The 453,786-nt window shown below is 41.1% G+C and overlaps 1 protein-coding gene across 1 annotated transcript; it reads left to right on the forward strand.

Annotated features, from left to right (window-relative positions):
* The first annotated feature begins 95,765 nt into the window (after window positions 1-95,765).
* On the forward strand, window positions 95,766-397,804 carry LOC150083782 (glucose dehydrogenase [FAD, quinone]-like). The gene is made up of 12 exons (XM_090374876.1): window positions 95,766-95,836; window positions 212,063-212,265; window positions 255,690-255,700; window positions 257,572-257,756; window positions 314,642-314,773; window positions 336,084-336,205; window positions 343,284-343,454; window positions 357,792-357,945; window positions 370,701-370,864; window positions 373,446-373,623; window positions 375,007-375,229; window positions 397,560-397,804. Exons 1-12 carry the CDS (start codon window positions 95,776-95,778, stop codon window positions 397,720-397,722), a joined length of 1,767 nt encoding a protein of 588 aa, XP_090231002.1. The 5' UTR covers window positions 95,766-95,775; the 3' UTR covers window positions 397,723-397,804.
* The last annotated feature ends 55,982 nt before the right edge of the window (window positions 397,805-453,786 follow it).

The raw sequence follows: 453,786 nt of genomic DNA on the forward strand, positions 1-453,786 counted from the left end.
TGTCAGGATCCAGGATCCATGGCACTGGACATGGAAGTACTGATAATTGATAATTTATTTATCCGTATTTTGTGTTACAATTGTTGGGAGATAACAGCAAGAAGGGAGGGAGAACACATTTTAGGAACCTTTTGAAAAAGATAACAATAAAACCAGATACACCATGAATCGGACATGTTTCTGCATTCTATTACAGAGACTTCGTAACCCAACTACACATGTCACGTGGTTAACGGCAGTACTTATAATTACATTGCGAGTACAAACAACAAGTATGAAAGAAAAAAATGATGAAATAATTGCGTAGAGGGTTACAAGCTTTTTGCCAGCTATTCCTTCAACCAGGAAAGCTCCTCTCTCACACTAATTTTTTTTTTTTTTTTTTTTATTATTATTATTATTATTTATTTATTTGTTTGCGTTGTTGTTCTAGCTATCCATCCTGGACTGGGACTTTCCTGGGCCGGAACAGTCCTTCTCCTCTTTACTCCTTCCCTCTCTTCATCTTATACAAGTTTTTCTTTCTTCCCTGGGAACTCTTCCCCAGGGAGGAGGGCGTGCAGATAGTAGGGGAGGCCTTGCCCTTCTTCTGTTAGGGACGAGTACCTGGAGGAATCGTCCAGGTGCTCACTCCTTCCAGGTAGCCAATAGGCCAAAACACAACATCACGCTACAGAACACACACACATAAGCTCACAAACACAGTTTTTCTTTCCTATCACTTTCTCCCGTGCGGGATGAAAAGCTTTTTTTTTTTTTTTCCCTCTCTCCCCTTCCTTTTCATCTATCTTCATCCAATCTGGGATATTCCTGTGTGGATTCGGTTTGGAAAAAAAAAATAAATAAATAAAAATATTATTTATTTTTATAAGACGCACACCGGCCTTACCTTTACAGAGTCTATAAAAACTGAACAGAGCAACGAGGCAGAGATGAACTTCTGTTCTAGGAGCCGCCCATACAAAAACACAAAAATAAAAAAAAAAAAAAACTTGTTTACATAATTTCCAAACTGGTATGCATTGTGGAAGGTTCAGGAGTTGAGTGGAAGGTGATTTAGAGCAGACATCCCTGGTGATTGTGTTCAGTCAGGAGCTTCTTGAACTTGTTTAGTGAAATGGCATTTCTGATATTTTCAGGAAGATTATTCCAGGTTTTTGCGCCTCTGTATTTTATATTTTTCTGACCTATGGCTTTTCTAAAAAGCGGAACCTTCACGTTAAATTATTCCTTCTTCTTTTATTGTTATAAAAAAGGATCTGAAGAGAGGAGGAAAAGTTTGGTGTTTTCAAAGCATTGTAGATAAAGACCGGCTCAGCTTTTTGTATCAGTTGGTATATCCTTAAAGGTCTCGCTTCTTTATATGTCAAAGTCACCGATGCATTCCAGGGAAGGCCCAAAACTTAACGAACACATTGATTGACAATTGAATTGATTCTCGCAAGGTTATCTTGACTGGTCGCACCCCATGAGATGATTCCATATGTGAAGTGAGGCTGTATTAAGGAAAGGAATACTAGTCTGATAAGGGAAGGAGGTACCCAGGCAGAGGCTCGGGCGAGTATTTCTGCTAGTGACGAAGTCTTCTTTCGTGAGGTGATCATTTGTTTATCCCAACTCAGCTTGTCATCTTGCCAGATTCCTAGAAACTTGGTATCATTCACTCTTTCCAGTTGTTTTCCTTTGTACGTTATTTCGAAATCAATATTTAATGGTTCATTTTCGTCCTAAACACCATATATTTGGATTTTTCTGGGTTTAGTATAAGCTGATACTTTTGTAGCCAACTATGCATTTCAGAGAGCAGGACAAAGATCTTGCATTGAAATTGGTTAGGGTCTTTATCAGTGATTAGAATGGAAATGTCATCGGCATACGCTACTAGGTGGGAAGATGGAAGATGATAGAGAAATTCATTAATGTAAAGAACAAATAGCATAGGTCCGAGAAGTGAGCCTTGAGGTACTCCCCTGGAGAAATAAGAAATGTCTGAAAAAAGACTGGTTTGTTTTAACGACAAATGGCCTATCAGTAAGGTAGTCTTCAAGGAGAAGGTTTAATTTTTTCCCCTCAAGCCAAGATTGTTGAGATTGTTGAGTAGGATATTATGATTTATGCAGTCAAAAGCTTTTGATAGGTCTAGAAACAGTGCTATTGAATAGTGACCCATTTCAAGACAGTCCGTGATCCTAGAGCATAAGTCAACCATTGCCAGGTCAGTGGATCTTTTTGAACGATAAGCGCACTGTTGTTGATGGATAAGCTGATTGACTTCCAGGAAGCCCATGAGTCTGCCTTGAAGAACTTTTTCGAATAATATTGCAAAAACTGAGAGTAGAGCTGTTGGACGAACATTGTTGTTAGAGTTACAATTTTTCCCGTTAGGAACAGGAACAATGACTGCTTTTTTGAATTGAGACGGGAATTTACCAGATTGAAAGGAAAGATTGTAAATATACTTCAGTGGTGTTAAAATTGAGTTAAGGACCTTTTTCTGCTGAGCAGGAGTTATTTCATCAAAGCCAGGGACTCCCTTTTCTTTTAATTGATGTCCTGCTTCTAAAATCACTTGATGTGAGAGCGGAGCGAGGAAAAAAGAGCTCCTCATTGAGTGCTTGAGAGATTCTCTCGTTGCATTATCTCTAGAATTAAATTCGTCTTTAAAAATGTTATTCACACTTGAGATAAAGTGATTCTGGAAGGCTGCGGCTTTTTCCTGGTCATCCGAAATGAGTACCTCGTTCTCAACTAAATCTCCAACGTAGCTCTGTGATTTCGTTATTCTTCCAGGTAGTAGCTTGTCCAAGACTGTCCACTTTTCCTTGCTTGTAATGACGCCTTTAAGTTGTTAACTATAATATTTCCTTTTCTCCGGCCTAATACTGTCGGTGACTTTGTTTCTGTACGTTGTGTGTTTGTTTTTATCCGCCTCGTTTCCTGTTTCTCTAGAAATTCTTGCAAGTTTGCACCTTTTCTTTAGCATGTTACAAATTTTGTTTGACATAAATGGGCATAATTTCCGTCTTGGCCTAGTGGTCTTTTTATTACCTGGGATCCTGATGTATGTCGCGCAATTTTCGGAAATATTTAGGATATGCTCAAAGAAGTTCGTCGCAATTTCAGGATCATCTGTGGCAATTACCCCATCCCACGAAGACTGCTGAAGATCATCATAACAGAGCCGATTGAGAGAGCCTGGAGTCACGTATCTGTAAATGTGCATGAACTCTTCCACAATTTATTCATTTTCAATTACCATTAAGATGGGTCGATGATCAGAAATGGTTGCATCCAGTACTGCATAGATTAGTGAGCATTCCCCAATTGCGAAGTCAAGAAGGGAATTGTGGGACTCTCCCATTCTAGTCGGGATAATTCCGTCAGTCAGAAGAGAAAAACCATTGTAAGAAATGACATCTAGGAGGTCTTGCACTTGGGAGGAAGAGCTTTGAAGTATGTTAATATTAAAGTTTCCCATCAGCAGAAGACTAAGGAACCGAAATTTGTGAACTTTAGTTTAAATACTAAACTTCACAAATTAGGACTTTCACCAACAACAACTTGTTTCTGTGCCCAGGAAGAAACTTAACCATATTCTTCATCAATGTTATTATTGTAACGATCTTTGCCGTGACCTACTTAGTTTGGTTCCAAACTCAGACTCCAGCAACAATAAAATTCTGGTTGAATCTCAGACAGCTTTTAATGCTATGAATGTGTTTGCTTCTCGTGCATTTAAAAGAAGAACCGAAATTAGGTCCTAGTTTTACTGTTCCTGTGTTTCTTGGATCCTTTATTGGATTAGGAAAGAAACATCTCTCATTTCTGATTGGATTCTATATTTGCAACTGATTACTATCATTAAGTGCTACACTTTCCTGGATTTTATAATAGACTTGTTCTTGATGTGGAACTGTTTTCAGCAGAACAGGTATTTACTGTATAAGGAATTTTGCTCTACTCATCGAGATACTATTTGGCCTTTAGCGTTTTAGAGATTTTTGAATTAATATTTCTTTGTGAGTGAATACCACTGTGACATTTCATACTAGAGACAATTCATAGTAACTCTGTTATTAACTGTGTTGGATGATTATTTTAGACTTTTTGGACTCTCTTAGAGCTCGTATTTAGGGAAGAACTTTTTAAAACATCGTAATTTAGAACCCTGCCTAATGTGATCTCATTTGGATTTGAACATGTATATTACTTTTGCGTTAATCCTGAAATATTTTATTTATTGGGGCAGGCTATGGCATTACCCTGGCATTACATTGGACGTATCTGTACATAGTGTATATTCCGCTCTATTCCTGAAGAGGATATTGTACATGTTGCACATAGTGTCTTTCTGTGGAGCTTTTAAGAATTCGTGGAATTTGCTTTCACTGTGTTTTTTGTTAGAAGTTCAATTATTTATTCAACAACTGAAGACGTTCTGCCTACAGGGGATTAGGCAAACTGTAAATTAAGAAGTTTTTCAGATCCTAGGATGGGATAAGTCCCCATAGTTATAGACGTTAGTCCATTTCTTCCTACTTTATTCTTTCTTTACTTCTTCTCACTTCTATTGCCATTGTGCACAATGGTAATAGAAGTGATAGAATAGAGGAGAGACAATGGCAATTGATTCTCCTCTATTCTATCCATTTACCTCCCCAGATCCCAAACTTCTCCCTCTGTATTCTTCCTTTTCCACTTCATTCTTTTTCGGGCACTCTCGGATGTTATGCCCTGGGCTTGCCCATCAAGAGGCAGTTGGTCCTGGCTGCGTCCACGTGGCGGGGATGGGGGTCGGACGTAGTGACTAGGTGTTAGTGCTTCTCACCTGCTAAGAGCCAGGCACCGGCCAAAAACATAAGAGAATGCTTACACGCCCAACGCACTACATACAATTAAAATATTTTTGGGAGTGCGGGAAGCGCATCTAGAAAGTTCCGAAAAATGAAAGTATAGTGGGTAGAATAATAGCAAAAAAAAGGCGGAAGGATCAGAGTAAGGAAGGTCGTTCGAGTGATCCACTGAGGAAAAAAAGCAACAGTCCTGGAGGAAGACCCTGTGCGCAATAGGAACGTCTGAGGTCGAGCCGGGAGCACATTTAGCGAGTTTGCGGTGGCCAAGTCCAGCGAGGAAATAGCGGAAGAAGCAAAGAAGGAAAACTCATCCAGGTGGTAGAAAAGAAAAGCAAGTAAGTTTATGTAGAATATTTATTAACAGAAACGGTGTTATAAAGAAATAAACGAAAGAAAAAGTAATGGACAGGACAGTCAGTAAAGAATTGAAACCAGATGAACACTATCGTAAGTGATAGAAATTAGAGTCACTACCTAGGGAAAAAGAGAGAAAGAAAGTGTGTGAGTGTTACTCATCTGTGATTAGAAGTATCTGAAAAATAAGGAAAGTTGTTAAACCTGAAAAGGGTCAAGTTTATGGAATGTATAACTAGTAATAACAGTGTATAATATTTATTCTGTAGAACATTCCTTTCTAGAGTATATAGGATGAAGGTGAAACAATAGAATCACCCCTTGTATATTAATAATTAGTTGTAAGAAATTGGATATTATGAATTATATAGTGTGTGTAAATATCTTGTATAAACAAGTAAATAAATCTAGTTTGTTTTATCATGAGCTTTATGTGTGATATTGACACCAAGCATTAACTGTAAGTCACGGGAACTATTCTAGCATGGGGAGATAATAACTCAAATAAGAGAAAATTAGTATTTCCTCCAACTTGGATCTTCTGATACAAAAAAACCTTAATGACAAAGGATTGAGTAAGAAAGGTGCCGATTAACTGCGCAGCAGATAGCTTGTGGGTCTTGGAAGGGAAGTGAGGACCCCCCTGTTTAAAGGAATTAAGAAAATGACAACAACAGCCTTTATGGTTCCAAGGAAAAGGAGGAAAGAAATAGCTAAGGGATAGATTAAAATAAGGTCAAAAATAATAATAAGAAAATAAATAAAGAAAATAAATATAAATAGAAGAAGGAATAATTAAATTATCCCCCCCCACAATTCTCCATTTTTGTTAGGTTCTTTCCTATTGTATATAAGATTACATCATCTGCATGCATTTTTATAAAGGAGTTCTTAATTATTTCGAATATGTCATTTATATAGATGTTGAACATGATTGGCCCAGCATATAATGTAAAGAGAGGAGTGCCCTGAGGTACTCCTCTCTTTACATTATAAGATTTTCCCTTTGTATTTTCTACTTCTACTGTTATTTTTCTCTTGGTTAAATAATTTGATTGAGTCTTCCCCTTATACCATATTTCAGTAATTTCTGTTTCAAGATTGCGATATCAATTAGGTCAATTAGGTCTACAAATAAAATCGATATGAAGTTATTGTTGCTTAAATCTAAGTTTAGAGAGGCTACTAAGTTCTCTAATTAATGTCTGTGTGCTCTTGCCCTTCTGATATGAGAATAGAGAGTTGTTTAACAGTCCATATTGATGTAAATATTTGCTTATATGGGAAAAAATACAATTTTCTATTATCTTATTTATAACTGACTGTATTGTTATTGGTCTATAATTGCAAAAGTCATCTGGTGATCCCTTTTTATATATAGGAATTATCTTAAATGAAAGTAGATTTGTAGGATGGCTGTTCCCGACTCTATCATCCGTGCTATTAGCTCTATCAAGAGAACAGAGAACTGTTCTTTGTTTCTCTTTACCTTGGTTACCGTAATACAGTCCAGTCCGTAAGATTTCTTGTTCTTTAATTGTTCTATAATTTTAAGAATCTCAGAATAATGTGGCGCTAAGACTACACCAGAGTTTATTATTTGAGGAAGCCTATCTTGTGGAGTAAACGAATTTTGGCAATAATGAATATAATATCTGTTAAGATCTAATACAGCTTTGGCAAACCTATTTACAGCCTCATATTGTTTGTTTGTACCAGAAATCTGTTCTAATAGTGTTTTAATTTGGTTTCCCCTTGACTTTTTCTTCCTTGTACTTAACATGTTATTTATAATGCTTCATTTATCCTTTTGTGTTATCTACTTATCCATGAAAAGATGATTGTAATAAGTGTTTTTTTGCATTTTTATCACATTTGTCACTTTATTTCTGAGTGTTTTATAATTGCGATAATGTTCTTTCTTTAATGGACAGTTTCTATACTGCCTGAAATATTTATCCCTTTGTACCATTAGTTCTTCTATTTCTTTAGTCATTCAAGGTTTCCTAAGCTTAATTCTGCTACTCCCAGTGTTTGTGTTGTTGGCTGTGTGATTAACTTTTCTCTCGGTATTAAACCTCGAATTGTTTATAATTTGTATTATCTTATTTGAAAAAAAAAACATTTACATTTGTTGTGTAAGACGCTTGATCTTGTATTAACATGTTTTCTATGTTCTGTTTCAGTTTTCCTGTTGAAAAAAAAATTTTTTTCGTAGCATTTGTTGTTTTGAATACACATCTACTGTTAGTATACATGTTCTGTGATCTGAAAGTTGATTTAATAGTATGTAGGAATTAGTGTACTTCAACTTGATATTTGTAATTAGGTGATCCAAACAAGAGCTGACTGTTCTCTTATCCTCTATCCTTTGTTTCTTAGTTATTCCAAATAAGGTATGTTCAAATCAATAATTGTTAAAGATAGAAGAGTATCTGGGTATCACATTATCAGTTCCATCGGTTAGTAAATTAATATTAAAATCTCCTACTAATATGGTCTTATCTGTTTGTATGTCGTCCCATTGCAAAATAATGTTTTCTAATTCTATTAGGAAACTGTTTATAGAATGTGGTGGTGGCCTATAAAAAGTACAAATCATGAATGCGTTTTCTGGATCTTTTCCTAATAATTTGACACAGCAGTTTTCACAAGACTGAGTTAAGTGGTAAACCTGTATTGCCCTAAAGCCTGTATTGCCCTAAAACCTGTATTGCCCTTAAGATCTAATACAGCTTTGGCAAACCTATTTACAGCCTCATATTGTTTGTTTGTACCAGAAATCTGTTCTAATAGTGTTTTAATTTGGTTTCCCCTTGACTTTTTCTTCCTTGTACTTAACATGTTATTTATAATGCTTCATTTATCCTTTTGTGTTATCTACTTATCCATGAAAAGATGATTGTAATAAGTGTTTTTTTGCATTTTTATCACATTTGTCACTTTATTTCTGAGTGTTTTATAATTGCGATAATGTTCTTTCTTTAATGGACAGTTTCTATACTGTATTGCCCTAAAGCATGTTCTATAGTATATTATTATTCCTCCACCCCTTCTCAACTCTCTCAACATATTGACCTTGTCATAACCTTGTATGTTATAATTAGGAATTTCATCACTTTTTTATGTTAACTTCTGTTAAGACTATACAAGAAATTCTTTCGTTGCATTTATATATTGCAAGTAGTTAAACCAATTTTTTTTAATGACCTGATATTTAAAGCTACCAGAAAGAACTGATTTTTATCAATATTGATAATAGAACATATACAGATATAACGATTGATCCAGATTCCGAAATTAGAGTACCGCCCAATGCTACAGAGCATGCAACATATGGTAAGCATAATAATCACGTAAAATTTAATATTTGCAATAATCAGCTTTGTCTAATTGCCCAGCTATGAGCTCTAAACATTACACAGATAAAATTCTCCAGTATTTTGCCATGCTGGTGGGGTTGTATACCTTATTAATTGTAATGAATGTGAAGCAAAATATATTGGTCAAACTAGTGGGGAATTACATATTAGAATAAATGTACATAGATCCCATATAAAAAAAAAATGTTAACAAAAAGACATTGAACTGCAGCATTTTCAGGTTCACAGCTTCAATAATATCTCTATTACCATATTAGCAATATAATGTAATAATTTCATTAGTTTGGAAATAGAAAATATGAACATATTAAGATATAAATCACTTTATCCTTATGGACTCAATAACAAATTCAACGGACATTGTTATACTAATAATATACAGGATCTATGCATCTATAACATTTTCCAAATGGTTAAAAGACCATCACCAAAAACTAAAAAAGTAAAAAAATTCTAATAAAACACACCGCACAGATAATATTTAAGCAGCTTTGGTGATATGTTATAATATATTTAACCTATTATACAGTTTAAATATATTCATGATATTATTTTTGCTCTAAAGCATAGTAAACTAAGAGCATTATCTAAAATAAACAAAGCGTATACCCATAATAACATACACTTAAACCAGCTGCTAAATGATATTTTTAAGTTCAAATTAGATAATAAACATAAAGTTATGACTGAATACATTATTTTTAAATTCAGTAGTTTAGTATTGGTTAATATATTAATGGACAAAATTATCAACAAATTTAAATATGCATTGCCTATTACAAACTCTTATATTTGTATTTGCTTCAGTTACAACAAACCTATAGGTCTTATGGCATGCAATTACAAACAAGTGGCTTGTAACCTAGAGAAGAGTGATATTGAGGCTGAATGTTTTTGCCATCTGCCTCGATATCAATCATATGCGGATAAATACCATAAACATAGTATTACCGGGGATTTGAGTATTATTTCTTACTCAGAATTACGCCAAATGTTATCTTATGGATTTAAATTTAGGCCTAATACAATCAGTAGTTTAAATATGATAAATAAACAAATAGACATAGATTTAGTGCATTTTTGCTTGCATATAAGCATAACATACCGTTGGAAGCCTTCCACATGTGGTTATCTCTTACGTACCAAGCTACAGAAAAACAGATTTGCTTTATACCTAAAAAAAAACACAACCCACTAAGATTTTTGATATGGTCAAAATTAAACAACAGTTATTACAAACTAAGTTCATAATAACAACAGACAAAGCAGCCGACAACTACAGCTTTATATGCAAAAAATTCTATACTTCAACATTATTAAAATAACTAAATAATAGCACTACTTACAGAATAGTAACTAATAACCGTAACACCATCATAAAGAAACTACTGACCATGCACAAAAAGTTAAAATTAATAAACCCAAACACACAATTTCCTTACATACATTGTATACCTAATTTCCATAAATCTCCCATAGGATTTAGATTTATTACTTCTTGTAGGAACAGCTATGCCAAACTAGAAGCCCTACTAAATATTATATTAAGAAAAATAGGTAAGTCTAGAATAATTCTCAATAACAGTCCAATATTAGAATATTTAAATACTAACAACAATACAATAGAACATATAAATATCTATTCTTTATTTTATTTTATTATTTGTTCAGTAGAGAACATATACCATTTTGTGTAATGGGATAATTTATGATAAATCAGTTAGTAATTGGGTTTTAGGAATTAGCTATTCCTCTAATTTTCTATATTATTCCATATTTCATCATTATCTTTATCTATTTAACACCATAAGGTGTCCTCTTATAGACATACCACGATCCCTTACTAAAGGGTCTGGCAGTTACGCACCTGGTTAAATCCCATGCACAATTATATAAATGCTTTTTTTCTTTACTTTTCACTTTTTACTATCTAACCCTAATTTTTCATACCTCAATGTCTATTAGAGTAATTCGAGTGAAACTGAAGTTCTGTTACTATACTTATCCCTACTACTTCCTTTCTCCTTATGTTAGCTATAGCTTGCTTTTGTATAAATAAAAAATGATACCACAACAGAAATTGAAAATTATAGTTGGCCTTCTTTTTTCTTATTTCCTTTTTTCTATATATTTGTTTCAAAGATATCTGTCGGGCTAAATGTTATCTTGCCTGTTTGCTACTAAATTATAACAAAATTAAATTTAAGATTTGGACAATGATAAACAGGCAGATGCAATCAGATACAGATAGCTCTGTTAATTACTTGAAAAAGTCCCTTTCAATGTACCTTTACACCAATAGTTAACTACATAATCATCATTATATTTATATTTTATTACTAATTATGTTTATTTCCAGGGTTGGCCTTGTAGGCCTAAATGGGCTATTTTAGTCTTTATAAGTTTTTTGGCCTTATGGCCTACTGTAAGCTGCATACTGTTGTGTTCATATGCATGTTCAGCCTCTATATAGTACTTATTGTGCTTTTACTATAATAACTAGATTACAGACTGATGTAATGTACAATCTGCTATTGATGTCATTAATCTGATCTGGCTAATAACTTTTATATTCATCCCTATTTTTTATACACATAGGGGAATGCCTGTGTTGTGACTTGTCTACCAGGATTCTACCTACGACCTCCTATCTCATCTAATTTTATTCTTAAAGTATATGGTTATCACGAGACTTTTATTAAGTAGCTTATACATATATTTAGCCTTTGTTGGACTACATGGTTGATACTTCTTGTTGGATAATGATAATTAACTAGCATAATGAGCTATTATGCAATCAGAAACAGATAGCTCTGTTAATTATTGGTAGGATATATTGTGAGGGTGAGCCCTTGAAAAAGTCCCTTTGAATGTATCTCTACACCAATAGTTACTACATAATCATCATTGTATTATATATTTATATTTTATTACTAATTACATGTTTATTTCCAGGGTTGGCCTTGTAGACCTACATGGGCTATTTTAGTCTTTATAAGTTATTTTGGCATTATGGCCTACTGTAAGTTGTATCCTGTTTTGTTCATATACAAGTTCAGCATTTATATAGTACTTATTGTGCTTTTTATATGGCGCCTCCGTAGCCAGGTGAGAAGGAGCAGCTTCACGTAGCACGCATTTCCTGATTAGACCGGGGTTCGAGCCCGTCACCACCAAATACGGAGGATGCGGAAAGGTCAAGGGAATGACCACCGCATTTTCCCGGATCAATAGGGCCTTTATTGCTAATGTTCCTAAAATCCAAATAACAAACAAACATCCTGGAGCAATATGGCCGTAGTTGCTAATGCTCCTAAAAAACAAATAACTAACTAACTAGCTTTATATATAAAATATGCATATATACTAGTATTAGTATTAGTAACGGCCGTATGGCTTATGCTGCACCAGCCAAAAAAAAAAAAAAAAAAAAAATCCGAACAAAACAATGATAAAAACAAAAATTAAATAAATAAATAATAATAATTAATAAATAAATAAAAATAATAAAATGAAATTAAAAATTAAATAAAAAGGAAATTAATCCTATCATCCTATGCGCTTCCCTTACCCGAAAGTACTATCCAGATGACCTTTGAATTTCCCCAAACTGTCGGCCTCTACCACCCATGAAGGCAACTTATTCCAGTAATTTATAACTCGCTGGCTAAAATAAAACTTCCTGCAGTCCAATCTAAACATTTCCCCACGTAACTTGAATTTATGTCCCCTAGTTCTAGCATCATTTATAATCTTGAAAATTTTGTCCTCATTCATTTTACTGATGCCTCTCAGAGCCTTAAACACCTCAATCAAATCTCCTCTAAGGTGTCTAGTTTCCAAACTCTGCAACCCACATATTCGAAGTCTTTCTTCATAAGGACGCCCTTTTGCCGATCTCACCAGGCGAGTTACCCTTCTTTGCACCCTTTCAAGAAGCTCGATGTCTTTCTTTAGGTGCGGTCTCCATACTTGAACACAGTATTCCAAGTGTGGTCTAACATAGGCCTTATATAATGGGATTATCACGTCCCTATCTCTACTTGCAAAAGTTCGATAGATCATCGATAGGACACCATGGGCCTTCCTTGCAACCTGTTCACAATGCTCAGAGAATTTCATGTCTGACCGTATCGTAACACCCAAGTCCCTTTCCTCCAGTACTGGGTTTAGTTGAACTCCACCAAGTGAATAAGTTATTTTGGGATTACTGTTTCCCAGGTGTAATACCTTACACTTTGTTGGATTAAAGCACAGCTGCCATTTTTCTGACCATTCTTGAAGTCTATCTAGGTCTCTCTGAAGAAGCTCAGCTTGACAGTGATCATTAACTACTCTACCAATTTTAACATCATCTGCAAATTTAGACATCACGCCCTCTATCCCTTCATCAATGTCGTTTATGAAAATTAAAAACAACAGTGGTCCTAATACTGATCCTTGGGGAACCCCACTTCTTACATCAACCCAATCTGAGGAATAGCCATTTATCACAACCCTCTGCCTCCTGCCCTGAAGCCATCCTTCTATCCATCTAAGGATGTTCCCAGTGATTCCAACCTGTTCCAGCTTATAAAGCAACCGCTCATGTGGGACTGAGTCAAAAGCTTTGCTGAAATCTAAATAAACAATGTCGAAATTATTCCCTAAATCCAGCTCGTGAGTGACCCTTTCGAAATAGCGAACCAGATTTGTTAAACATGATTTTCCCTTTACAAAACCATGCTGAGTATCCTTGAGAATTTCAATTCTATCCAAATGATCCTGAATTCCACCCTTGATCAATGCCTCCATGATTTTCCCTACTACTGAAGTCAGACTGACAGGTCGATAATTTCCCACTTCACTTTTAGAGCCACCCTTATGTATGGGAGATACATTTGCACTTTTCCAATCCAAGGGAATCTCCCCAGAGTCTAGTGATGCTCGCATAACCAGCCTCAGTGGTTCAATGCACTCGCTTGCCGCCTCTCTCAAGATTATAGGGTATATTCCATCAAATTGCTGTATATTCCATCAAATTACTGTATATATACAGGTGATGTGAACAGTATATATATATATATATATATATATATACTGTATATATTTATTCAGTATATTAATTATATATATATATATACTGAATAATATTATTTACATATTAGTTACAGTTATTGTCGTTTTAACTTTCTTTCTTTACGTTTTTATCAATAATTATAAATATATATACAGGGTGTCTCAAAAATACAAGGCATAACTTCAGTAATTAGTTCCTGATATGTAGACAAAAAAATATTTTATATCAACCTAGTTCTGGAAATGCTTGCTTCTCGAGTTTTGAAGGTCTTTCTTTGACACTTAACTGTTCACATCACCTTATAATAATTGTTCAAAATGTCCACTTTCTGCCTGAATACAGGCCTGAATACCACTGGCAGAACATTACTCGTGCAGGGTAATCTGCTGGTGACAAAGCCTTACCCGTTGCAGATGGTAAGGATAGAGTTGGTGGTCTCGCAACACTCCAAATAGTCGAACGTTGAACAGCCAGTTCCATTGCTATTCTACGTGTGCTGATTCCACACGTCTTCCAAAATATAGGAGTCGTAGATCTTGGTCGTCCTCTGTCGGTAACACGAGGTGTAAAGGTCCATGTTCACAAACGCGGGGATGGATACTTTCAAACGTTTTCCTGTCTGAACATCTTTGTTTTGGGAACCTTTCATGGTAAAAACGACTAGCCTCCAGAGCATTTCCGTCCGCCAAACAGTACATAAAATGCATTTCCGCTTGCTCCTGATTTGAATACATGGCCGGAATGGAAAACCACAAGATTCTGTCAGTACTTTGTGATGAAGGATGTTTGTTTGTTATTTGATTTTTAGGAGCATTAGCAACTAAGGCCATATTGCTCTGGGATATTTGGTGATCATTCCCTGATCTTTCCGCATCCTCCGTATTTGGTGGTGACGGGCTCGAACACTGGTCTAATCCTGAAGCGTGTGCTACGATCTGCTGCTTCTTCCCACCTGGCTACGGAGGCGCCGTGATGATGAAGGAAATCACCTGCGGGAGATAAGACATTCCGGTTAATAACTCGGGAGCCAAGCATTTCCGGATCTATATTGATATAAAATATTTTTATTGTCTAAATATGAGGAACTCATTCCTGAAGTTATGCCATGTATTTTTGAAACACTCTGTATATACAGGGTGTTTCAGTTAAACGTTTCAGAACTTCTAAGAGGGGTAGGGTACATCCCGACAACTCGAAATCATATAGCAATGTGGGGTAGGAAATGCTTTCCTGAAGCGGTGTTGTACACAGAAGCACCATAAAGAAAAGAGACCGTAAGTGAGAAATCGTTTTAATAATACATGAAAAGAAGCAAAAGGTACATGGATTAAAGTAAGTGTTCGAAGTTTCTTCCACGGGCTACAGTGCACGCCTCACATCTCCGACGCATGGACATCTGAACATTCTGGAATACTCCAGGCGAATTTCGAATTTCTTCGGCAGCTACTGCGATTCTTGCAACCAGCTCCTCAGCATTGTCAACAGGGGTGTCATAAACTAGCGATTTCATATGACCCCAGAAATAAAAATCAAGACATCATAGGTCGGGTGACCGAGCAGGCCAACGCACGGGACCACCACGTCCGATCCACTGTTGACCAAATGTGACATCCAGGTAGTTACGAACATCTCCGCTATAATGGGCAGGGGCTCCATCGTGTTGTAACCATGTTGTCTGTTGCGTCGATGCAGAAATCTGTTCATCTCTCAAAAGTTGTGGCAATACTTGCTGCAGAAAGATCAAGTAGATAGGTCCGGTTAGACGCCACGGTAACAGGTAACGTCCAATGAGGTGATCTCCCATAATACCGGCCCATACATTGACCGAAAATCGAATCTGTGCTGCACAACGTCGTATTGCATGCGGGTTCTCGACCGCCCAGATAAGGTCGTTATGCGTGTTGAAAATTCCTTCCCTTGTGAAGGATGCCTCATCGGAAAACAACACTTCAGCAGGAAAAAGGGGATTTTTAGCACATTTTCCAAGGTACCACTGTGTGAAAGCAATACGAGGTGTATAATCCTCCGGTTGCTGTGTCTGCACACGCTGCACGTGAAACGGATGCATATCTTGTTCTCGGAGAATCCTCCAGATGCTGCAATGCGAAACCCCGACTGCGTTTGCTAGATTTCGTGTACTCGTTCTTGGATTCCCCTGTACATGCTGCAGCACATTCTGTTCGACGGCTGGAGTCCGTGCTGTTCTTACCCTGTCCCTGTCAGCTCTTTCAAATGAACCTCTCTCAGCTAACCTCTGGTGCAGTCTTGCAAAGAAATTATGACTGGGAATACGCCTCGTCGGATATCGTTCCGCGTACAAACGCTGTGCGGCTGGCCCACTACAATTTGCAGCCCCGTACGCCAAATGCATATCGGCTAACTCTGCGTTCGTGTAATCATCCATCCTACTAACTTGGCGTTCTTGTGCGAAATTAAGATTTCCTGCACTATAGCTCGGAATTTTCGATTCTGCCCATTGGTATATGATTTCGAGTTGTCAGGATGTACCCTACCCCTAAATTTATACAACTTAATGCTCAGCGAGCACGTGCAGTAGCAGCGGAAATAAGAAAAAAGGCAGATGAAGAAAATATTGATATATTACTACTGCAAGAACCATACACCCACTCCAAAAAAGTTAGAGGCTATCCTCTCACATATAAAATAATTCAAGCAGATGAAGATACTCCCTGGGCTGCCATAGTCGTCCGGAACCCGAACATAATGGTCACCAAAATCTCTTCTCTCTGCACAGGTTGGGCGGTGTGTGCCCATGTAATTGGTCCCTTAGGTGAATTTTATTTAATATCACTCTATTGTGGACCCAGTCAAAACATCGACCCAGCTATTGACTACCTATGAACTGTTACCACTACTCTACCTAACGCTAAAATCATCCTGGGGGCAGATGTTAACTGCCGTTCTCCTGCTTGGCACAGCCTCACAGCTGACCGACCTGGTTGCCATAATGGGCGGCTTTTGGAAGACTTTCTAGCCACCTCACCATTTAATATAATAAACAGGCCCAATAACCTCCCAACATTCTCCAGTACTATGTGGGATTCTACAATAGACATAACAATTGCTACAAGATCAATCTCAAGTAAGGTGTCAGGGTGGCATGTAAATGAAGCCTGGACCACCTCCGACCATAGAGCAATTACATACAGCCTCACAAGAAATATAGAATCAACTCCTACTCCGCACTACGATATCAACCGCTATGCCATTAGCAAAGCCAATTGGGAGCTGTTCACCACTTCTCTCCAGTCAACAATCATGGATCATCCTTCTGATATCCTCTCCTTGAATCCCGAGCAGCATCAAAAGCTTGTAACTAACATCATCACCCTCTCCTGCAATCAATCTATGCCCAAGAAAAAACCTCTTCCAAGTGCTGTACCATGGTGGTCTCAGGAACTCGAACGTCTACGCTGGACTGTTCATAACAAGAGGAAAGCTTTTCAGAGAGCTCGCACTTCTTGGCCAGCTACTGATGTGGAAGCCCTTCGTGAAGACTACAAGAGGACCAGGAACCAATACACTTCCATGATCAGGCAGCGAAAAAGAACTACATGGGAGCGGCTGGTTACCACCACTGGTAACTCGGACCCTTGGGGAGTGGTGTACCGAGTTACTACCAACAAATTGCCAAGAGGAGAAGTAGTCCATTCCACAATAACACCACAAGGAATCATGACAACGTCATGGGAGCAATCCATGATGAATATCTTGGATACTCTCTTTATCAGCGACGCCGATCATCTCACAACACAACAGCAGCAAATTTGTCTAGATAATGGCAATTACCACATTGACTCTGTGGAGGAAGAATTTAACACTGAAGAACTGCAGCAAGCCCTTGGCAAAATGAAGGATAAAAAATCCCCAGGACTAGATCGCATTGAACCAGAAATACTAAAAAAGGTCGCCCAGGTAAATCCCCAATTTCTGCTTGACCTGTTCAATAAATGCCTGACGCAGGGATCCTTCCCAGAAAGCTGGAAAATAGCTGAATTAAAGTTAATACTGAAAAATCCATCGAAGCCTCCAGAACAGCCTAACTCATACCAACCCATTGCCCTCTTGTCCACATTGAGCAAACTACTTGAACGCCTTCTCCATACCAGACTCCTAACACACTACACAGAAGCTGGTCTACAGTCCAATTCACAGTATGGATTTCGCCCAGGGCGCTGCACAGAGGATGCTCTCTACCAAATAACCCAAGCTGCAGCCAACACTAATTACAAGTACTTTCTCCTCATAACCATTGACTTTGCCGGGGCCTTTGACATGCTCTGGTGGCCAAGCATTCTTCGCAGGCTAAGATTGGCGCGCATACCAGCCAACTTATACAGGTGTATAGAAAGTTACCTTAACAACAGGAAGATCACCATCTCCTCGCCATACCAGAAGCTCACCAAATCTATCTACAGAGGCTGCCCACAGGGTTCGGTCCTCGGCCCGTTCCTTTGGAACATCGTCCTTGATGAGTTACTTGGTCTGGATCTGGGCCCTGTTACTATCCAAGCATTCGCAGATGATATTACCATCTCCATCGCAGCGGACACCAGAGCAGCTCTCGAGGCCGCTGGAAATCAGGCACTACAGATCTTACAGGACTGGGCAACTCTACACAAGCTCCAGATTTCTCCACAGAAGACACAATCCATACTTCTCAAAGGCACCCTACAAATATCAAGGCCACCTCAGATCAAGGTACAAGGAAAAACCATCAAGCTGGTAACTTCCCTAAAACACCTGGGTATCATCCTGGATTCAAAGCTCTCCTTCTTCCCGCACCTCTCATACCTTCAAGTAAAAATCAGAAATTATGCAGCCTTAATCGTCCGAATAAGCAGGTGTGACTGGGGTCTGAACCGGAGAACACTCAAACTCCTGTATAACGCTATATTCCTCCCTGTTATTACATACGGATCCGGGATTTGGTACCACAGAGCAATAATTGTTCGCAATAAATGCAAACTGGAAACAATTCAGCGAAGTATACTGCTTGCCATTACCAGCGCCTGTTGCACAGTAAGTACTCCGGCTCTACAGGTTCTTGCAGGTGTCCTCCCACTTGACTTGGAGGTTATCCGTCGAGGATTGCACTACTGCCTGTCGCGGGGAATCCCAGCTACCATCTTTGGACATACCATCGACACCCGCACTGACTGCAAGCAAGAAAAGAAAAAACTAGCTGCGATGCTACTACAAATCTGGCAGACAAGATGGGAGGAGACAGACAAGGGCCTGATAACTAAGAAATTCATCCTGGATGTCAAACTAGTTTATCCAAAGTCGCCGCCTTGGTTCTCTCCTGGACTCTACTGTACATATATTATAACTGGACACGGTTCTATAAATCATAAGTTAACTACCTTGGGAATCATCAATAACCCTTACTGTACATGTGGAGAAATTGAAGATTGGGACCATCTTCTTTATAACTGCCCAATTTATAACGATCTTCGAGGAACACTGTACACCAGGCTACAACACATACCTCAAGGACAGGAGTACCTGCTAATTTCTGAAGAACAATATTATAAATCATTAACTGAGTACGCACAGAACCTCTTTTCTAGGCGCAGGACTCTACAACCAACTAAAGCCAGGGATAGAAACCTGTAAAGGACTTACTCAAACTTGAAATAAAAATTCTGTACTTGACTGTTTTACCAGCATTGACTTGCTAACCCTGGAACATCCAAAGTAGGATTACCTGCTAACTTTCCATATGGTTTGGTAGGCTCCAGTGGCCTTGACCACTCCACCACAAAATATAAGTCACACTCAGCACTCTCGCTGAGTGGTTTTTCTACCCTTCTGGAGCTATCCCCTCCCCCTTTTCTCCTGGTGGGGCATATGCTCCACCATCAATTTACGGGATGCCCTTACCTACATCCCCTTACTCTTGCTTTCATCCCCCATCTTCTTCCATACACTCTGTATTGCCGCACTCTACCTTATTTTTTATTTATTTTTATTATTTATTTACTTTTTTTTTTATTTATTTTATTTTTTTTATTTTATTTTATTTATTTTTTTATTTTTTTTTATTTTTATTTATTTATTTTTATTTTATTTTAATTTAATTTAATTTAATTTTTTTTTATTTCTTATTTTATTTTATTTATTTTTTTATTATTATTATTTTTTATTATTTTATTTATTTATTTATTTATTATTTATTTTTTATTTTTTTATTTATTTATTTTTTTATTATTATTTTTTAATATTATTATTATCATCGGTTTTTTTTTTTTTTTTTATTATTATTATTTTTTTTAATTTAATTTAATTTTATTATTATTTTTATTATTTTTTTTATTTTATTATTTTATTTATTTATTTTTTTATTTAATTTAATTTTTTAAAATTTTATTTATTTTTATTATTATTATTTTTTAATTGGTCTCCGTTCAGAAAGCTCAGGCGACCCTGACGGAGACCTGCCAGAGAATAATGGGCAGCCTGGCTACCTCCTAGTGGTGTGTGCGGGCAACGTGGGGTTCCACCAGGGGCCCTGCGGCCAAATGCCAGGACACACAACAGAACCCAACACAAAACTACACATTCAACACACTACACTTTTTCTGGCATTTACAGTGTTCTGTATTTCTTCACAGTGTTCATATGGCACAGATGTGGGAAACCACAGGTGGCGCCCGACCCTAACACTATGCACACTATGCACACTATGTACCCTACCCCTCTTAGAAGTTCTGAAATATTTAACTGAAACACCCTGTATAGCAAACCCCAGGGATTATTTCTCCCCGATTCTTTTACGAACAATCGCCAGGTTTCTCTCTTCCCAGTTCCCATGGTTCTCTTTGTAATTATTTTTAAGAGATACGTAATTGTCATGCAATCTAACTACCTCAGAATGACCCCAATTCCAATGCCGCGGGTACTGTCTCCTAGCTCGATATACAGCACGTCGTAAGACAGTCAGTTCGTTTGTCCACCATGGGTAGGATTTTAGTGTAATAACCTTCTTCCTACCTGACTTATGTGTCGCCCTTACTATTGAATCCTCTATAGTATTAGCTAAATATAATGCAGATTCACGAACTATCTGTTGTTGTTTATCCGAGGAAAAGTTCCGAAGAACAGAAGCTTCATACATGGACCAATCAAACGATTTCAATGAAAACCGAACAATGGGATAAACTGACGATGTTACCAACAGTAAATTCTAAGTTGGAAAGATTCAAGGAATTAATCGTGGAAGCTATTAAAAGTTTCATGCCTATTAAGAAATATAGTTCGAGGTTTAGGCCTAAATGGTTATCAAATGAACTAATGAGACTCGTGACACAGAAGAAAAATGCATGGGATCCATATAAATTATCAAGCGACTCAGAAGCCTATGGCAGATATAAGCTAGTCTGTAATCAGGTGACAGAGGAGGTTAGGCAGCGAAGGCAGATTACGAGAAATCCTTGGCAAAAGATGCTAAGAAAAACAGCAAGGATTTCTTTACTTATATAAACTCTAAAAGGAAGGAGATGAATCTGATTGGTCAACTTGACATCGATGGTTCTACTGTTGATGATCTTGCTCAGATAGCAAACACACTGAATGAGAATTTTGCATCTACATTCACACATGAGGAATTATTAAAGTTTGAAAACGGCAGAAGGTTATCAAATTGTAGCAGGATACATAATGATTTTATAATAACTGAAAGCAAAGTAGAGGAGAAATTGTTGAAGTTAAACATAAGAAAAGCACCTGAGGTGGATGGGATCTATCCAGTTATATTAAATGAGGCGGCAAAGCAACTAAGCAAACCCTTAGCCATAATTATGAGAGCGTCCTTGGACTCAGGGGAGGTTCCCACGGACTGGAGATGTGCAAATGTATCCCCAATTCACAAAGGGGGATCGAAGTAATTACAGACCAGTTAGTTTAACTTCTGTTCTGGGTAAAATAATTTAATCACTGGTGAAAGATGCATTCCACAGAATCATCTAGACAAGACTGCAGCAATAATTCAGACACAGCATGGGTTTGTTAAGGGAAAGTCTTGTCTGACAAATTTGATAGGATATTATGATGTGGTTACAAAGGAACTGGATCCAAAAATAATTTTGATATCATATATTTGGATTTCAGGAAAGCTTTTGACACTGTTGCGCATGGAAGACTATTGTACAAATTGGAGCAGAATGGTATTAAGGGTAAGTTACTACAATGGATAAAAGGATGGTTAAGTGGGAGAAGACAGAGGGTGGTAATCAATGGGTGCTGCTCTTCGTGGACTGATGTTATTAGTGGAGTCCCACAGGGTTCGGTGTTAGGTCCACTGTTGTTTTGTATATTTATCCATGATATTGATGAAGGTATATCAGGCTTAATGTCGAAGTTTGCAGATGATACAAAGTTTGGCAGGGTTGTTAATGACAGTAATGCAGTATGCTACTGCAACAGGATCTAGATAATTTGGGCAGATGGGCTAAGAAGTGGCAACTGAAGTTTAACCTTGACAAATGCAAAGTACTGCATATGGGTAGAAGTAACCCCAGAGAAACGTACACTTAAGGTGGTAGAAAATGAAAAAGACCTGGGAGTAATTGTGCAGTCAGATATGAAGTGTTCTGAGCAATGCAGACAGGCTGCCAGGGCAGGTCATGTGGTTTTGTCAATGCTATATAGGAATTTTGCTAGCAGGGAAAACGAGGTAATTATGCCTCTGTATAAGGCAATGGTCAGGCCACACCTTGAATACTGCGTACACGTCTGGAGGCCTCATTTTAGGAAGGATGTAGATTTACTTGAGCGTGTACAGAGAAGGGCAACAAGACTGGTGAGGGGAATGAAGGGATCCTCTTACGAAGAGAGGCTTAAGTTCTGCAAATTGCAGTGGCTGGAGACTAGGCACCTGCGCGGTGATCTGATTGAGGTATATAAGGCCTTGAATGGGTTGAGCACGCTGAATTCTGGTGGGATCCTTCCACTTGTTCAGATTACGAATCTAAGGGGACGTAAATTCAAATTAAAAAAAGACAGATGTAGATTAGATGTGCGGAAATTTGCCTTTAGCCAGCTGGTGGTTAATTGTTGGAACAAACTTCTACCTGTGTCGTGGTGGAAGTTGATAGGTTGAATAAATTTAAGGAGGAACTGGACAAGCATTTGGAGGGAATGGTGTGATTCTTTTTTTTTTTTTTTTGGATGATGCTGCATAAGCTCATACACTTGCTTTCTTTCATCAAATGCCACTGCTATTACTACTGCTACTAATGTGCGGTATCCGATCTTGAATAACAGTTAAATACGACACATTCTTCACATAAAACAATATGGCTCGATGATCACTTGATGTCCAACCAGGCATTACCTTCCAGTTACAAATACAATGTCTAATACCAGAAGTTGTTATAGTTAAATCAATATTAGATTCACCCATTGGTCCACAGAAAGTAGACAGTTGATTTAACTTGTTCATTACAAATAAATTATGGCTCGATAAAAACTCTTCCAGCAATAAACCTCTCATGTCAGATGTTGCACTGTACCACAATGGAGACTTAAGCATTAGCGTCTGTCGAAATAATCACTTGTTTAGGTCTTAAAATAAACAACACATACTCTAAATAATCCATGCAATTATTAAAGTCCATTGAAGGAGCACAATACAGAGATATAAAATAGAATTGAATATTTGCCGACGCCACCATAACACATGTAGCGAACTGGTTGCATAACCTATGAACAACCACTACGTCTAGATCTCTATTATTGACCACAGTTCCAGTTTTAGGCTCTTCCTGCACCGGTTATATTATTCGTGACGTTAAGGGATAACCAAATATTCTAGATGTTTGCTCACTGGTACTGTAGCCCAATAAGGTTCCTATTTTGCCACCAAATCAATTTCAAAATCCTCACTAATCTTCCTAATCTCGTCCGCTACCAATCTCGATTGTTGTCCATTAATCTGCATTATTTTAATTCCTGTAGAATTCAAAAAATTCAAAAACAGGATCCGCTTCCAACCCCCTCTTTCTTCGTTCATTTCAATTATTCATTAGCAGTCCGAATTTGTACCATTTCCAGTGCTCTTTGATATTCTGGACATCTAACGTCCCTTACTGAATGGCAAAAATCCTGCTTACGGCACTTACAGTTAGCACAGCTTGGCTCCTGATCTTTGTTTGGGCATTCAGCGTATACATGCCCCCCCTGCACAATGACCACAAGTAGGGGAGCTGTGAGTACAAATTTGTAACGTGTCCATATCCAAGACATAGAAAGCATCTGGAAACTATAGTAAAGGGGCGGTGCCTATGCGCACTTACTGCCAAGAGTAAACGATCCAATGTGCATATAAGCTTATATAACCTTGGGGAGAGAGTAATAACCCAGTGTACAAAAGCTGTATTTCTAGACTTGGTCGTAAACCTAAAACTTATGTCTTTCTTGACTTCCTCGAACGTGATCCCGCGTTAGTAGGAGTGGGGGCACTTTAAACCAAACTGACCAGGTGGGGCGGCCTACCTCCTTCCCCCGGCCGCTAGAGGGCGCACCCAACTGATCGGGGGCCTACCCCCCGCCCGCTAGAGGATATAGGTATAGGTATGTTGAGGGTCTGACGGCTCCGGGGATTTCTCCCATCTCCGCGTATGTTCTGTGTATCGAGTGACAGTACCCTGTCTATGCCAGAGGTTTATAAATAATGTATGGGTCATGTAGTATGTAGCTTGTTGTGCCCACTGTTCATCCAGCGCTGCCACCGAAACCCTTTGAACAAAACTGACCGTGGGTTGTATTCCACCCCTTCCTCTTCTCACCCCCACCGCTAGACGGCGGCACCGTCGCACAATGTTAAAACATGCATGGTGTAACATGTCTTATGACGTCATAATCCTCTGTAGTAATTCTTGGAATTCAAAGAGAGGGTTTTTAATTTTACTGCTGGTTGGTATATTTTTAAAAGAATTTTAAATGATAAGACTATTTTAAACATGTTATTTTTAGGCAATAAATTAATTAGTGCTATTCATCAACAAAATCAATGGTATTATTTGAACATAATTAAAGCAGTTTAACTAATAGCATTTTTTAAAGTATTCATGAACAAATCAATGGTATTTTGTCAGTTGAAAGTGATTTTAAATATAACTTTTAAGAAGACACAGAATTACAATGAACGAAGTCTTTTATTGAACACTGTTAACAAAATTATTCACAAAGGAATCATTATTCTGATAAAATCTTGACACAGCTCTCTTTTCAAAGACAGTCCACAATTCTCCCATTACAAAAAGTATGAAAAGTACTATAAATGTAAGTATCTTCTGTTCCAGGGTTAGTGTTGTTTTACCTGCAATAAAGAGAACATGTTAGAAGATTATTATAATCCTACTGTGGTGGGGAGCTTTGCTAGTGTTAATGCTTTACCTGGTCTTCACCATACATTTCAATGTGATTTAGCCAATATGTCAAATCTTGCTAAAGCAAATAATGGTGTCCATTTTCTTCTCGTGTCTATTGATTGCTTTTCACGATATGTTTGGGTAAGACCATTAAAATCAAACATTCACAAGAAGTAGTTAAAGCTTTCAAATCTATTTTTAAAGAAGAAGTAACATTTAATATTAATAGTAACCAAGAAAAGGAATTTACTAATAAACAAGTGCGTGCATTATTCAAATCTAAAAATATCCACTTTTACCCCACTAGAAGTGAAAAGAAAGCTTCTATGGCAGAAAGATTTATTCGAACATTAAAAAAGAAAAATTTATAAATGGGTTACATATTCAAAAAATGATAAATATATTCATGTGCTGCAAAAATTAGTGAAAACTTATAATGAAACTGTACACAGATCTATTGGTATGGCCCCTGCAGATGTCACCATGCATAATGAAGAAACAGTTTATGCTAAATTATATAGACCCCATCGAAAAGTTTCGGAAACCCAAGTTTAAAATCGGTGACCATGTTGTTCTTAGTGATGATAGCCATAATTTTCGAAAAGCATTCAGAGGGAATTGGTCTGAGGAGGTGTGTTTCATAGCTCAGGTAATCAAAAGGCACCCTTGTAGTATATAAGGTTAAAGAGAGAGATGGTGAGCTGATAAAAGGTACATTTTATGAACATCAGCTACAGAGAGTCAGTTTTGATAACGAGGTACCTGAAAACGTGTATCTGATTGAAAAAGTACTTGGGAAGCGTACAGTGCATGGCCAGAGACAGTTACTTGTGAAGTGGCTTGGATACCCTGCATCCTACAATTCTTGGGTACGAAGCAAAGATGTTTTACCTAACCCTACCAAGTAAAGCAAGTATGGACATGTATCCTGATAACACCCAATCACGTTTCAAAGTTCAATTACCCCGGGAAATTAATCTGAGTGGGAAGTAGGTGGTGGCACTTTCTGAAATCCATCTACCAGGAGTGTGGAACAATATCACAAAAGGATACGATGAATTTCATGTACTCCGCGACGATTATGAATCTGAACAAATTTTACATGTGCTTTCTTTAAAGTATAAAGATTATCAACATCTTTTAGATGAGTTGAACAGTGTTCATCCCCTTATTTCATTTACAGTACACACAAAGACTGTTGCAAAATATCAATTTTCAGTGAATGTGCATGGAAAAGGTAAACTACAACTGCCCGAGAAAATAGTAAAATTATTTGGACTTCAAAAAACATGTGTACGGGGGTAAGGCTGCCGTGTATTTTCAGATACATCTGTATGTGAGAGTGTATTACCTATCAAATGTCAAATTTCTTTTGCCCCAAGTGGAAGAGATGTTGTTTTTACTCTTGTTACTGGTGGCAGTTACCAGATGTGTGTGCTTCCACATGGAAACTATAAATCCCTCTCTAGTATTCTTGATGCAATGCTGAGTGTCTGCCCGAGTTTAAGTGGAAATGTTAATTCAGAAAATACCCTGACTTTACATATACCGGAAAACCTTTCATTAGTGTTTCCACAAGATTCCCCAGGTTTAGGTCTTATGCTTGGCTTTCACCACATTGGTACTAAATTGAGTGGAGCTGTCAGTGGGAAGTACCCTGCAGATATAAAACGGGGTGTCTCAGCGTATTTTGTATATTCCATCCTGATTCAGGACCAGATAGTAGGCGATACATGTGCTCCACTGTTACGTGTTGTTCCCTGTATTGAACAGAACACATTTACATACTAAAACCCAGATTATTACCCCCTTTTGAGACACAGATTTCACACCGTGTCCATCAGTATTTGTACAGACAGTGGACAGTTTCTAGAGTTCAGAAGTGGGAAGAATTTAGTGAAGCTGCATTTTCGCAAAGATGAGTGAATACATTGATTACTACATGGTACAAGCAGGAGGTGGTAATGCATTTGCCGGACAACCTTTGCAGCGTGGGTATGGACTTGGTAGCATTTTTCATTCAGCATTCTCTTTTCTAACACCATTTTTGAAACCCGCTGCCCGTTTTGTGGGTAAGCATGTTTTAAGAGCAGGTCAAAACGTGATTGGTGATGTTTTGGAGGGGGTGCCCCTCAAACGATCCTTTATAAACAGAGCATCGGAAGTCGGTCAGTCCATTTCAAACAAAGTTCTGAACCAGAAAGGAAGAGGGAAGAAGAGGAAGCGCAGAGATATTTTTTAAACATGGAGCATATGATGTCAGAACTAGGCGTATTTCAAAAACCGGCTATTAAACTATCTATCGAACGTTCATCTTAGGTGACTTTTCAACCACGAGGCAGTGTGGATAGTGGAGGCCCCATCGAATTTTTTATTCCCCGTACTTCCGAAGAATATTTAGATTTTGGAAAAACATTTTTATGTCTGAAAGTTTGTTACACATAGTGACAGGAAAGAGATAGATGCCACATCTGTGAGTGTGGTGAACAATTTTTTTCATTCCCTTTTCAGTCAGGTCGATCTGTTTTTACAAGATAAATTAATCAATGCATCAGCAAATACTTCTCCCTACAGGGCATATTTAGAAAAACTTCTGAATTACGATCGCGGTGCCAAATGTACCCAATTAACAACAGAACTGTACGTGAAAGATGACGTTGCGGATGTCAGTGAAATGTTCACCAAGACAGAATGTGGGATGTGTAAACAGCAGGATTCAATTGCAAAATCAAGGAGTGTGGAACTTCTAGGGCGCCTACATCTGGATTTGTGTCACCAGGCAAGATATATCATTAATAATGTGTCACTACGTATTCATCTAGTGCGAAGTAACCCTGAATTATGTTTATTGGCCATCACCACAGACATGAAATGCAGAGTTCATATTCAGGAAGCAACCCTCTTCATGCACAAAGTGAGATTAAATCCTAAAGTTCTGTTAGCCCACTTGACTGTGCTTGAAAAAAATCCTATTCACTACCCTATAAACAGGGTGCAAGTCAGCTATTACTCAATTCCTAAAGGTATGAGTGATTCTACAAGAGACAACATCTATCTGGGCGACATTCCTTCTCGATTAGTTATAGGTCTAGTTGCAAGTGAAGCATTCAGTGGTTTGTACAGTCGCAATCCATTTCAATTTTGCCCACTTCAATTTATGTTATCTGGTAGTGTCAGCTGATGGTATTCAGTATCCAAGTCAACCTCTGACACCTAATTATAAAGAGGGTCATTACACCAGAACATACCTCTCTCTTTTCACATCACTGAACAAGTGGACACGTGATGTGGGTAAGGATATTTCCGCTAAAGAATACCTAGAAGGTAATGTGTTGTATGGATTTGACCTCTCTCCTGACCATAATGCCGTAGGCAAACACATCAATACTCATAGACGAGGAAGTGTACGTATCGAACTGAAATTTTCTGCTCACCTACCCGAGAACATTACAGTGGTGTTGTTCGCAGAGTTTGAAAACATCCTTTCGATCACCAGGGATCGCTCAATACTTCTGGATTATGAACACTGAACAGATTGTACACACGGAAATTTCCATTGGGAGAATGTGCACGGGATGAACTACCTACACAGATGCTACCAAAACCATGTCTCCTTGTACTCAATACAGATCCCTCACGTCTACCTGGGCAGCATTGGGTTCCCTTATTTCTACAGGTACAATGTGGTGAATACTTTGACAGCTATGGTCGCAAACCAAAAAAGGACTTTGTGAAATTTTTAACTAAACAATGTAAAAATTGGACGTATAATGCTACTGTTATCCAACAGAAGTTGTCTATAGCCTGTGGTTTACACTGTATTTATTTCCTTACACACAGGTGTCATGGCTTAACCATGCAACAGATTGTTAATGTGTGTTATTCTCCCGATTTGTGGATGAATGATGTTATCGTAACTGTTGACATAACAGAACATTTGTTTCTAAATAAAAATAATTTTAAATAAAAAAAAAGATGGTTTTTACTTACATTCGAACCCAATTCAGCTTTCTTGCTCTCAACTGCCTTGGGGAGGGTAAGAAAAAAAGATGATTTTTTTCTTTTCTTCACAGGAACATCTTCAACAGGTGGGGGTGGTGGCATTTCTTCCATGTGTACTGATGGTGCAAGCTGTCTTTTTAGACCTAAATAAGTCTGTAAAGTGGTTAAATATTCTCTAACTTTACTTTCAACATCCAAATCTTTCCTTTGAAGAACAGATGATATTTTGGCATCCAAACTTTCAATTTCTTTCTGCTCTGAGGTGTTTAGCAGCATGATTTTTATATACAGCTGATTCATTTCCTTATGAGGGATGTGAGCAATGGAACTATTATGCTACCAAGTAGGGGAAACAAAGCACCACCGTGCTCGTAAATAAGTTTTTGCCTTTGTATCAATGGCAGCTGTTTATTTCCTAATACCTCAAGATTTTCTTTTTCTTGGAGAGCTGTGAATGCTGTTTGCTATTTAGCGGGATATTGCAAAAGGAGGTTTTTACAAATTTCACAAAGAGACGTGATTTGTGCTAGTGTAGTGTGTTTTCAGACAGCTGTGGCTTGTTTTGGAGTGGCTTCAGAAATAAACTTGATGAGGTTTTTGTGCTTTCAGAGTCTAGAAGCCATATGGGTACATAAACAACGTTGGGGGGGGCCTCTTCTGGCAAAATATTACTTTGCAGATGGAGCACTGCAGGTTGTCCTGTTTAAAATCTAGGAGTAAATGAGAATGTTCTGGACTTGTTGCTTCTTTATAAATGTCAATCAGTACACCCGACCATCCAGGAAAAACTTGTGGCAAGATGAGAAAATTGACGAGAGTCACGTGGGTTTTTGAAAACTATCATATAGTGTGCGTTAAGACTAATAGTTCTAAACTGAGTACCTTGACAAAATAAATTTTGTGTTAGCAGAATCACACTTAGACTCCTGTGATGTGACCCTTTTATAAAAATTTCAGCTATTTCGGTATTGTCTTTAGTCTGATGAATTAAATCATCGATAATTAGCAAATTTTCAATGCTTGGGTCAAACTGTGGTGGTTTTAACCCGTTTACAAACTCTACTTCTAGGAAACTGCTTAATTTTTGCTGGTACTCTGAATAGCAGTACATGATTCTTTTGGGTGTTGGGTTTCTATTATGAATGAGGGATAATACAAATGTTGTTTTCCCTGACTGGGTGCCCCCAGAGACAATAGATGTAAACGGATGTACAAACATTTTAAAATTGGTTGTTGTGAGTGGGAGGATATATATATATATATATATATATATATATATATATATATATTATGTGAGGTAAAAGTTAGGCAAAACTAATAAAAATAAATAAATATGGCTATGTAGCTATCATTAGAGGCAGCAAATGCACATCCTCCACATGATGCCTAATTATATCTGATAATTAAAATAAATATGATATTTAAAATAAAAACATCAGCCAGTAGTACGGCAATAATAAGCCGTACTACTGGCTGAGTCTATCATTTTGATCTATTATTTTGATTTTTTAGTTTTTGGTAGTTTCTTTAACCTTTTTTGGTGATATTTCAGGTCTTTTGGAACTGGTACCTTCGAGGGGGTTACTGCTAAATTATTTATAATTGGCATTATTTTAAATTTACATCATTTTTTATTAATTGGGTTTAATGACTTAATACTAAATTATACAGGGGATTATTGACTACCTTTTGGTCCTATTATCTCTACTTTCCCTTCCCTGTTTGTTTATTTTATATTATTTTGCGTTTCGTTTCGCTCTGTATTATTGCCGCACTACTGGCTGATGTTTTTATTTTAAATATCATATTTATTTTAATTATCAGATATATATATATATATATATATATATATATGCGTGTGTGTGTATACCATTGCAGGTGTGAAACCTTTACACACGGAAATAACCATAAGGGTAGGTTCGAGTGTCTTCCCCGACCACACGCTTTGTACATGTGTACCTAAACGTCTTGTTTATGGAAGTTTCCAAGAGGCGATAATTCCACTTGTCGCAATGACTAGCAAAGGCAACAGGCAGAGAAATATCTGTTAGTTCTCCCATAGCCGCTGCATACATGGATTCTATGTTAATCAACTTGTTAGCCTAGGAGTTCAGCGTGATTCCCTTGCATTTTGTCACCATCTTATTCTTGTGGGTTCTGTAGGAAAGCGATTTTGGGCCTGTAGTGACAAACTCGACAATGTAATCACCACTGTCCAGTTCATTAGTGGGCTCTACTAAAGAATGCCCAATAGACGGAGAGTATTCACCCGGTTTTTGAGTGAATATGACAGTGTCAGTGTCTGAGTATGAGACACGTTCACGGAGAGAGAGTCTAGACCCTCATAAAGCTTTATACTACGATAGGCAGCAAAAAACCAAGCAATAACAGCATTACCTTTCCTGTATGCTGGTTCTTTTCTGGCAACAGGAGCAGATGCAACTAACATTTTTTCTTCTGTAACAAGTCCTGCACCTTTGTGTTTTCCAGAAAGAGTTCAACAAGATTCTCCTAAGTGGAGACAACCTGTGTATTCACATGCAGTGTCCTCATACCAAGTCTCCCCCAAAGAGAATTCAGGCAATGTTTGGCTAATGAACGCTTTGCTGGATTTTTCTTAATTTGGTCTACATCTAAAGTGACACCTTCTCTGTTTTTAAATTCTTGAATATATTCATCCCAATTCTTACCCTCGGGCCAACCTGAAGTGTCTTGTTTCACCTTGAGGAAAGTGTCCATATACAGCCCGAAAAAATTTTCGAATTTTTCAGAAAAATGCCATACTTCATAAAATTGTAGCAATTTGTAACCGTGGGATACTGCAAGGTCAAGTTCAACTGTACACCATGTTCCTGTGCACGATCGATCTGAATGAGAGCACTGGGGTAAACATTCATTAGCACACTGACCACATAGTGGGGAAACAAGCTTGCCATCTCAAAGGCTTTTCGGTTCTTGAGGTTGTCACAGACATTCTCTCAGATATGCCAGACAAGCTGTACTTGCCACCTGGGAGTCTAAAACGCTGATGGAACTGATATTCAGGTAACACTCAAGTCAAGTGGACCCAATTTTGGCGAAGTCCGGATGATCTGTGACAGCCAAATCCTCTGCGTGCACCTTCATCATGGTGGGACAGTTAGTAATCCTGGGTATAACCTCCATGCACAAGTACATGGTGGATGACCACCCAGGTGTGAACCAACGTAAGCAGGGGTCAAGGTGTGGCGCCCACACCACATGGAGGAACGCCGCCCCTCTATGTTACCAGGCAGTACTATGTGGTAGATGACTCTCAGCAACCGCTGAAACACCACCACTTTGCTTATTGGAGGCTTGAAGTGGTGGAACCCATGTTTAGTCTCTAGAGCTAAGTTCCAGTCAACCATTCCCTATCTCTTCCATCATGCAGTATGATTGATGACTTTTGAGGTTATGATGAATATTGTGGCGAGATCCAATATTCCTTACATTTCAAGGGTACAGCTCTAAAACAGTGTTCGCAGGCCGGCCGCTAGTTAGTACACCGGACTGAACCTATTGATAACTCTCTAGGAAGCTTCAGGATCAGCTAGTGTATAATCTTGCTAACTCTACTCTGCCAGATAGTGACTGGAGGGAGTCCGAGTAGTGTGTATGCGGGGAGCATTGTCGAGGCCACATTATGTCAAGGATCTGGGTATATTCTTATCACATGTACGCCATATCCAAAAATTTCATTACTTCATACAGCATGTCCCATCTACTTTTTCTTACTATTGAATACACCATGAATTGTCAAACTAATAGAGCAAGCTTATCTGCGAAAAGATCTAAACCTCCAAAGGACGTCTTAATTCATTTCACACATATACGTGGTCTCAATTCTAATCTCAACGATGTCCATTTCCACTTGCAGTCCGCCAAACCCCATGTACTTTTTCTGACAGAATCTACTGCTCATCTCAGGTGCCCAAATTATTTGCTGTATGATTCCTTTCGCCTCAAAGGTGGTACTTGTGCAGATGTCCGTTCTGATATTCCCTATCAGAGACTTGGCAATTTGGAATCTCCTCTTTTTGATCTCTGGCTTAAAATCTTTCTACCTAATTGTGTCAAATTCATCTGTTGCCTCGACTGTTCTCCCAACTCGACTAATCACTTGGAGCTCTTTGACTTCCTCTCTTTGCACCTTGAATTTCTCCAGTCCAACTTTCCTAACAGTGAGGTAATTTTCCTTGGTGATTTTAATGTTCACAACTCCAGCTGGCTTCCATTTTCTAGTCACACCGAACCAGCAGGTCGAGATGCTGAGGCTTTTGCAATTACTAATGACCTAGCACATATTGTTCATTTACCTACAAGAATACCAGACATTCCTAATCATACAGCCAATACGCTTGATCTTTTTCTCACAAACAACCCTTCTAAGTACACGGTGGAAGTGAGAGGTACTTTAGGCACTTCAGATCACAACTTGGTGATTGTCTCTTCTCCAATGGAACCTTTATCTCATGGCCATTCCCAACCATGTGTTGGTTGGCATTACAAGAGTGCCAAATGGGATGACCTGCTAGACTTCTTTTCTTCTTTTCCGTGGTCAGATTACTGTTTCAAAACTTCTGATGTCAACGTTTGCTCAGATCGTGTCAGTGAAATTATTCTTGCAGGAATGGAATCCCTTATCCCACATTCCACTTTAAAATCTCGTCCATCATCTAGACCTTGGTTTTCCAGTAAATGTGCTAAGGCTTTCCAAGAGAAGAATGTTGCATATCGTAATTGGCTTGTCTCTAATTCTTCAGTTTCATTTTCTACCTACACCAAAGCTCGCAACAGTTGTAAAGCAGTTATTAATCTGTCCAAACTAGAGTTTGAACAGGCTAAGAGTAGAAAACTTGCTTCTTGCCCTAATGGTAGCCGAGCATTCTAGTCTCTTGCCAAAGCTGTAGGCCACAACTTTTGCCCATCTCTGCTCTCACCTCTGTCCAAACCAGATGGTTCTGTTGTCACTTCCGCCAAAGATAAAGCTAACCTGCTAGCATCCCATTTTTCTTCAAGCTTATGTATTAATGATCTTGGTAAAACACCTCCCACCATTCCCAACACGCTCCATTCAATGCCTCCTGTGGTCTTCCATCAAAACGATATCAGAAGGATTTTGATGAATCTTTGATGCTAAGAAAGCTCCAGGTCCTGATGGTATTTCTCCACTTGTTCTCAAAACCTGTGCTCCTGAACTTACTCCTATTCTTTGCCGCCTTTTTTCACTTTCTTATTCCAAAGGTATTTTTCCTTCTGCTTGGAAATTTGCTCATATCCAGCCAGTTGTTAAAATGGGTGACAAATCCCTCCCATACAATTATCATCCCATTCAAATTACTTCTACTCTTTCTAAAGTAATGGAGAAATCAATTAACCGCCAACTCTTAAACTACCTAGAAACCTTCCGTCTGATCAACGATCACCAGTATGGAATCCGTCAGTGTCGATCCACTGGAGATATTCTGGCTTATGTTACCCATTTATGGACTAATTCAATGGAAATGTTTGGTGAAACACAAGTAATTGCTCTTGACATCTCAAAGGCTTTTGATCGTGTTTGGCATAAAGGTCTTCTAAACAAGCTTCCATCCTATGGTTTGCCAACTCTTTTTAGTAATTGGTTATCCAGTTTTCTCTCGGATCGCTCACTGAGGGTGATGGTAGATGGCTCTCTGTCTTCTAACTTCTCCACTAATGCCGGTGTCCCCCAAGGTTCAGTTCTTTCCCCCCACTCTTTTCCTCTTGTATATCAATGACCTTCTTCCATTGAGTGGAAATCCTATCCATAGTTTTGCCGATGATAGCACATTGCATTTAACTTTCCATTTTGAGAAACCTTGTCCTGCTCAATCAGCTTCCACTTCTCGAAAATCTGCTACCAATTCCTTAAATACCGATCTTGACGTAATTCTCCAGTGGGGCAAAGACAACTCAGTTGATTTCAACCCTTCTAAAACCCAGTCTTGTCTTATATCTCGCAAAAAGGATTCTTCTGCTCCTATGCTTATCTTTAGAGACACTCCGATTTCTAGGCAAAATGATATATCTCTTTTGGGGATTACCCTGACTTCTAATCTCTCTTGGCACAAGCACATTACAAATATTGCTTCCTCTGCATCTAAAAAACTTGGTTTTCTCTTTCACTCTTTGCGTTACTTTTCTTCCAAACAGCTGCTCACTCTATACAGGGTGTTTCAGTTAAACGTTTCAGAACTTCTAAAAGGGGTAGGGTACATCCTGACAACTCGAAATCATATACCAATGGGCAGAATCGAAAATTCCGAGCTTTAGTGCAGGGAATCTTAATTTCTCACAAGAACGCCAAGTTAGTAGGATGGATGATTACACGAACGCAGAGTTAGCCGATATGCATTTGGCGTACGGGGCTGCAAATTGTAGTGGGCCAGCAGCACTGCGTTTGTATGCGGAACGATATCCGACGAGGCTTATTCCCAGTCATAATTTCTTTGCAAGACTGCACCAGAGGTTAGCTGAGAGAGGTTCATTTGAAAGAGCTGACAGGGACAGAGTAAGAACAGCACGGACTCCAGCCGTCGAACAGAATGTGCTGCAGCATGTACAGGGGAATCCAAGAACGAATACATGAAATCTAGCAAACGCAGTCGGGGTTTCGCATTGCAGCATCTGGAGGATTCTCCGATTCACGTGCAGCATGTCCAGACACAGCAACCGGAGGATTATACACCTCGTATTGCTTTCACACAGTGGTACCTTGGAAAATGTGCTACAAATCCCCTTTTTCCTGCTGAAGTGTTGTTTTCCGATGAGGCATCCTTCACAAGGGAAGGAATTTTCAACACGCATAATGACCATATCTGGGCGGTCGAGAACCCACATGCAATACGACGTTGTGCAGTACAGATTCGATTTTCGGTCAATGTATGGGCCGGTATTATGGGAGATCACCTCATTGGACGTTACCTGTTACCGTGGCGTCTAACCGGACCTATCTACTTGATCTTTCTACAGCAAGTATTGCCACAACTTTTGAGAGATGAACAGATTTCTGCATCGACGCAACAGACAACATGGTTACAACACGATGGAGCCCCTGCCCATTATAGCGGAGATGTTCGTAACTACCTGGATGTAACATTTGGTCAACAGTGGATCGGACGTGGTGGTCCCGTGCATTGGCCTACTCGGTCACCCGACCTAACATGTCTTGATTTTTATTTCTGGGGTCATATGAAATCGCTAGTTTATGACACCCCTGTTGACAATGCTGGGGAGCTGGTTGCAAGAATCGCAGTAGCTGCCGAAGAAATTCGAAATTCGCCTGGAGTATTCCAGATTGTTCGGATGTCCATGCGTCGGAGATGTGAGGCGTGCATTGTAGCCCGTGGAAGAAACTTCGAACACTTACTTTAATCCATGTACCTTTTGCTTCTTTTCATGTATTATTAAAACGATTTCTCACTTACGGTCTCTTTTCTTTATGGTGCTTCTGTGTACAACACCGCTTCAGGAAAGCATTTCCGACCCCACATTGCTATATGATTTCGAGTTGTCAGGATGTACCCTGCCCCTCTTAGAAGTTCTGAAACGTTTAACTGAAACACCCTGTATAAATCGCAAATCCACCCTGGCATGGAATATTGTTCCCACAACTGGGGTGCTGCCCCCAAAACCTCTCTCAGGCTTCTTAATTCCATTCAGAAGAGGGCAGTTAGGTTAATTAATGATTCAACTCTAACAGAATCTCTCCACTCACTTTCTCATAGACGCACTGTTTCTGCTGCATGCCTCTTCTATATATACTTCCATGGGCACTGTTCTTCTGAATTGGCTTCTATAATTCCCGCTCTCTCTTTCAAAACAGTCCGAACATGTGCTGTCACCAACCAACATCCATTTACCGTCCAACTTCAAACCCACAGAACCAACTTTTCAACTTCCTCATTTATTCATTCAACTGCCGTTTTCTGGAACAACCTTCCATCATCCTATATCCTGAAAATTACAATCTACAGAAGTTCAAGTCCAAAGTCAATAAATATCTTCTTTCGTCTTCTTAACCTCAAACCCAAGCACGGTACTAAGTACTATAGGTTCTAATACCTCTCGTGTTTGTGGTTCAAATAAAAAAAAAACCTTGCTATTGATGGGCAAAACAGGTAACAGAAGCTGATCAGGAGAAACAATACGGGCGTGGCAAATGCCAAAGTATGCCCGTGGTGTGTAATCAAAGTTTTCAAGTATTACTTTAGGGTGCCCGCGAGTAAAAACACCATATTTGCCCACCCATGGATAAAGGGAGCAGAAATCAAGATAGTGGATTTCTTCACCCTCTTCGACCTTGTGATAAAGTTTATAACAATCTGTTCTTCCTCCTTTTATGGCAATCCTAGTTATTAGACCTCCGAAATGAATGGCCTCATCTGCATGTTGTTTTAGCATTATATCTGTGTTAACCAATTTGTCAAACTGACACTCCCATATGAAGACCACCTGAAAACCTTGTGACTCTAAATATGCCTCTCTGTCTAATGTTGCTTCTTAGAGAGCACCCATTGTAATATTTTGGTGTGACTGTTGTGTGTAGGACTTATAATATTTTGGACTCCCGTGATAATAGCATCCGTTAAATTCATACACCGTTTGTTTATACAAACCATCCACAAAGTATCTGCCAATTTTAACCTCTCCACCTACTCTGCGTGCGTGCTGAAATGTAACATTGTGGTTTTTTTTCTAAATAAATGAGCCATATTAAAACTTTACGACTCTCTATGTTTTTCCCTTGTAACCTGTAGGTGGTAAGATGGCCATCGTGTTACAAGGAAGAAATATTTGAAGTGATACAGGAGACATTTGTTTCTTGGCATCTGAACCCCTGTAAATAGTGTTAAAGCTGTCTTCGGCAGAAAACACTATAATCTGATATTCAGGGGCCAGATGTTTCTGAAATAAATCCAACTCCTGCAATCCACATTTGATCAGAGGCGTTCCTGCAATCATGTGGAGCGTGACAGCCCAAATTTTCTGAGCCCTTTTCTTGTCTTCCCCTACCTGTCTGTACATTTGCTTGTCATCCTCAAAACAGAAATACCCACCACGATCGCTCGGGCCATACAAAGATTATCTGAATTTTTTATATGGATTACTGATTTTTTCGACGACAAAAATGCTTCCAAATTGAGTATTGCCCTTGTTTTAACGTTGTTAAGACGTCCTCTACGATTAGCAATATTAATTAAAATGATATCAATTTGCAAATCCTCAGCCAGGAGAAACTCATGTTTTGACTGCTCCACAGCAAAAAAGCATCAAAAATGTGGTCAAATGTGAGGTCTCCAATTAACATGAAAGGCAAATTAAAATTGGTGTCAAGTGTACTGGCCCTCACACACAGTCTAACATGGGAAAAGGTTCCTTCCTGGTTGAGAAGTGTAATAACCTCCTCAAGAATCTCTCTGAAAACTGAAAAAAATGTCCCTGCAGGCAACTGGTCAAGATCTTTATATTTTGTTGTATATGTTATGAATTTTGTTTTATATTTGTGAGAAATTTTTTCTACGCCAGCACAAATATCATAAAATCTATAAAAAGGGGGAGAAATAATAACACTCTCACCATTGTGGGTCCCTTCACTAGCATTATCATCTTCCTGCAAACCCCAGCCTGTTTGATTCTCATTATCCTAAAAAATTAAAAACAGTATTAAATAACAAAAGAATTATTGTAAAAAATTAAGCAAAAAAAGAGTATTAAATAACAAACTAAATCACAAAAGAATTATTTTAAAAAAATTTTAAGCAAAAAATATTTGGAAAAAAATTACAAAAGAAATGTAAATACACGCCTGATCCAGAGAAATGGTCACCTCAGGGTTTATATCATCTCATGTTTGGTTGAGAGTCTCCATATCATTATCCTAAAAAACAGAGCTGTATTAAATAACAGTCTAAATCACAAAAGAATTGTAAAAATTTAAGCAAAAAAAAAAAAAAAACACACCTGGTCCAGAGAAACACCAAGGTTAAAATGGGGGGGGGGGGTCATATACTCTAACAGCCGATATCAGCTCCTTTTCATCATCTGTGGTGATGTCTTCTAAACCCTATGAAAAAGATATTCACCAAAAGGTTATATTTTTAAAAAATTAAATTCAAATTATTCTTAACTTACACAAAATCGTGAAGTTTACCAATAATTCATGTTTCTGAAAAACAATAACGATTATTTAATGGGGGGATTAAGAGAAAATAGTAGGAATAGACTAAAATTAGTCAAATAAATTTTACACTAAGCTTAATACTAATTGTTCAGAGATGTTTGTAAAAAAGCAAATTGCATGCTTAAAGTTTATAAACAGGAATTTCAAACAATAAGATTGATCCAGAAATATAAGCACAGCATCCCCCAAGTGTTCTAAAATATAATTTACATTATAAAAATCACCCTTCAGCAATGCTTAGGTATGTAAAATAATAAATCTATGTAGTTAATTGTTCACAGGTGTTTGGAAATATAAATAAATAGGAACTGATAACCCACTGAATTTCAATAAATAAGGTTAATTACATACTTACAGGGCCACGTGTTAATACAATTTAGAGATTAGTTATAATTCTTGGAACGAATAGCCAAAAAACAATGCGTTCACTTGGTTTCAACTAAGCAAGAAAACATACATTAACTTCTAAAAATTATATCTTTCAGCAGCGATAAAAGCAAAATAAAATAAACACAGCCCGAAATGTTCGAAAATACAATTTCCATTATAAAACGCATCCTATAGCAATGCTTAAGGATTGTAAAATAAATCTGTGTAGCTAATTGTTCACAGGTTTTTGGAAATATAAATAAATTGGAATTGATAACCCACAGAATTTCAATAAATAAGGTTTATTGTATACAATAAACTAGAGATTTCTGTTAGTTTATTGCATACAATAAACTAACAGAAATGTAAATGCGTTCAGAGTTTTGTTACCAAACGTTTCTATATTATGAAGACTTGCGATTTTTTTTTCTTTGCGCGGCCACGTGCTAATACAATGTAGAGATTAGTTATAATTCTTGGAATGAATAACCAAAAAACAATGGGTTCACTTGGTTTCAACTAAACAAGAAAACATACATTAACTTCTAAAAATTATATCTTTCATCGGCGATAAATGCAAAATAAACTTACCTCGTGGTTGGGATCCTCCTTCGTTGTAACACTTTCATTGTTATAATCAACAGGATCAAATTCCTTAATGGCAGCAATTAGCTGTTGTTCTACTTCTAGACTTACTTCTTCAAAATCTATAAAATGAATTTCTGATTAAAGTAGAAACCAAATGTTGAAATAACACACAAATTCAGACTTTAGAAATAATACTTACAGTATTGGATTCCATATTCCAAGTACAGATAATATCCACCAAATAAGCACAAGCATCAAAGAAATCTAAACCGAAATTTACACATTCAGCCCCCCCAAGGGTGTTTATATAGGTTATACACCTACCAATCATCAACGAAAACCACCGTCACGTGTTATAACAGCGCTGGTCAATCAACAAGGAAAACTGCCGTCACGTGTTATAACAGGGCTGGTCAATCAACAACGAGTATCACCATCACGTGGTATAAAAGCGCCTGTCAACGTCAACTGACTACAGACAGTTCCAGGAAATGGGTCAAAAATCAGCAGTCATCGATTTCCAGATGTTTCTAAATTCGGATGGAAATTATTTTATAAAGGAAGTTGCATTTTTTGACGGTGAAAATTTATTTAGCAATGTAATGTACCCACCATGTGGGTGGAATGAATTACCAAGCGCAATTAAGAGACAAAATATTTGGATTTTTAAAAACTGTCATCAATTACCATGGAATTCGGGTTTCATTCAGCATAAAGATTAAGGATGTGGTTGGATATGGTCACTAGAAAGTGTAGTATAATTTAGGTGAAGGGAGAAGAAAAGAAAAGCATTTTGTCAAAATATACCATTGCATCTGTAATTAATTTAGAAAAAAGTGGTTGTCCACAAAGAAAGGAAATTCAACTTGAAACAACCCCTTGTTTATTTGATCACAATATTTATTATTGCGCTCATATAAACATGCAATTAGTTTTTTATTGGCTACAAAAAAATGAAAAAAATGTAAAAAATAAAGTATTTGATTAGGAATTATATTCCAAGAATTACCCAAAAGGACCATGAGTCATAAGACTTGTTATACCGTGCATGATGGTGAACAAAACCTTTCTCTTTGAATTCCAGGAATTACCCCAAAAGGTTATGACGTAAGACTTGTTAGGCCATGCAAAGGATTTTAATCACGATTGAACATGTTTGTACGCATCTGTTTTTGATTGGCTGAAAACTAGGGTGATATTTGGTTTAAAAAGGGTTTATGATCTGTGCTCATTTCAGTTCTCTCTCTAGCCATGGCGTCTAAGTTTTGCTATTACAGTTTCTATGTGTCTTCAAAATGGCTTGTCCGGGTTGGATTTGTAAATTTTAAACCCTGTGTCCAGTTGGAGTCCGATTCTAATGTAATTGTTATTAAGTGTGAGAAATGGATGCTGCTTCAAAAGAAACTTCCGGAATTTACAAAATATTTGAACCAAAAAGAAGACACAGAATGCAGAATAAGTGAAAATCTGGCAACAGTGTGTGGGAATGGTTTTTTGACTATTCGTTGTATAGAGAACAACGATATTCACGATGTTAGCTCGATGATTTCGGGGTGGAAACTTTATCAATTAAAACCATATCCATTCAAAAACGACTGCAGCTTTTACAGGAGGAAGTGGCTATCTGCAAACTTATGGGTGATATTATTGTTTCGTGTTTATATCAAGCTCGTGACGTGTTCCTAAAAAGAAAACTCTTCCAAACCAATACTTTCTTAAATGGCGCTGAGGGCGAAAATTTCATCGATATTTAAAAATTATATTTAAAGACTGTATATCCTTATGATGTTGTTCGTAAATTTGATGGGGAAAAGAAAGGTAAAGGACTCTTCTCACAATTCGATTCTTATCAAATATTCAATGCTATAAATTCAATGTTATCTGAACTGAGATCCATGTTGTTAGACCAAGCACGTGCTCATTTTTATTATTAGTTTCCCTTGTGCATATTGAAGAGAGAACTGTGTCAAGATTTTATCAGAATAATTATTCCTTTGTAAATAATTTTGTTAACAGTATTCAATAAAAGACTTCGTTCATTATAATTCTGTGTCTTCCTTAAAAGTGATATTTAAAATCACTTTCAACTGACAAAATACCATTGGTTAAAAATATTGGTAATGAATACTTTAATTATGTTCAAATAATACCATTGATTTGTTCATGAATACTTTAAAAATACCATTGGTTAAAAATATTGATCATGAATACTTTAATTACGTTCAAATAATACCATTGATTTGTTCCAGAATACTTTAAAAAATACAATTAGTTAAACTGCTTTAATTATGTTCAAATAATACCATTGATTTTGTTCATGAATAGCACTAATTACTTTATTGCCTAAAAATAACATGTTTAAAATAGTATCATTTAAAATTCTTTTAAAAATATACCAACCAGCAGTAAAATTAAAAAAAACCGCTCTTTGAATTCCAAGAATTACTACAAGGATTATGACGTCATAAGACATGTTACACCATGCATGTTTTAACATTGTGCGACGGTGCCGACGTCTAGCGGCGGGGGTGAGAAGAGGGAGGGGTGGAATACAACCCATGGTCAGTTTTGTTCAAAGTGTTTCGGTGGCAGCGCGACCTGGCGGCAAAGATGTGGAGGGAGGGAGGAGGACCACCCGCTGACAAAATCGGTTCAAAGTTTTTCGATGGCTGCGCCACCTGGCGGGGGTTGAAGACCGCCCCCGGTCAGTTGGTTCCCACTATAAGGGGGAGGGGGGTAGACCGCGCCCTCCAGCGGGCGGGGGATAGGCCGCCACCTGGTCAGTTTGGGGGTTGACCGCCCCTGTCAGTTTGATGCGCCCTCTAGCAGCCGGGAGGGGCAGGGAGTAGACCGCCCCCTGGTCAGTTTGGTTCAAAGTGCCCCACTGCTACTCGTGTTCTTCCGAATTCTTACATCTGTAAGAATTTGGAAGAACGCGGTTTTGACTTAACTCCTTAGGAATATCATATATAATCACAGATGCGTTGCCCTTTTTGGGAACACCCGTTGTTATTCCAACAGACGCCAAAGAAGCCAATGCAGGTATATTCACCAAATCCATCTTTATTGCTCTTTCTAATAACATACCTTTATTTCGCACCAACCTTAGAGCTCGGACTTTCACTGACTTAAATTCATTTTTTAAAGCATTTGCCACAGCAGTTTTCACTTCAGAACTCGATTTAAGCTCAGTACTATCAGAAGCTCGAAGAATCATAAGATTTTTCCCAGACCTGGGTATTCCTTCCTTAGGACGAGTACCACTCGCTATCTCCGCATTAGTTCGCTTTACTTCCACCCCCTGCACTTGCGCATGATCTTGACTACTTATTACACCCTTCTCTTCACTCACTACTTTGTGGGCCTCAGTCTTACTATAAGGCTCAGACGAAAATGTTTGAATTAAATGTTCTAGTAAATTCGCCCGTTTACTGATCTCGGCATTTAAAGCTCTAAGTTTTTCATTTTCTATTAATACAGCCGTAGTCGCTGTTTCTAACTTTGCCCACTTGTCCATAATTATGTCTCCTGCCTTCTTTGTAACCTTATTAACGTCTGCCAAGAGGAAGCTCCTAATATCTTTCCTCATTTTAGAGATCCCCTCACACATTGACGATACATCTTTCACATTGTATAGCTCATCAGTCATAGTTTCAACATCCTGACTTGGTATAAGTTGCACCTCAGTATTATTCACAGCTACTTGTTCACTAACTTCCTCTTCATGCGCTAACTGAATATTCGTATTCCCATAAGCTCTAAACTGATTCTGACTACGTCCTCGAGAGTATACAAACTCCCCATATTTTATAAACTCTTCCCGCGACTGTGGCATTTTAGGTGGAAGTAGGGGGGGAACCGTCCTCCCCTGTATCAGATCCCACTGTACGTTTCCTAACTGTTCCACTTGATCCTTCCATAATTCTTATTAAATTCAATTATCCAACTACACAGCTAACAATATGTTAGTTATTATTTTCGAACAGTAAACTCAAACTAATTACTTTGCACTGAAAACTAATCAACTGCCAGATTATCAAAAAAAAAAAAAAAAAAACACATGCAGAACAATAAACCAGACGCTATTCTTTTCTACTGATCCCTATTGATATTAATAAATATTAGTTCCAAAAATAAATAGTTTTCAAACAAAACAGTAATTGTGACTATGTATAATCAGACTACTCCTCCCACCTCATAAAAGCCGGAACAACTGCTAGTATCTCTATCTGCTATGAGGCGAAAATAACAAGGAGCACAGTATAAATGCGACAGAAACACAAGAGTAGGAATTAGAGTTACAATCTTATCTGTAACCTCTTCATACGATTCATCTTTTTCAAACCCTTCGAAGCGTTTAACTGCCGTATGCATATTTTCTTCCACGCGCCATTTAAACAACTTTTAGTAATTTCCGCCCAGGCCATATTAATATTAAAGATGGCATGGTAAATATTGTAAGATTTCCAAAAGTCTCTTAACATAAGTTTTTTTCTCATCATCTACTGCAGACTCTAATGTTGTGCGTAAATAGTATGGGTTTAAATTCGAAATAACACCCAGATCCATAGGTTGGATGAGTGAAGTCCTGTTGTTGTTATTTGGTTTTTTAGGAGCATTGGCAACTAAGGCCATATTTCTCCGGGGATATGCGGTGGTCATTCCATGACCTTTCCGCATCCTCCGTATTTGGTGGTCATGGGCTCGAATCCCAGATGAAGTCGTGTTTGGCGGTAGAAATATGACTCTCACGTTCGAAGTGGATTCATCTAGATGCGTAGGATGTCCTGGAGCATTATCTGTTAGAAGCAAAATCTTGAAAGGAAAGTTGTTGTCTTTACAATATTTTTCAACATGAAGCAGCAGTTAAAGCAATCCTCAAAGACATATTGTTTTCCATGCTCTCTGGTTCGATCGGAAATGCACGAGTAGGGTGGCTTTATTGATGCCCTTAAATGCACGAGGGTTAATGAATGGTCCACGAGCAGTGGTTTTAATCTGTAATCTCCCACTGCATTAGCCCCACACAAGAGCGTGGCCCTATCTTTTGACACCTTTTAACCTGGAATTCTTTTCCTCTTTGGCAATGTATTTTCGATCCGGCATATTTTTTCCAATGCAGGGCAGTCTCGTACGTTAAAAATTTGCTGCGCTGAATCAGCTGCCTTCAACAATAACTTTTTCCAACACATCACAAAATTTCTCTGCTGCTGCAGAATCGGCACTGGCAACTTCACCGGATACTTTAATGTTTTGGAAACCAGCGCGATGCTTGAACCTATTAAACCACCCGTTGCTTGCCACGAACTTGGGTTGGGGTTCGCCGTACTTATCCTTAATATCAGTGCCGGCCTTAGAAAATGCGGAACCCGATTGGAGCATGCCAGCGGGGGCCCCCTTAAATTCAATAATAATCCCTCAATATCGAAAATATCGAAATAATGAAAAACTAAAACTATTAATAATTGTTCATTATTTTTATATTGCAGCGTTTAGCCCTACATTTCAAAATCAAAAGAGAACATCAAAATTCTTGCCCGAACTTATTTGGTTTTTAAAACTCACTTTCACCACGTCGCATACTATTAATACTAACTTGTTAAGTATCACTAATATCAACCTCGATTTTTTTTTTTTTTTTTTTTTTGGTCCTAGCCACTGAGATCCCAGGAAAGTAAGTGGCAAGACCAGCGAGAGTACAAATATTGGTAACACCCGGCCGGCCTCCCTCTGGCGGGTGTTGATAACCTTGGGGCTCACTAAGGGCCCGGCGGCTAACAGGCCGGACGAACAATGCGCACAACAAACTACGTAGTACATATCCCACACACACACACACACACACACACACACACACACACACACACACACACACACACACACACACACACACACACACACACACACACACACACACACACACAGTCTGCGCTGGTAGCACAGTGGTATCGTCACCGTCCTCCCCACACCGGGTGGAAAAGGCCTGGGTTCGAATCCCGTCGATGACGCGAGGAACTTTAACGGGCTTTTTTCACTCGGTGGCTGAGTTTGTCGGTCTCAGGCGTAGATAGCAAGGTTTTTCTCCCCAGTAACTGGGGTTTTTCGTCCAGCAAAACAGGCAAATCAACCATAGAACATACGCAATTTACAGACACAAATACGGGTTAATGTATTTAATTACGGGCAACCCTAAAATAATAATAATAATAATATCCCACACACATTTAAATCTCTGGCTTGTACGATACAGAGAACATACGTGGAGATGGGAGAAATCCCAGGTGCCGCCAAACCCCGAACATACCTAATACCTAATATTTTTATATTGATTTGTTGTGCCGTTTATTGGTTTGAAGTGTCACGTTTTGATTTATTTTGTGTCCATCAAGTTCCCCTTCTCAAGATGTGTCCATGGACATCAACTTCGTGAAGATCGGCCAAGGTAATTGAAAGTTATGGTCATTTTTATTAGCGTCGATCTCGCTGGGTCACAACGTGATTTTGCATTGTATATTGTTATATTGCCAATTTTGTTAAAGTGAATAGTACCACAAATATTTCCTAAATATTGATGATAGTAATTATCGGGAACAGTAATTGAACAATTCTACAGCCACATATAACTTTCATGATGAATTTTGGATATTTTGCTAGCCTTCCTCATTTGACTTTAGTTGACTGCTTAATAAACAAAGGCCTTTGTTCTGAGTGTACACCACGCGGTCGAGCCCTGTTTGAGTGACCGTTAGCCTGAGTTGCTAGCTACGTACCTCAAAACATCTATATCCAGAATATTTATTGGTACTAAATTTATTTGATTTAAAATGTGATAAATAGAAGTTATTAATTTCGTTACATTTAAGATATTGAGAACATATATATAAATAAATAAATTTTCTGTTTATACTCCTGGACGACCAAACGGTCAGAGGAGTTCACAAGATAGACAAAATACAAGAAACAGCACCGTATTCAGTAGTCACGGGCTTGAACCCCGGTCACTCAAGGCACGTGTACTTATGCACCCGCGCGCCTGACCAGTAGGCTCCGGCGGCGATGTATATATATATATATATATATCCATCCAGTATTCTTGATATCTAGGGGTAAAGACTTCTCCCCTCCATCAATTTATCCTAGTATTGAATGAGCCTTACAACAGTGATCATTTTCCGATAGTATGTTCCATACATACATAATCGACTCTTACAGAAGGAACCAGAACAGTGGAATTTTAAAAAAGCTAATTGGAGTAAACATATGCAATTAATCAAACTAGATAAACAATTAATGGAATCCCTGCCAATAGATGATGCTGTCTTATATATCAACGATCAACTATTAGAAGCTACCAAAACTACAATACCTCAAATAAGTAAGGCAAGGCAGGCACGGTACAACTCTTGGTGGAAATGCAGAAGGTGCAACAGCAAAAACGAAACAAAATCGTGCATGGAATAGATTCCGAAAATATCCAACTACCCTCAATTTGATTGCATATAAAGAGCCAAAACTGAAGCGAGGAGAATTCAGAAAAAAAGCAAAGAAAAATTCTTGGATCGTGTTTGCTTCCACACTTACTAGGAACTCTAGTCCTGGTTTGGTGTGGAAAAAAATTCGGATTTTAAAGGGAAGATATCCAAGCACACATTCTCCAATCTTCCATTGGAAAGGGCAGGACGTTTTTGCAACAGAGCAGATATCAGAAATTCTGGCTGACTCTTTCGCTTCCATATCAGCAGTTACAAGCTACAACACTGACTTTCAAAAATATAAAGAGAAAATTGAACGTAGTAAGTTGAATTTCTCTACCAAGACATCTCATCCCTATAATCTACCATTTCTAAAAGAGGAATTACTTACAACCATTAAAATATTTCGTAATAGCGCAGCAGGTTTCGATGCCATTTATTATACTATGATCCCACACTTAAACTCTGATTGTCTGGAAATCCTACTAGCTCCATATAATTGAATTTTTCTGAACAACCTGTATCCATCCACATGGCGGCATGCTTGTCCTCGCATTTCCCAAACCCGGAAAAGATCCATCCTATACATATAATTATCGCCCGATTTCAATGACCAGCTGCTTAGGGAAAATCCTTGAACGAATGGTGCATAATAGACTGACGTGGTTACTGGAAAAAGATAATGTTTTATCACCCCACCAATTTGGATTTAGAAAAAATAGATCGACACTTGATCTACATGTCAAAGTGGAAACAAATATTAGAAACTCATTTATAAGAAAGCAGCATATGGTGATGATAAATCTAGATCTTGAAAAAGCTTTTGACACAACAGTTCAGGTACGATATAAAGGCTATTTATCTACAATATATATACAAAAGGAAGGGGTTCCCCAGGGCTCAGTATTAAGTGCAACCCTGTTTGCACTGCGCGTGAACAATATCACAAAGGGTATACCGCCTTCATTGGAAATCTATATGTATACGGATGATCTTTCCGTTTCATTTCAATCACAAAGCATGAACACAATGGAACGACAGCTCCAATTATCCATAAATAAAATAGAAGTATGGACTAAAAATAATGGAGATAGAATATTTTAGAAAAAATCAGCTGTTATACAATTCTGTAAAATGCCTGGTCTTCATCCTGAACCGGTCTTATACTTAAATAAGGGCACAAAAGGTGATATATTTGTACACGTTGGCAATATTGATATTAAGAGTAGGAGACCGGCGGAATTACTTAACAAGTACAGGTCACTGTTGAAAAAAATCCGTGAATTAGGGTTGAATTTGAAAGTGTCTGCAAGTCTGCCCAGACACAATAGGAGGGATTATATGATGAGAGCCCTGCCGATCAATTCGGTTGTGGAAGGATTGTGCAAGGCTCAAGGGGTAGAATTTTTTTCAGCCTGGTCTGTACTGCTTCTACAGGGATAGGATACACTTAAATAGACAGGGTGCAAGAATGTTTGCTGATGCTATCGAGGCAGTGTTAGATGGGTCGGAAAACTGCTAGATTGGAGGGATACAAGCACTAATAAATTAACAGTAGCCACTGGAAGAGGTGAAAGTGATTCTTGCACTGCTTCTATTGGAATGAGCCGCAGCCTGAAAAATAAGACGAAGGATATTTCAGAGACTGCTGGGAATCATTTGGGTACAAGAAACCACATGGGTTGTGTTAGGTAGCTAAGAAAAAGAACAGGTGCATGTATACTCGCGTGTACACCAATGCTAGGAGTTTAATAAATAAATTTGATGAATTTGAGGTATTGCTCAAAACATCAAAGGCAGATATTGTGGGGATATCAGAGACGTGGTGTCACACAGACATAAGGAATGCAGAACTGGAATTTGGGAAGTACAATGTCTACAGAAAGGATAGACAGGGTAGGAGGGTTTATGCTATTAGTTAAGAAATACATAAAATCCAAGGAACTGAAGTCAGTCGACATCGCTGGACAGTGCAGTGTCGAGTCAGTTTGGTGTGACATAAGCATTGGGAGATCAAATTTGAGAGTAAAAGTGTGCTATAGGCCTAATGACTCTGATGAGTATAATAAGGAACTCTACAGGGAAATAGAGTGGGCCAGTAAATCAGAGAGTCTTATAATGGGGGATTTTAATTTCCCAGATATTGACTGGAGTTTGGGGGCTGGTCACTCACACACTAGCAGGGCTTTTGTGGATTTATTGGATGATTGTTTTCTACATCAGCATGTTCGGGAGGCAACTAGAGGGAGGAATACTCTTGAGGAGGCAACTAGAGGGAGGAATACTCTTGATTTGATTATCAGTAGTGATTCTTCATGCATTAAGAATCTGCAGATAAATGAACCACTAGGTGGCAGTGATCACAGTGTGCTGAAGTGGGAATTACTCAAAGAGGTAACTACCATTAGGGGTAAAGGGAAGGGTTATTGTTTTCGTAAAGGCGACTACGATGGACTGAGACAGTATTTAAATTCTATACAGTGGTACCAACTGATGATGTTACCAACAGCAAATTCAAAATGGGAAGCATTCAAAGAACTTATCTTGGAAGCTACTAGGCTTCCAAAATAAGTAAATGAACCACTAGGTGGCAGGGAAGAAAAATGCATGGGATACATACAAATTAACACGTGACGCAGAAGCCTATGATAGATACAAGTTGATCTGTAACCAAGTTACAAAGGAAGTTAGGCAGGCGAAGGCAGATTACGAGAAATCTTTTAAGGGGAGAACCAGTTGGGTGAGGTTTGGTAGTTTTGTTCAGTTTTGGGTAGAAATTTCTTTGTGATCTCTCCCTTTTGAGAGTTGCACCACCTTTCCTGCCATGCCTGCTGCAGGTGAGTTTGTATCCTCTTCTTTTCCACATTTCTGTTGCTGGTTAGGTCAATAGTAAACCCTAGAAAAGTCTGTGGGGTGCCTTTGTCTAGGTAGTACAGCAGGCCGCGTTGTATGATTTCTAAGTCCAGCGGGAGAGTGCCTGCGAGCACTTGCAGGGCGTGGGTGCTCACCGTCCGGCAAGCGCGAGTGATGGTTAGGATAATGGATCTGTGAATTTGATCCGTGTTACGTCTGTTTACTGCTGTGGTAGTTTTTTGAAACCATGAGCCGGATGAGTAGGTGACGATCGGAGCGAAGATAGCTTTGTAGAACAGTTTGAGAACTCGCTTTTTCAAGCCCCATTCTTTACGCGTGACCCTGGCAACCATGGCTGCGTAGCGTCTTATTTTTTCATGGAGATATTTCAGATGGTATTGAAATGACAGGTTTTGGTCCAATCTCACGCCTAGGTATTTCGGTTGGTTAGAGAATTTGATTGTTTCCTGCCTTCACTAATATCAGCTTCAATATTGGTGTTAATGAGCATTTGCTATCAGAGTTTAAGCAGTAGCAAGTAGCGAACACGCTAAGCCTAATCTCTGTGTTTACGATGTAACAACCCGTGACATAACGTTTTAGCATACGGTCAGCAGAGTCTAAGCCTAATGAGACAAACTTTATAATATGTAAAGGAAATATCTGATAAAATAGAGAAGATTGCACAGGAAGTTAGATAGCGTCCACTTAGCTATAGGAAAAGCCTTCTTTCAGTTTATAATGCAAACGTTACCTTAAAATAACAACTAGAGCATAATCGTCAAAATTTCTAAAGCATCAATCAGCAGCGCCATCACTCGTGAACCCCCATTCTCTGTTGGGAGGAACTCTTGATTTTTTGGTATGTCGGACACCCAGTATCGCGGATGGAGTGTGAGTTCTCCAGTTTCAGACTCTTACAGTTTGCGCAGATTGGTGCGTCGGTTTTGTTGGGGCGAGTATTGTACTCATGCCCTTCACCAGAACTGTTTTTTTTTTTTTTTATGTTAATATGCATAAGGTTACTTTCATTGTTTACTTTGAAATTATCTGTGTTTACCTCAATCTGTTGAGGTTTTCTTTTGTACACTATTTAATCTTTGTATAGTTGTATAAGTTAACGAGGCGGAGATGAACTAACGTTCCAGGTGCCGCCCAAGACAAATAAATACATACATGTCCTTTACCAGAGCAGTGGCCGCAGGTCGGCTCTCTTTGTGTGCAAGTATGGGTGGTGTGGAGATATCTACAGCAGCGAAAGCACTTGGGAATGGATATATGTTCCCGGTATCTCAGGCTACTCCATTCTATATAAATTCTGTTTTGGGTGCTTAAGATTTGCCAAGCAGATGGTGCCAGTTCCACCGTCCAATATACTCCCATCCCGTTCATTGCTTTTATTTTGAACTTTGGAAAAATCAGCTCAGAGTGTTCCAACACTGGAAGTGGCTCTGTAAGTTCTTTCCATAAATCTCGTTGGTTAATTGCTGCGGATCCATGTCATATTCTACATCGAATATTAGTATAGTTGGGCCTTCCTTTTTCGGTAATTCTGCCTTTAGCTCTAATGTGGTAATTTTCATTTGCTTTTATTTCTTCTATCTCGTTCTCGCTCTCAGTCTCAATCACGATCCCTGGGTTCCTGGTTTTGCGGATAGACTTTATCCTGGTATGCTGAAATTCTTCCTTCATATTATCTATGACGTTTTGTTTGATTTGCTCACTTGATTGATTGCTCTCAGCAATAGGTCTCAGTAACCTCATACCTTCAGAAGTATCTCAGTTTAGAGTACTGGTTGCTTAGATGGATGAACAGGGTGGTAGGCCATCCCCTAACTATCTCCACATCTATCCTACAAGCAAATTTAGGCACCACTCCCTGGAGACATATCATCATGACAAAAAATGTTCTCACGCTTGCACGGCTTATAACGAGGCGAATTGATGCTCCATCAGTATCCGCATTAATCTCTGGCCCGAAGAGGGCAAGAGGGAAGCACCCCGACTCCTGTCTCCCTCTACGTCTTACGCTGTCAAGCATTGATTCCCTGAGGAACATGTTTCCAGCCAATTGTCTTCGGATCTTCAATAAATTTAGGATCCACCTTGATAAGTTCTGTGAAGACAAGCCCTACAGGAAGAAAATCCTCAAGAACTGTTACCAGATTATGAACCTATAATACTCACCTGCTCCTGGACAGACCTTTTTTTTTTTTTTTTTTTTTTTAAACTTGCCTCCTTGTATATGACAAAGACTTTCTGTCTTCATGTAATCATGTATATTACTGTATATTTTGTATATTATTGTTTATTTAATCCTGTAAAAGTCTCGGGTCGAGCACGAATGTACCCTTGTTCATTGTACATTGTGTTCCTCACACCTTAGTCTGTATTCACACCCTTCTGACACAGAGCCGTCCCGGGGTGACCCAAGGATTCCTGGGAAATAAACTGATTTTAATAATAATAATAATAATAATAGAGACTTGTTTCAACCATCATTTTGCTACTATTTAGGAGAATACTAACGGCGACCCGATTATCTGGAAAAAAACGGTTTTCCGTTTTTCGAAAATCATCTCCACTGCAGTCTGTAATATCATTGATGAATGCCAGAAAATTACTCCTGAAACTATCAAAATTGTAGGCCTATGGGGTGATACTCAGTCCTCCAGGCCTACTCCAGCCTCTAAGAAGCATAATAAGAAATCATTTCCGAAATCAGAAATGTAAACCAGATCCCAAAGTGAACAAAAGGAACTACAAGACCGACCTTCCCAGCAAGGAGAAAACGATGATGAATAGACACCATTGGATCCCACTCTGCCTGATGGTCCAGTTTTAGAGCAGGTTCTCTACCTGAGAACTGCACTAGAAACTTTAATGAAGACAACCAACAGCAGAGTCAGTACAGATCTGCGCGCAGACAGTTTCCCTATGGACGAAGTTGGAAACCATTTTACTTACAACGCACCTCGAACGCGAGAAAGCAGTGGCTAAACTCGAGGCATATCTTGACGGTAGGGATAGTCAAATGCAACAGCGCGCCCCTACCTATGCAGACGCGCTGAGGATTCCCAGAAATGCTGAACAGACAACTGAATCAGGAAACTGAACCAAAAGGAAAAGTCTTCTACAAAAACTACATCTGCTAATTGTTAGACCTACTTCCACAGAAGATGCTCACACAAGTGAGGAAGTAAAAAATATAGTGGTTGCAAATTTAGCAGAAGACCTGAAAATGGCAAAAATTAAATCTGTGCGTAAGACACGTAATATTGGTGTCATCATCGAAACTGAGACGAAAGAAGAAGCTAACAAAATCATTAGTAATCCAAAAATACACACACTTGGCCTAAAGGCTGCACCCCCGAAAAGAAAGGGGCCCAGCATAATAATTTATGACACATTTTAAAGGACCTAACCCCAGCAACACTCCAGGATGAACTATACAGTAGAAACCTACAGCAGGGCCACCCCGACGTTGAACCAAATGACCTCGTTTTCCCGAAATTCCAAAAAATGCCAGAGTGGGAAATTCTGCCAACTGGGTAGTGAAACTTTCCTCCGCAGCCTGGAGAACATTAAGTCAACAAAATAGAGTGTTCATAAATTGGAGCAGTCACCGCTTCAAGGAGCATGTGGCTGTCCCCAAATGCTACAAGTGTTGTCGTTTTGGACACACGACACACACGTGTACCCAAGCTCAACACACACAGTGCTGACAGAGGCCACGACTTTAACTCGTGCTCTAAAAAAGAAGACCCACCCATTTTCGCAAACTGCAAATCAATGAAAATGCAGGCAGATCATTCCATTCGAGACAATAAATGCCCTGTCTACACAAAAGCTAAGAGCACATGCCAACTAAAGCTCAATTATGGGAACTTACCTTAAACCATTTAATACTACCACTGTAAAATTTGCACAAATTAATGCCCAACGAGCTGAAGAAGTTGCAGCTCAGTTGAGGAGAACCTCGATATCCTCTTTCCTCAAGAGCCGTTCTCGCATAGAAAGGCAGTCAGAGGGTATCCGTTGACTTATAAGATCACTCAAGTGGACGGGGAAACCCCATGGGCGGCTATTCTGGTCAGAAACTCTGATCTCACTGTCACCAAAATACCACATTACTGCCTTCCCTGGGCAGCCTATGCCATATCATCACCCCTTTGGGGGAATTTTAAAAATGTTTATCTCTACTCTCGACAGGGGGAGGATATTCTCCTGATTATTAGATACTTACAAAGCATCTCTCTGGAATTCCCAAATGCGAAAATCATCGTTGCCGCCGACGTAAATTGCAAATCGCCAGCGTGGTTCAGTGAAACTCAAGATAAACGAGGCACAGACAACGGACAAAGACTGGAAGAATATCTCTCGAACAGTTCTTTCTCAATTCTCAACCAACCAAATAACCTACCGACCTTCTCTAGTACAATGTGGGAAGCCACAATTGATATCACCCTGGCCACAAGATCCGTTGCACGACACCTTTCATCCTGGACAGTTAGAGAAAATTGGACCACTTCGGACCACCGATTAATAAGTTTCCAACTGCACCGATCAGTAGGCCGACAACCAATTATAAGGCAAACTGTACATAGATTTGCAATTGACAAGGCAAATTGGCAGCAATTTAAGGATTCAGTGATCATGCCCACTCACTCTCTCAGCACATTTGGACTGGACGCGGACCAGCACCAAAAGGCAATTGTAAGCATAGTCACTGAAAGCTCAATTAACTCTATTAAAAGGAAGAAACCTTCTCTTGGGGCCATACCTTGGTGGTGCCCAGAGCTCCAACAACTGCGACAGGAGGTTTACACCCGACGGAAAAATTTTCAACGCGCAAGACGGACATGGCCGGAAGCGGAAGTAGAGTATCTCAAGCAGCAGTACCGAATTGGCAAGAAACGAATACACAGCCCTGATCAAACAAAGGAAGAAGCGCTCCTGGGCAACCTAGTCTCCACAGTTGGAAATTCTGCTCCATGGGGAGTGGTCTACAGAGTAATCACAAACAAACTCCCAAGGGGAGAAGTCATCCCAGCCACCAAGACGCCACAAGGCACTTATGCGAAGACATGGTCCGAATCTATAAATAACATCCTTGATGCCATTTTCCATTAACACACGCCACCAAGCACCCCAGAGAAAATACTACTATGTGAGGAAAACAGCACATACACTCCAAGTGGAAGACAGATTCGCCAAGGAAGAACTGGACACCACTGCAGCAAAAATAAAAGACAAGAAATCTTCAGGAGAAGATATGCTGGAGCCCGAGATCGTAAAGAAGGCTGATGAAACCATCCCATAATGAGATCTTAAACCTGTTCAACCATTGCCTTGAAGCAGGCCATTTCGCAGCAGTATGGAGATCTGCAAAATTTAAGCCTTATTCTCAAGAATCCGACAAAACCACAAGACCTTCCGGAGTCATACCGGCCCATCGCTCTGCTATCCATACTAAGCAAACTCCTAGAACATCTTCTAAGCAATAGAATAGAAATTCATTACTCCAAGGCTGGCCTACGCTTTGAAAACCAATACGGATTTAGAAGGGGATGCTCCACGGTGGACGTCAAAGCAGCCATAAATACTTCCTTGTCATTTCAGTGGATTTTGCCGGGGCGTTTGACTCCCTCTTGTGGCCAAGCGTTCTCGGAAGACTCCGAAGAGCAAAACTACCAGCTAATTTGTACAATTGTATAAAAACCTATCTTTCAAACAGCACAGTAACCGTCAGTGCTGTTCAGTCACACGACAAGTCTATAGAGGATGGCCACAAGGCTCAGTGCTTGGCCTACTTCTCTGGAATGTGGTGCTCGACAGCTTTCTAAACCTCGACCTTGGTGATGTGAGGTCACTGGCCTACGCAGATGACCTGATCCTGATGCTGGCGGCAGACTCAAGAACTCAACTAAAGATCTCTGCAAACCGTGCTATAAATATCCTACAAGACTGGGCCACCCAATACCACATAAAGATATCCCTAACAAAAACCTGCTCCATCCTACTTAAAGGTTCTCTCAATATCAGAAGGCCTCCCCAGATAAAGATTCAGGAAACAACAATTAAGCTTTCCACCGAACTAAAATATCTTGGTATTCTGCTGGATAAAAATCTGTCATTCACACCCCATCTTACTTACCTCAGAAGCAAAATCAAAAAATTCTCCGCACTAATAACTAAAGTCACTCGTCGCGACTGGGGGCTTAAGAAGAGGACCCAAGCCCTCTTCTATAAGGCAATCTTCTTACCAGCAATAACATACGCATCAGTAGTCTGGTTCCACAAGGCGGTAACAGCAGTAAACAAAAGGAAGCTAGAGACCATTCAACGTTCAGTCCTACTGACAATCTCGAGAGACTGCTGTACTGTAAGCACCCACGCCCTCCAGGTCCTTTTGGGCGATCTCCCTCTGGACCTGGAGATCATCTGCTGTGGGTTGCTTTATCAACTATCCAAAGGCAGAGCAATCACCTGGCTAGGCTACACAACTGATCCGGCGAACGATCGTAAACTCGAGAAAAAACGCCTTCTCACCGACCTACAGCTGGCCTGGCAAACCCGCTGGACGACTTCGACAAAAGGGGAAGTCACCCGAAGATTCATACCAGATAATCAACTAGTGTTTCCCAAAAGCCCAAACGGGTTTTCACCGGGATTGCTGATATCTTACCTACTCACGGGACATGGCGCAATAAGAGCAAAACTCTTCAATTTCGGTTTGAGTGACACCACTCTCTGCCATTCTGGACAGCCAGAGACGTGGGAGCCCCTCATGCACCCTGCCAACTATACGAAGACCTCCGCTGCCTCTTAATAACCAGAATACGTTTCTCACCAATAAAACAAGAACAATATCTCCTGGAGAGCGAGGACAATTAGAAAGCCTTAACGCAGATTGCGCAGGATCTTTTTACTAGAAGAACATACCTTAGCAGGAATTTTCCTACAAACCAACCACCTCATCCAGAATAAAGATCCTTAGATGTGTCAACCAAACAAAAACCTAACAGCTACAATCTGAATAACAACTAATTATTAACTTAACCTGGATCTGATCACTGGCTTAAACTGAAGTCATTATCAGAACTTGACCACTCACACGGATGGGACAACTTGTCCCAGGAATGGCATACGAAGACCTGACAAAGTCATTGTGCAGTTGGCTGCCGAAACATCACTGGGCGATATGAACCGGGTACCCTCACTTGGTTCACTTTCTTTCCCTTCCCTTGGCAGGGGATGGTTACTCTGTAAAGTAAAACCCAGTTTGTTAAAATTGTATTATAAATGTATATTCTTGCCTATTGTTTGCTATGCTGCTGCTGGAGTTTGGGGCTCAAATATTCTTAAGAAAACAGTGGAAAAGCTTGTGATACAGCTCAGCGTTTGTTTCTGTTGGCCACATCGCGTGCATGTAGGACTGTAGCAACTTCCTCCTTGCAGGTACTGCAAAGAACGATACCTGTAACTTATGAAATTATGCTAAATTATCTGTTTTATCAGAGGAAACTAAATTGTAATGGTATTATAGGGCCGTTTGGTGTGGATTTAAATATTCCACTTAAACAGGATGTTCTCAGATTGCGGAGTTTGTTTATACAGGATTGGCAGAGGAATTGGGAGGAGTGTCAGACAGGTAGAAAAACTTATCTGTTCTTTCCATATGTTATGGAAATGGACAAAGCTGCTTTGCCTTAGTTTTCACAAGGTTTGAATCAGACATTTTTGTTATCTGGGCATGGGAGTGTCAACTCGAAATTGTATGCTTTGGGTTTGGTTGATTCGCCGAACTGTTTCTGCGGCTCTCTGGAGATGCCACAACATTTGATACTGGACTGTCCCCTGTATGTGGACTTTCGTTTGAGTTTGCAATTACTAACTAATGTCTTCAGTGAGGCGGATTTTCCTGTTCTTCTGGGTTCTGAGGCTATTTTTAGGCAGTTTTCAAACTTTGCTGATGAACTTTTTAAAAGAAGACACAGATTGAGGACTTATGGTATGGACCCTTGAATGTTTTTGTGTGGACTTGGTGGAGCGGCGAGGGGTTGACGTACCGCCATTGTACATACCGAGATGAATGAGATGAATAGCTTTGTGGGATTTGCCATGTAGGGCATTGTTGAGTTTTGGAATTGGAGTGTTGGGGAGCTGGACTTGGTGTATCGCCATTGTATTGGCTCGGATTGAGCAATTGTATAGTGTATATTGTAGAGCTGTATGTAAATAGTTTATTGAGATGTGAATATTGTGAGTAGTATAAGGTTGGGGTTCTAACCGAGTACGGCTCTATGAATTTTGGCGTCAATTTTCGTGCGTGCTGCCGCGTCGGTCGCTTGTTTTGCCGTTTAGGTTTTGAGCGTCTGCCGGTGAAGCGAGCCGAGGTTTAGGTTTAGCGGTTGCGCCGAGGCTTAGTTGCGGAAAAATATATTTTAGTTCTTATTTCGTCCGCTAGATGGCGCCACTTATTTTCGCCATTAAATTAAAAAATTTTTTTTTTTTACCCAGGCTCGAACCCATGTCTTTGCTACTGGTGGTCCGGTGCTTATCCCCACGGCTACCCTTTCAGTTGTAAGAATATGTGTAAATGTAGCTCTTATAGTTAAGAGTGGTGTGAGTGTGACGTAGGAAGTTGTATTTCGCCTTGTTCTGATTGGAGGGGGATATGAACCGATGTTCTGATTGGTTTGGGGGTATAAACCGACTTCGACTCTGAGTCTACCGGTGATTTTCTGGTCTGTTGATGCCGTAGAAATCGTCTGTTTTTGCCGCGTTGGTTTTCAAGGTGGCTTTGGAGGGTGCGCAATGAATTGTGGGTTCGCGCACGCACACACACACAAGCCCGAGTTCTCGCGCGCGTGCGCGCACGCACACACACACACACACACAAGCCTGAGCTCTTGAGCTCGCGCACGCACACACACACACACACACACACACAAGAAAATAGAGCAGTAGACATTCTTTCCCAAGACAAAGGTTTTGGCGGGAAAAACGTGGACGCTGTAGACATACGGGCACTTGGGGGGGTCAAAAAAGTTCGAGCCCGACGATGGCCACGACAACAGAAGCCCACGAAACAGTGCCGCCATCTAGCGAGTCATTCTGAAAGCTGAAATCAAAGATTTTATTTTATTTAAGGTGTTTAAATTTTTTTTTTTTCCTAGGTAGCTATGACTTTGCCGTTTAAATATATTTCAGTGGCTTTGCAATATGTGGTGCCATCTGTGGAACCAATCTGAAAGCTGAAAATTAAAAGATTTTATTTAAATATATATATATTTTTTTTTTTTTCCCTACATACTTCTTGAACGGAGATTGCCACGACATCGTAACAACCAAGAAAATGTGTCGCCATCTAGCGTGTCATTCTGAAAGTTGAAATTAAGGATTTTATTTAAATATATATTTTTTCTCTCACATACGGATACTTGGTGTCACAATACTTCTTGAACGGAGATTGCCAAGACATCGTAACTACCAAGAAACTGTGTCGCCATCTACCGATCTATTCTGCAAGTTGAAAAGCTGAAAAATTAAGTATTTTTATATGTTTAATGTTATGTTATGTGTTTTTTTTGATGGTTAAATTTTTATATGTATATATTTTTACCCATAACTATTTATGATGGTTCCTCTTCAAGTTGAATTTTGTATCCTGATGCTTAGTCTATCTTGAAAAAAAAAAAAAAAAAAAAACCTGAAAAGTAAAATGTATTGATGTGTATATATATTTATTTACCTTCTTCGTGATATGGTGGTGCCATCTTCAGATTCTTTCCACAACTTTGAATTTTTTTTTTTTTTTAATTTCTACTTTCTAAGAAAAAAAGACAGACAATATTTTTCAAATAGATATGTTTATTGATAAATAAAAAAAAAAAATAAAAAAAAAAATTTCAAGATAGTGGGGTCATCGCTATTTTTACCCCATCTTTAACCATTAGCATCCAAACCCGCCATATAAGATGCAAAGAAACAGGGGTCGCGCCATAAGTACTCCTGGTTTTCGTAGAAGTCCATCTGGAAAAGAAAAAAAGAAATGTTACAAGATTACAACGATCCGCGCGTCGTTGGAAGTTTTAGTGGTGTTAATGCATTACAAAAACATACAAAATTACCCAGACGTATCGTGAAAGAGTATTTGTCATCTCAACCTGCTTATGTCAGACACAAACCTCAAAGAGTTAATTTTCCTAGAAACCAAATAATAGTTCCTGGTCTACACCATACGTTTCAGTGTGACTTAGCAGAAGTTTCCAATCTGTCTGATGCTAATGGCGGAGTGTGTTATTTACTCGTCTGTATAGACGCTTTTTCTAGATACGCCTGGGTGAGAACACTTAGAAATAAAACATCGAAGCAGATGGTAAAAGCATTCAAATCAATTTTCAAGGAAGAAACGCCATTCAGTCTTAACAGTGACAGAGGTAGAGAGTTTATAAACAAAGATGTGAGGGCCCTATTTAAATCTCTCAACATTAATTTTTATACTACTAGATCGGAGAAAAAGGCTGCAATCGCTGAACGTTTTATTCGAACTCTGAAAGAAAAAATATTTAAATGGATAACTTATTCTGAAAGTAAGAAATATGTGCATGTTCTTCCCGACATTGTAGCTACTTATAATCGAACGCCACATCGAGCTATAGGAATGCCGCCTGCCGATGTCACTTTGCATAATGAAGAAGACGTCTACAGGAAATTGTACTTGAAAAAAACCAAAGAACAGACTCCTAAATTTAAAGTGGGGGATCGTGTCGTTCTAAGTACAGGTTCGAATCTTTTCCGCAAAGGATTCTGGGGCAGTTGGACGCGTGAAATTTTTACTATATCTCAAGTATTGAAACGAAGAAAGCCAGTTGTGTACAGAGTACAAGACAAAGCAGGCGACACTATCGAAGGTACCTTTTATGAGCAACAGTTACAACTTGTTAATATTCACGACAAGTTGCCACTGGATACATATCTTATTGAAAAAGTACTTAAGGAGCGACGTGTGGGAGGAGAACGTCAATTCCGTGTTAAGTGGCTAGGATACCCTGCTTCCTACAACAGTTGGGTTTCGGCTAAAGATGTTCTTCTTAACACTACCGAGTAATGCATGCATGGATTTCCATCCCCAGAATACGCAAGCTAATTTTACTATTATATTGCCCGACACTATACCTCTCAAAGGCAATTGGGAGGTGGCACTTGCAGAAATACACGTACCTAAGTCATGGGACAATATTTCCGAAGGTTGGGCCGAGTTTGCAATTCTGCAGAAAGAACCGACAGTTAGGAACCCTGAGGTTTACATGCTGAACGATGAGTACGAAAATTCGTCTAAATTGATTGAACATATGTGTGGTCTTAATTCCAATTTAGAGCTTAAAGTAGAAGAGACAGAATCCAAAGTGAGATTTACAATTCGCGTTAAAAATGGCTGTGAGTTGCGTATGACTTTACGAACTGCCAGAATTCTAGGACTAGTACACAAAGTAGTAGTGAGTGAAGCTGTTGACAAATCTAGAACTTTTAAAGGGGAGTACATAGGAAAGTGGATACCTAAAGGTAAAATAGTGTTACCACCATTAAAGCCTAACAGTGAGTGTGCTGATAGGAAGCTTGTACTCGTACAACAGCCGACTTGTGATGTTCGCGAGCATAAAATTCCTTATGGTAATTACGGTAACATCTCCGAAATTCTAAAGGTTATGACTTTTATAGCCCCCGAAATTAAAGGTTCTGTTAATGCCCGTGGTTTTGTTTCTTTCGAAATAGAAAGCGGTGTGCGTCTTCGCTTCCCTGAGACAGGACTCGGTGAGTTACTCGGTTTTGAGCGTATGCCCGATGGTTTCGAAGGAACAGCGAGATCGAAATTTCCCGGAGATATAAATAGAGGTGTAGGCTCTTATTTTGTTTATAGTAGTGTGATAGAAGACCAGGTCGTGGGTGATATCAGAGCGCCTCTTTTGCGAGTAGTACCGTTCGGAAGCAGTGGTGAATTCTTACATTTGGATTATTACCCTGTACTGCTCTCGAATATTCAATCCATTTCTATTCAAATTCGCACAGACAGTGGTCAGTTATTTCCATTCAGAGGTGGTAAAACTCTAATTAAGTTACATTTTCGACCCCAATGAACGCGTACGTTGATTACTACTCAGTGCAAGTGGGGGGAAATCCCTACTTTGCAGGAGCAGCGATCCAGAGAGGTCAAGGTTTAGGCAGTATATTCAGATCAGCATTTACATTTCTCTCTCCTCTTCTGAAGCCCACAGCCAAGTTCATCGGTCGCCAAGTGCTATCGGCAGGTCGTAATATCATAGATGATGTCATTTCGGGAGCACCCGTGAAACGCTCGTTTATAAATCGAGCTTCTGAAGTAGGACAGGCCATTAAGCAAAAAGTTCGTAGTCAGAGTGGAGGTAAGCGTCGAAAGAAAAAAAAAATATCAGGACATCTTTCAGTGATGGGTGAAGTTATGATGTCAGAACTAGACCTGTTTGCACAGCCTGCCACTAATCTATGCATCGAGCGATCTTCATACATTACTTTTTTGCCTTTAGCTTCAGTGGACACGCCGGGGCCAATAGAATTTTCCGTACCGGGGACATCAGAAGAATATCTGGACCTGGGAAAAACTTATTTGCGACTCAAAGTACAGTTAACTCAAAGCGACGGAAAAGAATTACAGTCGAGTGTACGAGTTGTCAACAACTTTTTTCACTCCATGTTTAAACATGTGGATCTTTTCGTTCAAGACAAATTAATTAATCCAAGCAGCGACACATACCCCTATAGAGCTTATTTAGAAACGCTTTTGAATTTTGACAGAGGAGCAAAAAAAATCACAGCTCACTACAGAACTGTTCGTAAAAGACAATTTTTCGGATGTTTCGCAAATGTTTTCTCAGCCTGACAGTGGTATGAATCAACGTATGAAGTTTTTTTCGAAAACCAAAACTGTGGAACTTCTGGGTCGTCTCAGACTAGATTTGTGCCATCAGGACAAATATATTATTAACAATTTATCGCTCCGCCTGAGAATGGTTCGCAGTTCGCCCGAGTTCTGTCTGTTGTCTCTCGACAATACTGCTAAAATTCATATACGCGAAGCCTGTCTTTTTGTGCGTAAAGTTTAACTTAACCCCAGCATACAGTTAGCCCACATGAGTGTTCTTGAAAAACATCCTCTTGTATATCCCATTAACAGAGCTGATGTAAGTTACTATTCAATTCCAAAAGGCATGTCAGACTCTACCCGAGACAATATATATCTAGGACAGATCCCCACTCGTTTAATAGTCGGTATTGTGTCCAGTGATAGTTTCAACGGCTCCCTCAAAACCAACCCATTCAATTTTGGTCACTACAACCTGTGCTATTTACTTCTGACGGCTGATGGTGTGCAGCATCCTTCCATTCCGCTAACACCCGATTATAAGAATGGACATTACACGCGGTCCTACCTGTCTATTTTCACATCGCTAAACAAATGGAATTCAGACTGTGGAAACGACATATCAATCCTGGATTATACAGAAGGGAATGTGCTTTATGCTTTCGACCTAACTCCCGACAGTAACGCTGTCGGCACGCACATCACTTCTTTACGGCGAGGCGGTGTTCGACTTGAACTGAAATTCGCAGAACCTCTTCCCGAAAACGTAACAGTCATCTTGTATGCCGAATTCGAAAACATTCTTTCTGTGACTAAAGACCGTTCAATCCTCGTGAATTATGAACACTAGAGATATATTAAAGGTTTTAGAAGCAGACAGTGAATCGAGAAAACATCTGATCGGTGTCTGTGCCAGGGACGAGTTACCGTCAAAAATACAGAGGAAACCAGCATTGCTAGTCATCAATACAGACAAGGCACACATGCCAGGTACTCACTGGGTGAGTATCTTCCTAGGAAAAAGAGAAAGTCAATATTTCGACAGCTTTGCACGACCACCGACACCGGACATTGCAGAGTTCCTTAACCAAAACAGTAAGAAATGGACTTATAACAAAGTGGTGATTCAACATCCAGAATCTATAGCGTGTGGACTACATTGTATTTTTTTCCTGACTCATCGGTGTAGAAATATTTCTATGTCAAAGATTGTAAACAAATATTATTGTAAAGATTTGTGGGCAAATGATTTGTTAGCCACATTACATGTAATTGAACCTTTACTTACAAAATAAAATTTTATTTATTTTTAAAAAGTGTCTGTTTTATTGAAAAAAAACTTACCACAACGAAATCCACGTATGCTTACGTCTCAAACGACGAGGCGATATTAAAGCCGTATATCTGCGCTTGACCTGCTTACGAGGCTTTACAACTTCGCTCTTGGAGTACCGTTGCTCCGACGCTTCAGAGGAGGGGATTGTGGGTAGCGACGCCGTTACGTTCGATGCGCTGGTCTCGATATCGCTTGATGCCGACGAGGACGCTTGTTTTGCGGCATTAGTTTTCAGGCCTAAATATGACTGTAGTATCTGAAGATACATTTTAACTTTAGACTCGGGCTGCAAATCCTGTCTTTTTAAGATTTCAGACATTTTCTCGTCTAAAGAGAGCATCTGTTTTTGTTCTGGCGGTGCAGCTACAAGCAAGAATTTACGGAAAGATTCACTCATCTTCTGATTAAACTTGTGATGAGTGGAACAACTATGCTTGCTATCAGGGGGAACAGTGAACCTCCTTGTTGAAGAATTAATTTCCGCCTAGTTTTAAATGCTACTTTTTTATCTGCTAGTGTTCTGAGCAGACGATTTTTGCGTTGTAACTTGCTTTTCACTCTGTCTGTCAACGGAATGCTACCTTTGACTATGTTTTTACATATTTCACAGAGTGAATTTATTTCTGTTTGATTTGAACTCCTTAATAAAGCGGTTGCCTGTTTCGGTCGAACTTCCGACAGATACCTTATAAAGTTAGCATTGTTTTTTAGACGCAGAGCCATATGGGGATGTAAACAATCGTATGTCCTTCGTTTGGTAACACGTGTGAGCGCAGTCTCAATCTATCATCTGTGTTCTGACAAAAATCAAACAGTAAATATGAATGAGGATCGCGTGTTGCATGCTTATATATGTCGACTAAAACACGTGATCTCCCGGGGAAAACTTGAATTGCTAGGTGTGAAATTTGTCTTGAGTCGCGAGGGTTTTTAAAAACAATCAGATAGTGCGAATTCAAACTGATAGTGCGGAACTGCGATCCTTGCGAAAACAGGTTTTGTGTTAACAAAATAACACTCAGATTTCTGTGATGTGATCCTTTTATAAATATCTCAGAAACGACAATACTATCCTTTGCTTGGTTGATGAGATCGTCTAAAACAAGTAAATTTTTTACTGATGGATCGAATTCGGGGATGTTTAAACCCTCCACGAACTCGATTTGCGAGTATTTTTTTTTTTTTTTTTTTTTTTTGATTTGGTAGTTGTTGGCGCATCGGCTTCTGTGGCCATATTGCACCTCCCAAGGTTTTTGCAGTACTTTGATCCAAGCCCGAGGCGGGAATCGAACCCGCGACCTTTGGGTTGCCGGGCAGGTACTTTACCCACTCGGCTAGCCCGGTCGGCCGATTTGCGAGTAACACCGAAACTTATCTTGAAACTCTGAATAGCAATAGACGATTCTTTGAGGTGGTGGCGAAATTAAACTTTCACTATTTTCTAATAGCGACAATACAAACGTCGTCTTTCCACTCTGTGTTGCTCCCGAGACTATAGCTGTGAATGGATGGTGAAACATTATGTAAATGAGCGCGCGCTAGTCTGGACCAAGTATTTATGTGTGTGTTCGCGCGCCGATGCGAGAGGTAGGACTAGCAACTGTAAAGACAGAAGGTGACGTCTCCAGAAAAACGAAACATTGTCCCCTTTTTTAAAAAACTGTGAGTTATGAAAAAGGTTTTTTTTGGAAGTTGTCTTTTCCATGAAACCATTCTTGACACGGAAAAAAGTGTATTCCTCCATCTAAGCGCGCCCGACACTTCGTGGCGGGTGGGAGGGGTGCCGCGATTCCCCCGTGCGCGCGCCCATCACAACGTGATGGGTGGGAGGGAGCGCGATTCCCCCCACGCCCCGGCGCCCTGCGATTCCCATCCGAGTGCCGTCACGAATTTGACGTCGGTGGGAATAGGATGGGGAAGACGTGCCCGATCGACTTCGCCGACATCCTGAAAAAAAAGGAGACATCACCAGAGGTAGCCATTGAAAACTGCTTAGTGTCAAAAACATTGGGGATTTCACTGGGTTTTTTTTCTAATGTTGATAGTATGATGACTAGGTGGTTAGCTTTCGCTATGTGTCTTGGTGTGTGTGTGTGTGTGTGTGTGTGTGTGTGTGTGTGTGTGTGTGTGTGTGTGTGTGTGTGTGTGTGTGTGTGTGTGTGTGTGTGTGTGTGTGTGTGTGTGTGTGTGTGTGTGTCGTCTCCTACCACACGTTTAGCGAAAGTAAAGCCAAACCCTTTTGTTACTGAGGACTCAAGGAGACGAGAAGTACGCTTGTCTCTCCGGACAGAAAACGGTACTTCGACAGAAAAAAAAGAGACACAGATAAAAGTTACAAAAGAATATTCTATTTTATTCTTAAAAACTAAAGAAAGATACAAAATACTTACTACTAAAGATTCCCTAATCTAGATAACCACGCTGCAGTAGCCATCATCTGTTGTCAACCCGTCGTTACTTTGATCGGTCCAGATGATGGGCACTGTGGAAGCACCGGACGTCGAAAAACCGCTCTCGTCAATGGCATAGGGATTCCAAGGACCAACATCATTGTCTTCTTCTTCTTCTTCTTCTTCATACTCCCCCACGACGATTATATCAGGTGACCGAGCCTCACGATCAACGTTTTCCGATCCTGTTGACAGTTCTGATGTCGATCGTGAGGAGTTGGATGCTGATATGTCGCCGTCGTATGAAGGATGCCAACTTGCAGAATAAAGGCTAGCATCCAGTGATAGAGATGAATTGCAAAAGGACTGCCCCGTACTAATGGGAGTTGAACTCCGTATTTTCGTAAAACATTTTGGGTCGTTGCAGTCAAAGGACTCACAACCATCAGCAACTTCCCAAAGGTCTATATCACTGTCGGAAACCCAAGGGATACAACACTCTGAACTTTTATCAGAAGTGACAACTGACCCCGAACATAAGCATAAACTGTACGTACACAACATTGTATGGAAAAAAACGTGAGAGTAACATGAAGAAATAAACACAAAAACTAGCCCTTTTAAACTCAAACAGGTTCAAATGTTAATCTAATACAACCAATCAGATTGGTATGGAAAGGTGAAAATTTAACCAATGAGATGGGTTCATGAAGGTGAGTACGGGGTGTATCGGAATTATCGTATATAATACTGTTGCTAAAACAACTTATTAGTTAACATGCTCCTTTTTACTTGACAGCAACCAATCTGTGTTTTAGATTCAAGAGTATGTGAACGTCACAGCCAATAGGAAATTACTACGGTATGAGAGTGAAAGTCACAGTCTATAGGAAATCACTATGGTATGAGAGCGAAATACTTAATCGTCAGTAAGGGCGTGACATCTTTGAAGGTAATCTTTGAAGCTGAATTATCTTTTTGTTTTTGTTACTACAAAGGCTTCGGAACGATACCAGCTAAAGCTATGTGCTGTTATATAACCTTTGTACTACATGTTTCTATTTGTTCCCAACCATCGCCTTTGAAGTTGAGCTAGCTTTTACTATTCTAAATTTAAACAAAGACTCGGGATTCACATCACCCCTAGTTATATGACATGTGCGTACCCAGTTCCCGACCGACCGATCGACATCTTTTTGTCACTCTACATTTTGAACAAAGCCTAGGGTGCGGTATCACAGGCACATGTCGTACAAAGGCTCTGGGAGCGGTAGAGCATACTTGGAGGGGTGGTATCTCCTTTAGTCTTTGTACGTCTTGTGTCTAGCTGTGACCAAATGAAGCCTTTTGAAGTTGAGTTATCTTATGCTTTAGCGTTCTAAATCTGAACAAAGACCTGGGAGCAACACCTGCGCTAACTATATGAGGCTATATAACCTTTGTACGACATGCCTCTACCTGTTACTGATACGTCACGAGTTTATGAGCCAGTAACAATACGGCTAGAATCTAAACACTTGCTGTTATAGCCCTTGGACCACATTTACAGTTTGGAGCTTTCTCAGTGTGGTCGTGAATTTTTCCACTGTTGCAGTTTTTTCCAAAATGCCAAAGCACGAAATGTTTGATGATATAAGACGACCAAACGTAACTTTCTACAGACGTCTGAGCCATAGTAGCACAGTTCGTGTTTATTGTCACGAATTCGAGCCACATGTTACGATTGAGACAACTAATACGCACATGATGCTATCCAGAAACCAGTGGGAAGAATTCAAAAACAAAATGACTGATATCTTGCTTTCCGTAAGAGCCAGATCTAAAGATGAAATCCATCTACCGGGGATCCGAATCAATACAGATGTTGGTGCTTGTGATTTCTATTGGAAACAATTCTCGCTATCTGCAGAACGACGAATGACTCTCCACCTTTCTGAACTTGAAGCTATATCTAATAGAATCATAGACATAGATTCTTTTCTTCAACGTCTAGAAGACGAAAAACCCGCATTTCTGTTAATGCAATCAGTTATACTTGAGCATCTTGATTGTGTTAGAGAACGTATAAAGAACGATGTGTTTACTGGCTCTATCGATGTTTCGTTTAACGACGTGTATGCATACTTTGTTAGAAATGCTGAACCATCTACAAGTGTTAAAATTTTTTCTGCTAAGTGCTCGAAAGAAGGTGTAGTTACTGAGTTCAACGATTATGCTTTGTACAATGCTGTGGTTTCGATGATCGAAGAACTTCAAACTGCTTACACTACGAAATATACGAAGTATCCGTTCTGATCAAAGCAATGTGCATATGTAAGTTTTTGTGTTGATTTTTTGTGATTAGTAACAACATCTGTAAAACTTACCAATAAAAACATGTCTATTTGAAAAATATTGTCTGTCTTTTTTCTTAGAAAGTAGAAATTAAGTTTTAATTTTCCATTAATCAATAACCTTTTTTAAAAAAATTGAGAATTTACTTTTAGGAAAGAAATGATTTCGAATATAGATTTTTAAAAAAAAATTCAAAGTTGTGGAAAGAATCTGAAGAAGGTAAATAAATATATATACACATCAATACATTTTACTTTTCAGGTTTTTTTTTTTTTTTTTTTTCAAGATTGACTAAGCATCAGGATACAAAATTCAACTTGAAGAGGAACCATCATAAATAGTTATGGGTAAAAATATATACATATAAAAATTTAACCATCAAAAAAAACACATAACATAACATTAAACATATAAAAATACTTAATTTTTCAGCTTTTCAACTTGCAGAATAGATCGGTAGATGGCGACACAGTTTCTTGGTAGTTACGATGTCTTGGCAATCTCCGTTCAAGAAGTATTGTGACACCAAGTATCCGTATGTGAGAGAAAAAATATATATTTAAATAAAATCCTTAATTTCAACTTTCAGAATGACACGCTAGATGGCGACACATTTTCTTGGTTGTTACGATGTCGTGGCAATCTCCGTTCAAGAAGTATGTAGGGAAAAAAAAAAAAAAAAATATATATATTTAAATAAAATCTTTTAATTTTCAGCTTTCAGATTGGTTCCACAGATGGCGCCACATATTGCAAAGCCACTGAAATATATTTAAACGGCAAAGTCATAGCTACCTAGGAAAAAAAAAAATTTAAACACCTTAAATAAAATAAAATCTTTGATTTCAGCTTTCAGAATGACTCGCTAGATGGCGGCACTGTTTCGTGGGCTTCTGTTGTCGTGGCCATCGTCGGGCTCGAACTTTTGTGACCCCCCCAAGTGCCCGTATGTCTACAGCGTCCACGTTTTTCCCGCCAAAACCTTTGTCTTGGGAAAGAATGTCTACTGCTCTATTTTCTTGTGTGTGTGTGTGTGTGTGTGCGTGCGCGAGCTCAAGAGCTCAGGCTTGTGTGTGTGTGTGTGTGTGTGCGTGCGCGCGTGCGCGCGAGAACTCGGGCTTGTGTGTGTGTGCGTGCGCGAACCCACAATTCATTGCGCACCCTCCAAAGCCACCTTGAAAACCAACGCGGCAAAAACAGACGATTTCTACGGCATCAACAGACCAGAAAATCACCGGTAGACTCAGAGTCGAAGTCGGTTTATACCCCCAAACCAATCAGAACATCGGTTCATATCCCCCTCCAATCAGAACAAGGCGAAATACAACTTCCTACGTCACACTCACACCACTCTTAACTATAAGAGCTACATTTACACATATTCTTACAACTGAAAGGGTAGCCGTGGGGATAAGCACCGGACCACCAGTAGCAAAGACATGGGTTCGAGCCTGGGTAAAAAAAAAAAAATTTTTTAATTTAATGGCGAAAATAAGTGGCGCCATCTAGCGGGCGAAATAAGAACTAAAATATATTTTTCCTCAACTAAGCCTCGGCGCAACCGCTAAACCTAAACCTCGGCTCGCTTCACCGGCAGACGCTCAAAACCTAAACGGCAAAACAAGTGACCGACGCGGCAGCACGCACGAAAATTGACGCCAAAATTCATAGAGCCGTACTCGGTTAGAACCCCAACCTTATACTACTATTGTGTATAATTTAGTAAGATAAAGGTTTGTGTAAATCGCTGTGTGATTAGCATATAACTTGCAAATCACAGCTGAGTGCAAATAGTTTGTTAACAATTTAATTTCAGTGTATGTATATAGTTTGCTGGGACATAAAGATAATGTATAAATTGTAGATTAATATTGAAGACTCATCTTCATGAAACCTGTATATTTAGTTCGGGTGTAAATAGCTTGTTTATAATTGTTTATAGTGTATATAGTATGTACATATTTGTATTGAGGGGATTATGGTTATGGCTACTATAGCATACACACTGGTATATTTTCTCTCCTATCTATCTTCTATTTTCATTCTTCTGGGTACAATCCTTTACTACTTTCTTTTGCTCACCATTTCTTATTCTCTTTCCCTATTTCTTATTTATTGGAGTTTTCTCCATTTAGATGTTATCTTCTAGTAGTTCCTGGTTGCTTCCACGTGGCTAGGGACGGGAGTCCAGGGGTAGAAGCCGAATTGTTTCTGCCCCTGGACTGCGAAATGCCAGGAGCCGGCATACAACACACAACGATACCTACACTAAACGCACTTAATTGACACCCATTTGATTAGACTTTTTTTTTTTTTTTTTTTAAGCCGGCCTTGGCGAATATTTGCCATTAGATGATACGGCGGCGTATAGGGGAAACCCTTGTTACTGCCTTTTTATACATGAATACTTTGAATACTTTGTACCATTCCCACCCTGCCGTCCACTACCTTCACCTGGTGAGGCATGGGCCTGCCCAGCCGACTTTTGGGGTTATCTTCACTATTGACCCCATATTTCTGTCTTTCAACCCCCAGTCTTCAGTCTCCCTTCCCTCTCTAGCTATCATGCGACTAGCGTTTGACCCCTGTCAAAACTAAACAAGCTCCACACTAAAAAAAAAAAGAAAAAAAGGAACAGGGAAAATTATCTCTACCCCGCATAATTTATATCTCTTTCGGTCTGACCCAATTTCTAGCGTTTCTCCCCTCTCTTTTTTTCTTTAGGTCCTAGCCACTGAAATCTCAAGGAATTAGGTGACAGGACCTGCCAGAGTAAATAGTAAATTTCTAAAATACTGGTGTACCTGGTCTGCCTCCACGAGGTATACTGTGGGCAACGGTGGGTCTCATTTGAGACCCAACGACTTAAAGACTAGATGAACAACGGTACAAAACATTACACACCACAATATCCATACACTTTTAAACCTCTGGCCTCTACAGTGTTCTGTATTCGACCACAATGTATACTATGCGGAGATGGGGGGAACCCCTGGTGCCGTTAAGCCCTAAGCACACTATACACTATATATACCAACAGAGATTAGATTATGGCCACACACCATAAACAATTCAACTCCAGCGTTCTCACATTCCACCAGCTCAATGCACAGCCCACGACGGTGGCGCAGCAAGTCCGACTAAAAGCTGACGATGAAAACGCTGACATCCTCATAATATTGGAACCGTACACGCATCAAAAGCAAGTACGGGGATATCCTATTAAATACAAAATTGTGCAGTACACAGATGAAATGCCGTGGGCAACTGTGATAATCAGGAACCCCCATTTCACGGTCACAAAAATCCCACAATTCTGCACTTCCTGTGCAGCATGTGCCCACCTTGTCACCTCCCTGGGAAGTCTTTATGTGGTTGCTCTATACTGCAGGCCAGGTGCAGATTTAGACTATGCGATAACATACCTGGAGAATCTTCAAACTGCATGAAGCAGACAGAAGATACTAGTGGGAACAGACGTGAACTGCAGGTCCCCCCCCTCTGGCACAGTACCACGCCTGAAAGAAGAGGCTCAACGAATGGGCAGTCTCAAGGAGCACCTGGCCAACTCCATATTTGTTGTTAAAAAACAACCCTTCTGCCTCCCGACCTTCTGCAACACCTTATGGGAAGCAGAGATTGACATAACATTAGCCACAAGAAACATAAATATCCACATCACAAATTGGACGGTTAGAAACGCCTGGACCACCTCGGACCATCGTACAATAACCTTCACATTAGAAAGGAACCTGACAAGAACAATTTCCGATAGCCAAATGCTAAATAAATTCGCCCTCAGCAAGGCAAACTGGGACACCTTCCGAGAGACTCTATGCACAGCAGGCCAGCAATACCTGCACACACTGAGGGAGCAGGAATGCGGGAGCGGAAACTCGGAACGACTCCAGTAGGATTTAACAAAAATAATAACAGAAGGAGCAGAGAAAGCCATGAAGAGAAGGATCCCCATTGCAGGGGCCATACCTTGGTGTGGCCTCTGCAATGGGGATTACAGATAAAGGAAAAGAAAAGAGAATCATGGGAGAGGTTGGTACAAGGGTCAGGGAACAGCAACCCTTGGGGGGTATACAAAAGTACCATTCGCAAACTCCCTAGGGGGAAAGTCGTGACAGCCACCAAAACAGCACAAGGAAATTTAACCATAACCTGGGAGGAGTCGATTGGGAACATCCTGGACAACATCCTTCAGAAGCTGCCAAAAACACTAACCGATGAGCAGCAGGCTATCTGCCAAGCAAACAATTGCTATAATAATGACCAAAAAGAAGCCCCCTTCACGTTAGAAGAAATTCAGGATGCAGCAAGTCGTGCGAAAAATAAGAAATGGCTGGACTGGAACTAATTGAACCGGAGATGGCAAAAGAAGCAACGGAACATATACTGAATTACTGTTAAAACTATTCAATTGCTGCCTGGAAGCAGGCAAATTTCCACTAGAGTGGAAAAAGGCAAATTTAAAACTGGTTATAAAAAACCCAACAAAGCCACCAGAGACACCTATTTCCTACAGACCCATAGCCCTGCTACCAACCCTCAGTAAAATATTCGAAAGGCTACTACATACCAGAATCACAAGGCATTATAATGAAGTAAAACCTAACATGACAAAGCAATACGGATTTACTCATGGCAAATCCACTATCGAAGCAATACAGAACTCCCTCTCTAGAGCCACCCATTGTCAAAGGAAATACTTCCTGGTCATCGCAGTGGATTTCACTGGGGCATTCGACACCCTCTGCTGGCTGAGTGTCTTGGCGACGCTCAGAGCTGCCAACCTTCTATTGAATCTTTATAATTGCATGAAGGATTACCTGTCTGATAGAGCAGTGCAAGTTACCACACATATAAATGCCCTGGTGGGGCATGGGCATGCCCCACTGTAAACTGGAGTTGTCTTCCCTATCGGCTCCATACTTCTATCTATCTCCCCCCCAGTCTTCAGTCTCCCTCCCCACTCTACCTGCACGCTAGTGAACGCCCAACACACAATCTAAATTCCACAAGTGAAAATCAATTTCACCCATCATTTCTTTTGACCTCCTAGCACTTCCTCCTCAACGTGATCACATTTTTATTTATTTATTTTATTTTATTTTATTTTTTTATTATTTTTTTTTTATTATTATTATTATTATTATTTTTTTTTTTTATTTTTTTTTTTTAGGTCCTAGCCACTGAAATCTCAGGAAATTAGGTGGCAGGACCTGCCAGAGTGAACTATATTCAAGTGGATACCTGGTCTGCCTCCACGGGGCGAAAGTGGGGCAACGTCGGGCCTCAGTAGAGGTCTGGCGGCTAAATGACCAGATGAACAACGGTACAAGGCATCACACATATACAAAGTCCATACACTTTTAAATCTCTGGCTTTTCCAGTAAACTGGTTCACATACAATGTAACCTACGCGGAGATGGGGGAAACCCCTGGTGCCGCTTGACCCTAAACACACTTTACACTTTACACTTTACATATAAATGCCACATATAAACACCATTTGGTGGCCGAGCGTCCTGGCGACTACGGCGTCCGAGCGTCTACGGCGGGCCCACGTGCCAGAAAACCTCTACAAGACTATCAAATCATATCTTTCACAGAGGATAATAAGCGTCATCGAACCTTATGGAAAACTAGATCGACCTGTTCACATGGGCTGCCCCCAGGGCTCTGTTCTTGGCCCGCTCCTATGGAACATGATTCTTGATGAGTTCCTGGCCATGGACCTGGGCGAAGTCCACTCCCAGGCCTTCGCGGATGACTTAATCTTGACGGTCCCTGCAGACAGCAGGGCCCAACTGGAATACAAGGCGAACCAGGCCCTGAGGATACTTCAGGAGTAGACACAGACTCATCTACTGAAGATATCACCGACCAAAACTTCCTCGATTTTGCTCAAAGGAACATTAGACCTACGCAGGCCACCACAAATCAAAGTGGAAAATAAGACTATCAAATTAGGGGACCAACTAAAACACCTCGGCCTTATACTTGACTCTAAACTGTCATTCCAGCACCATCTGACATACATCAGAGCAAAGATTAAGAAATACTCTGCACTTGTGGTCAGAATCACAAGACGAGATTGGGGGCTCAACAAACGCACCCTGTCACTGTATTGTAAGACAACCTTCCTACCAGCAATAACCTACGCCTCTCCAGCCTGGTTTCAAAAAGCCGTAACCGCCGTAAATCGACGGACACTGGACGCCACTCAACGGACAGTACTGCTAACAATCACCCGTGCCTGCTGTACCACCAGCACTTCCGCACTACAGGTATTAACGGGGGCCCTTCCTCTGGACTTAGAGGCTATTCGCTGCGGCATCACTCACAGCATTGCAAAAGGACAACCCTGCACCTACCTTGGCTTTACAGTAAACACAGCTGCAAATCAGAAAGACGAAAAAATCAGACTACAAAGGCACTTACAGCAGGTACGGCAGGATCGATGGACTGGCACAACCAAAGGCGAAATTACAAAGAAATTTCTGCCCACCATACACAGGGTGTACCCCAAGCCCCCACCCTGGTTTCAACCCGGTCTTTTCACAACCTATTTGCTGACAGGCCACGGGGCGTTCAACGCGAAATTAGCATCTTTCAGAATCCTAGAAGACCCACGTTGCTCTTGTGGGGAGCCAGAAACCTGGACACACATAATGTATGAATGTACCAACTATGAAGACCTACGCTGCAGACTTATGACAGCAACCACATACTTCCCAAGATATCTCGAGTCGCACCTACTAGATTCATGCGAAGAGTACAAGGCACTATCCAAATTCGCGCTGGAGTTGTTCACCCGGCGAAAAACACGAATTGCTGTTCACAGGGAACCACAATAATAAGGAGAAACTTGTGCAAGAGCTGCTTACCCCTCCAACGCAAAACACAACTTCTGAATATAAGAAACTTCAATAAGGAGGGACCTCGCGGGCTCTTAGCACAACAACCTATCTGATAGAGACGCCGAAATATGAATGACGAGTGTGAGGATACCCGCTCATGCATCGCCTGCACAAAACTGGATATACAGTACAACTACTAGACAGGTCGGGACTGTCCCAGGAGTGACGAACTTTTCACGGCTTGGACACTTCAACTACTGGGACTACACGCAGCTTTGCTGCCGACGCCACAAGGCGATCCTACACCTGTGCTCACTTGCACAGGGCTTTTACTCCAATTCCTGAGCGGGGGAGAGAAGGGACGGCTCTGCTGTTTTTCTCTCCCCCTCGCCCAACCCTCTTTTCCTCCTGGTGGAGCATGGGCATGCCCCACTGACCTCCTCTGGGGCCGTCTTCCCTATTGACCCCATATTTCTGACTTTTCCCCCCAGCCTGCAGTCTCCTCCCCACTCTGACTAAATATCATAGCGTATGCCCCACACAACCAAAATTTTAATTTTTCAAATCAAGTCACGCATGCCCTTTTGGCCTCTAATAATCTCTTAGCGTCTTACCCTGAAAATCTCGTGTTGCATTACCTTTTTTTTTTTTTTTTTTTTTTTTTACATAGGCCCTAGCCACTGAAATCTCAGGAAACTAGGTGGCAGTGCCTGCCAGAGTAAAGTTCCATACTACTCTGTACCTGGTCTACCTCCACGGGGCCAAGTGTGGGCAACGTTGGGCCTCAGTAGGGGTCCAGCGGCTAAATGGCCAGATGAACAACGATACATAACATTACACTTATACAAAATCCATACACTTTTAAATCTCTGGTCTTCCCAGTGAACTGGTACACCCACAATGAAAGAAACGCGGAGATGGGGAAACCCCTGGTGCCGTTAGACATCAATACACTTTACACTTTACACATATAAAGGCCTCAGTCACCCAGTCCGAGGGGCTGCTCCTAGGGTTCTGTCCTGGGGCCGCTAATGTGGAAATTTGTCTTAGACGAATTCCTCGCCATGGATCTGAGTGGTGTGGAGGCCCAGGCCTATGCAGATGACTTGGTCTTGACCATCGAGGCTGACAGCAGATCCTCCTTAGAAATGCAGGCAAATGATGCCCTGCAAAAACTGCTAGAGTGGACGAAGCTACACTTGCTCAAACTAGCACCCGACAAGACAAAATCGGTGCTGCTAAAAGGTACGCTAGACTTAAGGAGACCACCACAAATTAAGATTGAGAACAAAACATTTAAGCTGTGCGATCAGATTAAATACCTAGCAATAATACTGGACAGAAAATTAAATTTCAAGCCACATCTAGAATATATTAAACAAAAGATAAGAAGATACGCGGCCCTCGTCGCTAGAGTCACTCGCAGGGACTGTGGACTCAGACGTACTACCCTGTCTCTGTACTACAAAACTCTCTTCATCCCTGTCATGACATATGGCTCCCCTGTCTGGTACACGAGGGCGGGACTAGAAGTGAATAAACGGATCTTCGAAACCATTCAGAGGACCATCCTCCTTATCTTGTCGAGAGCAACTAGCACGACTGCCCTCCAAGACCTGGTAGGAATTCTGCCCGTGGATCTCGAAGCTACCCGCTGTGGTCTGCTCTACCATCTTGCCAGGAACACATCGGCTACAATGTATGACCCCACCACTGACATCACTAATGACCGCAACTATGAGAAGAGAAGAATCACCGACCACCTCATCCAGATTTGGCAGAGGAGATGGAGCAACACAGAAAAAGATGCAGTGACCAAAAGATTCCTCCCCACTGTCACCAAGCTGTACCCTAAGGCGCCAGCGTGGTTTCACCCTGTTCGAAATGCCACCTTCCTCCTAACTGGACACGGCTCGTTTAAAACTTGGCATCATAAATAACGCGGACTGTCCCTGTGGCAACCCAGAGTACTGGAGACACTTAATGTTTGAGTGTGATTTGTATGATGACCTACAACTACGCCTAATAACGGCAATCCAATACATCCCAGACAACCAAGAACCGAGACTGTTAGACACTCAAGAGGACTACAAGGCACTCAGCTCAGTCAATATGCCCAGGATCTATTTTCTAGAAGGAAAACAATGATAGAAATACACCAACGGCAACCCGACTAGAAAGAATGCAGGAAGTCAAAGAAGTAAAAAAAAAGAAAAAGGAAAAAAAAAAAAAAAAAATGATCTCACCATACCATAGAAAGACAAGACTTTAGGATGATTTGGTTGGCCCACTGGCGACCCAAAACTGCACTCCCTTGTGCTGTTTTTTTTTTTTTTTTTTTTTCCTTTTCGGGGAAGGGGGAAGGGGGTATTTGCTCTTCTGCTTTCCTTGCCTCCCCAAAATATGGGAAGGCAAAAACATGGGCATGCCCCACTGAAAATGGGGGGGTCACCTTCCTATCCGACCCCTTCTTCTTCCTATTTCATCCCCCGTCTTCACCCTCCCTCCCATCACTTTCTCTTGCACAGCGACTCCCCACATGTACAAATTTAAATCTCATCAAATTTTGCCCGACCTTTTAGGCTCTCTAGAAATAGTTCTTTCAGCGTAAAACCCCACGCAGCGCTTTCTAAATGCAATTTTACTTAAACCGATAACTGCAACCTTTATTTTAGGTCCTAGTCACCGAAATCCCAGGAAAGTAAGTGGCAGGACCTGCCAGAATATAATTAGTCTCTTAGTACACCCGGCCGGCGTCCCCGTCGCTAGGTATGGTAACGGCGGGTCCCACTGGGGACCCGGCGGCCAACAGGCCTGATGAACAATGGGCACAACAAACTACATACCACGTGACCCATACATTATTTTTAATCCTCTGGCATAGACGGGGTACTGTAACTCCATACATAGAACATACGCGGAGATGGGAGAAATCCCCGGAGCCATCAGACCCTCAACATACCTATACCTATACCTATGTTTATATTATTACAATGTGTTAACAATTGACAGGAAATGTTGACAATATAAACAAAACTAATCACGAGGATATTTTTCGTGCTCATTTATCGATAAAATCTTTGAAGACTTTCTCAAAATTTTAAATTCCTTGTTTTTCTTTCAATGGATACAATAGCAAGGCTAGTGAGTCTCTCTTGAAGCGTTGTCGACCTTAGATATGTTTCGATTGAATAATTTATTAATTAAATAATTTGTATAATTTATAATTCAAATATTTATAATTTAATTCATTAAGTTTTAATACTTTATTCTGGAAAAGCTTCTTTCCCCAGACGCTACAGTCACTGCAATCGTTAAAAATATTCTTAGTGATATCAATAGATATCGCTAAGAATATTTTGGCCACCCCTGCCTTAACTAATGACAGAATAAAATTCTGTCATTAGTTAAGGCAGGGGTGGCCAACCTATGGCGCATAAGCCAAACGTGGCGCTTTGGAAGATTACAAGCGGCGCATTTCATCATAAAATGTCTCAAGTACCAGAAGCCGATATTGCCGATTCTTTGGTTCTATTTCCTTTCATTTCAGGTCCTTCCGCAGACGGCTTAAGACATTCACCACCTTCTTTCCACTTACACGTTCATAAACGTGTCAATTCGCTCAATTTAGCGAAAGAAATAAATTAAAGTCTCCAAAAAAATGCGTTTTTGAATTTTGACCGTAAGTGATCTATGGCTATGAAAACATATCGAGGACCTAGTCGTCCATTCTTTTGTACGGCCGTTGCCCGACTCTATGCACAAGTGGGAAAATAAATGCAATGCGGGACTTTTTCAAGGGACTGAGAATATACAAATAGATCCTCTGTCGGAAGTCTTTCGAGTTAAAAGGAAACGATGAAATGATAAATTTGAGATATTTTCATCTACAAGAAATTTCCATCAATCGCATTTCCAAATCGCATTTTGCCAACTCAAGAAATAGTAGGGGGGGGGGGACGAGCTCCCCTCGCCCGTCGCGCCTACTCATCAGTTCGTCGAAATTTTTCGACAGTTTTCAATTGATATTCTGCGTGATACGACGTACATATTTGTGATCTGTTTGTTCTTTTTCAACATTTAGACTTCTACAGTTTTGTAATTTTCTGGTTTTTTTTTTTTTTTTTTTTATTCCTTCAATCCACCAGTGCAAAAGAAAATGAGCAAAAGAAAAGCAGAAATCATATTAAACGTGAATTTAATGAGCAGTAGGAAAATGAGTCGTTATTTATAGCAAGTTCATCAGGAAAACCGTTTTGCATTGTTTTTTAAAGTACTCTTTCACATAATAAAAAACACGATCGTAATAAACACTATAAATCACAGCATCAGACTAATATAGAAGGAAAAATGAAGCTCGTTCTTGGGTCTGAGCTACGAAAAGATTATGTTGTGGGAGGTGGAAATGAATTAGATTATTCGTTTATAACTGTATTTATTTATATATTTTGTTGTTGTTTTATTGTTCTTAGTTTTATTTCGTTTTGTTCCCTATTATGTGTTTGTCCATTTTATTCTTATTTCCCCCACTTACGCATCTGACTTTACTTCCTAGGAGAATTCCAGATTCGTGGGAACGTCTTAATTGTGTACAATTCGCTTCGGAAAGGCTGAGTGTTCAGGAATAACAACTCACAAATTAATAAACAACCAAGTTTATTTACCCTTATATATACAACAAAATACACAATTGAATAAAAACATGTAATATGCATATAAGTTAAATCAAGATACCTTGCAATTATTATTCTTATATTAACCATCAATATGCTATTTTCAGCATTATAATCTGTGTTCTTACCATTCTGTTACAATACACTGAAGACTAATCTTAACTTTCCTAAAGTTTCTATTTGTTATTAGCCTTTCAGTTAGATCAACAATTCTTCATCAATACAAACACTATATTCAATTATCTATCCTTACAACATTCAAATATTCTATTATAAAATTTACTATATTCAATTATCTATCTTTAGAACATTCCAAGATTCTCACTATAAACTTTATTATCCTTTTAACATATTATAATCATTTGAACAACAATTTAATCTATTACTTATCTTTCGTTTCTCTTGCATTTTACAATAACCTTTTTGAATTAATAAAACTCTGTTAGTATATATATAATTTACTTCAGAGATAATTTATCAATCAATTTACATCTAGTGCTATCCTTTTTTTCATTAATTAATCACTATACCGTTTCACATACAGTACTTACTATTATCCTTTTTCTTTCCTTTGCTTTCCGGGGCGGTTCCAAGCTTTCCTGGCTCTCAGGGTACCTTCTGGGGATCTCTTTCAGGAGCTACACCTGAATTTGCTACAGGTAGTTTTTAGGAACTCTTTACTGCACTGGGACTGGCGTTCCTTCTCCACCTTATTAAACCTATCACAAGGAAAACTCATAGGGCATCTCACATAACTCCTTCTCCACTCCACTTTATTAAAACTCATCACAAGGAAAACTCATAGGGCATCTCACATATCTCCTTCTCCTCTCCACTTCATTAAAACTTATCAAAAGAAAAAACTCATAGGATGCTACCCTCGTTTTTTCCGCTCCACCTATTAAGAACTTTTTTAAGAAGAAACTTTCCATGGCGCTACCCTTCTCTTTTCCCACTACGACCAAACACTCAACTGTTAACTGACACATTTTTCCTACCACAACAGAACCCTCAACTGTCCACGTTACTAACTCATTTTACTTATCTCGACGAAAATCTCGACTGCTGTGTCCGCTGACTATTTCATTTTTCCTAGCACCAACAAAAAACTCAACTTAGAATCCCACTAACCCATTTTCCTAAACACCCACATAACTCAACTCGGGGATCTGTCACTAACTCCTCTTCGCAAAACACTCCCAAATTCTCAACTCTGTGTCCCCCTAACTCATTTCCATACACACATAAAACTCAACTCTCTGTATGTTAACTCATTTCCATAAACACCGACAAAATCTCAGCTGTGTGTCTCTTATCTCCCCGTTCACTCACTTTTTTCTTCAACTCAATTTCTGTACCGCCTACATATGTCAAAACCGCCTAGTTTTCAGTTTATCCAATCTTACTCATTTTACTAACTTCCACTCTCTTCTTATTCGCTAATTTTTATCTTTCTCACGCTGATTCCTTGTTGCTCGATCTAACTTCTTATTTTAAGAAATTTGTAAAATATCTCAGGCTGTCAGTACCTTTGAAGTCAGCCGCTAATAGTTATACTGTAGCAGACTAATTTCCCACGATCTAAAAACTTGCCATCACTGGCAGTCAGAGCCAGACTTCCATCTAATTCCCAGCATTGTTCCGTATTTTACTGTCCAGGGGTAACCGATTAAAGAAATATCCCGACAGCACATGGTCCACCGCCTTATTGTTTACCAGAGTTGACCATTGTTTACCATTGTTTACCTTTTACTCATAACAGTTGCAACCAGTTTCCATTGTTTTGGATGCTCCTGTGCGCTGGGAAACGAAGTACACCCCTTCCTTGCCATTAGCCTTTGTCAATCTTAACGCTGACCTTCATAAACGTTGTCTAATTTAATCCTTGCCAGTGATCTTAGTAATATTCTTAACTTGTAATGTTCCGCTCCCCATATTGTTTTATTATAAGTTTTACTTTAAATAAATCTCCCTCTTCCACAAAATATTATATTTGTAAGATTTTTTATCTTACAATGTGATTAAGAAAAACGAAGAAATCAGAAGTAGACAAAATATATTCCCTAAAGTAAGTTGTGAAGACTTGGAAATGATAGAAGAGTCCTATTTGTATTTGTATTTTTGTATTTATTTGTCTTGGGCGGCACCTGGAACGTTAGTTCATCTCCGCCTCGTTAACTTATACAACTATACAAAGATTAAATAGTGTACAAAAGAAAACCTCAACAGATTGAGGTACACACAGATAATTTCAAAGTAAACAATGGAAGTAATCTTATGCATATTAACATAAAAAAAAAAAAAACAAGTTCAAAGAAAATAATTAAGGATAACAGTACCATTCAACCGACAAAACTTTGCACAAGCCCAGTAGCAGGCACAAACCTTATAAACAGTTGAGGTTAAATCCAGTAAGTCCTGCAGTCATTAGTAGCAAAGTCACAGTCAATCACCAATTACAAAGTCATAGTCAATCACCAATAACAAAGTCACAGTCAGTTAACAGCCATCCCAGCAAAGGAGCACAGGAATTTTCATCGCCTAATTGAGTTGCAGTTGTAGGACACTTGTAGAGTTTCAAAAAAAAAAAAAAAAACACAACACTCAGAGCACAAGTCCAGAATTGTAGATCTTGTTGAGAAAATGGACGTCATTGCAGTGAAGGTGAAGAGTCTTGAGCTGAATTTGAAACAATCGCATGTGTATTCATTGCAGAAAGGATTGCGAGCCTTTTATTGAAGGTTGCCTTAGCAAAATCCTGAAGAGCGCGGTAACTCGTGGCATTTGATACAAAATTAGGTTCCAATCCTGATGAAAAGTTGGGAATTGCATTCTGCAGAATTACTCGAAATTCATTGTATGAGGGACAAGAGTACAACACGTGCTGCCAATCTTCCACACCGCCACAATGACAGAGTTCCGTAGGAGACAAGCGAAATTTAAACAACTTCTTATTTAATGACCCGTGTCCTCATATCAAATAGGAGATAAACAAGTCAAATCTAAACCAGACTAGATTTTTTATCCGTAAGAGAGTCAACTTCAGGAAAAAACTTAAGCGTTACACTGCCCAGTGTTGTGTCATCCCACCTACCCTGCCATAAGTTGATCAACTCTTGCCAAATTCTTTGTCGTTCGGCTTTAACATCGACTTGAGTGTTAATAGAAATACTAAGGATCTTAGTGGGAATCTGACGTTTCAGGCGATAAAATAAGCCTCTGAAAATTACGTAGAGATCGAGTGGTAACGTCCCGGCTAAAACCTATAAAGGAGGTGTTGAAACTGTTCGACAAATTTTCAAAATACAAAGTAACATTGTACGCTGGATTATCATTGATTTTGATTGAAATTGTACAGTCCGCACCCTATGGAACCAAGCGCCAGCAGCATAGGTAACCATAGGGAGAAACACAGAGTTATAGTAGATTCTTAAACATCTTCTAGAAAGACCCCACTCAGTTCTAGAAACTCTGACAAGAGCGCCGGTGAAATTTCTGATCTTAATTCTCAGATTGGATAAATGAGGGAGAAAGTTTAACTTGCTGTCAATAGTTATTACCAAAAGTTTAATTTCCATTATTAGATGTATTTGTCTGTTGTTTATTTTAACTCTTGGTGGTCGACGAACATCCAATTTAGAGCCAAGGATCATAATTTTTGTCTTGGTAGAACTAATTTTTTACTTATTTTCAACTGTCCATTGTTGAAGATCAGATAGAACTTTCTCAGCGGATATTTCAATAGAAGACCATGAATTTCCACCAACAAGGACTGTCAAATCATCCGCATATGCCATGATCTTCACGTTGGCAAAAGTTCGGGTAATCCAACCTTGCAGGACAAAGTTCCAGAAAAGTGGTCCCAAAATGGAGCCTTGAGGACACCCTCGGAAGATCTGACGCAAAATTTGTCTGTACTTAGATCTGGCGGTGATAAATCTGTTAGAGAAATAGCTCTTAATTAGAAGATAAAGTTGCTGGGAACATTCGGTATGACGTAAACGTTCGAGGGTACTTTTCCACAAGAGGGAATCAAAAGCACCCTCGAAGTCAATAAAGATAGCAAGAGTATACTTGAAACTGGAGCGTTCAACAGAAGAAATGAAGTCTACAAGGGCGTCCTCGCAGGACCTTCCAGGAGTGAATCCGTATTGATTAGGCGCAATTAATCCCCGTTCCAATAACAAGTTGTTTAATCGCAGGGCAATTAAACGTTCTAATAGCTTACCAAGGTTGGCCAATAAAGCTGTAGGCCGATAAGACCTCGGTTCCTGGGGGGGGGGATTGTCAGTTTCCTAATCAGCTTGATAAGGGCTGTCTTCCACAGATCTGGGAAAGTCCCAGCATCTAAACATTTATTGAAGAGTTGTAAAAGTATACTGGGCTTAATCTTGGCGACCCGTACTATAAAGGAACTCTCCAGAATGTCCATCCCTGGGCATTTCTTAACTTTCACTTGTTTGACCGCTGTGTCCAGCTCAATGGCACTAAAAGGCTCAGTCTTAATTGAAGAAACGTACAGAGAATTGGCAGAACGAATATTAGTGTGAAAATCAGAGTCGGAGATCACATTGCACTGTAGAAAAAGATTATCTAGAATAATGTTTACAGAATCCGTCCAGTTAGTGGTCTCCAGACCATTGTATATGATCGATCCATACACTTCTTGTGTAAATAATTTATTTCTTACAATTTTATAAAGTAGCCCCCATGGGTCTGCATTACCAGAGTTGTGCACAAATTCTGTCCAAGTTTCCTTCTTCCTGGTAGCAATTGCCTTCACATAACGTTTCTTGAGATCAACGTAATTATTATAAAAGATGAGAACATCAGCTTGAGACAAATGACGATTTCGCTGATAGGTGCGTCGAGCGTGGTGGACCTGTTTCCGAAGCGAAGATAATTCTGACGACCACCAGGAACAAGTTCTGGAATTGACACGTTTTTTCTTTGATGATTTTATGATGCATTAATCAAAAATTGTTGAATCTGTGTCGCAGCTTCAGACACAGTCATGGCGTAAAACTGAGAGTTAGCCAGTTTGGAGAAATCAGCATTTACAGAGTGTTCAAATATGCCCCAATTAATATAATAATTGAGAAGAGAACACAGATACTCGAATCTGAGGGACGAGAAGGTATGGAGACCGAGAAAGAAATTGCCCGATGGTCACTTGTTGTCCAGTTAGGCTGTACAGTCCAATCGTTGATAGCTACAGAAGGAATTTGAAAAGGTGATATCGATATTTGATTCTCCGGAGAAGCTGGAGAACGTAGTGAACTGTTGAGGTCTGTTAAAAATCTTCCTATTATTATTAATAACAAATTCTTCCAGTAATTGCCCTCTAGCATCAGAGCGTGCACTAAACCAAAACTTAGACTTGGCATTTACATCCGCTGTAATAAGAACATTATGAGGACCCAGAAAATTCAATATGGATTCTAAATAATTTAATGAGTTATTTAAGTGTTCAGAGGGAGGGCAGGATAAAAGGTCATGGTAGAATATGTGACAAGGATACAAATTGCAGTTTGGTGACAGAGACCGTTAATGACAGTTACATCAATTGTGTCGTTTAATACAACAATACAAGTCTTCGATTGCTGGTGAGCAGGTTGGATTACTCGGGTGGAAAGAGAATAACCTGCGATCTTTGAAAAATCTCCCATTCGCCCTTTAGCAAAATATGGCTCTTGAATAGTGATGATGTCGATTGAGTTTTGTTCTGCTCTTAATCTAATCGCGTCCGAAACAACTCGAGAATGATGCCCGTTGATCTGCATAAATTTCAGATTAATAGATTGAACACTAGGCAAGTTCGAACTATTAACATCACCAGCAGGGGAATTATTTACACTATATACCCTGGAATTGGGTGTGTTACTCATCGGCAATCCTCAGTCGTGCTGTTTCCAAGGCCTTTTTGTAGACAGGACAGTTGCTATCTCTCACCGAATGGTGAAAGTCACGTTTTCCTCTCTTACAATTGATACACGATGGCTCTTCGTTTTTATAGGACACTCGTTAAACACATGACCACCACGCGCACAGTGACTGCAAGACGGGGACTCGCGCGTGCAGTACTGAGCAGTGTGACCATATCCCAAGCAGTGAAAGCATTTCGTCACAACAGTATAAGGTCTGTGTCTATGGGAACTCCAGGCAAGAAATATGCGCTGCAGAGTAATTATATGTTTGTAAATCTTGGGAGAAAAACTAACAGCCCAGTTTACAGATAAATTTGACCTTGCTTTAAGGGCACAAAACGTGATATAGTTGTACACGTGGGCACTAACGATATCAAGAATAGGAGACTGGCAGAATTGCTTAACAAGTACAGGTCACTGTTGTAAAAAATCCGTGAAATAGGGTTGAAATTGAAAGTGTCTGCAATTCTGCCCAGACACGATAGGAAGGAGTATATGATGAGAGCCTTGTCGATCAATTCGGCCCTGGAAAGATTGTGCAAGGCTCAAGGGGTAGAATTTTTTTCAGCCTGGACTGTAACAGGAGGGATTGCTTCTACAGGGATGGGATGTACTTGTTAACAGGAGGGATTGCTTCTACAGGGATGGGATACACTTAAATAGAAAGGGTGCAAGAATATTTGCTGATGCTATCGAGGCAGTGTTAGGTGGGTCGGAAAACTGCTAGCTTGGGGGGATACAAGGACTAATAGATTGACAGTAGCCACTGGCAGAGGTGAAAGAGATTCTTGCACTGCTTCTATTGGAATGAGCAGAAGCATGAAAAACAAGATGCATGGTATTTCAGAGACTGCTGGGAGCCATTGCGGTACAAGTAAACACATGGGTTGTGTTAGGGTAGCTAAGAATAGAAACAGGTGCAAGGTATACTTGCGTGTACACCAATGCTAGGAGTTTAGTAAATAAATTTGATGAATTTGAGGTATTGCTCAAAACATCAAAGGCAGATATTGTTGGGATATCAGAGACTTGGTGTCACACAGATATAAGGAATGCAGAACTGGAATTTGGGGAGTACAACGTCTACAGAAAAGATAGACTGGATAGGAAGGGAGGAGGGGTTATGCTATTAGTTAAGAAATACATAAAATCCAAGGAAGTGAAGCCAGTGGACATCGCTGGACAGTGCAGTGTCGAGTCACATAAGCATTGGGACATCAAAATTGAGAGTTGGAGTGTGCTATAGGCCTAATGACTCTGATGAGTATAATAAGAAACTGTACGGGGTAATAGAGTGGGCCAGTAAATCAGAGAGTCTTATAATGGGAGATTTTAATTTCACAGATATTGAATGGAATTTGTGGGCTGGTCACTCACACATTAGCAAGGCTTTTCTGGATTTATTGGATGATTGTTTTCTACATCAGCATGTTCGGGAGGCAACTAGAGGGAGTAATACTCTTGATTTGATTATCAGCAATGATTCTTCATGCATTAAGAATCTGCAGATAAATGAACCACTAGGGGGCAGTGATCACAGGGTGCTGAAGTGGGATTTACTTAAAGAGGTAACTACCATTAGGGGTAAAGGGAAGGGTTATTCCTTTCGTAAAAGCTACTACGATGGACTGAGACAATATTTCAATTCTATACAATGGGACAAACTGATGATGTTACCAACAGTAAATGCAAAATGGGAAGCATTCAAAGAACTTATCTTGGAAGCTACTAGACTTTACATACCAACTAAGAAATATTGTTCAAGGATTAGGCCTAAATGGATGTCAGATGAACTAATGAGACATATGGCAGAAGAAAATTGCATGGGATACATACAAATTAACGCGTGACACAGAAGCCTATGATAGATACAAGTTGATATGCAACCAAGTTACAAAGGAGGTTAGGCAGGCGAAGGCAGATTACGAGAAATCTTTGGCAAGGGATGCAAAGAAAAACAGCGAAGTGTTCTTTACTTATGTAAACTCTAGAAGGAAGGGGATGAATCAGATTGGTCCACTTGATATCGATGGGTCAACTGTTGATGATCCTGCTCAAACTAAATGAATATTTTGCATCGACATTCACACATGAGGAGTTATTTAGCGAGCGGAAAGCCAGAGGTGTATTCAACTCTAGCAGTAAGCTAGAGAATCTTGTAATAACTGAGAGTAAAGTGGAGGAGAAATTGTTGAAGATAAACACAAGAAAGGCGCCTGGGATGGATGGGATCTATCCAGTTATATTAAAGGAGGCAGCAAAGGAAGTAAGCAAACCCTTAGCCATAATTATGAGAACTTCCTTGGACTCAGGGGAGGTACCCATAGACTGGAGATGTGAAAATGTGACCCCAATTCACAAAGGAGGATCAAAAGCTGACACAAGTAATTATAGAACTGTGAGTTTAACTTCTGTTCCAGGAAAATTAATGGAGGCACTAGTTAAAGAAGCACTGCAGGATCATTTAGACAAGACTTCAGTTATAGCACGGACACAGCATGGTTTTGTTAAGGGGAAATCTTGCCTGACCAATTTGATTGGATACTATGATGCAGTCACAAAGGAACTGGATTTAGGGAATAACTTTGATATTATATACTTGGATCTTAGAAAGGCTTTTGATACTGTTGCACATGGAAGACTGCTGCACAAATTGGAGCAGTGTAACATTGGAAGCAAATTGCTGCTTTGGGTAAAGGGGTGGCTGAGGGGGAGAAGACAGAGAGTGGTAATCAATGGACACTGCTCTTCGTTGACTAAGGTTATTAGTGGAGTCCCTCAGGGCTCAGTGTTGGGTCCATTATTGTTTTTTGTATTCATAAGTGATATTGATGATGGTATATCAAGCTTAATGTCGAAGTTTGTAGACGATACAAAGGTAGGCAGGGTTGTCAAGGCCACTACTGACACTATGCTGCTGCAACAGGATCTGGAAAGGTTGAGCAGATGGGCTGAGAGGTGGCAAATGAAGTTTAACATTGACAAATGTAAAGTACTACACATGGGAAACAGCAGCCCCAGAGCAACGTATCAACTCTGTGGTATTGCACTGACAGTGGTAGAGAATGAAAGGGACCTAGGGGTGGTTGTGCAGGCAGATATGTAGTTCTCTGAGCAGTGCAGACGGGCTGCAAGAGGAGCTCATGGTGTATTGTCAATGATATATAGGAATTTTTCTAGCAGGGATAAGGAGGTGATTATTCCCTTGTATAAGGCAATGGTCAGGCCACACCTAGAGTAATGTATACAGGCCTGGAGGCCTCATTTCAAGAAGGATGTAGAGCTGCTGGAACGAGTACAGAGAAGGGCAACAAGATTAGTGAATGGAACAAAGGGGTGCTCTTACGAAGAAAGGCTTAAATTTGCAAATTACAGTGTCTGGAGACTAGGCACCAGCGAGGTGATCTGATAGAGGTGTATAAAGCCTTGAATGGTTTGAGCATGCTCAATGCCGATGGGATTCTTCCTCTAGCTCAGAATAATCACCTGAGAGAGGCATAAATTCAAATTGAGGAAAGGCAGATGTAGGATAGACGTGCGGAAATTTGCCTTTAGCCAGCGGGTGGTTGGTTGGTGGAACAGACTTCCATCCCTTTTAGTAGAGGTTGATAGCCCAAATAAGTTTAAGGCTCAGAGCTGGACAGGTATTTTGAACGAACAGAGGGGTTAAATGGAAGTGGGTTTTTTTTTTTTTTTTTTTTTTTTTTGGTTGATGCTGCATAAGCTTGCTTGCTTGCATCAAATGCCTCTACTAATGCTAATGCTATAGGACACTCGTTAAACACATGACCACCACGCGCACAGTGACTGCAAGACGGGGACTCGTGCGCGCAGTACTGAGCGGTGTGACCATATCCCAAGCAGTGAAAGCATTTCGTCACAACAGTATAGGGTCTGTGTCTATCAGAACTCCAGGCAATAAATATGCGCTCCAGAGTAATTATATGTTTGTAAATCTTGGGAGAAAAACTAACAGCCCAGTTTACAGATAAATTTGACCTTGCTTTAGTTGAGAAACGAAAGAAAGTTCCGTTCTTAACCTCCTCAAATGTAAAATCCGAATCGCCAAGATTTTTGTTATATAAATTTTCAAGTATCTCGTCACGTGTCTATTCCTTTGGGACATCATAAATCAGTACAGTGGGGTTTCCCTTTCGAGGAACACCTGAGCTAATACCTGCAGATGTAAAAGACTCCGAGGAGGACAAACACTCCAGATCTGCTTTAGATGCCGTTTCCAGCAAGACTCCTTTGTTCCTCAGTAGCCTAAGAGACTTGATGTTAACATTTTTTAAATCCGATTTAAGAGTTTTAGCTACCAATGTCTTAACGTCAGCACTTGACTTACAATCACTGTTTTCAGACGCTCTGAGAATTAAGACATTGTCAGGTTTCACTTTAGGAACATTTGCAACGAAACGGACAGCATCAGCAAAGGTCCTGACAATAGAAGTGTCAGTAGCAGTGTCTTCCTGCAAAGTTGAATGATCCGTGACAATCGGGGAAGGGGACGCATGATGTCTTAATGTAGGTTTGTCTGTAGAGGAACTGTCACTAACAGATTGTTTGGCCAAACAAGCCTTATTTGTTGTTGTTATACAGGAAAATGTATAGCTGTTTCCAAAAGATTGGTACGTGTATTTATTTCTATGTTTAGGGCCTTTAGCTTTTCGTTCTCTACAAGGAGTTAAGTCGCAACAGTCGCCAAATTGAGCCATTTATCCATTATGGTGTTACTTGATTGCTTGGTAATCTTGTTGCCTTCATAAGAAAGGAAGCTATAGGGATCCCGTCTAGAAGCGTCCTATGAAATTGCTTTAGTATTGGCGAAAAAAAAGAAACCTTTTCTGACGGAGAAGAAATTGTTAAGCCTTGTCTCAAAATATTTGCACGCCATCTTGGTAATAAAAGTATTGAAAGGAAAGCTGACGAAATTGCACTATCAAGGCAGACAGTTACGATACATATCGAGGAACTCTCTCTCTCTCAGGGTGTATCTTGCCAACTGGAAGATCTTGTCCATCCTTGTACTTGCTTTTTTCTAGCTTTGGATGAATCAACGGACATATGTGGTGTAGCTCAGTCAAGCATTTTTATAAGAGGAATTGATGATAATTTTAATGTCTTTGAGGAACTTGCCAGTCTGGAGTCGTTGCATGGTAAAACAAGAGAATAAGCCATATTTGAAAAAGTAAAATCGTGCCTAGAAAATCTAAAATTAGATTACAGTAAACTCATCAGTGTGTGTACTGACGGAGCGCCGTCAATGATAGCAAAAGCCAATGGCGCTACAACTTTGCTTGAAAATTTTTTAAATCGTCCTGTACTAAAATATTCCTGCATTATAAACCAAGAGGCACTGCGTGGAAAAACTTCAAATATGCAGCGTGTTGTGTTACCGGTTGTGAAATTTGTGAATCCATTTAGAGCGAGAGCATTAAACAGACGAGAATTCAGAGAATATTGTCAGTTGTGAGATTTGGAATATGGTGAATTTGTCCTTCGTTGTGAGGTGCGCTGGTTTTCTGGAGGACAGGTTCTGAGTAGATTTTGGAAATTGAAAAATGGTGTTTATAATTTTTTAGAACAGGAAAATGAACTACCCGATGAAAGAACCTTATTATTAGATAACAACTCGCTATTTGATTTGGCATTTTTAGTTGATGTTACTAGTCATCTCAATGATCTAAATTCGAAACTACAAGGCACGAATAAATTATTTCCTAGCTTAGTAAATGGCATCGATTCATTTAAAATGAAATTAAAACTGTTCATCTCTCAGTTAGAAAATTAGGATTTAAGTTAATTTCCACACTTGAAAGAGCAGAATGAATGTGCTGTGGATGATGCAAATATCTTGAAAAAAAATCAAGTTATTGCGAGTGTCATTTGAAAGTCGTTTTCATGATTTGGCTAAAGAAGAAAACTACACGCTCGCACTTATAAACCCATTTTTACTTATTGAACAAAACATAATTGAGATGCCTAGTAATATACAAATGGAAATTATTGATTTAAAAACAAATTCATTATTAAAAATGAAATTTGATGAGCTTTTTCAGATCAAAATGCTTCTGACACGATTAATTTCTGGCGTTCATTACCTTGTGAACATTTCCCAGAACTAAGAAAATTTGCAAAAAATTATATATTTTTTGCAAAAAATGCTTGTTCACATCTGTATGTCGTTCCGAAACGACATACAGATGTGAACAAGCATTTTCATCCACGAAATTGATCAAATCCAAAACGAGGTCGCGAATGACTGATTCAAATTTGAAGAATTTTCCTCAAATTGCTCTCAGTAACAAATTTAACACCAAACATTGAAAGACTGGCGAAATCCAACCAGACTCAAAAGTCTCATTAATGGTAAGTAATGTTTATGTGCTGTAATAGAAATTGCTTTACATACAATAATTAAATCATTTAAAAATGTTAATTATGTTCATAAACGTACTTTTATTAAAAAGGTTATTAAGGATATGCCTGGACTCCTTCTAGCGAGCAGCGAGAACAGACGACTCCAAGTTCCAACCTGATCTCGCTCTCGGTGCTCATTCTCGCTCAGAGCTCTCTCTGTCATCACATCCAACAACTGTGGTACAGAGCTATCTTCACCAAACGAGACTCTCCGGCAGCTGTAGCACCATCGGTGGGTTCCACGACAGCGGTCGCCCTCTCGTCCAAGAGATCATCTCTCACTATTGTTGATTGGTGCTTCGATAAACATGTCTTTTGAACTGGGGTACATTATTTAATTTAGTTGCGTGTTTGAGTTATTCTTTTTCCTCCCCTAAGCGAAGCAGATCCTACCCCTATCCCTATTTTCCAACCCCAACCATGAACGTAAGAAGGTAGAAAAGGTGCTTGAGTTGTATGGCGCATCTGAACTCGTATGTGAAAAAATTGGAACGTGGTATGTAAAAGGTTGACCACCAATGATGTATACGGTCGATGTATTTATAGCAGCTGTTATTAGTAACCCTGTACTTACCATATAATATAAGCATAATACAACTGTGCGCTGCCTCGTCTTCCTGATGACGTCACATACAAAATTGTTGCGGCTTTCAAGAACACGCAAAGATTTTAACAGATGCTGCACTTCTCTGACTCATCCTTTCTCAAGACTCTCTGCAACTAAATCCTTCCTCTGCTCAGTGATACCGTCATCGACCAGGGACTTCTGACACCACTCCAGTTTAACAGAATTCAGAATTATATGTAGAACTTGTTCCTGCTAATCATGATAGAATGACATTACTGATTCTGTTTGACAGTACACATTTTTTCTTTATGGAACACTTTGGGCAGCACTGCATAAAGACGTGGGCAAGAAATGGATAAAGATTTTATTTTATTTTTATTTTATTTTATATATATTTTTTAATATATATATTTTTTTCTTTTATTTTTTTTCTTCTTATTTTTTTTTTATTATTATTTTTTTTATACTTTATGCTATTCTGATCCTTATTTCTTCTGCTGTCCTGTCTCCTGGGAATGACTGTGTGTGTGTGTGTGTGTGTGTGTGTGTGTGTGTGTGTGTGTGTGTGTGTGTGTGTGTGTGTGTGTGTGTGTGTGTGTGTGTGTGTGTGTGCGCGCTATTGCCTGCTTGCTGGAACGGGGTTCTTTTGAATGGCTCCAAACCCGCTTTGGACATTCAGTGCGTGACTGTTGAGGTTGGCCATGGTTCCTGCGCAGTTGTGGCCTAACTCCTCGAGGTGCAGATGGACACTGGGCAGGTTTTCCAGGTGATCGTCTGCCTGGTGACAAAACGGCCAGAAACAACTAAACAACACACACACACTGCACGAACATAACGTCACACACATTTCTGGCCTGTTACAGTGCTTTCTGTAATCATCACAGTGTACAAAGACGGAGTTGAACTTTCGTTCAGGTGCCGTCCTACATAAGATACTGTACGTGTCTACACATATAATATAAGCAATTTTGTTGTTTTATTGTATTCATTTTCACCTATTATAGTGTCTCTGTGTGCAACGAATACTTTATAAATAAATGCACTTCGCTTCAAAACCTGCGACTGCATTCTCGTTGATGACGTTTAGGCTGAGATGCGTATCTAAACTGGCAATGGGGATTCTTCGGGCCGTTCATATTGACCCATATAAAACTGCTTCCTGAGGAGCGTTCTCGAAAGCACGCGGCATGATACTTCACGCAACACCTCCCACTCGTGTAGAGGACGTTCTAGCGCGCTGGTTCGATCGACTTCAGTTCTGCACTACACCGACAAAAGTGCCGCGAAGTTTTAAGCCGGCTTTTGTCGTACTGCGGAAGAGTTCGTTCTTTTTATGCCATCTTCGCGAGTGCAGTTGCAGACGAGTGTTCGCGACAACGAACGGTAGATTTTAGTAATTCGCGCAACGCGCACGAGTCCTCCAAAGCGGAAACGCTGTCCTGCCTTCGGCGAATGGATTTTCGCTCCGCGCATTCGTAGCCCGCGGGGCTGGCAGAAGTTGGCGGAGACCTGCGTAGTCAGTGTACGCTCGGTCAAGTTCAAGGTAGGTGTCGCAGCTGTACTAGACGAGGAGAAGAAGGCCACGAGCAGCGCAGCAGAGGGCTCACAACGGCATTAGGCTGCGCGGCTTTCTTCGGGCGGCCACTGCTCGGTCGTATCATGAGTGCATCGAGAGTTCGTGAATCGTGATTCAGCCTCGAGGATTCAGATAGGACGTAGGGTTGTACTATGCCAGATTTTGTGCCTCTGTGGCCAGCTTTGGTGCCTTTGGGGACCCTTCTGTACCTCACTGCCATGGAATATACGATCCCCATTTCCACCGACAGGATAGGAAGCGAGTACGACTACATTATCGGTAAGTACCCTTCGCTGTGCTCAAATAAAGTAAGTCAAAACGATGCGAATAAATATTAAGAATAAAAATAATCAAGTTGCTTGTGTTGAGGCTGCAGTATATCTAGCGAGCCACGAATCCTCCTTTCCTTCGAACGCACTCCCTTAACAAAAAATTTGAAATTAAAGAAAAAGAACGCGGGAGGCCCGCTAAAAAAAAAACAAAAAATCTCGATCCTGGTCGCCATGGCCCCGGTTACGATGGTACCTGGACCTGGTCGTCATGCCTTCCCTCCTTACGATGATACCTGAAAACGCTACTGTGCCCGGTTACTAATTGGTCCAGGTACACTTTGACCATCCTAAAGGTGTTTAATAATAATTATTGCGGCGCAACCTCGATATAACGCGGGTTCAGAGGCGACTTTAATGATACTCGCGTTATAGCCGAAAAACGTTACCATCTTTGCCACATTTTTTTTTTTAAACACGAGTACACTACTTGGTAAATATTTACTAATGTTTTGCGAGTACACGGACATAAAGTATTAAAATATATACGTGTGTGCGATCTTTATTGTAAAGTGTATTAATGTGTGGAGGCACCAGAGGTTCCCCCCATCTCCGGGGTGCTTTCATTGTGGGTGGACCAGTTTTGTAGCAGTTCTCTGAGAAGGCCACAGATTCAAAAGCGTTAATTTTGCAAATATGTAGCGTTCTCGTTCATCCGGCCATTGAATAAACTTCTTTTATTGCCGCTAAGTAGGGTACTTGGAGCGATAATTCTCATCACGGCGACATGGCCAGGAGTTAGCCGCTGGGCCCCTGCCGAGGCAACGATGCCCACACTCGGCCCCGTGGTGGCAGACCAGGTGCGCCAGTTATTTTATTTTACTCTGGCAAGTCCCGAGATTTCGGTGGCTAGGACCTAAAAAATAAAAATAAAACCGCGATGCTCGGTGGGGTTAAGACAATTGAAGTAGAGAAGCCGATTGGAGTTATGAAGCGCAATTAATTAAATTTAGTGGATGTTAAATTTTCATTTATTGTAATGTGCAAAATTACACGCTGACTTTACAATACCCTTCACGGCACTCAGCCAGGTTTGGACAGTTGATGTCTCAGATGATATCTCAGTTAACTGCAATTTAGTCAGCTGAGATATCATCTCGCCAGAAATACAACGCGGGATAAATAACGTACGGTAGATTATATTTTCTTAAAATTTATTAATATAAAATAATTAATTAAATAATAATAATATATCAAATTAAAATAATAAAATCACACGGAATAGTCTCCTCGAATTCTTGCCAAGCCCGAGCGATCTCGCATGGTTGTGGAACACACGTGCAGATGGAGCTAGATAAGGGTTTCGTAAAGGTTATATCGCTCCGTTTCCATTCTACTAATACAAAGCTGTTGTGATCTTACATGTTTCGCAACCGTTCTGAACGTAATAAAAATAATAAAATTACTTTAGTTAGTTATTATTAATTTAATTAGCGGAAACTTGATGACAGCGTTTCTTCGGTACCATAATAGAAAAATAAATAAATTTTCTGTTTATACTCCGGGACGACCAAAGGTCATAGGAGTTCACAAGATAGACAGAATACAAGAAACAGCACCACATTCAGCTGTTACGGGCTTGAACCCCGGTCACTCGAGGCTTATGCACCGCGCGCCTGACCACTAGGTTACGGCGACCTTTAGTAATCAGATGCAATAAACGAAGATGTTCACTATCACCCTGACGTTCTAACCATGCCATTATCTCCCTACCATACCATACCATACCATACCATATCCTACCATGCCATACCTTCGTAGCACTAAATACCTAAATTATCATAAATAACAGACTCAAGTTTCCATGTCACCACTCTGGTATGTAAACTCAAGAGCTTTTGGTCAACAATATTAATGTTTTCGGTCTAAATGGCGGTTAAAGAAAAGGAAGGTCATTTTATATTACAAGGCGCTGTTTCCCTAACGTGACACATGCATGTAGTGTGTGTGTGTGTGTGGTACTATACGTGCAAATGATATACAATAGGGAAACAGCGCCTTGGAATATAAAATGACGTTCGTTTCACAGTTACCGTTGTCAGATTACAAACCAAGTTGCTTTCACTGCAAGGTAGTGTGCTTCTCACAGTTTTCATAAAGTGTTTCAACAAATGGAGCAGTTTCCCTTGATCTCTAAATTGCCTTTCTTGGAGTAGAAAAACAGACTTTTTACTACCATTATAGGTATTACAAGCAACCAAGCTAGTAATACCTACTCAATACCGGGGTACGTCGGTATTGACGTTGCACTGTTATGACAGATTTAAATTCGGCGTACAACAAAACACACTGCCCTTTCTGTTGCACGGTGGCCATCTTACTGACACTGACTGAGGCGGTGCGTGTAGGAGTCATTCTGCGCGCACTTACGGCGCAGCCAAGGTCATTGTTGAGGTGTCAAATAAAACAGTGAGTTACCACACTGTTTGCTGCTACGATCATAGCAATTGATCAATATTTCCGAAGATAATTAAAAGGGAAATCACCGACACCTTTTTCGATGACCATGTATAAGAAGAAATCTGTATTTGAAATTAATTGTTCTGCATCCGAAACAACTCATCTGCAGACTCTCAGGACACCTTGTTGCTTTCGATGATAGCTATAAATATGTAAATAACATTAAAACACAACAGATCTGAATCTGAACGAATATCTTCTGGAGTGTGAGATTGTTGTGTAAATATGTGAATATTGTGATACATCTCCATCCATGTTTTACTTTATGTTTTAAGTCTTCATGCCGACCTGGCTAGCCGGATGGGTAAAGTGCCTGCCTGGCAACCCAAAGGTCGCGGGTTCGAATCCCGCCTTAGGCTTGGATCAAAGTACTGCAAAAACCTTGGGAGGTGCATTATGGCCACAGAAGCCGGTGCGCCAACAACTACCAAAAAAAAAAAAATAATAATAAATAAATAAATAAATAAATAAAAATAAAGTCTTCATATGTTCTGTACTTCAAGATTGCTCATTGGCTCGTGAAAATGTAACGTGATTATATAGATATAAGGAAATAATTGAACCAAGTCTCTGTCCATAAGATCTGAACTTGATGGATAGGATACCTTACAAGCTAGTTAAGTTGGTTGTTTGGTTAAACACCAGGATAAGTCTCCATCCATAAATTCTGGTCTTTAAAGTATGTATGTTATATTTTATCCTCTATATTGCCCCGGCTTCGGCCGTATGTAATTGCCTTGCACCCACTGGTTTTGCACTACCTCTTGTGAGTAGGACTCTCTGTAGACCGAAAGTAGTATATCTAGCAGTCCTGGCCCACCTTCCGTGGTCACTTCCCCTGGTCAAATACTCAGAAGTAGCCTTCCAGATGATTGCTACTTTTGGGTAGCCAATAGGCCAGAACAAAAAAAAAAATAAATACATAAATAAAATAAAATAATAATAATAATAATAATAATAATAATAATAATAATAATAAACACAAACAACGCACTTTATATGTATCTAGTCTTTTTCACAAAAAACTGTTTCTTCACAGTGACATATCTTCTTTTTCTCTGAGAAGCCGTTGTAGCCACCAACAAATTCCTCCAACTGCATCGATCGTGTGCTATACGATCAGCATCGCAAAGTGTCGTGCCCAGACGTTCACTGATCCCATCCTTCCACCTAGTTGCAGGTCTTCCTCTGCACCTCTTTCCCTAGATTTATCCTTCCATTATATTCTTCAACAGAAAGTTTTCCCTTCTTACTATATGACCAAAAAACTTGAATTTTCTTTTGTTGATGCTACGAAGAAGAATTTTAGGTCTGCCAATTTTATTCAATACCCACTCATTTCTTCTTCAATCCGAGTAAGAGATACGCAGTATTCACCTGTAGTGTTACAGATGAATACGCAGTATTCACCTGTAACACTACATTTCAAATGCCGCAATTTTCTTCCTGTCAACTCTTTTCAGATTCCATCCTTCACATCCATAAGTGGCAACTGGAAAAATTAAGGAATCAATGATTCTCAGTTTAATCTTCAGGGGAAGATTTTGATCTCTCTCCATAATTTTATCAGATGAGCGACCAACGTTTTATCAATTGCCTGTCGTCTCTTTACATTGTTTCAGCAGTCACTATTTTTATTTATTCTTGACCCTAAGTAATCAAATTCACCAACTTCTTCGATATTATTATTATTATTATTATTATTATTATATCTGGCCCATTAACCTTCACTTTACTGGAATCGAGATTGTCACCAATCACCACACTTTTAGTTTTACACACATTCAGAAACAATCCTTTTTTGTTACTTGCTTCACATACTCACCTCAGAGTTTCTTTAAGATGGCCTTAGAATTATAAATTAGCGCAGTATCATCTACATAACGAAGGTTGTTTATCTTCAGTCCTCCAAGTTTGATGCCACTCTCTAAATCTTCCAAAGCTTCACGCATGATATCTTCGGCATAAAGATTAAAAAGGTGAGGTGACAAAATACAGCCCTGCCTGACACCGTTACCTATTGTGAAAAAGTCCGTGTTTCCCACGTTCGTTCTCACAGTTCCTTCCGGCTCCTGGCACAGCAGCTTAATCAGCTGAATTATGTGCATTGGGAAACCCATAATAGTCATCGTTTCCCATAGTTTTTTATGTTGAACACAATCAAATGCTTTTGCATAATCTATAAAACACAAAACGACTGGAACCTTGAATTCTTTGCATTTTTCAATAACAGTCGTAGCCTTAAGATCTGATCTCTGGTACCTCTGCCCCTTCTGAAACCTGCTTGCTCTTCTTCACGTTTTCTTGAGATTCTGTTCAATATAATTTTTAACAAGAATCTTGCTATTTTGAGAAATTAGGCTAATAGTCCTGTAATTTGAGCACATTTTCAGATCCCCTTTTTTTTTGTTAACGGGTTGAAAACTTATTTTCTCCAATCTGAGGGCCACTGTGACATGTAGTGGAGTTAAAACAAATTCTTGCTGCCCAACAAATATACAAATGACCATATGACTCGTGAGCCATGCGTTGGAAGCCATCTTATCTATGTACTTTGATGAAATGTCCATTGTAGTATCTGCCATGAAGACATGGCAGACACTACAATGGACACTTCTTCGCCCATATTCCTGTTAAGGTTGAATGTTTTGCGTCTTTTCTTATCGGTTAGTCGATTGGTTCTGTGTTTTCCTGGAAGTAATCATGCAGATTCTTAATCGACTTCTTCTGTTTAGTTAGGACAATCAATTCCCACTTTCGTTTCAAGGGTATAATTAATATCTTGATGGCTGGTTTTGGCGGCTTTTGGTCGTATTTTCCTGGTTGAGCTCATAATCTCCTCAGGCTCGGTGTTAGTCCAATCTATGATCCTAAACAATACGTTAGTACTGGTATTGTTCCTGACAATAAGCATTGATTTTAGCATGTATATTTTTAACTTTCATCTAATTTTAGCCAATGCTGTAAATGATGTTCTCTGACAGGAGAACCTTGATCACCTTGAGTTCTGATTTGTGGGCCTGCATTATCCACAGATTTATGTAGGTATCTCTCTCTCTCTCTCTCTCTCTCTCTCTCTCTCTCTCTCTCTCTCTCTCTCTCTCTCTCTCTCATGGGTTCCATCTCTTCCCGATAGTCCAGCTGATAGTAGGTAGACTAGTTGTCCTTGATGTAATCCATCTGTTCTGCAATTGTCTAAGCCTAATTGCATACTGATGTCAGTGTTGAACTGGAGTAGCTGTTAGGATTGTTACGATTAAGTTATCGTTACGATTGCGGCATAGAATTTGATGTGATCGGTGTACATCAGACGAGAGAGGGTGTACAGGTTTCTCTTCCTCCTTTCTTTCAGAGTATGTCCGGACTTTCTGTTATTGAGCAGGGTGGAGAGTGCTGTGTGTTGAGTGCTTGACAGAACAGAATTGAGCCCAGAGCATCTCCCTGGAAGGTTCCTCTTATGATTGGGATAGGTCTGGTCATGATGTTCTCTACTTTGGTGATAATCCTCTACTTTGTAAATGTTTCTTCTACACTGGTGTTCAAAGAAAGTGCATCACCTAGGAATTTCACATTTCTAACCCTTTTTCGTGATGGTATGTTACATTAATGACCAGCATCACAAATAGAAATATAAACAAAAGATATTTATTAATAGTTAAGCAAAGCTAAGTAATATTTGAAAGGTGCTCTTAAAATATTTCAAAATGAGCATTTGCAACCTCTATACAACGCTTTTGGTAAACACGACAATTATGGCTGAGATGTTATTAGAATTTGCTTCAGTTTATCATTTTAAATGGATAACAAAATGAAAAGTTCACCAGGTGCAAACTAATATTTAGTTGAACCGCCTCTGGCCGTGATGACAGCAGCACACCGTCGAGGCATTGACAAGATCAATTACTGAAGATAATCAAATGATAATTCGTGGTTCCAAACACGAAAGGTCTTTGGTTTCTTTCTGGCAGCTGCATATTCCACACGATGCCAACAATTCTCTCTAGGATTCCGGTCTAGCCGGGATGTTTCCTCGCCAGCTAACAGTTGTAATGGACCGTTTTCACAACTATTTTTTCGCTTGTAACAAATGGAAACACATTACTGTCGAACCTGTAATGCAGAAATGAAGCGAAAGTAACTGCAGAAGTGCCTACTTACACTTTTCGCCCCCCGATGACAAGGAGCATAGTCGTCCTGAAAGATGCAGTTACTTGCCAGGTTTAAATGGTGTCTAATACTTGGCAGGTTGAAATGGTGTCTAATACTTGGCAGGTTGAAATGGTGTCTAATACTTGGCAGCAATTTGCCTTCCATATAGCCAGGTATCCAGTGGCAGCCAGACGGAACCTTTTATAAACTGCAGGTGATACGAAATGCACCCCCATATCATTTGGGGTTCTGTTAGTGAATTTCACTGTAGACACCATACAGTCTGGATGGTATTCTTCACCACGTCTACTGCGAATCGCTTGTCTCCCATCAGAGCCATGAAGGTTGAATTTCTTCTCGTCCGAGAAAATAACTGAGTTCCACTGCTCGGGGATCCATTTGAATATGCTCCTTACACCAAATTAATTTTGAAGTTTTTGTGTGAGGATGGGATTCTCTTAGGACGACAAGTCCATTTCTGAAGAGGCGTCTTCTGTTCTGAATGTTACTGCACTTGTTACCACTCCTATATGTTCTTCTCATTCTCTTTTCAGCTGAGACGAAGGAGCTTTACGGTTTTTAAGGTATAAGCTCTTCAAAACGCGGTCCTGTTTTGGCGTAGACACTCGGTTCGTTTTTTCCTATCAGCAGAACCAGTATTCTTGAGTTTGGAAAGAAATCTACTCACTGTCGCCTGTTTGCAAAACACTTTAAGCAATATGACGAGAAGAACATCCTTTCTCACGTAAAGCAACAAAATAGCACTCTTTGTTCGTGTCGTCAACTGCACGTAACTCGCCATCCTGACACAAGCAAGGAATGACTGTAACTCTTGCTGAGCGCGCTTATATAAAAGTAACAGCTGATTCAATCTTATGTCATCACTTTCGCTTGTCAGTCTTATCTGATGCAATTTTTAAGAAATATTGCCATATACTTACGTTATTCAGACCACAATTACAATTTATTGGGTGATGCACTTTATTTGAACACCAGTGTAGAAGTGTCAGTATCGGGTTGATTTTGTAGATCTTTAGTGTTTCTATCAGCCAGTTATGGGTCATGGAGCCGTTCTTGTGGTAGTCGATATAGGCCGTGTTCAGGATGTGGTGTTTCTTGTGTGCTTGCTTCATAACTGACACATCAGTGTCAGTTATGGAGTAAGCTTCTGGCAACCCTTCTGCTTGCCATGATGTTCTGGCTTTCCAAGTTGTGTGGTATCTTATTGGTTATGCAGCTGGTCAGGATGTGGTACATTGTTGGGAGACAGATGATTGTTCTGCACTTCTCTGGCTTTGTGTTATCTTTGTCCTTAGCCATCACGTAGACCATTCCTTGAGTCAGGGACTGGAATTATGTCACAGTGCTTTCATCTGCTTGAACGGCTCTGCTATAAGCCTGTGTACAACACTTCACAGTACTTTTACAACACTTCAAAGATGTAAGATTTTCTCCGGGAAATCTTATACAAACATCCCAGGGATTACGGTTGCCAGAGTCACGTAAAAATCAGACCAAGTCAACCTTTTTTCTTTCTGCAATAGCCTTAGTATATTGATTTATCAGTTCCGAATAATGCCGATGAAGCCGTTCGACCTCACTGGAAGTCCAATTTCTTGACCTCTGGTACCTCTTTCTGGTGTTAAAAACCAGTTTGCGTAAATCATTAAGTTCAGCAGACCACCATGAACAAACATTGGTTCTTCCTGGTGGATGCTACAGCGGCACGATAAATGACTGTGTGGATGGTGTTTAGTGTTATTTCGTTGTTGTTGAGGCAATCCGTTTTTTTTTTTTTTTTTTTCAACAATAGGGGTGGTCTGTGTCTTCCCACAGTAATTTCCTGGATCTCTGCTTCAGTATCATGTGGGGTCGTGGGGTCTATACTCGCGAATTCTAATGGGGCCTTCCTCCTCTTTTCTTCTTTTTTGGACATGGCTATCTTGTCTGTTTCCACTTTGGCTGCTTCTGATTGTAGTTCTTTTCCTTGGTATTCCTCTTCCTCCAGTTATTATTATTACACTGGAGTGCAAAATTTAAGGACCAGTCAGATTATCACTTGTTGCTTCTCATAGGAGTGGCCTGAATATGGGAAAAGCATACCAAAGGAACCTCGTGAGGTACAGAAATGATGAAGGAAACAACACCGACACAACAACGGAAACAAAACGGTACAGAAGGACTTTATTGAAAAATGGCAACATAGCACTGGCTGACATGATACAGATCCATCACTGTCAAAGATGGACCAAAGGGAAGAGGTGGTCCTCAGTAAGAGTTTTGGCCACCCCTAATGTCGATGTTGCACCGCCTGTCCGTACTTAGAACAATATTGTTGATAAGTTCTTGCGGTAACATCGTCCTTTCCTCTCTCAGCGCCATCTTCAGCTGGTGAACATTTTCTGGTGGGTGTGGACGTGCTTCTAGGCGTCTCCCCAGGTGTGTTCGATGGGATTTGGATCGGTGGAACAGGCAGGACAGTCCATACGAACAATGTCCTCACTTTCCAAAAGCATATCAGTAGCAGCAGTGCGATGGGGTGTGCCGTTATGATCCATAAATACGAACTCGGGGCCAATGGCACCTCGGAACAGACACACGTGGGGAAGGATTACCCCAGTACAGTAGCGTGCACCGGTTACAGTACCGCCTTCCACTATCTAGAGTTGTGTACGTCCATCCAAGGTAACGCCTCCCCAGACGAGAACACCTCGACCGCCATATCGATCCCTTTCAGTGATATTTCCCGGGTGATACCATGTGCTAACCTCTCGCCAGATTAGCTGACGTCGAGAATCGCTGCTGAGACTGAATCTACTCTCATCAGTAAAGAGTACCTTAAGTAAAGATTTTGTGGTTGTAACCTTTGGAAATAGTGCTGGTCCTTAAGTTTTGCACACTAGTGTATTATCTTCTTATTGATATTCTGAAGAGCTATCCCATGGACAGCAGTAATCTAAGGGTGTTAAATTTAATTCAATGGTTAAAGCTAGGACATTTGTCCAGGTTTACATGGAGTAAGATAAATTTAATTCAATGGTTAAGGCTAGGACATTTGTCCAGGGTTACATGGAGTAACATGCATGCATAACCCGAAAGGTACAATATTTACAGAGTTTTTATTTACATACTTGAAATCCCATTTTGTGGGATATAGAAATGACCCAAATTAATAAAGATATTATTTTAGCAAAAGTGTGCTGATAATACGAAATACAATAACATAAAGGATTCCTTTTTGTTGCAGAAGTTCATCACTGCTTGTTTTCCGTAGTATCTCTTCTTTCAGGACTATCTAAGCATTCACTGCTTGGCGTCTTTGGTGTAAGGTACAAGGGTAGAGATCAGTAACGGCTTCACTTTATTGTATTTTATATTTATTCTGTGATGGGATTCTTTGTCGTGGCATGTAGTTTTTCTTTTGGTTGGGTTCTTGAGAGTCATAATAATATATTTCTGTGTGTCCATTAGCTTCTGGTGCTTTTCTGGCAGGATTTATCAAGATCGATGGCAAGATTTTTAATCAAACTACCGTGTTTCCTTTAAACATGCGTAGCAGGCCTCTGAGGTTGTTCAAACTGATTCTTTTTATTATTATTATTATTATTATCTGTTTATTTCCATAAGGAAACCACCCCGGGACGGCAAAGTGCCAGGAGGGTGCTAAGTACATATCAGGGTACGAGATACTACGTGCAGTGGGTTACATATACTGAACACGTAGTCTCGTCCCGAAATATTATATACACATTTTATGTTTAATATATACAGTATTTACACATTAATGATTCTGTACATACATTATACAGCACATATAACTTACATATTAACATAACTGTTACAGAAGGTATATTTTTACAGTCAACAGATTATTGTTCTTAAAGCAGAAAGCTTCACTTTTATTCACAATTCTTTAGTACTTTGCAGCCGATTCATATTTCAGTAAGCCTGTACGAATCCTGGAAGATCTCTTTCCGGTATGTTGCATCCTCACACAGTTTTTCGGCATCTATCTGTAGTGAGTTAAATATTCTCGCTGCATTTGATGGGAAGAATCTTTGCAGGCTACTAAGATTGTTCAGGACTGAACGCAGTGGATTATTTAGTTCTCCGCAACGTCTAGCAGTGGCACGCGGTTTAACTAGAATATTATCCAGGACTGGAGCATCCACTCTGCCTGTGAGCATTTGTGCGAGAGTGTGTATGTTCCTGTTAATTGTCCGCTGCATCCAGGGTGTGATGTTAAGGTTTGAGTAGAGAATGGCCCTTGAGATAGTAAAAGGGTGGCCAGCAACTCTGTTAAGCCATCGCAAGAACCAGTACTCGATCCCAAGGACGGACTTATAATGTGAATCTGGAGCTGAAGACCAGATTTGCGAGGCATACATTGCAATTGGCAGGACACACATTAAAATGTACTTGGTCGCTAGCTGAGGATCCCTAATTCCTACCAGTTCCTGCCTAGTAGCCCATAAAGCGGCGAATATTTTTGTCTTCATATGGGCGAAGTGTTGAGCAAAGGTGAGTCTGTCATCCCACTTAAGACCCAGGTCCAGGTGAGAGTGCACTTTTTCCACACTAGACCCGTTCACAGAGATTGAGATGTCATTTTTATTCTGCTTGTAACTTATGGTCATTTGGGCAGACTTCTGTGCATTAATACGGAGCCCGATGCAATCCAGGTAGCTCTCAAATTCTCGGATTGTGCTATTTGCCATCTGGCAAATACTTTCTGCTGATTCATGGTCTTTGGAAGTGATGAAGAATTTTACATCGTCAGCATATGTTATAAAATTGTAGTACCGTGCAAGAAACGGCTCCAGGACGGCCGCGAAGAGAGTAGCCGAAAGAACTCCCCCTTGAGGCACTCCTTGCGAGATGGTAAAGCAAGATTGTAGCTTTTGGTGCTTAACAATAAGTTTCCTATGTTCTAGCAGGCTGCTTATTATAGTTAACAGATTTCCTCTTACATTAAAATAATTCTTTAAAATCGCAATGAGCGCTGGAATTGAGACGTTGTCGTAGGCTGCGGAGATATCCAAAAAAATAATATCAATTTGCTTTTTCTCATTTAGTGCTTTCTGCACGCGAAAAAGGGTTTCCAGTAAGTTTGTTATTGTTGATCTACCCGAAATAACTGAGTGCAAATGTGGTGGTCTATGGCTGAAGCAGTGTTGATTGATGGTGGGAAGAAGCGCTTTTTCGAATACCTTCTGTAGGGTGCAACTAACAGAAATTGGTCTGTAATCCTTAGCCAATTTTGGGTGTTTAATCTTTGGTATTGGGGTTACAATGTAATTTTTCCAAGCTTGCGGGAAAGCTCCTGTCCTGATGATTTTCTGATAGATGTGCAGTAATAGATCTATTATAAATGGGCTACTTATCTTAAGGATGAACATTGGAAATTTGTCTGGTCCAACAGTGGCCTTATTGGGCAGATCGTTGATTGCTTTCATTACGCTCTCTTTGGTGATTAGTATTTCACTCAATGGAGGTCTTGTTGGTTCCTCTCTTGCCGAATAGTTTCGCTTGTTTAAATCTTTCAGGAATTCCAAAATTTTGTTACCATTATCAGTGTTCTCAATTTGATTCAGTCCATGCAGGTTACTAAAAGTGTTATTAGCCCATTCCTTGAAAATGCATTCTGTCATATTCTCTGTGTTATTTCTATTGCTAGTAATTCTTTTTGCTCGTTTTAGTTTGTTATGAATAACACTGCAGTGTGCCTGTCGTTTTGCTTTGATGAAATGTGCTCTTTCTTTCTTATAACGAATGTGATCGGCAGGATGACCCGTTCTTTGCCATTTTCTATACAGTTTTTGCTTCCTGAGGAAACTTGCTTTCAGTTGTGGGTTAAACCATTCTTTTGTTCTCTCAGATATTTTGATTTCTTTTGCTGCTCCTTCCAATGCTGTTTGGTATAGCTTTTTAGTTCTGAGTGGGAGCCTTGGATCCACTTGACTTCTTCCGGCAATTCAGGGTGTTTTAATCATGTTTGTGATATTAGAGGTGTCGAGGCATCGTTGTGATAAGTCTGTTTTCCCATGAGAAGACTTCGAGATCGATGTAGATTTGGGCTCTAGAAATAGTGTATTGGATGCCAGTCCACCAACTGAGCTATTTCAAGAGCCAGTACTCCAGGTTGAGGAACTTATTGAAGTGTACTGTAGGGGCAGAGAACAAAATAGTAAAGAGGTATGGGGATAGAGAAATCGGAGGATGTATATCTTGACCAATTCAGCATTGTGATTACCCCTTAGTTTCTGGCGGATCGCTCACATACCAGAATACATTTTTGTGTTTGTGTTCAGGAGGCGAGCCTAGAATATCAGCCCTTATCCCATACTAACCCGAGAAACTTGAACATTTTAACCTTTTGAATGGACGATCCCTTGATGGTAACGTTGATATCATTGCTTGACTTCTTCCAGTTGGAAGATATTTGAACTGCCTTTGCTTGGTTCATCGGTAATCCAATTGAAGCCAGATATTATTCAATTTGATGGATCCTTTTATTTGCCTGCAGGGTAGGGATAATAACCTGATTTTGGTGGTCACATATGATGCAAAGTTACGTGATATCAACCTATGACTTGAAGTCAGTTTGAGCTGCAACAATAAGGTTGAGGAAGACTCCCAAATGTGGGACACGCCTATTAGTAATGCATGTTGTCCGAAAGCTGCGATGTGAGATGATGGCATGTCTAGGCTCCAGGATTGATTTAATTATACTGAGATTATTTCCGTTAATGTTGAAGTAATGCTGCAGAATGTTGATTAGAGCTGTTATTTCTATTTGGCCGTAGGCTGCTTTTATGCCAAAGAAAATATCATCAAGCTGTGTCCATGAGGTTGCTATTAGTAGATCTCACTTTAACGAAATCACGCTATGGACGTACCGTGGCCTGTGATTTAAGCAGTGGTCTGCAGCGGAGATCTGAATTGCTTTTTCATATATCTCAAGGAACCCATAGCTGATGGCAAAAGGTCTGAAATCTTGTGGCCGATTTGGGTCTCTGCATTTAGTGACATTGATATAGTAGGTATTCCTGATATTTGGGAATATTTCCGCTTTCTAGGATTTTGTAGGAACAAAGGATTTCACCTCTACAAGAATTATTATTATTATTATCATAGGTTTATTTAACAAATACCCCTGTACAAAAATTATCCAGAAGGGTGGCTCATACATATATCCAACTAAATTTATTAGTGTAACAGAATAAATATCAGAAATACATAAAATAAATAAATATAGAGGAAAAATTACATAGATAGAGAAATCATACAGTCATAGAAAAATTATATAACGTTATACATATATAGAAAAATTAGAATTAAAAAACATTATAGAAAAATTAATATTACAAAATATTGTACGTACATAGAAAAACGACGGTCATTTACAACATAAATTGATTCTGATTGTCATTCTGTTGAATAAAAAGGAATATTTTCAGTCCTATAAGAGTCTTTTGAACCCACTGTAAATCGTTCATTTCAGATTTTTATCAGTTCAAGGGCGCTTCAAGTGTTTCTTGAATTGCATTCTTCATTGTATTTGTAGTTTCGTATACAAATCCGCTGCAATGAGCTTCCTGTAGGTTTTGTCATCGTAGTACCTGTCCCGGTCTATTTTGAAGTCTCTCAAGAGTTCCAGGGTATTAGCAAGAAACATCTGCCTTAATCCATCCGTGTTATGGACAGCGCTAGGGAGGTTATGAGGGTTGTTGTGCCAGACTCCAGGGCGGAGCCTGACCACGAGATTTTCAATTTGAGGGGCATCTGAACTACCAGTCAGAAGTTGTTCCAGAGTGCAGATGTTACGTTGGGTGAACATCTGAATCCGATTGCGCGGGTAGCACAGTGCTATCATCACCGTCCTCCACACACCAGGTGGAAATGGGCAGGGTACGAATCGATGACGGGAGGAACTTCAGTACGCTTTTTTCACCCTGTGGCTGAGTTAGTCGGTCTCAGGCGTATATATCTAGGTTTTTTTTCCAGAAACGGGGTTTTTAGTCCAGCAAAACAGGAAAATCGCCAAGAGAACACACAATTTACAGTCATAATACATATATGGGTATATGTAAGAGAATACGGGTGTCTCTAAAATAATAATAATTTGAATTTGAATTGACCATCTGAATCCACGGAGCTACGTTTAAGTTTGCATAAAGTAAGGATTTTGAAATTGTGATGGCTTCCCGGCAATCCTATTCAACCACCAGACCAACGTGGATTCCAGGCGGAGAAATTTCCTAATATACACTGGTGATCAAAGAAAGTGCGTCACCTAAGAATTTCACATTTCTAACCCTTTTTGGCGATGGTATGTAACGTAAATGACTAGCATCACAAATAGAAATATAAACAAAAGAGATTTATTAATAGTTAAGGCAAAGCTAAGTAATATTTGACAGGTGCTCTCAAAATATTCCAAAATGAGCATTTGCAACCTTTATACAACAGTTTTGGTAAACAAGACAATTATGGCTGAAATGCTATCTGAATTTGCTTCAGTTTATCATTTTAAATGGAAAACAAAATGTAAAGTTCACCAGGTGCAAACTAATATTTAGTTGAACCGCCTTTGGCCCTGATGACACCGTCGAGGCATTGACAAGATCAATTTCTGAAGATAATCAACTGATAGTTCGTGGTTCCACGTACCAATTATCGCTTCCACGAAGGATCTTTGCTTTCTTTCTGGCAACTGCAGATTCCACACGATGCCACAGTTCTCTATAGGATTCAGGTCCGGCCGGCCTGTTTCCAGGCCAGCTAACAGTTGGAATTGACAGTCCTTCCAACCAACCTTTCACCTGTAACAAATATAAGCATGACAAGGAGCAGAGTCGTTCTGAAAGATGCAGTTACTTGGCAGGTTGAAATGGAATCTAATGGTTGGCAGCAATTTGCCTTCCAATATAGCCAGGTATCCATACACTCTGGATGGTATTCTACACTACGTAGTGTAGTATAACTGACTTATACTACGTAGTATCACTGACTTCCACTATCCGGGAGGGTCTATTTGACATGCTCCTTACACCAAATTAATCGGGCCTTTTTCATTTTTTGTGTGAAGAGACGCTTCTTTTTAGGACGATGGACTACAGTCCATTTTTGAAGAGGCGTCTTCTGACTATTACTGCACTTGCTACCACTCCTGTATGTTCTTCCCATTCTCTTTTCAGCTCAGACTAAGAAGAAGCTTTACGGTTTTTAAGGGCTAGGCGCTTCAAAACGCGGTCCTGTTTTGGCATAGACACTCTGTTCCTTTTTTCGTATCAGTAGAACCAGTATTCTTGAGTTTGGAAAGAAATCTACTCCCTGTAGACTGATTACAATATACTCTATAAACAATATGACGGGAAGAACATCCGTCCTCACGTAAAGCTCCTTCTAAAACTCAGTGTTTTCTTATATCTCGCAAAAAGGATTCCTCTGTTCCTATGCTTATATTTAATGACACTGCGATTTCTAGGCAAAATGATAAATCTCTTTTGGGGATTACCCTGACTTCTAATCTCTCTTGGCACAAGCACATTACAAATATTGCTTCTTCTGCATCTAAAAAACTTGCTTTTCTCTTTCGCTCTCGGCGTTACTTTTCTTCCAAACAGCTGCTCACTCTGTACAAATCGCAAACGCGCCCTATCATGGAATATTGTTTCCATATCTGGGGTGGTGCCCCCAAAATTTATGGGTGGCCCTAATATAATAATTTGATTTGGTTTTTCCCCCAAAACCTCCCTCGGGTTTCTAGATTCAGTTCAGAAGAGGGCAGTTAGGTTAATTAATGATTCATCTCTAACAGAGTCTCTCCACTCGCTTTCTCATAGACGTACTGTTTCTGCTGCATGCCTCTTCTACAGATACTTCCATCAGCACTGTTCTTCTCAGTTGGCTTCTATAATTCCCGCTCTCTCTTTCAAAATAGTCCGAACACGTGCTGTCGCCAACCAACATCCATTTGCTGTCCAACTTCAAACCCACAGAACCAACTTTTCATCTTCCTCGTTTATTCATTCAACTGCCGTTTTCTGGAACAACTTTCCTTCATACGTATTTCCTGAAAATTACAATCTACAGAAGTTCAAGTTCAATGTCAACAAATATCTTATTTCGTCTTCTCAACCTTAAACCCAAGCACGGTTCTAAGTACTACAGGTTCCAATACCTCTCGTGTTTAGGGTTTTCATAAAAAAAAGAAAAACTTTCTTCGTGGCGTCAATTGAACGTAACTCACCATCAGGACGCAAGCAAAGAATGACTGCAACTCTTGCATAGCATTCTTATATAGCTGAAAGTAACAGCTGATGCAATATCATGTCATCACCTACGCGTGTCAATCTTATCTGATGCAATCTATAAGAAATATTGCCATATACTTTTGTTATTCGAACGAGAATTATAATTTTAAGGGGTAATGCACTTTCTTTGAACACCAGTGTAAGTATTTTGGGGCAGAGGACCAAATTGTCGAAGCATATATAAGGATAGAGGAACGATACATCTTTGGATGTGTTGGGTCATTAGTTGCTTGGTTTGAATTCCGGTTATTTCCTGTCTTACAGCCCATATGGCAGCGAGAGTATTTGATCTCATGTTTTGAAAGTGCCTTTGGAAGGTAAGGCCCTCGTCTTACGCCACTCCTAGGTTGGTGTATGAGTTAACTTCTTAACCTGTGCTCTATTAATAGATAATTTGATTTGATTTTTTATCTTCTTATTAGTTATTGTCAGTTGTGCTGACTTGTCTGAGTTAGCCACAAACCGATTGTCTCCAGTTCAAACAGCTTAGCGTTGGCATGGAAATTGACGTCGGACACCAGAGATCCTTCGTCAGAGACAAGAAAATATTTCATTTCATTGGCGTAGGAAATAAAATTCTGATTCTTCGCCAGAAAAGGCTCCAGGGCGGCAGCGATCAGCAAAGCTGATAAAAACACCTCTCAGAGGGATGCCCCCAAGTGAGGGTGTATTCTGCACGGAATTTTTGGTGACTTGGTTTCAAAATGGTCTTGTTGATCTGCATTAGTTTGCCCTCAATGCGGAAATAAACTTTCAATATGTTTTCAAGTGCAAGTAACGACACATTATCGAAAGCTGCCTTAATGTCAAGGAATATGAGGTCAATTTGGGCGTTTTCATTTAATGCTTACTGCATTCTGAAGAGAGTCTCCAACAAATAAAAATATTGGATCGTCTCGATACTACGGTATTGAGTGCGGTGGCCTGTGCGAAAAACACCACTGGGTTAAAGCAGGAAGGATAGCTTTTTCGATGAGGTGGTGAACATGTGTTCGAAGGTGCTCCAGAAATTTATCAGTTTTAAATGGTTCTGTAAAGCTATTCAGTGGTGATTTTTCGTCTACCAGGGACTAAACTCATAGAGGATCTCTAGATCTGGACACGCTGCATCAGGTCGTCAAATTCAAGGTAATTTTAATAATTTTTATCGTTGTTTCCACCTCTGACAAAGAAAGTGACTCTCGCCAGTTCAGTCGCGGACAAGGTCAGCACAACCCCCCTTTGATCGTCTCCTGCCAAAGCTAGACGCCCCAGGGCACACTTTCGAAGTGACCTTCCTATAGTTCACTCAGTTTAACGTAAAAACGCGGAAGGTATTTTAATCCTTCACTGACCCTCTTAAGCCCGCTTTGACATTACATTTCAGTTTATTCAGCATGGGCGAAAATCTGTTGTGTACCGGATGTCTCAAGCAAGCAGATTTTCTACTTGTATGTTCTTCCTGTAAGCAGGTATGTCTCTGTGGGCCCTGTAGCCCATATTCGGATGTAAAAAAGCTCGCAAAGAAAATTAAACTTGCATGGAAATGTGATATCTGCAAAACGAACAATAATGACAGCGATAAAGTAGACACAGCGCATCCCACCTTTTACAGAAAACATTCGGAACAGACTGATCCTATTGGCTGTGATGAGCTGAGAGTCCTTGTAAATCCAATTCAAGTCGCCATTACGGAATTGGTATCCGGACTAGATCAGTTAAAAGATTCTTACATGCGTCTGACAGAGAACGTAGTCGCAAAACTCGAACATCAGCATAAAATGACTACGGAAAGTAATTCTACCGTCATGGAAGCGATCGTCAGCAGTTCCGAAATTGTGATGTCAAGAGTCAACTGCATGGAAAACGAGCTAAGGAACCTCCAGGAGACCTCATCCGACGTCATTTCGAAAATGGAATTCGGCTTCAGCATGATGAAAGGGAACCTTGCAGAACTGCATGATAACGTCACATTTCTGCACCGATGTAACAAGGACATCAAGCTCATTCTTTTAGACATCTACAATAAAATCGAACTGAATAAGTCCGAGGATTCTAGAGAGCTTGTAAACCTTCTCAACGCGCAGGACCTTATTAAGATTTATAAAAATTATGAAAAGACCAATATCGTGTTAATTTGTCCTGAGTGTAAAACGAAATCTAGTCACGTTCCTTCCGCTACAAATCCCAGAAGAAGCGACTCCGCTGAGGCCTCGATCGACATCCTTGATCAGGCCGAATCCACTGGTCTCCAACAGACCCCATCAGAAGGCGAGAACGAACAGTGTTCTTCCCAAGGAAAAAATCATTCTCGATCACAGGAAAAGACAACGGATGAAGATCATCCCCCACACAGGATCAATACCAAGCGATTCAAGGAAAAAACATTAGGAGCGAATAAGAGTTTTCAACGCAATGAACGATTTCCCCCTCCTGGAGAACCATCGTCTGAACTCTACATTTGCTCTTACCCCTCCTCACATAAATCACAGAAGGACAGTACCACCCATTTTCTCCCGTCTCGGATACAAAACCATTCCGTCCAAGACTCAGAAGTAAGCCGATGTGCTACATTTGCAAACGTCCTTAAATCTAATAATTCAACTGTCCGCACACCTTGGAAGAATTCCCCCAGCATACGGGTCAGACCGCACGAACCGGAGGAAGAGGAGCAACGAATTCCCAGCGTGCAAAGTCTACAATCCGAGGCACCGGAGCTCTCCTATCAACCAAATCGCACCCAGAAATTTCTGAACCACAGCAAAACATCCCGAAATTATTCATCTCGCCCCCACATCGAAGAAACAACCAAACCAAGACACCCAAAATCTCCTAAGAAGATGACACCGTGCAAAGAGAAGCAGAAATACACAAAAAATCAAGTAACTGCACCACAGAAGCCAAACTACAACATGAAGCCCACAGTCGGGACTGCTAACTCAACGAAAATACATGCAATTCCACTAAAAATCTCTACACATGAAAAATCAATTTTTGTCTCCAGGCTTTCTCCACAGACAACTGTTGAACAGATGTGGTCTTATTTAAATGAAGACTTAGGCATAGACACAGAAGTTACCAGGCTCACGACCAAACAACCATACTATGCATCATTCAAAATCACTACAGCAGAATCAAACTACAAACTACTCAGCCTTGCATCTTCTTGGCCTGCAGGGGCACTAGTCAAACACTTCTACGCTACAAAGCGTACCTCTACCTCGATGCGGTATCCCCAACGTATTGAAACCACAAATAATGAAAGGAAAACCTGACTCAGACTCGCCACTAAGTCTAAGGTTGGGGAAGAACATTCCGGTTATACCGAACAAGACCTTAAAGGTTCAAACTCTCTCACAGAAGCTTTCCAGCGACATGATCTCCCGCCACTAACGCCTGAGGGAAGACATATGAAGATTGAAGTGAGAACTACCTCCAGAACGAACGATAGACGATTGATGAAGGCCATCAGAGCTCCAACAAGGACATACATCCAAACTTCCTTAATGTGCACAATTTTCTATCAAAATACTAGAAGTCTGAGAAATAAACTTCAGACAATGGAAATTCTTCTCTTGTCAGGGTTGTATGACATCATCTGTATCACAGAGACATGGCTGTCCCCCAATGAAGAAGACCTCGCATTCTCTCAACCCACTTGCTTCTCGGGCATTTTTGCCTCCAGGGAACGGACGACTGGTGGTGGCGTAGGCATTCTCTACAACACCCAAAAATTCTCACTGACTAGCTCAGCCACTCTAAAAACAGCACTGTTTGAAGCTGCAAGAGTCTCACTCAGTATTCAAGGCCACAGACTTGACGTGTGCACAGTCTACATCCCCCCTCCCACAGTAAAGAACACTGTACAAGAGATTTCTAACTGGATCATTAATCAATGCCACCCTAAAGCAACATTACTAGTGTGTGGAGACTTTAATATCAGCTCAGGCCAACACACTCTTCGCAAATTGTTATCTTCTAATCTGGCTTCAGTAGGTCTGACCCTCCAGAATTTTTCCCCTACCAGAGGCGCTAACCTGTTAGACCTAATATTTGCAACAGACACCCTCACCGTAGACAGCCAACCGGAAACAGCCTTCATGTCAGACCATCTACCAGTAGCCCTCATTCTTCCAATCACTTCCAGGACATCCTGGCAACACCCAGCACCAGTTAAGAAGACAGTGATTAGCCCTTCTCTCCTCAATCCAGAGAAATGCTGCTTTGCAGCATCCATTTTTCCTTGGGAAGCCCTAACCCAATGTCATCCACAGCTCGGGCTGTACTTTCTTACCTGCTGGCTGCAGTCTATTGCTCGAACTGCAGCGTCAAAAACAGTTTCAATCTCCTATCGAAGCAAAGCATGGTGGACCCAAGATCTCAGCCTTAAATTTCAGAATAAACAACGCCTACATGCAAAATGGAAAGAAAAAGTAGACCCACTAGACAGAATTGCATACTCAAGAGCCCGCGCCCAGTTCAATAGAAGCAAATCTGAAGCCATTAAAGCCTATATCGACAAAACAATCAAGATCGGGAAAGCACCGTTTAAGCCAAGGCATGACGAATTCCCTCAACAACTTAATCCAATTGAATGGCTAGACTACATCACAAGATTTAAGCCAAAGTCAGCGTCAGACTTTAAGAGCATTCACAACAGTTGTCAGCGAGATGTCCTCGCTTCCATCATCATCACAAAAAGAGAGCTTATCCAGGCCATCAATGATATCCCACCAACATCTTGCACTGGATATGATGGGGTCCCACAATTCATTCTTAAGAGCGTTAGTGTATTCATCATTGATGCACTCCTAGGTATCTTCAATGGAATCCTCACAACGCAAAGTTTCCCAACAGCCTGGAATCAATATATTGTCCGACCAATCCCCAAAACACAAGGAGCGACATCAATTTCACAATTCAGGCCAATAATGAAAGCCTCATGTCTCCTCAAAGTCATGGAGAAGTGCCTTCTTCCCATCCTAACCAACCAGGTTCTGTCATGTGAATCACCATACATTCACTATGCCTTGAAACGCAGGTCCACTATTACCAACCTACTGCAAACCACCAACACCATTCTGGGGGCATTACAAGATAGGGCTGAGATGGCAATTGTGTATCTGGATATCCAGTCTGCATTCGACAGCATAGACATCCAGCCCCTCCTGCAACTTTGCGAGGATGGATACCAAATAAAAGGCAATATACTGGAATTCTTGAAGTCGCTACTTACGACCAGGGTCCTTCACCTGACTGTGAATAAAAAATCTTTCACAAGGAAAGTTAGTGTAGGTGTACCCCAGGGCGGAGTTCTCTCAGGGCTCCTCTTTACGGCTGCCATCCACCCATTCCTGTGTCAGCAAACAGAATTTATCAGTTATGCAGACGACTTGAAGCTCCTCTATCGGATCAACGGGACCGCCCGCCCCGATTCTGTTTCTGAAACCATTATCAACAGCCTTAAGAATCTGATTACATACTTGGCACAGTTCTCTCTTAAAATAAATCCAAAAAAATCTGCACAAATGGTATTTTCCCTCAAATCAAACCCAACGCAACTAAACCTGGAAATCCACGGAACCCCCATCACCCCAGTCATCAAGCACAAAGATCTCGGCGTTATATTCGACCCTAAACTCAGTTTCAAACACCATGTTGCAGACATTCATAACAAGGTATGCAGGGCAAGATGGCTTGCCAAACAACACCTCCTTCATGTCACAGAGCCTGAGTACACGCTCCAATACATATACCGGTTTCTGCAGCCAGTCATCACCTACGGGTCAGAAATCTGGGCGTCGGCAACGAAAACCACGCTAAAAATCATTGCATCTGATGAGTACTGGCTTCTTCGGTGGGTCCTCTTCAAACATAAACTGCCCCCACTCACACATACTTCAGATATCATCCAACTACTAAACTACAGAAAAGTCTCCAAACGGATATTTGACCTCCGCTTGCTTGTGTCAATTAAAATGATGGGGGGGGGGGAAGTCAATACGCCAAATTTTTGGCAGATGTGCAATTGGAGGATCCCCCCAAAACCCTTAAGAGCCCTCCCCTCTCTGCAGTCTGTGGCGTGGAGGCTGAGAATAGGGGATAGATTCCTGCCCATGGAGATGCTCCACAACGTCCAGGAGATAGATGTGGACTACAAAAAGTTCATAAAGGACAAATCGTACAGAAGACGCATCATCAGGGACCAGCTTTCGTCTTCAACCGAGTGACTGCCATCGTCTTTTCATATGTTTTCATTTCCCATGTTAATATCAATTTTAAATGTAAAATATGTAATTATACGTTTATTGTCTTATGTAATTTTACCTGTATTAGTTATTTAATGTGAAACCCCTAGCATTGTCGCTGTTGTGGGTAACATTGCATCAGGCAATCATGTATCCAATCACTGCCTGCAATAAAAGATATTTATTAGTTTTGAAAGAGAACAAGTGATGGATAGAGGTCGAAAGTCTGAAGTGTCCTTAGTCCTCCCGACACTGTGTGGAAAAGGCCCGGGTTCAAATCCCGTCGATGACACTAGGAACTTCAATTTTTTCACTCCGTGGCTGAGTTAGTCGGTCTCAGGCGTAGATAGCAAGGTCCCCCCCCCCCCCAGAAACTGGGGTTTTTCGTCCAGCAAACAGACAAATCGACCGTAGAACACACGTAATTAACAGACATAAGACACAGCACGGCAGATGAATTTAATTATTCGGGTGGCCTAAATATAATTTTTTTTTTTTTTTTTTTTTTTTAATGTCCTTAGGGTTCTTCTTTTTTGGCTCCGGCCGCACAAAGTAGTGATTCAATCTCTGGAGGGGGGAGAACCTCATCTTTCAGGATGTTTTGGAATATGTGCAACAACATATCAACATTATAGGCGCTACACATTTTTAAAATAAAAATTGGGAAGCTGTCATGGTCGAGTGTAGATTTGTTAGGCAAGGAATTAATAGCACTGTGAGATCTTTTATAGAAATAGTGACTGTGGATAAAGCATTCCCACAAACGCCTTCTTTCGCTAAAATATGATGTGACATATCCTCCAGCTGATACCCCCTTGGACATTTTTTGCCTTACCTTCAACTGTCAGCCTTTCAAAGCACTCCTTAGCCCAGTGTCGGAATGTGGTTTCTTCCATTTCAAATTTAGTAGTCTTTTTGCTCACGGTTCTTTTTGAATGTCAAAGCTTTCTGACACCATCTATGCAAACATTGGAAGCAGAAGATTTACAGCAGTAATCCAACAAATGGAAAGAGGAACGGAAATCGCGGAGATTTCTGTATTCCCTCGCAATGAGAAATGCGTGGTCATTGAGCCACTAACATCACCTAAATTATGGCCTCAGTATTTCAGCTGGCAGTCGAGCCTGAGCTGCGCAATGGCACTTACAATGAGATAGGCCATTTCCACACCCTTCGCCCTCACGTGTACCGAAATTCGTGTTACCTCGCAGCAGTACGATGACGCGCAGTTCACACGCTTACTTGGAACTGCTTATTTCGCTTCCGGAACTTGGAGGATCACGGTGGCCTTACTCAAACAGGTAACGGAACAGGGCTTGCTGCGGGTAAATGTCACTAAAGTGTGACGTCGTAGAGAAACAGGAAGTCTCGTGTTCGGTTTTGTGCAACACCTACTTCTTCAAACAGTTCGACTGCTCGTCACAGTTGAACACCCCTACTTACCGGAATATTCGTAGTTTGTAACGAGTGAAAGCCAAAATGTGTAAAACTGGGAAAGTGTGCGAAGAAAACAAAGAGACGAAGAGTTTCGTGCAAGAAGTTTCTTGTACGAAACTCGTGCATTCTGTTATAACGCGTTTGCGACGAGACGTAACAAGACTTCTTAATATCGGTGTAAAACATTCACGGTTTCCTTGGCCGTTCAGGTATTGGCGGCATACCTTTTAGTAATGTTACGAGCACATGGAGTCCAAGTGGCGTGTTGCCTGTTCACTCCAGAGCTCTTCAAGATGTCTATTGGCATCTTGAAGAGCATCGAGTGTCTGAATGATTTGATTGGAACAAGCCAGAAATATTACCCGCTTAAAGGGGCGGATCCAGGTTTTGTGATGCCTGAAGTTTTATACAATTTTTGGGCCCTCTTTAAGAAAAAGAATACTTGCCCTTAGGGACATGTTTCCGGCCAACTGCCTCCGAATCTACAATAAACTGAGAATCAACCCCGATAAGTTCTGTGAGGACAAGCTCTACAGAAAGGAATGCCTCAAGAACTCTTATCAACTATTGAACCTGTGACGATCACCTACACCTGGACTTTTTGCCTGCTGCACTTTTTTTAAATTTTTTTAAATTCTGATGTCTATTGCTATGAACTTTGTTTTTATTTCAGGCGTATGTAAGTTCAATTATGTAAATATCTCGGGTCGAGCACGCATGTACCCTTGTACATCGTACATCTGGTTCCTCTCACCTCAGTATGTAAACCCCCCTCCTCCTGACACGCTGCCCGTCCCGGGGTGACCCGCAGTTTCTTGCGGTTAATAAACGGATAATACAAAATGTTGCTGCACACTAGGGCATGTTTGTTCGCTGTTTTGTAGCTGTTTAAATAAATAAATAAATACAAAATAATACAAAGTAAATACTAAATACGAAAGAGAATATTTATTCGGAATGTGAAAAGAAATACAACAAATTACAAATTTAATAAAGCTGACAAATACCACAAAGTCCTTCTCCCCCGCTCACATACTCCGTTGCCGAGCGTCTTCCCAGGTATGTCGGGGTTAATGCCATTCATATCGATACGATTCTGCACCTTCGTGTCGCGACACCGGGTGAATCGGCACAATGGGGGGCAGAAATATTCCTGGAGCCATTCCTACAGGATATTCAGGGTAGGGGCACCGGGCCACGTAACTCCCCCAGTGTTTTTTTCGGACAATATACACCAATCGTGTAAATTCTCTTTAACGACAATTTTTTTTTCTATTGTTAACGTAGCATTTTATCTAATTTTGCCTCGCGGTTCAGCTCTTTTCAACTGACTGCAGTTGACAACACTGATGCTGATGTGATCGCCGTTCTAGTTCGAGGCGTCACGCAGTTTGGTCGTCGCAATGTTCTCGTCAATGTAATTGAATTCAGAGTAGAGCTGTGTCCTTGTGTGCGCCACTCACATCACCTTTGAGTGTCGCATTTGATTTGATTTGTTCTGTGCATATATTTTTCAGAGTGTTGGCGTTAGAGGGAATGCATTTTCCAACGTCGCTATTTCTAGAGAACATCTCACGAATGCGATTAACACCTTGCCTAACAAATGTAGATCGGCGGGTTCCCAATTTTTATTTTAAAAATGCGCAGCGGCTATATTGTTGATGCGCTGTTGCACATTTTCCAAAACATCCTCAAAGACGGGGTTCTTCCCCAGAGATGGAATCATTACTTTGTGAGGCCGGTGCCAAAAACGAAGAACCCAAAGGACTCTTCAGACTTTCGACCTATATCCATCAGTTGGTCTCTTTTAAAACCCTTCGAAAAAGCGATTCTTTCTTCTTTAACAGAACAGTGTTTTTCGCACAGACCACCCCACCTCCGTAGTACCGAGACGATCCACTACTGCTAATCTGTTGGAGACTCTCTTCAGAATGCAATGCCCTTTAAATGATAAAAAAGCCCAAATCAGCATCGTATTCCTTGACATAAAGACAGCTTTCGAAAATGTATCGTTGCCTTCGCTCGAAAATATATTGAAAATTTATTTCCGCATTGAACGCTAGCTATTACACATTATCAGGACCATTTTTAAGCCAAGTCACCTAATTGTACGCCGACCGGACTAGCCAGGTGGGTAAAGTGCCTGCCTGGCAACCAAAAGTTAAGTGTGTGTTGTTGTCATACGGCACCAGGGGTTTCCGCCATCTCCGCGTTGCTTTAATTGTGGTGAACCAATTCATTGGGAAATGCCAGAGATTTAAAAGCGTGTGCGAATTTTTCATGTGTAGTGCTCTGTACCGTTGTTCATCTGGTCATTTAGCCATTGGACCCCTATTGACGCCAACTGTTTTTTTCTGTTTATACTCCGGCACGACAACCAAGTCAGTACAGTTCACAATAAATCCTCAATACAAATATTTATCGTATTTATTCGTCACGGGTTTGAACCCCGGTCCACTAAAGGAACGAGTGCTATGCACCCTCGCCCCTGACCACTCGGTTACGTCAGGCCTTTTGTCCCACTTACGTCCCGTCGAGGCAAACTAGGAACCCAGTAGCTTTAGATCCACTCTGGCGAGTCCTGCCGCTTAATTAGCATTAGCATTAGTATTAGTAGAGGCATTTGATGCAAGAAAGCAAGCTTATGCAGCATCAGCCAAAAAAAAAAAAAAAAAAACCCTTCCACTTCACCCCTCTATTCATTCGATTTATCTGTCCAGCTCAGCCTTAAATTTATTTAGGTTATCAACTTCCAGAACAAGGGATGGAAGTCTGTTCCACCAACCAACTAGCCACTGGCTAAAGGCAAATTTCCTCACGTCTATCCTACATCTGTCTTTCCTCAATCTGAATTTATGCCCTCTCAGGTGATTATTCTGAGCAAGAGGATGAATCACATCGGCATTGAGCATGCTCAAACCATTCAAGACTTTATACACCTCTATCAGATCACCTCGCCGGTGCCTAGTCTCCAGACACTGTAATTTGCAAAACTTAAGCCTGTCTTCGTAAGAGCACCCCTTTGTTCCATTCACTAATCTTGTTGCCCTTCTCTGTACCCGTTCCAGCAGCTCTACATCCTTCTTGAAATGAGGCCCCCAGACCTGTATACAGTACTCAAGGTGTGGCCTGACCATTGCCTTATACAAGGGAATAATCAGTTCCTTAACCCTGCTTGAAACATTCCTGTATATCATTGATAAGACACCATGAGCTACTCTTGCAGCCCGTCTGCACTGTTCAGAAAACTTTATATCTGCCTGCATAATTACCCCGAGGTCCTTTTCATTCTCTACCACTGTCAGTGGAGTACCACAGAGTTCATACGTTGCTCTGGGGTTGCTGTTGCCTACATGTAGTACTTTACATTTGTCAATGTTAAACTTCATTTGCCACCTCTCAGCCCATCTGCTCAACCTTTTCAGATCCTGTTGCAGCAGCATAGCTTCAGTGGTGTCTTTAACAACCGTTCCAAACTTTGTATCGTCTGCAAACTTGGACATTAAGCTTGATATACCCTCATCGATATTATTTATAAATACAGAAAACAATAATGGGCCCAAAACTGAACCCTCAGGAACTACACTAATAACATTAGTCCACGATAGTAAAAAAAAGTAAAGTAAAGTGCAGCCATTATCAACCCACTGCAGGATGGAAGCCTCCTCAACAATTCATGCTGAGGGAAATGGACCATAATCTGCCACGCTGGTCCAGTGCGGGTTGGCAGATCGACCGTATTCAGCAGTTAGGGGCTTGAACCCCGGTCTAACTCAAAGAGCGTGTGCTACTGCACTCCCGCTCCTGCCCACTCGGCTACGGAGTCCACGATGAGCAGTGTCAATTGATTACCACTCTCTGTCTTCTTCCCCTCATCCACCCTTTTATCCAAGGCAGCAATTTGCCTCCAATGCCACACTGCTCTAATATGTGCAGCAGTCTTCCATGTGCAGCAGTATCAAAAGCCTTTCTGAGATCCAAGTATATAATATCAAAGTTATTCCCTGCATCCAGTTCTTTTGTGACTGAATCATAGTATCCAATCAAATTGGATAGGCAAGACTTCCCCTTAACAAAACCATGCTGTGTCTGAGCTATAACTGAAGTCTTGTCTAAATGATCCTGCAGTGCTTCTATAACCAGTGCCTCCATTAATTTTCCTGGAACAGAAGTTAAACTAACAGGTCTATAATTACTTGTGACAGCCTTTGATCCTCCTTTGTGAATTGGGGTCACATTTGCACATCTCCAGTCTATAGTACCTCCCCTGAGTCCAAAGAAGCTCTCATAATTATGGCTAAGGGTTTGCTTACTTCCTTTGCTGCTTCCTTTAATATAACTGGATAGATCCCATCCACCACAGGTGCCTTTTTTGTCTTTATCTTCAACAATTTCTCCTCCACTTTACTCTTAGTTATTTCAAGATTATTTAGCTTACTGCCGTATTTGAATACACCTCTGGCATTCCCCTTGCTGAATAACTCCTCATGTGTGAATGTCGATGCAAAATATTCATTTAGTTTGTTAGCTACCTGAGCTACGTTGCTCTTTCTTAGGCGCCTGCGCGGTAATCTGATTGAGGTGTATAAGGCCTTGAATGGGTTGAGCACGCTGAATTCTGTTGGGATCCTTCCACTTGTGCAGATTACGAACCTAAAGGGGCATAAATTCAGATTAAGAAAACACAGATGTAGAATAGATGTGTGGAAATTTGCCTTTAGCCAGCGGGTGGTGAATTGTTAGAACAAACTTCCATCTGTCGTTGTGGAAGTTGATAGGTTGAATAAATTTAAGGAGGAACTGGACAGGCATTTGGAGGGAATGGTGTGATTTTTTTGATTTTTTTTATTTTTTGGCTGATGCTGCATAAGCTCATACACTTGCTTTCTTGCATCAAATGCCACTGCTACTACTACTACTATTACCTCCTTTGTAACTTGGTTACAGATCAACTTATACCTATCATAGGCTTCTGTGTCACGTGTTAATTTGTATGTATCCCATGCATTTTCTTCTCTGCCATATGTCTTATTAGTTCATCTGACAACCATTTAGGCCTAAACTTTGAACAATATTTCTTAGTTGGTATGTAAAGTCTAGTAGCTTCCAAGATAAGTTCTTTGAATGCTTCCCATTTTGAATTTTCTGTTGGTAACATCATCAGTTGGTCCCACTGTATAGAATTTAAATACTGTCTCTGTCCATCTTAGTCGCCTTTACGTAAGCAATAACCCTTCCCTTTACCCCTACCATTAGGGGTAACCCTTCTCTTTACCCCTAATGGTAGTTACTTCTTTGAGTAAATCTCACTTCAGCACACTGTGATCACTGCCACCTAGTGGTTCATTTACCTGCAGATTCTTAATGCATGAAGAATCACTGCTGATAATGAGACTAAGAGTATTACTCCCTCTAGTTGCCTCCCGAACATGCTGATGTAGAAAACAATCATCCAATAAATCCACAAAAGCCCTGCTAGTGCGTGAGTAACCAGCCCCCAAATTCCAGTCAATATCTGGGAAATTAAAATCTCCCATTATAAGACTCTCTGATTTACTGGCCCACTCTATTTCCCTGTACAGTTTCTTATTATACTCATCAGAGTCATTAGGCCTATAGCACACTCCTACTCTCAATTTTGATCTCACAATGCTTATGTCACACCAAATTGACTCGACACTGCACTGTCCAGCAATGTCGACTGGCTTCACTTCCTTGGATTTTATGTGTTTCTTAACTAATAGCATAACCCCTCCTCCCTTCGTATCCAGTCTTTCCTTTCTGTAGACGTTGTACTCCCCAAATTCCAGTTCTGCATTATTTATATCTGTGTGACACCACGTCTCTGATATCCCAACAATATCCGCCTTTGATACTTTGAGCAATACCTCAAATTCATCAAATTTATTTACTAAACTCCTAGCATTGGTGTACACGCAAGTATACCTGCACCTGTTTCTATTCTTAGCTACCCTAACACAACCCATGTGTTTACTTGTACCACAATGGCTCCCAGCAGTCTCTGAAATACCATGCATCTTGTTTTTCAGGCTTCTGCTCATTCTAATAGAAGCAGTGCAAGAATCTCTTTCACCTCTGCCAGTGGCTACTGTCAATCTATTGGTCTTTGTCTCCCCCCAAGCTAGCAGTTTTCCGACCCACCTAACACTGCCTCGATAGCATCAGCAAATATTCTTGCACCCTTTCTATTTAAGTGTATCCCATCCCTGTAGAAGCAATCTCTCCTGTTAACAAGTACAGTCCAGGCTGAAAAAAAAAAACCGAATTGATCGACAAGGCTCTCATCAAATACTCCTTCCTATCGTGTCTGGGCAGAATTGCAGACACTTTCAATTTCAACCCTAATTACCGGCTTTTGTTCAACAGTGACCTGTACTTGTTAAGCAATTCTCCCGGTCTCCTACTCTTAATATCATTAGTGCCAAGGTGTACAACTATATCACCTTTTGTGCCCTTAAAAGATGATATCCGCTCTACAACGTCATCAACCTTTGCCCCTGGCAGACATACCCTGGTACTGTTCCACCTGTCCTTTTTACGAAGCATGTTCCCCGTTTCCCCCGACAATAGAGTCACCAATAGATTTCCTAGGATTTCGGTGGCTAGGACCTAAAAATAAATAAAAATAAAAAAAATAATAAATAAATAAATAATAAAAAATAATAAATAAATAAATAATAAAAAAATAAATAAAAAATATATATAAAAATAAAGAAAAAAAACCCAAAGATCGCGGGTTCGAATCCCGCCTCGGGCTTCGATTACAGTAAAGTACAAAACCTTAGGAGGTGCATTATGGCCACGGAATCGGATGCGCCAACAACTAACCAAAAAAAAAAAAAAAAGACCTGATTGTACATCATAAAGAATTCCGTAAAGAATACACCCACACGTAAATGAGGTTGAATTTGAAATTGTCTGCAATTCTGCCCAGACACGATAGGAGGGAGTACATGATGAGAGCCTTTTCGATCAATTCGGCCCTGGAAAGATTGTGCAAGGCTCAAGGGGTAGAATTTTTTTCAGCCTGGTCTGTGCTTGTTAACAGCAGAGACTGCTTTTACAGGGATGGGATACATTTAAATAGAAAGGGTGCAAGAATATTTTGCTGATGCTATCGAGGCAGTGTTAGGTGGGTCGGAAAACTGATAGCTTGGGGGAATTCACAGCCTAAAAGGTTAAAAGTAGGTGCAGACAGAGGTGAAGGTGATTCTTGCACTACTTCTATTAGAATAAGTAGCGACCTGTAGTGAGGGGTGCTGGGGGTTTCACGGACTGATGGCAGTCATCGTGAAACAGGTGGGTATGGGATGTGTTAGGGTAACTAAGAAGAAGAAGAATAACACTTTATTATATTCAGAAAGCACGGTACAACTCCCTTTACGGCTACAAGCGAGGAGTTTACATAAAAGGAATCACATAACATAATAAACACACGAAAAAAAAAAAAAAAAAGCATTATGACTCCTGAAACGCTTGAACACTGGGGTGATGGATCCATATCAGTGAGGAATAGGTCTCCGGGAGCAGGTTCTAATGTTCTCTGACGTGGTCCTGGGAAGGAAGTCGACCGAGTACTTTCTGCCTATATTCCTTGTCGACTGCGAATTTTAGAGGTCGTTCTCCAAGACTGTATGTCTTGCAGCATCTGCACGGGTGGCAACCGATCAGATAGCTTTAACCGGTTGGGAATGGCCTGTAGGATTATATTAGGCCTAAGGCATGGGACCGAGATCCTCCATCAGCTGTTAGCCCAGAAATCTGGTACTGAAATAATGCCGACTATCATTTTGATGACAAAGACGAGTCTTCTCTCGTGAATGATGGCAGGAAGACGTCTGATGTTGAGAGCTGCCGCTATCTAGGTGGTCCTTGGAGCAGGTGGCGAAATTTCCATATGGCCCACTTCAGTAGCTAGAATTCTTCGGCGAAAATCCGTCTAGGATGGGTCGTCGCAGTTGAAGTCCAGACATCAACTGCGATCACATTCCTCAAGGACATCCCATGGGATTGCTTGAGCCACATAAACACACTTTTCAGGATTAAGGTATTTGGGCGCTGTAATTGTTTTGGTGGGGCTTAGAGGGGAACAGGTATCCTGTGTGTTATGTCAGACACTCAGCCTAAAACACTGATGGATCCAATATCTGTCTATTACAGAAGATTTAGGAGAAGTCCGGTTGGCCTGCCTCCCTAAAATCCACTCATGCACACCTTCTCGATGGTAAGCCCTGTTACGTCACTTAAGTGGCAACGAACGTGTAGAGTAGTTCTCTTCAGGACGCCTGGTCAGCGTGAAGAGGAAAAGACCAAACCCTCCAGCATATGACAGCACGAGAAAACAAACGGCCCTCAGTCCCCAGCAGTTTTCACTCTTCCTCTTATGGCAGCGAGAGGATCACAGTGGAAGCAGAGGGTGCTAAGAATCTCTGGGTACGACCAGGCTGCCATGCACGGAAACTGAACTTGGCCTATTATAACGTATGATCACTCATCGGTGAAGACAGGATATTAGAGCTGGAAAAGAAAATGTGAATTGGAATATCATCGGTTTGGCTGAAACAAGAAGAAGAAATGAATCACGTATAAGTTTATCAAGTGGAAATCTGCTGTACACCAATGGAAACAGTGAAAGGAGTGAGGGTGGAGTTTGGTTTCTGGTCCATATAAATTTTAAAAACAACATTTTGGAATTCAAAAGTACATCACCAAGGGTGTCAAGACTAATACTCAAGATTTCTAAGAGGTACAAGCTAAAGATTATAATGATTTATGCACCAACATCGAGCCATGATGATGAAGAGGTTGAAGAAATGCACACCGAAATTGAGAGTCTTCTAGATGAGCAGAAAACCCACTACACTATTATTATGGGGGACTTGAATGCTGAGGTTGGAAAAAGACAAAACAGCGCAGAAAGGGGAACTATAGGACATTTTGGAATTGGCGAAAGAAATGAAAGAGGTGAAAGACTTGTGGAATTTGCAGAATCTCAAGAACTGTCAGTAATGAACACTTTTTTCAAGAAAAGGGTGAACAGAAAGTGGACATGGAAGAGTCCAAATCGATTAACTACTGTTGAAATCGACTTCATCCTCACTAACAGAAGATATATTGTGAATGAGGTTACCGTCATGAATAAGGTAAATGTTGGAAGTGATCACAGAATGGTGAGATGTACACTTGATATAGATGTAGGAAAGGAAAAAAACTGATTCGAGTAAATAATACAAAGGTCTTTGAGATAACAGAAGAGGAGAAAAAGCAGTATGTACTGGAACATAAGAACAAGTTTGAGCTTCTGCAGACTGCTCAGGATCAAGATATCGACGAGGAATATTACAACTTTCTGAAAGTGATAAAGCCCAAGAAACCTATACAAAAAAAGAAATCCAAAGAAGAAAAAATTACTCAAGAAACACTTGTCATGATGAACCAAAGACAGATGGTGGTAGACAGATCCCACCATTACCTAAAGCGTACCTGGTTGGAATCATTAAATATAAAATCTTCGGATAAATCCTTAAACAGGAACAGTGGTTACCAAGTCAACCCGATCACAGAGTCAGTAGTTCTGTCATTGGACAAGCGCTGGCCACGTCATCATGCGTCACAGCCACAGACGTCAACAAACAATTAAACCTCGCGTCTCACGCACCTGGCAGTGCACATCTTCATTCCAACTGCCATTCATGTATTTTAATTCTGACGAAGGCTACCATATAGCCGAAAGCTCATATATTTCTGCTTTATCTGTACGCTCTGTGTTTAAGCTACAATAAATTCCTCAATGAATCCAGAGCGCGTAGGCCTGTTTCGTTATGAACCAAAGACGACAAATGAAGAGCAAGAAAAACACTGACAGGGAGAAAATTGAGTATACTGAGTTATGCAAAGCCATTAGAAAGAGACTCAGAGAGGACATAAGAAGATTTAACACAAGAAAAGTAGAACAAGCATTAAGGGAAAACAAAGGATTTAAGTCAGCAGCCATGAGCAGTAATACAGAAAGACAAATGATACTGAAACTGAAGAATAGCGATGGTGTGCTTATAAACAGCTTGTTTGTTTGTTTGGTTTTTTATTGGCGCATTAGCAACTAAGGCTATAATGCGCCAAACTCAGATTTATAAACAGCAGAGAAGGCATAATTCAAATAGCAGAAGACTACTATAGAGAATTATACAAGGAGCAGGGGAATGATGCCAGCAGTGGGGAACATGGATTGCAAAGTAGCAACACATACGACATACCCGATATTCTTCCTGATGAGGTAGAACATGCATTGAAGAAAATGAAGAATCAGAAAGCCCAGGGGGAGATGAAGTTACTGTAGAGTTGTTAAAATTGGGAGGAAGAGACATAACACAAAAACTGGCAAGGCTCTTCACAAAGTGCATTAGAAAAGGTGTGACGCCTAAGCAGTGGAATAATGCAATCATAGTTTTGCTGCATAAGAAAGCAGATAAATCAGAAATTGGAAATTATAGACCAATTAACTTGTTATCCCACATCTACAAGTTGTTCACAAGGGTCATTACTAACAGATTAGAAAGAATACTGGATGGGAATCAACCGAAACAGCAAGCTGGCTTTAGGACAGGATTCTCAACTATGGATCACCTTCATGTAATATGACAGCTAATGGAGAAAGCAAATGAATATAAAACACCATTATGCCTGTCATTTGTGGATTATGAAAAGGCATTTGACTCCATAAAGCATAAGGCAATGTTTCGGCACTGGAAAGACAAGGCAAAGATTCCCCATATATTATGATTTTGAAGGAAATATTTGAGAGTGCTACCTCCTTTATTAGACTAGACAAAGACAGTAGCAAATTTAAAATTGAGAAAGGAGTTCAACAAGGAGACACGATATCTCCGAAGCAGTTTACTGCTGCCCATGAGGAAGCTTTCCGAAGATTAGACTGGTCGCAGAAAGGAGTCAATGTGGAGTACCTAAACCATTTACGATTTGCAGTTGACATTGTGGTCATTAGCCACGATCCCAAAGAATTAGAGAAAAATCTTAATCAGTTATGCACAGCTAGTAAGGATTTTGGACTAAAGATGAATATGGCTAAAACAAAAGTAATGATGAACAAGAATGCCACAGAAAGGGAAATAATGATTGAAGGAGCAGTAATTGAAAAGGTGGAGTCATATACTTATCTGGGACAAGTTATTGGCTGTAATAATGATAAATGGCTGGAAGTCAAGAGAAGAATAAATTTTGGATGGATAGCATTCAGGAAATATAGTCACATACTGAAGAGCAATATCTCAGTTTGTCTGAAACGTAAAATAATGAACCAATGTATACTCCCCACCATGACTTATGGAAGTGAAACTTGGGCACTCACCAAAAGAATGGAAAAGAAGCTGAGAACTACACAGCGAAGAATGGAACAAATTATATTGGGAATCAGACTGTTAGATAAGAAGAGAAACACATGGATTAGGCAGCAAACTCAAGTAAAGGACATCCTTATCAAAACTAAAGAAAGAAAATGGTCCTGGGCAGGACACATAGCTCGAAGACATGATGACAGATGAACTAAGAAAATAACAGAATGGTATCCAAGAGAAGCTAGAAGAAAACCTGGAAGACAAAGGCGGAGATGGATAGAGGAAATTCATGAGTCTGTGGGTAGTAAATGGATGGCCAGTGCTCAAAACAGAAGGAACTGGAAAGTTGCTGGAGAGGCCTTCATCCTGCAGTGGATTGAAAATGGCTGATGATGATGATGATGAATTGTTTTGGTTCTGACTTTCCTTCTTCCAGAAGTGATGGGCATTTCTATTTGCACAGAGAGAATGATGGGGTTTTGATCAGACTGTATGTTGCTTGTAGGGTTTGATTAACCACACAATTTGCTGAAACGTATACTTATGGAAGTGAAACTTGGGCACTCACCAAAAGAATGGAAGAGAAGCTGAGAACTACACAGCGAAGAATGGAACAAATTATATTGGGAATCAGACTGTTATATAAGAAGAGAAACACATGGATTAGGCAGCAAACTCAAGTAAAGGACATCCTTATCAAAACTAAAGAAAGAAAATGGTTAGCCACACAATTTGCTGAAACGAACGCAAAGTCTAATGTGCTTTTGCCTGTCGTTGGTAGTGTGCTAACCAGTTTGAGACCTAATATACCTAGACGCTGACTCATTCTCCTCTTGATGTTTCCCTCAGTATTCGAGAGATTGAAATCCCCACACACGACGTGTTTCAGTGATGAATGGAGATGGTTAAGCAGCCAATTCAGGAATGCATCAACTACTTTTTTTTTTTTTTAGATTCATAACTAAAACTCCTAGCCATTGTTAATATCTATATAAAATTTGCTATGAACATATACTCGATTATTTTATGTCATTTCCTTTGTATTTTTACCTGCCCCTAGCCATGTGCTGTGATGGGCTTGCTGTATTTGCAAAAAATTAATATTTATTATTATTATTATTATTATTATTATTATTATTATTATTATTATTATTACTTGTGCGTCTGGAACCGGTGGGATATACACTTCGACAATATCGAGAGAATTTTTCTGGCTGTTATTGTTTTTAGGTTTTAGCGTAACTAGAACTGCCTCGAAAGGGTCAGACTGGCTGATAGTGAGTGGAGGATAGAAAATACCTGCTCATTGAAAAAAAAATAGCACCTCCTGCCCCCTCGGGTTTTCTCTAGACGTGCACACCATGTGATACCTTGCAGGCCAAGTAGAGAAAAGCGTTTCTTCATTGGGGTCAAGCCAGGTTTCAGCGAAGCAAACCGCGTCCATTGAACTGAACAGCACGAGCTCTTCAAGTTCATTCAATTTATTCCTCATCGATCGCACATTTTGGAATAGGAGTTGGAATGAAGCCGTTCTCTTTACCGTGGCGCGGGTTGTACGCGGTCTGTTCCGTCTGTGAGGAGTCGCTGGGCTTCGAGATGTTGAGACCATGACAGGGATCGCAAAATTCGGGGAGAGAGAGATGACAGAGATTTTGGGTAATTTTCAATGTGGTCATTTTCAATGACCTTTGGCAGCCCCTTTTCCGTGGGTATGTTAAGGGCGAAGCATGGATTTACCTCGGTTTTCCTACGGCTATTCCCATGAGGAGCAATTGTGTTGTTAGTGGAGAATAGAGATACATCGTATTGACAGAGTCTGGACTGTAGTGGACACATGTCAGGAGCGTTTATAGATATCACTTCTTTTCTACTTCGTGTTTCATAAAATGGCCTGATGGTGGTGGCGAGGGGGCCATTTGGTGCAAGTTCCAATCATTTCAAACTGACTTCTATCACAATAGATGCGAAAAGAAGCATATGCTGTGCTTCGAGTGTTCAATGTCTCAATCTTTAATTCTAATTGTATTTCCTCAATCAGTACATCATCTGTGACGAGTTGTGCTGACGTGTCTGGGGCCAAACGTGAGACAAACAAACTGCTGGGGAGGGGGAGTCTGGGTGATGAACCATCCCGTTTGTAAGGCCGGAGCTTCGAGACTAGTGCTGTGCCCGTCCAAGTGATTTTCTTCCTTTTCAAACTGTTTCTACTGGCCGTCTTGCACTTGATAGTCTTGTTATTTCCCGGTTCCGCACCCATCACCAAGTTGGTCGCAGGCCTGGCAGTGGTTCGGTCTTGTATAGGACTAGCTGACGAGTGGCTTCCTGGGTGCAGTTCAAGGGCGTTTAATGTGGGATTTTTATTTATGTACTGATCGTAGCTATCTTCGTCGGGTGGCACATGACCACCTATTGTTTCCTTGGGCAGGTTTAGCTTGAGTAGTTTAGATATGATTTATTTCTCTCAAAAGAGTGTTCAATGAAATCTTCTCTTTCTCTCTTACGTTCATAGAGAGTAATGCGCAGCATGTTCACGACTGCGTGTTCTGGTCGGTTATCAGCTTTAACGCGACAGCTGGTTGTGGAGAACGATGCACGGTCAACACAACTTTTTTAAAATTGAGAAGATACGGTATCCAGATTTCTGCAAGCTGGTTTTGAAGTCTGAGGACCCCGCAGAGACGATCGATATGCTGATCTCTCCGATAGCATAATATTGCTCTTCAGGTCTATCATCTGGTTTTACAAAAAGCTCATTTCCTTTCTAATTTCCTCACTTTGTGCACGAAGTTCTTGGTTTATACTGAGTAGCGCAAATAAACATTCAAAAATATTTGGAAATTTCTCTTCTAAATTGTGCATATACTCTTCAGCCTGCATAGCAACAGGGTAAACAAATTGTGTAAATGCTTCCGCTATTACGCTGCTAAGGCTTTGGTGAGGTTGCTGAGATGTGGGGCGTACAACTGTTCACTCACGGAGCTGCGACGACTGGCAGTTTGGCAGCTGTGAGGAGAGATACAGCAACAAGATTTGTTTTCATTGATTGTGTCGGGCTGGGTTTTTGAACTCCCAGCGTTTCCCTCAACATCGTTTGGTGGGTCCTTTGTCCAGTCTCGCTCATGGTTACAAAGGAACTGGATGCAAAAAATAATTTTGATATCATATATTTGGATTTCAGGAAAGCTTTTGACACTGTTGCGCATGGAAGACTCTTGTGCAAATTGGAGCAGAATGGTATTAAGGGTAAGTTGCTGAAATGGATGAAAGGATGATTGAGTGGGAGAAGACACAGGGTGGTAATCAATGGGTGCTGCTCTTCTTGGACTAATGTTATTAGTGGAGTCCCACAGGGTTCGGTGTTGGGTCCACTGTTGTTTTGTATATTTAGCAATGATATTGATGAAGGTATATCAGGCTTAGTGTCGAAGTTTGCAGATGATACAAAGGTTGGCAGGGTTGGTAATGACAGTAATGGCAGTGTGCTACTGCAACAGGATCTAGATAATTTGGGCATATGGAATAAGAAGTGGAAAAAGTACTTGACAAAGGCAAAGTACTGCATATGAGTAGAAGTAACCCCAGAGAAACGTACTAACTCTGTGGTACTATATTTAAGGTGGTAGAAAGTGACAAAGACTTGGGTAATTGTGCAGTCAGATATGAAGTTTTCTGAGCAATGCAGACAGGCTGCCAGGGCAGGTCATGGGGTATTGTCAATGATATACATGAATTTTGCTAGCAGGGAAAAGAAGGTGATTATCCCTTTGTGGCAATGGTCAGGCCACGCCTTGAGTACTGCGTACAGGTCTGGAGGCCTCATTTTAGGAAGGATTTCGAATAGCCTGAGCGTGAACAGAGAAGAGCAACAAGATTGATGAGGGGAATGAAGGGATCCTCTTACCAAGAGAGGCTTAAGTTCTGCAAATTGCAGTGGCTGGAGACTAGGCACCTGCGCGGTGATCTGATTGAGGTGTATAAGGCCTTGAATGGATTGAGCACGCTGAATTCTGATGGGATCCTTACACTTGTTCAGATTACGAACCTAAGGGGACATAAATTCAAATTAAGAAAGGACAGATGTAGAATAGATGTGCGGAAATTTGTCTTTAGCCAGCGGGTGGTTAATTCCTGGAACAAACTTCCATCTGTTATTGTGGCCCCTCGACGTGGGCACCTGTACGTGGTGACGGGACCTCCCTGTGTCGCTGCTGGACTTCCAGATTAGCATAACTGGGATCCAACGTCCACGCCCAGGTTCCAGGCTAACATCAATGGAATCCGGGGTGTTTGCCGTGCGCTGCGACCCGTGAAATTCGAAAAGGGAGATCCTGGTGGTTGAGGGGCCCAGCTTCAATACACCACTTTGGCCCCTGCTTCGACAAGACGGGTGGTCCTCAAAGGCCCGGCTAGTAGGCTCGGCTGCGAGGGTGAACCGTGTCAATGCCATGCCATTACCGTCATGGTCCGAGGGACAGGATTCAGGCTGGCGGCGGTGCGGGTATCGTGTCTGGGTAGCCCTGGCGTTCCACTCCCAAGCGCCTTTATTGCATGCCGGGTAGTGGGCGTCCCTTTGGGCTCCGTGGTGGGTGGACAGCCCGGGCACTGAACCTTTTCAAATCTTCATGAATCCTGATAAACTTATTTCTTCAGGGGCACCAACCCGGTCCCTATCTGAAAATATAGACGACGACACAGACAGTGCTATTACTACAAAGAGACAGCGAACTGAACTACCATCAGGGCCTGTCCCAAGATTCTTAATTATGCACTCCACCAGCGAAAAACCGATTGGTAAAATGTCACCCTTCTTTATACAGAAAGGGTCAGATGGGTTAGCAGGTTCACCCAAATCAGTTAAGATGCTCCGTTCTGGGGATCTCTTGATTTAAACTAAAAATGACAGGCAGTCTGAACATCTACTCCGAGTAACATCAATCGGAGGAATACCGATAACAGTGACTGTTATCGACAGAACACTGAATTCATCGAGAGGTGTAATTTCAGAATGGGACCTTCTAGACGTTACCCAGGAGGAAATCTGCTCTGACTTGAAACCACAGGGAGTTATTGCCGTTAAGAGAATTAATGCACGTAGGGATGGGAAACTGGTTAAAACCAGAAACATTATCCTGGCATTTAACTCACCTAACTGTCCTGATGAAATTAAAGCTGGCTACATCAACTGTCCAGTGTGTCCATATGTTCCAAACCCTTTACGGTATTTCAAATGCCAGAAATATGGACATTCTCAAATGGCCTGCAGTGGAGTCCTTTCATGCGCTAGAGGTGGCGCAAAGGACCATGAAACAGCAGCATGTTCAGCCGCAAAACCCACCTGCATTAACTGTGAGGAAGAACACCCAGCCTACTCACGAGCATGCCAAATGTGAAAAGAAGAAAAAGAAATTCAACGGCTGAAGGCAGAGCTAAATATATCATACCAGGAGGCAAGGAAATCGGTGAAACCTCTGAATATCAACAAACCTACCTACGCCAGAAGGTAGCAGGGAGATGTTCCATCGGAACTCAGACGGACATGACCATTCCTCCAAAAGAATCATTCACTCCGATCGCACGTTATCTCTTAAGTCCTCAAAAACCTGCACAAAAAGACCAATCAGCTGCCACTCCTATATCGGTGCCTCCTAATGCTCCACAAGTAACAAAAGCAATTGCGAAAGAAAAGAATAAGTAAGGTGAAGTACCCTCTAGTACCCAAGAAAACATGGATGTCGAGCAGAAGGAGGTACCTGAAGATTCAGTTTTGGAGCTCTTTGCTGAGGAGGACATGGGCACTGGTCACCGTCCATACTTCCCCAGGAACAATAAAGCCAAAACTGAAAATGGTAAGCCCTCAGCACTTCAGAAGCCGCCTGATGGACACACCAAGCCAAAATAATGGCTAAATTCCTACAGTGGAACTGTCGTGGATTCCAGTGAAACAATGACGACATCGAGGCCCTTCTGCAAAAGCATGAGCCAGTCTGCTTTTGCTTACAAGAGTAGGAGACCGGCAGAATTACTTAACAAGTGCAGGTCACTGTTGAACAAAAGCCGAGAATTAGGGTTGAATTTGAAAGTGTCTGCAATTCTGCCCAGACACGATAGGAGGGAGTATATGATGAGAGCCTTGTCGATCAATTCGGCCCTGGAAAGATTGTGCAAGGCTCAAGGGGTAGAATTTTTTTCAGCCTGGAGTGTACTTGTTAACAGGAGAGATTGCTTCTACAGGGATGGGATACACTTAAATAGAAAGAGTGCAAGAATATTTGCTGATGCTATCGAGGCAGTGATAGGTGGGTCGGAAAACTGCTAGCTTGGGGGGAGACAAAGACGAATAGATTAACAGTAGCCACTGGCAGAGGTGAAAGAGATTCTTGCGCTGCTTCTATTGGAATGAGCAGAAGCCTGAAAAACAAGATGCATGATATTTCAGAGACTGCTGGGAGCCATTGCGGTACAAGTAAACACATGGGTTGTGTTAGGGTAGCTAAGAATAGAAACAGGTGCAGGTATACTTGCGTGTACACCAATGCTAGGAGTTTAGTAAATAAATTTGATGAATTTGAGGTATTGCTCAAAACATCGAAGGCAGATATTGTTGGGATATCAGAGACGTGGTGTCACACAGATATAAGGAATGCAGAACTGCAATTTGGGGAGTACAACGTCTACAGAAAGGATAGACAGGATAGGAAGGGAGGAGGGGTTATGCTATTAGTTAAGAAACACATAAAAACCAAGGAAGTGAAGCCAGTCGACATCGCTGGACAGTGCAGTGTGGAGTCAGTTTGGTGTGACATAAACATTGGGAGAGCAAAATTGAGAGTAGGAGTGTGCTATAGGCCTAATGACTCTGATGAGTATAATAAGGAACTGTACAGGGAAATAGAGTGGACCAGTAAATCAGAGTGTCTTATAATGGGAGATTTTAATTTCCCAGATATTGACTGGAATTTGGGGGCTGGTTACTCACACACTAGCAGGACTTTTGTGGATTTATTGGATGATTGTTTTCTACATCAGCATGTTCGGGAGGCAACTAGAGGGAGTAATACTCTTGATTTGATTATCAGCAGTGATTCTTCATGCATTAAGAATCTGCAGATAAATGAACCACTAGGTGGCAGTGATCATAGTGTGCTGAAGTGGGATTTACTCAAAGAAGTAACTACCATGAGGGGTAAAGAGAAGGGATATTGCTTTCGTAAAAGCGACTACGATGGACTGAGACAGTATTTAAATTCTATACAGTCGGACGAACTGATGATCTTACCAACAGCAAATTCAAAATGGGAAGCATTCAAAGAACTTATCTTGGAAGCTACTAGGCTTTACATACCAACTAAGAAATATTGTTCAAGGTTTAGGCCAAAATGGATGTCAGATGAACTAATGAGGCATATGGCAGAGAAGAAAAATGCATGGGATACTTACAAATTAACACATGACAGAGACGCCTATGATAGATACAAGTTGATATGCAACCAAGTTACAAAGGAGGTTAGGCAGGCGAAGGCAGATTACGAGAAATCCTTGGCAAGGGATGCAAAGAAAAACAGCAAAGAGTTCTTTACTTATGTAAACTCTAGAAGGAAGGGGATGAATCAGATTGGTCCACTTGATATTGATGGGTCAAGTGTTGATGATCCTGCTCAGGTAGCTAACAAACTAAATGAATATTTTGCATCGACATTCACACATGAGGAGTTATTCAGCGAGGGGAATGCCAGAGGTATATTCAACTCTAGCAGTAAGCTACAGAATCTTGAAATAACTGGGAGTAAAGTGGAGGAGAAACTTGTGAAGATAAACACAAGAAAGGCACCCGGGGTGGATGGGATCTATCCAGTTATATTAAAGGAGGCAGCAAAGGAAGTAAGCAAACCCTTAGCCATAATTATGAGAGCTTCCTTGGACTCAGGGGAGGTACCCATGGACTGGAGATGTGCAAATGCGACCCCAATTCACAAAGGAGAATCAAAGGCTGACACAAGTAATTATAGACCTGTGAGTTTAACTTCTGTTCCAGGAAAATTAATGGAGGCACTGGTTATAGAAGCACTGCAGGATCATCTAGACAAGACTTCAGTTATAGCTCAGACACAGCATGGTTTTGTTAAGGGGAGGTCTTGCCTGACCAACTTGATTGGATACTATGATGCAGTCACAAAAGAACTGGATGCAGGGAATAACTTTGATATTATATACTTGGATCTTAGAAAGGCTTTTGATACTGTTGCACATGGAAGACTGCTATACAAATTGGAGCAGTGTGACATTGGAGGCAAATTGCTGCTATGGATAAAGGGGTGGTTGAGGGGGAGAAGACAGAGAGTGGTAATCAATGGACACTGCTCATCGTGGACTGATGTTATTAGTGGAGTTCCTCAGGGCTCAGTGTTGGGTCCATTATTGTTTTCTGTATTTATAAATGATATTGATGATGGTATATCGGGCTTAATGTCGAAGTTTGCAGACGATACAAAGGTTGGCAGGATTGTCAAGGACACTACTGACACTATGCTGCTGCAACAGGATCTGGAAAGGTTGAGCAGATGGGCTGAGAGGTGGCAAATGAAGTTTAACATTGACAAATGTAAAGTACTACACATGGGAAACAGCAACCCCAGAGCAACGTATCAACTCTGTGGTACTACACTGACAGTGGTAGAGAATGAAAGGGACTTAGGGGTGGTTGTGCAGGCAGATATGAAGTTCTCTGAGCAGTGCAGACCGGCTGCAAGATTAGCTCATGGAGTATTGTCAATGATATACAGGAATTTTTCCAGCAGGGATCAGGAGGTGATTATTCCATTGTGCAGGCAGATATGAAGTTCTCTGAGCAGTGCAGACCGGCTGCAAGATTAGCTCATGGAGTATTGTCAATGATATACAGGAATTTTTCCAGCAGGGATCAGGAGGTGATTATTCCATTGTATAAGGCGATGGTCAGGCCACACCTAGAGTACTGTATACAGGTCTGGAGGCCTCATTTCAAGAAGGATGTAGAGCTGCTGGAACGAGTACAGAGAAGGGCAACAAGATTAGTGAATGGATCAAAGGGGTGCTCTTACGAAGAAAGGCTTAGGTTTTGCAAATTACAGTGTCTGGAGACTAGGCACCAGCGAGGTGATCTGATAGAGGTGTATAAAGCCTTGAATGGTTTAAGCATGCTCAATGCTGATGGGATTCTTCCTCTAGCTCAGAAAAATCACCTGAGAGGGCATAAATTCAAATTGAGGAAAGACAGATGTAGGATAGACGTGCGGAAATTTGCCTTTAGCCAGCGGGTGGTTGGTTGGTGGAACAGACTTCCATCCCTTGTGGTGGAGGTTGATAGCCTAAATAAGTTTAAGGCTCAGCTGGACAGGTATTTTGAACGAACAGAGGGGTGAAGTGGAAGTGGGTTTTTTTTTTTTTTTTTTTTTTTTTTGGCTGATGCTGCATAAGCTTGCTTTCTTGCATCAAATGCCTCTACTAATGCTAATGCTAATGCTAACAAGAGACATACCTGAAGGCAAATGAAAACCCTTCGCTTCGTAACATTACTATCGTTCGAAAAAAGAGAACTGGGGATGGACCTGCTCACGGGGGTATTGCTATAATTCTGGGAAACCATACCCCATATCAAACTATTGCGCTGACCACCAACATAGAAGCGGTAGCGGTTCGCCTTACGGTAGGGTGCTTAATAACAGTCTGTTCAGTTTATTTGACACCTGGGGCTAATATCTCCCAGAGAGATCTTGATGATCTCATTGTGCAGCTGCCTACTCCTGTCTTACTCCTGAACGATTTCAATGGACATAACATCCTGTGGGGTAGTGCAAACTTTAATGGAAGGGGATGTGTCATAGAGCATATGCTCAATGACAATGACCTATCCCTTCGAAATGTGGAAACTAACACCGTTCTCCACATGCCTACCCGTACGTTCTCTGCTATTGACCTCTCTATATGCTCCCCTCTCTCCTTCCTTCAATCACTTGGGAGGTAGATGAGAATCTTTATGGAAGTGAACGCTTCCCCGTGATAACCAGCCTACTTAAAGGGACGCCATGCTCACCTTTTAGGTTATCGCGATGGAAGATTGATCAGGCTGACTGGAACACCTTTCAACACCTGGCAGACTTTAACATCAGTACAGTCAGTCAGGAGCCTATCAATGATGTAGTGGCGTACATCACAGAAAGCATTGTCCATGCAACTACTGCTACAGTTCCGAAAACACCTACCCGGTTTCCGCCATTTCCAAAACCTTGGTGGAATACTGAACGAACAGCAGCAAAATCGGCACAAAATAAAGCTTGGGGATATTCTGACGATATCCTACCACAGCTGATCTCTTAGCCTTCAAACGTGCACGCGCGAAAGCGCGATATATTCCTCGTCAGAGCCAAAAGGAATCGTGGGTCCGCTTTACATTCACTATTACCCAGCCAACCAACAGTAAAGCTATCTGGACAAAATCTGGCAAATGAACGGTAAATATACATCGCACCCTTCATCGGTCCTGCAGTATAATGGATGCGTTATTGCAGACCCAAATGCAATAGCTAATGTACTTGGGGAGACCTTTTCTGACATCTCGTCAACATCTGCTTACTCCCAGAATTTCTGGTCTGGAAAAATAAATTGGAAAAGCAGCCAATTAACTTTAAATCTAAAAGGTCTCATCCCTATAACGGGCCCTTTACCACGGATGAGTTAGAAACAGCTCTAACTCTTACCAAGGCAAGTGCTGCTGGACCAGATCTTATCCATTATGATATGATCAAAAATTTGTATGCAAAATCCATGGACCAACTGCTTTTTCTACATAACAGAATATTTCAAGAGCCGTTTCCGAATTCCTTGCATAAGGCAATCGTGCTTGCCTTTCCTAAGCCAGGAAAGGATCCTAAACTCCCAAAGAACTACCGTCCGATTGCTCTGACTAGCTGCCTGTGCAAAATTCTGGAGAGAATGGTCAATGCCCGCCTTATCTGGTATTTGGAGGCTAATGGGTTCCTCTCCAGATTTCAATGCTGCTTCCTTAGGAACAGGTCAACTTTGGACCATTTAATCAGGCTCGAAACTTCCATTCGAGATGCCTTTTTAAAACGAGAACACCTTGTGTCAGTGTTCTTCGATATGCAAAAAGCGTATGACACAACTTGGAGATTTGGAATTTTAAAAGACCTCTACAGCATCGGCCTTAGAGGTAATCTCCCCAATTTTATTAAAAACATTTTATATCACCGTTCTTTCCAAGTCCGGGTAGGATCTACTCTCTCTCTCTCGCTCTTTTTGCCAAGAGGAGGGAGTACCTCAAGGATCCGTTTTAAGTGTTACGTTTTTGCCAGTAAAGTGAATTCCATCACAGAACAACTTCCTCCAACTATAAACTGTGCCCTCTGTGTTGACGATTTTAGCATATTCTGTCATTCCTGCAACATGAGAGATAACTGCAACGTGCCATTGACCATTTGAACTCACGGGCAACGAATAACCGGTTCAGGTTCTCTTCACACGACTGTTTGCATGCATTTTTGCAGAAAGCGCAATCTGCACCCTGAACCTGAACTGAGGCTTGGACAAAATGTTATCCCAGTAGTACCTGGACTAGATTTTTGGGGGCTTATATTCGATAAAAAGCTGTCCTTTCTGGAACACATCCGTCAACTACGTGCGAAGTGCACGAGAGGCTTGAATATCCTACGTGCAATCTCCTCAGATTCTTGGGTCGCTGACCGATGTACCCTTTTGCGCCTCTATCGTGCACTCGTACGATCTAAGTTAGATTACGGGTGCCAGGTATATGCATCCTCTAGACTCAGCGTACTCCGATGCTTGGATCCCATCCACCATCAGGCGATCCGTATTGCCACTGGAACATTTCCAACTTCTCCTATCCATAGCCTCTATGTCGAAGCGAATGAGCCCTCGTTATCGCTTCTCAGGAAAGAGTCGTCTCTACAATGTGCTTTGAAACTGAAATCCCTGCCAGACCATCCGACGTGGACACTCGTTTTTGAGCCACGTTGGAAAATCTGTACAACATTCGCCAGACTGCCAATCAACCATTCAGTATTCGTATCCAAAGGCTACTCAGTGATTTGAACATCACATTAGACAATGTTGCCCCATCACCAGGGCAACCTTTTCCACCCTGGCATGGCAGTGTCCCAAATTGAAACTTCTCCCTTAATAATTGGAGAAAGGACAATACTTCATGCACCGTCTACCTGCAGCTCTTTTTAGCTGAGCGCTCGGAACATGCTGACTTCATACCCATCTACACAGATGGCTCGAGGTCAGAAATGTCTGTCGGATCTGCAGCTGTTTTCCCAGACACTACGGTATCTGAGCAGACCTCCAACGAATGCAGTGTTTTCACTGGAGAGCTACATGCGGTTGAGCTAACCTTAGATGTGATACAAGCCACCCACCACAAAAAATATATTATATATACTGATTTTCTGAGTCCATTGCAGGCTTTATCATCGATGAAGTTCAAATTTGATGTTCATTTCTGCTGGATCCCAGGCCACATTGGGATCTCAGGAAATGATTTGGCAAACACTGCAACCAAATCAGCGAACCTATCTAACTCTTGCCAGTTAGTCCCCTATACAGACTATAGGCCAGTAATTCGAAAGAAAATGGTATCCCAATGGCAACACTCATTGCATGGACAGGCTGCAGACAAGTTATATGAGATTAAGCCTGTAATTGGACATTGGCAATCTAGTCTGCGCAGGAACCGAAAAGAGGAAGCTGTTCTCTCTCGGCTCCGCATAGGGCATTGTCACTTGACAAATTGCTATCTGCTGAGGGCATTTCATTCATTTTTTCATTCATTTATTAATTACACACAATATAGTCTCAACATTATGTACATAAAAGTATATACATGATTTATATACAAGATATATTTACATATAATTATATGCTCTTTAATGTTTGAGCATATGCTCAAACATTAAACTCTCGTGTGTGTGTGTGTGCAAGTGTGTCCTTATTCAGGGTAGCTCCCAGGCATAAGCCCAAATCTACCTTGAGAACTTGGGAATATATAGTCTTTACAAAGCAGTCCTTAAAAAGCATGTTAAATTACTTGAGTCTGATTTTACTGTAGCGCTATTCGCACTTGAAATCCCGCACCCACTGGAGGTAGTGCAATACCAGTGAGTGCCAGCAATCCCGCGCCCCGTGTTGCCCATACCACGGAGCCAGCAGGGAAAAAAAAAAAAAATAATAATAATAATAATATATATATATATATAATAAAACAACAATAATATTCAATAGTCGGGATGGCACAACTATAAACTTCAAAAATCACAGTTCAACTGAATATTTCCTCAGCTGCTGTTTCACATGCACTGGAACCTCCAAAACCAATAATGGTACTATCCATCAATCTCCAACTGTACGCCATGGATAATAGAACCTTTAGACCACCAGACCCGACGCAATGAATTTGATCCAGCATGGCAGAATCCAGAATGGAGTATTCATGATCGCAGCACAAAAGACAACCAACCAGAGCACCAGACCCAACGCCATGAATCAGGTCCAGCACCCCAGCCGCCAGCCAGATGTAGAAACAAATAGTGAAACTCCATGAAGCCAATTAACACACTAGGTTTGCCTCTGAAGAAAGGCTGTGAGAACAGTTCTTCTTGCAAAAACAGCAGCTGAAAACTCCTGAAATAAATTAAAACAGTCACGATTTGTAATAAGAAAATGCACTGTATCAAATGATAAGTCAGGAATATGCGCCATCAAAATCCGCCTTTGGTCTTCATACTCCCGACATAAAAAAATTACATGCATCCAAGTCTCCTGCTCGCCACATCTACAGAAAGGATCTGTCTCCAACCCTCTCTCATATAATTTGGCCCCAAGTGAGCCTTGTCCTGTTAACAAGTAAGAAGTGTACATAGAAGGCGTAAACCAAGATTCCACGGTTTTTGCCAATGCATAGTTCACCTCGTCACAGCTCCAACATCACCACTTTCCCATCTGGTCTGCCATAAATCCATTAATTTGTTCCATATTCGTTGTTTTTCTTCTTTAATATTATTCTCTAAATCAATTGTAATATCCAAAAACGTTACTGATGTACCCTTTTTCAATTTGTACAAAAACCCTCTGTAGACAATAAATAAATCCAATGGCATGGTACCAGCAATTACCTGTAGGGCGTTTGTAGACGCTGTTCTAGGTACTTTCAATAAAGTTAATAACATAGAGCGCTGAAGCGATAAAAGTTTCGATCGAATCCTAGTTTTAGTTACCACAGAAAACCAAACAACAGCCGCATATGCCACTATCTGGAGAAAAATAGTCATATAATACAATGACAACACCCTCTTATTCAATCCCCACTCCTTACCAGAAATCCTAGCAGTGGAGCCTGTAAAGTGTCTTACTTTTACATTTAGGTGTGAAACATGTGGGAAAAAGGAAAGTTTGTCATCTATGATTAATCCCAAATACTCAGTTTTAGCAACATAAGGAATTTGAACTCCACCTAAAAGAACTCTTGGAGGTCTGCCGTAATCAAATTGTTTCTTAAAAACCATAAAACAGGTCTTACTTGCAGAGATCTTCAATTTGTTCAAATTGGCCCACTCCATTAAGTCATCTGAAACTGACTGTATTTTTCTTTCCAATATAAGTCTGGAACGCCCAGAAACTCCAATCACAAGGTCATCAGCATAAGCTAACTTAGCAAATTCTGTACTCTCCTTAACAAGCCACTGATCTAAAACTGCATTCCAAAAGAGAGGTCCCAAAACCGAACCTTGAGGACAGCCTCTCGAGACACTGGCACTTTATGACAGATGTCGTGCACGCACAGTAATAAATCTGTCCTGAAAGTATGACCTTATAGTGTTAAATATTTAACTATTGCACTCTGCAAGCACTAGAGATCGAAGGGCACTTTCCCACCATACCGAATCAAATACTCCTTCGAAGTCTATAAAGACCATAAGAACATATTTCTCAGAAGAATCCTTAATGTACTTTAAAAGAGATGTTATGGCGTCCTCTGTAGAGTGCCCCTTCTTAAATCCATGCTGATCAGCAGAACACAGATGCTTATCCTCTGACATCGCAGAAATTCTGGGAGCAAGTAACCTTTCATAAACGTTGCCCTTGTTCGCCAAGAGAGAAATTGGTCTGTATGCTCTCGGATCAGTCCTGGGCTTACCAGGCTTATGCAATATCTTTAGCAGTGCCATCTTCCACGGTCTTGGAAAAGTACCTTCAGTGAAACATTTATTAAACAAATTTAACATAATTTGAGGAAAGTAATCATAAAACTTAATGATTACTTGATTTTCAATTAAGTCCAAACCCGGACATTTCTGAACGTTCAATTTAGCTACTGCTGAACCCAACTTCACCAAACTGAAGAGTTCAGCTTCAGCGTCACCTGCTCCTGTAAACTTAGAGTTCATCCGGCGTATCTCCGTTTGTTCAGGTGAATCATCTTGAGGAAATAGTCTTCTAACGATCGTTTCCACAGTAGAAAACCAATCCGATGTCTCACCATTATTGTTCAATACAGTGTTGTATATTTCTCCACAAAGCAATTTATTACGAGAAATTTTATACACGAGACCCCAGGGATCTCTGTTACCAACTTCATTAACCAAATTTTGCCAACAAGTTCTCTTGCTCTCAGCAATAGCCTTATGAAAGGCCTTTTTTCTCTCTTTATAGAGGCGCCTCCGTAGCCAGGTGGGAAGGAGCAGCAGTGCGTAGCACACGCTTCTTGATTAAACCGGGGTTCGAGGCCGTCACCACCAAATACGGAAAAGGTCTGGGAATGACCCCCGCATATCCCGGAGCAATATGGCCTTAGTTGCTAATGCTCCTAAAAAACCAAATCACAACAATCACACACAATCTCTTTATAGGCATTTTTAAATGATTCCACATCAACACTAGAGAGATGTCTATTTCTTTGGTATACTTTCCTAGCCTGGCATACCTGAGACCTCAGAGAAGACAAAGCAGGAGTCCACCACGGCACAGACAACATTTTAGTCCTTTTTCTCCTCGTGGAGTGCACACAAGCCTCGAAAATATGATACTGTACATAGTTTACATATTCATAAGCTGTCATACCATTTAAACTCTCTCCAGGTATCGCACAATTATCACTATCGAAAACTGAAGTCAAATAATTTTTAAAATTGTTCCAGTTAACACGGTCCATAGAAAATCTAGACAGATCACTCGTAGCGAAGCTCTTTTCCCTTACTTCGAAACAGAGATCAAATGAAATTGCACGGTGATCACTATTTACTAAACCAGAATTGACTTCCCAATTCAAAATAGAATCGCACATACGAAGAGATGTCACAGTTACGTCAATATTAGACTCTCCATTTACAGTTGAAAAGGTGAACAGCTTATTTGGAAGGTTTTGAACAACAAGATTATGAGATAATAAGAGGTCTTCAAATTGGTTTCCTCTCACATCAGTATATCCACTGTGCCAAAAATGTGATTTTGCATTAAAATCAGCAGTCACAATGAGATTATGGGATGCATATCTTAAACAAATATTTTACAAATTATGAAGTGCTATCTGAATATTTTCCGATGGAGGACAATACAGTGACACTAGGCAGAAAGAAGAAACTTGTGAAGACACAATAATGCTTGTCATACACGCCGAGCACAAACCCGTGATTGACGTTACAACAAGGTCTTGATTAAAAATCACAATAGCGGATTTTGGAGGAACATCCACAGCTGCTACTATTGTAGTAGAAGAAGGAAAACCCATAATCTTATGAGCTGCCCCTCCCACTTGTGAGGAATAAAATGGCTCCTGTATACAAACAATATCTATACAATGCTCCAAGGCAATCACCCTTATTTCATCAGCAACTGCCCGACAGCGCTGACCATTTATTTGCAAAATTTTTAAATCCCTATGTCCCTGCAAAGCTCCAGAGGTAAAATCAGAGGAGTTATTATCCATGATTGATGCGCATGTTTGCTAATTCCATTGCTCTCATGTACTCAGGACACTTAATGTCCCTTACGGAGTGATTACAATCTCTGTTTCTTCTCTTACAATTAATACATTGTGGAGGATCCTCCTTGTGAGGGCACTCAGCGAAAACATGACCCCCATTAGCACAGTGACCACAAGAAACAGTCTTGTGTGAACATGACTGTGCACCATGTCCAAAACCCAGACATCTAAAACACTTGTTCACCACCGTGAGTTTCCGAAACCTATGTGAACCGAATCCAAGGAAAATTCTTTCATTATGAAACAAGCATTTATATAATCGAGGGCTGAAACCAATGACCCAATTAGCTGCATTAGTTCCAGATCCAGAATTAAATCTGAATGTTACTTCATCTTTTACCTCATCCTGAGTAAATTCATAATCTTTAAAATTTTTATAATATAAATCCTCCAGAATTTCGTCCTTTGTAAACTCCTTGGGCACCCCGTATACAAGCACTGTTGGATCTGACATTTTAGGCCTCTCGATCGATATACCAACCTCCTTTAAAGCTGAAACATTCCCTATCCTAGTTGCATCTTCTGAGTTTGTGGTTTCTAATAAAACCCCTTTATTCCTCAGGAGACGAATATTTTTAATTTTCATATTCTTATAATCCTTCTTAATTGCATCTGCCACCGCATTCCTGACGTCTTGGCTTGAAGCCAAAGCAGAATTCTCTGTTGGTCTAAGTATAACAATGTTTTTAGGGTCCGAAATACCACGAGGACTAACCGAGGACACATGCACAACCTTATCTGCAGCTGCAACACCCATTGCGCGCCTCTCAGTAGCCTCACTAACAATAGTATCACCATTTAAATTCTCACAAACCAAATTCTGCCTAACAGCATCAGCAAATAATCTATGAGGAGCTGCCCGTTTCTCCATTAGCTGATTAAAATGATTTGCTCGAATTTCTAGTTCAACTGATTTAGCTTTTAATCGCTCATTGTCAATCAATAAAGCTGTTGTGACTGCCTCCAAATCTGCCCACAAACTATGGATGCGATTTGAGGCCAACTTTGTTACTTTGCTTGAATCAGCTGACATTACCTCACCCAAAGCCTTTCGGATTTTGCCTACCGCTGAATACACAGCAGAAGCCTCTATGGACCCACCAAGGTCCAAACCCTCGGTAAATGACGAATCCCGAACCACATCATTTTCACTAGAACTATTTTGATTATCCGTATTAATCGTAGTAGTAATTAGATTAACATCCGTTTCTATTGATGGGGTAGACTCTTCCACCCACACCTGAGGATTTTTATCCTTATCCTTGTCTTTATCTTTGTCCAACCGAGGAGTAAGCACTCTGGGCGTTTTAGGTGTTTTCGGGGTTTTTGTAGCTCTAGACATTTTTACATTGCCTGAAGATTTCTTTCTCCTCCCCGAATCCACTAACTCTGATCCGGAAGACGAATTCTCTGCTTCAGAATGTCTAGTTAAGTTTTTTCTAAATCCGTATCCATGTTTAAGAGTGTATGTTTTAGTGAAGAAACAAAAGCCATAAATAAATAATCTTATAGCTGGATAGATTTCTCTTCTTCAAAATATCCCGAAAATAATCACACAACTTCAAAATATGTATATTTTGAATTATATTATATTTAATATTATTCAGAACTATGTATTACTGAGATGGCACTAGTTAGTGTTTTCCATCTCCATGGATATTTTTAAACAAAATTTTCTCCCATGAAAAGTCTATGGGCTAATGCTAAGTCTATGGGAAATTTCAGAACGGTATATATTCCAGTGTTAAACCTATATATTCCTAGGCATAGTATTCAAATAATGAAAGAGAATACTTCACTCGATGATATCAGCACAACCCCACGATTCCGACACCCAAAATTTAACAGAACAACTCACCAACTCTTCGTCTTTAAGAAGCACGTAATTTTATAGCAGGGGGAGGCTTAAAAATCTTTAAATAATCTTAAGAACAGGAGCACATTTTAACGATTAATCCAACCAACAATCCCTCTAGCGGTAACATCTGCTGAGGGCAGACGATCGTCCCATGTGTAGAAATTGTGACACCATTTTAACAGTCCGTCATATTTCAATTGAATGTCCGTCCTTTTATGTTTTAGCCATCTGTGTGAACCTTATACACTCAGACAGGTTTTATCGGACAATGACAACGTGTCAGCTATTTTTATGTTTTTACAACTTATTAATCTGGATAATTCTATCTAGAATATTTTGATTGTTTTATGCGTTTTATATCATATATTATTTTACAGTAATATACAAATAATTTTAATTTTATATTCTACATCTTTTGACTTGGCGCATTATAGCCTTAGATGCTCATGCGCCATAAAACAAACAAATCTGTCGTGGAAGTTGATAGGTTAAATAAATTTAAGGAGGAACTGGACAGGCATTTGGAGGGAATGGTGTGAGATCTTTGGCTGATGCTGCATAAGCTCATACACTTGCTTTCGTGCATCACATGCCACTACTACTACTACTACTATATTCCAAATGTAGTGTAATTTCTTTATCAAAATTGCTTTCTTTATTCTCCAAGCCATTGTTTTGCGTATCCGTGCAGCGGTGAGTGGTTACGGAATTGCCCTCTTCCAAAGTATGAAGTACTTCTTTTCGTGGAGGGGAGGTATCACCTTTCCTAATCGCCGTTGCCGGAATGCCTATTTGTTTACTCTTTAGACAACCTTTTCCCAAGAACGCTTTCGTTTTGTTCATGGACAAACGAGAGAGGCTCGAATACCCCGAGCATAACAATCGTATTCTGTGCTTTAACTTGCTACAGATTAAGGTTTTTTTTGCCGAGGTGTGGCAAAGGTCGCATGTCCCAGCAGTTACTGCGAGTGCTGAGTTCTTAGTCTGAGTCAGAGCCGTTTTCGACTCCCGAGACTATTTAGTCAAATAGCTCTCTTCACGAAGATAAACAATCACCTTGAAACGAGGTCAGGCGGTATTATGGCCCACGTCCATAGTTCAATTACTATTAATAAAAATATTATTAAATAATTACCCGATTAACACACAGGTCAAAGATGAATTTTGTTTTTTGCATGATCTATTTCTGGTGCATGATCAACGCTGGCAAATGTGAATATCCATATATTCACATTTGCCAGCGTTGCTAGTCTCCCAGGCCTGAATTCAAACTTCACTTCTGTAGGCCTACCCTGCTGGCTAACTACTGTCCCCTTCGGGCTATATCACAAGGTCAAGCAGTTCCTCTGCGGTAGGAGTTCTCCGTCAGTTGATCGCTCGTAAGGTGTGACTTTTATAACTCTGACCTACTTATGCATCTGTTTAGCTTAAGAGATTGCACGTTGACAGCGAGTTAGAAGGAACTCAGCAAACTAACTCTGACTATTTTGTCTACTTCTGTCTGACAATCAAGTATTCGATAAGATGACCGCTTTTGCTGGACTCCCTCACCAACAGGTCTCAGATGGCCCAGCTGCTCTTTAAAAACTTACTTAATTTGTGCATCTCCGGAATTTAGCCTACACTTCAAGCTAGTAAGCTGCCCAATTGCAGCAAGACTTTGTTGCTCCCTGCTTTTCACCCACCCGATTACTGCCTTTCTCGACGTGCCATCCGCCCCCTTTTTCAGCTCAGACTTTTCGCTTATAATCCAACTGTATACAATGAAGGATAGAACGGGCGTTCAGCAAAAGTCCTGTGCCGAATGTGGGTTCAAACCCGAGGCTCCGGCATTACTTTGTGTCACGTGTCGTAGAATCTTCTGTCGTGATTGCCAGCCACCTAAAGTTAAAAGGTTGAACAAACAACGGAGAAGAAAATGGACCTGCCACCTTTGCGCGAGTAACCCACAAAGCGCGGACATCTCGAAGGAAGAGATATCCACTATCACTCTTGCAGAAGAAACCCCATCTGGTGTTCTTGATGTGCGCAGTTCGATTGAAGGTAGTATTGTGTCGCCTGCGTTGAGAACACCTGGAGATTTAAGCTTATGCTTTGGGAAAGACGTTGCTTCTTCGAATAGGGAGTTTGATACCGCTCCTGCTGCCTCCGCAAACTTACAGGTTAATAGCCCCTTTGATTGTTTGTCAATTAAAAGCGCTCTAAGGGACGACACCTCCATACTCAATGCCCTCCCTGAAAGATTTAAGATCACTTTCGGGGAGATTTTGTCCCCAATAATCGACTCTCTTGCCTGCCTCAATGACGAAAATAGAAAACTCAGAGCCCAAAATACGGCAATTCTCGACCAAGTGCTCGCAATGAATGAACAACTCAGGGATCTCAAAATCTTTATAAGTGAATACTGTCTTCCCTCTAGTCAGACGTCAGTGATGGACCATTTGGAACCTCAGGAGCATTCACAGGAAGCAGATGATGCACTACCAAGACCTCCAACTCAAACTGAGCGCGTCCAGCGAGGAAAACGAGATCTCAAAAATCTGCACAGTTCACCTTATTTTGCAGACAAAACAACTGAACAGATCGTAGCCCCGGCCGTGATGTTGAACCCTTTGGGTACTCATACCCCTCACACCGCTCTCTATCAGCGCGATCCGACCTTCGAGGCTGACAGCCCTTTTATACAGGACAAGTGTATTATTCCTGGTGAATCTAATCTGCACCAACCTTGCAAAAGACGTCAGGAGAAGCCTGGTGGCCAGGTTCTGAGCCAGGCTCAGCGCGGTTACAAGAGGATGGAGATGAGAGAAACCCCACGCCAAAACAGGGAGGAGCGGATCTATGCTCAAGCGGATGCCTTCTGCCTCTCTGACCAAATTAACTATCTTGCGCAATTTCCCAGGCATAACCCACAAATGGCTTGCGCTCAAAGTGTTTTGACTGTGAAAACACAAGGTAACAAAATTCCATGCGAGGAGCCTAATATGTCGGTTCCTACTGAATCTGCCTCGGTCTCTCTGTCGCGGAGACTCGAGGAGATATATAATATTTCAGCTGTCCAGACCCGAGAGAGAATTTTTGTTTCCAGACTGGGACCAGCAACAAAAGTGGAAAATATCAGGGCACTCTTTGCCCAAGAACATGGGATCAACTTAGACGCAAAAGCGATCAAAACTAGACACCCGACCTATTCTTCCTTTATCATCTCCTGCCCTGCGAATGCAAAGCATATCGTCTTGGATTCTAGCTGCTGGCCAGTAGGCACCCTTATAAAGCCGTTCCAAGAGAGGAGCAGATCGATCACTTACAGCGGATCCAGGCGAGATAAACAACCATAGCTACAAAAGGATGACTTGCTACCAGGTTCACACGAAGGAGAGATTCTTTGGTTTATGCAGAATGTACGCAGCCTAAAAAACAAGCTTCATTGTCTCCAGGCACTCCTATTGCTTAATGAGTTTGATGTCATCTGCCTTACAGAAACATGGTTAGCGGTAGATAGACAGCTTGATCTTACCCATTTCAACACCCCTTACAAACACATTGGGAATCACAGAATTAACGGGCGAGGCGGAGGTGTTGAAATCCTGTTCAACGATCGCTTCCAGCCAATAAGGACACGAGTGAGCCAGTCTAACAACTTTGAGGCAGTCTCCCTGATGCTGAGGAGTCCTCTTCTTCAAATCCAATGCTGTCTGGTTTACCTTCCTCCGGACCACAATGATGACTCTAGAGCGGAGCTGCTCACGTGGTTAGCAACCAACTTAATGCCTAAAATTCCAACTGTTGTAGCAGGTGATTTTAACTTGCCACTGCCCAGGCATGGGAATGCTCTTGAGGGCCTTGAGGCCACTCTTCGGGCCTTTAACCTTACACGGTTAGTGACGCAACCAACTAGAGCGTGTCAAGCGCTGGACCTAATCTTCCACAACTTACAAGATATTAAACTCCTACCTAGCAACTTTCGATTCCAATCTGATCACTCGCCAATTGCATGTAAACTATCCTTACAGAGCAATTCTCTTGGGTTACCTGACGAGTACTCTGCTGAATTGCCTAGGATAGCCTTCTCTACCAAATATCTGAAGCCAGAGATCATTCTCCAATGCTTGATTGGGTTTGACTGGGGGCGCCTCTATTCTGAGTCGTTGGAGGATGCCATTATGCTCTTGTCGGAACAACTGAAGTTAATTGCACTACATGGTGCAGCCAGAATCACTAGGAGTGGTAACAGGTCTAATCGGGGTTTCAATAAGGAAACTAAGATGGCTTTCATCAAGAAGCAGAAGGCCTACCGGAAATGGCAGAAAACTCAACTTCCCTCAGACCATTCCATTTTTAAGAAAGAAAGAGCTTGCTTCTTGAAAAAGAAAAGGCTGGTCCTTAACCAAGCTGTTCTCAATAGGTTGAAGAGTGGTAGAAGGATCCTTTCGCATCATCATCATCATCTAGCCATTGACAAAAAGCTGGTCCAGGAATGGGCACAGTTCAGCTTACAGCAGGCAGATTTTCCTGACTCTGATTCCTTTCTCTCGCACGACTGGTTACCTAGGGCACACTTGTCTGAAATAGAAATAACTAGAGAGACCCTAATAGATGTCATCAATAAACTACCCAACAAAGCCACTGTAGGTCCGGATGGTTTCCCACTCTTTATTATCAAAATTTGCAGCCCATATATAGTCGACCTTCTCCTTCACCTTTTCAGACAAATCCTGCAATCTGGAATAGTTCCTTCAATTTGGAAAACTTACCATGTTAAGCCCATTCCAAAGATCAAGAAACCCAAATCTCCTAAAGACCTAAGACCAATATCCATCAGTTGTTCTTTACTCAAAATTTTCGAAAAAGTAATTCAGCCAACAATTGCCCAGCATTGCTTTGCACACAGGCCCGAGTACCTCCATACCGTTCTACAAAGGAGATCGACAACTACCAATCTTCTTGATACCCTCTTCAGAATTCAGCACACCCTTAACAACAAATCACAGATTGATATCATTTTCCTCGACATAAAATCGGCTTATGACAGAATACACCTCCCAGCTATTTTTACCATTCTGAAACATTACTTCGGCCTGGCGGATACCTTACTTCAAATTTTGAAGTCTATTTTACTCCCTAGACATCTGTCTGTGACCCATAATGACTTTCAAGTAACTATTGACGTCTCAAGAGGCATCCCACAAGGAAGCGTACTGTCAGCTATCCTGTTTGCAGCAGTTTTGGAGCCTTTCCTTGCTCAGAATCCGAACTTTGTTTCTTATGCCGACGATCTGAAGTTCTACGTGAGCTCAGATCATAACCATCAGATTCATGATATCAACCAACAAGCTTCTAGGCAGATATTGAGCTTGGAAAGTTATCTTGCCACAATAGGGCTGCATCTGAGCCCTTCTAAATCAGCACAACTGACGATAACCAAGAAGAAAGCCAAAAATGATATCCAAATCTTTGTGAGTGGGGAACCGGTGCAAAAGGTGACCTCTCATACTGATCTTGGCCTCACTTGGGACGTTGGACTCACATTTCAGCCTCACTTTGCCAGGATGAGGCAGAAGACGTACGCTGCTCTTTGGGCAGTGCGTCAAGAGCTCGTTGGTGTGCATCAGCCAGCGCTGCTTGTTCGGCACATCCTGAGGTGTATTACGCCGATTCCTCTCTATGCTTCAGAAATTTGGTCATCTGCCCCTGCCTCATACCTTCAGAAGTATCTTAGTTTTGAATACTGGTTGCTTAGATGGATGAACAGGGTGGTAGGCCACCCCCTAACTATCTCCAGATCTATCCTACAAGCAAATCTAGGCACCACTCCCTGGAGACATATCATCATGACAAAAAATGTCCTCACACTTGCACGGCTTATAACGAGGCGAATTGATGCTCCATCAGTGTCCACATTAATCTCTGGCCCGAGGAGGGCAAGAGGGAAGCACCCCGACTCCTGTCTCCCTCTACGTCTTTCGCTGTCAAGCATTGATTCCCTGAGGAACATGTTTCCAGCCAATTGTCTTCGGATCTTCAATAAATTTAGGATCCACCCTGATAGGTTCTGTGAAGACAAGCCCTACAGGAAGGAAATCCTCAAGAACTGTTACCAGATTATGAACTTATAATACTCACCTGCTCCTGGACAGACCTTTTTTTAACTTGCCTATTTGTATGCAATCATATATTTTGTATATTACTGTATATTTTGTTCATTATTGTATATTTAATCCTGTAAAAGTCTCGGGTCGAGCACGCATGTACTCTTGTTTATTGTACATTGTGTTCCTCGCACCTTAGTCTGTATTCACACCCTTCTGGCACAGAGCCGTCCCGGGGTGACCCAAGGTTTCTTGGGAAATAAACTGATTTAATAATAATAATAATAATAATTTGTCACCATGTACCTGAGGATCAGGTATCCTGAGAATCATGTATAGATACTACAGATTGTACGTTACAGGTGCAGTTTTATACGTAGTCCGATCAGTCGGGTGCCCAGTTCTTTTCCACTTTCGGTAGAGTTTTTGCTTCTTTTTAAACATAACTTTAACTTGCGGGGTGAACCAAGAGTTCGCCCTGTTGATCTTTAATACTTTTGCTGCTCCTAGATGGGCTATCTGCAAGAGTAACCTCGAAATCTCGTCTATGGCTTCTTCAGTGGACATCTTATGTAGACTTTGAAAGTTGTATCGCGCTAAGCATTGCAAGATGACCTCGGATTTAATATATTTTGTGGAAAATATCAACTTCGATTCATTACCCTGATGTGTGCCGCAGTTCTGATCGGCAGTCTGTCTTCGAAGAGCAACCTCCATTGAAAGAGCAGAGTGGTCGGAGGAAAACTGTAAGGAGTTGTGTATTAAGTTAACATCTTGCGCGTTAAAATAAATTAAATCCAGGCGCTGTAATCCTCTTGTCGCAGGTGTTGTTTATTGTTTCATTCCGAATGCTTCTACTGTGGCGTCTAGCTCTGCTTTTGCATCTTTATTCCTCGGTAACGGCATATTCAGATCTCCTAAGATGATTGTGTCAATATTTACGTCTAAGTTTGATACCAACCAGGTAAAGAACTCATTTCTGATCTCTCTCGTATGTTCTGGTGGCATGTAGATGAGGCAAAGCTGTACCTCGCTGTTCTCACCAGAGAATGTGGCGATAACAGCTTCAAAGTTATCACAATTAGATTGTTCTTTCATAATCTGGAAGTCGGTTTTATATATCATCATTACCCCTCCACCACTTTTGATCTCTCTCTCTCTCTCTCTCTCTCTCTCTCTCTCTCTACCAATGCACTTGTAGACTAAATTGTCTACCAGAGCGTTCAGCTGCTTATTATTTTGGAGCCACGTTTCTGTCTATTGGATTGCACCATTGTTGGGTTCCGTTTGAGTGAAAAAGTCAACTGTTTCGACTTCTCAGGATTGATGTGAAGGCCAAAATCGGAGAGGAAGGCCTCGAGGTTTTGGATTTTCTGTGCGATTAAGAGAACAGTGTAGTCAGCAGTGTCTCCGGTGTTGATAGCAGTGAACAGCTTTATATCATCAGTGAAGGTATTAATATCAGTTTGGCCCGTCACGAAAGGCAGAAGAACAGCTGAGAACAAAATACCAGAGAGGACCCCACCTTGTGGGACCCTAGCTGTAATAGTTCTGGTGTAGCGCCGATTGGCATCGCGAACAATAATAGTCCTGTTCTCAAGCATTGACTGAATGAACCAGAGCACGTCTCCGCCAATGAGGTAATACTCACCTAATAGCCTTACCAACGCCTGAACAGATACGGAATCAAATGCTGCCTGGACGTCGATATAAGTAACGGTGATTTCCGAACCGTGCTCAAATGCCTCGAGGATCTTGGTAGTGGCGGTTACTAGATTTGTAGCGGTGGATCTTGACCGGGTGGCATAGTGGATCTGCGGTGGCTCATGTGGCATTATTTGGGTGGTTAATGTTTTCAGAAGAGATTTCTCAAATAGCTTTAATAGGCTTGATGCAGAAGAAATAGGACGGAAGTGATTGGGCTCAGAAGCAGAGCGTATTTTTGGCAGCGGTCTTACTAGATAGACGTACCGCATAGGAGGGAAGAATTTTTGATGAAGGATTCTATTGAATAACGACAGAATGGAATTAACAATAAATGTACTGAGGCATTTTAGCATAAACTGAGGAATCCGGTCGGCGCCGGATGCGGCCGTAGGTGCTAAACTATTCATTGCGTCGATCAGCTGATATTTGGTGAGTTGAATTGAATTTAAGGGGTCTGTTGAAATCGGATTGATTGGGAATTATATTGGTGTAGTGGATTCTGGATGGAGCCACGAACCTAGCTATATGGTCGAGTTAACTGTTTAGATTGAGTGAGCCGATGGCGTCCTCTGATTTGCTTCTATGGAAGGGCTTCCCTTTTTTTATGGTAGCCTCTAGGTGAAGTTTTATTTCCTCCCTCTTTTTCCTAATAAAAAGCGCCCTAACTAGCGGTGGAAAACCTCCGGCTCACCCTCGGACAGAACTGCCTTCTCCTAACTAGGGAGAAGGCAGTTCTGTCCGAGGGTGAGCCGGAGTTTTTCCACCGCTTGTGCATGTTCTGTTTGGCGTGGAAGTTTTCAGAGACTTTTAGACTCCATCAGGCCTTCGAATGCTCTGATAGTTAGCTTTTTGTTGCAGCATAGAGAGAGAGAGAGATAGTGGCTATCCATTTGGCATTAGGCCAATTCCGATTTCAGGGTCACATTCCTCAAGGACATCCCATGGAATTACCTGGGCTGCATAAACACACCTTTCAGGATCGAGGTATTTGGGCGCTGTAATTGTTTTGCCTGTGACTTTCCTCCTGCCAGACGTGATGGGCATTTCTGTTTGCACAGAGAGAATGATGGGTTTATGATTAGACTGTACGTTGCTTGTCGGGTTTTGATTAACTACACAATTTGCTGACGCGAACGCGAGGTCCAATGTGCCTTCACCCTCGTGGGTGGTGTGCTCACCAGTTTAAAACCTAATATGTCTAGATGCTGACTCAGTCTTCTCTTGAGTCTCACCAGGGTATTTAGGAGATTGAAATCCCCACACACGACATGCTTCAGTGATGAATGGAGATGGTTAATCAGCCAATTGAGGAGTTCATCAACTACTTGTGCGTTTGGAACTGGTAGGATATGCACTACGAGAGAATCGTTCTGGCTGTTGTTGTTTTTAGGTTTTAGTGTGACTAGAACTGCCTCTAAAGAATCGGACTGACTCGATACTGAGTGGAGGATAGAAAATACTTGCTCATTGAACAAAATTGCTACTACTCCTCCTCCCCTGCGGTTTTCTCTTGACGTACAAACCATCTGATATCTTGCAGGCCAAGTAGAAGAGTTGGGTTTCTGGTCCATAAAGATTTTAAAAACAACATTTTGGAATTCAAAAGTACATCACCAAGAGTGTCAAGACTAATACTCAAGATTTCTAAGAGATACAAGCTAAAGATTATAATGATTTATGCACCAACATCGAGCCATGATGACGAAGAGGTTGAAGAAATGTACACTGAAATTGAGAGTCTTCTAGATGAGCAGAAAACCCACTACACTATTATTATGGGGGACTTCAATGCTAAGGTTGGAAAAAGGCAAAACAGCGCAGAAAGAGGAACTATAGGAAATTTTGGAATTGGTGAAAGAAATAAAAGAGGTGAAAGACTTGTGGAATTTGCAGAATCTCAAGGACTGTCAGTAATGAACACTTTTTTCAAGAAAAGGGTGAACAGAAAGTGGACATGGAAGAGTCCAAGTGGATTAACAACTAATGAAATCGACTTCATCCTCACTAACAGAAGATATATTGTGAGTGATGTTACCGTCCTGAATAAGGTAAATGTTGGAAGTGATCACAGAATGGTAAGATGTACACTTGATATAGATGTAGGAAAGGAAAGGAAAAAACTGACTCGAGTAAATAATACAAAGGTCTTTGAAATAACAGAGGAGGAGAAAAAGCAGTATGTACTGGAACTTAAGAACAAGTTTGAGCTTCTGCAGACTGCTCAGGACCAAGATATCGACGAGGAATATTACAACTTTCTGAAAGTGATAAAGCCCAAGAAACCTATAGGGAAACAGAAATCCAAAGAAGAAAAAATTAGTCAAGAAACACTTCTCATGATGAACCAAAGACGACTAATGAAGAGCAAGAAAAACACTGACAGGGAGAAAATTGAGTATACTGAGTTATGCAAAGCCATTAGAAAGAGACTCAGAGAGGACATAAGAAGATTTAACACAAGAAAAGTAGAACAAGCATTAAGGGAAAACAAAGGATTTAAATCAGCAGCCATGAGCAGTAATACAGAAAGACAAATGATACTGAAACTGAAGAATAGCGATGGTGTACTTATAAACAGCAGAGAAGGCATAATTCAAATAGCAGAAGACTACTATAGAGAATTATACAAGGAGCGAGGGAATGATACCAGCAGTGGGGAAGATGGATTGCAAAGTAGCAACACATACGACATACCTGATATTCTTCCTGATGAGGTAGAACATGCATTGAAGAAAATGAAGAATCGGAAAGCCCCGGGGGAAGATGAAGTTACTGTAGAGTTGTTAAAATTGGGAGGAAGAGACATAACACAAAAACTGGCAAGGCTCTTCACAAAGTGCATTAGAAAAGGTGTGATGCCTAAGCAGTGGAATAATGCAATCATAGTTTTGCTGCATAAGAAAGGAGATAAATCAGAAATTGGAAATTATAGACCAATTAGCTTGTTATCCCATATCTACAAGTTGTTCACAAGGGTCATTACTAACAGATTAGAAAGAATACTGGATGAGAATCAACCGAAAGAGCAAGCTGGCTTTAGGACAGGATTCTCAACTATGGATCACCTTCACGTAATATCACAGCTAATGGAGAAAGCAAATGAATATAAAACACCATTATGCCTGGCATTTGTGGATTATGAAAAGGCATTTGACTCCATACAGCATAAGGCAATGTTTCGGGCACTGGAAAGACAAGGCATAGATACTCCATATATTATGATTTTGAAGAAAATATATGAGAATGCTACATCCTTTATTAGACTAGACAAAGACAGTAGCAAATTTAAAATCGAGAAAGGAGTTCGACAAGGAGACACAATATCTCCGAAGCTGTTTACTGCTGCGCTTGAGGAAGCTTTCAGAAGATTAGACTGGTCGCAGAAAGGAGTCAATGTGAACGGAGAGTACCTAAACCATTTACGATTTGCAGATGACATTGTGGTCATAAGCCACGATCCCAAAGAATTAGAGGAAAATCTTAATCAGTTATGCATAGTTAGTAAGGATTTTGGACTAAAAATGAATATGGCTAAAACAAAAGGAATAATGAACAAGTAGGCCACAGAAAGGGATATAATGATTGACGGAGCAGTAATTGAAAAGGTGGAGTCATATACTTATCTGGGACAAGTTATTAGCTGTAATAATGATAAATGGCTGGAAGTCAAGAGAAGAATAAATTTTGGATGGATAGCATTCAGGAAATATAGTCACATACTGAAGAGCAATATCCCAGTTTGTCTGAAACGTAAAATAATGAATCAATGTATACTCCCCACCATGACTTATGGAAGTGAAACTTGGGCACTCACCAAAAGAATGGAAGAGAAGCTAAGAACTACACAGCGAAGAATGGAACGAATTATATTGGGAATCAGACTGTTAGATAAGAAGAGAAACACATGGATTAGGCAGCAAACTCAAGTAAAGGACATTCTTATCAAAACTAAAGAACTAAAATGGTCTTGGGCAGGACACATAGCTCGAAGACATGATGACAGATGGACTAAGAAAATAACAGAATGGTACCCAAGAGGAGCCACAAGAAAACCTGGAAGACAAAGGCGGAGATGGATAGATGAAATTCATGAGTTTTTGAGTAGTAAATGGATGGCCAGTGCTCAAAACAGAAGGAACTGGAAAGTTGCTGGAGAGGCCTTCATCCTGCAGTGGATTGAAAATGGCTGATGATGATGATGATGATGATGCTTCAATATTTAAATTTACATCCCGACTATTCGCTAGTGTGGGTTTCCCATGCTATGTCCATCCTCACTAGATTCAACCTCCCATTTTAAGAAATTTGTAAATTTTCCCAGGCAGTCCGTCGCTTTGAAGTCAGCCACTTATGGTTATAGTTTAGCAGACTTATTTCACAAGATCTACAAAACTTGCCGTCACCGACAGCCAGATGCCAGTCTTAACTCTAATTCCAGCATTTGTCCCATATTTACCACCCGTATCGCCTCCAGGTGTCACCGATCAAAGGAATGTCCCGACAAACTCAATCCTTTGCTGTATTGTTCTTTCGGAGCCATAATTATTCACACGTACTCGCTAATAGCTGCTGCTACCTGTTTCCATTGTTTTGGTGTTATTTTCCGTGTGCTGGGAAAGCACACGGAAGCTGAAGCACACCCCCTTCTGCTACTAGTCTCTCATGCTTACCCCCTACCTTGTAACCTTGTCTGAATTTAATCCCTTGCGAGTGACCCATTATCTTAGTGATATTTGTGACCGGTAATATTTCGCTGCCCCATATTGCTATATCATAAGCTTTACTTTTTAATAAATCTCACTCTTGTATGAAATAATTTACTTGTAAGATTTTATATCTTACAGTGCATTATGTGCTGCCTTGTCTCTATATTACCACAGGAACACGTTGGATCTTCTGTTATTCCAAGTGCATTTAGTTTAGCATTAAACGGCCCATGGCCCGTCAGCACAAAGGTGGTATTTAACCCTGGGTAGAACCACTTTGGGGGCTTGGGGTAGGTTTTGTCCACTCAGGGTATAAAATACCGTGTGATTTCTCCCTTGATTGTCTCCTGCCATCTTTCCTGCAATTTTCTCTTAAGGTATTCCACAATTCTCTGCTTTTCTTTTTTGTGGTTGTTTGTGGGGTCTAGCGTGAATGCTTCAAATGTAGTTGGTGTGCCCTTTGCCAAGAGGTACATTAATCCGCATCTAGCCACCCCGAGGTCCATGGGAAGGGCTCCCGCCAGACCTGTACAGCGCTGGTACTTAAGAGTGTTGCAAGCCCTGGTGATTGTTAGGAGAATGATGCGTTGGATTGCTTCCAGGATTCTTTTGTTCACGGCAGTTCCCACTTTAGTAAACCATATTGGGGCTCCATATGTTATAGCAGGGACAAATATAGTTTTGTAATACAGGGACAGGGTTTTCTGGTTTAGTCCCCAATCCCTGCGTGTTACTCTAGCTATTAGTGCAGCATAGTTTCTCATCTTGTCCTTTAGATTGATTAAGTGCTGTTTGAAGGACAGGTCTGAGTCCAGTATGATGCCAAGACCTTTCATGTGTTTTGCCAGCTTGACTGTGGTATCTGCGATTTTAATGTGTGATGGTCGTCTGATGTTGCGGATCCCTTTCAAGAAGATTGAGTTGGTTTTAGTGAAGGAAATCTCTAGTGTGTGCAGTTTTGCCCAGCTTTGTAATTTTGTAATAGCTTGATTTCCAAGAACTTCAAGTTGTGATCTAGAGTCCGCTGCTATGGTTAATACGAAATCGTCGCCAAACGCTTGTGAGCCTACTTCACCCAGATCTAGGGCCAGGAACTCGTCGAATACGATGTTCCACAGGAGCAGCCCCAGGACGGATCCCTGCGGGCAGCTCCAGCGGACCGGTCTGGTAAGGCTTTGGAAAGGTGCCATTACTTTCACGTTTCTGTTGGAAAGGTAGGATTTTATGCAATTGTATAGATTTGCTGGGATTTCAGCTTTCCTGAGTCTGCCGAGGACGCTCGACCATCACAAGATGTCGAACAACCCGGCGAAGTCAATTGCGATGGCCAGGAAATATTTTTTGTTGCATTGTGCTGTGGTATCGAGATTTCGGATAGCTTCGATGGTTGGGAGTCTAGTTTTAAAACCATGCTGTCTGGGTGACTTTAGGTTTGCTGCTCTGTACTGGTTAAATATTCTTTTGTATCGCAGCCTCTCCATGAGTTTGCTTAGCGTTGATAGAATTGCTATGGGACGGTATGAATTTGGTTGTTCGAGTGGCTTCGTCGGGTTTTTTAGTATTAGCTTAAGGTGTTTTCCAACTGGATGGAAATCTGTCTGTAGTAAGGCAGCAGTTGAAGAGTTCTAGCAGGGTTTCTGGCATGTGCTCCACTGCCTTTTTGGTTAGATCTGGGTCCAGAAGGTCCAGGCCAAGGCATTTCTTATTTCGCATTCGTGTTGCTGCTTCCTGCATTTCCTCCATGATAAATGGCGGTTCTAGTTGTTCCGTCGTGTATGCTTCGTTGGCTTGCACGATTGCCTGCTGTTCATCAGTGAGGGTCTCTGGTGGTTCTCTTATGATAGTACTCAGGATATTTGCCACTGAATCATCACACGTTGTGGTAAGTGTTCGTTGTGGCGTCAATTTTGCTGTGGTTGTTTCTCCCCTAGGGAGTTTGTTTGTCATGATCTTGTAGACTATTCCCCAGGGGTATTCATTTCCTTTCACCGAGACCATTTATTCCCAGGAGGCTCTCTTGCTCTTTTTTATTCTCTCTGTATATGCGTTCCTTATTTCTATGTATTGTTGCCTAAGGTATGTTATTTCAGCATGCGGCCATTAGATCCAGGCCTCTCTGGTATTCCTTTCTTTTTGCCTGTGCCTGTTTTCTTATGTGTTGTAGTTCGGGGGTTCACCAGGGCTTGGCTCCACTTGTAGGCATTTTTCTTTTTATGGCTGTCTCGACTACCTCCATTATCATTCTTGTTAATTTTTTTTTTTTCTTTCGTCGGGGTCCTCAGTCAGGTGACGGCTCTCCTGTACAGGTCGCTCGCCTCTGCCTTGCTGGGCTTTCCTGATGAGCTGCTCCCGGAAGAGTTCCCAGTTTGCTTTGGATATTGCGAATCGGTTTTTCATTTTTCTTGTCATTACTATTCTTGTGGTGGTTCTCCGGATGTAATAGGTGATGGTGCGATGGTTGGACATGGTCCAGGCATTTTGCACAGTCCAATCGGTAACATGGGGGTCGATGTTCCTCGAAGTCAGTGTGAGGTCGATGGTGGACTCCCAAAGTGTATTTGAGAAGGTGTTGGGAGGTAAAAGGGTTGGTTTTTCGTTGTAAGTAATGGCTTGACCAGTAAGGCGCCAGAAACAGGCTTTTGGGATGTGTCCGAAGAGGTTTCTGGCACCTCTTCGCTCCGGGTTGGCACTGTGCCAGATCGGCGATCGGCAGATAACGTCTGCACCAAGTACAGTACAATTGTTTGTATGCTAGGGTGGTTTGGAGTGTTTGCAGGTATTAGGTATGTTCGCGGTCTGACGGCACCTGGGATTTCTCCCATCTCTGCGTATGTTCTCTGTATCGGACAAGCCAGAGATTTAAAAGTGTGTGGGATATGTACTGTGTAGTTTGTTGTGCCCATTGTTCATCCGGCCTGTTAGCCGCCGGGCCCCTAGTGAGACCCGACGTTACCAATACCTGCCACAGGGAGGCCGGCCAGGTGTTACCAATATTTGTACTCTGGCTGGTCTTGCCACTTACTTTCCTGGGATTTCAGTGGCTAGGACCAAAAAAAAAAAAAAATTGAGGTTGATATTAGTGATACTTAACAAGTTAGTATTAATAGTATGCGACGTGGGGCTGTGCGGTGAAAGTGAGTTTTAAAAACCAAATAGGTTCGGGCAAGAATTTTGATGTTCTCTTTTGATTTTGAAATGTAGGGCTAAACGCTGTGCAAGACAAAAGTTTGGGGGGAGAATGAAGACTGGGGGGAAGAAATTGGAAATATGGGGCCGACAGAGTAGTAGGTAGTGAGGCATGCCCGTGCTCCACCAGATTGAGAAAATTGGGGAGAGAGGAGAGGCAAGCCCCTCCTCCCCAGGAGTTTGGAAAGAAAGATCCACTCAAGAGAGTGCGGATTTGGGTCGCCAATAGGCTGTCCCAGCCGAAAAGCGCCATCGTATGTCGTCTCCATCAGTTTGCAGACCCTAAAAAGCTGGCCGTTGAGTCTCATCTAGGTGGGACACTAATAGGTGGTTAAATCTGGGATGTCATCTATCCAGACTGCATGTGGTCTGGGTCCTATTTTTTGGTCATTATCTTGGGGTCATAATCAAGTCTACTGGCTGTCATTATGGGGTTTTATAATGCCCAAAGACCTATGCAACACTGCCACAAGACCTATGCCCCAAGGTCTTGGGGCAGTGGCCCTTTGTAGTCTTTACAGGTATGCGATGGCAAAATCAATATCGACACCAGGTCTGCAGTAGAGTGGGACTGCAAAGAAGCATCCCACTGAGCTGATGATTTGGGCGCATGCGGCCCAGGGTTTGCATAACTGCGGTAGCTATGTCACTGTTATCTCCGGATCGCGAACGCCAATTGCTGCACGCGGCGTGTCTTGGCTACTTTGCACAATCTTGTACCTAAGTGGGTAACCCCTCACTTGCTTCATATAAATATGAAGCAAGTGAGGGGTTCCCCTCATGGGTGTAGGGTTCCTGTATAAAGATCAGATCTGCATTGTCCACTTCTGCTTTTATTTTAGGCACACTTGGGTGGCCACTGCTTTTGCTCTCTGAGCATTTATTTGGTGGATTCTTGGCACTCTGTAGTTATATTTCTTAAATTGCATACTCATAATCGGTTCTGAGTTGGTATGTATTCTTGAACTTCTGGTAAGTCAGACAAAAGTGTAAAGTGTTCATTGTCTAACGGCCCAAGGGGTTTCCCCCATATCCGTGTTGTGTTTGTGAAACACATAACACTGTGAGGGCCAGAGATTTTAAAAAGCGTAAGGTACATGTTTACGTTGTGTAGTGTCATGTTGTGTTGTTCCTCTGACCTTTTAGCCGTTGGGCCCCTAGTGGGACCCCCGTTGCCCACACTTAACCCCGAGGAGGCAGGTCAGGCATAGAGGGATGGCATTAGAAGTAAGTACACTGGCAGGCCCTGCCACCTAATTTCCTAAGATTTCAGTGGTAAGGGCCTTAAAAAAAAAAAATAATAAATACAGTCTGTCCTCGTATAGCACGATAGTTGTGTTCCTAGAAACCCTCGTGCAATGCAAAATCGTGCAATATGAACAACAGGCCCTATGGGAAAAGTGGGGTTATGTGCCGACCACCCAAGATTGAACACACATTTGGAACCAAAACATTACCAAACAATAAATAATCGGGTAATTTTAATCGTTATAAAATACTTACGTATTTTATAACGATTAAAATACGTAATAAAAATAATATTATATTATAATAAAGTATTCTTAGTATTTTTTAATACTAAAAAAGTATTTTTTACGGATAAAATACGTATTTTATTCGTAAAAAAATTATTATATTAAATAAAATAGTCGTAATAAAATACTTACGTATTTTATAATACGTAAGTCGTAATAAAATATTGCTAATGCTTTTGCTTCTATCGTAAGCAAACTTGCTTTTTGTTTGATTTTTCTATCCAAAGAGATGACAGCCGTTCCATCTTTTCCAATTCTTTGTGTCTTAATCTAATGGATTTTAATTACACTTTGAGTTGTTCCCGCTATGAAAGTTGTTTTTATTTTCTCCGCATTCTTTGTAATTCTCGGCGTTGCCTCATTTAGGTCTGTAGCACGTGCAATATCACATGGTCTTTCATTTCGCTCAAAGCGTTTCACAATTTCATATTTTTTCTCTATCGACAGAAGCGGACTGGCCATAAGCCTTACGGGGGAAACCACGGTGGGCCGGAGGCCGGTGTGATTTTGGCCATAAACCGTAGTATGAGGCCACTACAAAGTTTCCCGGGTAAGAATTTTTGACCCAGTCCGCCTCTGTTTATCGATATTGCTTCTTTTTGTTTTTTCTCTCTGAATCTGCAGTGTCTTAGCCAGGACGCTTCCTTTTCACACCTTTTAAGTATTTTACTCATTTTTAGGGAATAAAGCACAATTACAAAACGAGGAGGCACGCTTGATACACAGAAACAAAGCTGCGCGCGTGTAGCAACTGAATGAACTGAATAAACAACACCGTAAAGGCCGAGATACACTATTAACACCTCACATTTTACTAAAGCACATTTCTGGGGGTTACTACCATAAAACAATAAAAACAATTTCCAGTTGCGTTTCTGCTAGTGGAATCTGTCATAAACTGGTCGTAAACTCCATCTAATTGCATTTGCGATTATACCGATAGCTGGAATTGTGTTGGTTTTTACGTTATTATGGTGAAATGTGTTTCCCCTTCACTGATATAAAACACATAAATACATTTTCAGAATCTTCTTCGTTCCTATCGTGTTGCGTTCAGTTGGGGTGATTCCGCATTCGACTGCCATTTCTTGTAAACACAAAGGCGAATCGTGTATAAGCGAATTCGTTCGTGTTATATAAGAAAACGTTCCCCTATTTATAAATCGTGTATGATCGAATTCGTGTAATGCAAACACGTGTTATACGAGGACCTAATAATAATAATAATAAAATAAATAAATAAATCAATAAAAAATAAAAAAATAAATAAATAATAATAATAATAATAATAAAATAAATAAATAAAAATAATAAAATAAATCAATAAAAAATAAATAAATAGATCAATAAAAAAATAAAAAATAAATACATAAAAATAATGATAATAATAATAAAAAAATTAAATAAATAAATTAAAAAATAAATAAAAAATAATAATAATAAAATAAATAAATCATTAATAAATAAATAAATAAATAATAATAAATAAATGGCCATACTCCAATATACGGTGCCCCCTTGTAATTGGCTGTCAGAATGGGGGAAGCAGTGACTGACAGGTTTTGATCCCGCCTACTGACTGCGTCCCCTCTTCGTTTCACGTGGATGTCACGTGACACGACGTCACTGGAGCGCTAAATGCGAAATTCGTTGCGTATTCTTTCTTTGAATGTTGGTTTTTAGTGCGTACGGTGCTGAGTTGTTACTTCTTCATTTTCTGGTTATTGCCTCGTGGTTTTCAGTTTGCCGTTATCCCGTTCCACCCTGCTGGTAAACTGTTTCTTTGTTTTTTGCTGCTGTGAGGTGAGTTTAGTTTGTCTTGTATTTCTGTGTTATTTTCGCGTATTATTAACGTAGTAGTGTGTCCGTTGCATTTTTAAAAAAAAAAAAAAAGAAAAAATTGTATGTTGCCGTTTTGTGCTTATGCAAAGAGCAATTTTATTGTTCGTTGCACGTGTTAATTGACTTTCGTTTCTGTTTAGCCAGAAAAGGTTAGGTTTTCATGCGACTTCGGGAAGGAATCAAGCAAAAACCAGTCGTTGTACGAAAAAAAAAAATGTATATTGGGAATTACGTTTTTAATTGTCTTTCGTTTGTGCTTAATTAAAAATGGTAGGTTACCTTTTTGCGGGACTTCGCGAGTTATTTGTCGAAAATTGGTCGTTTGCTGCGTCTCATTGTATTTTTTTCGTTTTGAAGAACGTTTTTGAATTGGGAATTACGTTTTTAATTGCCTTTCGTTTGTGTTTAATTAAAAATGGTAGGTTACCTTTTTGCGGGACTTCGCCAGTTATTTGTCTAAAATTGGTCGTTTGCTGCGTCCATTTATTTTTTTTTTTCGTTTTGAAGAACGAAATTAGTGTTTAATTTGCAATTATTTTGGCTGCTGCTCCGAAAAAATTGCTGTTGCCGATAATTTCGTTATTTTTCGGTTCCGCCATACTGTTATGTCGCGTGACATTCGCCACGTGCAGTTGTCGAGAAGAAGAGGGGGAACGCAGTGAGTGGGCGGAGTTACGAACCGTACGTCACTGCTTTCCCCTCTTCTTCTCGACGTAATTGTCAAAGGGGCACCGTGTTCTGGAGTATTACCAAATAAATAAATAAAATTAAAAAATAAAATAAAATAAAAAATAATAAAAATAAAATAAAATAAAATGCATATTTAGTTAGAGTAGGGATAAAGACTGAGGAAGGGGGGACAGATAGAAATATGGGGATGATAGGGAAGGCAACCCCAAAAAGGTCAGTGGGGACTGGCTCCACCAGGAGAAAAAAGGGGGTGGCAGGGAAAGGGAGGAGACAGAAACCCATCCCCTCCTCCCTACCAGGGAGGGGGTATTAAAGTGAACCAAGTTAGGGTACCTGGTTCGGAATGCTAGTTGGCCAAGAAAATCAGTTGACATCTAATGGCACCCCGGTGGCGTTGTCAGTCTTTATCTAGGAGATTGTCTTATTGTTCACATCCGTGAGAGTCAAGTCCAGATGTATAAGAACCTTTTGTCTTTCTTAGATTGTCTTAATTTGTGGGTTGTCTCTATTCAAAGGTAGTTATTTGGTAGTTATCTTTGGTGGGTGACATTTTGGAGAATGTATGGTAGTTCACACCAATGATGGTAATGCTGGTCAAGTTTAGCTGCCTTGTTCCAGTACCACCAGGGTCCCTGGGTTCATTTAGTAGAGGGTTATCATGTTGCTGCAATTAGTTGTCTTCTCCTCAAGAAAAGCTGCTGTGCATAGTTGGGGAGAGCTTGATACTCTTCCTTAGTATCCAGTAAGTGGTTTTCTTTGCCCTTTGGTATATAAGTCAGTTTTGTGATAAGTTGGCAACGGAGGTCATCGTAGATGGGGCACTCGTGCATGAGGTGATCCCAGTCCTCATTTCCTCCACAGGTGCATGTTGGGTCTTCTTCTAGGCCAAAGGTTGTTAGTTTTGCCTTTATTGAACCATGGCCAGTAAGCAAATACGTGTCATACAGGCCTGGAGAAAACCATAATGGGGATTTTGGATAGATTCTGCTAACATCTGGGATGAATCTCCTGATGATTTCCCCCTTGGTTGAATTTGTCCAGCGGTCCTGCCACACCCGCTGCATGTGTACTTGAAGTCTCCTCTTTTCAAATTTTTGGTTGTTGGTAAGATCGAATCCCAAGCAGGTCTGAGACACGCCCTTAGAAAGATGATACAACATCCCATTTCTCACCACCTCCAGGTCGAGGGAGAGGGCCCCCACCAGAACCTGGAGTGCGTGAGTACTCACAGTGCAGCAGGCACGAGAGATGGGGAGCAGGACCGTGCGTTGAGTGGAATCCAGGATTCGTCTGTTTACTGCAGTCGTAGCCTTGCCAAACCAAATTCCGGCTGCATACCTAATCACGGGGATGAAGATAGCCTTGTAATACAATGAGAGGGTTCGCTTGCTGAGACAGTCCCGACGGGATATCCTAGCAACCATGGCAGTATAGTTTCTCACTTTGGGATCTCTTATGGAGTGCATGTGATCAAGCCTAAGCAGCTCGCAGTTGACACATATTGGGTCTTTTGCTTTGTTTGGGCAGCTGTTGAAGTTGTGCCCCTTTTCGGAGCAGTGGGCGCACGTTGGTTCCGTTTGATTGCACGTGTGTGTTGTGTGTGCCCATATTTGCAGCATCTGAAACACTTTATTATAGCTACGTGTTCTCTAAATCTGTGGATGCCCCACACAATGTAGATTGTGTGGGGCATCTCGTAGGGCTTGCCAGGCCTCTGAGGCCACAACACAGTTACAGTTTCCGTTGTTTCTGGATTTTGTCTTGTACTTGGGAGTGACCAGCAGTTTTTCTTCCCACTCTGGTAGTCTTCTCTGCAGATTTTTCCTGTAGATTTCCCGGGAGTCATGTCCTGGTCGACGTTAAATATTATTACGCTTGGTCCTTTTTTCTTTAGTGTTTCCGCCGTGAGGCCCAACGCTGGAATTTTTGCGTTTGCTATGATTCCGCTTCCTCTTTAGTCTCTGTTTCTATTACGATCCCTGGGTTTCGTGTTTTTCAGATTGCTTTGATCCTGGTAGTTGCGAGGTCTTCCTTTAGATTTTCCATCACCTTTTTCTTTATTTCCACACTTGTGTGGTCGTATTTTCCTGTTGGCTTTAGAATAACTATGTTTGGTGTTGGCATTGCAGGTTTGGTGGCTGGTATATTTGTGGCTGCAGCGGTAATTCTGCTCCTCAGCGCTTCTGAATAGGTCGGGGCGCGCTGTGGCATTTCACTTGCCCCGCCTTGGAGGTATCCTTCTAATTTGGCAGTTGGTTTTTCATATTCCAGGTGGTTCTGTCTGCGCGGGTAGCACAGTGGTATCGTCACCGTCCTCCCAGGCCGGGTGGAAAAGGCCTGGGTTCGAATCCCGTCGATGACGCGAGGAAGTTTAATGGGCTTTTTTCACTCCTTGGCTGAGTTAGTCGGTCTCAGGCGTAGATAGTAAGGTTTTTCTCCCCAGTAACTGGGGTTTTTTCGTCCAGCAAAACAGGCAAATCGACCATAGAACATACGCAATTTACAGACACAAATACAGGTTAATGTATTTAATTACGGGCAACCCTAAAATAATAATTTGATTTTTTTTTTTGATTCCAGGTGGGTCTTGAATAGGATTGTCTCTAGTTTAGTCCATAAGGAGACTATATCAGCACGGAGCAATGTGGTTACTCTGTTGCTTTGTTCTTTTAGTAGATCTTCGAGTGCGTGCCTGAGGATAAGCATCTTGTCCGACACAGGACCCTCTGGTAGGGTGGGGTACAGGATGTACACTTCTCCATTTTCCGTCTGTTGGCTTTGTTGGTCTTGTAGTTTTTTGTCTGTCTCCGATTGGGACCTGGTTACCCTCTCTGGTTTGTGGCCCTTCAGCTTATTGTTCCGCTTTTTGGAGAGCGGGGCTGGCCATTGGTCATCCGTGCTGTCCTTCGGATCATCTATTTGCTCGGCGACTAGTGCTTGCTCCCTGTCTTCTTCAGTTTGGGTAGGGTTTTCCAAAGGCATTTTGCCCACGTCGGTAAATCGGGATTTCCGAATTAGCAAGGTTAGGCTAATGAATCCTTGTAGGGGAGAGAAAGTGAGGAATTTTGATGCGTCACTCAATTTCGTGCGATATTTGGTTGGGTCACAAAGTTCTGGTAAAAACTTGGGCTATCCCCCACTACATCTGAGGGGGGGGACTCCAGAATATGAAAATAGCCCCAGAAAGTCCGGACTAGTTTCTATGGGGGTTTTCTAGGACGTGGATGACGATGGTGGGCACAGTTTTTGTACTATATGCATATTTGTGATGATCCAATCTGTCTATGGTTAGGTCTATGGTAGGGTGAAAATCGCAGTTATCGTCATTTCTTGGCAGAATAAACACTTTGGTCGACAAAATTTGGGACTCCAATTCAGTCCAAGATTACTAGCAGTTCGGTATCACCCTAGTCTAGGTGCAGAGTTCAGCGCGGCAACCGCGTTATATCGGTGCACTTCCCTGTTTCCCCGTTGTGAGCTGCATGGTCACCATACAGTCTCACAGAAACAAAGGAAACAGAGAATAACACTGAAATCTGGTAAATATCCCAGAAGAATCATAAAATGCACAGTGTTCCACTAGTCTAGATCTCACTGTGTGCAGAAAAAAAAGTCGACTGAAATCTGCAAAAAATACAAATTTTCAAAGCAAAATTTACGGAATGTAAAAAAACATGTCCTCACTGCATCGCGGACATATTGGCTCTATCGGCCATATTTCAAATGTACATGGTGGCATAGTATTTAGGTTCAAGTGCCACCGGTGGTTTCCCACATCTGCACCATATGTACTCTGTGATGAAATGCAGAACTACTGCACAGCCAGAAAAAAGTGTAATGTCTGGTTAATGTAGTATTGTGCTTTGTTCTGTTGTTGTGTCTGGCTGCTTGGGCCCCTACTGGGACGTTGCCCGCCACAACCACTGGGAGGTGAGCCAGGCTGCCCATTATACTCTGGCTGCTTCTACCAGGGTTGCCTGAGCTTCCTGACAGAGTCGTAAAATAACAAACAAAAAAATGAAAACAGAGAAAAAAAAAAAAGTTGAGGCATAAAAAAATAAAATAAAATAAAAAGATAAGTTTTTTTTTTCCTTTTCTGAAGAGCATATGGAGGAGTAGGAGAAGAAGAAGAGGTCAAAATTTGGGAACAATAGTTGGAGTGGACCAATAGGGAAGGCAGTCCACTCTGAGGAAGAGGATGGAGAAGGAAGCTGAAAATTGCAGGAGCAGGTGCTCCTGTGAGTATCCTCCACCCAGGGTAAATTGCATTATCCTATCCCAGTCTGGGATCACAGGGGTGGCACGTTATTCTGTTCTGCCCTGAGTTCCACATGTCTTGCTCTTCTAGAATTGAAAACAGCCTGGACATAGCGTGTTAAGGCTAGGTATGTGGCCTCTTCTTGAAATAAAGTTGACTCCTGATTGCGAGGGTTTCCTTTAATCTCTGTGAGGAATTGAAGTCTGGAGTTGGCGTAAGTGAGACAGTCGTACGAAAGGTGTTCCCAGGACTCCTCTTCACCACAGTGGCAGTGTGGGTTATTTTCTATTCCCATGGCTGCTAATTTTTGCTGGAACGGTCCATGGCCTGTAAGCAGGAAGGTGATTTGCAATTCAGGCGAGTACCAGCGAGGAGGCTTTGGGGAAGTCCGACTTATTGAGGGAATAAACCTTTTGGTGATTGCTCCTTTCGGCGTTGTGTCCCATGTTTCTTGCCAGAGGTTTTGTAGGTGGTCTGCAATTTTTCTTCTTTCCTTCTTACGGACATTTGCATGGTTCAATTGCAGATTTAACAATTGCGTTGGGACTCCCTTCTTCAGGCGCTGGAAGAGACCCTTCTTGACAACTTCCAAATAGAGTGGTAAGTATCCTGCAATGATTTGTAATGCAGGGGTGCTGACAGTACAGCACGCCTTGGTAACCGATAGTAACATAAATCTTTGAATGGAATCAAGCTTGCACTTGTTCCTTTCCAGGATTGCCTTTTCACACCAGATGAAGGCTCCATAGCACACATTCGGGACATATACTGCCTTATATATTAACGATAGAGCTTTATTCTTTAGGCCCCAATCCGCTCTACTAATCAGCCTTATCATTTCAGTGTACAGTATTTTCGGATTTTAGCTGACAGATATTTTAAGTGGGGGTGGAAAGATAAGTTGGCGTCTAGATACAGGCCCAGATACTTGATTTCTGTGTAAAGACGGATCGGGGTGTTGTTAATTTTCATCACTGGTGGCCGTCGGATTTGGAGCTTTCCTTTAAGAAGGATTGACTTTGTTTTTTCACTAGAGATTGTTAATTTGTGCATGGAAGCCCAGTCTTGAAGTTTTCCCAGTGCAAAGTTGGCTTGTACTTCCAATGTGGCTCTTGTACCAGAATGAACAACCAGTACGAGATCATCAGCAAAGGCCAGGGGCTTGACCTCGACGAGATCCATCCCCAGGAACTCGTCCAAGACAATGGACCAAAGAAATGGCCCAAGAACACAGCCCTGAGGACAGCCTCGCAGTATATTCCTGGTGACTGTTTGGTATTTGTTGGTTACCTGCACTGTTCTATTGCTGAGGTAGGACTTTATACTGTTATATAGACTGCTGGACTTCTTGGCCTGCCAAAGTCTTTGAAGTATACTGGGCCACTATAGTCGATCGAAGGCCCCGCAAAGTCCACCATTATGGCTAGAGAGTATTTAGATTCTGTCTGAGTAGCTAGAGAGAATAATCTGTGGATAGCATCTTCTGTACTGCAGCCTGTTTTAAAACCAAATTGATGCGGAGATGGTAATTGTTGCCTGTGTAATAGTCGGTGAGACGGGAGAGCAAAACACGCTCTTAGAGTTTGGCCAAAACAGAAAGCAGGGCTATTGGTCTCTAATAAGTCGGTACTTGAGGTGGTTTTTTCGGGTGTTTTAGGATTAACTTGAGTGTTGAAATTTTCCAGAAGTCAGGAAATGTTCCTTCAGCAAGGCATCTATTAAATAAACTTAAGAGAGTTATAGGATAGTGTTCTGCGAACTCTTTTACTACGTTGACTTCCAGCAAGTCCAAGCCTGGGATTTTACCCTCCTTCGTTTTGGCCAGGGCCAAATTCATTTCCATGGATGTTAAGAGCGGTTCACTAGTATCTGATATGTATGCCGTGTTCCTGTCAATGATTTCTTGTTGCTCCAGTGTCGGTGCCATGTCATCAGTTGGATAGATATTATCCAGTATGTTGTTGAGAGAATCAGACCAAGAGTATGTCGAGGTTCCATCTGGCCTGAGTGTGGTTTCCAAAACTTCACCTCTGGGTGGCTGTTTGTAATGATCCGAAATACAATGCCTCATGGATCGCCATTTCCCATTGTGGAAACTAGAGTTTGCCCTGACTCTTTCTTATATCTGCGTATTTCTTTGGAATATGCATTTCTTATCACACGGTAACCCTCCCTTGCCGCAGCTACTTCTCTGGGGAGGAAGGTGTACACGGGCTTGCTGAAATGTCTTCCTGGCCTGGCTAGGTGGACTCTTATTCTCAGATCTCGCAAATTTGTATTCCACCGGGGGACCACGTACCTGTATTGTCTTCTACGCGGTATGGAAGCATCACAGGCGCTCCTGATGGCAGTTGTTACCTTGGTAACGCTTTCATCAGGTGTGAGTGTAATAGGTAGTGGAACGTCTTCCGGGAGAAAGTTGACCAATTACTCCTGGAATCGTCTCCAATCTGCTTTTTTGGTGTTGTATCTCACTATGTATCTAGAAATTGGTGGTGTACGTTCCACAGAACGAACGAGAGAGAAGGTAATTGCACTGTGGTCTGACGTTGTTCATGACTCTTGAACAGCCCAGTTGATCAGTTTACTTTGAATGTCAGGTGCTGCTATAGTGACATCAATTGTGCTCTCCCAGAGGGAACTACTGAAGGTGGAGAGGTGACCTGGACGATTCAGGATCCGCAGACCAGACGAAATTATGTAATCTTCAAGTCTTGTACCATTTCTGGTTGGTGTTCTGTCTGGAGTTACGCTGTGCCAGAGTGCTGAGTGACAGTCAGCAACCGCCCACCTGGGAGGAGATGGAGTGCTTCCTAGATGACGGAGATTGCTGTAGTAATATCCTCACCCGGGTGAGAATATAGTGAGAGAAGATATAGGGCCCCAAGAGATGTCATAATCTGCGCACAGACGCTGATGGAGGGGCATAATAGTGCGATTTTAGTCACCATTATTACTGGACTCCTCACAACAACAGCTGCCCATGGATGGTGTTCAGTGCAGTGAATGATTTTATATGAAGTGGGATATCCCACGACGTTCCCAGAGTGGATGTAGGGTTCCTGCAACGTCATGGCATCAATTTGATTTTCCTCAGCTTTGATCTGTAGCTGGTCCGGGACTACTCTCGCTCTCTGCGCATTTAGTTGCAACTTGATCTTTGTCGTCTGTTTCTTGCGAGGCATCTATCCATAATTTACTCGCAATTGGTAAAGGCTCTTCACTTTTTTGTATACTGGGCAGTTTATGTCACGAATCGAATGGTCGTGTGGTGCCCTAGCTGCCTTACAGTTTGCGCAGGTTGGTGACTGTTCTTTGTTGGGGGCAGTTCTTAAAAATATGGCCCTTTTGAGTACAGTGGCCCTTTTGAGTACACTCTCGCACAAATGCTCACAGGCAGAGTGGATGCTCCAGTCCTGGATAATATTCTAGTCAAACCGCGTGCCACTGCTAGACGTTGCGGAGAAGTATATAATCCATTGCGTTCAGTCCTGAACAATCTTAGTAGCCTGCAAAGATTCTTCCCATCAAATACAGTACAGCAAAAGTATTTAACTCACTACACATAGATGCCGAAACACTGTGTGAGGATGCAGCATACCGGAAAGAGATCTTCCAGAATTCTTACCGGAAAGAGATCTTTCAGGATTCGAACAGACTTACCGAAATATGAATCGGCTGCAAAGTACCAAAGAATTGAGAGTAAAAGAGAAACTTTCTGCTTTAAGAACAATAATAATTTGTTGACTGTAAAAATATACCTTCTGTAACAGTTATGTTAATATGTAAGTTATAGATGGAATTATTAGTGAATTGTAAATATGAGTTGTATAATGTATGTACAGAATCATTAATGTGTAAATACTGTATATATTAAACATAAAATGTGTATAAAATGTATTTCAGGACGAGACTACGTGTTCAGTATATGTAACCCACTGCACGTAGTATCTCGTACCCTGATATGTATTTAGCACCCTCCTGGCACTTTGCCGTCCCGGGGTGGTTTCCTTATGGAAATAAACAGATAATAATATTACTAATGATTAGATGACGGAGCTAAGAAACACTGAACTTCCAACAAGCCGCGCACGCGCCTTTTTCTCATTTCAAGTGTGCAGTGGGATTCACAGTGTTGCCAACCCTTAATAATACTTCCCGCTAGCCCCATCCCCAAAATCCGCTATTTTTAACACTTAACCCGCCAACTTTTTAAATTTTCATTTGGGTTAAATCCTATTAATGGGTGCCACAAAAACTTTTAAGACCCTGCATTATGTCCGGACAAAAACCTCCAAATTACATATCAAATGCAGTTTATTCTGAGGAAGAACTACCGTTTAACGCAGTTGATGGATTTATGCAGTGGCAATATTAATCATTTGATTGGTTGGCGAAAAATCAATTTTGCAAAGTACAGCCTTTGGTGAAGTTTGCAAACTTGAAATGTGGCTAACAAAAAGTAAATGTAAAACTGATATGTTTATTTATTTATTTATTTTTATTTTTTTATTTTTTTAATTTTTAAATCTGTTTATTGTTCTGCCGAAGAGCCACCCCCTGGACAGCAGAAAGCAAGGGGGGGGGGGATGATATTTACATACAGAAGTTAAGACAGGGACATGTGCCTGGCGGTTACATGGGGGCCCATGTACGCTTAACCCTAAAGGTACAGAACTTACTGTTTATTATTTCACATAATTGAAAGAATTAAAGGATATTATTTTCTAAAAACTGCTATAAATTACAAAAGCATGAGCGAAATGAAGAAAATATAGAGAAATGAGGCAGTCCTTCACGTGGTATCTCTTCAATCTTGACTGTAATAGTGCTCACAGCCAGCCGTCTTTGGAGTAGTAGATTCTAAGTAAGAGAGGACCAGTGATGGCTTTACTTTATTTTCCTTTTCACCTATCTTTAACGGGATGCATTGTGGTGGCATTTTCCTTCTGGTGGGGTCTCATAAGTGTACGTTTGCATATGTGTCCTTTAGCTTTTGACGTCTTTATGTATGCTGCTCGCAGAATCTGTCCAGATCGATGGCTAGATTGTTCATCAAATCTACCGTGTTTTCTGGGGACATGCGTCTCAATCCTTTCATGTTGTTCAAACTGATTGTGAGTGGGAGCCTTGGGTCCATTTGATTCCTTCTGGCAATGCGTGGAGCCCCTGAAATTACTGATTTATTAAATCAGTAATTTCAGGGGCGTCGAGTCGTCTTGTGATTAGTCTGGCAAGTGTTAGAAGGTCTGCTGCCACAATCTGTTGTTTCCATGGGATGACTTCCAGATTTATGTAGAACTGAGCCCTAGAAATTGTGTATAGGTTGCCAGTCCGCCAGTTGAGCCATTTCAGGAGCCAGTATTGCAGGCTGAGGAACTTGTTGAAGTGTGATGTTGGAGCAGAGGACCAAATGGTTGCGGCATAGAGAGGTATAGGATAGATACATCGGATAACATATTTCTTTACCAGGTCGGCGTCATGAATTCCCGTTAGTTCCTGGCGGATCGCCCACATAGCGAAGTACATTTTTGTTTTTGTGTTCAGGAGGTGAGCCTGGAATGTCAGCCTCTGGAATGTCAACCTATCATCCCACACTAATCCGAGATCTTTGTGTGTTTTAACTTTCTGAATGGGTGATCCATTGATGGTAAGATTAATGTCATTGCGTGACTTCTTCCCGGTGAAGGACATTTGAGCTGTCTTTGTTTGATTAATCTGTAGTCCGATGGAAGCCAAATATTGTTGGAGGTTATGTATGGTTTTACTTGCCTGCAAGGTAGTGCTAAGAACCTGAGTTTGGTCAGAAGCTTTGATATAAAATTTCAGGTCATCAGCGTATGATTGGAAGTCAGTTTGGTATGCATGCCAGGAAGGGCTCCAGCGCTGCGGCAAATAGGGTTGGTGATAGGACTCCCCCTTGTGGGACACCCCTATTAGTAATGCAAGTTGTCCGAAATCTGCGATGTGATATGATGAGATGTCTGTGCTCCAGGATTGATTTAATGACACTGAGAGTCCTAGTGATGTTAAAGTACTGCTGGAGAATTGTGATTAGAGATGTTATGTATATTTTGTCATAGGCCGCTTTTATGTCAAAGAAAATAACATCGAGCTGTGTCCTGTTGTTGAGGGCTTTCTGGATTCTGGTAAGGGTGTCTAGGAGGTTGCTGTTAGTAGATCTTCCCTTAATCAGTGTGGAGGTACGGAGGCCTGTGATTGAAACAGTGGTCTGCAATGGCGGGCTGGATTGCTTTTTCAAATATCTTTAGGAACCCACAGCTGATGGCAATAGGCCTGAAATCTTGAGGCCGCTTGCGGTCCCTGCATTTAGGGACTGGCCAAACAAAGTATGTGTTGCAGATATTTGGAATCTCTCCACTTTCTAAGATTTTATTAAAAATATGGACTAGGGGGTCTATAATATATGTACTGCAGATTTTGATTAGAAACAGAGGAAACCGGTTGGGACCCACAACAGCTTTCAGTGGAAGATTTTTGTTCTTCATCAGATGGTTTCGGGTTATGGTTATGAGTGATATTGGCGGTTTGAAGGGAGGGCCAAAAAGTGTAACAGGGGGTGGAGCATGTGACTGGTCGTTCTGTTGAAAAGTAAGCTCAGTACATTCTTTAAATATTTCTTCTTTCATATTGATTTGCTTATGGCTCTGTTTCTGGAGTCTTTTAGATCTTTTAAGCTTATCCAGGGCAAATTGGTTGCAGACAAGTCGTCTTTGTCTTAAGAAGAGAGCCCTCCCCTTTTTATAGGCGCTGAAGTTTTCGGCGTCAGCCGATTTTCTCCAACGTCTGTAAGCCTTCTGTTTCTGGAGAAAAGTTTGCTTGATTGTTTGGTTAAACCAAAGAGAGGGTCTGGAGGTGATGCGTATTTCTTTTGCAGCTCCCTCTTTGGCTATTCCATAAAGTTCTTCGGCTAGGTGGATTAGAGCTACATCAGGAGGGACAGTGAATAGGTGTGTCCAATTGAATTCTCTGAGACGTCTGAGGATGATTTCTGGTTTCAGGAATTTAGTAGAAAAGGTGAGTTCTCTCTCAGGTTGGTTTTCTTTTCTGGGCAAGTGATGATTGTGATTTTTTTGTAAGGCGATTTCACATGTGATAGGATTGTGGTCAGAGTAGAATTTAAAAGAAGAGGTGATCATAGATATGCTGTCAAGATTATGGAATACGAGATCGAGTGTGCTATTACCTCTGGTTGGGCTGGTAATACTTTGTACGGAGCTGGAGCCAATAAAAAAAAATAAATGAAATAAAAAAAATTCAAGCATGCTGGCTGCGTGGATTTAGATGGGGTTGTAAGAAACCTTGCTGTAAAACAAAGAGTACTAGACATAAATCATTTTTTGATGATAGTACATTAGCGTTATCTCAAAATTTATTATTTCTATACTTCTGGTCCTAAGATTGGTCTCAAAATCGTATTTCTCTTGATTTAAATATCAATAAAAAAAAATAAAAAAAAACACTGTTATTGGAAAATGCAAAGATCTGAGGGAGATCTGCGTGATATCAATAATTGATAAAGAGAGTTAACTAGGGGAATTTCAGAAAATGGAATACCTATCGAAGTTGAAATTGATGAATGAGCATTTTTCAAAAGAAAATATTTAATAACCCCAGGGACTCACATCTGGTGAGTATATACTTGGGATACCCAGGGTCCTGAGCCGGATATCATCATCGTTCTTCTCTCTCTCTCTCTCTCTCTCTCTCTCTCTCTCTCAGAATTTTTTTTTTTTTTTTTTTTTTTTTTCGGCTGGTGCAGCATAAGCCTCAGGCTTCCTTACACCGTATAGCTAATAATAATAATAAAATAAGAGAGGACGACTAATAGAAACACAATTGGTTTTTGGTGCATTCGAAAGAATTACCAAACGATGTTTTTTTTAGTTCCGGTAGAAAATAGAGATAAAACAACTCTATTATCAATTATAAGAAAGAGAATATTGTCAGGTACAAGAATCATCAGTGATGGATGGCCTGCATATAAAGATCTCTACCGAGACATTAATTATATCCATGATGAGGTTATTCATCGCTATAATTTTGTTTATTTATTATTTATTTATATTGTTAAATAAATATTTCTTAATTTAAATGTGACATTGCCAAAATATATAAAATGATAAACATATTTTAAATTTTTACATTTAAACTCATTCCGCTAAAAAAAACCGCTATCCGCTATTACATATTTTAATCCGCCAAACCTGAAGCAATTCCGCTAAATTGGCAACACTGAGTGGGAATATGACCTTCCCATTTCAGAAAGAAAATTAACGCTCAATCATGGATAGACAGAAACCATAGGCCTTCCGCCTGACTGCGCTGTGAGGAGAAGTTCATACGTGCACGGATCGTAATCGCTCTCTCTCTCTCTCTCTCTCTCATATACTCTGTCTGTAATTAAATTCCTTCAGCATTAGAGCACATCTGCCATTTAGGATGATCTCCGCAGCCCATCCAATTTGTTCTAAAGGAGCTCTGCTTTGCATTGGTCATTAAACTCTATCCTGATCTTAATGTTATCTGCCAAATTTGTCATCGTGCTCTTTGTCCTTTTGTCCATGTCATATAAGAAACATCATATACTGTAATCCAAGCGCGGATCCTTGCGGACACCACTTCCATCTTTAGCCCAATCTGAAGAGTAACCAATGATTAAAACCTGCTGCTGCTCCTGTCCTGCAGCCACCCTACTACATCTAAGCATTTTACCTGTGCTGCCAAAATGTTCCAGTTTATACAATGCTTGTTGTCGGGTCAGATTCAAATGGTTCGCTAAAATACACATAAACCATTCAAAATTATTTCCTACGTCCCACTGACACTGTGTTAGGCTGCCCTCCGGGAAAGCAGTCCCTTAAATGAAAAGAAGGGGATGATTTAATCGAATGAGAGGAGGTTACAGCTGGGACAGATTCGGAATTGAGATAGAGAAGGCAAACCCTGGTAGGGGACGCACGATTGGGGACCAGTGCACGTTGACATAAATGAATGAAGCAGTCTAACTAAGGTCCAGAAAATTTAACATGGTTGAGTTCCAGTTAGGACTGTCGGATTTTATTTCCTCCCTAAATGAGGGAAGAAAAGGTCTGAAAAGTTGGCGGCAAGAAAAGCGGATCTTTTGAATACAAAAACGCAAATTTATTCGGTGAACTTTCTGGATACGCTCGCGCTTTGTAGCCTGAAAGCTAATGTTGTGTGTTCGTGATCAAATAACCGGAAAAGGTTTTGATGCATCGCGCTTATTCCGCAAGTTCGCAGAATAAACTTAATTCTACGGAAGTGCTCTGTTTCGTACGATGCGTGCGGGTCTCGTGAGGTCGTAACTTCATTTTGAAAAGCAACGCGAGTTTCCCATCGCTTTGAAATACTATACTGCAAACATTTCTCGGCTGTAACCGGTTCCTTATTCCAAACCAATTTTGGCTGCTGTAAACTGATCCCAATTGCAGAACACCATTTGTGACAGTCAGTTTCCGCTGCTTTTCTCAAGAGATAATAAAGAGGCAGAGAGAGGGACGATCCGTGCACGTACAATGTAAACTGCTCCTTACATTCCAGTCAGGCGGAACGCCTATGGTGTTCTGTCTATCCATGATTAAGCGTTAATTTTCTTGCTGAAATGGGAAGGTTCCGACTAATTTCATCGCTGAAACACGTCGTGTGTGGAGATTTCAATCTCCCGAATATTCAGGGAAACCTCAAGAGGAGACTGAGTCAGCGTCTAGGTATGTTAGATCTCAAACTGGTTAGCACACCACCCGCTAGAGGCGAAAGCACATTAGACCTTGCGTTCGTGTCAGCAAATTGTGTGGCTAATCAAAACCCTACAAGCAACATACAGTCTGATCAAAACCCCATCATTCTCTCTGTGCAAATTGTGTGGCTAATCAAAACCCTATAAGCAACATACAGTCTGACCATAACCCTGTCATTCTCCCTGTGCAAATAGAAAATCCCATCACTTCTGGAAGAAGGAAAATCACAACCAAAACCATTACAGAGCCTAAATACCTTAATCCAGAAAAGTGTGTTTATGCGGCTCAAGCAATCCCATGGGATGTCTTTGAGGAATGCGACTCCGAACTCGGGATTGACCTGATGACAAGTTGGATAGCCACCGTCTCTCTCTATGTTGCAACGAAGGAGCTAACCATTACAGAGCATTCAAAGGCCTGGTTGAATCCAAAAGTCTCTGAAAGTTTCCACGTTAAATAGAATTTGTACAAAAAAAAAGTGGAAAAATTCCGGCTTACCCTCGGACAGAACTGCCTATTCCCGAGCTAGAGCGCTTTTTATTCGGAACAAGAGGGAGACGATAAAACTTCAGTTAGAGGATACCATAAATAAGGGGAGGTCCATCCATAGAATCCAATCAGAGAATGCCATTGACTCACTCAATATGGGCACGTTCGCTGCGTTCACTGCGTTCACTGCTCAGCCAGAATCCACTACACCAATGGAATTCCTAATCAGTCTGATTTCGACAGACGCCTTAAATTCCGTTCACCTCACCAAATATTAGCTGATCGACGCAATGAATAGCTTACCATCTAAAGCTGCATCAGGTGCCGACGGAATTCCTCAGTTTATTCTGAAATGCATCAGTACATTTGTTGTTGGTCCTATCCTATCGTTATTTAACAAGATCCTTGATCAAATTTTTTTTCCTCCTATGTGGTACGTCTATCTAGTAAGACCGTTGCCGAAAACACGCTCTGCTTCTCAGCCCAGTCACTTCCGTCCAATTTCCTCTGCATCATGCCTATTAAAGCTCTTTGATAAATCTCTTCTGAGAATATTAACCATCCAAATTATGCCACAACAGCTAATGCAGATCCACTACGCTACCCGGTCAAGATCCATCGCTACAAATCTAGTCACCACCACTACCAAGATCCTCGAGGCATTTGAGCGTCGTTCGGAAATCACCGTTACTTATATCGACATCCAGGCAACATTTGATTCCGTATCCATTTACGCATTGTCAAGGCTACTACGTGAGTATTACCTCATTGGTGGAGATGTGCTCTGGTTTATTCAGACAGTGCTGGAGAACAGGACCATTATTGTTCGCGACGACAATCAGCGCTACACCAGGACTATTACAGCTGGAGTCCCACAAGGCGGGATCCTGTCAGGAATCTTGTTTTCAGCTGTTCTCGTGCCATTCGTGACAGGCCGAACTGATATCATCACCTTTGCCGATGACATAAAACTGTTTTCTCCCAGTTATTCTGCATTTTCCTGGAGAATGCTGAATTTATTCCTGGTGACTGCTGGATTTATTCAGCAGTGTCTCCAGGAGTCACTGCTGAATACATCAATACCTTAATCCTTTAGAAAATCTGGAACCTTGAGACCTTCCTCTCCGGTTTCGGACTTCACATCAGTCCCGAGAAGTCAAAACAGTTGACTTTCTCTCTCAAACGGAGCCCAACAATAGTACAACCCATTTTAAGAGGATCCGCGATCTCTGCCGTCCACAACATACAGATCTGGGCGTTATTTTTGATCAAAAGCTCTCCTTTCTACCGCATATACAACACTTGCAAATAAAGTTCTGTCGACTCCGGTGGATGATTAAACAACAACTAATGAGCGCCCATTACCAGGCTGTTGGGTGCAAATATATTAAGACGTGTGTTTATTCTGTCATACGCTATGGCGCTGGAGTCTGGAATTCAACTGCTACGGCCCATCTTAGACGGATTTTCGCGGGGGATTTCTGGCTACTGAAGTGTGCAGTATGGAAATTTCGGCTTCTTCCTACACCAAGGACCACCCAGATGGCTACAGCTCTCAACATCAGACGTCTTCCTGCCATCATTCACGAGAGAAGACTCGCCTTTGCCATCAAAATGATGGTCGGCATTATTTCAGTACCAGATTTCCGGGCTAACTGCGGATGGAGCATCCCAGTCCCAAGCCCTAGGGCTAATCCAGTCCTACAGGCCGTTCAAAACCGGTTAAAGCTAACTGATCGGTTACTACTCGTTGAAATGCTGCAAGACTTACAGTCCTTGTACGGCGACCTCTACAAATTCGCATGCCGACCGGGCTAGCCGGGTAGGTAAAGAACCTGCCCGGCAACACAAAGGTCGCGGGTTCGATTCCCGCCTCGGGCTTGGATCAAAGTACTCCAAAAACCTTGGGAGGTGCAATACGGCCACAGAAGCCGATGCGCCAACAATTACCAAATCAAAAAAAAAAAAAAAAAAAAATCGCAGTCGACAAGGAATATAGGCAGAAAGTACTCGGTCGACTTCCTTCCCAGGACCACGTCAGAGGACATTAGAACCTGCTCCCAGAGATCTATTCATCACTGCCATGAATCCATCACCCTAGTGTTCAAACCTTTCAGGAGTCATAATGTTTTTTTTTCTTTTTGTGTTTATTATATTGTGTAATTTCTTTTATGTAAACCCCTTCCGTGTAGCCCTGAAGGGAGTTGTATACAGCAATGTGCCTGCTGTATATAATAAATTCTTCTTCTAATTGTTTATCCGACTTATATTTCTGCACGTTCCCACTACTCGGTTTCAAAGTTCTGCTGCTACCAAACGAGGTTTAGAGTAAATATTTTCAGCAGTTTCTTAGTTGGCCACCAGGAGATGCGGCTTGCTCTTATTAACGATAGGCAAAATTACCAAAATCTTCTGTAACCCGAATCATTTGATACATCAAGTTCATTGAAGGATTCGTGCAGAAATATTAGTCGGAAAACGAGCTTGATATGTCTAGTATCTATTATTATTGTTGCTCTTATATTATTTCTCCCTGATTGGGGGATCCACCTCGTGACGGGTACTGCTGTCAAGTACACAGGGTGGTTGTAATGCTTGGTGTTGCGGTTGTTCGAGGAACTCACTGACTATCCTACAGGTCTCCAGGATTGCGACTTTCTGGAGTTCCTTATAGGTATTCTCCAGGAAACCCATTGCTGCCAAGCTGTTGTCTCTTTCACCATACCGGTGGTTGACAAGATGGTCGTTACTTTTTGCATATGCCACATCTCTTTGATCTCCTGTCTTATGTTCATGTATTTACTGATCTTTTCCTCGTGGGTTTTTTGGAGGTTGCCAGTGTTGAGCACAGCTATATTAGCATTAGCATTAGCATTAGCATTAGCATTAGCATTAGTAGAGGCATATGATGCAAGAAAGCAAGCTTATTCAGCATCAGCCAAAAAAAAAAAAAAAAAAAACCCACTCCCATTTCACCCCTCCGTTCGTTCGAAATACCTGTCCAGTTGAGCTTTAAATTTGTTTAGGCTATCAACTTCAACAACAAGTGATGGAAGTCGGTTCCACCAACCAACCACCCGCTGGCCAAAGGCAAATTTCCGCACATCTATCCGACATCCGTCCTTCCTCAATTTGAATTTATGCCCTCTGAGGTGATTATTCTGAGAAAGATGAAGAATCCCATTGGCATTGAGCATGCTCAAACCATTCAAAGCCTTATACACCTCTATCAGATCACCTCGCCGGTGCCTAGTCTCCAGACTCTGTAATTTGCAAAACTTAAGCCTTTCTTCGTAAGAGCAACCCTTTGTTCCATTTACTAATCTTGTTGCCCTTCTCTGTACCCGTTCCAGCAGCTCTACATCCTTCTTGAAATGAAGCCTCCAGACCTGTATACAGTACTCAAGATGTGGCCTAACCATTGCCTTATACAAGGGAATAATCACCTCCTTATCCCTGCTAGAAAAATTCCTGTATATCATTGACAAGACACCATGAGCTACTCTTGCAGCTCGTCTGCACTGCTCAGAGAACTTCATATCTGCCTGCACAATTACCCCCAGGTCCTTTTCATTCTCCACCACTGTCAGTGTAGTACCGCAGAGTTGATACATTGCTCTGGGGTTACTGTTACCCATATGTAGTACTTTACATTTGTCAATGTTAAACTTCATTTGCCACCTCTCAGCCCATCTGTTCAACCTTTCCAGATCCTGCTGCAGCAGCATAGCGTCAGTAGTGTCCTTAACGACCCTGCCAACCTTTGTATCATCTGCAAACTTAGACATTAAACTTGATATCCCATCATCAATATCATTCATAAACACCGAAAACAACAATGGACCCAACACTGAACCTTGAGGAACTCCACTAATAACATTAGTCCACGTTGAGCAGTGTCCATTGATTACCACTCTCTGTCTTCTGCCACTCAACCATCCCATTATCCATAGCAGCAATTTGCCGCCAATGCCACACTGCTCCAATTTGTGCAGCAGTCTTCCATGTGCAACAGTATCAAAAGCCTTTCTAAGATCCAAATATATAATATCAAAGTTATTCCCTGCATCCAGGTCTTTTGTGACTACATCATAGTATCCAATCAAATTGGTCAGGCAAGACCTGCCCTTAACAAAACCATGCTGCGTCTGAGCTATAACTGAATTCTTGTCTAGATGATCCGGCAGTGCTTCTTTAACCAGTGCCTCCATTAATTTACCTGGAACAGAAGTTAAACTAACAGGTCTATAATTACTTGTGTCAGCCTTTGATCCTCCTTTGTGAATTGGGGTTACATTTGCACATCTCCAGTCTATGGGTACCTCCCCTGAGTCCAAAGAAGCTCTCATAATTATGGCTAGGGGTTTGCATACTTCCTTTGCTGCCTCCTTTAATATAACTGGATAGATCCCATCCACCCCAGGTGCCTTTTTTATGTTTATCCTCAACAATCTCTCCTCCACTTTCCTCTCAGTTATTACAAAATCATCCAGCTCACTGCCAATGTTTACTTTACCTACATCATTCTCCTTCCTGAATAACTCCTCATGTGTGAATGTAGATGCAAAATACTCGTTTAGATTGTTAGCCACCTGAGCAGGATCCTCAACTGTTGAACCATCAATATCCAGTGGACCAATCTGATTCATCCCTTTCCTTCTCGAGTTCAAGTATGTAAAGAACTCCTTTCTGTTTTTCTTTGCATTCTTTGCCAAGGATTTTTCGTAGTCTGCCTTTGCCTGCCTAATCTCCTTTGTGACTTGGTTACAGACCAACTTATATCTATCATAGGCTTCCATGTCACCATTAATTTGTATGTATCCCATGCATTTTTCTTCTCTGCCACATGTCTCATTAGTCCATCTGACATCCATTTAGGCCTAAACCTTGAACAATATTTCTTAGTTGGTATGTAAAGCCTGGTAGCCACCAAGATTAGTTCCTTGAATGCTTCCCATTTTGAGTTTGCTGTTGGTAACATCATCAGTTGGTCCCACTGTATAGAATTTAAATACTGTCTCAGTCCATCGTAGTCGCCTTTACGAAAACAAAAACCCTTCCCTTTACCTCTGATGGTAGTTACCTCCTTGAGTAAATCCCACTTCAACACACTGTGATCACTGCCACCTAGTGGTTCATTTATCTGCAGGTTCTTAATGCATGAAGAATCACTACTGATAATCAGATCAAGAGTATTGCTCCCTCTTGTTGCCTCACGAACATGCTGATGTAGAAAACAATCATCCAATAAATCCACAAAAGCCTTGCTAGTGTGCGAGTGACCAACCCACAAATTCCAGTCAATATTTGGGAAATTAAAATCCCCCATTATAAGACTCTCTGATTTACTGGCCCACTCTATTTCCCTGTACAGTTCCTTATTATACTCATCAGAGTCATTAGGCCTATAGAACACTCCTACTCTCAATTTTGATTTCCCTATGCTTATGTCACACCAAACTGACTCGACACTGCCCTGTCCATCGATGTCTACTGGCTTCACTTCCTTGGACTTTATGTGTTTCTTAACTAATAGCATAACCCCTCCCCCCTTCCTATCCTGTCTATCCTTTCTGTAGACGTTGTACTCCCCAAATTGCAATTCTGCATCCCTTATATCTGTGTGACACCACGTCTCTGATATCCCAACAATATCTGCCTTTGATGTTTTGAGCAATACCTCAAATTCATCAAATTTATTTACCAAACTCCTAGCATTGGTGTACACGCAGGTATACATGCACCTGTTTCTATTCTTACCTACCCTAACACAACCCATGTGTTTACTTGTAATGCAATAACTCCCAGCAGTCTCTGAAATATCCTGCATCTTGTTTTTCAGACTTCTGCTCATTTGAATAGAAGCAGTGCAAGAGTCACTTCCACCTCTGCCAGTGGCTACTGTTAATCTATTAGTCCTTGTATCCCCCCCCAACTAGCAGTTTTTCGACCCACCTAACACTGCCTCGACAGCATCAGCAAAAATTCTTGCACCCTTTCTATTTAAGTGTATCCCATCCCTGTAGAAGCAATCTCTCCTGTTAACAAGTACAGTCCAGGCTGTACTTGTCAGATATTAATCAGATAAATTGCCTTTTCGTTCTTGTCCATAAGGGTTATGTACGGTCGGTTGTGTGGCATTGTCTTTTCCGTTATAATGGAACGGTCCATGTACAGCTTGTAGGTCAGTGTCCTGATTAATTGGTATTTGCTTGCTAGCTTGTGATGTATTATCCTGGAAATCTAGTTGTGTCTAAGAGGGCACTCAGTCTGGGTTATCATCTTGCATCCAGCTGTGATATGTTGGATCGTTTCTGAGACCGGTGGCATCGTCAACATCTGTCAACTGACCTCCAGGCTCCTTTGTGATGGGTTTTCTATAGTTTCTCGTGTTGATTACCTGATCTTGAATAGCGAGCATGAATCCTATAGACTCGAGGAAGTGTCCCGCTCGTGACCCACGCTTTGGAAGCAGTTTTATCTATGTGATCTTGATGGAGGTCGTTGTAGTGTCGGCCATGGAGTGCCTTCTTTGCCCATCTTTCTAGTTTCGTTTGTACCGTCTGGGTGGAAGGGAACTCCTCGCTTAGATTGACTGGGGTATGCCTGCTTGTCTATCTTCTTTATCGCCTGGTAGAGTGATGCTGTGGTTTTCTGGAAGTAATCCTTCAGGTTAGCTATCGCTGTTTTCTGTTGCTCAATGTTGTCTATCAGGTCCCTTCCTCCCTGCTTTTGAGCTATTGTCAGTCTCTCCACGGCTGACTTCGGGTAGTATTGGCTGATGTTGTTCATCATTGTCCTTGTGTTTCTCATGATATTCTCCAGCTCGGTGTTAGTCCAATCCATGGTCCAGAAGGAGCATGTTAGCACTGGGATTGCATAGGTGTGTATGGCTTCAACTGTGTTCCCTCCGTTCAGCTTTGCATTAAGCAGGCTTTTGGTCTCTGGTATATATTGGTCAGACAGGTCTTCATTTCCTTGTGCTCTTAACTGCTGAGCCTGCATCATCATCCTCAGGTATTTGTAGATTCTCCCCCCCTGTCATGGCTTCCATCTGTTTTCCAGTCTGCTGCAGGTAGTATCGTCGATTAATTTCCCCTGATGCAGTCCGTCGGTCTTGCATTTGTCAAGACCAAATTCCCTCCCGATATCATTGCTGAATTCTTCGATGATCCGGACTAGTTGTTGGAGTTGCTTCTCGGTTTCCTCTTAGAGCTTGATGTCATCCATCTACATCAGATGAGAGAGGGTGTACAAGGTTTTCCTTATTTCTTTTAGTTATATCCATACTTGCTATTTTTGAGCATGGTGGACAGCAGGTTGAGTGATACACAGAACCTTAATGAAGACTGGGCATCTCCCTGAAAGATTCTGCTCCTAATGGAGATCGCTCTGGTTGTGATATTCTCGACCTTGAGGTGCAACTCCATCTCGCCATAGTTGCTTCTAGGAAGCTTGTCCTAGTCGGTTTGACTTTGTAGATCTTCAGTCACTGTATTAGCCAGCTATGAGGCATGGTGTCGAAAGCTTTGCGTCTATCGATGTAGGTCATGTACTACAGGTTACGACGCTTCTTGCAGGCTTGCTCTTTAACTGCGGCATCTATGATTAATTTCTCCTTGCATCCTTTGGTCATCCGCTTCACCCTTTCTGCTGTTCGGGCCATTATGTTCTGGCTTTCCAAGTGGCCTGATATATTATTGGTTATGCAGTTGGTCAGAATCTTGTACATCGTTGGGAGGCAGGTCTGAATTATTATTATTATTATTATTATTATTATTATTAATATCTGTTTATTTCTCTTACGAGACACCCATAGACAGCACGTGGCTAGAGGGTGTGGTTACATTATAGTATTTACAAGCATGTTTACATGAACTTATTTACAAAATTTGGATATGCAAAAACACAGAATATGTGGTTAATGAATTAATTGTTAAGTTGGTTTAATTAATTGCGAATGGTTGTTAAATGCTAAATATTATTATATAAATTATTAAATTAGTCTTATTATATTTATACTTGCCGATACACATTACCAAAGATTTCTGTCCTATACATTTTGTCTGTACATAGTTTCTCTGCATCAATATTTAAATTATTGAAATAATTCACAGTATTTGCTGGGAAAAATCTCCCCAGAGAGTCCAATTGAGTCAGTTGGCACTTGAGACTTGGTTCTTCTCTGTTTATTCTCGGTCGTGTCATCCGAGGGCGAGTGATCACGTTTCCCACTTTCGGCGCATCTATTCTCTCCGTTAGTAGCTTTGCCAGAGTTAAGATGTTTCTGGTTGTGATGATATACTTCCAGGGTGTGATGTCCAGATTGGCAGACAAGACCGCTCTTGAGATGGTAAACGGTTTCCCGGCGATCTTGTTTAGCCATCTCAGGAGCCAGTATTCTACTCCTAAGAAGGCCTTGATGTTGCTCTCAGGGGCTGATGACCAGATAGTCGATGCGTACAACGGAATCGGTGTAACGCATTTAAGGATGTATTGAATTATAAGATGAGGGCTTCGGAGACCGGTGAGTTCTTGTCTAGTGCTCCACAGTGCTGCGTATGTCTTTTTTCTAATGTGTTCGAAGTGAGGTATGAAGTTTAATCCTTCATCCCACTTAAGGCCAAGGTCAACATGTGCGGGGGAATTTTCGATTCTGGTATTGTTCACAAAAATCGTAATTTCATTTTTCTTCTTTTTGTTGGTGAAGGTCATTTGAGCAGTTTTCTTTTCATTAAGTTTCAGGCCAATGTAGTGCAGATATTCTTCTAGCTTCTTGATTGCCTTGTTTGCTTCCTCTGATAAATTTCGCCAGGGTTCTTGCATTTGGTCTTTGTCGGTGTCATTTCAGTTCCGCGTCATTTATCCCACAGTTTTATTTGTAATTCATTTTCCTTTATGCGTTCATTTGTGTCTTATTATTTATCTTACTTTTATTCCCTCTCTCATAAGCTCACTTGATGAGCAGGGTAGTTAATGTGGAGGAAGGGGGGTAACTGTCATATTAAGACCTCCAGAGAACAAACTTGGACGCCCAAATGTAACTTGCCCATAAATTGCGTTTGTTCTCTAATTGATTTGCCTGTGGTGATGGACGAAAAACCTGAGTTTACGGTTGTGTGTTTGAGGGGGCGGCGGCTTGTTATCTGCACCTGACACCAAGTAACCCACCTACGGACTGAAAAGTAAAAAGCCCATTACTCATCACAGTTCTTCGTCGCGTTATTGATGGGATTCGAACCAGGTATTTTTCCCCCCGGTGGACGACGATTATGACCACTATGCTAGCCACGCAGATTCGCTCCACGTACTTGAGACATCTATGTAGCTTCTGAACGGCGGCTCCAGAATGTTAGTTTTTCTCCGCTATTGTACTCCGGGATGGGATGATACAGAAACTCTGTTAAACGCCTGAAAAGCATGTAATGTTTGTGCAGTGTGTGTGTGTGTGTGTGTGTGTGTGTGTATGTGTGTGTGTGTGTGTGTGTGTGTTGGTTAGTTTGTGGTCGCTTTGCCACCAGGAAGACGATTACTTGGAAAGTCTGTCCAGGATCCGTCTCCATCACGTGGAGTGCCACAATTGCGCATGTACCTGGCCGGCTACTAACTGCGGACATCCTGCATCCAGTGGATGGCAGCAAAAAAAATCATTACCACTGGCTGTAGTAACCAGAGTGTCTGCAAAAGGAGGATAAATTCACAGAGGGCAAATATTGTGAACGTTCTCCATATGCACTCGATGTACAGCCAATGTTTGACAACACTGGCTGCATGCACATCGTAAATAACAGAATACTGCGGCTAACGCAACCAGTGCCATTGGTTGCACTGTAGAATAACTAAAATTTATTGGAAACAGCAGAAAAGATAAGAGGGGTGGAGGATTTGCACCAATTTTCTTCATGCCCAATTACTTGGTCAAAATGTCGTGAACAGTTAGGCGATTCAAATTCAATTTGCTACCGATCATTCTTACTGTCAAATGTTAATCAGACCTCACGAAAACCCACACTTTGGTCACATTTTCGTCCATTTTTGATATGCAAGGTCTTCCTTTATCGTGAAAGTCTTTATCCGACAAGAATTAAACCAAGTCAATCTGAAAACTTTCAAGCCATATCCGCCTCTTTCAGGAGGAAAGATCAAAAAATCCAAGTCTGCATTATCTGACGTAGCCCAGTGGTCAGGAGCGACAGTGCATAGCACGCGTTACTTGAGTGGACCGGGGTTCAAGCCCGTGACTACTAAATACGATAAATATTTGTATTGACGATTTATTGTAAACTCTACTGACTTGGTTGTCGTGCCGGAGTATAAACAGAAAATTAAGGCCGCCGTAGCCTAGTGGTCAGGCGCGTGGGTGCATAAGTACACGTGCCTTGAGTGACCGGGGTTCAAGCCCGTGACTACTGAATACGGTGCTGTTTCTTGTATTCTGTCTATCTTGTGAACTCCTCTAACCGTTTGGTCGTCCCGGAGTATAAACAGAAAATTTATTTTATTATCTTCCACCGTATCATAGTGCTGACTCTCGAACTGAGCTTCTTGTGTGGATTTCAGAAAATACTGGCACTGATGTTCTCATCATTGTAACTGGAAACTTTGATAAGCCTAGCCCGAGACACGATCATGCTAAAGAACACCTTGATGAAATCCTCCAAACCTTAGAACTGACCCTACTTGATACTCAGGCTGCGCGTGCTGTTGTTGTTTTGGTTTTTAGGAGCATTAGCAACTAAGGCCATATTGCTCTGGGATATGCGGTGGTCATTTCCTGACCTTTCCGCATCCTCCGTATTTGGTGGTGACGGGCTCGAACCCCGGTCTAATCAAGAAACATGTGTTACGCACTGCTGCTCCTTCCCACCTGGCTACGGAGGCGCCGGCTGCGCGTGCACGGTGCAGTGTGTTCATTTTGTGCTCTTGAAAAGTGTGCTTTTAATAAATATCTAACTAAGGAGTTTTCATTTCTTAGAGTTAAGGTGTTTCTTCTACTCGCTGTGACTACTCTGGGCAACTTACAGAGTTTCTCTTGGACGATTTCACGTAATTTTATTCATTTTTCGAATTTCATCAAAACAGACAAAGCGCTTTCTTCTGCATTAAGCTCGCTGTCAAGATCAGTAGTTTCCGGCCTACGTGCACTGTGTTATGCTCTCAAACGTTTCAAGCCCTAGAGCTGTTTTGGTCAAGCTAAAGGTCACGGCTAATTACTGACTGTGCACTACGAAGTGCATCGGAAGGGCTGCTTCAGTTCTCCTTTCCAAATGCCTACAGAGAAATTGTTAATCTGTACTAGTTTCAGCATCCAAGTGGACTATGCACTTCAATATGCATCATGGTATGCCCATTATTGCGGATCCTGTTCTCCTTACGCGGATCTGAAAAATCTCGCTAAAAAGAAAAAAAAAAATCCTGGAAATATGAGCTACATAAAGGCAGCAATGCAATCAGTCAAAGGACTCAGCAAATGATGACTGAGTAGATGATGCCGATTTAACATGCCTCCGTCGTTAACATGGAATGACACGCGAAGCGCGAGCAGTAACGAAGGATTAACACAGATTTCAACAGCTGTGAAACAACTTTCAAACGAGTTCCTCCAATTCCAGAAAGAGAATTTAAATGGAGCCGATCTTGTGGCTAATAAACTAATTGAACTTCTTCAGTTGACAAAACATGGTTCCCGTGATGTGAAATCACTGACAAAGAACCTCGATGACAGCACTCAGTTCCTGCAATCTGAAAAAATACTTGAAACTGAAAGAAAGTGCAATGATGAAGTTTATTCAGATTTTGTTATTAATCCTGAGCAAGGAAACGTTATTATTAAAGCTCAATTACAAGAGCTGAAAAACTATATCACGGTACTGCACAGGGAAAATAAGAAGATCAAACTTATCCTCCTATATTTGTTAAATTAAAGGATATATTTAACAAAATCGAACTAAGGAATCTTGATGACCCAGCTGAATTGACGAATTTACGTAATTCAACTGAGCTACTGAGCTTATTCGATTCAATAAAAACTATGCCCAATCTCACTTAATCTCAATCTGCCCTCATTGTCCACAGCTGACAGCCACTCCACACTGCCTTCAGGAGGAGATTTTTGCGGGTTGAAAAAACGGGGTCAACTTCCAGCTAAGCAATCAACTGATCATAGGCCGTAGACTTCCTCAAGAAAGATTGATAGATCTGCTGAAAATGTTAGTGTCCTCAACAAAGGGAAGAAAATATCTCATGATCAAGCTAAAGCAGGAAAACAGAGGAACCAAGACAAAATGGCTCTGTAGGCGAAGCCATAAACAGCAATCTCATATCTATTGGTAACGCGAGATTAGAGCCTGAGGTGAGTAAAATTCCAAAGGATAAGGCACTGCAGGTGGATTTCGACGGCGACAGGTCAGAGGACAGAAACATCGAAACCGGTAGAAGAACTTACGAGAATGATACTGTCTAATTGATAGCAACAGCTCTTGAGCCCATTATCATGCAGCTTACCTTTCTTCGGCACATGCACCTTTTCAATGTAAGGATCGCCTGCCCAAAGGCAAATACAATCTCACTGTAGTACCACGCAAATCCAGGTTATTTATTTCCCGGCTCAGTCCACACACGAAGGTGGAAGTTTTACATGCATTCATGCATATATTGAGGTAAACTCCTCTTATTATTTTACTAATATTCATTAGAAACGAAATCAGAGTGGTAGCTGAAGTTCGTGCACTTAAACTAAATATCCATCCTACGCTCCTTTCCTGGTGACCTGCATTACATTGGACGAAAGTAAACAGTGGATTCCCTAGATTCGCTATATAATCGGACCATTTAAAATCTACAACAAGAGTACAAACAATGGAGAGGAATGATAGTTGGCAATCACGGTGCAGAAACAACTCTGCTTCTTCTCTTTTCCATGCCTCTATTGTTTCTGTCCACACAGGGACAGGCGATGATGGCTTTCAGCAAGCTCCTCATATTGGGGAGGTGGGATATAAATTATTATTTTTAACTACAATTCACAGAAAATTCTAGATTGTAGGGTGTGTAAAGCGGGTTTTAGCAAAACATTAAAGACACTTTTATTTACAAAAAATTTACAACCTTTAATGAATATTATATACTGTACAGCATTTATATAAAAACACAAAATATTACATACAAGCATACCAATTTCCATATATATGAAACATACTGCAGTATATTACACTATCTTTCTCTCTCTCATCAACTATTCTCAATTCACAAATTATTAACAACAGTTTGTATCAGTTGCATCTTACTAAATATGAATCCTGGATACGAAAAAATTTATTTGTTGCACAGAGCATTAAACTACAATACATAAAATTAGAGTTCGGCTGGGTGGCAGCCTTCATCGGATTAAAATACTTGACTGGCAGTTGGAATAGTGATGCACTGCCAGGATGGTGCTTGAGGCGCGTGGTTAATTGTTTGTTGATGTTTGTGGCTGTGACGTATGGTGGTGACGTGGCCAGCGTTTGTCTATGGATAGAATTACTGACTCTGTAATGGGGTTAACTTGACAACCACTGTTCCTGTTCATAGAGGTGTCCGAGCATTTTTATATTTAGCGATTCCAACCAGGTACGCCTCAGGTAATGGTGGGACCTCTCCACAACCACGACATCGCGGTGTGGGTCGATTTCGTGGTGGGTTGTCCAGACATGCTCGGCGATAGCTGAGTGTTCCAAGTTAAAAGGGCGATCCATTTGGCAGATGTAGAACACTCAGCTATCGCCGAGCATGTCTGGACAACCCACCACGACATCGGCCCACACCGCGATGTCGTGGTTGTGGACAGGTCCCACCATTACCTAAGGCGTACCTGGTTGGAATCGTTAAATATAAAATGCTCGGACACCGCTTTGAACAGGAACAGTGGTTGTCAAGTTAATCCCATCACAGAGTCAGTAATTCTATCCATTGACAAACGCTGACCACGTCACCACCATACGTCACAGCCACAAACATCAACAAACAATTAACCACGGCCTCACGCAACATCCTGGCAGTGCACATCTCTATTCCAACTGCCATTCAAGTATTTTAATCCGATGAAGGCTGCCACCCAGCCGAAAGCTAATTTTATGTATTGTAGTTTAATGCTCTGTGCAACAAATAAATTTTTTCGCATTATGAATCCGGAGCACGTAGGCCTCTTTTATTATGAATCCTGGATGATTACTCGATCATTCTCTTACAATACCAAATTCATCACTTACACCAGTAAACTCATTTCACCTGTTATTAGTCTTTTCGTATATTTTTCTCTAGCCATGAAATGTATTTACTAAAATGTATTACCTCTTCCAGATCACTCATTCTACCTTAATTACTCTCTAGTTATTATCTTAGTCATCTCCTTTACTCACGAAGTTCCTCTATAAAAGAAAATTCTTTACTAATTCCTTTGTATTGTTACTTTCTTTTTATTAGCCCGGTACCACCCTTACATTATTTCAAAAACATTAAAATTCATAACAAATTATCTCAACCTTAGTAACTAATTTGCCCAACACAACAGCAACGTTCCCTTTCTAAAAGGACTATCATTTAATTCCTTACAGAGCTAGGTTATGAGTCCTTCAGTTCAGGATTGAGAAAAAAAACAGGAACAGACCTACATTCCGAATGGTTGCTGCTTCTAATTCCCTTGCGTTCAGGCTTCCTTCGTGGCAGACAGGCTTTCTTCCATTTCTTGGGCACTCTGAATTCCAATGCCGGACCAGACTTTCTATCTCTTCTTGGCTCACTTATCTGCACAAGTGGCCACTATCACTACCTTTCGATGCTGGACCTTGACCTTAAACTTTAACACTACATATCACTGCCCTCCGATGCCGGACCAGGCTTTCTTTCTCTCACGTTTTTTTTTTTTTTTCTTTTTCTTCTGCATCCTGCTACCACGAGATGTAAACTCTGACCACCAAAAAATCTACTTCAACTTCAACCCGCAACTCACGACCCTTTTGACTACACAGAATGGACACTTTACCAAATCCCCCCCCCCCACAAAACTATACTCTTTTCCTCAACAATTTTCACAATTTGCTAAAACAACTCACCCCAGCTGTCTTCCTAGCACACAATCCAACCCTTCTCTAGAAATTTCTTATTTTTTTTTTTTTTTTACACGGCAGTATGCCTTTTTCATATTTGCTGAGAACCTCCAAAACACTCATTTTCGTTTTCACACTTTTTCTCTCAAAATATGGCCAGCTTACCCAGATTTAGCAGTCACCCTGACGCGTTTCCTTTTATGCGAATACCGGAAGACCACTAATTTCCTGTTCACTTTCTAGCACTGGCTTAGATTAAAAGAGACGTTTTGTAAATCCCGTTTCATTTCCTATTGTTCTTGGCCTCAAAAACTATGTCGTTTTGGTCTTTCTAGAACGGAAGCTTGTCAATGCGGAGAAAATGAAAATTGGAGCCACATTTTATTTGAATGTCCGCTGTATAATGACTTTAGAGATGTTCTTCGTTCATCAGTTTCTACACTCTCTCATGGGCATGGAACTTTGCTGGTGGGAGACAAGAATTCTTATGTTGCTCTTCAGCAGTTTGCATCCGATGTTTTCACAAGAAGAATTAGTTATACGTCTACGAATAATTCTACTCCTTTGTCTGGTGGAGCTGCTCAATAGGGAGCAACATTCCCTAATTTTTTTTTATTATTTTATATTATTTTATTTATTATTATTATTATTATTATTATTATTATTATTATTATTTTATTTATTATTATTTATTATTATTATTATTATTATTATTATTATTATTATTATTATTTTATTTATTATTATTTATTTATTATTAATATTTTATATTATTTTATTTATTATTATTTATTTATTATTATTTTTTTTATTTTTATATATATATATATATTTTTTTTTTAACACCACGGGGAATTTTTTTTCTCTCCTCTGGAGTGGGCCCCCAGAGGAATCTGGCCCACCTTCCCGTGGTGTGGACGAGTACCCAGAATCATCTGTCCAGGTGACTGATGATTCTGGGTAGCCAAGCGGTCAGACACAACAACAGAACACACACATAATACACACAAACATACACTACTTATTTCTGGCCCTTCTACAGTGGTACTGTTCTTCACAGAGATACGAGGCGGAGATGAACTGACGTTCTAGGTGCCGCCCATTACAAAAACACATGTCCACATGTCCACATGTAGTTTCTTGTGTTAATTACTGGTCTTGGATAGCTCGCATGAATCTTTCAGTCACAAGGAAGAGCGTCCCGCTTGTGAGCCATGCATTGGAAGCAACGTTATCAATGTGATCTTGATGGAAGTCATTGTAGTGAATGCCATGGATTGTCTTCCTTGCCCATCTTTCTATCTTCCCTTCTTGTACATTTGGGGCGGGAGGGGTTTCCTCGCTTGGGTTGAATGGTGTATACCATTTATCTATCTTCCTTATGGCCTGATGGAGTGGTGCTGTGTTGTTCTAGAAGTGATTCTTCAGGTTCGCTATCACTGTTTTCTGTTGTTTTATCAGGTCTATCAGGCCCTTCCTCCCTCTTTCCAAGATATTGTTATTTTCTCCACTGCTGACTTCGGCTGGTGTTGGCGACTTTTTGTCATCATTGTCCTTATTTTTCAAATGATATCTTCTAGCTGGGTGTTAGTCCAATCTATGACCCCCGAATGTGTATGTTACTACTGAAGCGGCATAGGTGTTTATGGCTTTGTGTTCCCTCCGTTCAATTTGGCTTTCAGCAGGCTTCTGAGTCTGTGATAATATTTTTGGTTCAGGCAATTCTTGATTTCCTTGTGTTCTAACTGCTCAGCCTGCATCATCCCTAGGTATTTGTAGGTCTCTCCTTCTGTCATAGCTTCGATCTCTTTACCAGTCAGCAGCTATTAGTTTCGGCAACTAATTTTCCCTGTCAGGGTACGAGATACTACGGGCAGTGTGTTACATAAACTGAACACGTATCTCTTCCCGAAATATCATGTACACGTTTAATATTTAATACAGTATTTACACATTAATGCTTCTGTATGTACCTTATATAAATCATGTATTTACAAATAAGTAATTCCGTATATAACTTATATATTTATACAACTGTTAGGGACGTATATTTTACCAAAAAAATCAAAAAATTATATTAGGGCCACCAATTATTTCTAATATATGTATTTTGTCTATAAATTGCTTGTGTTCTCTGGTCGATTTGCTGGTCGAAAAATCCAAGGTTTTGTGGGCCTTGCTATCTACGCCTGAGACCGACTAACTCAGCCACGGAGTGAAAAAAGCCCACTAAAGTTGCTCGTGTCATCGACGGGAATTGAACCCGGGCCTTTTCCACTCGGTGTGCGTAGTACGGTGACGATACCTACCACTGTGCTACACGCGAACGCCGTATGTTTTACCTGTGAATAGCTTACCAAATGATTATCGTTCTTAAAGCAGAGAGTTTCACTTTTACTCGCAATTTTTTGGTACTTTGCAGCCGATTCACATTTCGGTAAGTCTGTACGAATTCTGGAAGATCTCTTTCCTGTATGTTGCATTCTCACAATTTTTCGACAACTATGTGCAGAGAGTTAAATATTTTTTCTGCGTTTCATAGGAAGAATCTTTGCAGACACTAAGATTGTTCAGGACTGGAAGCAGTGTATGATTTACTCCTCCGCAACGTGTAGCGGTGGAACGTGGTGTGACTGAAACGTTATGCAGTGCTGGAGCATCCACTCTGCTGTGAGCAGTTGTGCGAGAGTGTGTATTTTCCTGTTAATTCCTATCAGTTCTAGTCTAGTAGCCCATAAAATAACATCTGCGCGTGTAGCACAGCGGTATCGTCACCCTCCTTCCCATACCGGGTGGAAAAGGCCCGGGTTCGAATCCCGTCCATGACGCAAGGAACTTTAAGGGGATTTTTTTCACTCTGTGGCTGAGTTAGTCGGTGTCAGACGTAGATAGCAAGGTTTTTTTTCCCATGAAACTGGGATTTTTCGTCCAGCAAACAGGAAAATCGACCATAGAACACATGCAATTAACAGACATAAGACACAGCACGGCAGATGAATTTAATTATTCGGGTGACCTAAATATAATAGTTTTTAGTTAGCCCATAAAGTAACGCATATTTTCGTCTTCATATGGACGAAGTGGTGGGCAAAGGTGAGTCTATCATCCCAATTAAGACCCAGGTCCAGATGAGAGCGCACTTTTGCCACACTGGACCCATTCACAGAGATGGAGATGTCCTTTTTATTCTGTTTGTGAGTTATGGTCACCTGTGCAGATTTTCTGTGCATTAATACTGAGCCCGATGCAATCCAGATAGCTCTCAAATTCTCGGATTGTGCTATTCCCCATCTGACAGATACCTTCTGCTGATTCGTGGTCTTTGGGAGTGATGAAGAATTTTACATCGTCAGCATACATTATAATATTACAATACCGAACAAGAAACAGCTCCAGGGCGGCTGCGAAGAGGGTAGCCGAACGACCTCCCTTCCTGTGGCACTCCTCGTGAGACGGTAAAGCAAGATTGTAGTTTCGGCGCTTGACACTGCTTTCTTTGTTCTAATAGGCTGCTTATTATAGTTAACAAATTTCCTCTTATATTAAAACAATTCATTAAAATCCCAATGAGGGCTGGAACTGAAATTTTATCGTACTCCACAGAGATATCCAAAAGAAAAATAATATCAATTTGTTTTTTACCTCATTTACTGTTTTCTGCACGCGAAAAAGTGTTTCCAGTAAGTTTGTTATCGTCGATACCCCCGAAATGACTGAGTGCAAATGTGGTGGTCCCTGGCTGAATCAGTGTTGGTTGATGGTAGGAAGCAGTGCTTTTTCAAATGCCTTCTGTATGGTGCAACTAACAGAAATTGGTCTGTAATCCTTAGCCAATTTTGGGTGTTTAATCTTTGGTATTGGGGTTACAATGTAATTTTTCCAAACTTTGGGGAACGCTCCTGATTTGATGATTTCCTGGTGGATGTGCAGTTGGATGAGATCTGTTATAAATGGGCTACTTATTTTAAGGATGAACATTGGAAATTTGTCTGGTCCAACAGTGGCCTTATTGGGCAGATCGTTGATTGCTTTCATTACGCTCTCTTTGGTGATTTGTATTTCACTCAATGGAGGTCTTGTTGGTTCTTCTCGTGTCAAATAGTTTCGCTCGTTTAAATCTTTCAGGCGGTTCAAAATTTTGTTACTGTTATCAGTAGTGTCAATTTGATTCAGTCCAGGAAGGTTATCAAAAGTGTTATGAGCCCTTTCCTTGTAAATGCATTCGGTCATATTGTGTGTTATTTTTCTATTGCTAGTAATTATTTTTGCTCGTTTTAGTTTGTTATGAATAACATTGCGGTGTGCCTGTCGTTTTGCTTTGATGAAATGTGCTCTTTCCTTCTTATAACGAACGTGATCGGAGGGATGACCCGTCCTTTGCCATTTTCTCTACAGTTTTTGCTTCCTGAGGAAACTTGCTTTCAGTCGTGGGTTGAACCATTCTTTTGTTCTCTCAGATATTTTGATTTCTTTTGCTGCTCCTTCCAATGCTGTTTGGTATAGCTCTATTAGAGTGATCATTTCTAAAGCTTCATCTACTGGCTTTTCTTGCAGGTCATTCCAATTATAACCAGTTACATGCTTGAGAATGACTTCTGCATTAATTTACTTCAAGGAGAAAAGGTACTTAAGTTGCTTTGCCCAGTTCGTGTGCTTAACCTGCATGTATTTATGGATCTTCAATTCTACTTCAATGGGATTGTGGTCCGACTTAAATGTTATGAAATTTTGTATTAGCTTGATGTCTAATGAACTATGGTACAACAGGTCAAGTTGCTGTATTCCCCTTGTCACTCGTGTCGGAAGCTGCGTTAAGTGCAATGCACCCAGAGTAGCATCCAGCTCTTTCTTGGCCTCCCTGTGTTTCGGAAGAGGCAAATTAAAATCTCCCGCTATTATTGTGCCGATTCAAGGATTTAGATTTGCAGCAAGCCACGCATAGAGCTCATTTCTTGTCTCCATTGTGTGCTGAGGTGGGAGGTACATGATACATAACTGTATTTTCACGTGCTCTTTAAAAAAGGTAACGCAAATCCCTTCCTAGTTATTTGAATTAATAAATAAATAAATTTTCTGTTTATAATCCGGAACGACCAAACGGTCAGAGGAGTTCACAAGATAGAGAGAATACAAAAAATAGGACCCTATTTAGCAGTCACGGGCTTGAACCCCCGGTCACTCAAAGCACGTGTGCTTATGCACCCGCGCGCTTGACCACTAGGCTACGGCGTCCATAATTGGTTGTTTGTTCTCTTATAAACTGGTATTTATTTTGATAGCAAATTATAACTCCCCCTCCTCGTCTATCTGTTCTTCCGGGTCCCACACATTTGTAGTTTGCTGCCACAGTTAGCCGATCTAACTGTTTTCCATTTCCCAACCAGGTTTCGATTAAGCAAATGAAATCCAGGTCCTCGTGCATCATCATCGTTTGTTAGGTGCGGAACTTATTTGAGATGCTCCTCACGTTTTGTGGAAACAAGTGGATATTGTTCTACATCCCTAGCTGAGAGGAGTTTTTGTGATTGCTATTGAGCCCGATTCCTTTCATAATTTTTAACCAGCGATCTGGCCCATCTGTCTCTGTAGGGCCTGACTAAGGTACCTACTGGCCAGGCGCTCAGGTCTTGTAGGCGAGTTGCTTTATCTGGTGGACAAGAGATTATAAAGGAGGAGTAAGCTGAGTGTCGTGTTTTCACTCGCTTTACTTCCACAATTATCCCATGTTCGCCCTCACACATGGCTTTAATGTTTCTGGGCTGTGTTGTGGGCCCCAGCCTTGATACAAAAATTTGCTCTCTGGTTGCAACAGATGTAATGTAGATTTTAGAAAGTCGTTTGTTTCTTTCAGGTGTGTTACAGGAAAAGACATGTTAATACTTTCTCTGTGAATTGACTTACGTTCTCGGCCATCCTCGGCGAGAGCAGGAATGAAATTTTGGGACAGACGGATTTTTCTACCCTCAAAAGTGTTATACTTTTTAGGTAGCTTAGCAATGTGGGCGTCTAGGTGGGTGGGTTTGCAGGAACATGATCTGAGAGGGAAGAGGTAACTCTGGCGTTAGTACTCTCGGAATACGTGCATGCCCCAATCATTTCAGTGGATTCCTGTTGTCCTAATATTTCTGAGACTTCTTTATTTTGGTTTCTAATTTTTCTAGTGGAATGTGTGAGGTCATTTCCTTGTGCTGCCCCTAAAGTTTCACTGGATTTGGTGCTATTGCTTGCGAGGTCCTGCTTCAAACAGACAGTTCGCGCCTGGGCTTGAAATTCACATATCATTTGGCTGTCTTGTAGATTTGTTATTCTTTCTGATATGTTTTTCCCCGAAATACATTCGTTTCTTGTCTTACGTTTGTGATGTTCTTTTTATCCTCACGTGCAATCCACGCATTTCACTTCTACTTTTCTTTGGGTAGCTCTGCCTCGTATAGCACGATTCCTCGGTTACGGGGCCGCTGAGGCACCTTGTGCAACGAGGACTGATTCAAAACATCCTAGCTTTTCCTCCAGACGTTTAACGGTGTGCAATATTCTACTGTTTTGTTCCTTGAGAAGAAAATTCTCTTCCTGCAGTTCCTGTAGCATTTCATGTACAGGGATGAAATTGCTTGCGAGGTTTTTAGCATATTCCGCAGCCTGCATCAAAAAGGGGCTGATGCAATCTGCAAGGATGTCTTTTAATTCCGTACGCGAGACATTGTTTTCGGTTTTCTTCCTACCTTTCATTCGATCTATGATTGCTCCTTTGTCTAGCGGAACACCCTTCAGAGTGCTCGCAGTCTTCCAGGCAAATATCGCGTCCCAAAATTTCAAGAATCGATCCTTCAGGATGGCCGAAGATGCCATTTCCTAGGTCGATCTGCGAGAGGATTACTCTTGTTGCTTGTTCAAGGTCGTTAACCTGTTCTTCGCAAGAATCTTCATTGGGTAATTCTTCATCATTTTTCCCTGTTTGTTGCCTACAAGCATCACATTCAAACTTGCGTTTTCTAGTTTTGTTCCATTTCTTAATATCGACAGAAGTACAATCGGGCTTATTGCAATAGTTTTTGTGACAAGTAACGCATTTAATTATGAAGTCATCATTGGTCAGACATATGCAGCAAGTAAGCGTCACGGCTGATGTCCTGAAATCTGTCTTTCTGCACTGCAAACGGAAGGCGGAATTTCAGTAATTTCTTGGCAGGTAGTCTTTAGCACAAAAAGATAGCGCACATCTTTCGTTCGATGACTAGCTAATGAAATATGCGGGTGGAAGTGGGGAGGTTTAATCCCTAACTTTGTCACCGCTTGATTTTGTCCAGAGCTTAACTGCCGTATTTAGCAGATTTTTGCTGCGTTCCGCTGCATTAAATCTCTATAAACCAACCGTTCCTTTCAACTACTACCCGAAGTATGAATACTTAAAATTAAGATTAAACATATTACCTGTTCAGGATTCCATTAATAGTCACTATATCCAGATTCCACTTCTCATAAGCTCTCTGTCAACATGCAGTTCATTTATGATCCTTTCAGGTTAACTTTGATATATGAATATTTTTTAGGAGCACATAATTCAGTAACTTACTTACCTTCGCCACCTGATGAAGCATATATGGCACTGTTCAAGGAACATTGTAGCAGGCTGTTTAATGATTTTGTAATAACCGAGAGCAAAGTGGAGGAGAAATTGTTGAAGTTAAACATAAGAGAGGCACCTGGGGTGGATGGGATCTATCCAGTTATATTAAAGGAGGCAGCAAAAGAAGTAAGCAAACCCTTAGCCATAATTATGAGAGCTTCCTTGGACTCAGGGGAGGTTCCTACTGACTGGAGATGTGCAAATGTATCCCCAATTCACAAAGGGGGATCGAAGGGTGACAAGAGTAATTACAGACCAGTTAGTTTAACTTCTGTTCCGGGTAAAATAATGGAGTCGCTGGTTAAAGATGCATTGCAGGATCATCTAGACAAGACTGCAGCAATAATTCAGACACAGCATGGGTTTGTTAAGGGAAAGTTTTGTCTAATAAATTCGATTCGTTATTATGATGTGGTCACAAAGGAACTGGATGCAGAAAATAATTTTGATATCATATACTTGGATTTCAGGAAAGCTTTTGACACTGTTGCGCATGGAAGACTATTGTACAAATTGGAGCAGAATGGTATTAAGGGTAAGTTGCTACAATGGATAAAAGGATGGTTAAGTGCGAGAAGACAGAGGGTGGTAATTCATGGGTGCTGCTATTTGTGGACTAATGTTATCTGAATCTTATCTGGGCCAGCTGAAAAAGCTTTTTTTCAGCTGGCCCAGATAAGATTCCAGTTATCTTGTGGAAGAAATACTTTCCACAACTTAAATATATAATATTGCATATATTCAATCTTTCCGTTAAGACTGGTATTTACCCCGCTAACTTCAAAACAGTTAATGTTATTCCTATGCCAATGAGAAGCGCAATCCACTCACTAGAGAATTACCGTCTCATCTGCCTTCTAAAATCGCTGGCAAAAATTCTGGACAATGTCATTCACCACAGATTAATGGAATATTTACATCACTTCATCTGCGACTGCCAACATGGCTTCACCAGGGCTGATCAACTACCACTAATCTTCTCACTATGTGACACCGTCGATCGCGGAGGATAGGTTGATGTGATCAACACAGACCTTACTAAGGCTTTCGACAGTGTCCCGCACAATCAACTTGCTCAAAAACTAAGCCACTATGGAACACTTGACCCTTTACTATCCTGGTTGATGAGTTAAATTTCGCATCGAAAAAATGGGGTGATCATCGGACAGGAAGTCTCAAGGGAATTTTTTCAATCGAGAGGAGTACCATAGGGTACACCTCAAATGGGCCTCTCTCTTCTCTTGGGCCTCTTTTATTCACCATCTTTATCAACGATCTACCGCAATTTGTTGAGAGAGGTGGTATGAAGACACTAATGTTTGCCGATGATGTGAAACTATATTCACGTATCAGCAGTGAAGATGAGCCAGTTAACCTTCAGGCTGCTCTCAACTCTTTCGCTGATTGGGTTGCTTTGAATGGTTTGGAGGTTAATACTAGGAAATGCAGCTCTATTTCCTTTGCAGCTTCTTTCCTCTTTTCTTTACATTTTATAGTTTTTTCTCCTACATTTCAAGGCAACATTTCGTAGTTTTTACATTTTACAAGTTTTTTATACTTTTTTTCCCCCATTTATTCATCATTCATCCATCATCCATCATAACAAACAATGACTTATTAAACCAGCAAAGCTGACACCAAGATGTCAATCTCGCCTGCCCAACGACTGCTTTTAAAATAATTTAATGCTCGTTTAACCATCGCTTTAAAGACAAAGCAACAATTTAAACAAACAATAATTTAAAGCTCACACAATTTATATGACATTCAAATCAAAAAAAAAAAAAAAAAACGAACACACATTTATATAACAATTATACTAATGCTAAATGTTTCCTTTTTTTTTTGTTCTTTCTTTTTCATTTTTAAACAAACTCCCTGTCGTGCTTTTACATTCTGCTTTTGACATTTATGCATTGAACACACACTCTGTTCCTCGCATTCATTCACACAACCTGGCATACCCTTTTTCACCCTTACATTCACAGAGCCCATTTCACTCACACCCCACAGTCATTCGCTAATTGTACTCAACTTCCACATTTACTCTTGCACCACTCACCCCTTCTCACGCATTCATCCCACAGCCATAAATTATCATTGACTTCGTTCCTAACATTTCCTTTCATACTCTCACCTTTACATTCACTCCCGTTCTCATTCATAGTAATATACTTGAGAAACCTACAGCTTACTAGTTTTTTTCCCACCTGACAGATAACCCTGGCTTAGATTACACAGTCATATAGAATATGGTGCCTCCGTAGCCAGGTGGGAAGGAGCAGCACACCCTTCGTGATTAGACCGGGGTTCGAGCCCGTGACCACCAAATACGGAGGATGCGGAAAGGTCAGGGAATGACCACCGCATATCCCGCAGCAATATGGCCTTAGTTGCTAATGCTCCTAGAAAAAACCAAATAACAACAAAAAATAATAATAACATGAGTGACCGGGGTTCAAGCCCGTGACTAACTGAATACGGTGCTGTTTCTTGTATTCTGTCTATATTGTGAACTCCTCTGACCGTTTGGTCGTCCCGGAGTATAAACAGAAAATTTATTTATATTTATTATATAGAATATGTACCCAATCCTCACTTTCGCCACTGGTACAGTGGGGAGGGGGGAGGGATCATCGGCCAGTCCCAAAGAGTGCAATCTAGCTTTAAAGGATCCATGACCTGTCAATAGAAATAAAGTCCTAGAGCTTACCTCTTAGGTGGGTTTCGGCTAATCATAACCACCTGTGGAAAAAACCTTTTGGTAGTAGCCCCTTTGGTCTCTTTTTGCTCCCATTCAGTTTGCCATATCTGATATAGCGAGTATGTAAGGTTTCCTATTTATTTATTTTATGTATTTTGTAATATTTTATTCTACGTTACTCTCTAATAAGTGTTGTTGGATGTATGTATGGATGAGCCACCCTCCTAGACAATTTCTGCGCAGGGGTGTTTGTTAATAAACTAATAATAATAATTTTCTGTTTTCACGTAAAAATATTCTAATAATTTTCCCCCTACTGTAGGCGTGCATTTCCGGTCCACTTTTGGTGGCAGCGGCACCATTCGGCTGCCCCCTGAAAGAGTACGATATCTTTGTTGCGATCGAGTGAATTTTTACACGAATGCCCGATGCAATGCCCACAACAGCAAAAATGCTAGGGGTTAGTAGCGGGTCAGGCGGACCGGTGTTTTGACGAAACGACTGTGGTCTGAGGGTGGAACGGGTCGCTACACATTCCTCAAGGTCACTAGTTAGGTCTCGTGATCCCATTGATGGTTTAGTTCCGCACGTGTATTGCTGGTCGGTGACGACTAGCAATACACGTGCGGAACTAAAGCGTGCGGAATAATGAAACGAACAGTGGGCCGGCACCGAGGGGAGACGTCGTTTTGTGTACTGGGTGTCAGTATGCACTCACTGGGCACGTTGTTGTTGGGGTCACGAGATGATTATTGTGAGAGCCTCAACCTGTCACCTGTTGCAATTCAGTGCGCGTTTTTAGAACGGCCCTTAGAAGATAAAGGGCAGATTTTGCTCTTTTTCTGTTGAGATTTCGACGACGTAGTTAATTAGAAATTAACTTTGTCAGAATCGCTTTTAGTCCGTGGAAGAAATTTCCGAATTTTGCAGGAGTTCAAAACAAGAACAAAAAATAATTAAATAAAAAAATATATATAGTTCGCGTATTTTAAAGCTCTTTGTCTTTGAGTTTATCCGAATTTGGATAAGGGTGCAATTCAGTTTGCCTTGTCGCTTATCGATTAAGCTGATCTGGAACTTACCAAGAACTGCACGTGCTGTACAACAGTAATTCATTCCACCGTCGTGTTTTAGCCCGACTAAATGTTCCATCCGTGATTTCTTAAAGCAGAACACCGTGGTGACTGTCCTTTACCAACCTCTCCACCGGAGGAGAACTCTTGAGTTGAATAACTCCTTTGTCATTAAACGAATAGCGACCTTCGATCCACTCACAGCGAGGGATATTTTTAACCCTTTTTTTTATTTTTCTTTCTTTCTCCGCCATTTAACCAACCTTTCATCCACCTTCTCGCCAATTTAGAGACAAACGCGCGCGCGCACACATTCCTGTTCTGGTTTATTTCTTTTGGAGAATTGATGCCGTTAAACTATGGCATTCGTTTGGAAAGCACGATTCACGGTGGCAACAGTTCAACTACTCGCAATTGCCACCCTTTCAGTGGACCTCGTTGAAAGGTGGGTGGGGAGAGATGTTTTGAAATGTATCATTGGTGCTGCCCGCGTAACCTTCTAATCGTCGAAATCTTTCCTTTTGCAGTGGGCGCTGGCTCAGCAGGTGCAGTGTTGGCGAACAGGCTGTCGGAGAATCCAGAAGTGTCGGTTCTTCTTCTGGAGGCTGGAGGCAAAGAAAACATCGTGACGGACATCCCGATCGCTGCTGCCATGCTACAGATGACCCCCGTAGACTGGGCCTACCAAACGGAGCCGCAGAAGGCCGCCTGTTTCGGCTTAATTAATAGGGTGAGTATATTGTATAGTGCGAGTTCCAGTTGCCTTTTCATGACCCCATACTGATCCAGAATATTCTCGCCGCTAACAGTGCACTCGCCGCAATGTCGGTACGGAATGATTCATTAAAAAACAGAAGTCTCGTGTTTTTATAACAATAATAATACAATCTTTATTTATGATAAAAAAACAGATTAGAAAAAAATTTTGGAAGATGATTGCAAAGTTGCTACACCTGATTGAGGAAGGGGGATGGGGCATGTTAGTGAATCCAAATATAAAGGGGAAAACGACTAAATAAGAATTGTTTGGGTCGGTTTCCTTTCTAACCACATTTTGGGTTACTTTCCAACTTAACCACGAAAACATTCATGGACTTGACCTAAGGTATCTATTCATCAAGTTGTGGAAACAGACTGCCTAGAAAGGTTGCCGATGCTCTCGTGACCAGCGTAGTGCATCACATCGTTTTCAATCTCAGCATCGGTATAAACACATTTTCCTCGTAACTGTTTATGTTTGTGGATGTGACCCCAATCCACAAAGGAGAATCGAAGGGAAACACATGTAACTACAGACTTGCTAGTTTACCTTCTGTTCCAGGGAAATTAATGGAGGCACTGGTTAAAGAAGCATTGCAGGATCATCTAGACAAGACTTCAGTTATAGCTCGCACACAGCATGGGTTTGTTAAGGGAAGGTCTTTCCTGACCAATTTGATTGGATACTATGATGTGGTTACAAAGGAACTGGATGCAGGGAATAACTTTGATATCATATACTTGGATTTCAAGAAAGCTTTTGACACTGTTGCGCATGGAAGACTATTGTACAAATTGGAGCAGAATGGTATTAACGGTAAGTTGCTACAATGGATAAAAGGATGGTTAAGTGGGAGAAGACAGAGGGTGGTAATCAATGGACACTGCTCTTCTTGGACTAATGTTATTAGTGGAGTCCCACAGGGTTCGGTGTTGGGTCCATTATTGTTTTCTGTATTTATAAATAATATCGATGATGGTATAACAAGCTTAAAGTCCAAGTTTGCAGACGATACAAAGGTTGGCAGGGTTGTTAAGGACACTACTGGCGCTATTCTGCTACAACAAGATCTGGAAAGGTTGAGCAGATGGGCTGAGAGGTGGCAAATGAAGTTTAACATTGACAAATGTAAAATACTGCATGTGGGAAGCAGTAACCCCAGAGTGACGTATCAACTCTGTGGTACTACGCTGACAGTATGTTCGTGTCAAATGGCACCTGGGATTTCTCCCAACTCCGCATGTGTTTCCCTGTATCGAGGACAGTACACTGTCAAGCCAGAGACTTGAAAGTGTGTGGGCCGTGTCTGTGCAGTGTGATATGTTGTGCCCATTGTTCGACCGGCTTATTGGCCGCCAGGCCCCTAGACTGGGGCCTGACGTTGCCCATACCCTTGTGGGGGGTGGAAAAACAAAAATGATTTTATATATTTTATACTTATTTTTATTATTATTTAGTTATTATTTATTTGTTCCCTTATATGAGTTGTTGTCCACCTTATTTTAATTTCCCCGCTTACACATCTGACTTTACTTTACAGGAGAATTCCAGATTCAAGGGAACTTCTTAATTATTTATAATTCCCCTTCGGACAGGCTGAGTGTTCAAGAATGACAAACAACACACACACATTAATATATAACATAACATTTTATTTACACTTATATACACAATATAAGAATTATCACTCTCAAGCACATATTATTATTTCTCAAATTTGCCTATGTATTATCAGTTATATATGACAATTAAATACAGTGGTTTTACTCTAAACAAGGTTATCCACTTCAATACAACTCACTCAATATCATTACATAAACTTATTTTAGTTTCTTCTTTCTCCACACATGAACAATAATTACTTAAGAGGTTTAGTTCACACTCTTTCTCTTATAATCTTATCCTTTCGTAAATCTTATTCTTTCCTTAAAATTGATTTAGGAATTTCACTCTTAACTTCCGTTTTAATCAGTGCCCCATTTTGTCTTGGGGAATATAACTTCACAACTTGCTCTAATCAAGACAGATAGTACATTTGACATCAATTTCTGGACTAATGCTGGTCCCAAGGGTTAGCTACATTCAGAAGTTCTTTTTTCTTTCTCTGTATTTCTCTACCCTTCCCTTCCAAAATATCTCATACCTATATGTTAGACAATAACTAATAACAAATATCGAATTTCTCTCCTTTGCCTTTCTACATATGTCTAATTATACATTAATCAAAACCCAAAACTATCATCTGACTTATCTCTATATTTATGTATATATTTATATCTTTGTACATCCTTCCCTTAACATCTTTCTAAACATTATACTAATCTGATATTAGAGTTCCAACAGTCCTTTATTTGCGAGGGAGAATACTATATAAGTAGTCACTTACTTAATTTTACGAATCAGATTTCTCCGATTTGGGGCCTTCAGCAGCTCCTTGTCTGGGAATGGCATCATCGTTTACCAACTGCATTCATCTCAGAACTTCAAGTTTCTCCGTGGGCTGTAGTCTACGTCTGGATAGGGCATCATTGTGTCTTTTAGGAATTTATGGACTAGTCTTCGATACTGCTACTTAACCTTCGGTTCAGATATTCGGGCGGACTAGGAATTACAACTTTATCTTCTCAGCTCACTTATCTGCGCCTTGCCTTTATCACTGCCTTCAGATGGTCGACTAGGGTTATTTTTCTCCTTACTCTACTTATTTTCACGCTGGCCACTTTCACTACCTTCCTATAACGGACAGGTTTATTCTCCATACACTTCAGTCATTTGCATACGGGCTACTACCCTTGCCTTTAGACGACGGACTACTCGACTGTTCTCTTCTATTATGAAACTCCACTAACTTTTCTTAACTTACTGACTGCACTAAACTTATCTAACCCTTCACTACTCCATCGTAACTTTGTCAGATCTTTCCCAACTCGCTGACAGGACAGGACTTATCTAACCCTACACAACTCATTTTCCCACTAACACTGTTAAAAACTCAACTTTGTCTTTCTTAACTCATTTCCACACACCCCCACATACACAGCTCGGGGTTCTCACTGTTTCTAACTCATCTTCATAATCGTCCACATAAAGCTCAACTGCTGGATCTGATTTTACTAACCCATCTTCATAACCACCACATAAAGCTCAATTGCTGGATCTGTGTTTAACTCACATTTTCATAACCACCCACATAACGCTCAACTGAGGGAACTGTCCTCGTTTCCCCCTGCTCACTGACTTTTTGTTACTCTGAATTCAGCAACGCCCCTCATAATTCCTGCCCGCTTTTTCCTGAGTTTACCCAATCTTCTCATTTTGTCAACTTTCATCATTTCCTATTCGTCCTTTAAAATTTCCCAAGCTGTATATTCAGAGCTCATTTTAATAAATTTCCAAATTTTTCCCAGGTAATCCGCTGCTTTGAAGTTCGCCGTCATCTTCGCCACTCCTCGTTAAGCTTAGCAGATTTATTTTACATGATGTAACAACCATGCCATCGCCGACAGTCAGACGCCAATCTCGGTGTCACCGGACAAAGGGATGTCCGACAATGTTCAGTCTTTGTTCTTTGGAGCCATAGCTATTCGCACCTGCACGTCAGTAGTCGCTGTCACCATTCCCGTTGTTATTGTTTGTTCTATGCCATGGTGGGAACTGAAATGTACCCCTAATTGCTAATAGCTTACCGCTCCCTTCTCTAATTCAACCTTGTCTAATTTTTAATTCCTTGTGAGTGACCTAGAATAATATTTGTGACTGGAAATGTTTACTGTCCTATTTTGCTATTTCCTAAGCTTTATTTTAAATAAATCTCACTCATTTCTAAAATATTAAACGTGTAAGATTTTACATCTTACACCCTGCCACGTGGAGGCTAGCCTGGTGTATCCAGTATCACAACAAATTGCTCTGGCAGGTCCTGTCCTGCCACCTAGATTCCTGGGATTTCAGTGGCTAGGACCTATAAAAAAAAATATATGCGTTTGACATTAATGCTTAATGGGATTGCTGTTAGGAAATCGCTGGTTGGGTTTGAACGCTAAAGAGATGTGTTAAAAGCTTAATAGGTCGGGCAAAATTTTGATGTTATTAAATTTAGACATGTGAGGCTATATAGAAGCTAGATAAAAGCTAATAGCGTTTGTTGTCTTAGAGATTTATACGAAAGCGGTAGAATTTGGCGGCATTGTTAAGGGGTGTATTCGGTCGATTTATTGAGAGGGGGGCAGATTGAAGACTGGGGGAAAAACAGATAGAAGAATAGGGACGATAGAGTAGGCATCCCCAAAGAGGTCAGTGGAGACGAGCCCCACCAAGCGAAGTATGGGGGTAGGCAGGGAGGAGAGGAGACAGAGATCCGTTCCCCCCCCCTGCCTGGAGATGGGGTTTTAGAGGGAACCAGGTTAGAGTACCCAGTTCGGATCGCCAATGGCGTGTTGGCAGCAAAGCCGCAGAATGTCTTCGTCGGTGTCATGTCCAAGGAGTGTCGAATCCGGTATGAAGGTCAAGCTACCCATCCCGCTTCGGGGGTGGGATATGTTAGCTGGCAGTGGGGAACCCACCAGGTGAGGTGGTGGGAGAGACACACATTTACTTCATTCATAATCTGCATTCTATATATATATATATATATATATATATGTATTTTTTTTTTTTTTTTTTATTTAATTTTTTTTTTTTATTTAATTTTTTTTTTTTATTTATTTTTATTTTTTTGCAGGCCAGGGGAGAATGCAGTGATAGTGTTTATGTGGTTAGTAAATGTTTGTTGGTACAGTATACGTAAAGTAATACAAGTTATTTTTAACTTTGTATTCTTTTGGCCAGTTACATTTGCTCTTCCACTCATTCCCATTCACTCTCTCTTTCCCTCATGCTAGGTCACTCTTTCTTTCACCAAAACTGCCATTTATTCCCTTTTACCATAATTCCTAGTTCACTCAGTGCCCAGCCTATTCATTCTATCTTTCATTTTCATTCATTCATTCTTCTTTCATTCTACATTGGATCCCCTTACTACTAGCCTACTGATATTTTTCAGTTAATCTGCTTCCCTGGCTGACTGTACATCCCCCCCCCCACACGGTTACTTATTTGGTGTGGGCCCTAGGTTCCTACACATGGCAGGGTAGTCCTGGGGAGTTTTGTTATGTCAGGTTTCTGTCAGGGTGCAGAATACTGCTATCCTGACAGTTTTTTAAGTCATCGTCTGGGCGTGGTGGGAAACTTGGGCAATTGCTGAGGGGGGGGGGGGCTGAATTGCCTTTCTTTGGATTGCCCTGCGCTTTTCGAATACTTTCTTTGTGAAAGATGTAAAGGCTTTATAATTTGACTCTTCTGTGATGAACAGATGTTCCGCTCCCCTGGGAAGAGGGCCAATCTGTGCTATTAGCTCTGTTCTGGGATATCATATATTACACATTCATATAGAATGTGTGCCCAGTCTTCACTCTCGCCACAAGTGCAGTTTGGGTCATCGGTCAGGCCTAAGGAGGTTAGTTTCGCCTTTAGAGAGCCGTGACCTGTCAATATAAATGTTGTAAAAAGTCCAGGGGCATACCACTTAGGTGGCTTTGGGCTAACAATTGCCACCCGTGGTAGAAACCGTTTGGTAACCAGACCTCTGGTTTCCTGCTCCCACTTTGTTTGCCATAGCTCATGGAGCTTTGTGGCTATTCTTTTTCTTTCATCATTGAAGGTGTTGGTTGTATCAAGGGCTATCCCCAGAAATTCTGTTGGTATGTCCTTGTTTAAATCTATAATATTAGTAAATTAATAAGAGGAGTTTACCTCAATATAGTACGTGGAACACTTCCGTATGATACCCTCCAGAAATTAAAACGGAAAAAACGAAAAAATCGACAACTTACCGGTACATTAAAGTAAAATATAAATAATTAAAGTAAAATATAAATAATTAAATAATCAATTTAACACAATTCAAAATCAATTCAAAACAATTAAAATTCAAATTAACGCAATTAAAAGAATCTAACGAAAATATTCAAAACGATTTTCCTTCCTGAAGCTGACAATGCTTTTCGACCGACTGTCGTGATCACAGGAATGAAAATTACCGAATCAGGCTAAACCTGCAACTTAAATAGTGATTATGTGTCTTCGCGCATGCGCGTAAAGGTCCACGCATCGGAGATCAAATATGGCCGCCGAACATTAACAGAATTCTCGTGTAATTTAATTTCAACGGTTTCTGCAATTAATAGTCGCGTATAATTACGTTGAACGTTAAGTATTTTGGCCTCGTTAAATAAAAAAGTATGTTTTTCGTTAATGGCATGAAAGGCTAATTCTGACGCTGCTGAACGAGAAGCACGAACAGAGGCTTCGTGTTGATTTACACGGATATTAAGAGAAAACCGCGTGGAACCCTGATAAGACGAGTCGCAATCACCGCAAGAAATGTTGTATACTAGATCATTAATTTGTGTTGCGAACGCCGAAAGAACCGAGCGATTGTTCAGTATAGTGTGTAACTTCCGTATAGGCCTAGCTATAATTTTAAATTCGGTATCTTTAAAGAATCTGTTAAGCTGTTTGTGCCACTGTTCAACATATGGGACAGAAATAAAGTATTTTTTGATATTACTATTGTTGATTGGTGCAGTATTTTGTATCCTATCCTTAGCTTGTACCCTAATTCGATTTATTGTGGTAATGGAATAACCCCTGTTTAAGAATCTGCTAGTTAATATTTGTATTTCTGAGTCTAAAGCAGAATCCGTCGTTGAATATTTATAGGCATTTAGAAATTGATTAAAGATAATCGATCTTTTGTAGGTGAACGGGTGGTAGCTATTATAATGTAGAAGCATACCGGTGTTTGTGGGTTTTCGATAGATGCTAAATTGTATTTTGTTCGAGTCCCGGGTAAGCGTGAAATTTAGAAAGTTTAATGACTTAGTATCCGTATCTTCCCTTTCCAGTGTAAATTTGAGTCTAGAATGAATATTGTTAAACGAATGTAAAATATCTTGGATAGTACTACTATCGGTAATAACTAGAACATCGTTTAAATACCTCCCATAGTATGTGATACGGGGACGAAAAGGTGTCAAATGTATCTGCTCAATCGTTGAGAGATAGATCTCTGACATTAAGCCACTCAGGCTCAAACCCATTGGTAATCCAAAAATTTGTTTGTTTGAACGAGGCCAAAATACTTAACGTTCAACGTAATTATACACGACTATTAATTGCAGAAACCGTTGAAATTAAATTACACGAGAATTCTGTTAATGTTCGGCGGCCATATTTGATCTCCGATGCGTGGACCTTTACGCGCATGCGCGAAGACACATAATCACTATTTAAGTTGCAGGTTTAGCGTGATTCGGTAATTTTCATTCCTGTGATCACGACAGTCGGTCGAAAAGCATTGTCAGCTTCAGGAAGGAAAATCGTTTTGAATATTTTCGTTAGATTCTTTTAATTGCGTTAATTTGAATTTTAATTGTTTTGAATTGATTTTGAATTGTGTTAAATTGATTATTTAATTATTTATATTTTACTTTAATTATTTATATTTTACTTTAATGTACCGGTAAGTTGTCGATTTTTTCGTTTTTTTCCGTTTTAATTTCTGGAGGGTATCATACGGAAGTGTTCCACGTACTATATTGAGGTAAACTCCTCTTATTAATTTACTAATATTATTATCAACGTAGAACATATTGAGTATTACAGCTCTGATTCATACTATCTAATTAATTTTCAAACTCTTATTGACTATTTCATTCACTTCCTGTCTCTCCAGTAGTATACAATCGATACACACAATTATGGGAGATTTTTTGAATGGCTTGGTACAAAATTACATTAAATCTACACTAAGGTACTCGGCCCAAAGTTACCATATTTCTTTCCTAAAATATTGCCTTCAAAACAACATCGTTCCGAAGTTTGCCAGGGTAAATTTAAATCAAAAAATTTCAGGCATAAAACAACTATCACTGGCGACATCACGTAATATTGTTAAGCTTGCCTTAAAATCTCGATATTCGGATAAACAAAAATACCTTTCCCAGGTTAGGAAGCTTCGCGATAAATTAAAAAATTATCTACATCCGAACGATTGGTCTGTATTGAAGACCTCCATAGATTTGCGACGGGAAGCACAAGCCTCAGAAATAAAAAACAGACACGTTAATAAGTTGCAAACATTATCGAATAGTTCAAGACACGTTCATGCGAATTCTAACACATTGTCGCGAGCTTGCGACCAAGTTCACACGAGTTGGGTGACATCCCCCCCCACAGACACATAACGCACTACCACAGAATATGTCGGCTAGTTCACGAACACCCCCTCACCCAGTATCCAACGAACCGACATATCAACAGGTTACAAATCTTTCCTCGTGTACACTATCGCAGGACCAGATTTCACTTTTATCCAAAGGATTAAATTATAATTTACCACCTCGAAAGCTGCCAAAAAAACAATGCGTAATTGATTTTGAATTTGGACTTCGTAGTGTTCCACAAAAAGATGTATTTATTCAACAAGTTAACCAAGTAGTGAATAACATAAAAGAAACACGACTTCCTAAATTGAATACACATGACAGTTCAGCTTTACGAGAACTTCGAGAAAATAAGGACATTATTATACAGAGGGCGGATAAAGGAGATACAGTGGTAATACTAGATAAACATGATTATATTAATAAGTTAGATTCAGTTGTATCTGATAGCTCCACTTATTGTGAAGTGGACCCGACACTGTTTACCAATTTGGTAAATCAATACAATAAAACGTTAACCACATATCGTAAAAACGACTACATTACTATGGTTCAGTTGAAGGAATTGAAGTCCAGAACATACAATATTCCTGCACTTTTTGGTCAGGTAAAATTACACAAACCTGGATTTCCGATTCGACCTATTGTTTCCTACAGGAACTCGGCATTTTCAGCCTTAGCCACACATGTATATAACATTATAAAACCTTTTAGACAGGTTATACAATTTGGGATTAAGAATTACGATACATTATTTAATAATCTTAAAGACTGTAGACTCGGCGACAATGACAATTTATTCTCATTAGATGTTACATCATTATATACGAATGTAAACGTTGAATACACATTAGATATTATTTGGGATATGTTAAATAAAAACTCGACACCGATTAATTATACGAAGCTGCCTATAAAGGAGATTTTTCACTTAATTAAACTATTAGTTGAGGCTAACTACATCACCTTTCGAGACAAGGTGTACAAACAAATTTTTGGATTACCAATGGGTTTGAGCCTGAGTGGCTTAATGTCAGAGATCTATCTCTCAACGATTGAGCAGATACATTTGACACCTTTTCGTCCCCGTATCACATACTATGGGAGGTATTTAGACGATGTTCTAGTTATTACCGATAGTAGTACTATCCAAGACATTTTACATTCGTTTAACAATATTCATTCTAGACTCAAATTTACACTGGAAAGGGAAGATACGGATACTAAGTCATTAAACTTTCTAAATTTCACGCTTACCCGGGACTCGAACAAAATACAATTTAGCATCTATCGAAAACCCACAAACACCGGTATGCTTCTACATTATAATAGCTACCACCCGTTCACCTACAAAAGATCGATTATCTTTAATCAATTTCTAAATGCCTATAAATATTCAACGACGGATTCTGCTTTAGACTCAGAAATACAAATATTAACTAGCAGATTCTTAAACAGGGGTTATTCCATTACCACAATAAATCGAATTAGGGTACAAGCTAAGGATAGGATACAAAATACTGCACCAATCAACAATAGTAATATCAAAAAATACTTTATTTCTGTCCCATATGTTGAACAGTGGCACAAACAGCTTAACAGATTCTTTAAAGATACCGAATTTAAAATTGTGGCCAGGCCAATGCGGAAGTTACACACTGTACTGAACAATCGCTCGGTTCTTTCCGCGTTCGCAACACAAATTAATGATCTAGTATACAACATTTCTTGCGGTGATTGCGACTCGTCTTATCAGGGTTCCACGCGGTTTTCTCTTAATATCCGTGTAAATCAACACGAAGCCTCTGTTCGTGCTTCTCGTTCAGCAGCGTCAGAATTAGCCTTTCATGCCATTAACGAAAAACATACTTTTTTATTTAACGAGGCCAAAATACTTAACGTTCAACGTAATTATACGCGACTATTAATTGCAGAAACCGTTGAAATTAAATTACACGAGAATTCTGTTAATGTTCGGCGGCCATATTTGATCTCCGATGCGTGGACCTTTACGCGCATGCGCGAAGACACATAATCACTATTTAAGTTGCAGGTTTAGCCTGATTCGGTAATTTTCATTCCTGTGATCACGACAGTCGGTCGAAAAGCATTGTCAGCTTCAGGAAGGAAAATCGTTTTGAATATTTTCGTTAGATTCTTTTAATTGCGTTAATTTGAATTTTAATTGTTTTGAATTGATTTTGAATTGTGTTAAATTGATTATTTAATTATTTATATTTTACTTTAATTATTTATATTTTACTTTAATGTACCGGTAAGTTGTCGATTTTTTCGTTTTTTCCGTTTTAATTTCTGGAGGGTATCATACGGAAGTGTTCCACGTACTATATTGAGGTAAACTCCTCTTATTAATTTACTAATATTATTATCAACGTAGAACATATTGAGTATTACAGCTCTGATTCATACTATCTAATTAAATCTATAATATAAGCCTCTTTTGGCTACTTCCAGGTAAAGTGGGGGAGTTCCGGCCAGCAACTGTAGTGCAGGTGTGCTTACTGTGCGAATGCTCTGGTAATAGTGAGTAGTATTGTCCTTTGTATCGATTCTAATTTATTCCTATTTCTTACTATGGCCGAACGGATGAACCACACACTGGCTCCATAGGTGATAACAGGTAGCAACATTGCACGGGTCTTTCTTTTGAGCCCCCAGTCTGCTTGACTGATCCTGGCAATCATACCTGCATAATTTTCACTTTCTACGCCAAGTAGATCAAATGGGGGTAAAAAGTTAGTTTTGAATCAAAGACCACTCCAAGATATTTTAGTTCTGTTACCATTTTTATAGTGGTTGTGTTAATTTTCATTTGTGGACGTCTTCTTATGTCCAAATTGCCTTTTAGAAGTATTTGTTTGGTTTTTTCAGGCGATATTTTGAGCGTGTGCATTTGTGCCTACTCCTGCAGCTGCCAGAGGGCGGAATTTGATCTTTGCTCTACAACCACTCGTGAGTTACCTTTTACAATGAAAATATTGTCATCTGCAAAGGCCAGGCTTTCCATGGGGTCCAGATTCAAGGCCAGAAATTCGTCCAGAACAATGTTCCAAAAGAAAGGGCCAAGGATTGAACCCTGCGGGCAGCCTTTATTCACAGGGCGTGTCAATTCCTGGAACCATGTGCGTATTGAGACACTTCTGTCTCTAAGGTCACACTAGGTCACCAGAGTGAGTCAAATGCCCCAGTAAAGTCAATGGAGATTGCCAGCATATATTTCTCTTCCGTGTTTTTAACTCTTGTTAGTTGGTGCATTGCATCCTCCGTAGAATTGCCCTGCTTAAAACCATATTGATTGTTGTAATGCAAACCTGCTTCTGTGAAATGTTAAGCTAATCTGCTGTATATTAGTCTTTCGTATATTTTCCCAGGTACAGGGAGTAGGGCTATTGGTCTATATGATTTGGGATCAGTAGGGACATTTTCAGGGTTTTTGAGAATTAATCTTAACACAGCTTGTTTCCATATTTTTGGGAATACAGTATACCTTCTGTCATACAGTTATTATATAGTGCTATTAATTTATCTGGTGCTATTTCTGCTATTTTTTTTTTGATAATCTCAACCTGGGCATTTATTGTTTTTTGTTTTAGAGAGTGCTATTTCTAAGTCTTGTATGGTGAGCAGAGGTTCAATATTGGCATTGTCATATTCAGTGTTTTCTTTTATAATGTCGAGCTGGGTGGGGGAATGATTCCCAGTTTCAGTCTGAATGATACTGTCTAAGATGTTATTTACAGAATCCACCCAACACAGGGTTGGGGTTCCATCTGGTTTGACAGTAGTTTCTAAGACATCTGCTCTTGGCAGCTTGTTGGTCACTATTCTGTAGACAACTCCCCAAGGGTTATTGTTTCCAGTAGTTCCCACCAAGTGCCTCCAGCATTCCCTTTTCTTGTCTCTGATGAGGGCTGTATACTGATTCCTGGGAGTTCTATAAGAATCTCCCAGTGCATCCAACTCATTTTGTGGCCAAGATGTTCTGGCTCTTTGAAAATGTCTCCTCGCCTGGTGTACCCTACTTCGGAGTATAGTCAGTTCGGGGCAACACCACCAGGGAACTGTCTGCTTCCTCGGTTTTTTCCGTGGAATGAACAGGGTTGCTGTTTTTGTTAAAATGTTTGTCATAGTCAGTGTTTGCTCGTCCGGGCTACAGTTGCCTGATCTAGACCACTCATATTCCTGTTTTTGCAGCTCAGCTGCTGTAGCTTCTGCAAAAATCTGCCAGTTTCCCTTTTTAAGGTTATACCTTTTGATATCCAACAGGGAGTGTTGGGTTGTTTGTAATCGCCTGTTTAGTTTGAAGGAAATGGCTCTGTGATCTGGTGTGGTCCAGGCTGGCTGGACCCACCACTCTGTGATTTTATAAGCTATTGAATTGGTGGAAAGAGTAACATCAATGCCACTCTCTCACATGGTACTGCTAAAAGTTGGGGGTTATTTGGTTGGTTTAGCACTTGAAAGGGTGAGGTGGCTATATAGTCTGAAAGTATCTGGCCATTGTGTGTCTACTCTGTCTTCCGTACGGCTATGCCATAAGGCTGACCGGCAGTTGATATCAGCACACACTATGATATTTGCAGTAGGTAGGTAGCAAGTTTGTGTGTACAGTACTTGTAGGTATTCAATGGTTGGGTTTATATCTTCTCCTGGTCTGGAATATAGTGAAATAATGTAAAACTGTCCTACAACACTGGTGATATGGGCACACACACACCCACTGGGGAGCAGAGGTGACCCACCTTTGTGACTGTAAGGTCAGTATTTTTAACTACTATTGCTGTAGAAGGGACACCTGAGGTGTATTCTATTATTTCATAGCCTTTTGGGTATCCTTGAACCCTACCCATATGTGTGTAGGGCTCTTGGAGTACCAAGATATCTATATTATTTTCTTCCAATTTAAGTTTGATCTGATCTACAGTGGCTCTTGCTCTTTGTGCATTCAATTGGACAAGATTTAGAGCCCTAGTCACATTTATGTTTTCAGTCTGGCCCATAGTTAGTCCTAGAGTATATAAATTTTTCCGTTTTTTTTTATAACAGGGGCATTTGTCATCCGTGATACTATGTGCATAGTCAGTCAGCCGTGCTGCTTTACAGGTAGCATATTTTGGCTGCTGATTTTTATTTTGGCAGTTCTTGTAATCGTGGCCAGTGACTGCACAGTGGCTACAGACAGGAAAAAATTCTGTCTGCAGTCTCAGGCAGTATCGCCATATCTATGACAGTTAAAGCACTGTTGTACCAGGAAAGAATTCTCTGAATTTATGGCTGGTCCAGCCAGCGTAGGCTCTTTGATGTCCTTGTAGGTTTTTTCAAATTCTGGGTGACACTGCCACAATGACGTTGCATTGCCCATTTCTTTTGTTTTTTTGTCCCTCTTTTTAGAAGAAATTCTTTGGAAAACTCATCCAGTTCCATTATATTGATAAAGTTTTTGTTGTAGAAATCGAACATAAGATCTCTTTCCAGAGTTGTCTCGGGGATGCCAAATATAATAATGTTTTGGGTTTCTGCCCCTTGGCTTTTCTGTCTGCAGTCCCTGTTTTAGTACCTCTGAGTTGGTTTCAATCTTCTTAACATCCTCCTTATTTGTTACTTCAATTATGACTCCATTATCTTTTATTTTTCTCATGTTATTCACTTTTATTTCTTTCGAATGAGGTTTTAATTTTGTCATGACAGTATCTCTGACTGCCTCACTGGATTTGTATGTACCGTCAGGCTTAGCCTTTGTAATGATTATGTTTGTTTCTTTGGCCTTTGGTATTTCCTTAGTCTTATTGCTGGTTTGTTTAGTTTGTGATGAATCTGCTTTGGTGGCCCTTGTTACTTGGGAGTAAGTCAAAGTACTTATTTCTTTATAATTATTCTTTTCTTCAGTCACCGTTTCTACTTTTATTTATTTATTTATTTATTTATTAAATAAATAAATAAATAAATACTTTGTTTTCTGTATTAAGTTCAACCACTCTATGTTCCAAAACAGACAAGCAGTTCACTATCTGCGATCTTGTTGCAGATGTAATCCTGTTTGTCTGTTTATAAAGAAACTCTTCTAGGAACAGTTTCATTTCTTTAATTTGTCTTATGGGATCCTCTATTTGATTTATAAGCTGAAATTTCCTCTTCTCCTCTGTTTTTGTTACCTGTGGTTCTAAACTACCATTCTCCTTTTGATCTGTATTTTCTACCTGGTTTTTGCCTTTTCTAGCTGTTTTACACTAAGGTGGAACGACTCTAATTCTTCGTTTGTGATTTCTTCATTGTTTAGTGCCTCTCTATCCCACAATCAGGCAGGTCCTTCAAGTTAGGATCGCGATCGATATTTTTTTGATTTTTCAGTTTTTTCCAGTGAGTTTTGATCTTTGTCAGTCATTCTGCCGTTATTATAACGTTTCTTATATCCAGGGGAGTAATTTTAGGTATATTTTATCGTCGTGGGCTTATTAAAACCCAAGATGCAACGTTTTCCAGTTTTTGGCGTGAAAACAGTCACACACACAAAGAAAGGTACTCTTATACGCAAGAATATGTTTAATCTAAGCGAAATTTACGTTTCCCCTCACAAATAATATGTATCCAGCTAATTTGATTGACAAATTTATCCCAATTTTTGGAATTTTGAGGGTTGCAGTATCGAAATCGGCAACAAGAGGATCGCTAGAGCTGTAACAATCGTGCTGTGCGTAAACGCATTCAAAAAGCCCACAAAAACAACTAAAACGCTTGCCCGAACTTTTAATCGATGGATTTTAACAGCAGTTGAAATCCGCTGCCTTAGTGCATGCAATGCATTCTTTTAAGGAGCAAGCCCACAAAAACAACTAAAACGCTTGCCCGAACTATACTACTTGTTTTCATCTGTACACCGCGTGTAGAATCCAAGTTTTATGGTTTTTGAAGTCGGAAAATCCAAGAAATCCTCTCCGCCGACATCGGTTACTGTCCGCCGTTTTCGGTGTTACTGGACAGTGAAAGTATAACGAGTTCCCCTCCACTGAAAACTACAATAATCATAAAAAAAATTCATAATCTTCTCCTCTTCATTCCTATTTTACAATGGCGAAGGAAAAGGGGCCAACGGAAAGTGCAAGTCCTGGCAGTGCTGGGTAACGAAACAAAATTGATTTAGAAATGAAGATGAAAATCATTGTACGAAGCAGGAAAAAGTTTGTCATCTGTTGAGTAGAAATTAATTTTCGTTGCTTCAACAGCGAATACTATTTTATAAAAAGGCTCAGCGCCCGTATAAAAGAATATGTCGAAAGATCAATGCACTTAAGATCAACAGTGATCACAAAACAGCGTTCAATATCAATGATGGAACAGCTATTAATAATGTGGATGGAAAATCAGATTCAGAAGCGAGTGCCCCTGAGTCCAATGGCCCTTCAAGTAAAAGAAAGAAGTTTTTATGAAGATATTAAGGATAAGTATGGCGAACCTCGTGCCAAGTTAATGGCAAGAAACGGGTGGATTAATAGGTTCATGCATCGGGTATATTAATAGGTTCATGCATCGCGCTGGTTTCCACAACGTTAAAGTATGCGGTGAAGTCGCCAGCGCTCATTCTGCAGCTGAAGAGAAATTTTGCGATGTATTGGAAAAAATTATTAATGAAGGCGGCTATTCAACGCGGCGAATTTTTAATGTTGACGAGATTGCTCCGTATTGGAAAATAATTGGCGGATCGAACATATATTGCCAAAGAGGAAAATACAATGCCAGGTTTCAAGGTGTCAAAAGATAGGGTCACGCTCCTGCTGGGGGCTAATGCAGCCGGAGATTACGGTGTGGGGGTGGGGTTTTCTTCTTATATTTATCGTTTTTATTTATTTATTTTTTTTTTTTTGTTATTTATATTTATATTTATTTCTTTCCTTAAAAATCCCCACTTTGCATCTGACTTGTTATCTCACAGAAGAATTCCGGTTCTGTGGGAGTTCCTATATTAGTGCACTCCTCCTTTGGATTTTTTTTCTTTGCTGTGTGTTCAGAAATGACCAAACACTATTTGCATTAAGTTAGATACAATTAGTTTATTATACATAATTACAAATAAAAGATCAAGCAATTCATTACATATTATTCACTTCATATATAGGTACATGGCATGGATTACGTTCCTGGTCATTAGGCTCTCCTATCATCATCTTCTTAATATTCGGCAACTAACACATTCCTACGATCACTTTCACCTAACTCTTTCTTAAATACAATTGACATTTTTTATTTATTAATCATACTTATCTAGCACAATCCTACATTCTTCTTCATGGTTAACACAATTCTTCTTCTGGAATTTTAATGTCCACTTTACGCATTATTCTATTCTATTCTCACCCTAACACATTAAAATTACATGTTAATGAAATATACATTGGTTTATTTATTTCTTCATCCTCTCAGGTAGACTTCAGCATTTAGCGACTAATTTCTCTACTTCAGTAATATTATATAAGTAACATACAACTGTACCTGCTCTATAGGCTAACCCGTCCAAAATTATTAACTTCCTTCCATTAATTAATTAGCAAATAAACCATAACTGTAAACAATCCTTCATTAAACTATTTCTATGATATTTCCTTGCTTATCTATACAACATGAATTGAATTAACTGTATGTTTCCCTAAATCTCAATTAATATTTATCTAATCTTCCCTGCGGCCCTTTGCAATTACATAGAGGTATATTCGTTGTTTAACCACTTACTTCTGGGGATTTGGATCCCACCGCTAATACAATGTTTGGCCTGTGACTTTCCGCTCTGCATCGGGGTCCACCATTGGTTTGGAAATGCTCTTCTCCGATTCCGGACTGCTAACTTCTGCCAGGAACACTCTTTGCTTTGCCGATCATATCCTTCTTTGCTGTGCCGGGTCATTCAATAGGAGTCGCTTCCCATTAGTTTATTTCTTTCTGTAGGCTACAGGACGATCCAGTGTTCTTCCATAAGCATTATCTCGCTGACCTCCTAAACATATCTCTCAGTGGACGCTTTCGGACTTCTATGTCCCATCTCGAGAAAGTTCCCTTTTCTGTAACTTATCTATACTTTACTAACGCTATCAGAACTTAGTCAACTCACCATAACTGGTTCTACTGGTGGATCACTTCCGGGGACTGTTTCCCGAGCCTACCTCTCCGAAAAAAAACCTTTATCACCTCCGAAAAAACTTTATCACCCCTTAACTCGCGCGCTCTTGCCTTTTTATTTCCCAAATTTTCGTAACGCCCCTCCCTTTCTCAACCAATCATTTCTATCTGACCATCATCGTCTCCATTCTCATTTGCCTATGACCCATGACACGATGGTCGAGCCCCTTCCGGTGTAGAGAGGATTTCCGTTTCTAGAGAATTCTCGAATATTCTGGAAATGACCAGAAATTTCTGGAGCTCGGAACCCATCCGGAAACCATCTGCGTCCATTTACTTGATTCGTCTCGCCTTATTATAAAATGACCACACCTGCTCTGTTTGCAGTAAACAAAAACGCTTACACCTGTTACCCCTATTGTAATCTCTGGAGCACTCCTTCCCTTTTGCCATGCCAACAATTAACCCCCCACTGTTCCGTCTCGTCTTCTTCACTTGCTGCTTCAGGTAGTGGGCGCTGATCGTATATTTCTTTCTAATGTTTATTTTCACGGTGTATTTGCTTGTACATTAAATTTAACCTTCTCTTAAATTAATTCCATTAGCGTGAGACCCGTTATCTTAGACAATATTTGTGATTTTAAGTGTTTTCTTGTAACTTTTGCAATATCACTCTATCCAGAATTGTATCATTAATTATATAGACATTTAATTTAATTTGTAAGACTTTGTGTCTTACAACAGACTAAAACCAATGCTTGTGTACCATTCTGGGATTTCTCGTGCATTTCCAATCGAACCAGAGAGTATGGATAATAATATCTCTCTTTGAAGATTAGTTTAAATTTTGCTTCATTCCCGAGGTTGAAAAATATTGTAAATACAACAACGTTCCTTTCAAGGCACATAAAAGGCTTCGAAGGATTTCAAAAAGACGAATCATATTAAGAGGTTACAGATAAGATTGCAAAGGTTGCAGGGCTACTTCGGGTGCTGATTTCATCCTCAATGCTCTTGTTTCAACTGTCTTCTTGGAGCTACTTTCAAACGGCATGTTGTGACCATCAGTTGTATTTGTTGCATTACTGTTCGTTGTTGGTCGGAAGTATTGCTGTTGTATGTTCATTGCAGCTGTGTTTTGCGGCAGATAGCTCGATTTGGGCTGTTTGGATTTTTTGTAGTTCAGTTCTGAAACTCTCATGGCCGCTTTAGTTGGTGTTCTGGCGTCTGATGCATTATTTCTCCTTGTGCAACTGGTAACTGGTGTGTAGTCTGGTTCGGTCTATTTATCTGAGAGGATCTGTCACCTCTTGATAAGGAATCTGGAGTTTTTCTTTGTGTGATTTTTTTGATAATTCCTAAATAGTCAGAATTCCTTAGCATTTCTTCAAGAGGACTAGAGACCTCAAGAGCAGGTTTGTTATTATTATTAATAATCGGCACCTTAGGTTTCTGCGGTACAGTCTGACTAGGCGCGGAAGAGACAGGATCTGATATTTGAGTACCCACTTCCCTTTTCAGTATGGCTTCCTTTTTTTAGTTGAGCTATTCGGGGTTCTTAGGTATGCTTCAAGTATAGGCTATTCAGTTAATGCCTTAAAGTATCATCTCAAAGCCCTTTGTTTCATGCCCTTCTCTGTGCAATATTAAATCCTCAATTTTCTCGAGACGTTGTACCCAGTTTTCTAGTTTTTTTCCCATTGGCCGAGATATATATATATTTTTAAATTATTTAACTCACTAATACAAGTGGCACGGAATTCTGAATTTTTTTTTTTTCTTTTTTTATCTCTGTTTTTGCTACCGGGTTCACAGATCGCAACAGATTGTGGTTTATGGTCTTCTGTTTGGGTTACTGCTCCAGGCGGTCCAATAATTTTAATGTTATTTCGCGTATTCTTTGCTTTTCTAAATGTTTTCTTCATTGTGGTTTTCCTGTACGGAAATCTGAAAGTGCCGGTCGGTGAGTTATTCCTAGAAACGCTAGAGCTACATTATTATTATTATTATTATTATTATTATTATTATTAAAATCAGTTCATTTCCCAAGAAATCTTGGGTCACCCCGGGACGGCTCTGTGCCAGAAGGGTGTGAATACAGACTAAGGTGCGAGGAACACAATGTACAATAAACAAGAGTACATGCGTGCTCGACCCGAGACTTTTACAGGATTAAATATACAATAATATACAAAATACACAGTAATATACAAAACATATGATTGCATGAAGACAAAAAGTCTTTGTCATATACAAATAGGCAAGTTAAAAAAAAAAAAAAAAAAAAAAAAACTGTCTGTCCAGGAGCAGGTGAGTATTATAGGTTCATAATCTGGTAGCAGTTCTTGAGGATTTCCTTCCTGTAGGGCTTGTCTTCACAGAACCTATCAGGGTGGATCCTAAATTTATTGAAGATGCGAAGACAATTGGCTGGAAACATGTTCCTCAGGGAATCGATGTTTGACAGAGTAAGACGTAGAGGGAGAAAGGAGTCAGGGTGCTCCCCTCTTGCCCTCCTAGGGCCAGAGATTAATGCGGATACCGATGGAGCAACAATCCGGCTATTTTTTTTTTTTTTTTTTTTGGCCGGTGCAGCATAAGCCATAGGCTTTCTTGCACCATGCGGCCGTTACTAATACTAATACTAAATACGAGGAATGCGGAAAGGTCAGGGAATGACCACCGCATATCCCCGGAGCAATATGACCTTAGCTGCTAATGCTCCTAAAAACCAAATAACAAACAGACATCGTAGAGAAATGATGCAATTGCTCTAACTTGTAAGTCGGTTTGAATATTATTATTAGCAATGCCCGCATTCCCTGTGTGGTCTTGACCCAGAACTATCTGTAAATATTCTCACAAACTGGATCAACACGTATCCCAAATATGCTGCCTCTAAAAAATCACAATCAGTCCATATATAAGACTTTGGTGGAATTCAGAACTCAAAATGAGTTTCCAGCTGAAGCAACAGCTCCATCGCACATGGAAACATTCGCAAAATGTCAATGATCGCATCGTTTATTCAAGGGCACGGGCTCAATTTAATCGCCTGAAATCTGAGGCAATCAAATTATACGTTAACCGTCATCTGGCTAAAGGAAAAATTCCATACAAGAAAGTGAACCTTCACTTCTTGTATGGAATTTTTCCTTTGATCAGAATTATGGCTCGATTTCGTCACAAGATTTAACCGTAATCCAATTCCAAACTCAGATCTGGCTCTCCCAACTGAGCGCACCCAGCACGAAGTGTTGAACATCATTCAGATCACAGAACAACAGCTGATCGTAGCCATCAGTTCTCTACCTGCCTCGTCAAACACCGGTGATGATGGAGTTCCCCAATTCATTATTCAGCCACTTTTAATTATCTTCAACCAGTTACTCTCGAACCAGATTTTCCCACAGCAGTGGAAAAATTATCTCATCAAACCTTTAGCTAAATTTCAGTCGCCATCGCAACCTAAACACTACCGACCCATATCCAACTCCTCCAGCCTGCTGAAGCCCCTGGAGAAGGCCTTACTCCCCACCCTCACTAAACAGATCTTACCAGTAATGCAGCCCAAATTCACTACTCCCTTCCAAACAGATCAACGATCAGCAATCTGTTAGCGACAGCGAATACTATCTTGTCAGCATCTGAGAAAAGTCAAGAACCAGCTGTTACTTATTTAGACATTGAGGCTGCATTTGATGCCGTCCAAGTAAACCAACTACTCACTCTCCTGGAATGTCACTTCCAGATCACAGGGAACATGCTGTGCTTTCTCACCTCTCTTCTGAATAACAGAGTTATAACTGCAGGAGTCCTATAAGGAGGGATCCTTTAGGGCCTTCTGTTTTCATCTATTATCTCCCCACTGGTTGCACATTCAAGGTGTCTACTGAGCTATGCGGACGATATCAAGATACTCACTCCCATCATCCCCGGTCAATACCTAGATCTGATAAAAGCGGAAATTAACAACACCCTCACCCCAGTCATATCTTACCTGTGGAGCAGTGTGGCATTGGACGCAAATTGCTGCTATGAATAAAGGGATGGTTGAGTGGGAGAAGACAGAATGGTAATCAATGGACACTGCTCTTCGTGGACTAATGTTATTAGTGGAGTCCCTCAGGGCTCAGTGTTGGGTCCATCGTTGTTTTCTGTATTTATAAATGATATTGATGATGGTATACCAGGCTTAATGCCCAAGTTTGCAGACCAGACAAAAGTTGGCAGGGTTGTTAATTACACTAATGACAGTACGCTGCTGCATCTAGAAAAGTTGAGCAGATGGGCTGAGAGGTGGCAAATGAAGTTTAACATTGACAAATGTAAAGTACTGCATATGGGACACAGCAACTCGAGATCAACACTGTGATACTACATTGACAGTGGTAGAGAATGAAAAGGACTTGGAGGTAATTTTGCAGGCAGATATGAAGTTCTCTGAGCAGTGCAGACGGGCTGCAAGAGTAGCTCATGGTGTCTTGTCAATGATATACAGGTAATTTTCGAGCAGGGATAAGGAGGTGATTATTCCCTTGTATAAGGCAATGGTCAGGCCACAACTTGAGTACTGTATACAGGTTTGTAGGCCTCATTTTAAGAAGGATGTAGAGCTGTTGGAAAGAGTACAGAGAAGGGCAACAAGATTAGTGAATGGAACGAAGGGTTGTTCTTACGATGAAAGGCATAAATTTTGCAAATTACAGTGTTTGGAGACTAGGCACCAGCGAGGTGATCTGATTGAGTTGTATAAAGCCTTGAATGGTTTGAGCATGCTCAATGCTGATGGGATTCCTCCTCTTGCTCAGAATAATCACCTGAGGGGGCATAAATTCAAATTGAGGAAAGACGGTTGTAGGATAGATGTGCGGAAGTTTGCCTTTAGCCAGCGGGTAGTGAATTGCCGGAACAAACTTCCATCTGTCATTGTAGAAGTTGATAGCTTAAATAGATTTAAGGCAGAACTTGACAGTCATTTGGAGTAAGCGGATGTGTGAAATAAGGGATTTTTTTTTTTTTTTGGCTGATGCTATATAAGCTTCCTTTCTTGCATCATGTGCCTTTGCTAATACCTCTGTCACTTTGGGCTCAAGATCAGTCCTGCTAAGTCCGAATTCATTGAAGCAAACGTCTTCATTTCTCCTATCTTCAGTCGGCAACACCTTCATTCCAATTGTGTCCAGCCATCGTGATCTGGGCGTTGAATTCGACTCCGAACTTCCATTTAATGCCCACATAGACATGCTCCTCACACGTCCTTCAAGACTACGTCGATAGCAAAACAACGTCTCCTTCATATCACCGATAAAAAGACAACCGTGAGGTACAAAAGAACAATCATCTTTCCACCTTTACTCTATGCTGCTGAAATTTGGGTGTCAGCAGCGCCATCAATAAACAAACCACTGTTTGCTGCAGAATTCTGGCTCTTAAAGTGGGCCAACAGGAAGCACAATCTTCCAGCTCTGATTTGCACCCGCTGCTTGTGACTCTCTCAGGATTCCACGACTTCCCCCCCCCCCTTCATCGACGACCAACGCCTCCTGTCAACAATCAAGATGATAATAGGCATGATTGCAACACCTTCACTCTGGGATACCTGTGGCTGGAGGATTCCCCTGCTGCTCTTAGGGCCAATCCCGAGCTCTACTCGCATTCTGCTTGACTCGATCTCTCGGACAGGTTCCCCCCTCAGCAGATGCTCAAGCAAAGCCAGGCATTTGACGCCGACGTGAACAAATTCGACGTCGACCGGACCTACCGGAAAAAAATTATAACTAGTAGGACTAATCAGCAATGACTGATATGTACCTTGCATCTGCTCCGGTCTGATTGAGCTGCTGCTCGTATCTCCATGTTAAGTCAGTTCGATCATTCCTAACTCTCGTGAGGATTTCTCTCCTTTGTATTAAAATATGTTTTCGTTTCTATAATTACCTTTTTCATTTGTAAATAATTGTTCCAGTATCCGGTAAGTATCAGGAGGCTGTAAACTCCTGGCTTTATGGCCGTGAAGGGCAATAAACTCTCTCTCTCTCTCTCTCTCTCATGGTGCAGGGAAGTCTCTGGCTGCAGCCAAAAAAAAGAAAAAAAAAAACTGTTTTTTATAGATCTGGTAGTGAGCTGGATTCCGTGTCTTTTACCATTTCCTGTATATTTTCTGTTTCATGGTGAAGATGCTTTTCACCATGCAAAAATCTTGTTTCTGGAAAGGGCGACAGGGATGTCATATTTCTCTGCAAGCATCTGTTTACTGCGGTGATTAGTCTTTTATACTTTTGCTAGTTTGTTAGTATTGTTGGACTCCTTTGGTTGCCTTCTAGTGTGGGGGGAAATGGGGGCTCTTGCCTCTCGATGCGCATCTCTGGTCGTGATCATCAGTTGAGAAGTATGATCATGCCTGTTGTTGTGTTGTAGAATATTTTTTCTTTCACGAGACTGTGTCAACTTATTGGTGTGGTTCGTGACGTGGTTGGCTCTCCGGTTGCTTCCTGTGGTTGTGTGTCCCTTTTTTTTTTTATTTTCTTCTTCTTATCTCGACTCTCAAGTGATTTCAGGAACTGATAATAATCTGATTTAATTAGGAGAGTTTGAAGGGCGCTTTCATTTTCTTTAGTCATCCATTTAGGATTCTTATCGTGTATCCTTCCGTTTTGAGTAGTCAGTTGGCCGAATTCCGGGGGTGTTGTTTGAGTGACTTCATCTCGTTGTGTGAGTACGCCGAGGTCCTTACCGCAGCGACATCGTTCAGTGCGTATTTCTTGTAGGGTGCAGGCGATTGCCCCGAGGGCTTCGCACAGTTTCCTAGTTGCTTGCTCGATTGATACTGTTTTCCTTTTCCGATGAGCCTCCTGAACCTTGAGAATTTGTTCCGCGAATTCCTTTTCTTTCTTCACCACATGAGTTTTCATCAATGATGGTTCCTTTCGTATCATCGTTAAGCCGGGTGGTTTGGGTGCAGTTGCGATCTGCAGTTCGCTGTCGGTGCTGCTTTAATATTTTTGGTTTGACTACTACAGTTAAAATTATTATCTTTTAGGCGTTATTGCGATGTTGATTTTTATTTTGGCTTCGCTGCGGGCAGACTTGAGTTTCCGACCTATTCTCTTGCGTTTGATGCGATCCACGGTACATTCCGAGACTTCGCTCTTGCGAGGTGCTGCCCTTGAAATATCGTGGCTGTCGGGGGATTTGTTCTCTTGGGAGGCGTTACCCTTACTTCCGGGTATGTCGGGATGGTTGCAATTAGGGATCGCTGCGGTGTTTATGCCCGATATACGCTGTGGAACAGGGCTTTAGTGAATGATCGGTGGTTGAACCCTGTAGGAAGAAATTAACTCTGCTAGGTCGCGACTCTCAAGGACAAATGTAAAGGGTTCTTTTAGCTTTAGAAAAATCCCCCAAGCAGTGAGGTGCAGTTCGCAAAGACGACCTTGATAGAAGATTATGATTATGGGACGGGAAACAAAAGGCACGTAGTCGTTGTTGGCTTTCGATTGTATAATATTAAAGTCATAAATTAAATAAAAACTTAATATTAAAGTCACAAATATCTGTTCACCTTTTGTATCTTCTTTCCCGAACCGCTTACAGATGATTGTGGCACTGAAATATTACAGATATCGGAGGAGCATGTTGGCGGACGTTTGCTCAATTTATTGCATACACTTCACCCCTCAACAGCCTTCAGCTACGGGAGGGGTGCCTATATACATTTGTACATTATAACCTACACAATAAACATACGAGTCGTACGTAAAATACACATAAACGACCTTTAGGTTGTATAAAAGACCGCAAAGAATGACAGCTGATACGAGCAAATAAAGCGCATAAAGTGACACGAGTAGAGACACAAATACACACGTATCGTAAGGTATACACCTAACGTACAACTGTTTTCTTAATGTAAATTTTGTATTCATTTTAATTCTAGTTTTCTATTAATTATTAGTTTTGTATTTTCTGCAACTGCTAGCGTTCTCGCCTTTATTTAGGGTCTGCGTGCCCCGTGTGTGAGAAACGTGTATAAATAAATAATACACTCAAACATATAATTTAAAACACACGAATTGTCCCGAACAGTAGGGTTGGACAGAGATTCCATCCTGAAGGGGATAATCAGGAAACTGCTACAGTTGTACGTGATGGTACAGGTCTTCCATCTTCTGAGATCTGTACGCTTTCTCATCACAGAATTCTGGGAGGAAGGGGGTCAATCTTCAGTGTTGTACGTTTGTAGGGTGTTCCAAGAGGAGCAACCAAGGTTTATACATTATAGATCTCTAGAAGATGAGAGGGTGTCCATTAACATGGCTAACGCGATTAACACGGCTGCACGCCGTGGTAGTATTAACCATTAACACGGCTATCGCCGGCTTCAACTACAAATTCTCTCTCTCTCTCTCTCTCTCTCTCTCTCTCTCTCTCTCTCTCTCTCTCTCTCGCTTTGTGTGCAGTACAACAAGCACTATCGTATTCAGATATCATCGTAAGGGGGGGGGACGACCATGTGGACATGTGTTTTTGTAATGGGCGGCACCAAGACCGTCAGTTCATCTCCGCCTCGTATCTCTGTGAAGAACAGTACCACTGTAGAAGGGCCAGAAATAAGTAGTGTATGTTTGTGTGTATTCTGTGTGTGTTCTGTTGTTGTGTCTGCCCACTTGGCTACCCAGAAGCATCAGTCACCTGGACAGATGATTCTGGGTACTCGTCCACACCACGGGAAGGTGGGCCCGCCTCAATGGAGCTCGCATTGTTTCAATTCGAGACGCTGACCCACCCGATATTGGCAAAAGATGGGCCAGATTCCTCTGGGGGCCCACTCCAGAGGAGAGGGAAAAAAAAAAAAAAAAGGATTTCCCGTGGTGTTAAAAAAAAATAAAAAATAAAATAAAAAATTAATTAAATTAAATAAAATAAATAAATAATAATAATAATAAACAAATAAATAAAAAGTAAATAAATAAATAAATAGAAAATAAATGAATAAATAAAAAATATAAATAAATTAAATAAAATTAAAAAATAAAATTAAATTAAATTTAAAAAAAAATTGGGAATGTTGCTCCCTATTGAGTAGCTTCACCAGACAAAGGAGTAGAATTATTCGTAGCCGTATAACGAATTCTTCTTCTTGTGAAAACATCAGATGCAAACTGCTGAAGAGCAACGTAAGAATTCTTGTCTCCCACCAGCAAAGTTTCATGCCCATGAGAGAGAGAATGTAGAAACTGACGAACGAAGAACATCTCTAAAGTCATTATACAGCGGACATTCAAATAAAATGTGGCTCCAATTTTCATTTTCCCCGCATTGACAAGCTTCCGTTCTAGAAAGACCAAAACGACATGGTTTTTCGTTAAGAGATCCATGTCCCGTTAAGAGGAAGGATGTCTAAAGACAACCAAACAGGTTTCTGCTTTACACAACTTAGCTGTTGATGAGCGTCGGTGCGGACGCAAATTTTATGTGCTCCGTGTGTACCGTTTAATAGTGAATGATATTCCCTATGAACTGTTCCATGTGTAATATCTACATGATCCTTAGGATACCAGGTACATGGTGACATTCATATTTGACCTGTGTGTTAATCAGGTAATTATTTATTAATATTTTTATTTATAGTAATTGAACTGTGGACGTGGGCCATAATACCGTCTGACCTCGTTTCAAGGTGATTGTTAATCTCCATGAAGAGAGCTATTTCAGTGGATAGCCTCAGGAGTCGAAAACGGCCGCTGCCCCACCTCTTGGAACTGTAATCTGTTAATTCAGCAAAAATACAAAGCCGCTGGCTAACGGCGATAATGACTCTGACTAAGAACACAGCACTCGCAATAACTGCCGGGACATGCGACCTTTGCCACACCTCGGCAGACGAAACCTTAATCTGTAGCAAACCAAAGCACAGAATATGCCTGTTATGCTCGGGGTATTCAAGCCTCTCTCGCTTGTCACTGAGCAAAAGGAAAGGGTTCTTGGGGAAATGTTGTCTAAAGAGTAAACAAATAGGCACCACGGCAACGGCGATTAGGAAAGGTGATACCCCCCCTCCACGAAAAGAAATAAATGCATCTGCAGAAGTACTTCATACTTTGAAAGAGGGCAATTCCGTAACCCCTTACTGCTGCACAAATATGCAAACCAATGACTTGGAGGATAAAGAAAGCAATGTTGATAAAGAAGTTACACATCCTAAGGAATATGAGCGAGACCGGGCAAATGACCCACCAAACGATGTTAACAGAAACTCTGAGAGTTCACAAACGCAGCCCGGTACAATTAATGAAAACAATTCGTGTTGTAGTATCTCGTCTGACAATCGCCAAACGGCTAGTCGTCGCAGCTCCGTGAGTGAACATTCGTACGCCCCAAATCTCAACAACCTCACCAAAAGCCTCAGCAGCATAATAGCGGAAGCTTTTACACAATTTGTTTACCCTGTTGCTATGCAGGCTGAAGAGTATATGCACAATTTAGAGGAGAAATTCCCAAAGATTTTTGAATGTTTATCAGCTCTACTCACTATAAACCAAGAACTTCGTGCACAGAATGAGGAAATTAGAAAGGAAATGAGCCTGTTGAAAATCCAAATGATGGACATGAAGAGTAATATTGTGCTATCGGAGAGATCCGCATATCAATCGTCTCTGCGGGGTCCTCAAACCTCAAAACCAGCTTGCAGAAATCTGGATACCTTATCTTCTCAATTCGGAAAAGGTTGTGTTGACCGTGCATCCTTTTCGACGACTAGCTCTCGCGTTAAAGCTGATAACCGACCAAAACAATCAGTCGTGAACACGCCGCCCATTACTCGCTATGAACGCAATAGAGAAACAGAAGATTTCATTGAACACTCTTCCGAGAGAAATAAATCATATCTAAACGCTCTCAAGCTAAACCTGCCCCAGGAAACAGTAGGTGGTGTGCCACCCGACGAAGTTAGCTACGATCAGTACATAAATAAAAATGCCACATTAAACGCCCATGAACTCAACCGAGGAAGCCACTCGTCAGGTAGGCCTAAACAAGACCGAACCACTGCGACCAGCTGGGTAATGGGTGCCGAACCGGGAAATAACCAGACAACCAAGTGCAAGACGGCCAGTAGAAAAAGTTTGAACAGGAAGAAAACGACTTGGACGGGCACCGCACTAGCCTCGAAGCTTCGGCCTTTCAAACGGGATGGTTCTTCACGCAGACTCCCCCCCCCAGCAGTTTGTTTGTCTCACGGTTGGCCCCAGACACTTCAGCACAACTCGTCACAGATGTACTGATTGAGGAATTACAATTAGAATTAAAGATTCAGAGACTGAACACTCGAAGCACAGCATATGCTTCTTTTCGCATCTATTGTGATCGAAGTCAGTTTGAAATGATTGGAACGTGCACCAAATGGCCCCTCGGCACCACCATCATCAGACCATTTTATGAAGCACGAAGTAGAAAAGAAGCGATATCCATAAACGCTCCTGAGATGTGTCCACAACAGTCCAGACTCTGACTATACAATGTATCTGTATTCTCCACTAAAAACCCAACTGCTCTGCATGGGAATAGCCGTAGGAAAAACAAGGTAAATCCATACTTCGCCCTTAACATACCCACGGAAAGGGGGCTCCCAGCGGTCATTGAAAATGATGAGATTGAAAATTACCCAAAATCTTTATCATCTCTCTCCTCGAATTTTGCGATCCCTGTCATGGTCTCAACATCTCGAAGACCAGCGACGCATCACAGACGGATCCGACCGCGTGCATCCCTCGCCACGGTAAAGAGAACAGCTTCATTCGAACTCCTTTTCCAAAATGTGCGATCCATGAGGAATAAACTGAATGAAGTTGAGGAGCTCTTGCTGTCCAGTTCAATGGACGTGGTTTGCTTCGCAGAAACCTGGCTTGACCCCAATGAAGAAACACTTTCCTCTATTTTGCCTGCAAGGTATCAGATGGTGTGCACGTTAAGAGAAAACCGGAGGGGAGGAGGAGTTGCGATTTTCTTCAAGGAGCAAGTATTCTCTATCCTCCACTCAGTATCCAGCCAGTCCGACTCTTTCGAGGCAGTTCTAGTTACGCTAAAACCTAAAAACAATAACAGCCAGAACAATTCTCTCGACATTGTCGCAGTGTATATCCCACCGGTTCCAGACGCACAAGTAGTTGATGAACTCTTCAATTGGTTGCTTAACCATCTCCATTCATCACTGAAACACGTCATCTGTGGGGATTTCAATCTCCCGAATACTCAGGGAAACCTCAGGAGGAGACTGAGTCAGCATCTAGGTATATTAGGTCTCAAACTGGTTAGCACACCACCCACGAGGGGCGAAAGCACATTAGACCTTGCGTTCGTGTCAGTAAATTGTGTGGCTAATCAAAATCCTACAAGCAACATACAATCTGATCACAACCCCATCATTCTCTCTGTGCAAATAGAAATGCCCATCATTTCTGGAAGAAGGAAAGTCACAACCAAAACAATTACAGCGTCCAAATACCTTAATCCTGAAAAGTGTGTCTATGCGGCTCAAGCAATCCCATGGGTTGTCCTTGAGGAATGTGATCCCGAACTCGGGATTGACTTGATGACAAGATGGATAGCCACTGTTTCTCTTTATGCTGCAACGCAGAAACTAACCATCACAGAGCATTCAAAGGCCTGGTGGAATCCAGAGGTCTCTGAAAGTTTCCACGTTAAACAGAATTTGCACAAAAAGTGGAAACACTCCGGCTCACCTTCGGACAGAACTGCCTATTCCCGAGCTAGGGCGCTTTTTATTCGGAACAAGAGGAAGGCAATAAAACTTCACTTAGAGAATACCATAAATAAGGGGAAGCCCTTCCATAGAATCCAATCAGAGGATGCCATTGACTCAGTCAATATGAGGAGCTGGCTCGACCATATAACTAGGTTCGCTGCTCAGCCAGAATCCACTACACCAATGGAATTCCCAATCAATCCGATTTCGACAGACCCTTTAAATTCAGTTCACCTCACCAGAGACCAGCTGATCGACGTAATGAATAGCTTAGCACCTACGGCCGCATCAGGTGCCGACGGAATTCCTCAGTTTATGCTGAAATGCCTCAGTACATTTGTTGTTGATCCAATCCTGTCCTTATTTAACAAGATCCTTAATCAAAACTTCTTCCCGCCTATGTGGCATGTCTATCTAGTAAGACCGCTGCCGAAAACACGCTCTGCTTCTCAGCCCAGTCACTTCCGTCCAATTTCCTCTGCATCATGCCTATTAAAGCTCTTTGAAAAAGCTCTTCTAAGAACATTAACCATCCAAATTATTCCACAACAGCTACCGCAGATCCACTATGCTACCCGGTCAAGATCCACCGCTACAAATCTAGTCACAACCACTACCAAGATCCTCGAGGCATTTGAGCACCGTTCGGAAATCACCGTTACTTATATCGACGTCCAGGCAGCATTTGATTCCGTATCCGTTCACGCATTGGCAAGGTTACTACGTGAGTATTACCTCATTGGTGGAGACGTGCTCTGGTTTATTCAGACAGTGCTGGAGAACAGGACCATTATTGTTCGCGATGGCAATCTGCGCTATACCAGGACTATTGACAGCTGGAGTCCCACAAGGCGGGGTCCTGTCTGGAATCTTGTTCTCAGCTATTCTCGTGCCATTTGTGATAGGCCGAACTGACATCCTTACCTTTGCCGATGACATAAAACTGTTTACTCCTATCAACCCTGGAGACACTGCTGAATACATCAATACCTTAATCCTTCAGAAATTCCAGAACCTTGAGGCCTTCCTCTCCGGTTTCGGACTTCAAATCAATCCTGAGAAGTCAAAACAGTTGACTTTCTCTCTCAAACGGAGCCCAACAATAGTACAACCCATTTTAAGAGGCTGCGCGATTTCTGTTGTCCAACAACATACAGATCTGGGCGTTATTTTTGATCAAAAGCTCTCCTTTGTACCGCACATAGACAACTTGCAAATAAAGTTCTGTCGACTCCGGTGGATGATTAAACAACAACTAATGCACGTCCATGACCAGGCTGTGGGGTGCAGATATATTAAGACATGTGTTTATCCGGTTAATATTGTATGGCGCCGAAGTATGGACCTCAACTGCTACGACCCATCTTAGACGGATTTTCGCGGGGGAATTCTGGCTACTGAAGTGGGCCATATGGAGATTTCGGCTTCCTCTACACCAAGGACCACCCAGATGGCGCCAGCTCTCAACATGAGACGTCTTCTTGCCATCATTCACGAGAGAAGACTCGTCTTTGCCATCAAAATGATGGTCGGCATTATTTCAGTGCCAGATTTCTGGGCTAACTGTGGATGGAGGATCCGGTCCCAAGCCTTAGGGCTAATCCAATCCTACAGGCCATTTCAAACCGGTTAAAGCTAACTGAGCGGTTCCTACCCGTGCAAATGCTGCAAGACATACAGTCCTTGGACGGCGACCTCTACAAATTCGCAGTCGACAAGGAATATACGCAGAAAGAACTCGGTCGACTTCCTTCCCAGGACCACGTTAGAGGACAGTAGACCCTGCTCCCGGAGACCTATTCATCAGTGCCCTGAATCCATCATCCCAGTGTACAAACTTTTCAGGAGTCATAATGCTGTTTTTTTTTTTTTTTTTGTGTTTATTGTATTATATGATTTCTTTTATGTAAACCCCTGGCTTGTAGCCGTGAAGGGAGTTGTATACAGCAATGTGCTTTCTGTATATAATAAAGAATTCTTCATGACAAAAGGTCACCTCAGGGAAAAAAGTCCTAGTAACAGATCCGACAGATGACGTATCCCAGCGGGTCTGCCACAGATTTATCATTTCATTCCACAAACGATTACGTTCTTGCTTCATATCTGAATGAATATTCTGAACCAAACCCATAAATTCAGTTGATAGTTTTTTTTAACCTATAACAAAGACCTCTGTAAGCTACGTGAAGGTCCAATGGCAATACACCTGCAAGAACCTGCAGTGCAGAAGTTGAAACAGTTCGGCAAGCTCTTAACATACATAATAATATTGTGCGTTGCATAGTAGCCAACTTCAATCGAAATTTAACAGTTCTAAGCCTGTGAAACCATACATCGGCAGCATAAGTAGCCATACGAAGGAATACGGCGTTATAATAGATTCTCATGGTACGTCTAGAAAGTCCCCAGTCTGAACGAGAAATTTTTACGTAGCACCAGTGAATCTTCTGATCTTTGTTGTCTCATTATTTAAATGAGAGACAAAATTAAGCTTTGAGTCGATTGTAATCCCAAGTAATTTAGTTTCAGAGATAAGTGGAATCCCGTTATTATTAATCTTCACTAAAGGGGGTCGTTGAGTGTTTAAATGTGATCCAAAGATCATCATTTTAGTCTTAGACAAACTTATTGTCAATTTATTATCCACTGTCCATTGAAATAAATTTTGTAAGACATCATTGGCATTACTTTCGATAGCAGATCTAGATGAACCATGAATTAAGATAGCGAGATCGTCGGCATAAGCGATGATTTTAGTGCTACTGAAACAACGGGAAATCCAATCCTGTAATACCATATTCCATATAAGAGGCCCTAAGATAGATCCCTGAGGACATCCTCGTGAGACTTCTCTAGACACCTCCTGAAATTTAGATTTCACTAAAATGTGACGATTACTGAAATAGCTTGCGAACAGGTGGTACAGTTGCTGAGAGCATCCAGCTGATCGTAACCGTTCGAGAGCACTCTGCCACCGTAGAGAATCAAATGCACCCTCGAAATCAACAAAGGTAGCTAACGTGTACTTTGATGTCGAATTCTCAATGCTGCGAGCAAATTCAACATAGTGACATAGTGACATAGTGTTTTTTGACAAGCGGCACCGGTGCTTTCGCACAACTCCGCATTTGAATCTCTTGTGAAGTAAGACAGTACAGTACTGTCAAGGCCAGATAGCATATGTTAGTGTATGTTCATGTTTGCTTAGTGCGGGTTATGTTGTTCATCTGGCCGCTTAGCCTAGGGTCTGTGCAACACCACAGACTGCTAGTTACCGTCACTGGCACTGGGAGCCGGACTAGGTATGTGGGAAGAGAACTCTGGCTGGCCGACCCTGAGGTTAGCCTGAGCTTCCCAGGGAGGGCCGAAAAAAAAAAATAAATAAATAAATAAAAAATAATAATAAATAAAAAAATAAATAAAAAAAATAAATAAATAAATAAAAAAAAAATAATAATAATAAATAAATAATTAATAAATAATATTAAAAAAATAATAATAAATAAATAAATAAATAAATAATAAATAATATAAAAAAAATAAATAAATAAAAAATAAATAAATAAAATAAAATAAAATAAAATAAAAAATTCAACAAGTGCATCTTCACAAGACTTCCCTACACAGAACCCGTATTGATTAGAGGACACCATATTTTTCGACTGAAGAAGATCAGTAACACGCAGAGTCATTAGACGCTCTAGCAACTTCCCAAGATTTGGCAAAAGTGCAATAGGCCTATAAGATCTAGGATTTAATGCTGGTTTATCTGGTTTTTTAATCAGTTTTAAAAGCGCAATTTTCCACATATCAGGAAAGAGACCTTCTTGGAGACATTTATTAAAAAGTAAAAGCAGTACTTGTGGACCAATTTGAAAAATCGCAAAATAAATGTATTTTCAACCAGATCTATCCCTGGACATTTCTTAATATTAATCTTTTTAGCAACAGAGGTTAACTCATCAATGGTAAATTCTTCTGTCTGAGTATTGGTGGTATAAAGCGAATTTGCAACTCGAATATTTGAATGTACAACAGAATCAGTAGTTAGATCATCCACCGGGAATAGTCTGTCAAGAATAACATTAACTGTATTTATCCAATCAGTAGTCTCCAGGAAATCTTCTTTCACAGTGCCGTATACGTCTAAAGAGTGAATCTTATTACGAGCTATCTTATAAATAAGACCCCAAGGATTATCATTACCAGCACTGTGAACAAACTCCTTCCATCGTATTCAGATATCATCGTAAGGGGGGGGGGGGGCGACTAGGGTTTTTGAATGTTTTGTTTTGTTTTTTTCCGATAGACCTAGAAACACTTACACATTGTTCCTTAACCACAGAAACAAAGGCTGCCGTAGCCTAGTAGTCAGGCGCGCGTATGCAAAAGCACACGTGCCTTGAGTGACCGGGGTTTTCAAACCCGTGACTGCTGAATACGGTGCTGTTTCTTGTATTCTGTCTATCTTGTGAACTCCTCTGACCATTTGGTCGTCCCGGAGTATAAACAGAAAATTTATTTATTTTTAACAGTAGTTGAAGGATGATTTAAAATAAGAGTCCAAATAAATTTTTTATTGCTTTCGTGTAAGTTGAAGGATTGCGTAATTTGTTTTCGAGTAGAACCCGTGGCTTTTAAACTTTTGATAGCCGCATCAGATTTTATACAAAATTTGTTCGAATAATTACTACTGCCAAGTAATACTGAATAATCTGAACGCGGACTGCGCAAACGTAAGCTGCGAGATAGAAAAGTAGTGGTCGAAAAGGGGGGGGGGAGGTTCCAAGCAGCTGCTTTCCTTCTCTCGACTTCATAACACGGGTTCAGAAGAAAGAAAAATTATCTTCTCCCGTTTACTTCCAATTGGAAATTATATTTGACCGTCCAGAATTCTTGGGCTTCAAAGGTATCTCTAATGTATCACTGATGAGCGGGGATGTAGCGGAGGGTTTACATCGTATACCCTCTGGATTTTTTTAGGCGAATAGGATATACCTTCTGGTTTTGAAAGACTCGAAAACAAATATTATTAAAGTATGTACTGAAATATATATTACATTATTTTTTAAACTGGATACTAGAGGGAACTAGACAACTGATGAAATTTAAGAAGAATTTGGTATAATGTTTAAGGGGTGAAAAAATATACCAATGAGGCCAAGTATTTTGGTAACCTAAGTTGGGCTTCATTGCTGTACCCTATAAATAAAATGATGACGTAGCAAATTATTGAGTGTTTGATACATTGAATGGAACGTTAACCAGGGCTAGCTCCATTCAATACATCCTACCAGTAATTGGCTGAGGGATCTGTTTCTGTTTGCCCTTTGCCAGTTTACCCGAATATACTGAGAATATAATTTCAATTTAGTTTCAATACTTTAATATTCTAATGCAACCAATATACGTTAAATTTAGCGGCAAACTGTTAAACTGTTATAACACGCTCCTGTTGGAAGGATTTATGGCTGATGATGAGTTGTCGTGGTGTAAGGATGAGGTGGATGCTTCTTAACAGGCTTCCTGTAATACCAAAGTATTTTTCCAGAATGTAGATGAGAGCAGGAATTGAAAGCTTATCACAAGCAGATGAAATATCACGTTTGTTCATGTTGGGGTCCGAGCTGCAGCGTTGGCTTTTTCCAGATCCCTTCTATTCCCGTCTTTCTGCATCAATCTGTATAATGAGGTCTGGATTTTTGTCACTGTCTTGGGTTCACATATCAAGTCTCCGATGTTCACAGTCATCTGGACATTCGTCACACCCTAGGACTCCGTTATCGAGTCACTAATGATGTTATTTAGTTCTTCAGGCATCTCACAGCAGATACCCTGAGAGAAGTCCTTTGGCTCGCGGTCGCTGCAGGCGTCATCGCCAGACTCTTCCTTAGAGGTCTTGTTTCCTGGTTCATTCCCATCGTTTTCTCCCTTGAGACAATAAAAAAAAAAAAAAAAAATTACTTTCTACTTCGGTTCAGTCTAGATGTGTCAACTGAGGAACATCTTCCAATATGCCCTGTGAATTTGATAGTGTATTTGTTCACTTTTTGCCATAAACTACATATTTGTTCACTTACTTTTGGTGGTCTCGGTTTTTTTATTCTTTTTAAGCCAGACATGCTTGTCTTTTGCTTTAAGGTCGTTCATTCCCTGCGGGGACCAGCAGAGTGGGCTACTGAAACTTTTCTAAACCCTTTCCGCCCATCTGCACATTTAGTGTTACCTATTAAGGGGAGAGACATCAGGGGGTGTGGCCTTGTAGTTATTTAGTGTGGTCCATCTCCTCGGTAGGCGAATATATTGCGTTTAAACTGTACTGGACAATACCCGATCGGATATTCGCTGTTGTTTTAACCTTTAAAAATAAAATGTACGTGATTACCTTAGTTTTCTGCTGGAACTTATTTCAGTAACTGGAGAAGAGAGCTATCCAATGGTAAGGTATATTCGGGCCAAACGGCAAATGAGGTTTCTCCCATTTCCGCGTATGCACTTTGAATCGTAAACAGAACACTGTCAAGCCAGAGATTTAAAAGTGTGTGGGTCGTGGGTTGTGTAAGATATTCTGCCCATTGTTCCTCTGGCTTATAGGCCGCCGGGCCCCTATTGGGAACCGACGTTACCCATACGCCACTTGGAGACTAGCCAGGTGTTACCAGAAGTGATACTCTGGCAGGTCCTGCCACCTACTTTCCTGGGATTTCACTGGCAAAGACCTAAAAAAAAAAAAAAAAAAAAGTTTGAAGTGATCGCGGTTGATTTAGGTAAGATTTTGTTAAAGAGCGCTGCGAGGGGTTGTACGCTGAAAGGACGAGTTCTAGGAGCCTAAACAGTCGGACAAAATTTTGTTGTAATTTAAGTTTGGACGTGTGGGACGAATGCTGTGTAAGAAAGTATTGGGAGGGGAGACTGAACACTGGGGGGTGAAGTTGGAAGGAGGGGTCGATAATGAAGGTGACCCCGTTTTTTTTTTTTTTTTTCAGTGGGCATGCCCATGCCCCACCAGATTGAAAATTCGGGGAGGGAAGAAGAGGGGAACCTCTCCTCCAGCCTGGGGGGTTGGAAGGAAAGGTCCGCTAAAGGGAGAGCGGATTAGGAGTCGCCAATAGGCCGTCTCTATATCAGGGCCACCATAGTAATCCATGTCCAGGTCTTGTCTATTTGTGGGGGCAGACTGGGGAGCCCCGTCCGAGAGTCAATAGTAGTGAGGTTAGTTTCGGAGATAGTCCAGTATTCCGTGGGAAAAAACAAGATTCTGTACTTTGGTCCATGCTGGAGTTTTCGCTGGTGGAGTGAGCCATTTGTTCCCTCAGGAGCAAAGACGTCTTGTCTGTGCCTTCCGTTGGGCCATCCCATCTTTGGGATGTCCCAAAGATGGGATGTCATATTGTGACATCCCATCTTTGGTTTCATATTGTGATTTTTAAAATGGCTTACTCTTTAGTCCAGTGATACCAGATAGACTTAATTTAAGACCCTTAATATTTACTAAATTAAGCTCAAAAGCGGAGCACAAAAATAAACTCTTTACTTACTTCCGCTACCTAGCGGATCTCCCTGCCCTGTGGCATTAGAGAGATCGTTGGATCGTTTCTAATAGTTGCATCCTTTTAATCGTTTCACATTCATCGTGTATGTCCACATACACCATGAATGTGGTGGAATATACCCTTGATGGAATATACCCTATAATCTTAAGAGAGGCGGCAAGCGAGTGCGTTGAACCATTGAGGCTAATTATGCGAGCATCATTAGACTCTGGGGAGATTCCCTTGGATTGGAAAAGTGCAAATGTATCTCCCATACATAAGGGTGGCTCTAAAAGTGAAGTTGGAAATTATCGACCTGTCAGTCTGACTTCAGTAGTAGGGAAAATCATGGAGGCAATGATCAAGGGTGGAATTCAGGATCATTTGGATCGAATTGAAATTCTCAAGGATACTCAGCATGGTTTTGTAAAGGGAAAATCATGTTTAACAAATCTGGTTCGCTATTTCGAAAGGGTCACTCACGAGCTGGATTTAGGGAATAATTTCGACATTGTTTATTTAGATTTCAGCAAAGCTTTTGACTCAGTCCCACATGAGCGGTTGCTTTATAAGCTGGAACAGGTTGGAATCACTGGGAAAATACTTAGATGGATAGAAGGATGGCTTCAGGGCAGGAGGCAGAGGGTTGTGATAAATGGCTATTCCTCAGATTGGGTTGATGTAAGAAGTGGGGTTCCCCAAGGATCAGTATTAGGACCACTGTTGTTTTTAATTTTCATAAACGACATTGATGAAGGGATAGAGGGCGTGATGTCTAAATTTGCAGATGATGTTAAAATTGGGAGAGTAGTTAATGATCACTGTCAAGCTGAGCTTCTTCAGAGAGACCTAGATAGACTTCAGGAATGGTCAGAAAAATGGCAGCTGTGCTTTAATCCAACAAAGTGTAAGGTATTACACCTGGGAAACAGTAATCCCAAAAAAACTTATTCACTTGGTGGAGTTCAACTAAAGCCAGTACTGGAGGAAAGGGACTTGGGTGTTACGATACGGTCAGACATGAAATTCTCTGAGCATTGTAAACAGGTTGCAAGGAAGGCCCATGGTGTCCTATCGATGATCTATCGAACTTTTGCAAGTAGAGATAGGGACGTGATAATCCCATTATATAAGGCTTATGTTAGACCACACTTGGAATACTGTGTTCAAGTATGGAGACCGCACCTGAAGAAAGACATCGAGCTTCTTGAAAGGGTGCAAAGAAGGGTAACTCGTCTGGTGAGATCGGCTAAAGGGCGTCCTTATGAAGAAAGACTTCGAATATGTGGGTTGCAGAGTTTGGAAACTAGACACCTTAGAGGAGATTTGATTGAGGTGTTTAAGGCTCTGAGAGGCATCAGTAAAATGAATGAGGACGAAATTTTCAAGATTATAAATGATGCTAGAACTAGGGGACATAAATTCAAGTTACAGGGGGGTGGGTAAATGTTTAGATTGGACTGCAGGAAGTTTTATTTTAGCCAGCGAGTTATAAATTACTGGAATAAGTTGCCTTCATGGGTGGTAGAGGCCGACAGTTTGGGGAAATTCAAAGGGCATCTGGATAGTACTTTCGGGTAAGGGAAGCACATAGGATGATAGGTTTAATTTCCTTTTTATTTATTTTTTATTCTATTTTTTTTTATTTATTATTTAGTTATTTATTTATTTATTTATTTATTTTTTTTGTTTTTATCATTGTTTTGTTCGGATTTTTTTTTTTTTTTTTTTTTTGGCTGGTGCAGCATAAGCCATAGGCTTTCTTGCACCATGCGGCCGTTACTAATACTAATACTAATAATACGAATGTAAAATAAAATGAAGCCGTCATTGATCCCCTCTCTTGGCATCTATTACTACCAAGACGCCTGGCTGTGTACACTAGGACAGTCAAGATTGAAGAGATAACACGGGCAACAACCGGTGATGGACTGCCTTAATCCTTTATATTTTTTACATATTTCTCATGGTTTTCTAATTTACAGCACTTTTGATAAAATCATATCCTTTAATTTGGGACACTTCGGTATTCCACAACTTTCAAATATGTAAAATAATAAACACTGTAAACCCTGGACCTTTCAGATTAAGCATACATGAGCTCCCTGTAAGACAGGGACACGTCTCTGTCTTAACCTCTGAATGTATATGTCATCCCCCTAGTTTACTGCTGCTCTTTAGCAGAGCAATAAACAGATTTAATAAATACTGTAAATAATGCCACCTGGCCTTAGGAACTATCGAACACATCACCACGGGGTGCAAGGTGATCACCTAGACTGGGTACGTTCGTAGACACGACCAGATAGCCAAGATAATACATCAGAAGCTAGCGACGAAATACCAGTTGACCAAAGAAAGTGTACCATACTACCAGTACGAACCCCAGGCAGTACTGGAGACCCAAACCCACAAGTTGTACTGGGACCGCGCCATAATAACGGATAAGACAATCCCGCACAACAGACGGGATTTAACCCTTGTGGACAAGAAGGAAGAGGCTCACTACCTGATTGACTTAGCGGTTTCCACGTATGAAATATCAGGAAGTACACGAACCTAAGGCTGGGGATCAAAGATGGCTCCAACCAGTCTGCATAACAGCCTACCAGCAATAAGTCCCGTTCCTGAACACCCGTAGGATAGTCGGAGAGTTCCTCGACCTACAGTAACAGCAGATATAAAAACCACCTACTGTTCTCGGTAACAGTACCCGTCACGGGGTTGAACTCTCTCCCCCCTAACCAGCGAGAAATAATAATAATAAAAAACCTGATAACCTGATAAATAATACCTGCCATCTTGGTATAAATGAAGAAGGATATGGGCGATCATCTACAAAGAATAAAGAATATGGTCAATACGGAACCATACGAGGAAGAGCATATTACTACATTACCAGAGGAGGTAGAACTGGAAGAAATACAAACCAGAGCAGCTGAAGTGGAAGGAGACGAGGTTATGATATCCAGTGGAAGAAGGCCCTAGCAGAATTCGAAGGAATGGACCCCACAAAGACATGTGATACCGAAGCTGAGGCCCAATAGAACATTGTGGAGAGTCAGAGACCACCTCAATCAGCAAATAATAGCACATTACCTCGAAAACAATGGTGCAACACTGGCGGCAACCCACACAGCCGTATACTCTGCTGCCATAGCAGCCACTAGAGGATTAATGGAAGAGAAACGAGAGACCAGAAGCAGAAGAAAGGAAAACAGAAGGAACCGCCAGCATGGGAAAGAAGACTTCTGCACAAGACAGGCCAATTGATCCAATACCAACGGGGTAATAGGAGTAAGCGGGTGTACACCGCTGAATACTGGCTACTGAAATGGGCCAATAACAAGCTTCGGCTGCCTCCCGCTACCACAAGCACCATGATGGCACAAGCACTCGACATCCCGAGGTTGAAGTTCCTGATCGTGGAAAAGAGGCTGGTCTTCACAGCCAAACTCATCACAGGCCAGATATCATCTCCAAATATTTGGAACGCTTGCTCTTGGAGGATTCCACAGCCAAGCCTAATTTTGGTACCAGCACTCGTGGCTCGCCACAGCTGGCTTGTACTCACTGAGAGATTTCTTCCCAAGCAGATGCTCGCTACCCTTAACCGTGTGGACGCCGACATCGACACCATAAAAAGTAAGAAGAAGGACAGACACAACTTTATCAAAGCCCTTGAACCTTGATATTTATTTATTTGTATTTCTTATGTATTTATTTCTGTATTTGTGTCTAGCTCTATGTTTTTATGCTGTATTTGTATTTCTGTTGCATCTGTGATCGGTATTTTGTAGTCTTTTTGTATGTTCGCTGTATTTTGTAGCCTTTTGTATTTGTACGCCGTACTTATCTTATCTAGATGTGAACCCCTGGCGCTCGTCGCCGTGATGGGATATTGTGCTCTAACTCTACTTCACAATAAAGATTTATTTATTTATTTAAGAAATTGATTGTAAAAGTGAAGAGCATCCTCGAGAGACAGCATTCACAAAAAAATCGAAATTATTACATTAGGGCCTCCCGTAATTTTTGACATATACCCGGTCATCGAAAAAGGTATCCGTGGTTTAACTTTTAATTATCTTCGGAAATATTTGATCGATTGCGGTGATCGTAACAAAAAACAGTGTGGTAACGCATTATGTTTTATTTGACACCTGAACAATGATCTTGGCTGCGCTGGTGAGGTGTCAAATACAACTTAGTGATCTACCACACAAGTTTCTGCTACGATCACAGCAATCCATGAAATATTTCCGAAGATAATTAAAAGGAAATCACGGACACATTTTTCGACGACCCTGTATATTATGTCTGTAAATTGCGTATGTTCTCTTGTCGATTTGCCTCTTTTGTTGGACGAAAAAACCCTAGTTTCTGGGGGTAGAAAACCTTGATATCAACGCCCGAGACCGACTAACTCAGCCACGCAGTGAAAAAAGCCCATTACAATTCCTAGCGTCATCGACGGGATTCGAACTGGAGCCTTTTCCAACCGGTGTGGGGAGAACGGAGACAATACCATGGTACTAAGCGCATAGACTGAGACAGCGTCCGCAGCAAACACGAGACCAAAAAAATCAGAGAATAGGAGAATACTTGGCCACATTGAAGCAGCACCTCCTGGCGCTCTTCAAGAGTCTACGCTGATACAAAGAAAGCTCCCAGTGGAAAATAAACAACCGAATCTTCGATGAGGACCAAAGAGCCTTAATCATGAGTCTCGGACAAGAAGAAAAAGACAGAAAAGGACCACCCGAGCAGAAGACGATGGAGGAGTTCTGGGGCAACATATGGAGCAGGGAAGTAAGACATAACAGCCGAGTTCCCTGAATAGAACTAGAACGGAAGAAAATCAAGAACATACAAGAGATGAGAGAGTGGGAGATTTTGGAGGAAGAAGTAAAAGTTGATCAGGAACTCCCGGAACTGACGAACCCCAGGAATAGATAACATCCACAACTATTGACACAAGAAGTTCACTCGCACACACAAGCACCTAGCAGAGCAGTTCACCCGAATGATAAGGCACCCAGAGGCAATCCCGAAGTTTCACACTCGAGCAATCACATATCTGAAGCCTAAAGACCAAGATACAAGAAACTTGGCGAAATACAGCGTATCATCTGTCTCCCAAAGATCCTGACCAACTGCATAACTAAGAAAATATCAGACCACTTAGAGAGTCAGAACATAATTGCCGAACAGCAGAAAGGATGCAAGCGAAGGAGCAAAGGATGGAAGGAGCAATTAACCATAGATGCCACAATTAAAGAGCAAGCCTACCCGAAGCGCCGCAACCTGTAAACGTCCTACATCGATTACCGAAAGGCTTTCGACTCGGTGTCTCATAGCTGGCTAATACAGACGCTGAAAATCTAAAAAGTCAATCCGACAGTGGTAAACATCCTAGAACCAACGGTGGAAAAATAGAGTAACGCCATTAAAATCTCATCCGCATCACTAGAGGAATCTTTCATGGAAATGCCATGAGCCTACTGTGGTTCTGTTAGCACTCAACCCGTTATCCACCAAGCTCAACAGCAGCAGCAAGAATGGATATAATCTCAAAGAAGGAAGGAAAAAGCGGTGCACCCTCACACACCATATGCACATGAATGACATCAAGTTCTACGCTGCAACCGAGAAGCAACTCTAGCAAATACTCCGGATCACCGAAGAATTCAGCAAGGACATCAGGATGGAATTTGGTCAAGACTAATGCAAGATCCACGGATTGCATCACGGGAAATTATTCGGCCAAAACTACCAGCTGCAGACTTGTAAAGACATCGCAGCCATGACAGAGGGCTGCGATGAGACAGAAGGCATTACGTACAAATACGTGAGGATGATTCAGGCTCATCAGTTAGAGCACAAGGAAATCAAGGCCTGTCTGACCGAAATATACCACCAGAGACTGAGAAATCTGTTGAAAGCAAAGCTGATCTGAGGGAGCACAGTTAAAGCCATAAACACCTATGCGGTTCCAGTGCTAAGATACTTCTTCGGGATCAGAGATTGGACTAACACACTGGTGGAACAGAAAACAGCGATTGCTAACCTGAAGGATACTTTCAGAAACATACAGCAGCATTCCACCTGGACATAAGGATGATATACAAGCAATATACCCCCCCCCCCCTCCAACCAGGAGGTACAAAACGAAGCTAGCAAGATGGGCAAAGAAAACAGTCCACAACAGAAACTATAATGATTTCCATCAAGATCATATAGATATAATTGCCTCCAATGAGCGGGACGCTGCTCCCTGAGACTGAAGGATTCATGCTCGCCATCCAAGACAAGGTAATCAAAACCAGAAACTATAGAAAATACATCGCCAAGGAACCCGGAGTGTCCAATGACACATGTCGATGATGACACCTGGCTTCAGAAACGATCCAGCACATCACCGCGGGTTGCAAGGTGACACCCAGACTGAGTACACTCGTAGACACGACCAGGTAGTCAGGATAATACATCAGAAGCTAGCGAAGAAATACCAGTTGACCAAAGAAAGTGTACTGTACTACAAGTACGAACCTCAGGCAGTACTAGAGACCCCAACCCACAAGTTGGGACCGAGCCATAATAACGGATAGGACAATCTCGCACAACAGACGGGATATAACCCTTGTGGACAGGGTTATATCCAGTAAAGGCTATAACCCTCGAAAAGGCTACCTACCTGACTGACATAGCGGTGCCCAACACTAGCAATGTCCAGAAAACCCACGAGGAAAAAAATAGCAAGTACACGAACCTGAGACATGAGATCAAGGAGATGAGGCATATGCAAGAAGTGTCAACCATCCCAAGCATCGTGTCGACAACCGGTATGGTACCAAAGACTCTACACAGCAGCCTAGCAGCAATAAGTCTCCTAGTGAACACCTACAAAGAACTCCAGAAAGTCGCAATCCTGAACACCCGTACGATAGTCAATGATTTTCTCTACCGACAGTGACACCAGACATAACAACCACAGAGTGGTTGTAATGCCTGGTATCTGTGTACTTGGTGGCAGTACCCGTGACTAGGTGGAACTCCCAATCAGGGAGAAACAATATAAGAGCAACAACAATAATAATAATAATACAATACAATTTATTTATTTAATAATAACAATAATAATAATGCTTGTTATTTCCAGCAGAGGAGTACTTGTCAGAGGGGACAGAATTTTTACACCGTTACACATGCCAAAACTTCAAACTCGTATCGACAGCATGGGGAGGCCTCGTGTGTGGATTGGAGGAAGTAAAGTGCTGCACATTCTTCGCCTAATTAACTGATGAATTGGCCGTCAGATTAATTTGAATCGCAGTTTCGCACCTCCATGGACTGCGCCCGCAAAGGTGAAATGCCGCTCTCACGCAGCGTCTTTGTTCCATTCTGCGAGGCTGAAACGCCCCACGAGCCCGAAATTTCTGTAGTGGGACGGAGCTGTGAGAAAGGTCGCCTCGGTCAAAACATTTCCATTTTATCACTGTTTGCGCTAACAGGGCGCTGCGAGCACTGCGCGATGAACTCATCAGTAAATGCACTCACGGGCGAATTCTTTCTCCCCGCAGAGGAGCCGTTGGCCGAGAGGAAGAGTGCTCGGAGGCTCGAGCGTGCTCAACTACATGCTGTACATCCGAGGAAACCGGAAGGACTACGACAGCTGGGCCAAACACGGAGCGCTCGGCTGGAGTTGGGAAGAAGTTTACCCGTACTTCCTGAAGTCAGAAGACAACCGCGACCCTGCCATCGCCCAGAACGGTAAGTGGTGTTCAATTCCAAAAGTTGTATTCTTTCAGGTCCGACAGCGCTTCACGCGTCCAAATGCTGCATCCGAAGGGAATAGGTTGCTTGGGAGCGTCTGAATTTGAAGGAAATTCTTCTTCCTTTTGAGGGGTGTCCTCCCCCTTCCGAATGAACGGATGTGTTCTCATTTATGGCGGGTTCATGGGAGGCAATCGAAGGAGTTGGGGTGTGGAGCTTTGGTAAGTAACGGAGCAATGTAAGAAGACCATCCCGCGGCACGTTGAGCCTCATCTCTATCTTCTGTCTGCATAAGAATCTGCGGTTTGCTAAACAAGCGACGCAAAAACTCTGTACGCAGGCTCACCACACCTGGGTACTGAGAAGGAAAAAAAAGTAAGAAAGTAAGTAGCGCTTTTGGTGCAGACTCGCACCAAAAAAGATCCACAGCAGCGAGTGCAAGACCTGCGGTTGAGGAAGAAAAAAATTGTGAATAAAATGAAACAATAATTTGTAAGTTGATCAGTTGGTAAAAAACCTATAGACAATTGGCCTTTATTAAATGAACAAACGCGATATTACTGTAGACACGGTGGAGACTAAGTAGTGTTCTATAGTTTACTACCCTGACGAACTCCTTGCAGTTATTTAGGTTTTTATCCCAAGCTTTATCTTCCCCCAGTTGAAACACTGCTACGCTCAGAACATCGTCTTATTAACATCGGCTGTTGTGGCAAAACAAGAAGGGGGGGGGGGCCACAACTGAGCGCTTGGAGAGAGAGGGAGTGAGAGAGAGAGAGAGAGAGAAAGAGAGAGAGCTAGTACCCTGCCCTTCGATTGAACGTTGTTCAAGTCACGTGAATGCCAAATACGGTGCTATTTGTTGTATTCTCTCTATCATGAACTCCCCGGACAGACTGGTTGTTGCAGGAATAAGCAAAAAGTTTATTGATCGTTATGTATTGAGGGCTAAACCTCTTTCGAACTAGCAGAGGGGACGCGTGTAAATCGGGTGTTTAAAAGTGAGCATTCGACGCATGAAGGGCAGGGCGGCAAATGATTGAGGGCTTTTCTTCGAGCTTCCTCTTGCGAAGGTATTTTGTTTTTCGCTACGGGGAGGCTCAAGTTGCAGGTCGCGCTTCAGGAAATGAACAATTTATGACGTCTTAAATGGCTTTTATAGCTACTAAGAATCAACAGTGGATGCGAGAAATTTGGGCAACTCCATCGCAGAACTAATAAAGTTTCAAGAAGAAGGCTGTTGTTAGTTGTCACCCATCCCTATTTTCAAGACGCCTGGTCAGCGTGAAGAGAAAAAGACTGTGGGGGATGAAAAAGAAGGTCCTTAAAAAATATACATATGTCTTTACTCTTCTTTAAATTTTATTTTGAATATGTATAATAATAATTATGCTTTATTAAATATTCCTTATCTGTTCTGTTCCCTTATAACTATATAGACCTCTATTCCTTACACTCCCACGTACACTTTGCTTCACAGGAGAATTCCAGATTCGAGGGAACTTCTGAATTGTGTATAATTCCCTTCGGAAAGGCTGAGTGTTCAGGAATAACAACTCACAAATTAATAAACAACAAAGTTTATTTACATATATATATACAATATAATATACAATATAATATACAATTGAATGAAAAAACATGTAATATGCATACAAGGTTAAGTCAAGGATACCTTGCATATATTATTCTTATATTAACAGTCAATGTGCTACTTTCATCATTATACTCTGTGTTCTCGCCATTCTGTTAAAATACACTGAAGACTAATCTTAACTTTCCTAAAGTCTCTATTTGTTATTAGTCTTTCAGTTAGATCAACAATTCTCCATTAATACAAACACTATATTCAATTATCTATCCTTATATTATAATTCCTTTCCGGGGAGGTTCCAAGCTTTCGATTTGGCTCTCTGAGGATCTCCTTCATCTGCTACACCTGAATTTTCTACAGATAATTTTTTTGGAACTCTTTGCTGCACTGAGACTGGCGTTCTTTCTCCACCTTAATCGAGCTACTTCTATCTTTTCCATTCGCTGCTTCCTTCCTTCTCATCGAGCTACTAATTCCGCATTTTCGCTCCTTCTCTTGAGCTACGGAATCTGCGGATTTCGCTCCCTTTCTCTCCACCTTATTAAAACTTATCACGAGGAAAACTCATAGGGCATCTCACACCAACTTCTACTCCTCTCCACTTTATTAAAACTTATAACAAGGAAAAACTCATAGGGTGCTACCCTCGTTTTTCCGCTCCACCTATTAAGAACTTTTTCAAGAAGAAAACTTCTCAGGTGCTACCCTCCTCTTTTCCCACCACGACCAAACACTCCACTGTTAACTGACACATATTTCCTACCACAACAGAACCCTCAACTGTCCATGTTACTAACTCATTTTACTTATCTCGACGAAAATCTCGACTGCTGTGTCCGCTGACTATTTCATTTTCCCTAGCACCAACAAAAATCTCAACTGAGAACCCCACTAACCCATTTTCGTAAACACCCACATAACTCAACTCGGGGTTCTGACTCTCTCTCCCTGTTCACTCGCTTTTTTTTTCATCTCAATTACGTACCGCCCCTTTGTGTCAGGTCTTTCCTTGTTCTGAATCTTAACCAATATTTCTCATTTTGTTCAACTTCCACTTTCTTCTTATTTGCCCGTTTTATTTTCTCAAGCTGACACCTTATAGCTCGATCTAACTTGATCTAACTTGTTCTCGATCTAACCTGTCCTTGTTCTGAATCTTAACCAATATTTCTCATTTTGTTCAACTTCCACTTTCTTCTTATTTGCCCGTTTTATTTTCTCAAGCTGACACCTTATAGCTCGATCTAACTTCTTATTTTAAGAAATTTGTAAAATTTCTCAGGCTGTCTGTATCTTTGAAGTCAGCCGCTGATAGTTATACTGTAGCAGACTAATTTCCCACGATCTATAAAACTAGCCATCACTGCCAGCCAGACGGTAATCTTAAATCTAATTCCCAGCATTTGTTCCGTTTTCACTACCTTGTCTCTCGTCCAGTTGTCACCGATTAAAGAAATGTCCCGACAGCACATGGTCCACCGCGCTATTGTTTACCAGAGTTGACCATTCTACTAATAGCCGTTGCTACTTGTTTCTGTTGTTTGGTTTGTCTGTGTGAGCTGAGAGTCGGAGTGTACCTAGCTTGCTAATAGCTTTTCACTTACCGCTCCCCTTGTATAGACGTCGTCTAATTTAATCCCTTGCGAGTGATCTTAGTAATATTCTTGACTTGTAAGGTTCGCTCCCCCATATTGCCATATTATAAGTTTTACTTCAAATTAATCTCACTTTTCTATAAAATAATATATTTGTAAGATTTTACATCTTACAAGACCAAACCCTCCAGCATATGACCCTCCTATTGCCTATCCGTAAATCTTAATCAGTTTTGCAAAGTTAGTAAGGATTTTGGACTAAAGATGAATATGGCTAAAACAAAAGTAATGATGAACAAGTATGCCACAGAAAGGGAAATAATGATTGAAGGAGCAGTAATTGAAAAGGTGGAGTCGTATACTTATCTGGGACAAGTAATAATGTCCCAGATAAGTATATGACTTAAATAAATAAAGCAGTAATAATGATAAATGGCTGGAAGTCAAGAGAAGAATAAATTTTGGATGGATAGCATTCAGGAAATATAGTCACATACTGAAGAGCAATATCCCAGTTTGTCTGAAACGTAAAATAATGAATCAATGTATACTCCCCACCATGATTTATGGAAGTGAAACTTGGGCACTCACCAAAAGAATGGAAGAGAAGCTGAGAACTACACAGCGAAGAATGGAATGAATTATATTTTGAATCAGACTGTTAGATAAGAAGAGAAACACATGGATTAGGCAGCAAACTCAAGTAATGGACATTCTTATCAAAACTAAAGAACTAAAATGGTCTTGGGCAGGACACATAGCTCGAAGACATGATGACAGATGGACTAAGAAAATAAAAGAATGGCACCCAAGAGGAGCTAAGAGAAAACCTGGAAGACAACAACGGAGATGGATAGATGAAATTCATGAGTTTGTGGGTAGTAAATGGATGGCCAGTGCTCAAAACAGAAGGAACTGGAAAGTTGCTGCAGAGGCCTTCATCCTGCAGGGGATTGAAAATGACTGATGATGATCGGAAAAATGCCCTTTCACCTTCGAACTGATTGGGCCACACAAAAATGAATGCGCGTAATTTTGTTTCACGTTCAACTTCCGTGGAACCCTTTGAAGAAGACTCCACCTAAACTATTTTCTCCTCAAGGAAGTTCAATGTGTCTGGTTCCGAAAAATGTCCCTGAATCTTGTTGTCACTTTCATTTGCCTATTTGTAAGACTTTGGAGCTTATGAAGTCCATTTTTTTATACTAGCCAAAATTTTGTCAAGAAAATTTGTCCTTTCCTGTTCATACACATTCGGCTCTTTCCTAATTCCTAAGAGACCCATGAGACTCACAAGAGAATCGCATCTTTATTCGCCTCATTAACCTGGATGTGTTCACTAAGTCTTTTCCAGCTGATACCAATGATATATTTAACAGGTTACAAGTGGATCCAAAACTATCCTGTAATCTGTAAGAACAAACGCAGCGAAAATCATACCAACCGAATTCTCTCTCTCTCTCTCTCTCTCTCTCTCTCTCTCTCTCTCTCTCTCTCTCTCTCTCTCTCTCTCTCTCTCTCTCTCTCTCTCTCTCTGCCCCTCCCATCGTAAGGATAAGGATTGTTTTGGTGGAGCTTAACACGATACATGGGCTCTGAGGGCTATATTGTGTCTTTCTAATGGTTAATTTGAAAATATTCCTACAGATTTAGGAAAGTAAACAGGCCTTTCTTATTAGGGTCATCCCCAAGAATCTGCAATAACTCTATTGATGACTGTGTATCAGTAGATGACTTAAAAGTGTTTGTTTGAGCGGATATTTAGAAAGTGGGGAAAGTCCACTAATGACGAACAGTCAATTGTACATGACACGATGTCACAATGTGGTCATTGAGATATTTGAAAATGTATATCGGGTAAATAAGTATCTTGTAAATAGTTGCGAATTCAAATAAGTATTTCGGAATCCCACAGCAATTTTAGCCATTTAAACTGATTGTTGAATGTACCGCACAATTGTGAAGCTGTGCATCAGAACCAATAAATAAATAAATAAATATTTTCCGTTTATACACCGGAACGACCACACGGTCAGAGGAATTCACAAGATAGAGAGGTGCCTCCGTAGCCAGGTGGGAAGGAGCAGCAGTGCGTAGCACACGCTTCTTGATTAGACCGGGGTTCGAGCCCACCAAATACGGAGGATGCGAAAAGGTCAGGGAATGACCACTGCACCGGAGCAATATGGCCTTAGTTGCTAATGCTCCTGAAAACCAAATAACAAACAAACAAGATAGAGAGAGAAAGAGAGAGTCGCCGTAGCCTAGGGGTCAGGCGCGCGGGTGCATAAGTACACGTGCCTTGAGTGACCGGGGTTGAAGCCCGTGACTGCTGAATACGGTGCTGTTTCTTGTATTCTGTCTATCTCGTGAACTCCTCTGATCATTTGGTCGTCCCGGAGTATAAACAGAAAATTTATTTTTATTTATTTACAAGAAACAGCACCATATTGAGCAGTCACGGGCTTGAACTCCGGTCACTCGAAGTGTACTTATGTACCCTCGCGCTTGACCACTCGGCTACGGCGGTGCAATACCTTGTAGGCACCCTACCAGCCCATGGCCGTCCATAGTTGTCAACGCTTTGGGTTAAATAACCAAATAATTATCCCTGTGTGTTAACAAATAACCTTAAACAAACCACCCCAGTCCAGTACTTCCTTCTTTGTTTTGGGTGAATCGACATCCGGAATTGTTAATTACCTACATAATTGGACGATTCATGAAGATCACACGTGTAGCGATCATAGAGCGATCTTCTTTATCATCTCTAAAAATCAAAATGTTCATCGACCACCACAGGATCTTCGTAGATACTCTATGAAATTTGTAAAATGGCAACTCTTCCATGCTTCTTTACGATTAACCTTCAACCAACACCCTTGCCTCTCTGTATCAACCTGAATCCAAACGAGTACGCTTTCTACGTACAGGCAGCCCTTCTCCGTGCTACTGCTGCATCAACTAGAAGGAAGAATGAACCCTGTTGGAACTCTCACCTGTCTGACCTGAGAAAAAGAGTACGTCGTGCCAGAAGGCTGTTTCAACGCCATCGCTCCTGGCCGGATGCTGTTGTTACCAGACTAAAGAGGGATTATCGTGCAATGAAACAGAAATATAATAAAGAAATCAATAAGCAAATGGTTCTAATGTGGCAAGCTTTTGTTGGCACAACTGGAAATTCTGACCCGTGGGGTCTTCTATATTAAATCTCTAGCGACAACTTGGTTACAAATGAGATCTACAACTGTGTAATATGTGATAATTCGGAAACTTTGATTCGGACGTAATTGAAATAAATTTCGATCTTCAAAGCCACTGACGCTGTTAATGCTGCTATTCTTGATGTCTGTTCCTCTGAATAATTAATTCTGATTATTCTACCAGCCTGAAAACAGATCTTTTCATATTATCTCAGTTACAAGCAGCACTGAAAAACTCAGCTTATCCAAGCGTCCTGAACCGGATTCTATCGAAAATGTTGTAATAAAGAAGTTTGGTGAACTGTTCTCTAATGTTCTGTTAAATTTGTTTAACAAATGTCTGCTGGCTGAATGGCGTCTTCCAGCGTTTGTGGAAAACCGCCCTGGTGAAGCTCATCAAAACCGGACAAGCTACCTGCACGGAGATCTTCACTGCGGATGAAATTGAAAACGCAATTTCAACAATGAAAAATGGCAAATGCCCAGGCTTGGATCTCATGGAAGTGGCCACAGTCAAGAGAATTTGGTCACAGTGTCCAACTTTACTCATAAATCTCTTTAACTCCTGCCTGACCCACGGCATCTTTCCGAAACCCTGGAAGAAGGCCAACTTAAAACTTCTAGTTAAAAACCCGGAGAAATCATCAAACCTACCCACCTCCTACCGGCCAATAGCTCTTCTCCCAGTGCTGGGGAAAACCCTGGAAAAACTCCTGGCCCAGAGACTGAGAGCCTATTACAACAGGAAACATCTTTCTTCTGAATCCCAATTTGGGTTTACCCAGGGCAGATCAGCCGTGGATGCCATTGTAGCACTGCAAAACGCCATTGCAAACACAGAATCAAAGTATGTCCTTGGTCTCTCGGTTGACTTCAAAGGGGCCTTTGACACCATCTGGTGGCAGAGTGTCCTTGAGAGGTTCCGAGAGGCCGAAGTGTCAATCCCCATCTATCGACTCCTAGCGGACTATTTCAATGATCGCAGCCTAGTGGTCTTCTCTGGAGAATGCCATGTCACCAGGCCAGTTACGCGGGGCTGCCCACAGGGATCTGTTCTTGGCCCACTCTGCTGGAACGTGGTCCTTGATGGGTGGCTTACGCGCCAACACAACACGGCAGCAAAGATTGCATTTGCAGATGACCTCATTATTCTACTACAAGGGAATTCAAGGTTATCCTTGGAAAGCGCCGCTCAAGAAATCCTCGAAGACCTGACTGCCTGGACTACCACACATAAACTAGAAATCTCCTCAGACAAAACCAAACAGATCCTGTTGAAAGGAAAACTGGATATAAAACGACCACCAAACATAAAGATTGGAAGCCAAACCCTAAAAATGGTCCCTACACTTAAATACCTTGGAGTGATGATTGACAGTAAAAAGCAATACATACCCCATGCAAAATATATACTCCAGAAAGTTAAGACAGTAACAGGAAAATTAATTCGAATTACCAGAACCTCGTGGGATATCAAACCACGCACCTTGTTGCTTTACTACAACTGCATTCTGCTTCCAATCATAACTTACGCTGCAGGTGCATGGGCAGGCAGTATACAAAAACATACTGTTAACAAAATAATCACTCAAGCCCAAAGATTCTTCCTTCTGGCATCCACCAAAGCGTGCCGCACTATATCAACATCAGCACTACAGATAATTAGCGGAAAGCTCCCAATTAAATTTGAGGTCATAAATACCTATCTCCAATATTGCCGAAGTAGGAACATCATATCTATTTTTGAAAAATACCAAATAGATAGAAACCTCACAATTAAAAAAGACAACGAGAGACTACGGGAACTATACGTCATAGACTGGCAAGAGAGCTGGACCAATGACAGCAAGGGGCGGACAACACATCTATTCCTACCTCAAGCGGCGGAAATAACCAAACAAATAAGATCGTGGTTTAATCCGGGACTCTACCTAACATTCCTCCTTAGTGGTCATGGCAGCCTGAACTCGAGGCTAAACGCACTGGGATTATCAGCTACCCCGTGCTGTAAGTGTGGGGGCCTGGAAACGGTCCAACATATCATCCTGGAGTGTCCCTACTACACGGATTACAGGCTTCCCCTTCAACTCGAAACCAACGTCTTTGATACAAGTGACTTTCCACGGTTGGTTGCTACTGAGGAACACTATAAACAGGTATCGACTTTCGCGGAGCGCGTTTTCAAAAGAAGACAGGCGATACAAGGGAACAATCAGAACTGACTGGTTGGACTGGACGAACTGGGACTCAATCCACACTGTGATGTGCGTCATTAAACTGGAACCACGTGGTGGTCCACCACAAATGGACATGCCACTCTGGGCAATACTCACGCTTAAGTGTCATCAATATGTGTCTTCAATATGTGCCCTAAACTACCATCAACTCACCAGACCAGCATGGGCTCGAAAATGCCAGGGCCTTTGCCAAAATGGATATTAAACCATGTAAATACAGACTTTCACTCACCATGAGGCACCGCACTAGGTCAGGATTGAGCCCTGCGAGAGTGGATCCATCACAATTGAACAGTCCAAATCATGTGTCAACACTAGTATCTTCCTCACTAGGTCAGGATTGGGCCCTGCAAGTGTGGGATCTACTACATTTGGACGGTCCATAAACACGTAATGACTAAGTGACATACCTAGATATCCCTCACACTAGGTCAGGATTGGGCCCTGCAAGTGTGGGATGGCTTACCACGTAATACTAAGCTTATAACCATGTTAAAGGAAGGGAGAAAGGAGGAAAAAAAAAAAAAAAAAAAAAAGAGAATCTGGCTGCCTCCTCGTGGCGCGGTACGGGAGCGGGGGGTCGGGACTAGTTCTCCGCGGCCCCCTGCTGCTAAATGCCAGATGCCAGCCACAAACAACATACACAACACATTACACACACTAATGACAATTATAAATAGTAACCGCGATAGATAACTTAAATTCCGTAAAGGCTCGCGTACTTATCACTCACTAAATACTTACTATAATTATAAATCACACTCAAATCTTAAATCTTACATTCAACCTAAACTTAAACTAAAATTAAATTAAACCTAACTCTACCTCAAACCCGACTTAACTTCAGCTTAACTTAAAACTAAATTAAATTAGGAAACATCAACCATAAATTAAACTTATAACTTTAATTAAACAGTAACTCAAATCTAAGCTTAAAGTTAAACCTAAACTACAACCTAAACTTAAACTCATCTATAACTTAAATTTAAACCTAAACCGAACCTACACTAATGTCAAAACCAGCTTCATAATTACTTAACTCAAACCCAAACTTGCCCACTAAATTAACTAACACTCAACTTAAACACACAACAGAACTTAAACTTTACTCAAACTTAACTTAACCCTAACCTAAAACTAAACACTAAACATTAACTTAAATTAACTAAAACACATTCAAACGATTTGATCTAAACTTCAACTTTAAACTTAACTTTAAACTTAAATTTTAATTAGATGAACTAAAAAAAACGATTCTGCTGGCACACAATTAAGCTTAACGAACGGCGGACATAGGGGACACCCTGGAAACCGCCAGTAAACTACAAAAAAAAAAAATACTTTGATTTCCCTTCTTCCAAACTTAGACAAGCTATTCGAGCGAATGCTTTATCATAAAATTACAGATTTATTTCAAGATCAGGAATCATTTTCAACTCACCAATTCGAGTTTATCAAGGATAAATGTTGTGAGAACGCTTTATTAAAACTAAAGAAACATACTAAGAACTTGGATTCGAATTACCATTTAGCTATCTTCATTGATTTTGAAGGTGTGGTCGATTCCATGTGGTGGGAAAGTGTATTTGAAGCTCTGCGTGTTGTTCGATGCTGCTTTAAGAGGTCATCTGGAATTACTTCAGAGACGGGTTTATCCAAGTATCATCCAAAAATCAAACAATTAGTAGGTCTCTCTCGCGCGTGGATGTCCTCAAGGATCTGTCCTGGCACCTCTGTTTTAGAACATTGTTTTAAATACATGGCTTATCAGACAAGTTGAGTTTACTGTCCCAGTTTCCTAAGCAGATGACTGGTTCTTATTCTTTCTGGATGTTGAAGATCTCAACTTGAAACCAGGATGCCTACAGTCCTTCTGGACCTAGTTTCTTGGACTAAACAAAACAATCTTACTATATCTCAGGCAAAAACCAAGATGATGTTATTTAACCATCGGTTTAATGTGAATCGCCCTCCTGATATTAAGATTGATGGCAAACAAATACCATACGTCCGTAACTTGGAATATCTTCGTGTCGTGCTAGATGACTGGCTAGACTTCGCCCTACACATCAACAATCTTCTCGAGTGAGAATTTCGAACTGGGATCTGACTGGGGTGTTGACAGGAAGACGCTCTTGTTCTACTACAAAGCTGTGTTTCTTCCTATTGCCGCTTATAGTTCTCCTATGTGGTTTGAGCGTGTTAAAGTATAAAGTTTCGACGTAAACTGTACTCTCTTCAGCGATCAATGATGCTTTGTATGTTACGTGTCTGCAGGGCGGTTTCTACGGATGCCCTATAAGTAATAGGTGGAACATTGCCATTATACCTTAACCTTATATTTAGATCGTTCGGTTATCGTCTCAAGCACGTTTTGCAGATGTAATTTGCTGGTTTTACTGCAAACTCTTTCAATGATTTTAAGCAGGAAGAATGTGGTCGGAATTTATCAATGTCTGGCAAGATTGTTGGACCACAGCAGTCAAGGGTAGAATCACATACAGTTTCATCGATAATGTACAGTTTGCTTTTTTATTCTTCTATCTTTATGCAGGCAGTGAATAATTAGATGCAATAATACTCATAACAACGACAATGCTAGGAGTTTAACATAAAATTGACCGATACAGGAATAATTACAAAAAACATATATTACAACATAAAACGAATAATTACACATATAAAAATTATTATTTATTAATAAGGGAAATGAAAGAACTTTTTTTTTCCATTTACACACACCGCGTTGAAAAAATGATGGCAGTCACTCAGCTGAAGACGAAAGCTGTTCCCTCATGAATCACTTCTGTAGGATTTGTCCTCTGTGAACTTATTATTATTATTAACATCTTTTTGTTTCGACAGCAGTGGGCATCCCCGGAACAGGTTGATTTGGCTAGATGGGTGTACATTAGTGTTTTGTAGCCCACATCCATCTCCTGGGAGTTGTGGAGCATCTCCATGTGCAGAAATCTGTCGCCTATCCTGAGCCTCCACGCTATAGACTGCAGAGAGGGGAGGGCTCTTAAGGATTTCGGGAGATCCTCCAATTGCACATCTGCCAAACACTTGGCGCATTGACTTCACCCCTATCATTTTCATTGACACGAGCAAGCAGGGAGGATGAATATTCGTTCCGTGACTTTTCTGTATTTTAGAAATTTGGTCATTTCTGAAGTGTGTGCGAGGGTGGCAGTTTATGCTTGAAGTGGGTCTTGAAGAAGATCCACCGAAGAAGCCAGTACTCATCAAAATCAATGGATTTTGGTGTCGACCCTCAGATTTCCGATCCGTAGGTGATGATTGGCTGCAGAAACCGGTACATGTATTGGAGCGTGTACGCGGGCTCTGTGACACGAAGGTAGCTTCTTAAAAGGCAAATTTCTTCTTGGTTTTCTCCAAAGATTTATTTACAGATTTATTTCAAGATCAGGAATCATTTTCAACTCACCAATTCGAGTTTATCAAGGGAAAATGTTGTGAGAACTGCCCTCATCACTGGGCACGGTTCCGTAAAATCGAACTTGTTCTGTTGGATTTAGAAAATAATGACACACTTGCGTTTGTCAGCTGCGAGAAGAAGACTGGGCGCTCGTTGTCTTCCACTTCTCGTATTATTGTGACTTTAGAAATTCTCTACTGTAAAAAGTTCCCCATTTCTCGCCTGACAAAAGTTTTGATTGAAACTGTCTCTGCTTTCTTCTCGCGTCCTGCTTGCCTTTCAAGATTATCCTTAGATTGCCCTTTTTTGGACAATTAAGTTAAACAGACTCTCCTCCTCCTCGTGTTCAGGATAGTACACCCTTTTGCTGTTGCCCAGTTAAGGTGGCACATAGTGTTAGGGTCAGGCGCCCCCTGGGTTTCCCACACCTGTGCCGTATGTACGCTGAGAAGGAATAAGACAACTGTAAATGCCGGGAAAGTGTTGTGTGTTGGATGTGTACTATTTTGTTGGGTTCTGTTGTGCATCCTGGCATTTGGCCGCAGGGCCCTAGGTGGGGCCCTACGTTGCCCGCACACACCACTAAGTGGTAGCCAGGCTGCCCATAATTCTCTGGCCGGTCTCCGCCAGGGTCGCCTGAGTTTCCTGGACGGAGAACAAGTTAAAATAAATAAATAAATTTCAAAAATAATAATAATTAAAATTAAAAATAATAAAAAATAAAATTAAATTAATTATAATAAAAAAAATCCAGGTTAGCAAATCCTACCCTACAGCAGAGTTAGCTAGGAGTCATGTCTGGTTGAGTTATGTCAAAACCGTGAGGGCCATCTCCATGAAGGTTTAGGGAGTACCAATCCAGTTCTGTTTTCGTCAACTTACAGAAGGAAGAGAGTGTCCTTTAGAGGTCAAGGGTAAGATGAAAGTCAGAAGGCTAGTTATCAATTGAGGCAGTTGCCTGTGCAAGGTGTGACCTTCTTACGGCAAACAGGTCCTGGGAAAACTTGGTAAAAGCTAGGTACCATTCCTGCTCAGTAATGCACAGATATTCTCTGTCTCGTGGGAGATGGTGTATTTTGGAAATTAAACGGCATCTTAAGTCTTCGTAGTGAGGATACGTATAAACCAGTCCTCTTCATGGCCACAGGAGCAGTAGGAATTCTCCTCAGTACCCACCCGGGTCAGCTGCTATTTGATAGATCCATGCCCGGTAATAAGATATGTAGCGTGGAGACCAGGAGGAGCAGGGGGAGCTTTGGGAGAAATTGTAGCGACCTGGGGAATAAATTTCTTCGCGATTGGTCCTTTGCTTTTGTCTGTCCATCTCTGCTGCCAAGTTTGAGCCAGTATAGAGAAGAGGGTTCGCTTTTCCGTGCGACGCTCGTTTGTGAGATTGATCGTGTGGTTAAGGATGGTGGCCGGAATTTCTCTTGACAGGTGATAATGTATTCCACGGCAGATCACCTCCTGGTCCAAAGGCAGGACCACAGCCAAAGCCTGAAGAGCAGGAATGCGTAATATGCCGTCTGCGCGGGTGGCACAGTGGTATCGTCACCGTCCTCCCCACACTCGGTGGAAAAGTGGGCTTTTTTTCATTCCGTGGCTGAGTTAGTCAGTTAGTCTCAGGCGTAGATAGCAAGGTTTCCCCCCCAGAAACTGGGTTTTTTTCGTCCAGCAAACAGGCAAATCGAGAACACACGCAATTCACAGATAAAATAAATATGTGTCATCATTTACAAGGGACCTTAATATCATAATTTTTTTTTTTTTTTTTTTTTTTTTGAGTAACATGCAGCGCTGGATGCTTTCAGGTTTCCGAATGTTCCTAACAGTGGTGACTCTGGTAAACCATGCTCCGGCAACGAAAATGATTACGGGAAGGAACACCGACTTACAGAGAAAAGAGAGAGAGAGAGAGAGAGAGAGAGAGAGAGAGAGAGAGAGAGAGAGAGAGAGAGAGAGAGAGAGAGAGCGCATCTTTTTAGCTCCCAGTCGCTCCTACTCACACGTGCGATCATGGTCGTGTAGTTGCCGGTAAGAAGATATGCTAGGTGTGGATAAAAGGACAGTTTACTGTCTAACATAATTCCCAAGTATTTGAATTCCGTGTCCGGACGGATTGTTCGTCCTACTAGCTTGATCTGTGGTGGTCTGTAGGGTTCCCTTGAGTAGAATCGATTTAGTTTTTGCAGGGGAGTGCTGCAACCTGTGAAGAGTGGCCCAATCCTGGAGTTTCCTTAGGGTATAGTTTGCCTCGAGAGATGCTCTGGAGTTTGTAGTTAGCGTGAGGATAAAAACGGTTAAGGTGGCACATTATGTGTACCCAATCTATGGGGGCTTCCATAATAATCTACCTGTAACTAGTATGACTGTGCTGATGTACAGAACTCTGTAAAATGGGCATGACGTGTGAATTAGTGTGTGTTTGTGATATGTTAGTAAATGTTCTGTGGTGGTTGTTGTTTATGTCAGGCCTCTTTGCTACCAGGGAGCAGCCATCACCTGGACAACTGCTGCCCGGTGCTCGTCCACCGGCACGAGAGCCGAACCTGTGTTCAGTCTCAAACAGCACCAACTGGAGGTAATACTAAACCAGCGGATACTTAACCCTCATGCACAGATTGTCCAGATCTGTGCCAAAAAAAAAAATAAATAATAAATAATAATAATAATAATAAAATAAAACTTATGTAATTGTAAACTAACTATGGTTTAGGTGGCACAAAAATTATTCAAATTATTATATTAGGGGTTAAAAGTTAAGTTAACTGCAGCCATTATCAACCCAGGATGGAAGCCTCCTCAACAATTCATGGTGAGGGAAATGGACCATAATCTGCCACGCTGGTCCATTGCGGGTTGGCAGATCGACCGTATTTAGCAGTCAGGGGCTTGAACCCCGGTCCACTCAAAGAGCGTGCTACTCCACTCCAGCCCCTGACCACTCGGCTACGGAGGCCGCTATATTAGGGGTACCCGGAATTAATTACATAAACCCGATTTCTGGCTGTAAATTGCCCATGTTCTCAGGGCGATTTGCCTATTTCGCCAGACGAAAAAAAAAACCCACTTTCTAGGGCAAAGACCTTGCTATATACGCCTGAGACCGACTAACTCAGCCACTGAGGGAACAGAGCCCATTAAAGTTCCTGGCGTCATGGACGGGATTCAAACCAAGGCCTTTTTTCCACACGGTGTGGGGAGGAAGTTGATGATACCACTGTGATACCCGCGTAGACGGTTAAGCTGGCACATGTAAACATGTAAAGATGTCCCATCTTCTGGAACTAGCACAGAAGAAAAAAAACTTCTCGGGAAAAAAACCACTCTAGAGTTAAAAAAAAAAAAAATGAAGAAATAAATAAATAAAACTCTCTAACAGTAACTACAAAGACCACGTAGTGGCATGGATCCACTACTACTAGTACTACTACTAGTTTTTCAGTGTGGGGTACGATTACTAGGTGTTGGTTTGAACACTAGTCATGTAAATTTTTAAAAGAGAGCAGGGGATGAGATTGAATGCTGATGAGGAAACAGACAGAAATATGGAGTGTTTAGAGAAGGCGACCCCAAGGTGTCAGTGGGGCAGGCCCATGCCCCACCAGAGGGAAGGAGGGATCAGAGGGGGGGAGGAGATAAAGAGACCGTCCGCTGCCCCCGCTAGGAGGAAGGGGAAGAAAGGGCCATGCACGGGTGTATGGTTTTGAGAGCCAAGATGCCTTGAACATCGAAGCTGTGGCAAGTCTTCTTACGAGTTCACGTAGCGAGTCCAGTCCGGTATAAGAAATGTCACTCATGGAAATGGTGCCCATGAGTGACAATGGTAAAGTTCAATTATGTAGTGCTGGTTCCACGGTTCAGATGGTAAAGCATACCCACACGGGCAACTTCCAGGTCTAGGAGTAGAGCCCCCGCAATCACTAGAAGAAGTGCACGAGTTGACCCCGTGTTACAGGTACGTGTTATGGTTAAAAGGATCGGTCTTGGATTATGTCCAGTCTTCTCTGGTGCACTGCTGTTGAGGATTTACGGAGGCACCTGAGGCGTATGTGATGATCGGAATGAAAACTGCCCTGTAGAAGAGTACCCTCTCAGTACCCAGTCCCGGCGAGTAACCCTGGCGACAATTGCTGAGTACATTTTTATTTTTGCATTGATGTTATTGAGATGAGGGACAAATAATAAATTTCTATCCAGGATGACGCCTAGGTATTTTTACCTTGATATTATGCTCATTCAGAAGCCCTACACCCATTGTAAGTAGGTCAGGGGATACCCACTGAATTACAAAGTTGTTCAAACAGATGGGGAAATCCCCTGGGCAGCAATCTTAATCAGAAACTCCAACTATACTGTAACAAGGATGACAAATTACTGCCTCTCCTGGGCCGTGTGCGCCCACATAGTCACAGCCCTAGGGGAATTCTACGCGATCTCACTCTACAGCAGACTGGGGGATGACATCCAATCAACCATGACCTACCTGCAGAGCATACACACTAACCTCCAAAATGGAAGAATAATCATAGGAGCAGATGTTAACTGCCGTTAACCAGCTTGGCACAGCGAAACTCCAGGGAGACGTGGCGTAAACAATGGACAACGCCTCGACGAGTTTCTTCCAAACAGCTGCTATACAATTCTAAACCAACCTAACAACCTATCGACCTTCTCCAGTACAATGCAGGTGTATGGTTTCACAGGCTTAGAACTGTTAAATTTCGATTGAAGTTGGCTACTATGCAACGCACAATATTATTATGTATGTTAAGAGCTTGTCGAACTGTTTCAACTTCTGCACTGCAGGTTCTTGCAGGTGTATTGCCATTGGACCTTCACGTAGCTTACAGAGGTCTTTGTTATAGGTTAAAAAACCAACTATCAACTGAATTTATGGGTTTGGTTCTGAATATTAATTCAGATATTAAGCAAGAACGTAATCGTTTGTGGAATGAAATGATAAATCTATGGCAGACACGCTGGGATACGTCATCTGTCGGATCTGTTACTAGGACGTTTTTCCCTGAGGTGACGTTTTGTGTAAAGCAGAAACTTGTTTGGTTCTCTTTAGACATCCTTCCTCTTAACGGGACATGGATCTCTTAACGAAAAACCATGTCGTTTTGGTCTTTCTAGGACGGAAGCTTGTCAATGCGGGGAAAATGAAAATTGGAGCCACATTTTATTTGAATGTCCGCTGTATAATGACTTTAGAGATGTTCTTCGTTCGTCAGTTTCTACACTCTCTCATGGGCATGAAACTTTGCTGGTGGGAGACAAGAATTCTTATGTTGCTCTTCAGCAGTTTGCATCTGATGTTTTCACAAGAAGAAGAATTCGTTATACGAAATAATTCTTCTCCTTTGTCTGGTGGAGCTGCTCAATAGGGAGCAACATTGCCTAATTTTTTTTTATTATTTATTTTTATTTATTTATTTATTTTTATTTATTTATTTATTTTATTATTATTTTATATTATATTATTTATTATTATTTATTTATTATTATTATTTATTTATGTATTATTTTTATTATTTATTTATTTATTTTATTTATTTAAATATATATATATATATATATATATATATATATATATATATATATATATATATATATATATATATTTAATTTTTTTTTTCCTCTCCTCTGGAGTGGGCCCCCAGAGGAATCTGGCCCATCTTTTGCCAACATCAGGTGGGTCAGAGTCTCGAATTGAGACAGTGCGAGCTCCATTGAGACTGGCCCACCTTCCCGTGGCGTGGACGAGTACCCAGAATCATCTGTCCAGGTGACTGATGATTCTGGGTAGCCAAGCGGTCAGACACAACAACAGAACACGCACAGAATACACACAAACATACACTACTTATTTCTGGCCCTTCTACAGTGGTACTGTTCTTCACAGAGATACGAGGCGGAGATGAACTGACGTTCTAGGTGCAGCCCATTACAAAAACACATGTCCACATGTCCATGTGCAGTACAATGTGGGATGCTACAATAGACATTAGCCTAGCCACCAGATCCATTGCAGACCATACTACAAACTGGATTGTCCCCGAAAACTGAACAATCTTAGACCATAGAACTATCACGTTCCAACTAAACCCTCACAATAAACCGGCTCCAGGACACCTAGACCCCAACCACTGCAGAACAACTGCTGCTATGCCGCCAAAACTGTATCTACACCACAACGCATGAAGAGGAATTATTTACAAGAAACGAACTGGATAACGCGGCTGCAAGACTGTGGAACAGAAAATCACCAGGCGCGGACCTCCTAGACCCTGAAATCATTAAGGAGACATTTAAAACCATCCCGGAACAATTGCTGAGCCTATACAATAAATGGGAGAGACTGCTTCTACAGGGATGGGATACACTTAAATAGAAAGGGTGCAAGAATGTTTGCTGATGCTATCGAGGCAGTGTTAGGTGGGTCGGAAAACTGCTAGATTGGGGGGATACAAGGACTAATAGATTAACAGTAGCCACTGGCAGAGGTGAAAGTGATTCTTGCACTGCTTCTATTGGAATGAGCCGCAGCCTGGAAAATAAGATGCATGGTATTTCAGAGACTGCTGGGAGCCATTGCGGTACAAGTAAACACATGGGTTGTGTTAGGGTAGCTAAGAAAAAGAACAGGTGCATGTATACTTGTGTGTACACCAATGCTAGGAGTTTAGTAAATAAATTTGATGAATTTGAGGTATTGCTCAAAACATCAAAGGCAGATATTGTGGGGATTTCAGAGACGTGGTGTCACACAGATATAAGAAATGCAGAACTGGAATTTGGGGAGTACAATGTCTACAGAAAGGATAGACAGGATAGGAAGGGAGGAGGGGTTATGCTATTAGTTAAAAAACACATAAAATCCAAGGAAGTGAAGCCAGTCGACATCGCTGGACAGTGCAGTGTCGAGTCAGTTTGGTGTGACATAAGCATTGGGAGATCAAAATTGAGAGTAGGCGTGTGCTATAGGCCTACTGATTCTGATGAGTATAATAAGGAACTGTACAGGGAAATAGAGTGGGCCAGTAAATCAGAGAGTCTTATAATGGGGGATTTTAATTTCCCAGATATTGACTGGAATTTGGGGGCTGGTCACTCACACAGTAGCAAGGCTTTTGTGGATTTATTGGATGATTGTTTTCTACATCAGCATGTTCGGGAGGCAACTAGAGGGAGTAATACTCTTGATTTGATTATCAGTAGTGATTCTTCATGCATTAAGAATCTGCAGATAAATGAACCACTTGGTGGCAGTGATCACAGTGTGCTGAAGTGGGAGTTACTCAAAGAGGTAACTACCATTAGGGGTAAAGGGAAGGGGTATTGCTTTCGTAAAGGCGACTACAATGGACTGAGACAGTATTTAAATTCTATACAGTGGGATCAACTGATGATATTGCCAACAGCAAATTCAAAATGGGAAGCATTCAAAGAACTTATCGTGGAAGCTACTAGGCTTTACATACCAACTAAGAAATATTGTTCAAGGTTTAGGCCTAAATGGTTGTCAGATGAACTAATGAGGCATATGGCAGAGAAGAAAAATGCATGGGATACATACAAATTAACACGTGACACGGACGCCTATGATAGATACAAGTTGATCTGTAACCAAGTTACAAAGGAGGTTAGGCAGGCGAAGGCAGATTACGAGAGATCCTTGGCAAGGGATGCGAAGAAAAACAGCAAAGAGTTCTTTACTTATGTAAACTCTAGAAGGAAGGCGATGAATCAGATTGGTCCACTTGAGATCGATGGGTCAACTGTTGATGACCCTGCTCGGGTAGCTAACAAACTAAATGAATATTTTGCATCGACATTCACACATGAGGAGTTATTCAGCGAGGGGAATGCCAGAGGTGTATTCAACTCTAGCAGTAAGCTAGAGAATCTTGTAATAACTGAGAGCAAAGTGGAGGAGAAATTGTTGAAGATAAACACAAGAAAGGCACCTGGGGTGGATGGGATCTATCCAGTTATATTAAAGGAGGCAGAAAAGGAGGTAAGCAAACCCTTAGCCATAATTATGAGAGCTTCCTTGGACTCAGGGGAGGTACCCATTGACTGGAGATGTGCAAATGTGACCCCAATTCACAAAGGGGGATCAAAGGCTGACACAAGTAATTATAGACCTGTGAGTTTAACTTCTGTTCCCGGAAAATTAATGGAGGCACTGGTGAAAGAAGCACTGCAGGATCATCTAGACAAGACTTCAGTTATAGCTAGGACACAGCATGGTTTTGTTAAGGGGAAGTCTTGCCTGACCAATTTGATTGGATACTATGATGCAGTCACAAAAGAACTGGATGCAGGGAATAACTTTGATATTATATACTTGGATCTTAGAAAGGCTTTTGATACTGTTGCACATGGAAGACTGCTGCACAAATTGGAGCAGTGTGGCATTGGAGGCAAGTTGCTGCTATGGATAAAGGGGTGGTTGAGGGGGAGAAGACAGAGAGTGGTAATCAATGGACACTGCTCATCGTGGACTAATGTTATTAGTGGAGTCCCTCAGGGTTCAGTATTGGGGCCTTTATTGTTTTCTGTATTTATAAATGATATTGATGATGGTATATCAGGCTTAATGTCCAAGTTTGCAGACGATACGAAGGTTGGCAGGGTTGTCAAGGACACTACTGACACTATGCTGCTGCAACAGGATTTGGAAAGGTTGAGCAGATGGGCTTCGAGGTGGCAAATGAAGTTTAACATTGACAAATGTAAAGTACTACATATGGGAAACAGCAACCCCAGAGCAACGTATCAACTCTGTGGTACTACACTGACAGTGGTAGAGAATGAAAGGGACCTGGGGGTGGTGGTGCAGGCAGATATGAAGTTCTCTGAGCAGTGCAGACGAGCTGCAAGAGTAGCTCATGGTGTATTGTCAATGATATATAGGAATTTTTCTAGCAGGGATAAGGAGGTGATTATTCCCTTGTATAAGGCAATGGTCAGGCCACACCTAGAGTCTGTATACAGGCCTGGAGGCCTCATTTCAGGAAGGATGTAGAACTGCTGGAACGAGTACAGAGAAGGGCAACTAGATTGGTGAATGGGACAAAGGGGTTCTCTTACGAAGAAAGGCTTAAGTTTTGCAAATTACAGTGTCTGGAAACTAGGCACCAGCGGGGTGATCTGATAGAGGTGTACAAAGCCTTGAATGGTTTGAGCATGCTCAATGCTGATGGGATTCTTCGTCTAGCTCAGAAAAATCACCTGAGAGGGCATAAATTCAAATTGAGGAAAGACAGATGTAGGATAGATGTGCGGAAATTTGCCTTTAGCCAGCGGGTGGTTGGTGGGTGGAACAGACTTCCATCCCTTGTCGTGGAAGTTGATAGCCTAAATAAGTTTAAGGCTCAGCTGGACAGGTATTTCGAACGAACAGAGGGGTGAAGTGGAAGTGGTTATTTTTATTTATTTATGTTACTTTTTTTTTTTTTTTTTGGCTGATGCTGCATAAGCTTGCTTTCTTGCATCAAATGCCTCTACTAATGCTAATGCTAATGCTAATGCCTAAAACAAGGATACTTTTCCCTCGTTTGGAGGGATGGCAGAGCTCAGACTTGTCTTAAAAAATCCAAATAAGCAACAGGACCGCCCGGGATCCTACCGACCAATAGCACTCTTAACAGTGACAAGCAAACTCCTAGAACGCCTCCTGCGAAACCGAATCGAGCCACACTATATAAGCTCAGGTCTACAATCTCCGAACTAGTTTGGCTTCCGAAGGGGATGCCCAGCTATAGATGCCCTGGAGAACATTACCAGAACTCCCACAGCAACAACTAAAAAGTATTTCCTCGTCATTGCAATCGACTTTGCCGGGCATTTGACACCCTGTGGTGGCCAAGCGTCCTCGGCAGACTCCGAGAGGCTAACCCGCTAACCAACCTCTACAACTGCATCAGTAACTACCTCACAAACAGATCCGTCACAGTCACAGCCCCATACTGCTCCGTAACTAGACCTGCATACAGAGGATGCCAAGTGGGCTTCGTGCTAGGCCCAGTTCTCTGGAGTATGGTCCTGGACGGCTTCCTGAATCTAAACCTTGGAAATGCCGTCCCAAGCATATGCAGATGACCTGATTCTGATGTCCCAGGAAAGACTACAATCTACCTGATGAAACAGCAGTTTAACTGCACGCACGACCATTACGATCTGAACCTCTCCCTTAAGCGGTTCATCTTTCACTCCTACTCCCTGGCTGGGGAGTGGATTGTTTTCCGTCCCCTCCCCGCCATTCCCTTTTCCTCCCTCTGGTGGGTCATAGGCATGCCCCACTGACAAAACCAGGGCCGCCTTCCCTATTGGCCCATTCTTCTATCTTTCTTTCCCAGCCTTGTCTCCCTGCCCTCACTCTACCTGTAGGCAAGCGAAAGCCCCACACGTTGAAACTTAAGTACTTCTAAAATATGTTACGCCCCATTTTCGGCTTTTCAAACCCTAGTGCAAACCCCACGCAATCTAACGAAGAATATACGTGTGAATGTGTATGTACATGTATATTTTATATGTGTGTATATGTACATTTTTTTTTTTTTTTTTTTTTTTAGGTTTATTCCTAGCCACTGAAATCTCAGGAAATTAGGTGGTAGGACCTGCCAGAGTATATACATAAGCTACTGGGTACTGGGTTCCTGGTTCCACGGAGGGTAAGTAGGGCAACGTTGGGCCCCCAACAGGGGGTCCAGCGGCTAAACGACCAGAAGAACAACGGTACACGACACTAAACGATCCAAGACCAGCACACTTTTAAATCTCTGTGGCATTTACAGCGTACTGTAACGCACCGCAACCTAAATTCGCGGAGATTTTGGCGTCACTTGGGATGTTGGGCTCACCTTTCAGCCTTACTTTTTCAGGATGAGGTAAAAGGCGTACGCCGCTCTTTGGGCGCCATGTCTAGAGCTTTCCCCCTGCCTCATACATAAGCAAGTATCTCAGTTTGAAGTACTGGTTGCTTCGATGGATGAACAGGGTGGTACGCCACCCTCTAACTATCTCCAGATCGATCCTACAGGCAAATCTGGGCACCACTCCCTGGACATATCATCATGAGAAAAATGTCCTCACGCTTCTAATGGGGCGAATTGATGCTCCATCTGTATCGACATTAATCTCTGGCCCGAAGAGGGCAAGAGGGGAGCATCTCGACTCCTGTCTCCCTTTTGCGCCTTACGTTGTCAAACATTGATTCCCTGAGGGACATGTTTCCAGGCAATTGTCTTCGGATCTTCAATAACTTTGGGACATACCAGACAGGTTCTGTGAAGACAAGCTCTACAGGAACGGAATCGTCAAGAACTGCTACCAGATAATGAATCTATCACACTCACCTGCCCTGGACATTACACCTCCCCCCACCTCTTTTTTTTTCCTATTTGTATATGACACAGACTGCTTTTGTCTCGATTCAATCTTATATTTATTTTTGTAAATTTCTCGGGTGGAGCATTCATGGAATCTTATAAATTGCGCGTGTGTTCCTCGCATCTTAGTGTGTAAGTACACGCATTGACGAAGTTTTAAGTGAAAAGAAAACATCTCGGGGCGTTCACCTCGAATGGGGGGGGTTGAAGGAAAACGTGGGGATAATGACTTCTGCTTTCATATGCGTGCGTCGGCCTAAAACAAGAAGGGGCCAACCACATTTTGGGCCCCCATAAAAAATAAAATATTTTATTTTTAAATAAATATATTTTTAAAAATACAATTTTGTATAAGAATTAAAACTTTTATTTATTTAAAAAATAAATTTATATAATAATTTATTTATTATACATTAAAATACATTTTAATAGTTCGTAACTAATAAACATTCAACCTTTTTTAGGTCCGTTTATTTGTTATAATAAAATTCCACGTTCAAAAGGAACAAAGGCGAGGAATTCGCCAATTCCTTCTTCCACAATGACTGCTGCAGTTGAATCCCGAACTAAATTAAACGAAAGCAATGAGTTGGACCGTTCTTGCGTCATCCCGCTTCTTGGTTTTGTTTTTACGACTCATTTTGGAAAAGGTTCGTTGAGGAGTGCAACTTGTAACGCCTAAACCCCGAAGTCGTGTCCCTTTTGTGAAATTTAAATCGATCGGCATCATTAAGCCAGGTTAAAAGATTTTTGCGGTGTAGACGAGCAGTGGGGTTCAAAATGATCTTTTTTTGTGCCTGCAAACCCGTCAAAGATCGCCGAAAACAGTGGGGGAGTATGTCCTTATTCAGACGCAAGATGTAATTCGGGGAGATTCCCCGTAGCTTTCATTGCGAGGATGATTTCTCGATTAAATGTGGGGGCACCTCGAACAGAACCGACAGACCGCGTTGCAAATGTTGTGGAGTCGCGCGGCATAGGGGACGGTGTCTGCAATGAAATGGGAATTCAAATATCGGAATGCGTTTCGCGCAGAAAAAGCACGAATAAAATAAGAAATATTTTATTATTTAAATATTTATTTACGGTATTAGCCTCTCTTGTAAACCCCTGGGTTGTAGCCGTGAAGGGTATTGTGTACGGCGTGTGCGTTTTGTACGCAATAAAGACTTCTTCTTCTTCTATTTTAATTCTTTCGTTTTAACATTTATGTTTTTTTTTATGGTTAAGCAAACTGTTTGGCAACGAGAGCCCCTTCAAGGTTTCGGCCCCTCTGTGCGCACGCCTATGTCCGATTTACTTCTAAGACACGACTTTGTTATCTGAATCGATTATTAAGAAAGCCTTAGAGCAAAACTGAGAAACTTCAGAATAATAATTGCGTAAAAATAATTCTTTTTTTTTTATTTAATTTTTAATGCGTCGCAAAATTAAATGCGAAAATATTAAATAAGGACGGTAAAATATCTCGCCGAACTGTGTCCGAGAAGATGCGAAGATTAACATCGAAGTAACCCCTCCCTCCCTCCCTCGGCGGCCAGCCAAGGTGTCTGTGGGAGGGATTCTGGTTAAAAAAAAAAAAAAAAAAAAACAGTTTGAAAGTTGTTTGCACGTGACTTCAATAAAATTAGGATTATTGCGCAAAAACGGTCCGGACCCGGGAACTGGACTTAAAGCTGCCCACGAGCAAAACCATCAGTTGGATTTTGTCGATGGCAACAGCTAAGACTGCCTTCTTTTCAAAGAAAACGCGACTTACTTTCAGTGGCAATTCTCAATCACTTCTCGGGATTGGAAAATCGGTCGGGAAATATTTTGGATTTCGTTTTTTTTTTTTTTATTTCAATTTTAAATAAATAAATGAATGACGTCTAAAAGCTTCTTTGGGGTTGGAGTTATTAAAGTTCAAAGAGCACTACGGACAGAACAACGCAAACAAATTATAAACAACAACAACAACATACTGTGATTTTAGTGTTTTGCACCAACCTTGCGTAGAAGTAGAAATAAAAACACCAGGGAAACTAAACTTTTGATAACTGTATTTATAATAAATCAAATACCCGCATCTACAATAAATTTAACTTTAAAATAAACTCTACATATAAATTATTAAAATCTGCTACATTACAATCAATACAATGCATAAAATATAGATTAAAACGATATTTATCGTTTTAATCTATATTTTATGCATTGTATTGATTGTAATGTAGCAGATTTTAATAATTTATATGTAGAGTTTATTTTAAAGTTAAATTTATTGTAGATGCGGGTATTTGATTTATTATAAATACAGTTATCAAAAGTTTAGTTTCCCTGGTGTTTTTATTTCTACTTCTACGCAAGGTTGGTGCAAAACACTAAAATCACAGTATGGATATACCCAACCTCAGAGGCCTGTTTGAAGAACAACAACAACAATCAGACGTCACAACAGAATTCGTTTTTGGCAACAAATTACTTCGGGAATAAATTCATCGAAGAACAGCGTCAGACACGAAATACGAAAAGGCAAAACCGAGATTCGATGTGGGTTACAAAAACCTCAGATGTGGCCTCGGTGGGAGGGAGTGGGGGAGGGTGGAAATGTGTAGCGGACGTCGAAGGGTGGAAGACGGAACAAGGCGAGTGATTGGAAAAGAGGCCACGGAAGCGTACTTGGACGATTATTCTCATTACTCAGCAACATTCCGTCGAACAACCCCTTATTGTCCCGCATGCGCCGCTTTGAAAGGCGTATCGGAAGTCGTTTGTGTCGTGGCCTCAATTGGAAGACGCGAGGAGGTAACCTGCACGGCCCGGATGTTACCCCGACTGCGAAGACCCGGGTAACAACGCCGCACGTGACTTCGGCGAAACCCCCCGTTATTAGGGGAGCTCGCTAAACAACGCGCTACTCTTCAGCCAAGCCATTAGCGCGTTTTATCTTTTACAGTTCGAAAGACGAACTCGACACCTCGATGAGCGAACATCGAACAAACATTTCCCGACAAATGTCCCAAAACTAGCACTCGGAAAGCGACGAACATCTAACCATCCGTGAATTGCTGCAAAACAATTCTCTCTCTCAACACGCTTTACTCGTTCCCCCCTTTCTTGGGGCACGACGGCTGATTTAATTCCTCTCCATTTTGTTCTGCCGCTTTGATGGCGCCTTCGCAATCATTCCGTTTTTACATCTGCCAAGTTATTTCAGAACCCACGGGCCTTAAACCCAGGGGCTCACATCTAGTGAGTATGGGCTTGGCATACCCAGGGTCCTCAGCTGGATATCATCATTCTTCTCTTTCTTGGTGATTCCCTTCTCTCTCTCTCTCTCTCTCTCTCTCAGGATAACTCGGGAATTTTTTTTGGCTGGTGCAGCATAAGCCTCAGACTTTCTTGCATCATATGGCTAATAATAATAATAAACCACAGCCGTCTTCATTTCTGCTTCTTCCGTCTAACTTCACTTCTTGAAAACAAAGGTCAAGAAAGGTTGCTTTCGTTGTAATGGCGTCATCTGCTTGCTGGCAACGACCATCGAACGAGAATCAGTGAAATCCTAATTAACGACTAATTCGTAACTTATCGCGTTAATTTATACGAATAGTCACGTTTTTTTCTCCCAACTTATACTTTCAATTCATTTCTCTGGTAGAATATAGAAATTTACTCGTGTTCACATAAATAAAATTACTTAATGAGTAATCAATTTTAATATTTTTATGAGAGATGGCCGAACATCCTCTTAAAGTGTAGCTTAGGAGGAGGATGTAAAGATTCCAGTTGCAATTAACATTAATAAATACAGATTTTTATATCCACACTACCTGGGTTCAGGTGGCTATTTATAGCAGATTTCAGTACAATTCTGGGCGGACATTGAGGCCAGTACACCTGACCCAACGTTCTGAAACCTTTCATTATCACCCACCTGAACCCAGTAGTTTTTTACATCAATAAATACATAAAATTCTGTATTTATTAATGTTCATTTGCAACTGGCACTCGTCACTGTCATCTTTATATCATTGTACACTGCATTTTAGGCAATGTCTGTCCATTACATTTTTAAATATTACTTTTTTGAGCACAGATCTGTCATTTCGACCCATCTCAACTGTTGTTTTAGGTTTCGATGCAGCGAATGAATTCAACTGCTTTCAACTTCGCTTCTAATTTTTATTTAATTCTCTTCCTTTATTTATTTATTGTTTTGTCTGGCATCCTATGAACGCGCTAACCAGAGCCACTAATACTTTTTTTTTTTTTTTTTTTTATACACTTCATAGAAATACAAAGAATGTGGAATGAATGAAAAATTTGGAAGGCAATTCTCTGTCACTAAATTTCGATGTTTTTTTTTTTTTTTTTTTTTTTGCTGGGTTAGTTATTTTGTGTAACAAAAGGAATTTAGCATTCTTTCCTTTAGATCATTATTTTAATTAGATTACAATAACAAAAAAAAATATATATATATATATCACACTATATAAATTGAAATTCTTTTTTATTTATGAATTTTCTCGTTACATACGAAAGATATTTGAATTACGTGTAGTGCAATGCAAATTGAATTATTATTATTATTATTATTATTATTATCTTCACACGAAATGTTCCGTAATATATATAAAAAGAGCGTGCTGATAAAAATAAAAGCAACATTAAAGACTTCTATGCTTAGTACAAGAAACAAAAATAAATTAATTAATAATAAAAATAACAACCCCAGAGAATCGAGACAAGGCTATCAGTTGTGTCCCCACAATATACAAGATTATGACCAGCTGCATAACCAAGAACATATTATGCCACTTGAAGAGCCAGAACATAGCCGAACGTAGGGTATAGTGTTAATTGTATGGTGCCAAAGACCCTAGCACCACCAGGTCTCGCAGAGAACATACCGTATAGAAGGAATTCCAGAAAGTTGTAATCCCGAATACTTGTAGGATAGTCAGAGTTCCTGGATCTACAGTAACACGTCACATTACAGCCATCCTGTGCACTTGGTAGTAATACCCGTCGCAGGGGGGACCCACCCAATTGGTAATAATGTAAGAACAACGATACTACTACTAATAAAGCACCGTGTCCCAGTCCATAATCCAATCATTGGTTTCATAATCTGTAGAGGTGACATCACATATTTTGTGAAGTATTGCACTGAGTGGGATAAAAGGTTTAGAAATCACATGTAGATGATGACACTATGGGAACGTGCATTATACAGCAGCAATAAGTACACAGAGAACAGATCTATACAAATACACTGAGTTAGATAAATGGTTCAGACTTCACTGGATTGTTAATGACAATGTGGAAACCTTGCATCATATAACTCCTCAGACTGCAGAGAGTAACGTGACCCAACCTAACAGCAAAAGGGCTCCAAGAGAAAACTTACATGCACTCAGTTGAATAAATGGTTCAGACTTGACTCGATTGACAATGGCACTGTGGTAATGTTGCATTATATACTTACTTAAGCAGTAAAATCTGAGCGAATGACAGAAAAATGGATTTCGTGCTCGGTTTTATTTGTTTATCGCGTCATTAACAGAATTGCGGCGCATACTACGACAAATTTCTCGCGCTTTGCAAGAGGGTTCAATAATGCGTGACGAGAAATAGTTTATGGCGTTACAGCAGAGCACCCTCACAACGACCCTTACAACCTTTTGTGCCACGAATGAAACGGTTGCTTTAAGCGGGATATCAAAATTCTGTTCCTGTACGGGTCACTTTGTTGTCAGCAAAATAAATGATGTTAAGAATAGTGTGTACAACCTGTAACCATTAAAATAATAATAATAATATTATTATTATTATTATTATTATTAATAAAGTGTTGTCTATTTTTTTTTTTTTTTTTTGTTTATGTATAGTATCTTATGTAAGGCGGTTCCCAAACGCCAGTTCAACTCCTCCGTGGTACACACTGCGATGTTACAAAAACTCTGCAGAAAGGCCAGAAAGGGGTGTGTAATGCTGTTTGTGCCGTGTATGTGTTTACTATGTTGTTTCTGGCCGCTTTGCTATCAGGAAGCAACAAGCACCAGGGTGGTGCATCCTGCTGCCCGTCTACGCCGCGAGGAAGCGGGCCACAACTGAGCGCGAACCGCAGCAAACCTCGAGTGTCGCGTACTGAATGTCGAATCATTCAAAGTATGAGCAAATAAAGTTAATTTTAACAATAAATTTTAAAAAAATAATAATAAGAAGAAAAATAATAAGATAAAAATAAGAAAAAAAATAAATAAAATAAAAATAAAATTCAGTTAAAATAAAGATAAAAAGAAGTTAATAAAATGGGAAAAAAATAAAAAATCATCCTGCATCAGTGTAAGGATGCAGACCCCGCCTCAGGCCTGAAGTTAGCAGGAAATAGAAGTCAAGAAGACAGTGATGTCACTCGGCGTTCGTTAACCAACTGTCCAAGTCGAAGATGGTGGTGAAGATGGTACTTGAGCTAAAAAAAAAAAAAATGGAGGTAGTGACGATGGTGGTGGTATCACGAGATTGCGATGATAAAGATGCTAATCTGGACTGGAGGTAGAGCTAGAATAGGAGAGTTCCTGAACTTGGGGCACTACTGATGATTTGTCCAAGTCTGGCAAAGGCTGTATGTGCAAAATCTTGCAGAAGATGAAAGTTTTCTTTGGAGTCCAAGAGAGAAGACTCATTGCCTGGGTAGAATGGTTGACACAGAGTAGACAGAGGTTCACGAAGATCCAAGTGATATGGACAGGTGAAAAGAACATGCTGCCAGTCTTCTGGGCTGCCGCAGTTACCGAGGGATGAATCAGACAGATTAAACATAGCAAGTTTAGCACGAAGGGAACCATGGCCAGTTAGAAGAAAAATAGGGTGGAGACTAGGACTGAACCATTTTAGAATAGACTTTTGTAAGGCAAAGGACACAGATGGAATAAATTTTCTTGTGACCATATCTTTTGAAGAAGAAGACCACCGATCTTGCCAGAGTTGAACCACGTGGTTCCAGCAATGAGTTTTTTTGGTTTTAGAATCGCAGTGGATATTAACAGTGAAGTCTAAAACGTCAACTGGAATGGCATGTCTAAGACAATAGCAAAAATCTCGATAAGCGATTTGTAGATCCAGAGGTAGGCAACCGTTTAAAACCTGAAGCGCAGCTATCGAGACAGTGAGAAAGGTATGGCTCATCATTAAGAGAATACATCTTTGGATAGAGGAGAGTTTCTTTTGGATGGCAATCTTCTTAATACACCAAACCCAGGCACCAGCGCCATAGATATAAATCGGAACAAACACCACCACTTTGTACAAAAGACGAAGGTTATGATGGTTAATACCCCAGGATTGATGCGAAAGACGGACAAGCATAGGTGTATACTTGGCTATTTTATCATGAAGGTGCAAGATATGTTTTTGAAAGTTTAACTTGCGATCTAGAATAATACCCAAAAATTTATGCGAATCAACCATGAAGAGAACGACCAAAAAGTTTAACAATCGGAGGCCTAAAAATGTTAAGATTGCCCTTATGATAAAGAAGCGTAGTCTTGTAAGGAGAAATGGTAAGTTTATAAATAGCGGACCAAGAGCACAGATTATTCATAATACTACTGGCGGTACTTTCCAAAGAAGCACGAGAATTACCAAGGACAAGAAGGGTTAGATCTTCGGCATATGCTATTTTAGAAGTATTGGGAGTTGAATGGAGAAGCGACTCATCTGGAACCAAATCCCAGACGAGTGGACCAAGCACCGAACCTTGTGGACATCCTCGAGAGACAGAACGACTAAGTTGCTGAGTTCCAGAAATGACTTGTACAGTACGGTGGCGAAAGTAGTTGCAGGTTAAGTTGTAGAGTTGTGAGGAGCATCGAGCAGCCCTCAAGCGAGCAAAGAAGCTGTCCTACCAAAGGGAGTCAAAGGCTCCAGAGAAATCTACGAAAATAGCCATAGCATATTTAAAATTGCAGTTGTTTACTCTGGAGAGAAGTTCAGCCAAGGCCTCCTCAGTTCCACGGCCTGTACGTAGGAAGACCTACGTCACAACCAGGGACAAACTGACACAGGACTTGACATGAACTGGATACAAATTATTTGCACTGGACCACTAGGTGGATGGCTAAACCAAATGACCAACGCGCAAACTAAGAAAATGATATCACCAGGACCCAAGACTGCATCCTCATAACATGCACAATAGGCAACCTGAACAGGTTACATGACCAGCCATAAGACAAGACTGCCGCATGTATTACCTTGTGACTGGGATTTGACTTCTACATTGAAAAAGATCACCAAAGAAGATTCGATTCAGATCACTTGGACTCTCACGTGCTCTCAACTGTCAATGCCTGATGGCAATCTGTACCTGGCTCCCTTGCCTGGTACCTTTTACTCCCTTTCCCCTGGCAGGGAGGAGGAGGAGGAGGCAGTCTTGTCTCCTCTCCTCCCTGCCAACCCTTAGTCTTCTCCTGGTGAGGCACGGGCCTGCCTGCCTCACTGAAAATCCTGGGGTTGCCTTCTCTATCGTATCCATACTTCTGTCTTTTCCCCCAGCCTTCAGTTTCCTCCCCTAATCTGCCTAATATGCCAGCGTATAACCCCACACAAACTGCAAAAACTTAACTTCGTCCAAATTAAACCTCATAAACCTCAATTGGCTTTTCTAATTCCAGCGCTCACCCCTACCGAGGGTTTTTTTTTTTTTTTTTTTCTAGGCCCTAGTCACTGAAATTTCAGGAAACTAAGTGGCAGGGCCTGCCAGAGTAAAATTTCATTCTGTGTACCTGGTACCTCCACGAGGCCAAGTGTAGGCAATGTTGGGCCTCAGTAGGGGTCCAGCGGCTAAACGGCCAGACGAACAACGATACACAACACTACACATACAAAATCCACACACTTTTAAATCTCTGGCCTTCCCAGTGAACTGGTTCACCTACAATGAAAGCAACGCGGAGATGGGGGAACCCCTGGTGCTGTTAGACATCGATACTTGTAGAATTAGTATGGTACACTTTCTTCGATCAGCTGGTATTTCCTTGCTAGCTTCTGATGTATTATCCTGGCTACCTAGTCCTGTCTACGAGTGTACGCAGTCTGAATGATCACCTTGCATCCTGCGGTGATGTGTTGGATCGTTTCTAAAACAGGTGGCATCCGTCGACATGTGTCATCGAACACTCCGGACTCCTTGGAGATGTATTTTCTATAGTTTCTGGTGTTGATTACCTGGTCTTGGGTGGTGAACATGAATCCTTCTGTCTCGGGGAAGAGCGTCCCGCTTATGGGCCATGCATTGGAAACAATTTTATCTATGTGATCTCGATGGAGATCATTGTAGTCTCTGCCATGGAGTGTCTTCTCTGCCCATCTTTCTAGCTTCGATTGCACCTCCTGACTGGGAGGGGACTCCTTGCTAAGGTTGAATGTGGTATATCGCTTGTCTGTCTTCCTTATGGCATGGTGGAGTTCTGTTGTATGTTGTTGGAAATAATCCTCGGGGTTAGCAATCGCTGTTTTCTGTTGCTTTATTATTAATTTTATTTTTATCGAAAATATTAAAAAAGTTTTCCTCCTAGTGATATTTATTTGAGCCAATGGGAGAAACGGTGAGGTGATTATGTTACTAGAAATGCAATTAATTATTCACAACTGCCTCCATAACGATCATCAACTTCGTGCACGATCCTCTGTCTAACATTTGATGTGGTCTGCGCGAATAGCACAGTGGTATCGTCACCGTCCTCCCCACACCGGCTGGAAAAGACCCAGGTTCGAATCCCGTCGATGACCCGAGAAAATTTAATGGGTTTTTTTCACTTAATGGCTGAGACCGAATTTTTCACTTAATTCGGTCTCAGGCGTAGATAGCAAGGTTTTTTCCGCAGAGAACTGGAAGTTTTCTTCCAGCAAACAGACAAATCGACCAGAAAACACACTCAATAAGACATAAGTCACAGCATGGCAGATGAATTTAATTATTCCGGTGGCCTAAATATAATAACCTTTGCTGTTCCATTATAACGTTTTTTGTATATTAATGAATGTTGTATACAGTACAGTATTTGTAAAAGTTTAGTATTTTATTTGCATAGTTTGTAAATATTTTAAATATTTGTGTAGTTTGTAAATATTTCTGTTAAATATTTTAGTCCTGCTCTTTGGGATGCAACAATGTTCCTCATGCATTAAGGAGCTCGAAGCCAAACGCCTTTTCCTAAGTGACCTATGTGAACGCAGATAAATAATTACATTGTGATGATATTGGCTGAAGTCCAGGATAGTATACACTGTCAGGTACTTCCATGAAAGCGAGGAAGACGGCGATAATTGATAGATGAAGGTACCCCCCTTTTCTGATTGTTTTGTGTCATCCCGGAGGGGCACTTAGCTTAGGTAGGGTGTGTGTATCCCTCCATCCCTCTGTTTTAAAATGGGAAAACGAGTTCTCGATTTAAAAACAGCAGCAAATGTAGGGAAAACTCCCTAGGAGGACTGTGGGTGGAGAAAGCAATGGCATCTGCCACTCACTGCTTTGTTCCTATCCCCCTTTCGAAATGTGGGAGTCTCAACTTGTCAATCACTGCTTTCCCACTGTTTTGCTTGCCACCATGTTGGAGAGTATACGCCATTCTGGATTTTACCCTGATATTTATTCGAACTTGAGAATGCCGGGCACTACCAATGCACAGGTAAATAATTACATGGGTCATTTCCTGATTAGATATTGACCAGTGCCTTTCGACAGGTGTGCCTTTTACGTAGAAAAGATTTGACTTACTCCGTACACCTCTACATTTTACTTAAAAAAGCGTGCGCAGGGGTGGGCGAGCAAAGCGAGCAGGGGGCGAAGCCCCTAGGAATATGGCTAATACAGACACAGACATCCCACGACAATTTAGATGCCAACACTGATAATCAGAAAATACATAAAAAAAAATATAAGAATAAATGCAAGCAACATAAAACAAGAATAAATGCAAGCAACAAACCTCATAGAATTTCTACAGTCCTCAGTCTTTTGAAGACACAAAAATCATTCATTACAGATGATCAACAGTTCATAGGCACCAATTCCACAGAAATGTTCACTTTCCTCTTCATTCAATTTGTATTGTAGTATACAAATCTTCTGCTATCAGCTTCCTGCAGGCTTTGTCATGGCAGTACCTGTTCGGGTGGTTTTGAGGTCTCTAAAGAGCTCCAAAATATTCGCAGGAAACAGCGGCCCTTCTTAATCCCTCCGTGTGATGGAGAGCGTTTGGAGATTATGGGGGTAATAGAGCGGGGTCCCAGGGCGTGGCCTCACGACAAGATTATCAATTTGTGGGGCATCTAAGTTGTGCAAGAGTGCTGATGTTACTCATTGTGGCCATCTGTATCCATGGAGGTACGTTTAAGTTTGTATACAGTATGGATATTTTGAAATTGTAAAGGGCTTCCCGGCAATCCTATTCAACCACTGGAGCACCCAGTGTTCCACGCTGAGAAACTTCCTAATATAGGTATTTGGGGCAGAAAACCAAATAATTGAGGCATAGAGGGAAACAGGAACAATACAGCTTTGGATGTATTGTTCCTGTTTGTATTATAATGCATACATCTTTGGATGTATTATTCACTAGTTGTGGATTCCGAATCCGAGTTATCTCCTGTTTCACAGCCCAAATGGCAGCGAGAGATTTTTTTCTGAAAGTGTTTTTTAAAGGTAAGGCCCTCATCCCTCGTCATCCCAAGGTCAGTGTAGATGATGACTTTCTTACCCGTGCTCCATTAATAGATAACTCAGTTCTATTCTTTATCTTCTTATTTGTTATTGTCAGCTGTGCTGACTTGTCAGAGTTTAGCCATAAACTTATTTTACCTAATTATAAATGTAGTTAATGAAACTGAGCGTTGGTGTGGGAATTCCCCACAAGGACACAAGGGCTAGTTCGCAAGAGAGAACCAAATACTTAATGTCATCAGTGTATGAAATAAAACTATGATTTACCATAGAAAAGGTTCCAGAGCATCCGCGAAAAGCTGATAAAACACCTTTCTGAGGGGTGCCCCAAGTGAGGGTGTATTCTTCACGAAATTCTTGACGTTGTACGATTAGGTGCCTTATCTTCAAAATGGTCTCGATAATCTGAAATAGTTTGTCTTCAATGCGGAAGTAAAGTGACAAAATATTTTCAAAGGCAGATAAGAAAACATCAAAAGCTGCGTTAATGTCAAGGAATATCAATTTCGGCATTTTCATATTAAGCTTGTTGTACTCTGAAGGGAGTCTTCAACGAATTAGTAATAGTGGATCTTCTTTGTACTACAGTATGGAGGTGGGGGTGGCCTGAACGCAAAACACTGTTGAGTTAAAGCAGGAAGAATGGCTTTTTCAAAGAGTTTTAAAAGCGAACAACTGATCGATATGGCCCGAAAGTCTGAAGGGTCTTTAGCGTTCTTTTTTGGCACCGGCCTCACATAGTAGTGATTCCATCTCCGGGGGAGAAACTGCATCTTTCAGGATGTTTTGGAATATGTGCAACAACATCAAGAATATAGGCGCTACATATTTAAAAATAAAAATACAAAACAAATAAAACATAATAAAAATCGGGAACCTGTCAGGGTTGATTGTAGATTTGTTAGGCAAGGAATTAATAGCATTTGTCATATTGAATTAACAGATTGAAATATATAGTCGTGTTATTTGTTACTGACAATATTATTATTTCTTTATTTGCTTTTACTTCTGTAAATCTGTTGTTCATCCTTCATCTCCTTAGGCAAATTCTCAGGCAAATCCCAGAAGAGGCAGTTCAACAGAGCTGGGCATTTTGAGCGAAGATTGGGGCATAAGTGCCAGACAGAATAATAGTTCAGATGCTGTAGGGTTTCTGAACAATATCACCACCATTTGCGGTTTTGCAAACAACTGGCACAGTGACCAGCCAGTCGCAAACGCAGATAAACAGGGTCTAAGTAGGGAGGGTAGAGCGGAGCGGCTAAGCGGAACTGCAATGCTAGGTCAAGGAAGCGTCTACTGGACAAGAGTACAAGTTGAACTACAAGAAAATGGCTGAATGCGCGTGTATGAAGCAGCGGAATGAGCGTGCAGAAATTCATTTAATGCTTATCTGTTGTCTGCTCTAATTACACAGCCATTTGCACCTGGCAAATTCTAAGGGCTTGTCATTATGTGGTAGCACTAATACGAACTTAAAACTGCTATTAAAAACACACAAGGCAAGAAAGGATTACGGAGCACATCATACAAACAGCTGGACACAATCTCCCCCAACCCCTAGTGGTTCGAAAGGGATTGCCGTTGTTATGAGAGGAGTGATCATTTCAAATTAATTCTAATGCTTTTGTCCCCCGATCTTCTAAGAACATCATCAGAAATGTATGCCTTTTTTCTCGTTAATTGATTCAATTATTCCTTCTTTCAGCCGTTCGGTTCACTCGTATAATTTTATTTCACAAAGTTCGTTGCCCTGCCCTGCCCTGCTCTCATCCCTTAACTTATTTTAATTTTCAAGCCGCAAACAGATTTACCGCACATGAAATAATCACGTTCATTAAAAGACAGTACGGATTGTGGAAGATTCAGTCCGAAAATCGTCTTTTATATTTAAAAAATAATTTAGAGCGTGATATTTTGATCGTTATCGAGATTTATTCTTTCGCGCACTCATTCTTAGCTTTTATTTTGTATCTGTGTGTTTCCAAAAACTTTAAAACGCATCTGAATTTTATAAACGTTCCTTCGTAATTCTAATTCGCGAATTGTTTATTTATATCTCGGATTATCTTCCCGCATTGCAAAGTGCCTGCTTCATTCGACACCTCATTTTCTATTTACTCGGTGTTAGAGTCTCCGTCACGTGCTACTTATTAGTGCCCGTACGGCGAAATGTGCCGACCGGGCTAGCCGGGTGGGTAAAGTACCTGCCTAGCAACCCAAAGGTCGCGGGTTCGAATCCCGCCTCGGGCTTGGATCAAAGTACTGCAAAAACCTTGGGAAGTGCATTACGGCCACAGAAGCCGATGCGCCAACTACCAAAAAAAAAAAACAAAGAAATATAAACGACGAAATGTGCCAAAACCTTGCAGTTAAAGATTCCTGGTGAATGCGTATGAATTCGCGATACGATGTTGTTGTTGTTGTAGCTTCGGTTAGTTTAATTGCTAAATCAGTGTGGAGTAACCATTTCTCCGAAAGATGAATTTCCAACCGGCGATCTAATAAATATAAATATTTTTAAATTATGCGTATTAAGTTTAATATTAATAAATGTCGTTAAATTACGTTTATAATTATATACAATTTTAAAATGTTAATAAAAAATTTCAAAAATAGTTTTTAATTTATTTTTAAAAATCTTTCGATCTTTGCAATAATTTTTTCGCAGTAAGGGGTGTAATATTTTGATGAGGGGCTGCGTGGAAAATAAGCCGATGCTTTAGCGTCCGTGTAGCTTCACTGACACAGAATGTGAGTTAAATATGAGCGTGAACGGAAGACGAAACTTATATTGAAGAAAGGTCGAAGCTAAAAAGAAGGCGCTTTCTGAGGAAGCTTCCTCTGATTGGCCCGAAGTAGGATGCGTCTTGGTCAAATGAAGTCCCCACTAAGAAATAAATACGAATTAAAGGAACTTTCGTGAATATTTAATTGCAGTTTGATCCTCAGTCATTTCGTGTCCACACAACTTATTCTTTTCCATGAACGAGATTTCCACACTAACATTCTCTTTCCTTTCAATAAAATATTATCTGTTCGTCCATCCCTCGCATTTCTCAGGAACCTTTTTCTAAATGGGGCGTCAACGTATCGTCAACGTATCGGAGATACGTCAACGTATCGCCGTCCCCACCAAGTTACGATTTTCGTCTCGTGCGTTTTTGAGTGCTTATTTTTATGACACCCCCGCACATCGGACAAACTAGCTTTACACTCGGTGTCGCACGTGCATGAATCAACGAACGGTAAAAATGTAAAACTAAAACGGTTTAAAAGACGTTTCAGGAAAAAATGCCTCCCGGGCTGAGACCTTCCTCCCCGTTCTGCTCGGCGGGCGCGTAGGATGCGAACGCTGCGCTGACCTTGAAGGTACCCAAGGTCATGCAGAAATTGCGAGGCGTTATTTTCCTCGTGACATTGTGCGTGTCACTTCCCAGCACAAGGTTAGTGTCATTCGCCCATAAGCAGGTCAACTGGCAGTGTGGTATTCACGCCTCAATGAATCCGATTAATTCCACTAATGGATTCCAATCCCCCGCTTCCCTCCGTTTACCTCCCTTTCCACACAACAACTGGTTGAATATGAGGAAATCTTTAATGTACAGTAAAGATACAATAATGTGCCCGACACAGCCAGGAAGCCAGGGACTCAACAAAGTTATGACGTAATATAAAAACATGTACAATATAACAAAAAGATAACGTAACGTGAAATTAACTTAAAAACGTGGCGTTAAACCATGCTATAGATATGAGTACTGTATATACATAGATCTGACGCAGACAATACACCAAGTTATGTACACGTTCATATGTATTATTAGTGTTATTAGCCCAAAAGTGTCATTAGCCCATTCCCTTCTCAAGGAATGGGCTAATAACACTTTTGGTAACCCTCCTGGACTGAATCAAATTGACTCTACTGATAACAGGAACAAAATTTTGGACCTCCTGAAAGATTTAAACAAGCGAAACTATACGACGAGAGGGAACCAACAAGACCTCCTTTGAGTGAAATAAAAATCACCAAAGAGAGCGTAATGAAAATAATCATCGACCTGCCCAAGGCCACTGTTGGACCAGACAAATTTCCAATGTTCATCCTTAAAAAAAGTAACCCATCCATAATAGATCTATTACTACACGTCTATCAGGAAATCATCAAATCAGGAGCGTTCCCACAAGCTTGGAAAAATTACATTGTAACCCCAATACTAAAGCTTAAACACCAAAAATTGTTTAAGGATTACAGACCAAATTCTGTTTGTTTTACCCTACAGAAGGTATTTGAAAAAGCACTGCTTCCTACCATCAACCAACACTGCTTCAGCCATGGACCACCACATTTGCACTCAGTTATTTCGGGGAGATCAACAACAACAAACTTGGTGGAAACCCTTTTTCACGGGCAGAAAGCAATAAATGAGAAAAAACAAATTGATATTATTTTTTGGATATCTCCGCAGCCTACGACAACGTCTCAATTCCAGCGCTCATTGCAATTTTAAGGAATTATTTTAATGTAAGAGGAAATCTGTTAACTATAATAAGCAGCCTGCTAGAACACAGAAAACTTACAGTCAAGCACCAAAAGCTAGAATCTTGCTTTACCATATCGCGAGAAGTGCCATGGGGGGGGGGGAGTTCTTTCGGCTACCCTGCTCGCGGCCGCCCTAGACCCATTTCTTGCACAGTACTACAATTTTTTTAACATATGCTGACGATGTAAAATTGTTCATCACTTCCAGAGACCATGAATCAACAGAAGGTATTTGCCAGATTGCGAATAACACAATCCGAGAATTTGAGAGCTATCTGGATTGAATTGGGACTTCGTATTAATGCACAGAAGTGTACCCAAATGACCATAACTTACAAGCAGAATAAAAATGACATCCCGATCTCTGTGAACGGGTCTAGTGTGGCAAAAGTGCACTCTCACCTGGACCTGGGTCTTAAGTTGGATGACAGACTCACCTTTGCTCAACACTTCGCACATATGAAGTGTGGGGGGGAATTAAGAAGCCTTTACTTCTTATTTTGTTGTTGTTTGTTTTCATTTAATATTAAATATTCTTTATTTTGTTACCTATTATTTATATAGACCTCTTTTTTCTTATACCACCACTTACACATCTGACTTAGATTTCAGAGGAGAATTCCAGATTCAAGGGAACTTCTCAATTACGTATAATTCACTTCCGAAAGGCTGAATGTTCAAGAATGACAAAAGCACACGTTATTTTATAACATAAAGTAGTTTATTTACATATATATACACAACATGATAAAGTGATCAAAAAATCAAGCACATACTAATACAAAATTTGTATTATTCAAATTTGCCTACGTAGCATCAAATATATATACAATTAATACATTTTACACTTGAAGGATTATTTCTTTATACACAACAAAATCAATATCCTTACACAAACTTATTTTAGTTTCTTCTTTCTTCACACATGAACAATAATTACTTAAGAGGTTTAGTTCACATTCTTTCTCTTATGTAAATCCTATTCTTACCTTATAAATTGATTTAGGAATTTCACTCTTAATTTCTGATTTAATTAGTGCCCCATTTTGTCTTGGGGAATATAATTTCACAAACTTTCTCTAATCAAGATGAATCGTATATTTGATATCAATTTCTGGACTAATGCTTGTCCCAAAGGGTTAGCTACATTCAGAAGTTCTTTTTTCTTTCTCTGTATTTCTGTACCCTCCCCTTCCAAAATATATCATGCATATATGTTAGACAATAACTAATAACAAATATCCAATTTCCTTCCCTTACCTTCCTACTCATGTCTAATTGTACATTACTGAAATCCCAAAACTGTCATCTGACTTATCACTATATTTATGTATATATATTTACATTTTTGTACATCCTTCCCTTAACATCTTTTTAAATTTATACTAATCTGATATTAGAGTTCCAACAGTCCTTTATTTGAGGGAGAATACTATATAACTAGTCACTTACTTAATTTTACGAATCGGAATTCTCCGCTTTGGGGCTTTCAGCTCCTTGTCTGGGAATGACATCATCATTTGCCAAGGACATTCATCTCAGGACTTCTAGTTTCTCAATGGGCTCTAGTCTACGTTTGGATAGGGCATCACTGTGTCTCTCAGGAATTTATGGGCTCATCTTCGACACTGCTACTTAGCCCATGGTTCAGCTATTCTGGCGGACTCGGGATTACAACGCTACCTTCTCAGTTCACTTATTGCGCATTGCCTTTATCACTGCCTTCAGATGATGGACTAGGGTTATTTTTCTCCTTACACTACTTATTTTCATGCTGGCCACTTTGAATACCTTCCTATTACGGACTAGGCTTATTTCTCCATACAGTTCACTCATTTGCATACGGGCCACTACCTTGCCTTTCGATGTCGGACTACTCGACTGTTCTCTTCTATCATGAAACTCCTCTAACTTTTCTTAACTTACTGACTGTACTTAAACTTATCTAACCCTTCACTACTCCATCTTAACTTTGTCAGATCTTTCTCAACTGGCTGACAGGACAGGACAGCACTTATCTAACCCTGCACAACTTATTACTTCATCTAAACTCTGTCAGATTTTTCTCAACTGCAGACCTGAGTACTAATCTAACCCTACACAACTTATTAACTCATTTTCCCACTAACACCGACAAAAACTGAACTCTGTCTTTCCTAACTCATCTTCACAAAACATCAACAAAAACTCAACTCAGTGACCCTATTCTAACTCATATTAAAAGCACCAACAAAAACCTCAACTTCGTGTCTTTACTAACCCATTTCCATAAACACCCACATTAACTCAACTCTATGTCCTCTTGGCTGCACGCGCTCTCTTTTTGTTTTCCGAATTTGTGTACCGTCCTTTTGTGTTGGCCCACCTTCGCTCAGAAATTTGACCACTCGTACTTCAATATTTAAATTTATATCCCGACTATTCCCTAGTGTGGGTTTCCCATGCTTTCTCCATCCCTGCTAGATTCAACCTCCCATTTTAATATCACTGTTCCTTTCCCAGGCCTTCTGCTGCTTTGAAGATCGCCGCCATCTTTCTGTTTCACTTAACTCCTTTTCTTCCTAAGATCCCAAAACTTGCTATCACAGACGCCAGTCTTAAATCTCATCGGAGCATTTGTCAAGTATTTACTACCCCTCTCGTCTCCAGGTGTTGCCGAGCAAAGGAATGTCCCGACAAACTCAGTACTTTGCTGTATTGTTCTTTCAGAGCCATAATTACTCACACCTACTCACTAACAGCCGATGCTACCTGTTCTCGTTGTTATTGTTTATTCCGGTGTACTCTGAGTTGAAGCGCACCCCTTCTGCTACTAGTGATTTGTTTGTTTACCCCTCTCTCTTGTGCCTTGTCTAAATTTAATACCTAGCGAGTGACCCATTATCTTAAGTAATATTTGTGACTGGTAAGGTTTCTCCACCCTATATTGCTATATCAGAAGCTTTACTTTTAATTAATCTCTCTTTTGTATAAAATATTTTACTTGTAAGATTTTATATCTTTACAGAAGGCAAAAATATTCGCTGCTTTATGGGCTTTTTTTTTTTTTTTTTACATACATACATTTTTATTACATATATACACAGATACAAACACTTTCTATTTACAATCGTCGCATTCTGCGTAAAAAAACAAAACAATTTTAATTATACAGCTTCACTTGCAAGCAATAAAACAATAAAAGATATACTATGTGTGGATGTATGCGGATGTACTTGTTTTGGGTGGCACCTACACGTTTAGTCGAACTCCACCTTGGAAAATCTGTGTTGAGAGAGAGAGAAACTGTCTACACTCTACAGCGATCAACACCCTGTCAACCACTGCCCATTTCTGAGCATGAGTAGTTGTGCCTACTTCTATTATCTAGTGCTGCTGCACCAATTTGTCGTCCAGTGGAAGGAGTGCAATACCAAAGGACAGGAGCTCTCAGGCTGCCCTGCTTTATGGGCTACTAGACAGGAACTGGTAATGAATTAGGGATCCCCAGCTGGCGACCAAGTACATTTTAATGTGTGTCCTGCCAATTGCAATGTATGCCTCGCAAATCTGGTCTTCAGCTCCAGATTCACATTATAAGTCCGTCCTTGGGATTGAGTACTGGTTCTTGCGATGGCTTAACAGAGTTTCTGGCCACCCTTTTATTATCTCAAGGGCCATTCTCTACTCAAACCTTAACATCGTACCCTGGATGCAGCGGACAATTAACAGGAACATACACAGTCTCTCTCGCACAAATGCTCACAGGCAGAGTAGATGCTCCAGTCCTGGATAATTTTCTAGTCAAACCGCGTGCCACTGCTAGACGTTGCGGAAGAGTAAATAATCCACTGCGTGCAGTCCTGAACAATCTTAGTAGTCTGCAAAGATTCTTCCCATCAAATGCAGCAAAAATATTTAATTCTCTGCACATAGATGCCAAAAAACTGTGTAAGGATGCAACATACCGGAAAGAGATCTTCCAGGATTCGTATAGACTTACCAAAATATGAATCGGCTGCAAAGTACCAAAGAATTTAGAGTAAAAGAGAAACTTTCTGCTTTCAGAACAATAATAATTTGTTGACTGTAAAAATATACCTTCTGTAACAGTTATGTAAATATGTAATTTATAGATGGAATTATTAGTGAATTGTAAATATATCAGTTGTATAATGAATGTACACAATCATTAATGTGTAAATACTGTATTAAATATAAAATGTGCATTTCGGGACGTGACTGTTCAGTATATGTATTCCACTGTCTGTAGTACCCTGATATGTACTTAGCACCCTCCTGGCACTTTGCCGTCCTGGGGTGGTTTCCTTTTCTGAAATAAAGGGAGGATAATAATAATAATGTACAAAGCACATATTTCAGAATATTTCACGGGCGTGCATTAAGTTGTTCGGTCTCGCATTTTCTTGTGAAACAGTTCGCCGGTGTACTTGTGACGTGTCGTTCTGGGCCTCATAGCAGATAGCAGGGGGGTGCGATCCGAAGCGAATTTCTGGAGGTCAACTGCGATCATTAGCAGGACTTGCTTGTGTTGTAGGAAGCTGTTTTTTTAACGAACGATCGTCAGATTGATTGCCGTTTCGGACTTGTTTCCGATCCGAGAACAGCGATTTCTTTGTGGTCGAGGCAGGAAGGGGTGGGTGGTGCGCAAAAGCTACTTCGGAAAAGGCAATAGCGCTTTAAGGAATGCGCCAATTTCTACGGAAACTGCCCTCGAAGCAATAGCAGTGCCAAAATCGGCGTTCTCACATGACCCTTCAAGTTTTGGTACTTCGGCTGCACGAAGAAGTAAACGAAGGAATGTTTCTTCTGGTTTCTTGTGGTTCAGTTGTTCTGGGATAAGGGAGTTGATGCTGACCGGGCTAGCCGGGTGGGTAAAGTACCTACCTAACAACCCAAAGGTCGCGGGTTCGAATCCCGCCTCGGGCTTGGATCAAAGTACTGCAAAAACCTTGGGAGGTGCATCATGGCCACAGAAGTCGATGCGCCAACAACTAGCAAAAAAAAAAAAAAAAAAAAAAGAGGGAGTTGAGTACAGATGGGAGTGCTGTTGTCGGGTTTCAGGAGCATCGGCAACTAAGGCCATGTTGCTCCATGTGTATTTGTAAATTACGTGTTCTCAGCTCGATTTTCTGTTTGTAGGACGAAAAACAGGAGTGTCCGAGAGAAAAACCCCGCTACCCTCGCCTGAGACCGACTAACTCAGCCACATTGTGAAAGAACCCATTAAAATCAGTCCCGTTATCAAAGTTCACACACAGGTGGTAGTGCAGGGATTCTTCCACAATTGGGGATGTTCGTTCCGGCCCCAGCTTTTAGTTGTAACGCTGAGGGATGTAAAAGGGGTTTCGCTCAGAGGGATTCATATGAGAACATCGAGCTACGTCTGTAAACTAATAAATGAAATAGCACTCCTCATGTCCTTCGTGACCACGTCTTCCGTCCAGATTTATCGGTCGCTTCGGGGGAAATTTGAAGCCCCCGATGTACGGACACCCCGTCCAGTTGTGCAGGTGAGGTCGGTGGTAAGCGCGAGCCATGGGGAAATTTATTGGAAAATAAACGCGCATTAATTGTAGTGAAGACACGCCTGATTCTTTTATCAAATTATTTAGAAGAACTCTTTATTGTATAGAGAAGGCACACGCCGTACACAATACCCTTCACGGCTACAAGCCAGGGGTGTTCAGTAAAGGCTAATACAATGCAATAAAGAAGGATGAGATAGCAGAAAAAAAAAAAAAACAATATTATTACTAATTATACAAGTGTAGCATTAAACACTGGAAAACAAATGAAAAATTTACATATGAGCATGTATACACAACAGCATGTTATCAGGTTAAATTATTCTCCAGGGAGCAGTCCTTTTACAGTGCTGGAGTCATCTGAGCAGGCTCAGAAAGTTGGAACAATGTAGCGAGGGATCCATGGCAATGACGGACAGGTCCTTGTGAGCAGGTTCTAATGTCTTATGACGTGGTCCTGAGAAGGAAGTGGATGGAGTAAGTTCTGCCTGTATTTTTTATCCAATGCGAACTTTTAGAGGTCGCCATCCAAGGAGTATACGCACTGCAGCATTTGCACGGGTAAGAACCGATCGAATAGCTTTTACCGATTTGGGGTAGCCTTTAAATAATAAATAGATGAGTCCCGGGACAGCAACTTGCAAGAAGGGCAAATTGGATGCAAGCGGGTAATGTTGACAAAAGTTCTACTTTTAAATTAACCAAAGTCGGATCTCGGGCCACGATGAAAGGGGTTACAAAGGCATCTTCAGGCACCTGCATCCTGTACTTCCTCCGAGCGCGAAATATGATGGGTCGATTTGCAAGCTGTTTTAGATGTGTGGAAATATCGTGATCATATTTATAATTTGCTTCTCATCTGCGATCTTCCCAAGTCAGACACAGTTTTGGTACGAAGGGGAAAACGAAACGGATGAAAGGATAATCACCAGATTAACGCGTTTGGAAGCATCATTCACGAGGATGTTCCGACGAGTTCTTCGTGTTCCACATTAGAGAGAAGTGTCACATCAATCGTAGTAGCAAAGGTTAACTTCGCACCCCAAATAAGTGAAAGATCTTCGTATTTGTTCACTCTGATGGCTGAAGCCCCAAGAAGTATTTTAAGATCGCATCCAACAGCGATGTTAAAAGTACTCGAAGCACGAGTTGTTCAGTTGTACGGCTGTGTGTCTTTGTGGCTCCGGTTAATCAGTTAAATTAACAGAATTATGCTCAGGTTTATATGATGATTTTTAGGTTGGTGTATTCCTAATTTGATGCTGAACAAGAGGATATCCATTGTGTGGCGACCTGGACATCCAGGTATTTATTATTTATAGTTTTCTTATACTGCAAAATTTGCTGTTTTTGCTACTCACGGCTGACCAGAGATACCTATCGCTTCCGGCTACAGGTCAAGGTCAGGCAAATGCGCTGTGGGTTTGTACTTGCGGTCAAGTGACCATGGCAACACACGTCGTTTACTGCCTCCTAGCAATTATCCACGCCTCGGACAAGCGGATTTCTACATCCAACAGTAACAAGTCTAGCCAACTAAAATAAGCCGTAATTTTTGACTTATTTTGTATCTGATCGGTAAACGTATCACTTGGAATACGATACGTAGTTAAGGCAACTACTAAACACAATTGTAAACTCTTTTCCAGCCCACTACTAGTAATCCTTTTATCTGCGCCTAAAATCTGAAAATGCCTTTAAAGCAAGATCACCCAAATAATGAAAGCTGTGTAATTTGTGGAATTGTTCCGGACGTAGCTATAAAATGTACTTCCTGTCTCAAGACATACGGAAGCGAATGTCTCGCGTTGGACCTAAAGAGGCTCGGAAAGCAGCGACGGAAAGTTTGGCAGTGTCCCCCCTGTAAGGGAGAAAATTATATGCATTCACTCGGAACAACTGGTGAAACTTTTAACGACGTTAACCAAATTTCGGATTCACCTGAGCACAGGACCCAACCCGAACCTGAGGTAGACACGGAAAAATTGACATCGCCAGATGCACATGTGGAATTGCCACCCGACTCATTACAGGAAGAACAAAATGACCATTCAGATCTCACCATGCAAAAATCTAGTAGCTTCCAACAGGATAACACCCTATCAACAGAGATCTCCGCAATAATTAATCAAACATCACTCGAACACAGTCCACTCCTGGTCTCGCTCCTCACAAATATTGAGACAACTCTATGTATAAAGCTGTCGCCAATTCATAATATCCTCGCAGACCTACTGCTGGAAAACAAGCGACTACGAGAACACAATGAATGCATACACAAAACATTGGAGGTGTTGCGGAAAAATTTTGAGGACCTGAAGCAATCGGTTTGTGATCTTGCTGTTCAAACTAACCATCATGAGCAGCAGCCTCCGGACGAACACTTTCACGCGAAACCGAGAGCTCCTACCCAAACCACCCCATCTTTATTACCACTTGACCCCTCTCCAGCCCCCATTCTTACAACATGTGAGTCTGAAGTTGTGTGCCCTGAACGTAGCACTAGACCAGTATATATTGAAATCACAGCAGATGCCAACGGATACTCAGGAAATACTGCCTCACAGAAGACCCAAAGAATTCATCAGGAGCAGAATCTGCCAAATCGCACCTATTCGCGATCACAAAACTCACATATGGGGTCCTCGCGCTCAAAACCGGATAATGCTTTGGCTGCTGAAGTACATCGCAATTGTAGTTCCGCCTCAAACAACGTGAGAGGTAACCATTATGCAGGGACTACGATTGCATCTAATGTAAAGACCCATAGAGACACTACAACGTATGCAATGATTGCAAGCCAACGAACAAAAGAACAAACACTGACCCGTAATCCAACTGTTAAGGAACTGAGCCCCAATCTTAAAGTTATTGGAACCAATTTGCACTTCAGCAAGATGCAAATTGCGAACACTGGAATGATGAGCAAGCGGATCCGTAATGTCTTCATTAGTAGGCTCTCCCCTGCTACCACAGCTGATGATGTGGAACACCTTGCTGCTTTCAAAATGAATGGTAGAGTCACCAAGCTATCCACAAAATATCCCACCTACGCCTCCTTTAAGATCGATGTGGCTGATGCAGATTTTGAAGCACTCTTCAATCCTGAAATCTGGCCTGCTGGAGCTCTTGTTATGCCATATCTCGGGCATAAAGGGCAGCGATATAGAAGTAATGGAAAGGACTCCCACCAATGGTACCCTGATTCATAGCAATCCCAGATCTCGTTACCGCAACTAGAACCACAGACACGGAACACCAATATGCCGATCCCTGTGCTCATCAGTCCTAGACACACCCCGCTGAATCGAGTCGTGCGATGTCAGAGACCACCTGTCCGTATCAAAGTACCTACAGTACCTGCCTGCACCATATTTTATCAGAATGTGCGTAGTCTTAGGAACAAGCTTGACACTATGGAGCAAATTCTGCTCCCCGGATATTTTGACCTGCTCGCCATCACCGAAACCTGGCTCAATGACGATGAAGAATTCCTAGCAGCAGCTGCCCCAGCTGATTATGGGGTCGTATTCACATCTCGGATTGCACGCAAGGGTGGAGGCGTCGCAATATTTTACAAGAAATCCACTTTCAAGCTATTGGATAATAAATCCAGTAACTCCCCTAACTATGAAGCAATCCTCGTTACGTTAAGATACAACTTCGTGACGTTTGACCTCTGTGTGGTGTACATACCTCCAACGCCTTCCCCGCAAATCATCCTTGAAGTTTCCAACTGGATAATCAATCAGCTGCATCCTACAGCCTCTCACGTAGTTTGTGGTGATTTCAATTTACCTCCTCAGCTATCTAATATGAAAAAGGATCTTCTGGCACACTTGAGATGTGCTGATCTACAACTTATTAATGAAGCTCCAACCAGGGGGAATAACCTCTTAGATCTAGTTCTAGCCTCTATCCCTTGCACCCTTGATTACATTGCAGAAACGTCATTCGACTCTGATCATGTCCCAATACATGTGACTGCATATCTGCCAGCCCCCAAATTAGAAACCAGAAGGACAACAAAAAAGGTTGACATCACTAGCCCCGACTTACTTGACGTAGATAAGTGCATCAGAGCCGCCTCTCTCATTCCCTGGGTGGCCTTAGAGACTTGTGACCCAGAAATAGCTGTGAACATTCTCACAAACTGGATCAACACGGTTGCCAAATATGCCGCCTCTAAAAAAATCACAATCAGTCCATATACAAGACTTTGGTGGAATTCAGAACTCAAAATGAGTTTCCAGCTGAAGCAACAGCTCCATCGCACATGGAAACAGTCGCAAAATGTCAATGATCGCATCGTTTATTCTAGGGCACGGGCTCAATTTAATCGCATGAAATCTGAGGCAATCAAATTATACGTTAACCGAGATCTGGCTAAAGGAAAAATTCCATACAAGAAAGTGAACCTTCATTTTCCTTTGCAATTTGATCCTGAATTGTGGCTCGATTTCGTCACAAGATTTAATCGTAATCCTATGCCAAACTCAGATCTGGCTCTACTAACAGAGCCCACCCAGCAAGAAGTGTTGAGCACCATTCAGATCACAAAACAACAGCTGATCGTCGCCATCAATTCTCTACCTGCCTCGTCAACCGCTGGTGATGATGGAGTTCCCCAATTCATGCTCAAATGCCTAAGTCCGTACATTATTCAGCCACTTTTAATTATTTTCAACCAGTTACTCTCGAACCAGATTTTCCCACAGCAATGGGAAAACTATCTTATCAAACCTTTAGCCAAAGTTCAGTCGCCATCGAAACCTAAACATTTCCGACCCATCTCCAACTCCTCCAGCCTGCTGAAGCTCCTGGAGAAGACCTTACTCCCGATCCTCACCAAGCAGATCATGCCCAGTAATCCAGCCCAAATTCACTACTCCCTTCCAAACAGATCAACGATCACAAATCTGCTAGCCACAACGAATACTATCTTGTCAGCATTCGAGAAAAGGCACGAACTAGCTGTGACTTACTTAGACATTGAGGCTGCATTTGATGCCGTCCAAGTAAACCAACTACTCACTCTCCTGGAATGCCACTTCCAGATCACAGGGAACATATTATGCTTTCTCTCCTCTCTTCTGAATAACAGAGTTATAAAGCTTCATACAGGAGATCGCACCCTTACTAGATCCGTCACCGCAGGAGTCCCACAAGGAGGGGTCCTTTCCGGCCTTCTGTTCTCATCTATTATCTTCCCACTGGTTGCACATTCTCGATGTCTACTGAGCTATGCAGATGATATCAAGATACTGACTCCCATCATCCCTGGTCAAGACCTTGATCTGGTAAAAACGGAAATTAACAACACTCTCACTGCAGTCACATCTTACCTCTGCCAGTTCGGGCTCAAGATCAATCCTGCTAAGTCCGAATTCATGGTGTATTCATTGAAGCAAACTCCTTCTTCTCTCCAGCCTTCGGTCGGCAACATCCTCATCCCAATTGCATCCAGCCATCGTGATCTGGGCGTTGTATTCGACTCCAAACTTCGATTCAACGCCCACATAGACATGCTCCTCACACGTGCTTCAAGACTCCGGTGGATAGCAAAACAGCATCTCCTTCATATCAGAGATAAAAAGACAACCGTGAGGTACATAAGAGCAATCATCTTTCCACCTTTACTCTATGCTGCTGAAATTTGGGCGTCAGCGGCACCATCAATAAAGAAACCACTCTTTGCCACAGAATTCTGGCTCCTAAAGTGGGCCAACAGGAAGCACAACCTTCCAGCTCTGATTCACACCAAGCAGCTTGCCAACTCTCTCGGGATTCCACGGCTTCCCACCTTAGTCGAAGACCAACGCCTCCTAGCAACAGTCAAGATGATAACAGGCATAATCGCAACACCTTCATTCTGGGATACCTGTGGCTGGAGGATCCCCCCCTGCTGCCCTTAGGGCCAATCCCGAGCTCTACTCGCATTCAGCGCGACTCCATCTCTCGGACAGGTTCCTTCCTCAGCAGATGTTCAAGCAAACCCAGGCACTTGACGCCGACCTGAACAAATTCGCTATTGACCGGACTTACAGGAAAAAAATTATGTCTAGTAGGACTAATCTGCATTGACATGTGTACCTTGCATCTGTTCCTGTCTGATTGAGCTGGTGCTCTTATCTCGATGTTAAGTCAGCTCAATCAGACCTAACTCTCGTAAGGAGTTCTCTCCTTTGTATAAAATATGTTTTCTTTTGTAAAATTACCTGTTTTTGTAAATTAATTGTTCTATTTTCCCGGAAGTTTCGGGAAGTTGTACAAATGTAAACCCCTGGCTTTTTGGCCGTGAAGGGCATTAAAGATTATCTCTCTCTCTCTCTCTCTACTTTTATCATTTTACACATTCGCCCTTTCCGATGGAGAACCCACTGCACGAAGGTACTTCTGGAAATGCTTCTTCAGTGCTCTGATTTCAGTCGGCATCTGTTACTGCAGCAGATCAGTTACCGAGCCACTCCCTGCGAAACGAAGTGTACAACGGCGATACATGACTCCCCCACTACTGGAATGCAAAAACTGAAGAGCACTCAAAGTTGCTAAGGTTCAGGCAATCTGTTGGGAATGTTGTGAGAGGATCCGCTGGTGGCCAAGATGATAGCAGTGTATGAATTGTGCTCCGTCTTTTTCTCTATTTGCACTTAACTATTAGTCATTTACTAGATATAATTAATACTGATAGAAGGCGTGACTCCCTCCATCTGAATATACCAACGGAAGAAGAAATTAATGCTCAGGTAAAGTTTTATTAGTGATTTTCTGCATGTTCATCACTCGCTATTTGATCTTCGTTCCTCCCGCAAGTATCCCTCAAGGTCACACACCCTGCTGCGCTAAAGAATTAGGCACTACCGCCCAGTGCTAAAGTCAGAAAGAGCTTTCCTACAACAGCCAACCCTCCCTGGAGGATTAAAGAATTCAGTTCGCTATTACAATTTACCCTTCAGCATGGAAAAACAACCAACGGATTCAACGGAACTGACGTGCAGCGTTTGTAAGACCGTAAATAAATACACGATCAAATGTTCACGGTGCAGAATCATAATTGGAAGTTGCTGTTCTCAAGTGGATATAGTGCGTTTAAATCAGAAACGACGCAAGAAGTTTATTTGCACAAGTTGTAAGTCCACAAATGAAAATGATAGAACGGAACAACTGAATAAAACAAGTGAAGCGCCACAAGGTATCATAGACACTAGTGACTCAGAAAATGAAGACCCCTCCTCACAGTCCGCTAGGAAGCTAAATCACTCCTTAGCTCAAATCTTAGGCTGTGACACATGCCCAGAAGAATGTGAACACAAGAAAACAAGTGACGACCCCCAGGATATTTGTAACATTTTAGACCACACTATAGAAGCGAGCTGTATTGCATTTCAGAGAGAAGATAAAAACGAAGCAAATCGCAACCAATTAGCCCACGACACACAGAGGCAGGAAGACTTACTAGCAGAGCTCCTTCTCACCAGTTTCAAACCTCTCCAAAAGGAAAATCGGGAACTAAGAGAACAAAACACGAAACTAATTTCCAGTGGATAAGAAAGTAGACACCGTCCTAACACAGCTACAACATATTAACAGACGACATAATCAGACAGATGAACACTTACGAGCTGGCCCTGCTACTTATCCTAAAGAAAGAGCACGATACTGTACTCGTCTCAGGACTACTTTCCCAGGCGAAATAAAAACAGTATCGCACGAAGCTGATCCCCGCAGAGAACAGATGCGCCCTGAAATGGTGGAAAGTACTAAAAATCGAACAGAAGAAATCGAAACTGCAGAACAGAACAGAAAGAAGAGCAGAGACAAGCTAGCATTGCATTACGTGCAAGCCAACCCTGCATAGATAAGAATCACTGCTCCATCTTAGAGCCATATGCACCGAAACAACCTACCTACGCACAGATGGTTACTCTCCCGTCAAATTCGGCTGACCCAAGTTCTACTAAAAGAGAAAGCCACCCACTACTTACTGTAAGATACAAAATCTTACAGAATGAAATCATTGATGAGCTAGTTTTATAAATTGACGAATTCTTGTGGCTAGTTGAATAAGATAGTAATATCGTCTGATTTCAATAAGAATTATTCAGTAAGAAATAATTTAATGGGTCACTCACTAGGGATTAAATTAGACGAGGTTACAACTTCGAGAACACGGGAATAAACCAAAACAACGGTAACAGGCAGCAGTGGCAGTTGGTATGTAGGGGTGAAAGTACTAGCTCTGGAAAACAATAGTACGAAAGACCGAGTTTGTCGGAACATTCCTTTGATCGGTAACACCTGGAGACGAGACGGGAAGTGGATACTTGACAAATGCTCGGATTAGAATTAAAACTGGCGTCTGGCTGGCAGTGATGGCAAGCTTTGTGGATCTTATGAAGTAAAGGTGCTAAAAGTATAACCAGATGGTTGAGGAAATGGCGGCGGACTTCAAAGCGGTGGGCAGTCTTTGAAATTCACAAATTTATTAAAATGAGAGGTTGGATCGAGCACTGAAGGGACAGCTTGGGAAAAGGAACATGGTCGAATAGGACACAGAGATAGATTTGATAAAATGAGAAGATTGGTTAAGAACCGGAACCAGGGCGCGTCTCAATATAAGAGCGGTACGTAATTCAGATGAACAAAAAGAGAGAACCGGGAGAGAGAAGAAAGAAAAAAAAAAAAAGAGTTGAGTTTTTGTCGGTGTTTGTGAAAATGGTTTAGTGCGAGACAAAGTTGAGGTATTTATCGGAGTTAGTCAATATGAGTCAGTGTGAGACAAAGTTGAGATATTTGTCGGAGTTAGAATGAGTACAGACAGAGTAGAGATTTTTGTGAGTGTTAGTATAAATGAGTATTGAACAGATGGAGCGGAGAAATGAGCGAGAGATGCCCTGTGGAATTTTCTTCTTGCGAATTAGATTTTAAAAAGATGGAGCAAGGTCGTAAGCAGAATTAGTAGCCCGATCAGAGCGAAGCCGCGAATGGAAAGTAGCCTGATCAGAAGGGGCCGCGGAATTATTAGCCCGATCAGATGGAGCGAGGTAGCGAATGGAAGGTAGCCCGATCAGGTGGAGAAAGGCCGCAGAAGGAAAGATAGCAGTCCCCATAGCGACGGAGTAGGACCGTACGACAAAGTGCCAGCACAGTCCAGACTGAACAGTGAGTCTAAGCAGAGTAGCCGAATTGTGACCCGCACGAAGATTCCCTGGAAGCCCTAAGATAAATGCCCTTAGCAGACGATGATGACAGTCCCAAACAAGGAGCGGAAAGCTCCAAAACAGAGAAGTCCGATTCGAAAAATTAAGTAAGTGACTAGTTATACAGTATTCTCCCTCGCAAATAAAGGACTGTAGGAACCCTAATATCACATTAGTAGAAGTTTCGAAAGATGTTAAGGGAAGGATGTACAAAAATATAAATAAATATATAAATTTATAAATAAATATAGGGAAAATTCAGATGATAGTTATGGGTTTTGATTAATGTATAATTAAACATATGTAGAAAGGCAAAGGAGAGAAATTTGTTATTAGTTATTGTATAACATATATGGAGGATATATTTTGGAAGGGAAGGGTAGAGAAATACAGGGAAAGAAAAAAGATCTTCTGAATGTAGCTAACCCTTTGGGACAAGCATTAGTCCAGAAATTGGTGTCAAATGTACTATCTGTCTTGATTGGAGAAAGTTTGTGAAATTATATTCCCCAAGACAAAAAGGGGCACTAAATAAATTAGAAGTTAAGAGTGAAATTCCTAAATCGATTTATAAGGTAAGAATAAGGAGAAAGGGTGTTAACTAATTCTCTTAAGCAATTATTGTTCATGTGGAGAAAAAAGAAACTACAGCAGTTTTTTTGTAAATATATTAAGTTTGTTGTGTATAAAGAAATAACCCTTCCAGTGCAAAACCAATGTACTTAATTGTATATTTAACTGATGCTACATAGGCAAATTTGAATAATATTAATATGTGCTTGAGTTTTGATCAATTTATCATGTTGTGTATATATATGAAAATAAACTATGTTATGTTAAAAATTAACGTGTGCTTTTGTCATTCTTGAACATTCAGCCTTTCCGAAGGGAATTATACGCAATTGAGAAGTTCCCTTGAATCTGGAATTCTCCTGTGAATCCAAAGACAAGGGGTCTACATATCTATTAGGGAACAAAACAAGATATTTAATAATAATAATCAGGAAACAAATGAAAAGTAAAAAAGGTAAAGACTTTCTTCCCCCCACATTACCAATCAGCAACATGATGGAACGGGACAAAATGGCGATCCTATGCATAAAATCCCTGTTTCCTCGCCGAGGATATCGTCACAGGATATCGTCCTTGCCTTGCCGAAAAGTACAACATCACTTCGGTTCAATCGAGAGGGAAAATATTTGTGTCGCGAATCAACCCCGATATTACTCCCGGTGTCATCAGAGAAATGTGTGTTGAGGGAATTGGTATCGATGTTGAGGTACGTCAAGTACGAACTAGACACTCTGCCTACCCTCCTTCACTATCTCTTGTCCCATTACTTGTGAAGCCCAACTACTGAACAGAAGCATGTGGCACTCTCGTTAAACGATTCAGAGTACAATCGACAAGGCCACTACTAGTGCATATATATAGTGTGCATAGTATTAGGATCAGGCGCCCCCTGTGATTTCCCACATCTGCACCATATGTACACTGTGAATAATTACAGAACTACTGTAAATGCCAGAAAAGTGTTCTGCGTTGAATGTGTAGGGTTCTGTTGGGTGTCCTGGCATTTGGCCGCAGGGCCCCTGATGGAACCCCACGTTGCCCGCACACGCCGCTAGGAGGTCGCCAGGCTGCCCATTATTCTCTGGCTAGTGTTTGCAGAGTCATCTAAGCTTCCTGACAGAGACCAATGTAAAAAAAAAAAAAAAAGAGTTAGAGCGGGTGGGCTTTAGAGTCAAGAAAAGAGGGGCGGGCCAGGTAGAAATACTAGTGCAGTGAACACCGCAACAAAGCAATTAAAGAACACCTCGCCAGTCTTCAAAGAAGATACAAAAGTCTCCATTTTTCTACAAAATGTTCGCAGCATATCCAATAAACTCCACACCTTGCAGAGTCTTCTAATCAATTCAGAACACTCATTTATCTGTCTGACAGAAACATGGCTCCACAATAATAAGCAGCTGAACGCTCTGGCAGACAATTTAGGCTACAAGTGCATCGGTAGAGGGAGAGAAATCAAAAGGGGCGGAGGAGTAATGATGCTATATAAAACCGACTTCCAGATTGTGAAAGAACAAAGCTCTAATTCAGATAACTTCGAAGCTGTTATCGCCACATTCTCTGGTGAGAACAGCGAGGTACAGCTTTGTCTTATCTACATGCCACCAGAACATACGCGAGAGATCAAAAATGAGTTATTTTAATAAAGACTGCCCATCAGAACTGTGGCACACAGTTCTGATAGGCAGTCTTTATTAAAATAAATAATTAAATAGATATATACATAATTAAAATACTAAAATAGGTATAAAATAAATGCGTTAAAAGCGATAAATTACGTTTGTGTGTGTGTGTCAGAGAGAGAGTGTGAAAGCGCATTTTCAATTAATCCCAGCGGCACTCTCTTTTCTTACAGGGTATCATTCTACAGGAGGTTACCTAACTGTATCCTCACCCCCGTATGCGACGCCCCTCGCCATTGCCTTCGTCGAATCGGGTCTCACTTTGGGGTACAAAAACCTGGACGTCAATGGACCAGTTCAAACAGGTGCGTGCTTTTGTCTTATTTTAATAACTCGCGCGCATGCGTGTGTGTGTGTGTGTTAGGATGCGGCAGCGGAAACAACCCCATCCAGATGCCGCTTTTCTCGGCGGCACAAAACGAAGTGTTGATGGAACTTTCCAGGAAGGGACGGAAATATTTGTTGGCATCTGGGTGTGTCTGACTCGACAGTGCTCTGCTGGAATGGCTTTATTTACCACCACGGAGTGCTTTCTGTGGATAGGAAGAAATCAGTAAATGGAAGAAGAACAACTCTTTATTATACACAGAAAGCACATTGCTGTATAGAACTCCCTTCACGGCTACAAGCCAGGGGTTTACATAAAAGAAATTATACAACGTAATAAACACAAAAAAAAAAAAAAAAATTATGACTCCAGAAATGTGTGAACACTGGGGAAATAGATCCATGGCAGTGATGAATAGGTCCACTGGAGCAGGTTCTAATGTCCTGTGACGTGGTCCTGGGAAGGAAGTCGAATGAGTACTTTATTCCTTGTCGACTGCGAATTTGTAGAGGTCGTCGTCCAAGGACTGTATGTCTTGCAGCATTTCCACGAGTACGAACCGATCAGTTAGCTATAACCGGTTTGAAATGTGTGTCTTTAAAACGACTCTTTCTCCAAACGAAATTGAAATGCAGACTCGAAGCATTTTAGATTTAAAAGAGATTACGGTTTTCTGGTGAAAATTGATTGTCGCTCATCGCATCGAGTTTAAAAGAAGTTTTCGCGTTTCGTTGAATCACGGTTCAACTGATTCATTCACGTTCATTCGTGTACGTGCGGTATCTGCATCGGGGCCATTTCTACAGGCTGCGAAGACTGGGCTGGGCTGGGCTGGGCTGGGCTGGGTAGTACTCATTTCGTGCGCGGTGTTCGCAGGCAAGGGCAAAGGAGTTTAACTGTAACAGGAGGCGAAATTCGGTAAGGAATTAGGAGAGAATAAGGCACCCTGCAGTCAAATGAACTAACCGCGCGGGGTGTGAAAAAGAATTAGTGGGAGTAAAGCGAACAGCGCACGAAAACAAAGTTAGGGGCCGGGTTGCCTGGTAGTGGCAACGGCCCTGGACTTCGTAGATATGCGGATCAGCAAATGATATCTCAAGGGAAAAATTCCGCCGAACCCCTTACATCATCTTCACTGAAAAAGTCCGAAACGTTGCAAATAAATTGCTCACACTACACAGACTTCTTGCTACTTGAAGACTTCACATTGAGCTTGGGCGTAGTCGACAAAGAACTTGACCTTTGTACCAAGGTCCTTGAGGTTGTCACAGACATTCTCCCAGATATGCCAGACAAGCTATTCTTGCTACCTGGGAGTCTAAAACGCTGATGGAACTGATATTCGGGTGACACTCAATTCAAAGTGGACCCAAATTCGGCGAAGTCCGGACGGTCTATGACAGCCAAATCCTCTGCTTGCACCTTCACGATGGTGGGACTGTTAGTAATCCTGGGTATAACCTTCATGCATAAGTACATGGTGGGTGACCACCCAGGTGTGAACCAACGTAAGCAGGGGTACAGGTGTGGCGCCCACACCATATGGAGGAACGCCGCACCTCTATGTTACCAGGCAGTACTAGGTGGTAGATGACTCTCATCAACCGATGAAATACCACCACTTTGCTTATTGGAGGCTTGAAGTGGTGGAACCCATGTTTAGTCTCTAGAGCTAAGTTCCGGTCAACCCTTCCCTATCCCTTCCATCATGCAGTATGATTGATGATTTTTGAGGTTATGATGAATGTCGTGGCGAGATCCAATATTCCTTACATTTCGAGGGTACAGCTCTAAAACGGTGTTCGCAGGCCGGCCGCTAGATAGTACACCGGACCAAACCTATTGGTAACTCTCTAGGAGGCTTCCGGATCAGCTAGTGTATAATCTTGCTACCTCTACTCTGCCAGATAGTGACTGGAGGGAGTCCGAGTAGTATGTATGCGGGGAGCATTGTCTACGCCACGTTGTGTCAAGGATCTGGGTATATTCTTACCACATGTACGCCATATCCAAAAATTTCATTACTTCATACAGCATGTCCCACCCACTTTTTCTTACTATTGAATACACCATGAATTGTTAAAATAATAGAGCAAGCTTATCTGCGAAAAGATCTAAACCTCCCAAGGACTTCCTAATTCATTTCACAAATATACGTGGTCTCAATTCTAATCTCAACGATGTCCATTTCCACATGCAGTCTTCCAAACCCCATGTACTTTTTCTGACTGAATCTCAGTTATCAGTTGATTCAACTACTTCTCATCTCAGATGTCCAAATTATTTGCTGTATGATTCCTTTCGCCTCAAAGGTGGTACTTGTGCATATGTCCGTTGTGATATTCCCTGTCAGAGACTTGGCAATTTGGAATCTCCTCTCTTTGATCTTCTCTGGCTTAAAATCTCTCTACCTCATTGTGTAAAATTCATCTGTTGTCTCTACCGTTCTCCCAACTCCACTAATCACTTGGAGCTCTTTGACTTCCTCTCTTTGCAACTTGACTTTCTCCAGTCCAACTTTCCTAACAGTGAGGTAATTTTCCTTGGTGATTTTAACGTTCACAACTCCAGCTGGCTTCCGTTTTCTAGTCATACCGACCCAGCAGGTCGAGATGCTGAGGCTTTTGCAATTACTAATGACCTAGCACAGATTGTTCATTTACCTACAAGAATACCGGACAATCCTAATCATACAGCCAATACGCTTGATCTTTTTCTCACAAACAACCCTTCTAAGTACAAGGTTGAAGTGAGAGGTCCTTTAGGCACTTCAGATCACAACTTGGTGATTGCCTCTTCTCCAATGGAACCTTTATCTCATGGCTATTCCCAACCTCGTATTGTTTGGCATTACAAGAATGCAAAATGGGATGACCTGCGAGACTTCTTTTCTTCTTTTCCTTGGTCTGATTACTGTTTCAAAACTTCTCATGTCAACGTTTGCTCAGATCGTGTCAGTGAAATTATTCTTGCAGGAATGGAATCCTTTATCCCACACTCCACTTTAAAATCTCGTCCTTTATCTAAACCTTGGTTTTCCAATAAATGTGCTAAGGCTGTCCAAGAGAAGAACGTTGCATATCGTAATTGGCTTGTTTCTAATTCTTCAGTTTCATTTTCTGCCTACACCAAAGCTCGCAACAATTGTAAAGCAGTAATTAATCAGTCCAAACTAGAGTTTGAACAGGCTAAGAGTAGAAAACTTGCTTCTTGCCCTAATGGTAGCCGAGCATTCTGGTCTCTTGCCAAAGCTATTGGCCGCAACTTTTGCCCATCTCTGCTCCCACCTCTGTCCAAACCACATGGTTCTGTTATCACTTCAGCCAAGGATAAAGCTGACCTGCTAGCATCCCATTTTTCTTTGAGCTCATGTATTAATGATCTTGGTCAAACACCTCCCACCATTCCCAACACGCTCCATTCAATGCCTCCTGTGATCTTCCGTCAAAAGGATATCAGAAGGATTTTGATGAATCTTGATGCTAAGAAAGCTCCAAATCCTGATGGTATTTCTCCACTTGTTCTCAAAACCTGTGCTCCTGAACTTACTCCTATTCTTTGCTGCCTTTTTTCACTTTCTTATTCCAAAGGTGTTTTTCCTTCTGCTTGGAAATTTGCTCATATCCAGCCAGTTCCTAAAAAGGGTGACAAATCCCTCGCATCCAATTATCGTCCCATTGCAATTACTTCTACTCTTTCTAAAGTAATGGAGAAATCAATTAACCGCCAACTCTTAAACTACCTAGAAACCTTCCATCTGATCAACGATCGCCAGTATGGATTCCGTCAGTGTCGATCCACTGGTGATATTCTGGCTTATGTTACCCATTTATGGACTAATTCAATGGAAAGGTTCGGTGAAACACAAGTAGTTGCTCTTGACATCTCAAAGGCTTTTGATCGTGTTTGGCATAAAGGTCTTCTAAACAAGCTTCCATCTTATGGTTTGCCAACTATTTTTTGTAATTGGTTATCCAGTTTTCTCTCTGATCGCTCACTGAGGGTGATGGTAGATGGCTCTCTGTCTTCTAACTTCTCCACTAATGCCGGTGTCCCCCAAGGTTCAGTTCTTTCCCCCCACTCTTTTCCTCTTGTATATCAATGACCTTCTTCCATTGACTGGAAATCCTATCCATAGTTTTGCCGATGATATCACATTGCATTCAACTTTCCATTTTGAGAAACCTTGTCCAGCTCAATCAGCTTCAAGTTCTCGAAAATCTGCTGCCAATTCCTTAAATGCCGATCTTCAGGTAATTCTCCAGTGGGGCAAAGACAATTTAGTTGATTTCAACCCTTCTAAAACTGAATCTTGTCTTATATCTCGCAAAAAGGATTCTTCTGCTCCTATGCTTATCTTTAGTGACACTCCGATTTCTAGGCAAAATGATATATCTCTTTTGGGGATTACCCTGACTTCTAATCTCTCTTGGCACAAGCACATTACAAATATTGCTTCCTCTGCATCTAAAAAACTTGGTTTTCTCTTTCGCTCTTGGCGTTACTTTTCTTCCAAACAGCTGCTCACTCTGTATAAATCGCAAATCCGCCCTGTCATGGAATATTGTTCCCACATCTGGGGTGGTGCCCCCAAAACCTCTCTCAGGCTTCTTGATTCCATTCAGAAGAGGGCAGTTAGGTTAATTAATGATTCATCTCTAACAGAGTCTCTCCACTCGCTGTCTCATAGACGCACTGTTTCTGCTGCATGCCTCTTCTACAGATACTTCCATGGGCACTGTTCTTCTGAATTGGCTTCTATAATTCCCGCTCTCTCTTTCAAAACAGTCCGAACACGTGCCGCCACCAGCCAACATCCATTTACTGTCCAACTTCAAACCCACAGAACCAACTTTTCATATTCCTCGTTTATTCATTCAACTGCCGTTTTCTGGAACAACCTTCCTTCATATGTATTTCCTGAAAATTACAATCTACAGAAGTTCAAGTCCAATGTCAACAAATATCTTCTTTCGTCTTCTCAATCTCCAACCCAAGCACGGTACTAAGTACTATAGGTTATAATACCTCTCGTGTTTGGGGTTTTCATAAAAAAAAAAAACAAAAAGGGATCAGAGGAGTTCGGGCACAGGACGCTGTTTAGGTCCCGATAATTGCATATTGTCAGGAACGATGCATAAGTGCTATGTTTGACTGTCATTTGATGAATGTCAACGTCATTCCAGTTTTGTCCTTGATTAGGGCTCGTAGAGGGGCCACTGTTGTATTTGGGTCTGGTCTGGTCTAGTGGCAAATAGCCTCACTTTTTCGGGTGCTGCTTTCATTCACAAGTTTGTGTCTGTTCCAATGATGAAATCGTACTCAGTTTTTCGGAATTGTATTTCTGTTGTAGTATGCTTTGGTTCCTTGGGGCCCATGTGATTTGGTCAGGCAGGTCTGTTCTCCATAGGTTAAGAAAGAGCTTGGTGCCTTCTATGTATCTGGGGTGAGTGGCTGGATTTGCGCCTTGTTTGTCTATCAAAGCTTACGTAATGTAGACGATGTTCTTGTCCATCTCCAACATGAGCGATCGCTTCTGTGAAGGGCGGCGAGTGATTACTGACCATCTTGCTCAGGATACATATGCGCACAGGGAGGAACCCAGGTCTGCAGCCTAGACATGTGTTTTGGAGCATATCATCATTACTAGAAGCATATTAACTCTCTCAAAGCTATGTGAGACTCGCATCTCGTCTCTCTCTCACAGAGTGAGAGAGAGACGAGATGCGAGTAAAGTTGAAAATGTGATCAATCGCCCTCGGATGATGATGAAAATAAATGGAGAAGAATGAAGTCTCAAGTGCGAATTGACTCAGTTGGACTCTCTGAGGACACTCTTCTTCCCAGCAAATACTGCGAAGTATTTTAATAATTTAAACATAGATCAAGAGAAACTATGTACATCATCATCATATTTACACTCATTGAAGCGTTCCCTGAGCAAAAGCTCAACAACGCAATTTAACTATTTACAATTGACTTACTTAGCCTTCCGTGCTGCGAAAGGAAATGCCCTGCATCAGGGAAGTTTACCATCCTTAGCCCAGTGGAGGCAGGTCGCTATTATCCTTTTTTAAATTAACAACAATTTTCAGCTCTAAGTACAAAGAAATCTGATTGCTTTGATCTAAACCACAATCAAAAATCTAACTCCAAAACAAATATCAATTTCGAAACTTAAATACACAAAGTCAATTAAGAAGTAAAATTTCAATACATATATATATATATATATATATATATATATATATATATTTTTTTTTTTTTTTTTTCCTGTTTATACTCCGGAACGACCAAACGGTCAGACGAGTTCACAGGATAGATAGAATACAAGAAACAGCACCATATTCAGCAGTCACGGGCTTGAACCCCGATCACTCAAGGCACGTGTACTTATGCACCCGCGCGCCTGACCACTAGGGTACGGCATATAGAACAATCCAACAAGCAACAACAAGCAGTCGCAACGCAAAACATCAACTTCGGCAAACATGCGGGAAGAAGGAACTCACAATCAATTAGTGACCTGAGCACTACTTGATTGTGAATTATATTTACATTTCTTAGAAATTCCAAGAACAATTAATACATACCTTCATCCTCAAAAAGCCTACGCATCTCATGGGGAGAGGAAACCCCTAAATGGCAAACAAGCCTTCGCCTTGTTATGTCATACAGCTGACATTGAAAAATTACATCCTGGCTATCCTCAATTTGCCCAAAACGACAGCGATCACTGTCCACCAGGCCCAATTGATGCAGCCGCAACTGAAGTCCGTGTCTATGGCCTGAAAGACACCGAACTTTGGCCACCTGCGTATCTGTTCAAACTTAGTAACGTCAGGCAAAAGTTCGTACGTCACCCTGCCTTTATAAGACGCCGTCCAATGCTCCTGCCAGAGCCGATGGATATCCGGTGTTATTCGTTTACTTGCGACCTTTAAGTCTATCATAAAATCTGCCAGCCTCTGGGCAAGAACGAACACCCATCACCTCCATGGGAATATTATTCTTAGTTCTGTACTTCAGAAGTCTCTCGAGAACAACTACGTCCACTGGCAAAGCACCAGCGATAATCTGTAAGGCTTGTGTGGAGACCGTACGGCAAGCTCAAGTCACACTAATTCTTTATCTTATCCCTCATGGCCTTCACATGGGGAATAAAGCTTAGTCTCTGGTCAAGACTAACTCCAAGGTACTTCACTATAGGGGCAAAGCCCAAGGCGAGCCCACCAAAGCCTACTGTGGGATTTCTGTTCGGACTGAGAAGCCCTTTGAGCATCATGCACTGCGACTTCGTCGGCGATATCATTAGGTTGTGAACCGAGGCCCAAGTCTGAATCCTATTCAAAACCCAACTGGCCTTTTGTTCCAGTTCTAATCGGGCGTTACCATAAATACGTCACACGGAAATTTATACCCTACGTAGAAAAGACCTATCCAAAAGCTCACAAATGGTTCTACCCAGGACTGAACACCACCTTCCTCCTGACGGGCCATGGGCCCTTTAACGCAAAACTGAATGCATTCGAACTGACCGAGGACCCAACTTGCACCTGTGGCAATATGGAGACGTGGCAACATATCATGCACAAATGTGAATGCTATGAGGAACAAAGATCAGTACTCATCACCAGTATAAAGTTTGTACCAAAAGACAACGAGCATCACCTCCTGGATTCGGAAGACGAGTACACCGCGTTCAGCCGCTACGCCCGGGACATCTTTAACAGAAGGAGAACAGAAATCGCTATCCGGAACAATATGGAAACATCTGAATAGAAGAACTCCATTGAAACTAACCAAGGAGGAGACATTCAAGACTACAGCATGAACATACCGCATGACTACAACCGATCAGAAGAAATTACCAACAAAGATAACTCTCCATTCATGACCTGGTACAAATGGCCAGGACTGATGCTCTCAACGAATATGACTACCTGAATTGACATCAAAGCAGTACTACAAACTGACCAGAGTCATCACTCCTCTTCCTGACCCCATAAGACGAACACGAGACAAGTGAGACTGAACCAAGACTGTGACCTACCTGAAGTGACACTGAACTGAACATCCAAAAACCATGACTGTGACCGCAGCTACGCTGTTGCTTCGCCTTTTGGCGATCTGGGTTGGACACCTAGTCTGGCCCACTTTCTCTCCATATCCTGGCGGAGGGAGAGGCCGGGCCGTCCCCTCCCCCGTTTACTTCTCGTGGTGCGGCATGGGCATGCCACACTGATGTCTGGGGTCGTCTACCCTATTGGCCTCATACTTCTGTCTTTCCCCTCCAGTATTCAGTCTCCCCCCCACTCTCTCTCTCTCTCTCTCTCTCTCTCTCTCTCTCTCTCTCTCTCTCTCTCTCTCTCTCTCTCTCTCTCTATACATCACAGTGTACGCCCCACACGACAGAAACTTAAACTTCCAAATTATAACAGCCAAATCATGCATCAATTCCGAAACTTAACCTCATTAGCGAACCACCCCTTAAAATCGCGTTATTATTATTATTTTTATTTATTTTATTTTATTTATTATTACTATTTATTTTTATTTTTATTTATTATTATTATTTATTTATATTTATTTATATATATTTATTATTATTTTTTTTTTTTTTAGGCCCTAGCCACTGAAATCTGAGGAAATTAGGTGGCAGGGCCTGCCAGCGTAAATAATTATGCTGGGTGTACCTGGTCCGCCCCCACGGGGCTGAGTGTGGGCAACGTTTGGCCCCAGCAGGGGTCTAGCGGCTAAATGGCCAGAGGAACAACGATACACAACACAATACTTCCAAATCCCATACACTTTTAAATCTCTGGCCTTAACAGTGATCTGTTACACCCACAAAGAAAACCACGCGGAGATGGAGGAAACCCCTGGTGCCGTTTGACACGAACACACTTTACACTTTACTTTACACTTTTACCATAAAAACACTCCTACTCCGTCTATGTACAACGCGAACGCCCCAAACACTAAATTTAACAACACTCAAAATAATCTTTGCCAAATCTCGGCCTATCCATCTAGGTAATATCAAACCCACCAGCGGTGTGTATAGGCATACAACATATGGTGTAGCAGACAAGTGACATGAGTATATATATGTGTATATACACATACATATTATGATTTTTTTTTTTTTTTTTTAGGTCCTAGCCGCCGAAATCTCAGGAAACTAAGCGGCAGGACCTGCCAGAGTACCTAAGTCTACTGGGTTCCTGGTCTGCCTCCACGGTCGAAGGTGGGGCAACGTTGGGCTCCAACAGGGGTCCAGCGGCTAAACGACCAGATGAGCAACGGTACACGACATTACACATGTACAATACCCACACACTTTTAAATCTCTGGCATTCCCAGCAAGCTGGTACACCCACAATGAAAGCAACGCGGAGATGGGGGTAACCCCTGGTGCCGCATGACATCAATATACCTTGCACCTTACCTTACCATAAAAACAGTTAGAGTAGAGCGCCATCTGGCTCTCAGATCCTGCATCTGCAGGAGCCTCTTTAAATCCCATTTCCTCGCAGGGGAAGAACCTACTGCTCCCCTTGCCACCCTTCTTTCCCTCTGGTGGGGAATGGGCATGCTCCACTGAAAAACGGGGGTTCATCTTCTCTATCGACCCCTTTGCTTCCTATTTCCACCCCCAGTCTTCTGCCTCCCCACCCAAAACTGTCATATTCCATAGCGATCAGCCCAACATCAAAATTTAAGACACACCAAAATTTATGCCCGACCTTTAAGGCCTTACAGACTTTCAGTGTAAACCCCAAACGATTTTGAAAGAACCTTAACTAACTAAACTACGCTCGCGACTTCTCCAATGTATTTTATTTTATATATAAAAAGTAAATCAATCCAATCATAATACCATCAGGGACCTAAGAAAACGAAAAAAAAAAAAAATTATTATCGCTTTTTACCGACAATCTAGATGACTTGAACTGGGGCCAACCACCCAGAATGAAGGCAAAAAACGACAAGAGGTTGTCTGTTTCTGTGATGATCTATATATGATAAGTAATTTAAATCTAGACCAAATATAAATCAGTATAGGCCGGCCTCCGTAGCCGAGTGGGCAGGAGCGGGAGTGCAGTAGCACACGCTCTTTGAGTAGACCGGAGTTGAAACCCCTGACTGCTGAATACGGTGGATCTGCCAACCCGCACTGGACCAGCGTGGCAGATTTTGGTCCATTTCCCTCAGCATGAATTGTTGAGGAGGCTTCCACCCTGCAGTGGGTTGATAATGGTTGCACTGTACTTATAGGCCAAATGTAAATAAATTTTAGAATTATCAGAATCAAAGGTAAGAAATATAAGTAAAATGTAAATGTAAGTATATATTAATCATCGTTGACCCGGAAGAGAACGTAATTTAATGATTAAAATAAGATTAAATATACATATTGAACGTATCTGGGACATAATGTTATAGTCGTCCAAATAATATGTGGTGCCCCCTATGTGATAGATACGGTAAAAATAAATATAAATAAATAATTAAATTTAAGTTAACGCAAAGAGAAACATGCAGATAGTAAGAAGAAAAACTAAAGGAGTAAGAAATAGTTTCTCCTACGTCCTCGGATTTCCCTAATAACTTCGGAGAAATAAAAATAAAGAGCGTAGGACAGCTTAAAGGCATTACAAGATATAAGTTGTGGCTCGGGTATGCCCGGGATCGCAAACCCGTTCCTATAGAAGGACCCTGAGCTGAATTTGCATGTCACCTTAGCGTGAACTGAAGTAAATTTAAATATATATATATTATAAAAAAAAAAAAATGATACACTATAATTTGCAAGCCGGTGGGTACAAGTTCTCTACGCCGTAAGACACCAAGAATGCAAAGTGTATCCTATTTACATATATACATGGCACTAAATATAACGATTTTATTGAAAATTATATTAAAACAATAGGTTCAGAAAACAAATTTTTGAAATTAATAATGTTTATCGCTTTCCTGAAGTGATATTTCAGGTAAGCGATAGGGAAATTATTATTGATCAACCTGCCGTACAACGCTGTTAAGCCCGCTGAACAATTTTTATTACTATTGCAGATATAAGCAATCCTTAAACATTGCGATAAAATTATATTAGCATGCACTGATTTTGATATATTAGATCTCCAATTTGTAAGGCTTACTACGTTAAAATTGAATGCATCTCTTTTATTATATACGTTTATGTCTATATTACTATTATGCAATATTTCTATATGAAGATCCAGGTAATTTGCTATAGTATCGGAACTGTTAGTTCCGATATTATAGCAAGTACATCCATCTCCGCGGGTGTACATTGTATCGGGGCCAGAGATTTGAAGTGTGTGGGGGGGTCATGTGCTGTGTATTGTGTTGTGCCCTTTGTTCCTCCGGTCTATTAGCCGCCGAGCCCCTAGTGGGACCCGACGTTACCACACCATGCCACGGGGAGGCTGACCGGGTGTACCACTGTAGCTAGAGTACTCTGGCGGGTCCTGCCACCTACTTTCCTGGGATTTCAGTGGCTAGGACCAGATTTGAGAATGAGATGATCGCTGTTTCTTGAGCAACGGTTGTAATTTTAACAGAGCGTAGGGTTGTTCGCTGATAACTTGTTCTAGGGCCAAATAGGTCGGGCAGTAATTTTGATGTTTTTAGATTTAGACCTGTGGGGTATGCGTGTGTGTGTGTGTGTGTGTGTGTGTGTATATATATATATATATATATATATATACACACACACACACACACGCATATATATAAATATATATATATAAACTAAAAAAAAAAAAAAAATGAGAGAGAGAGATATACCCCGCAAGTTCAGGGTAGGTACAGCTAGCACAGCCAGTTATATATATATGTACAGAGATCCGTCTCCCCCCACTGCCTGGAGATGGGGTTTTAAAGGGAACCAGGTTAGAGTACCCAGTTCAGATCGCCAATGGCGTGTTGGCAACAAAGCCGCAGAATGTCTTCGTTGGTGTCATGTCCAAGCAGTGTCGAATCCGGGATGAAGGTCAACCTGCCCATCCCGCTCCGGGGGTGAGATATGTTAGCTGGCAGTGGGGAACCCATCAGGCGAGGGGGTGGGTGTTTGTATGTATATCGGGGTTTTGCCAATTTCTGGCTAGGGGCTGCTTGTGTTAATAAAAATGTAAAAAAAAAAAAAAAAAAAAAAAAAATGTAATGAATGGGAACGCTGTGTATTTTAGCTAAAAGCCGGCAGGGCACTGTATGATTTTTTTTTTTTTTTTTTTTGGTATGCTAGACATGGTGGAATTTTAGATTCTGCTGTATAATCCTCTTAAGGTAAGGAGGATTTTATTCTTTAAATAAATCTTTATTTGTCTTACCAAAATTAAAATACAAGTGTACATTGGTAAGTGACAAATTCCCTTCACCGCAGAAAATGCCAGGGGATTTCAGACGGAGGACGAGCCGTTCTGCTAGTTTGCCACAAGTCAAACGGTTTTCCTCAATCGCAGTGTGGCCAGAGCAATTGTAGGGATTAACGGTAGGGATTAACTCGCAGGGATTAACTCGGTAGGGATTAACTCGCAGACAGTTAATCCCAACCGAGCATTGGTCTGTTGGACCTTAGCTCTGTTTCCCTCTTGAACGAGAAAGGGCATTCATTCATTGCTCGAGGAGCAAGCGTCCTCGAGCAGTGAATGACCTTTTTTGTTCAAGAGGGAGACGTTTTTGTTCTTCTGTCCAAAATAGCGAAAGTAAATCGGAAAATAATTCATTACCTGAGTAGGAATCTTTAGATCATCTTGTGGGGTGTGCAATAAAATGATGATTGTTTATATATTTATTTAGTTATTGTTCTTATTTCGTTTTGTTCCCTATTATGTGTTTGTCCACTTTATTCTTATTTCCCCCAATTACGCATCTGACTTTTCTTCCTAGGAGAATTCCAGATTCGAGGGAACTTCTCAGTTGTGTATAATTCCCTTCGGAAAGGCTGAGTGTTCAGGAATAACAAACTCACAAATTAATAAACAACAAAGTTTATTTACATATGTATATACAACAAAATATACAATTGAATAAAAAAACATGTAATATGCATACAAGGTTAAGTCAAGGATACCTTGCTCTGTTTCATCATTCTGTTACAATACGCTGAAGACCAATCTTAACTTTCCTAAAGTCTCTATTTGTTATTAGTCTTTCAGTTAGATCAACAATTCTTCATCAATACAAACACTATATTCAATTATCTATCCTTACAACATTCCAGGATTCTCACTATAAACTTTATTATCCTTCTAACATATTATAATCATTTGAACAACAATTTAATCTATTACTTATCTTTCGTTTCTCTTGCATTTTAACCTTTTTGAATTAATTAACTCTGTTAGTATATATATAATTTACTTAAGAGATAATTTTTCTATCAATTTACTTCTAGTGCTATCTCTGTTTTTCATTAATTAATCACTGTACTGTTTTACTAACAGTCTTTGTTAACTTACAGTACTTACTATTATCTTTTTTCTTCCCTTTGCTTTCCGCGGCGGTTTCAAACTTCCATTTTTTTTTTTTTGGCTCACTGAGGATCTCCTTCATCTGCTTTCACCTGGCTTTGCTACAGGTAGTTTTTAAGAACTCTTTGCTGCATGGGACTGGCGTTCTTTCTCCACCTTAATCGAGCTACTTCTATCTTTTCCATTCGTTGCTTCCTTCCTTCTCCTCGAGCTACTAATTCCGCATTTTCGCTCCTTCTCTTGAGCGACTGATTCTGCGGATTTCGCTCCCTTTCTCTCCACCTTCTTAAATCTATCACAAGGAAAACTCATAGGGCATCTCACACTAACTCCTTCTCCACTCCACTTTATTAAAACTTATCACAAGGAAAAACTCATAGGGTGCTACCCTCGTTTTTCCGCTCCACCTATTAAGAATTTTTTAAGAAGAAACTTTCCAGGGCGCTACCCTTCTCTTTTCCCACTACGACCAAACACTCAACTGTTAACTGACACATATTTCCTACCACAACAGAACCCTCATCTGTCCATGTTACTAACTCATTTTACCTATCTCGACGAAAATCTCGACTGCTGTGTCCGCTGACTATTTCATTTTCCCTAGCACCAACAAAAAACTCAACTTTACAATCCCACTAACCCATTTTCCTAAACACCCACATAACTCAACTCGGGGATCTGTGTACTAACTCATCTTCGCAAAACACTCCCAAATTCCCAACTCTGTGTCCTCTCTCTCCCCATTCGCTCACTTTTTGTTCATCTCCTTATCTGTACCGCCTACATATGTCAAATCCGGCCTAGTTTTCTGTTTAACCAATCTTACTCATTTTAGCATTAGCATTAGCATTAGTAGAGGCATATGATGCAAGAAAGCAAGCTTATTCAGCATCAGCCAAAAAAAAAAAAAAAAAAAACACCACTCCCATTTCACCCCTCCGTTCGTTCGAAATACCTGTCCAACTGAGCCTTAAATTTGTTTAGGCTATCAACTTCAACAACAAGTGATGGAAGTAGGTTCCATCAACCAACCACCCGCTGGCCAAAGGCAAATTTCCGCAAATCTATCCGACATCCGTCCTTCCTCAATTTGAATTTATGCCCTCTGAGGTGATTATTCTGAGCAAGATGAAGAATCCCATTGGCATTGAGCATGCTCAAACCATTCAAAGCCTTATACACCTCTATCAAATCACCTCGCCGGTGCCTAGTCTCCAGACTCTGTAATTTGCAAAACTTAAACCTTTCTTCGTAAGAGGAATCCTTTGTTCCATTCACTAATCTTGTTGCCCTTCTCTGTACCCGTTCCAGCAGCTCTACAGCCTTGTTGAAATGAGGCCTCCAGACCTGTATGCAGTACTCAAGATGTGGCCTAACCATTGCCTTATACAAGGGAATAATCACCTCCTTATCCCTACTAGAAAAATTCCTGTATATCATTGACAAGACACCATGAGCTACTCTTGCAGCTCGTCTGCACTGCTCAGAGAACCTCATATCTGCCTGTACAATTACCCCCAGGTCCTTTTCATTCTCCACCACTGTTAGTGTAGTACCGCAGAGTTGATACGTTGCTCTGGGGTTACTGTTTCCCATATGTAGTACTTTACATTTGTCAATGTTAAACTTCATTTGCCACCTCTCAGCCCATCTGTTCAACCTTTCCAGATCCTGTGGCAGCAGCATAGCGTCAGTGGTGTCCTTAACGACCCTACCAACCTTTGTATCATCTGCAAACTTGGACATTAAACTTGATATCCCATCATCAATATCATTCATAAACACCGAAAACAACAACGGACCCAACACTGAACCTTGAGGAACTCCACTAATAACATTAGTCCACGTTGAGCAGTGTCCATTGATTACCACACTCTGTCTTCTGCCACTCAACTATCCCCTTATCCATAGCAGCAATTTGCCTCCAATGCCACACTGCTCCAATTTGTGCAGCAGTCTTCCATGCGCAACAGTATCAAAAGCCTTTCTAAGATCCAAATATATAATATCAAAATTATTCCCTGCATCCAGTTCTTTTGTGACTACATCATAGTATCCAATCAAATTGGTCAGGCAAGACTTCCCCTTAACAAAACCATGCTGCGTCTGAGCTATAACTGCATTCTTGTCTAAATGATCCTGCAGTGCTTCTTTAACCAGTGCCTCCATTAATTTACCTGGAATTTACCTCTTCTTATTTGCCCATTTTATTTTCTCAAGCTGATTCCTTATTGCTCGATCTAACTTCTTATTTTAAGAAGTTTGTAAAATTTCTCAGGCTGTCAGTACCTTTGAAGTCAGCCGCTAATAGTTATACTGTAATTTCCCACGATCTATAAAACTTGCCATCACTGCCAGCCAGACAAGACTTAAATCTAATTCCCAGCATTTGTTCCGTTTTTACCACCTTATTATCCTCTTCAGATGTCACCGATTAAAGAAATGTCCCGACAACACATGGTCCACCGCGCTATTGTAGTAGTAGTAGTAGTAGTAGTAGTAGTAGTAGTGGCACATGATGCAAGAAAGCAAGTGTAGGAGCTTATGCAGCATCAGCCAAAAAAAAAAAAAAAAAAAAAAAATCATCACACCATTCCCTCCAAATGCCTGTCCAGTTCCTCCTTAACTTTATTTAACCTATCAACTTCCACAACGACAGATGGAAGTTTGTTCCAGCAATTAACCACCCGCTGGCTAAAGGCAAATTTCCGCACATCTATTCTACATCTGTCCTTTCTTAATTTGAACTTATGTCCCCGTAGGTTCGTAATCTGAACAAGTGGAAGGATCCCATCAGAATTCAGCGTGCTCAACCCATTCAAGGCCTTATAGACCTCAATCAGATCACCGCGCAGGTGCCTAGTCTCCAGCCACTGCAATTTGCAGAACTTAAGCCTCTCTTGGTAAGAGAATCCCTTCATTCCCCTCACCAATCGTGTTGCTCTTCTCTGTACACGCTCAAGCAAATCTACATCCTTCCTAAAATGAGGTCTCCAGACTTGTACGCAATACTCAAGGCGTGGTCTGACCATTGCCTTATACAGAGGGACAATCACCTCCTTTTCCCTGCTAGCAAAATTCCTATATATCATTGACAAAACCCCATGACCTGCCCTAGCAGCCTGTCTGCATTGCTCAGAAAACTTCATATCTGACTGCACAATTACTCCCATGTCTTTTTCATTTTCTACCACCTTAAGTGTAGTACCACACAGTTGGTACGTTTCTCTGGGGTTATTTCTACCCATATGCAGTACTTTGCATTTGTCAAGGTTGAACTTCAGTTGCCACTTCTTAGCCCATCTGCCCAAATTATCTAGATCCTGTTGCAGTAGCACACTGCCATTACTGTCATTAACTACCCTGCCAACCTTTGTGTCATCTGCAAACTTCGACATTAAGCCTGATATACCTTCATCAATATCATTGATAAATACACAAAACAACAGCGGACCCAACACCGAACCCTGTGGGACTCCACTAATAACATTAGTCCACGAAGAGCAGCACCCATTGATTACCACCCTCTGTCTTCTCCCACTTAACCATCCTTTTATCCATTGTAGCAACTTACCCTTAATACCATTCTGCTCCAATTTGTACAGTAGTCTTCCATGCGCAACAGTGTCAAAAGCTTTCCTGAAATCCAAGTATATGATATCAAAATTATTTTTTGCATCCAGTTCCTTTGTGACCACATCATAATAACCAATCAAATTTGTCAGACAAGACTTTCCCTTAACAAACCCATGCTGTGTTTGAATTATTGCTGCAGTCTTGTCTAGATGATCCTGCAATGCATCTTTAACCAGTGACTCCATTATTTTACCCGGAACAGAAGTTAAACTAACTGGTCTGTAATTACTCGTGTCACCCTTCGATCCACCTTTGTGAATTGGGGACACATTTGCACATCTCCAGTCCGTGGGAACCTCCCCTGAGTCCAAGGATGCTCTCATAATTATGGCTAAGGGTTTGCTTAGTTGCTTTGCCGCCTCCTTTAAAATAACTGGATAGATCCCATCCACCCCAGGTGCCTTTCTTATGTTTATCTTCAACAATTTCTCCTCCACTTTGCTCTCAGTTATTACAAAATCATTAAGCACACTGCTACAATTTGATAACCTTCTTCCATTTTCAAATTGTAATAATTCCTCACGTGTGAATGTCGATGCAAAATACTCATTCAGTTTGTTTGCTATCTGAGCAGGATCATCAACAGTCGAACCATCGATGTCAAGTGGACCAACCATATCATCCCTTTCCTTTTAGAGTTTATATAAGTAAAGAAATCCTTGCTGTTTTTCTTAGCATCTTTTGCCAAAGATTTCTCGTAATCCGCCTTCGCCTGCCGAACCTCCTTTGTGACCTGATTACAGACTAGCTTATATCTGCCATAGGCTTCTGCGTCACCTGATAATTTATATGCATCCCATGCATTTTTCTTCTCTGTCACGAGTCTCATTAGTTCATTTGATAACCATTTAGGCCTAAACCTTGAACGATATTTCTTAATCGGTATATAAAGTCTAGTAGCTTCCACGATTAATTCCTTGAATGCTTCCCACTTAGAATTTACTGTTGGTAACATCGTCAGTTGATCCCACTGTACAGAATTTAAAAACTGTCTGAGACCACTGTACTCCCCTTTACGGAAGCAAAAACCCTTTCCTTTACCCCTGACGGTAGTTACCTCTTTGAGTAAATCCCACTTCAGCACACTGTGATCACTGCCACCTAGTGGTTCCTTTATCTGCAAATTCTTAATACACGAATGATCACTGCTGATAACCAGATCAAGAGTGTTACTTTCTCTGGTTGCCTCTCGAACATGCTGCTGCAGAAAACAATCATCCAGTAAATCCACAAAAGTCTGACTGGTGTGTGAGTGACCAACCCACAAGTTCCAGTCAATATCTGGGAAGTTAAAAATCCCCCATTATAAGACATTCAGATTTACTGGCCCACTCTATTTCTCTGTACAATTGTTCATTGTACTCATTCAAGTCATTAGGCCTATAACACACTCCTACTCTAATTTTTCCTTTCGCAGTGCTTATCTCGCACCAAACTGACTCAACAGTGCACTGTTCATCTATATTAACTGGGTGCACTTCCTTTGATTTTATGCTTTTCTTAATTAACAGCATAACACCCCCTCCCTTTCTGTCCTGTCTATCCTTTCTGTACACATTGTACTCCCCAAATTCCAGTTCTGCATTCCTTATATCTTTGTGACACCACGTCTCTGCTATCCCAACAATATCCGCCTTTGATGTCTTGACCAACACTTCAAATTCATCAAATTTATTTACTATACTTCTAGCATTGGTATACATGCAAGCATACATGCTCCTATGCCTGTTCCTTGTTACCCTAACACATCCCATATACCCAACTATTCCATGATGACTGCCATCCGTCCCTGAAACCCCCAACACCCCTCGCTCCAGGTCGCTTCTTATTCTAATAGAAGTTGTGCAAGAATCACCTTCACCTCTGCCTGCGGTTACTGTTAAACTATTAGTCTTTGTATCCCCCCCAAACTAGCAGTTTTCCGACCCACCTAACACTGCCTCGATAGCATCAGCAAATATTCTTGCACCCTTTCTATTTAAGTGTATCCCATCCCTGTAGAAGCAATCTCTCCTGTTAACAAGTACAGTCCAGGCTGAAAAAAATTCTACCCCTTGAGCCTTGCACAATCCTTCCAGGGCCGAATTGATCGACAAGGCTCTCATCATGTACTCCCTCCTATCGTGTCTGGGCAGAATTGCAGACACTTTCAAATTCAACCCTAATTCGCGGCTTTTGTTCAACAGTGACCTGTACTTGTTAAGCAATTCTGCCGGTCTCCTACTTTTGATATCATTAGTGCCAACGTGTACAACTATATCACCTTTTGTGCCCTTGAAAGACGATATCCGCTCTACAACGTCATCAACCTTTGCCCCTGGCAGACATACCCTGGTCCTCTTCCACCTATCCTTTTTACAAAGGATGTTCCCCGTTTCCCTGACAATAGAGTCACCAACAACAACTAGTTCCTGTGGGACCAGCGCATTCTGCCTTAGGGGTTGCCGCTGTGTTGCGTGATGACCAAGTGCAAGTTCTGGCGTTGATGTGGGCAGCTGAGAGCTTGATGGGCCCCTCAATTTAGTTCCTTCGAGGGCATCCACCCTGTCCTTCAAACTCTCATATAGGCCCATAACAACGCTGAGTTGTCGCCTGATTTCCTTACACTCCTTACATCGCGCACACACAAAGACATCCCCCATGGCAATATCATGTTCCGTTCCAGAGAGTTCGGCAAACATTTCACAAGTTGCACATTTCTTTAGGCTGTGATGCGTTGGAGAATTGCCTCCCTCAGTTCTCCCCCGAGTCACAGCACTCCTGCCAATTTGTGCCCGTTGCTTTGCTGCTATAGTTTGGGGCATGGTAGTTTAAATTAATAAAATCAATAAATTAAATGTCAATAGTATTTAAATAGAAACTATTAAATAGAAACAGTGAAGCGTATTACTATATAATTATGTGTTAGAGCTACCTAGCTACCTCAATTAAAAAATTTGAATTCCCTACCACTATATCCAAAAACAATGGCTACAAAAATGGAACGAAATAACGGTTTTACCTATCGTAAGTAAAATCCACAAAAACTCTTTATCTAAATTAAAAATAAAAAATAACCAGCGTAACTATAACTATATGACTACGTATTAAGTACAATATAAAATAACAATCATGTAAATAACAGGTAAATACTTATCGATTTTGCAGAGCCTGTAACTGATAGCTGTAACTTTTAAAGAGATTCAGCGCCTTGTGTTTACCAGAGTTGACCCTTCTACTAATAGCAGTTGCTACTGGTTTCTATTGTTTGGTTTGTTTGTGTGAGCTGAGAGTCGGAGTGTACCTAGGTTGCTAACAGCTTTTCACTTACAGCTCCCCTCGTATGGACGTTGTCTAATTTAATCCCTTGGCTTGTAATGTTCGCCCCCCCATATTGCCATATTATAAGTTTTAATTTAAATAAATCTCACTCTTTCACAAAATATTATATTTGTATGATTTTACATCTTACAATCTACTGGTGGAGCGTGAGGTCAGAGACACGAATCGACAGTCAGATGGGCACTTATAAAAAAAAAATTGCTGGAATGAATCTTAATCCCATATTTTTAATCGAAATGTACACGGGATTGCCAATTCTGGAATGTCCAGGAGATTGGAAATAAATTTCTCGCAGAGAGCAGACATCATCTCTTTTGCAACAAACAGAAACCAGACTTCGCTTTCCAGATAAGCCATCAATTAGAGAAATGCCATAAATTGGATTCTATTGAATCCACGAGATCGCAGAAAACTCTGAAATATGAACGAATATTGTCGGGAATGTCGTCAATCCGATTGAATTTGAGTGTTTCAAAAGATTTTAATGAATTCTTGTTAAAAGATTTTATTAATTCATTTTTACTTTTTATGTTATAAACAGCATCCTTCAATGTTTTGTACAAAGAGCAAATACAAATAAATAAATAAATAAAGAAATATTATTTATGAGATCAATGAGATTAAGATAAATGTTATTTATGTTATTCAATAATGTATTGTACAAATAGCAACTACAAATAAATAAATAAATAACTGTTATTTATGAGATTTTGCTGCAAACGAGTGGTTTTTTTTTTATTGGACTTATCCTTTATTGCAGCTTGCTACGGAGAAAGATATTCTCTCGCAGCACCAATCTTCGAGCTAACTCTTTTGTTGTCTCTGCAGGTTTCCTCATTCCTCAGGGAACGGTCCGGAGGGGTGCACGGTGTAGCACTTCCAAGGCATTTCTACAGCCGGTGAAGAAAAGAAAGAATCTGGACATTGTGACGCATGCGTATGCGACTAAGGTAAGGGCTCATCACCATTACACTTTCATTAAAAAACAGTAAATAAATTTCGGCTTGTTGGTGCGTATTCAAGGAACCGCACTACCAATCGTATACGGCAAGGGAATGAGTCAAATTGCATAAAACAGGAAAGAAATCCAACCATGTAAAGAAGAAGAAGTGCCATTCGCAGCTTCCGAAACTAGGGAAAAATCACAAAAAAAGTGATTTCAATAATAAAAGCCCACTTAGGGCTATTAAGGCTCCCGGATATAATAGAGCAAAAGAAGAAAAAAAAAAAAAAAACGAAAATATAAAACAAAGTGAGACACAGATCGATAGTTAAGCCTGATGTCACATCGACACGCCTATTTTGATTAAAAGAATAAAATAAAATAAATCGCGTTTGAATATTTGTCAAGACTGGGCGCACGCAGCGCAGAATACGCCATGAGTCGAAGTCGAAAGAATTATTGAAAATAGCGGCAAGTTAGCATAACTTATCTCCAAGAAATCACGTTGAAGTCAGCTGTTTATATAGACCTGGAGATGGTCCTCCCCCGCATCCACTCCGCAGGTATTCTACTACGCCACAGCCAACTTTTAACAGCAATATTAGACATAGACAATCCTTGAGGTTGTCACAGACATTCTCTCAGATATGACCGACAAGCTATACTTGCTACCTGGGAATCTAAAACGCTATATCCTGGTGACACTCAAGTCAAGTGGACCCAATTTCGGTGAAGTCGGGACGGTCTGTGACAACAAAATCCTCTGTTGCACCTTCTCGATGGCGAGACTGTTAGTAACTCTGGGGTATAACCCCAATTCACAAGAACACTGCGGGTGATCACCCAGGTGTGAATCAAAGTAAGCAGGAGTCGAAGTATGCTGCCCACACCATACGGAAGAATGCCGCCCCTCTGTGTTACCACCCAATTCTAGGTGGTAGATGACTCTCATCAACCGGTGAAATGCCACCACTTTGCTTATTGGAGGCTTGAAGTGGTGGAACCCATGTTTAGTCTCTAGAGCTAAGTCCCGGTCAACCCTATCCATCTCTTCCATCATGCAGTATGATTAACGACTTTTGAGTTTATGATGAACGTCGTGGCGAGATCCAATATTCCTTACATCTCGAGGGTACAGTTCTAAAATGGTGTTTGCAGGCCGGCCGCTACTTAGTACACCAGACTGAATCTATTCGTAACTCTCTAGGAGGCTTCCGGATCAGCTAGTGTATAATCTTGCTACCTCTACACTGCCAGATAGTGACTGAAGGGACTCAGGGTAGTGTGTGTGTGCGGGGAGTATTGTCTAGGCCACGTTATGTCAAGGATCTGGGTATATTCTTACCACGTGTACGCCATATCCAAAAATTTAATTATTATTTCATACAGCATGTCCCACCCACTTTTTCTTACTATTGAATACACCATGAATTATCAAGTTCATTTCACAAATATACGTGGTCTCAATTCTAATCTCAACGATGTCCATTTCCATTTACAGACTGTCAAACCCCATGTACTTTTTCTCACAGAATCTCAGTTATCGGTTGATTCAACTACTGCTCATCTCAAATGCCCAAATTATTCGCTGTATGATTCCTTTTGCCTCAAAGGTGGTATTTGTGCATATGTCCGTTCTGATATTCCCTGTCAGAAACTTGGCAATTTGGAATCTCCTCTCTTTGCTCATCTCTGGCTTAAAATCTCTCTACCTCATTGTGTCAAATTCATCTGTTGTCTCTACCATTCTCCCAACTCCACTGATCACTTGAAGCTCTTTAACTTCCTCTCTTTGCAACTTGACTTTCTCCAGTCCAACTTTCCTAACAGTGAGGTCATTTCCCTTGGGGATTTTAATGTTCACAACTCCAGCTGGCTTCCGTTCTCTATTCACACCGACCCATCTGGTCATTCTATTTTTTTTTTTTTTTTTTTTTTTTGGAATGACCAGTTGGGTCTGTGTGACTAGAGAACGGTCAGGATGCTGAGGTTTTGCGATTACTAATGACCTTGCACAGATTGTTCATTTACCTACAAGAATACCGGACAATCCCAATTATACAGTCAACACGCTTGATCGTTTTCTCACAAACAACCCTTCTAAGTACACGGTCGAAGTGAGAGGTCCTTTAGACACCTCAGATCACAACTTGGTGATTGACTCTTTTCTTCAATGGAGCCTTTACCTCATGGCTATTCCCAACCTTGTGTTGTTTGGCATTACAAGAATGCAAAATGGGATAACCTGCGAGACTTCTTTTCTTCTTTTCCTTGTTCGGAAAAGAAGAAAAGAAGTCTCACAGTTTCAAAGCATTTGATGTCAACGTTTGCTCAGATCGTGTCAGTGAAATTATTCTTGCAGGAATAAAATCCTTTATCCCACACTCCACTTTAAAATCTCGTCCTTTATCTAAACTTTGGCTTTCCAATAAATGTGCTAAGGCTATTCAAGAACGTTGCATATCGTAATTGGCTTATTTCCAGTTCTTCAGTTTCATTTTGTGAAGAACTGGAAACATACTCGAAGAATCTTGATGCTAAGAAAGCTCGAAGTCCTGATGGTATTTCTCCACTTATTCTCAAATCCTGTGTGCCTAAATTACTCCTGTTCTTTGCCGCCTTTTTTTCACTTTTTAATTCGAAAGTCGTTTTCCTTCTGTTTGGAAATTTGCTCATATCCTGCCAGTTCCTAAAAAGGGTGACAAATCCCTCCCATCCAATTATCGTCCCATTGCAATTACTTCTACTCTTTCTAAAGTAATGGAGAAATCAATTAACTGCCAACTCTTAAACTACCTAGAAACCTTCCATCTGATTAAAGGTTGCCAGTATGGATTCCGTCAATGTCGATCCACTGGTGATATTCTGGCTTATGTTACCCATTTATGGACACATTCAATGGAAACGTTCGGAGAAACAAACAGTTGCTCTTGACATCTCAGAGGCTCTCGATCGTGTTTGACATAAAGATCTTCTAAACAAGCTTCCATTTTATAGTTTGCCAACTGTATTTTGTAATTGGTTATCCAGTTTTCTCTCTGATCAGTCATTGAGGGTGATGGTAAATGGCTCTCTGTCTTCTAACTTCTCCACTAATTCCGGTTTTCCCCAAGGTTCAGTTCTTTCCACCACTCTTTTCCTCTTGTATATTAATGACCTGCTTCCATTGACTGGAAATCCTATCCATAGTTTTGCCGATGATAGCACATTGCACTCAACTTTCCATTTTGAGAAACCTTGTCCTGCTCAATCAGCTTCAACGTCTGGAAAATCTGCTACCAATTCCTTAAATGCCGATCTTCAGGTAATTCTCCAGTGGGGCAAAGACAACTTAGTTGATTTCAACCCTTCTAAAACTCAGTCTTGTCTTATATCTCGCACAAAGGATTCTTCTGCTCCTATGCTTATCTTTAGTGACACTCCGATTTCTAGGCAAAATGATATATCTCTTTTGGGGATTACCCTGACTTCTAATCTCTCTTGGCACAAGCACATTACAAATATTGCTTCCTCTGCATCTTAAAAACTTGGTTTTCTCTTTCTCTGTCGGTGTTACTTTTCTTCCAAACAGCTGCTCACTCTGTATAAATCGCAAATCCGCCCTGCCAGGGAATATTGTTCCCACATCTGGGATGGTGCCCCCAAAACCTTTCTTAAGCTTTTAGATTCCATTCAGAAGAGGGCAGTTAGGTTAATTAATGATTCATATCTAACAGAGTCTCTCCACTCGCTTTCTCATAGACATACTATTTCTGCTGCATGCGTCTTCTACAGATACTTCCATGGGCACTGTTCTTCTCAATTGGCTGCTATAATTCCCACTCTCTGTCTTTCAAAACAGTCTGAACACGTCCAGCCAACATCCATTTACTGTCCAACTTCAAACCCACAGAACCAACTTTTCATCTTCCTCATTTATTCATTCAACTGCCGTTTTCTGAAACAACCTTCCTTCAAACGTATTTCCTGAAAATCACAGTCTACAGAAGTGCAAGTCCAATGTCAACAAATATCTTCTTTCGTCTTGTCAACCTCCAACCCAAGCATGGTACTAAGTACCATGCTTGGGTTGGAGTTTGGGTTGGAATCTAAAGTTTCTAATACCTGTGATGTTTGAGGTTCTCATAAAAAAAAAAAAAAAAAAAAAACTAGTAATCGCATAATCACATCGAAATCCATTGGTTAGTTTTTATCAAAATTCTCGGAGCTTTCGATACGAGCAACGTATCCTTGAGCAGATCCTCCACCTACAGCAGCATGATTTTGCTTATATTACGGAAACCTAGTTGATCCCCAGATTAAAGAAACAATTGACGTGGCTAAAGTTGCACAAAATGCTACAGATTTAATCGCATTTCGATCTGATAGACGCAGAGTTGGAGATGTCTGCATATGGTACAAGTTACTGTATTTAATCAGGAGTTCAAATACAGGAAAGTTAAATTGTATTTGCTGTTTAAATACAGTAAATTTAAACCGCTTTACTGTATTTAATCAAGAAGTCTTATTGATCGCACTCAATTTTGGAAACACGAATAGTGATATCTGTTCGATTTATATCCCTCTACTTCCACCACCACCACCACCACCACCAGACTAACCTATCATTCTGGATGCCACCAACAAACAAAGGCATTACATTCCAACGTTCCATTTTGATGCATTATCCTCCTTCAGCAATTTGTCTGTCTCAGAAAAAATGCTACCGCAATTTTTCTGAGACAGACAAAATTGACGCTATTGGCATGGATGGATCCCAACCCTGGGATCCAGTCAGCTAGACCTCATCTTTGCCTCAAAGCACATCAACTTCTGCCCGTCCAGAAACATATCTCGATTCAAACCACGTATCGGTGATATTACTTTTCTCAGTGCCCGTGATTGCAAATGCAGTAAATTCAATGTTATTCTTAATTACTTGAATGCTGTAAAGCGTATTTTTACTGCCTTTGCAATTCCACCGGATATGTTAACAACTTATCTTGCAGATTTGCTTGTTGGCCTTCTCGCGAGATGGTTTATGACCATTGAGAGATATACAGCAAAACAGATTACTATTACCTCAAAGTCCAAAGCACGGTGCAGTGGATAACATCTCTTCACTACGACTTCATGCTTCAAGCACACCTGTGTACCATCTGGAAGGAGATTGGTGATGCATTCCGCAGGGTAAACTATTCCAGAACTAGAGCCACCTTTAAACTGGCCACCAATTTGCGAGCCATCAAGAACTACTTCAGTGCTAATTTGGATAAAGGGAAATTCTCTTTGCGAATATTCACTTAAGCTTCCCTCAGAATCTCAACTGAGAAAAGTGGCTGGAAAATATCACTCCCTACTCAAACGCTGTACTTACCGATGCCCAAGAATTTCAGCCACGGAAAAACCTTGATCTCATTGTCCTCACTAAACAGCGACTGTTAAATGCTATCAAAGTTTTACCACTCTCTAATTTTCTGGCCATGATAGAGTGCCACACTTCTTGCTAAAATGCCTAACTCCGTATATTGCTGATGTTCTTTTAATAATCTATAATAGTTAAATAAAGTAAAATTACTTTCGCAGCAGAAGAATATTTATGAAGGAATGTCAATTCCTAACCAGTAGACAAACATGAATCAGTCACTGCAGGCACATATCTGAAGCTCCTTGAAATACAACTTTTCTGACCATTTGGTCGTCCCGGAGTATAAACAGAAAATTTATTTATTTTATTTTACTACTGTTACCAGTTTTTATAACCACGGACTCCCCGAGATGCCTCCCCAGATTCACTGTCCTCCCAACTGAAGATCTACAGTCATCAACCTCTTTTCGGCATCTTCAAAAATCCTTCGGGTTTTTGATAATAATTCTGAAATTGCTGCTGGAATTTTGGAATTTTGACATTCAATTGGCATTTTACGCCGCTAATAGGCTCTTCTGCAGTTACTGGAAGGGTTCTTCCAGGTCAAGGGCAATGCCCTGGGATTACTTCGTTCATTCTTCACCTCTAGAGGTATAGATCTTCCTGCTGGATGCCGGTCATTCCGTCACTTAACAGAAGTCCAGAGAGAAACCTCTCCCTTGCATGATTCTCTCTGTCTCCGAGCTTCTGTTCACTGAAATAACCTTCCAGTTTATTGACCTCTACAGGGAAGAGTGCTTATGCTATGCTGATGCCACGAAATGTCAGGCGTACACGCAATCATTAACTTGTTACCAACAAAATGAGCAAAGTTCTTTCTGATTATCTGGCACTGTTCTCGCTATCAGCCTTGTCAAATATACGATCACAGTTTACTCCCTCAAAAAACAACCTTCATAGATACAGCCATCCCTTAACAGCGTTGCTGTTTCTCAATTGGCTCTCAACCTAGGATCTGGGAGTTCTTGTTGTTGTTGTTGTTGTAGGATTGTAGACACATTAGTAACTTCGGAGGCCATTATGCACTGCATATCTCCTGGGAGAAAAAATATTGCTCACTTGAGACTGGCTAACATCCACTTTGTGAAAAACGTCCATAAAAATTTCGCTTCAGCGAAGGTTTTTTGTACCCTGGGAGTAATATTTGGCCCCAAACTTAACTTTTATGGCAAAGTGCAGTCGATTCATTGAAGATTTAGTCATACGAGATGGACCGCAAAGCAACTTCTGCTTCATGTCAGAGATCGGAAACTTACCCAAATATACGCACAGGAGGATTCACCGAGTAAGTCTTGTATGGCTCAGAAAGTTGGGCTTCTGCTGCACTTACAACTATATACCGTCTTTTTTGCAGATGCGCATTGGCCGAACTTCAAGCACCAGCTGCAACCTCAAGTCAGACCCGCAGACTGAGAGCGTGCAACCGGCTACACCATAAACTAAACCAAAATTTGAAATTTTGGGGCATTTTGCACCATGAATTTTAAGATAAGCCACTTTGTTTTTATTATAAGACGGGGAGGGGGTATCCCATTAACAAGGGGGATACAATGGGGGAGTCGGTTCGAGCATAAATTGCGGGCGTTTCTCTTCTGTAAGTTCGTTATATTTCCTTACATTTTCCATCTTCTCTCCATCCTTGCGCCGCCAACATTTGCTCTTTTTTTTGCTTTTGCAGATCCACTTCGATCACTTCAAGAGAGCCTCCGCGGTGGAGTTCGACCGGCTGAAAATCACTTACGTGGTGAAGGCGCGCAAAGAAATAATCCTCTCGGCGGGAGCCATCAACTCTCCGCAGCTGCTGATGCTTTCAGGGATCGGCCCGCGACACCAGCTGGAGAGCCTCGGGGTAAGTACACACAATGCGCGTTGTCACGTTCGTCGGCAAACGGGAGCAGAGGTGGGTGCGCACCCGCCGAAGCGAGAAATATTTCTATCCACGTTCGTCTCATCCGAAGCGAAAAATAAACAGAAATCGTCTCAATTCTATTGACTTTTCCACTCGCTCTGGAAGGAGAACGCAGCGTTCCACTCTCTCTCTCTCTCATCGCTGAACTGTAACAAAATCTTTCTTTCAGAGCGCGTCGCAATCGCAAAATCTCCTTTCAAACCGGAACAGCTCGTGAAGAATCGTTTTCGGTACAATGCTCGGCGCATTATTAGCGCTTGGGTTGCGCGCGGAAGGTCAGCGTCATGCTAAAAAAAAAAAAAAAAAAAAAACAGAGGTTATCGGGGCATAAAAGAAAGCCGCCCTGTGGAAATTTATGAAGACCCCCTGGAATCGGGAGGAGCAGCTTCGAATTAAAGTGGGACCACCAATGAGAGGAGGAGTTTCGCACTTTAAAGGTATGTGTGTGTGTGTGTGTCAATTACATTTCTTTTCCGGACACAGTGCGAGCGACGCCACAGTCAGCTTGTCCTTCCTCGAGGAAGTGATTTGGCGGATTTGTAGAGTTCCCTCAAAACGGGGTCGTATTTTCACATCGGGTTAACGAACGGAGTATTTCGCCATCGACGTTGCGGGTTTTCGACACGAAAATGAAATCCATCCGTTTATTATTATTATTATTATTATAGCAAATTATCTAACCAAGAGAAAAATAACAGTAGAAGTAGAAAATACAAAGGGGAAATCTTATAATGTAAAGAGAGGAGTACCTCAGGGCACTCATACAGGGCCAATCATGTTCGACATCTATATAAATGACATATTCGAAGTAATTAAGAACTCGTTTATAAAAATCTATGCAAATGATATAATCTTACATACAATAGGAAAGAACCTAACAAAAATGGAGAATGATTTACAACAGGATGCAATACATTTACAATCTTGGCTGCACGATAATAAATTAGCACTCAGCTTTGAAAAAACTAAATTTTTGGTAATAAGGCCTCCTCATCGGACCTTGGACATTCAACCCTCTATCAAATTGCACAAACATGATTGCCTACATGAACAGAATTTCCAGAATTGCGAATGTCTAACTGTGGAAGAAGTCTCAAATCATTGTTACCTTGGGTTATGGATCGACTACAGTCTAAGTTGGATAATGCATATAACAAACTTGTACAAAAAAATGAGATTTTATGTGTACTTTTTCTACTACATTAAGAATAAGTTAAATCTTAGAACAAAATATTATGCATTAGTGGACTCCCAACTCAATTATTTAGTAAATATATGGGCACGAGCAAATAAAACAGAAATAAGGGCAACAGACAACTTAATGAATAGGATTCTGAAACTTTTAATGGGGACAAACTCTTGGAATGACCAAGAGTTTGTTGAAACATAAAATATTGTATCCAGTTCAAAAACTGAAGTTAAATCTATTCTTAAAAAATCTTAACACTATTTCTGAAGAGTCGAATCTGCAAAGAAATATCTCACATAATTTAAGGAACCCAAAAGCAATTACTTTGCCTCACCCTAGGATACTAAATAGATTTGGAGATAGGCACACAATGAATACAATAAACAACTTGTTGGCTAGCATTGATTTCAGGCTCAGGAGAAGTTACCCCATCTCCAAATTAAAATTCCTAATAAGAAAATTCTTGATACTCAATGACACAGTAGATTAGAATTGATATGCAGATAAACTACCTCTGTTTACAGTGTGGAATATACTATGTGTAGTGACTTCATAGTCTTTTCTGTAAGACAACAAATTTGTACAAAACTTGTAAAGGAAGAACTACAACTTGTTGTCAAGAAATTTACTTTTCTTAACAAGTTCATTTATTGTAAACGAATTCTCTTCATAAATAAAATTGTATTGTATTGCATTATTATTATTATTATTATTATTATTATTATTATTATTATTATTATCTGTTTATTCCAGAAAAGGAAACCACCCCGGGACGGCAAAGTGCCAGGAAGGTGCTGAGTACATATCAGGGTACTACGGGCAGTGGGTTACATATTTCTGTGTATTTTATGAATTTGTGGACCCACGTAGTTTTGTATGTAGTGAATGTAATTTATGCAGTTAATTGTGAGATTCCTCTGTTGCCTGTAGCGGGAATCGCGTCCTACATTTCTACGAATAAAGAATTTCATTATTATTATTATATATTGAACACGTGGTCTCGTCCCGAAATACACATTTTATGTTTAATATCTACAGTATTTACACATTAATGATTGTGTGCATACATTTTACAAATCATATATTTGCAATGCAGTAATTCCATATTTATTTACACAACTGTTAGAGATGGTATTTTGCCAGTGAATATCTTACCAAATTATTATTATTCTTATTATTATTATTATTAAAGTGGAAAAAGTTTCACTTTTACTCGCAATTCTTTGGTACTTTGCAGCCGATTCATATTTCGGTAAGTCTGTGCGAATCCTGGAAGATCTCTTTCCGGTATTTATTTATTTATTAAACCTGTTTATTGCTCTGCCGAAGAGCCTCCCCCTGGACAGCAGGAAGTTGGGGGGGGGGATAATTAGATACAGAGGTTAAGACAGGGACATGTGTCTGGCGGTTACATGGGGCACATGTATGCTTAACTCGAAAGGTACAGAACTTAGTGTTTATTATTTCACATAATTGAAAGAATTAAAGGATATTATTTTCTCTAAATTGCTATAAATTACAAAAGCATGAGAGAAATGAAGAAAATATAGAGAAATGAGGCAGTCCTTCACGTGGTATCTCTTCAATCTTGACTGTAATAGTGCTCACAGCCAGCCGTCTTTGAAGTAGTAGATTCTAAGAGAGAGGACCAGTGATGGCTTCACTTTATTTTCCTTTTCACCTGTCTTTAAGGGGATGCATTGTGGTGGCATTTTCCTTCTGGTGGCGCCTCATAACTGTATGTTTGCATATGTGTCCTTTAGCTTCTGACGTCTGTATGTATGCTGCTCGCAGAATCGATCCAGGTCGATGGCTAGATTGTTCATCAAATCTACCGTGTTTTCTGGGGACATGCGTCTCAATCCTTTTAGGTTGTTCAAACTGATTGTGAGTGGGAGCCTTCGGTCCATTTGTTTCCTTCCGGCAATGCGGGGAGTTTTTATTAGATCACTAATGTCAGGGGCGTCGAGTCATCTTGTGATTAGTCTGGCAAGTTGCATCCTCACACAGTTTTTCGGCATCTTTGTGCATCTAGGGAGTTAAATATTTTTGCTGCATTTGATGGGAAGAATCTTTGCAGGCTACTAAGATTGTTCAGGACTGGACGCAGTGGATTATTTACTCTTCCGCGACGTCTAGCAGTGGCACGTGGTTTGACTAGAATCTTATCGATGGCTGGAGCATCCACTCTGCCTGTGAGCATTTTTGCGAGAGTGTGTATGTTCCTAATAATAATTGTCCGCTGCATCCAGGGTGTGATGTTAAGGTTTCAGTAGAGAATGACCCTTGAGAGAGTAAAAGGGGGAGGGGCAGCAACTCTGATAAGGCATGGCAAGAACCAGTACTCGTTCCCAAGTACGGACTTATAATATGAATCCGGAGCAGAGGACTAAATTTGAGAAGCGTACATTGCAATTGGCAGGACGCACTTTAAAATGTACTTGGTCGCTACCTGGGGATATCTAATTCCTACCAATTCTTGTCTAGTAGCCCATAGAGCACCGAATATTTTTGTCTTCATGTAAGCGAAATGTTGAGCAAACGTGAGTCTGTCACTTAAGACCCAGGTCGAGGTGAGGGTGCATTTTTGCGACACTAGACCCGTCTAAAAAGATCAAGGTGTCATTTTTATTCTGCTTGTAGGTTATGGTCATTTGGGTAGACTTCTGTGCATTAATACGAAGTCCCAATGCAATCCAGGTAGCTCTCAAATTCTCGGATTGTGTTATTCGCAATCTGGCAAATACCTTCTGCTAATTCGTGGGCTCTGGAAGTGATGAACAATTTTACATCGTCAGCATATGTTTTAAAACTGCAGTACCGAGAAAGAAAGGGGTCAAGGGCAGCCGCGAAGAGGGTAGCCGAAAGAACTCCCCCCCCCGCCCCCTGTGACACTCCTCGCGAGATGGTAAAGCAAGATTGTAGCTTTTGGTGCTTAACAGTAAGTTTTCTGTGTTCTAGCAGGCTGCTTATTATAGTTAACAGATTTCCTCTTACATTAAAATAATTCCTTAAAATCGCAATGAGCGCTGGAATTGAGACGTTGTCGTAGGCTGCGGAGATATCCAAAAAATAATATCAATTTGTTTTTTCTCATTTATTGCTTTCTGCCCGTGAAAAAGGGTTTCCACCAAGTTTGTTGTTGTTGATCTCCCCGAAATGACTGAGTGCAAATGTGGTGGTCCATGGCTGAAGCAGTGTTGGTTGATGGTAGGAAGCAGTGCTTTTTCAAATACCTTCTGTAGGGTAAAACAAACAGAATTTGGTCTGTAATCCTTAAACAATTTTTGGTGTTTAAGCTTTAGTATTGGGGTTACAATGTAATTTTTCCAAGCTTGTGGGAACGCTCCTGATTTGATGATTTCCTGATAGACATGTAGTAATAGATCTATTATAGATGGGTTACTTATTTTAAGGATGAACATTGGAAATTTGTCTGGTCCAACAGTGGCCTTATTGGGCAGACCGGTAATGCACGAGTATAACACGAAAGATTCCGTGCCACAGTAATTTTAGAAGGGACTATTATCCCCCCCTCCCCCATCCAGGACTGGCTGAGAAAATCACGAAGAGTATCATCACTAGAAAATTCCACCGCGTGTAAATTTGCACGTCAAAATTTGCAACATTCTGTTGGTTCCACTGCACTCGCGAGATTAGCATTAGCATTAGCATTAGCATTAGCATTAGCAGAGGCATATGATGCAAGAAAGCAAGCTTATTCAGCATCAGCCAAAAAAAAAAAAAAAAAAAACCCACTCCCATTTCACCCCTCCGTTCGTTCGAAATACCTGTCCAGTTGAGCTTTAAATTTGTTTAGGCTATCAACTTCAACAACAAGTGATGGAAGTCGGTTCCACCAACCAACCACCCGCTGGCCAAAGGCAAATTTCCGCACATCTATCCGACATCCGTCCTTCCTCAATTTGAATTTATGCCCTCTGAGGTGATTATTCTGAGAAAGATGAAGAATCCCATTGGCATTGAGCATGCTCAAACCATTCAAAGCCTTATACACCTCTATCAGATCACCTCGCCGGTGCCTAGTCTCCAAACTCTGTAATTTGCAAAACTTAAGCCTTTCTTCGTAAGAGCAACCCTTTGTTCCATTTACTAATCTTGTTGCCCTTCTCTGTACCCGTTCCAGCAGTTCTACATCCTTCTTGAAATGAGGCCTCCAGACCTGTATACAGTACTCTAGGTGTGGCCTGACCATCGCCTTATACAATGGAATAATCACCTCCTTATCCCTGCTGGAATAATTCCTGTATATCATTGACAATACTCCATGAGCTACTCTTGCAGCCCGTCTGCACTGCTCAGAGAACTTCATATCTGCCTGCACAACCACCCCCAAGTCCCTTTCATTCTCTACCACTGTCAGTGTTGTACCATAGAGTTGATACGTTGCTCTGGGGTTGCTGTTTCCCATGTGTAGTACTTTACATTTGTCAATGTTAAACTTCATTTGCCACCTCTCAGCCCATCTGCTCAACCTTTCCAGATCCTGTTGCAGCAGTATAGCGTCAGTATTGTCCTTAACGACCCTACCAACCTTTGTATCATCTGCAAACTTGGACATTAAACTTGATATCCCATCATCAATATCATTCATAAACACCGAAAACAACAACGGACCCAACACTGAACCTTGAGGAACTCCACTAATAACATTAGTCCACGTTGAGCAGTGTCCATTGATTACCACACTCTGTCTTCTGCCACTCAACTATCCCCTTATCCATAGCAGCAATTTGCCTCCAATGCCACACTGCTCCAATTTGTGCAGCAGTCTTCCATGCGCAACAGTATCAAAAGCCTTTCTAAGATCCAAATATATAATATCAAAGTTATTCCCTGCATCCAGTTCTTTTGTGATTACATCATAGTATCCAATCAAATTGGTCAAGCAAGACTTCCCCTTAACAAAACCATGCTGTGTCTGAGCTATTACTGAAGTCTTGTCTAAATGATCCTGCAGTGCTTCTTTAACCAGTGCCTCCATTAATTTACCTGGAACAGAAGTTAAACTAACAGGTCTATAATTACTTGTGTCAGCCTTTGATCCTCCTTAGTGAATTGGGGTTACATTTGCACATCTCCAGTCTATGGGTACCTCCCCTGAATCCAAAGAAGCTCTCATAATTATGGCTAGGGGTTTGCATACCTCCTTTGCTGCCTCCTTTAATATAACTGGATAGATCCCATCCACCCCAGGTGCCTTTTTTATGTTTATCCTCAACAATCTCTCCTCCACTTTCCTCTCAGTTATTACAAAATCATCCAGCTCACTGCCAATGTTTACTTTACCTACATCATTCTCCTTCCTGAATAACTCCTCATGCGTGAATGTAGATGCAAAATACTCGTTTAGATTGTTAGCCACCTGAGCAGGATCCTCAACTGTTGAACCATCAATATCCAGTGGACCAATCTGATTCATCCCTTTCCTTTTCGAGTTCAAGTATGTAAAGAACTCTTTTCTGTTTTTCTTTGCATCCTTTGCCAAGGATTTTTCATAGTCTGCCTTTGCCTGCCTAATCTCCTTTGTGACTTGGTTACAGACCAACTTATATCTATCATAGGCTTCCATGTCACCCATTAATTTGTATGTATCCCATGCATTTTTCTTCTCTGCCATATGTCTCATGAGTTCATCTGACATCCATTTTGGCCTAAACCTTGAACAATATTTCTTAGTTGGTATGTAAACCCTGGTAGCCACCAAGATTAGTTCCTTGAATGCTTCCCATTTTGAGTTTGCTGTTGGTAACATCATCAGTTGGTTCCACTGTATAGAATACAAATACTGTCTCAGACCATCATAGTCGCCTTTACGAAAACAAAAACCCCTCCCTTTACCTCTGATGGTAGTTACCTCATTGAGCAAATCCCACTTCAACACACTGTGATCACTGCCACCTAGTGGTTCATTTATCTGCAGGTTCTTAATACATGAAGAATCACTACTGATAATCAGATCAAGAGTATTACTCCCTCTAGTTGCTTCCCGAACATGCTGATGTAGAAAACAATCATCCAATAAATCCACAAAAGCCTTGCTAGTGTGCGAGTGACCAATCCACAAATTCCAGTCAATATCTGGGAAATTAAAATCTCCCATTATAAGACTCTCTGATTTACTGGCCCACTCTATTTCCCTGTACAATATCTTATTATACTAATCAGAGTCATTAGGCCTATAGCACACGCCTACTCTCAATTTTGATCTCCCAATGCTTATGTCACACCAAACTGACTGGACACTGCCCTGTCCATCGATGTCGACTGCCTTCACTTCCTTGGACTTTATGTGTTTCTTAATTAATAGCATAACCCCTCCTCCCCTCCTGTCCTGTCTATCCTTTCTATACATATTGTATTCCCCAAATTCCAGTTCCGCATTACTTATATCTGTGTGACACCACGTCTCTGATATCCCAACAATATCTACCTTTGATGTTTTGAGCAATACCTCAAATTCATCAAATTTATTTACCAAACTCCTAGCATTGGTGTACACGCAGGTGTAAATGCACCTGTTTCTATTCTTAGCTACCCTAACACAACCCATGTGTTTACTTGTACCGCAATGACTGCCAGTAGTCTCTGAAATATCCTGAATCTTGTTTTTCAGACTTCTGCTCATTTGAATAGAAGCAGTGCAAGAGTCACTTCCACCTCTGCCAGTGGCTACTGTTAATCTATTAGTCCTTGTATCCCCCCCAACTAGCAGTTTTCCGACCCACCTAAAACTGCCTCGATAGCATCAGCAAAAATTCTTGCACCCTTTCTATTTAAGTGTATCCCATCCCTGTAGAAGCAATCTCTCCTGTTAACAAGTACAGTCCAGGCTGAAAAAAATTCTACCCCTTGAGCCTTGCACAGTTCCTCCAGGGCCGAATTGATCGACAAGGCTCTCATCATATACTCCCTCCTATCGTGTCTGGGCAGAATTGCAGACACTTTCAAATTCAACCCTAATTCACGGCTTTTTTTCAACAGTGACCTGTACTTGTTAAGTAATTCTACCGGTCTCCTACTCTTGATATCATTAGTGCCAACGTGTACAACTATATCACCTTTTGTGCCCTTAAAAGATGATATCCGCTCTACAACGTGATCAACCTTTGCCCCTGGCAGACATACCCTGGTCCTATTCCACCTATCCTTTTTACAAAGTATGTTCCCCGTTTCCCTGACAATAGAGTCACCAACAACTACTAGTTCCTGTGGGACCAGCGCATTCTGCCTGGTCCCGGGATGGAATCCCGGGACCAGGCAGATTAATCCCGGAATGAAAATAAACGGATTTTGCTGAAACGAAGGATTGGTTGCGGATGCCAAAGCGGCTGCATCAAGGCTAAGCACTCATTGCGACACACTCTCCCCAGGATATTGCTATTTGGCTTCTCTTGACGTCAATTAATCGCAACAATTTGCCGTAAACGGGCCCAAGACGAGACGTTTAGTGGTAAGCGTGGAATCGTAATCGAAATAGTCAATGATGGGCAATAATCGCGTGTATTTCTCGGAAAAAACCACCACCATCTTCTTCTTCTTCTTCTTCTTGAGTTCCAATGCAAGGTACGGCAAGTTAAAATTACATTCGTGATTACGGTTTGCGTAAAAAATAAAAAAAAGAAAACGATCGAAATAATCGATTAGTATTCTGGACGAGTTCAAGGCCGAGAAAGAAGCAAAACACACTTCCATTTCTCAGAAGAGTTGCTTCTATTGGTTGAGTTGAAGATTGGAGAATAAAGAGATGCTGCAGGTTGTAGCAGGTGTTCGGATTGGAAGAGAGAGAGAGAGAGAGAAATTATAGAAACTAATTCAGGAGATCAGTGCCCATGGAAGTATCTATAGTAAGGCATGCAGACAATCTCTATGAGACAGAAAATGAAGAGACTTTGTAAGAGATGGTTCATTAATTAACCGACAGCCCTCTTCTTTTTAATTGATTCTAGAAGTCTCATAGAGGTTTTGAGCGCACCGTCCCAGATGTGGGAACAATATTCCATGGCAGGGCCGATTTGCGATTTGTACAGAGTGAGCAGCTGTTTGGAAGAAAGGTAACGCCGAGAGCGAAAGAGAAAACCAGTTTTTTAGATGAAGAGGATGAAGAAATAGCAGTGCTCGCCTTACTCCTACCTGTTCACTTAAATAGGAAGGATGAGCACTACTTTTACTTAGTTTTATTTTATCTGTACATTTACTTTTTTCTTTACTTTGAGAAATATATATTCCAAGCTTCTGCTTTGAAGCTGTGCAATAATTCTTTGTAGCTGCACCCTCAGGCACGTTTGTTTGCTGTTTTGTATCTGTTAATAATAATAATAATAATAACAATATTTGTAATGTGCTCGTGCCAAGAGAGATTAGAGGTAAGGGTAATCCCCAAAAGAGATATATCCTTTTGCCTAGAAATCGGAGGGTCACCAAAGATAAGCAGAGGAGCAGAAGAATTCTTTTTGCGAGATTATTATTATTATTATTATACATCACCTCATTTATTTTTATTTTATTTTTATTTTTATTTTATTAATAACAAGATACACAACAGGTAACCATGAAGAGTGTATCTGAGATCAGATCAATAAACATAATAACAATAATATGAAATCCAACAGGACGATAAACATTGATATAGATTCAAACAATAAAAGCATATGTACAAAAGTGGATTGTATTAAGTTAAGTTACCGGTAAAACAAGTAATAATTAATCCGTTAGGGAATAGAAAAATAATATAACCAATAATAATAAACTACAATAATTAGATGTGAGCTAGTCACTTTGCAGTTTAAGTGAAGAGGCAAACTTGTGGATGGAGTTCATCAGTGATTGGGAGTTGTCAAAGAAGTCAATGCGAGAGTCATTTGCTGATTTGCTGATTCTGTTCAGTGGACTGAACTTCATTAAGTCCGTGTTGGCAGAGTCAAGGCGAAACGGTGTAAGGTTCCTGACTTGTCTACAGGGAGCATTGAAGTTTATTTTACTCAGGATATCAGATGCTTCATAAATTCCAGTGATTACTTTGGCTAGAAGGGCGATGTCAGCAGTAACTCTTCTAGTGCACAGAGGCCTCAGATGAAAGTAATCACACAGCGATTCATAATACACTGAGTGATAGAATAGAGGATTGCGGTACGTAAGGTAACGGATAAAGTTTTTTTGGACTGCTTCAGTTTTGTTAGTTAAAGTCTTTGTGTGAGGATTCCAGATGGGTGAACTGAATTCAAGGATTGGCAGAACAATAGTTTTATAGAGGATAACCGCATATCTGTAGCTTTTGAACTTGTATGTGTTCCGTTTGATGAATCCCAGTGTTTTGAATGCTTTGCTGGTGATTTTAAGGACATGGGCATCGAATTTAGCACTGCTAGAAAAGAGAATCCCCAAGTCGTTAACTTGGTCACACCTTTCGATGATCACAGAGTTAACAGTGTACTCCGTATTCATTAGTTGTGGAGATCTGCAAGATGAGAAAGAGATTACTTTGCACTTCGAGGGGTTAGCAGACAAGCCATTCAGAGATAGCCACAGAGAGAATTTATTGAGAGCACATTGAAGCTGTTGAGAATCGGTAATCTCCTTCACTGCTGAGTAGATCTTAAGATCATCTGCATAGAGAGCAACTTGAACATTGGAGGTGTAGATGAAAGAAGGAAGATCATTTACGAAAACAATGAAGAGAAGAGGACCTAAGGGAGAGCCTTGTGGTACTCCGCTTAGTGGTATAAAACAGTCTGAGTTCACTTGATCTATGATAACGCTCAAGGAACGATGCGTAATATAGCTGCGTAGCCATGAGAGCAAAGGGTCACGGATACCATATAGCTTACGTTTTTCCAGAAGTTGTTCGTGCGGGACTTTATCAAATGCCTTAGATATGTCTGTGTAGACTGCATCAACTTGTAGGTGGTTATCAAGAGCTTCAGAGGTGTATTGCCAGAAAGGAAGTAAATTTGTGACTACTGACTTGCCACTGCAGAAACCATGTTGATTCTGATCGATAAAAGGCTTGAAGAATTCGAAGAGATGTTTGTGCACTGCTGTGTCGAAGAGTTTAGCCAGGCTGTTTTGCAAGGTTATGGGTCTGTAATCGCATACGTCATTTTTATCACCTTTTTTGAAAATAGGAACTATATTGACCTGCTTAAAGTGCTTAGGATACTTTATTGTAAACGAATTCTCTTAATAAATAAATAAAATAAAATTATTATTATTATTATTATCAGTTTATTTTTCTGTTGAGGACCCCTGGGACAACCATTGGTTATGATGGAGATATAAGACAGGACTGAGTTTTAGAAGGATTGAAATGAACTAAGTTGTCTTTGCTCCACTGGAGAATTATCTGGAGATCGGCATTTAAGGAATTGGTAGCGGATATTTGAGAAGTTGAAGCTGATTGAGCAAGGCAAGGTTTCTTAAAGTGGAATGTGCTATTATCGGCAAAACTATGGATAGGATTTCCAGTCAATGGAAGAAGGTCATTAATATACAAGAGGAAAAGAGTGGGGGAAAGAACTGAACCTTGGGGGACACCGGCATTAGTGAAATTAGAAGAGAGAGCGCCATCTATCATCACCTGCAATCAGATGATGATAATCGGCTCTCAATTATCACCAGATCTGCAAAGAGAAAACAGGATACATACTCCATTACTTTAGGATGAGTAGTAATAAGTGCAATGTACGACGCCTTCAGTGACTTATTTCTTTCTTTCTATTTTATTTTATTTTTTTTCTGGTTTGGGCAACTAGAGAAATCTGCTGGCACACACCGATTCAGCACTGCCTTCGGTGGGTGTGGGATCTGCTCCTTTTTGGACAATTAAGTTAATACAGGCGCACCTTCTCGTGTTCAGGATGGGTACCCATTTGCTGTTACCCGGTTAAGATGGCACATTCAAACCAAAAAAAAAAATATTATTCTTAGGACAACCGAATAGTTAAATTCATCTGCCGTGCTGTGTCATATGTCTGTTAATTGCGTGTGTTCTATGGTAGATTTGTCTGTTTGCTGGACTAAAAACTTGGGGAGCACCTTGGGGAGGTGTTCCCCAAGGCTCCCTGAAGGCTGGCACACACCGAGGTGTGTGCCAGCAGATTTCTCTAGTTGCCCAAACCAGAAAAAAAAAAAAAAAAAAATAGAAAGAAAGAAATAAGTCACTGAAGGCGTCGTACATTGCACTTATTACTACTCATCCTAAAGTAATGGAGTATGTATCCTGTTTTCTCTTTGCAGATTTGGTGATGATTGAGAGCCGATTATCATCATCTGATCTGCAGGTGATGATAGATGGCGATCTCTCGGTACATGGCGTTACTTGGGGAGCACCTTGCTATCAACGCCTGAGACCGACTAACTCAGCCACGGAGTGAAAAAAACCCAATAAATTTCCTCACGTCATCGACGGGATTCCAACTCGGGCCTTTTCCACCCGGTGTGGGGTAGACGGTGACGATACCAGTGTGCTACGCGTGCAGATAAGCACATGCAAACAAAAAAAAAAAAAAAAAAAAAACTGTCATATTTAGGAAACCCCAAGAATTAAATTCATCTGCCGTGCTGTGTGTCTTATGTCTGGAAATTATGTGTGTTCTTTGGTCGATATTTCTGTTTTGCTGGACGAAAAACGTTGCTATCAACCCCTGAGACTGACTAACTCAGCCACGGAGTGAAACAAGCCCATTAAAGTTCCTCGTGTCATTGACGGGATTCGAACCCGGGCCTTTTCCACCCGGTGTGGCGGGGACAGTGATGATACCGTTGTGCTAGACACGCAGACTGGCACGTATAAGCCACATGTGATTTCCATTTGGCCAAACTAGAGCATTCTGTAAACAACACGATGATAACTGGCGGAGTTGGACTCATTTCCACGTGCTACACTGGACAGTTGCATCTGTACTCCCACCCAAACATCCTGCTTTTCTTTAGTCTTTCAGCGTTTTATTCTTTTTATTTGTTGTTATTTGGTTTTTAGGAGCATTAGCAACTAAGGCCATATTGCTCCGGGATATGCGGTGGTCATTCCCTGACCTTTCCGCATCCTCCGTATTTGGTGGTCACAGGCTTGAACCCAGGTCTAATCAAGAAGCGTGTGCTACGCACTGCTGCTCCTGCCCACCTGGCTACGGAGGCGCCAGCGTTTTATTGTTATTTCTGGATTTGTACGAGATGGTCTCAATCAGAAGGAGTTTCTCTGCAGAACCGGATGATTGTATAAAGAAAGTGTTTGTGTATTTGTATGTTAATAAACAAATGAAAGTGTAAAGTGTGTTTAGGGTCCAACTTTCATTTTTTTAAAGTGTTTGTGTAATTGCGTATAAGTTAAAATAAAAAAAAAAAATTAAAAGAAATGAATCTTCTGCTTCTTCTTATTTGTACGTTATTTATTTAATTTTTTTTTTGCAAATCGAAAGGCGTCATTGATAAAAGTACGCGCGGCCCAACTTGCTGAAAGGACTTAAGAGAGAGGTTTGAGCATATTGAAAGAGGGCGCGGATTCGAGATTTGTACGGAGTGAGTAGGAAAAGTGAACGAAAGAGAAAACTTGATTTTCATCATTCATGTTTTGAAACACATTAATAGATAATCGGCTTTTAATATTATTTTTAATTAATTTTTAATGTTTTGTGCCCTCAAGAACGTGTTCGTTTCCTCGATGACCGTTTTATCTGAAATCAAGCTCTGGAGTCGTTTTGTGTGGCATGGTAATTTTTGCCCCATTTAATTACTCTTCCTCATCCTCCTCTGCGCCATTAAATTGGGACAAATCTCCTCTTCCACAAAATTACTCGCCACATTAATTAGCGCTGCTCAGTATTTCCTGAAATCTTCCGGAGCAGTTCGGTATCGCCTGTAAATAAATAAATAAACAACAGAAAGAGAGAAAACAAGGACAATGAGACTGGGAAGGAAGGGCTGCTTTGTGGCATATCAGCAATTCAATTGAAATTCTTTGCGGTTTACCAGCAATTGAGATTCAACAACTTTTCCCTAAATTTTGTGAATTTCACTTTCATTAAAATCAATCAAAGCGAGAATAAATAACAATAATTACGATTTCTTAGATTCCCGTGATGGCTGATCTGCCCGTGGGATACAACTTGCAAGATCACATCTACCCTGCGGGGGTGCACTTCGTCATCGAGGACACGGTGTCCATCATCACTTCTCGGGCCTTCACCTTGAAGAACATCATCCAGTACTTCACCACAGGCACGGGTGAGTCAATGTGAACTTTTTTCCATTTTATCCCTTAAAGTAAGCCACTCTTCGGAGGGAAGGGGCGGGGATATTACCAAAGTACCAGGGTACTACGGCGGTAAAACTAAGAGCGTACATTCCTCCCCGATTCCAGTTGTAAGATGTCAGTCTTACGAATATAGAGATTTAGAGGTCATGGAAAATTTTTGTAATTTGGGAGTAATTTAATCTTGGATATGGAAAGGAATTTTTGACATTTAAGAGAAGAATACATGGGAAGAATACTAGATTTAGAAAATGAGCGATTACAGATGTGCAAACTGAATAGCAGTCAAATGGAAGAGAAAGTAACATATAAATGTAGATCCCTCGGATAAAAAGGGGTGAACTGACAGTAAACAAAGAACTGCCGCCCATACTAGGGAAGGAGTGGTCATTAGTGAACCAGCGGAGAAGGATTAGGGGAAACAGAACAATGGGTTGTTGAAATTAGCATTAGTAGAGCATTTGATGCAAGAAAGCAAGCTTATGCAGCATCAACCAAAAAAAAAAAAAAAAGAAAAACCTCCCATTTCATCCCTTCATTCGTTCGAAATACCTGTCCAGCTGAGCCTTAAACTTATTTAGGCTATCAACCTCCACCACAAGGGATGGAAGTCTGTTCCACCAACCAACCACCCGCTGGCTAAAAGCAAACTTCCGCACGTCTATCCTACATCTGTCTTTCTTCAATTTGAATTTATTCCCTCTCAGGCGATTATTCTGAGCAACAGGATAAATCCCATCGGCATTGAGCATGCTTAAACCATTCAAGGCTTTAAACACCTCAATCAGATCACTTCGCAGGTTCCAGACATTGTAATTTGCAAAACTTAAGCCTTTTTTCATAACAGCAACCCTTTGTTCTGTTCACTAATCTTGTTGCCCTTCTCTGCAGGTGATTAAGACGCGTCTGATCTATGTGGCATTGGACGTAAGTCCCGATGGGCTAGCGTTTGGGTGTCTAAAAAAACACCAGGTCACTGTGGCGACTTGTTTGGTAAGTTGTCAACATTTTCGCAAATGTGAAAAGACGAAAATGGCTATCCTGGGAGGCGACAGACGTGAAAGGATTGTGCTACCCCGAGAACTAAACAAGGAAATTACGGAACAAGGCTTGGTTTGCACACGGGGCAAAATAATTATGGTGAATTCTCTAACGAATAGAAAGGTCGGACGATTGGGTGAATTCCTGGGATTGGTAGAGAGGATGATGGGGAAGGAGATTCAAACGGCGGAGGAAATGTTGGGGTCGTCAGGGTGAGAAGAGAGACACACAGGGGGAGGAAGACAGAAGTGTCAAGAGTAAGACGGAGTGTGGCCAAAGGGTTGGTCGTGGAGACGCAGAGTGAGAAGAGTAAGTCCGGCAGTGCAGAATGTAGGGAGTGCAAAAAGGGCCCTAGACAGTAAGGGGGAAAATAGTTAGTAGTAGAAAAGTAACGGGAAGGCTAAGGATGATAAGCAAAAGGGTTATGAAAGACAGTTAAGTGAACCAGGAAAGGTAACGACCTCTTGGAGAAAGATGCATCAGAATGATCCGTAGTAAACCATTCTGCGCGTGCGCGAATGGTTACTGTGGTGTTGTGTTTGTTCTCCTGCAAATGTATGCTAGAATGAATGATTCAAGATGAATCTGTTCCAACATTTTTATACACTATGGGTCAGCGAGCGTTGCTCTTCACAACTCTGAAGAAAGAAGTACTCGAAAGATAGTTTTCAAGCGATAGTAAACGAAATTTATGTTCCTCTTCAGCAAGGTATCTCATATAGTTTCTATAGGCAGCCACGAAGCTGGGAAGTTTTCAGCGTAAGGATTACTGACTCGCAGGTTAACCAAAGTCAGTCACTTTACTGTTTTTGTCTGATTATAGCCCGCAAGGTCACCTGTCATTGTTCCTACAAAGAGGACCGTGCCTTTCAAAAGACTACTGATTAAACTGCAGTGGTGTGACCTTAAGTACTGCGTGTAGTTCAAATTAGGACTGTTCTAAGCTTATCTCAGCAATCGCACTTAACCCTTTGAATGTATTTTAAAGAATTCTAAAGTATTTCAACTAATTCTCTGATACGTTTACTGTAAAATTAGTTCAAATAGCAATAATATTGTTTCGAATACTGAATATTTTATATTTTGCATTTAGTTTTTCATTTTAACTTGCATATTAAAATTTCATTTTAATATAAAAAGAAATTTATTGTTTTTACTGTTAATTACAATGGCTCCGCAAGTGCAAATTATTTGCCATATGTGTAAAAAGAAATGCAAAGACTTCCTCCAATGGAATGCGGTCTTGTGTACTGTATAAAATGCATAGATTTGTCAACCGTAAACTGGAAAAAGATGTCACAGGCAGCTATAGACTCGTGGAAAAGTCCCTGTTGCATAAATTACAGGTAGACGAAGAGTAGCGATTAAAGAGTTGGTAGCTGTTCCCACAACAGCTACCAACTCTTCAATCAGAGCAGTCCCTAGAACTAAAAGTTCAATCAAGGGTATTTTCGTCTGTGCTGTACAGAAGTAGAGCAGCATATCAGAACTCAACTGCAGATAGAAGTAAAAGTAATAAAAATGAATTCCAAACACGATTCGTACAGCTCTTTCTATATTCAGTGTCAGCAAACGGATTTTGATCTATTACTAAAGGATCACTGTTGGCCTGAGGGAGCCATTATTCGGCCTTTCTATGGACGCTCCCCTCTTCCTCGTACTGGGTCATCAGCTAGTGACTTAGCTATCGTAACTAGTCAACGGGAATGACAATTCGAGCATTTTTCAGATAGTCTGGAATCTCAACTGGGAAGAACTTCTATAAATGATTCACCTATCTCTTCGTCCTACCAGAATTTGAATGAATGACTCTAACTCTTGTGAAAATACCTTTCTTCCATGTCACTTGCCAACAATTAAACCAAATAACTTATGCCTTACTACAGCATCAAAAGATGCAATTACTGCATTCTATATGAACGCATGCAGTCTTTTTAAAACATAATGATGAAATCCTCGCTCAACTGACATCATGGATTCTCCATCCAGACCTGATGGTTTTTTCTGAGACATGGTTTTCTCCTGAAGTTTCAATCCGATTTCAAGACTATGCTTTCTTTCACGGTTGCAGATGTGATTCTAAAGGGGGGTGGAGTTCCTATTTACGTTCATGATTATCTGCGATGCTCTGCCTTTCCTATCACAAATCTGCCTGATCAAGCTTGTGAAATCACTTTTATCCGCATTGCTTCTCTGGTGATTGGGTGTCTATACCGACCTCCCTCAGCTTCAGTCAACAGTTTTTTTGTAACTCTTGACAATATTCTATCTCACTTCACAAGCAAATCCCTTAGTCTTCTGCTGATGGGAGACTTCAATATTAATATACTTCCAAGCTCTTCCTCTCAAGTGCAAGACCTCCTAGATGTCATTTCTTCCAATGGTTTTTCTCTTCTGACTGACGGAATTATCCCGACTAGAATGGGAGAGTCCCACAATTCCCTTCTTGACTTCGCAATTGGGGAATGCTCACTAATCTATGCAGTACTGGATGCAACCATTTCTGATCATCGTCCCATCTTAATGGTAATTGAAAATGAAGAAATTGTGGAAGAGATCATGCACACTTACAGATCTGTCACTCCAGGCTCTCTCAATCGGCTCTGTTATTATCTCCAGCAGTCTTCGTGGGATGGGGTGATTGCTACAGATGATCTTGAAATTGCGACGAACTTCTTCTTTGAGCATATCCTAAATAGTTACGAAAAATGCGCGTCATACATCAGGATCCCAGGGAATAAAAAGACCACTAGGCCAAGATGGAAATTATGCCCATTTATGTCAAACAAAATTTGTAACATGCTAAAGAAAAGGGACAAACTTGCAAGAATTGCTAGAGAAACAGGAAAGAAGGCGGATAAAAACAAATACACAACGTACAGAAACAAAGTCACCGACAGTATTCGGTCGGAGAAAAGGAAAGATTATAGTTCCCAACTTAAAGGCGTCATTACAAGCAAGGAAAAGTGGACAGTCTTGGACAAGCTACTACCTGGAAGAAAAACGAAATCACAGAGCTACGTTGGAGATGTAGTTGAGAACGAGGTACTCATTTCGGATGACCAGGAAAAAGCCGCAGCCTTCTGGAATAACTTTATCTCAAGTGTGAATAACCTTTTTAAAGACGAAGTTGACTCTAGAGATAATGCAACGAGAGAATCTGTCAAGCACTCAATGAAGAGCTCTTTTTTTTCCTTGCTCCGCTCTCAGATCAAGATATTAGAAGCAGGACATCAATTAAAAGTAAAGGGAGCCCCTGCCTTTGATGAAATATCTCCTGTTCTGCTGAAAAAGGTCCTTAACTCAATTCTAACACCACTGAAGTATATTTACAATCTTTCCTTTCAATCTGGTAAATTCCCGTCTCAATTCAAAAAAGCAGTAATTGTTCCTATTCCTAAGGGGAACACTGCAACTCTATCAACAATTTTCGTCTATTAGCTCTACTCTCAGTTTTTGCAAAATTATTCCAAAAAATTCTTCACGGCAGACTTATGGGCTTCCTGGAAGTCAATCAGCTTATCCATCAACAACAGTACGCTTATCGTTCAAAAAGATCCACTGAACTGGCAATTGTTGACTTCTGCTCTAGGATCACGGACTGTCTTGAAAAGGGTCACCGTGCAATAGCACTGTTTCTAGACCTATCTCAAAAATCTTGGCTTGAGAGGAAAAATTAACCTTCTCCTTGAAGGTTACTGATAACCTTAACCTTACTTAGGTTAAGGTTAAGTAAGGTGATAGGCCATTTGTCATTAAAACAAAGCAGTCTTTTTCAGACATTTCTTATTTCTCCAGGGGAGTACCTCAAGGCTCACTTCTCGGACCTATTCTATTTGTTCTTTACATTAATGAATTTCTCTCTCATCTTCCATCTTCCCACCTAGTAGGGTATGCCGATGACATTTCCATTCTAATCACTGATAAAGACCCTAATCAACTTCAATGCAAGATCTCTGACTTCAAAAGAATCAGCTGATACTAAATCCAGAAAAATTCAAATATATGGTGTTTAGGACGAAAAATAAACCATTAAATATTGATTTCGAAACAAAGGAATACAACTGGAAAGGGCGAATGATACCAAGTTTCTAGGAATCTGGCAAGATGACAAGTTGAGTTGGGATAAACAAATGATCACCTTACGAAAGAAGACTTCGTCACTAGCAGGAATACTCGCCCGAGCCTCTGCCTGGGTACCTCCTTCCCTTCTCAGACTAGTATTCCTTTCCTTAATACAGCCTCACCTCACATATGGAATCATCTCATGGGGTACGACCAGTCAATACAACCTTACGAGAATCAATTCAATTGTCAATCGACGTGTTCGTTCAATTTTGGGCCTTCCCTGGAATGCATCGGTGACTTCGAGATATAAGGAAGCGAGACTCTTAAGCATCTACCAACTGATACAAAAAGCTGAAGCGGTCTTTGTCTACAATGCTTTGAAAACACCAAACTTTCCTCCTCTCTTCAGATCCTTTCTTTTTAACAATAGAAGAAGGAATAAGATATAATTTAAGAAATGAAGCGAACCTGAAGGTTCCGCTTTTCAGAAAAGCCATAGGTCAGAAAAATATAAAATACAGAGGCGCAAAAACCTGGAATAATCTTCCTGAAAACATCAAAAATGCCATTTCACTAAACAAGTTCAAGAATCTCCTGACTGAACACATCACCAGGGGTGTCTGATCTAAATCACCTTCCACTCAACTTTCCACAATGCATACCAGTTTGGAAATTGTGTAAACAAGTTGAAGGAATAGCTGTCAAAAAGCTTGTAACACTCTTACCAATTATTTCATATTTTTTTCTTTCATACTTGCTATTGTAAAAGTACTCACAATGTAATTATAAGTATGTACTGTTGTTAACCACGCGACATGTGTGGTTGGTTTACGAAGTCTCTGTAATGGAATGCAGAAACATGTCTGATTCATGGTGTATCTGGTTTTATTGTTATCTTTTTCAAAGGGAACATCCCCTAAAATGTGTTCTCCCTCCCTTCTTGCTGTTATCTCCCAACAATTGTAACACAAAATAGGAATAAATAAATTATCAAAAAAGATAAAAAAAAAGGTAAAGGAGGAGTTGTGTATTCAAAGCAGGAGAAAGGAGGCGCCTCCGTAGCCAGGTGGGCAGTAGCAGCAGTGCATAGCACACGCTTCTTGATTAGACCGGGATTCGAGGCCGTGACCATCAAATACGGAGGATGCGGAAAGGTCAGGAATGACTACCGCATATCCCCGAGCAATATGGCCTTGGTTGCTAATGCTCCTAAAAACCAAATAACAAACAAACAAACAGGAGAAAGGATGGCAAACCCATGCAGCCAAGAGTTCCGGAAAATCATCTGAAGCAGATTCAGGAAAAATAAGACGAAGGAAAGCCTTAGAAGACAGCCTGGAGAGCCTAAGATGGAAGCCTGAAACCTCCCTGGAAAAGAAAAGGATAGCTGTAGGTGAGCGATATATTAAGAACAAAAGTTAACAAAAAAGACTGTTAGTAAAATAGTAGGTTAATTAATGAAAGGGAGTACTCATAGAAAGTAAAGTGAAAGACACATCATCTCTGAGGTAGATATATTAACAGAGTTTATTATTTTAAAAAGGGTTAATGTATAATGCGAAGGAAACGAAGGAATAAGTAATTGATGGAATTGATGAGAGGCTGCCATAGCGTCTCATCAATTCCATCAATTCGGTCACGCGCGCGAGTGTATAAGTACACGTGCCTTGAGTAACCGGGGCTCAAGCCGGTGACTACTGAATACGGTGCTGTTTCTTGTATTCTGTCTATCTTGTGAACTCCTCTGACCGTTTGGTCGTCCCGGAGTATAAAAGGAAAATTTATTTTATTTTATTTATATAAATAGCTATAATGTGTTAGAAGGGTAGTAAAGCTTATAAAGAAGGATTCTGAATATGGTTTAAAGTTATATGATAATTGATAATTGATATGATAATTGAGTTATATGAGCAACTCTGAATATAGTATTTTAATTGATGAAGATTTGTTGGTTTATCTGAGTGATTAGTAACAAGTAGGGACTTTAGAATACTGAAGATTGGTCTACAAGTATATTGTAACAGTGTGGGGAGATCACAGAGCTGAAGGACGAATGTAGCATATTTGAATTGTTAATATATGAAACAGAATTGTATTCGGGAGTAACGAAATAGGTATAGTGAATGTACAAGTGCTAGGAGTTAGTTAGGGCAAGAAGAATGAATCAGGGGTTTTCATATAATGGTCAACTATAATTAGATGGAAATTGGAATAAGAATAATAATATATGCAAGGTATCTCTGAGTCGACTTTGTATATTAGGACAGTATGCTTTTTAATTCAATTGTAGATTATGTTGTATTTACTGTATGTATGTAATAAATTCCATGTTTTGTTTTCATTTGAGTCCTGTTAGCCTAATCAACACACGCCTTGCTTGCCTAGTTAAGAGTTTGCTCTCCCACAATTTAGTGCCAGAATCCTGGTCTCTGATTAAGGGAATCAAAAGAAATTACCCTCAAGATCTTGAGAATCTTCTGCGATATAAAGCAGTCAGGTGGCAAAAGGTGGGGCCTTGTAGGTGTGACGGCACCTAAGGAAAATCTTCTGTGAGGTATAAAAAATTAAAATAAGATAATAAAATAGAATTTAAAAATCCCCCCCCAAACAGTATTGGGGGGGAATTTTTATACTCTCTCTGTCTCCACCGAAATAGCAGTCGAGGACTCCCAAATTTCGATGCCAAAACACGTTCAGTAGACAGTGGGGGGGGGGGTGATAAAATTCCTAACAGAAAGGGACGTCGTTTACTAAAATCTATAAAATACTTCAGACCAATCGCTATCGGATGCTCTCTGCAAAAAATCTTTGAAAAAACAATCCTGCACACCATTATCGAGCATTGCTTTAAGCACAGGCCACAATACCTGCACTCAGTACTTCCGCAGAGATCGACCATCACCAACCTCATGGGGACACTGCTAAGGATCCAACAAGCACTAAACAGTAAGCAGCAGGTGCACGTAGTCTATTTAGATGTGGCATCCGCGTATGATAACATATCCATCCCAGCTCTTACAGTCATTCTGCAGGACTACTTTCACATTACTGGAAATGCCCTCCATTTATTAAAAAGCACTCTTTGGCGCAGACAAATTGCGGTGACAAACGAAAACATGTGCGCATCGTATGAGGTTGATAAAGGTGTCCCGCAAGGAGGAGTATTGTCTGCCACACTTTTTGCCATAGCCCTCGAACCCTTCTTAGCCCAGAACAAGAAGCACTTCATCACATACGCCGATGATATAAAATTTTTTATTACCTCAGGAGATCAGAAATCAGCTGACTACCACAACCAAGTGGCTAATACTAAAATAAAAGAACTTCAAGATTGTATCGGGCTGCAGTTGAATGAAAAAAAGACGGCACAAATGACTTTCACAAATAAAATAAAGCCAAACAAAATGGAAATATTTGAGAACGGCATCCTCGTCCAAAAGGCACAGACACACGTTGATCTTGGTCTCAAGTGGGACGAAGGCCTGACCTTCCGCCCGCACTTCGCATACATCCGTAACAAAACATACGCGGCGCTTTGGGCAACCAGGCAAGAGCTCACCGGTATTAGAGACCCCGGTCTGATGAAGCAATACATCAACAGATGTATTCCCCTATACGCGGCACAAATCTGGTCTTCAGCTGCCGAATGCAGTATCAAAGCCTTTCTAGGACTCGAATACTGGGTCTTGAGATGGCTGAACAGAATTTCAGCTAAGCCTTTTACCATCTCAAGAGCTATACTATACTCCAATTTAGAGGTCACTCCCTGGAGACAAATAATCACGTCAAGGAACATAATGACCCTCGCTCAGCTTTTAACGGGACGACTGGACGCACCGAAAGCTCGAGAGTGGATAAAAATACCCGGGGAAAAATCAAGACGAGTTGCAGATAAGGAACCGCAACCCAAAGCGGCATTTACGCAGTTGGATAGCCTCGGAAGATTCTTTCCAGCAAACACCATCCAGCTATTCAACAACCTCAATATCAATCCTGAAAAGCTCTGCAATTGCAAATCCTACAGAAAGGAAGTTCTCAGAAACTCTTACTCGCAAATACAGATGTAAGGATACAGTTTCAGCACATTGTTCGGCCAGGCACGAGCCACTGGGCTTCAGGAAACCCGACCTCATCAAGAAATAGGTGTCAGGATTGTCCTACCTGCACAACTCTAATCCCCACAGAAAAAGACGACTGCTGGAAATTTGAACTTTCAAATTTTTTATTTTGCTGTATCGCGGTCATTCCTGTTGTTTCGTATGCTGTCCGTTGTTTGGCTGTAAATATTTGTGTTTTTGTAAATATGGTGAAACTCCTCCCACTTGTGTGTGTTTAAGCAGAAGGTATTCTTCAATTGTCACGGTATTATGTTCTTACCAGTTTACGGTAGTAAAAGCCTTTGCGAGTAATTAATAACTCAAATATTTCATATTCCAGATAATTATAAATCAGATATTATGTATTTCATGTATTTTATAACTGTAACATAGATGTATGTTTTGTAACATAGTTGTATATGTATGCTCACCCTCTATAGCCAGTGGCTGTAACTGGGTGTTCTCCTAAAAGAAATAAACTGATGATAATAATAATAATAATAATAATAATAATAATAATAATAATAATAATACTAGCGGAAACCAGCAACAGAGCGAAATCTGTTCATTGTGACTCATATCCGAACGTATTTCTGTATACTTTATCAAACAAAAAAGAGAAAACCGAAGGAAAGCCACCTTCAGTCGCACTCGGGATGAAAGGCGATCGTCCACTATCATTTCGTTCACGATAGCCGATGCTTCCCTTCAACGTAGTTGTTCCCCTTCCTCTTCTCTCAACTTTGGTGTGAACGAAATTCATCCACGTTTCACGCTTTCGAGAATCAATGGCCTTCACGTAGCTTTTCCGCAAAGAAGAATACTGCTGGTAAAAACGATTAACGTCGGCTTGGGGCCAGTCTCTATGCCTTTGGTAGTACCTACGGGCTCGATGAACTTCCCTTCTTAACTCCGATAACTCCTGCGTCCACCATGAGCAAGTCTTCTGGTTAACCCTCTTTTTCCTAGAAGACTTATATGACGCTTTTATTATAGCATTTTGAATATAGTTCACTTGATGAGAAAGAGGTGAGGTTTCAAAAGAAGCAAGTTTCTGTTCGTCAAGGTCCAGAAGAATGGAAGAGTCAAAAGCATTCCAGTCAATATTTCTGATTGAAAATCTTGTTAATTCTGGCTGTGAGAAAGTGTGTGAAGATGGAACGGTAGAATCAGGGGAAAGAATATAATAGATGACTCTGTGGTCACTGGTGCACCAGTCCGTATACACGGTCCAGTCAGTAAGGCGAAAATTGAAGTGAGAGTTTGTCATCGTTATGTCTATATTAGATTCTCCTGCATAACTTGAGAAAGTATGAGGTTGATTAGGCATGTTGTGAATTGAAACACAATGATTAATTATGAACTCCTCGTGCACAGCCCTTCTACAGATGCCACGTGCATCTGTAGAAGGGCTGTGCCAAAAGTTTGATTTTGCGTTGACGTCCGATGAGATCAATATATTGCTGTTCGGTCCCAAAGTATTTATCACAATCTCAAGATAAACTAGAGAGTGATTAAAGTCCTCCGATGGAGGGCAGTAGAGAGAGATTAAGTAAAAATTCATTACGGAGTGTGTGACAAGAACGCAGGTAGAGAACTGAGTGCAAAATGTCCAAAGAGTCATTAAGAATTAATATACAAGATTTGGGATTCTGGTCAACGGGTTGTATTATTCTCATTTTTAACGAGTAACCCATTATTTTAGACTGTGGTCTAGACTGGACGCGTGCAAAATAAGGCTCTTGTATAGCGACAATGTCAATACAATTTGTCTGGGCAGAAAGCCTAATCTCGTCACCTACTGCCCGAGATCGCTGCCCGTTTATCTGCATAATCTTCAGACGGCCTTTCTCCCTCACAGACGAAACTGGCGTAGAACCGTTTAGAGAGGTGGTGTTGTTTACATTATGTACAGAGTGATGAGTCAAATTACTCATAAAGAAGGTCCTTATTCTTGCGGTTTCTTTTATATTCAGGACATTCTCTGTCCTTTACAGAATGGCTGTATTCCCGTTTACGTCGCTTGCAGTTTACGCAGCAAGCCGCCTCTTCCTTATGAGGGCACTCAGAGAAAACGTGACCACTGCGGGCACAGTGACCGCACGAAGGGGATTCGTGGGAACAAAACTGTGTAGTGTGCCCATATCCTAAGCAGAGGTAACACTTGGTTACAATTGTAAACCGACGGAAATTGTGAGAACACTCAAGATAAGAAAATCCTTTCTTGGGACAGAAGGTGTTTGTACATTCTTGGCGGGAAGCTTATTACCCAGTTCACAAGTGACGACGATCTTGCACGGGTAGTAAATCTGAGAGCAATTTCCTGTTTACATTCCTCTAAGGAAAATCCAAAGTCAGCCAAGTTTTTCACATGAAGATTTTCGATTATTTCTTCTTTAGTTAAATCTTTTGGAATGTCGTAAAGAAGCAAAGAGGGGTTTCCCATGCGAGGGCGACCGAGAGAGACGCCAGCCGAAGTAAGAACTCAGAAGCAGATAAATTTTCTAAGTCTGTCTTGGTAACAGTTTCTACAATAACTCCTTTATTTCGTATCATGCGTAGGGACTTAATTTTAACAGTCTTAAGATCAGACTTGAGGGTCATGCCTAGATTGGCTAGAAGAACAGATTTGGAGATGGTGAACGGGGTCCCTCCTAAACGGTTCAGCCCCCGCAGAATCCAGTGTTCCGTCGCCAAGAATCTGTTACGCAGAGAGGCAGGTGCTGAGGATCAGATTTCAGATGCAAATCTAAAAGGTATAGGAGTGAGACGCCGATCAATGTATTGACAAAGCAGATTGATGTTGTGGCAGCCTACGAGCTCCTGGAGGATAGCCCAGAATGCATCATAGGTCTTCTTTGTCTCGAGGGAGTGATCTTTGAAATTTAAATCTTCATCCCACGGTTGTTTTTCGATTTTTAATTTTGAAGGCAAAAGCGTGTTTCGTATTCTGATTTCCCTCTCCAAATTGTACTTCAAATGCCGCGTAATTTTAACGCACATCTTTATTGTACAAAATGATGTACCCTTCACGGCAGGAATGCCAGGGGCTTCTAATACTATCGCGCTTTATTTAAATTAGCTTCGCGCCGTTAAATAAATTTAAAAAACGCTCTCGTCGCGCGCTTAATTTTGCGTGTTGACAACACGGGCCTTTTTGGTGCAGAGTGCAAAAATGCTGTCGGTTGGGAAACTCCGCTGCATCTTCGGCAATCAGCGGCGCTGGCGTGAACGTATTGAGGGAGCGTAACCCTCCTGCACCTCGCTGCGGAACAAGAAAAGCATTTAAAGGTTTGTTTGTTTCTTCGAAAGATTCGGCCCCACCGATACCACGATCCACGCCATTTCTCGAACCAAAAAAAAAAAAAAAAAAAAACAATTTCGGCACTTGGGGGAGGGTCAGTGAAACGAAGAAGCAAACTACGAATCGTTGTAGCTGTCCGATAAAAAGGGGTGAACAAATTTTAGTTTTGCAGAAAGTCGTCTTCCGAAACCACCACTAACAGAGCGTTACTTTGCAGGTCCACTGACGGTCCTGGGAGGCGTGGAAGGCTTGGGCTTCATCAACACCAAGTACGCCAACTACTCCGAGGACTACCCGGACATCGAGATCCACTTCCTATCGGGCAGCCCGTCTTCGGACGGCGGTCAGACCTTTCGCAGGGTCATGGGCTTAACGGACGAGGTAAGTGACCTGTTCGCGGGAACAACTTCCCCTTTTAAGAGAAATTTTAACCCCTTTGTAACCAAGCTTTGCGCCTCAGTCGCAGAGCGTGCAAAATTCGGAGGACCACGTGTTGATCCTTGCGAAGACTTTCCATTAAAGGTGCGCATTCGCCCAGAGACAAAGGCGATTTGCAATTCGACACTCCACTACACGTTCCACTTGTTATTATTGGCGACATCTTTTTATGGTGTTGGTACTTCGATGATCGTACAAAAGGATTTTCCTCGTATTCCAGCCTCCCAAAAGTAATATTGCGTTCTTTTTGGATAAGGGGTGAAAACCCATCGACTGTAAGCGGAGAATTGTCTCGCTTTCTCACTGATCTCACCCCGAATCGGGACAAATCAGCTGCGGAGGAATTTGTCCTGATAAGCGATTTTCGGGAATTGTTTCACGGAGTTTCGACCGATCAACTGAGCAGGCACCCAGTTTCTTCAGAATGAAGGAAGGAATCCTCTTGAGGTGGACAGTTGGAAAGAGGCAAAATTTATTGCCGCTCCACGTTTAAATTCGATCTCGAATTTGGCAGTTCTTTCATTCACTTGCTTCGAATCACATTCTCAGTAGCAGACTGAGGCACCACATGCACAATGGATTACAAGTAGACTACAATGTGGTCTGGACCCGGGATATTTACGCAGAAGTTTACTTATGAACGAAAGGTTACGCAACGTTTGAGAATTATACGTATGGTCTGAAGTCAAACAAAGGAATTCATTGGTCAGGTTGAAGTGTCCATCTCAGATTCATCAGCTGGTAACTGCGCTCTTGGGTTTCTTTCTCTTCGCAGAATGTAATGCGTAATTTGTTGCAGATCTCAAGGCTCTTATCAGGAAAAGATGTCCCTCAGAGAATTCCGATTTGTCACAGAATTAGCCACAGAGGGAGGCAAGTGTGATCTTTTTTTTGCCTTCTCTGGACAAGAGATAAATGATGACACAGTTCGGTGGCACCTCCGTAGCCAGGTGGGCAGGAGCAGCAGTGCATAGCACACGCTTCTCGATTAGACCGGGGTTCGAGCCCGTTACCACGGAGGAGGCGGAAAGGTCAGGGAATGACCACCGCATATCCCCGGAGCAATATGGCCTTAGTTGCAAATGCTCCTAAAAACCAAATAACAACAACGACACAGTTCGGGTATCCATTCGCCCCGTTGTAAGCCCTATTTAAGTCCTGCCTCTTGTATTCATCAGACGTCTTCTGGAAGTGGTGCTCAGATTTCGTTGGAGGATGGATCTGGAACTAGCTGAAGGGTTGGCCACCACCACCCTGTTCATCCATCTTAGCAAGCAATATTCCAATCCGAGTACTTGTTTCGGCAGCAGCAGCAGCAGCAGAGAACCAAATTCCAGAAGCACAGAGAGGTGTAGGTCTCGTGCACTGCAAATGCACTACTGGCAAAATCAGTGCTCGGTTATGTACACCCACGAGCTCCTGTCATGAGGCGCATAGTGCTCCGTACGTCTTATAATTATATCTTTAAAGTGATGCCATTCATAATTGCCATCCACTTTTTAGTGTTTTGTATCTTCCATTATATTTTTCTTATTTTATTCATATTATAATTATTTATTTATTTTTATTATTATTATTATTTTTTTTTGCATTGCAGAAAATCCTGAGGCTTCCTTGCAGTCTGTGGCTAATACTAATACGGGTTGAGGCACGTCTTAATTCATCTCAGCAGAAAGGGCGGACACTGGAGAGGCATCGCTGTACATTGAGGATGTTGTGAGTGTGCGTGCGGCAGAGAAGGGGAGATTCTGTACATGTCTTTCTTTTGGTTTAAAGAATGTGTGTGCAAAAGGAAGGTTGGTGCTAACTTCTGCTTCCACTTTGGAGGAACTTCCATGGTTCCATGCACTCACCAAATGCTTTCTTCTCGGGTTCTTTACTTAATTTCGACGATGCTTTGTCAGCCTCCATCTTTTTTTTTCGATTTGCGCCTTTCATTTTGGGTATTTGTGCGCAATTATTCCATTTACGAGTTCTCCAATGAGCTTGTTTTGGAGATCGCTGATGCGGAAGGTTGCGCTGGAGAAGGAACTGCCGCAGTCAGACACGGAGAAATGACGAAGAAAAACCGACTCTATCAGACGACACGTGAGACAACTGGTTTTCCACTTCCCCCCTCCGGGATAATTTGCAAGAAGCTTTGCAACTCGCCCGTGCCACGATTCCAGATAACAAAACCTCCGTGTCGGCAGAAAGTGAAACGAGGATCGCCTTGCACTTGGGGGGAGGGAGGGGGGCTGTCGAAAATATCGCGGCTGCATGGAAAGGGAGGAAGGCCCCCAACCGAAATGGTCCTCAACAGGCTGGAAATAATTAGCACCACGAATTGGCGGAAACCAATGCATTTCCGACTCGGAATATTAGCGAGCTGCGCTGATGTTGCTGACGGGGACTTCGAATTTCTACCCGCAACAGGTCAGAAACAAACGATAAACTAGCGGTCGAGGTGGGAGAAGAAGTATCGCGCGATATTTTAAAGTATACGTGCAAAGATTAAGCGGTTTTCTTTCTTTCTTTCTTTCAGTTGTGGGAACACGTCTACAAGCCGTACGTGTACAGGGATTCGATGTCTTTCTACCCGGTCCTGCTGAGGCCAGAGAGTCGAGGCTACTTGAAACTGAGATCCAGCAACCCGTACGACCCACCGATCATCGATCCCAGGTACCTCACTCAGCTGAAGGATGTCCTCACCATGGTGGATGGTAAGAAAAAGAAACCGGGTGCTTTGGTCTTCTCTTCTTTCTTGTGTGCTTTAACGAAGGGTAGGGAGGCGCCTCTTCAATGTCCTCCCGCCATTTTCTCTTCAGTTGACGCAGAATGAGCCACCCCAATTAGGGTCAGGGTGTACACGCAGTTTCCTGAGAGGAGAGAGAAATTCAGTGGATTTCGCGATCCAAGGCAGAACAGAATTCGTGTCTGTAAACTGAACCAACAGCACGCTTTTAGCCTCTCGTGAAATCCGCGCCGCGTCCCATTTCGATGTTCTTTCCACACTTCGGCGCGATCACGCGGGTCAGAGTACTTTGTGACGATTTCTTCCATCTGCAAATGCCAAGCAGCGCGTTGCCAAGCGATTTGGACCTTGTTCGAAACTGCTGTCGTGCGGCACTTTTATAAACTTTCTCCTTTTGCAAAATGTTTCGTAAACTTCCATCCTTAAGATTTACTTAAAAGCGGGGGCGTAACTGGTGCTAGGGGAATGTCCATTTGCCCGCGGCTGCAGGGTCAATGCGAAGTTGGAAAAAGACTCGCGGTAACTCGTAATAATTACTTTATTTTATAATTTGGTTATAATCACATTTGATTAAATTATTATCCTTCCATTTATTTATTTATCAGCCGTTTCCAGGATTTTTCCCCTTTACGAATGCAGTTAAAGCAATAACTGCCAAAAAGATGCAAAATCTGAAGATGTTATCGAAGAGTCTTGAAAGGATATTTCAACGGTTCAAATTTCAAATACAATTCACTCGCACTTCAAACCTCCTCCTCCTCTGTCCGGGACTTCGCTTTTATTTTTTCTTCTCGTTGTTCCGGCACATGAATGAAGTGGACCACCCCTGATTCGGACTAGCGCTTAATGGAAAAGAATCCCTCCATTTATATTGGGAACCATCGACGAATGTACGTTTTCAACAAATTTGATTTTTTTCATTAAGGTTCACCTCCGAGGATGTGACCTCTCTGGAGAGGTCGTTCTCACAGGTAACGTAACGAAACCTTTTGTCACTGCTGAATTTAATCTTTTCTTTTTTTTTTCTGTTTGTGACATCGCTAATTCATTAAACTATGCGTGGGGGGGGGGGGTTAGTTTTCGTAGTCCGTTGCATTTGAGCAAGAAAGAAGGAAGCGCCACCCATCGACCAAGGGCGACTGCATTAAAGAGGGGGGGGGGCTAATTTCTTCCCTTTAGTTTTTTCTAGTCAGGCGACGCACACGCGGGGAGTCGTCCATTTCCTGCGCACGAGGAGCAAGTGATCGATTTTTCGTGAACAAAAAATCTTCGGGGGTGAAATCTTAATTAGGTTTAATTAATTTAAATCAATTTTAAACGGCAAAGACGGATAATTTCAATTTCTTTGCAGCCATGAAGATCTGCCTCGCTCTAGGACAGACCGCCCCCTTCTCCAAGTACGGCGCGAGGCTGTTCGACACGGTGGTCCCCGGATGCGAGAGTTATCAGAAGTGGAGCGACGAATACCTCGCCTGCGTCGCCCGCACCTACACCGCCACCATCTACCACCCTGTTGGCACGTGCAAAATGGGAGACCCCAGAGATCCCACTACCGTCGTTGACCCTGAACTGCGGTAGGTATCGCTTTTCTAATTCCCCCCCCCCTCACACTCCCCACGCGTCTTCACTCCTCCACAGGTGCCAAAGCGATTAACGGCAGCAGCAACAGCATGGACTTCGGGACGAATTATTATTCCCCCCCATCCACACACACACACAATGATATACGGCCCTTTGGAAATAGGGCAAGTACTTTGGGGAGTTCCCCCCTCCTCCCGTTGTGTCTTCCACTGAAACAGATGCTCGCTGGTCGATTCAAAAATTGAACGGTGGTAAAAACCGGAAAGAAATGTGGGAGTGATGAAGCCCCAACTCCTTCCGCTCGTGAGTGATCAGAGCCCTTTTTCATGTTACGGAGGGCCGCGTGAAACCGAATATAATAAAATAAGGAAGACGACAACATTAAGAAGAAGACACACGAAAGATGTCTGAAAATGATTTCTGAGAACTTTTATGAATGAGTCGAGCAGTACGAAGTGTTCAATTTTAATGCGAAATATTCGAAAGGTGTTTTTGTGCACCTCCCCTTATTTTGTACGTTCTCCCCTTATCTAAGTGATATGAGCGATTACAAAGTGGGTTCATTTAAACGAGCATTAAGGCTCGGGCCAATTTTAGGCGTTTACACGTCTGCCTCGCGACACGTTGTCTTCGTTTTGGTCCGAACATAGATCTCGTAGAATTACCGAAACTTTGGTCGTTGGGGGTGTCGCAGACATTCTCTCAGATACGCGAGGCTGCGCTTGGCACCTGCGACTCTAAAACGCTGATGGAAGCGATGTCTATGTGACACTCAACCAAGTAGACCTAATTTCGGGGAAATTAGTTCCGCTTGCTTACTGCTGAATCGGATTAAAGAGCAAATTTATCTTCAAGAAAACGTAAACCTCCCAAACATTTCATTTCACAAATATCCCTGGTCTCGGATCCATCCTCAACGATGTCCATTTGCACTTGAAGTCTGCCTAACCCCACGTACTTTTTCTCACAAGATCTCAGTTGTCGTTTGATTCAACCACTGCTCTTCTCAGTTGCCCAAATCATTCGCTGCAGGATATTCTCTGTTGGTAGCCCGTTTCTTTTTTTTATTTTTATTTATTCATTTAAAATATTGGTTGTTGTTGTTGTTGACTTGCACTCTACTGAAATGAGGGGCGGGCGGGCGGACAGAAATCGCAACTGTGACTGCAATTATCAGAAAATCTGAAAGTGTACGGTGTGCAAAGCGGTTAGTTAGCAGATAATTGAAGACGAAAAAAACTTTACGAAAGAAACTTTACATATAAACAACAAACTCTTAATGAGCATTAAATAACAAAATTTACATAAATAACAAACTTTCAATGAGACTTTTATGAAACAGAGTTTCTCATACAAATTCCAAATTAAAATTTTCATATACAGCAGTTACTATACAAGGCAATTCGCCATCTCATACGGCTCCCCAGCTATTCTCAAATATTCGTCGCATGTACGCTTCATCGTCTACGTGCATTAACACAACCCTTCCTTCGTTTCGTCGTTGAAATCTCTCACGGCCAATTAATTCATTCACTGGCAGAAAACGTGCTTCTCTTCCCTACAGTCCACCCCCATCACTTTACATCAGTTGTCTCTCACTCACTGCAAATCCCCAATGCCTATCGATCACCAATCAAATCAGTTTCATCGCTTATATCGATGGTACCAATCGCATTTCAAATCAATTTCTATTTTTACATCGGTAGTCCTCTCGACAAATCACTTAATTCTGTCAAATCAATTGCAGAACTGTTTTTTCGCCCTACATCAGTGGCGCCCTCCCACATTCTTATCTGTTATTTTATGCGAACACATTTCGTTAGAATAATATTAACAGAGATTATCCCATTCATTCTATTCTGTTACTATCTTTTATTCTGTTACTAATTCCCTTATATTTCTTTGTCTTCTTTTACCCCTTAAGTCCCCTCACATCGTTTCAACTTTATCTGTAATCTAACCCAACTAAATTCACACCAAAGAAAGATTTCCTTTGAAAGAAAGTATCAAACAGTGACAAAGTATCAAACAGTTTTTTTTTTTTATATTAACTTATCAGTTGATAAAGGGACACGTGTTCCGAAAGCTACTGGTTTTTTGTACTTATATTTTATTTTATTTGTACTTTACTTGTCAATAAATATCTGGGTATAACTGCATATATCTGTATTTGAAACTATGGACCCCAGTACTCCAGGCCCATTTGTCACTATTCGATCACTTTATGGCCATAATACCTGCAACGATTGTGTGCAGTTACAAAAGTCCTTCCTCTCAATAGCTCGCAACAGGCAACATTTGCGCTTCGCACACAGATGCAAAAGCAATCGAATCATACCTAAAGGGTTCAGATACAAAGCCCCGTTCCACAACTCTCACATGGATCGTGCCTGCTTTAACTTCAGCCTACGCATATTAAATTTGTGGATATCCCATCTCCACCGTGAAATCAGGAACGCTGACTACAACAAGTCCAGATTGTTACAACATCTACAAGGTAAGGTCTCGCCTATCGTATTTACAAACCTTATGCATACCATCTGCCATCGGGCTAGTCAGACCTCAGATACCTACCGTTTACGCCAACAGCGCAAGTTCATAAACTTTAGCATAGAAGCTAACTCCTTAAAGGCGAACACTCGTTCAAGCGACACGTCTTCTTTCGTCTTGAATCTAAGTAACAAACAACTGTCCAACGTGTTTTATCAAACGGTATGAAATTCGCCGTTATACCATCGAAACCTCCCATCACACAGCTCGCTATGGGTATAGAAGCCAGTATTACCAACCTTCCCGAAGAAACTGCCAACGAGATCCGATTCAAGACTGCCGCAGTCCTCCGCAACACTCGAAAAACGTACTCAAACCTCAACCACCGCCAGCGTGCCGCCCTGTCATCTATAAGAAAAGACAACTCCATCGTTGTACTTCCTGCGGATAAAGGGCGCCGGACTGTTGTGCTGGACCGATCAGCCTACCAAGAGAAAGCCTTGGCCCTATTACTCGATCCTAACGTATATGAACCTCTACCTGATCCTCCCGTTAAAGTCTTGAAACGTCTGGAAGCAAATGTTAATAAACTTCTCCACGCATGGCTTAAAGATAAGAAGATCCCGACCGCGACTCACCATCTTCTGCGTGCTACTGGCTGCCAACTACCACAATTCTACGGATTACCAAAGATCCATAAACCGGGTATTCCTCTCAGACCTATAGTGTCTTGCTGCAGTGCCCCAACGTATGAACTGTCCAAACACATCGCGAGCCTCCTCTCGCCTCTTATAGGTAATACATCTCACACCGTTAAAAACAGCAGTGAATTCATTAACACCATTAAGGACATTTCAATCCCTGACAACTCTGTCATGGCATCATTTGACGTGGTTTCTTTATTCACCTCGATTCCCGTCCAACAGGCCGTGCACTGCGCCAGAAGGCTCCTTGAGAGCGACTTAAGCCTCCAATCCAGGACGTCACTATCCACTGATGACATCTGTACCGCCCTCAACCTATGCCTCTCTAGCAGCATCTTCACCTTTGAAGACTCACTTTCCAAACAAGTACATGGCACTGCTATGGGTGCCCCTGTCAGTTCCGTAGTAGCTAACACCGCCATGGAAGATCTGGAGGAGCAGATACACCAGAACCCACCTACACCTATTACAACGTGGTGTAGATATGTCGACGATATTTTCACCATAATACCACGTGGTTCTGAAACGGTACTACTAGAACACCTCAACTCTCTATCCAATTTCATCAAGTTTACCGTAGAATCAGAGGTGGACGGTTCGCTCCCGTTTCTGGACGTGCTAGTGCATCGCGTAGGCCCAAGTCTAGAGACCTCAGTATACCGCAAACCCATGTGGTGCGGTCAATTCACCAACTACAGGTCCGGCCACGCTCCAAGCCATCTCAATAGCACTGCCCGCACCCTGTTCTCCAGGGCCTGGAGCCATTCCAGCACCGACACAATTAGACGTAACGAGATCTCCCGTGTGAAGGCGGACCTAACCAGATGCGGTTATCCATCCCATGTACTAAACAGATGCTTGTTACAGGCACAAGAACTTACTTCCAACCCAAGACCTCCGAAGCAAGTCGGCATATCATCCGCCTACATTCCGTACTATCCAGGAGTGTCAGGACGTATCTCGAAGATCCTGAGAAGTTACAACATCAAACGTGTGCAATTACCCGGTAAGAGCCTACGTTCACTTGTCTCCAGTGTGAAGACCCCTGTCACACCTGTCTTACGCAGCAATGTAGTGTACCGTATCACCTGTAGGGCCTGTAACAGTTGCTACGTAGGTGAGACATCAAGACGTCTCCAGGATCGCCTCACGGAACACGACAGAGCAATCCGGCTTGCCGAAACTGACCAGTCCGCGCTTGCAGAACATTTTTGGGCTACCAACCACGATCTTGACCCCAAGCGCGACTTTGAGATAGTGGACCACGCGCGACACTTTCGCCACCGCCTATGGCTAGAGTCACTAAACATAATGAACAACCCTAAGGCATTAAATCGCCAGAAAGGCATGCGTATACATCCAATCCTGGAGACAACCGTTTTATTGATGGATGATCACTGGCGCAAGGCAGCACACGTCCGTGCTACAACAATGACGCATGAGTAACGTGCCACACTTTGCTTGTAATGTATTGAAATTTGTCAGTTGATAAAGGGACACGTGTTCCGAAAGCTACTGAATTTGTACTTATATTTTATTTTATTTGTACTTTATTTGTTAATAAATATCTGGGTATAACTGCATATATCTGTATTTGAAAGTATCAAACAATTTCTCACAGAGTTCAGCTTCTGTGTCTGTGAGTTCGGGGTTCAATAAAAACCGGAAGGCACGCGCTGCGAGGTACTCCTAGTTGGTTTCACTTCTCCTTTTGGGTTCAGCACTGCCGTTTCCTCGGTGACAGACAGGCTTCTCACATCCGCTTCAAATCTTTCTGGCGATCTGTTTCGTCTTCGGGGCTCCTGGACTGGACACTCCTCGCGTACATTCCTTTACTCTCATGTCAGCATACTGGCTCTCTTATCGCTCTCTTATCTTTCTACACATTTTTAACTTCGCAAATACACGTTGCTACACACGCGGAACACTCTCTCTCTCTCTCTGTACTTTATACTTCAGACCGCTCATCCACACTTTCAAAAAAAAAAAAAAAAAAAAGAAATCTCCAGGTTCTTTCCATAACTCTCTTGTCCTCCCCCCCTTTTCCCTCTCATATCTCCCTATTTCCAAACTGGGAACTTGAATTATGAACTGCAAATGTAGAAACTCCTCATGACCTCACCTCCTCTCCACCTCACTCCTTTTTTCTTCTTTCTTCATCTCCTCTTCCACGAATTCCAGACTTGAATTCTATCTGAAGAACAACTGAACTCCCAAACTATCTTCTCTGCGACTCACATCCGAACCCTTTTTCCTCAGCAGTTTGAACCTCCCCCCCCCCACAGGACTCTCAACCAATCCCAATAGAATGCTTAAACTTTCGCTCCTTCCTATTCGGTCCTCCCGCATTTGTTAAAGCACTTCCCACAACCGTCTCCCTCGTAAACGAACGAAGCCCCTCTGTCTTCAATTTCCCCGTTTACCCGTTAATTTCCCCGCCCCAGCAAACAACTTCTCCTTCGCCCTCATTTGTTCCTTCAACTTCCGTTTTCTGGAACAACCCTCCGTCGTACGCATTTCCTGAAATTCAATCGAGAGAAACTGAAATGTAATGCGAAAAACTGCTTCTTCCTTTTTCTTCTTCTTCCCACCCTCCAACCCCGAAGCGTACTAAAAGGCACTGTAGGTTCGACCACCCGTCATGTTTGGGGTTTTCATAAACGAAACTGTAACGAGGAATAAAAGGAACACGTGGTATACGAGCTGTTATTTAGAGAAAAATGTCCCCGGAGGTCTGCTGTGGGTGCGCGCGGTTCAATTTTTAATTCGTGCCTTTTCTATGTTTTTAGATTGCATCAAGAACGTGATTATAATGCGTGCGTCTTTTTAAGAAAACCATTTCTCTTTAATTTGTAAATCGTGCACAGTAGGAATTGTTGTTTTGTATTTCGCGGGAAGTAATGATGAATTTAAATGACAGATGAATTTAAATTTGATTTCGCGATAAAATATTTTAAAATACCAAAATGACGTTCCATCGAGTATAATGACGTCACACAGTGCAACGGATTGTAATCAGCGGGTGCATCACCCGCTCACAACGCGTTTAAACCTAAATAAATAAATACGTTTCATTCGCATCGATTTCGCAGCAACAACATCGGGGAATGAAATAAATATTTTGCATCGACATTCACACATGAGGTGTTATTCAGCGAGGGGAATGCCAGAGGTGTATTCAACTCTAGCAGTAAGCTACAGAATCTTGAAATAACTGGGAGTAAAGTGGAGGAGAAACTGTTGAAGATAAACACAAGAAAGGCACCTGGGGTGGATGGGATCTATCCAGTTATATTAAAGGAGGCGGCAAAGGAAGTAAGCAAACCCTTAGCCATAATTATGAGAGCTTCCTTGGACTCAGGGGAGGTACCCACAGACTGGAAATGTGCAAATGTGACCCCAATTCACAAAGGAGGATCAAAGGCTGACACAAGTAATTATAGACCTGTGAGTTTAACTTCTGTTCCAGGAAAATTAATGGAGGCACTGGTTAAAGAAGCACTGCCGGATCATCTAGACAAGACTGCAGTAATAATTCAGACACAACAGGGGTTTGTTAAGGGGAAGTCTTGCCTGACCAACTTGATTGGATACTATGATGCAGTCACAAAAGAACTGGATGCAGGGAATAACTTTGATATTATTTATTTGGATCTTAGAAAGGCTTTTGATACTGTTGCACATGGAAGACTGCTACACAAATTGGAGCAGTGTGACATTGGAGGCAAATTGCTGCTATGGATAAAGGGGTGGTTGAGGGGGAGAAGACAGAGAGTGGTAATCAATGGACACTGCTCATCGTGGACTAACGTTATTAGTGGAGTCCCTCAGGGCTCAGTGTTGGGTCCATTATTGTTTTCTGTATTTATAAATGATATTGATGATGGTATATCAAGCTTAATGTCCAAGTTTGCAGATGATACAAAGGTTGGCAGGGTTGTCAAGGACACTACTGACACTATGCTGCTGCAACAGGATCTGGAAAGGTTGAGCAGATGGGCTGAGAGGTGGCAAATGAAGTTTAACATTGACAAATGTAAAGTACTACACATGGGAAACAGCAACCCCAGAGCAACGTATCAACTCTGTCGTACTACACTGACAGTGGTAGAGAATGAAAGGGACTTGGGGGTGGTTGTGCAGGCAGATATGAAGTTCTCTGAGCAGTGCAGACGGGCTGCAAGAGTAGCTCATGGTGTATTGTCAATGATATATAGGAATTTTTCTAGCAGGAACAAGGAGGTGATTATTCCCTTGTATAAGGCAATGGTCAGGCCACACCTTGAGTACTGTATACAGGTCTGGAGGCCTCATTTCAAGAAGGATGTAGAGCTGCTGGAACGAGTACAGAGAAGGGCAACAAGATTAGTGAATGGAACAAAGGGGTGCTCTTACGAAGAAAGGCTTAAGTTTTGCAAATTACAGTGTCTGGAGACTAGGCACCAGCGAGGTGATCTGATAGAGGTGTATAAAGCCTTGAATGGTTTAAGCATGCTCAATGCTGATGGGATTCTTCCTCTAGCTCAGAAAAATCACCTGAGAGGGCATAAATTCAAATTGAGGAAAGACAGATGTAGGATAGGCTTGCGGAAATTTGCCTTTAGCCAGCGGGTGGTTGGTTGGTTGGTGGAACAGACTTCCATTATTTGTGGTGGAGGTTGATAGCCTAAATAAGTTTAAGGCTCAGCTGGACAGGTAAAGGCGAATCGCTAGGTGGCGGAGATGAGAGCAGTGTAATATTTGTGCTCCGTCTACTTGTCTATTTTCACTTACCTATTAGTCATTTACTAGATATGATTAATACTGATAGAAAGCGTAGGACTCTCTCCATCTGAATATTCCAACAGAAGAAGAAATTAAAGCTCAGGTAAAGTTTTATTAATGATTTTCTGCATGTTTATCACTTGCTATTTCATCTTCGTTCCCCTGCAAGTATCCCTCAAGGTCACACACCCTGCTGCGCTAAAGAATTAGGCACTACCGCCCAGAGCTAAAGTCAGAAAGAACTTTCCTACAACAGCCAACCCTCCCTAGAGGATTAAAGAATTCACTTGACTAGTACAGACTCATACAGTTTACCCTTCAGCATGGAAAAACAACCATCGGATTCAACGGAACTGACGTGCAGCGTTTGTAAGACCGCAAATAAATACACGATCAAATGTTCACGGTGCAGCATCATAATTGGAAGCTGCTGTTCTCAAGTGGATATAGTGCGTTTAAATCAGAAACGACGCAAGAAGTTTCTTTGCACAAGCTGTAGGTCCACAAATGAAAATGATAGAACGGAACAACTGAATAAAACAACTGAAGCGCCACAATGTATCATAGACACTAGTGACTCAGAAAATGAAGACCCCTCCCCACAGCCCGCTAGCAACCACACGGTAACGGAGCGGAACGGGAAACTAAATTATTCCTTAGCTCAAATCTTAGGCTGTGACACATGCCCAGAAGAATGTGAACACAAGAAAACAAGTGACGACCCCCAGGATATTAGTAACACTTTAGACCACACTGTAAAAGCAGGCTGTATTGCATTTCAGAGAGAAGGTAAAAACGAAGCGAAACACAACCAATTAGCCCACGACACACGGAGGCAGGAAGACTTACTAGAAGAACTCCTTCTCCCCATTTTCAAAACTCTCCAGGACATGCAAAAGGAAAATCACGAATTAAGAGAACAAAACATGAAACTAATTGCCAGTCAGAAAGTAATGGATAGGAAACTAGACACCATCCTAACACAGCTACAACATATTAACAGACGACATAATCAGACAGCTGAACACTTACGAGCTGGCCCTGCTACCTATCCTAAAGAAGCAAATGTCGTCTGATACTCGTCTCAGGACTACCCTCCCAGGCGAAATAAAAACAGTATTGCACGAAGCTGATCCCCGCAGAGAACAGAAAGGCCCGAAATGGTGGAAAGTACTAAAAACTTCCCGAACAGAAATCCAGACTGCAGAACAGAAAACAGAGCAGAGACAACTGTCGCTAGCACTGCGATACCCGCAAGCCAACCCTGCGTAGATAAGAATCACTTCTTCAACATAGAGCTATATGCACCGAAACAACCTACCTACGCACAGATGGTTACTCTCCCATCAAAATCAGCTGACCAAAGTTCTACTAAAAGGGAACGCCACCCGCTACTTACCAATCAGCAACATGATGCAACGCGAACAAACGGCGATCCTATGAATAAAATCCCTGTTTCCTCGCCGAGGTTACCAACAGGATATCGTCCTTGCCTTGCCGAAAAGTACAACATCACTTCGGTTCAAACGAGAGGGAAAATATTTGTGTCGCGAATCAACCCCAATATTACTCCTGGTGTCATCAGAGAAATGTGTGTTGAGGGAATTGGTATCGATGTTGAGGTACGTCAAGTACGAACCAGACACCCTGCCTACTCCTCCTTCACTATCTCTTGCCCCATTAATTGTGAAGCCCAACTACTGAACAGAAACAAATGGCCCAGTGGCACCCTCGTTAAAAGATACAGAGAGCAATCGACAAGGCCCACAACTAGTGCAGTGAACACCCTGGCAAAACAATAGCAATCAACGAACACCTCGCCAGATTTCAAAGGGGATACAAAAGTCTCCCTTTTTCTACAAAATGTTCGCAGCATATCCAATAAACTCCACACCTTGCAGAGTCTTCTAATAAATGCAGAACACTCATTTATCTGTCTGACAGAAACGTGGCTTCAAAATAATAAACAGCTGGACGCCCTGGTAGACAATTTAGGCTACAAGTGCATCGGTAGAGGGAGAGAGATCAAAAGGGGCGGGGGAGTAATGATGATATATAAAACCGACTTCCAGATTGTGAAAGAACAAAGCTCTAATTCTGATAACTTTGAAGCTGTTATCGCCACATTCTCTGGTGAGAACAGCAAGGTACAGCTTTGTCTTATCTACATGCCACCAGAACATACGAGAGAGAGAGATCAGAAATGAGTTCTTTACCTGGCTGGTATCAAACTTAGACGTAAATATTGACACAATCATCTTAGGAGATCTGAATGTGCCGTTATCGAGGAATAAAGATGCAAAAGCAGAGCTAGACGCCACAGTAGAAGCACTCGGAATGAAACAATTAACAACACCTGCGACAAGAGGATTACAGTGCTTGGATTTAATTTATTACCACGCGCAAGATGTTAACTTAATAGACAACTCCTTACAGTTTTCCTCCGACCACTCTGCGCTTTCAATGGAGGTTGCTCTTCGAAGACAGACTGCCGATCAGAACTGCGACACACATCAGAGTAATGAATCAAATTTGATATTTTCCACAAAATATATCAAATGCGAGGTCATATTGCAATGCTTAGCGCGATACAACTTTCAAAGTCTACATAAGATGTCCACTGACGAAGCCATAGACGAGATTTCGAGGTTACTCTTGCAGATCGCCCGTCTAGGAGCAGCAAAAGTATTAAAGATCTCCGACAGAGCGAACTCTTGGTTCACTCCACAAGTAAAAGTTATGTTTAAAAAGAAGAAAAAGCTCTACCGAAAGTGGAAAAGAACTGGACACCCGACTGATCGGACAACGTATAAATGCGAAAGGGCAAAGTTCATTCGACTGAAAAGACAAGCATACTTTGAGGTTATTAAGGAAAAATTAAAAAAAGGAAAGAGAATAGTTAGCAAGAAAAACAACAAAAAAGAAATGACGGACCAGCTGTTTAGAGAGTGGACAGAAGTCACATTCGGAAAACCTTTGAATGAAAAGCAGAAAAATTGTGAGGAAAACATCCGCGAGACAGAAAATGATTGAAAAACTGATGGATCCCACTGGCACTTACCAAACTAGAGCTAGAAACATATTACGTGAAATTAATATCAGCAGGGAAAACTTAAAGGAAGCTATTAACTCGCTCCCCAATAAAGCAACGATCGGGCCGGACCAGTTCCCGCTATTCATGATAAAAATATGTAGTGCTTACATAATTGACCCGCTCCACCACCTCTTCCAAAGAATACTAACTGAGGGGGTTATCCCGAAAACATGGAAGAGATATTACGTAAAACCAGTTCCAAAAATAAACAATCCTAAAACCAGTAAAGATTTCAGGCCCATCGCAATCGGATGCAAAATTCTGCAAAAAATATTTGAGAAAGCAATCCTCAACACCGTCAATCAGCACTGCTTTGGGGACAGGCCAGAATACTTACATTCTGTGCTTCCTCGAAGGTCGACTATTACAAATTTAATGGAGACTCTACTCCGAATACAGCTAGCATTAAATAATAAACAACAGTTGGACATCGTTTTCCTGGATGTGGCAGGAGTCTTCGACAACGTCTCAATCCCAGCTATAACAGTAATCCTCAAGGAGTATTTCCTCATTTCAGGAAGCACTTTAAGCATTCTCACTAACACCCTTTAAGAAAGACAAATTATCGCAATAAACGGGAAACAAACAGCAACTTACTGTATCTCTAGGGGAGTACCGCAAGGGGGTGTATTGTCTGCCACCTTCTTCTCAATAGCACTAGCCCCATTTTTAGCTCAAAACTGTGAGCAATTTATTACATATGCTGACGATTTGAAATTTTTTGTAATCTCTAAAGAACAAGAAACTGCACCCCATCTATCAGAGGAAGCAAACAAGGCAATCAGGAAACTAGAAGAATATCTGCACTACATTGGCCTGAAAGTTAATGAAAATAAAACTGCCCAAATGACCTTCACCAATAAAAAGAAGAAAAATGAAATTACGATTTTCGTGAACAATACCAGAGTCCAAAAATCCCCCGCACATGTTGACCTTGGCCTTAAGTGGGATGAAGGATTAAACTTCATACCTCACTTCGAACACATTAGGAAAAAGACATACGCAGCATTCTGGAGCAGTAGACAAGAACTCACCGGTCTCCAAAGCCCTCATCTTAACATCCAATACATCCTTAAATGCGTTGCACCGATTCCGTTGTACGCATCGACTATCTGGTCATCAGCCCCTGAGAGCAACATCAAGGCCTTCTTAGGAGTAGAATACTGGCTCCTGAGATGGTTAAACAAGATCGCCGGGAAACCGTTTACCATCTCAAGAGCGGTCTTGTCTGCCAATCTGGACATCACACCGTGGAAGTATATCATCACAACCAGAAACATCTTAACTCTGGCAAAGCTACTAACGGAGAGAGAGAGTGTGTGTGTATGAGAGAGAGTGTGTGTGTGAGAGAGAGAGAGAGAGAGAGAGAGAGAGAGAGAGAGAGAGAGAGAGAGAGAATAGATGCGCCGAAAGTGGGAAACGTGATCACTCGCCCTCGGATGATACGACCGAGAATAAAGAGGGAAGAACCAAGTCTCAAGTGCCAACTGACTCAATTGGACTCTCTGGGGAGATTTTTCCTTCCCAGCAAATACTGTTAATTATTTTAATAATTTAAATGTAGATGCAGAGGAACTATGTACACACAAAATGTATAGGACAGAAATATTTGGTAATGTGTACCGGCAGGTACAAATATAATAAGAAGACTAATTTAATAATTTATATAATAATATTTAGCATTTAACAACCATTCGCAATTAATCCATTAACACATATTCTGTGTTTTGTCATCTCCAAATATTGTAAATAAGTTCATGTAAATATGCTTGTAAATACTGAAATAATGTAACCACACCCTCTAGCCACGTGCTGTCTATGGGTGTCTCGGAAGAGAAATAAACAGATAATAATAATAATTTGGAACGAACAGAGGGGTGAAGTGGAAGTGGTTTTTTTTTTTTTTTTTTTTTTTTTTGGCTGATGCTGCATAAGCTTGCTTTCTTGCATCAAATGCCTCTACTAATGCTAATGCTAAATCCCGGCTTGAAGGCGACCACTCGGATCGGACTCTCGAAAGAATAAATTGGCTTCGCTGTAGCCAAGCACGCTTCGAGGTACGAGGAACACCCATCGGGGCCACAGATCACTCTGCACAAACAACACCCCCACCGTTTTGTACAAGAGTACCCAAAGCTGATCGGTTTTGTTGGGCCTCCACAAATGCAGGGAGGGTTGCCTCAGTCTCGACCTTTTCCGCGCAATAAAACGAACGAACGAAATTCGGATTTGCCGAGAAAAGTGGAGCTCGTCTCTTTAATTCGTTTAAACGCAGAAATGCCTCGCGCCCGTGGGGGATGCAGTCTGAAAAGTACGCGGTTGTGCGCAATAAGGTATCGAACCCTGTGCAGCCCTCACAAACTCCCGGATTAGTGGCGTCATGGACTCAAGTGGGTGTTGCGCAGGTATGCCACTCAGCGTTCATTTAATTGAATATTACCCTTGTTCCTAAGTGGATGGATGCGGATGACGTCACGCCACAAGTATTCAACTGATCGGCTAGTGGGGGAAACCGGATTCGCACTCCCGTTCTTGGATCCGGTTCTCTACAATCGCGGCCTTCCGACCCCGTGCATCATAATCTGTTAGATTCCGCAGATGGGTGCATTGCAGGTTCCGAGGGATGTGCCTCCTTGGAATTAATTTTCAGATAACCAGTACCATCCGACTATTGCTCCACTGGCACCACGGCCATCCCCCTCTCTCTCTCTCTCTCTCTCTCTCTCTCTCTTTCTCTCTCTGACACACCCACACACAGTTGGCTGTCACTGGTATTCCCAAACAATGACAGCCAACTGTGTATTATTCCCAGGTGAGAATCGCAGTTATTCCCAAGTGGGGCTCTCCACTCGCTGCGGAGAACCCCTGAACAAGGCAGGTACTGTCGATGCACGTCTTTAGTTCTTCTCAAAATAATAATAATAATAATAATACGATTCTTTATTAACATAAATTGTATACAATAGTTATTCCTTACACCGAAAGCCAGACGAATCTTACAATTCGTTGTTTACACAACTGATTTTGTTTTATAAAAATAAAAAAATAATAATTATTATTATAATAAATAAATAATAATTAATAGATAAAAACAAAGATAACAATTAATAGATCAAAGAAAATATGATAATATAATCAAAATGTAAAAATGAATGAAGTAGTAATTACAGCGAAAAAGGACTACAAGTTGAGCAGAACAAGAAATGACATCGGTTAACTAAGATCGGCACTTACATCAATGTCCTTTACAAACAGCAAGATGGGACAAGATGCCATCTCGATATGCCTTGTCTATCGTCCACAGGTCGATGTCGATGTTGAGCGAGTTGAGAGTGTCCAGAGTCACATTAGGGAAGTGTCTTTTGAAATTCTGTAACCGCTGGAGCCTTGAGCATAAGGAGGGAGTACTACGGAGATGTCGGCCTGGCAAACGCCAACCAACCGTGTTCCAGATGTTGATGTGATCCTGCTTATCTGAGAAAAGATGGAGGAATGGCTTTATTTTTAGCACATGGGCTCTGTGGACTGTGGGAGTATATTGCAGGTTGCAGCAGAGAGTAGATTTAGATGTTGTGTAGATCTGGTGTGACCACAAGTTGGCCCACTTCAGCACCCAATTTTCATTTCCGAGAACGCTCTCAGGGCTTTGGAATACTGAGCTTGGATTTGTTTTTTATAGGTGAGGTTGGCATCAAGGATTACTCCTAGGAATTTTACACTGCCTGTGGGAGTCAGGACATTTCCTGCCAATTCCGGAAGTAGAGAAGATGCAGTATCAGCAGAAGTCATCCGACTTGGCGTAAAGATGAGATAGTTTGACGTCCTTCTCTGGACTGACTGACAGACCAAAAAACCGACCAACCTGAGACTGCTTCTCGCACCATCAACAACAGCCTAAAATCTCTTGTTACGTACTTACATTTTACATACATTTTCTGTTTAGTTTCCGGGACGACCAAACGGTCAGAGGAGTTCACAAGATAGACAGAATACAATAAACAGCAGTATTCAGCAGTCACGGGTTTGAACCCCGGTCACTCAAGACACGTGTACTTATGCACCTGCGCGCCTGACCACTAGGCTACGGCGGCCTTTAGCACAGTTCTCTCTCCAGATTAATCCAAATAAATCTGTACAAATGGTGTTCTCACTGAAATCAAACCCAACTCAACTAAATCTGAAAATCCGTGGAACCTCCACCCTCCAGTAACCAAGCACAGAGATCTCGGGGATCATCTTTGACCCTAAGCTCAGCATTAAACACCACGTGGCAGATATTCAGAACAAGTTTATCGATCCGGATGGCTTGCCAAACAACACCTCCTTCATGTCACAGGATCCCAGTACACCATTCAATATATTTATCGGTTTCTTCACCCAGTCATTACCTACGGATCTGAAATCTGGGCGTCGGCAGCAAAAACTGCGCTAAAAACCATTGCATCTGATGAGTACTGGCTTCTTCGGTGGGTGCTCTTCAAGCACAAGCTTCCACCCCTCACACATACTTCAGAAATGACCAAACTACAGAAAAGTCTGAGAACGGATCTTCACCCTCGGCTTATTCCTCGCCATAAATGATGAAATCGCGGGTGAAATCAACACGCCAAGTTTTTGGCAGATTTGTAGTTGGAGGAACCGCCCCGAAACCCGTAAGAGCCCTGCTTTCTTTACAGTCCGTGACGTGGAGGCATGCTTAGGGAGAGCGACAGATTTCTGCCAATGGAGATGCTCAAAACGTCCAAGATATGGATGCTGACTACAAGAAATTGATTGTGGACAAAGCCCATAGAAGACGTATCATCAGGGAGCAGCTCTCATCTTCAACCGAGTGATTGTCACTGTTTTTCCTCGATTGGTTTGTTGCTATTGTAAAAAAAAAAAAAAAAAAAAAAAAAATCTATTTTCATGTGTTTGGAACTTATTTCGTTGTTGTTAAGAGTTTTAGTTATTAGTATTATTATTAAATCCGTTTATTAATAGCAAGTGATTGTTTTCACCCCTTTTACACAGCCAACCGGCTAGAAGGGTGTACAGAAATGTACAAATCACGTTTACAATATTTACAGAAATGCGAATCATTTACAGTATTATTTACAGAATGTAATCATCGACAACTGTAGAAGAGGAAATTATTCACAGTACCAATTAAAAGTAGATGTCCAACAGCTATTTTATATTTTGGTCATTCCTTCCTATTCTTCTTCATTTTCTCTGTTGAACCCTCAGCTTTTTTGCTGTTAAGGGCATTCATTGCATCAGGCACACATGGAAAGTTTAATTATTTTCGCTGATTGCAATAAAGATATTTTATTTACACCAGGGGCCGTGGACTGCTTAAATCGTGCACTCGCTCGTTCTCTCTCTCTCTCACCAACTCTCTAGACTCGCACCGAAAGGATGCGCAATAATCCCCCCTCTCCCCTTTAAGGAGATTGCGTTAAGAAGCACAAGAAACGAAGGTTTCGTAAGATTTTTATCCGGATATTTCCGTAAAGGAACCCCGAACAGCCGTGTGGCAGAAGGGGAAATCTCCAGATGAAGAAGTGCTTGTTTAGAACTGAAGTGAAACGAGACCTGGAAGTCAATTGAACGACGGAGCTCCGAATCCAAAGGTGCTTCGGCGCCGCCGCTCGTGGTTTCGTCGCAAAACCCTCGTGAAACGACGGCTCGTTTGTCGTTTATCCCAGTCAACAGGCCGCCTATAGGTGCAGCTGCTGCGAGCACAGCCCCGTCTAATTGCTAGAAATGCTCCGCGCAAATTCCTCGGATGTTGCGGAAATTACGCACCTTCCCACGGTGTCATTTACGGACAGCGTCGTTTCCGATTCGGTCCGTTGCCGCTGCTCGTTCGCAGAGCACATCGGAACTGAGTTGGTGGAACGAACGACTCGTTTCGAGGTTCGTCCCTCCGACTGCTTCCCCGCGTGCCTCTGAGGCCCCTGATCACCACACACGGACTTGCGGCATTGTTGCGTGAAGAACGATTTTAAACTGGAGATTATCGGGACGTAACCCCCGCCCCCCTGAAAGAATAAAAGCGAACACGTTTTCCGCGCCTGTCCCCCCCCGCCACGCTGTTAACAGGACGTCGTTCATCGAAACCCACCGAGCGAAGTTTGTTCGTTCACAAACACGAAGAGTGAAAGAGGGAAGAACCGAATGGAATCGTTTATAATCCGGCAGACGTCGCTGGTGAGCCAAAGAAATAGAAATAAGGTTTCGTTATAGTCCGTAAGAGAAACATGTAGGGTCACAGGAGTTCACAAAGGACACCGACAACGCAAGAGCATCGCCGTACTCATCAGTCACGTGAATTTAACCGAGGTTACTGAAACGCTCGAATTCTCACGCATTTCTTATTTATTTTTGCAAATGCTTGAAACGCTTATCTCCAGACTTCCTTCCCATCTTCTAGAAATGTGCACTCCTTAAAATTATTCAGAAGCCTTCGAACCACCCAACTGTCCGCTGTCGTGCAGGCTTCTCGGGTACCTAAATACGATTACCGCGAAACCATTTCAAGAGCGGTCTTGTTTGCCAATGTGGACATCACACCCTGGAAGTATATCATCACAACCAGAAACATCTTAACTCTGGCAAAGCTATTATTATTATTATTATTATTATTATTATTAAAATCCGTTTATTAAAAAATAGCGAGTGTTTGCTTTCACCCCCCTTTTACAAAACTGACCGGCTAGAAGGGTGTACAAAATGCATGAATTGCAATTATATACAATATGAGAAGGGTGTACAAAAATTATTTACAGTATTTACAATATAAGAAGAGTGTACAAAAATGCACGAATACAATTATTTACAATAATTTACACAAGTGTGTATATTTACAATATTGTTTACAAGTTCACTCATTGTCAAGATTATAGTTGGAGTAAGCAGTGCGCTTCTGAGATGCTCTTCACTCTCTACTGCTTGCTTACTTACGGAGTATTTCACAGGGTGGTCTGTTGTCAATAAATTGAAAAGGTTCACTGCGTTGTTTTGGGAACAACGCAGTGAAACTGTGCAACCTGTGCTGTCTTCAGACAGCACAGGTTGCACAGTATAGAATGCAACGGTATGTAGGGACTGTCATTACTGCGTCCAGCACGTGGAGTGACGATAACTCCGTTAAGAATGGGTGGTCAATCACACCAGTAAGCATCTGAGAAAGAAGAAGAATATTCCTGGATGCAATGCGAACTCTCCAGGGAGTCATATTTAAGTTGGTATATAAAACAGCCCTGGAGATGGTGAAAGCATTGCCCGTGACCCTGTTCATCCATCGCATTACCCACTACTCGGCTGCGAAGAATCTGTTTATATACGACGTCGAGGCAGAAGACCAGATTGGTGATGCATACACGTGATCACAATAGGTTGTAGGCACGGCTGGACGTATCCTCCGACTACATCGACGTTGAGTAACCCCGTCGGCTCTTGTCGAATTGCCCACATCGCCGAAAAAGTCTTCGTTTTCATGGTCGAAATGGTTTTGAAAAGTGAGTCCCTCGTCCCAAGTCAGACCGAGGTCTTGTGAGACTTCACTTTCCTTATCTCCACTCCGTTGTAATGTCATTTTTGATTCTCTTTTTTGTAAAGGTAAGTTGAGCTGACTTTGATGCATTTATTTCCAGACCTATTTGCAGTAGATATGCTACAAGGCTGTCGATCAGGACGGAGACTCGCTGATTGGTCAGATGAGTTTGTTCAGCTTCTTTAGACGTTATGTATAATTTGAGGTCGTCTGCATACGATGAGAAATCAGTATACCTTGCGAGGAAGGGTTCAAAGGCAGCGACGAACAGTACACAGGATAGGACACCTCCCTGTGGTACTCCTCTCGTTATACTGCACTCCTGTTGGAAGGATTTATAGCTGATGATGAGTTGTCTTTGTGTAAGGATGAGGTTGATGGCTTTTAACAGGCTTCCAGTAATGCCAAAGTACTTTTCCAAGATGTAGATGAGAGCGGGAATTGAGAGCTCATCATAAGCAGATGAAATATCAAGGAACATGACATCCAGCTGAGATTTACTGTTGAGAACAGTTTGAATTTTAAATAGGGTGTCCAGTAGGTTTGTATATGTAGATCTTTTGGTGATCACAGTATGTAGATGTTTGGGTCTATGACAGAAGCATTGGTCGATCAGTGCTGATTACATACTTTTCACAAACACTTTTAATAGAGAGCAGCCCATGAGATCGGTCTCAAGTCCTTAGGTTCCTTTGGGTTTATTCTTTTGGGTATGGGTTGTACCCTGTAATGATTCCACATTGTCGAGATTGATCCGGACTTCAATATGCGATTAAAGATTACAAGAAGGAGCTCCACGATGAAGGCACTACACACTTTAACCATGAGGTTTCAGTCAAGCAAAGGAAGCCGTCAGGACCAATTGTCGATTTATTAGGAAGTCTATTGATCTTATTTATAAGGTGTTGCTTTGTTAGCGTTTTAGTTGAAAGGGGCTGTCTGGAGTGCATGATGAAATCACTTAGGTTTGGGGTTTTTGTGTCGAATGGCAACTCATTGAAAGTCAAAGATACCCATTCCTGAAATACCTTCTCATCGATATGGAAATCTTTGTTGCATTTTGATGTAATACGTTTCGAGTGGTTTATGCTATTGAGTGCCAGCTGCCGGATTGCATTTCGTTTACATTTGAGGACGGTTGCCCTTTCTTTCTTGTACATCTGGTAGTCAGCTGAGTTATAGTACTTTTTCCATATTATGAATGCCTTTTGTTTCCTCTTGAATGCTACTTGGACTTCGGCATTGAACCATGTATTGGATCTATCAGAGAGTTTTAATTGTTTGGAAGCTCCTTGGGAGGCAATTTCAAGCAGCTGGTTAGCCAGGTTAGATATAGCAGTGTCTATTGATTCCTGCTATAGATCCTTCCAGTTTATTTCTGTGAGACGTGCAAGGATGATCTCTGGGTTTAAATATTTGATGGAGAATGCTGTTTTGGTAATATTCTTGTTCCTGAGAGCTTCATCAGTGTTTGAGTTTACAGTAACGTTGAACTCAAACGTGATGGGAGAGTGATCGGAGGGGAAGCTGTGGTGTTCAGCGGTCAGACCTAGGTGTGGAAGATTGTGGAATAATAGATCCAGCATCTAGTTTCCCCTGGTAGAAGGTGTGGTTTGTTGAAATAATCCAAATGTGCCAATGGCTGATATGAGATCCTCAGTGGCCTCATCATGTCTAGGCGTAGGCATGTTGAAATCGCCTATAATGAAGGTGGGGATATTGGGGACTAGGTTGGCTGCTATCCATGCTATCAGTTCATTTCGTGAATCTTCTGTGTGGTCGGGGGATAGATATACAAGACAAATTTGTAGCTGTATGGCATCCTTTCTTAATGTGGCACATAGGGCTTCGAATTTATCTGATGTGGTCACCTGAAATCTGGACTGCTTGAAACTGGATGAGTACAATAACGCAACACCTCCACCGCGTCTGCTATCCCTGGAATTATGGAGGCTGAGGTAATCAAGAGGCTGACCTATGACATCCAGTTTCCTTCCGTGAGATGACCAGGTTTCAGTCAAGCAGATGAACTGATATTCAGCTAGTAACATGATGGTTTGTAGGGGGTGTAGTTTATTGCTGATACTGCGTACATTTTGGTAGAAGCATTTAAGGAGAGTTATTGAGACAGGTTAGCATGGGGCTGACATTGGTTGCTGTCCCTGTATTATTGTTGATGTTGTGCGGTAGGATGCGGAAGATGTCCGTTCTTTGTACATTTTTATTAGAGTTCCTGGCGGCCAGGTGCTGGTATCTAGCACTTTTAGTTCATCCTGTTTGTCACAAGTAATTGTGAATGAAGAATAGGAGGGATATCTTGTTTTCACAGGTCTCACAGAGAGAGAGAATAGATGCGCCGAAAGTGGGAAACGTAATCACTCGCCTTCGGATGATACGACCGAGATAAACAGGGAAGAACCAAGCCTCGAGTGCGAATTGACTCAACTGGACTCTCTGGGGAGATTTTTCCTTCCCAGCAAATACTGCGAATTATTTTAATAATTTAAATATAGATGCAGAGAAACTATGTACAGACAAAACGTATAGGACAGAAATCTTTGGTAATGTATACCGGCTGATGTGAACAAATATAATAAGAACACTAATTTAATAATGATATTTAGCTTTCATCAATTATTTAGTAATTAATTAAAACTACTTAATAATTAATTCATTAACCACACGCTCTATGTTTTTTTTTTTTATTTTCAAATTTTGTAAATAAGTTCACGCAAATATGTTTGTAAATATTGAAATAATGTAACCACACCCTCTAGCCACGCTGTTTATGGGTATCTCGAAAGAGAATAAACAGATAATAATAATAACAGCCTCTGTTCTGAATGAATTGCAACACTGGACACTCCAACTCCTGCTGTGATGTTGAAGAGGGGTCTTTCCTCCTCCAGGCCTCGTACTATGAACTTCTGTAACCGCTGAATTCCTGTCGTTGCCACTACAAAGTGCTTGGGCTCACGATGGACAATGAACTTTTCTCCCTCCCACACTCCATCTAGCGGAGAATATCGGCAAATTTCCTTCCACTTTCATTCGAATTTCCGTCGTCAGGAGTGGGGACAGTTCCAAAAGCATCAGAAGTGGGGACAGTTCCAAAAGCCTCAGATTGATAAACAAAGCCGTTGTGCTACCGATCTATTGCACTACGAGACTGGGGCCTGGTTTCACCGGGCATGGCTTCGCACTGTTCAGGACAAATTCAACCCCTAGAAATTCTTCTTACTGGTCATCACACGTGTTTGTCGCACGGTCTCCGCTTTGGCCCTACAAATTATTGCCAGCCATCCACCCCCTTTTTTTTTTTTTTCGTCTGAATCCAAAGGAACTGCAATCTCATTGATTGTGGCAAAGTCGCAAGAAATATGATCGCGTTATTGCATCCACCAGCTTTTGGTGCATCGTTCGGTGCTGGTCTTTTCTATATCGAAATCATCGGCGATATCGTTAAAGTTTGTCCCCTCCGAAATTCGATTAATGCTAAACAACCGAACGATTTTGTTGCATCGTAGTGTGACCAAAATAAACCCCTAAATTCGGGCATCTGCCCATTGTGCACATTGGATGAAGGGTCCTCGTGAGAAGCTTTAACGATATTTGACTTTAACATTCTTTTGAAATATTATTATGATTATGATTATTATTGAGTATTTTTTCCAGGATTTATTGAGCTCCCAATTAACTTCCATGCTCTTTCTCTCTCTCTCTTTCTGTAGGGTGAAGGGCGTCCACGGCCTCCGAGTAGTCGATGCTTCCATCATGCCCACAATCATCTCTGGGAACACGAATGCGCCGATCATCATGATTGCGGAGAAAGCGGCCGACTTGATCAAGGGCGTGCGAACGATCCTCAAGAGGAGCGCAGCGGCCAATCGGTGACGAAGGCGGACGTAAAGGACCGAAACCCGAGGACTCATCGTGTCCTCCAAACAGAGGTCGAGTGCCGTCAGTCACGAAGCTAAATAAAGGTGCGGGTAACCGAGGATCATGCAGTAACCTCTGCGGGCGGAATTCGGACAGACCCTGCCGTAGTGCTGTGCTCACAAAACTTACCTCAGTGTGACGTGAATTGTGATTTCACTTCCACCCAGCCGATGTCAGGGGACGACATCAGATGCCGTGAAGCCACTTTCTGTTCCCCTTCTTTCCTCGTCCCCCACTCCTCCCCATTAAAAAAGTGTGCAGAGACATCGATTGTGCAACGCAGCAATGACGCAACTTCCAGCAAGCTCAAGAATTCCTGGTTGGATCCCGTTGAACTTCGCTCCCACGGAATGCGTGGACCAGATTGGAGTGTCCGATGCAGACACGGCAATTGTGCGGAGAACGAAATTGCAGCGTTTTCTGTCCGACATTCTCGGGGACTCAATGGACTCGCAGTGTGCCGTTCTTCGTGAAGCCCCTGGGCCCGCTGAGGCGGCCCCTGATTTTTGGACTCGATATTTATTGTGCGACTGTCTGAAGACGCTCGAACAGTTACTAGATGCGTGTAAATATTTCGTTTTTGCTCGTTTAGACTTTTACGGTTAGACTGGTGTCCACCACGCCATCCCCGGTGGGCGGATCGAACTGTTCCCTGGATTCTTCTTAAGCATTTCCTCAACGCTTCCCTCTTGGATGGAACGAGTGCTGACCACCAAAGAAACGAGTTCAGAACAACACGAGCGTTGTGGGGCTTTGACGGGTCTCAACATGGGGAGAAAGAAGACGGGCCCACTTCGGATCAAGTTTGTGAATTTGCATTTATTCGCGGTTAAACGAAAATAAACAAAAATATTTAAGAAAGACTCCCGTGCGAGGCATTGTGATACGCTTGTGCTGCCATCTGTCGGTGGATTATTTTCATTAAAATTTAAAAATCCAAACGAGGATTGGATCGTCCCCGCATGTCCAATTCCCGAGGGTTCCCACTCGCCTGACTTTTGCGCCACAAATTTCAGGATAACTCGGAAACTTCGAGCCTGTGGAGTGGGGGGAGGAGGAGATGCACGTCCGCATTATTTATGTACACGAAACGCGTTTCGCTTCTGTTCCCAAATTTGTTTCCTCACAAAATTACGATTCGGTTCGAATTCGGCGGCGCAGAAGGCGATTCGATTGCCGTCACCACCCGCAGTCGTCGCTGTTGCGGAAGTGACTCCCCCCCGCTTACACCCGAGTGGCGTTCGAATCGTTGCGATTTCGGTTCGCTTCCGCTGTGTGTCGGACGGCCCACATTCCCGTGTTGGGGGCGTTCGCTTGTGAGCGCTGCATGAGTATCCGCCTCCCCTTCCCCCCTCTCAACTAAAGGACGGTCTGTAGGCACGTGACTCTCTGTTTCGTCGACGAAGATCTCGGAATCACTTCTTTATGCGGACTCTTTTCCTCGGGGGTGTTCTCTTCCCCCTTCAATCCGTCTTTCCTTGCCAACCCATCCCATTTCGTCCCTCTCCCCCTTTTCATTTTACTTCCTTTCGTCTAAATGCCGTACCCCCCCTCCCCTCCCCCAATTTCCCTTCCGCGTGTTTCTCAGCCGACATTGTGCGCAATGCATTCATTTATTTAATTTTATTTTTTGGCTCGTGCATCACGCGTTAAATGTGCCGAGAAGGAAACGAAAGAGAGTGTCGCGCGATGTTGAAATGTCGATCCCCCCCTTCCGACGCATCTTAGATATGCGCGAGAGTACAAGTCTTTCGTGAACTCTGGTTCGCACGTCTTATGAACATCACGCGCATTTCTCATTCAGCAAATCTGCTTTTGTTTCCTCGTGCTAGTCCGGCCCTGGGGTTACGCATCGTCACGACGCAATAATTGAGAGAAGAATTGAACCCGAACTTCCCCGGTTTACTTTGGGAAGGGGAAGCGGGGGCGGTTTTTGAATGCCAATTGGATTCTCGCACTCACTCAATCCACTCGCGGATTTCTGCAGCTCCGGAAACTCGTCAACTCTATAAATCCGTCAAAGGGTCATCCCACTTCTGCGTGACCTCGTTCGGGTGGACGGCTGCGGGCGTCCGAGCGCGGGGAATTCGCAAAACTGACGTTTCGTTGCCTTTTTGAACCATTTCGAAACTCGGCCTACGAAGCTTGTTGCGACACCCGTTCTTTCAGGGGAATGCATCCGCTGGTTTTGAACGTCCCCTTTGATCCCCCGACCCGAAATCACTGGGTTCCTGGGTAGCCAACCCACACCAATTTATTTCTTACTGAAACTGAGACGAGCGTAAGCCTCGACTTATTTATGAGGCGCCTGCTTAGAGGTGCACGCAGATCGAATCGACCCCAGAAGAAGTTCCCAGACAGACGTTACTGTGAGCAACGGGATAATGTGGGAAACAGAGAGAGAGAGAGAGAGAGAGAGAGAGGGGGGGGGTTGACGAGCACGTGACGTGTCCGTAAGAGGGAAACATTTTCGCAGTTGCGCGGAAATTGGGCAAACGAGGGAAGAAAATAATTTCGAAAGAGAAACGACAACGATCCAACAAAATCGTCGAATGCATTCCGACATTTCCTCCGCAGTCACCCTCCCCCGACATCTCGTCCGAAGTGATGGAAGAAATGCGTTCGGGAAGAATCCCTCCGGGAGGGTTGCGTCTCTGAAAAAGTCCGCCTTGCAAACGCCTTATGTTGTGCACGTTCAAACGTGCACAACATAAATGTAGGAGAGGGGTGCATGGGGGGAAGAGGTCCTAAAGTTCAAGAGGGCTTTTCGTCGAACATTGGCCGCCACGAGTCCGCGGACGAATTTCCTTCAGTTGAAGAAACCCGAATTAACTTCCGCCAACCACTCCTATTTTCCGCTGCATTCGCGACCATTTTTCTGCCTTCACCCCCCGAACAGCGATAAAGACGACCCCCCAATCAGTTTCGTGACTGGTGGGGTCTTCTTTAGCGCTTTTATTAGTACTGATGCGGATGTGAACGGGCCTAAATAATTTGAGAGGAAGCGGGTGAGGGGGGGGGATGTTCTCCCCTCCGTTGAAGAGTCACGTCACGTGCACGTGACACCAAAATACGGAGGAAAGCCGTTGCGGAGTCGCATTTCTATCGAAACGCTGCCGAGTGTTGCTGGGAAAGAGTTTGTGACGAAGGTTGTAATTTTAAGCTGGAAATAAATTATTTGAACCCACTGCCTTCTCCCGTTTCATTCATTTGCATAAAGTATTATTAAACCAGTTTGTTTTTAACCGATAAAAGTGGTGCGCACCCCCTGACACGGCCTGTCAGCCGGGAGGCGATCAGTGACACAATTAATTATTATTTTCGGTTTATTTATCCGACAGACATCCAAAAACAAATTGGACGCAGCAAAGAACAAAATCAGAAAATAAATGAAAAGTGAGAGAGAGCAACAATCGTGATAACAGCACGAATGAATCTCATAGAATTCCCACAGAACGGAATTTGCTCACTCCTCACACTCTTTTTTTTCTTTATTTGTTTTATTTACATACATTTTTATTACATATAAACAAAAATAGAAACACTTTCTATTTCCAATCATCGCATTCTGCGTAAGAAACAATTTTAATTATACAGCTTCACTCGCAAGCAATAAAACGCAATAAAAGATGTTATGTGTGTATGTGGATGTACTTGTTTCGGGTGGCACCGACACGTTTACTCGAACTCCACCCTTGCAAAATCTGTGTTGAGAGAGAGAGAGAGAGTAACTCCGATGTCTTCAATCTACAGCGATCAACACCCGCTCAATCAGTGCCCATTTCTAAGCATGACGAGTTGTACCTCGTTCTATTATCTGGTGCAGCTGCACCAATTTGTCGCCCAGTGGAAGGAGTGCAATACCAAAGGACAGGAGCCTTCAGGCTGCCCAACCCGAGGGAAAATAAATAAATAATAGTGACAAATAAAATAAAAGAAAAAAAAAAATTCTAAGTATGGTTAATACCATTATATAAATTCGATATTATTACTAATTTAAGAACACAACGTTTACTTCCTAAGTTAACAGTTGTAAGATAGAAATATAAGTTCATGAATACATCAGTCGACTGTTGTCCACCTCTAGGATTAGTAAACAAGGTGCGTCTTCTTTTAAACACCTTGTCAGGAAAAGATCGGAATGCTGCAAAGTTCTTGGCATCTTGAATCAAAATATCGAGGTTGTCAGTCCTAATGGGTTGAGTGCTGTTAAATAGTTCTTGTCTGAAGTCGTCATAAGCCGGGCAATGAAGCAGAACATGCCTCCTGTCTTCTACTGCCCCACAAAAACACAAAGGGTCAGGTTCAAGTCCAAATTTACACAATTTATCCCGCAGTGAACCATGTCCAGTTATTCAATATGACATTGTCATTGAAGGATAAAACCATCCCATAACTTTCTGATTTACAGCAAACGTTGCGTCTTCAACGAACTCCCAGTTAGTGAGTCCTGTTTCACTGGATTGCCATCTGTATTTCCACTTCTCAGTGAATTTTGTCCAAAGATTAATTTTCTCCTGCCGAATGTCCGTGGCCGGATTACTTGCAATGTCGAGGATTCGAGTTGCCAAACCTTTCTTTCTTTAAATTGTAAATCATGCCTCGGTATGCCACACAAAGGTCAATCAGAATACAATCTGAGATCACTTGTAAAGCAATGTTTGATGTTGTTCTGCAGCATCTGTGTGTTACCAATATCATCTTTCTCTGCAATGATAAGAGTTTGGCCTTCACTGTGACGTGAATAACCCTAAGAAATAATATGGCAGCCGCATATAGTACTACAATTGGCAAAAATATAGCCTTATAATATAATGCCAAACTTTTGTGCTTTATACCCCATTCAGCTCTTGAGAGCCTAATCACATTGGTAAACGTCTTAATCTTTTCAACTAAGTTCTTTACGTGGGGGATAAAAGAAAATTTATCATCAATTAAGAAACCAAGATATTTATTTTGAGAAAATAAGGAGGAATTTGGACATTGTTGATATGAAGTTTAGGAGGTCTGTTATAATCCAGTTTATTGTTGAAGATCATCGTTTTAGTTTTCGTCTCAGAAATTTTTAAAATTTGTTTATTGTAGATCATTCCAGCAAATAATCCAGGATTTCTTTCCCATGCGTTTCTAGCAAAAGTCTTGACCTGCCTGGTATGCAAAGCGCTAAATGGTCGGCAAATGCTATTTTATTGCAAATTTGACTTTCTTTTAGTAACCACTGGTCTAAAACAGAATTCCAGAGGAGAGACCCCAAGGACCGAGACTTGTGGGCATCCTCTGCAAATGAATTTTGAAAATACCAAGTGTTGCGAGATGACTTTTATCTGCCTATTTGAAAAATAAGATCTCATAACCTGATATAGTAAATCATCACATTCTGCCTCTCGAAGTGACCTGAGGGCGCTCTCCCACCAGAGTATATCGAAAGCGCCCTCAACCCGTTTGAATACTCGTTCATTACAGGTGATCAACGCTTCAAATTCCCAAGAGATGAAAACTCTCCTCTTCATTCAATTTCTATAAAAGTCCGCTGCAAGGAACTTCTGTGGGTCTTGTCGGGGCATTGCCTGTCCGGGTCGAATTTGGTGCGATAGAAGTTGTTAACACGTCTCAGAAAAGCGGAGAACCCGGAAATACGGTTTTGTCGGGTGAGGAATAAACATCATCTTCATTGCGAGAACCACACAAACCCCTCTCTCAATGGGGCACTTTCGGTAAAAATTAACGGGACGACACACGATGGGACAACGCGTTCGAGTGACAAATAAAGAATAATGTTGCGGAGGACACAGGCAGGGGCTGACGTGCACGTGCCACGCTCAGTTTCCTCTCCCACAGTAAGAAAGGTACTCGTGATGGCTGTCGATTGCCATGCCTATATGAGGTAAATGTCCACACAGTGTCACTTGTTCCGCATAGTCCTCCGTGTTCAGGTAACCCTCTTTGGTAACACTCTTCAGTCTTTCTTAATTTGCTTCACCGATTTTCTCTGTGTTGGCTTCTCTGTCAACTTCATTTTCTACCAGTGGAGTTCCAAACGTGTTTGGGTCCATTCTGAGAAGATGCTCTCGGGCGTTATTATTATTATTATTATTATTATTATTATTATTAGTGGGCTAGGAGGGTGTACAAATATTTTAAATACAGCGTACAGTTTTTTATACGAATTTTTGATATTTAAAATAATGAGATTGTTTAGAAAATTCTATTCACTTAATAGCGGTAACTTTAAAATAAAATTGATATTCAATTAATATTGCAATTACAAATAAAGGTTGTCCTGCAAATCATTTCTTCTGTCATTACAATTTGCTTTGCTTTTGCAATGCATTTTTGCATTAAATTATTTCCATTTCTCATACAAATAAAGCTCGCATTTTATAATAATTCTGGTGATTTGTTCAAGATTTCATCCATACTTTCGCTTCTGTATCTTCTATTTTCTCCAAACTTATTTGAATCTATGGAGGAGGTGTTGAAATGCTCAATCGTGTAACACGGGAACATTCCTTTTAAGGAGTATAGGGTAGTGAGCCTCATCCTATGTGGATGTTGCCTGCTCTGGTGGTTTCTATTGCTTGCTTTGGGAAGTGAGATAACATCCTCTATCGATGGGGTATCAATCTGAAGGGTTAGCAGCTTAGAGAATGTGCACAATTTTTTTTTAAGAACAGTGAGCTTCCAGGGGGTCATGCCTACATTAACTAGAAAAATAGATTTGGGGATGGTGAACAGGTTCCCTCCTAAACGGTTCAGACACAGAAGAATCCAGTATTCCGTCGACAAGAATCTGTTACGCAGAGAGGCAGCAGGTGCGGAGGACCAGATTTCAGATGCAAATCTAAAAGGTATAGGAGTGAGACACCGATCAATGTATTGACAAATCAGATCGATGTTGTGGCAGCCTACGAGCTCCTGGCGGATAGCCCAGAATGGAGCGTAGGTCTTCTTCTTTGTCTTCAGGATACCCGTACGTGTTTTCTTATTCCTCTTCCTGCTTCCTCTTTTTAAATGTGATCGCGCAATGTTATAGTGAGCTTGACGTTTCAAGCGAAAGAACCGTGTTCGAGCTTCTTTATGTTGAATATAATCGGGTGGATGTTCAGTTTTTTTCCATTTGCTGAAGATTTATTGCTTGTTCTTCACTTTACTCGTGGAATAAACCAGAAATTTGCCCGATCGGAAATGTTAATGCTCCCTCAACAGCAATCAAGTAATACACCTCTTCCAGCTGTCCGTAGACGATGCCTTCGACGCACTCTTGGATATCCGAGAGCGCATCTACGGAGAGTTGGAAAGATTTTGGTTGAAATTCATGAGCAGATTCAGAACTTTTTTGTGCATTTTGTTCTTATAAATTTACTTTCTGATATTTCATTCTCAGTAATTCTGCTTCACGTTGCTTCGTGTGATTTCACGAGAAGGCTCTCCTCGGCCGAAGCATTTTTCCCAGCCGATCCTCGTTCGCAATCATCTGCGCGATTTTTGAGCTGCTGCGCACTTCGGCGTGACCTTAAACGAGCGCCGTCATTTGCCACGGACTGATTATCCTCGCAGTCTACGTTCCGGTTATTACGCGGAGATTATTAACAGCGTAAAAAAGACAGAATGCAGCGGCTACATCAGACGCACGAGGAAGTTAGTTTTCGCCTTTTCGTGGCGCTAAATAATCGCAATTGCAATCTCGAGGAGTGTTAAGCCCACCGAGGACTCCGGAGTAGTTTTCATTCGGAAGGGGACTCACTGACGCAAGACGAGCACTGCAGAAAGCAGAGCGATCGCACTTCGGTGTGTGTGATATTCGCCGACCTCACCGGGTTAGATCTTCCCTCACGGGATCCTTCAAAGCCGTCAGCTTCTCGGCTTTAAACCGGCTCGGAGCTCTCCGCTTTTTGGTGGAATTTATTGGCGATGCCTTTCGGTTGGTGCTCGCTGAACAGACGTGGACGAATGCCTCGCGCCAAAGGGGACGCGTGTCGTTCACGAGTGCAGCAGTAACGGACGCTAAAATTCAACTCCAGAGCCAAAAAATTAATTTGATGAACACATTTTTAATGATTCACTAAAAGGGTAGCCCAACAACGTTGGAGCCTGTGCTTAACGGCTCCTCAGTTCCAAGTGTTCAAACACACAGAGATCTGGGGGTCGTCTTCGACTCCAAACTATCTTTCAACGATCACATAAACCTCATACAGTCGAGGCCGAATTCACTACGTTGGGTCGCCAAACAACAGTTGCTCCACACCACCGACCCACAACTGGTAAAAAGATACATCGTATCAATCCTTTACCTGACAATACTGTATGCTTCAGAGATATGGGCCTCGGCCGCCGAATCCAACATCAAACGAATATTCTCTGCCGAATTCTGGCTTCTGAAATGGGCCAACAGCAAACTCCACCTTCCCCCAGCTCTCAGATCAACGCAGTTGGCAGAAGCTCTTCAACTACGCAGGCTCCGGTCCTACATCGGAGAAAGAAGGCTGCTGTTCACCATCAAGATGGCCACCGGTAAAATTACAGAGCCGAACTTCTGGGATCACTGCTCTTGGCGCATTCCCCCCACCCCTTATCTCCGGTCTTCGGCACAGCAGCTAGCAAACCGTAACCGGCAGAGTCCTGTTAAAGCAAATGCTGCCCTCACTGCAAGCCATCGACGGGGACCTCCAAGAAGTGGTCATCAATGAAAAATAGAGAAAGGGAATCCTCGTCGAATTGAAAATGTAAAACTGTGCTTTTTTTGCCTTTCAATAATCTGGATTTATGTAACAGATATGTTTTTGTCACGTGTATCTCTTTGGTAAAAATGTATTGCAAACCCCTGGCACCACCACCACCATGCCAAATTGCACGCATATCATGCCGCAATTAAAGATTCTCTTCTTTTCTATCTTTAGTGCAATCGACGAATGTCTGATGCCATGCCCGTAACAGCGGCAGTGGCAGCGGTTTAACCTGAAAAAAAAGGAACCAAAACAGGAAAGGTTACAAAAACAAATTATTAAGAGGCGAAATTAAAAAAACAACAACAACGTTGGTTGCCGTTGTTTGCGGAGAGGTGAAATACACGTCGGCAACGCGCGATGATGGGTCGTGTATAAACGGCTGGGAGGTCGACACTGCGCCCGAAGCCATCTGCCCACGACGAGGCAAAAGGAGAAGAAAAATTAAACCTGGAAACGCCATTGAAACGGCGCGCAGTGCACGAGAAAAGGGCTGGACAGACCAGGATGTAGATGACGGAACGGTCGCCTCTTATTAACCCGCAGAACAAGCTGGACGTTGACACCGGGCAAAGACAGAAAAAGAAAGAAGTTGTTGCGCGCACTGCTTTTTGTTTTATTCTGTCAATAAGAAGAAGACGCCGTTTAAGAGGCGGCCATCGACAGCGCATCTGAGCGCGGGACAGCATCGATAACTGTCTTAAGAGACAAATCCATCGGGATGTTAACGAACCATTAAAATTGGTTGAAACGATCGAATCAGACGCGAAACATTCAATTTGATTATTTAATCTTTAAATATTAAATTTAAATTTCGTTAATTATCGAAATAGTAATAGAAAGAAAAAGAAAAGCGTAAAAAGTTTAAAAAATAAATTAAATTACGAAAGTTAAAAGAGAACCAAGCAGTTTACCTTTTGCAACAGATGAGGGTCACTTGTGGACTGAGTTCATCGCAGATTTGACACTTCTCAAAGAGGGCAATGCGACAGTCATCTGCTGATGGTTTAGCGATTCACCGAACTTCAAGGGGTTTGTGTTGGCAGAGTGAGGTTCGTGACTCGTCTACGCGGAAATTCGTTTTTTCCTAATTAGGAGATCGCTTGCTTCGTAGGAATACTTTGGCAAGAAGGGCGTGAATTAGAATCCTCGGACATATCAGCAATTGTAGTATGCGGAGCTCTGATTGGTTGAGGTTCGTTGAAGTTTTCTTCATAACGTGGAAGAGTGGTTCCTGCAATTTACTAGATTGTGGAACGGGAAGGGCAGGATCCTCAGCTTGCGTAGATATTGTGAGATCGTGTGAGAGCAGGGACATTTGTGTTTGAGTTGGTGAAGCAGTAAAATTTGGGTTTAAGTTGGTGAAGCAGTAACCTGATATGACCCCAGAGACGACGAGGAGAAATTAGGAGTTTCTTCAACGGAAGGGGTTCTGCGTCCAGCTAATAGCGTGCTATTTCGCGGAACTGAAGTGCAGAATAGCAGGTGACCCCTGCTATTTTGAAACAACAGTTTTGGGGCTTTCCTGAATCGACCTCTGTCATCACAACAGAACGATTTCTGACGACTTTTATTTAAGTTTTTCGGGTTAGATTGGGTGCACTCTTTGCGTTTTAATTGTTTGCAATCTGAATACTGGGGTCAGGGCTGGAGCCACCGATTGTGCGCGTGCAAATATTTTCGCTGAAGGCGTATTGGTTGTTTTGTATTAAAAAGAAAATCGCCGCTCAATGCCACAAGAAGAAGAAAGGGTGGGCTGGGTGTGCCGAGCAATTTAATAAACAAAATTATTGAGCCGAACGAACTGAGAAATAAAAATAAAAGGGAAACGAAATGTTACGGGCACTCGCTTAATAATTTTGATCGTATTTAAATCGATGTGTAAGTTTGCTCCTCGAATCGCTTTGCAACAGGCAGCTGATCTTTTTGGTATTTGGTATGTTGAGGGTCTCGCGGCTCCTGGGATTTCTCCCATCTCCGCGGTATTCTCTGTATCGAGTGACAGTATGTCAAGCCAGAGATTTCAAGTGTGTGGATCGTGTATAGTGTAGTCTGTTGTGCCCATTGTTCATCTGGCTTATTGGCCATCGGGCGACTGATGGGACCCGACGTTGCCAATACCGCGCCACGCGGAGGCTAGCCAGGTGTTACCAGTAAGGAATCAGTACTCTGGCAGGTCGGGCCATCTACTTTCCTCAGATTTCAGGCAACTGATCTGATAGCACCCCCTCTCGTGCATTTCTTCTCCTTTCTTTCATTCTGCAGCAAGTTTTGTATTTATTTCAGCTCTACCACAGCAATCGCCTTAAAGTGGAGCTGCATGAAACAATAATTCCAAAGCAAATCAATACAGAAATTGGTAATATTAACTAAGAGAGAGAGAGAGAGAGATAATCTTTAATGCCCTTCAGGGCCAAAAAGCCAGTGATTTTTTGGCTACAAGAGGCAAAAAAAAAAAAAAAAAAAAGGCAAGAGGCAAAAATAAAATAAATGAAGGAACCAATTATTAAGGTTGAAATGAGGGATCATCTGACTAACTTAGAAAAAGGAATATAATTGGCCGGGCGATTTCTTCTCTCAAATTACAAAAACGTTGAAATAAATTTCAAAGCTCAGCCGTCTTTAGAGATTTGTTTCTTGAAGGCCGTGGGGTTACCAGACCGAGAATTCAAAGGCCGGGACAAAAGAGGAAAACATTGGCACAATTTTAGTTTTAGAAACGAGGACATTTTAAAAATTATATTCATTACTCCGTAGCCGAGTGGTTAGGAGCGGGAGTGCAGTAGCACACACTACTTTGAGTAGACCGGGGTTCAAGCCCCTGATCGTTGAATACTGTCGATCTGCTAACCCGCACTGGACCAGCGTGGTAGATCACGATCCGTTTCCCTCAGCATGAATTGTTGAGGAGGCTTCCACCCTGCAGTGGGTTGATAATGGCTGCACTTTACTTTATTCATTACTAAAATCTTACAATACTTTTATTTATCGTTGCTGCCCATCATTTTCAGTAAGTTTGGATTACGAATTAAGTAATTATAAAATATATTACAATTGAAAGTACGAGTGACCCACAAAACACTGTTCGCGGTATTTGTTTCCATTTTATTTCTGATCTTGCTCCATTGATCGCTAATTAATGAAAATACGCGCTGTACGTCCCCCTTGTGGGCAAAAATAGAAGTGCGTATTGGTCACAGAATATCTGACGAAAATTCGTTTTATGCCGAGATATTTTTGCTTTTTGCTTCGAATTACAAAAAGCTAGGACGCAAGTGTAAAATGCGCGAGGACGACTGGTAACCCTATTGAAGGGGCATCGAACATCTCCGTATTCGCCTTATTCATTAACCTTCAGCCCTGTTTAGTACCCATAATTTGTGCTCCCAAAGGATACTTTCAGCGGTGGATAATTTCTTGATCCTCTGATCGGCGCGCCAAAGTCCATTTTTGAGACTCAATCGAGGCCATTAATACGGTGTAGTACCAGTGAACAGTTTATTAAGTTAAGACAGTGCATCGGCTTTATTTCTTCTTTCTTTCAACATTTCAAACCCAAAGAACTCAGTCCACTCGCGATGATTTTTCTCAAAAACATCGTTATTGATGTTATTTCTCGATAAGTGGATAAGAGTGGATTACAATAAATATATCGCGATCCAGTCTTAAAAGAAACGAAGTGCACTTTTTCTCTTTTCTGGATATTTTCTATTTCTAATTCTTGATGGGCCGCGTGGGGTGATCAAACCTCTGAGGAAAATTCTAGGGCTGGTCTAACAGAAATTTTGCAAAGAAACATAAATCGATTAAAATCTTTGCTAACCCTTTTAAGGAAATCTAACTTTTTTTTCAATGAGACACGAAGATCAAAAGATTCTCTAATAAAAAAATAACGAAATTTTTCAATCTACTGAATTTTTAATCACATTATTGTTAACGCGATGTAAAAAACATAGTTTTTTGTGTGCGTTGGCAAAACTTACGCTTATTCATTTAACTATCAACCATTCTTCTTCTTCTTCTTGAGCTACTTAATTACTCTTGCACGGCTCCATTTAATATTATACACCCGATGATCGTATCGCCAATTGCTTTGTAAATTTTTATGTCGTCGGCAGAAATGTTTATTTTCATTTGGTGTCCCCCTAAACTCCAGCAACAATAAAATTCTGGTTGAGTCCCAGACAGCTGGATTTTTTTGCGTCCCAGACAGCTCGATGAATTTTTAAACATGGACATGCCTGGCATAATAAAGATAGCTTATGCAGATGATTTAGCTATAATAGTACAAGGTAATGCTAGATCAAATATAGAGAGCAAGGCTGAAGAAGCTTTAAGAATGTTGGAAGAGTGGACAAGAAAACATAAGTTACAGATCTCTAAGGAGAAGACAGTACAGATGTTGTTGAAAGGGAGACTGAGTAGGAATAGGGCCCCGACTGTAAGGCTGGATGGGGATGCTGTCCGATATGCCAGAGTAACAAGATACTTGGGAATAATGATAGAGGAACGTCTCTTTTTTGTAGAGCATGTAAAATATTTAAAAAATAAAGTTAGAACTTTGTACGCCAAGCTCCGGCGAGTAATTAGGAGAGACTGGGGAATCAAGGGAAGATCCCTTAACTTATTATATCAATGTCTCTTTGTACCTATTATAAGTTATGGTGCTGGAGCTTGGGTGCATAGAGTTGATAAAGTAATTGTGCAAAAATATCTGTTACAAGCGCAAAGGTTTGCTCTTTTAGGAATTACAAGGGCATGTCGGACAGTGTCCACTGAGGCCTTGCAGGTGGTGTCTGGGAGGATTCCTGCGTATTACGAGGTCTTAGTTTCTGGACTGTCTTATCTCACTAAAAGAGATATAAGGAAAACTGTACTTGGTGTTAGTACGTGTCAGGATGAAAATAGGATATATTATGGGGCTGATGTGAGAAATGAGAAGAAAAGATTTTATGATGAGATTAAAATCATGTGGCAAGAAAGCTGGGACAATACCGGAAAAGGTAGACAAACTTATATGTTTCTACCAAAAGTAGATATCGTCAATCCTAAAAAGAAAACATGGCTCCAATTTGGGCTACAGGCCATGTTCCTAATGACGGGGCATGGTTTGGCACTAAGGCTATTTCAGCTGGGATTGCGAGATACTGGTATGTGCCCATGTGGAGGGTTAGAAACCTCAGAACATATAATGCTTGAATGTAGCTTATATGTAGATATAAGGACAGAATTAGAGCTCTCTATAGGCTTCCTGGAGAGGGAGGCCCTCTATGTTTTGTTCACCGATAAATGTACATTCTCATATTTTAATAGATTTGTAGAAAGAGTTTTTAAAAGAAGAAGTCAGATTCAAATGACTGATGGTAGAGCCACACCTCCACGAGGTAGGGATGGTAACTCGGGCAATTAAGATTTATGGATAAATATCTAGATAAATTCTTTCTTGCACGAGGCTAAGTGGCAAACGTGAAAAGTTCAAATTTTGTTTAAAATTAATGTTGTTGTTCGTTTTATTACTAAAATTGAATTTGAATTTCATATTAGGACACTATACCCATTTTAGAATATTGCCACGGATAGGCCTAGGCCTAGGGAGTGGATTCTCAAATGGATGCCAAAATGGAAAAAAAAAAAATGGTGTCCCCCTAAACTCCAGCAACAATGAAATTCTGATTGAGTCCCAGACAGCTTTTAATGCTATGAATGTGTTTGCTTCTCGTGCATTTAAAAGAAGAACCGAAATTAGGTCCTAGTTTTACTGTTCCTGCGATTTCTTGGATCCTTTATTGGATTAGGAAAGAAATATCTCTCATTTTTGATTGGATTCTATATCTGCAACTGATTAGTATCATTAAGTGCTACACTATACTTTCCTGGATTTTATAATAGACTTGTTCTTGATGTGGAACTGTTTTCAGCAGAATAGGTATTTATTGTATAAGGAATTTTGCTCTACTCATCGAGATATTATTTGGCCTTTAGCGTTTCATTGTTTTTGGAATTAATATTTCTTTGTGAGTGACATGTGACCACTGTGACTTTTCATATTACAGACTTTTCCTAGTAACTCTGTTATCAACTATCTTGGATGATTATCTTAGACTTTTTGGGCTCTCTTAGAGCTTGTATTTAGGCAAGAACTTTTTAAAACATAATTTTGAACCCTGCCTAATGTGATCTCATCTAGGATTTGGACATGTATATTACTTTTGCGTTAACCCTCAAACATTTTATTTATTGGGCCAGGTTATGGCATTACCCTGGCATTACATTGGACGAATCTGTACATAGTGTATACTCTGCTGTGTTCCTGAAGAAGAGGATATTGTACATATTGCACATAGTGTCTTTCTGTGGAGCTTTTCAGAATTCGTGTAATTTGCTTTCGCTGTGTTTTTTGTTAGAAGATCAATTATTTCTTCAACAACTGAAGACGTTCTGCCTACAAGGGGTTAGGCAAACTGTAAATTAAGGTGTTTTGCTGATCCTAGTTCCTAGGATGGGATTTTCCATGAGATAGGTCTCCATGGTTAGAGAAGTTAGTCCACTTCTCCACTTCTTCCTACTTTATTCTTGCTTTACTTCTTCTCACTTCTAACTATTGGAGAGTCCCTCTGTTGATTCTCCTCTATTCTATCCATTCACCTCCCCAGATCCAAAACTTCTCCTTCTGTATTCCTCTTTTCTCACTTCATTCTCTTTTTCGGGCACTCTCAGGTGTTATGCCCTGGGCTTGCCCAGCAGGAGATAATTGATCCTGGCCGCCTCCATGTGGAGGGGATGGGGGGTGAGACGTAGTGACCAGGTGTTACTGCTTCTTACCTGCTAAGAGCCAGGTACCGGCCGATAACATAACAACAGAACACATCATAACACTTACACGTCCAACACACTGCATACAATTGGCCGGTTTTGGCATAAGCTTCAACACAAGAAGTACAATAGCGGCTTATGGGGGGAACCCTGGGATCCGCCACAACAACACATGAATATCCCTGAATATCCCCTGGTGTCCCCCTAAAATGCTAAGCAAGTCGTTGACTACCTTAAAAATATGAAAGGGCTCAAAGAAGAACTTTGTGGTTACTCGTTTTTCAGCTTTAAAAAGGTACGATATTTTACCTTTTAAAAGTTATCGACGTTTCTGTCCCTTCCAAGCAGTTGCAATCCAGTTGAAGGCCTGTCCTCTGAGTCCGTAACGATCCCTTAATTTCTGATGCACTCACACGTTGTCAAAGGCTTTGCTTAAGTCAGTGGTTTAGATTAGGCACCTTAGGGTGCCGTAACAACATTCCAGGGGTGCCACGTAATTTGGGTTTAAGTTACTTAAATTTATTTTTTTTTAAATGTATATGTTTATTTCATTATAAAAAGGTGTACAGTACCTTTTTAACTTTGTGGCGATCTATAATTGATGTTTTCTTAATACCTCTATATAAAGAATAAAATTATAAAAATATAATTTGTATTATTAATTGTAATTTCCTTAAAATTATAATATTATTATAATAGCTATCATATAACATATATATTTTTTAAAATTATATATATATATATATATATTTATATATATATATATATATATATAATATATATATATAATATATATATATATAAATATATATATTTATATACACACACACAGAGAATCAGATCAAACAGACAGAAAATTGAGTACATTGAGTAGGGGTGCCGCAAAATAAAATAAATTACTTAGGGGTGCCGTTATTAAAAAAAAAGTTGAAAACCACTGGCTTAAGTCTAGCAAATAGTGTCAACTTTGGTCTCCTTCGTCTAGCGCCTGGGATATACCTGATATAAAAGGAATCACGAATGAGCAGGTGGATGGTCCCTTCATAAATCCCTAAGTGCAACCGACGTAATTATTAAAGTTAATCCGAAGTTTAATAAATGTAAGCATCTGCTTCATCACAATGGATTCCGTTATCTCTGAAATTGTATTTATTTGAGAAATTGGTCCGCATTTGTTGGGTAAAGATGAGACTCCTCTTTTAAAATCAGGGAAGACAAATACCTTTCTTTAATTGAGCGGGATGGATTCTATTTTCAAACGATAATTTCATTAAATGTAGTAATGACTTTACCAATGTTGTTCGCATTCTTTCCATAATATGGGTTGGTAAACCATCAGGACCTCGAGCAAAAGGTCCTTTTTGGTACTGTCGGCAGTGTTTAACAATTCGGCTGAAATGCACGTAGTGCATCGTTATAATTTAGGGAAAATACTTCATTTTCGTCATCAGTTTTGTTTATTTCTTCAGACCTGCTTGCAAAGTAGTGGGCCTCAGACGTACCGAGAGATCTTCGGGTATATCCAGCGTGTTCACAATACCTTTTTCTTTTAACGAAGTCCAAATATTTGTTGCAGTCACGTTTTAATGCAACCTTGACCTGTCTTCTTAGAGAAGAATATTCATGTAGCACAAAACCAGATCTAAATATTTATCCTAAATGTACTATGCATTTTTGGGGTTTTTTTTGCCAATGAGCCTTTTAATTCCTTCGAGAACCAGTGTGGATAATTTGAATCTGCAGGTGAACAGCATAGTACAAGGCCGTTTATTGATTCATTAATGATTTCACGAAAGCAGTCTAGTGCTCCATGGGGATCATTAATTTTAAATAGTAATTACCAATGGCGGTTTCTGAATGCACAATTCATGTTAGGCCTTTCCCTTTATTAAAATTAAACTTTTGTTTTCCTACTAAAACAGTTTCTTTAACTGATTTCTTTTTAATTGAAGAAGCTTGTGATCCGATTTAAATAGTTTGATCTCTTGTTAAACACCAACGCAAAATCGGCAAAGATTAAATCCGAGTAGTTCTCGTTTCTAGTTGGAAATCTGCTCTTCTCATTCAAATTTAAAAAATGTTTCAAAATATACCTCTCATTGTTTTGGTTGGCATTATACCCATTGTACCATGTACAAATCAATTAAATGACCCCGTCTCAGACGTTGATCACAAATTTCGTCAACCGTGTTCTCAAATAGTGAGGAACAGGGACTACTGCCCTGGTCCTTGTTGGTCCTTGTGTACAACTAAAGGTATTCAGTATTGAAGGTATCCAAGCAATTCCAGAACTAGACAAACATTTGGAGCGAATGGTTGGGTGAAACGGGAAGGTTTATTATTATTATTTTATTGGCTAATGTTACATAAGCTCGTTTTCTTGCATCACATGCCTCTACAAATGCTAATGCTAACTGCTTTACATAACGAACGTGTCAAGTAGCCTTCAACTTGAAGGTCGCAATTGTTAAGTTTCTCTTGAACAAGTGGAGAAGAAATGCAAGGCCTTTGTATTGCTTAAAGCAGTCTAAAAGCTGACTGTCGATTAGAAGGCGTATTTGCCAGAATGAAGGAATTCCGGTAATCAGCCAGTTGACCTCGGGAGAATTAAGTTGGTGGAGTTCACATTACCGTGTCAGTCTGTCAAGTGGATCAACTGCTGCTTACTTGACTGGAAGAGAGAAAAGCAACCTTGAAACAGGTATACAATGGCGTCTGAATATTGAGAGGGATTCTTCAGTACAGGACAAAGGAAACTGCAGCAGTCATCCCTGGAAATCCTTATGCGGTATTATCCTACGCAGACTGAGAGTCTGCGCGGTCACCGTCCTCCCCACACTGGGTGGAAAAGGCCCAGGTTCCAATCTCATCGATGACGCCAGGAACTTTAATGGGCTTTTGTCACTCCGTGGCTGAGTTAGTCGATCTCAGGCGTAGATAGCAAGGTTCCTCTCCCCCCATCAAAGAAACTGGGGTTTTTCGTCCAGAAAAAATCGACAGAAAAACACATGAAATTTTTAAAGACAATAAATATATATGAGTATATAGGGTTCTTAATTAAACCCTAAAATTAAAGTATCCCTATGTGGAGGCTCTGGAGCGAGTTCAAAGTCTCATACTGAAGACAAATTTGGACAACAGGTAAAAGAAAGAATGCACTCGCCATTTATTGAAAAAAAAAACAATTAATTACAAATTTTTCACTATATGGCGCTGAGGCAATACAAATCACTTGAACTGCGCTACAATTGTTCAATGTGTCCTCCATTTTGGTCAACAACAGTTTCCATTCGAAGAACAGCATTTTCTACAGCAGAACATAACATGTCAACTGGAATAGCCAGCACGTGACGTCTAATGCTGTCCTTCAGATCTGCCAGAGTTTGACATCCTTCCCGATATATCTGGTTCTTCAAAAAACCTCAAAACCAGAAGTCGCACGGGGTGAGGTCTGGTGATCGGGGTGGCCAAGATGTCTCGAAACAACGGCCGACGAAGTCTATAAAGTGTTGCCTTAGCAATCTTTGGATGTGAGGTGGTGCACCACCTTGCATGAATATGGTATCCTGAAGACAATTTCATAATATCGCTGTCCAGTAACGCAACAGGTGCGGGGTCCAGTCGGTGTTACCTTTTCAAAAAAATATGGTCCAATCATGAATGTGGCCGTAAATCCACACCACACTGTCACTTTTGGAGAATGCAACGGGACCCCTTGAATAATTCGAGGGTAATTCTTGAATAATTCGCGCAAATGCAACAGTTGTGCGTTCACTTGTCCATTTAAGCAGAAGTGGGCTTCATCATTCCAAAGAATGTTCCATGGCCAAGTGATATATCCACTGTCAGAAACTGAAGTGCGTATGTGAAACGAATATCTGCATCAGCACCATGCTTTAGCTGCTGTAGCGTGTGCATCTTGTAAGGATAGTACCGCAACACCTGACGGATTACTAGCCTTACAGTGGAATACGGCATATCCACTTCACGAGAAACAGCTGGCACACTTGCGCTACCATGGAGATTGACTCGATAAATGCTCGACAGCCATAGCCACATCTTCAACACGAGAGGAGTCCCTCGTTTTCGACCTCTACCTGGTTGAACACCAAGGTGCCCTGTTGCTTCAAATATCTCAAAAATTTTGGGGACAGCGCAAACAGTGATAGGTCCACGAGGGCCTTCTGGTGCCGGAATTCTCTGATAGCTGCAGCTGCAACGTTGCTGTTCTGATAGAACATCTTCAGTAATAGCGCCTTTTCCTGCAACGTTGCTGTTCTGATAGTACAGCTTCACTTCTCAATAGCGCCTTTTCCTGCAGGCAAACATTACTGTATGCTTTTGAAGGGACTGCTTTGCTTTTATACAGTGCAGTAGAGCTCAGTAGTGGCTCTGTGGCAATAACTTACGATTCGTAAATGAATAATCGTAAGTAAGATAGTTACGCGCCGTACAGTGACAAATTTTGAAACTATATAATATAATATTTTTTTCCAATAAATGGCGAACGCATTCTTTATTGTACCTGTTGTACTTTATACTTCCTAGAAAGCAGGCAAATCGACCAGAGAACACACGCAATTTAGTCAGAATCCATATATGGGTATATGAAAGAGATTTCGGGGCCCCTAAAATAATAATTTTAATTTTTTGTATCTGTCGTCCAAATTTATCTGCAGTACGAGCCTTAGAACTCGCTCCAGAGCCCTCTACATAGCGATTCTTTAATTTCGACAACCCTCTACGTTAGAAATAATGGGTGGCCCTAATAAGATAGAAGAAAATCTTTATTGTACAGTAAAGATACAATAATGTGCCCGCCACAGCCAGGAGGCCAGGGGCTTGACAATGATATAGAAATATAAAAATATGTACAGTATAAAAATTTGTGCAGTATAACAGATTACATAACAATTAAAAACGTAGCATTAGCCATTCAATAGATATGAGTATGTACATAGTTGTGAGGCAGACAGTGCACCAAGGTATGTACACGTTCATATGTACACCAAGGCAGACAGGATAATAGTTTGAGTTAAAAAACATGCTGACTAAAGAGTCTCAGTACAGACCGACTTAGTTGTGCGGCCCCACATTTTTTATGCGGACGAAAAACAACATGAGGCAGTTTCTGTCAACTGTATCGGAACAATTTTAAGATTGAAATGAAAGCAAACCGGGATTGTCGAAAACCACAGACACGCACGCTTGACGCAGGCGCTATGAAGCTGGTTTTTTTTTTTTTTTTTTTTGTTTTGTTTCCAGTCAGGAGTAATTTGTTTATTGCATCGCGGTGAAATTCCATTTTATTTATTTATAAAATCTGTTTGTTGCTCTGCTCAAGATCCACACCCCCGGACAGCAGGAAGCTAGGGGGGGGGGGATATATACATTCAGAAGTTAAGGCAGGGACATGTGTCCGGCAGTTACATGGACCACGTGTATGCTTAACCTTCATGTGCTTTTGTAATACAGGAAAATAGGATTCCAATTCGGCAAAATAAGAATAATTTACAAGATAATTTGCTATGCTACTATCAAAACGTGCAATGTCTAAACAATAGCAACTATAAAGACACCTATTCCCTTATATTACAAGAAGACTACGACATCTACTTCTTAGTGGAAACATGGCTCACTCAGGATGGACAGTGAATTGGTCCCACCGGGCTTTGTTGTTATTCGTAGGGATAGACTGGATAAGAGAGGTGGCGTGCTCATGATCGTCTGACAAAAAGAGATTCCTGTCTCAAAAGTCAAAGTCTTGGCTATCATTGAAGGAATTTTTCTCCAGCTGGGCAGTGGCTCTTGTAACTGCTATGTTATGCTTGTCTACCTTCCACCACCTATAATAACACTCTTATGACGGAACACTATCGACCAAATTCTTGATCAACATCTGGGAATAGACCATTTAATTGATTTAAAGGACTTTAATATGCCACATGCGTACAATGGATGTAATGCCAATCCAACTAATGTCTGGACACTTAAGGGTAGATTTCAAAAAAATTTCATCTCTCTAAATCTGAATCAGATCTGTGAATTTCCAACTAGAAATGAAAACTACTTCGATTTAGTCTTCACCAATTTTCCTTTGGTGGTCTTTAAGCCAACTAATCTTTTCAGATCAGATCACATTCCCGTGGACTTTTCCATCAAGAAAAGATCAGATAAAGATACGGATTTAGAAAAAAAACAGAAGCTCAATTTCAATAAAGTGAAATGGCCGGATACGAATTATGCATTTAAAAACTGTAATTGGGAATTACTATTAAAAATCAATGATCTTCAAGAAGCACTGGACTGCTTTTACCAAATCATTAATGAAGTAACTAACAATCTTGTTCCATGCTATAGTGTTCCTGATACAAATCACCCACACTGATTCTCTAAGGAACTAAAATCCCTACTGGCAAAAAAACGAAAAATGCATAATAGGTTTAAGACAAATAAATAAATATGACTTTACAATAAATCTTCCTCCTTAAGAAGACAGGTTAAAATTACATTAAAACAGGACTACAACAAACTTGTGCTTTGTCGAAAGAAGGGTCTTCGAGGCAAAGGTTTTATGAAGCCTATATTCAGCTATTTCAAAGCAAAAAATCAAAATGCGGCTGTAAACACGCTAGAAATTCTCAATGAATTGTCATCTTTGTCTGAGGCAGACTACCTTGCTAGCAGCTTTGAAGAAATTTACAAAACAGATACAGCAGATGACGGGATGGAAGGTAACGAAAATTTTCCTCTCAACTACATTAATACACTAACAGCATTCGAAATCAACCAAGCAGAATTATTGAGCACAATCCATAGTATGAAAAAAGACCTCACACGAGGCCCGGACGGTATCCCTACTGTCTTATGGAAGAAAATGTGGAACTACACTTATAAAGCCATTACTTCACTTAATAAAATTGATATTTGAGAGTGGAATCTATCCAGTTCAACTGAAAAAGGCCTTTGTTACCCCTCTTTACAAAAAAGGAGACCCATCCTCACCAAACAATTACAGACCAGTTTGTCAATTGAATACTCTCAAAAATAATGGAATCAATGAAGCCGCTATTTAACTTTATGAAACTTAATTTGTCAGATTACTCTCACGGATTTATCAAGGGTCGTTCCACCTGCACAGATATGATCTCGTTTGTTTCGAACATATCCCAGGCGCTTGATGAAGGAAAACAAGTCGATTCCATCTTCCTTGATTTAAGCAAAACCTTCGACAAGGTAGTCCATCAGAGACTAATCAACAAACTGCATCACTATGGTCTCAGAGGACAAGCACTAAACTGGATTGAAAACTACTTGGAAGGTAAATAAATGTCCCTGACATTTAAAGGTAAAACCTCATATCCTTTCAGTCCTGAAATTGGTGTCCCACAGGGTTTATCCTTAGGCCCGCTATTATTTCTTATCTACATCAACGACCTGCCAAGCACCCTTGGAGACTACAAAATCAAAATCAACATATTTGCAGACAACATAAAAATCTATAAAGCAACTCGCTGTACCAATGACTGCACCATCCTAAACGAAGCTCTTCAACGAGTTATTCAGTGGCTGAAGGAGAACAAAATGGCAGTCAATGAAAACAAGTGTGAACTGATCAGCTTTGCTAATGCACACAAGAAACACAACCTTAATTTTTCTTATTGTATCAAAAAAAGGCAATCAAAAAAGTTAGTAGAGCCAAAAATTTAGGTATCTTTCTTAAAGAATCATTTTCCTTTGATGTCCATGTCTCTAACATTGTGAAGGCAGCTAGCAAAAAAACTAGGTTTTTTGAAAAGAATTAACCGACACTTCAATCAGTTGGCACTTTTCATCTTTCTTATAAAAATCTGTGTTAGGTCAGCCCTAGAATTTGCCTCACAGGTCTGGTCCCCACATGTTGCTGACCAAAAATTATAAATTGAAAATATTCAAAAAAGAGCAATCCAGTACGTTTGCTTTAAAAGTGGCCTTGAATACAATGAGAAATCCTACCAAGAGTGGTGTTTCGACTCTTTGGACTTGAAAGGCTGGAAGAAAGAAGAGACAAAGCCGACTTACTCCTTCTTAACCAGCTGTTAAATGGTACTCCGAATTGCCCTCATCTCGTCTCACAAATAAATTTCAACGCTCCGACAAGAGCGTTAAGAAACCATCCACTGTCGAAATCATCCTATGCGAGAACAAATTATGGATACTACAACTTCTACAACAGGACTGCAAGATCAATGAACAAAGCAAATGTGGAGATATTTGACACCCCCGGACACTTCAAGAGGCAACTGAAATTGCTAACCTCATCCGTTACCTGACCTTAAAAAAATGGACTCTTCTTGCAAGTTCTAAGACTCTGATTGCGTAATGTGTGAGAAGTGCTCTGCCTAAATCATCCCTATTCACTTAAATAGGACGGATGATCCTACTTTTATTTATTTAGTTTTATTTTATCTGTACATTTACTTTTCTCTTTACCTTGGGAAATGTATACTCCAAGCTTCCGCTTTGAAGCTGTGCAATAATGCTTTGAAGCTGCACCCTCAGGCACGTTTGTTTGCTGTTAACAATAATAATAATAATGGGCGGCACCAAGAACATCAGTTCACCTCCGCTTCGTGTGGATCACCAGAGAGTTGGGATCACATCTTGTCTCACTGCTCCCTGTATGACGATCTCAGACTTCCTTTTCAAGCACTTACTCATTTTCAACCAGGACAGGAGTCGTCTCTGCTTCTTCACGCTTTCGCTCAAGGCGTATTTCTTCAAAGGAGTTCTTCAGTGTCGACAGATCTCAACAGGATGGAGCACAATGGTCCTGCTGATGCATAGCTGGTTAGATCTCCTTTAATAAATACTCAAATCCTCAAGAAGTGAAATTTTTCCTCCGCCTGCAGCCAAAATTAAGTGCTTTCTTCCTTTTTTTTTTTTTTTTTTTTTTTTTTGGTAGCATCACTTTCTTTCTTTTATGCATTTATTTATTATCATAATTATTATTATTTTTTTTGGTTTACTAATTTATTTGGCTTATTTTTTTTTTTAGCAGCACCACTACCTTCTTCCATTTTACTTATTTTTTATTATTTTTATTTTTATTTTATTTTTTTAATTATTTTATTTTATTTTTTTAATTATTTTATTTTATTTATTTTTATTATTTATTTATTTATTTTTATATACGTTTTATTTTAATAATTTCGGATCTATATTCAGCACCATGGATGATCGTTTTTTTCCTCTGGAATGGGCCCCCAAGAGGATCCTGGCCTACCTTCTGACAACATCAGGTGGGTCAGAGTCTCTCTTGAGGCAGTACGTGCTTTACATGGACTGGCCCACCGCTTCCCGTGGTGTGGACGAGTACCCAGAATCATCTGTCCAGGTGACTGATGCTTCTGGGTAGCCAAGCTGCCAGAACAGAACAACAGAACACACACATAATACACACAAACTTACGTCACACACATCTGGCCCAATTGTTGGAATATTGTTCTTCACAGAGATACGAGGCGGAGTTGAACAAACGTTCTAGGAGCCGCCCTTTACTATACACATGTCCAGTTCATCTCCGCCTCGTATCTCTGTGAAGAACAGTACCACTGTAGAAGGGCCAGAAATAAGTAGAGTATGTTTGTGTGTATTATGTGTGTGACCTCATCACTCACCTGGACAGATGATTCTGGGTACTCGTCCACCCCACGGGAAGGTGGGCCAGTCTCAATGGAGCACCCATATATACTGTTTCGAATATGGCACGATAGTGGAAGGAAGTTGGCTTCCTTCCAGTCCTTCGGTGTCTGCGCAGAAAATCTGCGCAGAAGTTATCAGACGAACCCTGAAGTGGACGTTCAGGCAGTTGCCTGAGAGTACACGCTGTGCAAGGTGTTGCATGAACAGAAGTTCGACGTAAGTCTTCCTTCGAGAAAGTTAACGTGCAATTGTGGGTGCAGTGGAGTCATATACGAAAAGGTGGATGCTGGAAGCATGGAAAATCTCATGGTGTCAGGTTTCCATCGGACGATGGAACTTCCGGTGCTGTGGCCATCAGGCAGACCTATTGACGAAGACCAACCTTCCCAATTGCAAAGCACGGCGAGTGGCAGTCTGACGAATGGGTCCGGTTTTAATGATGGGTGGTGTCTTTAAGAAACATGTCATTTTGGATAAATCTGATTTCCCAACACTAATGCAGTGTCTGCGCGTGTAAAACAGTGGTATCGTCACCGTCCTCCCCACACCAGGTGGAAAGGCAACTGAAAAATGTCGATGACGTTAGGAACTTTAATGGGCTTTTTTCGCTCCACGGCTGAGTTAGTCAGTCTCAAGCGTTTTTTTTTTTTTTTTTTTTCCAGAAACCTATGTTCGTCCAGCAAAACAGATAAATCGACCAGAGAACACATGCAATTTACAGACAAATTGACCAGAGAACACACGCTCGTTTGTTTGTTATTTGGTTTTTAGGAGCATTAGCAACTAAGGCCATATTGCTCCGGGGATATGCGGTGGTGATTCCCTGATTTTTGCGCATCCTCCGTATTTGGTGGTGTCGGGCTCGAACCCCGGTCTAATCAAGATGCGTGTGCTACGCACTGCTGCTCCTGCCCACCTGGCTACGGAGGCGCCTGAGAACACACGCAATTTATAGACAAAATGCAGGTGGGTTGATGTAATCAATTACGGGTGATCCTAATATAATAATAAGAATAATGCAGTTCGGGGACTGAGTTTCCCAACAAAACAGTCCGAACCCACTCCCTCATCTTGATGCGGGTAAGAAAAGGGTGGATGGCCAGATTTGAGCTCAACAGAACCACTAGGACGAAATGGAGAGGAACAAAGAGGATTGTCCACTAGACAAACATCTTCTTTTTTTTTTTATGTGAACCCCAAACACCAATGTGTTGTCTATTTCGCTCGAGGAACGGAGAAATATTTCCGTCAGCCTATAAGGCTGACGAATTGTATAACAATAATTTGATGGAAACGGATGCGCAATCACCTTTGCACGGATTTGCAGACCAAAGGTGAGTGGCCAATTCGAATCCGTAAAGTGCTTCTGTCTCTCTTCCAGTACTTCGGGGATAATTTTGATAAAGTTGGCTACTCGAGGAGCGCAGTGACTTTTGCGGTGGTGGGGGGGGGGGAGGTAATCATGTTTTTATTTGATTTTTGAACCCTACTGAGATCTCAAATAACCCACAAAACTCAAATCTGACTGCCAATTACGGAAAATTCTAGATTGTAGGGTGTGTAAAGCGTGTGTTAGCAGAACATTAAAGACAAACATTTATTTACAACCTTTAATGAACATTATATACAGCATTTACATAAAAACACAAATAATTAGATACAAGCGTACGAATTTCCATATATTTGAACCATACTACACTATCTCTCTCTCTCATCAACTATTATTAATGTACAAATTATTAACAACAGTTTGTATCAGTTGTATCTTACTTAATATGAATCCTCAATGATTACTCAATCATTCTCTTACATTACCAGTTTTTATCACTTACATCAGTAAACTCATTTCAACTCTTATTACTCTTTTTTATATATTTGTTTCTAGCCTTTAACACATGAAATTTATTAAAAAGGTTTTACCTCGTACCTCAATAATGTTCACTATGAATCACTCATTCTACTTTACTTACTCTCTAGTTACCATCTCAGTCATTCCTCTTTACTACACTTACGTTATTTCAATATCATTTACATTCAAAACAAATTATCTCAACCTTAGTAACTAACTTGCTTAATACAACAGGAATGTTCTTTTTTTTAAAAGGACTATCACTCAATTCCTTACAGAGCTAGGTTATAAGTCCTTGAGTTCAGGATTCAAGAAAAAAAACAGGAACAGACTTACGTTCCGAAATGGCCGCTACTTCCAATTTCCGTGTGCTCAGCCTTCCTTTGTGGCAGACAGGCTTTCTTCCATGTCTTGGGCACACTGGTTTCCAATTCCGGACCAGGCTTCCTTTCTCTTCTTGGCTCACTTATCTGCTCAACTTTCAGCGCACATGTTTCCCACTCTTCCATACCTCCAAAAAAACATCATCTCGTTGTATCATCTGGCTGTCGGCGATGGCAGGTTTAGTAGATCTTGGGAAATAAATCTGCTAAAGTATAACTATAAGTGGCTGACTTCAAAGGTACAAACAGCCTGAGAAATTTTACAAATTTCTTAAAATAAGAAGTTAGATCGAGCAATAAAGAAAGCTTGGGAAAAGATAACATGGGCGAATTAGGACAGAGTGGAAGTTTATAAAATGAGAAAGATTGGTTAAGACAGAGAACTAGGGCCAGCCTGACATATGGAGGCGGTACAGAAATTGAGATGAACAAAAAGAGAGAACCGGAGTGAAAAAAGGTGATTCTGTGAGGTTTCTTTTTTTGAGGTGTTTATAAAAAGGTGGAGGGACAAAAATAAAAGAGAAAGTAAAGGAATGGAGTGATAGAAACCAGTGAAGGCATAAGTGCTTATGAAAGGAGGAGGCATCGAGTTCTGATGTCCCAGACAGTAGGAAGCAGATCCTGTATCGAAGCTAACAGGTGGTGAAGGCAAAGTGCTAACCCGATTAGACGGAATGAAGCCTAAAAATTAGTAGCTCAATGAGAAGGAAGGAAGCAGCGAATGGAAGGTAGCCCGAATAAAGTGGAGAAAGGACGCCAGACCCATGCAGCCAAGAGTTCCTGATAATTATCTGAAACAGATTCAGGAGAAAGCAGATGAAGGAGATCCTCAGAAGGTAACCTGAGAGCCTAAAAAGGAAGGTTGAAACCTCCCCGGGAAAGAAAGGAAAGTGATAGAAGTGGTGAGATAATAGTAAGTACTGTAAGTTAACAAGGACTGTTAGTGAAACAGTATAGTGATTAATTTAAAAAAAAAGGGGTAGCACTGAAAGTAAAATGATAGATAAGTTATCTCTTAAGTAAATTATATATATACTAACAGAGTTTAATTAATTCAAGAAGGTTATTGTAAAATGCAAAAGAAACGGAAGATAAGTAATAGATTAAATTGTTGTTCAAATGATTATAATGTGTTAGAAGGGTAGTAAGGTTTATATGAGAAGTTTTGATTATGTTTTAAGGACAGATAATTGAATTATATAAGAAACTTTGAATATGTTTTAAGGATAGATAATTGAATATAGTGTTTGTATTGATAAAGAATTGTTGATTCATCTGAAAGACTAATAACAAATAGAGACTTTAGGAAAGTTAAGATTGGTCTTCAGTGTATTGTAACAGAATGGTGAGAACACAGATTATAATGATGAAAGTAGTTGATTGATTGATTGTTAATATAAGAAACACAATTGTATCCAGGAGTAAGTGAAATAGGTATGGTGAATGTGTATAAGTGTTAGGAGTCAGTTAGGGCAAGAAGAATGAATCAAGTGTTTTCATATAATGGTCAGCTTAGATTAGCTAGTGAAGGGAAACACGAATAAAAATAATAAATGCAAGGTATCCTTGATTTAACTTTGTATGCATATTACATGTTTTTTTTATTCAATTGTATATTATGTTGTATATATATATATATATATGTGTAAATAAACTTTGTTGTTTATTAATTTGTGAGTTTGTTATTCCTGAACACTCAGCCTTTCCGAAAGGAATTATACATAATTGAGAAGTTCCCTCGAATCTGGAATTCTCCTGTGAAGCAAAGTCAGATGTGTACGTGGGGGTGTAAGAAATAGAGGTTTATATAGTTATAAGGGAACAGAACAAATAAGAAATATTTAATAAAGCATAATTATTATTATACCTACTCAAAATAAAATTTAAAGAGAGTAAAGACATATGTATATTTATTAAAGGACCTTTATTCCCCCCCCCCCCCACAAGAGTTCGGACATCGTCACAAAAACCATCTTTGTGGTGAGGAATTACCATAAGTTCAACGTTAACGATACTCCACGAAACAAAGGTCTTTCGACATTTATAACTGTTTTCAGTTTTCAATGTTTTCCAAATTTCCTTTTCAGAAGGAACGAAGAGTAGGCCGGGCAATCGTCGTTGACCATTAATTGTTCTTCAGAGCAAAGATGTGTTCTTGAAGGAGAAATAGTTCACCGATTAAACGTAGCCCCAGCAGCAACACATCACAAGGAAGAAATCTGAAAGCAATTAGCTCCAAGGAGAGAATTCTGAGCTTAGCTTAATCCGCACTAGCGGTTTTTGAACACTAAATGTCGCGACAAAGATTTATAATGAAACTTAAGATTTAAAATTGGACAACTTTTGAATAGTGGAAAAGTTAAAGCTATCGAGGCAAATTAATTAGATCGCAAAGAAGCCGATAAGGTTGGTAGCTGGAAGGAAAATAATTGTCTTTTCAAGGGTCAGCTGCCGTTTATCTTAAGAAAAAAACGGAAGAGAAAAGCATGAGAGTATTTCGTCATCATTTATTCGGAATCGATTGATTTTTGAACTTTATCACCGCAGTTGGCTACAGAGGGAACGACCGAAGAGAAGTACTTCAAATTCGGGTTATTCGCGTGACGGTACTGCCCAAGTAGACTGCATTCGGATCGTCACTCCTCGCATTGCAATGGCTGCGGGCGATTCCTCCAGGTCATCACCATTTAATTGATTCCGAAGTCACTCTTGTGGGTAATCCTGTTTGCAGAATTCCTTTTTTAAGACCCCCTTTTAAAACCAATCGGGAAACCAGACAAACTTGATTCACACGCTAATTCGGACTTTGCTCGCTGCTCGTGGCCGACAAAACTTTTTCGAGGTCGGTCACGTTCTTCTTCTTATCTCTTTGTTTTATTTGTTTCATTAAAAAATATATATAATAATAATAAATAAATAAATAAATTCTTTATTGCTAATAAGTACAGGACATGTACTAGAGACAATAATACTCAACACGGCGACATGGCCAGGAGTTTTACATTATAAATGAAATTAATTGGCAAAAAGGAAAAAAATTACCGTTACATGGAAATTAAGAGTTACAAACATGTAAATTGTAATAATGAAAAATGAGGACTAAACGTCATATGGAGGAAATTATCCCAGTTCCACAGATGGAATCCACTCGAGGAGCATCTGACGGTATTTGTAGTCGACTCCAAGACGGAGCAGTGCCTGAATTTTGGGGAGTGCCTGGGCAGGTAGGAACCGACTACACAGTTTCAACCGGTTGTATTTGAGGATTAGTGTGGGCTCTGACCTCAAGGATGGCGTAGGATTGTGCCACTGACAGAAATCCCAGATGTTTGGGGCGTTTATTACTCCTGTGTACATTTTTACTGAAGTCATTAAACGCCTGCTGTCAATTAACCTCGGGATCCTCGGTACATTTAGCTGCTCAGCCATGTCAGTTGTTCTCAATTGAGGGAGTCGGCGATGCTTATTTGTGGCCCATTTCAGGGTCCAGTATTCACACGAGAACACCGGTTTTTGAAGTGAAGGCGACGCAGATGCCCAAATTTCAGCAGCATATAAAATAGCCGGATAAACGGTGGCTTGAAGATATCTGGTAGTGGTTGCGGCATCGTTGGAATGAAGTAAGTGTTGTTTTGCGCTCCAGCGTAGGGTGTTAAAACGCTTCCGGAGGTATTCTGTGTGATCATTAAATTTCAGCTTCGGATCAAAATATACCCCGAGATCTTTATGGCAGGTAACCATTGGAATTAGAGTACCTAAAACTGAAGGTTGAATTATTGTTGGTTGCTGTTTCAATGAGTAAGTCATTATTGCAGATTTTGACGGGTTCAGGTTTAATCCAAACATCTTCAAGTAAGTTGAAAGAGTGGTCAAGTTCTCTGTGATGGAAGACGTAATTTCCATTGGGTTTGCAGACGGTGGGATTAAGGTAAGAAACTTTATATCGTCGGTATATATTAGAGCATCATCACGATGACTCATGAAAGGAATCAGAATCGCTGAGAAGAGAAGGCCAGAGAGGACACCACCTTGAGGGACTCCTGCATTAATTTTTCTTGTAAAGTGTCCACCTCACTTCTTCAAAGTGAGGTGGACACTTCTATTTTTCAATAAGGCGGTGAGGAAAGCTAGTAGGTCTCCATTAATCCTGAAGAAGAATTGCAGGAGTCTGAGAAGGGCTGTGACGTCTAGGCTGTCAAAAGCAGCTTCAATGTCAGCGTACACTATAGCTAATTCAGATTTAGTTTCGAAGGCTTGAAGAATTGATGTCTGTGCGGCCATGAGGTTTGTTATGGTGGATCTATTTTCAACTGCGAAATGGAACTGTTTCGGCTTCTGTGGCATCAACTGTTTGTTTCATGCCGGAAGGAGTACCTTTTCTAGAAGTTTGAGGAGGGTGGAAGAAGTTGAGATTGGTCTGAAATCTTTTAGGCTTGTTGGTGCTTTAACCTTAGGCAGTGGCCTCACAGAGTATTCATTCCACTGAGCAGGGAAAACTCGTGTGGAAAGAATAGAGTTGTAGATTGAGAGTAATGCATCTAGAATATAGGGGCTAAGGCATTTAATTATGAAATGAGGTATCTTATCACGGCCTGCGGTACTAGATGGTCGCAGGGAGTTAATAGCATATATCAGTTGCTGTCTTGTGATGGAAATTATGGAAAGGTCATCAGTAGGAGCAAATTGGAAGTTTGGGAGAGGAATTTCAGCAGAGGCGGAATTGGTATTGAATCTTGAAATGTAGTCCATCCAGTTATCTAGATCAAGATTTGAATTAATGCGACTGTGTCTTGATGAATATGGCGCTTTTCCTTTAGACAAGGTAGCATCAGTGTATCTCTTTAATGCTGATGCCTTGAGTCTGTTGAACATAGCTCTTGCTCTGGAGTATAGGATTCGATCTTGGGTTGTGCCAGAGATTTTCCACTGCCTGTGAAGATACTGTTTGTTGTGGAAACTGCACGCTAGATCTTTGGTCCACCAAGCTCTAGTTCTTGGAGAAATGTGTACGGTTTTAGCTGACGCGTAGAGGGTGACCGTATTTATCCATCTAGTGATTAGATCAACTGCGAGGATTGGGTCACATCCATCAAGCACATGCCATGGAATAGACTGCGCTGCCTCGAGGCACTTTTTTGGATCCAGAAAATTCGGAGAGAATATGATTTTCTTTTCAACAGTATTATGGCAATTGAAGTTGGGCATAGGCAGAACAAGAAGTAATGCAATTGGGTCGTGATCTGAATTGAAGGACGTTTCTGGTGGAATGTCGACTCTGCAAATTCCAGAACATAGAATCAAGTCAAGGCGATTGGTGCCTCTCGTTGGCTCCTCATTGATAATCGTCAACTTTAATGGAGAGAGATTGTTCATTAGTCGTTGAAAGAGAGGGTTCAGGTGGGGTGGAAGATTAAAATCGCCGCACAGTATGTGCGTAGCTGAAGGGTGTAACTTACTCATTATCCAGCCGGTAGCATCGTCAACTGTTGCAGTATCTGGAGCTGGGGGTATGTAGATTGCCGTTAAATCGATTAAACAGGCATTAAGCTTCACAGTCACGATTATTGCTTCATAAAATAAGGAGTTGCTAGATGTGACGTGCACAAATTTCAGGTTGGAATCTTTGACGAAGATAGCAACACCGCCACCTCTAGATTGAGATCTTGACGTGAAGAACGATGAAAATCCAGCGGCCGGAGCAAAGGCTATTGACTCCTGGTCAGGTTGAAGCCATGTTTCTGATAGACAGATTACATCCATGCTGTTGGACAACAAGAGTTGTTCGAGGGTTTCAAGCTTATTTCGGAGACTCCGGACATTTTGGTAGAAAATTCTCAGGGTGAGTTGAAAGGGAATTTTTATAAGTGCTGATCTATTTGTACATTGTTTTGAACACCTCAACAGATTAGGCTTTGTGGAAATTATCCTGTTAATTGAAAGTGATTGAAAAGCAGGGTTATGTGGTGTCATATCGGTATGTTTATAAGCAGTAGCTGGGGCAAGAAAGTGATTGGAGCTGGACATGTGGTGCAGTGGTTTTCGACTGTCGAGAGACACTAGTGTAGTTTCACAATTTGTTAGTCATGCAGGGGGGAGCTGTGTCGTCTTTCGGTTTTGCTCATAAGATGAAGTGGAAATGGATGGTTTTGGGTCTTTCGGTTCATAAAAAGGTCTGATTAAAGTGCCAACTGGCCATACAGATGTGGATGCAACAGATCTGAACGCCCGACTTTCGCAAACTACTCTAAAGGACGAGTAATTTTGCGTTTTCTTGAGTAAATTTGCAGATACTTTGGTATGCAGTTCTTTACTCATTGCAGCCTCAATTTCCTCAGCAGTTGTCAGAGGCCCCAGTCGGGAAATAAAAAGACTTCTGTGCTGGGAGGTGGAAGGCATGCTCATCGATTTCAGAATAGAGGACGTGGAGGTACCAATCCTAACCTGACACTTTTCCTTGATATTGGCAGGGTGGCTCTTAATTTGAAAGGGTGTCCTGGGGAAATGAGTGTTTTGATTAGCTGTTAATTGAGATGAAATAGAACGGGTAGCAGCGATTTTTGCCCAAGATTGTTTGTTCATGACAGGTGAGCAATGGCTGCTTTCAGACAGCAGCACAGATGGTGAAACTGAGGTCAATTTTGGAGGTAGGATGCTAATTTGGTGGGCTTCCACTTGTGGATCGCACCTCTGTTCAGCTGCTTGACACGAATTCATGACCGGGTCTTCGCTGCTTGCTACATTAGGGAATTGAGGTTCTTCTGAAAGGTGATTGTCTCCCTGAGTATTTGGGCAACATTCCAATTCGGCGGGATTGTGTGAGGTCAAAATATCTTTCTCTGCGGATTGGGCGGTGATTTGAGTATTGGTTCTGTTAGCTGGTTCATTTTGTTTGGAAAACTTATGAATTTTGAAACATCCGGTTTTGATTTGCATATTGGTATACAGATCATTAAGAGCAGACATCAGTTTATCTATTAGCACAGGTATGAAATTTCTTTGCAACTCATCTGCTACAGACTTGCTTATTGACTCGTTCTGGATTTCTGGCCTTGGGTTGTCCTTTATGGACAGTGCGGCCGTTGACACTGTTCCTGGCAAAGAGATATCGGTTTGTATTAATGCGTTATTATTATTGCTCCGGGCCTGAGAAACAGTTAATTTGTCATTGGTGCACGACGGTTGCAACAAGCATTGCGACGAAAAACTTATCTTACCCCTGATACACCCCGGCGTTTTGCAACTGATTAACTTGGGTGCTTCGTTATGACAGTTATTGAGGGTATCCGCAGGGGGGATCGGTTTATCGGTATTACGATTCTTTGAAATTACATCAGATGGAACATCTCGCGACAAAAGTTGTATACTGACCATGTTATTCATATCAGAATTTTCATTCATGTTGTTATGTTCAGATGGTCTGCTCTTGACTGCATCTACCCCTTTTGATTTAAGTTCCATTCCATGCATATTGCAAAATGAAGCATTGTTGTTCCTTGACGTGCGCATCATATTATAGATCATGGTAACTTGTTCGCCGAGCTTTTTGTTCCGTTGTTCTTCTTTTTCAGAACTCATTATGAGTTCTTGTTGAGTTGTTAATATCGTGCAGATTTGCTGTTTTCAAAGGTCCTGGTTGGTAATGACCGTATCTAGTCTGATTTTTAACTCATCTATATGGGATTTCAAGTCATGATGATTTGTGTTGCTTCGATTTATTGACGAGTTTTGCTCTGAACAAATTTGATTAATTAACTGTAGAGAGTCTGTACAATTGGTGTCTTGTAGAATGAATTTGGATCCAAGGGTTTTTATCTCTGAATTCTCAAAAGAGACTTCATCATCTGATAATTCATCAATAATCTTAGAGAGCGCTTCTTTTCGTTTTTTATCAGATATTTTCCCGGTTCGGTTTATCTCTGTTGCAGTACAGCCAGCACAAATCCATTCATTTTTTTTTTTTGCTTCATTTTCTTAAATGTCCTATGCGCCACTGAGGCACATTTGAGACAATATTCCATTTTGCAGCTTATACAGAAAAGTGTATTTTTTACCTGATTCTTGCAAATCAGGCATGTCTGTTCTCCTCATCCTCGGTTATGAAAAAAGCTTGCTTTTTCCCCGAGAAAACTCAAAACACGCCGAGTTCAGTTTTCGTTGCTCTTCTAAGCCGCTTTCTGCGTGACAATCACAAAAGGCCTGGTCTCCGAGTTTCTATAGTTTTAACGTTGTTATACGTGGCAGTCAAATTTGTTGAGGCAGGGAAACAATTGTCTACTTACAATTATGATTATGGTTCAAGTCTCTGTGGGAGTTAACTTTTCCAAAACTACCTTGGAGTAGGTACCAAACACTCCGATCAAGGTCTTAGTTATTGCTTTGTTATAAGCTTATAAGAATACATCACGTACGTTAAAAGTTGATGTAGCCAGCATTAAAATTATAAAATATAATTAAAAAGTTACCTTTTAACTTCATTGCAGAAACAACATGTTCATCCAAGAGCTCATTAAATTCTGAGAACTGCCGTACAAAAATTTATCATACTTTGACAACTACACAAATTTTTGATTAAACATAGAGCACTAAAAATACACAGCAGCGTGGTTACGGGGCCACGGTGGCATATTCACCGCTTCGATTCTATAATATATATTATTTATTTACAGACTTTATTTATTTATATAAATACATGCATCTCACTCACCCACGAACTACAATTAAAATATATACAAAATTTGGATTAAGAAAACAGAGCGAAGAGCAAATTCTTATCCATAGATGGATTAAGTGTAACATCAATGGTGTGATTATCCGATACCTGAAGGAAACGGAAACACAATTCCAAGTGTTGAGGACGAGGGTGAAATTCGAGAATTCAAGCGAGGTATAGTGAAGGGTATTTGTTGAAGAAGAGATGGAGAATCGACAACAGAGTTTTTGAATTTGTACACAAAAAGAGACCCACAGAGTTGTCTCTAGATTGAAGAGGAATGATTCTGAAGCCACCACAAAGCGCTCCATAATTTCGACAGTGAAAGGCAATGTGATTTCGATAGCGTAAGAATTTATGAATTTAATTTGAATTCTCTGAAGTGTGTGAGAAAGATATTCCGGTTGTGGGGACCAAATAATAAGCAAACATGGGAAGGACAAGCTGCTTGTAGAGAAGAATTATAACTTTGTCACGCTTCAAAATAGAGGAAGAACCCTTGATTAAACCAAGAAGTTTGGAAGTCTGAGATCTTGGAGGGATGGTTGTACATTTCCCATTGTCTGCAGATGAAATAAAGTCTAGAATCTGTTTGTAGGATAAAACGGGTCTCTTTTATTCTGTCTGTCTTGCGAACTCCTCTGACCGTGTGGTTAGGTTACGTTCAGTTATGTTTACACTCATCGGTTTATACATTTTCTGTTAATATTCCGGGAAGACCCCACCATCGCCCCGCAGTATAAACAGAAGTTTGTTATTTATCAGAGAACAGAACTACGCCACGAGTTACACCACGCATCTTACGTGTTCCGTTAATTTTGTCGAGCGTTGTATTACGTCGTCGTGTCGAATTTTTGTGTCGGATCATTGAAGTATCCCCCCCCCCCCACCTTCGCATCTTAGGCTTACCGATCACTTGAAGTCTGTACTCTTTCAATCAGATTCATTTTGTTTTCGCCAATTCCTTCTATATACGATGTTGCCGCAACCCTTTTGAAAACCTTTATTATTATTATTATTTTTATTATTATTATTATTACGTGTTTATTTCTATTATTATTATTATTACGTGTTTATTTCTATTATTATTATTATTACGTGTTTATTTCTCTTTCGAGACACAAATTAACAGCACGTGGCTAGAGGGTGTGGTTACATCATTTCAGTGAACTTATTTACAAAACGAAAAAACGCGGAGCATGATTATTAAATTAATTATTTAATCGATTAATAATTGATTATTAAAGTTGATAAAAGTAAATATATTGTTTTCGTTGTTAAATTATTTTTCTGTGGTTTCGTCGATCGAACTTTTTGAGCACTGCTGCTTTCTTTGGTTCTTCGCTGTTTTCAAAATGATCTATCTATCTCGGGGTGTAAAGTGTTTGATACGTTCACGTGTCTTTCATTAAAATGCACCGCAGCTTTTAAAGAAAAAAAAAGAAATAAATATATTTCGGACAAATTTTATATGAATTCATGTTTTGGTATTGAGGAAGGAGAAGGCTGATAAGGGGATCGATAAGCGCATTAAGTGCGAAAGTTCGTTGTACCGCTTAAGAATGATTGCGGAGCTGCTGTGATTTCAATAAAGTTAAAAGACACGAAAAGAGGAGTCGGCACACTAAACTCGCCTCGGAGGACAAATATTTCCCAAAAGGAATGAATTAAGGTCCCTCAAAGAAAAAGGGTTGCCCAACCTGTCGGAAAAAGACAATGAGAAAGCGCTTAAGTTAATAAGTCTAATGGGACAGCCCCTCCTTCGGTTTACCCTCACAGTAGGCTATTGTCATTCTTAAGGGACAATAATCGGTTTCGGTTGTCCTCGTTTGGGGTTCCCAAACGGATTCCTCATATTCATTGCATGTTTCATTTCATTTTGTTTTTGTTTTTTTTAGATTCGATTCAAGAAACGCAATCACTGTTGTCCACTCCTCATTATTTCTTTCATTATTCTTAAAATACAGCGAAAATACCTTTTTTCTTTTTAAATTCTCTATGAATTGCATGAAGATGTTATAATAAACAAAATATTTTGATAAAATTAAGACAGAGTGAATGTAGTACAGCGCGAATGCGCGCTGAAGAAAGCAAGCAATAAAAATTACCGTAAAATTTAAACGAGAAGAGGTCAGCATTTTATTTTTGATTCAGTTTGATCAGAATTTTGGATTGATTTTAGCCACTCCAGCTGTGTTCGGCGGACCGAATCAGTGGTTCAATTGGATGAAGCGAGTCACCGAATCGCCAGCCCACTCTCCACAGCGGCGACGTGGCAGGCAAAGTGAAGAGGGATTAAGGAACAGGATCAGACCCACTTATGGCGAAGGGATCTTGGCACAAATGGTTTTCATCAACAGGGTATTAAAAAACCACATATCAATACGCGTAAATGGCAGTGTGGTCAAAAAAGTGAGGACACATATTGATCTTGGTCTGAAATTGGACGAAAACCTAAACTTCACACCCCATTTCGGACATGTAAAGAAGAAAACTTACGCAGCACTATGGACCTCCAGACAAGAACTGGTAGGTATCAAGAAATCCGACCTTGTTAAACGATATATTTTAAGATGCGTCATCCCTATCCCTCTCTATGCATCTCAGATTTGGTCTTCTGCCCCAGATGCTACCATCAAGGCTTTCCTGGGTTTAGAGTACTGGATGCTGAGATGGTTAAACAGGATCACTACGAAGCCATTTACAATCTCAAGGGCTGTTTTATATGCCAACTTGGTTGTCCCGCCTTCGTCTCACATAATTGCCACCAAGAACATTCTCACGCTTGCAAAACTGACCGGGAGACTCGACTCGCCAAAAACTGACTACCTGCTGACTCAGCCCGCATGACGCAAAGTTGGGCGAAAAGAACACGATCCCCTCCTTTCAGTAGCGCGCTCACACAGCTGGGAAGCCTTCGGCGATTTTTTCCTTTGAACACCATTAAGATGTGCAACGATCTTCAAGCAGACCCAGAAAGGCTTTGCACAGAGAAATCTAGGACTGAAATGTTTTAGAATGCATTACTCCACCTATAAATGTTGAGTGAAGCCCACAGATGGAATGAAAAGAGAATGCAGGAAATGAAGAATGAACTGGATGGGATTGCTTTTGCTCGTGTTATGTTTGTATTGGACGTCTTGTCTTTCTGTTATCTCGCAGTAAATAGAGGTGTAGATGTGAACATTCTCTAATTCCTTGTAAAATTGCAAATTATGCTTGTGCTCTCTTTCTATTTGCCTGTCATGTAAAATAAGGCAATGATGTGTATAATATAATTAATTAGACAATGTATAATTTGTAATTTATAATGACGACGATTTGTATAAATTATTGTCTAAGTGGATAATTATGTATATATTTGTATATCTGAATGTGCACCCCCTGGTTAATAGCCGTAAGCGGGTGTCTCTTAGAAGAAAATAATAATAATAATAATAATAATCCGCACTGCGCTGTTGGAACCCGCCTCTTCCCCGTCTGTGACGAGCAGCCGGAAACAGACCCAACTGAAAAACCTGGAAAATGAAACAGCCCGTACGTGAATGGTGACGACGCCCCCTTGGCACAGTCCCCTACTTACTGGGTGACCACACATCGTACACTTCTTCTTGACCTTTCGTTCCACAAATTCCGTCCGCCTTTCTTTGCAGCGAAAGGTTAATGGAACACGGAAAGCGGCAACCCTTCCGGCGACATTTGCCACTTCCTCTCTCGATTTCTGAAGGACGCCTGACTGTCTTTGCAGGGCTCGTTAAGGAAACGAAATCCATCCGACGTGCGTTGAATCGCAAATCGCAACAGGGCGAACGCAGTGTTTGTCTTCTTGGCGACAAATTACTGATTATTATCGCAGCTAATTAATACGGAAATATCGGTAATTACCTTACGAAGATTAATAACATTCGCCTTGAAACGTTGTTAAGAATAATACCATCTCACATTTATTTACTAAATATGAACCCTAAAAAGGAACCCTAAATACCTCCGAAACGAGCGTTTAATGTGTGATGTAATTAACACTGACATGGCGCCTCCGTAGCCAGGTGGGAAGGAGCAGCAGTGCGTACACCGGGGTTCGGCCCGTCACCACCAAATACGGAAAGGACAGGAATGATCACCGCATATCCCGGAGCAACATGACCTCAGCTGCTAAAAACCAAATAACAACAACAGCACTGACATAATTGGCACCGTTACGCGTAACCGAAAGAGCACCCTCTTAAAAATCACGGGAGTGTTTTGCGTTCAATTGAAAATGAAGAAGTAATTCGTGAATCACCACGAAACACCCCTTTCAATGCTTGCCACGTAGGGCAGGCATTGAAAGGCTGCAGCAGCTAAGGGTGCTCACACGTAGAACGCAGGTGGCCGCTTACTTGGAACCAGCAGCCTAAATGAAGAATGTAAGTCGATGGGGGTGCATACAATAAGAGCGTGTGGACAGCGGCATCGCTTCTTGTTTTAATCCCCCACCCTACCTCACCAATTTCAGCTTACTGGTCTCTGGGAAGTACAGATGTCACTCAACTGGGTACGCGTCGTTGTTCACACCTCTGATATTAATCTGGCCTTCGGGCAATTTTTGGAACTGCTGTTGCTGTACAAAGCACGAATTCACGGAGATGTGGACAAATCCTAAAGTTTTAAACATGGGTAGTACTGAAATTTTGATTTCAGACTGATTTTTATGGATTTATGTCAGACGCGCAATATGGGACAAAAGTGTCAAACTGCATTGAACAGGGATACCATGGAGAAATGCTGACAAAAAACAAAATAAAAAAAATAATTAAAGAAAATACCATTATATATTTTTTTATTTTCTCAAAGTAACAACAGTTCTTTTCTTCTTATATTTATTTGTAAAGTGCTAATAAATACCGTATGTAGAAATAGTCGGTCAGTGAATGTCTTTGTTATTCGAATCGGAAACAGCGTTTCTCTATTCGTTCTGAATATTCAGAAACTTCCAATTCGTTACGTAAATTATGATATTCAAAATCTTGCCTACTGTAATGTACAGACATTGGGAATGCCCATCAGTTCCTTATTGTTTTCAAATCTTCAAAAAACAGATTGTCAGATTTTAAAGGGGGTAAAGAGAATATTATTATTCATGTGGGGACAAACGATATTAAACGTACACGATCTGACGATTTGTTGGAAAAATACAGGACCATGCTGAGGAAATGTCGCGAGCTAGGCCATAATGTCTATGTGTTTGCAATTCTGCCCAGACACGATAGGAGGGATTATATGTTAAGAGCCTTGTGGATTAACTCAAGACTTGAAGGAATCTGCAAGGCTTTTGGGGGGAAATTTCTATCAGCATGGCCCACACTTGTAGGTAGAAGGAATTTGTTTTGTAGAGACGGGATACACTTAAACAAAGGTGGTGCAAAGGTTTTTGCCAGTATTATTGAGGATACCTTAAAGGTTCAGGGAAACTGCTAGTTAGGGGGGATGTGACACGCGTTTATCTTTTTTATTATTATTATTATCCGTTTATTTCCATAACGAAACCACCCCGGGACGGCAAAGTGCCAGGAGGGTGCTAAGTACATATTAGGGTACGAGATACTACATGTAGTGGGTTACATATGCTGAACACGTAGTCTCGTCCCGAAATACATTTTATACACATTTTATGTTTAATAAATACAGTATTTACACATTAATGACATACATTATACAAATCATATATTTACAATTCATTAATAATTCCACATATAACTTACATATTAACATAACTGTTACAGAAGGTATATTTTTACAGTCAACAGATTATTATTGTTCTTAAAGCAGAAAGTTTCTCTTTTACTCTAAATTCTTTGGTACTTTGCAGCCGATTCATATTTCAGTAAGTCTATACGAATCCTGGAAGATCTCTTTCCGGTATGTTGCATCCTCACACAGTTTTTCGGCATCTATCTGTAGTGAGTTAAATATTCTCGCTGTATTTGATGGGAAGAATCTTTGCAGGCTACTAAGATTGTTCAGGACTGAACGCAGTGGATTATTTAGTTCTCCGCAACGTCTACCAGTGGCACGTGGTTTGACTAGAATATTATCCAGGACTGGAGCACCCATTCTGCCTGTGAGCATTTGTGCGAGAGTGTGTATGTTCCTGTTAATTGTCCGCTGCATCGAGGGTGTGATGTTAAGGTTTGAGTAGAGAATGGCCCTTGAGATAGTAAAAGGGTGGCCAGCAACTCTGTTAAGCCATCGCAAGAACCAGTACTCGATCCCAAGGACGGACTTATAATGTGAATCTAGAGCTGAAGACCAGATTTCCGAGGCATACATTGCAATTGGCAGGACACACATTAAAATGTACTTGGTCGCTAGCTGAGGATCCCTAATTCCTACCAGTTCCTGTCTGGTAGCCCATAAAGCGGCGAATATTTTTGTCTTCATATGGGCGAAGTGTTGAGCAAAGGAGAGTCTATCATCCCAGTTACGACCGAGGTCCAGGTGAGCTTGCACTTTTTTCACACTAGACCCGTTCACAGAGATCGAGATGTCATTTTTATTCTGCTTGTAAGTTATGGTCATTTGGGCAGACTTCTGTGCATTAATACGGACCCCGATGCAATCCAGGTAGCTCTCAAATTCTCGGATTGTGCTATTTGCCATCTGACAAATACCTTCTGCTGATTCATGGTCTTTGGAAGTGATGAAGAATTTTACATCGTCAGCATATGTTATAAAATTGTAGTACCGTGCAAGAAACGGCTCCAGGGCGGCCGCGAAGAGAGTAGCCGAAAGAACTGCCCCTTGTGGCACTCCTCGCGAGATGGTAAAGCAAGATTGTAGCTTTTGGTGCTTAACAATAAGTTTTCTATGTTCTAGCAGGCTGGTTATTATAGTTAACAAATTTCCTCTTACATTAAAATAATTCCTTAAAATCGCAATGAGCGCTGGAATTGAGACGTTGTCGTAGGCTGCGGAGATATCCAAAAAAATAATATCGATTTGCTTTTTCTCATTTAGTGCTTTCTGCACGCGAAAAAGGGTTTCCAGAAAGTTTATTATTGTTGATCTACCCGAAATAACTGAGTGCAAATGTGGTGGTCTATGGCTGAAGCAGTGTTGATTGATGGTGGGAAGAAGCGCTTTTTCGAATACCTTCTGTAGGGTGCAACTAACAGAAATTGGTCTGTAATCCTTAGCCAATTTTGGGTGTTTAATCTTTGGTATTGGGGTTACAATGTAATTTTTCCAGGCTTGCGGGAAAGCTCCTGACCTGATGATTTCCTGATAGATGTGCAGTAATAGATCTATTATAAATGGGCTACTTATCTTAAGGATGAACATTGGAAATTTGTCTGGTCCAACAGTGGCTTTATTGGGCAGATCGTTGATTGCTTTCATTACGCTCTCTTTGGTGATTAGTATTTCACTCAATGGAGGTCTTGTTGGTTCCTCTCTTGCCGAATAGTTTCGCTTGTTTAAATCTTTCAGGAATTCCAAAATTTTGTTACCATTATCAGTGTTCTCAATTTGATTCAGTCCATGCAGGTTACTAAAAGTGTTATTAGCCCATTCCATGAAAATGCATTCGGTCATATTGTGTGTTATTTTTCTATTGCTAGTAATTCTTTTTGCTCTTTTTAGTTTATTATGAACAACACTGCAGTGTGCCTGTCGTTTTGCTTTGATGAAATGTGCTCTTTCCTTCTTATAACGCACGTGATCGGCAGGATGACCCGTTCTTTGCCATTTTCTATACAGTTTTTGCTTCCTGAGGAAACTTTCTTTCAGTTGTGGGTTAAACCATTCTTTTGTTCTCTCAGATATTTTGATTTCTTTTGCTGCTCCTTCCAATGCTGTTTGGTATAGCTTTTTAGTGATCATTTCTAAAGCTTCGTCTACTGGCTTTTCTTGCAGGTCATTCCAGTTGTAACTAGTCAGGTGACTGAGAATGACCTCTGCATTAATATACTTCACGGAGAAAAGATACTTACTTTGCTTTTCCCAGTTCGTGTGGTTACCCTGCACGTATTTGTGTATCTTCAGTGCTGCTTCTATTTCAATGGGATTGTGGTCCGACTTAAATTTTATGCAGTTTTGCGTTAGCCTTATGTCTAAGGAACTATGGTACAACAGGTCAAGTTGCTGCATTCCCCTTGTCACTGGTGTCGGAAGCTGCGTTAAGTGCAATGCACCCAATGTCGCATCCAGCTCTTTCTTGGCCTCCCTTAATTTTAATTTGCCTTTTCGGAAAAGGCAAATTAAAATCTCCCGCTATTATTGTGTCGACTGATGGCTTTAGATTTGCAGCAAGCCAAGCATAGAGTTCGTTTCTTGTTTCCTTTGTGTGCTCAGGTGGGAGGTATCTGATAATATTGGTCAAAGTAACTGTTGCACATACCTCAAAAGTTCTTATCTGTTACCCCAACTGGACGTATTATCTAAATGTTCTGGGAGAAGAAACGTTTCAAGTGAGCGGGTAGCTAATATCAGGGAAGAGAGCCTAAAAAACTTCAAGGGTTGTGTTAGGGTTGTTAAATATACAAGAACAGTAAATCTTAATTGTTTATACAGTAACATTGGAAGTGTCCTCAATAAAATGAGCGAATTCGAACTGCTGGTTAAAACAAGTAACGCGGACATAACAGGGCTTACAGAGACATGGTGCCACCCGGAAATTGGGGATGATGAGTTTCAGTACGGCTTGTATAATGCATTTAGGAAGGATAGAGTAGATAGAAGGGGTGGTGGGGTAATGCTTCTTATCAGAAGCAGCCTGAGTGCGACGATAGCTTTCCCAGATTCAGACATTTCACATGCTAGTACAGAGTCTGTATGGTGTGAGATAGTGGGAAACAAAGGTATAATGCGAGTAGGAGTAATCTACAGACCAGGTGATTGTGAAGATTATGACAAAAGCCTCTACATGCAAATGGAATGGGCAAGTAAGCGTCAATGCCTTATTATGGGTGATTTCAATTTGCCTCTAATTGAGTGGAGTAAATGGGAAGGAAACTCGACATGGGGAACAAAATTTTTAAATCAACTAGATGACTGTTATTTGTATGAGCATGTCAGGGGAAATACTAGAGAAAAGAATATCCTAGACCTCATCATCACACATGAATCAAATGGAGGAGTAGGAGACCGGCAGAATTGCTTAACAAGTACAGCTCACTGTTGAAAGAAAACCGACTTAGGGTTGAATTTGAAAGTGTCTGTAATTCTGCCCAGACACGATAGGACATAGTATGGGATGAGAGACCTGTCGACCAATTCGGCCCTGGAAAGAATGGCTCAAGGGGTAGAATTTTTTTCAGCATGGACTGTACTTGTTAACAGGAGAGACTCCTTCTACAGGGATGGGGTGCACTTAAATAGAAAGGGTGCAAGAATATTTGCTGATGCTATCGAGGCAGTGTTAGGTGGGTCGGAAAACTGATAGCTTGGGGGGGGGGGGTACAAGGACTAATAGTTTAACAGTAGCCGTAGGGAGAGGTGAAGGTGATTCTTGCACAACGTCTATTAGAATAAGTAGCGACCTGGAGCGAGGGGTGTTGGGGATTTCAGGGACGGGTGGCAGTCATCGTGAAACAGGTGGGTATAAGGGATGTGTTAGAGTAACTAAGAATAAGAACAGGTGCATGTATACTTGCATGTATACCAATACTAGAAGTATAGTAAATAAATTTGATGAATTTGAAGTGTTGGTCAAGACATCAAAGGCGGATATTGTTGGGATATCAGAGACGTGGTGTCACACAGATATAAGGAATGTTGAACTGGATTTTGGGGAGAACAATGTGTAAAGAAAGGATAGACAGGATAGCAAGGGGGGGAGGGGTTATGCTGTTAATTAAGAAAAACATAAAATCAAAAGAAGTGCATCCAGTTTATATAGATGAACAGTGCACTGTCTGGTGTGACATAAGCACTTCGAAAGCAAAAATTAGAGTAGGAATGTGTTATAGGCCTAATGACTGGAATGAGTACAATGAACAATTGTACAGAGAAATAGAGTGGGCCAGTAAATCAGAATGTCTTATAATGGGGGATTTTAACTTCCCAGATATTGACTAGAACTTGTGGGTTGGTCACCCACACACTAGCAAGGCTTTTGTGGATTTACTGGATGATTGTTTTCTGCAGCAGCATGTTCGGGAGGCAACCAGAGAAAGTAATACTCTTGATCTGGTTATCAGCAGTGATCATTCGTGTATTAAGAATTTGCAGATAAAGGAACCACTAGGTGGCAGTGATCACAGTGTACTGATGTGGGATTTACTTAAAGATTTAATTACCATCAGGGCTAAAGTAAAGGGTTTCTGCTTCCGTAAAGGTGAGTAAAGTGGTCTCTGACAGTTTTTAAATTCTGTACAGTGGGACCAACTGATGATGTTACCAACAGTAAATGCTTAGTTGGAAGCATTCAAGGAATTAATCGTGGATGCTACTAAAAGTTTCATACCTATTAAGAAATATTGTTCAAGGTTCAGACCTAAATGGATGTCAGATGAACTGATGAGACTCGTAACAGAGAAGAAAAATGCATGGGATGCATATAAATTATCAAGCAACTCAGCAGCCTATAGCATATACAAGCTAGTCTGTAATCAAATCACAAAGGAGGTTAGGCAGGCGAAGGCAGATTACGAGAAATCCTCGGCAAAAGATGCTAAGAAAAACAGCAAGGATTTCTTTACTCATATAAACTCTAAAATGAAGGGGATGAATCTGATTGGTCCACTTGACATCGGTGGATCGACTGTTGATGATCCTGCTCAGATAGCAAACAAACTGAATGAGTATTTTGCATCTACATTCACACGTGAGGAATTATTACAGTTTGAAAACGGCAGAAGGTTATCAAATTGTAGCAGGGTGCTTAATGATTTTATAATAACTGAGAGCAAAGTGGGGGAGAAATTTGTTGAAGTTAAACATAAGAAAGGCACCTGGGGTGGATGGGATCTATCCAGTTATATTAAACGAGGCGGCAAAGCAACTAAACAAACCCTTAGCCATAATTATGAGAGCGTCCTTGGACTCAGGGGAGGTTCCCACGACTGGAGATGTGCAAATGTATCCCCAATTCACAAAGGGGGATCGAAGGGTGACACGAGTAATTACAGACCAGTTAGTTTAACTTCTGTTCCGGGTAAAATAATGGAGTCGCTGGTTAAAGATGCATTGCAGGATCATCTAGACAAGACTTCAGCAATAATTCAGACACAGCATGGGTTTGTTAAGGGAAAGCCTTATCTGACAAATTCCATTGGTTATTATGAGTGTCTGCAATTCTGCCCAGACACGACAGGAGGGAGTATATGATGAGAGCCCTGTCAATCAATTCGGCCCTGGAAAGATTGTGCAGGGCTCAAGGGGTAGAATTTTTTTCAGCCTGGTCTGTACTTGTTAACAGGAGAGACTGCTTCTACATGGATGGGATACACTTAAATAGAAAGGGTGCAAGAATGTTTGCTGATGCTATCGAGGCAATGTTAGGTGGGTCGGAAAACTGCTAGATTGGGGGGATACAAGGACTAATAGATTAACAGTAGCCACTAGCAGAGGTGAAAGTGATTCTTGCATTGCTTCTATTGGAATGAGCCGCAGCCTGGAAAATAAGATGCAGGATATTTCAGAGACTGCTGGGAATCATTGGGGTACAAGAAACCACATGGGTTGTGTTAGGTAGCTAAGAAAAAGAACAGGTGCATGTATACTTGTGTGTACACCAATGCTAGGAGTTTAGTAAATAAATTTGATGAATTTGAGGTATTGTTCAAAACATCAAAGGCAGATATTGTGGGGATTTCAGAGACGTGGTGTCACACAGATATAAGAAATGCAGAACTGGAATTTGGGGAGTACAATGTCTACAGAAAGGATAGACAGGATAGGAAGGGAGGAGGGGTTATGCTATTAGTTAAAAAACACATAAAATCCAAGAAAGTGAAGCCAGTCGACATCGCTGGACAGTGCAGTGTCGAGTCAGTTTGGTGTGACATAAGCATTGGGAGATCAAAATTGAGAGTAGGAGTGTGCTATAGGCCTAATGACTCTGATGAGTATAATAAGATATTGTACGGGGAAATAGAGTGGGCCAGTAAATCAGAGAGTCTTATAATGGGGGATTTTAATTTCCCAGATATTGACTGGAATTTGGGGGCTGGTCACTCACACACTAGCAAGGCTTTTGTGGATTTATTGGATGATTGTTTTCTACATCAGCATGTTCGGGAGGCAACTAGAGGGAGTAATACTCTTGATTTGATTATCAGCAGTGATTCTTCATGCATTAAGAATCTGCAGATAAATGAACCACTTGGTGGCAGTGATCACAGTGTGCTGAAGTGGGAGTTACTGAAAGAGGTAACTACCATTAGGGGTAAAGGGAAGGGGTATTGCTTTCGTAAAGGCGACTACAATGGACTGAGACAGTATTTAAATTCTATACAGTGGGATCAACTGATGATATTGCCAACAGCAAATTCAAAATGGGAAGCATTCAAAGAACTTATCGTGGAAGCTACTAGGCTTTACATACCAACTAAGAAATATTGTTCAAGGTTTAGGCCTAAATGGTTGTCAGATGAACTAATGATGCATATGGCAGAGAAGAAAAATGCATGGGATACATACAAATTAACACGTGACACGGACGCCTATGATAGATACAAGTTGATATGCAACCAAGTTACAAAGGAGGTTAGGCAGGCGAAGGCAGATTACGAGAAATCCTTGGCAAGGGATGCGAAGAAAAACAGCAAAGAGTTCTTTACTTATGTAAACTCTAGAAGGAAGGGGATGAATCAGATTGGTCCACTTGAGATCGATGGGTCAACTGTTGATGACCCTGCTCGGGTAGCTAACAAACTAAATGAATATTTTGCATCGACATTCACACATGAGGAGTTATTCAGCGAAGGGAATGCCAGAGGTGTATTCAATTCTAGCAGTAAGCTAGAGAATCTTGTAATAACTGAGAGCAAAGTGGAGGAGAAATTGTTGAAGATAAACACAAGAAAGGCACCTGGGGTGGATGGGATCTATCCAGTTATATTAAAGGAGGCAGCAAAGGAGGTAAGCAAACCCTTAGCCATAATTATGAGAGCTTCCTTGGACTCAGGGGAGGTACCCATGGACTGGAGATGTGCAAATGTGACCCCAATTCACAAAGGAGGATCAAAGGCTGACACAAGTAATTATAGACCTGTGAGTTTAACTTCTGTTCCCGGAAAATTAATGGAGGCACTGGTTAAAGAAGCACTGCAGGATCATCTAGACAAGACTTCAGTTATAGCTAGGACACAGCATGGTTTTGTTAAGGGGAAGTCTTGCCTGACCAATTTGATTGGATACTATGATGCAGTCACAAAAGAACTGGATGCAGGGAATAACTTTGATATTATATACTTGGATCTTAGAAAGGCTTTTGATACTGTTGCACATGGAAGACTGCTGCACAAATTGGAGCAGTGTGGCATTGGAGGCAAGTTGCTGTTATGGATAAAGGGGTGGTTGAGGGGGAGAAGACAGAGAGTGGTAATCAATGGACACTGCTCATCGTGGACTAATGTTATTAGTGGAGTCCCTCAGGGTTCAGTATTGGGGCCTTTATTGTTTTCTGTATTTATAAATGATATTGATGATGGTATATCAGGCTTAATGTCCAAGTTTGCAGACGATACGAAGGTTGGCAGGGTTGTCAAGGACACCACTGACGCTATGCTGCTGCCACAGGATCTGGAAAGGTTGAGCAGATGGGCTTCGAGGTGGCAAATCAAGTTTAACATTGACAAATGTAAAGTACTACATATGGGAAACAGCAACCCCAGAGCAACGTATCAACTCTGTGGTACTACACTGCCAGTGGTAGAGAATGAAAGGGACCTGGGGGTGGTGGTGCAGGCAGATATGAAGTTCTCTGAGCAGTGCAGACGAGCTGCAAGAGTAGCTCATGGTGTATTGTCAATGATATATAGGAATTTTTCTAGCAGATATAAGGAGGTGATTATTCCCTTGTATAAGGCAATGGTCAGGCCACACCTAGAGTACTGTATACAGGCCTGGAGGCCTCATTTCAGGAAGGATGTAGAACTGCTGGAACGAGTACAGAGAAGGGCAACTAGATTGGTGAATGGGACAAAGGGGTTCTCTTACGAAGAAAGGCTTAAGTTTTGCAAATTACAGTGTCTGGAAACTAGGCACCAGCGGGGTGATCTGATAGAGGTGTACAAAGCCTTGAATGGTTTGAGCATGCTCAATGCTGATGGGATTCTTCCTCTAGCTCAGAAAAATCACCTGAGAGGGCATAAATTCAAATTGAGGAATGACAGATGTAGGATAGATGTGCGGAAATTTGCCTTTAGCCAGCGGGTGGTTGGTGGGTGGAACAGACTTCCATCCCTTGTCGTGGAAGTTGATAGCCTAAATAAGTTTAAGGCTCAGCTGGACAGGTATTTCGAACGAACAGAGGGGTGAAGTGGAAGTGGTTATTTTTATTTATTTATGTTACTTTTTTTTTTTTTTTTTTTTTTTTTTGGCTGATGCTGCATAAGCTTGCTTTCTTGCATCAAATGCCTCTACTAATGCTAATGCTAATGCTAATGATGTGGTTACAAAGGAACTGGATGGAAAAATTAATTTTGATATCATATATTTGGATTTCAGGAAAGCTTTTGACACTGTTGCGCATGGAAGACTCTTGTACAAATTGGAGCAGAATGGTATTAAGGGTAAGTTGCTACAATGGATAAAAGGATGGTTAAGTGGGAGAAGACAGAGGGTGGTAATCAACGGGTGCTGCTCTTCGTGCACTAATGTTATTTATGGAGCCTCACAGGATTCGGTGTTAGGTCCACTGTTGGTTTCTTTATTTATCAATGATATTGATGAAGGTATATCAGGCTTAATGTCAAAGTTTGCAGATGATACAAAGGTTGGCAGGGTTGTTAATGTCAGTAATGGCAGTGTGCTACTGCAACAGGATCTAGATAATTTGGGCAGATGGGCTAAGAAGTGCCAACTGAAGTTTAACCTTGACAAATGCAAAGTACTGCATATGGGTAGAAGTAACCCCAGAGAAACGTACCAACTGTGTGGTACTACACTTAAGGTGATAGAAAATGAAAAAGACCTGGGAGTAATTGTGCAGTCCGATATGAAGTTTTCTGAGCAATGCAGACAGGCTGCCAGAGCAGGTCATGGGCTTTTGTCAATGATATATAGGAATTTTGCTAGCAGGGAATAGGAGGTGATTGTCCCTCTGTATAAGGCAATGGTCAGGCCACGCCTTGGGTACTGCGTTCAGGTCTGTAGGCCTCATTTTAGGAAGGATGTAGATTTACTTGAGCGTGTACAGAGAAGGGCAACAAGATTGGTGAGGGGAATGAAGGGATCCTCTTACCAGGAGAGGCTTAAGTTCTGCAAATTGCAGTGGCTGGAGACTAGGCACCTGCGCGGTGATCTGATTGAGGTGTATAAGGCCTTGAATGGGTTCAGCACGCTGAATTCTGATGGGATCCTTCCACTTGTTCAGATTACGAACCTAAGGGGGGGGAGGCATAAATTCAAATTAAGAAAGGACAGAGGTAGAATAGATGTGCGGAAATTTGCCTTTAGCCAGCTGGTGATTAATTGTTGGAACAAACTTCCATCTGTGTCGTGGTGGAAGTTGATAGGTTGAATAAATTTAGGGAGGAACTGTCCAGGCATTTGGAGGGAATGGTGTGATTTTTTATTTTATTTTTTGGCTGATGCTGCATAAGCTTATGCTTTTGCTTTCTTGCATCACATGCCACTACTACTAGTATTACTACATGGCAGAACCTAGTTGGTTGGAATGGGAAGAAGGCACTTCTTCATGACTTTGAGGAGATATGAGGCTTTCATTATTGGCCTGAATTTTGAAATTGATTTCGCTCCTTGTGTTTTGGGGATTGGTCGGGCAATATATTGATTACAGGCTATCGGAAAACTTTTCGTTGTGAGGATTCCATTAAAGATACCTAGGAGTGCATCAATGATGAAAACACTAACTCTCTTAAGAATGAATTGTGGGACCCCCATCATATCCAGTGCAAGACGTTAGTCGTATATCATTGATGGCCTGGATAAGCTCTGTTTTTGTGATGATGATGGAAGCGAGGACATCTCGCTGACAACTGTTGTGAATGCTCTTAAAGTCTGATGCTGACTTTGGCTTAAATCTTGTGATGTAGTCTAGCCATTCAATTGGATTAAGTTGTTGAGGGAATTCATCATGCCTTGCCTTAAACAATGCCTTCCCGATCTTGATTGTTTTGTCGATGTTGGCTTTAATGGCTTCAGATTTTCTTCTATTGAACTGGGCAGGGGCTCTTGAGTATGCAATCCTGTCTAGTGGGTCTGATTTTGCTTCCCGTTTTGCATGTAGTCTTTGTTTATTCTGAAATTTAAGCCTGAGATCTTGGGTCCACCATGCTTTGCTTCGACAGGAGATTGAAACTGTTTTTGACGCTGCAGTTCGAGCAATAGACTGCAGCCAGCAGGTAAGAAAGTGCAGCCAGAGTTGTGGATAACATTGGTGTTTAGGGCTTCTCAAGGAAAAATGGATGCTGCGAAGCAGCATTTCTCTGGATTGAGAAGTGAAGGGCTAATCACTGTCTTCTTAACTGGTGCCTGTTGTTGCCAGGATGTCCTGGAAGTGATTGGAAGAATGAGGGCTACTACTGGTAGATGGTCTGACATAAGGCTGTTTCAGGCTGGCTGTCAACGGTGAGGGTGTCTGTTGCAAATATTAGGTCTAACAGGTTAGCGCCTCTGGTAGGGAAAAAATTCTGGAGGGTCAGACCTACTGCAGCCAGATTAGAAGATAACAATCTGCGAAGACTGTGTTGGCCTGAGCTGAAAAGGACAGAAAGAAGATCAAAGAACCAAGAGCTGGCATCTCGCTAGCTGCATACCCCTCCCAAGATGAGGGTTGCCCACTGTCTGTGGAATCTGATCAGGGCTCTGATGACCCATTATGTTCTGCCTTACCAGCCAGCTCTACTGCTACCTCCCAACTGGCCACCAAGACTCCTGCACTGATAAGTCCTCCTTCTGCCTTGGCCCTTACCATTACATCTGGCCTCAAATCTTCCCCAAGGCTAGGAATCTCTCCATCCCCTTCTGATTTAACCTCTTTGCATCAGGACACCTCCAAACTCCAACAGGCACCTAGTGCTGATGTTCCAAAAGCCACTGCTGATTCAACCCCTTTGCACCAGGACATCTCCAAACTCCACCAAGCACCTAGTGCTGTTGTTCCAGGAGCCACTTCTGATTCAACTTAATTGCACCAGGATATATCCAAACTCCACCAAGCACCTACTGCTGCTCCAGAAGCCACTTCTGATGCAACTTTATTGCACCAAGACATATCCAAACTCCGCCACACACCTAGTGCTGTCGATCCAAGAGCCACTTCTGGTTCAACTACTTTGTACCAGGACACATCTAAACTTCAACGGATTCTAGTCTCATTCCTGAATAATGACACCAACTATTTCACTAATTATGTTCAGGAGCTATGGTCAAGTTTGGAGATCATTACTACTCACTTGTTAATTGACAACGAAAAGCTGAAAGCAGTAAATGAAGAGCTGCGATCGAGGACCGCTGTGCTGGAGAGGGTAGTAGACACGTTTTCCAAGCTTCCTGTTGCTGTTGGTTCTGAAACCTGTTCTTCTGAGAACCACAGATTCTCCTGTCCTTAGACTGAGGCCACCTCCTACGCAAGCGTCGTTCGCAAAGGACAAACCCTGACCGCTACTCAAGAAAGCAAAATACTGCGGACCCCAGTTGCCATAAGCAAACCACAGCACTTGCTGCTCTTGAGGGCCAACGAGACTTCGGAGCTGAAAACGAGCAATGATATAAAAGAATTGGTCACCAAAACACTCAAGACTGATTACAGAAGTATCAAAGTAAGATCACTGAGATCTATCAGAAACCGGGGTGTCCTTCTGGAAACAACAACACAAGAGGATTTGTCTAGTATCTCCACCTCCAACTCCTTGGCCACTGCAGGTATTGTCATTACCCCATTCAGGAAATCAAATCCCTCGCTACTGATTTATGACACGTCTGATGACTTATCCAATGAGGCCCTCATTGAAGACCTTTATTACAAGAACCTGGCTGACTCTGAGTTCTCTTGGGAGGAAGTAAAATTTGAAACCACAGTAAGATTTGCCATTAAGGCCAAATCCAGTTTGACAGACCACCGTGTTGTTAGTCTCTCTCCACGCCTCTACAAGTACATATTATCAACTGATAGAATCTTCCTTGGCTGCAATGCACACAGATTCCGCCCATTCACAGTGGTAACAAAATGTTTCCTCTGCCTGGGTTATGGGCACACCTCCCAGAATTGTTCCCACAGCTCCCCCTCTTGCGGACACTGTGCTCGCAGTGGACACGTTAATGCTGAGTGTCCCCACCGAGATGAAGAGCCTAGCTGCATAAATTGCAAAAGGCGAAGACAGGAACATAACCATTCTGTCCGGCACATCTCCTGCCCAGAATACCAAAGAGCATTACAACTAGTAGGGCAAAGGACTGCTAATGTTTAGTCCAACCAGCTGTACTGTTCGAGATGGTTCCATCGCTAGCCCCCTCCACTATACTGAAAATTCCCCTTCCATACCTGGACCCCGGAGTCTAAAGATTATGCAAATCAATGGGCACAGGTCACATACTGTGGCAGACGAAATCCGCCTTGCTGCAGAGAGCCACTCTGTTGACATCATCTTGATTCAGGAGCCGTATGTCACTAGGACCCATTCTCTTCTCTTTGCAAAAATCACTGGGTATTCCATTCACACCCGCATTATTCAATCTGCCCAGGCAGATCCCACAACATGCATTGTGGTGCTTTACAGAGATCTGGATGTCTTGGTCATTCAGGGACTCTGCAACCAGTTTGCAACGTCCATCCAAGTCACATACTCTGAACAGTCCTTCTACCTGATGTCACTCTACTGCCCACCATCAGCAGATATCAATGACTCCCTTAACTTCTTGGAGTACGCCCTGGACTTCATCGGCCCCGAATCACTCCTCATAGCCACAAATGCCAATGCAAAATCACCATTCTGGTTTAGTTCTACTACCGACACCCGGGGAATGCTGGTTGAGGACTTCATCATCAGCAGGAATCTAACGATCCACAATCAGCCTAGTCAGTATACAACTTACAGCAGCACCATTGGAGAGTCAAACATTGATCTCACCATTTCCACAAGGAAACTTAGCCCTCTAATCTCAAATTGGGAAGTTATTCCCAACTGGACAATTAGCGATCACAGAGTTATCCTGTTCTTCATAACATTAACTACAACTATAAACACCAATGAAGCTAGGATTCCGGACTCTGTTAGATTTTCCATCAGAAATGTTGACTGGGAAGCTTTCGAAAGATGTATTGTCTCAGATTTCCCTCTCACGGATCCAACCCAATACAGTGTCCGCACTGCTGACGAACTAGTTACCACCTTGCAGCAAGCTGTCCTGAAGGTCTCTTATAAATCTGCCAAGAAGCAAATCTTCCGTCCCACTGTATGCCCTTGGTGGACTCAGGAACTCACCTTGCTTAGACGGTCAGTCCACCGATCTCGCCGATTTTACCAGCGACACCGTGACTGGCCAGCCCCAGAAGTAGCACGACTATATAGCGACTACATCGTTAAGAAAAATGAGTACACAAAGGCTATTGCAACTAGGAAGAAGGCAACATGGTCTGACTTTGTCAGATAATCTGGCACGACAAATCCGTGGGGCCTGGTCTACAAGATCATGCGGGGCAAAATCTACAATCCGGACATCTTCAGCACAGTGATTGCAGACTCCCGG

Source organism: Mastigoproctus giganteus, chromosome 6 (assembly GCF_048544385.1).
Source record: "Mastigoproctus giganteus isolate SK-2022 chromosome 6, ASM4854438v1, whole genome shotgun sequence".
In the NCBI taxonomy this organism is placed as follows: domain Eukaryota; kingdom Metazoa; phylum Arthropoda; class Arachnida; order Uropygi; family Thelyphonidae; genus Mastigoproctus; species Mastigoproctus giganteus.

What these genes read in the sequence shown, in the direction of transcription:
- LOC150083782 (XM_090374876.1), top strand. Translation starts at nt 95,776, where the DNA reads ATGGAATATACGATCCCCATTTCCACCGACAGGATAGGAAGCGAGTAC. An exon ending in CCCTGCCATCGCCCAGAACG is followed by an intron (nt 257,757 to 314,641) that starts GTAAGTGGTGTT and finishes CTTTTCTTACAG; the next exon opens with GGTATCATTCTACAGGAGGT. An exon ending in CGCATGCGTATGCGACTAAG is followed by an intron (nt 336,206 to 343,283) that starts GTAAGGGCTCAT and finishes TTGCTTTTGCAG; the next exon opens with ATCCACTTCGATCACTTCAA.